This window comes from Acipenser ruthenus, chromosome 10, assembly GCF_902713425.1.
Source record: "Acipenser ruthenus chromosome 10, fAciRut3.2 maternal haplotype, whole genome shotgun sequence".
NCBI lineage: Eukaryota > Metazoa > Chordata > Actinopteri > Acipenseriformes > Acipenseridae > Acipenser > Acipenser ruthenus.
This window is the reverse complement of record NC_081198.1, coordinates 25996830-26523917: the sequence shown is the minus strand read 5'-3', so window position 1 is coordinate 26523917 and position 527088 is coordinate 25996830. Positions and strand designations below refer to the sequence as shown.

Below are 527088 nucleotides of genomic sequence, written 5' to 3'. Positions count from 1 at the left end.
GGTTGGGTGTTCGAGAGTGGAGAACGGGTGAGAGAGAAGTAGAACGTAAAAGTAGTAAAGTGAAATCTAGAAGTGTTTGTACTCACCGTGTTTGTTTGTCTCTCCGTGCACCGTTTGTTAAGTGTTAGTTCATTTTGTTTGTCTTTTTATTTTGGCGTGTAGTGCCGTGTCCCGTGTTTTTGTGTTTAAAACCTTTTATTTTCTGTGCTGTTCTGTTTAAATATTAAATGCCGAGCGCAATCACGCGCCCAGCTTATACCAAACCACATCTCTCTGTTTATTTATTTCCTGCATCTGGTCTGACGCCACCCACTCCGGCCGTCTTTGTGACAGTAGCTTATTGATCCCAGAATCTCATCAAGCAGCTTCTTGAAGGATCCCAGGGTGTCAGCTTCAACAACATTACTGGGGAGTTGGTTCCAGACCCTCACAATTCTCTGTGTAAAAAAGTACCTCCTATTTTCTGTTCCGGATGCCCCTTTATCTAATCTCCATTTGTGACCCCTGGTCCTTGTTTCTTTTTTCAGTTCGAAAATAATTACCCATACTCAACTAAAAAGTATTACCTGATTGTACCGGGAACACCTGGTTCAGCCTGTGGTCCTCATTCTTCAACACTAGAAACATTTAATAACAAGTTATGCTATAAGAAAATGACTGTAAAATCATTGTAATAAAATAATTCCATAAATCCTCCCAGTTGTGCACTTCCATTGGCTCCAGAGATCTCAATGTGTAGTTTTAAAAGAAACACGTCATATTTCAAAACATGCTATCTGGTATTACTTCAGGTTAAAGGAATCTCTCTCTGCCTCAGTCTTTGGCTAGCTATCTGTGTGCACTTGCATTTCCTGGGTCATTTCACCTCAGCAGTGTCCTCTGGGTTCAAGCATGTTACTGTCTGAAAGCAGGGTGGTCACAGCTGATTGACAGGAAAGAAGCCAGTGAAGGTCTTGTGAAGCGTCTCATCAGGGAGCAGTGCTTTCAGAAGAGGTATCATTAATAAGAGTTCACTCTGAGAGCAGGGCTCCAGCGCCCCTGTGAAGCGTCTCATCAGGGAGCAGTGCTTTCAGAAGGGGTATCATTAATAAGAGTTCACTCTGAGAGCAGGGCTCCAGTGCCCCTGTGAAGCGTCTCATCAGGACACAGTGCTTTCAGAAGAGGTATCATTAATAAGAGTTCACTCTGAGAGCAGGGCTCCAGCGCCCCTGTGAAGCGTCTCATCAGGACACAGTGCTTTCAGAAGAGGTATCATTAATAAGAGTTCACTCTGAGAGCAGGGCTCCAGCGCCCCTGTGAAGCGTCTCATCAGGACACAGTGCTTTCAGAAGAGGTATCATTAATAAGAGTTCACTCTGAGAGCAGGGCTCCAGCGCCCCTGTGAAGCGTCTCATCAGGATACAGTGCTTTCAGAAGAGGTATCATTAATAAGAGTTCACTCTGAGAGCAGGGCTCTAGCGCCCCTGTGAAGCGTCTCATCAGGACACAGTGCTTTCAGATCAGGTATCATTAATAAGAGTTCACTCTGAGAGCAGGGCTCCAGCGCCCCTGTGAAGCGTCTCATCAGGACACAGTGCTTTCAGAAGAGGTATCATTAATAAGAGTTCACTCTGAGAGCAGGGCTCCAGCGCCCCTGTGAAGCGTCTCATCAGGACACAGTGCTTTCAGATCAGGTATCAATAATAAGAGTTCACTCTGAGAGCAGGGCTCTAGCGCCACTGTGAAGCATCTCATCAGGACACAGTGCTTTCAGAAGGTATTGTTAATTAGGGAGTTTATTAAAAACTGGAATAAATGCTTTGAAAATATGGCTTGACATGTTCTTCTATTTTGTTAAGTGTAATGAGAACAAAACATAAAAAAAAATACTTGGGCAGCAAATTGTTACAAGGAAATCTATTGTATACTAAATATAAATTTTATTTGTTACACCAGTTCTGCTGGCCAATATATATGTATCATTTCCAATGAGGTCTCGTATTAAATACACAAAAGCAGTTAAATAAACATTTTTGAACAGTTAAGTGCCTGAAGCCCATGTGATCACAAAGAGTTCCATCAGTACAGGAACACCCATGTCTGTAAGAGACAGGCTTTTAACACTAAAACTTTCCTGACTTTTCCTAAATATTTGTACTAATTACCCTGATAAATAAAGAATCGCGTAGAGATTTAATCCTTTTAACCTGTCCTCACAGCTCATGTCATTAAGTCCTGAGATCAGCCTAGTTGCCCTTCTCTGAACTTTCTTGAGTGCAATAATGTATTTTTTGTAGTGAGGGATAGGGTTAGGGATAGGGTGAGGCGACCAAAACTGCACACAGAATTCTATGAAGGGTCTAACTAGAGCATTGTATATTCTAAGCACATCCTCCCTGGATGTATCTATGTGTGGAGTTCTCAGCTGAGCGTGTGTATTCTGAGCACATCCTCCCTGGATGTATCTATGTGTGGAGTTCTCAGCTGAGCGTGTGTATTCTGAGCACATCCTCCCTGGATGTATCTATGTGTGGAGTTCTCAGCTGAGCGTGTGTATTCTGAGCACACCCTCCCTGGATGTATCTATGTGTGGAGTTCTCAGCTGAGCGTGTGTATTCTGAGCACACCCTCCCTGGATGTATCTATGTGTGGAGTTCTCAGCTGAGCGTGTGTATTCTGAGCACACCCTCCCTGGATGTATCTATGTGTGGAGTTCTCAGCTGAGCGTGTGTATTCTGAGCACACCCTCCCTGGATGTATCTATGTGTGGAGTTCTCAGCTGAGCGTGTGTATTCTGAGCACACCCTCCCTGGATGTATCTATGTGTGGAGTTCTCAGCTGAGCGTGTGTATTCTGAGCACATCCTCCCTGGATGTATCTATGTGTGGAGTTCTCAGCTGAGCATTGTATTGCATTGTATAATGCATTGTATTGTCAGCACCGTCAGAATAATGCAGTGTATTGCACCTCAATATATTGCACTGAACTGTATTTGTACTGCATCAGCTATGCCCTCCTTGAAACACAACTTAAGACTGATAAAACTGATAGTCCATAGTAATCAGAAGGACCTAGTTAGCACAGCTTAACCCTGCAGTGCATCTTCCAAGATCAGTGAACCAAAACCTTTAAATAACACAGATGTTTTTAATTGGTTGTCCAACTAGTTTATTTCCTAAATACTGGAGTTACATTTTTTATGTTCTTCTGAGTTTTGTCTATCATTTGTGTGAGTCAAGAAAAAAAAAAAGATCAATTTGGCTCAACTGATACTTTTTTTTGTCCAAATGATACCATGTATAGGCAGCTTGCTAACCATGCTCTACGCATCTCTGCACTTAGTGACAGACCCTTCTCCAATTACTAAGCAGCTGCAATAAAACATTTATAACTCCAGTCAGCCAGCTGGTGCAATAATAAAGAAAACTGAAAGCATTAGGCTGATTAACAAGCCCCTTAGCTGAGGTGGGTGTGCAGCATTCAGCTAAAGCAATCCTGATTACATTCAAGGGGTAGGAAGGGAAGTGGGATCAATGACAGGTGGTTGCATCCATGTTATTTCTTTTCGTTTTGGAGTTTCCCCTCCATCTCGGTTTGGGTTTCTCTGTGTTAATAATGCAGGCCTGGTCTCGGCTTGTGGGGTCAACTTTCATCCTGGAGATGCCTCTGCTGAACCCAGGAACCCTGTGTGTGAATCGATGCCTCTGCTGAACCCAGGAACCCTGTGTGTGAATCGATGCCTCTGCTGAACCCAGGAACCCTGTGTGTGAATCGATGCCTCTGCTGAACCCAGGAACCCTGTGTGTGAATCGATGCCTCTGCTGAACCCAGCTACCCTGTGTGTGAATCGATGCCTCTGCTGAACCCAGGAACCCTGTGTGTGAATCGATTCCTCTGCTGAACCCAGGTACCCTGTGTGTGAATCGATGCCTCTGTTGAACCCAGGAACCCTCTGTGAATCAATGCCTCTGCTGAACCCAGGAACCCTGTGTGTGAATCGATGCCTCTGCTGAACCCAGGAACCCTGTGTGTGAATCGATGCCTCTGCTGAACCCAGGAACCCTGTGTGTGAATCGATGCCTCTGCTGAACCCAGGTACCCTGTGTGTGAATCGATGCCTCTGCTGAACCCAGGAACCCTGTGTGTGAATCGATGCCTCTGCTGAACCCAGGAACCCTGTGTGTGAATCGATGCCTCTGCTGAACCCAGGAACCCTGTGTGTGAATCGATGCCTCTGCTGAACCCAGGTACCCTGTGTGTGAATCGATGCCTCTGCTGAACCCAGGTACCCTGTGTGTGAATCGATGCCTCTGCTGAACCCAGGTACCCTGTGTGTGAATCGATGCCTCTGCTGAACCCAGGAACCCTGTGTGTGAATCAATGCCTCTGCTGAACCCAGGAACCCTGTGTGTGAATCGATGCCTCTGCTGAACCCAGGAACCCTGTGTGTGAATCGATGCCTCTGCTGAACCCAGGTACCCTGTGTGTGAATCGATGCCTCTGCTGAACCCAGGAACCCTGTATGTGAATCGATGCCTCTGCTGAACCCAGGAACCCTGTATGTGAATCGATGCCTCTGCTGAACCCAGGAACCCTGTGTGTGAATCGATGCCTCTGCTGAACCCAGGTACCCTGTGTGTGTGAATCGATGCCTCTGCTGAACCCAGGAACCCTGTGTGTGAATCAATGCCTCTGCTGAACCCAGGAACCCTGTGTGTGAATCGATGCCTCTGCTGAACCCAGGAACCCTGTGTGAATCAGTGGGTATGTTCACGCTGATAATTCTACGCAGATTCTGCGCAAAACCTATCCAACTTCGCCATCTGCATGAACTGACCCGGAAAAAACAATACCAGGTCACGCAGCAACGGGCTTCAGAAGCTGCACAGTCGTGCAGTTTTCTGAGGGGTACTACAGTGGAGCAGCCGCGGCTTCAAAACAACAGCTCACTGATGGCATCACAACCATCCATTTTCTTGAATCTTCTGAAGTGAAGGAAGGGATTCAATCTGGTAAATATTTTGAATATTTACCCAGTAGAATATACTTACTATTCAAGCATGTTTAAAAGGCAGCTGGTGTGCTTTTTATTTCAGCTTGTTATTTACTGAGGCACTCAAGGCCAATACCACAGTGCAAACAAAAGGTAAGCTTGCATTCACTTTGAATGCACCATTCTGTTTCAACGTAGTCCACACCATTATATATTAAACCCTAAATTATTACTTTTAAATCAATTTGTCAATTTGCTTTTGAGGCTTACTGTGATATTCTTTCATAGCCTGAATGTGAATGGGACAGGTCAAACAGTGCAGTGCTTCCTAATGTATGTTCAGAGCTTTTACTTTCCCACCATACTCCAGCAACTTAAACTTGTGAAGGTTGAGGAATTCTTGAATAGAAAAGGATATTCACCATGATGAAGATGGTCAGGTCAATGTACAGCATTGCATAAGCTTTTACCTTGTTTGTATTATAGAAAATTTGCCTGCACACACTTCACATCCTCCGAGCACTTCCCCAGTGTTTCAAGGTAATGTATGTGCAGTACATTTACTGTTGCATATATGGATAACTATATTTTACAGATGCATCATTTCTTTTTTTTTTGTACTTTAGCAAAGGATGATTCTGCATGCAGGTCCCACTATATTGCTCAAAATTATACATTTTCAAATCGTGTATTAAATTATATTCCAGCTCTCTAAAGTTACCCAAATATTCTTTGATATAGCAAAGTTTTGAATTGCTTTCTAAACTGAAGAAGGCTAGAAGAGGTTCTAATTTCCACTGGCAACAAATTCCATAGATAAGCTGCTCTGACCTGAAAGGTGCGGCCTCCCAAATTAACTCAAGAGAAAAAAGAAAGAGAAATATGGAGGGAACCATTCGAATATAAATTCCTGGTATTGATTCTAATAGGAGGATCAGCTTGAGATAGCCTGGTCCAACTCCATTTAATGCTTTATAAACAGTGCAAAGGATCTTGAAATCTATTCTCTCACGGATTGGGAGCCAGTGTAGCTCCCTCAGAACCGGAGTGATGTGGGGCGCAGCGGAGTCCCAGACACAAGGCGAGCTGCCATGTTTTGAATCCTCTAAAGTCTATTAAGCTGAACCACAGGGAGACCTGAATAAAGGGAGTTGCAGTAGTCTAGTTTAGGGATTAAAAGCGTTTGTACAAGTGTCTGAAAAAGGGAACCTGGCAAAAATGGTTTAATAACTTTTAAATTCTGCAAGAGAAAAGTAGATGAACTAACCACCTGGTTAATTTGAGGGATAAATGAAAAGTGGTTATCAATAATCACTCCTAAGTTCTTAGCTTTAGTAACTACAACAGGTGTGGATCCATTAATATTCGGAGGGATACAATTATTATCGAGCTTCTTGAGAGTCGCTGTCGATCCCAATAGTAAAACCTCTGTTTTTGAAGGGTTTAGTTTCAACCAATTTAAATTAAGCCAGGTATCCACCTTTGACAGGCAGCACTCCAGTCCAGCCCTCAACATTGCCAGAGACACGCACATACAGCTGTGTGTCATCAGCATACTGGTGGTACTGGAGTCCACATGCCTTCAAAGATCTTCAAAAGATCTTCAAAAGGTTGCTAACAACACACAGCAGAGCCGTCTCAGTACCATGGAATGGGCGAAAACCGAACTGAAAAGGACTTAGAAGGGCAGAAGAAGACAGATAGTCCTGAAGCTGGGACCCAATCACACGTTCAAGGACCATTGTCATAAAAGGTAAATGACAGATAAGACGAAGGTTGGACAATTCTAATTTGTTAAGGCCTGGCTTTTTTACAATAGGAGAAGTCAGCACATTTTTAAAAGAAGTTGGAAAAATTCCTTTAGTGATAGATTTATTTATTAAATCAGTAAGACAGAAAACAGATTTAGCACCTTTTATTAAAGTGGCAGGACAAGGATCAAGGTTACAACATGAAGGGTTAGTAGCAGCTAAAAAAGGTTGCAAGGTGGCGGCTGTCATCAATGACCAATTTGACAGGGCATCTTTAAATTTGGGTTTTTCTATTGGTAAAAAACAAGAAGTGTCAGCTAATATAGTGGCACAGCTCTTTATAACCTTCTCAATAAAGAAATCTTGTATAGATTCACATAAATCTGGGGAACCTTCAGGAATATAAAGATTGTTCTGTTTTGCTTAGTTTTGAGATAATCTGAAATAGGGCCTTGGGTTTATTTATAGCATTATTAATCTTCCCAGAAAAATGCTGGCATTTTACTCCTGCTATCGCTCTATTGTGAGCATTTTGCAATGATTTTAAAGCAGCCTTTAATTCCGAGTTCTTACTTCTTTGACACGTGCTTTCTATTTTTCTAAGTTCTCTCTTTTGCTGTACTAGTACTGGGGTGTACCAGAGTTGATTAGGGTGAGATTTAGACAAAACTCATCTCTTAGGGGCCATTTCATCAATTGTTACAGCTAGTACATTGTTTAGGGTTGTTGTCATTGATTCACAATTATCATCAACAAGCAACTGAATATTCTTAATTAAAATGTTATCAAAAAATAGTCTGGTCTAACAATCTTTTAGGTCTGCACAGTGTTTTCCTTGCTTTAGCTGTCTTAGACAATGCCATAGGAAAAATTAAAAAGAAGTTCACACAATAGTGATGAGTCCAGTGTAAAAGGATAATAGAGGACACCTTCACTGGGAAGCCTGTAGAAAACATTAAGTCCAAAGAGTGACCTTGTTTATGTGCTGAGCTTGCAACAGATTTGAGGTTAAGTTTTGGTCAATAACAACGTATTATACAGTTTGCACTCAAAAGCTCATATTGTGACCAAACAGAGTCATTTTAACAGTCTGTACAGGAGATAAACATTATGTACACTGTAATTCAAATTATTTTTATAATGATGCAGCGATTTTATAATGGCAGAATGATCATTTTGTGGAACATTAGGTTGATCATTGACACCCTCAGGTACATTGTCATCCACAGCCCCCTCAAACTCCAAGTCCTCTAATGTCTCCAAGCAGATATTGTGAAGGACACAACATGCTGTCACAGCTGTGCTCATGTTTTGGATGTCATGCATGTGTAATCCTTTCAATCTCCGGAGTCCAAAAGCTCTTTCAATCACCATCCTGGCCGATGATAGTTTCTTGTTAAATCTCTTTTGTTGTACAGTTAAATGTCCATTGTCACGGAATGGGGTCAACAGGTACTGTGACAGTGGATATGCAGCATCACCAATTGTAGTGGATTTATTCTCCTCTATCCAAAGAGACTCAGGATTCAGGTTTATTGTCAGCTCTAGATATTTTAATCAATGTATACAAGGGAAGAGTCTACAAGAGACTGTTAGCGCACACAAGGGTTACAGTAGATTTTATACAGTGTTTTACAGGGTAGGGTGTGTCTGGGTAGGATGTCACAGAAGTTTGTGATAAGGCCTTTTGTTCATTACATGTGGTTCCAGCTGTGCTGGAGCCTAATGGAACCAATTGTCCTTGGCAGTTCTTTCCTGGGGCCAGGGTGTAAATCCTTTGATCTGATGGGGTGTCGACTGTGGTGTAACTTCTCTCCTGTCTCAGGCAATCCTTTGTTATCACAGCACAAGATAGAATCAGAACAGAGAGTGTCTCAGAGTTATCAAAGTTGGTGTCCTGGGGATGGGGGAACACTGTTGTTCACAAGCCCGAAGGGCCAGCTGCAGCTGATGCAATCACTGCTTGCTACAGTCTCAAAGGCACCTCACATTCAATTATATATATATAGAAATACAAGATACACACATAACACATAAGATATAAAGTTCGTTAGAATTCAATAATTTTCCTCTTCACCAATGATGTGCCTACCATCAGGTAGAAGAGATTGTGGGTATTCCTGAAGACTCTTGTCACCTGTCATGCAAAAAACTCGAACATCATGCCAGCTTCCAGGATGCCCCACATTCACATGAACAAAACGTGCAGTATTGTCACAAAAAGCAGTGAGATTGACTGCTTTTTGTGTGCTTTCTGTTGAAATAGGAATCTGGGTTTTCAACATTCTGTGGCTTTGCAAAGGGTATGTGGCATCCATCCACTGCACAGTGTTTTAGGGAAACCAGCTGTCAGAAAACCCTGTTCAATTTCATCGACAGCATGGCCTGTGGGCCAGGAAATCTTGTATGCAAGGTGTTTAGATATGAGGGAACACACCTCATGAATATGTGTGCATATTAGAGATTTGCTGGTGTTAAACCTGTCTGCTACTCCTTTGTAGGACTGATATACTAATGTCCATTAAATTCTGAAATGGCCATTTTGTACCTTGAGGATTCATGTAGCTGGGATGTGATTTCTTATCAGGTCCTGTAATAAAACGAAACAATCTGAATATCAACAGGCTTGCTTGTTGCTATTGTGCTTATTCCATTCTGAAAGTTAGCAGCATATGAATTATGTATTTACTGTAAGTGTATTATATGTTCACAGTGATGTACTGCTAACTCAACTTGACCTGGAGTAAGTCGAAAGTGACATTGTATTGCAAACCTCAGACTGTAAAAAATTTAAATATCAGTGGCCAGTTACATTGACAAAATAGGATGTCAGACCATATGTGCTTTTAATGACATATCTAAAATAAACACTTCAATAAACACTTCAAAACAAGTCCCACACGTTACATTTTAAATAAAAGCGCAAATCCCAAATCCACAATAGCACTTGTCAGTGATATAATATATTCAGTGAGAGACCATACATATTTATAGATTACATATACTGTATTTACACAGCTGCTGTATACACCTACAATAATTGCAGCAATCAAGATCTTTTAAACTAGCGATTACACTACAGAATAACTTTATGAGTCTGTAGCAGGGCAGCAGGAGAAAGCCCTGCACTGTTTAAGAGGGCAAGGCAAAGCCCTGCTTATATGTATGTTTTGTATTATTATTAGTAGTAGGGTATTATTATTTATTATGTATAAATATGATGGTGTAGCCGTGTGTTTTGTTTTGAATGTATTTTGTTTTATATTTAAAAATACAATGTTTTGTTATTGTTTGGCAGCGTGGATGGGGAAGTCTCATCCATACAAAAAAAACCTAGTGCAGAAGGTGACCATCTCCTGAGTTAATTCATTAATTGTTGCTAATTGGGAGATGGTCACCTGTACAAAAGCCTGCAGTTTTCTGTGCTCTGGGTGGGTGTTCGGAGGAGTGAATGAGAGAGGGAGAGAGAGACAAAGGCAATAAGACTATAAGATCAGTGAAGGCGATTGCCCAGCCTGACCTGGGTTGTGTTGTATCAGTGTTTGTGATTTGTTTTTGTTTAAAACTTTGTTTTGCTCTGTGAGCAGTGTTTTTTTTGTTAAAATATTTTATTTATTTTTGTTCTTTAAAAATAAATGGCGCTGCTACGCCATTTTGCACCGCATTACCTGCTTCTGGCCTGACGTCACCACCTCAGCCATCCCTGTCAGTCATACATTGTAATCCCAGGTCTGCATATGTTAAAACACCAATAATTGCTTTGACATGAAACTTGTTCAAACTTACTTGGTAAAATATATAAATATGCAAGTGCAAAACATGTTACATAACACAAAATATAACGGGTTACACACGAAAAGACTATTTGGTCTCTCGATCATTTGGCTGAAAATAGTTTATTGATCCAGTGATATGGGGTTTGTTCCACACCCATACAACACTCTGTGCAGTAAATATTATTTCTGTATAGCAATTATTTTTTATATTGTACCGTTTCTGACGCTGCTCCAAGTGATGAAGCTCGTGTAGCAAGAGGGGGACTTCCATTGCATCAATTTCTTCAGCAATCAAAACCTCACACAAGATGAGCTCCATCTCTGTGCAGTCTGCTGTTCAGTTGCCGTTCCAAAGCTGTCCAAGCTCTGTCAGCGCAGACTGTGACGGCGAAAAAGTGCATTGAACGCACCCAATCTCTCTGTTGAACCCAGGAACCCTGTGTGAATCGATGCTTCTGCTGAACCCAGGAACCGTGTGTGTGAATCGATGCTGGAGGTACTTCACTACATTCAGCTGAAACATTCTGAGCACATGAAATGGGTTACCTAGTTGTTGACTGGATCCTTTACACCCCCAATTTGACAAAGTTGCACTGATGGTCGGAATGGCCTCTTTGTGTGTCAATTTTCTTTAGTTATTTTTTACCAGATTAACCAACTGAAAATCTCCCATTAAAATATGAACCCTCTTTTTGCATTCAGAATGCTTTCTTTTTGTAGTCTTTAGTTGGTTATTTGCCTCTAGATGCATACACTCTGTCTAGGACATCAGCTGGTGGAAAGGGTCCTAGATATACACCTCAGGGCTGCTACAAGACCATAGTATTCTGACCGTCTCTGCTACTCAGTGAGAACTGGAAAAGCTCAATTTCTCTGGTCACCGGGTGCTTTAACTGGGATTGGAGCCGTGGAATTGAAAGTCAGACGACCATGCGTATATCCGGGGTCGGGATTTGTTCTGTGAAAAGGAGGCCAAAGCCGGCAACGACGTGTGTAGAACCAGGGTTGGGGTTTGGTGGATAGGAACAGGGATGAAGTAAAGTGTATAAGCTGGATCTCCTGTATAGTGGAGTAGCACTTGCTTTATTGACAGCAACTTCTGGATCTAGTTTTGTGTTGGACAGCGTTTTATTTTAGCCTCCATGCGCTACTATTGCAGGAAGCGTCAAGTGATTGTCTGTGACATTTCAATAAAACCTGTGAGCCGGAGTGATGTGCAAACTACACCCTCCATCTCAATCTCCAGTTTCTCCTGTCTGTCAGCAAATACCCACACCCCCTTTCACCCGTCTACATTGCCCTGTGTACACACACTACATTTTTAGGGCAATAACCTCAGGGGAAAGGTCTGGCATTATACAGTTATGTAATGTATTTTCAATATTACAGATAGACTAATATTTAGTAGATGCAATTCTCAGCTTCTCATATGCATTTTAACTGAAAGGTGGTATCAGTGCCATAAAAAATGTTCTTTAAATGAGAACTCTGGGGCAACTCACATTGGCTAGAACACAATTGCCATGAGGTCCAGGGGAGTGTGGTTCTGACCACTTGGCAGAGTTAGAGATATAACAAGGTGCAAAATAACAAGTCAAATCAGAAGATAAAATTCATTTTGAAAGAAAAGCTACAAAGGGATATTGAATTAATACATATAGTATAGTATTGTAGAAGCCAAGGTTTTCATTTTTGGCCTCCGAGACATTTTTCTTGAAAATGTAGTAGACATGGCACTTACAATGGTTATTTTACGATTTCAGAACTCGGTTGTAAAAACAATACTTTATGTAACTACCATGACTATTAAAGGTGATCAAGGAATAAAAAGTCCGTCTCAATTTCTCTCAACAATATCACCCTTTTCATGAAGTCCTAAATGTCCCTGAGAAAAATCAAGTTTGGATGTTTGGCTTCAAATCCAGTTGGTCAAAGTGCCAACTTTGTCTGAGAGCCCAATACTTGGATAGAAATGGTAGCCCAAGTACCCACAGGGTTATGTGACCTTTCAGTTTGGTACACAGAAGTACCAGAATATTTACACAGCCCTAAAAATGTATAAATAGACATATTGACAATTTTACACCGAAAATGTATTCACGAAAAATGTTAAAACATAGAAGTATTGTATGATTGGTTTGTAAACAAAGAACATCTCATCATTTAAACAATTTTCAAACTAGTTGGCCTTAAATCCTAATCCAACCTTGTACGTTTTATTATACCACAAAAGAGGCTCTCGTGTAACCTTGGTGAACAAGAATCGGTGACAAATAAGCCACCACTAGTAAACCAACAGGTATAAAGCAACTGTGCAAGGGTTCATCAATCTAAAAACATGTGTGTTCCACATTGTATATTATGCAATGTAAACAGACTGAGAGACACACCAGAAACAGTACCGTAAAATATAAAACATGCAAAGATCTCAATCAGTGCCATAGCTGTGTTGTAAATAGTTTAGTTCCTACAGAAAAGACTTTGGAATACGTTTTAAGAAATCCCTTTTAACTTATTTATTTTGAATACAGAAATATTTATTTTCCACATTCACGGCTACAGCAACATATGACCCTCCTCCCAATTCTATATTACAAATATGAGCAAAGAAATAGCAAAGATGCTGTTGCTTACTTGCAGACAAGAGGGAAAGCATGTGAATTCAAAAGAAAGGTTCTCCTTACAATTCTGTTCTAATGAATTGACAGACCAGATAGGACAAAACAACCATTCTTTGACGCAACACCAACATGAACAAAGACGGAATACAATCAGTGATCCTTCCTTCTCAACAGGTGCTGTTGAAGCACAATGTACATGTATTGGTGCTTGAGAAAGTGGAGAATCAGTTACTAGATATGCCTGTCTCACAGAAAGGGGGGTAGTTAAATGTTTTACTGAATTCAGCCAAGCTTGGATTAAGTTCTATATGGGATATACATGTTTTTGTTCCCTCCACCCCCAGATTGCGTAAACAGTTCCCTCAACAGCCTTTTTTCCATTAGGGAAAGTTTTACACTGAAAAAGCAAACAAACTATTTTTCAAAAACTAAAACTGCAGTTTTCAGCAGCACATTCTTAATATTCCCATATTTTTCTTTATACACACACACACACACACACAGAATACAGAGGTCATGCCATGTCCTTCTCTCAAGACAGTAAAATGCATGCCAAGCTGTGCAGAAGTGCAATATTGTAACCACTGTAATAAGAAGGCAGATGTTGCCAACAGCATCTAAGTACATGCCATCCAAAACATGAGAATCAGGCACAATGAAGAGCTACCACTTGTAAACAGTTTTAATAGTTCAAGATATCATCCAAAAATGGAAAGGTGTGATCACAACAGATTTACAGTACAGGAAATGCTGCTCTTGGAATGCAAGAATACTACCAAGTATATCGTCTTTTTATTTTCAACACAACAGTCCTATGTTGTGTAAAAAAACACACACAAACTTGGTTTACTTGCTTTTTTTTGTGAAAATGGACGACAACCTTGCTGCAGGGTTAAAAATATCTGAAGAGCCGCTTCTTGTTTAGACATCCTGAACCAACACTGCAGACTAGAACACTGTTTAAACTCCACCCTGCAAGAGGGACAAGAACTCAATGATTGTGTGTGCAAAGAAAACCCCCCAAAAAACACATGCACACACACATTTTGACATCAGTCTACATCCAATTGTGCCTTTTTGTACCTACTACATCAAAAATAGGTTTCAAAGAATGCAGGTTTGACGTATTTCATTTAGAGCACATGGTTCTGTCTAGAACAGATGAATCTGGATGCTCTGGATAGTTCTGGTTTGGCCAAACTCAGCTCAGTTCAAAATTAACAGGAAAAAAATAAAATAAAATCAAGATTTCCGCACTTGTTGGAACAGAGTATGGATGTATTGGCAAAGTGGGGGTCTCATATGCATTTATTTTTACTGAAACAAATGATAAACTGCATAATCTAAATGGACACATAAATGTTGTGACCGAGTAGTAGTTGAATAGCCAAAACTTCTGGTAAATATACAAATGCTTGAACAGTTAAACAAATGGATTACATCTGTATTTAAGGCGATCACTGGTTGTTATTGAAATCCTGTGTTTAATGATCAACATTCCAAAAAACACATTTCAAAAACTGAGTTCCACTAGGATTACTGGATTATTGCATTTTCTAGGTGTATAGCACATAAAGTAGATTACAGTACAGTATCCATCTCCTTTACATTACATTGTGCAGGTATTCAGGTATTGATACACAAGTCAGCATAGCTACGGGAAGTAGCTCAGTATTTGGGACGCTGGCCTGGAGCACAGAGGGTTCACTGAAGATCAGTGGTAAGTTTGTTGGTCTGTGCCATCCACATCTTAGTAAAAAGCTGACCCAGCTATGAACACCTACTCGGTTATCTCCAAACCAAAGGTTCTAGAACGTTATAATGTAGTTGCCCTGCGAGTCCAGAAGTCTGTGAAACTGTTGAGACTTGTAAGCTGCAGAGCGCCCCTGCTGCGCATGTAACACGACCACTCACACAGGTCAACTAATCCCAAGGAACTGATTGGATCACCTTAAGCAAACTGGCTACTGTTGAGCTTCCTATGAGCAATGTATTGAACTCCGCCCCTCCCCACCCCCCACCCCCTGCCCCTCCCCTCTCCTCCAGCTGTCTGTCTGATCTGGGTTTACTGGGTAGGAAGAGGGATCCCCCGGGGGTCTGTCACCTGCCCCTCCTGCAGATTCTTCACCAGCTGAGCCAGCCAGCGCTTGGTGGTGGTGTCATCCTTCAGGACCTGAGCGAAGGTTGTGTCCTTGAGCTGGTCAGGCAGGCACTGCCTGAGGGCTTCACGTGCCCTACAAAGGGTACAAACAAACAAACTTACTGTCTCCCTTCAGGATGCATGCCACATACTACAAAAGACAAACCTATCATGTCTACTGGATATGTTGTCATTTGGTTACCAGAAAATTGTAGGAGTACAGATTATACAAATATGTCTGTTTGTCTTTGATCAACTTTGGTAAAACATTATTATTATTATTATTATTATTATTATTATTATTATTATTATTATTATTATTATTATTTATTTCTTAGCAGACGCCCTTATCCAGGGCGACTTACAATTGTTACAAGATATCACATTATACATTATTTTACATTATACAGATATCACATTATTTTACATACAATTACCCATGTTCAGCTAAATCTATTGGATGTATTTAGGCCCAGGTTTTACTTCTGAAAGAAAACTGGTCAACTACCATCCAGAGTGCAGTGTATTTTATTAAAAAAAAATAATAATAATAATAATTGAAATGGTAGCGAACAACTCTTCCTAGTGTGTATTCTGTGGAAGTACAAGCAACAACAGTCTCTGCCCCACAATAAAAAGGTTAATACCTAGGATTGTCAGAGAGGCGGAGATAACAGCGGACAACATGTTTCAGGAGGCGAGCAGAGGGTTCTTTTGATAGTTGCAGGACCATCTTCCCCTTGACAAAATCAGAAAAAACATGTTATTAAAAAAAAAAGAGGAGAGAGGCTTTAAAAGATTAATGGAAAGGATACTAAACTAGATGTGTGTTTGTGGACAAAAACAAGCTTCCCTGGGACAGGTTGTGATTGTCAGCATTCCCAGTAAAATGTGATGAGGATCACAAACAAACAGGGAACAAAGAGCAATTGTAGAAGGAGACTTGCTTTGTAAAGATGAATTGGATATGTGAAAAGGATCTTTATCATTGATATGTTAAAACAATGTGGCTGTGCAATGGTTCATTTCTATAGGAAACTTTGTTGTGAGAACCACAGACTATAGCAGTGTACCAAGATTGTTTGAAAGTAGTGTGCATCATTCTAAAATAAACTATGTTGTGTGGAAGGAAAAGGAACAATTAATTAAGTCTGACAACAATATATTGCAATGAAGAACATTCTTGACAGAGGCATGGTTTGAATCAATGCTACTTAATTATGTAAACTCTGCATCATTGCAAGGTGTTTAAAGGTTAGGCATGAATGTGTTCCCCTGTACATGTAGGCCTGCTGACTACTGAATCACTGCCTCATAACCGAAATATTGTAAGCAAATAGGAAGTGTCTGCATCACTGGTAGTGCATGGGGCACACTATTTACTTACCAGTATCATAGCAACATGGGAAAAGCGCTCATAGGTTTGACAGATATATGCCAGCCCTGTGTCATCCAAGAGAATTTTCTGAAGTATGAAAGTAGCAACCTGTAGCCAATTAAACAAAACATGTTTTTGTTAGTTAATATATTCCCCCAGTTTGAAAATTCAGCACAATTCATTCTAAGACATACAATAATATGTATAAAAACTGTCTACAAATAGCAGTGCGACTTCTTCAAAAAGTCAATGGAATTTCATACAAAAAAGCTTCTTTAAAACAAAAACGAACATTTCAGAATCCCGCCTGTCACACAATACAATACATATTTCTTGTAATATATTTGTAGTTGCTAAAATATAACTTCTTGAACTAACTAGGCCTAATCTTGTTTGACAAATATGTATTTAATATAAATAACACACACGTATGCCCCCCTAGAAGCCAAAAAAATAAAATGCACCTTAAAAAAGACCTATTTCTACCTATGTAACGAGTGGGACCTACTGTTTTGGAAAGCTCACTGCCGGACTCCATGATACGCAGGCAGAGGGGAATGATCTCTGTGGTTAGTAAAAAGTTTATCACTTCTTGCTCATCTGTCTTCACTAGAGCTCCTGGAGGAGAAGATACAAGTCAATGAGCAGATCAGCACATAGAAAGCACCACTATTTAAACTGCCTGCAAGTTTGTTTTTGCTTTCAGTTCAAGTTTCATCAAGATTGTATTTTTCCTGACATACTGCAATCCCACTGGTTCTGAAGATGCATCATGATAATTAATAATTCACAACCAATTCATTTGACATTTTCACTACGCCATCATTGAATGCATTTACATTTAGCATGGTGTAGCATCAATGGTCTAGAGCAGTTGTTTATCAATGTTAAAAATGTGTATACTGAATTAACATTAAAAAAAAAAAGTAACACCCCCGCCATGGCTGTAAATTTAAAAAATAGAGCCATTAGTATGACAAAAAGGTTAATGACCGTGACACAGCAGTTTACACAATAGCACAGAAGAAATGGCAATTAATAGTTTTAATGAAAATTGCATAAGTGGACCTTGAGATAAGCAAATCAGGGGTTAGCATAATGGGAAAGTACAGTGTGTCAAATAACTTCTTGTTCTGGGAAAATGCACCATGGAAAGTGATACAGAAAAATTTGGTTCCTGACCACACCCCTATTGAAATGAATGGTGTGACATCCTCTACAATCCAGATCCTATCCATTCTGGAATCCAGCAGGATTTTTAAGTCTCTTCTGTCTAAAATCTATGTAGATCTGTATGCAATCCGGCACTGGGTCATGTGATTTGTCTTTTCTGAGTCTAAAACTAGTATAAAAAATAAAAAAAGACAAAAGCAAGACATTGGGTATACAGGTGCTCTCCACTTAGAACAGACCCCAAGGGGCAGTGGAAATCAGTACTTTATAAACGAAGTACGTAGTAAACACAATTCGAAATGCTGTCTGTAACTGCGAACAGAAGTACCATAAATATAAACAATACAAGAAAGTTTAACTGACAAAGAACGGGAGTTTATTTATACAAAATACCCTGTGGGCCATACAATGTAATAAGTAGGGGTCTACCTAAATCGCGATTTCAAATTGGGGGGTCACCGCAAAATTCACCTTTTAGGGGCCAATGCATACAAACAAGTACGGAGAGGAAAAAAAAAAAAAAGAAACCTTGTTTAAATGAACTACTGCACAACCCAAACGACGCAAACTACGTATCTTCCCTTTTTGATTCCTTCGCCGTCCCATGTGCATTAAGCAAAAAACAAACAAAAAACGTCCACAAATAACATTACAAAAATTCTCCAAAGCAGTTAACGTTCTTGTTTACTGTTCAAATGTCTACTTGATGAACACATGCTGTTCTCCGAAGCGTGTGCTGTCAGCCGACCGCTTTTTTGCTGGTGCGCGGTGAGCAGAGGACACCCTGGCCGACCTAACCCTATCTCCCCCCGGGCGACGCTCGGCCAATTGTGCGCCGCCCCCTGGGAGCTCCCGTCCACGGTCGGCTGTGGAATAGCCTGGACTCGAACTCGCGACGTCCAGGCTATAGAGCGCATCCTGCACTCCACGCGGGGCACCTTTACCGGATGCGCCACTCGGGAGCCCCCCTTGCACACTGATAATTTAAAAAAGATATATCATATGGGATCATTTGTTAGACAACGAGAAGCACCCTGGTTGCAATCTAGTTTACACACGAGGCTTCTTAGTACATCTCGTATAAAAACAACCCCATACTGGTGATAAGTGCAACTTATATTCCCTTACCTATGACTCCAAGACTGGTGAGGCGCAGGTACTCGAAGGGGCGTGTTTTACTGACGGTGTGCAGAAAGGGGTAGAGAAAGAGTGGGATGTGAGCAGCGAGAAATGCAGACCTGAAAAACACAGAAATGACAAAGTAAGGGAGAGCAGTTTGAGGATCAAAGGATTGAAATCTTAAAACATGTGAATGGTTAAAAGAAGCTCTCTGGAGAACTAGCCATCGACCCTGCAGGGCATGTGGATCCTAATGGAAGTCACAGGAATCACAGTTTAGGCTACCTTGTTTAATAAACTGTGTTACCTGCAGCATGTAGCTCGCCAAATAAAAACACAGAACAGCTATGAAGTCAGCATGCAGATATACTTTCATCACAACTGGATTAGAAGTTCTTAATTAATAACATAGGTTCTGACCCCAACAGAGCATGTTATCATGGAGGAACAGGCCCAGAAATTATCTGCCTGGATTTGTGGGGCAACTGACCAATAGTGGTTTCTTAATCGCAATGTGGTGACAAAGCACAGGCAACCTACCTCCCCAACCCTGCAGTGCCATGGCCAATGCAGCACTCCCTGTGGGCCCCTAGTCAAGATCGGCAACTCAGCATGACCAAGATTCAAACCAGCAAGCTTCTGATGGTATGAATCACTCTGCACCCAGCACGCTATTGGAGTACATTTCAACTCCTTATAGGATATCAATGTTAACAGTTGAAATAGCAGAAGTTACCTTGTTTCTGGATGTGAAGCTACACACTGCAGAAGTGCCAGGGCATTGCACACTCTGTTAGACTGGTGTGCCGTTAACGTTGGTGGGTTTATGGAAGGATATATATTTACAATTTCCTGAAAAGAAAACGAAACAGAAACCATTACATATCTGATAGAAACTATTCAATCAATCTTTTTAGGGTAAATCTGTGGTAAAATGTACTTGCACCTTGTATTTTAAAAGCGAATCTGTATACAAGCGTGTCTTCCTGGGAACACTTGGGGTGAACTCAGCTGATGCACAAGAAAACTCTTCTACCCCAATACAATGAAATCAAAAACTATTAGGAGGTGCTGCTGCACATGGCAGGGTTAACTGTACCTATCAACTTATTAAAATCATCTTTAAAGAAAGGCAGGAAGTAGGCATTGTGTTAACTTACATTTTATACCACAAATGTCACTGTATTTGAAAAATGGTATTTGCCAGTTTGTTAGTCGATTCTCATCCATGTATAAGATAACACTTATGTCAACATAAGATGTAATGTCTCATTATAGTTTTGGGACTGTACCGGACATGGTATACATGTATGCAATAACGACACGCGTGCCTTCATATATTCCCCAATTCGGACACTGTTAATAGAAGTGTTTCGTAGATATATGTACACATTTAGTCTGACATACAAATAGAGATGCACTGCTATCTTTATTTTTGTAACCCCACAGTGTGCTTTTATTTCCTATCACATTTTTGTTTCATTAGCTTATTTTGTATCTCTTTATACCAAATATAGCATCCTCATTTGTGCTGTACTTGTATGACTGCTTCTGCTAAATAAAGTACTGGAATATTGAGTATTGTTGATTCCCAAGAATTAAGTCACGAAAATTCCATACCACATTTTATTTTGAGAGTTGATTAAACAATGTTTGTGTTGTGCATTGTATCAAGCTGCCTCATCATATTCTCTTCCCTTGCTATGGATATTAACACCTGAGCCTCTTCATCGCTCCAACGGACGTAAGTGGAGGGTGGACACGGGTTTTGCTCAGACATAACTGGGAGAAATTGCATTGGAGTATAGTTATACACATTTAGACAGTACTTAGTAGTACTTTACAATAAAGACGTTTTGACAGTTGTTTGGAAAGCTATTTGCACGTGTATTCTGAAGTACTGTACAGTAGCTGTAACCACCTGAATTCACAAGCCCACGATGCAGTTTATAAAGCATTTTTAAATAGTTTGTGAACGTGTAGCGCGCAGTTGCAGTGGTGATGCAGTGCTCTGGAAATGACAGACACAAGACAGTTCACAATTAAACAGCTCCTTATTTGGCTGGGTTGTGGGTCAACAACACTTCAATAATAAGCACGGGCTCTACACAGCAATGTGTATCGCTCCGTGCAAAACCAGGGTTTCAGTCCTGAAATAAGACACTACTACTACTACTACTACTACTACTACTACTACTACTACTACTACTACTAATAATAATAATAATACACAACACAGACACGGTCACTTCTCCAGACAGGAAGTGCTCTTTGTGCAGGTGTGGTGCAAGACAACGATCGTGAAACAGTGGTGCAGTGCAATCCGGGTTTGGTGCTGGCTTGTAGCGACAGCTCCCAGTTAGTGTTAGCCATCTAACAATGACAAATAACAACAGTTAGAACAACAAACAAACAAAACACGAAACACTCACGCTACATTTACACTTATTCTCCTTTACAGGTCCTTGCAGTAACCATAACAATGGAACAGATTGCTTTGTCACATCCCCTGAAGTACCCTTAGTCAAGCCCCCTTCGATAGCTAGTGCAATCATGTATCCTCCAATCCATGACTAACACATCGCTAACCGTATTAAGGCGATGACTTCTGGTATTGTGACTCTGCCCCCTTCCTGGATGGCTGGCTTCCAACTGACCCTGGAATGAACTGCCAAACCATCCAGTACGGGGCACACGGTTCCTTTTATACAGTGCCCTCACAGGTCGGGGTGGAGATTGTTGACTAGGATTCATTCACTCTCCGTCACAGTTTTAAACAGAAACTTGGTAAATACAATCTGTATGACACTTTACAAGCGCATATAGACCCATGCATGATTAGGGTTATGCAAAGTTTTAGTGAAGACGGAGAAAAAAAAATGGGGGTGTGGCGCAGTGTCCCGCCCCTTTGTTTATTATTTATTTATATTATGATTTATGTTTATATTACGGCGAAGCGCCGCTTATTTTGTTATTGTTTTTGCATTTTAAAAACCCCGTGAGGATGCGTGACTGATCAGCTACTGATTATTTAACTAGCTGATAGTCATGCATCCTTACTAAACATAGACTGTGGCCGAGGGGTAATAAGATAATTAACAGCTAGTTAACCCCTCGGCCAGAATATAAAAGCCTCGAGCTGTCTGCGCAAGGGGGAGAGTGTCAGAGGAGAGAAGGATTTTGAGAGAGAGAGGAGATTAAAATATAAACAACTGCTATTTATCGTGCTGGGTTAAACCAGCACGCTTATTTGTTTATTTCTATTTGTTTGGCCAACGTGCCCTTTTGTTTGTAGTGTTTTGTTTAAATCTTTTGTTTTGTTTTATTATTTAATAAAAGCACAGAGCGCCGTAGCGCTGCAGTTTCATCCGCCATTCATTGTTTGGTTTCTGTTACTTCCTGGTCCGTGAAGTCACCTCACACGCCACTCAACAGCACTCGGTCACAGGGGGTTATCTGCAAAATTGATCTGTTAAGGGAAATACTGCAAACAAAATATTAAAACTTCCCTGCTGCCATCTTTGGACCATGGTAACTTACGTATTGCCATGTGACTTACTGGCTTTAGGTAAAATGAGCTAATTAACATTTTCAAGAGAAACTCGTGTTTCCATGTGTAAGTGAGCGTTGATTTCACGAGAATTTCCTGGATTCTGACAGATAAATTAGACTTCCCATTAAAATACTACAGCCGTTTTTTGGGGCACTTTCCCACGTTTTCCTTCCCAACATGCACGCGCACTGCCACTTCACGTGAAAAAAAAACCACACATGTAAACGGGCCCATTGAATACAAGAGACAGCTTACAAGTACAACTAATGGAATTAAATGAAACCAATATAAGTCCAGCTGTGTCAAGTGAACAAATAAATAAATAAATAAATAAATTGGTAGGTAGGAATAAAAAAAATGAGAACCACATGAAAGGAAAAGGATCCCACTATGATGGGGACTGCAAGTCCAAGTATTGAGTGGGACTAACCCTGGTGTGTCAGAGCTGGTTTGTGAATGCCTCTACTAGAGAAAGAACTGGTCTTGAGTTAGTTTTCAGAAATAACCAAAGACAGGGTACAAAAAGTACGAACAGTGGAACCACTGGGAACACGTATAATAGGTCTATTGTAAAAGCAAAACAGCATCATCTAAAACTTTGGCACAGAACCTGCATAACAGACTGGGAAAAGTCACTGGAAGGTGAATCTGTACCGATATTTTTAGAAAGGCATAACCAGGAAAGACTCATCAGCCCTACCCTCATAGTATGTACACTAGATGATTATTAACCCCACAGGAGATGGAATGTCTGGGGATGGGGATGTAGTGGATCCGGTCAAACAGTGGCTTCCATGGAAAATGTTCCTGCTAAGCAGTAGCTGCAGTAGTTGCTGTGGACATTCTTTTTGTATTAAACATGCGTCAACATTTGTGAAAAATCCCAAGAAGAACCGCCATGTATGTACATTACATTGCTGCAATGCCCATCATGAGGTCAGTGTGCTATTGTAGCTTATAATCCAGGGCTGGCAATGGAACGTGAAACAAGCAATGTGATTGGTCAAGCAAGGTTCCAGCTGTCCGTATATTGGATGGATGATACAGACAGTTGTAGCCATATTTGAAATCTCTGCGCTGCCTCGCAGAATTTAAAGTACCGGTAGCCATCTGCTTTACAGTTACAGATGTACAGTAACTAAAACTGAGTGACCAATTACCAGCAAAAAAAATCCCAAAAGTAGCAAGTAAACATGCCAATTTGGATGAAAAACAATTCAATTAACTGGAAGACAGCAAAACAGAATAACAGCTGTCTTTATACTAACCCAGACTTTGTCACTTCAAATAATGTATTTTTAGAAGTTTGTAAATGTTACAGAAAAACACAGAGACACATACTTGAATTGATTTGATCTCAACTCTGCCTCCTGGTGTATCTTTTCAATGGCAATGTACAGTTCAACACAATATCAAAAATAAAGATGTACTTTCTTTTACATGTTTCAATTAAATTAATTTACTCAGTTTAACTTAGTGTGTAGTTCAAAGTTATAAATGGGACTACTTTATTGGCGCAAGATATTTAATAAAAAAAAATATATATATATAACTTTTTGCCCTAAAACATGATTTATGCATTTTAATATTTTATTTTTACTTTTATATTCAGTTGTATCTAAATATAGGTGTGTAATGTTACAAAATCGGACAATCAAGTCCTTTTGTTACTGGTTTTGTAAAGACAAACTTTTTTTTTTTCTTCAACATAATAGACGGTCAGGAATAAAAGTTGCCATATGGAGGAATGAAAGACGAGCTACTGTTCTCTGCATGTAGCAATACAGTGTCGTATCAGGCTAGAATGACGTTAGGAGTGGAATAGTGTTTCTACATAATGTTGCTCAAACTCCTTGATCGTATTACCTGCCCTATTCCACCGTCACCTACTTACCTGCCCTATAAATACAACAGGTGCACCACAGTGATTGAACTTTGAGAAACGTAGCTGATCTAATTCATGCTGTGTATTCAAGACATAGGCAGAGACAACTACAGCAGCAGAGGGCATCGTCTCATAGAAATATGAATAGAAGATGTACACGCAGCATCTTTGACAAGTATCCTGATCAAAAAATGACAGCAATGTACCACTTGAAGATGTAGGACGCAAGACGTTTCCACTACTTCAGTGACCCTCTCCTCTGATACGAGCGTGTACCAGGGTGGGGTTCCTCCACCTGTTTTGTCACACTCAAGTCTCCACTGCTGCTGTTTTGTCGGCTCAAGCATAAGATTCTTGGTATTTCTCCTCCTTGTAGATATAGTCGTGACAAATGGAACGGAAAAACATTGAGCTCTGTAGCAATACAATTTACTTTAATGTTTAAACTTTTTTTTTTTTATTAGCGTAGGGTGGGAACCTAGGAACCTGGGGAATGTACACAGCATGCCTAAAGCCAATGCAAGACTAGGCAGGGTGTTTAAACACTGCGGTTCATGGCATTTTAGGAAGAAGCAGGATTTGGAAGATGAGCGCTGCGTGGATTTTCATGGCGTTTTGAGAAGCAGGATTTGGAAGACGAGAAAAACATAGCATCACACGTCCCCGCATGTTGCTACAACTGTTTAAACAACGTACCTGTAATTTTAATTTTCATTGTTAACATCCTGACAACTTTTTACACTTATAATTTTAAAGTCTGTTTCAAAGCTCTTTTCAAAATGTCCGCTCTAGTACACTGATAGTGTAAGGATTATTGCCCACATTGTCAAATAAGTAACACAACAATACCGATCCATGATGTGGTACGGAACAGAAAAGCCTAAGCACTTGTGATTTATTTATATATATATTTTTTTGTTTTTAGAGCAGTGGTTTTCAACCTGTGGTACACACCAGTAGTTGTTCTTTATGACAATATGATTCCTCAACCACAATACACCCTCAAATCGCACCATTGTAATGTATCCATTGGTAATATTTGTACCACAGAGACATGAGGAATTATGATGCAGGGCTCCAGACTGTGACTAAAATGGCTGCAAATGCGACAACATTTTTTGAAAACTGTTTTTTCGGTGTTAGGCACCATCGGCACCAAGTGTAACACAAAAATGCTGACTCTCCCTTTAAAAGCACGTGTCAATGTTTCTGAATGCGACATGACGGCGGTCTGTATAAAAAAACACATATAATAAACTGAAGAGCGAGAAGGACGGTAACAACTTGATGGAATACAAATGCTTCTAAGTGTAGCGAGGTGCTGTATTAACACCAGCAGAATACGAGAACACCAGTTTCATGCAACAGTTGTGATGGTGACCAAACGTGTGTACTGATGTGTAAAAATGTTGCTAAAATGAACAGTTGAACAACAGCGAAAAACTAAAATACAAATGCACTTAAGGTTTGTGTGTTGCACACGTGCCATTAACAAAATGCACTGGAAACGTAAGATAAAGAAAATAATTTTAATGAAGGGCTGTAATGCAGCAAAAAGCTCAATAATTAAACATAAGACAGTGAAAAGGTTACCATACCAAGCTGAATGTTATTTGTGAACCAACGTTATCTTTCGCCAGTCAAATCATAGAGTGCCTAAATAAAGTTGTCACAGATTTTTTTCCCTTTCTTCTTTAGCAGCCGCAACTATCCCAGAGATAATTATTTGGTTACATTGTTTACTGTCAGGAGTTTAAGGATGATTTGCGCATCAGATTCCCCAGTTAGATGAGCTGATAATATCTCTTCAGCCAAAGAAGCAGGCATGGTAATTTAAAAGTACCGTTACCATAATGAAAAACAGTAATGTAACGTGAGTTTAGAACTAAAGCAGGGTCAGCTGTTGCATGGGAAACAAAGTGTATTTTTCAATCTGACCATTCTAAGAAAGATGAAACCAAAATGCACAAAAATACTTGGGACTGTAATTAGGAAGTGTACAACTGAGAAGAAAAAAAACATGTGTTTTATATTTTGTGTATGTATTGGTGCACAGAGTGTGGGTTATGTAGCACAGGTGATTCAAAATGTATATTTGTATTTAGGCACAGGGATTGCACTTCATGTGCAGATTAAAGTGGGTATTAAATGGTCAGACAGCCTAGCTATTAAATACACAATGCCTTTTTACTGTTATCCTTTATAAAAGCTTTTTTTTCAAGTCCATTTGTCCCCTCCTTTTTTCACTTGATCACTTAAGTCTATACAGCAAATTGGTCTGTCCACCAACCGTTCTGGTAACACATTCAAATTAACATTCTTTACTAAATTCAGGTTCTCAATTCCTATCTCCATTATTCATTTCTGCATCCAAAAACCCAACGTTCCCCCATTTGTCTTCAAAATCTCCTTTTTACAGTGATTTATCCATCTATCTTACATGTTTTTCCTAGGAGGAAACGCTACATGAAGAGGATTAACCTAATCCAATATTTAATGCTTAATGATTTCCTCCTTAATTCCAGTGCGAGCATTAATCGGAGCGGATTTCATCGCTCCTACACACACCCTTACTGCTTTAGCTTGAATATTATCCAATTTTTTCACCTTGCTTTTACATGTTCCCACTAGTATCTGACTTCCATAATCTACTACACTCCTTACTAATCCTATGTATATCATCATCATACTAGATGTATTCGCTCCCCAACTCATCCCTGAAATATTTCTTAGAATAGGGCAGCAGTGTGGAGTAGTGGTTAGGGCACTGGACTCTTGACCGGAGGGTTGTGGGTTCAATCCCCAGTGGGGGACACTGCTGTTGTACCCCTGAGCAAGGTACTTTACCTAGATTGCTCCAGTAAAAACCCAACTGTATAAATGGGCAATTGTATGTAAAAATAATGTGATAACTGTATAATGTGAAATAATGTATAATGTGATATCTTGTAACAATTGTAAGTCGCCCTGGATAAGGGCGTCTGCTAAGAAATGAATAATAATAATAATAATAATAATAATAATATTAAGCCTTCCTTTATATGTATCTATTATGGTACTTCTCTGTTTTTCCAACTCAACTTTTTATCAAACCCCTCTCCCAGGTTTCTGAATTCTTCCATCTTGGTATAATACACCTGAACTCCCCTGCTCTCTCCTCCTACGTGAGAGCAAGAGGACCCTGACTTTGTTATTGATATTTTAAAGCCCCACTGATTAGACCACTTTTCCAGGGTATTCATTGCCACTTTCAATTCTCTAACTATTTCAATGTTTGTCTTTTATAAATAACCCCATTGTCAGCAAACAAACCCATAGCCACATTAGATCCTACTAAATCATTAATGATATTAAATAGCAAAGGGCTGTTAATACTTCCTTGAGGAGTTCCATTTTGCATCTCAAACCTTTCAGATAATGTCCCCTTGATTTTCACTTTAAATTCTCTTTCCTTCAGAAAATCTCTGATTCAAACAGCCCTCTTCTTTATTCCCAATGTTGCTATTTTATATATTAAACCTTCTTTCCAAACCATATCATAAGCCTTCTCTATGTCAATGAATATTTACCCAACCACCTCATTCACATTCAATGTCTCATTGACTTATGTAGATAATTTTACCAATTGGTCTACTGTAGATCTGTATTGACGAAAACCACTCCAATATTCACTCAGTAACTTTTTAGTTTCCAAAAAAAAAAAAAAAAAAATACAACAATCTACCAAACACCATTCTTTCCTTAATTTTACAAACAGTAACCGTCAAAGCTATGGGTGGATAAGAGACTACTTCCCCCAGATCCTTTCCTGCCTTACTTACAGGAATGACGATGGCATTCTTCCATTCTTTAGGCAATAAACCCAACTCCCATACTTTATATAAAGCTTCAATAATATAGCTGAACTATCTGGCAACAATTTAAATTGTTTTAAATTTAAATTTATTTTAGTTTGAATATCTTCCAATATCAAAAGAATTATCAATATAAAATTAACCCCTCTTATCCTTAACATTAGTATCAGAACTTATTTTAGTGCAATAATCCTGCCAGTATTAATTTTTCTAAATAACCCTTTGAGCCATAGCTTTTCCTTTTTTGTATTTAATTTAATCACATGCTAATATAGTTTATTCTAACTCTTCTCAAACAAGCTTTCCTTTGTTTAATCAGTCTAGAACACTCCACCAAGGGACTGCAGGGTTAACACCTTTTCTATTTCTCCTCATTGGAATGGCATTATTGCTGCTGGAGAAATAGCCCTAATCATTCTTTCATTAAAAATATCCACCTTCTCATGTATTATATATTTTCATCAATGGTAATGTTACATAAATATTTACATTTTTCCCAATCTGCTTTTTTATAATCCCATCTCTCTTCTTGCCCCTGCTCTTCAATTTTAGGAAGTGATTAGGAAGTGATTATCGGAAAATTATCACTTCCTATTTCTTCAGATATTCCAATTCGGAAACAATAACTATTTCAGAAAAAATATTCTCCTTTATCCCAATGCAAACTCCTCCACCTCTACCTTCCTTTCTATCTTTCCTTATAAGTGTATACCCTGGTACTTTAAAGTTTTAGTACAGTGCCTTGCAAAAGTATTCAGACCCCTGACAAATTCTCTCATATTACTGAATTACAAATGGTAAATTGAAATTTCGTTCTGGTTGATATTTTATTTTAAAACACTGAAACTCAAAATCAATTATTGTAAGGTGACATTGGTTTTATGTTGGGAAATATTTTTCCATACTTTTGCCAGACTAGCGTACGAACCCTGTCCTTTAAATTCCATCCTATGCTCCCCTCTAGTTACACTTACTCTGACCTTTTACCTCACAATCCCTGAACTCATGATCACCACCACACCTAGCACATCTGCAGCATGCTATTTCCCTTGTTACAACTGTACACAATTAAAGGTGAGGTCACCAATTCCATACACAACAATTGCAAAATATTTAAAATAAACATGCCCAGAATTTAACTGCAGTCATCAGCTGCATAAATTAACCAAACAAGCAAGTACAGACAAACCTAGCTGTAATGGTCTTGGTTTTACAGGACACATCTGGGGATGTATAAGGCCGTCCTGTCAGGGGGGTGGGTTTCTTCTAGCATGGCTTATTTGTTTGATATCACATCTTTATATGGCTGGACCATTTTTCTAACTTTTGTACATGGTCAATGTTTTTGTTATAGATATTCAATTACCTGTGTCATGCAAGTGTTAACAGCTCTTAGGTTCTAGAGGTAGTTTTCAGGAAGCAGTGGCTGACAATCATGGTATAAGTAAGGCTACAGTTTCCAGATGCCTATTCAATGTTTCTAGTGCTTTACTCACATTAGTGACTACATATGCTTTCCCGAGCAACCTGACAGAAAAAGAATAATGACTGACTTCTACAGTGTATGCAGTCTGCCAAAAGTACTTGGAGCTGCACATGGATCTCAAATAGCAATGCTGTCCCCTGCTGAGAATGAGCAACTATACATATGCAGAAAAGGTTCTCATTCCAGTAATATTCAAGTCATCTCAGTTGCCAAAATGTCTGTGTTAGATACTGTCATTCAATACCCGGGAGTACGCACAACAGTTTCGCTTTGCCAGTGTAGATGGACGTCTTTTGGGAGATAGCGTGTAAGTTAATAATAGTAATAATAATAATAATAATAATAATGCATTTTATTAACAAGTTGTGTAACATAACTATTGATCTATTTTCATTATTGCTTACGTAGGTGGATAACAAAAGATGGGTTTCTTACTCCAAAGTTGGGTCAAAGGTAGCAGGAAGAGAGTAGCTGTCTGCTTTTCTATTTTGGCTTATATCCAGTGCCCTGTCAATACCAGCAACGGCTACTTCAAATATATTTAGGACCCTGTTTTCGTCAGTGATGTCTTTCTCAGTCGCCCTTCCTTTAATTTCATTCTGCTCATTAAAATCCATTTCTCTCTTATTTCAGCTGTACTGTTCTCTGCATCCGTGATCATCTGCCACGCTTTCGTGACTAAACTTGCTGACAACTTGCCGAATAGAACAGATTTGTGTTGACCAACCATTTCAGTAATTGGATCAATTTCTTCTTTTGAAAAATGGGCTTTCCTTGGCACACCTGTCATTGTATGCAATTAGAAAAATCAGTTAACGTGGATTACCGCAGTTACTGATTTTTCTCAATGTAAATCTCAAAAGAGTGACCGCACTTGTGTTTTTGAAGTCCTCGCAATGACAATCTCTGTGTCTTCACAAGCACATCGCAATAGCAGAACTGTTATGAAATGGCCCATGAGTCTGTGAGAGAGTGACAGCTAAAACAACAAACAAAGCCACTATCTTCAAAGCAAACATCCTATCAATCAAGCTGTGTAAGTAAACAGAGACCAGTCTGGCAGTTCGCAAAGGGCTTGACTGTCTCTATACAAAGTCTGGTGTAGTTTAGTGACGGAAAGCCATAACACAGCCAAATATTAGCTGCACATATAAAATCTCTAAAAACCACACAATGGTCTCTGGCCACCTTTTGTAACACCTTTGGAATGAGGGGGGAAAGGTGGGAAAGCATAAATAAGACCCACCCCCCAGGGAATGGAAAATGCGTCTGATGCTAGGGCACCCTGATGAGGGAAGCGTCTGCAGAATAGCGGAAGGTGGGTATTTTCGGGGGACACGAATAGATCCACTTGAGGGCGATCCCATTTCTGAAAGAGCTGCTGAGCCACCTCCTCGCAGAGACGGTGCGTAGTTTGATGCCTTCATTGCTGTACCACTTCCCAAGCTTCAGTGCCAGATAGCATAGGGGCCAGGGTTTTGTACCCCACTGTGGCAAAGGGGTTTGCAGTGCTCAGGTGTACAAGTGATTCAGGTGCTCCAGACAAAGGACAAACACAAAGTTCACAGGTCAGGTTCTTTAATATCCTTGAAAAGGTTTTAAATAATAAAGCTGGCTCTACCCAGCAATGGGTATTGCCAGCAAAACTGGACTCAAATAATAAAGCTGGCTCTACCCACCAATGGGTCTTGCCAGCGCCAAAACAAGGGGTTGCAGTGCCAAAATAATAATTCAAACACAAAACACGTAACACAGTCACAAACAACATGTCTCCAGACTGTGTGTTCTGGTGCAGATGCGGTGCTCCGAGTGGTGGAGCTTTTGAGCGTTCAGGTCCGGGCTGGCTTCTGGCTGCAGCTCCCGGCTTCGTATCAGCCGTCTGGCAAAGACAAACACAGGTGTTTTATCAATGGGACAACACTTCATTCAAGGTTCCCGTCCTTGTTTTCTCCCATTAACCACAACAAAGGAACAGATTACGGCGTCACGTCCCCCTAAAGTACCCTAAGCCCCGCCCCCTCCGATAGCTAGTTCAATCACGTCTCCTCCAATTCATGACTGAAACTTCGCTCACCATACTAGGGCGATGGCTCCAGGTACCGTAACGCCGCCCTCTTCCTGAATGGCCGGCTTCCAACTGCCCCCGGAATGAACTGCCCAATCATTCAGTACGAAGCCCGCAGTTTCTGTTGTACAGTGCCCTCACCGGTCAAGAGGGAGATTGTTGTTTCGGATTCATTCGCTCTTCGTCACACCCCCCTGGTGGTTTATGTAGTGTACTGCTACAGTGTTGTCTAGATATACCTGTACAGACCTGCCCGAGTGTGTGACGGAAATGTTGAAGTGCCAGAAATACAGCTAAGTACTCCAGGAAGTTTATGTGTTGTGAGCATTGGTAGAGATCCAAGACCCTAGCGTCCTGACTCCCCTCATGTCAGCGCCCCACCCCGTCAGGGAGGCATCTGAGAACAGAATATCCTCTGGTTGCTGGCTCCTGAAAGGACGGCTGAGATCTACTGTGTCGGTGGAAACACACAAGTTTGCATCTTGCTTTGCTCTGGTGGATATTTTCATCTGGTGCGAGGGTGACTGTAGAGGAGACCACTGACAAAGACAGTGCTGGAGGCCCCTCATGTGCAGGCGTTCTGTACCAAGAGAATGGCTGACGCAATGTGACCAAGCAGCTGCTGGAATGCACTCACCGGAGCAGAGCTGAGCTTTAAAATCTCACTGCGATGCTCCTTATCGCAGCCCTCCTGTCGGGAGGCAGTAGTTGAAGGAGTATCTAGTCGCCCCCAGAAAGGAGATCCTGTGTGGGAACCAGTATGGATTTTTCTTCATTCGCCATCAGACCTAGCTGTTGGAAACGATCCAGCATTGTAGCAAGATCCCGGATAGCTCGCTGTTGTGACCGAGCTGCTAGAAACCAGTCGTCTATATAGGGGTACACATGGATCCCCTGACCCCTCAGAGAAGCAGCAGCTACTGACATCAGCTTTGTGAAGACCATAGGAGCTGTTCAAAATTCCAAATGGGAGCACACTGAATTGCAAATATTGCCCTCTTATGGAAGTTCTCAGTGCTTGCTGAGAATGAAGATCCCCTGGCGTACCTGAATCCAGACCTGCGGCTGGGCTTGGCGCTGGGAATGGAAGTTCTCAGTGCTTGCCTTGCTTCATGCGTGGTCTTGCAGACCTTCTTCATGTCTGCTCCAAACAGCAGATGCCCTTTAAATGGGAGTTCTACTCGCTGTCCCTGTATCTCAGCAGGCAGAGAAGCAGACTGTAGAGCAGTGGTACTCAATTACATTCTCTGGTGGGCCAGATACGGCACTGTCCAAACCTTGGGGGGCCAGAGGCAGCTCAAGATGTGCGTAGTGGTGGGGGGTTGTTTAAATGGTCATGAAAATCTGACTATCCAATCACACTTTACATACAGTAACAAAACGTTGCAACACTGCACTTGCACCAATCAACTAATACATCTCAGAAATAACTATTTAACATGATACATGATACATGATACTGACCAGTATTCAAACGACATCTTGCAAACAAATAATTATACAAATCTCACTGTACTGCTATTAAAACAGCATGTTATTAATTAATTTGATTAAATCTAGAAAATGTTCTGACAATTACTGCGCAGCAAGCATTCAAGTTAACTAACGAAAGCACTTATGTTGTATAAGCATCTTATTAAGCGCCTGATTAAAAGTGTAGCACAGTGTTTAAATATGCATGTTCTAGCTCCAATGTGTTTAAATGTAAATGAAAAGTTTCTAAATTATATACATGGCATGACAGTAAACTGAGGGGAAAATAAACTTAAGTGCACATCTACCGTGCCATCTTTGAGAGGCGTGCTGCAGGTGCATTTCCTACTGTTGCCAAACAGGTTTTTTTAGCCCAAATAAGATATTTGACAGGCACGGTTTCTTCAGCCAATTTCCTGTGACTGAACACATACTGGTGGCCGCATTGCTAATTTTATTAACGATACTTAGTTAATGATATGAAAAATAAAGGAAATAGACATATGCACTTAAGTTTTTTCATGTATTTCTATAATAATGCCAAACTGTTTAATTTTGTTTCTCAAAAAAAAAAAAAAAAGCTGTGCATGCAAGTGAAAACTGTCAAAGTTTAGCTACCTCCAAATTTGCAGGCATGGGGTCAGACAATAATTTGGACATGTCCATCCACAGGCCATGTTAGTAACTTGCCATATGAGCCTGGTAGTTTGCAATACACATGCCCACAGAGACTGCAGAAAATGTCTTAATGGAAGCCCTGTCTGAATGCTTGTTTTTCAGGGTGGCAAACATAAAAAGCACTGAAACTGTAGGATTTTTAGAAATGTCGTCTTTATGAACTGCGGGTACTTTACAGAGCCTACGAGCCCTTTGTACAGTAGGCGGTATCCCTGAAGGGGCTTACCAAACTGACTCCACAGATTGCCACATGTCAGGGTTAAAAGGAAGCAGGTGTCTAGAATACTCCAGTAGACGTTCCTGCCACCTGCTGGACATTCAGAGCCACTTTAGCCCTCAGAATCTTTGTAATTTAAAGAGGCTTTAGAGACATCATCTTCATCAGAAGGAAGGTCTACCTCAAATTCATCCTCCTGGTCGGGGATTAGGCATGTCAATGCTTCTGCCGTATTGAAGCCAGGCTGCAAGGACGTCACTTGAGGAGGGGGAGGGGGTGGAGACGGTGTTGGGTCACTCTTTGCCTTACGTTTCCCTGATTGGCCAGAATGTCTCGTAGGGGAGCGTTTCACCCGACTTCAATCTTACAGAAGTTGTCGGGGGAGATGTCAACACACATTTTACGCATTTAGTGGAGGCTCCAGACGGAGATATAGGAGCTCCACATTTCCTACAAACCATTGTAGCACAGCCGCTACCACAGTAATTAATAATAAACTCCTTCCAAAGAAGGTTACTGTTTGTCCAGCGCTGTCTGTCCATATCACACAGCCAGTTTCCACACCCGTCTCCGGTGGCCCAGACCTCCCTGGGTAAATAATGCGCCGTGCACAGCAGAAAGCCGCTGGCAAAAAATTATCTTCCAGACATGAGAAGAGGGCGGTTGGTCCATGTTTTTGCTAGCCTGACAGCGGAAAGGTTCCAATGTTGTGTGGAGTCCACGAAGAACTGGTAATTTTTTTTATATATTATATATATATACATATATACACATATATACACACACACACAAAGAAGGTTCAACTATAGTGTACAAAAATTGAAGGTTGATCAGAAGAAATAAAAAAATAGATGTACACAGAGTTTAAATGATTAAAAAACAATTTTTCAACATGTTTCAGGCAAAAGCCCTTCTTCAGCTGTACATTATGCTGATGGAGAATAAGCCATGTGTGGTCAAAAGGAAAATTTTGGTCGCTAAATGGCTTAACCGTCCAGACATAGTTAGAACTGGGAGAAAAGTTTAAGTTGGTGCTCCATTTAGGAGTTGGGCTTTTGTTTAGTAATTAATGAAAGTGCAAGGAAGTGCTTATAAAGTACCGTTCTGTGTCTGGGTCTGTGCTGTAAGGGTGAAAAGTGAGCCTCAGCCGCTAGGCTACGGTGTGTGTGTGTGTGTGTCTGTGTAATAACATGATATATATATATATATAATATTCAGTGCCTTGCAAAAGTATTCAGGCCCCTGACCAATTCTCTCATATTACTGAATTACAAATGGTACATTGAAATTTCATTCTGTTTGATATTTTATTTTAAAACACTGAAACTCAAAATCAATTATTGTAAGGTGACATTGGTTTTATGTTGGGAAATATTTTTAAGAAAAATAAAAAACTGAAAAATCTTGCTTGCATAAGTATTCAACCCCCACACATTGATATTTGGTAGAGCCACCTTTCGCTGCAATAACAGCTTTAAGTCTTTTGGGGTAAGTATGTACCAGCTTTGCACACAGTGTCGGAGTGATTTTGGCCCATTCTTCTTGGCAGATTTGCTCCACGTTGTTCAGGTTGGTTGGACGACGCTTGTGGACCGCAATTTTCAAATAGTGCCACAGATTCTCATTGGGATTGAGATCAGGACTTTGACTGGGCCACTGTAGGACATTCACTTTTTTGTTCTTGAGCCACTCCAATGTTGCTTTGGCCTTGTACTTGGGATCATTGTCCTGCTGAAAGGTGAATTTCCTCCCAAGCTTCAGTTTTTTTGCGGACTGAAGCAGGTTCTCTTGCAGTATTTCACTGTATTTTGCTCCATCCATTCTTCCTTCAATTTTAACAAGATGCCCAGTCCCTGCTGATGAGAAGCATCCCCACAGCATGATGCTGCCACCATCATACTTCACTGTAGGGATGGAGTGTCTTGAGGCATGGGCAGTGTTAGGTTTGTGCCACACATAGCGCTTTGAGTTTTGGCCAAAAAGCTCTATCTTGGTCTCATCTGACCACAAAACCTTTTCCCACATCGCAGCTGGGTCACTCATGCTTTCTGGCAAACTCCAGACGTGCTTTCAGATGGTACTTTTTGAGTAACGGCTTCTTTCTTGCCACCCTCCCATACAGGCCAGTGTTATGCAGAGCTCTTGATATGGTTGACTGGTGCACCATTACTCCACTCCCAGCCACTGAACTCTGTAGCTCCTTCAAATTGATTGTTGGCCTCTCTGTGGTTTCTCTCACAAGTCTCCTTCTTGTTTGAGCGCTGAGTTTTGAGGGACGGCCTTTTCTTGGCAGTGCCTGGGTGGTGTGATGCAGCTTCCACTTCCTGTATTGATCCAACTGTGCTCACTGGGATATCCAAACACTTGGATATTATTTTGTACCCTTTCCCTAATCTATGCATTTGTATTACTTTATCTCTAACTTCTGTAGAACGCTCTTTGGTCTTCATTTTCCTTCAGATTCACAGCCTGACCAATGATCCTTCAACAGTTGGGTTTTTATCCAGAAAATGTGACAGCAACTTTAATGGTTCACAGGTGGAGGCCAATGGTAAGGTAATTGTGTCCTCGTTAGGGCAATTTCTTTCATCGGTGTAAATTGGGAGCTTCCACAGCACAGGGGTTGAATACTTATGCAAGCAAGATATTTCAGTTTTTTATTTTTCTTAAATATTTCCCAACATAAAACCAATGTCACCTCACAATAATTAATTTTGAGTTTCAGTATTTTAAAATAAAATATCAAACAGAACGAAATTTCAATGTACCATTTGTAATTCAGTAATATGAGAGAATTGGTCAGGGGTCTGAATACTTTTGCAAGGCACTGTGTGTGTATATATAGATAGATAGATAGATAGATAGATAGATAGATAGATAGATAGATAGATAGATAGGAGTGAGTACTATTGCTTGTACTATTATTGCATTATTATGAATTTATTTATTGAGACTGCACTTACCTGATGACATGTCCTAGGAATCAATTTTTACATATTCCAATACTGTGCATAAAATAAAAACTTGTTGATCCCAACTGAATATGGGATGAGAAACTAAAGAGAAACCGCTACATTTTTACTTTGTTTTACATAATATTTTTTGGTTCTTAATACCCTTATAACTGTCTTGCAAAACATATGTTGTTGCAGGAACTTACTGGTAAAAGCAGTGGTGTATGGGATTTGTAATTTTTAGAGCCTTTCTAGCAATAGAAATAATGACACAATGAACTCCGATACACACAGTGATAAAGCACTCATGTGTTTTGTTTTCCTAATGAGTTTGTATTTGCAGCCAACTATTTTAATTTCTGATCAGTTTCAGGTCATTAAAGCATCGTTCACACGTGTGCCTAAAAATAAAATTGATGGTCCTACCAACAACTTTTTTGATCACAAGTGCACCGTAGAGCCCTGTCAAGCTAAAATGTGAAGCGAATATGGCCTTTACGCATTTGCTCCAACCACAATATGACACTGCAAAAAGGGGACCTAACTGAGTTTCTTATGATGTTGTTGCTACCTGTAGAAGAGCAGCAATGGTGCCACAGGAATGCCAGAGCATGGGTGCCAGGTCCGGAACAGATTCCCGCTTCTTGCTGAGCTCCAGAAGAGCATTCTCACGGGTCTCTGGGCTTGACAATTCGTTTATCCACTGGTATATCTTCTCCCGGTCCACCTGCGCCAGTGCTGTGGTTACAGCCTGTAAAAACATAAGGAGGATAGCATGAGGATTAAGCTAATAAAAAAAAGAAAAAAGATTAATTTGGTTCAGCTTGCTATAAGAACTTTATTCTGACTACAAAAGCTTTCTTAGAAATTTCAGTTTGAAAGGGGGTTAAACTCCAAGAATATCACAGTCAAAGTAATAGAGTGGATTAAGGGACAGTGTCAGAACAAAATACATACAAATGCACACAACTTAAAATGGGCATTTAAAGACATTTCCCATTGCAATTTAAATTGTTTCCAGATGCCTGCCATTTGGTTCCAAATAAACCAGATTGCATAAGTTATCTGGAATTATAACAAGCAGGTTCCTAATGCAATGTAGTATATTTTACATAAAGAAATAAATGCTCTTATTGTATTACTTGTATTGTAACACTTGAAATGTATTTGCTTACGACTTTGCCCTGGATAAGGGCGTCTGCTAAGAAATAAATAATAATAATAATAATAATAAAATGACAACGCATGAGTCAGGCACAGTGTGATTACTACGAAACTATACACAACAGGACAATTTACTATGGAACTACACTATGCACAACAGGTCAAATTCATGATACAGCATCCCACAATGATGTTCAATTTTAGACTAGCATCTTAGGTGCAAGTTGACTCACTACCTTCTTCCACAGGTTAGTCCCCTGGGCACTTCATCATAAATCATTATTCATGACATTATTGGTTTTGCTAACATTATTTAAGAATGATTAAAAGAAACATTAAGGAATTTGAGCGGATATGGCAAATCTACGGATACCTTTGTTTTATTTTAGATAACATTTTTGTCCATAATGTAAAACAAAAACAATGATAAATAAACGTACACTGACAAAGGCACTACTAACCAACATATGTGTCTACTTTGCTTAAGGAACGATCTGATCAAACTATAAGCGACAGCTGGATTATTACGATTATTTTTTTGAGCATTTTTTTTACTGCATCGGGGAATCAACCTGGATTGCATACACTACTTATTGTGGTTGAAACTATCCAGGGACATTCCCCAGGGCTGTGAAATGCAAACCAACCGCTTAGTCTTTAATGTTGCCGTTTGCACATGTGTTCTAGTTATGAAGCAGTCGACAATTAAGGGTCTTAATACCACTGTTATTATTAAATCGATTTGTCCGTATTATTTGTATTATTAAAGACCATATCTGGACCACGTTTCTAACAAGTTCAAACTTTTAGCAGCTGAAAAGAAATAGAGGTCCTTTGGAAAACGTTTCTTTGCTTAATTTTGGAAAACTGACATATTTTCCCTACAATGAGACTGTGGGTTGTTTGTTACTCCCAAACAGAAGCTATGGTGAGATACGTGTATGGTACACTTTTTTAACCTGAAGACATTGGTAAGATTTTCTTTATGGCTGTAGTAATTGTACTTTTTTTTAATTACTTTAATCCCTGGCTAGTTGTACAACTAAATGTCAAAACTGCCTGCGTAAGATTCAGAATTTCGCTAAAATTAGAAAGGGTGGTTCTGTAGAACACAATGAAAACACAAATCGCAGTTGAATAATAACAGAAGTTTGACACAGCTGTGGTGAAACAACGTTACAAATGAATATAAACCACAGACTCACCGCCCCTGTAGCCAGCATTCTCTGTAGCGCTTGGATGTGGTCTCCGGAGGCTGTTAGGTCCCTGTTTTAACTCGGTTTAATTTAATTGTATATTAGTGACAGAGGCTCTGTTTTCTAAACAGAAGGGATAAGCGTCGAGACGAGCGCCGGAAGGGTAACCTCTGAACTTTCACCCGATGCTTACGCGCGCGGAGATAAAAACAAAAAAAATAACCTATTAAAACCAGATCTTAAAACAGTCGTAAGTGGCAAACATAAAATACTACAATAATAAGTACACCAATATTAGTAATTTAAAAATAAAATAACAAAGAGGATGTTTTTACACTTTATTTCAAATGTGACCTCTCAACATTACAGGTTTCCTTTTTGAAGGATGACAGCGTTATTTCCTATGGGGTTTTTTTTAATGCACAGTTGGATAGGGCGTATGGCATAATGTTTACTCAACGTTACGTTTGCGTTTTTATTGCCATTTAATCGTATTTTTGTTATATTTGTTTATTTTATATTTTATCAATGTTTTTTTTTTCATAAATGTTTTTTTAGTTGATTGATCTTCGTGTGATTACATAGAACCTTTGCAGTAAATATAAAATTCATTAAATATTGTTTAATTACGGTACAAGTAAACATTGTACATAGAAAAAACGTATTTACCACAAGTTGTAGTATATATATATATATATATATATATATATATATATATATATATATATATATATATAATTATTTTAAAATTATTTTAAAAGGATTAAAGAGATCTAACAGTGGCAGTGTATTTCATATTATGTGGCTGGTTTAAGCTTTGTCATAAATACCTTTCTTTTGAAAAGTAAGAAAAAGTACAGCTTAAGTTATCACAGTTGTAACTCAAATGTTATATTAAAATAGTAATTTTTCAAATAAAAAATTGCTTATAACAATAAGTGAGAAGCGTAGTCTGATAATCATTTCTACAAATATGTGTGGGTAGTCATGGTGATGTTTCTAATCTTGCTGTGCTTATGTATGGATCCTAATCAGGGAGTTGCCATGTTACACATACAGTTGCAGACAATAGCATTGACACCCTTAACTAAGTAGATCATTCAAGACGTTTCTTTTATTGAATTGTTGTTAAATTTTGTTAACATTAAGGTCTATGTGCGTACAAGTCTTTTGTGTTTAGATGATTTTGTAGTTATTTCAAGCACTGCTATACCAGATGTTTCTTTAAACCCTTGGCTCTTAATGGTGGATTTTTTGCAAGCTGCTCGAACAATTCTCCTATATGCTACAGTCGTAATGTTCCTGGCACGTCCACTTCTTTCCATCGTTTCAGTTGAATTAGTCTTCAAATACTTGTTGATTATTGTGGATTTTCGCATTACAATTTTTTTTTTCTAAAACGCTCTTTATCGATTTCCCTGCTGTAGTAGTTACTGTAACAAGTGTTTTTCTTACATCCAGATCCAACTCCTTTGTTTTGACCATGCTGTGCACAAACTACTTTGCTTCAGTTGGTGTGTGTGTTTTACAGCTAATGGTTTTATAATATTGCTAAATTGATAAATAGTGGTTTCTAACTGGTGAAATGTTTTAACCAGCTCAATTAAGACTAACCTTAACTTACACAGACTTTAATTGAAAAGGTGCCAATAAGTTTGTGATCCACAAATATTGTTATTTACTCCAATAGGGCAGTATGATTAAGATGACATATGTAGGTACTGATGCATATCAGTAGGTTTAGAGTATAGATCTGTTTTAATAGATCCTTGATCAAGTTTAACCAAGGTGTCTAAGAATTCAATTTCAGATTGTGTCCACCTTAAATCCACCAAAATGTTAGGGTGGATATCATTTGCTAATTTATGAAACTGTACAAGAGATTCTTCTCTGTGTGTCCATATTCCAAATTTGTCATCCACATGTCTTATGTATTCTAAAGGTTTCTTGTCTAGTTTACTCAATATCATTTCCTCCCATTTGCCCATATATACGTGTTTGCAAAATGCATACCTAATTTTAAGCCTATGGCTGTGCCATCATTCTGTTTGTAATGACGCAATCATTACTACCACCCCAGAGCCTCTATCTGCTGCTCTTATAATGACGCTATCATTACTACCACCCCAGAGCCTCTATCTGCTGCTTTTATAATGACGCTATCATTACTACCACCCCAGAGCCTCTATCTGCTGCTCTTATAATGACGCTATCATTACTACCACCCCAGAGCCTCTATCTGCTGCTCTTATAATGACGCTATCATTACTACCACCCCAGAGCCTCTATCTGCTGCTCTTATAATGACGCTATCATTACTACCACCCCAGAGCCTCTATCTGCTGCTCTTATAATGACGCTATCATTACTACCACCCCAGAGCCTCTATCTGCTGCTCTTATAATGACGCTATCATTACTACCACCCCAGAGCCTCTATCTGCTGCTCTTATAATGACGCTATCATTACTACCACCCCAGAGCCTCTATCTGCTGCTCTTATAATGACGCTATCATTACTACCACCCCAGAGCCTCTATCTGCTGCTCTTATAATGACGCTATCATTACTACCACCCCAGAGCCTCTATCTGCTGCTTTTATAATGACGCTATCATTACTACCACCCCAGAGCCTCTATCTGCTGCTTTTATAATGACGCTATCATCCTTTAGTAATTCCTTTAGCATTTCTTCTTCATTCATAGTTACATTTAATTTACTTGTACTAAGGCCTGTTACTATTTCATTTCTAACTACTTCAGTATACATGTCGAATGATTTGTTCCTTCCCTCTGGAGTCCAATGGTGCTTCTATTAATTCCATGTTCACACACATATTCTGATTCTGTGTGTGTTTCATCATAAAAGTATTCTGCTAGCCTTGTTCGTCTTTCCCACTCTTTTAATTCTGTTAACTGATCTTTATTTATGTATCTTTTTGTCGGAACAAACTTGAGCCCCTTGCATAGTAATGCTTTCTGTGAGGTTGTTAATGTTTTATCAGATAAATTAAATACTGTGTCCACTTCATGACCCTTAGTGATCTTCTCTTTGTTAAGAACATAAGAAGAAAGTTTACAAACGAGAGGAGGCCATTCAGCCCATCTTGCTTGTTTTGGTTTTTAGTAGCTTATTGATCCCAGAATCTCATCAAGCAGCTTCTTGAAGGATCCCAGGGTGTCAGCTTCAACAACATTACTGGGGAGTTGGTTCCAGACCCTCACAATTCTCTGTTTAAAAAAGTGCCTCCTATTTTCTGTTGTGAATGCCCCTTTATCTAATCTCCATTTGTGACCCCTGGTCCTTGTTTCTTTTTTCAGGTCAAAAAAGTCCACTGGGTCGACATTGTCCATACCTTTTAGGATTTTGAATGTTTGAATCAGATCGCCGCGTAGTCTTCTTTGTTCAAGACTGAATAGATTCAATTCTTTTAGCCTGTCTGCATACGACATGCCTTTTAAACCCGGGATAATTCTGGTTGCTCTTCTTTGCACTCTTTCAGCAATATCCTTTTTGTGACGAGGTGACCAGAACTGAACACAATATTCTAGGTGAGGTCTTACTAATGCATTGAAGAGTTTTAACATTACTTCCCTTGATTTAAATTCAACACTTCTCACAATATATCCGAGCATCTTGTTAGCCTTTTTGATAGCTTCCCCACATTGTCTAGATGAAGACATTTCTGAGTCAACATAAACTCCTAGGTCTTTTTCATAGTTCCCTTCTTCAATTTCACTATCTCCCATATGATATTTATAATGCACATTTTTATTGTCCGCATGCAATACTTTACACTTTTCTCTATTAAATGTCATTTGCCATGTGTCTGCCCAGTTCTGAATGCTGTCTAGATCATTTTGAATGACCTTTGCTGCTTCAACAGTGTTTGCCACTCCTACTATTTTTGTGTCGTCTGCAAATTTAACAAGTTTGCTTACTATACCAGAATCTAAATCATTAATGTAGATTAGGAATAGCAGAGGACCTAATACTGATCCCTGTGGTACACTACTGGTTACCTAGCTCCATTTTGAGGTTTCTCCTCTAATCAGTACTTTCTGTTTTCTACATGTTAACCACTCCCTAATCCATGTGCATGCATTTCCTTGAATCCCTACTGCGTTCAGTTTGAGAATTAATCTTTTATGCGGGACTTTGTCAAAAGCTTTCTGGAAATCTAAATAAACCATGTCATATGCTTTGCAATTATCCATTGTCAATGTTGCATCCTCAAAAAAGTCAAGCAGGTTAGTTAGACATGATCTCCCTTTCCTAAAACCATGCTGACTGTCTCCCAGGATATTGTTACCATATAGGTAATTTTCCATTTTAGATCTTATAGTTTCCATAAGTTTACATATAATAGAAGTCAGGCTTATTGGTCTGTAGTTACTTGGTTTGGTTTTGTCTCCCTTTTTGTGGATCGGTATTACGTTTGCAATAGTCTGTCGATAAAACCCCTGTGTCAAGACACTGTTGCATGATCTTGGTTAGCGGTTTGTAAATAACTTCTTTCATTTCTTTGAGTACTATTGGGAGGATCTCATCCAACCCAAGGGATTTGTTTATTTTAAGAGCTCCTAGTCCCTTTAACACTTCTGCCTCTGTTATGCTAAAGTTATTTAAAACTGGATAGGAACAGGTTGACATGTGGGGCATGTTGTCCGTGTCCTCTTCTAGTGGATTGTGCAGCTACCCTACCAGGTGGGGGTAAGCCAGCACCATTATATGCACCATTACAGACGCTGCTTAGAGAGGGGCTGTCCTACAGTCCGTGTTCCGTAACAAACAAAAAGCTGGTCCAATTTATACAAAGCTTTTGTCTTAAGTACGTAATATCTCAATGCCCGCACTGGGCAGAGGAAGTTTAATCTCTCATCCTCCGATGAAGCAAATGGAAGCGGATGAAAAGACTCCAGTTCCACAGATTGGTTAACGTGAAAAGCTGTAATCACCTTGGGGAGGAAAACGGGGTTGGTGCACAGCGACACTCTGCTTCCATCCTCCCACACGCGCATGCAGGAGCTGTGCACAGACAGCGCCTGCACAGCTCACTGATCCGTTTAGCGGAGGTGATAGCTAAAAGGAAGGCTGTCTTCATAGACAGGTACTTCAGCTCTATGGAGTTTAAGGGCTCAAACGGAGCCTTTGTAAGAGCCTCCAGTACAATGTTAAGGCTCCACTCGGGCAGAACAGTCCTCCTAGGAGGACGTAATCGCCGTGGAAATGGGTAGCCAAAAAATGCGCAACCGGAGACATAGAATCTACGGGGGCATGGCAAGCAGATATAGCAGCAGCTAAATACACCTTCAAGGTGGCAGGGGACCTTCCAGCGTCAAGCAGTTACTGCAGGAACTACAATATAACTGGCATAGGGCAAGTACTGGGGTCATGGCGCCTAGCCAAAAGCGGGTAGAATCTCACTTAAGCAACACAAACCTTAAACATATTACATGTAGGTTTAGAGTTAGACTAATACATAAAATGTAACTTAATAGTAGATGTCCACCTTTAAGATTCAGGTAATGCAGAAGTGCAGTCCGGGGCAACAGATGGTGATCAGTGTTGAAGCAGGATGTGAGAAAGCTGGCTGCCCTTCACCTCACCCCAACATCAGTGATGTGGATTTATTTCATTTGTAGTATTTTATTATGTTTAGAAAGTTAGTGGATATTGTAATGAGTGCTGCTTTTTTTTATTTATTTTTATTTTTTTAACCTTTGTACACGTTTTGCTCATTTACGTTTGAATCCAGATGTATTTAAAATGAATGGTTAAAACTCGATTTTTTTAAAAACGTCGGCTGGGGTTATATCAGTTAAAACCAAACGAGTTTACATGACATTCTGTTAGTATTCAAATATTTCCAATCTTCCTGCTCCGATCCTCTTTAAATATTTGAATCATTTTTATTTTGTGTTAATATTTTGTTATTAGAATACCGAAGAAGATTTTGTAAAGCCCGGGACAGACGGGCGATATATTTTCTAACACTTTAGTAGTAGGCTACTTGCTGTCAGCAATGTATTGTATGTTTCTTGCTAAGCTCAGATCGCTCATTTCATACACCTGCATAAAGAGGACCGAAAAACAACTTTGAACATCTAACATGAAATACTGTACTACTATTTGAGATACCATTTTGTAGTTTTTCAGATTGCATGATGTTAAATAAAATATCTAAATTATGCATGGCCTACGGTGTGGTACTGACAACTACTGTACAGTGTATGCACACCACTCCTGTGTGTCCGGGTGCAGACTATCGGTACCACACCGTGAAAATACCCAGCTGTGCCGCACCGCGCCTGTCTGCCCTCGCCATCTGCACCTAGGCGTGGGCTCCAATAATGGCGCCCGTAGTGATTACACGCATTGAATCATGGGATTGATTGTCATATTTACTATCCGAAGCCTTCTTCCTGTAATTCTTGCAGTCCTACGGGTGCCGCCGCCCTGGCTCACACCGTGGTCTCGCGATATCCGGCGCGTGGTCTCTGGCCGGGGTTCCGGTGTTTTCATGTTCCCGCCATCATCCCGTGCAGCTTGGACCTTTTTTCCCACCCGTATTAATAGTAACAGGATACAGCTACTGTTCGGTTTCGACCTGAGGAGAAGAAATATTAATTAATTTGTTGAAATATATATATGGGCTTCTAAGTTGGGAGTTGTTGCGAGAGTATACTTTAGATAATTCAGGTAAGGAATAGTTCTGTGTTTTTGGGTGAACGTGGACCCTTTTGCAGATGACAGGGAGGTTGTTAGAAAACCGGCCCTGGATTGATTGTTTTGTATTGTGTTTATATTTAAATGTATTATTACAACAATCTTAATAGAAACTCATCATCTAGGAATAATGTCTATTTAAAAAAAAACAAAAAAAACAAACAAACATTACAAGCGTTGTAAACTTCTAATACAACCTGCAGCCCATAATATCTATCTATCTATCTATCTATCTATCTATCTATCATGGTAATTTTACTCGGTAACAGTAAGGTTTCGAATGATATTAATTGTGTATTTACAGTGTATTATAATTGTTATTCTACTTACTCCGCTTATACCATACTGTACCTCCTCGTACATTTTGCTTTACAATGCTTTCGCATATTACACTATGCTATGTTTATATATATATATATATATATATATATATATATATATATATATATATATATATATATATATATATATATATATAATTAAACTAGAACTTTTATTTTGTATCCTTGTGTTTCTCATGGTAGAATGAGGGGAGTTTATTCTGAAGAATATGAATGTTTCAACTTTGTACCTATAATACAGTTAAGTTATACAAACCACGCTGAGGCTCAAGCTACAGTATTCACAACGGTGAATTTTCAGTACATTGTATCTTTGATTTCTTGGTGTATTTTATTCTCCATTTCCTATGCAAATGATGCATATTATGCTGCAATTTACCCCTAATGTTTACTTTAATTGTGTGTATTATGTAAGAATCTGTCCATGGGTATAGAAATGCAATGTGATCTACATGCTGACCAAATCTAAATTTTACATTGTTTAGTATAAAACTACAGCTATACAACTGCCCAGATAATCTTGGGGACAGTCTTCACTGCTATTGAAGCTGTATCCTCCTGGATTCTTTCTCTGAGTGAATTTGAAGTTTTATTATTCTTTGTGTCATTGTGAAAATTGTAATAAATACAGCAATGGACAGGAATGTAGTGATAAAGTTCTGTGTTTTCTGAAATTATGAACAAGGAGCATACACATTTTTCTGAGACAGCCCTGGAATTTATAAATTTGAGATTTTAGTCACCACTGACTCCCATTCTCTGTATTTTCTAAATTAATATTAGGTCCTCTTTTGGGGTTAATCATTGTGTCTAACAAGCTATACAGGTGATAAAAATGGGTGAATGGGAGTTTTGCTTGAATTGCAGTTGCCTGAACGTAATCTGTCCTCTTTCTTTGTGATTTCAAGGTTTGATGATGAAGTTGTTAACTGTCTAAAACCTCCTTGGCTTTCAGAGACCGGAGTCTGCAGCTGAAGATCGAGTTGCCTGTGGCAGCCATGGCAGCAGCAGCGCTGAAACTATCGGGCAGCGTGAGGATCAATAGCCTGCAGCTGGGCACTACGAAGTGGAAACAGGGAAGCTTTGAGATTATTGAGAAGGACACCAAAGTGAATATGTTAGTACGGTTCAGCAGTACTGGGATACCCAAGACATATCGGGTAAAGCTTGGATAACACCTAGGAGGGAGGAGGGCTTCAAACCTTTTTGTTAATGTTTTTGTCAAAGTTATCTAAGTTAATCAGTGTTTCTGCTTTTCCATGCCAGCTGAACCAGAACGTAAAAAATGTGATTTTGGTGCCTAAACAGCACCTGTGCCGGCTTCAGGTGATCTTGAAGGAATCAAGCATTCTCGTCATCGATAAGGTACCTCTTGTCATGGCCCAGAAATTTAAGGAGTGCCTGGATAAATTGAAGCAGGGGAAACATACAGGTAGGTTTGGCTTCCAATGCTAGTTTAATTAAAAACTAAAGAGGTCTAGGAATAATATTGCAGAGTTCAGAGTTGCTATATAATTTGAGCTCCATATAATGTCAATAATAATGTGTGACTGATACATTTGAAATTGCAATATCCACAAAGATATTTTCTCCCATGTAAGTGTTCATAATATTTATTTTACCTGCTTGTTACCCCATATTGTGTTTGGCATCATTCTCCTACTGCAGTACATTGTTAAGTATTAAGACTTCTCTTTTTTTCTAACTCCAGGCCTACAGTAGTGCCCAGCAATGAATAAAAAGTATTTATTTTACCAGTGTGGAAGGAATCAGCTGTTAAGGGTTATGTGCTGGGAAGGCAAAGCCTAAAAAGACTAACCTAAAGGTGTAGAATCCTGGACAAAATGGGGCTTAAATGATTCTGTATGCCATCAAACCAAATAACTCCCTGACATATTTTATGCCAGCAGTTTGAACAGTAACCACTCATTTGTATTATTATATTGCTGTATATACAGTACATTATGTACAGTGCCTTGCAAAAGTATTCAGACCCCTGACCAATTCTCTCATATTACTGAATTACAAATGGTACATTGAAGTTTCGTTCTGTTTGATATTTTATTTTAAAACACTGAAACTCAAAATCAATTATTGTAAGGTGACATTGGTTTTATGTTGGGAAATATTTTTAAGAAAAATAAAAAACTGAAATATCTTGCTTGCATAAGTATTCAACCCCCACACATTAATATTTGGTAGAGCCACCTTTCGCTGCAATTACAGCTTTAAGTCTTTTAGGGTAAATATGTACCAGCTTTGCACACAGTGTTGGAGTGATTTTGGCCCATTCTTCTTGGCAGATTTGCTCCAGGTTGTTCAGGTTGGCTGGGCGACGCTTGTGGACCGCAATTTTCAAATAGTGCCACAGGTTCTCAATGGGATTGAGATCAGGACTTTGACTGGGCGACTGTAGGACATTCACCTTTTTGTTCTTGAGCCACTCCAATGTTGCTTTGGCCTTGTGCTTGGGATCATTGTCCTGCTGAAAGGTGAATTTCCTCCCAAGCTTCAGTTTTTTAGCAGACTGAAGCAGGTTCTCTTGCAGTATTTCCCTGTATTTTGCTCCATCCATTCTTCCTTCAATTTTAACAAGATGCCCAGTCCCTGCTGATGAGAAGCATCCCCACAGCATGATGCTGCCACCACCATACTTCACTGTAGGGATGGTGTTTCTTGAGGCATGGGTAGTGTTAGGTTTGCGCCACACAGCGCTTTGAGTTTTGGCCAAAAAGCTCTGTCTTGGTCTCATCTGACCACAAAACCTTTTCCCACATCGCAGCTGGGTCACTCTCATGCTTTCTGGTAAACTCCAGACGTGCTTTCTGATGGTACTTTTTGAGTAACGGCTTCTTTCTTGCCGCCCTCCCATACAGGCCAGTGTTATGCAGAGCTCTTGATATGGTTGACTGGTGCACCATTACTCCACTCTCAGCCACTGAACTCTGTAGCTCCTTCAAAGTGATTGTTGGCCTCTCTGTGACTTCTCTCACAAGTCTCCTCCTTGTTTGAGCGCGGAGTTTTGAGGGAAGGCCTTTTCTTGGCAGTGCCTGGGTGGTGTGATGCAGCTTCCACTTCCTGATTATTGATCCAACTGTGCTCACTGGGATATTCAAACACTTGGATATTATTTTGTACCCTTTCCCTAATCTATGCATTTGTAATACTTTATCTCTAACTTCTGTAGAATGCTCTTTGGTCTTCATTTTCCTTCAGATTCACAGCCTGACCAATGATCCTTCAACAGTGGGGTTTTTATCCAGAAAATGTGAAAGCAACTTTAATGGTTCACAGCTGGAGGCCAATGGTAAGGTAATTGTGTCCTCGTTAGGGCAATTTCTTTCATCGGTGTAAACTGGGAGCTTCCACAGCACAGGGGTTAAATACTTATGCAAGCAAGAACAAAAAGGTGAATGTCCTACAGTGGCCCAGTCAAAGTCCTGATCTCAATCCCATTGAGAATCTGTGGCACTATTTGAAAATTGCGGTCCACAAGCGTCGCCCAGCCAACTTGAACAACCTGGAGCAAATCTGCCAAGAAGAATGGGCCAAAATCACTCCGACACTGTGTGCAAAGCTGGTACATACTTACTCCAAAAGACTTAAAGCTGTTATTGCAGCGAAAGGTGGCTCTACCAAATATTAATGTGTGGGGGTTGAATACTTATGCAAGCAATATATTTTAGTTTTTTATTTTTCTTAAAAATATTTCCCAACATAAAACCAATGTCAAATACAATAATTGATTTTAAGTTTCAGTGTTTTAACCCTTTGCAGTCCATTTATTAAGTGGTCCAATTTATTTTCACACGCGCAGTTAATTTTAGACGCGCTCTTTAAAAGTATTTTTTTCCACAGTCAAACGGGTTTAAAAGGCCCTGCATATCAACAAAGCACTCACTAGGCATCTCCAGCCCCGCCCCACCCTTTTGTTCGCTATTGCTTTCACATACAGTACTGTGCAAAAGTTTTAGGCAGGTGTGAAAAAATGCTCTAAAGTAAGAATGCTTTCAAAAATATTAATATATTTATCAATTAACAAAATGCAAAGTGAGTGAACAGAAGAAAAATCTACAACAAATCAATATTTGGTGTGACCACCCTTTGCCTTCAAAACAGCATCAATTCTTCTAGGTACACTTGCACACAGTTTTTGAAGGAACTTGGCAGGTAGGTTGGCCCAAACATCTTGGAGAACTAACCACAATTCTGTGGATTTAGGCAGCCTCAGTTGCTTCTCTCTCTTCATGTAATCCCAGACAGACTCGATGATGTTGAGATCAGGGCTCTGTGGGGGCCATACCATCACTTCCAGGACTCCTTGTTCCTCTTTACACTGAAGATAGTTCTTAATGACTTTCGCTGTATGTTTGGGGTCGTTGTCATGCTGCAGAATAAATTTGGGGCCAATCAGATGCCTCCCTGATGGTATTGCATGATGGATAAGTATCTGCCTGTACTTCTCAGCATTGAGGAGACCATTAATTCTGACCAAATCCCCAACTCCATTTGCAGAAATGCCGCCCCAAACTTGCAAGGAACCTCCACCATGCTTCACTGTTGCCTGCAGACACTCATTCGTGTACCGCTCTCCAGCCCTTCGGCGAACAAACTGCCTTCTGCTACAGCCAAATATTTCAAATTTTGACTCATCAGTCCAGAGCACCTGCTGCCATTTTTTCTGCACCCCAGTTCCTGTGTTATCGTGCATAGTTGAGTCGCTTGGCCTTGTTCCACGTCGGAGGTATGGCTTTTTGGCCGCAAGTCTTCCATGAAGGCCACTTCTGACCAGACTTCTCCGGACAGTAGATGGGTGTACCAGGGTCCCACTGTTTTCTGCCAATTCTGAGCTGATGGCACTGCTGGACATCTTCCGATTGCGAAGGGAAGTAAGCATGATGTGTCTTTCATCTGCTGCAGTAAGTTTCCTTGGCTGACCACTGCGTCTATGGTCCTCAATATATATATTTTTTTGATGATTTCGGACAGGATCCGACATACGACCGCAAAGGGTTAAAATAAAATATCAAACGGAACAAAATTTCAGTGTACCGTTTGTAATTCAGTAATATGAGAGAATTGGTCAGGGGTCTGAATACTTTTGCAAGGCACTGTATGTGCGTATGTGTATTCACATGAAATGTTAAGCTACATACAGTAACTTGCCTCTTAGTCAACCTAAGTGAAGTATTACGTTGTGATCAGTTATATAAAGTTTGGGATTCATTTAAGTGTGTATTTTGTTCCATACTAGCTGATGCCTAGTTCATTACAGGACTAAGGACTACATTCTTAAGTAATTGACACTGAACTTTTATGTTTGATTGTCTCTAGCTTTGAAGCCATCCCAGGGATCTGTCAGTTTTGGAGGTGTGCTTGGGAACAAATCCATACACAAGGAGTCTAGCCAGCAGTTGCCTCCTATAGAGAGACTGGTATGGACTGAATGCTCCTTTTTAGAGGAATGTGGGAGAGGAGCAGCGGTGGCAGTGGTTACACTATGTAACACAATTTTGTTTCCTGGGTAGTAAGTGTTATTTCCTAATTGCTTATGCCTCAAAAGTATAGAAAATGGCTATTATTCCCCACAAACTTTCCTTTTGTGACCAGGACAGTGATATTTTGAAATTGACCTATTTCCAATGAGAAAACGGGCGAATTTGTGTCTTTTCGTTCACATAGTCAGAAAAAAACAACATATGAATCCAAATTAACATGTATTTATACTAAAGTAATACAAAAATGATTACAAAAAATTTAGAAGGGGCAGCAGTGTGGAGTAGTCGTTAGGGCTCTGGACTCTTGACCGGAGGGTTGTGGGTTCAATCCCCAGTGGAGGACACTGCTGTTGTACCCTTGAGCAAGGTACTTTACCTAGATTGCTCCAGTAAAAACCCAACTGTATAAATGGGTAATTGTATGTAAAAATAATGTGATATCTGTATAATGTGAAATAATGTATAATGTGATATCTTGTAACAATTGTAAGTCGCCCTGTAGTTTTTCGAGATTTACGATTATACTGTAAATCACTTTCATGAATCAGCCCCCAAATGTAGTCTCCCATCATGTTCTCGTTATACTGTCCTTGGTAGCGGCGTTCAAAGTCCAGTATATCCTGGTGGAAGCGCTCGCCTTTCTCCTCCGAGTACGCTCCCATGTTCTCCTTGAATTTATCAAGATGAGCATTAAGGATATGGACTTTGAGGGACATCCTACAACCCACTGTGCCGTAGTTCTTCACCAGAGTCTCAACCAGCTCCACATAGTTTTCGGCCTTGTGATTGCCCAGGAAGCCCCGAACCACTGCGACAAAGCTGTTCCAAGGTAAAACCGCCTTGGAGACCCATCAGGAATGCCACCATTTTGAAGTCTCCTATGACCTCCCAGCCGTACTCATCATACTTCAAGGCGTCCAGCAAGGTCTTGATGCTGTTGTAATCCTCTTTTGAGGTGCACCGAGTGAGCCAGGGGAAGAGATGGGTACTTGTTACCATTATGGAGCAGCACGGCTTTGAGGCTCCTGGATGAGCTGTCAATGAAGAGGCGCCACTCATTCTGGTTACAGGCGATTCCGATTGCCTCGAACAGACTGGTCGCATTGTGGCAGAAGCAGAGCCCATCTTGACGGGTGAAGAAGCTGGAAAAAGGTTGGTGACGCTTCCTCTGATCTGCGACTTGCACACTTTCATCCAACAAGTTCCACTGCTTGAGCCTAGACGTCAAAAGCTCGGCATTGGACTTGGTGAGACCAAGATCTCTAATCAAGTCGTTGAGGTCTTTTTGGTTGGGGTAGTATGGGTTTCTCTCCTCAGCTCAACCTCTGAAATTGTCATCTGGATCTACAACGTCTTCCTCGCTCTCTGACTTGCTGCTCTGTTCTAAAGACGGCTGCTCTCTCTCCGGAGGAGTGGGTACGGGGAGCTCATGGCAGTGTGGCACCGGGGCGATGGATGAAGGAAGGTCCGGATATGTGATAGCAGGTGCATTCTTGCCAGTCCGACGTTTGGAAGGGTCCACCATGCAGAAGTAGCAGTTGCTTGAGTGGTCAGTGGGTTCCCGCCAAATTCTTGGGATAGCGAACTTCATGGCTCTCTTTTCCCCTCTGTACCATCCTACAAAAATACATTTATTTCACCCATGACTAATGTGTAAGAGATTCTCGCAATATTTTTTCAATAACATTGAAAATTGTATAAAATTTTAAAATTAAAAACTTTTACAATTTTAAAAATTAACAAATTTTAATAAAACATAAAATTCCGAGCAACAATTGTCCATCTTACCTTCCAGAGTTTTTTTGCAGTACTTGCAGGTGAAATGACGTGCCCAGGGTTTGTCTTGATCCCCGACAGGCATGCCGAAATATGCCTTGTAGGCCTCACACATCTTAGCAGATGCTTCCACGGAGTACTTTTTCGCTCTTGTCTTGATAAATTGGCCGCAGACATAGCAAAATGCGTCTCCCGGATGCTTGCAGCCTCTTGATGCCATCTCAGAAAAATGCAGATATGTATCCACTTAGGCAGCTGGAACTAAACTGAACTGGTGGGCTTAAGGCCCCTGTATTTATACTACTATTTATATTACTGGAAAGTTCTAGAAAGTTCCAGAAGTTACTCCAAGTTTACTCGGCACTGAATCTATCTGGAATGTTCTGGAAAATAGGTAAATTTCAAAATATCACTGTCCTGGTCACAAAAGCAAAGTTTGTGGGGAATAATAGCCATTTTCTATACTATTGAGGCATAAGCAATTAGGAAATAACACTTACTACCCAGGAACAAAAAAAAAAAAAAAAAAAAAATTGTTACATGGTGTTATCATACAGTTGATTTCATCCTTTACTGTAAAAGAACAGATAAGAAATAAGTCCTCTGTTGGATACAAATCAATAAAGGCAGACAATGTCACAGCTGACAGGCGGATTGTAAACATGGAACACATATTTAAAAAAGTGAAAAAATGTGGATTTTAGTTTTTTGTTTGTATTATAAAACCAGAATCCATCATAGTATGGTTGAAGTCTGTTGGCCACTTTTCAGTATATGGAACTCTGTGTGATGAGTTATTCTGTTCCTTAGACTCCCCCAAGAAAAGTTAGTTTGGACAGCAGGGAAGAGGTTTCAGCAAGGAAGCTTCTGGGCAGCCCAAGTCGAAGGTTCTCTACGCCTGTCCGCACTAGGATCTCAGAGAACAGGTACAGCAAACTTTTTTGTGAAAAATATAGTTGACAAAGTTTAAATAATAATAATAATAATAATAAATAATAATTCTTCAAGTCTTTAGGGCTTTGTGGTGCAGTTGAAAGCTTGGTTATGTAGTTACAAGTGTAGAGTGCACATCAGGGGAGGTTATGATGGGTTTGATGATGAGACTGCACATAGAATATTGTGTTTAGTTGTGGTCCTCACAATACAAAATAACTTTGCAGCCTTGGAGAGAGTCTAGCAAACCACAACCAGACTAATCTGTTCTGTGGAATAATGTTGGAGTTGTATATACAGAAAAGTCAAAAGCACCTGAAAAAAAAGATCGTCAAACCCCTCCCCCCCCCCCCCCCCCCCCGATTAAAAAAAAAAAAAAAGCAATTGAATTTATGTATTCATTTATTGAGTTACCCCTTCACCCAGTCAACACAAGGAACGGTGGTTGAGGTGAAACCTTACTTTAGTTTTATAACTAAGGTTAACTTAACTTATTTTAAATTTTATCATTAATAATACTTCGTACTCAGAGTGATGTTTAGTTTTTTTACTTGTGTTGCTATAACATGGCGCTCTCAAAATTGTAGATTCAACAATGAGTGGACCAATTAATACGTATTTATTTTACCGACTGTACCAAACAAAGCCAATGTGTTTATTGTACAATGAATGTGTCCGTAGTTAAGGAATACAATATGAAAAGGCATTTTGAAACCAAACAAGGAGCTTTTGGAAATACGTATCTAGAGGGCACAGTAGTTAGAAGTTCAAAAGTAGAAGCGCTGATCACTTCTTAACAGTAAATACTATTTATATGTCACATACATTTTAAAATGTTGGTAATGATACTGCGTTAAATGTTCACACTGTTCTGTTATTAAAGTACTATTCATATGGTAAAATGTGTAAGTCGTGTTCAGTATATGAACATTGTTATATAATATTTATTATATTGCTTAAAAATGTGCAGAGTAAAATACTGTGGCCCGCCTACTCCAGTAATGTTGTTGAAGCTGACACCCTGGGATCCTTCAAGAAGCTGCTTGATGAGATTCTGGGATCAATAAGCTACTAACAACCAAACGAGCAAGATGGGCTGAATGGCCTCCTCTCATTTGTAAACTTTCTTATGTTCTTATCTTTTAAATTAAAAAAAAAACTAGTTAAAGAGCCCTGCTCTAATTAAGGCAACTCTGTCCAGGGTATACGAGAAACACATGCAAGCAGTTTTACAGCAAGTACAGCATAAACCAGTCTGAGTTGTTGTAGATGAAACTACAGATGGGAGAGAAGAGTCCAGAACATTGTATTTAATTTGTAATTTTATGAAAATTGTATATTTTTGTAATAAAGCCCCTCGTTTTCGACTTCTGTATATTGTAATGCCAGCAATAAGCTGTTTTTTCAAAACGCCTTTATTTGTTGACTGACCTACAGTGCATTGTTACAAATGGACTGCTTTAAGAACGATTTTACAGAAAACTACAGTATCTGAGGGACTTGTATATTTGGAAAAACAGAAAAAAATGGAATTGATCATTTTGTAAAACGGAATTTGCCATTCCCAGAATGGAAAATCGGGAGCCATATATAAGGAAAGCTTGATTTGATGTTTTTAAAACCTTGAAAGGGTTAACCCTATGCAATATTTAAACACTGCCCAGAGACCAAGACCAGGTGACAGAGTTGGGACAGAGGGTAGGATCAAGTTTATGCAAGCTACCAACTAGACAAAGTTTAGCTACTAGAAACCTGGCAAGTATTGATGGGCCAAATGACCTCCCCTCGTTCTTTTGTTCTTAAACATGTCCGACTTTGTATAGAAGTATACTTCTGCACGGCACTCGTTATTTAAGTGCGTGTTCATGTTCAGATCACACATGAAACACTGCTCATGTTAACTGATGGCAGATTGTGCCAGCCTCCATGCTGATGGTCGATCAGTTTGTCCTGCAGGATTGAGAAGAGGAAGAGGTTGCTGACCCCTGGCAATGAAGTGAATGAGGACTACCCTAAAGAGAACGACTCTTACAGGTCTGGCTGGCTTTGCCTCTTGCTTTTGTAGCCTTTATTGCCCTGTTCATGTAACTGCAGCAGTTGTTTGGGATGTCAGCTCATAGGTAGTCATTATAGGTATTTTGTACAAGTATCTCTACATTTGAGAACAAATTTCATATTGCCATTGTTATATCAATTCTTTAACAGCACACTTACTGTAAACGATATTGGATTCTATTCAATTGATCTACACAGAGGAGAACAGTACATTTGATTGTGTTTATTTGCATTCCTTTCTTATTTTTGCAGTTGTAATTTGTGGCAGAAAATGTGCCTTTGGTTGCTTCGTACTTTAACCCTTTGTGGACGCCCCATTATAATTCTGATTGAATTAGAGTGACGTAATTCCATGCAACAGTGTTATTTTTTTTCAAATTACCATGTCTTCGTCAGACTTCAGACAATCAACCAAAACGTAGTTAGTCGGGTCGATAAACCAGGAGCGATATTTTTAAATAGTTTAATAGATAATTTTAGCATTTTTTTTTCTGCCAGGAAATTTGGCGATCAAAAGTTCAAAGCTTTTCTGAAATCATACTAAATCACCCAAAATGTTCATAAACCCCAAAAGAAATGAAGAAAATATGTACTGTAGTGAAATATCCAAAGGACAAAGTTCAGTAAAGATAAAGCCAATAGATACTTTTTTTTTCTTCTTTGCAGTGTAGCTATTTTAATAGATAAGGTTTGGATTACTGTAAACCATTGCTTCAAAGTGCACACATTACCGGAGAGCATACTAAATCTCTCTACACGACCAAGAATGCTACCAACCTGAAAGAAAAACTATTTTTACAGAAGATGTTGATGGGATGACAAAAGGAGAAAATCATCTCTCGGTTGACGAACATCTAGTAAAGAATCAGAAGTATACGAGCCTGCACACCCGTCAAACAATTTTGTGTAAAATCAAAACCGTGCATGGTATTTATGAAATTGTTCTGATCCTCGTTCCTGAGGGTTGTTTTAAGGAGGAGGTCTCACAAAATTGCACTTATTAGGACATTTCTAATTAACTCTGTGAACTTTAAAACTTTCATTTTACATTCAGACTAGGTAATTATAGAGTATACATCATAGTGAAAACCATTATTTTCTTAATCTTCAGACCTTTGGTGTTTTTATAAGGTATAATACTGTACCAGGGGTGTGCAATTTTTGTCCAAGGGACAAAATGCTAGAAAAATCTACTTGTCCTTGCCCCCTCACCGTCCCACAAAACACAAACAAATAGAATATAACCTTTAGATTTTGCTTGTATTAAGCAAATAAAAATAATAATTAAACTAAAGATTCAAACCAACTATGACTTCACGCACCAGGCAAATAGCAATACCTTTATTATAAGGTGCAGTATTTCAGTATCTTAGGTTTTGGTTTCGATTACTGTGTATACCATGATTTTAAAGCGCAGCATTTTTTCATTTTTTTATTTTAATTTATTTGTATGGGTGAGACTTATGCAGTTTAGAGTTTTCAGGACCTTGCGTGACTCCCTAGAAATCTACTGGAGTTTTTCTAGCAACAGAACATTGTGACAACAGAAGAAAAAAAGTACTTGTCCAACGGGCAAAGTATCCTGGTAAAACTTGTTGTCCCTCACACAAATCTTGTTGTCCCAGGCGTCTGGCGATATGAATTGCACACCCCTGCTGTATACTTTTAGATGAGTATTTGCACTGAAACAAATCATGTCAGGCAGATCTGAAAAGGATAGAATTTTCACATTTTGGGTGTGGCATCAATAGTGTTTCCCAAGTGTAAATAATCCCTTTTATTAACCACTTCAACTCGAGATGCAAAAATGAAACCCCTTCCCAGGTACCAGATTTTGAAAATAATAATGTTTTCAAACCTGCTATAAAATGTTAACATATGATGAATAAAACACAAATAAATGACCTAAACTGTGTTTTTTCATTAACCCGTTATGCTCCTGTGTACTACATACCCATGTTCAATATAGATTTTTTTTTTTTTTTTGAACAATGAAAACAAAAACGCTCAGTAATAATCAGTAAACAGTAATTATCAAATAAAAATCAAGCAACATCAAAACATGTGCCATTATCGACGTGCTCTGTGCCATTTATTGAAATGTTCAATACAACAGAACCCGGGGTTGCCTTCGCAACCACTGCACATTTTTCTTGTGTCCTTTTTTTTGTTTTCATTTTTGTAGCAGACCCTGCACCTTTTTTGCGGTCTCTGCTTCCCATGGAGGGGTAGTCACAAATGCGTGTACACAGCTACTTTGCGCAGGCATTGTGATGGATCTGGCTGCCGCAGACACCTGCTTTATTGCCTTGTACCCAGAGCTGTGCTCCACATCCTCTTCATCATCATCGCTGAGTGATAAGTCAGCATCGCTGTCGCTGGTATCGAAATCCTCCGAACCAACTTCACTCCCGTTTGTCGCTCTCCACGCACATTGCAATGTTTAGCTTTTGCTAAAAAACTATATAAACTACAACTAAACAAGTAAAACTAATAATAAAACAAAAAATAATAATGTAAAACGCTATATATATATATATATATATATAATATATATATAATTGTAAAAGTTGAATGGCTTCCCGCAGTATATCTGTCTTCTAAACGCCCACAGGTAGATTGGAATCACTACATGACCCGCAATTGGATACAAATGTCACCTGACCCTCCCCCGACTTTCATTGCACATTCCACAGTACTAGCACTGCCTTAGAGAATGAAACCTGAAATGCTAGACTGAGAAACCGATCATAGAATAGAATGGGAAACTTGACGTATGCATGTATGGCATGGTACTGTAAGTGGGTTTTCATTTGACGTACCTGCATACGTCATGGTGTTGAAGTGGTTAATCACAAATAAACTACCCTAGAATACTACTTACTTGTTATTACTTTTTTTTTTGTAGTAATAATAAAGCCACCACAGACCAGGCTCGCAGCAGGTTTCTGACGAACTTCAAGGACAAACAGCTCAGCCTAAAACAGGGAGAGGAGAACAGGAGCCCAGGTTTGCATTCATTCTTGTTTTCAGTCTCACACTGAAAGGATGAAAATATAGTGCAGCACACCAATCAAATAATTTAATTTAAATGAGCATCAGCATTTATTTATTCCAGTTATCTGAATGTGTGTAAGACTTTGATAGCATCCACTTGAATGGTAACACAAGCCCTCTAGCCTAGAGCATGTTGCCTTATACCTGGTTGTTTATGTGGAGTTTGTTTTATACTTTGAAGGGGCTATGCCGCTGCAGCCTTCAGCATTCTACAGTAGCAGACCTGCTTCTAAGGACTACTCGCAGGGGAATTTTGTTTCTGACAGGTAATTGTAACATGAAATATTAATGTAAGAAACTAACTAATTCCTGTCTTTGCCATAGAGTTGATTCATCCAACACATGTCTGCACTATTTTAGTTGTAACAGTGAATTATCAGACAATATGGTTAATTCATTTTCAAGGTCATAAAACTAAATACTTATTTATTGATGATTTTGTTATTCCAAAACAAATGATTAATATATGTTGTCTGTTTATGTAGGCTCACTGGTGTTAGCCAGCCTCCCCCCTCTAAGAGGAGTCTGGTGAGTCCAAGTCAGTCCACTCCTTTTAAAAAGGTCAGACCCAGCCATGACTATACAGGCTGGAACAAACCAAGGCTGCCCTCCCTCACCCAGCCCCAGCCACTGCTCCAAGGGTAGGAAACAACTTTCTTTGCAAATGAGCTGCTTCTTATTGCAGGCATTACCCCCATAGATACTAGTTAACATGCCCTTCAAAAGTGTTCACAATTACTCATTATAATCAGAAATTTAAGCTTGCACTACAAAATTTGATTTGTACTTTAATCCCTGGCCCTGTGGACTTTCAACCAAACACTGCAAGTTTCGATTAATTGTATTTGCATAAAAAACAATTCACTTTGATTCAGGTCAATTAATAAATGTTGTATTCCAGTTTCCAGCATGAATATTTGAAATGAAGCTTTAGTCACAATGGGTACTCCCCTTGTTAAATAAATATTTAGGAGTGGAGATGCAGTTACCATGCTGTATGTAGCACTGATCTCTATTTGGGGTGACTTTCTTGTTGCAGCTTCTCCAACTTAGGAAACACCTGTTACATGAATGCAATTTTGCAGTCCCTCTTCTGTCTGCAGTCCTTCTCTAATGACCTGCTGAAGCAAGGGATCCCCTGGAAGCGGGTTCCCCAGAATGCATTGCTCAGGTACAAATGCTGAATAAATTACCCTTTAGAAATTACGCTGTCAGATCAAGTGCCCTTGTATACCTTTTGAAATGTATTAATCTAAAGTGGGTGGATCACCTGTGTTTGTAGTTTTATGCATTTGTATTGGATGTAATAAGCTGTAAGTTGGTTTCAAATTATTAAAGTAACCACCCGTGTATACAGTGTCTCCAGCATGGATATAAATAAACACAGAGACTAGCAGGATGTAGCCAGCATGAGCCAGTACCAGAAGGAGAGAGGAATCTTAATATGCAAGTCAGAAATAACTTCTAGGGAATCCGTTACACCCAATGAATCCGAGACCATTTATTACGAAGCTTTATTAATACATAAAATATATTTTGGTAACAACTGCTGTATATATAACGTTTATGCATAGATATTCTATGTTAGGTGGTGCAGTTAGAGATCCCTCATCCGAGCAAAATGGTAAAACAATCTACGCAACTACAGCTGTTTTATTATTTTGTTCCTGACAGGCGCTTTGCCCACCTCTTGGCCAAAAAGGATTTGCATAGCCCTGAGGATAAAAAGGATCTGCTAAAGAAAGTGAAAAGTGCCATCTCCACTACTGCGGAGAGGTTCTCTGGATACATGCAGAATGTGAGATGTTTCATATGTGTTCATGTTTGTCCATTTAGCCGCCTTGTATTTAGCCTAATACAGGTAATTCAGTAAGTAAATCGGACACCAGGATTGTGGTTTGTATAAGTGTTATCCTGAGCAGTCTGGTTATCTAGGCACACCTGGACAGTTGGTATGAGTGACACTTTTTTCATCCTGCATTTCTACATTCAATATAAAACATGATAGGATGTCTGGTTAGGCTTATAGTAGAAACTAAAATGTGGTTGCAATATATATCGCTGATATGGAAGCTGTCATATTGGTCTAACCTTTTTATCATGAACCAATGAACCCACACTGAGAGAATGGTCTTCACCATGCAGGATGCCCATGAGTTCCTGAGCCAGTGCCTGGACCAGCTGAAGGAGGATGTTGAAAAGGTTAATAAATCTTGGAAAAACGAAATGCAGCCCAGGGAAGACATACAGGTGGGATGGCCAAGTGAAGATATTCCGACTTCCCGAATTTACACCTGTCCTGTAGTGGCCAACATGGAGTTTGAAGTGCAGCACAACATAGTATGCAAAGCGTAAGTGCTGCCCTCACCTGGGCCTCTTCTCTTCATCCTTTTAGTCTTCTGTGTGTTAGGCATTGAAACAAGATATAGTGCACAAAATGCATAGTTTTGTCATTTAAAGTACCTTTATATGTATTGTGGTAAAGGGGAGCTTGTAAGAAAAGACTCTCAAACAGTAAATGCGGTTTAAACAGGGTGGTACCTGTATTTTTTATTCCTTCACAGAAACACAAACAAAACCTCCTCTTAGGAGCACTAACTAAAATTTGGATTTAGTCTTCTCTATTAATCGGATGGCTAAGCTGTTTACCGATTGAACCCACGATGTAATTTACAACACAAACTACCTGTAATGATCCTCACTCGCATGAGTGGTCTCCTGGTCTACGTTCAGGACCCAGACCTACATAATTTGTACTACATACATTCATATATTTTACCTGCTTGCAGTGAGGGTTTCCATAAATCTCAGTGCTTTGAGCATGTAGCCAACTTGATAGTGGTGGGATTTTGGTGTAAAAATTAATTAAATTTCATGGGCTGTTCACATGTATGTTTCTAGTGTATTATCAATTATTCTTGTGAGGGGACCTTGAATGCTTTTGTAAATGTTTTTATTTAAATTTGTAGGTGCGGAGAAACTGTTACAAAGCGAGAGCAGTTTAATGATCTGTCTATTGATCTACCACGAAGAAAACAAAATCTTCCTCTGCGGTCCATACAAGACTCCCTGGATCTCTTCTTCAGGGTCTGTATCTACACATTGGCATTGGGATTACATTACTGCAGTTGGTAATGTGGACTTGTTTACCTTTTACAGGTGTAGCAAACTAAAGATGTTTTACTTGGACACAGACATAGTTGTACTTGTGAAATGTTTAGCTCAACATGACTTCCTGCACAATAGTCACTCTCTTAAGTTTGTTTGCGCCACTTGTATTTGAAATGTGTCCAAAAACAAGACTACATTTATTCTAGTCTATTCTTTACATTTTCTTTTGTCTAGTTGGAGGAGATAGAATATTCCTGTGAAAAATGCAATGGAAAATCTGCAACTGTCAATCATAAATTCAGCAAACTTCCCAGGTGGGTTTTATGTGCTGCACATATTAGAGATTACAAATGATTGCTTGCTTGTGGAGTTTACCCCAAGCTTTATCACAGAAACCATTATATTTGTTTTACACTTCAATGAAGATTTAGGCTGCTGCAGTGTGTGTGTGTCTTTCAAGCCTGTAATGGGACATGGCATAGTATCGTCTTCCCTTGTGGTTAATCTATAGTTGGTGATTTGAAGCTGTTTACAAAGCAGATGTTTTAATCTTCCCTTTCTCCCTTCCTCCCTCCCTTCCTCCTTCTCAGGGTACTGATCCTTCACCTAAAGCGGTACAGTTTCAATGCCCAACTGTCACTCAACAGCAAGCTGGGCCAGCAAGTATTGATCCCCAAGTACATTTCTCTGTTCTCACACTGCACAGAATCAACCCGGCCCCCTCTTGGTCTTGGCTGGAATGCTCAAACAGCAATGTAAGTTCTCCAAACTAAATAAATTAATAAATAATTCATTCATTTGCTGCTATTACAGGATCTGTTCATTTCATAACTTTGGTTTGTTCACCCGTTCAGACCATGTTCTCTGACCTGATCTGTATTTCATCTTGGTTGCAGACAGTGAAAACAGACCAAGTCATTTACTTGCTAATTGTATTACCCCCTATTCACACTGGGTACACTTGTAAGTGTACCGAGTACAGTACACTTACCAAGTGCAGGGTTCTCCCCAGGAATTCTGTACAGCCGGGCGGCATTACCTTAAATATATAATACGACAAAGAATTTAAATAATGTGTTGTCTTTCGTTGACTTTTCACTTACTTTTTAGCTTAATTATTGATCTTATTGGTTCATTTAAATTGTTTTCTTTAAGTTTTCAGGGCATTTTGTTAATGCATGTCTATTTTAGTTTTTCGCTATTCTACATTTTTTTTAATGTAACCTGTTCATTTTAACCATTTTTTTTAACACAACAGTACTCACACACGTTTGGTCATCATCATAACTGTTGCATGAAACTGCAGTGTAATAATCCAGCACCTCTGCACTTTAGCATTTGTATGTCAGCTGATAGCAGCTGATATCCCATCACGCCTTTCTTCTTAAAGGCGTACAGCCTGTATAAATGAACCCCCAATATCTTCCACAAACCTGGGTACATATTGTTACGATAGCACAACAAAAGAAATACGTTTGTTTTTGTTTTTTTTGGTGCATATGTACAGCTATTATGTACTATATATCACCTTACAGTACAATAATACGACAAAAAATGGACTGAATGATAGTACCCAAAAATAAACTTAACCCTTAGCAATCCATTTATTCAGCGCGTCTCAGGTGCGTCGGGTCCAATTTATTTTCACACGCACTGTTTATTTTAGACGCGCTGTTTTAAAAGTACTTTTTTCACAGTAAAACAGGTTTAAAAGGCACTGCATAACAACAGGACAGTCAGTACTGCATCTCCAGCCCCGCCTCTCCCCTTGTTCGCTGTATTTTTCACATACCTCTTCATAGTCGTGCACACTGATAGATCACCTCCTGATCACTCGTTTTATCACCAAACTCCTCAGTAATGCGATCCAAGTCATTATTTTATTACTGTAACATCTCAAAGATCTGCAAATATCTGTGATATTCTTTGAGCGCTGGATGCGGAAGCAGCTATCTTGTTTGTTCATGGCCGTATTATCTCTGTGGTGCCGGGGCTGTGTGTATTGCTCAGATCCACCCCCCCAGCTTCTCTCGGCTCCGAAATAGGACTGCAAAGGGTTAATTTTTTTTTAATAAAGTAGCTGGCGCAAATAATGTTATTAGGCGGTTGATTTTGCCGATCACCCACCTATTTTGACCCCCTGCATTCGTTTTGCTTTGAAAATAATGGGTTATTTTTTAGCAGTCATTTGTAACGTTTTAGCCTCTCGAAGTGATTAACACAGAAAACCCATCCCTTCATCTCTGATTTGGTTAAATGTTGAGGGGCCCCTAGTGGCGCATCCAGTAAAGGTGCTCCGCGTGGAGTGCAGGATGCGCCCTATAGTCTTGATGTCGCCGGTTCGAGTCCAGGCTATTCCTTTGCCGACCAGGGGGTGGTGCTCGGCCAATTGAGGGAGGGCTAGGTCGGCCGGAGTGTCCTCGGCTCACTTGCGCACCAGTGACCCCTTTGGTCTGGTCGGGATCGCCTGCGGGCTTGCCTGTAAGCTGCCCAGGGCTGCGTTGTCCTCCGACGCTGTAGCTCTCGGTGGCTGGAGGTGAGTCTGCAGTGTGTAAAGAAGTGGGCGGCTGACGGCACACGCTTTGGAGGACAGAGTGTGTTCGTCTTTGCCCCTCCCGAATCAGTGCAGGGGTGGTAGCGGTAGGTCTAGCCTAAAAATAATTGGACATTTACTAAATAGGGGAGAAAACAATAAAAATAATTGGCGACCACTAAATTTATTAAAAAAAAAAAAAAAAAAAAAAATATGTTTTCAAGATGTAACACAGCTATCATGTGGTTCCAAGATTTTTTTTTTCACCCAGCAACACGCAACTGATTTAGTCTGCTAGAAGCACAATCAATCCTTATTGTTAAAGGCACAGTAGCATCTGCAAGACGGGCGGATAGGGTTTTCTCAGCCGGGAGGTGACAGCCACTTTGCCGGGCAGCCCGTCCGGCTGAAAAGGCTTGGGGAGAACCCTGAAGTGTACTTGGTGCTTTTCAGGGGAAACGTCCTCAGATCATTTCTCTTTCACACTGGGGGTGTGCCGAGTACACTTGGAATGTACTGAGTACACTTCCATCTTTTCAAGTGTACCGAGAACACTTCCCTTTCACATTACACATCTGCAATAGTACTGAGAACAGAAGAAAATCACATGATCTCCTTGAAGTGAATGCTGGGAAGTTCTACAGCCATGGAGAAAATTATGGAGAAAGTCCTGATTTTGTGTGCTGCACTTCTGTGGTGTTTTGTAATAATATCAAGTTGGTCATAATAAGGACATTTTGATTTAATTTCTGGTGACTCCCCACGCCTTCTCAATATGTCCCTGGTTTTAATGTAGGAACAGCGTAGTTTTAAAAATTTTGCTCTACATTAAGCAGTGCGGTTAAAGCCCCGTTTGTCGACTGGAAAACTCTTTGAACACTTTGGTGTTTTTATGGGTCTTGTCAAGCAGCATTTGTATATAGGTATCTGCCCAAATTTCAAGAAGAGCTTCGATCTCTTCGGAACTCGACAACATCCCCCTGTAGAGTCCTGCGCGGGTCCGATTTTTACGACCCACTTTCTACCCGCACCTGCTACTACAGGACCTGAACCCGCAACCCGCTGCAGCACCGTCTTCTTACCCGTGACCCGACCCAACCCGCTTTAATAAGATCTACAACCTGACCCGAACCTGCTAGTTTTTGTCCTTACCTATTGCCTGCATCAACTGACTCTCTCACGCTCTCCACAGATTGAGTTTATACAATAGGCTCTACAGCCTGGTAGCTTTCTCTAGTGGTCTGCATATATTTTACTCTACTTATTTTACTATAAAATACCTGTCTATTCCTTTCGTGTCACCAGTCGAAATGGACCTGTGCTTTCGCAGAAATGTACCAGCTTTTCAAAAACATGACACGCTTTACAAGCAACGAATCCAGTCACGTTCATTATTTTAATTCCACACTTCTTATTTACCTCTTGAATTATTATCCACTACATGATATAAACCCTACGCTGTCTTTTGTTTCACCTCATTCACAAACATTTTTAATATCTCCAAGCAGACGTGATAAAATGATCTTGCCACGTATCAAACAAGCGAGAACCCTGCTAGTCAGCTGACTCCTCCCCAATTGCCTCCTGCTTTAGACAGTGCAGGAAATACCGGTAAATTTACTTTCTAATACGTTATTTGGGAAAGGTTGCAGACGAGGACAGAAAATATTTTTGGCGATTGCCACGGTTGGGAAACTTTTATTGATTAGGGAGCTGGATTTTTGGTATCCATGTTTTAAATGTGTTTCATGCTTTCCCAGGTCTCGCACTCTGAAGACTTCCCAGTCACTGAACTCCTGCACGATCAGCTCTTCCACTCCAGTAAGGTACGTTTATCTTTGACACGCCAAGTTAACGGCAAAGTGCGAGGACTGCCAGACTCTATACAGCAAGGATAGTTTTATGTGTTTTCAGGGTATTGGCACAGCAAAAGAAAATCAGCCAAAAGCACCTTTGCACTTTTTAATTTGTAGTTCAACACTCTTAGGTGAAATGTAAAAAAAAAAAAAAAAAAACCCCAAAAAACCTGTCATACAGTAAGAAATAAGTCTCCAAAGTAAGGTAAAAATATTCTTCTTCTCCCAATGTATTTGTATTGTATGTTTTGTCACCATGGAAATGTACTAGGGAATGCACTTATTGTGACATCCTCATTTATATTAAATGATTTATTTTTGTTTTAAAATGGAACATTTGCTTGCAAAAAATATATTTTTATTTAAATATATAAAAAAGATCTGGCATGCGTGGGATTTGAAACTATAACCTTCAGTTTGCAAGCGTGTTGTGTTACCTTCAGTGCTACATGATTAGCTGAGACAAGCAGTATTTTATATTTCGGAGATTTTTCGAGTCACCTTCATCATCATCATTCTGATCATGGTCTCTGAAAAAATTGTTTCCTGTCAGTGTAACGCTCATTGTGGTCCCTATTGGCGCAAGGAAGTACGGTTCCTCTCGATACTGGTTGATGAGAGTAATGCTATTTGTGGTCCCCACTGGACAAAAAGGAACGTTAATTTTTCTGAGAATTAACTATGCTGAAGGATATAGCCTATATATTTGGTAGAAGTAAAACATAAATAAATACATTAATTCATAAATATTATTTATAAATATTATATGAAACGAAAATAAATATTCAACAGTTCTTGTTGAATTGTATATTAGTGAAGATTTTTGTACATGAAGGTCATCATTATTATTATTATTATTATTATTATTATTTATTTCTTAGCAGACGCTCTTATCCAGGGCGACTTACAATCGTAAGCAAATACATTTCAAGTGTTACAATACAAGTAATACAATAAGAGCAAGAAATACAATAACCTTTGTTCAAGCAAAGTATAAGTGTGACAACCACAATTCAATAATACAGCAGATAATAGTGATAGTTACTTCAGGGTATGATTAAATAGTGATAGTTACATCAGGATATGATTAAATACAAAGTACTACAGGTTAAGCACTTGGCAGATTACAGTATTCTAAAGTACAGGATTAAATGCAGTAAAATAGGGGCAGATAAGAGCAAAATAAAGCACATTTACATGAAGGGTGATAGTGTCCCAGGATACAAACAGAGGAGTTCTACAGGTGCTCTTTGAAGAGGTGAGTCTTAAGGAGGCGCCGGAATGTGGTCAGGGACTGGGCAGTCCTGACATCTGTAGGAAGGTCATTACACCACTGCGGAGCAAGGGTGGAGAAGGAGCGGGCTCTGGAGGCAGGGGAGCGTAGCGGAGGTAGAGCTAGTAGAGCTAGTCTTCTAGTGCAGGTGGAGCGGAGAGGTCGAGTGGGGGTGTAGGGAGAGATGCTTTCATATATTTACTTTGAAATTAAATATGTTGCAACCACCCGGACAATTGCTTTGTTGCAGGACTTGTATGTTCAGTTTGTCTCGTGTCTTATGTTACATGTATTGTAAGGGGAATGGGTCATGCCGTTACTTAGCATGGGAAGGGGGAGTGAGTGAGTGAGTGAGTGGGGAGAATGTGTGTTGCTGTTTTCGGGGGTTGCAGAGCATGGATGTGATTGGTTGATGAGCCGGCGGGAAACGACGGGAGGTTATGTAATAACGAGGTGCATGAGCCTGGGGACTGGAGACAGTCCAGCGTTCATTAATGGTTTGTATTAATGAGCGTTCAGATGTTTACAAAAACAACAATACAGATATTGTACTCTAAAGGTTTCTTTAAAAATGAGTATTTTTCTGATAGCCCCAAACCTGAGTTTTACACTGTATATAACGTCACTCTGCAAAGCACATGTGACAGCGGTATTGAAGCGTATCACGTCTTTCTTAACAGCTTGTCTAACTAGGGTTCCACCTGTAACTGCATTTCTTATCAATAAATTCACATTTACTATTTTAACTGTCTTATCTCTTCAAACAACCTAAAACGTTTTTACTGAATTAAAAAAACAAAAAACAAAACTGGTATTGTTAACAATTGAAGATTATATAACATGGCTAGGCAAAGATCTGCATGCAACTCCCAACAATTACTAGGCACGAAATCCCAGACCCGGCACAAGCTGATAACTTGAATTTGAAGCATATGTGGAAGCGATAAAAGGATAGAAACAAAAATCATATCCCTCTTACCACAGTATATAATGAGTAAAAGTTAAATAAATTAATATTTTATGTCTTTTCACATTTGCTTTGGTAATTTCTAAATATATTGTGTATAGAAATCAGTGGTCACGAACCCAAAATAAATGTTACTTTTCTTAACTTTAATTATATATTATAAGACTAGTGTTTCAAACATATATTAACCACTTCAACACCATGATGTACTCACGTACGTCACATGAAAACCCACTTACAGTACCGTGCCGGACGTGTGCACGTCAAGTTTCCCATTCTATTCTATGATCGGTTTCTCAGTCTAATGTTTCAGGTTTCATTCTCTAAAGCAGTGCTAGTACTGTAGAATGTGCAATGAAAGTTGGGAGGGTCAGGTGACATTTTTATCCAATTGCCTGGCATGTAGCTATTCCAGTCTAGCTGTGGGCATTTAGAAGGCTGAGATATATTGCAGGAAGCCATTCAGCTTTTACAAGTGTATATATATATATATATATAGTTTTTTAAATTAGTATTTTTGATTTATTATTAGTTTTACTTGTTTAGTTATAGTTTATAGTTTTTAGCGAAAGCTAAACATGGCAACCTACGTGGACTTTCTATAATGAGCAACGGGAGTGAAGTTGGTTCGGAGGATTTTGATATCAGCGACAGTGGTATCAAAATCAGCGATTATGATGAAGAGGATGTGGAGCCAAGAACAGTACAAACTGTACAAACAGAAGAGCATGCAGCTACTTTACAGGTAAGCCAGCTGCAAACGGGAAGCTGTTTGGTTTGAAATGGCAGTACTGTGACGAAATACTATCAAAACACAGCACTGGGTACAGGCAATGTGGCAGCCAGATCCATCACAATGCTTGTGCAAAGTAGCTGTGTACACGCATTTGTGACTATCCCTCAAACACAAGCGAAGCAGACACCGTAAAAAAGGTACAGGGTCTGCTATGAAAATGAAAACAAAAGAAAAGACACAAGAAAAATGTGCAGTGGTTGCGAAGGCAACCCTGGGTTCTGTTGTATTGAACATTTCAATAAATAGCACAGAGCAAGTCAATACTGGCACACGTTTTGATATTGTTTGATTTTTATTTGATAATTACTGTTTACCGATTATTATTGTTATTACCGTTATTAGCAGCGTTTTTGTTTTCATTGTCAAAAAAAAAAAAGTTTTTATCGCTATATTGAATATGGGTATGTTACACAGCAGCATAAAGGGTTAATGAAAAACACAGTTTAAGTCATTTATTTGTGTTTTATTCATCATATGTTAACATTTTATAGCAATTACAGGTTTGAAAACATTATTTTCAAAATCTGGTACCTGGGAAGGGGTTTCATTTTTACATCTGGAGTTGAAGTGGTTAACTATGAATTTATATAACAAACATGCACATACCATACAGTGCTAAAGTGTACATACTGTAACAGTTACACCCCTGCTGTTTTTATGTATTTATTGCTAATAAATACAGTATTGTACACTTGTGGAAATATGGAAATTGACTTGCATGTCACAGTTGTTTTTAGGCTTCTTGTTAACGACAGAAAAGTAGGACAGTATCCCATTACACTTTTCATCAGGCATTATTATCAGTGGTGTAGTGGTAAATGAAAGTTTGGTGGAGTTTAACAGATAAATTGAACAAATAAACATGAACAGATTGTTATTGCCCACCCACCGTTATTGACCACCCACCGTCTTTTCCAATGAGCACGCAGAGAGGCTGACGTGAGTCCGTGACCACACTCGGAGAGCATGAGTTTGCTGTCTCAACATCCAGAACAAGGCTACCGCGATATTCTTTGATACATTTGTTGTGTGTGTGGTCAAATTCAAACATAGGTTGCTGGAAAAGATTTCTATTTATTTTTAGTTTTCCGGTGGATAGCCAATAAACACCGGAAAAACTGTGGAAATGGTTATTCAATTCACGTTGACTTTACTGTATTCCCATTAAAAAATAAAACCTACTACAAAAATAATAATAAATTTCCCAGTGCTGCAGGGCAATGTCCTGCCTTCCTGACTTGCATCTATCAGAGATTCGTTCTCAATACTTTAAACCTGCCCCAACTACTGAATGACAGCACATTCCTATATTTCTATTGGAGACTCCACTTGTGAGATTTAAAACGAGATTACAATCAGGATTTCAAGCTGTATTACAGTTAAGATACGGAGGATTTAAAACAGAATTGTGGCGGGCTCCCGAGTGGCGTATCCAGTAAAAGCACTCTCTAGAGTGCAGGATGCGCTCTATAGCCTGGACGTCGCCGGTTCGAGTCCAGGCTATTCCACAGCTGACCGTGGACGGGAGCTCCCAGGGGGCGGCGTTCAATTGGCCGAGCGTCGTCCGGGGGGAGGGAGGGTTAGGTCGGCCAGGGTGTCCTCGGCTCACCGCACACTAGCGACCCCTGTAGTCTGGCCGGGCGCCTGCGGGCTTACCTGTAAATTGCCCAGAGCTGCGTTGTCCTCAGACGCTGTAGTTCTGAGGCGGCTGCACGGTGAGTCTGCAGAGTGTAAAGAAGCGGGCGGCTGACGGCACACGCTTCGGAGTCAGCGCAGGGGTGGTAGCGGTGAGCTGAGCCTAAAAATAATTGGGCATTTCAAATTGGGGAGAAAATAATAAAAACTAATTGGCAACGACTAAATTTAAAAAAAAAACAAACAAAAAAAAAAAAACAGAATTGTGGCAATGTACAAAAATGCCTACACACAAAAGACCATAAGGATTTCGTTGTGGAAGACAGCAATGGAAAGAAGGTACAACTTAAGTGTGCAAGTACTGTCAAGTTACTACTATACATATTTTGACAAAAAAAAAAAACGCTCAAGCATTTTGGAAAGTAACTGAAAACACTAATTACATACAGTATCAAAAACGAAAGCCCCGAAAAAAAACGATTTACATAACTCAAATAGCTAAAAATAAGCACCAAAAAATACAATTAATAAAACCCGGAAAGCAGAAACCCTAAATATACTAAATGAACAGATCAAGCTTATTATGATAATTTGCAAAATCAGATGTAAGCTTTCAGTACAATGGAAGTAATGTTAAAACTTTACAATGCATTAGTAAGACCTCACCTAGTATATTGTGTTTAGTTCTGGTCACCTTGTTACAAAAAGCATATCGCTGCTCTAGAAAGAGTGCAAAGAAGAGCAACCAGAACTAGATGGTAACTTTACAAGTAAAGTTGTGGGGCTTGCTTTATTGGGAAAGTGGCCAAAGTAGCTGATTTGTGTCACATTCAGTGCGTTTACATGAGCATAAGAATTCTGATATTTTTCGGAAAAGTTTTCCGAAAACTAATTCCGATATCAAAAGTCACAGTTTTCGGAAAATGTATCGGAATATTCCTTAGGTCAGTTTTCGGAAAACAGCACCTAGAAATTTCCTATTCAATTCCGAAAACGAACCAAATGTATATCATGTAAACGCACTTTTCGGAAAACTTATTCTGATAGCGTACTGCACATGTGCAAACTTTGACCTTTCCTGCACGTGGTTTTCGAAAACAGAGACAATAATAATAATATGTAGTCAGTCTGCACGGATCCATTTGCTCAGTTATTGAATCGTATTTTGTCATATACTTGTACTTGCTAGAACCGAAGTCATTGTATTGCTCTTAATTGTATTATTACTTGCACTGTGATTCTTGAAATGTATTTTTGTTTACGACTGTAAGTCGCCCTGGATAAGGGTGTCTGCTAAGAAATAAATAATAATAATAAGTTAGGGATCAAGTAATATTTGTCCATATATTTTTTTTAATAGCCCATACTGAAGCAGCACATGTTTTCCAGCTTTAAAATGACGTGATAATTTAAAATAATTTCTGCAATAGAAACTGGTAACATAGAACAGGAGGAGCTGTTTGAAAGACTGACTGCACATTGTGGGGAATCTGAAAATAGGTAGTAATCTTTGAATTTAAGGCTTGACCCTTCGATAAAGCACTTGTTATTGGATTGGTCTCTGTTCTATCGCAGAAAAAATGTCCGGTCTGTTCAAATCGTAGGGTACAGTACTTTGCATGCGAAAATATCCTGCGTTTTCTGAAAACTTCAATCCATGTATACAGTTGAATTCTAATTTAGACTTTCTATCGTTAATCATGTAAACACAGAAAAGTGACGTTTTAAGAAAATCAGTTTTCTGATTCAGTTTTCTGAAAACATTAGTTTTCGGAAAACGCTTTGTCATGTAAATGTACTGATCGTTTACTAATTGTCTCATGCTTAGAATGTGCTAGAATTTGAAATTTCTCAAAGTTCTATGACAGTTAATTCAACAGTGGGAAGTAGCCTACTGAAAGAAGTTGATGCGGTTACTAAAACAGCTGTACCTCTTACTAAAACAGCTGTACCTCTTGATTGGTAGACGCCATTCCTGTTTTGATTTCATATGTGAATAGCTGAGAAGTAGAGGAAGATTTCATTTGCTCTAAGTATTTGTCTAACTTGTTGGGAAAGTGGTCAAAACTGCAGTTATTTCTAAAAGTTCACAGAAAACGTAGTTGGTGCGGTTACTAAAACAGGTGTACCTCTTGATTGGTAAAAGTTATTTCTGTTTTGATTTCAGATTTGAATAGCAGAGAAGTAGGGGAAGATTCCATATGCTTTAACGGTTTGTCTTACATGTTGGGAAAGTGGTCAAAGTAACTGATTTGTGTCAAAAGTTACATCGTTTACAGTAAATAGAATGTTGGAAGTCTGGGAGTTTTTAAACAATGGGCAGCTTTAGAATGTTGAAATAAGTCCCATTAAAGTGAATGATGGACAAAAAAGGACAAAAAGCTTAATAGTTTAAAAAGTATACAATATATCAAAAAGTTGTATACAAGCACAATATTCCAGACCGGTCTACACGTTTTAAAGTTTGAACGGCGTTTTTAGCTTAAACGGTGTAAGAGGAGTAGCATGCCAAATAATAATAATAGAAGTAGTAGTAGTATGTCGAAGATTTAAAGTGGGGACTCTTGCTTCACAAGCCCCACAAATTATCCCAGGTTTAAAAGGCATGTCTTATGGAGACAGGCTAAAAGAATTGAATCTATTCAGTCTTGAACAAAGAACACTACGCGGTGATCTGATCCAAGCATTCAAAATTCTAAAAGGTATAGACAATGTCGACCCAGAGGACTTTTTTGACCTGAAAAAAGAAACAAGGACCAGGGGTCACAAACGGAGATTAGATAAAGGGGCATTCAGAACAGAAAATAGGAGGCACTTTTTTACACAGAGAATTGTGAGGGTCTGGAACCAACTCCCCAGTAATGTTGTTGAAGCTGACACCCTGGGATCCTTCAAGAAGCTGCTTCATAAGATTCTGGGATCAATAAGCTACTAACCAAACAACTAACTTTACTGCTATACTACTTGCAAATGTTGTAAAATGGAAGGACAAACTTTGTGGTGTGAAAGTTAGGGCGTCTGCATTGCAAGCTGCATTGGAAGCATGTCTTGGGTTCGATTCCCAAACAGGGTTTATATTGCAAACTTAAAAAAATAAAAAAAATAATGTATTTTATTTGTGTAACACATTTTTAATGTGAAAAAAATTTAGTTGATATGAACGACACTTGCATCAAACATACGTAGTTTTGCACACATAACTTTAACGTGTGTATATGTGTATATATATATATATATATATATATATATATATATATATATATATATATATATATATATATATATATATATATATATATATATATATATATATACAGACATGCTCAAATTTGTTGGTACCCTTACAGCTCATTGAAATAAGCCAGACTGGAATTTGCTAAAATGCATATTGACAAGCCACAATCCTTCTGGGAGAATGTCCTTTGGACAGATGAGTCAAAACTGGAGCTTTTTGGCAAGTCACATCAGCTCTATGTTCACAGACGAAAAAATGAAGCTTTCAAAGAAAAGAACACCATACCTACAGTGAAACATGGAGGAGGCTCGGTTATGTTTTGGGGCTGCTTTGCTGCGCCTGGCACAGGGTACCTTGATTCTGTGCAGTGCACAATGAAATCTCAAGACTATCAAGGCATTCTGGAGCGAAACGTACTGCCCAGTGTCAGAAAGCTCTGTCTCAGTCGCAGGTCATGGGTCCTCCAACAGGATAATGACCCAAAACACACAGCTAAAAGCACCCAAGAATGGATAAGAACAAAACATTGGACTATTCTGAAGTGGCCTTCTATGAGTCCTGATGTGAATCCTATCGAACATCTATGGAAAGAGCTGAAACTTGCAGTCTGGAGAAAGCACCCATCAAACCTGAGACAGCTGGAGCAGTTTGCTCAGGAAGAGTGGGCCAAACTACCTGTTAACAGGTGCAGAAGTCTCATTGAGAGCTACAGAAAACGTTTGATTGCAGTGATTGCCTCTAAAGGTTGTGCAACAAAATATTAGGTTAGCGGTCCCATCATTTTTGTCCATGCCATTTTCATTTGTTTTCTTATTTACAATATTATGTTGAATAAAAAATCAAAAGCAAAGTCTGATTTCTATTAAATATGCAATAAACAATGGTGGATGCTAATTACTTTTGTCAGTTTCAAGTTATTTCAGAGAAAATTGTGCATTCTTCGTTTTTTGTGGAGCGGTACCAACAAATTTGAGTACGTGTGTGTGTGTGTGTGTGTGTATGTGTGTGTATATATATATATATATATATATATATATATATATATATATATATATATATATATATATATATATATATATATATAAATAAATAAATTAGGGCTGCTCCGATTAACAGATTAATCAGACCGATTAATCAACTAATGAATTGATCCGAGATTAATTTTTTCACAATTTAATTGAGCAGAATTTTTTTTTTCAGATTTATAAAATGTCACACATCAGCACTGACTGCTTACCCGCCCTGATCAAAGTATCATCAACGTCAGTCATGTAGACAGCGCCAATGCAAAAGGCTACGGCAAGTGTTTTTACAATTTTTTTTAAAAAAGAGAGATGTCTCTTTTCACTGCTGGAAAGGGCGTTTAATAGGAATAAAATAGAACACTATTTCAAAATTGGTAAAAGTGCTGCTGTGACAGATATAAAAAAGTCTGCATAGAGATAAAAAAAAAGCTTGCATCGGACGGGTGACAACATTCTTTGGAACTAAACAATGAAACGCTCCAACACATTATGGAAGTACTAGTACAGTTGTGTGCAGTTTAACTTCTGTGTTCTACTTTTCAGTTTTAGTCTTCATTTATTTGAGCAAATGAAAACAACGTATATTTTTTTGTTAGTTTTATTGTAAACCCGCAATCACTTGTAAATTACCCGACAATAATACTGTAGTGAATTAGGTATACAATTTATTTAAATATAAATTAGTCTCTAGGTGCCCTGTTTAAGAACATCCAAATGTTAATAACTGAGACATACCATAATAGTTCGGAGGGATCATGTAGAACTCGGATTACCTAAGACAATAACCGACATTCACAAAGCGTGTCAGAAATATAAAACAATAGTTTATTTAAGATAAAAAGCGGTGCATGACTAATCTAATATTACAGAAAGGAAAGGCTATTGGTTAGAGATATGCATGAATAGCATACAGTTCATTGATCTCATAGCCAAACGATTACAACCACCATAACATTAGCATACATGGTTAATATACTAATATTAAATATGGCTTACCACAAAAGTGTTTACTTTGCATTAGTTTTTTCTCGTGGTAATCGATCATGTCAATATGCACGAGAATTAATTCAACTTCCCATTCAGAACGGAATCCAACATTCCAGTACCTAATTTAGCAACTTAGTTTTACCGTGTTAATTTAGTTTAGATGTGATGTACCAAACTTATAATATGTTATCAACCTCAATTGATTATATATTCAAATTAACTAGAAATGGGGCAATGATCAAATTCTCTGCATTTATGAGGCAACTCCTTTGAGTTGCACATTTCAACAAACATTTCTTACACACTCTAAAACAGGACGTTATATTCTATTCCTAGAACAGTTTATCCACTTAACTTGATAGCATTTGCTTCAGTTACTTTCTCGAGTCATAAAGTATTTAATATTAGATATGTTGAATACTTATCGATTTCCATATAAAGAAGTCAATCTGTGTTGATGAACACTGCAGCTCTTTTGGATCTGAAGTCCCAATGAAAGAAGATGGTACTTTGCTTGAAGCACGCATTGTTGCTTCAGCTCACAATAAACAAATAGTTATTTTCAAATGGAGGTCAGCTTGTTGATCTCCAAGTCTTGCAGTATTATCGTTGTTGGCAGTTTTCCAACTGGAAATAGTTCCGTTGATCAGACGTAACTCAGTTCAGATAATACGTTGCAATTGGAAAGTTATATAGTTCGTCGAAGTGTTCTCGTTGCAATTCTTCTGTACGACTAGTAGTACATGACCTTAGGTCCAGCTGCTGGCTATGCTTCCGTTTACTGTATCAGTCTCTTGTAGGGCAAAGAGCTATGGCTCTCTTCAAAGCTGATTTTAGCCACTCTTCAGAACATTGTTTCTTCCTTGCCTTCCGTGAATTCGAGCACTTATGCTCCCATGATTCAGAAACTTTCTTCAGAGCAGTTTAGCTTCCATTTCGTTCCTCTGAACTCCAAGCCACTTCTAGCGGGTGGAGCTCACTGCTTTCTCTTGCCTGGAGCGCTGTTCCTTTTGGGGGGCACACTTCTAGTGTTGGGAGCTCATGGGAAGTTCTGTCATGGGGCAAACTCCAGCGTTTCTGAAAGTCGCTCGGCTGGTTTTGTTGTCCTGACTTTCACCCTGTGATTGGTTAGTTTGGTTATTTTGGGCTATGCCCAAGTCCATGTGGGGTGTTTCTCATTGGTTGTTCTCATTCAGAAACAGCCCATTGTTCTCAATTGGTACGTGGCTTCGCCCCCTGTCGGCTGGAGTTATGAGATGGTTCCTGTCTTAGGTGTCAAAGCGCCAGAACTGTCTGGCTTACGGCGCCGAAATTGTCATTTAGCGATCGTGAAGATAAGCCATTTGTTGAGCAGTTTGTTTATGACTCTCTTTAAAAGCATTTTTTTGTCATTGGGGGGTGTTTGTGACCAGAAACCAAGAAGCTGCAGAATGGTGTAAGATTCCCCTCTGTATATTTCAATTCTGTTTCTTTTATACACAGAATGATATTATGACCTCCTCTGACGCTACAATGCAAATCTGTAGTGCAATAATAAGCCTACTGAGTATCTTTCTAAACAGTGGGTTTATATTTAAACAGAGATCTTTTCAATGCTGAAACGGGAGTTACTAGGAATAAAATAGCACAAGGTTTCGGAATTGCAATGCGCCGCTGTGACAGATTAAAAAAAAAAGTCTGCATCACAGATAGTATACAGTGAGTAACGTACGGTATACATTTATGTACTGTACTCCCAACGCATTAATGTAAGTGCACAATGTAACGTCTGTTCTACTTATATTCTATTAATGTCTAGTATTGTTTTGAGTGCCGTTAAGTACGAGAAACTGGATTATTTTCTTAGGGATTTAAATACTTTGAGTTGTTCATACCACTTTCTTCCTGATATTTGATATTTTGATGACGTGATTCAATTCATTGTTAATTTAGTAATTGGATTTGGTTTTCGTTCCTTTGTTACTCTTAGTTCAAATGTTTGTCTCTTGTATTGGGGGAATGTTGCAAGTTTCTCACAGTTTGAAATCCATCATACACAGACAAAAGTGTCTAAGTGAAGCTAGTAGCGAGGACTGTGTTTTAGATGTAGAACATGAAAGTGGCATGAGAAATGCAAAAAACAAAGGATAGTAAAGTTATTGATCGTTTTGCCAAAGCTAAAACACACAAAGATCTAAATATCTACTCAGGCAATGTGTAGGTGAGCTGGAACTAAGCTTGTTTGAACAATGGTTAAAAAGAAGCAGCTCTGCCTGGGTGTTATTAGCTACTTGTTGAATTCAGATAAAACAGAGGTTATGCTAGTGGGCTCACAGAACCAACTAAAAGGAAATGTGGGATTACATGAGCTTTAACCCTTGTAGTCTCTCATCAAAACTTAAACTAGGAATTAAGAGTTTGGGAGTCATCTTTGATTGTGATCTCTCATTTGAGAATCATATTAGGGAAGTTACTAAAGTATCTTTTTACCATTTGAGAAATATAGCCAAACTTAGACCAATTATTTCTGTATCTGATGCCGAGAGACTAATACATGCCTTTGTTTCATCTAGAATTGATTATTGTAATGCACTTCTTTCTAGTGTCCCAAAACGTGTGGTATCCTGCTTGCAGCTTGTTCAGAATACCGCCGCTAGAATTCTGAGTTTTGGCCTCTTTACTGGCTCCCTGTGCAGTATAGAATTAATTTTAAGATTTTGCTGTTACAAGGCCCTGAATGGATTAGGCCCTGAACTGTTGCTTGATTTAAAATAAATACAAATAACAATAAATAATATATTGGCATTTACTTGAACAACATAGCTTGAAAGTAAAAGGAAAAGAGTAGCCTAATGTTGAAACGGAAAATCACTTTGGTTTAAAAATTACACACACAAATGGTTTTGGATATTAATTTTATTAATGCAGATTTAGCACAAACTGACACCACTTCTTTAGGAGAATTAGCACGAGCTACTATATGAAATCTGAAGCAGTTTACCTTTTTGGCTGGTGCTTGCTTTAAATTAAAGTACGACTACTTACTGTAGAAATCACATTAATGTTTATGTAGCACCCTGGACAAGAGTGAAAATTAACGTAGATTGTATACACTATTTAAGACTTTGTGTAATACTGTTGTAGCTCAATTTTGCATGTCGCCACTCCTATCGATGAGCAACTATACATCTGGTGAGTGCGCAGGAGTAAAAAGTTTCACAGTGAAAGCAAACACAGAGTTAACCCATTCATTAATGCCTACATTTTTATACTGTGTATCTATGTTTGCACCATGCCTTAGCACCCTAAAGGCCTGGACACACCAGCGCTATGCTGAGCTTCGAAGAAAATATGTCAAAAGCAATAGTCTTTGTTATTGGTTTTAGTGTACTATTTAAAAGCTCTTGTGTGTGTTGATGTAGCTAAATGTACATTATTTGGTGGCCTTTCCGTGAATTATTGTTTGAATTATTTTTTTTCCCCCCCACAATTCACCCGTGAAATGTACTAAAAATCATTGTGCCAAAATCGTTTCCTTAGTTATGTATTAGGAAAAAGTGTTTTAAAAAAAAAACAAAAAAACATTGCAGTTAAATGAGAAAGTGGTTGCTAATAATAAAATATTAAGATTACATTTGTTTGTCCTACTTGAAAATGAAAACAACTTAGTCATGCATGCAGTCACCAATTTTGCAGTCTTTCTTTGCTTGTCTGTATCAGAAAGTACAAACCTCAGAGCCCCAGTGTGACCATACTAGACTCGGACAGTGATGAGGAGTTGACCAGGAAAGCTGTCAGTCACAGCCGTCGACTCAGCGAAGACGACAGGACCGAGAAGGTAAGGCAGGAAATAGTCAACAGTGCTGAAAGATGGCAATAGTTTTTATTTGTATTACTTTTGTGGTGTTTTTTCTGTTTTAGAATGTGTTGTAACTGATCTTCAGAAAGCTGAGGAAAAAATGCTTCCGCCAATAATTGTATTTGTGATGTGTGAGTTCAACTGCCAGGCTTGAGCATGTCAGATCAGTCTTTGCTATGAATATGTACAGTTGCTATCTACCATTGTTAAGGACTTCACCATGTGGTGTTTTAATAGATTCATGAGTCAGATTATCACACCTGTGGGCTTTGATTTGATTTAAAAAATATATATATATATATTAGTGTTGTAAATCGAACCCTGATGTTGACATCGATTATCGTGCAAATTCTAACGACGATTATCGATCATTATCATGTTAAAATGCTTTAAAAAAAAAAAAAAAAAAAAAAATTTAAATTATAAATTAAATTCCCACACAAAGTAGAAAAAAACAAGGTTTGAAAACTACATTAACATTATGGCCTATTCCACGGCTGCAGAGATGTATTTTGCGTATCCGCTGCACATTTTGAGTTAGTAATACGCGGGTATGCTTTTTAGCAGAGATGATACGCAATAATACGTAATCCATATTTCGCTTATTGTCTATGATGTTGCCTGTAGTTAGAGAAAGTTTTGCATCTAACATCAGGGCAGGCCTTAGGGCAAGGCAAGCAAGATAGATTAACCAATCAGGTTTTGAGTTTAGTTACGTGATAGAATAACCAATCAGCTTTTGAGTTTAGTTGACTATCCAACTGGGTTGACTGACAAATTCCTACCACCCAGTTTCTTTGTATAATCACTGACATTCTACTGTAGCCTATCAGGCTTTGTTGAGCTGACTCGCTTGTGTTCCAACTGCCAGTTTTGGACACACTGGAGGGAGTGTGAAGTACTGGGACTTGTGAGAATTATTTCAAACTGGCTACGGTACCTTTTGTTTTTTAATTATTGCATTAGGTATGCATTCATTTTTGTCTGGGGGGAAAAAACCCACTTGAGTTTAAAAAAAATAATAATAATGTGCTCGGTTTAGATAACTGCATCGCATGAAAAGAAAATACAGCTGAATGAGGATTTTACGAGAATGGCGAGGGAGTAAGTACACACATTTATTATAATAATATCAAGGAGGCTGTGTGGTCCAGTGGTTAAAGAAAACGGCTTGTAACCAGAAGGTCCCCGGTTCAAATCCCGGCTCAGCCACTGACTCATTGTGTGACCCTGAGCAAGTCACTTAACCTCCTTGTGCTCCGTCTTTCGGGTGAGACGTAATTGTAAGTGACTCTGCAGCTGATGCATAGTTCACACACCCGAGTCTCTGTAAGTCGCCTTGGATAAAGGCGTCTGCTAAATAAACAAATAATAATAATAATATAGTACAATATTTAAGTTTAATATTCTGTTTTTGGCTCGTTGTCCCGCTTTTCACAAACACCTGTTACCATACAGGGATGTCAGTAAAATTCGATTTTATAAAAATGAGCACAGCATTAACATTGTTAATGTGGTTAAGGTACGTAAGGCTTCTGTTTACTTTGCAAGTAGTGTACAATTACATTGTAGATAAATGCCATTTCATTGTGCTTTAAACAAGTCATAAATGGCTGGTTTGTGATTTTATATTGAAGTTCAGTAAGATCATTAATGTAGCATTATGGATTTTGTTAACGGTAAAATATTTTTTTTATGCAAGGACTGGGAATCACCGACCCACATAAGTGTAATCCATTTTACCCTCCTGTCTGGATCAGCAGGAATCCTGTAGAAGGAAACTTTATATTTCTGTCCAGAACAAAAGAATCGGGCATTACTGCAATGTTACTGCGCTAGGCGTTTTGGTCATCTTCTACAGTAATGCTGACTGTGAAAGAGTGTTCAGCTTGGTGACCAAAAACAAAACCCAACACAGAGCCAGCCTGAGCACAGACATGCTAAGTTCACTGGTAACGCACAAAGTCATGATGTCAGCGAAGCAGCAAGTGTGTCACACACAAACCTTTAGTGACACCTTGCTCAGGAAAGCCAAGTCAGCCACCTATGAAGCTAAACATTCAAGATCTGAAAGTGCAGTTTGACCTGTTGGATTCCTTTCTTTTCCAAATAACTCACTTTGTGGATAGCTATTACATTTGGTGCTGACTCAGTGACTATTTACAAGTTATTTTCTTCCTTTTTTGAAAGTGCTTTGTTTCTCCGTTTTAGAAGCTTATACATTTCAATTTGTTTTGACAGTAAAGAAAATACAAACATATTACAAAAATGGCTATCTTCTGTACTTGGTATGAATTAAAAAGGTTTCATCTATACTAAGGTAAACAAAATTAAATTTAAACTGAAACAATCATAGCTAATCTCATTATTTTTTTTACTGAAAAATTCATACTCAAAACTCACCAGAGTGTAGCATTTAACTGTTTTATACCCTAAAACAATTCTGGAGGGGAAGCCCCTTGGACTCTTTCTGCATGAAAGAGTGCTACTCCAAAAAAAATGTCAAGGTTGGCAGGTCTGCTTTCCTGCAACGGAAACGATCTAATTTGAGTACTTTCACCCTGCACTGAAATCCAATTAAGTTATGCGTATCACATCAGGTTCCTGGTGTGATTTATACACTTGTTTCAATTTCAAAAAGAAAACTGGACAGGATTTATTGATTGACACTTAACAGCAGCCAATAACCACTCTGGGCTCTCCTCACTGATTTGGTAGATCTGGGCATCTGGGGCGGGTTTAGTATCCTAGGATACTGATATTGTTAAGCAAGTGAACGTTTTGTGAGTGTCCAAAATGAATTAAAAAAAACTACAATAATTACTGCAGTGGATCGTGTACAGTAATTTTGCATTCTACTGGTGGCAAATTATTTTGTACAACCTGCCATGTTTCATTGGATCACATACGTTGAGCTACGATCCAGCGGCATTTAGACTCGGACAGCAATCAAAAACGAAAAACGTTGCAGATAACAAAGCCGGTTACTCTTGATCTCTGCATCATTGATGTAACTTAAAAAAGGATGGTGAGTAAGTAGATTCAAGAAACTGCACAGAGTCCTTTTCTTCAGTCAGTTGTTAGGTTTATTGAAATATGCAGGGAGCCTGGTCCCAGGTACAGGACACAGAATACTCGTTCTTACAATTGTTGCATGACATTAAATACCCTTCTGCATAGGTGTCTCTCTCCTCCTCTTTCTCTGACACTTAACCAATAGAAAAGGTACAACTCATTATCATTATGTGTGTGTGTGTGTGTGTGTGTGTGTGTGTGTGTGTGTGTGTGAAGATCTCTGAACTCAGTGCAGTCTTCAGACCCTAGTGCCCCAAAGGTCCATACATCTGTTTTTTGTCATCTTCCTTGTTCCTATCTCTTAGACACTTTGATCTCAGTGGCACTATCTCTTTGGATCTCTCTGAAGTCTTAGAGCCTGGTTCTTTGGTCCCCTTGAAAATTAGCTTTATGACCCCGTCATAAACCAGCTGTATTTTCTAAGCAAAAACCTGTTAACTAGTTTTATAGCCCAGTGGACTCCCGAAGAGCAAACTTCTTTCATGTCAGGGCTGGAGATCAAAGGACTTGTTTATACAGCCGTGTGCTGCTGGCCAGCCATTTGCTTTGACACAAATGAATCTTAACTTCTCTACCATATTGCAGCCTTCATCTATCACAGCAGTGCTTGCATTTTTGGAACTAACAGCTTTTTCTATCCAATGTTAAATCACTTTTCAGAAAAATAACATGAATACAGCCGTCATTCCTCATGCGTAGCAAACTGCTATTCAATACTTGTTCCATGTTTTCCAACAATCATCATCCTGTATTTGCTCACAGATGAATATTCTCAGTAACGTTTTAAGCAACAACACAGATTACGTTCTTGACAGTAAATTAATATATACAAGACACGTGTTTTAATTTCATGGAATATTTGATTTCATTAAAATATCGATTTATCGGGTACCAATCGATAAATCGATTTATTTATCATTGCAATCCTTATATATAAATATAATTAGGGCTGTCAATCGATTACATTTTTGATCTGTTAATTTATGGGCATTAGTTGATCATCGGTAGATTAATCCACGCACATTTTTAATAAAGGTAATGATATCATAGAGGAGTGCTGCCCAAACACGGTGCTGGAGAGCCCCTATCCAGTAAGATTTGTAGGTCACCCTAAATCGCTAATATCTAAAGACTGGGAACACATGGAAGTTATTGATCAATTAAACAAATAACTTGTTCATTTAAGGGAACTCTGGTCATTGGGCCAGTTTACATGCTGGGCAAATGTCATGACTTGTTTACTGTAATGACTTATTTAAGGTGGTAGGGTCTGGATTACAATTTGTTAGTTTTGGTTTATGTTTAGTTTATGTTTGAATACAAATGTAATACATTATACAACAATCAAATACAACATGAAGTTTCAAAACAGGAATTGTTAAATTAAACAAACCAAGACTATCTAAAATTATAATTCAGCCGTACCACCTTAAATAAGTCATGACATTTTCCCAGCATGTAATGCAGGCCATTGAGGGCTGAAAAGGGTAGTTCATTTTTTGTACCAAATGATCTCTAAATGACTTCATTTAATAAATCACCTGCTTAACTGATCACAATGAAATTGTTCCAGGTGTTAAGAAATTGATGAAAGGTTACCTATAAAACCTGCTGGATTGGGGGTCTCCAGGACGTTTGGGCAGCACTGTCATAGAGGCTGTCCTGCATAGTAATATTTAAAAATAAATAGAATTAAAAAAAAAAAAATGCTTTTAGAAGCACGTTTTCACAGAACATCGGTTGTTTACGCAGCTACATACTTGGCTTCTTTCTTGTACTTCTGCATCTAGCAGAACCTGAGGCACTGAAGAGATTAAGCCATTTGGAATCTTGTTACAGGTACCCGAGAATACGGTGGCTATTGACAAGTGATTGCTTAACATGCTGTCAGTCAGAAATCAGAGAAAGTAATTCCACAGATTTACCTCTGTTTGAAGAATTGGTGCCTTCATAAGTTCAGGTACATCTGGTGTATACCTCCATTTTTTCTGAGAAAATTCTTGAAAATTGATTTGTAACCAAATTGAATACAATGTCTCCATTGTCATGACATTTTGTTTAATTTGTAAAAAGCAATTAGAAATATTACTTTGAAGTTCTCCATATAATTCTGAATAACTGTCTCTATAATAAGCAAAATTCAGCGTGTTGCGTATTGTAATGCAGTGTTTCTCAACCTTTTTTGTAATAACGCCCCTTAAGGATCAGCTGAGCTTAGTCATCACTCCCTTGCCACAGAAAAAAAATATATATATATTAACAATGCCATTTAATTAACATCAGTTATTAGTTACATTTAATTCCACAATTTCCAAGAATTACAGAGAAATAATTAATAAAACAAAAATCATAAAACCCCAGTCACTGGTATAATCAACATGTAGATACATATATAAAATGTTTACTATTATGGAATATTGCCGACATATCTTTGCTTGCGCCATGGTGTGGATAACAGTAAGAGATGTGTGAACCGGTTCCTTTGAAATCAGGTACCCGGTTCCTGCTTTGGAATCGACGAACCGGATACAAATATCAGGCATCCGGTTCCAGTGAGTACTAGTATGTTTTTAGTAAAACTGATTATTAAAACATGAATTTCTGTCAAATACATTTGATAAATGTAATTGACACGTTTACACTGGGGGGGGGGGGGGACGACGACAATAAATAATTTAAAATTAATTTTGTAAGTATAATTTATATCAATTAGTAGATCTGATTTATTCGGCAGTATGCTGTTAGATAAGATGATGTGACTATCGCTTTAGAGCCGATATATTAGCCACAAAATATAAGCCTAACAAAAATGCATAATTTAAAATGACTTTTGTACGTATAATTTACATTAACATGTAGATCAGATATATTTGACAGTATTATGCTATTTAAGGGAATGTGAATATCGCTGTAATATATATTAGCAGCAAATAAATAATTTAAAATGAATTGTATGATTGTACATTTCTGATTGTGTATTTCTGTTTGTGTAACAAACGTTAACTAGCAAAATGTGTTACGTATTAACATTATTCTGCATTTCTGGAGGTGTTTTTGTTTTGGGAAGCACTACAGTATGGACAGCAGGTATGCAAGCGATTGTCCAAAAGTTAAAGCATGAGTTTCAAACATGGAAAAAATTAAGCTCCATGCTGCGATTACTAACTAGGCCACGCTGCACATCAATCACACGATGTAAAAACGTTGCTTATACAGTATTATTATTTTATATTTGTTCTTTCATTTATTTTTACATACACTGCTTTGTATATTAAATAAATTAAAAATGAATAGATCGGATATATTCGACAGTGTGACGCTACATAAGGGAATGTGAATATCGCTGTAATATACTGTATATTGGCAACAAATTATACTTGCCAACATTTGGAAACTGTTCAGCGGGACACTCATCTCCGGGGGGGGGCGGGGCATACGCATCATATACATGGGAGGAGTCATACGTAAAAAATACTCATTATCATATAATAGACGTATCCCCCCCCCCCCCCCCAACTCAACACGACACGACTATCATGACAGTAAAAATAGACATAATGAATAATAAAGCGTTCTTAGCTTTTATATAAGTTAGTGATCAGTAATGGGACTTTCTTCCTATGCATCGGGACGCATTTGCTAGGAAATCGGGACTGTCCTGACCATATAGGGACTGTTGGCATGTATGACAAATACGTAATTTAAAAGTGTTACATATTTAACATTATTTTGCATTTCTGGAGGTGTTCTTGTTTTGGGAAGCACTAATGTATGGACAGGTATACGAGCGATTTTCCAAATGTTAAAGCATGAGTTTCAGTCATGGAAAAAATTGAGCTCCCTACTGCGATGGTGCACATCAATCACATGATGTACTTGAAAATTGTTGCTTATACAGTATTATAGGAGGCTGTGTGGTCCAGTGGTTAAAGAAAAGGGCTTGTAACCAATAGTTATTATTTAGTATTATGTGCTTTGTTTCATTTATTTTTACATACAGTACTTTGTATAATTAGGACAGAAAACGAACAGAAGACTGGTTATCTTCATGCATGTATTTCAATTACAAGTTTGGGAAGAAACAGTACATTAATTAGTTAAACTAAGGAGTTAACGTCTTTGCTAAACCGTGGTAAATACGTGTAGTTCAATACCAACCAATATAGCTATTGTAAGAAAGAGAGATCATACAGTATATGTAGGCTACTGTAGATCAGCATGATTTTAAAAATGGTAAATTCCTGTAATGCAACAACCATTGTAAGACATAATGAGCAATCATGTCTACCATGGCATACGTTTTTCATTTCTGTATTTGTCCTATCAAAAGGATTTGACAGGTTCCTTTTTTTTAACATAGTACAAATCTTATCCCTTAGTAATACTATATATTACTGCAAGGAATACAATTGTCACGTTTACGAAGAATATGGCATTTATGTTAATGCATTGTGTGCAAACAACATGAGAGATTTTTTTTAGTTCCCAACCTGAGTACACGACACAATTCCTTACTTAAAAAAAAAAACTTTTGTCTGGCTATTTGTGGTTAATTTTCTTCACCCTATCCCAATTTAAAAACCACAACCCTAAACCTAGAACCTTTTTTAAATAAAAATAATTGTATGTGTAACAATAAATGTTAATGCTTAAGACATGCAGACAAATCAAGGTACTGTATATACTATTCATTTTTTTTTTTAACTTTCAGTGTAGGCCTACGTTTTGCCACGTCTAAACTGTAGTAAAGTTACAGTAATATTAAAATGTAAAAATACGACCTTGTCATACTAATATGATGGATGCAGCATGTCATCAGATTATATTACTGAAACATTTTAATTGATTAAAAATGGACAAAATGGACGTGTAAAATCGTTTAATATATAAATAAATCTCCGCGATCACACAAAAACTACATCAGATTGACACTGATGTTATAGAAACATAAAAAGACAGAGGTTTAAAACAGTTTACCATAGAAACAGTCGTCGATCACGCATTTTAAAGTTAATACGAAAAGACAGTGGCACGAACACGCACCAACATACACAGTCTAGTAAATAAAACGGCCAGATAAAAATAAAAAGGCATGCAGTGAACCTCCCCTTTAATCAAACTGTAGCCCGCCTTACTTTTGTCTACTTTTGCCTTACTGCGCTTGCGCGATCAACATATTTCCCGGTCAACGTATTTCCTTCGACACCGGAATCGAAATACCCAGTTCGGAACCGATTCCAAAAATCTCCTCAAATGCACATCACAAGGTAGCAATAAGAATAAACTATGAAATTCAGACGTGTACCATAACATGACAACAGGCATAAATTGAACGTCTGCTTCATTCTGATTGGACCATATTAAATTTGTACGACAAATCTGATAGCACAAATAGCAGTGACGTTGCTGCGTAGCAACACACATTTCTGACTTGATGTTTACACGATCTTGTAGTGCAAGTCTGCGAGTACATCACTGGCACATTGTGTGTAAGTAGTTAATCAACATTTTGAAATAAGTTTCCTTAAAAATGTAAATAAGGAAACACAATGCCCCCTCCCCCCCCCCCCCCCCCCCCTTTTTGTTTTTTTTTTGCTTTTTTTTTTTAAAAAAAACCGCCCTCTTGGATGTAAACGCCCCCCCTTTGGCTTCAGAACGCCCGCTGGGGGGTGGTATTGCTCCCGTTGAGAAACAACATTGTAATGTCTTGCTGTAAATTAAAGGCGCACATACAGGGGCCACGACCACACCCCCTGCCCCTGCTGCTATGCTGTCTCTGCCTGCGTTCAGAGCAATATAATGTATTTTATTATTTTTTGAAAAAGCTTGTAAACCAGCAGGGATTGCTTCTCCACATCATGCAACAGCAAACCCTACTGGCCAGACACCAAGCACATTCATAGTGGATAAAAAGCAGGGCTGGTCTTTGTTCTCCAGGATCGGTAGCCCGCCCACTTCTCCTCAGGATTGCTCGGCGTAAAAGCGATTCTGGCTTTAGGCTTGTGAGATCGGAGGACGCTCATACACCCTAGAACATCTGTGCTGTGTGGAGAGAAAAAAAAAACATAATTGGACATTCCAAATGGGGGGTGGGGGGGTATAAATACAAATAATAATTGGTCACTGTGGAATGGTAGTGGGCAATTCACTGACACAGAGCACTTTATTTATAACACTGCTCAGGCACACTGATTTTTATTTTTGCCACAAGGTGGCACTGTGGTACTGCTCCAGAGCACAACCTAATACCAGCAATGGTAAAAAGGTTGGCAGGTCGTAGTGCACACGCAGGTGCTCAAAATAATAATGAAAACAAAAGGCGAAAGAAACAAGGGAAAATAAAACACAGTAATAAAACTACAGCAAGAAGGAGACTGATCAGAAAGGCTATCAAGAGGCCAATGGCAATTTTGCAAGAGCTACAGGCTTTTATGGCCAAGACTGGTCAAAGTGTGCATGTGACAACAACATCCCAAGCACAAATCTGGCTTGTATGGTAGGGTGGCAAGAAGGAAGCCATTACTCAAGAAAGCCCACCTTGAATCCCGTTTGAAGTATGCAAAAAAACTCAGGAGATTCTGTAGCTATGTGGCAAAAAGTTTTGTGGGCCGACAAAACTAAAATAGAACTTTTTGGCCTAAATGCAAAGCACTTTGTTTGGCACAAACCCAACACAGCGCATCACCCAAAGAACACCATCCCTACTGTGAAGCATGGTGGTGGCAGCATCATATTATGGGGATGTTTCTCATCGGCAGGGACTGGGGCACTTGACAGGATAGAAGTGAAAATGAATGGAACAAAGTACAGAGAAGTCCATGAGGAAAACCTGCTGCTCTCTGCAATAAAGCTGAAACTGGGACGGATGTTCACCTTTCAGCATGACAACGACCCAAATCACACAGCCAAAGCTACACTGGATTGGCTAAGGAACAAAAAGGTAAATGTCCTTGAGTGGCCCAGCCAGAGCCCCGACCTAAATCCAATCGAAAATTTTGTGGCATGACTTGAAGATTGCTGTCCATCAACGCTCCCCAAGGAACTTGACAGAGCTTGAACAGTTTTGTAAAGAAGAGTGGTCAAATCTTGCCAAATCTAGGTGTGCAAAGTTGGTAGAGACCTATCCCAACAGACTCACAGCTGTAATTGCTGCCAAATGTACCTCAGGGGGGTGGAGACTTATCCAATTATGATCTTTCAGTTTTGTATTTTTAAAATAATTTTTTTTCTCAATAAAAACTTTTTTCCCTTTTAACTGTGGAGTATGGTGTGTAGATAAGTGGGGAAAAAAATCCTCATTTAAATGCATGAAACTGAGACACTGACACAACAAAATGTGAAAAAAGTTAAAGGGGGTGTGGACTTTCTATAGGCACTGTATATAAAGGATAGAAATGACAAATCTTGGTGTTATAATACATTTACACACTACTGTGTATATAATCCATGTTGCCATGGAAACAGAACGCTATATTGAAAAAATGTCGTTGTCCTTTTAATGTACATATACATGTGTGTGCAAAAAATATATATTACAGGATGCTGAGTGATCGATCGTGGTATGAGTGTTTTATTCGCTGCAGTGGTTCCTCCCAAGGTGAATAAAAAGTACCATGAATGATCATTCAGTATTTTGTTGAGACCACATGTATATTTTTTAAATAAATAGCAATAAAATGTGTACATTTTTTATATTAAATAAATTCAGGGATTATTTTACCTGGTGGATCTTTACTTTCATTGTCAACAGACGTTTATGGCCTCTTCAAAACAGTCTTTTTAGACAGAATCTTGAGCTGTCTGTCAATTTGCAGCCTCTCTGTTTCCTATCGTTAACGGTGTTAATGAAGGGCTACAGGCTGTTCGGGTAAGTCAGACGCAGGCAGATCAGTAACTGGCATTTCTTGACAAAACTCGTTCTCGGGGTCCAAATCAAAACAACTAATTATTTCAGATATTTTAAAGTTATTGTAAAATATATTGGTGGCGGTCTTGTTGAACTACCGAAGCACAGCTCTGCACTGAATTTCGGCATCACACCACTGGATTGGAATGGAAGAAAAAAATAATTTGAAACTTAAGTGGAATAACAAAAATATATCCCACGCTAGATATACCCACACTTATGGTATACATTTCTATAATATACAGTTTCTATGTCATGACACTCTCTGGTCGGCAGCTTAAAAAAAAACAATGGCAGCGTTAAACAAATTGCTACCATTATATATAGGGCTGTGTTCGAAGGTTTGTTCGCTAGCCAGGGATTCGAAGATTATTTTAAACCTCTGAAGGTTCGCCAGGCAGGTTCACGCACTGTATTTTTTTCCTGTTAACAGAAACTGTTTGACAATGATTGAATACTATAAATCACACAGTAAATGTCACTCACATGCAAAATCCAATCTTTTGATTTGTATAATGCATATTAAGTAAACAAAAGTTATTAAAATCCGCTACCAAATTGTATACGTAGCAACTCTACATGGCGCCGCTGCCGTGTATGGAGCAGGGAATAGTATTCAAAGCAGTGGGCTCGTACCTCTAGTGACTGTTTTGCTTCAGTAGAATATGTACAGAATACCAGGTGTACAAGATAGTGTAAGAGAAGTGCTATGGTAGAATATGTTTGAAACATACAAAATATACGTTAACACTAATTTTAATTTCGAAAACTGAGCACCATCCACCCCTCCCCGCTGCAGCTTGTGTTATCCAGAGGCAAACCTTTAATTTCTTCATTCTCCATCTCGACAGCAAAGCGTTTTATAGCATAAGGCATAACCAATCTATCTCTAGGGTCACTTGACAAGCGTAAGTTCATATTATTATTATTAGTATTAATATTTTTAGTAGTAGTAAAATGTAACTGATAACCTGCGTGGAACGGTGACTGTTAAATAAAGCTTTGTCTGCAGCAGTTGGTGCTGGTGCAATGCAAGTTTACTGTATATATCGCAAGCAGGCTCAATTCCGTGTAAATAAACAACATGTATTTATGTTTTTATTTAAATTATAAAAACATGATTTACTATTTTATAAAAGTATTTTTAAACTACATATGAATGTTGTATTCCAGTTACATGGATTACCTGTAAAATAATAGGATTTTCTATCAAATATAAACAAGAAGCTATGGTGACGTCACCAATAAACTATGCAAATGAGTACCATCGAAGGTTCGAACCTTCCTTCGGTAATGTGTTCCGAACCTTCGAAGGTTAAAATGTACCCTTCGTTGCAGCCCTAATTATATATCTTGTTACAACAAGCACAGTACAACAGAGAAGACATAATATGTTCATAATAAAGGCATGGACATTCAACCAAACTATGACAAAGAAGAATTTAAGGAGAATTTAATGAAAATGCTGTTACATAAGTAAAGAAAGGCAGTAGCAGAAATAGATGCTAAAATTCTCAAATTAGTTAACCACTTCAACTCCAGATGTAAAAATGAAACCCCTTCCCAGGTACCAGATTTTGAAAATAATAATAATGTTTTCAAACCTGTAATTGCTATTCAATTTTAACAATAAACCACAAATAAATGACCTAAACTGTGTTTCATTAACCCTTTATGCTGCTGTGTACTACATACCCATTCAATATAGAGAGAGAAACAGTTTTTTTTTTTTTTTAAAACAAAAACGCTGGTAATAATAATAATCAGTAAACGGTAATTTATCAAATAAAAATCAAACATCAAAACGTGTGCCATTATCGACTTGCTCTGTGCCATTTATTGAAATGTTCAATACAACAGAACCCGGGGTTGCCTTCGCAACTACTGCACATTTTTCTTATGTCTTTTCTTTAGTGTTCATTTTCGTAGCAGACCCTGCACCTTTTGTTGCAGTCTCTGCTTCCCTTGTGTTGGAGGGATAGTCACAAATGTGGGTACACAGCTACTTTGCGCAGGCATTGTGATGGATCTGGCTGCTGCATTGCCTGTACCCAGTGCTGTGTTTTGATAGTATTTCGTCACAGCACTGCCATTTCAAACCAAACAGCTTCCTGTTTGCAGCTGGCTTAACTGTAAAGTAGCTGCATGCTATTTTCTTTGTACAGTTTGTACTGTTCTTGGCTCCACATCCTCTTCATCTTCATTGCTGAGTAATAAAAAGTCAGCATCACTGTCGCTGGTATCGAAATCCTCCCTTTGCTCATTATAGAAAGTCCACGTACGTTGCCATGTTTAGCTTTCACTAAAAACTATATAAACTACAACTAAACAAGTAAAACTAATAATAAAACAAAAAATAATAATTTTAAACACTATATATATACTTGTAAAAGTTGAATGGCTTCCAGCAATATATCTGTCTTCTAAACGCCCACAGGTAGATTGGAATCGCTACATGACATGCAATTTGATAAGTGTCACCTGACCATGCCCTGACTTTGATTGCACATTCCACAGTACTTGCACTGCCTTAGAGAATGAAACCTGAAATGCTAGACTGAGAAACCGATCATAGAAGAGAATGGGAAACTTGACGTACACAGGTACATGCAAGTGGGTTTTCATTTAACGTATGTGCGTACGTCATGGTGTTGAAGTGGTTAATAGTTTCTAAGTCAGTCTGATTTCTTCCTTGGAGCTCCCACACAGTATCCAGATGGAGGTGTCTGGCTTCGAGGGTATGAACGATGAAGATGTGTTGGCAGCGGTGTTGGAGATGAGCCGACAAGAAAGCGCCCTGGCAGGATACCCTGCACCCTCTGAGGACGAGCCCACCAGCAGCCCTGACACAGGATTTGGGGAGGACCCCTTTGACACCGAGAGACCTCCACAAGCTGGTACTATAGGCCCTTTTAAGTGATTTAAATATACAATTATTTTTATAAAAATAAAAACAAGTGATCCGTACAATCCAGTTAAGTTCTCTCTTTTTTTTTTTTTTTTTATAAATAAGTTTATTACTGTAATAGAACAAGTGTCCCTTTTGGTAATAATTCATAAGGGGTATAATATGGATTATCTACTTCGCATTGTAAATTGCTCATTGTAAAAAGTGATTTATCAAATAGGTTTCCCCAGTGATCAGACTCCCAGTATTTATTTATTTATTTATTTATTTGTTAAATTGAGAAGGGGAAAAATTACGTTCAGCATTGTCTGCAACCTACAGCTTTGTATTGAAGACATTGTTGCAGCCCTATCCTGTTTGCCAAACTCAATAAATCCATGTTTTGTGCACAATTGTGTAATTTAGTGGCCCTGGCGCCGGACCTGGATGAGAACAAAGAGAATCAGACCCCAGAGGAGGTCCAGGGGGAGTTGAACTGGGTGCAACAGAATAGCCTGGAACATGAAAGGGAGGACCAGGAGCTGCAGCAAGCACTTGCTCAGAGCTTGCAGGAGCATGTAAGGGAACCTGTTCATTTAATAACCTGTTTCAATAGTCAGGCATCCTTGTCGGTGGAGCTAGATGGTTTTGTTAAGCCCCTGCCGTATCCTTTTCAACTCTTAATATCTCAAATCTAAGATACAGATTGCATGTTTTCAATGTTATAATAACTTGTTGGATATGATGTAATGGTACACTTCACCTCTCGCCTCACGTGGCTGCCATCTTGTGGTCATGTGACTGGTTTCATACTTGATAGACACTTGTATTTTATAAAGCTCTAGGTCAAGTTTAGTGATGCTTTTGTTTTTTTGGTAGGCAGAGTATATCAATCATAACGGTATAAACTTTTTTGTGATTCAGATTAAAAAAAGCCTACTCTTTCTTTGCCATACAATTTGTTTCTTGTAGGAAGCTAGAGAAATGAAAGAGGATGATGACTTAAAACGAGCTACTGAGCTAAGTCTGCAAGGTATGGTCATGTTGTTTAGAATACGGATGTTCATTAGTGTTTTTATTTTTAAAAGACAGGTTTTGTGCGAAGTTCCTTTTAATAAATACACTTTTTTAATCTTTCTTTTGTTTCTCTGGCTTGTGTCAGAGTTTAATACCTCCCTAACTGAATGCCCGTTCTCAGATGAGGACTCAGGGAATGAGGATGTCTTGGATGTGGAGTACAGTGAGGCAGAGGCTGATTTGAAAAAAAATTTAGAGGTGAGGGTTCCTGGTCTTTCATTGGTTGCCACATATTTTTGTTAGCACAAGTTCTCAAACTTTGAGATCTTTTACCTTTTCTACTTGAGTGTTTTAGTTAGCAAAATTGCACAAGTGGGCCAACCATAAAATTCTTTCTACATGGGGAAAATAAGAATGTGGCAATGGACGAGTTCATTTATGCAAATATACTCTGATAGTTCCATTAAACGTTAAACAACTATAGTAAATATTTCATTTTTGTCTGTCACAATTCCCATTTTATAGACCCTTGTCCATATGCTTCAGTAAGCCCCCCCCCCCCCCCCCCCCCATGCTTAATGTAAACCAAATACATATAAAATAATGGGAAGTCTCTAATTGCTGCTGTGTATTTCTCCCACAGAGTGGGGAGCTCTGCAATTCCTATCGTATTGTCAGTGTGGTCAGTCACATCGGAAGTAGCTCCTCATCTGGTAAGGGCTAATTGAACCACAATTCATTTTCTTTCCTCATCTTGAAAAGGGGTGATTATCTTCTCTGGGAAACCAAGATATTTGGTGAATAAGGATTTTGATTGGACAACAGACTCAATGCAGCCATTTTTTATATATCAGGAACCACTTATCTATTTCTCATGAACATTTTAAGGAGAAGTGGGTGAGATTATTGGAATCTGGAATGTTTTATTGAATTCCCTGTATGTATGTCACATTTACATTGAGAGGGTGACCTTTATACCAATACCTCAGATCATTTTTACAGCATGTATTGAGGACTCTGATATCAATGGTTTTAGGAATTGTTGAGTGCTTATTATTCAGTATTTCAAACTATTCTGCCAGCATAACGTTGTTGTGGATTTGTTTTCTCCCATAGGTCACTACATAAGTGATGTATATGATATGAAGAAGCAGTCTTGGCTTACCTACAATGACCTGGATGTGTCAACGACCCAAGAGTCTTCAGTGCAGAGGGACCGAGACAGGAGTGGCTACATCTTCTTTTACATGCACAAGTAAGAGGGCAGTTAGAGAAGAACTCTCCAAGCAACCATCACTTTTTTTTAAACCTTTGCACTGTGGATGCAAGCCACTTAGATCGTTTAGGTTTTTTTTTTATCAACTATTTCAGCGATAAAACCTAAATGAAAGTTTAAAACCGACAAACCAAACTGTGGTGTTGTTTTTTTTTTCTATTTTTTTTTTTTTTTTTGGTGTCTGCACCACTCATATCGCTGTATTATACAATTAGATACAATGTAGAAATAATAAAATAATGTATTTAGACTGTTGGCTTCAAAGGGACTGAGGTGTTTCGCAGCATTTGAAAATTGTCTCTGATGAGGAAACACTTAAAATATAAAATGTTACCGAGATTTATGTCAGCAAAAAACTAAAGATAGAACTCAGCCCACCACCAGCCCCCCAAAAAGCATCTGCAGAGTTCCTGTGTAGTGTGCTGGGTTAATTACAGCCTGGTTCATGTGTAGTGTGCTGGGTTAATTACAGCCTGGTTCACTGTGTAGTGTGCTGGGTTATTACAGCCTGGTTCATGTGTAGTGTGCTGGGTTATTATAGCCTGGTTCATGTGTAGTGTGCTGGGTTATTACAGCCTGGTTCACTGTGTAGTGTGCTGGGTTAATTACAGCCTGGTTCATGTGTAGTGTGCTGGGTTAATTACAGCCTGGTTCACTGTGTAGTGTGCTGGGTTATTATAGCCTGGTTCATGTGTAGTGTGCTGGGTTATTACAGCCTGGTTCATGTGTAGTGTGCTGGGTTATTATAGCCTGGTTCATGTGTAGTGTGCTGGGTTATTACAGCCTGGTTCACTGTGTAGTGTGCTGGGTTATTACAGCCTGGTTCACGCTATTCATAAGGCACTTGCACTTGAATTCAGTCTCTATACTGATAGAATGCAGCAATAATGTAATCAGACAAACAAAACTTAATTTCAATACATGCACAGTAAATACTTAATAAATTAACTGCCCTGCTCATAGAAGCATCTCATTGAAAGCAGCTTCCAGATATTTGTTGGCAGCTTCTCCCAGTTTACTGCTTATCCAGTTCTTACACCCAGACTAAGTATTATGCAGCGGTTATCCCTATGAGGGCAGTCAGAATCAATCATGTAAGTCTTGCCATAGCTTTTGACTGTTACAATATAAACATTATTAAGGGATATTAATATGAACTGTCAACATGCAGCAAAGTGTCTGATATATGCTTCTGGCGTGGTGCTTCATTGTGCAAATGTTTGATTTCTTTGGTTCAGTTTTAACTTTTGTCAATATCATTGAGTTTGGAATTTGATGCAAGTTTTGGTTTGGCAAAATCATAACCTTTGCATCTCTACGTTGCACATATGAATCGTACAGATCTTTTTCAGATGTCTATTTATGTAATGTTTTACATACCATTCTCTCATATGACATTCCATTTATATTATGCCCCTGGGGTGCAGGTGTTCTATTTTTGTACAAAAACAAATCCCCATTTCTAGTTAAGTATTCCTGACCTACTTGTTTCAATTGCAGGGATGTGTTTGAGGAGCTGTTGGAGTCTGAGAAGATTGTGCAGGCTTGTGGTGGGAAGGTCTGTGCTGCAGCTTCTCTAACGTACACAGAGAGACAGAATGAACACTTGTGGAATGGAGTTCTTTCATGAGTGAAGAAACAAAAATGGATCTCCCATACTACTGACTACCTTCACCCAGACATTTGTTTTAATGAAATAGTCATTTAACTTGTGCAAATTGGCTTTGGGCACTGTGACTAAATCAGTTATGAGTAATTTGTCTGTGGCCCAGTGAATGTACAGAAAAATGAAACCTCACACACTTGTATTTTTCAGTTGTTTCTATGTTGAGTTATCCTGGATTAAATTATCCAGGGACTTTACAGGCACCGACAGAATGTGGGGTTGGCTTATTTATTTATTGATTTATATTTGTCTTAGTCTTAAACATGTCCTGTTGTACTGTCCAGTAAGGTAACTCTATAATGCACAAGGTTTAAGTTGTACCAGCTGTAACTTTTGAAAATGCTACAATTTGTTAGTTACAACTGGCCTGTAAGGAAAACTTGTAGTTTTATGCACCTGAATATGACACAATACTACACAAGACACAAATCAGTTCAATCAATTTAATATCCAATTTCCAACTGTCACCAATCAATTAGCTTAGTCAGACAATCACAATAGAGGAGCTACACTATGATGTAACCTGTACAGTATTTTGGCTTACTTTTGGGTAACCTTTTACAAATCTTTTCCTGTTTGTCACATTGTCCCCTCCTTTTTTTTTTTTTAAAGACTATTTTCAATGCTATTAAACCAATTTAATTACTGTCCCAAATGAAACTTTTTTTTGAAGCAAACATTTTATTGTTCTAATAATGCTTTGAAATTCAAATACAACACAATAAATGTTATCAGTTGACTTGTGCATTAAGTGACTGGTCAGGAATAACACTGTACAAAGCATGAGCATCTGAAGATACAGACCATGGCAGAGTTAATAATTAATTACCAGGACCTTCCCAAAAGAAATACTGTATTTTACAACCTTTCTTCATAACTGACAACTTTGTGCACGCAAAGTGGTTGCAGTAGTCTTTCATGCAGAAAATCAGTTCACCAGACTGGCCATAGAGTCTGGGTATTTGAAATTGTACTGTATGCATTTAGCAATTCTCTCAATTGCTATACTATACTTTTATTACAAACCTTCATATATACAATTTGCCAGTTAAAACACTGGCAGACAGACGTGTAGCACACAATACCTGGTTCATTTATTGAGGCGGTTTCGTAGATTGCACAAAATAAAAGCTGCAACATTCCTTACGCTGATGTTTAACATTGCACATTTCTTAAATGTGACTTCAAAGACAGCCTGATGAAATGTGCAGTAAAAGCCACATTGTTATTATAGCCATGACATTTGACAGATTGTACAAAAAAAAACCTCAAAAGAATGGTAGTTGTTTTCAGATATACACAGCACATGTCTGTAGGGACAAGCATTACAAATGAAACTGCAGCAGCATCGGTCTCCATTTAACCTGTACTGTTCTGCAGTCCAGTCTGTGATGTGAACATTCCAATGCTCATTAGCGACTTGGGATCTTCAAGAGTAGTTTACTCTCCTAAAATGCATTTTTTGTAAGAGGCTGAAGCTGGTGGCCAGTGCGCCTGTTAAACTCTTCGAGAACCTGACTCTCTTTTTGAAACATCTGTTTAGGAAAGAAAAAATAATAATCAGATTAAAAAACAAATTACACAATCAGCAGTCAAGTTTAAAAAAAAAAAAAAAATTGCTTGATTAAGGCTTTGGTAGCATTGCAAATGTAGTCCCAAATGGTTTGTTAAAGTTGTTTTTAATATGAACACTGCTATAGCTGGGGCAGGGTTTTCCAGAAGTAGAAGCAGATCAATTAAGCATTTGAAAAGTTTTGAAATAAAATACAGAATTTCAGTTGCATGAAAACAAATACCAGCCAAACATTATCTGTTCTATTTTACAGTACAACTTTACACAACATTTGCATTATTTTTAGCATCTGAAGTACTGCTCGGTTACCTGTAACATGTTACATGGAGGCCCTAACCAATGTTTAGCAACAATCATCTGTCTCTAATCTAATATCTGACCTGTTTCTTTTATTCTGGATTACAATCATAAGAATACACTAATAGAAACTTTTGAATTAAAGTGGTTCCATTTCACTGGGACAGGTACATCCATCAGTAATCATTTTAGACCATGTTGGCGCTACAGTACCTGTTTCCATTCCATTTCTGTTCCGTGTCTATACCCCAGTAGATGGCAAAGACCATGAGCAGTAACTACCTGTATAAGCAAGAACAAATAATCAGGTAGAATACTTGAGCTTGACCTGCAACACCACATCGTTTTACTGCATAAAGATACTGTATAAATCTATATACAGGGACATACCTATGATAGAATTAATGCCACTGTTTTGAAGAAAAGTGTATTTATCCTCGTATTCTGGAGAAACTTCTGACCTGAATAAATCCCATGTAGAGAGAATTGAATTTGTATCAATCACGATCCCTTTGAAACAATATTCTCTACAGCAAAACCCATTTTATTTCTCATCTGAATCAATTTAACATGCAAATGTATGGCACAGAACACTAGCTCCCTGCTTGACATGATCTCCCTATAAAATAAGATGCTGCTTTTTTATCAGAATGTATCATTCTAAATTCCCTGTTTTTCAGAAGATAATTCAATTAAAATCTGGGCAGATGGATGGATTCTATTATGGTAGCATCCTCTCACTGCACTGTTTTTTCCTGATGTGTATAAATAAATATGTATGTGCTCTCATGAAATGTTTTTCTTTACAATGGGTAAGACCCACAATGTCCTGTTTGTGCAGTTGATACACATTTTATGGTGGCTCATTAAAGACCTGTTATGTCAATTTAAATTATTTCAGGATCTCAGCATAAAAATGTGAAGTGTCAAGATCTTGATATAATTGGTCTTATAATCTCTGCATAAACCCCACCCATTTCCTAAATGAGCCATCATACATTTTACTGTGTATTCAGATTCAATCTCTGGTTAACTGGTCTGAGATGTATTCTAGTTGTTGTCTGAACATAGCTTTAAATGCTCAAATTGATTACCACACAATACTAGCAGCTAGTCTTAATCAAAACAGACACAGCTTTGTGGTTGTTATTAATTCCCTTGCCGGACGAGGTTATGTTTTTAATCATTTAATCGAATGTTTTTGTCTGTAAGAATGACTTACAGCAAGTATGCTGTGGAAGTCGTCTACTTCCTGCTCCTCACAGTGCCTGTGGATGTACTCCACCCCCAGGAAAATGTCACCCAGGTTACAATCGTCTTGATGAAGGGGGCTGGGGAGGACGCCGGCTTTCAGATCCTTCAACATAATGAAATAAATACAGCAAGTAGTACTATGCTATCATGATCGCCACAATTTCACTGGTTTGCCCTACCCTCTGCCCAGCTACATTAACAAAATATTCAATACTACAGTGGGACCATTATATACCTGACCCCAGTCATTCTGTATTCCTGGAATATATATATATATATATATATATATATATATATATATATATATATATATATATATATATATATATATACACACACACACACACAATTTTGTGAATACAACTTTACTTGAAACAGTTTGCTTTTAGGCTTTTTAAATATATTTTGAAGTCTCATTTTGACTACCTCATAAAAGGGGAATGAAAGAACATCAGTTGGCGAATCATTTTGCCTGTATGTTTTATTGATATACTGAATCCTCCGATTATCAACACAAATCAGCCCCAGGTCAAATCTGTCAATTCCTAAAATGTGCCGCAGGGTCTCCACATCCTTTCGGAGCCTGGCCCTCCTCAACGGTACCGCCCGCTGGAGATTGCGTAGAACCACACTCATGACGTGCCAAATCTCACTGGGCTACTGAGGCGTTGTTTGAAGAGTTTTTAAAATGTAGCGTCCTGGTTGAGAAACAAAACAGTCAAACAGACTAATTCTAATCCTGAGGTATACTAGTGGTCTAGGAAAGACAACTCATAGCATTTGTATTACTTCTTCAGTATGGATACTGAAATTATTCCACAGCACAACACAGAATGAGTTTAACCAATTGTTCCGATTGGTTAAACCAATTACAGTTTAGTGTTAGAAAGTGGTATGCTATCAGATTTTGGTACATGTGCAATCAATTGTGATCTGATGGGTGTTTTCCTATTGTCAAACAGAGGTACATTTACCATTAATTATACATTGTTTTTTGCAAACATACTGGAAACAGACAATCAATTTTTCTAAAAAGAAAAACAATTCATGACAAGACAAAATGAGAAGTCGCAAAGTTGCACAACTAAAAAAATGTCCAAGACCCAATGTATTGCATATGATAAATATGTGCATAATATTTTCTTAATGGTGGAAAAATATGATAAATTACATTGACAACAATGTAAAAGATTGGAAAAGCACGTACCAGATTTGCATGGGCACTTCCCTGCTTTCTTAGCAGTTGTTTATGCATGCGCAGTGCGCTAGGAAAATAACACCAAATAACACTAAACCGGTATCATCTGTTTGGTACGGTGCCATCAGGATTAAATTAATACATATATGCAGGTTTTTCTAGTCCGTATTTTAGGCCCTGTCCACACTATGCCTTTAAACCGTATTAGTTGCATTTAAGCCGGCTTAAAAGTGCTAAATACGGTTTGCGTCCACCTACGCAGCATTTAATACCGTACTCGAGACCACCTCAGGAGGAAGTCTCGAGTCCGGTTCTAATTAGATCGCATCAGGTAGTGCGGTTTATCAGAAGTGTGGACGCTGTAATACCAAACTACATTTTTTTGTTTATCCTCCAATATCCCAAAAAGCTTTGTGGTATGTTTGGCGAAATACTCAGAACAGGCGCCTGAAGGACTTGCTATCAGTGTACACTCCGCACTAGGTATTCATTTTTATGCTTCAAAAAATCTGTCAGGACATCTCTGTTAATTAAACTAGTGGGGAAAATAACAAAAACACAACGTTAAATTAGGCGACTGCAAAAATGAAATGCGAGTTAAAAGTAGGATCGGGGATGAACAAATTACGTAATTTGTCAGCTCTGTTTGCAATAAAATTAAGAGGACCAGAATTAGGCTCAGGCAAGATATGAAGGTAAAAACAAAGATTGTTTTGTAATTAACAGCTTTTTCTGAGTTTAATTATAAAACAGAATCAGCTCAATTTGTTTAAAGGGACTTCACCTGATTAAAAATAAACCCTGAAAACTTCAAACCCTACTTGTGTGTGTGTGTGTGTTCGGATTTACTTTTTCCATAATACTTGTTATATTTATTGTTATTATTATTATTATCATTTATTTCTTAGCAGACATACAGTCGTAAACAAAAATACATTTCCAGAATCACAGTACAAGTAATAGTTTGTCTTTCATTTTAATATTGATGATGTTTAAAATATACCGTGATAATGACTGCCGTCGGCGATTGTAGGTATGAGTATGTATGTAACCGCGGCGATTCTAGTGTAGTCCATAAATGCACATTGTGTGTGTGTCTGCAATATGGATTTTAGCAATATCGATCTTTGTTAATATGGGGCATAACACATTATTTTAAAATACAATACAGTGCATGGTGGGATACTATCGTATTAATTTCCACAGTTCGTTGCGCTGCTGGGAATTGTAACTGAACTATTGTAATGGTGTGTGGACGCATTAAGCCTGACTAAACATGAAACGGTACTTCAGTGTGGACGCTTTGAGCTGGATTAATTAAAACGGTTTCCAGTACGGTGCTCGAGATCGGTTATGTAGTGTGGACAGGGCCTTAGTTCACCTGAAGTGGACTAAATAAATCACTGGTACGCTGCAATTGACTCACTATGTCCAGGTTTATATTAAAATTGTATTCTGAACCTGTTCACTTTTACAGCAAATTATAATGCGTGTCTTTTTTATATTCGTCTATTGTGAATACCTGGCTGTATTTTGTCTTGATCCGAAAAGCATGTCCTTACTACACCCCTTCTTCCAGTAGATGAAGGTTATGAAGCACATTTTAAATATTATTTTATATGCTTACAACATTTTACACAAAACACACACTATACTTTTATAATTTACCCTCTTGGCACGTTGGATGAAAAACAACGTTGAAGCAGTATTCACATTTAACAAATGGGTCTCCCTTTTTTCTCAGTTATATCTTTTCGTTATTGTTTTTCAATTTTGTATATATATGTGTGTGTTTTAACTGCTATTATGCAGAATATAACCTTGTAGTAGTGTTTTTTTGTAAAATCTTTTTTATCAATATTAAAAAGGAAACGGTTAGTGAAGTACATTCAATGTATGGTCTACATTTGAATACTAAGGAGAAAGCCATGTATCGCATGCTGCAATTAATCTTTTTAAATTTCGAAAAAGTTGCCCTTACCTCATAATCCAAAAAGTGAACGGCGTTGAAGCGGACCATTATATCACAAAGGACGAGGAGCAGGCCGGAACAAAATTTTAAAACAGGAAGTAGTTGCGTCGTGTATATCCTGCGTTTCAGGCAGCGGGAGGAAATACAGGATACATACGGTAGGTATTACTGTATTGTTATTATGGTTTTGTTTTTTTTCCAAAAGCAAAACAACAAAGCTTTGTATAATGTGTGTAAGAAATTTCACTTTGTTAAAGTGTGTATATTAGGCAGTCAGATAGTAAAGGCGCTAGGAAATTGATCGACGTTTACGTCAGTTTTAAAATAAAAACAGATGCAAAGTGGTGATCTTGTGCTCTCAGATGTATGTTTTATGTGTCAAGAAACATAACAGATTGTGTGTATTGTATTCGTTTCTTGTTATATAATATCTGTTTTTGACTGTAGCGACCAAGAACTCAAAAGATCATAAACAGGAAGTTAGTCTTTAGTATATTTACAATATTGTCAGTATTTGTTGTTCAGTAATGTGTGTATTTTATGTGTTTTACAAAATGGCTTTAATTCTAATATTTCTTTTGAAATTATTAAACTATTTTTTTTTTAATCTCTTGCTAACCCTACCCTAAGCCACGAGCCCTGGCTATACAACAACAGATTAGTATATTTTTCACTGTAAAACAATTTTTTTTTCGTCAAGAACTTTTTTTTTTTCTTGCCGAAAAATTAGTAATTGTTATTTTTACCAGCATACGTTTACTTCTCTTTTTAAGATATGCTGGCAAGAAATCATTTTTTAGAAGCCAGTCTGCTAACTATCTTTTCTGTAATTTTAAAATTTTAAATTCACGTTATTAAATATGAATGTTGCTTTGTTACAGGAATCTGATGCATACAAATAAGAGGAGAAATCGCTTCTGAGATTCTGTCAACCAAGATTGCCCACTTGATTTGAGTCAAGTTCAAGGAAAAGCAAGCAGATTGATTGCAGTGTGTTTTTTGTATATTAACTCATACAGAGGAACACGTGCCAGCTGTTCTAGGAAAGCTGCCCATTTGCAACATGAATAATATGTTTGGGAGTCAGCAACCCGGCCAATTCCAGCCCCCAGCCAGCAGTGTCAGTGGGGTGTTTCAGCCTCTCCAGCCCACAGTCAGCGGGGTGTTTCAGCCTCTCCAGCCCCCAGCCAGCAGTGTCAGCGGGGTGTTTCAGCCTCTCCAGCCCTCAGCCAGCAGTGTCAGCGGGGTGTTTCAGCCTCTCCAGCCCCCAGCCAGCAGTGTCAGCGGGGTGTTTCAGCCTCTCCAGCCCCAAGCTAGCAGTGTCAGCGGGGTGTTTCAGCCTCTCCAGCCCCTAGCCAGCAGCGTCAGCAGTATGTTTCAGTCTCAGACTGGGGAGAATCCTAGTTTTGGGCAAACATCTGGATTTGGGCAGCAAACAGCATTCAGCCAGCCTGGAGGATTTGGGCAGCAGATGGGATTTGGGCAGTCATCCGGGTTTGGTCAAACACCTGCCTTTGGACAGTCCTCTGGATTGGGGCAGAACCCAGTGTTTGGCCAGTCAACTGGATTGGGGCAAAGCAGGGGGATGACACTTGCAGCTGGACAAGGACAGGGACAGCCACCCTCGTACACACAGTCAACCAGGCTGAGAGAGACCGTGGCATTTGGGACACCATCAAGACTGGGACAGAGTACTGCAGGGTTTGCGCCACCACCATCATACACACAGTCAACTGGTTTGGGGCAGAGCACAGTGTTTGGACAGTCACCTGGATTTGGACAGAACCAAGGAAAGCAATCCGCACTGGGGCAATCCCCTGGATTTACACAGCCATTTGCCGAATCAACTGGATTTCCCCAGAGCTCTGGGTTTGGACAGTCTTCTAGCTTCCCACAGGTTTCCTCAGTACCTGTCCCCTGCGCTGAGTCAGGGCAGGCCATGAGGTTTAGCCAGCCAGTGGTGTCTAGTTTCCGGCAGCCTCCAGCATTCGGGCTGACCAGCAGCACTTCCTCCAATGCAGTGTCAACTCTGGGCAGCCAGAGTGTCACTTTCACACTCCCCTCCTCCTCCACCACAGGGATCTTCTCTAAACCCTCTTCTTCCATCGGAAAAACAAAGGAGGCTCCCTGCAGCTTTGGTAACTTTAAATTCAAGCCCTCAGACACAGCTGTCTTCAAACCCATCTTCAGCGTTAGCCCAGAGCCAGCTAATCCACAGCCTGCTGCCAGTGTGGTGAGCAGCAGTTCAGGTTTCTCCCTTCTGAGTGGGAGCACAGATGCAGTCCCGGGGTTCACCTTTTCAAAACCTTCAGCACCCCCATCTAACAACAGTGTCGGTGCCAATGTCTCCCAGGACAGCAGCCTTGAATTCAATTTCTTACTGCCGACAGCCCATGCTACTAGCCAAACATTTGTCAGCACCACCAGTGCATCAACCTTCAGCTTCTCCGAAAAGGTTGTTGATGTCCCACCAGCAACCCGACCCCCCTTTGGTAGCACTGGTAGTGGGTTTGAGCAGCCAAGCAACACCTCTGCGTTTGGCAAGCTGGGCAAATCAGAGGCAGCTGCAGGAGGAGAAGAGGAAGTTGGCAGTGAGGGCCAAGGGGAGGTGGCCTTTGGAGGCCTGGGGAAGGGAACGAAAAGAAAAGAGGAGTCAGTAGAGCGACCACCACCCCAGGAAGAGAGCTCTAAAGGCAGTCGTGATGAACCCCGCTGCCCTCCCAAGCGGCCATTGTTAAAGTCCCGCGGTCCTGCGCGGGGGCTATTCCACTCTGCCCTCAGCCATGTTCTGAAAGAGTCGGGCCATTCTGTGAACAGGGAGTCCAAGAGACAGCAGCAGTGGGAGGAGATGAACACCCATTTAGAAGCTCCAGCACCTCACCCTGCCCCACAGCCTTCCACAACGCCTCCCAGAGCACGGGTCTCCAGCAGAGAGGAAAGAGCAATGGAGGAGCCAGAAGAAGGTGTTTTATTGGGCACTGTCTGCTCAAACAATGCTTGCTCTATAGAATGTGTTTAGCGACGTAATCTGTTACTATTAAATGGTTAATTTAGAAAAACTAAAACAATTCAATTAACTGATAAACGGCACTGAAAATGACATCCCAATGTTTATTGCATTTTAGTACAGTAAAGTTGAGCTACATTGGCTTTGTTGCAAAACTAGCTTTTTTGACTAAACAGATGACATTGCCCTAAAGAAACAAGCTCAAAAATGTGATATTTAAATTGTTTATATTTTTTTTGAAAAAGTAGTCGACATATTATTCCTTACAGGTATCCATGTATTGGCCTTGTTAGTTTGTAAGCTATATTTCCTTGTTTTGTATGTAGACACTCGGAGCCCCTCTCGCAGATCCCGACGCACTGAGAGTACTGACAGCCTTGGGGGTGCCTTGCCGAACGACCTCACAGCCATCCAGTGCAAGAACGTCCCACCTCATCTGAATAAAAAGGAGATCATGGAGAAGCATTTCAGCCGCTTTGGCAAAGTACAGAGGGTGTACTGTAGACTTAACAGAAACCTGGCTATTGTGCACTTCCATGACCATGTAAGGGAACATAGCATTCATAGCAGCCAATCTTTCTAATTGTAACATACAGCATGTTATAGAGCTTATTTGAAAACATATTTGCTTTTAGGCACAGGTTAATTTCATATCAGATCACAGGATATCATAATATAGCCCAGCATGTTTGTTTCCATGTGGGACAATACCACTTTACTTCTCTTTACCCTTTTATGTTTACCAAACTGCATGTAAATCCTGTGCTATAATGTATACAATTGCTACCATGTGATATTGTAAGTGAGTGTGTCTCCTGCTAGGCTTCAGCATACAGAGCAAAGAAGAAGGGAAAGTCTTTGCACAGAGAAGAAATTGCAATATTTTGGCAAAAAAAGAAATCAAGTAAGTAAATCTGTGCACGGCAGTATTGTTTTGACCTCCTTGCCCATGATATATTAATGAGTACAAGTGTGGGATTCCATTTGAATAACAAACGGTGTGCTACTTATCACAGGTATAAAGTCCTGTATAGTGTTAAACAATGATAATGGGCAAACACTATTTGCATTCACACCAATGTTTTAATCTCAATGTAGAAAGCTAGTCTTTTCTTGATCTGTGTGTGCCATATAAACTCCTGTCATGGATTAAGATATTATTTGCTCCTGCATTTAAATAAGAGCATATCACGATTTAAAATATGATTATTTAGAACAAATACTTTTTAATCTTACTTTCAATGACCATTAACAGATCACTGGATCATGCTTAAAAATGTGTATACAAAAATGTGCCATTAAAACCACAAATCTTGTTAATCCCACCCCAGGTCCTGGAGACAAGGCAGAAAGTTCCTTGAAGAATGAAGAGGAGGCGGAGACTAAGGACAAACAAGGCAGCTTTCAGCCCTCAGACACCCGCAAGGCTGTTTGCAGGTCCTCTGTGGCCGGCAATAGCTCCCTCAGCAAAGGGTAAGCATCCCGCTGTCAATAAAGGAGCAAGCTTTGCCTTATTTTTGACATGCCATGTTTTTCTTTTAAACAGAAGGATATCCCTTGATTGACGAGGGATGTTTGATTCTGTTTAATTTTTTAAACGTTTAAACTTTTGGATTAAACATTTTAAAACTTTGTTAACTAATCAAGAACCATCATGAGAATTACTCCATTAATTCCGGTATTTTGAGATATAGTACAACATTGTGGATGAGGCTAATGTATACTTGGAAAAGACTTGAGTGTTGAATACATTCCCTTTCACTGTAAATACTACAGCTCACCTCTAGGGTTCCAAAATACAAACAGACTTTTAGATTTGTGCTCTAATGTGAAAAAACATTTCAGAATTTGTGTGGGATAAATGTGAAACAAATCTTGTTGCCTCGTATATTCATACGTATCAATATGAGGAAATGTTCGGTTTATTAGGTACTTCTATCTAGAATTAAATAAATAATTACAGTAAAGTCACTTAGGCGAAATACAGTCCTTTTAAAAGTAACATGCTTTAGATCTGCATAGTGCTTGTTTAATTATATGCATCACAGCACTAACAATTGTACAATTTGAAAAGTAAAATTTGTGTAAGTCTAATCAATCTAAATATATAGGCTTTATTTTTCAAAATATATAATCATATGCCATGATGTGAATAGGGTTACCAGGCATCCTGGGAAAACTTGGATTGTCCTGTTTTTCAGTCTTTATTTTTTGTCGCAGTGTAGAATCGAATTCTGATCCCCAAAGAATTCCGTGCCCCCTGCTCATTGTGCGCATGTGCAAATTCCAACTTCTTCTAAAGTTATTTGATGACTGAACAAGACAGTGAACAATCAATCAAGTAATAGTATATCCAAACATGTTAATCAATTGACTAACATGATCAATCAATTTGATTAATAACTCGATTAAGTTAATATTGAAACATATTAATAGCTTCAAATTAGTCACAAAAACATATTAATCATAGGCATCAATTGGATTTCTAAATGAATGTTATCAAGTACAAACGTGTGTGCGTGCGTGTGTGTGTGAGCCGCTGTTGGGTGTGAACCATGTCATCCAGTGGTTCTCAACGACCGGTCCATGGCAGCCTCCTTGTCGGTCCGTGTAACATTTTATTTACATTTTGTGATTGTCAATTCTTGCATCTTTGCTGGTATGTGTGAAGAAATGGGGGCTGACCACCATCACTTACTTTTACGTGCTGAAGTGCGGTGGTTGTCCCGTGGTAAAGTATTAAACAGAGTGTACGAACTGTGTTGTGAACTTGAAGCCTTTCTGTCTCAAAAGAAGTCCCCTTTGGCAGAATACTTTAAGAATTTACAATGGCTGGCCAAGCTTGCATATAGGCAGATATATTTGATCACTTCAATCAGTTGAATCTTTCTATGCAGGGAAATGTATCCAGTGTGTTTGAAATGGCTGACAAGATCACAGCTTTTAAAAAGAAGCTCAAAGTCTGGAAAGAAAGAGTTGAGCGCGATTGTTTTGACATGTTCCCTTCTTTTGCATTTATGGCTAGTGATGACAGTAAAGATGTTCTCACTTGCCTGCGTGAAATTATTTCATCCCATCTAAAATTAACTCTCCAAGGAAAGGAAAGCAATGGGTTTGTGACCCATTTTCATCTCTAGACAGAGACCTCCTTGTTGTCATCATTGGAGGACAAGTTGCTGGAATTGTCACGTAATGAGGGTCTGAAGTTACAATTTCAAAAATTTACGCTACCTGTTTTCTGGATCAAAGTCAATACAGAATACCCACAACTCGGTGAACTGGCAGTCAAAACCATACTTTCATTCCACTTCCCTGTGCGAAAGTGGATTTTCAGCAAAGACTGCAACTAAAACTAAACACCGAAACAGACTGAGCATTGGAAAGACGCTCCGAGTGTCCTTGTCTGAAATTCATCCCCGGATTGAAAAACTTCTGTCTACAAGGCAGGCACAGAAATCTCATTAAGAGTCTGGTGAGTGAATCCATCTAATTCTTCTTTTTTTTTTTTTTTTAAACCAAAATATTTCTAATGTGCAAATTCTGATTATTACTGTGTATAAAAAATGACCATGCTCACTGTTAAATTTACATGTAACCCTTATAATTAAATTAAAAATCTAAACAGAAAAAACAGGCTAAAATGGCCTGGTCCTTAAAGCGGTAATTTAGGAAGACAGCTTGCCGTTCCCTGGCATCAAAAAGGTTGCGAAACACTGACCTAGATGACCTTGCTCCCCACCCCATGAGACTAGTGGTTTGCTCTATTCTCTGTGTGTGAGGGAACTGATAGAGCCAGAGCCTGTTTGTGTGGAATAGAGCGAGCGAGAAAGTGAGCGAGTTTGAAGGAATAGAGACAGGAGGAAGGATTTATTGTTTTTGTGGTGTGGTCCTGACCCAAACACAGACCCTGTTTAATTTAATAAAGTAGTTTTGTTAGCACCTGAATCCCATCTCCGTCTCCTGCTTTGAGCCTCAAGACCAGGGGTCGTTACAATATTTTATTCACGTATACCATCTTAACACTGGCCACGGAAGTCATTTTGACGGGTTGATATTTTCAAATTTAAATTTCTCTGGTGTCTGAATGCACAATGGGAAAATATCAGTAGGAGAGATTTCACTTTTGTTTTTACAGTTTTGTATGTACCTGTTTACACACTTTTTTTTTTTTTTTAAATTTAGTCGTTGCCAATTAGTTTTTTTTTTATTATTTTCTCCCCAGTTTGAAATGCCCAATTATTTTATTATGCTCAGCTCACCGCTACCACCCCTGCGCTGACTCGGGAGGGGCGAAGATGAACACACGCTGTCCTCCGAAGCGTGTGCCGTCAGCCGCCCGCTTCTTTACACACTGCGAACTCACCGTGCAGCCGCCTCAGAGCTACAGCGTCGGAGGACAACGCAGCTCTGGGCAGCTTACAGGCTAGCCCGCAGGCGCCCAGCCAGACTACAGGGGTCGCTGGTGTGCGGTGGGCCGAGGACACCCTGGCCGACCCAACCCTCCCTCCCCCCGGGCAACGCTCGGCCAATTGAGCGCCGCCCCCTGGGAGCTCCCGTCCACGGTCGGCAGTGGAATAGCCTGGACTCGAACTCGCGACGTCCAGGCTATAGAGCGCATCCTGCACTCTAGCGAGTGCTTTTACTGGATGCGCCACTCGGGAGCCCCACACTAGTTTCTTTTAAAATGTTTATTATATATTTATTTTTCATTTTTTGAAGTACTTTATATGTGGTAAGTTTGACAATAAACCGTTTTATGTTTAATTGTTCATTTAAATACGGTGTTTCGGCGGTGTAGATATTTGATATGATGTGCTTGAATAAAACTTTTGAGTTGTATGAGCCGTTGACGATCACTGTAGGACTTGTAGAACCAGAGAAATCATGTTTGAAGTTGTGAGTGTCAGTGAAACTATAGTGAACAGAGCCGAAATGGTGGCTTCTATGTCTGGGGCGACAAGTGTAAAAAAAAAAAAAAAAAAAATGCTTGTGTAAGGTGTGTTTTCCTGGATTTAATGCAAATCGTGTATTTTTTCTTAATTTAACCAAAAAGTCCAGATTTAGCTTAATGCATAAATATTAACACTAACACCGCCATAGCGGCTTTTTGAACGGCTTTTGTAATTCAAATTTCAATATCTCTGCATATGTGAATATCTTGTGCATGTCCGTTTTTAAGTGTTACTAAATATTTGAATTAAATACCCATATGGTGTTTCAGCTGCAGAATCGTGAAAATGAATAAGTTATAAGCACTTGCTTCTTCAACCGCCAGACCCGCAGTTTATGCAGCATATTGAAATCAATACAATGTATTATTATTTATTTCTTGGCAGACGCCCTTATCCAGGGCGACTTACAATTGTTACAAGATATCACATTATTTCACATTATACATTATACAGCTAGCGCATTATTTTTTTTTTTACATACAATTACCCATTTATACATCTGGGTTTTTACTGGAGCAATCTAGGTAAAGTACCTTGCTCAAGGCTACAGCAGCAATGTCCCCCACCTGGGATTGAACCCACAACCCTCCGGTCAAGAGTCCAGAGCCCTAACCACTACTCCACACTGCTGCTCCTATATAGCCGACAATTTAATCTAGGCTTTGTAATAAAATCAAAGTTATTGTGAAAGAACGTATTTTATACTCCTGTCTAGTGCTGAAACACTAACAAGTCATTCTACACATCATATTATTATTTATTAGTATTTGTTATTAGCAGCAGCAGCCAGAAAAAAAAATTGCTTTGGATTCGATTTGAGGGGACTAGTGGTATCGTCCAGTGGTGATCTGTCCAACACCATATGAAAGCAATGCCAGCGATACAGCGATGTAGGCTACGCTACTTTTTTCTAGTCTGCCTGTCCTCTGAATCAGCTTGTCAGCAGAATCAAGTTTGTAACTGTCCCCCTGCACTCCACTGCACTCCTCAGGCAGAACGACTGTGTCACCCTGAGTGTGTACAGGTGTAAAAAAATAAAATAAAATAAAAAAAGTACTTATTCTAAGCTCTGCACAAATCGGTGACCATCGGGACTGATGCTAAACGAAAGCCAGAGACTGTTGCATTTTATAGCGCAACGAAGTACGGTGTGGATATATTGGATCAAATGGCACGGCTGTATTCTGTCAAAGGTGGTACTCGCAGGTGGCCTGTGACTGTTTTTTATAATGTTTTGGACCTGGCAGCCATCAACGCTTTGGTTTGTACAAGGGGTTCACCGGCAACACAATCACTCGGAGGGACATCATTTTGCAGCTAGCCCTGGAGCTACGGCAGAAACATTTTGATAAGAGACACGAAAGCCAGCTGGCAAATGCCTCTCAACCTTCAGCCAGCGCTGCGCCCGCTGGCACATGGATTAAAGACAATGCCAGGCTGCTAAATGCAATAAAAACAGATTTTTTGATGTCTGCGCCTGTTGTGAAAAGGCAGTGTGTGGCAAATGCACTGGTACAGTTGGAAAGCGTGTTTTCTGTGTAGATTGTACTAGGAAAGCTGTAATAGAACTCTGAACAGACAGACAGCCTTTGAACTCTGTTTCACTCAAAGTGCTTTCACGTTGCATAAGTTGTTATATTTTTGTTTTATGCTATTTTTAGAACTAGTTATTTATGTTTTGTTATTTTATATGTGCATACAGGTCTCTACAACTGTTTACACAGAAGTTTATTGCTTAAAGTTTATTTTATTACAGTTTGTAATGTTTATGTATGTGCTCTTTGAAAAAAATAAGAAGTTTAATTTTCAATGTAAATACAGTGTTTCTACTGTGAAAATGTTATGTGTGATGTTCATAAATAAAAATATTAAGTTGTATCCGATTGTTTGTTTTTCATGTTCATATCGAAGCCGTTTTAAAATGGAGCCGCGGTTGTATGCAGCCCGAAATCTCTGCGGTTGTGTGTTAACAAACACATTCTTAAAAGTTGGAGTGTAAAGCCTGGGACAGACAGGCACAGCGCGGCATTGCTTTCATATGGTGTTGGACAGATCAGCGCTGGACAATACCACTAGTCCCCTCAAATTGAACCCAGCGCAATTTTTTTCTGGCTGCCACGTGGCACCGTTGGTGGATTAACCAATCACAGCCAAGTGCTGACAACACGTGCTTGCCAGGAAAAACCATAAATGAAACTGTTGTCTGTGGAGGTGTCCAAGCACCCTGAAGTGTTTGATCCCTCCCATATTTTATACTAGGACAGGGAAGTCAGTATTTTATACATCGCCCCTGATAAGCGTCCTTCCTGCCTTTTTTTTTTTTTTTTTACTATTTCTGTAGTTCACTACTATTTTTACTAAATGACTGGCTGTAAAAGAACATATTTTCTAACACTTTAGTAGTAGGCTACTTGCTGTCAGCAATGTATTCTATGCTTCACTCTGCAGCCCGCCATGCAGCTACCGCAGAGCTAGAGCGTCGGAGGACCATGCAGCTCTGGGCCGCTTGCAGGCAGGCCTGCAGGCGCCCGGCCAGTCTACAGTGGTCGCTGGTGTGCGGTGAGCCAAGGTTTAAAAAAGTCCCAGTTTTAGTATATGGTAAATAAACTTGAGTTCTAGGGGGAGAACGTACACAATTGAAAGTCTCAGATGTTTCTTTTTAGCTATTAAACTAATGAGTTTCACTTTTGTTGAATAGCAAAAATAAGTATTTTTCATGAGTAAGAAAATAAACAGGAGTTATTGTTTACATTTAGATGTAATAGTTGTCAGACTGATGTGTAAATGTAGCTTGTACAATAACACCTGCTTCTTGAAATGTCCAATGTGCACGTTTTCGATGCTTCGCTCCAGTTTCTGATGGTATGAAATTTTAGGCTGCATTCACACTGGGTCAGTTTCAAACGTACTCAGTCTGGTTCCTTTTGTTTGAAACAATGTATCGGTGTGCTTGCTGTTCACACTTACCTGCGAGTTCGTTTGGATGTGAACTAAAGCTCTTTTTTTTTTTTTTTTTTTTGGTCCCTTTCCATTTTTTTCCAGGACCGAGTTTGTTTGTGTTCACAATGCAGTTTGAAAGTGCACTCGACTCGTTCATATGATGTGTGAACCGCATGTTTCTAGTATCTTGCAAGGCATATTGAATGATGGCAGCTATTGATGTATTACTCCAGTTTTTATAGCATGTTTTAGATTCGTACATATTGATGTGGTGAAAAAAGCACTGGGGAAGCACTTCGCTAATTTAATGAATACATTTCTTGAATGCCTACAGTAGGAGAATGCAGTTTACGCAATTCTGCACGGTTCTCTTAATGTCGACATTAAACAAAGTAATTTGAATGATTTGTGTTTTTTATTTAAAATCAATATGCAACACATATGATAAAGAGTCATTCGACATTCTCTTTTTCTGCTGTTTCCACCGGGTCCTCTGAAAACCTTAATGAATCTTAAGAACATAAGAAAGTTTACAAACGAGAGGAGGCCATTCAGCCCATCTTGCTCGTTTGGTTGTTAGTAGCTTATTGATCCCAGACTCTCATCAAGCAGCTTCTTGAAGTAACCCAGGGTGTCAGCTTCAACAACATTACTGGGGAGTTGGTTCCAGACCCTCACAATTCTCTGTGTTAAAAAAAAAAAGATGATCTTGGTGATCTTTCACCTTGTTCATCCTGCCTGAAAGTTTTGCTAGTAGGTTTGCTAGTAGTTTTTCTAACCCCCCCCCCCCCCCCCCCTCTCTTAAACAGATCTCCCATTAAGAAATCTTCCAGCACCAAGTGTCTGCAGTTTGAGGCGGAGTCCCAGCATGACTCGGGCTCTGAGGGTCAGAGTTCAGAGCCCCTGATTGGAGCACTGCCCTCCTCCCTGAACCTCCTGATTGGCAGAGTGGCAGAGACGTCAGAAGAAAAATACCGGCTTCTGGAGCAGAAAGACAAGATTATGCGGCAAGGTAGCACACTTACTGACCTAGCCAGACTAATAAGCTGCTTCATACCGATCTATCTCAACTACAGAATAACAAAAATGTTTGTTCATTTTATTTACACATCAGTGTGACTTGGTGATCAAGCAAAAGGGCGGGAAACACTAACAGCAGAGATGTAGTTTAAATGCAAATCCACGTTTAAAATACAACCATTTTTATTAAAAGATCTGTAAAGGAAAGGAAAATGTAGAGAAGTCTGTGTGAATAATCAATTCTTAAGTATTGTTGACTTTCCCATTTCGAAGTCGTAAAAACTTCACTTCGCTAATATTTAGCATTGATTAAAGACTAGTCTACAAGACAAGCAATTGATTCATCAGCAGTATTAGGAGTTGCTTTGTGTATAGCTAGCTACAGTAAAGGCTTTCTCAATTTATATATGTAGTTGGGACCTTAAACAAGGATTATGCTGAAGGTTGTGTCTGTCGTGTCATTTTTACAGGCAGGGCAAAGAGGACTGAGTTGGACTTGTCCAAGGTCTTTGTGGGCACGTGTCCAGACATGTGTCCAGAGAAAGAGCGCTTCATGAGGGAGACCAGAAACCAACTCAGCATCTTCGAGGTCATCCCCGGCACAGATAGGGTAAATATTCACAAAAATGTACTGTACCGCTCCCTGTCATGTCTGTGCAGTGTTGTACTGTACCGCTCCCTGTCATGTCTGTGTTCATTGAAAGTTATTTGAGGGTTAAGGATTGTGAGTGAATTTGCCAGCTGTTTGTCATGACAAAGCGGATTGGAGCTTGTTTTGATGAGAGCATTTTTTTTAAAAATAGTTTTTCAGTTTGATTGGTTTGGCTTGAAAGTGTGGAAGCAGGTTTTAAAGAGTGAGTTGCGGGGTTCTGAAATATAGTGTTATACATGTCCCTGCATGTTGCTATAACTGTTTAAATAACGTACCTGTCATTTGTTCTTTTCGTTAACACATAACTTTAGGAGCAGAAAAGCCAGAGCACTTGTGGGTGTGAATTTTTTTTTTTTTTTTTGGGGGGGGGGGTTTAATTGCTCTTCCTGCACTGATTTAGAGGGCAGATCTCAAACCCCAGTGCTCTAGAGTGGACATTTTGAAAAGAGCTTTGAAACAGACTTAGAAGTTATAAGTGTAAAAAATTAGCCCTATATTTTTCAGAACCCCACTACTTACTTGACTTTTCTGATCCAGTTAATAGAGATCAGCCTATTGTATTGTGTTGTGTTGTGTACTTACTCACTGTGTTTTTGTCCACTCACTCTGTTTAGGTGGACCATACATCTGCTATAAAAGAGTACAGCAGGTCTTCTGCTGACCAGGAGGAACCTTTGCCCCATGAGCTGCGACCCTCATCTGTGCTCAACATGACCATGGACTATCTGGTGACCCAGATCATGGACAAAGGAGAGGGGAACTACCGTGATTGGTATGACTTTGTCTGGAACAGGACACGAGGCATTCGAAAGGTAAAATTGACATTGATTGGTTTTCATTTAGTATTTCTATGTGCATGTTTGTAGATCCTACCCTTTATATCATTTTTATATCGCCTCCCCCACAAATGGTCAAGAAGATATAGCTTTGTAGATAAAAATACATTTGTTAGAGAGCCTGCTCAAACCTACCAAGAGGGTTTGTGGGGTGGGAGATGTAACGAAAAAGGTACAATTTGACAGTAACACCTTTAATTGTAAAACGGTTGGTTTTTTGCACATACCTAGTCTCCAGTCAACCAAAAAGGAGTTAGAAGCCTAATTGGAAAAACGGCTAAAAAGAAAAGTGAATCCAGCCTGTGTTGTTCCTGTAGGACATCACCCAGCAGCACCTGTGCGACCCTCTCACAGCTTCCCTAATTGAGAAGTGCACCCGCTTCCACATCCACTGTGCTCACCACCTGTGTGAGGAGCCCATGATGGCCTTCGACGCAAAGATCAACAATGAGAACATGACCAAGTGTCTGCAGAGTCTCAAGGAGATGTACCAGGACATGGCCACCAAGAAGATGTCCTGTCCCGGGGAGGAGGAGTTCCGCCAGTACAGCGTGCTGCTCAAGCTCAATGATGGAGACATCCTCAGGTCCGCTGGGTGTTTTGGTTACGTGTTTGTATTGAAGATTGAGTTAAAAATACATCACTGTTCATGTTGGATAAACTAAACTGGTTTTAGCTAAGAATAAAATATATGTGCTTTTACCCACGGTAAGAATTAAGGTGAGCCTTAACCCTTTGCGGTCCATTTATTCAGCACCTGTCAGGCTCGTCGGGTCCAATTTATTTACACACGCGCTGTTTAAAAGTAATTTTATTCATAGTAAAAAGGGTTTAAACTCCTTGTTTGCTGTATTTTTCACATATCTCTTCATAGTAGTGCATACCGATCACAAAACTCCTCAATAATGCAGTCATTATTTTATTACTATAACATCTCAAAAAGCTCTGCAAATGTCTGTGATATAATTTGGGTGCTGGATGCGGAAGCAGCTATCTTGTTTGTTTACGTCCACGTTACGTCAGTGGTGCAGAGACTGTGTATTGCTCAGATCTGCCCACATATTTTTTTTTTCGGCTTCTACTGGTCTCACTTGGCCATTGAAAAGTTTTCTCGGCTAGAGACCTGTGCTTGACGTCTTTTTGATGATGTTGGACATAGGACGGCAAAGGGTTAAGACACTTTCCCCCACCCCGCACACAAAGCATTTCCTGACTATGTAAATGTGTTTCTTTATATGGCTCCGTGATTTGACTTAACCCTTTGCAGTCAATTTATTAATTGCGCGTCAGGTCCAATTTATTTTCACACGCGCAGTTAATTTTAGACGCGCTGTTTAAAAGTATTTTTTTCCACAGTCAAACGGGTTTAAAAGGCCCTGCATATCAACAAAGCACTCACTACGAATCTCCAGCCCCGCCCCACCCTTTCGTTCGCTATTGCTTTCACATATGCTAATAAATAAATAATAATAATAATAGTCGTACATACCAATCAATCATTTCCTGATCACTCGTTTTATCACCAAACTCCTCAATAATGTGATCCAAGTCATTATTTTATTACTATAACATCTCAAAAAAGCTCTGCAAATGTCCATGTTATTCTCTGTGTGCTGATTCAGTACCAGCTAGCTTGTTTCCTTATGACCGCCCCTATCTGATGCCAGGGGCAAGTATGACTAATCATGAGATACGCCCCATTTTTTTTTTTTTCCTTGTCCCGGCTCTTGTCGCTCCCACTCGGTCATTGAATGGTTTTCTCGGCTTTTTCCGGAGAAAAAACGACTAAAAACCAGTTTTTTGCGTCTTTTTGATGATGTCAGACAGGGTCCGACAATGGACCTGATAGGAATAATTGCAATGTCGGACCAGGTCCGACATAGGACCGCAAAGGGTTAAAGATTATGAAGGTCTTTGAAATATTACATAATTGCGCTCTACAAAATAAAATGCTGAGAAACTGAAATGTAAAATATGTAGTATATAAAGTTCCACTCTATACACAAGAATCTGCTCTCTCTGGCATCTCTGTTTCTTAAAATCTTTCTGTTTATATAGGGAGGTGCAGCAGTTTCGCCCAGAAATCCGGAACTCTCCAGAAGTGAAGTTTGCAGTGCAGGCTTTCGCCGCACTGAACAGCAACAACTTTGTGAGGTTCTTTAAGCTGGTTAGAGGGGCCTCCTACCTTAGTAGCTGCATCTTGCATCGATATTTCAACCAGGTGAGAAATGTGGATTAACCATCTCACAAATGGGTTGACATGCGTGTCACCAACTAGCCATGTAATTCTTTGTTTGTTAGGAAGCTATAAAAAATTCCTTTGTAGAAGGGATGGGCATTTCAGTATATTTTAATAATCGTATACAGGTAATTTACTAAACGTTTACACTATTATACTTTACATCAGTGTGCCACTGGCTAAAAATAATGATGCATAATACCAAAATTAAAGTCATATATAAAAAAAATAACAATCGCGGTACTAGTTGCCAATGCTTCAATAAGTAGCTCTTTTTATTAACATGATGTTTTATTAACATGTTTTATTAACAATGTGCATTAAACCCAAATTATGCATAATTTCCAAACCACAATTAAAGACAACATAACATGCAGATTATAATGAATCAATAAATTGTCTTCATTGGACAACTATAAAATATAAATACATGTTTACATGAAGTAACACATCGTATTAAATATAGTCAGGACCGTCGACAGCAATTCCGGGCCCCAGGGCAGAACAGTCAGTGGCCCCTTTGAAAGGGACTGCTGAGTGTTTTGCCACTTTTCTATGCCACTTTTCATCCTGTTACTAAAACATTAGAACCACTAACCACATGTCTTTGCTTGGTCTCATTAGCATAAAAACATGTTGACCGTTACAGTACTAATATTATTTTGAATTGTATATTTATTATATAAATACATTATGGAATAAAATGAATTAATGTATAAAACGTTTAAAAAAAGCACAAAGTAAGAAATCGCCTGAAACTAACATCAAGCAGTTAAACACAAAATCGAGACTGAGTAAAAACCAAACGAAAAAACTAACAAAAAAAATATACAAAGTGTAACTGAATATGACCAACAAAGTTAAAATATACAATAATTAAACAGGTATTTAAAAAGGTTAAAATACTCTGTTCTGAATTTTTTTTGCACTAAAATCATCGATGGTGTCTTGCTCAAGAGCGAGACCATTAAGTCTTTCTTGTCTGATTGTTAATCTTTTGTATGCTTCTGATTCGTGTTCTGGTCACTGTTACAATGGGGCATAGCGCTGTGTACAGGGAAGCAGCAGCAGCATGAAAACCTGCAATTATTTTTGTGCAAATCTTTTATTTTAAATAAAAAAAATTAAAAAAATACTCATCCTCCCGTGCCCCTTTAAATCGCTGGGCCCTGTGGGTGGTTTAACACTGTCCCTGTGCTGTCACTGTGCTGTTCATGTGCAGGTGGTTTAACACTGTCCCTGTGCTGTTCCTGTGCTGTTCATGTGCAGGTGGTTTAACACTGTCCCTGTGCTGTTTCTGTGCTGTTCTTGTGCAGGTGCTTTAACACTGTCCCTGTGCTGTCCCTATGCTGTTCATGTGCAGGTGGTTTAACACTGTCCCTGTGCTGTTCATGTGCAGGTGGTTTAACACTGTTTCTGTGCTGTCCCTGTGCTGTTCATGTGCAGGTGGTTTAACACTGTCCCTGTGCTGTTTCAGTGCTGTCCATGTGCAGGTGGTTTATCACTGTCCATGTGCTGTTCCTGTGCAGGTGGTTTAACACTGTCCCTGTGCTGTTTCAGTGCTGTCCCTGTGCAGGTGGTTTATCACTGTCCCTGTGCTGTTCCTGTGCTGTCCCTGTGCAGGTTCTTTAACACTGTCCCTGTGCTGTTCATGTGCAGGTGGTTTAACACTGTCCCTGTGCTGTTTCAGTGCTGTCCCTGTGCAGGTGGTTTATCACTGTCCCTGTGCTGTTCCTGTGCTGTCCCTGTGCAGGTGCTTTAACACTGTCCCTGTGCTGTTCATGTGCAGGTGGTTTAACACTGTCCCTGTGCTGTTTCAGTGCTGTCCCTGTGCAGGTGGTTTATCACTGTCCCTGTGCTGTTCCTGTGCTGTCCCTGTGCAGGTGCTTTAACACTGTCCCTGTGCTGTTCATGTGCAGGTGGTTTAACACTGTCCCTGTGCTGTTCCTGTGCAGGTGGTTTAACGCTGTCCCTGTGCTGTTCCTGTGCAGGTGGTTTAACGCTGTTCATGTGCAGGTGCTTTAACACTGTCCCTGTGCTGTTCCTGTGCAGGTGGTTTAACACTGTCCCTGTGCTTTCCCTCTGCTGTTCCTGTGCAGGTGGTTTAACACTGTCCCTGTGCTGTTCCTGTGCAGGTGGTTTAACGCTGTTCCTGTGCAGGTGGTTTAACGCTGTTCCTGTGCTGTTCATGTGCAGGTGGTTTAACACTGTCCCTGTGCTGTCCCTGTGTAGGTGGTTTTAACGCTGTCCCTGTGCTGTTCCTGTGCTGTTCATGTGCAGGTGGTTTAACGCTGTCCCTGTGCTGTTCCTGTGCAGGTGGTTTAACACTGTTTCTGTGCTGTTCTTTTGCAGGTGCTTTAACACTGTCCCTGTGCTGTTCATGTGCAGGTGCTTTAACACTGTCTCTGTGCTGTCCCTGTGCTGTTCATGTGCAGGTGGTTTAACACTGTCCCTGTGCTGTTCCTGTGCTGTTCATGTGCAGGTGGTTTAACACTGTCCCTGTGCTGATCCTGTGCTGTCCCTGTGCAGGTGGTTTTAACACTGTCCCTGTGCTGTTCCTGTGCTGTTCATGTGCAGGTGGTTTAACGCTGTCCCTGTGCTGTTTCAGTGCTGTCCCTGTGCAGGTGGTTTATCACTGTCCCTGTACTGTCCCTGTGCTGTCCCTGTGCAGGTGCTTTAACACTGTCCCTGTGCTGTTCATGTGCAGGTGGTTTAACACTGTCCCTGTGCTGTTTCAGTGCTGTCCCTGTGCAGGTGGTTTATCACTGTCCCTGTGCTGTTCCTGTGCTGTCCCTGTGCAGGTGCTTTAACACTGTCCCTGTGCTGTTCATGTGCAGGTGGTTTAACACTGTCCCTGTGCTGTTCCTGTGCAGGTGGTTTAACGCTGTCCCTGTGCTGTTCCTGTGCAGGTGGTTTAACGCTGTTCATGTGCAGGTGCTTTAACACTGTCCCTGTGCTGTTCCTGTGCAGGTGGTTTAACACTGTCCCTGTGCTTTCCCTCTGCTGTTCCTGTGCAGGTGGTTTAACACTGTCCCTGTGCTGTTCCTGTGCAGGTGGTTTAACGCTGTTCCTGTGCTGTTCATGTGCAGGTGGTTTAACACTGTCCCTGTGCTGTTCCTGTGCAGGTGGTTTTAACGCTGTCCCTGTGCTGTTCCTGTGCTGTTCATGTGCAGGTGGTTTAACGCTGTCCCTGTGCTGTTCCTGTGCAGGTGGTTTAACACTGTTCCTGTGCTGTCCCTGTGTAGGTGGTTTAACACTGTCCCTGTGCTGATCCTGTGCTGTCCCTGTGCAGGTGGTTTAACACTGTCCCTGTGCTGTCCCTGTGTAGGTGGTTTAACACTGTCCCTGTGCTGATCCTGTGCTGTCCCTGTGCAGGTGGTTTAACGCTGTTCCTGTGCTGTTCATGTGCAGGTGGTTTAACACTGTCCCTGTGCTGTTCCTGTGCAGGTGGTTTTAACGCTGTCCCTGTGCTGTTCCTGTGCTGTTCATGTGCAGGTGGTTTAACGCTGTCCCTGTGCTGTTCCTGTGCAGGTGGTTTAACACTGTCCCTGTCCTGTTCCTGTGCTGTCCCTGTGTAGGTGGTTTAACACTGTCCCTGTCCTGTTCCTGTGCTGTCCCTGTGTAGGTGGTTTAACACTGTCCCTGTGCTGTTCCTGTGCTGTCCCTGTGCAGGTGCTTTAACACTGTCCCTGTGCTGTTCCTGTGCAGGTGGTTTAACACTGTTTCTGTGCTGTTCTTTTGCAGGTGCTTTAACACTGTCCCTGTGCTGTTCCTGTGCAGGTGGTTTAACACTGTCCCTGTGCTTTCCCTCTGCTGTTCCTGTGCAGGTGGTTTAACACTGTCCCTGTGCTGTTCCTGTGCAGGTGGTTTAACGCTGTTCCTGTGCAGGTGGTTTAACGCTGTTCCTGTGCTGTTCATGTGCTGTTCATGTGCAGGTGGTTTAACACTGTCCCTGTGCTGTTCCTGTGCAGGTGGTTTTAACGCTGTCCCTGTGCTGTTCCTGTGCTGTTCATGTGCAGGTGGTTTAACGCTGTCCCTGTGCTGTTCCTGTGCAGGTGGTTTAACACTGTCCCTGTCCTGTTCCTGTGCTGTCCCTGTGTAGGTGGTTTAACACTGTCCCTGTGCTGATCCTGTGCTGTCCCTGTGCAGGTGGTTTAACACTGTCCCTGTGCTGTTCCTGTGCAGGTGGTTTAACACTGTTTCTGTGCTGTTCTTTTGCAGGTGCTTTAACACTGTCCCTGTGCTGTTCATGTGCAGGTGCTTTAACACTGTCTCTGTGCTGTCCCTGTGCTGTTCATGTGCAGGTGGTTTAACACTGTCCCTGTGCTGTTCCTGTGCAGGTGGTTTTAACACTGTCCCTGTGCTGTTCCTGTGCTGTTCATGTGCAGGTGGTTTAACGCTGTCCCTGTGCTGTTCATGTGCAAGTGGTTTAACACTGTCCCTGTGCTGTCCCTGTGCTGTTCATGTGCAGGTGGTTTAACACTGTCCCTGTGCTGTTTCAGTGCTGTCCCTGTGCAGGTGGTTTATCACTGTCCCTGTGCTGTTCCTGTGCTGTCCCTGTGCAGGTGCTTTAACACTGTCCCTGTGCTGTTCATGTGCAGGTGGTTTAACACTGTCCCTGTGCTGTTTCAGTGCTGTCCCTGTGCAGGTGGTTTATCACTGTCCCTGTGCTGTTCCTGTGCTGTCCCTGTGCAGGTGCTTTAACACTGTCCCTGTGCTGTTCATGTGCAGGTGGTTTAACACTGTCCCTGTGCTGTTCCTGTGCAGGTGGTTTAACGCTGTCCCTGTGCTGTTCCTGTGCAGGTGGTTTAACGCTGTTCATGTGCAGGTGCTTTAACACTGTCCCTGTGCTGTTCCTGTGCAGGTGGTTTAACACTGTCCCTGTGCTTTCCCTCTGCTGTTCCTGTGCAGGTGGTTTAACACTGTCCCTGTGCTGTTCCTGTGCAGGTGGTTTAACGCTGTTCCTGTGCAGGTGGTTTAACGCTGTTCCTGTGCTGTTCATGTGCAGGTGGTTTAACACTGTCCCTGTGCTGTTCCTGTGCAGGTGGTTTTAACGCTGTCCCTGTGCTGTTCCTGTGCTGTTCATGTGCAGGTGGTTTAACGCTGTCCCTGTGCTGTTCCTGTGCAGGTGGTTTAACACTGTTCCTGTGCTGTCCCTGTGTAGGTGGTTTAACACTGTCCCTGTGCTGATCCTGTGCTGTCCCTGTGCAGGTGGTTTAACACTGTCCCTGTGCTGTCCCTGTGTAGGTGGTTTAACACTGTCCCTGTGCTGATCCTGTGCTGTCCCTGTGCAGGTGGTTTAACGCTGTTCCTGTGCTGTTCATGTGCAGGTGGTTTAACACTGTCCCTGTGCTGTTCCTGTGCAGGTGGTTTTAACGCTGTCCCTGTGCTGTTCCTGTGCTGTTCATGTGCAGGTGGTTTAACGCTGTCCCTGTGCTGTTCCTGTGCAGGTGGTTTAACACTGTCCCTGTCCTGTTCCTGTGCTGTCCCTGTGTAGGTGGTTTAACACTGTCCCTGTCCTGTTCCTGTGCTGTCCCTGTGTAGGTGGTTTAACACTGTCCCTGTGCTGTTCCTGTGCTGTCCCTGTGCAGGTGCTTTAACACTGTCCCTGTGCTGTTCCTGTGCAGGTGGTTTAACACTGTTTCTGTGCTGTTCTTTTGCAGGTGCTTTAACACTGTCCCTGTGCTGTTCATGTGCAGGTGCTTTAACACTGTCTCTGTGCTGTCCCTGTGCTGTTCATGTGCAGGTGGTTTAACACTGTCCCTGTGCTGTTCCTGTGCTGTTCATGTGCAGGTGGTTTAACACTGTCCCTGTGCTGATCCTGTGCTGTCCCTGTGCAGGTGGTTTAACACTGTCCCTGTGCTGTTCCTGTGCTGTTCCTGTGCAGGTGGTTTAACACTGTCCCTGTCCTGTTCCTGTGCTGTCCCTGTGTAGGTGGTTTAACACTGTCCCTGTGCTGATCCTGTGCTGTCCCTGTGCAGGTGGTTTAACGCTGTCCCTGTGCTGTTCCTGTGCAGGTGGTTTAACACTGTCCCTGTCCTGTTCCTGTGCTGTCCCTGTGTAGGTGGTTTAACACTGTCCCTGTGCTGATCCTGTGCTGTCCCTGTGCAGGTGGTTTAACACTGTCCCTGTGCTGTTCCTGTGCAGGTGGTTTAACACTGTTTCTGTGCTGTTCTTTTGCAGGTGCTTTAACACTGTCCCTGTGCTGTTCATGTGCAGGTGCTTTAACACTGTCTCTGTGCTGTCCATGTGCTGTTCATGTGCAGGTGGTTTAACACTGTCCCTGTGCTGTTCCTGTGCTGTTCATGTGCAGGTGGTTTAACACTGTCCCTGTGCTGTCCATGTGCAGGTGGTTTAACACTGTCCCTGTGCTGTCCCTGTGCTGTTCATGTGCAGGTGGTTTAACACTGTTTCTGTCCTGTTCTTGTGCAGGTGCTTTAACGCTGTTCATGTGCAGGTGGTTTAACACTGTTTCTGTGCTGTTCATGTGCAGGTGGTTTAACACTGTCCCTGTGCTGTCCCTGTGCTGTTCCTGTGCAGGTGGTTTAACACTGTCCCTGTGCTGATCCTGTGCTGTCCCTGTGCAGGTGGTTTAACACTGTTTCTGTCCTGTTCTTGTGCAGGTGCTTTAACGCTGTTCATGTGCAGGTGGTTTAACACTGTTTCTGTGCTGTTCATGTGCAGGTGGTTTAACACTGTCCCTGTGCTTTCCCTGTGCTGTCCATGTGCAGGTGGTTTAACACTGTCCCTGTGCTGTCCCTGTGCTGTTCATGTGCAGGTGGTTTAACACTGTTTCTGTCCTGTTCTTGTGCAGGTGCTTTAACGCTGTTCATGTGCAGGTGGTTTAACACTGTTTCTGTGCTGTTCATGTGCAGGTGGTTTAACACTGTCCCTGTGCTTTCCCTGTGCTGTTCCTGTGCAGGTGGTTTAACGCTGTTCCTGTGCTGTTCATGTGCAGGTGGTTTAACACTGTCCCTGTGCTGTTCCTGTGCAGGTGGTTTTAACACTGTCCCTGTGCTGTTCCTGTGCTGTTCATGTGCAGGTGGTTTAACGCTGTCCCTGTGCTGTTCATGTGCAAGTGGTTTAACACTGTCCCTGTGCTGTCCCTGTGCTGTCCCTGTGCTGTTCATGTGCAGGTGGTTTAACACTGTCCCTGTGCTGTTCCTGTGCTGTTCATGTGCAGGTGGTTTAACACTGTCCCTATGCTGTTCATGTGCAGGTGGTTTAACACTGTTTCTGTGCTGTTCATGTGCAGGTGGTTTAACACTGTCCCTGTGCTGTTCATGTGCAGGTGGTTTAACACTGTCCCTGTGCTGTCCTTGTGCAGGTGGTTTAACACTGTCCCTGTCTTTTATTACTATATTAGTGTCTGCTTTTAAAATGTCACCAAACAAAACTTATTTTTTCAAATCTGATCTTTTTTTTTGTTTATTGGCTGTAATCTTGTTTGTTCCATTTGGTATTGCTTATTAATATTAACCACAGCATTATGTATATATAATTATACAATGACCACCGACAATACTGCATTGTATAATATCTCCCTGGTATCACCCTGCAATGTTAAGAACGTCTGTCAGGAGCTTGAGTAATTTAGAGTTGGGCTGCAGCGGCACATTTGGCGTGATTAATGGGTCTGTTAAGATAATGCAAGATCGACTGCAATGTAGTAATTTTCTAAAAGATTAACAATTTACTAATGGTTTACTTGAATAAATGTTTACAGGTGCCCATCCCTACTAAGTCATTAGACCTCACGTTTTATTATGCAGATTGTTAAAGCTTGAGAAGTCTCCCTGCATGCTGGGCAGGTTTAAACAAACACTATGTACTCCTAGGTCTTGCACAATGATAGTTATAAACATTTCAGTGTTGTAAGTACATGTCTATCTACTCTACTCCTCCTAGGTCTTGCACAATGGTAGTTGGTAATTTTTGAAAAACATTTCAATGTTGTAAGTAGACTTTCCAAGAATAATAAAGCCAATCCCATTTGTTAGGTGCGACGTAATGCTCTGAAAGCACTGAACATTGCGTACACAGTTGGCTCCCAGAGATCGACCACCTTCCCCATTGACGGTCTGGCGAGAATGCTGATGTTCCAAGATGATGACGAGGCTGCTGACTATGCCATGCAGTATGGACTGATTGTTAATGACGGGTGAGTGTGTGCAGTGTGGACTGATTGTTAATGAGGGCTGGGTGAGTGTGGACTGATTGTTAATGAGGACTGGGTGAGTTTGTGCAGTATGGACTGATTGTTAATGAGGGCTGGGTGAGTGTGTGCAGTGTGGACTGATTGTTAATGAGGGCTGGGTGAGTGTGTGCAGTATGGACTGATTGTTAATGAGGGCTGGGTGAGTGTGTGCAGTATGGACTGATTGTTAATGAGGGCTGGGTGAGTGTGTGCAGTATGGACTGATTGTTAATGAGGGCTGGGTGAGTGTGTGCAGTGTGGACTGATTGTTAATGAGGGCTGGGTGAGTGTGTGCGTTGTGGACTGTGTTAATGAGGGGTAAGTGTGTGCAGTATGGGCTGATTGTTAATGAGGGCTGGGTGAGGGTGGATTGATTGTTAATGAGGGCTGGGTGAGTGTGTGCAGTATGGACTGATTGTTAATGAGGGCTGGGTGAGTGTGCAGTGTGGACTGATTGTTAATGAGGGCTGGGTGAGTGTGGACTGATTGTTAATGAGGGCTGGGTGAGTGTGCAGTGTGGACTGATTGTTAATGAGGGCTGGGTGAGTGTGTGCGTTGTGGACTGTGTTAATGAGGGGTGAGTGTGTGCAGTATGGGCTGATTGTTAATGAGGGCTGGGTGAGGGTGGATTGATTGTTAATGAGGGCTGGGTGAGTGTGTGCAGTATGGACTGATTGTTAATGAGGGCTGGGTGAGTGTGCAGTGTGGACTGATTGTTAATGAGGGCTGGGTGAGTGTGTGCAGTATGGACTAATTGTTAATGAGGGCTGGGTGAGTGTGTGCAGTATGGACTAATTGTTAATGAGGGCTGGGTGAGTGTGTGCAGTATGGACTAATTGTTAATGAGGGCTGGGTGAGTGTGCAGTGTGGACTGATTGTTAATGAGGGGTGAGTGCTGAATATGAACAAGCCTCTGTCTAGTCATATATATATATATATATATATATATATATATATATATATATATATATATATATATATATATATATATATATATATATATATATATATATTGCACACACACTGAGCACAAAAATAAACTTAACACTTATATTTATTTGAGCATCAAAAGAAACTTATCACTTATATTTGGATAAAATTCAGTAGATGTGATCGAAAAATGGTGCAGTAACTTTTTATTGTGCGGATTAACAAATGACATCACGAAAATGCTGCAAAATGATCTGTCGATCTTGGACAGGTGTTGTGACTGGTCTCCCAGTTCGTGGCCTGTCATTTGACAGAGTGTGTCTGGTTATATCGTCTCGCCAGGTTTGAAATGGCTGGCTGTGTTATAGTGATAAGTTTCTTTTGATTCTCTCTCTCTCTCTCTCTCATTATTTTAAAGCACTGGGGGATCACCCTGGCTACAATATGTGAGGCTGTTCTGATATTACCCCTATAGATAAGTAGTTTGTGCAATCCAGGTGGAGTCCCTAAAATCGGGGGCAGAAACCCCTTGCCAGCTTGGTGGCTAAGTGGCCACCACCAGCTTTAATCTGGTCGGCAATTACATTTTTTTTGGTGACCAAAAAATATATAATGCGGCAAATACTTATAAATGGAAGAGCAAGACGTTACCATAAACGATTTTTTTATTTGACTTTTTTATTATTATTATTATTATTATTATTATTATTATTATTATTATTAATGCTACCTGCAAACCATGATACCCATGAGAATCGCATATATATATATATATTTTTTTTAATTCACGCTAGTACGTCGGCTGTATGTTCACCATTCAGGCCTTGCAAAACAAATACAATGTGTAACCCATACTGATCTTGGGCATCAGTCAACTCGTCAGTGACCACTAACAAGTAACCAGACTATCTTACCAATTCCATAATCTCCTGCTTGTGATACTCTGCAACTTTAGGTAAGTATTCATGCCTCAGCTGGGCTGATGAAGGAATCACTCCACCATTTGCTACACTCGGTTTGAAGAATTTACTTTTGGTTGTCCATTTTTTCAAGAGGGATATTTGCGCAAACAAACGCCACCGTCAGGCCAAAATGTAATGTGTTTTGTGCTTCACGGTTTTCAGTGGACTTTTGAAACATGGAAGTGACTGTTTTGTTTCTTTACAAGTACAGCAGTCGCAGTACTGCTCAGGATTTCCATCTTTCTCTTTCAGTGAATAAATAAATGCCTCTCAACACCACAGACGATTTTTGATAGTGATCTACAGTAACAAAGAGCTTACCTCCATTGCTTTGTAAAACTCCTGCTGGATACTGCTTTACACAATCTGCTGCAGACACATTTTTAGCCTTTTTAGAGACATTCATTTTCTTGTTACAGCGTGTAGTATTTTAATTTCCCGTCTAGATTGCATATAGTCACATGACAATCACTGCACAGCACTCTGTGCATGGCGAATAGTACATGCAGGCACACAGTAGAGCTGTACAGTTTTGTTAATGTGTTTTATTTTTTTTGGTATGAAATACAAATAATTATGACATTTATTTTTATTTCTTAAGAATATTGTAAAAATCGCGGTATTGGGCTAATTTCACGATTTCCGCGCAGTCCGTGAAATAGCAATTTACACAGGGCCTTACTTATAAAGGAAAGATTTTTGATCAGCAACAGGTTTATGGTGACCAGATTTCTGCCACGCTGCCTAAAATCCTTTAATCAATCCACCTGTGTCATCCCGGAAAGGTATAGGCTGATCAGATCAACTCCTCAGTAGCCTTTCCACTCCTGGTCTTTGTTCCAACCCAGTTCTAAATTGTTTAATTGGACCACTTAAACCTCCATTCAGACCCTAAAGTAGTTCATTATCTCATTGTACCTGTTAAACCTGGAGTGGAATGGCCCTCCAGGACTGGGAGTGGACACCCCTGAGTTACTGTAAATCCATGTCGTTGTTGCTATAGCATGGTGGAGCTGAGTCGCTCTGGCTACCAGGAGCCTGAGGTCCCGATCCCTCCCAGGAAGTCGGTGGATATCGCCCGCAAGAGGGCAGTGCTGATCGGAGAGGTTGTGAATGGGGGACCCTTGCACAGCCCACCCCAGCACAACCCCGTCAACAGCTTTGACTCAAAGAACAGATACAGAGGGGAGGGCCTCATGGCAGAGCAAGCAAGCACCGGCCAGAGGGGGCCTCAGGGATCAGCAGGTGGGTACTAGCTACAGTATTCCAGCAGTTGTGACAAATCCATAGACTGTGAGGCAAAAGTCAGATTTTAATTTTTTCCTTGGTGGGGGAAAAAACAAAGCACAAAAAAACAAGAAAAAAACAATAGTTTAACTATTCCTTTTTTTAAACTGTTCATTGCTAATTTATACTTTTGTCATACGTGAAAACAAGTCCTTTCATTTTCATCCATTGGTGGCTATCATTTTATCCAGGTACTATGAAACAAAACAATCAAAAATGTGGGCCACTGTGGCAAAGTGGTGAGTGAATACACGTGTGTGCAGTGCAGAGTGCATACAAAACAGACAGACAGACAGACAATGATTTCCAGGTGCAAGGGTGTTTATTGATTTATTGAACAATGTCCAGAGCCTTATGGCAAACACCTGTAAATAATAATGTTGGAGTGATACAGCGCCGTGTATCACTCGGTATTTGTAAATCCCCGGGTTTGACCCGCAACCAAAAGTCCAGTTTTGCACACCAACACTAAACACAAAACACAAACACAGTTCTTTAGTGATGGTGAATAAGTGCAAGTGGTGTATTACAGTTCTTGTGAAATGCAGGGGTGAAAGTGATGTCTGGGCTTATGCTGGCTTTCGCTACAGCTCCGGATCGTGCTACTGGTAGTCTGTTGAAAAACAGACAATAGTTAACAAACACTAACAAACACAAGACAAAACTCACGTTTCACGATACTGCAACACAGACTCCTTGTAGGTTTGAAACACTAACCATTTACCAAGGAACAGATCACTTGCACTACGACCCCTATTTATACCCTCACTCATGACCCCTAGGTTAAGGAGCGCATCCGCTCCTCCAGTCCTCGGATGCCAAGCCGTTTCCCATCCGAGTCATTGAGTTTGGGTACCGTAGCTCCGCCCCCTTTCTAAATGACCAACTTCCACCTACCCTAAGGAATAAATTGTCATGCCATTTAGTTAAGGGTACTCTGTTCCTTTTATACAGTGCCCTCACAGGTCGGGAGGGAGATCTAACACCAAGAATCATTTGATCTCTGTCACAGCCACCTTTATCTAGGTCACCATTTTTTGTGAAAGGAAACTGTTAATCTTAGGCGGTAGATACATGAGCAATTTTTATTGTCAATTTAGACGACAAATTGACAACTGAATTGCTGTTGCTAAATGTGTCACACGCAAACTGGAAAATAAGCAAGAAAATGAGCTGGAGCGGACGGATAGCAGAGGCAAGGAGGCCGGTCAGGAGGGAGTTGCAGTAATCAAGGTGGGACAGTACCAGGGCCTGAAGTAGGAGCTGTGTGGAGTAGTCTGTGAGGATGGAGCCAATTCTGTGTGTTGCTGAGGAAGAAGCAACAGGAGCGTGCCAGAGTCGAGATGTGCTGAGAGTAGAAGAGAGAGGGGTCAAGGGTGACACTGAGGGTCTTGGTGGATGAGGGAGAGAGGGTGGTGAAGAGGGGGAAGAAAAGGAGGTCTGATTTTGGAGAAGTTGTTTGAGATTATGCAAGTGCATCCAGGAGGAGATGGCCGAGAGACAGGTAGAGATACGGGAGGAAATGTCGGAGTTAGAGAGGGGGAAGGAGAGGAAGATCTGGGCATCATCAGCATAGAAATGATACCAGACTTTCTAGATTGCCAAACGTAGATTTGTTGACTGAGGTGTCAGTTAGTGACAGGTGGTCAATTTGTATTGTGAATTTGAGTTGCCAAGAAAAAAATGAGATGCATCTCCATGGGTCCATGGCAACTACTCTGTGTGTGTTCAGCCAATGAGATTGCATCTTCTAATCGCCTCATTTCCCTCAGTCTTGCTAAATAAGAAGTGTGTCTGCAGACAAGTGCATGAGGAAACTTTGCAATTGATCAATTTTTTTCATGCTAGAAAATGTTTATGGGATGTTAGAAGTGCGGAATATAAAGACTTATAAGACAGACAAGACTAATATAAGGAATTAGCAAAACCTTTTGGGAAATTACCAGCGGAGGTAAAAGACAGACTTGCCAAACAATGTTGAGTTATTGCCGGGCACTCAGCAGCAGAAATCAACTCCCTCATATTTGTATTTTGTCTTACAATGTCAACAATTCTTCAAATGTTGACAGGGACTTGTGTAAACAATGTGTGAATCATGCAGGATCCTCCAAACACAGCTCCTGCATCCCAGCATGATGTGCTCCATGTCTGTTTCTGTGCACAGTCACTCTCTGGGACACACATGTTTTTCTACATTGAAGTCTTTTAAACCTTATTCCAGTTACTGTAGAGCTGCTGAAACGCGTTTTACTGCACACAGGCGCCATCTTAAAATTGTTAATGTTGGCGAGTTTTCCAGTGTGCTTGTGGATCTCTCGCCTTAGGCTGACTATACACCTTATTCACGCCAGACTCAAAACGAGGCTTCGAGTGCAGCTGCTAGCTTCCGGTTGCTGATGTCTCCAACTGCAGTGGAGAGAAGTTATGGCGTTTCACTGTTGTGTTCCGTTTTGTGGTTCTGATTTAAGAAATAACCCAGTGCACATTGCCCCTTTTAGATGTTAAAACTCCAAATTCTGTACCTGTATTATTTAATTATTTATTTATTTATTTTTTCTGAAGAGAAATCTCAACTTTCATTTCTGTGTGAATGTGTACATATTCTTCATTATAGTCACAAATTTGATTACATTTCAGTTATACTCAGTTATTTAACATTGAATATGCTAATGGAGCAGTGGATTAGTATACAACTGAACAGAATCTTAATAATAGGATTAATAACTGAATAGAACTAAGCTTGGAGAAACAAACCAAGCCTAGGTTTTCGGCTATGGTGTTACCTGAACCCTGTAGGTGACTCATTCTTTTTCATTGACCGGAACGCCTTAGCCCTAACGCTACATCCATTCTCATGCCTCTTAACTGTATTTAGAAAACAATTAACACATGCTTATACCAAACCAATAAATAAATAATAGAGAGGCTTAATATCAACATCAATATTAATTAAGGTAAACGCTCTCTAACTAAAACTGCGAGATCTAAACATATTTTACGAATCTAGTATAGGCTAGAAGCTTATTCACTTTCCGATCACAAATACGCTTGCTAATTTACCTTCTACTTCATGAATATAACCCTCGATCCAATTGCTGTACCCTTTCTGCTGTATGTTTTTTGGAATCCTCGCATTACTATCTGCCCAATTATCAATTTCTTCAACTTTTATTTGAGGAACACATATTAAAGATTTCGTCCACAACTCCACATAGTGATATTATCAGTAGCTGCGGCGACCATGACAGTTGCTCGCACACCAAGCCTCGTTTTCAACCAAACATGGCCGCTGCGTGAATAAGGCGTATTGAGTTGCTTGAAACTACATTTGTAGCAAACAGTTTTATTTTTCTTACAAATGGTGTGCAAATGGTAATTTCAAGAAAATAAATGTATGAACCTGCCCCTCTGTGTTGAATATTATACTTGAAATGTAGCAGATACTGTAAACAAATCAGTTTGCTGCTACTGATTCATTTTGTATTTATTCCTGTTTCTTTTTTTGACAGATTTTTATTTTAGATTAAAACGCCCTATTTGAAAATAATGTACAATAGTGTTATTTGTATACGCAGCATGGGTATATTTCATGAGTAAGGAAATCACACATTCTCCCTCCAGCACCAGTTGTGATAGTCAAACAGGAACTGAAGCCCTTGATGCAAGACATGCCAACAGTGCCAGTGGAACTTCAGATTCAGCCACTACTGCCCCCTGCTGCCCAGCCTGAGCCTCAGCCTCCATTACCTCCTCCCAAACCACAGCCGGTCTACACTGACCAGGTGGGGCTCCGCTTTCTGGCTTTCCCTTTGTGCAACTTGTTTCCAAGCTGCTAGGATCAGTGAAGCTCAAACAAGTACATAAGTAGTCTTCAAGATGGTCGGTTTACTCGTAATGAATAGAAGTTAGTGGATTTTTAATTCATACATGTATTCTTTTTACAAATCCTAATGTGTAATGTGTAATTTGACCTTATTTTTATTCCCCTGCTCTTTGTTTTGAATATATTGTTAGCACAATCTTGGATGCCAAAAGCGCTCCTTTAGGGATTCTGAGATAAATACATGTTGGGGGCAAGACTGCATATGAACTGCAGAAATAAACCATCAGAGAACTGGCAAACAATATACACTTCAATAATCGGAGAACTCTCACAAACAAAATACACTTCAATAAAGTCAGAGATAATGCTCTCAAACAAAATACACTTCAATAAAGTCAGAGATAATGCTCTCAAACAAAATACACTTCAATAAAGTCAGAGATAATGCTCTCAAACAAAATACACTTCAATAGAGAACTCACAAACAAAATACACTTCAATAAAGTCAGAGAGAACTCTCACAAACAAAATACACTTCAATAAAGTCAGACTGAACTCTCACAAAATACACTTCAATAGTCAGAGAACTCTCACAAACAATATACACTTAGTCAGAGAGAAATCTCACAAACAAAATACACTTCAACAAAGTCAGATAACTCTCACAAACAAAATACACTTCAATAAATCAGACAGCTGTGTGTTGCCCAAGGGTCATGTTTTTTAGACTATACCTTTGGTAAATAGCTAGATGTGTTATATATGTGAATGTCTACTCTATATTTTGCCTTTTATTTTCCCTAGGATATATGTGAAGTGATACAGGCTGTACTTGAGGATGTTTTGAAAGTAGAGTGCACTGAAGTGGCCAGAGCTGGAGCTGACTACACATCTACAGCACTGTGGTAAGAATCATTTATAGCAGCTTAATCCAGAGCTGGAGCTGACTACACATCTACAGCACTGTGGTAAGAATCATTTATAGCAGCTTAATCCAGATCTGGAGCTGACTACACATCTACAGCACTGTGGTAAGAATCAGAGCTGTTTTGTTACCATTCCCAACGCTTGGCTCAATGTGAATTCACTTGCTTGTGACACAAACAGTGTTTTTTTGTATTTTTTAATGTATGTTTCTCCATGTTTTCAGATCCGTGACACTGGGATGGCTACCTCACACCACTATTCTTTACACATATTAGAACCAAGCTATTGTGTAACCTGAAAACAGGAATTCTGCAGTGGCTTGTATACATTGCTGTCTCCTGTTTTGTCTTTGCAGCGTCTCAGAAACTGAAGTGGAAGTGTTGGTGGACGAGGTAGTGGAGCAGCTGCTTAAACAGACATCCATCACAGAAATCAGTGCAGAGAAGCAGAAAGTAGATGAAGAAAAACGCAGCATCCAAGAAGCAAGGTCTGAAGTGTCTCCAAGTCGTAATATTCTTCATAGAGCATTCTATCTTCTTTGTATATGATAATTCAGTAATAAAAAGCTACTCTTGAGAGTACTAGTAATTGAATGGTCTCCTTATACCAAAACCAATTTGGGGTGAGGGGCATCTGTTCCCTTAACAGTGCAGAACAAGTGGGTTGTTTCATTTGTTCGTCATTTCAAAGGTGGTCTCAATACTGGTATAGTGCAGGGTGATAAAAGTATTGATAATGTCTTGATATTGAATGATGTGATTTATAATATATGTATGTGTATAGATAGAGAGTATATTTCTATTAATCAATGATACATTGTAAAAACCGAATAGAATGGATAAGATTGAAAAAATGTGAAAGTATTAAGTCACTCTCTCTTGCTAGTCAGAATTCAGACATTAACCTTTCCAAAGCTTGCTGACGGATAAACCCAGACCAGCAAACACTGTAACTTGTTGTAACCTCAGTTAGGTCTTTGATTTAAACCTGTAATGTCACCATGTTGTGGGTGTGTGCATACTTCCACACTTGCATTACAGTCCACCAGTCTACTCCCAGCCCTGTGTTTCTTCCAGTTTACCCATTTCTTGTGTCTTGTCACACACAGGCTGAAGCAGGAGCGAGAGCTGTTCATTGCCCGTTTCAGCTCTTCACTCTGCTCCGAGCTTACAGAGGAGGTGCTGGGAGACTTCATTAACTGCACTGCTGCTTCGGAGATACAGTAAGTCTGTTTGGTGTGTTTTACCCCTTAGCGGTCCATTTATTCAGCACCTCTCAGGCGCATTAGGTCCAATTTATTTTCACATGCGCGGTTTATTTTAGACGCGCTGTTTAAAAGTAGTTTTTTCACAGTAAAACAGGTTTAAAAGGCACTGCATATCAACAGGACACTCAGTACTGTATCTCCAGCCCCGCCCCACCCCTTGTTCACTGTATTTTTCACATACCTCTTCATAGTCGTGCATACTGATAAATCATCTCCTGATCACTCGTTTTATCACCAAACTCCTCAATAATGCGATCCAAGTCATTATTTTATTACTATAAAATCTCAAAAAGCTCCGCAAATGTCTGTGATATTCTTTGAGCACTGGATGCGGAAGCAGCTATCTTGTCTGTTTATGTCCATGTTATCTCTGTGGTGCAGGGGCTACGTGTATTCAGATTGAAAGATTTTCTCTGCTTTTTCCGGAGAAAATACGACTAGAGACTTGTGCTTGACGTGTCTTTTTTGATGATGTCGGACCCCGACCGGAAAGGGAGAATTGTAATGTCGGACCTGGTCCGACATAGGACCGCAAAGGGTTAATGCTGTATTGTTGAACTCTTGATGGTCACCTCCTCTGCACCCTTTCCTGCAGGCATGCTTTGCAGGAGAAGGCTGCTTGTATCGCTCATTGCACAGAGGAAGTGTGCTGTTACTTGATGGAGCAAACCTTAGACACTGACATTTACCAGCTTGCCAAGGACACCCTGCAGGTGGAGGTGCAGCGCATCCACAAATACCTCAAAAGGTGAAGAGAGACTCTGCTCTAGGGTGGAATCATTGTTTTATATGCAATTTAAATGAAATACTCTTAAATTGTGTTTTAAAATCCTCAAATAAGTGGTGTATTTGGGTATTTTGTGACTGGGAGTAGTGTGTTGTTTATGTGAATAGTCTCCTTACAGACTAAGTAGTTTTTAATTAGCACACCATAATATTGTGTTCAATTTGTTGTTTGTTTCTAAGGTGGAGGGATGTGGTTGCAGTACGGAGGCAACTCAAGCGGCAGATGAGGGGGTTCCCCGCAGCGCCATGCTGTGTGGACCCCAAATTCAAGCTAAAGGCATTGGCACCAAGTGCTTTGTCCCCTCCAGCTCTGGATTTCCTTGCTAAAGGACTGGTCAACATGGGGAATGCAGGGAACATTGCTGTGTCCTGTACAAGGTGATGGCACTTTTAAATCCACTGCCTCCTTAGTGGTACAGAACACCCTGCAGTATTTACAAGAAACGCATCACTTAACTGTGCTTTGTCCTGTGCTGTCCATATCACAGCGACCCTTTACAATTTGTAATCAGACATTCAACTAGGGAAAACATTTCTCAACATTTACTCAGGAGAATTTGCCAAGAGAAAAATAAGTTCTCTTCTGGCATCATAGGGTATTCAGATCATGCATCCTTCTGCAGCAGTGCTTGCTGTTTTTAGTAAGTTATCATCTAGCATCATAGGGTATTCAGATCATGCATCCTTCTGCAGCAGTGCTTGCTGTTTTTAATAAGTTGTCTTCTAGCATCATAGGTTAATTCAGTCAGAGTACCAGCTTTGCTGTAGGAGGGAGAATCATCTGGATACACTCCTGGTCAACGTTCCCAAGTAAAATTTGAAAAAAAGTAATTGCTTGGTTGATTTTACCTGTGATGTGTGAATAGAAAATATCAAAGCAATCAGGATTGTTCTTGTAAACACTGCAGAGGTTTCTGTAACGTTTTAAATGAACATTGTTTTTATTACAACCAGATTAAAGGTTGGGTTGGATTCAGGAATGATGATTCTGATAGCAGCCTATGTTTTTAAAAGATGTATACATTTGTGATGGGTGAAAAACATATTTAAAATGTTGATTTCATCTATAGGATAAGGCCCATTCAGTATCATGTGTGGTGTATCCTCAGCCAGAATATTATTTATTAAAATGCAATGGCTTCACAGGGTGGTAGTGGATGTTCTTTTAATATAAGGGGATGCTTCATTATTATTAGTTACTGTGTGATAATGAACTGTCTTCCTGATTCCAGGGTAATGCAGATGAGAGATGAGGCAATCCATCGCATGAAAGTGCAATATTATCAGCAGCTGCTGCTGAGGTATGAACTGTTGTTCATGTCCATCTGTTTAACTGTATGTGAACCACAGGGAGTTTCAGTTCAGGAAGTATGTATGTTATACTGTAGTTAACAGGTTTATGTGAATTTCTACCAGCAATTGGCTAATTTTGTGAATAACACTAAATAGCATTTACTTCAGTTTGTATTTTGCAGTGTTTTTGAAACCGTGAATCTGTAATATGAGATTAAGTTGATAATGAGTTGCACTATAAGTTTATAGACTTGTCTGGAACCCTTAGCCCAGTATGGATTGTGTTTCTCAAACATATCGACCTGGCTTTCCAACACTTAACCAGAAATGTGTCTCCTTTCTTCTGCTTGTAGAACAATAGTTTTAACAATGAAAATAAGCGAATGATCGAATCATTTACAGCCGTTTGTTTCCGTCCTTCTTTCACATTCCCATTTTGCTTCATACTTCTAGGTTCAGGACATGTACTACAGTTTTAGTGTAATTGAAAACAGTGTTGAGAAGAATTCCCAAAGTGGTGAATGGCAATAGGCTTATTGCTCTAACTAAAACCATATGCTATTAAGACAATAGTGGTTTGATTACAAATACAATGAGGTTTAATTTAAAATGGAATGCCATTTAATAGCACATCCTCAGGTAAATTGCCACATATGTCCACAAGAGTTAGTGAGACCATTTATATTCTTCTACTTTAGGAAGCTGCTTACAAATAAACTGTAAAATAGATTTAGGACAGGGTGTAGGAGAGGGTATGGAGGGGTTATCTAGTCATGATGCTGAAGTGTAGGAGAGGGTATGGAGGGGTTATCTAGTCATGATGCTGAAGTGTAGGAGAGGGTATGGAGGGGTTATCTAGTCATGATGCTGAAGTGTAGGAGGGTATGGAGGGGTTATCTAGTCATGATGCTGAAGTGTAGGAGAGGGTATGGAGGGGTTATCTAGTCATGATGCTGAAGTGTAGGAGAGGGTATGGAGGGGTTATCTAGTCATGATGCTGAAGTGTAGGAGAGGGTATGGAGGGGTTATCTAGTCATGTTGATGCTGAAGTGTAGGAGAGGGTATGGAGGGGTTATCTAGTCATGTTGATGCTGAAGTGTAGGAGGGGGTATGGAGGGGTTATCTAGTCATGTTGATGCTGAAGTGTAGGAGAGGGTATGGAGGGGTTATCTAGTCATGATGCTGAAGTGTAGGAGAGGGTATGGAGGGGTTATCTAGTCATGATGCTGAAGTGTAGGAGGGTATGGAGGGGTTATCTTGTCATGTTGATGCTGAAGTGTAGGAGAGGGTATGGAGGGGTTATCTAGTCATGATGCTGAAGTGTAGGAGAGGGTATGGAGGGGTTATCTAGTCATGTTGATGCTGAAGTGTAGGAGGGTATGGAGGGGTTATCTAGTCATGATGCTGAAGTGTAGGAGAGGGTATGGAGGGGTTATCTAGTCATGATGCTGAAGTGTAGGAGAGGGTATGGAGGGGTTATCTAGTCATGATGCTGAAGTGTCGGAGGGTATGGAGGGGTTATCTAGTCATGATGCTGAAGTGTAGGAGGGTATGGAGGGGTTATCTAGTCATGATGCTGAAGTGTAGGAGAGGGTATGGAGGGGTTATCTAGTCATGATGCTGAAGTGTAGGAGGGTATGGAGGGGTTATCTAGTCATGATGCTGAAGTGTAGGAGGGTATGGAGGGGTTATCTTGTCATGTTGATGCTGAAGTGTAGGAGAGGGTATGGAGGGGTTATCTAGTCATGTTGATGCTGAAGTGTAGGAGGGTATGGAGGGGTTATCTAGTCATGATGCTGAAGTGTAGGAGAGGGTATGGAGGGGTTATCTAGTCATGATGCTGAAGTGTAGGAGAGGGTATGGAGGGGTTATCTAGTCATGATGCTGAAGTGTAGGAGAGGGTATGGAGGGGTTATCTAGTCATGATGCTGAAGTGTCGGAGGGTATGGAGGGGTTATCTAGTCATGATGCTGAAGTGTAGGAGGGTATGGAGGGGTTATCTAGTCATGATGCTGAAGTGTAGGAGAGGGTATGGAGGGGTTATCTAGTCATGATGCTGAAGTGTAGGAGGGTATGGAGGGGTTATCTAGTCATGATGCTGAAGTGTAGGAGAGGGTATGGAGGGGTTATCTAGTCATGATGCTGAAGTGTAGGAGAGGGTATGGAGGGGTTATCTAGTCATGATGCTGAAGTGTAGGAGAGGGTATGGAGGGGTTATCTAGTCATGATGCTGAAGTGTAGGAGAGGGTATGGAGGGGTTATCTAGTCATGATGCTGAAGTGTAGGAGAGGGTATGGAGGGGTTATCTAGTCATGATGCTGAAGTGTAGGAGAGGGTATGGAGGGGTTATCTAGTCATGATGCTGAAGTGTAGGAGAGGGTATGGAGGGGTTATCTAGTCATGATGCTGAAGTGTCGGAGGGTATGGAGGGGTTATCTAGTCATGATGCTGAAGTGTAGGAGGGTATGGAGGGGTTATCTAGTCATGATGCTGAAGTGTAGGAGAGGGTATGGAGGGGTTATCTAGTCATGATGCTGAAGTGTAGGAGGGTATGGAGGGGTTATCTAGTCATGATGCTGAAGTGTAGGAGAGGGTATGGAGGGGTTATCTAGTCATGTTGATGCTGAAGTGTAGGAGGGTATGGAGGGGTTATCTAGTCATGATGCTGAAGTGTAGGAGAGGGTATGGAGGGGTTATCTAGTCATGATGCTGAAGTATAGGAAAGGGTATGGAGGGGTTATCTAGTCATGTTGATGCTAAATCACTTATGTTCCTGAAGTAACCTCTTCTAGCATTTTATAAAGCACACTAAAATAGATTCAGTTACGTTTCAGTGATGTCATGATTATGGTATTGCAGTGAACTGAAGATCTCCTTATCGTTCGGGTCAATTTGTTTTCCCTTCAGTAACAAGATTCACATTAAAATGTTCAGCCAAGAAGTGCCCTGATGAAGAAGAGTGGTTTTCATGTTGATTGCATGTGTTTTTACAGCCAGGCTGTGTGGACACCACTAGCCCTGCCAGAGCTGATCTCTGAAAGTGTCTCAAGCGCCAGAGAGACAATCTTCTGGAAAGCTGTCCTCCTTCTGCCCAGCGAAGAGGAATGTGAAGCGAGCCTCACAAATAGGTGAGTAGGGATACTTCCGTATGGTCAAATAGAGAAATCCTTCAAAGTAGAAAACATACATGTCACTTGAAATTGATTTTTTTTTTGGTTTGTTTTTACAGGATTTTGTCTGATTGGTTGAAAGCAAAGTTTGGTGGAGGTGAACAGTCAGAAGATATGGTCCAGCATCCAGGCAACAAAATCCAGACTCTTACAATATGTAATAGTTTTAGAAACCGTAGAGAAAGCTATGCTGCTGTTCATGTCTGTATTAAGGTATGTTGATGGGGCAGTCAGTAAACTGTGCTTCAGGTCTACCCACAGTGTTGACAGGACCATGTTGTGCATGTTGCACCGTTCACTTTATAAACATTAATCTCACACCACGGGGCAAGAATCAACTGGGGAATACATTTCTCAATTCTTAATTGGGAGCGTTTGCCAGGAGAAAAACACTATGTAACACAATTTTTGTTCCTGGATAGTAAGTGTTATTTCCTAATTGCTTATGCCTCAAAAGTATAGAAAATGGCTATTATTCCCCACAAACTTTGCTTTTGTGACCAGGACAGTGATATTTTGAAATTTACCTATTTCCAATGAGAAAACGGGCGAATTTGTGTCTTTTCGTTCACATAAAGTCAGAAAAAAACAACATATGAATCCAAATTAACATGTATTTATACTAAAGTAATACAAAAATGACTACAAAAGATTTAGAAGTGAGTAGTTTTTCGAGATTTACGATTATACTGTAAATCACGAATCAGCCCCCAAATGTAGTCTCCCATCATGTTCTCGTTATACTGTCCTTGGTAGCGGCGTTCAAATCCAGTATATCCTGGTGGAAGCGCTCGCCTTGCTCCTCTGAGTACGCTCCCATGTTCTCCTTGAATTCGTCAAGATGAGTATCAAGGATATGGACTTTGAGGGACATCCTACAGCCCATTGTGCCGTAGTTCTTCACCAGAGTCTCAACCAGCTCCACATAGTTTTCGGGCTTGTGATTGCCCCGGAAGCCCCGAACCACTGCGACAAAGCTGTTCCAAGCCGCTTTCTCCTTACTAGTGAGTTTCTTGGGGAATTCATTGCACTCCAGGATCTTCTTTATCTGTTGTCCGACGAAGACACCGGCTTTGACCTTTGCCTCAGACAGCTTAGGAAAGAAGTCTTGAAGGTACTTGAAGGCTGCCGACTCCTTATCTAGAGCTCCTACAAATTGTTTCATAAGGCCCAATTTGATGTGCAGTGGTGGCATCAGCACCTTCCGGGGGTCCACCAGTGGCTCCCACTTCCGTTGTTCCTCCCCACAGAGAACTCGGTCCGCTTGGAAGGGTCCACCATGCAGAAGTAGCATGAGTGGTCAGTGGGTTCCCGCCAAATTCTTGGGATAGCGAACTTCATGGCTCTCTCTTCCCCTCTGTACCATCCTACAAAAATACATTTATTTCACCCATGACTAATGTGTAAGAGATTCTCGCAACATTTTTCATATATGATATATTTTTTCAATAACATTGAAAATTGTAAAACATTTTAAAATTAAAAACTTTTACAATTTTAAAAATTTTAACAAATTTTATAACATAAAATTCAGAGCAACAATTGTCCATCTTACCTTCCAGAGTTTTTTTTTGCAGTGCTCGCAGGTGAAATGAGATGCCCAGGGTTTGTCTTGATCCCCGACAGGCATGCCGAAATATGCCTTGTAGGCCTCACACATCTTAGCAGATGCTTCCACTGAGTACTTTTTCGCTCTTGTCTTGATAAATTGGCCGCAGACATAGCAAAATGTGTCTGCCGGATGCTTGCAGCCTCTTGATGCCATCTCAGAAAAATGCAGATATGTATTCACTTAGGCAGCTGGAACTAAACTGAACTGGTGGGCTTAAGGCCCCTGTATTTATATTACTGGAAAGTTCTAGAAGTTACTCCAAGTTTACTCAGCACTGAATCTATCTGGAATGTTCTGAAAAATAGGTAAATTTCAAAATATCACTGTCCTGGTCACAAAAGCAAAGTTTGTGGGGAATAATAGCCATTTTCTATACTTTTGAGGCATAAGCAATTAGGAAATAACACTTACTACCCAGGAACCAAAAAAAAAAAAAAAAATTGTTACACGGTGAAATCATTTCTCTTCTAAATGTTGCAGTATATCCAGTATGCTGGTTTTCTGTTCCCACAATATGCCACTCATTGCAATCCGAGCACCAGCATTGTTGCAGAGAGTGCATGAACTGGATCCACTGCAATGGATAGAAGGAAAAAATAAGAGTATCCCAACGAGTAAATGGAAAAAATGTTTAAAAACAAAACAAACACAATAAACCTAGCTCTCATTCAGAGCACTAACTAAACAATAATTCATGTGATCCCTCTCTAATGTCAAGACAGATAGGCTGTTTACCCAACTAAACAAGATTACATCAAACAGTTCATAGCATTCTCCAGAAACTATATTTCTGCTGTGCCTTTTACTTATTTACACAGGTTCGTATTACTACAACCAACTCGTTCTTCCTTTCTTTCTTCTTCATTCAGCTTCCATGATGCACGCACACTTCAATTCCGTTTTCCGGCTAATCTCTTTCTAAAGAGGTGTCAATAACTTTAACAATCATTTAACCAATTGATCATTAACCTTAATTTAAGGAAACCAGCATTATGAAAATTCCCAGATATGTGCATACCTGCGGGAGCACATATTGATTCTTTACCACCTCACCACTAATATATATATATATATATATATATATATATATATATATATATATATATATATATATATATTACACACACACACTGAGCACGAAAATAAACTTCTCAATTCAGTAGATGTGATCGAAAAATGGTGCAGATTAACAACTGATACCACAAAGATGCTACAAAATGATCTTGGGCAGGTGTTGTGACTGGTCATTTGACAGTGTGTCTGGTTATACCGTCTCGCCAGGTTTGAAACTGCTGGCTGTGTTATAGTGATAAGTTTCTTTTGATGTGCTCTCTCTCTCGCTCTCTCACTCTCTCTCTCTCTCATATATATATTTATATATATATATATATATATGAGAGAGAATAAAATATGGATCAGAATATATTACCACACAATGTCTCCAGTTGGTTTTAAGCCGTAAAACGAGACACAGAGTGTTGTGTGGTAATCTATTCTGACCCATATTATATATTATATGTTTCTTACCTGCTTTCTTAAGCTGTTTTTGTTTGGCTGAGAGTTGCATTTTGTTTATGTAAACTGCAATGCGCTGCTGTAGAAAATGCTGCATTCATAGTTATTTAGCCCTCTGCGGTCCATTTATTCAGCGCGTCTCAGGCACGTCGGGTCCTATTTATTTTCACATGCGCAGTTTATTTTACACACACTGTTTAAAAGTATTTTTTTTCACAGTAAACAGGTTTAAAAAGCACTGCATATTAACAGGTCACTCAGTACTGCATCTCCAGCCCTGCCCCACCCCTTGTTCGCTGTATTTTTCACATACCTCTTCATAGTCATGCATACTGATAAATCATCTCCTGATCACTTGTTTTATCACCAAACTCCTCAATAATGCGATCCAAGTCATTATTTTATTACTATAACATCTCAAAAAGCTCTGCAAATGTCTGTGATGGTCTTTGAGCGCTGGATGCAGAAGCAGCTATCTTGTTTGTTTATGGCCGTGTTATCTCTGTGGTGCAGGGGCTATGTGTATTGCTCAGATCCGCCCCTTTTTTCTTTTTTTTTTTTTCCGGCTCCTATCAGTCTCACTCGGCCATTGAATGGTTTTCTCGGCTTTTTCCCCGACAAAAAACAACTAGAGACCTGTCCGACATCGGACTGGAAAGGGAAAATTGTAATGTCAGACCTGGTCCAACATAGGATCGCAAAGGGTTAAAACAGAATTGGAAATTTTGGTGAAGTTTAAAAAAATGCCTAGGCACACAGAAACCCCAGATGAATGTGCCCATGACTAGAAGGGTTTCGTTGTGGAAGGCAGCAAAGGAAGAAGGTGCTAGTGTGCAAGTACTGTCGAGTTACTATACATGTTGTGCCAAGACAAAAACACCCAAGAATGTTGGGAAGTAACCGAAAACCAATAATCTCATGCCGTATATAAAAAACGAAAGCCCCCCTCCCCCTCCCCCTCCAAAAGCTATATACAGTGGCTCTCAAAAGTATTCACCCCCCTTGGACTTTTCCACATTTTATTGTGTTAAAACATGGAATCAAAATGGATTTAATTAGGAGTTTTTGCCACTGATCAACACAAAAAAAGTCCATAATGTCAAAGTGAAAAATAAAATCTACAAACCGTTGTAAATTAATTACAAATACAAAACAGAAAATAATTGATTGCATAAGTATTCACCCCCTTGAGTCAATATTTGGCAGAGGCACCTTTGGCAGCAATTACAGCCATGAGTCTATTTGGATAAGTTTCTACCAGCTTTGCACATCTGGACACTGCAATTTTTGCCCATTCTTGTTTGCAAAATTGCTCAAGCTCCGTCAAGTTGGATGGGGACCTTTGGTGAACAGCAATTTTCAACTCTTTCCACATATTCTCATTTGGATTGAGGTCCAGGCTTTGACTGTGCCACTCCAGGACATTGACCTTTTTGTTTTTAAGCCACTCCAGTGTGGCGTTGGCTGTATGTTTGGGGTCATTGTCCTGCTGGAAGATGAATCTTCTCCCAAGTCTCAGGTCTCTTGCAGACTTCAGCAGGTTCTCCTCCAGGATTTCTCTGTACTTTGCTGCATCCATTTTGCCCTCTATCTTCACAAGCTTTCCAGGCCCTGACGCAGAGAAGAATCCCCATAGCATGATGCTGCCACCATCATGCTTCACGGTAGGGATGGTGTTCTCAGGATGATGTGCGGTGTTAGGCTTGCGCCAAACATAGCGCTTATTGTTGAGGCCAAAAAGCTCTATTTTGGTCTCATCAGACCATAGAATCTTCATCCACTTGGTCTCAGAGTCTCCCACATGCCTTCTGGCAAACTCTAGCCGAGATTTGATGCAAGTTTTTTTCAACAATGGCTTTCTTTTTGCCACTCTCCCATAAAGGCCAGTTTTGTGAAGCACCCGAGCTATTGTTGCCGTATGCACAGTGTCTCCCAGCTCAGCCGTGGAAGACTGTAACTCCTTTAGAGTTGCCATAGGCCTCTTGGTGGCCTCCCTGACTAGTGCCCTTCTCGCCCGGATACTCAGTTTTTGAGGACGGCCTGTTCTAGACAGATTCACAGTTGTGCCATATTCTCTCCATTTCTTAATAATGGACTTTACTGTGCTCTGGGGGATATTCAATGCCTTGGAAATGTTCTTATACCCTACCCCTGATTGGTGCTTTTGAAGAACCTTATTCCGGATTTACTTTGAATGTTCCTTCGTCTGCATGATGTAGTTTTTGTTAGGAAATGTACTAACCAACTGTGGGACCTCCCAGAGACAGGTGTATTTAACCTGAAATCATGTGAAACACCTTAATTGCACACAGGTGGACTCCATTCAACTAATTATGTGACTTCTAAAGACAATTGGTTGCACCAGAGCTTATTTAGGTGTGTCATAGCAAAGGGGGTGAATACTTATGCAATCAATTATTTTCTGTTTTATATTTGTAATTAATTTAGAACAATTTGTAGATTTTTATTGTTCACTTTGACATTATGGACTTTTTTGTGTTGATCAGTGGCAAAAACTCCTATTTAAATCCATTCTGATTCCATGTTGTAACACAATAAAATGTGGAAAAAGTCCAAGTGGGTGAATACTTTTGAGAGCCACTGTGCGCATATATACAGTGCCTTGCGAAAGTATTCGGCCCCCTTGAACTTTGCGACCTTTTGCCACATTTCAGGCTTCAAACATAAAGATATGAAACTGTAATTTTTTGTGAAGAATCAGCAACAAGTGGGACACAATCATGAAGTGGAACGAAATTTATTGGATATTTCAAACTTTTTTAACAAATAAAAAACTGAAAAATTGGGCGTGCAAAATTATTCAGCCCCCTTAAGTTAATACTTTGTAGCGCCACCTTTTGCTGCGATTACAGGTGTAAGTCGCTTGGGGTATGTCTCTATCAGTTTTGCACATCGAGAGACTGAAATTTTTGCCCATTCCTCCTTGCAAAACAGCTCGAGCTCAGTGAGGCTGGATGGAGAGCATTTGTGAACAGCAGTTTTCAGTTCTTTCCACAGATTCTCGATTGGATTCAGGTCTGGACTTTGACTTGGCCATTCTAACACCTGGCTATGTTTATTTGTGAACCATTCCATTGTAGATTTTGCTTTATGTTTTGGATCATTGTCTTGTTGGAAGACAAATCTCCGTCCCAGTCTCGGGTCTTTTGCAGACTCCATCAGGTTTTCTTCCAGAATGGTCCTGTATTTGGCTCCATCCATCTTCCCATCAATTTTAACCATCTTCCCTGTCCCTGCTGAAGAAAAGCAGGCCCAAACCATGATGCTGCCACCACCATGTTTGACAGTGGGGATGGTGTGTTCAGGGTGATGAGCTGTTTTGCTTTTACGCCAAACGTAACGTTTTGCATTGTTGCCAAAAAGTTCGATTTTGGTTTCATCTGACCAGAGCACCTTCTTCCACATGTTTGGTGTGTCTCCCAGGTGGCTTGTGGCAAACTGTAAACAACACTTTTTATGGATATCTTTAAGAAATGGCTTTCTTCTTGCCACTCTTCCATAAAGGCCAGATTTGTGCAGTATACGACTGATTGTTGTCCTATGGACAGAGTCTCCCACCTCAGCTGTAGATCTCTGCAGTTCATCCAGAGTGATCATGGGCCTCTTGGCTGCATCTCTGATCAGTCTTCTCCTTGTATGAGCTGAAAGTTTAGAGGGACGGCCAGGTCTTGGTAGATTTGCAGTGGTCTGATACTCCTTCCATTTCAATATTATCGCTTGCACAGTGCTCCTTGGGATGTTTAAAGCTTGGGAAATCTTTTTGTATCCAAATCCGGCTTTAAAATTCTCCTCAACAGTATCTCGGACCTGCCTGGTGTGTTCCTTGTTCTTCATTATGCTCTCTGCGCTTTAAACGGACCTCTGAGACTATCACAGTGCAGGTGCATTTATACGGAGACTTGATTACACACAGGTGGATTCTATTTATCATCATTATTCATTTAGGTCAACATTGGATCATTCAGAGATCCTCACTGAACTTCTGGAGAGAGTTTGCTGCACTGAAAGTAAAGGGGCTGAATAATTTTGCACGCCCAATTTTTCAGTTTTTTATTTGTTAAAAAAGTTTGAAATATCCAATAAATTTCGTTCCACTTCATGATTGTGTCCCACTTGTTGTTGATTCTTCACAAAAAATTACAGTTTCATATCTTTATGTTTGAAGCCTGAAATGTGGCAAAAGGTCGCAAAGTTCAAGGGGGCCGAATACTTTCGCAAGGCACTGTGTATATATATATATATATATATATATATATATATATATATATATATATATATATATATATATATATATATATATATATATATATATATATATACAGTGCCTTGCAAAGGTATTCAGACCCCTGACCAATTCTCTCATATTACTGAATTACAAATGGTACATTGAAATTTCGTTCCGTTTGATATTTTATTTTAAAACACTGAAACTCAAAATCAATTATTGTAAGGTGACATTGGTTTTATGTTGGGAAATATTTTTAACAAAAATAAAAAACTGAAATACCTTGCTTGCATAAGTATTCAATCCCCACACATTAATATTTGGTAGAGCCACCTTTCGCTGCAATAACAGCTTTAAGTCTTTTGGGGTAAGTATGTACCAGCTTTGCACACAGTGTCGGAGTGATTTTGGCCCATTCTTCTTGGCAGATTTGCTACAGGTTGTTCAGGTTGGTTGGACGTCGCTTGTGGACTGCAATTTTCAAATAGTGCGACAGATTCTCAATGGGATTGAGATCAGGACTTTGACTGGGCCACTGTAGGACATTCACCTTTTTGTTCTTGAGCCACTCCAATGTTGCTTTGGCCTTGTGCTTGGGATCATTGTCCTGCTGAAAGGTGAATTTCCTCGCGAGCTTCAGTTTTTTAGCAGACTGAAGCAGGTTCTCTTGCAGCATTTCCCTGTATTTTGCTCCATCCATTCTTCCTTCAATTTTAACAAGATGCCCAGTCCCTGCTGATGAGAAGCATCCCCACAGCATGATGCTGCCGCCACCATACTTCACTGTAGGGATGGAGTGTCTTGAGGCATGGGCAGTGTTAGGTTTGCGCCACACATAGCGCTTTGAGTTTTGGCCAAAAAGCTCTGTCTTGGTCTCATCTGACCACAAAACCTTTTCCCACATCGCAGCTAGGTCACTCATGCTTTCTGGCAAACTCCAGACGTGCTTTCAGATGGTACTTTTTGAGTAACGGCTTCTTTCTTGCCACCCTCCCATACAGGCCAGTGTTATGCAGAGCTCTTGATATGGTTGACTGGTGCACCATTACTCCACTCCCAGCCACTGAACTCTGTAGCTCCTTCAAAGTGATTGTTGGCCTCTCTGTGGCTTCTCTCACAAGTCTCCTTCTTGTTTGAGCGCTGAGTTCTGAGGGACGGCCTTTTCTTGGCAGTGCCTGGGTGGTGTGATGCAGCTTCCATTTCCTGATTATTGATCCAACTGTGCTCACTGGGATATCCAAACACTTGGATATTATTTTGTACCCTTTCCCTAATCTATGCCTTTGTATTACTTTATCTCTAACTTCTGTAGAATGCTCTTTGGTCTTCATTTTTCTTCAGATTCACAGCCTGACCAGTGATCCTTCAACAGTGGGGTTTTTATCCAGAAAATGTGACAGCAACTTTAATGGGTCATAGGTGGAGGCCAATGGTAAGGTAATTGTGTCCTCGTTAGGGCAATTTCTTTCATCGGTGTAAACTGGGAGCTTCCACAGCACAGGGATTAAATACTTATGCAAGCAAGATATTTCAGTTTTTTATTTTTCTTAAATATTTCCCAACATAAAACCAATGTCACCTTACAATAATTGATTTTGATTTTCAGTGTTTTAAAATAAAATATCAAACAGAACAAAATTTCAGTGTACCATTTGTAATTCAGTAACATGAGAGAATTGGTCAGGGGTCTGAATACTTTTGCAAGGCACTGTATATATATCGTGTATCAGAATTGTATTTACCGTTCATTGCCTAGGCTCACTTTTAATTACACAAAACAAACAAAACACAGGAACAAAATAATAGTTTGAACAGAACACTGCCCATAGAACACCTCAAACTAATCAAAACAAAACCTCACCAAGCACAGCTGTCATGGTACCTTTCTTACACTTGTCTGTTTCTCTCTCCTCTGCTCCACACTCTCCTACACCACCCACACCAAACATTCATTCCTTTGTCCTTTTATAGGGTGTGACCAGGGGGAATTAGCAGCCAATCCTTCCATTATCTCCTGGCCACATTCCACACTTTTCCAGTCATACCTCAGTCACTCAATTTCCATCACCACATATGCTCCCCTTAATCTTTCACTAATATATATATATATATATATATATATATATATATATATATATATATATATATATATATATATATATATATATATATATATATATATATATATCCCTAGTTGATTTACAAATTAACAAATATATTGCTGTGGTAGGGACAACACGAGATACTGCACAGGTAAAGTAATGTGCAGGGGGTTCTGTAGTACTTTAACTCTGTTATATGGGTTTTGGAAATATGGAGATTTTGTATTTTTCTAAGCCCTGTGAGGTGACTACACAGTTGGTACTCAGCTGTATTCTATGATTCTCTCTACTGGCCAATAGTTCATACCACAATTTGTAACCCACCTGTAACAGTTCTCTGCAGGGGCCCTAAACACTAAATATTTTATAAATACGACTCCAGTAGAGGCACGTCCTTGGATGGAATCATGCTTTGAGTAAAAAGCAGTTTGTCTTTCAGTGTCTTCACATGGTTCATAGTGATGGGTGTCTGGTGTGTTGCAGATGTCCCAAGGCTCTCTCGGTGACTGTGAGCTGAGCGAGGTGGAGGCTCAGAAGGAGCTGCTGGGGACCAGTGCTCTGGTCATGTTGCTGCCATCTCTGCGGGGGGCTGGGGGGCAGGAGGAGGAGGAAGAGGAGGTTGAGGAAGAGGAGGAGGTGTACTGGCTCTCTGCTCTGCTGCAGCTCAAACAGATCCTGCAGGCCAAGCCCTTGCAGCCTGCACTGCCTCTAGTAGTGCTGGTGCCCAGGCAGGGGGAGCAAGCTGTCCGCGAGGAGCTGCTGGTACAAGGTGCAGGATTATTATAGTTCACTCATTCCCAGGCAGGGGGAGCAAGCTGTCCGCAAGGAGCTGCTGGTACAAGGTGCAGGATTATTATAGTTCACTCATTCCCAGACAGGAGAAGCTGGTACAAGGTGCAGGATTATTTTAGTTCACTCATTCCCAGACAGGAGAAGCTGGTACAAGGTGCAGGATTATTTTAGTTCACTCATTCCCAGGCAGGGGGAGCAAGCTGTCCGCAAGGAGCTGCTGGTACAAGGTGTAGGATTATTATAGTTCACTCATTCCCAGGCAGGAGGAGCTGATACAGGGTGCTGGATTATTTTAATTCACTCATTTTGGAAGCTGGATATAGTCTATGTATCCTTGCCAAAGACGGGTCAGTCGACTTTTAGTAGCCATATTTAGGTGTGGTTTTAAGTACATTTTATTACTCCAGCAGTGTGGAGTAATGGTTAGGGCTCTGGACTCTTGACCGGAGGGTTGTGGGTTCAATCCCCGGTGGGGACACTGCTGCTGTACCTTTGAGCAAGGTACTTTACCTAGATTGCTCCAGTAAAAACCCAACTGTATAAATGGGTAATTGTATGTAAAAATAATGTGATATCTTGTAACAATTGTAAGTCGCCCTGGATAAGGGCGTAAGCTAAGAAATTAATAATAATAATAATAATAATATATATATATATATATATATATATATATATATATATATATATATATATATATAATTACATATTGTTTTTCTATATTTTGTTTTCTTTTTTGCTAGGTTTAATGCTCCAGAGTTTGGTTGCAGCACATTTGATTTCAGAATACATCTTTATTCACATCCCAGAGTTCACCAATGATTTGCAGGGATCCAAACAGGTAATGCATTCTTATTTCTTGTTTTCTCTGTAGAAAAGTATCCAGCCAGGAAAGCAAGTGCACTGCATGGTTCATCCACTGATATCTACCCAGGAAACAGAAACATGATTTGCACTGTTTTTGTTTCTTTACCTAGTTTAAGAATAACGTTGAATTAATTTCAAAATTTAATTGTAGATTAAAAATAAAAAACAAAGAGCCTTGTATGATATATTGCTGTGCCAGGATTAAGCCATCTCTATTTACGTGGTCAGGAAATGTTCTACAGTAGTCTTCATTGGGACTTGGCATGCTTTCAGAATTCCTGCTATGTGTAATGTGTCCTTTTTCTTGTATTTGAAATGAATAAATAGATCTGCCAGGCAGTGCAATGGCTGGCCTCCCGCTGCCCCCCTCCTCCAGATCTGTGCGCTCAAACCCTGGTGCAGTTTGTTGAAGATGGCCTGTGCAGGGAGTTCAGTGAGAGATTTTACCACCACAAGAAGGCTCGGCAGGTACTGGGGATGCCCTGCCAGGACCCTGCCCCAGTGATCCAGCTCTACAACAGTGTGCTGGATTTCCTTGCAGAGCTGGTCTCCTCCGAGCAGCTCTCCCAGCTGTCCTGGCCTGTGTGTGAGTTCAGAACGCTCCTTCCACACCTGGACTGGAACTCAGCGGAGCACCTTGCCTGGCTGTGGAGAGCCATTCTCAGCCTCCACATTCCACAGCTTGAACTCCCTCCTGCACAAGGTAAAAACGCCACGATGTCTTTTGCTGAGGGATCTGTCAATATTTAAGAAAAAAAAACGACCAATGCAAGGGAGTCAATAGTAGTTTTGGAGTTGTGGTGTTTTTATGCGTACAGTTTATTTTAGATGCGCTGTTTAAAAGTATTTTTTTCCCCACAGTAAAACAAGTTTAAAAGGCTCTGCATATCAACAGGACACTCAGTACTGCACTGCAAATCTATTGCAGACCTGCTAACCTCTACGTATTTTGCGTATCCGCTACGCATTTTGAGTTGGTAATATGCGGGTACGCTTTTATCAGAGATGATCCGCAATAATACATAATCCATATTTCGCTCATCGTCTATGATGTTGCCTGTAGTTAGAGAAAGTGTTGCATCTAACGTCAGGGCCGGCCTTAGGGCAAGGCAAGCAAGATAGATTAACCAATCAGGTTTTGAGTTTAGTTACGTGATAGAATAACCAATCAGCTTTTGAGTTTAGTTGACGATCCAACCTCCGTTTTAAAAAAAAAAAAAAAAAAAGTTATTGTGGGTTGACAAAGAAATTCCTACCACCCAGTTTCTTTGTATAATTACTGACATTCTACTGTAGCCTATTAGGCTTTGTTGAGCTGACTCGCTTGTGTTTCAACTGCCAGTTTCGGACACACTGGAGGGAGTGTGAAGTACTGGGACTTGTGAGGAAATTATTTATTTCAAACTGGTTACAGTACCTTTTGTTTTTTAATTAATACAATAGTTATGCATGCATTTTTGTCTGGGGAAAAAACCCACTTGCGTTTAAAAAAAAAAAAAAAAAAAAAAAAAAAGTGCTTGGTTTAGATAACTGCATCGCATGAAATGAAAATACAGCTGAGTGAGGATTTTACGAGAATGGCGAGGGAGTAAGTACAAACATTTATTATAATAATATAGTACAATATTTAAGTTTAATATTCTGTTTTTTGGCTCGTTGTCCCGTTTTTCACAAACGCCTGTTACCATACAGGGATGTCAGTAAAATTCGATTTTGCAAGTAGTGTACAATTACATTGTAGATAAATGCCATTTCATTGTGCTTTAAACAAGTCATAAACGGCTGGTTTGTGATTTTATATTGAGGTTCAGTAAGATCATTAATGTAGCATTCTGGATTTTGTTAATGGTAAAATATTGTTTTAAGGACTGTGAACTGACCCGCATAAGTGTAATCCTGTTTAACTGTATAGCTTAAACGGCCATACAAGTAAGCGTGTTAAAGTGGGACTTAACCCTTTGCGGTCCATTGTCGGACCTGGTCCGACATTGCAGTTATTCCTATCCGGTCCATTGTCGGACCCTGTCTGACATCATCAAAAAAACGCAAAAAACGGGTTTATAGTTTTTTCTCCGGAAAAAGCCGAGAAAGCCATTCAATGGCCGAGTGGGAGCGACAGGAGCCGAGACAAGCTGATAAAAAAAAAAAAAAAAAAAAAGGCGTATCTCATGAATAGTCATACATGCCCCTGGCATTACATAGGGGCGGTCATAAGGAAACAAGCTAAATGGTACTGTATCTGCGCACAGAGACTATCACGGACATTTGCGTAGCTTTTTTGAGATGTTATAGTAATAAAATAATGACTTGGATTGCATTATTGAGGAGTTTGGTGATAAAACGAGCGATCAGGAGATGATCGATCGGTATGTACGACTATTATTATTATTATTATTATTATTATTATTATTATTATTATTATTTATTTATTAGCATATGTGAAAGCGATAGCGAACGAAAGGGTGGGGCGGGGCTGGAGATGCCTAGTGAGTGCTTTGTTGATATGTAGGGCCTTTTAAACCCGTTTGACTGTGAAAAAAAAATGCGTCTAAAATTAACTGCGCGTGTGAAAATAAATTGGACCTGACGCTCCTGACGCACACTTAATAAATGGACTGCAAATTAATACTACTACTACTAATAAATAATAACGTAATATCAGAACTACCAATATATGCTTACTGATTTTAACTTTTTATGAAGCGCTCCCTACAAATGAATGGGTCCAGTCTTTTTTTTTTTTTTATTCTCTTTTAAGCGCTGAAATCCATTTTACCCTCCTGTCTGGATCAGCAGGAATCCTGTAGAAGGAATCTTTATATTTCTGTCCAGAACAAAAGAATCGGGCATCACTCTAATGGTACCGCGCTAGGCATTTTGGTCATCTTCCACAGTAATGCTGACTGTGAAAGAGTGTTCAGCTTGGTGACCAAAAACAAAACCCATCACAGAGCCAGTCTGAGCACAGGCATGCTAAGTTCCCTGGTAACACACAAAGTCATGATGTCAGCGAAGCAGCAAGTGTGTCACACACAAACCTTTAGTGACACCTTGCTCAGGAAAGCCAAGTCAGCCACCTATGAAGCTAAACATTCAAGATCTGAAAGTGCAGTTTGACCTATTGGATTCCTTTCTTTTCCAAACAACTCACTTTGTGGATAGCTATTACATTTGGTGCTGAGTAGGTGACTATTTACAAGTTATTTTCTTCCTTTTTTGAAAGTGCTTTGTTTCTCTGTTTTAGAAGCTTATACATTTCAATTTATGTTTTGACAGTAAATAAAATACAAACATGCTACAAAAAATGGCTATTTTCTGTACTTGAAATAAGTTGGTATAAATTAAAAAGGTTTCATCTATACTAAGGTAAACAAAATTAAATTTAAAACCGAAACAATCATAGCTAATCTCATTATTTTGCTTACTGAAAAATTCATACTCAAAACTCACCAGAGTGTAGCATTTAGCTGTTTTATACCCTAAAACAATTCTGGGGGGAAGCCCCCCGGACCCCCCCGAGATGTCTGCGTGAAAGAGTGCTACTCAAAAAAAAATGTCAAGGTTAGCAGGTCTGCTATTGATTTATTTATTAGTATCGCCTCCAGAAATGCTTTGTTATTCATTAAGTAGAATGCATTTTCTCAAACCCTATTTAAGAGGACTCATTTCTGACCTGACTGTAGCCAATTGAATTCTTTATTTGGAGCCATGGAAGAAATCTGGTTTCTTTATTTGTGTTCTTCACTTAAGAACATTTTACATCAAGAAGAAAAGCACTTTCGACCATGATCTTTACCGTGAAAAATGCATATATTGTATTTGATTGCATTTTCTTGTTAAAGTACATGTACATGCATTGATTTTATCTTCTGTAATTCTGACAGCTCCCTGGCCCGCTGTGTGTGCAGTGATTTTCCAGTATGCATCTCAGATCCCTTCATCTAAGCAGACCCAGCCAATCCTGATATCCAAGGTGGAGCACCTCCTGAATAGAGTATACACTGAGTGGAGCGAGAGCAGCTCCACAGGGTCCCCTGTGAACCAGGCTGAGTGGAGTGAGAGCTGCTCCACAGGGCCCCCTATGAACCAGGTCCCCTGGGATGACATTGTGGCTCTTTGCATAGACCATCGCTTGAGAGACTGGAAACCCCCAGCATCAGCTGTTGCAGAAGGTATTCATATCTCTTCATTGCTAAATTCTAAGTACTTCAGATCTAGCTGTCCTCATTTTAAAGCAGTACTTTATACCTTATCAGTTGTTTGGGCACATTGCTGCGGCAGTGCAGTGTTGTAACTTGAGCTGACAAGAATGGAACTGTCAGGGATACTGAGCAAACCAAGTTACAGGCTAGGCTTAATATTTCTATCTCACTTCAAATTTGGGAAGAGAATCGATTGCATGTGCAAAAAATAACTGAAAAACGTATAGATTTGAAACTTATTATGATCGTACAACAAACATAACTATTTTACAACATCATTCCTTTAGGGCTAATTGTACTATTACTATGGGATGTTTTGTTTTAATATTTACACATTACTGTGGATGCTAACAACCTTTATCTGTTGAATAGAAAATCAACATGGAGGAAATCTAAATAAGATATCAAACAACATGGAGGAAATCTAAATAAGATATCAAACAACATGGGGAAATCTAAATAAGATATCAAACAACATGGGGGAAATCTAAATACGATGTCAAACAACATGGGGAAATCTAAATACGATATCAAACAACATGGGGGAAATCTAAATACGATGTCAAACAAAATGGGGAAATCTAAATACGATGTCAAACAGAATGCTCATAACTATTCGGAAGTTTGAAATGGAGGGGAGGGTTCAAATGGGAGTTTAAATATTAATTGTAATTATCCAGCAACTAAATACATTACCATGGGGAATTATATATATATTTAAAATACTGTATTTATCATTGAGCACTGAAATGTTATTGGTGGAATGACTTTATAGAATAAAGTATGTTACGCATTTAAATAATGATAATAGTTTTATGAATCTGGCCCAAAGTCCCTTAATGTTCAAAACAAATGTGTTTCGTAAACAGAACAGTTTGGGGCTCACCTTCATGCTTAACCTTTGCATGATTGGCAAGCCCATCCCATCTCATTTATTTTTTGCAGTAATCACACTTCACTCACTGACTTGGAAGTGTTTTTTATATTATAAAAATGAAATTTAACAAAATTCACACCAAATCTAATTTTGAATGATCTCCTGCGACCGTCTTGCATCTCCATGGCACAACGGAGCAGGTAAAGCCAAGGAAACTGTTTCTTAATGCTGACGGGATGTTCCTATCAGCTCCAAAAACATTCTAGCTAGAAGAAAATGTTGGGGTCCTGAGGAAATCGTTTGGTGCACATTGTAAAGTATGCTGGTGTTGTTATTAAACATTCCTGAGGAAATCGTTTGGTGCACATTGTAAAGTATGCTGGTGTTGTTATTAAACATGCCTGAGGAAATCGTTTGGTGCACATTGTAAAGTATGCTGGTGTTGTTATTAAACATGCCTGAGGAAATCGTTTGGTGCACATTGTAAAGTATGCTGGTGATGTAATTAAACATTCCTGAGGAAATCGTTTTTATTATTATTATTTATTTCTTAGCAGACGCCCTTATCCAGGGCGACTTACAATTGTTACAAGATATCACATTATTTTTACATACAATTACATTATTTTTCACACATTATTTTTACATACAATTACCCATTTATACAGTTGGGTTTTTACTGGAGCAATCTAGGTAAAGTACCTTGCTCAAGGGTACAGCAGCAGTGTCTCCCACCTGGGATTGAACCCGTGACCCTCTGGTCAAGAGTCCAGAGCCCTAACCACTACTCCGCACTGCTGCCCCATTTGGTGCACATTGTAAAGTATGCTGGTGTTGTTATTAAACATTCCTGAGGAAATCGTTTGGTGCACATTGTAAAGTATCCTGGTGATGTTATTAAACATGCCTGAGATCCTCGAGTGCAGAGACAGTAATACATAGAAGCAAATGGGGGGATATTCTCCTTTGCACTGCAAATCTGCACTTACAAATGAGCAGATTGTTAAAGGAGCACTAGCCTCAGGTTCAGTTCTGGTCACCTCGTTACAAAAAGGATATTGCTGCTCTAGAAAGAGTGCAAAGTAAAGCGACCAGAATTATCCCGGGTTTAACCCTTTGCGGTCCATTTATTAATCACGCGTCAGGCACGTCAGGTCTAATTAATTTTCACACGCGCAGTTAATTTTAGACGTGCTGTTTAAAAGTTTTTTTTCCCACAGTCAAACAGGTTTAAATGGCCCTGCATATCAACAAAGCACTCACTAGGCATCTCCAGCCCCGCCCCACCCTTTCGTTTGCTATAGCGTTGTAACAGGGCGAGCAGCCCTGTACATTGTTTATTTATTTTTAGATCGTGGTCTCCCCCTCCGCCCCTGTGCAGTGTATTTATTTTGTATTATTTTTATTGTATTATATTTATGACGGCGTAGCGCCGTGTTATTGTTTTGTTTATTTTTAAAACGTGTCCTGGCGGAGGCGAGATCGGTGCTCGTCCTCTGCCAGGATTAATAATTAAAACTCGTGCAGAAGGTGGCCATCTCCTGAATTAATTAGGTGATTTAATTTGTTGCTAATCGGGAGATGGTCACCTGTTATAAAAAGCCTGCAGATCTCCAACTCGGGGTGGGTGTTTGGAACGAGAGGAGAGAACGGGAGGAGAGAAACAAAACGAAAGTAAAAGGATCAGTGACAGCTAGTTGCCCAGCCTGACCTTTGTTTATATATTTTAGGTTCGTGATTTGTGTTTGTTTACCATTTTATTTTGCTCGGTGAGCAGTGTTTTTTTGTTTAAATATTTATTTTTTGTTTGCTTTAAATAAAACGGCGCCCGCACCACTGCACCATACCTTTTTGTTTTGTTGTGCCTTCTTCTGCCGTGACGTCAGACCAATCGTCCATCCCTGTCACACGTGGTGTCCTGCGTGGGATTGCAGCGCCTCCAGGACGCAGGCAGAAGAGGGTACTGCATCTTTTTCATTTTTTTTCGTTTTTTGAGTGTGTGAAGAGGGGGAAAAGGGGAGTGAAGAGGAGAAAGGAAGATGGGAGGAAGAAGGAGGATGAGGAGACAGCAGCCGCTGCAGCAACAGCCGCAGCAAGTCTGCCTTACCTGCCTGTTGGGGGAGGAGTGGTGCTTCAACTGTGGGGAGCCATGGCACATTTCCCCTGGCACCTTCCCCATATGGCAGGAGGAGGGGACACAGACAGAGGTGAGGAGGAGGAAGAGAGGAAAAGTGGAACGAGGGGAAGAGGAGTGGTGCACCAACTGCATGAGGTACGGGCATGAGGAGCACCACTGCCTGGAGGTCTTCCAAGACACGGACCTGGAGTGGGAGGAGCCTGAATGTCCTGCGCCTAAAAGGGAGGAGCCCGAACATCCTGCGCCTAAAAGGGAGGAGCCCGAACGTCCTGCACCTAAAAGGGAGGAGCCCGAACGTCCTGCACCCAAGAGGGGGGAGCCCGAACGTCCTGCGCCCAAGAGGGGGGAGTCGGTGCGTCCACGGCCCAAGAGGGGGAAGGCCGAAGGTCCACAGCCCAGGTACCTGCCAGCAGAGGGAGCATTCCTGCTGGTTCCACCTCCACCGCCCTGGGAGGACTGTGAGTCGCTCCCACCTCCGCCAGCAGAGGGAGCATACCTGCTGGTTCCACCTCCACTGCCGTGGGAGGACGACGTGTCGCTCCCACCACCACCAGCCGAGGGAGAATACCTGCTGGTGGCGCCTCCACCGCCGTGGGAGGACGACGTGTCGCTCCCACCACCACCAGCAGAGGGAGAATACCTGCTGGTGCCACCTCCGTCTCCATGGGAGGACTGTGTGTTGCTCCCACCACCACCAGCAGAGGGAGCATGCCTGCTGGTTCCGCTTCCACCACCGCCAGCAGAGGGAACATGCCTGCTGGTTTCCCTGTTGCAGCCAGAAGGGGAGGAAGCCCTGCCGCCTTCGCGGCCTGAAGGGGAGGAAGCCCTGCCGCCTTCGCGGCCTGAAGGGGAGGAAGCCCTGCCGCCTTCGCGGCCTGAAGGGGAGGAAGCCCTGCCGCCTTCGCGGCCTGAAGGGGAGGAAGCCCTGCCGCCTTCGCGGCCTGAAGGGGAGGAAGCCCTGCCGCCTTCGCGGCCTGAAGGGGAGGAAGCCCTGCCGCCTTCGCGGCCTGAAGGGGAGGAAGCCCTGCCGCCTTCGCGGCCTGAAGGGGAGGAAGCCCTGCCGCCTTCGCGGCCTGAAGGGGAGGAAGCCCTGCCGCCTTCGCGGCCTGAAGGGGAGGAAGCCCTGCCGCCTTCGCGGCCTGAAGGGGAGGAAGCCCTGCCGCCTTCGCGGCCTGAAGGGGAGGAAGCCCTGCCGCCTTCGCGGCCTGAAGGGGAGGAAGCCCTGCCGCCTTCGCGGCCTGAAGGGGAGGAAGCCCTGCCGCCTTGGCCACCTGAAGGGGAGGAGCCCCTACTGCCTCGGCCAGAAGGGGAGAAGCCCCTGCCGCCTTGGCCGCCAGAAGAGGAGGAGCCCCTGCTGCCTTGGCCGCCAGAAGAGGAGGAGCCCCTGCCGCCTTTACTGTCAAGAGGAGAGGAGCAGGAGCTACCTCAACCTCCACCACCACCACCATTGGGGGAAGTGGAGCTCCTGCTGCCGCCTTCATGGCCAGTGGCTCCCCTCCCGCCGTCGGCATCGCCTGGGGTTGCCTGTGTCTCCCTTGCATCTCCTAGGGTTGCTGCCGGTCCTGTGTCGCCTCCCGAGGGTCCGCTGCCGTCGCCTCCCGAGGGTCCGCTGCCGTCGCCTCCCGAGGGTCCGCTGCCGTCGCCTCCCGAGGGTCCGCTGCCGTCGCCTCCCGAGGGTCCGCTGCCGCTGCCGTCGCCTGGGGTTGCCAGGGATCCTGCTTCACCTGGGGTCACTACACTGTGGTCGGAGCCCCACGGAGGGGAGCTGCCGGCCATCAAGAAAGGGGGGGAGGTCAGGAGACCAGCTCCCCCAGCCGCACTTTCGCGGCCGGAGGTCATGTGGTCGGAGCCCCACGGAGGGGAGCTGCCGGCCATCAAGAAAGGGGGGGAGGTCAGGAGACCAGCTCCCCCAGCCGCACTTTCGCGGCAGGAGTTTGGGTGGTCAGAGCCCCACGGAGGGGAACTGCTGGCCATGAAGAGGAGGGGGAAGGTCAGGAGACCAGCTCCCCCAGCCGCACTTTCGCGGCAGGAGTTTGGGTGGTCAGAGCCCCACGGAGGGGAACTGCTGGCCATGAAGAGGAGGGGGAAGGTCAGGAGACCAGCCGCACTTTCGCGGCAGGAGAGAGTGTGGAGGGAGCTGCCGGCCACGAAGAATTGGGGGGTGCCGGAGATTCCACCATGGCCACCCCCCAGGAAACAACTTGCTTCCCCCTCTTCCGGGACATTGAGACTGAGGGGGGAGGTGGCCGTTGGGGCCATGTGTGCGTTGCACAAGGGGGGGGGATATGTAACAGGGCGAGCAGCCCTGTACATTGTTTATTTATTTTTAGATCGTGTTCTCCCCCTCCGCCCCTGTGCAGTGTATTTATTTTGTATTATTTTTATTGTATTATATTTATGACGGCGTAGCGCCGTGTTATTGTTTTGTTTATTTTTAAAACGTGTCCTGGCAGAGGCGAGATCGGTGCTCGTCCTCTGCCAGGATTAATAATTAAAACTTGTGCAGAAGGTGGCCATCTCCTGAATTAATTAGGTGATTTAATTTGTTGCTAATCGGGAGATGGTCACCTGTTATAAAAAGCCTGCAGATCTCCAACTCGGGGTGGGTGTTTGGAGCGAGAGGAGAGAACGGGAGGAGAGAAACAAAACGAAAGTAAAAGTAAAAGGATCAGTGACAGGTAGTTGCCCAGCCTGACCTTTGTTTATAGATTTTGGGTTCGTGATTTGTGTTTGTTTACCATTTTATTTTGCTCGGTGAGCAGTGTTTTTTTGTTTAAATATTTATTTTTTGTTTGCTTTAAATAAAACGGCGCCCGCGCCACTGCACCATACCTTTTTGTTTTGTTGTGCCTCCTTCTGCCGTGACGTCAGACCAATCGTCCATCCCTGTCACAAGCGTTCACCTATGTAAGAAATAAATAATAATAATAATAATAATAATAGTCCGGAAAGGGTTAAAAGGCATGTCGTATGCAGACAGGCTCAAAGAATTGAATCTATTCAGTCTTGAACAAAGAAGACTACGCGGTGATCTGATTCAAGCATTCAAAATTCTAAAAGGTATTGACAGTGTTGACCCAGGAGACTTTTTTGACCTGAAAAAAGAAACAAGGACCAGGGGTCACAAATGGAGATTAGATAAAGGGGCATTCAGAATAGAAAATAGGAGGCACTTTTTTACACACAGAATTGTGAGGGTCTGGAACCAACTCCCCAGTAATGTTGTTGAAGCTGACACCCTGGAATCCTTCAAGAAGTTGCTTGATGAGATTCTGGGATCAATAAGCTACTAACAACCAAACGAGCAAGATGGGCCGAATGGTCTCCTCTCGTTTGTAAACTTTCTTATGTTCTTAAGTTCTTGTGCCAAGACTGCACTAACACAACTTATGGGTTTGACATTCCAGAAGCCATAACAGAAGATGGTCATATTGTGGTTTATTTTGTTAAAGAAGATGTAAAGAAGTACAAACCCCCACCCAGCTGGGAACAGGCACTGAGGCAAACCCAGGAGGAGCTGCAGCAGGATCCAGTCGGGTAAGCCAGGTTTCTGTCAGCAGTGTCTCTCTGGACTCCGAGTGGGACAGCTACCCTATAGAAGACTTTTGTTTTTCTTGTAGGTTAAGCCCCCTCTCCACAAAGCCCGGTCTGAACTCAAGACAGAGAGTTTTGAGGAGCATCTCTGAAGAGCATGTGGAGAGCAGAAGGACCAGTGTGCTCGATATCACCCACATTGCCTCTGCAGAGGAGCTGCTGCCAGACCGCCTACTTTCTAGTATAGAGGCAGAGAAAGCAGCCAGTAACATGTAAGTTAATACACTTCAAAGCCAGACTGTATACCAGTGCTGCAGCCATTTCCCCTATGCCATAAATGTTAAAAAAACTGCCTCCTTTCTATTGAAACATACAAACTGATCTTTCCACTGGTCTTTTGCAGAGCTGTACCAGGCCCATTCGCACTCATTTTGGACAATCTAATATTGCCTTAGATAAAGTAGTCCAAGATTCACGTCAACCAGGGTCTGTGAAAGAAGCTGATAGTGCTCTTTGTTCAGTATTTACTTCCAATCTGAAGTGGTGGATGTGAAAAGGGCTGATTTGCTGTTTTTAAATCCTACATAGGCTATTCCTCTAAAAGCATCCCTGTAGTGTATGTGTGTTCTCAGTGTCAGGGCTCTGCCTGTGCCTTCCTGGCAGTGCCCTACTGGAAAGCCAGCCAGGCTTCTTCGGGTGCGAGAGCAGACCGAACGGCCCCCTGCGCACAAACAAGTAGAAAAGCTTCTTTGTGACAAATGGGTGGAAAATATAATTGTGCTATTTAACTAACATGTAAAATTCCTGTGAAGGTTTGAAAAGCAGTTGCAGCAGTGGCTGGAACTGGACCCACTGGATTCCTTTTCTATGCCTCTCTATATCCCGCAAGCCCTGGTTTCTGCCCCTGAGACCATGCTTCCCACCACTCCATCTGCTGCAGCAGTAACACAGGTACAATTTTTATGTTCATATGTATGTGTGCATTTTTACATATATCGTGGTTAGCGTCATTTCTATACTCAATGGATTTGCATTCAGCCAAGACACCTGGGTTAAATGTCCTGCCACATCATCTCTCCAAGTACGCCTCTGTGAAGTCTGCTTTAATTAAGCAATAAGGCACGAGAGGGCATGGGTTGTGCTGGATATTGTCACTTCTTGGTGCGTTGTTAGGCACGAGTAAGTGCCTTACTGCTTTTATTAAACAGATTTATAAACATGTTATAAAAATTAAAGGAGAAATCTATATAGTTTCTAAAGATTTATTAACATTTTGTATAACCTTCCACAACAGAAAATAGTCCCTATGAAAAAAATTTTTTGTTTTGTTTCAGTAAATGCAATTTTTTTTTTTTTTTAAATAAAGACTTTAAATAACTATAAAAACCTTGCTTAGATGTGTTTCAGTTCATTTTTCTGACTTTAAATAACTCAAAAATACCTTGCTTAGTTGTGTATCTGTGTCTTTCTGCATATTCTAGGTAACATTGTTGCTGGGTATCCACTTGTTGGGATGAAGATTATTCATTATTAGTAATTAATTTAAAGTCAAATTGTATTTTTTTTTTTTTTTTTTTTTTTTTTTTTTTTTCCAAGGAAGCCAGTTATATAAGTGTTGACAGTCCCATTTTTTTTTGTGGTATTTCATTTCTCGTTTTTTTTTTCTAGCACGTCAATGTTACATTTTTGTACCTGTAAAGAGAGTGAGTGTGCAGTACAGTAAAGCAGGAGAGACAGTGAAGAAAGGTGAGAGTCGGGTGGTTAAGACATTGCATGTAGTAATGTAAATACTGTTGAAAAATATAAAAATATCCACAGTTAAAAATGAAGTCAGTTTCACAAAACGACAGCTGATGACAACTAAAATGAGGAAAATAAAGCTGAATATCTGACATATGGATCTGACCGAAGTTACAGGAAATGACTGGTATGTACTACAAATAAAATAACAAAACAGCATCTTAAAATAGCAAACTGGTTTGTAGTGCAAATTAATATAAACTGGAAGCTATGACAAGATACCTTGATGTCTTCAGTATCTTCCATGACAGCAGGTATTTTGACAGGTGTTTTCTTTGATTTTGGCGCAGTGATACGTGGTTAGCACAGATGCAGTGATTTGCCTTTGTTCCCAAGTAGTTCCTAATCATGACATTGTGCTGGATATTGTAACGTCTTGGAACACTGATGGACCAATCAGCATGCAGCATGTTGCGCTATGAACCAGTTTGCTGTTTTAAACAAGACGCTGTCTTATTTGTAGTTCATACCAGTCATTTCCTGTAACTTCGGTCGGATCCAGTTGTCAGATATTCTGTTTTATTTTTCTCCTGTAGTTGATATCAGCCATCGTTTTGTGAAACTGACTCTTCGTTAATTTATAATTGTAGATATTTGAATATTTTGACAGTATTTACATTACTACACGCAATGTCTTAATCTCGTCTTTCTTCACTGTCTCTCTCCTCTACTGCCGCACACTCACAATACCACACAAAATGAAATTAATACCACACAAACTGAGCTGTTAAATGCTAAAATGACTAGCTTTCTAAAAATAAAATACAATTTGACTTTAAATTAATTACATAATAATTAATAATCTTCATCCCAACAAAGCATCTCAAACTCTTGCGCTGTTTGGTATACGCTAGAGCCAATGGGAGGAGATTACCTAGCAACAATGTTACCTAGAATGTGCAAGAAGGCAGACACTTCACAGATACACAGCAAGGTTTTTTTTTTATAGTTTAGTCAGAAAAATAATAATAATAATAAAACGTTTATAAATCAGTTTTACAAAAGCAGTAAGGCACTTGAGGGCATGGGTTGTGCTGGATATTGTCACTTTTTGGTTGGTTGCAGGGACTCGACTGCGTCTCGTGCCTAACAACGCACCAAGAAGTGACAATATCCAGCACAACCCATGCCCTCTCGTGCCTTATTGCTTAAATACACCCCTCTTTTTGATTCGCATTTGCTTGGTTATCTTTTTAGGGTATGGCGGATTGTGACTCTTTGAGTTCAGCTCCTGTCTCCCTGGGAGAGCGTCTGAAAGAGCTGGACAGACTGATTGGAGCCAACAAGGAAGAGGAGCTGGCCTGTGAGCTCCAGCTCAGCACTCTCCTTCACATGGTGGACAACTGAGTGAGACGTGGTCCTAGTGGACATCCCAGTGAGCAAAATTAAGCATTGCTGTAAAATCCTTAAATAATATCCTTCAAATATTAAAAATGAACATATTGACTGCATTTCTATTTTTTGAAAACTTGTATCCACCAGTTGGCACTGGTCCAGGACTAGAGAGACAGAATTACTGAAAATCCTGCAAGGACAAAACATTTTTAAGTACTTGTGTTGCCACTAATGTTGCCACTAATGTTGCCCTTAGAACTTCTAGCTTAAGCTGTGTTCTTCCAAATCTACAGAGCCACTTAGAGGCAGACTGTTGCTGTTTTATCAGCATGGATATCACAGAACTGTTAAGAGATTAAAATAAACAAGCTATGAATACACCTAAAATCATGATTTCTGTTCACAGCTCTAAATGACTTGGTCCAGAGAAGTAGCGTGTCTTTCAAAATGCAAGACTTACTGTCATAGACACAGGCTGTAGGCTCAGCAATGCTTTATTTATACAGTCTTAAGTCGTTAGATAAATGACCTAATATGTACACAATTTCCCTGCTAACCTATACTATATTCACTGATAATTGGTACATATGTATATATAGATCAACCCATGTTGTATCCAGACTTTAACATGTTTCCCAGTGGGGTTTTTTGTTTATTTTGTTCATTCATATATGTTTCTGTAATTCAAAGTACAGTACATACTGAGTGAATTAATTTCTTCTTTTCTGATTTTAGATGTGTATGTGATGTGGGACTTTGCCTTAAAGTTGATTTGATGTAGAAAATAAAGTTTTGAATCACTTGATACTGTTTTTAATTGTATGTATTGGCACTACCAGAGTCCTCATGATTGAGTTAAATCAGGTTTCCCAACCCTGGTCCTGGGGACCCCCTGTGTCTGCTGGTTTTCATTCCAACTGAGCTCTCAATTACTTAACTAGAACCTTAATTGAACTGCATTTGCTAAATTATACCTTGTTTAATTGTTTTCAGCTCTTAAACAGTTGCATAGTTCAAGTTACTTATCAAATGGTATAGCTAACCTGAAATATGCAACTGTTTAAGAGCTGAAAACAATTAAAAGGGTCTAATTAAGCAAATTATCAGTTCAATTAGTTTAATTAAGTAATTGAGAACTTGGTTGGAATGAAAACCAGCAGACACAGGGACCCCTGAGTTAAAGTACAGTTTGAGCTATAAAAGGGCTGCTTGGTTCATTTCTAAGGTTGCCAGAATAATGTGAACACCCCAGACAAGACTATACATGGCTTGTAAGTTGACAAGCACATTTATCAAAATACTAAATGGTGAATTTGCATGAAACTCCTCAGAATTTGTTCTGCTGAATATGTCCGGGCCACATCAAGTGAAGTTATATATTAATTTAGCAGCCTTTTGTATTGAAACCAAAATGTATTTCTATCCACAGTATCCACAGTTGTGTAAAATTCAGTTAGGTTCAATCCTGTTAAATAAGCAGATTTGATGTGTGGAGCCACTTTGCAAATGGGTGACCTCAGAGATTCCTCACAAAGAATTCTTAGGGTTTTTTGTTTATTTAAGCATGAGTATTATAATTCTTGAGTATTATAATTCTTGAGTATTATTCTTGATTTTTGAGTATTATAATTCTTTGTCATTGATTCAGGACGTGCCATGGGCTCCAAAGGTTTTGTTACTTTAACTTGTTGTTGACAGGTTGCAAAAAATGAAAGAAGTGACACTTCAAACTTGAATTCTTCTAAAACACAATTAACAAGAATCACATTTTATCATTTCAACTTTACACACTAAACTGACAATGTAATGATAATATGTGTAACATCAGTGACACATCTTAACAGGAGGCCCATGGGAATCACAATGCCTATTGGCTTGGGCTCCCTTGGGCAAGTCATTCTCCGGGTGAACAAGTCAATCATTAGTGGACATGAAATACTGATTTATTGGTGAACAAAAACCAGGTGCCCAATGACGGAGCTGCCAGTCCTGGTGATCAAGGCATGTGCAAAATGCCCATCAACAGCCGTCACAATGTATTGATCAAAGTGTTAATTTTTAATAACATTTCATTATAAACGTGGTTACAGACTCTCAGGTTCCTTTGTCAATACAGGACAGAACTGAGAGATCACGTTGCACATGACAGACTGAAGGTAGACATGATGTTTGCAGATACTTTCTGCATTTCACACAGGTCACGTTTGTTTTATTGTCATTGCTTGAAGAGGAACAGTTTTTTTGCAAGTGCCAGTTGCTGCAGGCAGAGATGCACCGGCCTGTCGACTGCGGCTCTGAAACCAAGCTGAGGAAAAGACCACTGCATACACTCCTAAAACAACTAAACCAGCAACAGACGCCATCTTGCTTCTTATGTCCTTTGTTCCAAGTATCAAACAAAAATAATATTTTCCTCGTCTGAATCCTGTCTATTCCAAACCTGTTTCAGCCTGTTCCTAAAATATAAGGATTGGTAACTACCAGGCCTGAGACAAATATATTTATATTTGAGATAATATTTATAAATATTTCAATAATCTGTCTGCAATCAGTGTATTTCAAAATGTATTTGAAAATATTAATATATACAGTGCCTTGCAAAAGTATTCAGACCCCTGACCAATTCTCTCATATTACTGGATTACAAATGGTGCATTGAAATTTTGTTCTGTTTGATATTTTATTTTAAAACACTGAAAATCAAAATCAATTATTGTAAGGTGTCACTGGTTTTATGTTGGGAAATATTTTTAAGAAAAATAAAAAACGGAAATATCTTGCTTGCATAAGTATTCAACCCCTGTGCTGTGGAAGCTCCCAGTTTACACCGATGAAGAAATTGCCCTAACGACACAATTACCTTACCATTGGCCTCCACCTGTGAACCATTAAAGTTGCTATCACATTTTCTGGATAAAAACCCCACTGTTGAAGGATCACTGGTCAGGCTGTGGATCTGAAGTAAAATGAAGACCAAAGAGCATTCTACAGAAGTTAGAGATAAAGTAATACAAATGCATAGATTAGGGAAAGGGTACAAAATAATAGTCAAGTGTTTGGATATCCCAGTGAGCACAGTTGGATCAATAATCAGGAAGTGGAAGCTGCATCACACCACCCAAGCACTGCCAAGAAAAGGCCGTCCCTCAAAACTCAGCGCTCAAACAAGAAGGAGACTTGTGAGAGAAGCCACAGAGAGGTCAACAATCACTTTGAAGGAGCTACAGAGTTCAGTGGCTGGGAGTGGAGTAATGGTGCACCAGTCAACCATATCAAGAGCTCTGCATAACACTGGCCTGTATGGGAGGGTGGCAAGAAAGAAGCCGTTATTCAAAAAGTACCATCTGAAAGCACGTCTGGAGTTTGCCAGAAAGCATGAGAGTGACCCAGCTGCGATGTGGGAAAAGGTTTTGTGGTCAGATGAGACCAAGACAGAGCTTTTTGGCCAAAACTCAAAGCTCTATGTGTGGCGCAAACCTAACACTGCCCATGCCTCAGGACACACTATCCCTACAGTGAAGTATGGTGGCGGCAGCATCATGCTGTGGGGATGCTTCTCATCAGCAGGGACTGGGCATCTTGTTAAAATTGAAGGAAGAATGGATGGAGCAAAATACAGGGAAATACTGCAAGAGAACCTGCTTCAGTCCGCTAAAAAACTGAAGCTTGGGAGGAAATTCACCTTTCAGCAGGACAATGATCCCAAGCACAAGGCCAAAGCAACATTTGGAGTGGCTCAAGAACAAAAAGGTGAATGTCCTACAGTCGCCCAGTCAAAGTCCTGATCTCAATCCCAATGAGAATCTGTGGCACTATTTGAAAATTGCGGTCCACAAGTGTCGTCCAACCAACCTGAACAACGTGGAGCAAATCTGCCAAGAAGAATATGCCAGAATCACTCCGACACTGTGCAAAGCTGGTACATACTTACCCCAAAAGACTTAAAGCTGTTATTGCAGCGAAAGGTGGCTCTACCAAATATTAATGTGTGGGGGTTGAATACTTATGCAAGCAAGATATTTCAGTTTTTTATTTTTCTTAAAAATATTTCCCAACATAAAACCAGTGTCACCTTACAGTAATTGATTTTGAGTTTGTGTTTTAAAATAAAATATCAAACAGAACGAAATTTCAATGTACCATTTGTAATTCAGTAATATGAGAGAATTGGTCAGGGGTCTGAATACTTTTGCAAGGCACTGTATGTGTAATATATATATATATATATATATATATATATATATATATTATATATACACTACTGGTCACACCTCCATTTTTCCAGTTTTTATTGAAATTTACGCAGTTTAATGTCTCAATGTACTCTGAAATTAAAGCATAGAACAAATAAACAATTGGAGATAAAAAAGAAATCATGGAATCGTTTTGTTTAACAAAATTTAATCTAAATTTTTGACTCATCAAAGTAGACACCTTTTGCAGATATAACAGCCGAACACACTCGTGGCATTCTTTCTACAATGGAAATCAAATATTGTTCGGAAAGTTCTTCCCAACACTGTTGCAGAAGTTCCCACAAATGTGTTGCACTTGTAGGTTGCTTTGCTTTCACCCTTCTGTCCAGTTCATCCCAAACCAGCTCGATGGGGTTTAAGTCTGGAGACTGTGCTGGCCATGCCATGATTTGAAGCCTACCGTCTTGTTCTTTTCTTCTAAGGTAGTTCTGACATAGCCTGGAGGTATGTTTTGGGTCATTATCTTGCTGTAGGATGAACCCCTGACCAACTAGGCAACCAGAGGGTATTGCATGGCGCTGCAAAATGCTGTGGTAGCAGTTTTGGTTCAGGGTGCCACTCACTCTGTGCAAGTTGCTGACTCTGGATCCAGCAAAAGAGCCCCAGACCATCACGCTTCCTCCTCCATGTTTGACAGCTGGTGTCACACACCGAGGAACCATCCTTTCGCCTACTCAACGGCGTACAAAAACCCTGCGTGATGAACCGAAGATTTCAAATTTTGATTAATCGGTCCATAAGACCTTCTTCCAGTCTTCAGTAGTCCACTGGCGGTGCTTCATGGCCCAGGCAAGCCACTTTTTCTTATTTTGCCATCTTAGCAATGGCTTTCTTACTGCCACTCGACCTGTCAAACCTGCAGCTCAAAGTCTTCTCTTCACAGTTGAAACTGAGACTTAATTACTTCGACAAGTGTTAAGCTGTGCTTGAAGCTGTTGTCCTGTGAGCCGCCCATCACGCAAGCTGTTGACTCTCAGAAACTTGTCTTCTGATTCTGTTGTGGCTTTGGGTCTGCCAGACCTCTTCCTGTCAGAGTTTCCTCCAGTTTCCAAGTGCCTTTTGATGGTGTAGGAAACTGTACTCACTGACACCTTGGCTTTCTTTGCAATTTCTCTAAAGGAAAGACCTACACTTATAAGGGTTATAATGGTCGGTCTGTCTTCCTTTGTTAATTGCCTTTTTCTCACCATTATGAGAGCAATATACTACTTCCTGCAGTACAATACTGTCCAAATAATGCTTAAGAGGGTGTAGTAACACAGTCTGTTCCAACACTGCTTTTATACAGACAGAGGGTTTGTAAGTAATCAACAAAAGTTGGGACACCTGTAGGAATTGTTAGCATCAACTTTGAAGGCTTAATTTACTTCCATTGCTGCAGAACAGCTGTAAGTTGTTAACCCATTACTTGTTCCCTGAAAAAGGCCTTTTTGTATAACTCTGAAATGTACATTATTTTTCAGTTTTTGGTAACCTAAACCTTTTTTTTTTAACCTCTGGCAGTTTACCGCTTACTTTGGTCCATTTCAGGTTATTCACTGGACTTGTTTAGATTAAATTTCAATAAAAACTGGAAAAATGGGGGTGTTCTAAAACTTTTGACCGGTAGTGTATATATAATTTGGTCTCCAAACAAATAATCTTTGTGAAGTGAATCTCCTTGGAACCCTAATCAAACAAGTAATGTATCTTTGATCAATAACCTAGTTTAACAGAGTCATGGTTTCACTATAAAGCTCTTGTCTCTTCGCCTGGGTAACTGGTTTACTTTGAAGTTGTGTAAATGAATACTCTCCTCAAACCATCTCAAACACCTCAATTACGAACCAGTCAAGGGGATTGGTAGATATAAGCTGCCTTTCTTCAGTTCAAGTTCAGGTCACTCACATAGTACTTGCTTATCAACATGTTATTTCCTAGATCTAAGGCTGTTTTGTAATGCCTCGGATAAATTCGAAGCCACTTGTAAGTACTGTAAACAACAAGTTGGCACCACAGTGAACTCTACCTTGTGCATCTCAGGGTAAGTGATTGTTACGCAATTACATAAACATTCTTCAATCAATCAATCAATCTTTATTTAATATAGTGTCTTTCTCAATGAATTGCTGCAAAGCGCTTTACATGTACAAAGCAGTATATAAACAGCTATAAAAGGAGTAACAGTAAGCAAGAAAAAGCAGAGAATACAATAAAACAGTCAAAACACAAGACAAAAAGAAACAAAAATGAGAGAAAGAAAAACAATCATTTAGGATAAAATAGATTATAAAAAGGTGTCTTAATCTGGTTAAAAGCTGCAACATTTGGTGCATCCCTTCCAGAACTAGGCAGATCATTTCATAGTTTAGGGTCCTATAGCTGAAGGCTCTGCATCTGTATTCTTTTACAATGTTAGGAATAGTAAGCAGCCCAGCATCCTGGGATCGGAGAGGCCGTCTAGGAACATGTGGGATCAAAAAATCATTTAAATCTCCCGCCTAGACTACTGCAACTCCCTCTTTGCTGGTCTCCCTGCGTCCGCCACCCGTCCACTCCAGCTCATCCAGAACTCCGCTGCTTATCTGGTGTTCTCTCTGCCCCGCTTCTCCCACGCTACTCCACTGCTCCGCTCACTCCACTGGCTCCCGATCACCACTCACATCCTGTTCAAGACTCTTGTACCTGCCTACCAAACTGCAACCAGCTACTTCCAGACCCTCATCTCTCCCTACATCCCCACCCGACCTCTCCACTGCACCTGCACTAGAAGACTGGCTGTACCTCCTCTACGCTGCCCTGCCTCCAGAGCCCGCTCCTTCTCCACCCTCACCCCGCAGTGGTGGAACGATCTTCCGACCGATGTCAGGACTGCCCAGTCCCTGACCACCTTCCAGCGCCTCCTCAAGACACACCTCTTCAGACAACACCTGTAAAACTCAACTCTCCCCTTCTGGACAATATAGCACTCTGCCTTTGATGCACTTTAACTTGCACTTATCTGCTCCCTATTTTACTGTATTTAATCCTGCTCTTAACCCAATCTAGTATCTTGTATTTCACCTGCACCCTGATGTAACTATACCAAGCATCAAAAGAAACTTCTCACTATTATAACACATTTATTTTCGAAAATAAGTTATAGAAATGATGGACATTGAAGAAATGTTTTTGGTTTCTTTTTAATCACTTGATCATTTATCCTTGACCATGATACACTTGAGTGACTATGACTGAAGCATATGCACTTAATCACCTAATTAGTGAGACAGTTGATTGGACACTGGATATGGAGTGATTTCAGCTGTTGAATTGCAAGCTTGAATAAAAGCATTAAAGAAAATCACAGAAAAAAAAAATATGCCATGTCTGTCAAGAGAGCAGCGCCTTCGGGCAATCGGCGTGTTGGAGGCTGGGCTAGGGCAGCGTACTGTGGCTCGCCGTCTTGGGTGCTCACAGCCAGTGATTTCAAACCTGGCAAGATGGTATAACCAGACACACTCTGTCAATGACAGGTCACAAACTGGGAGACCAAGAGTCACAACACCTGCCCAAGATCGACAGATCATTTTGCAGCATTTTCGTGATGTCATTTGTTAATCAGCACAATAAAAAGTCACTGCACCTGCTCTAAAACAGAGTTTGTCATTTTTCAATAACATCTGTGAATTTTATCCAAATATAAGTGATATGTTTCTTTTGATGCTCAGTATATCAACACTCTTATCTACTCTTGAATATCAAATCGTACTGTTTTGTATTTGAACTTATTAGGTCTGAAGTCGTTGTATTTTGTCTCTTGCTCTTAATTCTACTGTAATTCTTGATACATATTTTTTGTATACAACTGTAAGTCGCCCTGGGTAAGGGCGTCTGCTAAGAAATAAATAATAATAATAATGATAATAATAATAATAGCAATGGTTTTCTTGTTAAAGTGATTCATAAAATCCTCACTGCTTCCTGGTACTAAGGTATACAAGGAGGGCTGCTTCTGCTTGCTTGTTAGTTTAGCTATTGTTTCAAAAAGAAATCAAGGATTATCTGTATTTGTTTCTATAAGGGCGGAGTGGTAGGCTGATCTAGCTGAGGAAAGTGCAACCTGATAATTCAACAGACAAATTTTCTAGGCCTGGAGTTTGGTGTTTGTCCATCTAGTGCAGCTGTTCATCTTGCTAAAAGTAAAGATACACATAGTACAACACAAAATGAATGTTTGGCAAATCTACTGGAAAAAAGAATCTGACTTACACGGATGCCTTCACCCGCAAAAGATTTGCAGTTATCAACCAAAATATATACAATTAAAACTTCCCCTCTTACAATAAATTAAGCTCATGATTTATTACAACATCATCTGCAGAGAGTCACAACTCTGTCTGCTGTCCATCCAAAGCACGGATATATGTTTGCTTCTCGTACCACGGTGATGAGACGAAACTGGAAGTAGGCATGCAGATCAGATCATGTGGACAAATAATGGTACACATCACCTTCCCAGATTGAGTCTAAAAATTATGAAAATGATGGCTATGAGTTCTGGTCAAATTATTATTATTATTATTTATTATTATTTATTTCTTAGCAGACGCCCTTATCCAGGGCGACTTACAATCGTAAGCAAATACATTTCAAGTGTTACAATACAAGTAATACAATGAGAGCAAGAAATACAATAACTTTTGTTCAAGTGTGACAAACCACAATTCAATAATACAGCAGATAATAGTGATAGTTACATCAGGATATGATTAAATAGTGATAGTTACATCAGGATGTGATTAAATACAAAGTACTACAGGTTAAACACTTGGCAGATTACAGTATTCTGAATTACAGGATTAAATGCAGTAAAATAGGGGGCAGATAAGAGCAAAATAAAGCACATTTACATGAAGGGTGATAGTGTCCCAGGATACAAACAGAGGAGTTCTACAGGTGCTGTTTGAAGAGGTGAGTCTTAAGGAGGCGCCGGAATGTGGTCAGGGACTGGGCAGTCCTGACATCTGTAGGAAGGTCATTCCACCACTGCGGAGCAAGGGTGGAGAAGGAGCAGGCTCTGGAGGCAGGGGAGCGTAGCGGAGGTAGAGCCAGTCTTCTAGTGCAGGCAGAGCGGAGAGGTCGAGTGGGGGTGTAGGGAGAGATGAGGGTCTGGAGGTAGCTGGGTGCAGTCTGGTCAAGGCATCTGTAGGCTAGTACAAGAGTCTTGAACTGGATGCGAGCGGTGATCGGGAGCCAGTGTAGCGAGCGGAGTAGTGGAGTAGCGTGGGTGAAGCGAGGCAGAGAGAACACCAGGCGGGCAGCAGAGTTCTGGATGAGCTGGAGCGGACGGGTGGCGGACGCAGGGAGGCCAGCCAGGAGGGAGTTGCAGTAGTCTAGGCGGGAGAGTACCAGGGCCTGGACCAGGAGCTGGGTAGCATAGTTGGTGAGGAAGGGTCGGATTCTTCGGATGTTGCTCAGGAAGAATCGGCAAGTGCGTGCCAGAGTGGAGATGTGCTGGGAATAAGAGAGGCAGGGGTCCAGGGTGACTCCAAGGTTCTTAGCGGAGGAAGAGGGAGAGAGTGTGGTAGATTCCAGAGGAACAGAGATAGAGAGATCAGAGGAGGGGGAGGAGGAGGGAAAGAAAAGGAGGTCAGATTTAGAGGGGTTGAGTTTGAGGTGATGAGAGTGCATCCAGGAGGAAATAGCAGACAGACAGGTAGAGATACGGGAGGAGATGGTGGAGTCAGAGGTGGGGAAGGAGAGGAAAATCTGAGCATCATTAAAATAGGATCCATCCATCGCTATGCTACAGAATGTACCACACTTAAAACAGGATCCATCCATCGCTATGCTACAGAATGTACCACACTTAAAACAGGATCCATCCATCGCTATGCTACAGAATATACCACACTTAAAACAGGATCCATCCATTGCTATGCTACAGAATGTACCACACTTAAAACAGGATCCATCCATCGCTATGCTACAGAATATACTGATGCTGGGACGAACACAGGATTATCATGTTCAGATATTTGCTCATAATTTAAATATTCGTTGAGATATGTGTTCGTTTTTCAAAAAGTAATAAAAGCCATTATAGCTCTGAACGCAGGCAGAGACCGCATAGCTGTGGGGGGCGTGGCCATGGCCTCTGTGTGTGCTCCTTTATTTTACAGCAAGACCTTACAATATCTAACACGTTAAAATAGAAAAATATCCCAGGAGTAAAAAATAAGATGTGTAGGACTAAATTTACTCCAGTGAATTCACTACAAAACAAAGGATGCCAAATAGCAGTTCAAGTTAAACGTTGTTTTGTTTATTCCCGAAATAAATAATACATAAAAAGAGGACAACGCATTTTTTTATTTTCATTTTTTTCATTCCTTGACATTGCCGTTTCTTCACAGTAAACAGCGGCAACAGACACGTTTTCATAAAGTAATAACATGAGTTTTTCTTGTGCCTTATTGTAGCTGTACAAGCAAACGAAAACTGAAATGTAACTTTAAACACTTCAAATAAAAAAACGTGGAAATGTGTTGTAAATGAAGGGGAAAACACTCACTGTTTTGGTTCTCGTTTATTACATTCCACATAACCGAAAGTCGCAACAATATATATATATATATATATATATATATATATATATATATATATATATATATATATATAATATATATACAATCTATATAAAAATCACTACACAGCAGTTCCAACAAGTTGGGCACTGTTCAAGAGGCGTTTCAGAATGACATACTTGTCTTTTTTCTGTCCCATGAGATTCTGGCTCGCTCTAAAGCAGCACAGCACGTTTTTGTCCCAGATGACTTTCCATAGAGATCACTAGGGGTGTGTGCACATAATCTGGTTTGTTTACTTTTTGCTTACTAAAACTTTTAAATAGAGGCCCAAGAGCTGCTGTGTTGATCTTGTGTGTTTTTTAAAAAAAATATATATTAATCTCACATGTCACACGGAGCTCTTTCATTTGCAATTTTTTGAAACTGTCATTTGTAGTGAATACAAACATCTGATTTTTGTATCCAAATACATGTCAAAAAATATTCATTTGAATATTTGGATATTTGTCCCTCTGAATCACGTTTGCTGTGGTAATACTCTGAATCAGGTTTGCTGTGGTAATGCATTACAGAATGTACATTACTTATGAAATGAATCGAATACATCCCAAGGGCACAATGGAATCCAAAACATCCCCCAGAAAGAGAATGTGTCCATACATACCCATCAGTCCTGAAAGAGAATGTGTCCATACATACCCATCAGTCCTGAAAGAGAATGTGTCCATACATACCCATCAGTCCTGAAAGAGAATGTGTCCATACATACCCATCAGTACTGAAAGAGAACGTGTCCATACATACCCATCAGTCCTGAAAGAGAATGTGTCCATACATACCCATCAGTCCTGAAAAAGAATGTGTCCATACATACCCATCAGTCCTGAAAGAGAATGTGTCCATACATACCCATCAGTCCTGAAAGAAAATGTGTCCATACATACCCATCAGTCCTGAAAAAGAATGTGTCCATACATACCCATCAGTCCTGAAAGAGAACGTGTCCATACATACCCATCAGTCCTGAAAGAGATTTCTCACAATTACAGTATTCTTTCGAATTTAAGATGCCCTCAAATTTAAGACGTAGTCCAAATTTACCACCCTCAATTTGAGGAAAAAATAAAACATCAAATAAATATGCATTTACAAAGCTACAACCTCAATTACGCTGTTGTATCGTACAAAACTGACACGAAACAGTGTTGTTGTAGATTAAGCACAGATCTTGTTTATTGTGCTGTGCACTGTGTAATACTTAAGACGGCGTCTCTGTCGTACACACACCACTCACTTACAGCATCACACATCCTGGCAACAGCAAGCACGACAGAACACTCCAAGGCATCAGGCAACATGTGACCCAGCAACTACAACAGCATTGAACAGTGCTTGGTATGTCGGAAAATACGGGGTCTGATTAGCATTTCCAGTCTGCCCAGCTGGTACTATTTGTTAGAAATGCTGAAACGTTTCTCTTGGAATTCCTCAGGTAGCTTGGTTTGTTTTTTCCCAGCAGTGTCACGTTTGTGCTGCTTGTGATTTCGGGCAGAAGCCTTTGTTTTTTTTTTCCGGCAGCCAGCCATGTTGCTGTTTGTGTACTGGGGTAGTCACATCTTTTGTTACCGACTTTAATACACGCATCATTATACTATACTCGAATTTAAGACGCAGGCTATTTTTCAGAAGCAAAAAATGTTTTTTAAAAAGTGCGCCTTGAATTCGAAGGAATACGGTAGTCCAGCCCGTGCACACATATGAGGTACTGAGTGGTGCTCACGTGACAACTGCGTTGAACATCATCTTATCGTGTGTAACCTTAACCAAACAAAATACTTCGTCTTATCCCCGCCCCTCTGCTCATGTCTAGAGATCTCGAATTGAACCAATGGAATATCTTTACTATGTCTTCCCATGGCGTTCAATGCTCGAAAGGCATTGCTGTGCATTGTGGGAGTTGAAGTGTTGTATGTGTTGTAGATGATCTATCATCAATGCACATAGAATAAAGGTGACTACGTATCCCAGAATAGTCTGGGCTAAGGGCGGTACCTCGTACAAAAAAGATGCATTTAAAGGGACGGACTACGCTTTGAAGAAAACTCCACTTGAATGAAACTGTAATTCTGAATTTGGAAAACATACTGCAGATCTCTTACAGGTGTCACTGCGTAATACCGGCAGTCCAACATGACGGAAGGAACGTGAGTATTCATTTATATTCTGTGTATACATTGTGCTTTTAATAATAATAGTCAAGAAACTGGTATCAGACAGTGTGTATCGGCTACTGGACTCCGAATCGGTGCTGTGCTCTGTTTAGTTAACAGAAAGACAGATAGAAATAGCAAACTAGTCGTTTATTGTTTTCTTTGAATCGCTGTATACAGTGTAGGTTTGTGGTATATTTGTATACACACATTGCGCTAACGACAGAGTATGAACTGTGAAAGGCTGCTCTTTCACACGTGTTGCTATAGCTTCTGCACAGCGCTCTGGTTTATCCCATCACCTGTTCTCATCCAACAACAAACACGTTAGCAGTAGATACATTCTGTTACTGTACATAGGATGCTTAAGGCATTAAATACGAGCTGGACATTACGCAACTGTGCCTCGAAGTTGTTCTACAGTCGTGTGTCAGGTCCTGCTTCACTGCCAACGTCATTGTGCCATACCTGTCTGTTAAGGCATGTATTGTTTTTATATTGTATCATAATGTGCAGTGGTTGTCATATTTGTAAACTGGAGACATATGAATAATGGATGAATGTCACATCTGGATTTTCCCTTTGAAATAGTAATGTTTAAAATGATTACATGAAGAGAAGTTTGAGGCACCAGGCTGGCCCCCAAAAGTCTTTCCCAACTGAACCATACCAACATCCGATCTCATGCCGAAACGACTGCATTACCATGCTGTAAAGTGTTTCAGCCAATCCGAGTGCTGCATGAATAAACACAGCGCGCTGCCATCGAGACAGAACAGCAACTACAGTGACAGCCAAATAGTCCACAACAACAATACAAGCTACAAATAAACCCATTTGAAATGCAGACTTAAACCAGGGGAAAACCTAGGCCTAGCTACAAATCTTGTGTGCTGGTTCCATTTCTAATCATTTTACTCTGACAATCGCAACTAATCATTACTCATGCCATAAGCATGGTTTATAAACATACACTTTTGTTTTGTTACACGTGACAAAACAAAGTTCAAAACATAAAACATCACCAATAATAATAATATAAGAAATAAACTCTCATAAGAAATAGTCTTCAAGCCCAGGTGTTAAATCAGGACAAAGAAAACAATGCAGAATCAATATGGGTCAGAATAATGGACACAAATTCAAAGGGCATAATAATAGGAGCATGCTGTAGACCGCCAAATTCAGACGCTGAGCAAAATAATCTGTTGTACAATGACATTCGAAATGCGTGTAGAAAAGGAGAAGCCATACTAATGGGGGATTTCAACTTCCCCCGTATAAAATGGGAAAACCAGATGGGGGGCACGATGGATGAAATTGAAATGGTGGAAATGACAAATGACTGCTTCCTAACGCAATTTGTCAAGGCACCGACTAGAGGGGAGGCATGCCTTGATTTAGTCTTTTCAAATAATGAAGACAGAATAACTAAAATAGAGGTCAGTGAGCCATTGGCAAACTCAGACCACAACATGGTCTTATTTGAAATATTTCTTAAAACCCCAAAAGTAATGACTAAAGCTAAGGTTTACAATTTTAGAAAAGCAAACTATGAAGGTATGAAACGGAGACTAACAGAAGTAGATTGGAGTAAAATAGAGAAAACATCCACAGAAAAAGGATGGCTGCTTTTTAAAAATGTAGTACTAGAGGCACAAAACAATTACATCCCAAAAGTATACAAATCTAAATCTAAAACAAAATGGCCAAAATGGTTTAATAGATCAATTAAAAAAAATATTCAGCGAAAAAAGGCACTTTACAGATCGTTTAAAAGGGACCAAAAACAAAGTACACAGAAAGAGTACTTGGAACTGCAAACACAAGTCAAAAAGGAAGTTAGAAAGGCCAAGAGAGAGATATAAATCAATATTGCTAAGGGGGCTAAAACCAATTCCAAAATATTTTTCCAATATTATAACAGCAAGAGAACATTCAAAGAGGAGGTAAAATGTCTAAGAGACACAAAATAGCAAATATATTAAATGATTACTTTTCACAGGTTTTTACAAAGGAGGACACGGACAACATGCCCCACATGTCGACCTGTTCCTATCCAATTTTAAATAACTTTAGCATAACAGAGGCAGAAGTGTTAAAGGGAATAGGAGCTCTTAAAATAAACAAATCCCCTGGGCCGGATGAGATCCTCCCAATAGTTATCAAAGAAATGAAAGAAGTTATTTACAAACCGCTAACCAAGATCATGCAACAGTCTCTTGACACAGAGGTTGTACCGACAGACTGGAAAACTGCAAATGTAATACCGATCCACAAAAAAGGAGACAAAACCGAACCAGGAAACTACAAACCAATAAGCCTGACTTATATTATATGTAAACTTATGGAAACTATAATAAGATCCAAAATGGAAAATTACCTATATGGTAACAATATCCTGGGAGACAGTCAGCATGGTTTTAGGACTTTTGTGAGGATGCAACATTGAAAATGGATAATTGCAAAGCATACAACATGGTTTATTTAGATTTCCAGAAAGCTTTTGACAAAGTCCCGCATATAAGATTAATTCTACTGCGGTCAGTTTGAGGGATTCAAGGAAATGCAAGCACATGGATTAGGGAGTGGTTAACATGTAGAAAACAGAAAGTACTGATTAGAGGATAAACCTCAAAATGGAGCGAGGTAACCAGTGGTGTACCACAGGGATCAGTATTAGGTCCTCTGCTATTCCTAATCTACATTAATGATTTAGATTCTGGTATAGTAAGCAAACTCGTTAAATTTGCAGACGACACAAAAATAGGAGGAGTGGCAAACACTGTTGCAGCAGCAACGGTCATTCAAAATTATCTAGACAGCATTCAGAATTGGGCAGACACATGGCAAATGAAATTTAATAGAGAAAAGGGGAATTTTCAAATAAATAAATACTTGGACTGATAAAAAGTTGATATAAAATCATTGCTGTTATGTGTTTTTTTAAACCTAAATTATTTAAATTTCTACCTCATAACCGACACTCTATTAAATAACATTTTCATAAAAGTTTTTTTCCTGAAGAAAAAAATAAATCCTAAGCAAACAGTACTTAGACAGATGTGGAGTGCTTTGCAAATAGAAAACAAGTATAGCATTTGTTTTTTAAACTTATATTTCATATTTGTTTAAATTCTAATTTTAATTACAATGTTGGTTATGAGTGTGGGGTGTCGGTTATGAAAGCTCTGTGTTGGTTATGAGTTTCTTTCTCAGCACTTCATCTTATAGCTAAATCCAGAGCCATATTGTCCAAATGGAGAAAGTTTGGGACAGTAGTGAATCTTCCCAGGAGTGGCCGTCCTGCCAAAATCTCTCCAAGAGCAAGGCATAAAATCGTCCAGGAAGTCACAAAGAACCCTAGAACAACATCCAGGGATCTGCAGGCCTCTCTCGCCTCGGCTAAGGTCATTGTTCATGACTCCACCATCAGAAAGACACTGGGCAAAAATGGGATTAATGGCAGAGTAGCGCGGTGGAAACCATTGCTCATTAAGAAGAACATGAATGCTCGTCTCAAGTTTGCCAAAAAGCACCTGGATGATCCTCAAGAGTTCTGAAACAATATTCTATGGACAGATGAGTCAAAAGTGGAACTTTTTGGCCGACATGGGCCCCGTTATGTCTGACGAAAACCAAACACTGCATTCCACAGTAAGAACCTCATACGGTCAAGCATGGTGGTGGTAGTGTCATGGTTTGGCGATGCTTTGCTGCATCAGGACCTGGACGCCTTGCCATTATTGAAGGAACCATGAATTCTGCTCTGTATCAGAGAATTCTACAGGAGAATGTCAGGCCATCCGTCCGTGAGCTGAAGCTGAAACGCAGCTGGGTCATGCAGCAAGAAAATGATCCGAAACAAAAAGTGTAAGGTACTGCACACAGGCAATAAAAATGTCCTTTTATAAATACCCCGCCCCTGTGTGTATTTTATGTACATGTTGCGTGTGTCTATGTATTGGTGCACGGGATATAATGTGGGGTTATGTAGCATGAGTGTTATAAAATGTATATTTGTATTTATTATTTATTTATTTTATTTTTAATTTAGTTGTTGCCAATTATTTTTATTATTTTCTCCCAATTTGAAATGGCCAATTTTAGGCTCATCTCACCGCTACCACCCCTGCGCTGACTCGGGAGAACGAAGACGAACACACGCTGTCCTCCGAAGCGTGTGCCATCAGCCGACCGCTCTTTTTCACTCTGCGGACTCGCCATGCAGCCACCCAAGAGCTACAGTGTCGGAGAATAACGCAGCTCTCGGGCAGCTTAGAGAGCAAGCCCGCAGGCGCCCGGCCAGACTACAGGGGTCGCTGGTGCGCGGTGAGCCGAGGACACCCTGGCCGACCTAAAACCCCCCAGGGCGACGCTCGGCCAATTGTGCGCCGCCCCCTGGGAGCTCTTGTCCACGATCGGGTGTAAAATAGCCTGGACTCAAACCGGCGACGTCCAGGCTATAGAGCACATCCTGCACTCCACGCGGAGAGCCTTTACCGGATGCGCCACTCGGGAGCCCCCGTATATTTGTATTTAGACACGAGGATGGCAACAATCACCTCACAGTAAAAGGGTGCAGCGATCTGATTCAAGCATTCAAAATTCTAAAAGGTATTGACAATGTCGACCCAGGGGACTTTTTCAACCTGAAAAAAGAAACAAGGACCAGGGGTCACAAATGGAGATTTGATAAAAGGGCATTCAGAACAGAAAATAGGAGGCACTTCTTTACACAGAGAATTGTGAAGGTCTCCCAAGTAATGTTGTTGAAGCTGACACCCTGGGATCCTTCAAGAAGCTGCTTGATGAGATTCCGGGATCAATAAGCTACTAACAACCAAACGAGCAAGATGGGCTGAATGGCCTCCTCTCGTTTGTAAACTTTCTTATGTTCTTATAACCTAAAATATATATATAATTGATGTAAAGTAATAAAATACTGGTTACTAAAATCAGAATTCAATAAAGTGAACAGTTCAAAGGTTCCCAGATATGTAGGGACTATTTCAACAACTTTTTGAATAAAGTAGCAACAGCACTGGATCACTGTTTCTGTGAAACATTCATGATTGACAATGGCAACTTCACTGTATTTTATTGTCTTCTGCTTTTTTTGTTTAACCTGCCTTTTTTAATACATTTTTTTTTATCAATGTATTTTACTGTATTGACGTTTTGCCTTTATGAAGCCTGTGGCACGGTAGCGTCCCAGCACAGATTGTAATGTTAGGGAGAAAGACACAGAAACCCACAAGTTAAATTAAGCTAATGTGCTTTTTTAATGCAAATAAACAAAAAGAACACAGACAAAACACTTGCAAACACACCTGACAAAACAAAAGGCACAAGGGCCAAAACAAAAGGTTTTACACAAACTCACGAACATAAACAAACAGACAGCACAGCACGTGCAACACAACCGCCCCCTCGATTACCTATATTAATTCCACTAACTCCCGTGAAGCCTAATTTAATAATTTATTCAATTGTCGGCTCCAGCCACATTCCCACGTGTTTTGACAGGGACAAATTTAACCCCCTCCCTGACAGCCCCATATTCCCCCCACACACACACTCGTGCATCAGCAGGGCTTTCACCCTGCCACACTGCCACAAAGTTCTTGAGAGATTTCATTACGTGAAGGGCACTGTACAAGTCTAAGTTGCATTTTATAAATTGTATTTGTGAACATCTTTTGTAAATGTTTGGGTTCATATTGGCTGATTTGATTTGAATGTAGGAAGGTGCTGAGTGGACATTTCTAAATACATGCCTGATCCACAGATGTTTAAGGAGAAGAGGTGGCCCCTATAAAAGTGACCCAGCCACTGACCTGACGCACTGGAGGATTGCTAATGTGGGGGGGAGACAGACCTGGCACTATGTGGAAGACGGAGAAACTGCAGAAAGAGCACAGAGCATGCTGGAGGCACACTCCCTGGGACTTGATACGGTGAGGCTCTTAAAGAAGCAGTGACATTTAAAAAAAAAAAAGAAAAAAAAAGTGGTCCATTTTACAGTATTCAGCCCCCAATTTGCCATTCATTTAGAAAAGTGCTTTAAAAACAGACTTCAAAATTATAAGTGTAAAAAGTTGTCCAGCTGTTGTTAATGATGAGAATTACAGGTATGTTATTTAAACAGTTGTAGCAACACGTGGGGACGCAGAACGCTATATTTTACTCTTTAAATCCCATTAGAAACAAATTTAAACAATGTACACTATAAAGGGGATTCACTCAAAGTAAATGCCTTTTCAAAATAATTATAGCAAAACTTAATGCATCGTAAACGTGTTGCATTTCCATTAGTTAGATAGCTTTAAAATGAGCACACATGTATTTTCATTTTGAAAAATGATGTCTGGTACTACTTCAGTGTATTTATTTATTGCATTTTATATAGAGCTTTCTATACAAAAGTATCACAAAGCACTGTACAGTACATAGCAGAAAAAAGAACAAACCACAATACATTTGTATAGCATGTTACACATACAACTGCCACAATCAGACCATTTAAATCAGTATACACAATACAAAAGCAGCAATTTTAAAGTTACATTAAAACCCACTAAAATAACCAAGTCATTTTATAAAAGTGTATTTTTAGCCTTGACTTGAAAACTGTAACGGTCCCAGCTTCCCTGACAAACGAAGGCAGAGCATTCCATAATTTAGGAGCTTTACAAGAAAAAGCCCTACCTCCCGTGTTGATCTCAGAGTGCGGTTTGGAAGATATGGGGTCAGTAACTCCTGCAAATAACTAGGTGCTAATCCATTCAGGGCCTTGTAAGTTAACAGCAAAGTCTTAATCAATTCTATACTGCACAGGGAGCCAGTAAACAGGCCAAAACAGATAATATGTTCACTTCTAGTTTTAGTCAGATTTCTAGCGGTGGTATTCTGAACAAGCTGCAAGCGGGATACCACACATTTTGGGACTCCAGAAAAAAGTGCATTACAATAATCAATTCTAGATAAAACAAAGGCATGCATTAGTCTCTCGGCCCCAGATACCAAAATAATTGGTCTAAGTTTGGCTATATTTCTCAAAATGGTAAAAAGATACTTTAGTAACTTCCCTAATATGAGTCTCAAATGAGAGATCAGGATCAAAGATGACCCCCAAACTCTTAATTTCTAGTTTAAGTTTGATGAGAGACTGCAAGGGTTGAGCTCATGTAATCCCACATTTCCTTTTAGTTGGGTCTGTGAGCCCACTAGCATAACCTTGGAACATTCTGTGACGTCCAATGCTTGATGTCTGTAAGGCAAGTAGCTAATCACACCCAGACAGAAGAAATTCCTGGATTTAGGGACAAATATAGCTGGGTATCATCAGCATAGCAATGAAAGTTCACTCCCTGTTTGCGGGTAATGTCACCTAACAGTAGCATATATAATGAAAACAGCAAGGGACCTAGAATGGAGCCCTGTGGAATACCACAGACAACTTCCGATAATGACGATTTTACCTCCCCAATAGAGATTAACTGAAACCTATCAAACCTATCAGAAAGATGAGATTTGAACCAGGATAGGACAAGGCCAGACAGTCCTACTGTGCTTTCAAGATGATTCAGTAGGATGGAATGGTCTACAGTATCAAAGGCAGCACTTAGATCAAGAAGAATTAAAACTGATGGAAAGCCCGAGTCAAAGCTTATCAGCAGATCATTCACAACTCTGACAAGGGCTGTCTCGGTGCTATGTGCAGCACGAAAACCAGACTGAAACTTCTTGAATATACCATTAAGAGTTAGAAATGTTTGTAAGTGAATTGCAACAGCTCTATCTGGAACCTGATCTAAGAATGGTAGGTTGGAGATTGGCCTGTAGTTATTGAGGACTTTAGTGTCCAAATTGTGTTTATTAAGCATAGGCTTTACCACAGCTACCTTAAGTGCTGAGGGAACTATACCGGAGGAAAGTGAACCATTTATAATTTTTAAAATGTGGGTATTAATAACACCAAGAATATCTTATAATAGTTTTGTAGGAATCGGATCAAGAGAGCATGTAGTAGCTCTCGTTGTTGAACTAGCTCTGTCAGTTCATATTAGGTAAATCCTTAATAGGTGTAGTTGGTAAAATTGTGCCGGAGTCCTCCTTAAAAGAAGGTGTCTGTGGAATCTCATCTCTGATGTCTAGTATTTTATTTTTAAATAAATGTAAGAAGTCATATCAGCTGCGAGAGGAGCCAATGTCAAGGGTAGGTTCATTAGGGGAAGGATTAATTAATGTATCTAAGGTAGCAAAAAGAAATCAAGGATTATTTTTATTTGTTTCAATTAAATTAGAATAATATGATAATCTGGCCAGCTCCAGTGCCTTCCTATATTTAACCAGGTCCATTCTAGTTTACGACCCTCATATTTCAAGTTGCGAGTTGTATCATTGAACCACGTTGAGCTTTTTTTAAGACACTCTTCGAGTTTTGATTGGCACTAGTTAAGATACCAGTCAAGGTGGTGTTGTAGGTTGTAGAGAGTGGTAATGAGCGCAAGACATCAGAAAGCTTAACAGCAGTGGAGTAATTAATTACCTGCGATTTAAATGTACGGTCCACAGTCTTTGTAGATACTGGCAGATTCACCTCAAAAAGAATGGCAAGATGATCAGAAATAGTAAGATCTAGGGTTATGACATTTCTTAACAGCTAAACCACGAGAAATGACCAGATCTAAAGTATGGCCATGATGATGCGTAGGACCTTTGACATCCAGGATATTATCTAAGGAATCCAGTAGCTTCAAAAATTCCAAGGAGTTAGAATCAGAATAAATGTCAACATGAAGGTTAAAATCACCCAATAAAAGAATCCTATCATATTTGACTGTCAATATAGATAGCAGATCCCCAAATTCAGTCAAATAGCGGGTTTGACTTAGGCGGTCAATAAATAATTACAATATGAACAGGTAATGGACTGTTTAATGTCAAGATTAAAACTTCAAAAGATGAATAACCTTTAACAATTTCCTGTTTGATTCTAAGTTTTAAAAGACACACTATGCCTTATTCTCAGGTTATCTATTTGCACTGCACTTCCTGGGTAATTTCACCTCCGCATGTTACTGGCTGAAAGCATGTCAGTCAATCAGGGAAGCAGCTGGTTGGTTAATATAGGAAAGAAGCTGTTGAGCATGTGGGGACAATACACCCTGCAGGTGCACTAACTGAAAGCATGGCCTGCAAACAGGGATTCTTTTAACCTAAAGTAGTACCAGCTAGCATGGTTTAACATTACAAGTGTACTGTAAGATGTGTATTTGAGACTCCTGTGTGGAATGGAAGAACACAGCCTCTAGAGAGATGGAATTATCTCATCAGCTACGGTCTCTTGAAGGCACACCTCTAATAATCTACAGTCTGTACAATGTTGGCCTTTTAGGAGTGTTCATCAATTTGATGATATTTGCCTTTCAATAACATATTTCTGAACATGCTGAACCACAGTGTTTTCTGTTGTCTATTTTCAGAGCAAGTTCATTAACAGTTTGCCTAAAGCCACCACTGCCCAAGAAGCCGCTCTAAATGGAATGCAGTTTTACAGCCTCCTGCAGGCTGAGGATGGGCACTGGGCAGGAGACTATGGAGGACCCCTCTTCTTGCTGCCAGGTCAAGAGAATGCAATCGCTTTTTCCTGGGCTTCATCCTTTGCTATGTGTTTTGGTAGGGGGGTGCTTCACTTTCAACATCAAATGTATCCATTGCATCATGGGTTAACTTTGTTTACCTGAAAGTTCTTATGAAATCTGTCGCACAGTGACCGACAACGGCATCACACCAGTCTCCGCCCCTCCTGAGAGAAACTAGGCTCTGTGATGGCTGAACAGCGCCATTTTCTTTTCAGCCTGATTTTGAGCAAGCTGCAGAGATTCATTGAAAGCAATTTTTTTTTAATTTATATAATTTGATTGGTATGTTATGTAAGTTAATCGCTGAGAGTTTGTCTCTGTGTTCATGCCGCAGCAGTGGGCAGCGTTTAGCACCACGTTCTGAAGGCTTTTTAGCGTGGGATATCAAGCGGGCACACACAGTCTCTTTTGCGGTACTCATTGTTGCCACCAGTGGTGTGTGTGGTTGCTTTTAGCCCCGATTGTTACCACTGCGGTTGCCAGCCTGAGTGCTGCTCTGCCCCCGGCTTGTACCGCACCGGCCTGTGCACAGCACTGAGCCGCGGCCGCACCAGCACCGTCCGATACCACACCCTGTTGGTCTGCCTGTCATTGCAGCTGTACCATCAGCCTGCACTGATAGCTGTAGGTAACCCTAACCCAAACCTTACTAAAAAAAAAAAAAGTAACCAAGGTTAAACAGTACCATCCCTAGTCCAGTACCAGTGGACCCGCTATTTTTAGAAGTACTTTTGCCTGTAACATACTGTACAGCGCGTTGCTGCTTGTATTGTTGAAACAACTGAGTTTTTGTTAAGTACTGTATACTGCACCAGCCCTGTTCCAGTAAGTACTGGTATATAGGAGTTGCAGCTCCCGCCCTGTTACACAGCGGCATTGCTGCTTGAGCAGACGCGTCCAGCCTCGGCTGGGGCGTAGGGGAGGTGTAACCCCCATTGTGCACTAATGTACCTACAATGCCGCAGGCACCGAACCAGTACCAACAGCTTTGCTTTCTTACTGTACACTGCTTGCTATTTGCATAATGCCTGGGGTCATCTCTAACATATGCAAGGTCAGTAGGCCTGTCTGGTACCAAGCAGACCTTGTTGACAGCCCAGTTGCTGTCTTTATCAAACTGTTTTCTGCAAGGTTTTGGGCGCATTCTTCCAAGGCGCTCTTTGTCTCTAGGAGCTGGTGTTCCCACATGAGGCTGTGGAGTCGGATGTCGCATCCCCTGTGGTTGAATTTCTCCTGCAGCTCTACAGAGCGCGCTGTGTCCCTCACCTGTACAGTGCTCTTCCCCGTCACCCTCTCTACACTATGGCTCTGTGCCAAGGGAGAGCCACGCACCAGGGAATAGAGAAGCTTTGGGCAGCAGTTTCTCCACAGACACGCTTGCCTGATGGGGACAAAGTTTTGCACTTTTACGTCTGGTTCCGGCCTGTTACTGACTGGTGTTTACATCCCAGTCTGGTACCAAGCCTTGTTGACAGTCCTGTCAATGTCTTTAGCAGCTGAGGCAGCAACTGTACATTCTTACGGTACATTGCTTGCTATTGCATAAGGCCTGGGTTTTTATCCCTGTGCCGGCAGCCTCAGGGACCAGCACAGCCAGCTTCGCCTGCAGCCTGCCCATCTGTGCCTTGGCATTGTGTTGGGCAGTGTCCCCAAAAGGGAGGATCCACATAATGATTTGGAACTGCAGGCAGTTTAACTAGCCTTTTTTTTTTTTTTTACAGGAGGTTCAAGGGAGACACGTGCTTGTCCGGACAGACAACACTACCATTGGCATTGTCCCCACTAATTCTCCATAACAGGAGCCGGGGATCCACTGGCGATTGGCTGTCTTGACACACCAGTGGCCAAGGCAGCTGTTGTATGCCTTCCCACCGCTCGCCATGCTCCTGCTGTGTCTGGAGAAAAGGACTGGGCCGGGGTGCTATTTGTAGCTCCTTACTGGCCCAGGAGACTTGCCGGCCTTCCCCTCTGCCAAGCATGTGAGCGAAGAGCAAGCCTTTTCTGTGGCGAAAACTTGTCTGTTTTTCGCGGAGTCTAGGACCATGGTCACGGTCCACACAGACCTGGTTTACTTGCCCAAATGTATTTCTACCTTTCCACGTCAACCAACCAAACTGGAAGCTTTCCATCCCCCTCCCTTCCAGTCGGATAGGGAGCGGAAGCTCCAGGCACTTTGCCCTGTTCGGACATTAGCATATTATACTGACAGAACAAAAAGTTGGAGGCAATCTGAACAGCTGTTCATCTGCTAAGGAGGGAAGGCCCACGGTAAAGCCCTGTCTAAGCAGAGGCTGTCTGGTTGGATTGCAGAGACGGTCAAGATTGCTTCTTAACAAGCCAATTTGCCCCTCCTGTGAAGGTCACTGGTCACTCCACAGAAGGTATGTCTACCTCTTGGGCATTGTTCCAGGGTGCATCTGTCACGCCCCATACTTCACAAGGTGTTACAGACTGAATGTGCTGGGTCCTCAAAACCCTGGCTTTGGGACCAGAGTGCTAACGTCGTCTTCTATGTTGAGACGGGAAGCACCTGCAGAGAATTGATTTGTGATATGTACTAAAAATAATAAATAAATAATCTGTATTGTGGCAGCCTTAACGTCTGACCTCAGATTTAAGTCGTTCTGCAAGTAATGCACTTTGCGATGGCTTGGGTATAATTACCCCTTATGTATTGGATACATTTCATATTTGAAAGGGAATGTTAGGTTATTATCATAACCCTGGTTCCCTGAAATAGAAATGTATCCATTACAATCTTCTGTCGCTGCGTACGTTACACACAGCAGGCTGAAGAAGAAAAAAATGGACAGAGCCTACTCTCTCTCAAGAGGGGCGGAGACTGGTGTGATGACGTTGCCTGTCAAAGTTAACCCATTATGTAATGGATACATTTCTATTTCAGAGAACTAGGGTTATGGTAATAACCTAATGTTTTTTTTATGTGTGTGTATATATATATAACATTAGATATCCATTATCACTTGTTATTGAGAGTATGATAAAGTGGGTATGCAAGGAGAGGCCTGTCCTGATTATTATTATTTTATTTCTTAGCAGACACCCTTATCCAGGGCGACTTACAATTGTTACAAGATATCGCATTATTTTTACATACAATTACATTATTTTTTACACATTATTTTTACATACAATTACCCATTTATACAGTTGGGGTTTTACTGGAGCAATCTAGGTAAAGTACCTTGCTCAAGGGTACAGCAGCAGTGTCCCCCACCGGGGATTGAACCCACAACCCTCTGGTCAAGATTCCAGGGCCTTAACCACTACTCCATACTGCTGCCCATGCCTTCCAGCACAAAAAGATGTGTCAGATTCATGAATACTGTTTATTTTTTTAAGACAAGCTTTTTTACTGCAGGTGGTAAATTGTTTTGAATTACATACACATGTCCCAAGACATGCATCATAGGATGCATGACTGAAGGACAAGGATAAGGGTTGTTATGGATGACCTCTGACCTCACTATTCCCCCGTTTCCACTGCCTGTCACTCCCGGCTATGGCTGCCCATGGCAACAAAACAATGTTTCCCCGGCTCGCCCAGGAGGCTGAACGGCTATCGTGGCAGGTTTTGTATATCATGCGTGATGGCGCCAATCTGTTTACAAAGTAAGTGCATCATAGTATAGCCAGAAAGTGTGTACAGAGTAGAAACTGGCAGGGAAATTGCTCCCATTGTGGATAATTCTTTCCTGTAGGTGAAGCATGCATAGGACGTGTTCTTTTATTGCATTCACTGAAAGCAGAGACATGTTAAATTGAACACCCTGCTTCGGCACACAACACTAGTCTGAAGTCACATTGTTGGGTTTTTTTTTTTTTTTTTAATTAATTTTTTTTTTATTAATTGATAAACACAATGACAAACCTGGCTGTTTGTTTGCTGTGCTCTCCTTAACCAGATTCCTTTTTATTTGCAATGAGCCGTCGGTTCAATGTATTTGTTACCACCGGTTTCTTTAAAACAAAAAGCAATACGATCCCACAATCTTTGATGCAGGACAAGCATTTCCAAGGTTGGCCAGGTTTGTTAAAAAGCACTGAGCTTTCTTTTGGTTTGGGCGGCAAGCGATGGCCAGCCGAAGCCTGTAGTGCCAGGCATTGGAAATGAGGCACGTGTAGGAATACATACTTGCTAAATGTTTTCCATGTTATTGCACAGGTCTCCTGATTACCTGCCACATTGCTAAGATCCCTTTCCCAGAAGCATGGCAGAAAGAGATGGTGCGATATTTGCGTTCCGTGCAGCTTCCAGACGGGGGCTGGGGTCTGTAAGTATCTCATAAGAACATTTATCAACGAAAGGAGGCGATTCTGCTCAACTGCTAGGCTAGTGTAGCTGATTGATCTCAAAACTTCATCACGTCTGGTCTTAAAGAATCAAAGTGCTTCAGCATCAACAACATGGCTAGGTAACCCATTCCATCCCCTCCCTGCTCTCTGTGTGAAGATGTGTCGTCTACCCTCTGTCGTAAGTCTCTGGTCCTGGACTCTCATGGAATATGCACAGCAGTAGATAGGGTGAGTGCTGCTGGGCTGGAAGTGGATGACATTATCAGCACATATCTTTCCACTTCAGACACGCCACTTTGTTAAGTATTCATACTGAGATCTTATGTGTTAATGTAATGAAGTTTGAGAGAACCCCTGCGTGATTCTTTATTGTGAAAGTACTTCACAAACTAGTTAATATTTTTTGCAACAATTAACCACTGACAATAGGGAAGGTTTCATATACATGTACAATATGATCTCTATGTTATCTAAATGAAACCCCCAAAATAACAAAGAACATTGTTTTATTCTTAACCTATACAACATATTGCATTGTGTTAATTTGCATAACAGTAGAGTCTAGAAGGACCTCCATGCCCCCTGTCCACCCAGACTTTCTGCATGAGGTCCAATCAACTTGGGGACACTGTTGTATTGGGTCCACGACATGGAGGAGTTGGATCTTGGCCACTTTCCTCCTGTCACAGCATCCATTGCCTCCCTTGTACAAGGCCCACATCTGGCGGTCCTTTCCAAGGATGTCATGCCCTAACAAACAGTGCAAGGTCACGGAGGCATTAAAGGCCTATGCGGCAGAAGCTCTAGCTACCCGGCTGGGTTAACTACACGAGCATCCTGGTGACTTACCAGTCAATGCTCGTACAGAGCTTGTCAGTGAATCACAGGCCCCCCAGCAAACGCTAGATAAGCTGAACCTGGTCATTGACCACCTGCTGCAGCTGTCCAAATACAATGGACAGTCTCTTGGCCGAGGCCTCGCATCACTGATAGCTGCTCGATGGCAGCTTTGGCTCTCCCAAGCACAAGTGCATGATGGGGACAAGGCCTCCCTTTTGGACCCGCCGTGACCTTGGGCCCTCATGGATGCTGGACGCTCTGGCTCCTCCCTTTTTCCCGCTGGAGCTGGCACCTGCTGCTTCCCCTTATGGGAACCGCCACTCCTCCCCTTCTTTTTCTTCCGGGCCTGCAGTTGTTCCCCTTCCTCCTGAACAGGGACCTCCTCCAACAGCTCATACAGCCATTGGCTAGCAATTATTTTTCTTTTTAGTTTCTATGTACTCACATTCCGCCTCTGAACACCCAACCCTGCTCAGCCACAGCTGCGGGTTTTTTATACTTGTGGCCGTCTCCAAATTAGCAGTAAGTTAATTAATCTGGAGACAGTCACATACTACATGAGTTGAGCATGGATGGGGAATTTTAACCCCATCCATGCTGCAAAATAGCAATAACAAAACATTTTTACAAACCTAATCAATACAGTAAAACTTTTAGCAATCTGCCATGCTCTGAAAACAGTTTTAAAACACCGAGATATTTCAATCGCTAGAGAGGGAATAAAGTTTTGTAGAATTTGTTCCTTTTATTCATAATATCTGAACTAGTACAAGACACAGGGCATCACAATCCAGACAACCTACAGATGTGCTACAGGGGGTATTTACAAGAGTAGAATTATTTTGCACAGCAGAACACCAGCTGCCACTTTAATTGCTCCAGTTTTCGGCGGAGAGCAGCCATGTCACACACGGCCAGTCAATTTCTTGTCTACTGGACTTGTAGGTATGCTCACCCCTGACAATAAGTCAACAGTATCAGATAGGAAATTGAGATGAAACCAGTTTCGTTCCTGGCTCCTCGCTGGCCCGAGAGGTTCTTGATCTTCGAGATCCTGGAAATAGCGGAAGCAGTGCCCTGCACCCACAGTGGAGCAGCGATCTGCGGTCCAGAACAGGAAGAGGTTTTCCACAGTCCTCTGCTATATTTAGCTGCCTGAAGATTGAAGGGCAATTACTGAGGAACTAAGGGTTATCTGAACAAGTACAAACCCTACTTGCTCAAAAAAAAAAAATTTCATTTTTTTCAGGTCCATACAGGCAAATGGAAAGAATTTGTGCTGGTGCAATCCAAAATCTCTACGCAACTTGGACTCTCTCTCTATCTACATTTATCATACCACTTGTGTCCATTAGACACCTGTTTCTGCTGCTTCTGATTTAATGATTGCTACGGATTTGTCTTCCCTGCCGGTGTAGCGGCAGCGTGTGCGGCAATCTGGTAACGACATCGGGAAAGGACACTAGCTGTTTGGGGCGTTTCTGTGTTGTTGTTGTGTTATTTTATTAGTTGTGTATTTTAAATGTTGTAATTCTTCATTTGCTTTTATGTGTCTGCTATATCTTTTCATCTGCCATTTCTCTTCGTATCCTTATTTTTCTTTATTTTATTTTTCCTTCTAAGAAACCTTTTTTTATTTTTATATTTAATTTCTGTAAGTCGCTTTGGATAAAAGCATCTGTTAAATAATTAAATAACCTCAGCCACCTGTTTCACAGGGGTACTCCCTCCCCTTGATCAGTGTTCACATCGATGTAGTCTCCAACATGCCGCCTTCATCGTGTTCACATCGATGCAATCTCCAACATGCCACCTCCATCGTGTTCACATCAATGCAATCTCCAACATGCTGCCTGGCTGGGAATGTCACTTGATAGGTTCCCACCCTAGGGTGTCTAGGGTGTTGTTTGGTGGGGTTACCACCTAAAACCCCTCCAAGGAAATGCATTGTCCCTCAGGCGAGCCTTAGCCTGTATTCAAAACAGGTTTACAGGTAAGAACTTGGAAAAGTGCATTTCTATGACCGTGAGCTCACAAAACCAAACAGACGCGTTCAGTTTGAATCTCATCCTGCATCAAGTTCTGTTGCAGCCTTGGAAGAAAACCATCTTCAGGATCTATCAAAACCCACAGGGTAAGGTATGGTTATTAAAAGGGCAAAACTGAAGTCTGCTCAATACAGGACATCTGCCTCGCTGCTAAGAGATCGGTTTGTTCTCCTGACATAAGCAACATGGAGACCGGTAATATTTGTCTTCTGGCTTTTCTCTGTGTGTCAGCAACAGTCAGTTCTGTTCATTTTATAGCCCCTTTCCCAGGCAATAAAACATTATTTCCTTGATGGCAGCAGACACTGCCCACATAGCAGCAGCATAGCTGCATCTGTGATAATTTTGTACTCCTAATCTTTACTCTTTCCTTACAGGATCATGGCTGAGTTGGCAGTTGGAAATAATATTACTACTGAACCAAACATATAGTGGTAGCAGAAATATTTTGTTGTAAAATTACAACCAAATGCAAATGAAGTAAAAGACTGTGTTCTTTGTATGCATCCTCCTTTAGTGATGGTGCTTGGGATAGCAACACTATCAGTGTTTTTAGCAAATGTAGACATAGAGTAAAATAGTAGTAAGAGTGTTTGTTGAATCTCCAGGCATATTGAAGATAAGTCCACAGTGTTCGGAACAGCCTTGAGCTATACCACCATGAGGATCCTGGGAGTCGGGCCTGATGATCCTGACCTGCTGCGAGCCAGAAACAACCTTCACAGCAAAGGTCAGAGGTCTGCCAGAACAATGGCTACATTTACAACCACTTTTGGCAGCCAGAATGGAACGTGATTTTTCTAGATTCGTGATGTCCTCGTACCGACTCTAGTTCTGTAGAATTTTAGAAATGCACATTCCAAGCGTGGAACGGCTGGAGGAGCCATTTTGATTAAGATCGTTCCATGGGTCAAAATGCATCAAATTCAAGAGGCAAATTGAAGAAGTGTCATCCTACTGAGTCAGATATACACTTCTTTATCTCCTGTAATCTTGTTGCAAATCTCATGTTAGAAAAGCTTATCGCACAACAACAGAACAAATAACAAGAGGGGCAATGAAGCTCGGTTTAAAAAAAAAATGAGGTAAAGGACACCCACTAGTTCTGGGCTGTTGCAGGTCAGTCTCCTCCCACTAGTTCTGGGCTGTTGCAGGTCAGTCTCCTCCCACTAGTTCTGGGCTGTTGCAGGTCAGTCTCCTCCCACTAGTTCTGGGCTGTTGCAGGTCAGTCTCCTCCCACTAGTTCTGGGCTGTTGCAGGTCAGTCTCCTCCCACTAGTTCTGGGCTGTTGCAGTTTTTATAGTCTCTTGCTCTCCCTTTCCAACTTGACACGCACCCTAAAAACTGAAAATTCCAAAAATATATAAATAAACTAATGCAAATAAAAAACATAGGAGGCTGTGTGGTCTGGTGGTTAAAGAAAAGGGCTTGTAACCAAGAGGTCCCTGGTTCAAATCCCGACTTACTCACTGTGACCTTGAGCAAGTCACTTAACCTCCTTGTGCTCCGTCTTTCGGGTGAGACGTTGCAAGTGACTCTGCAGCTGATACATCATTCACACACCCTAGTCTCTCTAAGTCGCCTCGGATAAAGGTGCTAAATAAACTAATAATAATAAACAATAATAGTGTATTCCTTATTGATCGCCTTGCTATAGCAATATAAAGCATCCCGATTCTCCAGACATTATATAAACTTGCATGCCAACATTCCAAAAATTTATTTTATTTATTTATTGCATTTATATAGTGCTTTTTTTATTTATTTATTTTTTATTTTTTATTTAGTCGTTGCCAATTATTTTTTATTTTCTCCCAATTTGGAATCGCCAATTATTTTTAGGCTCAGCTCACCGCTACCACACCTGCGCTGACTTGGGAGGGCGAAGACGAACACGTGCTGTCCTCCGAAGCGTGTGCCATCAGCCGACCGCTTTTTGTCACAGTGCGGACTCACCATGCAGCCACCCAAGAGCTACAGCGTCGGAGGACAACGCAGCTCTCGGGCACCTTACAGGCAAGCCCGCAGGCGCCCGGCCAGACTACAGGGGTTGCTGGTGCGTGGTGAGCCGCGGACACCCTGGCCGACCTAACGCTCCCTCCCCCTAGGCGGCGCTCTGCCAATTGAGCGCCGCCCCCTAGAAGCTCCCGTCCTCGGTCGGCAAAGGAGTAGCCTGGACTCGAACTCGCGACGTCCAGACTACAGGGCACATCCTGCACTCCACACGGAGCGCTTTTACTGGATGCGCCACTCGGGAGCCCCCTATATAGTGCTTTTTATACAAAAGTATGACAGCACTGTACAGTACATAGCAGAAGAAAAGAACAAACCACAATACTTGTGTATAGCATTTCAGACATACAACTGCCACACTCCGAGCATTTAAATAACATTATGAACAAAAGCAGCAAATTTAAAGCTACATTAAAACCCACGAAGATAAGAAAGCCATTTTCTAAAAGTTTTTAGTCTTGACTAAATGGTCCCAGCTTCCCTGACAAACGAAGGCAGAGCATTCCATAATTTTAGGAGCTCTACAAGAAAAAGCCCTACCTCCCGTGTTGCTTTTGTTGACCTTAGGAATAACCAGCAGCCCTGCATCCTGTGATCTCAGAGTGTGGTTTGGAAGATACGGGGTCAGTAACTCCTGCAAATAACTAGGTGCTAATCCATTCAGGGCATTACAATAATCAATTCTAGATGAAACAAAGGCATGCATTAGTCTCTCGGCATAAGATACAGAAATAATTGGTCTAAGTTTGGCTATATTTCTCAAATGGTAAAAAGATACTTCAGTAACTTCCCTAATATGAGTCTCAAATGAGAGATCAGGATCAAAGATGACCCCCAAACTCTTAATTCCTAGTTTAAGTTTTGATGAGAGACTGCAAGGGTCAAGCTCATGTAATCCCACATTTCCTTTTAGTTGTTTCTGTGAGCCCACTAGCATAACCTCTGCTTTATCTGAATTCAACATTAGAAAATTATATAGCTGGCTGTCATCAGCATAGCAATGGAAGTTCCCTTTGTGTCTGTGGATAATGTCACCTATAATTGGAAGGTATCTGTAATATTCTAAAATCTTACAAAGCTGTTGGAAACACCCTGTTTTAGTGCAATGCACATTTTAATCAAAGTCTAAAAATTGCAGAGTACACCATGTAATAATTTTTTTTTTTTTTTTTTTGTTCCTGGGTAGCAAGTGTTATTTCCTAATTGCTTATGCCTCAAAAGTATAGAAAATGGCTATTATTCCCCACAAACTTTGCTTTTGTGACCAGGACAGTGATATTTTGAAATGTACCTATTTTCCAGAACATTCCAGATAGATTTAGTGCTGAGTAAACTTGGAGTAACTTCTAGAACTTTCTAAGTATCTTTCTAAGTCTCATATGTTAAATAGAGCAATTGAGTAGCCTGTACATTTTCGACAAATATGCACACACTAATTCCCTATTCACACTGTGTATTTTGTGCTATCATAAACCATGATTCATGATCATGTTGACATCATGCAGCTCTGGTTTTAAACTGGGCTAAAATAACCAATAAGCGAGTGAATTTAAACCATTTATTTGGAATTTGGAGGGTGGTTTCATTTAGACCGCATGTCTAATTGGGGTTGAACCAAACCTCAATTGAAAAACAGAGTAATGCTTGAAATACAGCATGTGGCTTATCTGATCTTTTTCAGGGGGAGCTGTTGGAATTCCTTCTTGGGGAAAATTTTGGTTGGCCATCCTGAATGTGTACAGCTGGGAAGGGATGAATACGCTTCTCCCAGAAATGTGGTATGTTTAAATGAGATGACCTTTATTTGCCAAAATGTATTCCACTTATACTTGATCAAAGTAGTATACTGTAAGCATACAAACAATGTGCTAGTAGTTCAGATTTTACAGAGTTGCTCATGTTTTAGCATCCTAATCTGTTACCTGACGTAGGTATAATATTAGATTTTTTTTTTAAATGAATTTTATTCCAGAGTGTTTCATATAAAGCTTCAATGTACTCATAAAAAGTCATTTTGTAATCCTGTAACTTACAAAATGTACTGAGGTAGCTAGGTAAGAAGTAAGAATGGGTGCTGATCCTAGTATGTGTTAGAACAAAGGTATGAACAAGGGGGGTGCCATTCAGCCCATCTAGTTCAGGGGTGCACAACCTTATTTTTGTGAGGGCCAGATCACGAAAAAGACAACTGGCCAAGGGCCAAAATGCAATGCGTATATATATAAATATATAATATAATTATTTAACACCAGTTAAGCTATGGTCATTTTTCACAATTAACTTTTTTTAGTACTTACATTCACTCTGGGGTGCAGTCCAATTAATCAGTGCGAGATGTTGTTCTTCTCAGTCACCAGCTGAGGGATATTGGGCTCCAGTGAAGTGGTGGCTCCTCTTAGCACTGCATGCAGCTTATCTGTCAGCCTTGTTCTGAGGTGTGATGACTTGTTTAGCTTCATAAGATAGAAGTGTTTCCAAACAAAGACAGCAATTTCAAAGCTTCTCTGCTAAGATTAGGAAACTGATTGTGGTCCAGTGATGGGTAGAATTCTTGTAGAGGCGGGTCCCTGTGTTTGCTTTTCAGCGCAGTGGAACACTGCAGTTCAATAACTTCAAGCTGGAGATCGTCAGGTACACTTTCTGCATCAACAGAGAAGGGATCCGCGAAGAGTTTAAAAGAGACTCGCTCGCTCTTGAATTGCTCAAATCTGCTGGCAAACACCCCATGTAGTTCTTTCAGGACACTTGCATGGCGTTTCCAGTTGTATGTCTCTTCACGTGGAAAGGCTTGTTGACACGTTTCAAAGTGTGTCAGCTGCCCTTTCTCGAGCTGGTTTGTGAACAACTTTAATTTCATTTCAAACACACACACTACCTCAAACAAATCACAAATGAGATGCTGACTTCCTTGTAACTTTAGGTTTAAATCCATTTAAATGTCCTGTGATATCAGTCAAAAAAGCTAGATCAGCAATCTAGTCGCTTTCTTCCATGACAGATGTGTCTCTTCCCTTCTCTTGCAGAAAATGTATTATTTCTTTTCGCAGTGAACAGAACTTCTTTAGGACGTTGCCCCGGCTAAGCCATCTCACTTCAGTGAGATAAATTAGGTCACCGTAAGTGGCACGGATATTCTCCAAAAAAGACTGAAATTCACAGTGATTCAGAGATCGCGAATGAATAAAGTTAACGTTGGATACAACAAAGCCCATAATTTCTTTAAACTTCCAGTATTTTGCACACAAGACCTCCTGGTGTATTATACAGTGATACTGCTTCAGCAGCGTAGCTTAATCCCCCATGTGCTTTTTTTAAATGCCCTATAAAACCGTTAGTCTTGCCAACCATAGCCGGAGCACCGTCGGTTGTCACCCCCACCAATTTATCCCACTGCAAATTTAAATCTTCAACAGCTTTCTTAAAAGCATTAAAGATGTCAGATCCAGTGGTTCTGCCATGCAGAGAAACTAGAGATGCCAGCTCCTGGTGTACTTCAAATGTTTCTGTCACTCCACGAACGAAAATTAAAAGTTGGGCTGTACCAGTGGCATCGTTGCTTTCATCCAGAGCAGCAGAGAAATACACAAATATTTTTGCATTTGCTTTTTAGCTGATTATAGCTATTTGCAGACATGTCTGCTATGCGTCTCTGCATAGTCGTTCTGGAAAGACAAATGTTTTTAAAGGAATCTTTATTTTCTTTGCAAACAGCATCACATACAGACGTGCTCAAATTTGTTGGTACCCCTCCACAAAAAACAAAGAATGCACAATTTTCTCTGAAATAACTTGAAACTGACAAAAGTAATTGGCATCCACCATTGTTTATTCCATATTTAATAGAAATCAGACTTTGCTTTTGATTTTTTATTCAACATAATATTGTAAATAAGAAAACAAATGAAAATGGCATGGACAAAAATGATGGGACCGCTAACCTAATATTTTGTTGCACAACCTTTAGAGGCAATCACTGCAATCAAACGTTTTCTGTAGCTCTCAATGCGACTTCTGCACCTGTTAACAGGTAGTTTGGCCCACCCTTCCTGAGCAAACTGCTCCAGCTGTCTCAGGTTTGATGGGTGCCTTCTCCAGGCTGCAAGTTTCAGCTCTTTCCATAGATGTTCGATAGGATTCAGATCAGGACTCATAGAAGGCCACTTCAGAATAGTCCAATGTTTTGTTCTTATCCATTCTTGGGTGCTTTTAGCTGTGTGTTTTGGGTCATTATCCTGTTGGAGGACCCATGACCTGTGACTGAGACAGAGCTTTCTGACACTGGGCAGTACGTTTCGCTCCAGAATGCCTTGATAGTCTTGAGATTTCATTGTGCCCTGCACAGATTCAAGGCACCCTGTGCCAGGCGCAGCAAAGCAGCCCCAAAACATAACCAAGCCTCCTCCATGTTTCACTGCAGGTATGGTGTTCTTTTCTTTGAAAGCTTCATTTTTTCGTCTGTGAACATAGAGCTGATGTGACTTGCCAAAAAGCTCCAGTTTTGACTCATCTGTCCAAAGGACATTCTCCCAGAAGGATTGTGGCTTGTCAATATGCATTTTAGCAAATTCCAGTCTGGCTTTTTTATGTTTTTCTTTCAAAAGTGGAGTCCTCCTGGGTCTTCTTCCATGGAGCCCACTTTCACTCAAAAAGCGATGGATGGTGTGATCAGAAACTGACGTACCTTCACCTTGGAGTTCAGCTTGTATCTCTTTGGCAGTTATCCTTGGTTCTTTTTCTACCATTCGCACTATCCTTCTCTTCAATCTGGGGTCGATTTTCCTCTTGCGGCCGCGCCCAGGGAGGTTGGCTACAGTTCCATGGACCTTAAACTTCTTAATATTTGCAACTGTTGACACAGGAACATCAAGCTGCTTGGAGATGGTCTTGCAGCCTTTACCTTTACCATGCTTGTCTATTATTTTCTTTCTGATCTCCTCAGACAACTCTCTCCTTTGCTTTCTCTGGTCCATGTTAAGTGTGGTGCACACAATGATACCAAACAGCACAGTGACTACTTTTCTCCATTTAAATAGGCTGAATGACTGATTACAAGATTGGAGACATGTGTGATACTAATTAAAGAAACTAATTAGTTTGAAATATCACTATAATCCAATTATTTATTATCTTTTCTAAGGGGTACCAACAAATGTGTCCAGGCCATTTTAGAATATCTTTGTAGAATAAGCAATAATTCATCTCTTTTCACAGCTTCTTTGCTTTATTCTATGACATACCAAAGGCATGCAAGTATACATTTGACAGACATGTTTTCAGATGCCACGGAGGCAGCCTACCGTAATTTTGTGAAAGTATAAAAATTTTACCTCAAATAATCGCAAAGGAACAACCATAAACGTTTAGCATCTAGCTGACGCCTGTTTCCGAACCTTACGTCATGCTTTCCAAGGTCTACTGTACTGTATTACTATTGGCTAACATGACAGAATCCCACCCAAATGGGCTGAGCTTGTGTATATTCCAAGCACTTCTAAACTTTAATCACCTCTGTCTGTCAAGTTATACTGTAATTATGTTGGCTATCATGATACAAGGCATTGTGAGGTGTCTACCACTCACACTCACTGTTAGTAGACTGGGTGTGAGTCACGTGTGGGTTCACTCTTTCGAACGTTACTTGTTTCCAGTGAGCGGTGGCTGACGTAGAACTTCAGATTATTTTATTTATTTATTTATTTTTGACAGTGTGTATTTTCTTAAAGGCGCGGGCAGTTTTTCATTTATCATATAAAAGTCCTTACGGGCCGTATTAAAGCAGTTACCGGGCCGTGTCTGGCCCGCAGGCCGTATGTTGTGCACCCCTGATCTAGTTCCTAGTAGATTACTGATCCCAAAACTAATTCACTCTTAAATGATTCCAAAGATTCCTCTGCAGCATGGCTTGGTTCTGTCCTGTCTCCACTCACAGTGATTCCTCTGCAGCATGGCTTGGTTCTGTCCTCTGTGCTCACAGTGATTCCTCTGCAGCATGGCTTGGTTCTGTCCTGTCTCCACTCACAGTGATTCCTCTGCAGCATGGCTTGGTTCTGTCCTCTGTGCTCACAGTGATTCCTCTGCAGCATGGCTTGGTTCTGTCCTCTGTGCTCACAGTGATTCCTCTGCAGCATGGCTTGGTTCCTTCCTGTCTCACTCACAGTGATTCCTCTGCAGCATGGCATGGCTTGGTTCTGTCCTGTCTCACTCACAGATTCCTCTGCAGCATGGTTTTGAAAGCAGAATCCTGTGCATCAGGGCAGGGCAGTGTACAGCATCCTCACCCCAATCCTGTGCATCAGGGCAGGGCAGTGTACAGCCTCCTCACCCCAATCCTGTGCATCAGGGCAGGGCAGTGTACAGCCTCCTCACTCCCTCCTTGTTTTCAGGCTTTTCCCTTCCTGGATGCCAGCACACCCCTCCACTCTGTGGTGTCACTGCCGCCAGGTCTACCTCCCGATGAGTTACTGCTACGCTGTGCGCCTGACTGCAGACGAAGACGAGCTGATCCGAAGCCTCAGACAGGTACAGCCCTGCAGACTTGCCTGGGGACCTACCCGATTTACCACATTGAAACTAGGGTCATTTAGAGTAGTATTCTACTCGCTAGAACACCTTCTCCCCAAATCTTGCTTCTAGCTTCCATGTGGTTTTATATACCTAATACCAGTAAGTCTAGTAATTAAGTGCAGAGAGAGCACTTTGGTTCTCATTCAGTAAGTATTACAGCATGCTGTATATGGGTCGACCAGGCTTTATTGATATATCTCTTTTGGTTGTAATTATGCACAGCCTAGGGTAAACAGTCTATCAGTTTTCACCAATACTGTTTTATTGTTGTATGAGTAATAAATAATCCAATGCAAGCTTTCCAATTTCAGTGCGAATTTTATAGAATTAGAATTTGAAATATCTAACATTACCAAACCCATAAATCATATAATGTACCAGCTGAAGTTAATTTTTGTCTGTCTGCCACCTCAATTACCTAAAGATGTTTTCTCAATATTTCTTGTGATAAATATTTTTGTGTGGTTTGTAACCCAGTGTACTTGTGTTGTGGTTTGTAGCCCCAGTGTACTTGTGGTGTGGTTTGTAAACCCAGTGTACTTTTCTTTTTCTTAAGGAGCTGTATGTTCAGGATTATTCCACCATTGACTGGCCAGCTCAAAGGAACAATGTGGCTGCATGTGACATTTATACCCCTCATAGCAAATTACTCACAACAGCGTACGGTAGGCATTTTTTATATCAGTGATGTCGTCTCTTAATTGCTGCTTCGCAGTAGAAGGACGTTTTTAGAATGAGTTTAAAGTGGCCAGCAAGATGTTTAGGAAAACATTCCTGTCCTATTTCAGAACATGACCTCAGGATCTAATGTCCTGTTCTCAAAGCAATATACACCTAACCATTTTACAAAACTAGAACCAAATAACTCTGGAGTTTCATTTAACATCTACACTCGCAAATTGCTTTTCTCATTTTGTAATATTAACTTGACTTTTCTACTAAAACACGGACTATGTTGAATGTAGACAGGATCCTGAAGAGACTGTACAGCTGTAGGTTCTCACCTTGCACATCAAGAACAGACTAATTAAGCCTAGCTAAACAGCAGCTTACACAGAGGGATTTACCCCTATAACATGAGTGTGTGTGTGTTTTGTGAGTAGTATTCTTTAATCTTATTATTCTTAAATGGATGATGTGATATTTCAGGGTTCCAATTATTATTGGAATAATAATTGCATTTATTATAATATACAAACCTTTTCTCGTATCACACTCTAAAAATGACACCAGATTTACATGTTATTATAATAAACTCAAAGTTCATAACTCCTATTTGTTGTAGTTGCATGAGTGAAGATTTACTAGGAATTTATTCAAAACAATGTAATTTTAAACATGCAATCACACAATACGTTCAGGAAATCAAATAAAACAATACAGAGTCAATATACACTCAAACAACATTACAATAAAACCAAGGCATTTAGGCAACAATTTATCAGTGAAATGTTAGTTAATTCAGCCTTATATATACTGACGATTAACAAAGCATGCACTAATCTGTTCTGTTCCCCTGAATAAATGCCATTTATTTATTTATTTATTTATTTATTTATTTATTTATTTATTAAACGTAAGAACATAAAGTTTACAAACGAGAGGAGGCCATTCAGCCCATCCTGCTTGTTTTGGTTTTTAGTAGCTTATTGATCCCAGAATCGCATCAAGCAGCTTCTTGAAGGATCCCAGGGTGTCAGCTTCAACAACATTACTGGGGAGTTGGTTCCAGACCCTCACAATTCTCTGTGTAAAAAAGTGCCTCCTATTTTCTGTTCTGAATGCCCCTTTATCTAATCTCCATTTGTGACCCCTGGTCATTGTTTCTTTTTTCAGGTTGAAAAAGTCCCCTGGGTCGACATTGTCAATACCTTTTAGAATTTTGAATGCTTGAATCAGATCACCGCGTAGTCTTCTTTGTTCAAGACTGAATAGATTCATTTCTTTTAGCCTGTCTGCATACGACATGCCTTTTAAACCCGGTTAAACATGCCGGTGTGTTCCTGTTTTAAGGTTTTAGTTTGTCTAGGGGATTTGGAGACGGTAATAATCCATGTTTGTCAGGGATAGGGTGGTGAAATTCTCATATTTATATCGAGATGGTTCTCTTAATTCATCGTTTTTATGAGGATTCATTGGAACGTTCTCATTGATGCTAATCCGTGGTGTAGTGGTAAATAAAAGGTGGGTAAATGCCCCTGTTTGGAGTTGAACAGATGCATTGTTATTGTCCCTCTGCTGACCAGAGCCCCCCATACGTTTATTTCCCTTCACGTGTGAACAGTCTCAGAGCCGACGGTGCGCTTCACTGAACAGTACTGTGAGTGTGCTTTCACAGGCTAGGATGAAGGGTACTAGTACCGCCCTGCAGGACCAGTGTGCCTAACAACAGAACATTAACAGAACATAAACAACCAATCACACACACACAAACAGAACACGCAGTCCAGTGGTCACGCACCCCCTGCGCCACAGTTCTGACTGGGAGCTCTCAGCTGTCAGTCTCACGCACACCAACACAACACAGACGCTCACCATTAATTGTCTTAACCTAGAATTTGCATATCACAGGAAAGTAGAAGTGAGTAAACTCTGTATCCCTTATGTGAGTAGTGGGTAAACGCTATATTGCCCAAATTATAAGTGGGTAAATGGTGTTTACTTGCGTATACCCTCGACTACACCACTGATGCTAATGCGAGGGGTTCCCGTGCCTGCTTTGTTTGGTTAACATTCCCCTGCCTGCAATCCCTGTGCTTTGATGTCGATCTGGCTTTGTTCAGTGCATGTCTGTTTCAGTGGAGGTGTTACTGTGAGAAGAATCGCCAGACTAAGCATCTCTCTGTCTTTATAAATTGCCAGTAGAGTTTGCAAAATATGCTATGATCTACAACGCGCTCCTTTCTGAAGGAGAATCATAAAAACAGCTGTTTTGTATTCCTGTTTTCAGTCATTCTCAATTTGTACGAGTCGTACCACAGCAGCGCTCTGAGGAAGTGGGCCATTGAGGAGCTGTATGATCACATCAAGGCCGATGACAGATTCACCAATTGCATCAGCATTGGACCGGTAAGACACCTACAGTATGTAATAATACATTTATAAGTACAAAAGCTGCCCAGTGAACATACAAGTGGCATCCTTTTTATTAACTTGAAGCATTGTCGTCTTCTTATTTTGTACAAAGTTGTATTTTATGATTCTCATTAGGGTATGTTCCTGGTGTTGACCAGTAAAGATCAACCACACCATTTTTGAAATCTCTTACCATAAAATTACATTTTCACAAACAATGCAATCACAAGTGCTATAATGCTATGGAAGTTTTGTTTTTGTTCACATTTTCGAGTCTACATATTGAGTAATGTTACAAAGACGATCACGTGAGTCACCTGCAGCTGTAAATAAAACAGTCGATCAGTGTAATGAAAGTCATGTAAAGTACAGACATTACCTCCCAGCCACAGATTTGGATACTCCCTGATAATGACAGTAACCTCTGTCATGTGAGAGTTGTGGCAGTTTTATAAACCAATGTACTTTGTAATCTTACATTTATCACATTTTTATGTTTTCGTTGCGTTTAGTATTTCAACTGAGAGGCTAGATTCTGTACTAATGGAAAGTGACTGGAATTAGAACTTCCATCTGATTTCTTCAGATCTCCAAAACCATCAACATGTTGGTGCGCTGGTATGCAGATGGACCCACTTCCTCTGTTTTTAAGGAGCATGTGTCCAGAATCCCTGACTATCTCTGGTAAGTATTTTACTAAAAGTGTAAACGGGTACAGGGACTGTAAGTATTCAACTAACCCTGTCTTTGGGGTGGAACATGTTTTGCCCATTATCCTACCAGTGATGGCAAGGCAGAGTTTTTCATTTGAAATATGTGTTGAACAGAAGTAAGTCACAAGGGATGTTTTAAGAGTGAACATAACATTTGAAAATGATGATAAACAAATAAGTTATGTTTTTTTCTGATGGTGATTTATTTTAAAGTTTTAAAGCCTTGCTCATCTGTAAACTCTGCCAGGCTGATAGCCATTCACTGTGCTGTGGTTGCTAGACAATCATATCATGTACTGTATACTGTAACACGAATCGCACCACACAAGGTTCTTGCCCCTTTAAAAATTGACCCAGACACAGAAATTGGAGGTTCAGCGCTTACGCGCACTTTTAATGATACAAAAATAAATTAAACAAAAGCAACACCTAGCTCTTCCCGAGCACTAACTAAAACAAAAACAGGAACTCTAAACTAGCACCGGACAGCTAGGCTGTTTACCGGCTGAAAGCAAACACAGTTTCGCAAAGGTTTCACACACTAACTTTGAGGACTTACAACACACTGTACTTGACTGCTTCAGGAGCAGGGCACACACCTTCCTGCTTCCTTCTTCCTAGCAGCCCCGAAAAAAACTGACTGCTCCCCTTTTATACCCTGCACCTGGTTCTAATTTAATAATGATCGCCAGGTGCAGGGAATATTTAAGCAATAAAACAATTAATGGAACTGATTAACAATAAAGCAACACAATCAAATAATAAAGCCCAATACAATTAAACAAATGTGTATTCTGCACATGTTTTTTCTTCAGGGGGGCTTTAACCCCCTCCCTGTTGTCTTACAATACATGTACCATGGTTGTGTCTCGGGTTGTTATGGGATGTCCCTTTCAAAAATATAGTTGTTTCTTTTCAACAGTTCAAGGTTTGCATTTCTGCTCACAAGCCTGTGCCCTGTGCTGTGGAGCACTTCTCTCAGCCCCTGTTAATGATGCAGAACTTTTGGCCATAGCTGTAGACTTGCTAGCAAATTGACACTGTGCAATTGATTAAGAATACCTAGATGGGCTCAAATGTGCTCATAAGAGATGATTTAGGTTTCATTTAAGGGATGTTTTTTTTAAGATACCATAGTGGTATTTCCAAGTGAAGAATCTGAAGCTTGTATTAACATCTCTACTCATCTACTGTAGTTCACATAGCAACTAATCTAATTCAAGGGCTACAGTAAAAGTTATGAAGATGCTTTAGGTTGAGGGAACTTTATGGACTGAGACCTTGTGTTCCTAACTTTTTTTTCTTTCTTTTATTCTTCGTCTATTGTGTAGAATTGTGTATTCTTACTGCACAGTTTTGCGTGCAAGACCATCATTACATGTCCTACCTGCAGGAAAAACGGACTGCCTAGACAGGTACCCCAGCAATCGGGTTTAAACTGACTGCCTAGACGGGTACCCCAGCAATCGGGTTTAAACTGACTGCCTAGACAGGTACCCCAGCAATCGGGTTTAAACTGACTGCCTGGACGGGTACCCCAGCAATCGGGTTTAAACTGACTGCCTAGACGGGTACACCAGCAATCGGGTTTAAACTGACTGCCTAGACGGGTACCCCAGCAATCGGGTTAAAATGTGTTTTTGTAAATATGACTGCATAGATGGGCAAACCTCTTTCATTGTATTTTCTACAGGCTCGGCCTTGATGGAATGAAGATGCAGGTAAGAACTCTGATCCCTTTTTAGCTGCTGGAATGTGCTTATACTTTTAATAATTACAGGATGTCCACTGTCGGCATCATTTCACTCACTGGCACTGTCGGCATCATTTCACTCACTGGCACTGTCGGCATCATTACACTCACTGTCACTGTCGGCATCATTACACTCACTGTCACTGTCGGCATCATTACACACACTGTCGCTGTCTGCATCATTACACACACTGTCGCTGTCTGCATCATTACACACACTGTCAACATCATTACACACACTGTCACTGTCGGCATCATTACACATGCTGTCACTGTCGGCATCATTACACACACTGTCAACATCATTACACACACTGTCACTGTCGACATCATTACACACACTGTCAACATCATTACACACACTGTCACTGTCGGCATCATTACACATGCTGTCACTGTCGGCATCATTACACACACTGTCAACATCATTACACACACTGTCACTGTCGACATCATTACACACACTGTCAACATCATTACACACACTGTCAACATTACACTCACTGTCACTGTCGACATCATTACACACACTGTCAACATCATTACACACACTGTCAACATTACACTCACTGTCGCTGTCGGCATCATTACACACACTGTTGACATCATTACACACACTGTCGCTGTCGGCATCATTACACACACTGTCGACATCATTACACACACTGTCAACATTACACACACTGTCGCTGTCGGCATCATCACACACACTGTCGACATCATTACACACACTGTCAACATTACACACACTGTCACTGTCGACTTCATTACACACACTGTCAACATCATTACACACACTGTCGCTGTCGGCATCATTACACACACTGTCAACATCATTACACACTGTCGCTGTCGGCATCATTACACACACTGTCAACATCATTACACACACTGTCGCTGTCGGCATCATTACACACACTGTCGACATCATTACACACACTGTCAACATCATTACACACACTGTCAACATCATTACACACACTGTCGACATCATTACACACACTGTCAACATCATTACACACACTGTCGCTGTCGGCATCATTACACACACTGTCGACTTCATTACACACACTGTCACTGTCGACTTCATTACACACACTGTCGACATCATTACACACACTGTCGACATCATTACACACACTGTCAACATTACACACACTGTCGCTGTCGGCATCATTACACACACTGTCAACATCATTACACACACTGTCGACATCATTACACACACTGTCGCTGTCGGCATCATTACACACACTGTCGACATCATTACACACACTGTCAACATTACACACACTGTCGCTGTCGGCATCATCACACACACTGTCGACATCATTACACACACTGTCAACATTACACACACTGTCACTGTCGACTTCATTACACACACTGTCAACATCATTACACACACTGTCGCTGTCGGCATCATTACACACACTGTCAACATCATTACACACACTGTCGCTGTCGGCATCATTACACACACTGTCAACATCATTACACACACTGTCAACATTACACACTGTCGCTGTCGGCATCATTACACACACTGTCGACATCATTACACACACTGTCACTGTCGACTTCATTACACACACTGTCGACATCATTACACACACTGTCGACATCATTACACACACTGTCAACATTACACACACTGTCGCTGTCGGCATCATTACACACACTGTCAACATCATTACACACACTGTCGACATCATTACACACACTGTCAACATTACACACACTGTCGCTGTCGGCATCATTACACACACTGTCAACATCATTACACACACTGTCGACATCATTACACACACTGTCAACATCATTACACACACTGTCGCTGTCGGCATCATTACACACACTGTCGACATCATTACACACACTGTCAACATTACACACACTGTCAACATCATTACACACACTGTCGCTGTCAGCATCATTACACACACTGTCGACATCATTACACACACTCAACATTACACACACTGTCACTGTCGACATCATTACGCACACTGTCAACATCATTACACACACTGTCAACATTACACACACTGTCAACATCATTACACACACTGTCACTGTCGGCATCATTACACACACTGTCAACATCATTACACACACTGTCACTGTCGACTTCATTACACACACTGTCGACATCATTACACACACTGTCGACATCATTACACACACTGTCAACATTACACACACTGTCGCTGTCGGCATCATTACACACACTGTCAACATCATTACACACACTGTCAACATCATTACACACACTGTCACTGTCGACATCATTACACACACTGTCAACATCATTACACACACTGTCGCTGTCGGCATCATTACACACACTGTCACTGTCGACATCATTACACACACTGTCAACATCATTACACACACTGTCGCTGTCGGCATCATTACACACACTGTCGACATCATTACACACACTGTCAACATTACACTCACTGTCACTGTCGACATCATTACACACACTGTCAACATCATTACACACACTGTCACTGTCGGCATCATTACACACACTGTCAACATCATTACACACACTGTCAACATCATTACACACACTGTCGCTGTCAGCATCATTACACACACTGTCGACATCATTACACACACTGTCACTGTCGACATCATTACACACACTGTCGCTGTCAGGAATCATTACACACACTGTCGACATCATTACACACACTGTCAACATTACACACACTGTCAACATTACACATGCTGTCACTGTCGGCATCATTACACACGCTGTCGGCATCATTACACACACTGTCAACATTACACACACTGTCACTGTCGACATCATTACACACACTGTCGCTGTCGGCATCATTACACACACTGTCAACATTACACACACTGTCACTGTCGACATCATTACACACACTGTCGCTGTCGGCATCATTACACACACTGTCAACATTACACACACTGTCACTGTCGACATCATTACACACTGTCGGCATCATTACACATGCTGTCGACATCATTACACACGCTGTCGCTGTCGGCATCATTACACACACTGTCGCTGTTGGCATCATTACACACACTGTCAACATTACACACACTGTCAACATCATTACACACACTGTCACTGTCAACATCATTACACACACTGTCGCTGTCGGCATCATTACACACACTGTCGACATCATTACACCCGCTGTCACTGTCGACATCATTACACCCGCTGTCACTGTCGACATCATTACACACACTGTCACTGTCCTCTCGCGGTTTATGATGTCACATAACCCATTGATTAAATATTTTCTCGTAATGCACTGCAGCCCATGTTATTATTTTATTTATATATATATATATATATATATATATATATATATATATATATATATATAAATACAGTGCCTTGCGAAAGTATTCGGCCCCCTTGAACTTTGCGACCTTTTGCCACATTTCAGGCTTCAAACATAAAGATATGAAACTGTAATTTTTTGTGAAGAATCAACAAGTGGGGCACAATCATGAAGTGGAACGAAATTTATTGGATATTTCAAACTTTTTTAACAAATAAAAAACTGAAAAATTGGGCGTGCAAAATTATTCAGCCCCCTTAAGTTAATACTTTGTAGCGCCACCTTTTGCTGCGATTACAGCTGTAAGTCGCTTGGGGTATGTCTCTATCAGTTTTGCACATCGAGAGACTGAAATTTTTGCCCATTCCTCCTTGCAAAACAGCTCGAGCTCAGTGAGGTTGGATGGAGAGCATTTGTGAACAGCAGTTTTCAGTTCTTTCCACAGATTCTCGATTGGATTCAGGTCTGGACTTTGACTTGGCCATTCTAACACCTGGATATGTTTATTTGTGAACCATTCCATTGTAGATTTTGCTTTATGTTTTGGATCATTGTCTTGTTGGAAGACAAATCTCTGTCCCAGTCTCAGGTCTTTTGCAGACTCCATCAGGTTTTCTTCCAGAATGGTCCTGTATTTGGCTCCATCCATCTTCCCATCAATTTTAACCATCTTCCCTGTCCCTGCTGAAGAAAAGCAGGCCCAAACCATGATGCTGCCACCACCATGTTTGACAGTGGGGATGGTGTGTTCAGGGTGATGAGCTGTGTTGCTTTTACGCCAAACATAACGTTTTGCATTGTTGCTAAAAAGTTCAATTTTGGTTTCATCTGACCAGAGCACCTTCTTCCACATGTTTGGTGTGTCTCCCAGGTGGCTTGTGGCAAACTGTAAACGACACTTTTTATGGATATCTTTAAGAAATGGCTTTCTTCTTGCCACTCTTCCATAAAGGCCGGATTTGTGCAGTATACGACTGATTGTTGTCCTATGGACAGAGTCTCCCACCTCAGCTGTAGATCTCTGCAGTTCATCCAGAGTGATCATGGGCCTCTTGGCTGCATCTCTGATCAGTCTTCTCCTTGTATGAGCTGAAAGTTTAGAGGGACGGCCAGGTCTTGGTAGATTTGCAGTGGTCTGATACTCCTTCCATTTCAATATTATCGCTTGCACAGTGCTCCTTGGGATGTTTAAAGCTTGGGAAATCTTTTTGTATCCAAATCCGGCTTTAAACTTCTCCACAACAGTATCTCGGACCTGCCTGGTGTGTTCCTTGTTCTTCATGATGCTCTCTGCGCTTTAAACGGACCTCTGAGACTATCACAGTGCAGGTGCATTTATACGGAGACTTGATTACACACAGGTGGATTCTATTTATCATCATTAGTCATTTAGGTCAACATTGGATCATTCAGAGATCCTCACTGAACTTCTGGAGAGAGTTTGCTGCACTGAAAGTAAAGGGGCTGAATAATTTTGCACGCCCAATTTTTCAGTTTTTTATTTGTTAAAAAAGTTTGAAATATCCAATAAATTTCGTTCCACTTCATGATTGTGTCCCACTTGTTGTTGATTCTTCACAAAAAATCACAGTTTCATATCTTTATGTTTGAAGCCTGAAATGTGGCAAAAGGTCGCAAAGTTCAAGGGGGCCCGAATACTTTCGCAAGACACTGTATATAATCCAGGTCTGGCAATGGAACGTGAAACAAGCAATCGAGCAAGGTTCCAGTTGTCCGTATATAGGAAGGATACGGACAGTTGGAGCCTCATCGCATTATTAGAAATCACTGCGCTGCCTCACAGAATTTACAGTACCGGTCCATCTTTTTTTTATAGTTACAGTAAGTAACTATAAAAATGAGTGACCAACTACCTGAAGATATGAATGTCTCTAAAGAAACTGAACCACCAAAGAAAATCCCCGTAGTAAGCAGACATGCCGATTTTGGATGAAGAATAATTCAATGAATTGGAAGATAGGAAACAGAAAAAATACTACAAAAAATTACAAAGTGGGCAATTGTCGTCTTTTCAGAACTGATTTAATTAAATCCAAAGCTCTGTCAACCGAAACGGCTGTTGGTGAGGTAGACGTACAGTATTATCTAGAGCGTCATGATGGAACACCGCCTCCTGTTGGATCTTTTCAGCATGTTTTTAAACAATGTACATTCATAGCAATGTACAATTCAACACATATTAAAAATAAATAGTCATGTTTTCAATTAAATTAATTTATTCAGCTTTACTTAGTGTGTAGTTCAAACTTATGTATGTATGTATGTATGTATGTATGTATGTATGTGTTGAGTGAAAAAACATTTAAATTTAGATTCTTTGAACCCCAGGAGGTAAACCAAGACAACGTCACACAAAGGATACAGTCAAAACACACACTTTTATTAAAGTGTTAAACAATCTTACAAAGCAATCGGGAGAGGCCCTCAGATTCAGCACGTACAGCTCTTTGGAGAAAGATGTCTCAAACAAAGACTGTGAAACCCCCAAATGCTCTCACACAAGAAAGCATACACACCCAACTGCTCAGTCACAGAAGAAAACGTACTCACACCCAACTGCTCTCGCACACAAGAAAACGTACACACCCAACTGCTCTCGCACACAAGAAAACGTACACACCCAACTGCTCTCGCACACAAGAAAACGTACACACCCAACTGCTCTCGCACACAAGAAAACGTACACACCCAACTGCTCTCGCACAAGAAAACGTACACACTTAACTGCTCTGTCACACAAGAAAACATACACACCCAACTGCTCAGTCACAGAAGAAAACGTACACACCCAACTGCTCAATCACAGAAGAAAACGTGCACACCCAACTGCTCTGTCACACAAGAAAACGTGCACACCCAACTGCTCTGTCACACAAGAAAACGTACACACCCAACTGCTCAATCACAGAAGAAAACGTGCACACCCAACTGCTCAATCACAGAAGAAAACGTACACACCCAACTGCTCAGTCACAGAAGAAAACGTGCACACCCAACTGCTCAATCACAGAAGAAAACGTGCACACCCAACTGCTCAATCACAGAAGAAAACGTACACACCCAACTGCTCTGTCACACAAGAAAACGTGCACACCCAACTGCTCTGTCACACAAGAAAACGTGCACACCCAACTGCTCAGTCACAGAAGAAAACGTACACACCCAACTGCTCAATCACAGAAGAAAACGTGCACACCCAACTGCTCAATCACAGAAGAAAACGTACACACCCAACTGCTCAGTCACAGAAGAAAACGTGCACACCCAACTGCTCAATCACAGAAGAAAACGTGCACACCCAACTGCTCAATCACAGAAGAAAACGTACACACCCAACTGCTCTGTCACACAAGAAAACGTACACACCCAACTGCTCTGTCACACAAGAAAACGTACACACCCAACTGCTCTCGCACAAGAAAACGTACACACCCAACTGCTCTCGCACAAGAAAACGTACACACCCAACTGCTCAGTCACAGAAGAAAACGTACACACCCAACTGCTCTGTCACACAAGAAAACGTACACACCCAACTGCTCTGTCACACAAGAAAACGTACACACCCAACTGCTCTGTCACACAAGAAAACGTACACACCCAACTGCTCTCGCACACAAGAAAATGTACACACCCAACTGCTCTCGCACAAGAAAACGTACACACCTAACTGCTCAGTCACAGAAGAAAACGTACACACCCAACTGCTCAGTCACAGAAGAAAACGTACACACCTAACTGCTCTGTCACATAAGAAAACGTACACACCCAACTGCTCTCGCACACAAGAAAACGTACACACCCAACTGCTCTCGCACAAGAAAACGTACACACTTAACTGCTCTGTCACACAAGAAAACGTACACACCCAACTGCTCAGTCACAGAAGAAAACGTACACACCCAACTGCTCAATCACAGAAGAAAACGTACACACCCAACTGCTCAATCACAGAAGAAAACGTACACACCCAACTGCTCAGTCACAGAAGAAAACGTGCACACCCAACTGCTCTGTCACACAAGAAAACGTACACACCCAACTGCTCTGTCACACAAGAAAACGTACACACCCAACTGCTCAGTCACAGAAGAAAACGTACACACCCAACTGCTCAATCACAGAAGAAAACGTACACACCCAACTGCTCAATCACAGAAGAAAACGTACACACCCAACTGCTCAATCACAGAAGAAAACGTACACACCCAACTGCTCAATCACAGAAGAAAACGTGCACACCCAACTGCTCTGTCACACAAGAAAACGTACACACCTAACTGCTCTGTCACATAAGAAAGCGTACACACCTAACTGCTTTATCACAGAAGAGTGCCCCTGGCCTCTCCCGGACAGTATACTTTCAATACCCTATAACAGTCTTCTCTTGACCCTTCATTATGTCAGTACCAGGTTCCAGATCACTCTGTGCTCATTTGGCCCAATGGCCAGTTTCTTATCTTAACATGCTGCCCCCCTGAGAGGCATGTTATAGGGTACACTTGTCCCTTTTTCTACAGATATTAATTCCTTTAAATGCATAAAATGTGTCAGTCCCTTTAGCTATAGAAATTAATCCCTTTAAATGCATAGATCAACCCCAATATATATCTCTATCTCTATCGATTGATCAGTTTATCTCATTAACACATATGAAATACTTATCAGTAATTCGTATTATCAGGAATCTAAAGCCACATTGTTATTTAAGAATAATAAAAAGTATTATACATTTAAAAGTACTGCGTGTTGTGTGTGGGTTTTTTTTTTTTTTTTAAATACAGCTGTAAGTGAACTTTTAAAGTATACATTGCAAATGAACTGCACTTGAAACCTGCATGGCCCATTCTGATCACAGGCATTTTTAAAGGCATCCTCAACATCACGGTATTGAGCAAATCAGAAACATTGACTTGCATCCACAGATTGCCTGGCTGAGAGAGATGTTTTTTATGTATTACAGGGCACTAATGGATCTCAGCTGTGGGATACTGCATTTGCTGTCCAAGCATTTCTTGAGGTAAAATTGTAAATGTTTTTTAATTAATGAAGCATTCTTACAAATAATTGAAACATATTTAATTAGTCGCCACCACTTAGAACGGGTGCATTTTGTGTTATGTGATTCACCCGCAGTAAGTGATGGACGGTATAAACTCCCACACAATAACCTGACATTCAAAATGCCCCCCAATCGCCAGTACAGTAATCAAAGCAAACACGCGTGTATGCGGTTAAAAATCTTTATTAAGACACTCATTACACTAATAAAAAAGATGTATTAAAACCTATGAATGTAATAAAGTACAGTAATCCGTCTCGTATCTGACTGTAATGGGACCAGAGTAAAAAGGTGGATAAATTAATCCTGTTTTAAATACCATTATACACAGCTGTAACAATTACTGTACTATATTATTGTTCTGAGATTCATCTTTTATTAGCGAGCTCCCCTAAATCCCTTGTTTAGAAAGATATCGGGTATTAATGTAAGGTTGCCACCTTTTCCACAGACCAAACCCAGACATATTTCTCAGTCAGCCTAGGTCTATCCAAACTGCAGTATACTGTAATAGTGTCACACAATACCGCTGTGGTACAAATCAATAATCATGCAGTATACACAGTATTGTGCTCTTGATATTTCTAGCAATCGAACTTGCAAGCCAGAAAAATAGTAGCTATATCATGGTAGGTTAGAGGTGAATCTTACATGAGACAAGTAGCTGTGGTGATGAGGAACGCTGTGGTAAATCAATGCAATCTCTGAAGCGACGATCCTGTCTACCTGCATGGAGTGTGGTGTTGTTTTTTTTTATTTTTACAATTAATTTCTGATCCTGAAAAGCCTGTTGTGATGGTTAGAATTATTTTACAGTCGTTGTGTCATGGCAAATTCCCCACCCTCCATAATAAATATTAACACACGTTATTAACAGACGTTAAAAACTACGGCACTATCGGTTGTGTTTTGGTAAAAAGAGACAAAATGAGTCACAATGTACTCTGATTTGGTTCGGGTTTTTCAATGTTACTAATGGCTATTGCTAAATATGCAATGTTTATACATACATACACGCATATATGTCGTTTAATTGCCATTATATATCGGAAGTAACCCATATTTTACTGTAAAGGTTATGTATCACACGCAGATCAATGTAATGTAAAGCATTATTCAAATGCTTCTTTAACCTGTGCTGCATACCACCAGTCTGTCAGAGGGCGGGATCGCTCACTGTATGCCACAATCTGATTGGTGGAAGTATTATTCAAATTATCCTTCAAGAAGCTGCTTGATGAGATTCTGGGATCAATAAGCTACTAACAACCAAACGAGCAAGATGGGCCGAATGGCCTCCTCTCGTTTGTAAACTTTCTTATGTTCTATTAAAGCCAAAATAAATTCCACTCCAAAATGTCCCGTTATACATAAGAACATAAGAACATAAGAAAGTTTATAAACGAGAGGAGGCCATTCAGCCCATCTTCCTCGTTTGGTTGTTAGTAGTTTATTGATCCCAGCATCTCATCAAGCAGCTTCTTGAAGGATCCCAGGGTGTCAGCTTCAACAACATTACTGGGGAGTTGGTTCCAGACCCTCACAATTCTCTGTGTAAAAAAGTGCCTCCTATTTTCTGTTCTGAATGCCCCTTTATCTAATCTCCATTTGTGACCCCTGGTCCTTGTTTAATTTTTCAGGTCAAAGAAGTCCCCTGGGTCGACATTGTCTATACCTTTTAGGATTTTGAATGCTTGAATCAGATCGCCGCGTAGTCTTCTTTGTTCAAGACTGAATAGATTCAGTTCTTTTAGCCTGTCTGCATACGACATGCCTTTTAAACCCGGGATAATTCTGGTTGCTCTTCTTTGCACTCTTTCTAGAGCAGCAATATCCTTTTTGTAACAAGGTGACCAAAACTGAACACAATATTCTAGGTGAGGTCTTACTAATGCATTGTAAAGTTTTAACATTACTTCCCTTGATTTAAATTCAACACTTCTCACAATATATCCGAGCATCTTGTTGGCCTTTTTTATAGCTTCCCCATATTGTCTAGATGAAGACATTTCTGAGTCAACATAAACTCCTAGGTCTTTTTCATAGTTCCCTTCTTCAATTTCAGTATCTCCCATATGATATTTATAATGCACATTTTTATTGCCTGCATGCAATACTTTACACTTTTCTCTATTAAATGTCATTTGCCATGTGTCTGCCCTGTTCTGAATGCTGTCTAGATCATTTTGAATGACCTTTGCTGCTTCAACAGTGTTTGCCACTCCTCCTATTTTTGTGTCGTCTGCAAATTTAACAAGTTTGCTTACTATACCAGAATCTAAATCATTAATGTAGATTAGAATAGCAGAGGACCTAATACTGATCCCTGTGGTACACCACTGGTTACCATGCTCCATTTTGAGGTTTCTCCTCCAATCAGTACTTTCTGTTTTCTACATGTTAACCACTCCCTAATCCGTGTGCATGCATTTCCTTGAATCCCTACTGCTTTCAGTTTGAGAATTAATCATTTTTGCGGGACTTTGTCGAAAGCTTTCTGGAAATCTAAATAAACCATGTTGTATGCTTTGCAATTATCCATTTTCAATGTTGCATCCTTACAAAAGTCAAGCAGGTTAGTTAGACACGATCTCCCTTTCCTAAAACCGTGCTGACTGTCTCCCAGGATATTGTTACCATATAGGTAATTTTCCATTTTGGATCTTATTATAGTTTCCATAAGTTTACTTATAATATAAGTCAGGCTTATTGGTCTGTAGTTACCTGGTTCGGTTTTGTCTCCCTTTTTGTGGATCGGTATTACGTTTGCTATTTTCCAGTCTGTCGGTACAACCCCTGTGTCAAGAGACTGTTGCATGATCTTGGTTAGCGGTTTGTAAATAACTTATTTCATTTCTTTGAGTACTATTAGGAGGATCTCATCCGGCCCAGGGGATTTGTTTATTTTAAGAGGTCCTATTCCCTTTAACACTACTGCCTCTTATGCTAAAGTTATTTAAAATTGGACAGGAACAGGTCGACATGTGGGGCATGTTGTCCATGTCCTCCTTTGTAAAAACCTGTGAAAAGTAATCATTTAATATATTTAATATACCATTTGTGTCTCTTAGACATTTAACCTCCTCTTTGAATGTTCTCTTGCTGTTATAATATTGAAAAAACATTTTGGAATTGGTTTTAGCCCCCTTAACAATATTGATTTCTATCTCTCTCTTGGCTTTTCTACTTTGTTTTTGGTCCCTTTTAAACGCTCTGTAAAGTGCCTTTTTTCGCTGAATATTTTTTTAATTGATCTATTAAACCATTTTGGCCATTTTGTTTTAGATTTAGATTTGTCTACTTTTGGGATGTAATTGTTTTGCGCATCTAGTACTACATTTTTAAAAAACAGCCATCCTTTTTCTGTGGATGTTTTCTCTATTTTACTCCAATCTACTTCTGTTAGTCTCTGTTTCATACCTTCATAGTTTTCTTTTCTAAAATTGTAAACCTTAGCTTTAGTCATTACTTTTGGGGTTTTAAAAAATACTTCAAATGAGACCATGTTGTGGTCTGAGTTTGCCAATGGCTCTCTGACCTCTGTTTTAGTTATTCTGTCTTCGTTATTTGAAAAGACTAAATCAAGGCACGCCTCCCCTCTAGTTGCGTTAGGAAGCAGTCATTTGTCATTTCCACCATTTCAATTTCATCCGTCGTACTCCCCATCGGGTTTTCCCATTTTATACAGGGGAAGTTGAAGTCCCCCATTAGTATGGCTTCTCCTTTTCTACATGCATTTCGAATGTCATTGTATAACAGATTATTTTGCTCAGCGTCTGAATTTGGCGGTCTGTAGCATGCTCCTATTATTATGCCCTTTGAATTGTTGTCCATTATTCTGACCCATATTGATTCTGCATTGTTTTCTTTGTCCTGATTTAACACCTGGGCTTCAAGACTCTCTATTATGTATAGCGCTACCCCTCCACCTCTTCTGTCCTGCCGGTCTTTCCTATACAGTGTCTGTCTTTCCTATACAGTGTGTACCCACTAATATTATATTCGTCTCCATCACTGTCAGACTACCAAGTTTCTATCACATCTAACACCTATCACATCGTAGTTACTTGTTAGTGCAGTAGCTTCAAGTTCTAACATTTTGTTTCTGAGACTTCTAGCATTAAGAAATAAATTTAATAGTTGTCTTACCTGTCAATACAATATGTTAAAGAAAATATTAAAGGAAGTTTGGTGTTTCTTATGCGTTTCACTTAAAACCGGACACTAGGGAGTACGGGTTTGTTAATTCCTGCCACCCGGACACAGATGCCAATTCTATATTAATGCTTGTGAGAGAGTAGCCGTCTGCCGTGTGGGTGCATTCATTCGCTGCTGAGTGACAGGCAGGAGATTGAGATGAAGGTTGAAGTTGATACGCCCTGCAGGCATATTGTAGCGTTGAGCTGCGGGGTTTCCAGGATATAATGAGATGGACAACATGCGGTTCAAAGCAGTAGGAAACCGCTGTGTGTGTGGTGTGTTTTTCTTTTTTTTTTCCAAATTTTAGTGCACAATGGCGCTCATTCCTCTCCTCTCACTTGCAAACTCAACCTGTCTTAATTCTCTCTCTCTCTCTCTCAATTCACCCTCCGCCAGATCCTGCTTCCTTCTTTCAAATTGTCAATGGGAATGGCAAACGCTATTTGTCAGATAAACAGCTGCCCAAAATAACCCTGTACGGTGTAAGTGGTGGCGACTGTATTATAAAATATAGCATGCATACTGTATTTTAACAAGGAAAGTTTGACCTCTCCAGTAACCACAAGCTTTATATTTCCAGGCAGGGGCGCAGGACCGATGCACATTTACACAATGCCTTAAACAGGCCCACGAATTCTTGAGAATCACACAGGTAACAATACAAAAGTACATAATCTGCATGCTTCTAAGCCATCAGTACATAATTATGAGGTACAGTAGCCCCTCACATGTATAGAAGCATGTTTCTATTGGATGCTTGACTGCGTTGCCACACTGCTTGGGTCGCCTCCACAGAGTCCACAAGACTAGTTAGTCATGTTCTACCCTTATGAAAGTTGATCAGAATACAAGCAAAGTGTAATAGAGCACAGTGAAAACATGGTAAAGTATGGGTATGCATTATAAACCCAGAGGTATCATATTATAAGAAAACATGATTAATTAGCATAAATGACCATTGGAAAAACAAGGGAAACTGCAGAATTATAAGGACAGTCCAAGGCCTGGTTTGATCTATTACTTCGTTGTGTCGAAGAATTTTGGTGGTTTTTCAAGAGCATAGCATTTATTTGTATTTTTGATCTATTGGATCTGGAATATCGTATGTAGGATAAAAAATGCAGAATTAGGGCTCCCAAGTGGCGCATCCAGTAAAAGCAATCGCGCAGAGTGCAGGATGCACCCTATAGTCTGGACGTCGTCGGTTGGAGTCCAGGCTATTCCTTTGCCGACCGAGGGGAGAGGGAGGGTTAGGTTGGCCAGGGTGTCCTCGGCTCACCGCGCACCAGCGACCCCTGTAGTCTGGCCGGGCACCTGCGGGCTTGCCTGTAAGCTGCCCAGAGCTGCGTTGTTCTCCGACGCTGTAGGTCTGGGTGGCTGCATGGTGAGTCTGCATTGTGAAAAAAAGCGGTCAGCTGACAGCACACGCTTCGGAGGACAGTGTGTGCTCGTCTTCGCCGCTCCCGAGTCAGCGCGGGGGTGGTAAAGGTGAGCTGAGCTAAACAAAAATAATTGGACACTATTAAATTGGGGAGAAAACAACAAAAAACTAATTGGCAACTACTAAATGTCTGATGCATTAATTTTGTTTTAATCTTATAAGGTAAAACCCTTTTTTTTTTTTTTAAAACTAGATACCAGAAAACCCACCAAACTTTGAAAAGTACTACCGCCAAATGAACAAGGTAAGTGAAGGCATCCGACATGTTGGTTGGAATGCTTACATTACATTATTTAAATGAAACACTGTATCAGTGAGGATCTTTATCAGAGGTGCAGAATACTGTAATCTTTGAGGCACAATCACCCAACTGCAGATGATGTGTGCATTAGCTTATGGACTTGCATTACTGTGGTCTGGTACTGTTTCACTGCCAATGTCAGCAGTGTCTTCAGGGTTAAAGCGTGTCACACACTGCACAGTTTGTCAGTCATCGGTCACAGTAGAAATGTACAGTAGTTTGTTTAGAAAGCGGGCCGCCTTTCATAGTGGAGCACCATCACAAAGCGCTTTGTATATAAAAGCAGTGTTTTTCTGGTGCTTTCCTATGACAGAACAAATGAGTGTTTCACAAGGAACAGGTTCAGAATTGAGTGTTGAAATGATAGTGTATCAGAAGACCTTGTTGACTTTGGGCAGTTGTCTGAGTGATACCTGAGCTGCCTGTGTGTGCTCCTGTCCAGGGAGGGTTTCCCTTCAGCACTCTCCACTGTGGTTGGATTGTTGCTGACTGTACAGCTGAAGGCTTGAAGACAGTGATGCTGCTTCAGGAGAAGTGCACCTTTATCAAGGACCGCATTCCCAAGCAGTGCCTCTTCGATGCGGTCAATGTGGTAAGTGTGTCATAAGCACTAGCCATTGGCTGCCCTGCTGATGGTTATTTAACCTTTAAGTGTCTGCATGTTTAGTGTTAATCTGTGGGTCCTGGACATGTTCTCTATAAATGTGCAATGTGCATCCATCTCAATGTGCATGTGGCTATTTATAAATTGAAACTAAACCACGGGGTGAAAAACATACTGTACAGTTCAACTGCAATGATCCGAGTTCAGAAAGAAACAGGATAAGCAAGACCAGTGTAACAGTTTGTTTATGGATGTCGTTCAAGAATTTACAATCTCAGCCAGATTCATTCAAATTCACTTTTCAGGGGTTTACAAACCTGGATATCATGTAAATGGCTTTCATAAAAAAATAAAGTGCGCTTTTTTAATAATGATTATAGAGTGGGATTCATTTGTTTGTCAAGCGTTGCATTATTCGACAAATAGCAAGTACAGTAGACAGCTATTGTGCTGATTTCACACTTCCATATCCAAATTCTGTTTGCAAATGTCTCTGTAGTTACTGATTCTTGAAGTAGTTTCAAAAACATAATTCAGAGACTAGACATGATGGTACAGATCACAATGAGCGCTCCGAACAGGTGAGGCGAGTCCCAGTGCGAGCGGCTGTGAATTACAAAGAGCCTGCTGTGCAAAACACCAGGAAGAGGCCTGTTTCAATCATTTAAAGAGCGTATCTTCCACCGTTAATCAACTGAACTGTATTCTAAGATTCTCTGTCAAGTTCCTTTTACAGGCTTTGTTTAATAAAAATGTACAGGCATATTATTCTAATAAATGGTATTTTCACATATCCATTTGCTGCATGTTTACCATTGGATTAGAGATGTACCCAAAGACAATCCAGTTGATAGTTAAATGTTCACTAGAGTGCATGATGACATGGTTGCTTTATTTTAGCAGTTGGAAGGGAGTTGGACAGTACATGAATATCCCATTTTAATGTTTTCTCAGTTATATGGTCACTGTAACTTTAATTTCTGTTGCCTTCCACCTGGTAGCTGCTCAGCATGCGGAATCCTGATGGTGGATTTGCCACCTATGAGACAAAGCGTGGAGGCAGACTGCTGGAGCTCCTCAATCCCTCTGAAGTGTTTGGTGAGAAGCACATTTACTTGTATTGATTAACTGGGTTTCTCGCATACATTTTGGCTGTACTTTGCCATTATTGCATAAGGATTCTAAACCACACTATAGAATGTAGCTTTCTTAAAAGACTATACAATATTATTTCAACAGTTTGTAGTTTTGAAAATTCATACAGAGGCTTCTTGGTATTAGAGGTACGTCCAGGTACAACACTAACTGTTAGAGACAGAGAGCTGATCTGCCCAGGTACAACAGTAACCATCCTTGCTGTACTATCTGATTTACAGTAAAGAACCCTCCATTGTTTTTGTTTTTGTTTTTTGTTTTTTTAATTTGAATCTGATTTTTCTCCCAATTTGGAATGCCCAATTATTCAACCGGGCCCCCCCCCCCCCACTGCAACCCCCACACTAACTCGGGAGAGAAGAGGATGAGCACTCGCGTCCTTCGAAATGTGTGCTGTCAGCCATCCACTTTTTTTCACTCTGCAAGCCCACCGTGCAGCCATTACATCACTTACAGCGTCGGAGGACCATGCAGTTCTGATTCGCGTACAGGCAGGCCTGCAGACGCCTGGCCAGCCACAGGGGTCACTGGTGCGCTGTGAGCCAAGGACTCCCCAGCCGACCTAACCCCTCCCACCCGGGCAGTGCTTGGCCAATTGTGCGCTGCTCCCTGGGAAGCCACTGTCGGCAGTGGCATAGTCTGGATTCCAACAGGCGATCTCCAAGCTATAGGGCGCATCCTGCACTCCGGGAGGAGTGCCTTTACTGGATGCGCCATTCGGGAGCCCCAGAACCCTCCTTTCTTACCTCGTATGATGACCTCCACACACAGAATGAACTCCCAGTCTCCATGCTGCTTGGGTCAGGAGAAAAAACCAAACGATCTCTTTCCCAGAGATCCTTGATATAATCTTTTTTTTGGTGCCAAAGTAGTATCCCTCGTCTATATAACCTCCCACATCCTTTAGTATTGTTGTCCAGATTTCTCCTGCGTATGCTTCCGAATGTAGTTATAATTGCGATTCGTTTGGTTATATAGTACTTTAAAAAAAAAAAAAGTATTTATTTATTCTATTTTATTTATTTATTTATTTATTTATTTTATTGCATTTTATATAGCACTTTTTATACAAAAGTATCGCAAAGCATTGTACAGTATATAGCAGAAAAAAAGAACAAACCACAATACAGTATACAGTTTGTATAGTATGTCACACATACAACTGCCATAATCAGACCATTTAAATAACATATATTTAAATAACAGATACACATAATATAAAAGCAGCAATTTTAAAGTTACATTAAAACCCACTAAGATAAGAAAGCCATTTTATAAAAGTGCGTTTTTAGTCTTGACTTGAAAACTGTAACGGTCCCAGCTTCACCTTCTTGTGTTAGAAATGTCTGTGTGTTGTCGGACACACCAACACAAAAGGGAGGGGTTCTTTCACCCCCACTTTTGCATTCTGAAAGAACCCGCTCTTCATCCTCAACAACAACAAAAAAGACCAAGCAGTTGCAGAGAAACGGAGCATGTCCCCCGAAAAAGAGAACTGCAAAACCCAAACAAGCCCAGGACAGCAGGGAGAAAGACGTGCATCCGAAAACAGCCGTGGCCATTACTGAAATTCCTACAGTGTTTGCTCAACCAGCTCCTGCACAGGTAACAATGCCAACAGTAACCAAAGATCTTTTTTTCCAGTGGCTGCAGGAGCTTGAGGGCTCAATGCAGGCTCTGCCTCCCCAGTATGTAGACCGGGCAGCGGTTTCTGATACCGCAACAGCATGGAATGCACGGGAGCTGGATTACTCTGCAGACGCACACAGCCTGGGAGATGATGATGTCATGGAGTGCACAGGAGCAGGATTACTCTGCAGACGCACACAGCCTGGGAGATGATGATGTCATGGAGTGCACAGGAGCAGGATTACTCTGCAGACGCACACAGCCTGGGAGATGATGATGTCATGGAGTGCACGGGAGCTGGATTACTCTGCAGACGCACACAGCCTGGGAGACGATGATGTCATGGAGTGCACGGGAGCAGGATTACTCTGCAGACGCACACAGCCTGGGAGATGATGATGTCATGGAGTGCACAGGAGCAGGATTATTCTGCAGATGCACACAGCCTGGGAGACGATGATGTCATGGAGTGCACAGGAGCAGGATTATTCTGCAGACGCACACAGCCTGGGAGATGATGATGTCATGGAGTGCATGGGAGCAGGATTACTCTGCAGACGCACACAGCCTGGGAGATGATGATGTCATGGAGTGCACGGGAGCAGGATTATTCTGCAGACGCACACAGCCTGGGAGACGATGATGTCATGGAGTGCACGGGAGCAGGATTATTCTGCAGACGCACACAGCCTGGGAGACGATGATGTCATGGAGTGCACAGGAGCAGGATTATTCTGCAGACGCACACAGCCTGGGAGATGATGATGTCATGGAGTGCATGGGAGCAGGATTACTCTGCAGACGCACACAGCCTGGGAGACGATGATGTCATGGACTCCGGCCCGGATGAAGATGCTTCAGTGGCTGGAGACGGTGCTGCAACTGTGTATATAAATACTGATGCTGTTTTAAAAAGAATGTCATCATCCTTCAACATTAATACCCAGACAGGTACTGAAGAGGACGATTTCCTAATAATCATTGATGCAAAGGATAGGAAAGCCTTTGAAGGATTCCCCTTCCATGAGGCAGTTTGGAGGCCTGTTGAGGCTCTATGGGGTAAGCCAGCTTTTGCTGCACCACATCTTCCCAGAGTGGACAAATTCTAAAGGATACCGGAAAGTCATAAAAAAAAGTAGACATCATCATGACAATACCTGCCACAGGTGCATCATACAAATCTGTTCTAGATCAGGGAGGCAGAAAGTTTGATACATTCTTGAAGAGAGGCTGTTCTGCCTCCACTTGCAGTATGCGCATCAACAATTACCAAATACATGCTGCCAAATACCAACACAAGATGTGGAGCCAGTTGTCTGCTTCTTTACAGACTCCTACCCTGGAGAACATAGAACTGCCACAATCAGACCACTTAAATAACAAATTTAAAATAACAGTATACACATAATACAAAAGCAGCAATTTTAAAGTTAAAATAAAACCCACTAAGATAAGAGCCATTTTATATAAGTGCGTTTTTAGTCTTGACTTGAAGAGGGTAGGCCATCTACGTCTTCCTGACAATAGCATTGACACCAATGCTAGGGCTGTGGCGAATGCTGTACCTGCAATACATTGTCTGCATATGAAAACAGCAGCCTTAACCCCTGACATGCAGATAAAAGTAGTGTAGCTACCTTTTCAAGGGGACCTGTTTTTCGGCACTGACCTCACGGACTCCCTGGCACAGATGAAGGAGGCAAGACAGGCCATCAGATCCTGCTCAACAGCCAGGAGAGGTGCACCTTTCAATAAGGCTTATTTCAACAGGCAAAGGTTTAGACAGCAGCCAAACCAATCATCCTTTGGGGGACAAAAACGGTTTCAAGTCAAAACAAGTCAATTCAGCATAGCAGCCAAGCCAACAGAAAGGGGATTTCAGCAATTTTTATCATCAGTTTTTCCGCATCTGTTTATCTGGTAAGAGACACAAGGCTACACATGACACACACAGAGATGTCTTCTTTAGTCATGGAACCCGACCGTTCCAGATTCCCACCTCATCAAGGTTTCACCGGGAGCTGCAACAAAGGCAAGAGACTCTCACCTTGGGTAAAGATGGGACTATAGCTGTCCCAACTACCTCTGTTTCCAGGAAACAGCAGCCATGGCAACAGATGGGCTGTCCAGTTCATGGTCAAACAGCTTAATGTATGCATACCCTCCCATGGCACTAATCCCAGCTGTGCTCGGGAAGATAAAGCGAGACAAAGCCACTCTCATTCTAGTATTCTTACTGCACCAAGAAGTCTGGTTCATGGAGATCCTGAAAATAGCAGAACAGGGACCTTTGCACTTACCGGTGAGCCACGATTTGCTGTCTCAGAACAAGGGGAAGATGCTGCACAACAATCCTTCATGGTTGAACGGCAAAAGCTAACAAGTCAAAGGCTATCTGAACAAGTAGTCAATATCTTACTTGCGTCGAAGAAAACCTCCACTTTTCAAGCCTATACAGGAAAATGGAGAGTTTGCTGTCTGATGCAACTCAAAATGTCTGCACCATACAGACATATCTTTTTATTAACATTTTTGTCTTCCCTTTAGCCACCTCTTCCACACGGGTCTCTCAATATCCTCCATCAAGGTGTATGTTGCAGCAATCTCCATTATCTTACCTGGAGGATCCCTTCCTGCGGTATCCAGATTTTTTAAAGATCCTCTGTCTGGTACTGAATAGATTCATGAGACCACTGTTTGAGCCCGTGGTGACATGCAATGAGAAATTCCTGACCTGGAAAACAGCGTTCCTAGTGGCAGTGACATCAGCAAGGAGGGTAAGCGAGCTCCAAGCACTAGTGATTGATGCACCCTACCTCCAGTCATTCAGGGACAGGATTGTCTGGAGACCAAATCCCCAATTCCTACCTAAGGTGGTAACAAGTTTTCATATCAACCAGACTACAACTTTTCATGATTTTTTTTTTTTTACCCAAAACCCCATAAATCAGAGGAGAAGGCTAGATACCACCTAATTGATGTAAGGAGGGCAGCAGTGTGGAGTAGTGGTTAGGGCTCTGGACTCTTGACCAGAGGGTCGTGGGTTCAATCCCCAGTGGGGACACTGCTGCTGTACCCTTGAGCAAGGTACTTTACCTAGATTGCTCCAGTAAAAACCCAATTGTAAAAATGGGTAATTGTATGTAAAAATAATGTGATATCTTGTAACAATTGTAAGTCGCCCTGGATAAGGGCATCAGCTAAGAAATAAATAATAATAATAATAATAATAATAATAATAATAATAATAATAATAATAATAATAAGGAGAGCACTGAATTTCTACATTCACAGAACTATCAATAAAATGGCATCAGGACAGCTTTTTGTGTCTTAACTCACTAAGGCAAGTCTGTGTCAAAACAGACCATTTCGTGGTGGATTACATCTTGTATCAAGTTAGAGGAGTGGCTACTTCTTGGGCAAAATTTTAAATCCGTCCCAATCCAGGATGTCTGCAATGCTGCTACCTGGGCCTCTTTCGAGACCTTTATAAAACCGTTACAATTCAAATGCGTCTTGCTTTTACACCTTTTACTCCCTCTGTGTTGTCTGGCTTCTTCCACTAATATCTGACATGCCACCCTTTATCTGTTTCCTTTGGTAGGGTTCACTCTGTGTGTGGAGTTCATCATACGAGGTAAGAAGACCAAGATTACCTGTAATATGGTTTCTTCATAGAATGATGAACTCCACACACCTGTATCCCACCCTCCTTCACCATTTTTTTGGTCTTTACTGAATTATTTTTTTTGGAAATTTGGACAACAATACTAAAGGATGTGGAAGGTTATATAGAGTAGGGATACTACTTTGCCACCAAAAAAGATTATATCAAGGATCTCTGGGAAAGAGTGTTTGTTTTTTGGGTTTTTTTTTTTTCTCCTGACCCGAGCAACATGGAGACTGGCAGTTCACTCGTGTGTGGAGTTCATCATTCTACGAAGAAACCATATTACAGGTAATCTTTGTCTTCTGTCCTATGTCATTACACTAAAGAACCCTCTTTTCTGGCAGGTGATATCATGATTGATTACACGTATGTTGAATGCACCTCTGCAGTGATGCAGGCGCTGAAGCACTTTCATGAGGAATTTCCTGACCACAGGACTGAGGAAGTCAGGTAAGCTTGTTTGAGATTATCTTTGTTGCTTTTGTACTAAGATTAAAATGGAAGCAATAATAAATGAACGACATAAACTAACAATTATTTCCTCAAGCCTAATGTATGTTTGAGATGGTATATTTGAGATGGTATGTTTGTTTCTATATAAACTGTATTTTAAAGCCATGTGCTCCATATTGCCGGTGTCTCTAGTTTGTTTTGCCCATCCCCTAAATCAGTGGTTTTCAAACTGGGGTAAGCAAGCTTTCGTCAGGGGGTATGCGAGAAAAATCCTGTAATGGCGGACAACAGATACCACGTTGTAGTACTTTTACGACTTAACAATCAAATCAACAATGTTGACTCTCCTTTCAAATGAAACCACAGCCGTACTGCTGTACGTTTCCTTTCTGTTGGGCGAGGGTAACTCTATGAATACAGCTGGCTGCTGACAGTGAGTGAGCGTTGAGCACACATATGGCTAATTTTACATATTTAATAGCAGGGCAGAGGTTACTGCAGTCTGTCGGCAAAAAACAAAACAAAAAAAAACTCATTGTCATTTGTATGATCTTGCTTCTTTTAAAAATGTGTAGTATTTACTAGGTAAGTTTACTTTCTGGAGTTTAAATGTTCAGTGTTAGTAGTTTAATCAATTCAGTGTTTTATCTACCTTTACATTTTTAAATAACAGTATTATTGAGTTGAGCAGGCAGCTGTGTTTTACGAGACTCGTGTTGCTGCATTTCCAGGAGGTGTTTTTCTGTTCTGTTGTGAAAAGTTGACTGGATGTTTTCTTTTCTGTCCTAGTCTCTAATTACTGTAAATAATGTATATTGCCATTATAGAGTGTGTCATTTTAAAACCAACAGTCTTTATAAAATACTAATAATCACAAAATACTTTAAGATGGAAGTAAACTTTGATATGAATTTTACTCCGATAAGTATAGTATATTTGAATAGAGGAGTTTCAATGTGACTTTACAAAACACCAGGTCTGAAGAATGCACTTGTCTCCTCCCAACCCACCTGTTGGATGAGCTCCTTGCTACCGGCTCACCCGAGGTTTTGATTATTATTGCCAGGCAGGTTCATCCTGACACAAATCCTGTATATCCTGGGATTTCATGACATATGTTCTTTACACGTGTGTGCTATAGTCTCATGATTCCCATGTAACATGTGTCTGTATGGCTGACCTATATTTACTTACAAATGAATGTCTGAAGCTTTCCATCCCCTCCTCTGACAGGAGTACATTGCAGAAGGGTTTGGATTACTGCAGGAAGGTGCAGAGGACTGACGGATCATGGGAAGGGTATGTTATCTCACACACAACTCCAGTTGCAGTTGTCTAACAATCTGTTTTATAACTTATGATTCACGCGTATGTATGTCTGTGTGTGTGTGACTCTGTCTGTCTGTCTGTCTGTCTGTCTGTCTGTCTGTCTGTCTAGTCTGTCACACTTTAAAGTGTCTCAGTTATCTAGAGCAGGGGCTACGCAGGACGGCTGGTTGAATTGTTTTCTGTGTTCAGTAGAGTACATACAGATTATCCAGTGCAACCGAGTCAGAGTCCCTTTGGATTCCTTTGGATCCTATTTATGTTGGCTTGATTATATTGCTTATTATAGTTTTATCTTGAGATTTAATGTTTTTGATACTGTTGGGATGGGAAGTTAATGGTAACATGATGCACGTTTATAAAAACTTTGCCGAATAGAAAACGAATACCTGTGTTTCCGAAGATATTCCCACTGTTTGGTGTTTTGTCAGTCCCAAACTGTTGTGACATAAATTATATATTAAGTAAATAGAAAAATGTGCAACTGTGGTACCATTCAGTAGAGCGTACATTATCAAGAGGTTCTTGAGCTGAAACCTGCAGACAGAAGGGGTACAGTTTTTAAAATGGTTGAAACCCACTGATCTAGAGAATTACTTGTCCCGTTCCAAAACTTGCAAAGGAAATTGTTGAGTGCATCGCCTGTGTCACAATTACAGTTTTTATATATACAAAACCTCTTATCCAGTTGTAATGAAACTTGATGAGGACATTCTAGTTCAAGTTATTGGGTGCATCAGAATGTGTGGGAATGTCACACTAGAGAACTGCTTATGTAATTGTGATTAATTATTGCAAAGGTCTTTTCATTGGGACTAGCCACAACATTATTTCTCGCCTCCAACTTGTACAAAATGCTGCTGCTAGAATTTTAACTTGGGTCAAGAGGCAAGAGCATATCACCCCTGTGCTGGCATCCTTTCATTGGCTCCCTGTTAGGTTTAGAATAGATTAAGGTGTTGCTGTTAATTTATAAGGCTTTAAATGGTCTAGCTCCTCCAAACCTTAAAGATTTTTTTGAACCCTATGTCCCTAACCGTCTGCTCCGATCACTGGGTGCTGGGGTACTGTCTGTACCTGTTATTCAGAAGAAATTACAATTAGAGAAGCCCCTTCAGCCAATCCCTTCAAACCTAGAGTAAAACCCCATTTTATAGCCTGGCATTCTCATCTAGATGAGCCGATATTCTCCTACATCCATATTGTTCCCACAGGTGCTCTTTAAAACTAGATTAACATTTTTTAAATATATATATTTTTTTACATATTTTACTGCTTTTGTTTTTTATTGTTCTTTTTTACTGTTTTTCTTGTTTTTGTAATATGTATTACACATGTTTTTATCCTTGTAAAGCGCTTTGTGGTAACCTGTTGTGAAAGGCGCTATATAAAAATGATTGATTTGATTAAAAACCATTCTTGAAAAATAAGCTCCTTTTGGTTTTTAAGAATATCATAGGTGGTATATGGAGGCACCCTGTTTGTCTGTCTGTATGCCAAACCTGCATTGTAACATATATGTGCTGTGGGGATTTCTTGGTCATAGAATGCAGTGACTATTCAAACACACATCTTGTCAAATTGTAAATCTTTAGGTAACTTTCTGAGCTTTGAACTGTGGTATGTAGAGCTAGAAGTCTGAAGTTCTGAAGACTCACATTTCATGTTTACTTCCTGTGTTTAACTTCTGTTTGAATTGTGCATTTAATGTATAAGAAGTTCACACACAGGATAGAGTTCAGCACTCTAGAACTTGAACTCCTGCAGTATAAGGCTGCATTTGAAAGTCGTTTCTCAGCGCAGACCTGCTGCGTTACATTGAAATAATACATGGGTTACACTGTAGTTCCCATCCAGTATGGAAAAAATCAGATTGACACGGAATGAAAAGCCATGCTGGTCTGTTTCAAGTCTAAAGGATGCTGCATATTCAGCGGATTCCTTGCATGATACCTCAGCCACGGTGAAGGAGGACACAGACAGCCACTGTGATGTGATCACACTCTGCCAAACCTGCATCTGAGTGGCAACATCGGCCTCTTTCTGTCCGCAAAGCAACAACTGTTTATATTGGGCCTTATTAAACCTGTTTATTTTCTGATTTCTTTTTGTGTTTAAAATGATATTGTGGGGGTACTGTCTCCGAATTGTTGTGCTGAGATGTGAGCTGCTTATTCAGAGTCTCAAGGGACTAATGAAGATGTTTTTATTCTCTCTGTCTCTTATAGGAGCTGGGGAGTGTGCTTTACATACGGAGCCTGGTTTGGGTTGGAAGCCTTTGCCTGCATGGGCCACATCTATCAGAATGGGCAAGTTACTGTTCAGTGAAACTTGGGCCCTATTCACAAAGCTTTAACTAAGTCTGTATTTATGAATGGAACAAAATGTGATACCAAAGAAAAAACAGTGGGTGGGAGATTTTGAGGCCAAAATCATTACTTAGAACTAAGCTCTGTTCTGAATGCCTCGCTTGAAACAGTGTTGGAGTCCGTTCTGAGGTACAGTTGTGTAATACTGGAATTGTAAAAATAGCTGGAAATTAAAAATGGCCACCATTAAGCCAGCGGTCTCTCATGTGCAAATTACTACACGAGAATATCTTGTATGAGTAAGCTGTGTGTGAAAGAGCTGTCCAAAGCTATTAGACCACATGGTTCAAATAAACGATGTACAGAGGAGAGACTTGTGCATGCTGATTCATTTAAGAAATCCCATTGTAAACAATAGGAATTAGATACAGTCGCCACCACTTAGAACGGGCGTGTCTGTGTTAACATGATTCACCTGATGCATGGTATAAACACCCACACAATAACCGGATGTTCAGAATGTCCCCCAATCACCAGTACAGTAATCAAAACAAACAAGCGCGTATGCGGTTAAGAATCTTTATTAAGACACTCATTACACTAATAAAAAAGTTGTATTAAAACCTATGAATTAGGACTGTCAAGCGATTTAAAAAATAAATAAATAAATAAATAAATCTTAATAATCTCGGTTTTAATCGCGTATTAAATTGATTGTTACTACATCCATATTTTTTTTATTTTTTTATTACTGATGCTATTACTATTTATTATTATTATTATTATTATTATTATTATTATTATTATTATTATTATTATCCTTAACTGTAAATAAAATCGTTTAAAAATTATTTATTTAACCAGGAAATGTACCCAATGGCAACGGCAAACGCTATTTGTCCGATATAAATGGCTGCCTGCAATAACCCTGGACGTTGTAAGTGGTGAATACTGTGGTGGGGATGTAGCATTGGTTAACAGTGTGCTGTTCAGAAGCCGACGTGAACCTTTGCAATGTGTTCTTGTCCTTTCAGCTCTGCATGCTGGGAGGTGCAGCAGGCGTGCCAGTTCCTGCTGTCTCGACAGATGCAGGACGGAGGCTGGGGGGAAGACTTTGAATCCTGCGAGCAGCGCAGATATGTCCAGAGTGAGAAGTCGCAGATACACAACACCTGCTGGGCTCTGCTGGGGCTCATGGCTGTCAGGTACAAACAACTCACAATCATTAGCTCCTGTACGTGTGGATTAATGCACAGCCTTTCAAGCCAGTGTTTCAATCTGTCTGTATGTTACAAGTGAAATGCAGATTATTCTCAAATTATTCCTCACAAAACCACTACCTAATTACCAATAATGTCTAGGAAACAGCCCAGACATCCATAATAAAGCCATGTATTTTAATATATGACTATATAGAGACAATTTATTGGCAAGGGAAACATACCTGTTAAGGTAATGGCGAGAGAGGAGTGAGGCAGGAGGGTTATTAAAGGGCCGGCAGCTCGCTGGCGCTACAGCAGGGTCTGTGGGGGAGATTCTGTAAGAAGTCCAGCACTAGACTTGCACGGCACCAGCACCCTTCAGCAGTAGGAGGGGCTGATGGGTTAACGCCATGTAGGGTATTGTACTAGAGAGTGACACGGGAAGGAAACTTCAGTCCTGTCGTGTCAAAATGTTCCTGTCCCATCCCATCCCATCCCATCCCATGAAAGAGTAATCATTTCCAATACTGTCCTGTCAAAATTTTTCCTGTCCCCTCCCGTAAATTCTTTTTTTTTTTTTTTTTTTTTTAATTCCCATCCCGTCCTGTCCTGTCAAAAAAAATCCCGTCCCATCCCATCCCGTGATAAACAGAGATCAACTATTATTTGGAGGTACAGATATTTTTGTATTCATGTATAAAATTAGGGTTTATAGGGTTTTGCAATAAACACTACCGGTATACTACTAGTAATTTGTTTTTAGTTTTTGTTTTTTCAGAAAAAATACAGTGCAAGCACAGGGTCTTTTATAAGCATAATGTGCAATATAATGATGTAATATATAAATTCGGTAATATAAAAACAAATGTTTAGAGTTTTGTGCGGCAGTTTCAGTTTCTAAATCGGTTACTAAGCAACCCGGCTCAGAGATTTTAGTATGTCAATGTCACAATAAACTGTCAGTGAAATACAGTATTACAAACCATTAATTCATTAAAAAAATAAACAACAAAAACATGGTATTAAAATAATATTTCATAAACGTTCAGGGAGTATCCATCATGTATGTATGTATGTATTTATTTATTTATTTATTTATTTATTACAAATCGTAGTATTATACATACCCCTTCAACGTAGCGCCGAAGCAGTATCTCCAAAAAATAGTAGCTGCTACGGCCAAATCACAGCCTTTGACATCTCTGCATTATGATTTGCACATCCTTAATATACTGTACATATGTATATAGAGAGAGATGTGTTAAATATTTGCCAGTAGCAATCCACAGCGTTATTCTGCTAGTATCAATAATATCAATATTGTTAACTAAAGGACTGACATAACTATACAATTATGGGTAATATGAAATATTTGAAGTATCAATCTATGTTAAACGTCAGGGTTTTTATTAACCATTCTGTGTTGCCAAGACGCTGATTCTCTGCGGACATCTGCGGTCCGTCCGCGTTGGTGTTGTCGGAGTCTCTCTCTGTGAACCTTCTGATTCGGAGGCATATGGCTGAAATTGATACGGGAGACAATCCCTGTTTTCTCGCTCTCCGTCAGATCCATCACTACATAATTCACATGCATAAGAGGTGTCTGAAACTGATACAATGAGGCTACTCTCACTTTCACTGTCGCTGTCATCCACACTGGCAGATGCAAGGAGCCTGAGGTCACAGTCTCCTGGCCCCACACCAGGAAATGGAAATCGCCCTCTGTGTATTTCTGGGTATTATTTGATTCATTGTAGCATGATTAAACATAATTTGGTAAAATGAATGTAATTACAGTGCCTTGCAAAAGTATTCAGACCCCTGACCAATTCTCTCATAGTACTGAATTATAAATGGTACATTGAAATTTCGTTCTGTTTGATATTTTATTTTAAAACACTGAAACTCAAAATCAATTATTGTAAGGTGACATTGGTTTTATGTTGGGAAATATTTTTAAGAAAAATAAAAAACTGAAATATCTTGCTTGCATAAGTATTCAACCCCTGTGCTGTGGAAGCTCCCAGTTTACACCGATGAAAGAAATTGCCCTAACGAGGACACAATTACCTTACCATTGGCCTCCACCTGTGAACCATTAAAGTTACTGTCACATTTTCTGGATAAAAACCCAACTGTTGAAGGATCATTGGTCAGGCTGTGAATCTGAAGGAAAATGAAGACCAAAGAGCATTCTACAGAAGTTAGAGATAAAGTAATACAAATGCGTAGATTAGGGAAAGGGTACAAAATAATATCCAAGTGTTTGGATATCCCAGTGAGCACAGTTGGATCAATAATCAGGAAGTGGAAGCTGCATCACACCACCCAGGCACTGCCAAGAAAAGGCTGTCCCTCAAAACTCAGCGCTCAAACAAGGAGGAGACTTGTGAGAGAAGTCACAGAGAGGCCAACAATCACTTTGAAGGAGCTACAGAGTTCAGTGGCTGGGAGTGGAGTAATGGTGCACCAGTCAACCATATCAAGAGCTCTGCATAACACTGGCCTGTATGGGAGGGTGGCAAGAAAGAAGCCGTTACTCAAAAAGTACCATCTGAAAGCATGTCTGGAGTTTGCCAGAAAGCATGAGAGTGACCCAGCTGCGATGTGGGAAAAGGTTTTGTGGTCAGATGAGACCAAGATAGAGCTTTTTGGCCGAAACTCAAAGCGCTATGTGTGGCGCAAACCTAACACTGCTCATGCCTCAAGACACACCATCCCTACAGTGAAGTATGGTGGTGGCAGTATCATGCTGTGAGGATGCTTCTCATCAGCAGGGACTGGGCATCTTGTTAAAATTGAAGGAAGAATGGATGGAGCAAAATACAGGGAAATAGTGCAAGAGAACCTGCTTCAGTCTGCTAAAAAACTGAAGCTTGGGAGGAAATTCACCTTTCAGCAGGACAATGATCCCAAGCACAAGGCCAATGCAACATTGGAGTGGCTCAAGAACAAAAAGGTGAATGTCCTACAGTGGCCCAGTCAAAGTCCTGATCTCAATCCCATTGAGAATCTGTGGCACTATTTGAAAATTGCGGTCCACAAGCGTCGTCCAGCCAACCTGAACAACCTGGAGCAAATCTGCCAAGAAGAATGGGCCAAAATCACTCCGACACTGTGTGCAAAGCTGGTACATACTTACCCCAAAAGACTTAAAGCTGTAATTGCAGCGAAAGGTGGCTCTACCAAATATTAATGTGTGTGGGTTGAATACTTATGCAAGCAAGATATTTCAGTTTTTTATTTTTCTTAAAAATATTTCCCAACATATTCACCTTACAATAATTGATTTTGAGTTTGTGTTTTAAAATAAAATATCAAACAGAACGAAATTTCAATGTACCATTTGTAATTCAGTATTATGAGAGAATTGGTCAGGGGTCTGAATACTTTTGCAAGGTGCTGTATATGTTCAAGTGAGACCTGTTAATATTATTTTGTATGTTTATGGTAACAGTCAAGTTCCATGTCATAGACTCTCTTACGACTTTAAACAGCAAAAAAACACTCTTCCTGTCTGCTGTTGGCAGTGTAGTCCCGTTCCTTCCCATTCCCAGAAGCTTAAATCCTATTCCTGCCCGTCCTGAGAGCTTTATTTTTTTTTATTTCCCGGTCCTGCCCGTTTCCGTGAGCTTCACTCCTGTACCATCCCATCCTGCAAAATTTAACACAATTTTTTTTCCTGTACCGCGGGAATCCCGTCTTCATGTCACTCTCTATTTTGTACTTCATTGTTTCAACATTCTTTGCTATGGATATTTTCCTATCACAAAATTTTAAATATTTTGGCATATTTCTTTTAGAATCATAATTTTAGAATGTGCTTTCAGCATGTGTTGGAAATTGTTTTCTGAATCTTAGTAGGTCTTCTAAGTAAATCTGACTTGAACACATTAAGAATGCAAGTTAAATTAAATTGAAGCAACTAAAAAATAGTTCTATTCAAAACATGTCATTGAACTATTATTAAACATAAACAACCTCCTTCATTTGTGTTAACATGAAATATACATCTTATGTAAAATTCAATAAACAAAAGCAACGCCCTTGCTAATCGCACATATAATTTGTGATCTGTCACTCTGATTGCTCACCCTATTGTTTTGCAGGTACCCTGACGTTGGTGTGATCGAGCGAGGGATACAGGTGCTTGTTAACAGACAGCAGTCTAATGGAGACTGGCCACAGGTAATCAAAACACAACTTTGTTGTTTCACAGTTTTCACATTTTTCACAGATTGCATAGATGGATCAAATTTAAAAATGAATAAATACAATTTTATTTTTAACATCCGTTTTCAACCTAATGAATGTGGAGCCGATGTGAATGCCATGCCAATCCTGATTTAAAGTGGAATTGTAAAACATAATCCCTCTAACAGTTAAGACTGGGTCAGAACCCAAACGTCTTATAGCTGTGGGTTTACTGTAACTTTCTTCTCTGCCCACTCCAGCATTAAACAGTAAATGACCTGTTTCTGTCATTAAAGAGTTCTGACACATTCTCTCTCTTCTCCCTCCTGTAGGAAAACATTGCTGGTGTTTTTAACAAAAGTTGTGCTATCAGCTACACTTCGTACCGCAATGTGTTTCCAATATGGACGCTAGGACGGTTTGGACGCTGGTACCCCACTAGCCCATTGGCAGGAAAACTGAAAATGTGAACAAATGGACTCTTCGTGAAAGACTGACAGTGCTTGACTATATTGTTCTTCTGAAAATACAATATCTTCCAAGCTCCTTACAAAATCTTTCTTTGGTTTTTTTTTTTTTTTTTTTTTTTTTAATTTAGTCGTCGCCAATTATTTTTACCCCGGTTTTCACCCCAATTTAGCATGCCCAATTATTATCTGTATCCCCGGCTCACCGCTCGCAACCCCCCCCGCCGACTTCGGGAAACGGAGGCTGGAATACGCGTCCTCCGAAACGTGCTCCTTCCAAGCCGTCATTTTTCGCACTGCAGATCCACAGCAACGCCACCAGACCTATAGTGCCGGAGGACAACACAGATCTGGCGGCTCCGCTGCAGAGCCACAGGTGCCCTATCGGCCACAGGGGTCGCTGATGATTCCCCTGCCGACCTAAGCCCTCCCTACCCGGGCAGCGCTCAGCCAATTGTGCGCCGCCCCCTAGGAACTCTCGGTCACGGTCAGCTGTGACATAGCCTGGATTCGAACCTGCGATCTCCAGGCTATAGGGCACATCCTGCGAGGAGCGCCTTTACTGGATGCGCCACTCGGGAACCCCTTTCTTTGGTTAAATTAATTTGAATAACAAGTAATAAATATTTACAAAATATAGTGAATTGTATTTTTGTGATCATTGTTTGCAATGCTTTGTAAAATAAGGGACTGTGTAAAGGAAAGACACGCTTTGTATGATATTATAATAATTTAATAAACTGACTGGCACCGCACTGATTGATAAGAAAGCAGAGTATTGTCACTTCATTTGACTGACTTCATCAGTCCAGGATATTTTGTGTGCTAATGTCTGTGATTTATTTAAGAAGCATATTGCAGGAGCAGTGCTCTTGTAGTTGCGTTTTTATAATTTCTGGATACCGCTGTTCACAATATGCTTTGTGTGTGCTACCCTGTGTGAGCTACCCTGTGTGAGCTACCCTGTGTGAGCTACCCTGTGTGAGCTACGCTGTGTGAGCTCCCTGTGTGAACTACCCTGTGTGAGCTCCCCTGTGTGAGCTATGCTGTGAGAGCTCCCTGTGTGAGCTACCCTGTGGGAGCCTTCGTTCTGCAGCGATATAACCTGCTTGACTTTTTTGAGGATGCAATATTGACAATGGATAATTGCAAAGCATACGACATGGTTTATTTAGATTTCCAGAAAGCTTTTGACAAAGTCCCGCATAAAAGATTAATTCTCAAACTGAACGCAGTAGGGATTCAAGGAAATGCATGCGCATGGATTAGGGAATGGTTAACATGTAGAAAACAGAAAGTACTGATTAGAGGAGAAACCTCAAAATGGAGCGAGGTAACCAGTGGTGTACCACAGGGATCAGTATTAGGTCCTCTGCTATTCTAATCTACATTAATGATTTAGATTCTGGTATAGTAAGCAAACTTGTTAAATTTGCAGACGACACAAAAATAGGAGGAGTGGCAAACACTGTTGCAGCAGCAAAGGTCATTCACAATGATCTAGACAGCATTCAGAACTGGGCAGACACATGGCAAATGACATTTAATAGAGAAAAGTATAAAGTATTGCATGCAGGCAATAAAAATGTGCATTATAAATATCATATGGGAGATAGTGAAATTGAAGAAGGGAACTATGAAAAAGAACTAGGAGTTTATGTTGACTCAGAAATGTCTTCATCTAGACAATGTGGGGAAGCTATAAAAAAAAAAGGCCAACAAGATGCTTGGATATATTGTGAGAAGGGAAGTAATGTTAAAACTTTACAATGCATTAGTAAGACCTCACCTAGAATATTGTGTTCAGTTCTGGTCTTTATGACCATGTAGTGTGTGAGAAATACACTCTCAACTTGATTAGACAAAAGTGGCAGTACATATAACCTCACATTAAGTGTCCTCTATTGATGACATCAGCTGAAATGTATGTCTCCATTATGACATCACAATAAACATGTTAGTAAACTGAGAGATCCAGTAATGAAACAATAACTAATACAATGGCTTATGTTATGATTGGGGTAGTTCTAAACTGATATAATGATGGCTGAGCACACAGCCAGGCTGGAAAGGGATAAAGTGAGGTTACTGGCTGAAAATGAACAGTTAAAAAGGCAGATTAAACTGATGAAAGAAAACCAGGAATTAAGAAAACTGCTCTCGCACAGTTACAGCGAAATACAGAAAACTGAAGATAAATACAGTAAGGCGACAAACCAGACTGCCTTTAACAACTTCCAAGCAGCTCCATTGGGAGGACATGGTAAGATAAGAAGAAGCACCATTCTGTATGTGCACAGTGTAGCGCGCACGGGGGTAGGGGTCAGGGCTGGTAGGTGACGCAATCAAAACATGAAGACATAAGCCCGATATCTGCTCCTGCAAGAGAGCCCAGCTCTTTTGTACAGTGATATCGGCGCTATGCTTCAGAGTGGGAGGTCCCGGGTGCAGCCTCTACCTGTGAGAAACACCTGCCTGCGGGAACCGCGGATCGCCACAATGTTAGCAGAAACGCAGACATCCAGAGTAATGACTAATACACGTACTGGTGATATGTTAAGGACTCATTATACCAAGTTGTCATGTTTTAATAGTTTGTATTTGTTGTTGGTTATTTAACTAAAATGTGTTCTTCTTTTGCTATGGCTGCTGTTTTTGTCTTACCGGGAACACCTAGTAAATTAGATCTTTGTCTCGATGGCCACAAATTAACTAAATTAAACTGAAATGCAAAACATTTTTGAACTATCAACAATGTGCTCTTCTCCCCATTTTTTTTAGAAGCTCCACTTCCAGGGGATTCATTGGGAGATTATTCCTTCATTTTGTTGTTTCATTGTCATTTGTACTTCACACTGTCCAGTAGTTCATACCAGCTCAAAATACACTACATTGTATGAAAAAAAGTTTAAGAGATAAAATGTAAGTATTAATTAATATTTTTTGAAGATGCAAGCCCACTTTTTTTGTTTTAAAAAATTAATGAACAAGCGCTGTATGTATGTGAAGGTCACAACCGAGTTTACAGTAACATACGATCTGTGTTCATTTATATGCTCGCTCAGCTGCAAAATACAAATCTCATCCGCAAACCTACATATACGTCAATGCTGCGTGCATACACAACCAAACAATTTAGACTCGCAGGTTTGTATTTCCACTGCATGACATACTGCATTTTTAAAGGCAATAAAGGAAGTGCCTAACCAAATGTGTTTTTACATTAATGTTCAAGATTTCACTGACTTTTGTTCAAATTCATGATTTTCACGATTTCTGACAAAATCGTATCCTTAATCCTCATGAGGTATGTTCACTTTCAACTCGGTGAACGTCAAATGTAGTAGTCATTAGAGGCCGCTAGAGGGTGCAAAACAAACAGTGTTGAAAACCCGTAATAGTCACAGTTTAATAGAGACAGAGTTAGGGTTAAGGGGTGGGTCCTATTAGATTTAGGAATAAGTTGCATATGACGTGGCGCGGACTGAAGTTGCGCGTGGACAAATAAATGGTGGTGTTAGTAATTGTAAATGAGGTAAGCTGAATCAGGTGGAGTTGACGTTTAGCTCAATTAGGCTAGTTCCGTTGAAGAGGAAAATAGAAACGTTTAAAAATATTTGCCAAAGATATTCCGTTTAAGGATAGTTTTTTTTTTTTTTCTAGAGTTGGTTATTTTTTTATTGTTTGTTTGTTTGTTTTAGGTGCTTAAAAAAAAAAGCTGGGCGAGCGCAAAGAGAGCCGTAGTTGTATGTATCATATGGCAGGCCCGGCGTTATGGGCGGGCCTTAGGGTGCCTGGCCTCCCCAGTTTCAGATTCTAAATATAACAAATCTATGAGAAATCATTAAGCAAATCAAATTAAACTAAAGCACAATAATAATAATAATAATTTAAAAATGGCTAGTTGCTTCTGGTGTTTGGAAACCCCTTCGTAGGGCTGCCTTGTCGGATTGTTTACACGAGCGTCTGCTTTTTATATTCAGTATTGAATAGTCAGTTGAAAGTAAGCATTATATGTACACTCGTTACTTTACAGTAATTTGGCGTGTGTGGGAATCTGTGTTTATTGCAATCTCTGTAGAGGGCCTGCTCACTGTATGATTGTATTCGTTTTAATACTGTTGCTCAGACATCACGTCGTTGCTAATGCGGGAATAATAATAATTAAAAAACAAACAAACAAAAAAAACTTTTACGGATAGAGCTGTGGTAATTCGTGCTGTGTGGATAGTTCATAGTGTTGCGCTGTCATGTGATTTATTTATTTATGTGTTTATTGTCATCACAGTGAAGTAAAATAGTAGAGAATAGCTAATTGATTTGTCTTTTCCAAAATGAGCCCGCCCTAAATAAGTGGATCACATCGGTGTTTTCATCTACTAACAGACAAAGGATTCTGGCCGATATCTTTCAGGAGTTTTAAAAAAAAAAAACATCTTTAATCAGATCTGTGCATTTTGTACACCCCATTCTCATCTGTAACGCTATTTCTGAATCTGAAAAGCAGCAGGTGGTCAATGAGTGACATCGGTAAGTGGACAGCAATGTAAATTGCACGTCTCAGTTGTTCTTTCACACTGTTTTTCGGAACGTCACTGAAATGCCCTCTGGTTTCTATATATCTGTCCAAAGTTGACATGTTCAGAATCGAAGCATGTGCCCGTTTATGCTATCAGTTTCCGTGTGAGATACTAAATCACTGTAGTGAGCTTGCATGGTTTGTTTGTAGTAATGGCAATAAGCTCTTGTATCGTTGCCAAGTACTTTTGCTGACCAGTCTTTAAACTGCACATCCTTTTCCCCATTCAGGTCTGTATTTTTCTGCATATTTAGACCACTAACCCATTTTGAATAATATTTAACACTAACGTTTAAAACAAAAAAGTATTTTTACAGTTTTACATGACTTTGTAAACGTCGTCGGAAATCTTGCTCCTCCACCCTGATTAAAGCTTCCATCACTAAATGGCTGACGAGCGATGACTGCGCCTGCGCCCACTTTCTCTATTGATTCCGCGCCATAACAGAGAAATAAACATTTACAATAACATTTTCAGAGATTCTAATTTAAAATTAATAAAACAACAACTCATTTAAATTCCTTTTAAACTTGTGACAAATAAAAATAACGTATTTAGTTTTATTTAATAATAAACAAGATCCCCGCTCAAATTCATGTGGTGTCAGTCATGTGTAAGAATATCCATATTCACGATTTGCACCTGATGTCACAAGTCACGTGCCTGCAGCTTGTCGGCCATTTTGGACGTCAAAAACCTTCAGACGGCATATTGACAGCCTGTTTACCAGTGTTTAAAAAAACAGAAATAGAATAAATACGTTGTAGTATGGGCTCTCCTCTGTACCACAAACAAGTTTTATAAATGTAAAATATGCGTTACACAGATAAATTAATTAAATAGTTTAAGAATTTCCTCGTTGATGTGTAAAATAACCTTGTTAAAACGTGATCTGGATGCCGTTGCGTTGTGCAGCCACATCAATAACAAAAAGGTTAATTCAAGGTAAGGAGCAAATAAATAAATACATAAATAAATAATGAATTGCCCGAGCTAAATTACACTTATTAGCTTTCACTTGAGTCTGGTGGCCCTGAATCTTTTAGCACTTTAATGCAAGGGAAATAGGCAGACTTGCTATCAGTATGGTTGTCACCTGGCCCCACAATCCCGGGACACTTTGAGACAGAACGGGATTTTAAACTTGCTGCTAAATTGAAATAAATGAACGTGTTAATTAGCCCGACACCTCTGCTAAAATGAATCCTATTACTGAATTACTGTGCACAGCAAACAAGTCATTTTAATCAGTTCAACATACTGCCTCCGAACAGCTGAGCAATGTTACTGATTGAGAGAGTAATTGTACGTTTTAGCGATTTATTATTAACAAACAGAAAGTACGTGACTTTTACGTATTAGTGTCTGCAAATAAATAAATTAAATATTATTATAATTAATAATAATGAAATACATGAACAGTAATATATTGTATTCATTATTATTATAATTATACCATTGTTTGCCGTGCATGGTAATTAAGCACCATCATTAATTTGATCGAAGGTATCGGAGCTAATTAACACGTTCTTTTCTCTCAGTTAAGTAGTCTTTTTAAAATCCTGTTCTGTCTCTGTGTCCCGGGATTGTGGGGCCAGGTGGCAACCCTATCAGTAAGCAATATTATTTTCATTTGTATTTTAAATAAAGCGCACACCCTCAGAAAGGCAGGATTCTTACACAACAATGTCACCCTATAATTCGTATAACTTAAAAACATAACAAAACTACAACAAAAACCTCCAAATTCTTCTTTGTAATTCTGGTCTTTTATTTCCTTTGGCTATATTAGTGCTGTCACTGTCATTGCTAGTTTATCAAGTGAAATTGAGACGTGATTACCTTAGCCATGATAAGATGATGGATGCGTCCCCCTGGTATTAGCCACTGATGCAAACATGTCCATCCATCCTGATACGAAATACAGGTATGCATCAAGGCTTGGAAAAACTGTGGAAATGGTTAATCAATTCACGTTGACTTTACCCTTTTCCCATTAAAAAATAAAACATACTCCAAAAATACTAATAAATACATTTCCCAGTGCTGCTGGGCAATGTCCCGCCTTCTTGACTTGTATCTATCATTGATTCGTTCTGAATACTTTAAATCTGCCCCAACTACTGAGTGACAGGACATTCCTACATGTCTATTGTAGACTCCGCTTGCGAGATGTAAAACGAGAGTACAATCAGGATGGAAGCTTGTTAGCGGGATTTAAAGCTGTATTACAGTTAAGATACGGAGGATTTAAAACAGAGTTGTGGTGAAATGTACAAAAATGCCTCCACACAAAAACCCCAGAAGAATGTGCCTGTGACGACCATAGGGATTTCGTTGTGGAAGACATCAATGGAAAGAAGGTACAACTTAAGTGTGCAAGTACTGTCGAGTTACTACTATACATATTTTGACCGAAAAAAAAACGCATTTTGGAAAGTAACCAAAAACACAAATTTCATACAGTATATAAAAAACGAAAGCCCCGAAAAAAACAATTTACAGAAAACTCGAAAATAGCTAAAAATAAGCACCAAAAAATACAATTAATAAAATCCGAAAAACAGAAGCCCTATATATAATCTAATCCTCTGATACGGGAATATATTTTTTAATCTTTTAAAAAAAAAAAAAAGTTTAATTTAATCTTTAATTAATTTATTTTACTGGAATGCTACTTTCAATAAACAAAATCATGTTCCAATTCCTGGGCTGCAGGCACATCATCTGGGAGCTGGGAGGTAGACAGGGATGTCCTGGGCTGCAGGACATCATCTGGGAGCTGGGAGGTAGACAGGGATGTCCTGGGCTGCAGGACATCATCTGGGAGCTGGGAGGTAGACAGGGATGTCCTGGGCTGCAGGCACATCATCTGGGAGCTGGGAGGTAGACAGGGATGTCCTGGGCTGCAGGCACGTCATCTGGGAGCTGGGAGGTAGACAGGGATGTCCTGGGCTGCAGGCACATCATCTGGAAGCTGGGAGGTAGACTGGTGTCCTTGGCTGCAGGCCGATCATGATCCACCGACACATCATCCAGGTGCTTGGAGATAGAAGGGTGACGCTAAGACTTATTATGGTGTAAGATGATTATAATGAACAACCTTTAGCTTGGCAGTTGGGTTGGTCATGTTGATGACTTTGCAAATACAGTTTATTGTGAAAAAGTGCAGTGTTGTCCAGGTTAGTGCTGGCCTTTGGTGACAGCTCCAGATCATTTTTGATCAGTATTGCTTAGACACGACAAAAACAAAACACACACTCACGATTAAAGTACACGTTCTCCTTCTGGTTCGGCTTTAAACATACAAAAGAAAAGAGAACAAAATATGTCAGAGTACATAAGCAAAGTCTCAATATTTAACTTTTATATTAAAAAATAGAACGCTTTTAACACCAGTGAAAAAAAGATACTGGCTAGCTGTGAAAATACGATTAAGTAAATAGTGCCACTAGGAAATGTACCTTTTGTCTTTTGTCTGGACACTTGGCACTTCTTTTCTCGCACCAGTGTCTTTATATCTGGCTGTATATCCTTAACTGTGACCACTTGCAACACAGCAGCCAAGTGTTCATCCATAAGCCTTGATCTGTGCTTTGGTTTGTTAAGGTTCATTGTTGAGAAGAACTGCTTGCAAATGTAAGTGCTTCCAAATAAACTCAGGGTTTTGCAAAAAAAATCTGCCAATTTGGGGAACTTGTTGACTGGAACATACTGGTAGAAATCTTGCTGTGGCACGTTGTTGAATTTATCCTTGAAAATTGATCAGCTCCATTTGAAGATCTGGTGGGGCTGTTGTCACACATTACAGGGAAATGGGTTTGCAAATAATTGACAGATGTTTCGATGAGACTGGAAGTCTTGAAATCGACAGTCAAATTATTTTATCAGGTTTGCTAGTTTTTCACAGCAGCGCTTGTAGTCTTCATCATCAAATTAATCTCTGTGCAACTCTTGAATCTCTCGGCATGCAGTGAAGTGAACAAAATTTCTGTTTGAGGTCTTACTAATGCATTGTAAAGTTTTAACATTACTTCCCTTGATTTAAATTCAACACTTCTCAAAATATATCCAAGCATCTTGTTGGCCTTTTTTATAGCTTCCCCACATTGTCTAGATGAAGACATTTCTGAGTCACACAAGTGAAAGAACACTGCACGGGCTGTTGTGGTACCGGACGGTGCTGGTGCGGCTGCGGCTCGGTGTGGTACCGAGGCTACCACAACCCAGTACTGTGCGTGGACGGTACCAGTGAACAAAGCATGGGCCGATGCGGCTTGGTATGGTGCACGGGCAACCGCAGTGGTATCAGACGGGGCTGGAAGCAATCGCACAGACCACTGGCAACAACAGCGGGTACCGCAGCAGAGCCTGTATGTACCCGCTTGATAGCCTGAGCTAAACAGCCAGCGTGGTGCTAAACAAACGCTGTGGCATGAACACAGAGACAAGCTCCAGGTCGTGACAATCTCAGTAGCGCACTACTGCATTACCATGGAGCCAGTTTTCTGATAATCATGCCTGGGTTCCACCAGTGCACGCAGTGCAATACAAACATCCCGCCAGAGGACCGGCATACACTTTTGTTTGTCCTGCCTGGGGATTGAGCATGTGTCTTAAGCCGTGAAGGATCACTCTTTTTATGAGTTCTAAGACGGCGTGAAGGATCGCTCTTTTTATGAGTTCTGAGACGGCGTGAAGGATCGCTCTTTTTATGAGTTCTGAGACGGCGTGAAGGATCGGTCTTTTTATGAGTTCTGAGACTACGTGAAGGATCGCTCTTTTTACAAGTTCTGCTCTGCCCTCACAAGACGTTCGGTTGAGAGGTGGCAGGTGTGCCTGATAAAGGAGCCCTCAGATTCTCTCACCCTGGCTCAAAGGTCACTCTCTCCCTCTGTGGAGCAAAGAGGCTAGAAGCTCCTCTTCATCTTCATCCTCGTCCTCTTCCTCTCCACCCCCGCTCAAGAGAAAGAGGAGCAGAGGGACAGGGTGGCAGGCGAGCTCTGCGCAGCAGTCTTTGTTGACTAGCCTGTTGGATACGCACACTGCTCCATCTGCCCCCCTTGCTCCGGTTCCACTGATGGAACAGCAGGTTGAGGACGTAACTGTCTGACAGCAGGACGACTCTGTGTCTCTTGCATCCTCAAAGGAGCCTAATGAGGATGGAGCAGGAACTGGAACTCGGAAACTTTCTCAGTTCCCGTTCGCTTTTCGGTGGAGCTCACAACCCTGTTAAAGCGTGCCACAGCAGCGCTACACGTGCCCTGGCCTGAGCAGAGCGAGTCCAGCCGGTCGATATTGGATGGACCCTCGGCTCCAGCTATGCAGACCTCCGGTCCACCCGGACTTTCTGCATGAGGTCCTGTGGGCTTCCCTCCTTGATGCTCCTGTCACTCCAGGCCATACTTTTGTCCCGGCAGTGGACGAGCTCTTGAAGAGGTCGCAGTAGGTCAGAGTCCACCAAGGAGCTGGCTTGCCTGCTGCCAAAGAAAGCGCCACAAGTCAGCAGACCTGCGTCTCAATGGCAACCCGTGCCGCAGTGGCGCCCCAGACCCCAACAGCCCCCTATGGGGCAGCCGGCTGTCCCTCGCGTCAGAGGCGCCCCGTCCAACAGGGGACATCCAGTGCTTGAAATGGGGCGGTACTCACTGGTATGGAGTACCGCCACTTCTCAATTTCAAATATTTGAGTCCCGCCACTTCTGAATTTAAAACATTTGAGTCGCACTGTGGCGCTTATCACTGACTATCTGCCTGTTTTCTTTTCCAAACTGTCAGCTGCATTTATGTGACTTTCTAGTTACTTTGTTTTCCCAGCAGCAGCTGCATTACAAAACAACTGCAACTCCCAGAGTGTATTGCAAAACAGAGCAGGGGAATTTATTTTGAATGGTCCAGGTCAAGTCACGATTAGACGCAGTACTGATTAGATGAGATGAGCTGGACAGGGAGAGAGGGAAAGAGAGACAGCTGGACAGGGAGACACATAGAAATGGAAACAGAGAGAGAGAGAGAGTTGTGCAGGGAGACAGAGATAGAGGTGGAAAGGGAGCCTGAGAGTACTGTGAGTACCGCCATATTTTTTTTTTCCATTTCAAGCACCGAAAATGCTACCGATGTGCCTGGAGAAGATCAGGCGAGACCGGGCCAGGGTGCTCTTAGTAATAGAAATAGAAATGTATCCATTACAATCTTCAGTCGCTGTGTACATTACACGCAGCAGGCTGAAGAAGAAAAAAATTGACTGCCGCTGTTCAACCATCATCACAGAGCCTAGTCTCTCTCAGGAGGGGCAGAGACTGTTGTGATGACGTTGCCAGTCACTTTGTTACAGCTTTGGTAAGTGTCAGGATTTTCAGGTAAACAAAGTTAACCCACTATGTAATGGATACATTTCTTTTTCAGGGAACCAGGGTTATGATAATAACCTAACGTTCTGTCAATTTTCTTTCTATGATTTCAAGGCGAATAAACCTGGCTTGTTTTGTGCTGATGTCATATTCATACCTTCTGTAGATACTATTTCCATCAGCACAGCGATTGCCCAAATGTTCGCAAAGTACCAGCTAACATGGGAATATGTGGCTTCAACTCGTACAGATTCTGCTTCATCATACATGCCAGGGACATTAAACTTAATCAGGAACCAGAACTGCTATGCATCCTATTCCACATGTAAAGTGTGTATACTGATTTGTAAAATACAATTTGACAGTTCTAGAAAGTTAGAGATGTGGGCTTGTGGCAATGTGCCCCGCCCCTGTGTGCATTTGTTGTACGTTGCGTGTGGTGTGTTAATGTCGGAGTATAGATATGGCTGCACAGGATATAAATGGGTGTGTGCAGCACGAGTTATTTAAAATGTATAATTGTATTTAGGCACGGAATTGCACTTCACTTCACGTGCATTTAAAGTATTTAATATGTGAGCATGAGGTTGCACATAATTAATTCAAGTGAATAATTAATTAGGAATTGAATCCCGGCACAACAGTATATATAGATGCACGTTTCACTCACTCGAGGTTGTGTGTTCGGTGAGTGGAGAACGGGTGTGGAGAGGATGTAAAATAAACGGTAATAAAAAGAATAATAATAATAATAATAATAATAATAATAATAATAATAACTGTTTAGACTCACCGTGTTTGTTTGTCTGTCTGTCCACTGTTTGTTTAGTGTTAATCTGTTTTGTTTGTCTATTTATTTTGGCCTCCAGTGCCGTGTCCTGTTTTCTGTTTAAAACCTTTTGTTTGTTTATTAAACGCACTGAGCGCAGCCATTGTGTCTCAGCTTCAAGCCCAGTACCGTCTGTCTGTGTGTTTCTTTCTGGCCTGAAGTCCTCCCTGCAGCTAGCCTGTCACACGTGGTTGTCGGAAGCGGGATAACAACGCCCCCCAGACTCAGGCCGGAAAGAGTAATGCAGAGGGAAAAAAAATACAAAAATGGAAAGCTGGAGAGACGGCTGCAGTGAGCTGGAGTACCAAGGCTGGTGCCTTGCTTGCGGGGTATACGGGCACACAGTGGTTGTCTGCCCTTTCCGGGACGAGGAGGAGGAACCGGCCCAGGAGAGGAAGGTAGGGAGAAGGACCAGGAACAGAATGGGGAAAAGAAAGCTGCAGCAACAGCAGGAGGAGGTCGGGAGTGATGGCTGGGAGGTTTTTTTTAAAGAACCTCGCAGCGGAGTTGTGCCCTGGCTGTGGGGCTTATGGGCACACTAGCCATATGCCCCACGCAGTATGAAGAGGAGGAACTAGCATCCAGACGGGAGGACCGTGAGCGTCCAGCGCCCAGACGGGGACCGCGAGTGTCCAGCGCCCAGACGGGGACCGCGAGCGTCCAGCGCCCAGACGGGGGGACCGCGGGAATCCAAAGCCAGAGAGGCAGCTGTTCCCATCTCCACCAGCAGAGCAAGAATGCCTGCTGTCTCCATCTCCAGCAGCAGAGAAAAAATGCCTGCTGTCCCCATCTCCACCAGCAGAGGGAAAATGCCTGCTGTCTCCATCTCCACCAGCAGAGGGAAAATGCCTGCTGTCCCCATCTCCACCAGCAGAGGGAGAATGCCTGCTGGGTCCACTTCTACCAGCAGAGGGTGAATGCCTGCTGGGTCCACTTCCACCAGCAGAGGGTGAATGCCTGCTGGTATCACTTCCCCCACCGTCGCCATCACGAGGAGAGGAGCCTGCTGTCCTCATCACAACCAGCAGAGGAAGAATGCCTGCTGGTTTCCCCATCACAACCAGCAGAGGAAGAATGCCTGCTGTCCCCATCACAACCAGCAGAGGAAGAATGCCTGCTGGTGTCCCCATCACAACCACCAGAGGAAGAATGCCTGCTGGTTTCCCCATCACAACCAGCAGAGGAAGAATGCCTGCTGGTTTCCCCTTCTGAGAGGGAGAGCCGCACCAGTCCCCTGCAAGTGAGGTAGAGCCGCACCAGTCCCCTGCAAGTGAGGTAGAGCCGCACCAGTCCTCTGCAAGAGAGGGAGAGTCGCACCAGTACCCTGCAAGAGCAGGAGACTACACGCTGCTCCTGCCTCCGTCGCCAGGAGACTACACGCTGCTCCCACCTCCGTCGCCAGGAGACTACACGCTGCTCCCGCCTCCGTCGCCAGGAGACTACACGCTGCTCCCGCCTCCGTCGCCAGGAGACTACACGCTGCTCCCGCCTCCGTCGCCAGGAGACTACACGCTGCTCCCGCCTCCGTCGCCAGGAGACTACACGCTGCTCCCGCCTCCGTCGCCAGGAGACTACACGCTGCTTCTGCCTCCGTCGCTAGGAGACTACACGCTGCTTCTGCCTCCACCGGCGGGAGCAGAGCAGCAGGAGCTGCCTCTGCCTCCACCACCTCAACTGCTTCCACCTGGAGCAGAGCAGCAGCAGCTGCCTCTGCCTCCACCACCTCAACTGCTTCCACCAGGAGGAGAGCAGCAGGAGCTGCCTCTGCCTCTGCCACCTCCAGGAGCAGAGCTGCCTCTGCCTCCACCTCCTTCACCACCTGGAGCAGAGCAGCAGAAGCTGCCTCTGCCTCCACCACCTCAACCGCTTCCACCAGGAGGAGAGCAGCAGGAGCTGCCTCTGCCTCCACCACTTCCAGGAGCAGAGCAGCAGGAGCTGCCTCTGCTCCACCACCTCCAACAGCAGAGGGTAAATACCTGCTGGTTCCGCCTTCACCGCTGTGGGAAGATTGCTTGCCGCTCACACCAGAGGAGCTGCAGCTGAGTTTTGCACCGCCCAAGGATGCCTGCCTCGCACCGCCCAAGGATGCCTGCCTCGCACCGCCCAAGGATGCCTGCCTCGCACCGCCCAAGGATGCCAGCCTCACTTCGCCCGGGGCTGCCTGTTGCTCCGCATCGCCTGGGGCTGCCTGTTGCTCTGCATTGCCTGGGGCTGCCTGTTGCTCCGCATCGCCTGGGGCTGCCTGTTGCTCCGCTTTGCCTGGGGCTGCCTGTGGCTCCGCATCGCCTGGGGCTGCCTGTTGCTCCGCATCGCAGCAGGAAGTACTGTGGCTGGAACCCCACCAAGGGGAGCTGCCGGACACAAAGAAGGGGGAGGAGGTCAGGAGACCACCCCCCAAGCAGCCTTTCCTCTGCCAGGACTGCCCCGGCTGAAGGAGTCAGCCTGGGTGCTGTCAGCACGTCTGCTGACAGCATGGCCAGTAGCAGCCTGGCTACTGGCAACATTGCCACCCATGAACCCCTTGAAGTCCCTGTTCTTGGCTCGGAACTTTAAGCGAGACTTTTGGTATTTTAAGGGGGCAAGTGGTCGTTGAGGCCATGTGTGCTGCGCAGTGTGCCCCGCCCCTGTGTGCATTTCTGTGTTGTATGTTGCGTGTGGTGTGTTAATGTCGGTGTATAGATATGACTGCACGGGATATAAATGGGTGTGTGCAGCACGAGTTATTTAAAATGTATTTAAGTGCATGGGATTGCACTTCACGTGCATTTAAAGTATTTAACATGTGAGCACGAGGTTGCACATAATTAATTCACGTGCTGGGATTCAAGTGAATTAATTAGTAATTGAATCCTGGCACAACAGTATATATAGATGCACGTTTCACTAACTCGGGGTTGTATGTTCGGTGAGTGGAGAACGGGTGTGGAGAGGAGGTAAAATAAACGATAATAAAAAGAATAATAATAATAACTGTTTAGACTCACCGTGTTTGTTTGTCTGTCCGTCCACTGTTTGTTTAGTGTTAATCCGTTTTGTTTGTCTAGCCAGAACTTTTTTTTTAAATGTAAAACTACAGTACAGGCTATGCAAAACTATAGCAAGCTGCTTAGTATTATTGTATCTGGAAACAGTGACATGCAGAATACATGTTAGTGACTTTATCTGAGTTCAAACGTGGCACTAATACATGTTGTACATTTAAAAACGTGTGCACATATTTTAAACATACTAAAAAATGCCAGATGAACATGTGCTTTCTAGTAATGACAGAGTCAGAAATACAGAATGTATTAATTGTGAAAATGAACAATACTCAATGTAGCCTTAAACTACCAGTAAAGAAGATGCCAACAGCAATTTCTGGAATGAAAATGGTCTGATCCAAATTAGCACATATTTAAGGACTTGTGGTAATGTGCTTATCTGTCTTCATTAACAACTCCTTCTTGTCAGTCCAATAGTAAATTTGACATTTTATACTGCTTAACAATGCATCATCTTAACAAATTATGATGTAATCATGCTTAGAACATAAGAAGAAGAACATAAGAAAGTTTATAAACGAGAGGAGGCCATTCAGCCCATTTTGCTTGTTTGGTTGTTAGTAGCTTATTGATCCCAGAATCTCATCAAGCAGCTTCTTGAAGGATCCCAGGGTGTCACTTCAACAACATTACTGGGGAGTTGGTTCCAGACCCTCACAATTCTCTGTGTAAAAAAGTGCCTCCTATTTTCTGTTCTGAATGCCCCTTTATCTAATCTCCATTTTATGACCCCTGGTCCTTTTTTCTTTTTTCAAGTCAAAGAAGTCCCCCGGGTTGACATTGTCTATACCTTTTAGGATTTTGAATGTTTGAATCAGATCGCCGCGTAGTCTTCTTTGTTCAAGACTGAATAGATTCAATTCTTCTGCATACGACATGCCTTTTAAACCTGGGATAATTCTGGTTGCTCTTCTTTGCATTCTTTCTAGAGCAGCAATATCCTTTTTGTAACGAGGTGACCAGAACTGAACACAATGTTCTAGGTGAGGTCTTACTAATGCATTGAAGGTGAGGTCTTACTAATGTAGTCATATTTTTGTGAGCTATAGCATTAAACATCACCATTTTACTGTAGTTAAGTCATTGTGAAAACACAGTAAACAAATCGGTCAACTCGAATGGCAAGTGTCCGAAAGTCAGTCCCGCCAAAGCTGTAATCTGTTTTTGTATTATCACGATGAAGGTGAACCACAGACCCTCCCAGCGCACGCTGGAGGAGCTGCGCTTTGTGACAGATCACCTGCAGCTGTCCAAATTTAATGAACAGGTCTTTGACTACCCCAGGAGGTGGATTAGCTAGTACAGTATTAGCTAATCAGTCGCACTCGGAGACTCGGTCAGGTCAGTGTGAACCAAACAGGTTGTGAGTCCTACTTCAGTGCACACTCAACACCGCTCTGAAGTGCCAGTGTGAAAACAGTACTGGATATCATGGTTTGCTTCCAAACTAAAGGCTGTTCAACAATACTACCCTTTCCTTCTTCAAGAATTGTAGGCTACTGTACATTCTAAATGTAATTCCCATGTCTATACAGCAACAGTAAGAGCAATACAACATGTTTCTTTCACTTTCCAAACACAAGTATCCCTGCTAAGTACTTTATCATTATTTGTCACATGATTTCTGTTGCATTATAATAATCTGTAAAGGCTGTAAATATGTGTCCCTGTTTCTCTAGCAGATTTTGCAAACAACAAGCAATCAGGATTGCGTAACATAGGACAAGTTCAAAGCTGTTCCTCTTCTGAAGATTTTAAAGTATCAGATTTTTCTGTCTAGATCTAGTTATTATTCATGTCTACAATTACGTCTGCAGGTGTTTTAAAAACACTTGCGACCAGTGCAGTTATGTGAAAGGTATTTTTGAAACACTTTTGAGACAGTGCAGTTATGTGAAAGGTATTTTAAAGCCTATGCATTTAGTGGCTGATACATAATGTTCTTTTACAAACACAGCTCCAAAACCTTCCATGGGGTCCTTGAAAATGAGTGGGATATGCAAGATACAGCAGACTCAAGACCATCTCCACAGCCCAACATTCAAAGACTTCCTCTCCACATCGCTGACAATGGGAACGCATGACCAAGCCAAGGACCCCTCCCAGTACAGCACTGTGGAAACACACCCTGCTTTAAAGAATCAAGTCCAGAAACAATGCAGCCTGCACAGCCCAGTCTCAGATAAGGACATGACCACCAAACAGGCTGTCAATGGGAAAAAGCGCTCAAAAAACAAGGTCTCATTTTTAGATGGTAATAAAGGGAAAGGTGATGGTGCTGCTGAGGACAGAAAGATGCAGTGCTTCTACAATCATGGTAAGATTCACTTTGTAGCATATCTACTTGACTTCACTTTATGTACAATTCTCATTGAGCATTGTGAAGTACTGGATGATGGTTTACAGTCCCAAACACAAAAGGTACAATACAATTTGTAATCCTGGTGCACAAAATTGTGCTCTCCAGTGAGGGTTGTGCTGGCTCCGTGGCAAAAAACAAACACGTTATCCCAAAAAACAAACTCCGGCCGTAGATTAATTTTCAGCGCAAGGCTTGGTACTGACGTAGCTGCTTCCCCTTTGTACCACAGAACTCCTCCCTGCAATCAACCCGTCGCCATGGTTTCTCCAATCCTTGTCTGCCCCATAGCTGATTGCAATAGAGTCCTTCCGGGTACGTGCAGCTACGCACTCCCCTAATATGGTCACCTTCCAGTTTCCACCTACCTTCGAGGCTGCCCATCTAGGAGGAAGCATACCACCAGCCTTATACAGCGCCCCTTCTGGTCGGGAGGGAGATTTACAGCTCGAATTCCTTCGCTCTCTGTCACACGGGTTGGAAGCAATACATTAGAGAAGCAAGTATAATAGATTCTAAGGCGACAAGCAGCTTTTGTAAAAACGTGTAGAGATGGCTCTTTATAACTTAACTGAAGTAATTCCCTTCTGATAAGTTAGTCTAGCCTGTGGTTAGAAAAATAACGTGAATGAGGAAATTGAATGACCCTGTGGTAGGGTGTCCCACCCCTGTGTGTATGCATGCACATGGATTAGGGAGTGGTTAACATGTAGAAAACAGAAAGTACTGATTACAGGAGAAGCCTCAAAATGTAATGAGGTAACCAGTGGAGTACCACAGGGATCAGTACTAGGTCCTCTGCTCTTCCTAATCTACATTAATGACTTAGATTCTGGTATAGTAATCAAACTTGTTAAATTTGCAGACGACACAGAAATAGGAGGAGTGGCAAACACTTGCAGCAGCAAAGATCATTCAAAATGATCTAGACAGCATTCAGAACTGGGCAGACACATGGCAAATGACATTTAATAGAGAAAAGTGTAAGGTACTGCACGCAGGTAATACAAATGTGCACTATAAGTATCATATGGGAGTGTGACGGGGAGCCCCGCCCCTATATATATTGTGCGCTATTTTTGTAGTTTATTTGTATTGTTATTATTATTATTAGTAGTAGTAGTAGTAGTGTTTTGTGCGGAAACGCCGGTCTCAAAGTGTAGCTGGTGTGGATGTGGTTGAATCCCCATCCCTGCAAAGCTTGTGGGAATGTGGCTGGAGCCTTAAGAAGGTATTGTTTAATAGGTAATTAAGGCTACAGCCACAGGCATAAAAGACCCACTCCAAGCTCATTATAAGAAGGGTGTTCGAGAGTGGAGAACGAGTGAGGAGTTAGGAGGTAAAATTATTAAAATAGCCATTGCGCCAATGCCCCGCTGAAATAGAAAATGTCCCGCTGAATTTCTCTTAATGCGCCCATGTGTCCCCCTTCCCAGAACACACGCAATACCAATAGGCAGTAAATTAATGCATTTTATATTAACATGACATGTCTGATGACAGGCTGATCTTTTTTTACTTGTTTGTTTACACTTGCGTTTTCATAATTAAACTCCCGTGCCATTAATTCTCCAGTCCAGTAGAATGCGCTCGCACCCTCCCTGGTTACAGTCAGTTTCACAGTAAAGCCTGGACTACATCATGGCTTGTACATGGCCCGGCGCAAATATAACCTTGCATCCCTGTTACACCCGACCATTACTTCTGGAAGAATAAGTAATCAGCTTCGGCAGTGACTTTTGAAATGTATGCTATTATATTTGTGCTATGAATTTCATCCGCTTTAAACTTATCTACTTGCTAGACAAAATATCGGTCTGATGTTTGGAGATATGGAGCGACTTAGCAAGTGAATGGGAGAAATGTGTACTTCTGCGTACTGCAGTACAGTTTATAGACAAAGTGCAGTAGATTTGTGAAACGAAAACCGCGTCGTTGATTTAAAAAAAAAAGGGGGGGGTGCAAAATAACTCAGTATGTTAAGCACCAACTGTCTCTTGGCCATTTCGCCAGCCTATAACTGCATGATAAATTATATATATATATACACACAGTGTATGTGATTTTATACAGCACTGTATATATGCCTACAATACATCTTGCATTGAGAAAACACCACCGGAATCAGAATAAAGGAAGTTATTATGTAACACAGTTCACGTGCAGTCACGGTTTTGGTAAGTAGCATTTTCTAAACCATATAATTATGTGGAGTATTAAAATATGTTAAAATATAGCAAATCCACAAAACCAACGAAATACATTTTATTTTTAGTGTTCTGTGTTACACGGGCCATCGTTTAACCGTGAAAAAAATGTAATACAGTACCTGAAGCAGATATACGCGTTTATCATATCAACATCAAAATGCGTTGTAAAAATAAAACAAAAATTGTTTTGAAAACTGTCCAAAATATTTACTTGGGGGCTAAGAATGAAAAATGTCAAAGAACAAAAAATGCCATTTTTGATATGGAAATGGTCAAAATAAAGGGGCAGCTGGACGGTAAGAATTTACCAGTCAGGACAATGGCATTTAAATACGATTATGAAACTGTATCTGTTGGTAATGTGATTTCTTCTAATGCAGCGGTTTTCAAACTGGGAAAAATTCAGAAATGGCGGACAACGCATTTTATTTAGTACCACTTGCCAACTTTTGTCTTGTAATCAGCGTTTAATCGCTAACACCAGACTGATGTGCTGTGACAGAGCATTCAGTGCACACATGGCTAATTTACATATGGTTACTGCAGTCTTTCTTTGGGATAAAAAAAATACATATTTTAAAAAACTAAAAGCGTAGTCTTTAACTTTAATTTTATTTCCTGTGTGCGTTCGTGCCTGCAAATCGATATTTATTTTTTTCAATGACCCGATTAAAGTTTATTGTAATTTAAGTACTATTGGTTCATTTCAAAATACAGAATGTATGGCCAATCCGAAACCGAAGTATTGCCATGTGGTCTAATTTTACAAGTGGGTACGTCTGGTGTGAGAGTTTTTAGCTTTCAATCCAGTGAAAAAATATGGATTGTTGGCTCAATACTAGAACATAACTAGTGTAGCATGGTCTTTGGAATAATTATCAGGCGCAATATATATATACAGTCAAATCTCAGAGAGGCAGGTTTATTTATTTTTCTTCTTCATACAGCAGTTGTATAGATTTAGCAGGGCAGACTTGAAACCGAGAACATGGCCGCTTGTTTATCTCTTGTTTGCAAATTTATTTAGTAAACAAACTACACTCACAAACTCCTGATGTAGACAGGCTTCGGTAAGGAAGATGAGGGTTTCTTGTTGTTTACTGTTTCTGCCTAACCCGTGGCTATTTATTTCAAACTCACATTATTACGAGAGTGAATGAGCTTCTCGTTAACTAGTGTCTGTCGTCACCGTCTTCTTCCTCACTAACTTCCCGTCTACCCCCGAAATCTACAGTGTCTCTAAACAGCCAAAATACTACATATATAATTAAACACAAATGAACTGAAATATACTGCTTACATTTTTCCAGTTATAGTAATAATAAGTCCTGTCTTAAACTAAAGTTTATTATATTGTTAATTCCCAACTTATATAAAATAATAATTCTGCTGTTTTTAATTCTACATCTCTTTCCCTCCCTGTAGAAGAAACGTCCTCGTTTCAACAAAATATACATAACAATTTATCTAACAAGTAACAAGTTTTTGTTTTTTTTTCCTCTACTTCTTGAACAGTTTAAATTATTTTAAGTACTCTGGTGGTTTAACAGTCCTGCCAGTCTTTGTGGTATAAGCAGGTGTGACGCTCCTGGACCCTGCAGAAATACCATCTTCAGGTTGGCCAACTGGTGGTTCACTGTTGTCTCCTGTTGGAACTGGAATAGCTGGTTCTGGGACAGCGGTATTATTGAACTCATCAGAAGGCTCTGTTGAGACTGGGTCAGCTGTCATCAGGGATTGAGGCACAAGTGATCTGAAGTCAGGTATGAGAACAGCTGGAGGTTTGTCTGGAACTGTATTTTCAGTCCCCTGTGTTGAAGGCACAGGGGACCTCTTTCAAGCTGCTGCTCCTGCTCTACTCCCCTTCATCTCCTCCCTCCTCAACACCTCTCTACTTTCTGGCATCTTCCCCTCTGCCTTCAAAAAAGCCTCGATCACTCCCCTCCTCAAAAAACCTACCCTCGACCCCACCTCCCTCCAGAGCTACCGTCCTGTCTCCCTCCTACCCTTCCTCTCCAAAACCCTCGAGCGGACTGTACACCGCCAGCTCTCTGCTTTCCTGTCCAACCACTCTCTGCTTGACCCTCTCCAATCTGGCTTCCGCTCTGCTCACTCCACTGAAACCGCCCTTCTGTCTGTCACCAACTCACTTAAGTGTGCCCGAGCTGCCTCTCTCTCCTCTGTCCTAATTCTCCTCGACCTCTCTGCTGCCTTTGACACTGTTGATCACTCTATTCTACTATCATCTCTTGCTGACCTGGGGATCTCTGGCACTGCTCTGGCCTGGTTCTCCTCCTACCTCTCCAACCGCACTTACCAGGTAACCTGGCGTGGAGCAACCTCCACACCTCACCCTCTCTTAACTGGAGTCCCCCAAGGGTCAGTCTTGGGTCCTCTCCTGTTCTCTCTCTACACCCGCTCCCTGGGCCCCCTCATCGCATCCTATGGTTTCTCATACCATTTCTATGCTGATGATGCTCAGATTTTCCTCTCCTTCCCCACCTCTGACTCCACCATCTCTTCCCCTATCTCTACCTGTCTGTCTGCTATTTCCTCCTGGATGCACTCGCATCACCTCAAACTCAACCTCTCTAAATCTGACCTCCTTTTCTTTCCCTCGTCCTCCCCCTCCTCTGATCTCTCTATCTCTGTTCCTCTGGAATCTACCACACTCTCTCCCTCTTCCTCAGCTAAGAACCTTGGAGTCACCCTGGACCCCTGCCTCTCTTATTCCCAGCACATCTCCACTCTGGCACGCACTTGCAGATTCTTCCTGAGCAACATCCGAAGAATCCGACCCTTCCTCACCAACTATGCTACCCAGCTCCTGGTCCAGGCCCTGGTACTCTCCCGCCTAGACTACTGCAACTCCCTCCTGGCTGGCCTCCCTGCGTCCGCCACCCGTCCGCTCCAGCTCATCCAGAACTCTGCTGCTCGCCTGGTGTTCTCTCTACCTCGCTTCGCCCACGCTACTCCACTACTCCGCTCGCTCCACTGGCTCCCGATCACCGCTCGCATCCAGTTCAAGACTCTTGTACTAGCCTACAGATGCCTTGATCAGACTGCACCCAGCTACCTCCAGACCCTCATCTCTCCCTACACCCCCACTCGACCTCTCCGCTCCGCCTGCACTAGAAGACTGGCTCCACCTCCGCTACGCTCCCCTGCCTCCCGAGCCCGCTCCTTCTCCACCCTTGCTCCGCAGTGGTGGAACGACCTTCCTACAGATGTCAGGACTGCCCAGTCCCTGACCACATTCCGGCGCCTCCTTAAGACTCACCTCTTCAAACAGCACCTGTAGAACTCCTCTGTTGTATCCTGGGACACTATCACCCTTCATTTAAATATGCTTTATTTTGCTCTTATCTGCCCCCTATTTTACTGCATTTAATCCTGTACCTCAGAATATTGTAATCTGCCAAGTGTTTAATCTGTACTATTTTGTACTTAATCATATCCTGATGTAACTATCACTATTTAATCATATCCTGATGTAACTTTCACTATTATCTGCTGTATTATTGAATTGTGGTTTGTCACACTTGAGAATTATTGTATTTCTTGTTCTTATTGTATGACTTATATTGTAACACTTGAATGTATTTGTATTTGCTTGCGATTGTAAGTCGCCCTGGATAAGGGCGTCTGCTAAGAAATAAATAATAATAATAATATGTGGAGCTGGTGCTACAGGAACTTCAGCTCTCTTGGATAAAGCGTGCAAAGGATTGAAAACAGGATGGTGGTCCAAAGGTGGAGGAATAAACAGCTGCACTGGTCCTGAGTTTTGGGGAGACATGTCCGGTGATCTGGGACCTGGAGTCACAGAGCTATTGGGTTTGGTGATATATGGTTTGAGCCGATTGTAGTGTACAACCGTACTGAGTTTTTGTGGGTCATGTGGGTCAGTCACTTCATAGGTGACTCCATGGTGATGATCTTGGCTAGGAATGCAACGGACAACTCTGAATGGTCCTTTCCATCTTGCAGCCAGTTTGTGTCGTTGGTGAACTGGATCATTCATCCAAACCAGGTCGTTGGGCTGGTAAGGAACATGTCGTACCTTCTGGTCATAGTACTGTTTTTGACGAGCCTTTTGATATTCAGCTTCTTGTTGAGTGGAGCGAAAAGCTTCAGAGTTTGTGTTGGAGACTTGTGATGTATGCTGCTGGTGTGCCAGGAGTAGTAACTGATGGCAATTTCGGGGCAGCCAAAAAGTTCACAGGTAATTTAGCTTCTCTTCCATGAACAAGGAAGAATGGGGTGTAACCTGTGCAGCTGTGTACACTGGTGTTATAAGCTAATTGAACCTGTCCTAGATGTTCATCCCATTCATTTCCTTTCTGGTATAAAATTTTCGCCAACTGATCTTTTAGTGTATGATTAAATCGTTCCACTAATCCATCTCCATGGGGGTGGTATGCTGTGGTTCAAGTTTTGTTTATGCCAAAAAGAGTACAGAGTTGCTGAATGAGGTCTGCTTCAAATTGACGACCCTGATCTGTATGGATCATTTCTGGCAGTCCATGTTCCTGTACATACCACTCAAAGAGACATAAAGCAATTGTAGAAGCTTGTTGATCTTGCAGTGGATATAGATTAACATATTTTGAGAAGTAGTCTTGCACAACAAGAACATAGCAGTAACCTCTAGCAGTGAGTGGTAGTTTGGTTATATCTGCCACTATTTTCTCAAAAGGATGCTTAGCTGTTATAGTCTGCAAGGGCGCTTGCATTAGAGGGTTGGGCTTAGCTCTAGCTTGGCATGGCAGACACATGGTGCAGTGAGTTGTGAGGTCTTTGGCCATGGTGGGCTAATAGCACACATCCCAAGCTCTCTTCAGAGTTCTCTGAATACCAAGATGTCCTGTCGTGGTGTGACCATGCAGTTGAGTCATAGCTTCTTCTTTCAAAGATTCCGGCACAACTACTAGTAGTGCACTTCCTTTTCCAGGTTGTCTCTTTGCTTTCTTGTAAAGAATGTTGCATGAGATTACTAATTGCGGATAGACACATGTGGCAATGTGCCCCGCCCCTGTGGGCATTTGTGTGTTATGTGTTGTATGGTGCGTGTGTTAATGTTGGTGTATAGTCATTGGTACACAGGATATAAACGGGTCTGTGTTTCACGTGTATTTAAAAATGTATAATTGTATTTAGGCACGGGATTGCACATCACTACACATGCATTTAAAGTAAGTAATATGCGCGCACAAGGTTGCACATAATTAATTCACGTGCTGGGATTCAAGTGAATAATTAATTAGTAATTGAATCCCAGCACAACAGTATAAATAGATGCACGTTTCATTCACTCAGGGTTGGGTGTTCGTGAGTGGAGAACGGGATAGGAGACGGAGGTAATACTTGTAAAAATAATAAAAACGTAAATATAAGTGTTCTCACTCACCGTGTTTGTCTGCTCGTTTGTCTGTTTACTGTTTAGTCCGTTTTGTTTGTCTCTTTATTTTGGCGTGAAGTGCCGTGTCCTGTTTTGTGTTACAACCTTTTTTATTTTGCTGTTCTGTTTATGTATTAAATGCTGAGCGAGACCATTCGCTCAGCTCCACCAAACTCCACCTCTCGTTGTTTTATTTCCTGGCTCTGGTCTGACGCCACCCACTCCGGCCGTCTTTGTGACACCTGGTGTCAGAAGTGGGGTAACGGCGCCTCCAAGCGTCAGACCAGGAGAGGTGTTTGTGTGTGGGGGAAAAAAAAAAAAGTGTGTTGGATTACAAAAAAAAATAAATAAATAAAAAAACGAAAAGTAAAGCGAGGATGGGGAGAAAGAGCTGCAGGAAGCAGCGGAAGCAGCTGTCACCCCAAGCATCAGTAGCCACCCCTCTACCCCCACTGCCACCAGGTTCCCCACCATCCCGGGTAATATGGGACTGGTTGGTGCACCCCGAGGGGAACTTCACTAGTGACCTCCCCTGGGTTATTAACACGCTGCGGATGCGAGATGGGGAACAATGGGAGGACTGGGAGCAACAGCACAACCCGGCATCAGTTCGTGACATTACCATGGTGGTGCTGGGGTACCTAGCTGCAGACATGGGAGGGATGCCTTCCAGTGAGCAAGAGGGAGAGGAGCAGTCGCTGCCCTCTCCAGTACCTGAGTGGGAGGAGCCTGAGTGTCCACAGCCCAAGCGGGAGGAGCCTGAGTGTCCACAGCCCAAGCGGGAGGAGCCTGAGCGTCCACAGCCCAAGCGGGAGGAGCCCGAACGTCCTACGCCTGAGTGGGAGGAGCCCGAACGTCCTACGCCTGAGTGGGGGGAGCCCGAACGTCCACAGCCCAAGAGGGGGGAGTCGGTGCATCCACAGCCCAAAAGGGAGGAGTCGGTGCGTCCACAGCCCAAAAGGGAGGAGTCGGTGCGTCCACAGCCCAAAGAGAGGGAAGTCGGGGCTTCCACAGCCCTAGGACCCAAGCTGCCAGCAGAGGGAGAATGCCTGCTGGTTCCACCTCCACCAGCAGAAGAAGAATGCCTGCTGTCCCCATGTCCAACAGCAGAGGGAGAATGCCTGCTGGTTTCCCCTTCAGAGGCAGAGCCGCACCAGTCTCCTGCAAGAGAGGCAGAGCCGCACCAGTCCCCTGCAAGAGAGGCAGAGCAGCACTAGTCCCCTGCAAAAGGGGAGACTACACGCTGCTCCCACCTCCGTCGCCAGGAGACTACACGCTGCTCCCACCTTCACCGGCAGGAACAGAGCAGCCGGAGCTGCCTCTGCCTCCGCCACCTTCACTGGCAGGAGCAGAGCAGCAGGAGCTGCCTCTACCTCCGCCACTTTCACCGGCAGGAGCAGAGCAGCAGGAGCTGCCTCTGCCTCCGCCATGTCCACCAGCAGAGGGTGAATGCCTGCTGGGTCCCTGTCCACCAGCAGAGGGTGAATGCCTGCTGGGTCCCTGTCCACCAGCAGAGGGTGAATGCCTGCTGGGTCCCTGTCCACCAGCAGAGGATGAATACCTGCTGGTATCACTTCCCCCACCAGCAGAGGATGAATGCCTGCTGGTATCACTTTCCCCACCATCACGAGGAGAGGAGCGGGAGCTGCCTCTGCATCCATCACCATCAGGGGGAGAGGAGCAGGAGCTGCCTCTCCCTTCACCAGAAGGACCAGGACTAGATGCTGGCGGTCCTCAGCAGCCCGTGCATAGGCTGCTGAGGGAAGCACGGGGATGAACCGCCCGGCCGCAGAGGTCGAGAAGAGGGCCAACACCCGCACCCCAGCTTGTCCTGACTCCCTGCCTCGCTTCGCCCAAGGATGCCTGCCTCGCTTCGCCCAAGGATGCCTGCCACGCTTCGCCCAAGGATGCCTGTCTGGTATCGCCTGGGGCTGCCTGTCGCGCCGCATCGCCTGGGGCTGCCTGTTGCTCCGCATCGCCTGGGGTTGCCAGCCGCTCCGCATCGCCTGGGGTTGCCAGCCGCTCCGCATCGCCTGGGGCTGCCTGTTGCTCCGCATCGCAGCAGGAAGTACTGTGGCCGGAACCCCACCAAGGGGAGCTGCCGGCCACGAAGAAGGTGGGGGAGGTCAGGAGACTTGCTCCCACTGCAGCAGTTTTGCTGCCGGAGATCGTGGGGGAGGTCAGGAGACCTGCTCCCACTGCAGCAGTTTCGCTGCCGGAGATCGTGGGGGAGGTCCGGAGACCTGCTCCCACTGCAGCAGTTTCGCTGCCAGAGATCGTGGGGGAGGTCAGGAGACCTGCTCCCACTGCAGCAGTTTCGCTGCCGGAGATCGTGGGGGAGGTCCGGAGACCTGCTCCCACTGCAGCAGTTTCGCTGCCAGAGATCGTGGGGGAGGTCCGGAGACCTGCTTCCACTGCAGCTTCTTCGCTGCCGGAAGTACTGTGGTCGGAGCCCCACCAAGGGGAGCTACCGGCTACGAAAAAAGGGGGAGAGGTCAGGAGACCAGCATCCCCCGCAGCAATTTCGCTGCAGGAGTGGACCAGCATGCTGTCAGCCGTGCCACTACCGGCAGGGGTGCTGACAGCATTGCCAGCCATGGGCCCACTGAAGCCTCCCTTCCCAGCCCGAGACTTTGTCCTGGACTGCTGGGTTTTTAAGGGGGGAGGTGGCCGTTGAGGCCATGTGTGCTGCGCACAACGGGGGGTATATGTGGCAATGTGCCCCGCCCCTGTGGGCATTTGTGTGTTATGTGTTGTGTGGTGCGTGTGTTAATGTTGGTGTATAGTCATTGGTACACAGGATATAAACAGGTCTGTGTTTCACGTGTATTTAAAAATGTATAATTGTATTTAGGCACGGGATTGCACATCACTGCACGTGCATTTAAAGTAAGTAATATGCGCGCACAAGGTTGCACATAATTAATTCACGTGCTGGGATTCAAGTGAATAATTAATTAGTAATTGAATTCCAGCACAACAGTATAAATAGATGCACGTTTCATTCACTCGGGGTTGGGTGTTCGTGAGTGGAGAACGGGATAGGAGACGGAGGTAATACTTGTAAAAATAATAAAAACGTAAATATAAGTGTTCTCACTCACCGTGTTTGTCTGCTCGTTTGTCTGTTTACTGTTTAGTCCGTTTTGTTTGTCTCTATTTTGGCGTGAAGTGCCGTGTCCTGTTTTGTGTTACAACCTTTTTTATTTTGCTGTTCTGTTTATGTATTAAATGCTGAGCGAGACCATTCGCTCAGCTCCACCAAACTCCACCTCTCTCTTGTTGTTTTATTTCCTGGCTCTGGTCTGACGCCACCCACTCCAGCCGTCTTTGTGACACACGCCATAGCTTTTTGAGCGCTGGTGACTCATGCTTTATTTCCCTGTATGCAGGACGTTGTCTTTGGCGTTTCCCCTGGAACACGTAGCAAAGAAGTGGATCGTGCTGCTGCTTGTGAGCGATATCCATCTGTGCGTTTCCAAATAGTTCCACAAGTAAAACATAAAAACTAACCGTATTGATATCACTGGTTGATGTTGATGTCTCCCGGGTGTCTACTGGGACTGAATGCATTATTGGGTCAGATGTAAGTGTTTCTGGTTTTGAGGGTCGACGAGACATTGAATCAGAATTATTGTGGTCCCTGCCTCGTCGGTACTGAATTTCCCACTGGAACAAGTTCAATAGCCCATCTCGCACGTCGACCTGTAGGATCACCCTCTACAGGTAGTTTCTTGAGACCCATAAGAGGTTTGTGATTGGTGATAATTACAAACATGTTCCCTCGCAGATAATGCCGAAAGTGGCGAACTGACCGGACAATAGCCCACAGCTCTCTGTCATAGGTCAACCAGTTGCATTCCGCCTGGGTCAGGACGTGGCTGGCATAGGCAATTACTTGCTCTTTACCCTTCTGCTTCTGGGTAAGCACAGAGCCAATGGCTTGAAGAGATGCATCTGTATAAAGGGTAAACTGCTGTTGAAAGTCTGGAAAAGCCATAATAGAGGGACTGGTCAAAGCCTTTTTAAAGTACTGGAAGGCTTCTTCACATTCAGAAGACCACTTAAATGGAACATTCTTCTGAGTGAGCTGGTGAAGTGGGGCAGCATGATATGCAAAGCGAAGCACAAACCGTCTGTAATATGAGCAAAGGCCTAGGAAGGCACGAACTTCCGTCACTGATTTAGGCGTAGGCCAATTTTTAACACGTGCTGTTGATTTGGGATCTGGCTGGATGCCTTCAGCTGATACCTGATGACCTAAAAACACAACAGAGCCACGGAAGAACTGGTACTTCTCTGATTTTAACTTTAATCCCGCCTTTCGGAAGTGATTGAAGAGCTCCCTAAGGTTGGAGATGTGCTCAGTGAAGTTACGTCCAAAAACAATAACATCATCTAAATACACAACACATTTTTGCCAGTGCATACCTCTCAAGACGAGCTCCATGAGCCTCTGAAACGTAGGTGATGTATTACAGAGTCCCATAGGCATCACTTTGAAGTGGTAGAGGCCATCTCCAGTGATGAAGGCTGTCTTTTCTTGATCTTCTTCGGACACCTGAACTTGCCAATATCCACTACAAAGGTCTATGGTGCTGAAAAGTGTGGCTCCTGCAAACGCATCCAAGGTGTCATCCACCCGGGGTAATGGATGAGAATCTCTGATGGTAACTGTGTTGAATTTGCGGTAATCAACGCAAAATCTATAACTCCCATCCTTTTTGCGAACAAGAACAATTGGAGAAGACCAAGGACTGCAACTGGGCTCGATGACATCTTGGGCTATAAGCTGCTCAACTTGCTGCTGGATCTCTTTTCGCAGGACTGGTGGTGTTCTGTAGGCTCTTTGTCGAATGGGAGGCACATCATGCGTTTGTATAGAATGTTTTACTAGGTTGGTTCTTCCTAAGTCACCAGAATGTTTACTGAAGAGATCCTGATATTGCAAAAGTAGCTGTTTAGCTAACTGCTGCTGTTCCACAGTAAGGGGGGGTCTGGCTCAGGTCAACTGGAACATCTAATGTGGCTGATCCATCTGTGTGAATATGATTGACAGGTGCCTCAACAATCTCATATTCACCTTCTCCTACAGGAAAGAACTGTCCCAGTGAATGAGTGGGTTGGAGCTCCAAATCAGCTCTTGTGGAATTAAGGATTCTGATCACGGTTAGTCCATTGTCTACAGCAGATGCAGTTCTGGCTACCATCAATCCATCTGGAAGTGAAGTTGAGGGTTCTAATATCCCAAAGTAACCATGTGGAGGGACAGCATACTGGTCATAGTTCTCAATCTTGGCAGTGCTGACAACTTCATTTAAGGCAGGCATTATTACAGGTGAGTAAACAGAAAGGTTACAGCAAGCTGACGGGATCGCTGCAATGGTATGGCTTGGTCTCCCAGTCGAATTTGACCCTTATGGGCATCAATTGTGAGTCCATGATTCTCAATAAAGTCCCATCCAAGCAGTACAGGTTTGTTGACATTGCGAACAAACCAGGAAGTATGATGTGTAGTAGCATTCCCAAGTCTAAGCTGCAACTGGACAGAACCTAGCGTGTCAACTGGATCTCCCATTACAGCTCGAACAACAATGTAATCTTTAAACAGAGGTCTCTGTCTCAGTGCTGGTACTTCTTTCCGAAAGGTTTCACTAATCAATGAAATGCTAGCGCCTGTATCAATCATTGCACGCACTTCTCTGCCTTCAATGATCAGCTGCACAAAAGTAGTGGGTGGATCTTCAGCTAAGTCACACATGTCCTCCACTTGTCCACCTCTCTTTGGGGCCAATGTTGTAAGGGTAGGAGCTAAGGAGTGACCCTCCTTCTCAGCTCCTAATAGTTTCCCTGATGCTCTGGACTGGCAAAGCGAACTTGGATTTGATGTTCTCTGGATCCTGGAGAAGAATTGCGGTTTTCTGCATACTTGCGATCATCTGGTGGGGCAGGAGAATGATCTCTCCTATGATGACAACAGCAGGGGCTGGGACTGCGCTGTTGCTCATAAGACCTTGATGCATATGGGGGCCTTTCCCTATAGGTGGAGTAACGAGAAGGTCTGCATTCCCTGTAGGTCTTGTAAGCACGCTCCTCTGATCTCCCTCTCTAATCAGTTCGGTATGTTGGTTGATAGTAATGACGTGATCTGTAGGAGTCTTGCTCATAGCGGTGTGCTCTCTCATCACGAGCTGGTGAATGTGGTCTGGCACCCCTTGTGTAGTCATGAGTGTGAGGAGAACTTGATGAGTATGAAGGAGTTGGATATCTGTGGTATGGCGTTTCAGAGCCTCTTGGATCTCTGTTATCATAATGGCTCCTCTGGTGTCGGGTAGTTTCCACATTCATCCTTAGCATTGCTACTTCATTTGTTAGACTTCTGCATTAAGTCACGATATTCAGCTCCTCTCTCTATGCCCTGGACACTGAGAGCAACTGGGGTCACTGAGGCTGGAGTTTGACTGGCCATTGGTGTCACAGCTGGTATTGCAGGATTGGTAAATAAAGGTTTAATGATGTTCAGTGCCCGCTGTGCCCTTTCACACTGGTTGGCAACACGAATTGCATCTTCAATTGTATCAGCTCCAAAATCTTGTACTTTCATCTGAAGTGTTGGCTCAAGTCCAGCAAGGAATCTACGAAATACTTCTCCATTTATAGCTTCCCTGCCATATCCTGGGAAGGCATGCAGTACAACTATGAGGAGCTCTGCTGCATAAACTTCAAGTTGTTCACCTGCTTTGCATGGTCTTGCATTGAGAAATGTTTTAAAAGTCTGCAGATATTGATCTTGTGTGAATACATTTTGCAGGTGGCGTTTAGCAGCTTCATAATCTAATTTAACCTGGTCTGAAAGACTATCCCAATATCCAAAAGCTGGGCCTGCAAGTCTGAATGGTAATATTTTAACTAGGAGTTCAGGTCTCATATTAGTCTCAGTCTCTGCTTCAGACTGAAGCTTTCATTGTTTTCTCCTGTAAAGCATGGAGGCAGTTCTGTTTTAAATGTTAATGGTGAGATCTTTTTTTTTTTTTATTCAAAGCGCACGGGCGGCAATGTTAAACGCTTCAGAGTTTTTTTTTTTTTTTTTTTTAAAGCGCACGGGCGGCAATGTTAAACGCGGCAGGGTTTTTTTTTTTTTTACTGCTCGGCAGGGCAGACTTGAAACCGAGAACATGGCCGCTTGTTTATCTCTTGTTCGCTTACAGCGTATGTAAATATATATATATATTTTTTTTTTTAAATTTATTTAGTAAACAAACTACACTCACAAACTCCTGATGTAGACAGGCTTCGGTAAGGAAGATGAGGGTTTCTTGTTGTTTACTGTTTCTGCCTAACCCGTGGCTATTTATTTCAAACTCACAGAGAGTGAATGAGCTTCTCGTTAACTAGTGTCTGTCGTCACCGTCTTCTTCCTCACTAACTTCCCGTCTATCCCCGAAATCTACAGTGTCTCTAAACAGCCAAAATACTACATATATAATTAAACACAAATGAACTGAAATAATGCTTACATTTTTCCAGTTATAGTAATGTCCTGTCTTAAACTAAAGTTTATTATATTGTTAATTCCCAATTTATATATATACATGTTTTCGTAATGAGGTCAGCTGTAGAGATGCGTGGATAGTGAATTTTTCTTTGCCTTATTTTCTGTAATTTTATTATCAATAAAAATACACGATTGCCATTTTATCACAGAATAGTTCTATGTCATTTCTGAGTGATGGAGGCTAGCACGGAGGCTTCGTTGATTTTAATTAATTAGTAATTACAATAACATGATGTTGATGTTTCCAACAACTAGAAACCTGTTTGAGGGACTATTTTTATCCAAATGTAAATAATATATATTTTTCTGTTATAATACTGTAACTTTTATAATTGTATCCATCACACACTCCAAGGCTTGTACGTTTTGTTGTATCGTGATGTTATTGTAGACCTTTTTTTCTGTTTTCATTTTATTATGACTATCTCAGATGGGGATACGCAGTCAACTACATATTTTGGAAAGGGGTATGCAGCTTAAAAAGATTGAAAACCCCTGTTCTAATGTAATTTGGTACACTGAATATCCTCTACTCAGTGATACACCAGCATCACTGTGACACATTTACCAATATTTTCCCCAAAAGTGACAGTGTGTATTGTTGAGAAACCTTGGTTGTATCTACAACTTTACAGTTATTTTTTGTTCTTCAGAAACAAAAGGTCAGTCAACTCTGTTGGCATATTTAAAACAAACAAAAATAAGATATGGTAGTTGGTTCTGAACCAAACATATTGACCCCCTCAAATTTTGAGAGGGGGCCACATTGACCCTCAGTCTGTAAGTCCTGGAGCAAACACTGGTTTATGATTTAATAAAATAACTGAACGCTGTAGCGTTTCAGTTTTGCCCTGCCATTCATTGTTTTGGTTTTGTGTTCCTGGTCTGTGACGTCACCGCAGCTACGCACTGCAGCCATCATGTTAACAGGGAGATAGTGATATTGAAGAAGGAATCTATGAAAAAGACCTAGGCGTTTATGTTGACTCAGAAATGTTTTCAATGTTTAAAAAAGGCCAACAAGATGCTCGGATATATTGTGAAAAGTGTTGAATTTAAATTAAGGGAAGTAATTTTAAAACTTTACAATGCATTAGTAAGACCTCATCTAGAATATTGTGTTCAGTTCTGGACACCTCGTTACAAAAAGGATATTGCTGGTCTAGAAAGAGTGCAAAGAAGAGCGACCAGAATTATCCCGGGCTTAAAAACGCATGTTGTATGCAGACAGGCTCAAAGAATTGAATCTATTCAGTCTCGAACAAAGAAGACTATGCGGTGATCTGATTCAAGCATTCAAAATTCTAAAAGGTATTGACAATGTCGACCCAGGGGACTTTTTTGACCTGAAAAAAGAAACAAGGACCAGGGGTCACAAATGGAGATTAGATAAAGGGGCATTCAGAACAGAAAATAGGAGGCACTTTTTTACACAGAGAATTGTGAGGGTCTGGAACCAACTCCCCAGTAATGTTGTTGAAGCTGAAACCCTGGGATCCTTCAAGAAGCTGCTTGATGAGATTCTGGGATCAATAAGCTACAAAAAACCAAACGAGCAAGATGGGGCGAATGGCCTCCTCTTTCTTATGTTCTTATTTGACGTATAATTATATTAGGACATTTATTGTCTCATGTGTTTTAATATATATATTTTATAACATTTATAAATATCAAGAAACGAGTGGATATAAGCATATACTATTTCATGAACTAAATGTATCAGGTACGTTTTTTTTCCTTATTACTGATAATAATGGAATGAATAACTATTATTTTATTTATAAATATTTATTTTGAAAAAATAAATCAAGAGTAGTGTCCATTACTGCTTATAAAGACCCTGACAATAAACGTGTATTATGTCATTGCAATCACTCAGGTGAAACACTGTCTTGTAATTTGCCCAAACATCAATAGTTTTCAACAAAACTTTCAGGAAGTATTGTAAGGTCCCTCGGGTTATAGTACAAAACGTTTTTATACATGTATCTCTAAACAGAATACATAATAAAAATACTTAATTAAAAAAAAAAACAATAAAAGTTTGCATGGTTTCTGAAGTAATAAAGTTCCCCAGTGTTCTAAAAAAATGACACCATTTCCAAGATGCTACTGTAAAAAATATATTTTTTAGTGAATTTTTATAGGAAGAGAGGTCCTGCGGGAGCATCCCACTGAAAAACGCCTGGTCCTGAAAACATGAACTAACCTCTTTTTGCCTCACTCACTATAATATACAGATTTGTATGAAACAGAAGATACTTACACTTTATATCTGCATATGACTAAAGCCAGTATAACAATCAGACAACTTTCAAACAACTGTTTCTGGGAACGTATTTGTGCAGGAGGTATCTTAAGCAATTTCAGTAACTATATCAAATCAAAGTTGTTTTGTTGTTACTTGAACTACAGTATTAACTTAGTCAAAATTGCTTTACAATGTCACCTACAAACACTACCATACCTTCACACACTTTACATGGGGATGCACTAGGTTTTAAAACATTCAGCACTGGAACTAAACCCAGTTGTACTGAGAGCCTCTGGTGCCACTAATGCTGCACATTTCGACATTACCCTGGAGGTCCTTCCACTGTAGGGGCAAATCAAATTGTGACCATGCAGGGGTTTCTACAGTGCAATGTACAACTACAGTGTGCAAACTGTGACCATGCAGGGGTTTCTACAGTGCAATGTACAACTACAGTGTGCAAAGTGTTGCTTCCTAAGTTATCAGAAAAAAAGTTAGTTGGTGTTTCATGGACTTAAAAGGTTTAGCCATGAACTTCAATCTGTTACATTTTAACAATATAAAATAGAAAGAGGACGCCATCTTTTTCAAATATATAGCTTTCAAAATCAGTTCATAGCAGCTAAAATTCTGTGTAACTTTTGATGTTTGATGTTGTCAAATAAAAACAGCTTTGTGATCATTTGTTTTAACATCAGATTTCAGGAACATTAACAATGCAGGTGTCATTCTGCTTACACGACACCCCTGCGGTGCTTGTGCAGAGATTATAAACTGTTCTGTTGTTGCCTCAGGTATGAAAATGTTTCCAAACGAGGAGAAGGACGGCCGAGTGGTGGGAGAGATTGCTTTCCAGCTGGACAGGAGGATCTTAGCTCTGGTGTTTCCGGGGACAACACGGCTGTATGGATACACCGTTTCAAACATTCCTGAGAAGATACAACAGGTAAGGAGATCTTATCAAAGAACAAGTACAGATCAGCACAGCCGCTCCTGTACAGAGATACTATCACAGAACAAGTACAGAGATGCTATCACAGAACAAGTACAGGATCAGCACAGCCGCTCCTGTACAGAGATACTATCACAGAACAAGTACAGAGATACTATCACAGAACAAGTACAGAGATACTATCACAGAACAAGTACAGAGATGCTATCACAGAACAAGTACAGGATCAGCACAGCCGCAACTGTACAGAGATACTATCACAGAACAAGTACAGAGATGTCCCGCCCCTATATATATATATTTGGGCAGTGTTTTATTATTTGTATTATTGTTTGCGGCGCAGATAAAAGCGCCGCTGTGGCAGAGCAGGGCTCTGCCCTTGTAAATATTGGCAGGGATGGGGTTAAATTCTCCTCCCTGCCCAGGTTTATTGCATCAGGTGGGAGCAATTATCAATCAATTAACACCCAGCCACCTGACATAAAAGGAGGCCTCAGCCCCTCAGTAGAGAGGTAGCTGAGGAAGCAAGGGTGTTTTTCTTTGTGTGCTGTTTTTTGTTCATTTTGCAATCCAGTGAAGGCAAAGCTCAGCCTGGAAGCCTTATTTTTTTGTAAGTTTTACTTTGTGTTTATTGTCTTTGTGTTTAAGAACCTTTTTGTTTGGCCCTCGTGCCTGTTTATTTTGTGTTTTTTTATTTAATAAAAGTATTTTGTTTGAACTGCAGTCTGTATCTGGGCCTCATCCTTTGCGCCATCCTGTCACATCTGGTGTCAGAAGTGGGATATAGCGCCGCCAGGAGGTTCAGAGCATTACTGCAGGATTCCTTTTTTTTTTTTTGTGACTAGCAAATTTTTTTTCTGAGCGTTTTTTTTGAAAAAAATAAATAAAAAATTAGCAGAAGAAGCAGGCAGCGGCAGCAGCAACAAAAGCTGCTGCCACCCCAGCTGGAGGACCCAGCCAGCCTTTTCCCCTGGTGTTCCTGGTGTGGGAAGGAGGACCACCGCTGGAGATCCTGCCCAGAGGTGCCACCAGTGGACTGGTGTGGGCGCTGCGAGGAATACGACCACAACTGGGTAGGATGTTTCTACTCCCAGGACCAGGAAATGGAGCAACTGCCACCCCAGGTACCAGTGTCCACCCCTCTACCTCCACTGCCACTGTGTTCACCCCCATCCTGGGAGATTTGGGACTGGTTGATACACCCAGAGGGGGACCTCTTCAATGACCTCCCCCTAGCCATCAACGCCCTGTGGTGCCGAGAGGGAGGTGGGATGAATGGGAAAGGCAACACCACCCGGCGTCCATCCAAGAAATCGCCCTGATGGTTTTAGGGTATCTGGCCGAAGACATGGGAGAGGCCCCAGTCGTTCGAGAGCCAGAGGGGGTGGAGCTGCCGTCCCGAGAGCCAGAGGGGGTGGAGCTGCCGTCCCGAGAGCCAGAGGGAGTGGAGCTGCCGTCCCGAGAGCCAGAGGGGGTGGAGCTGCCGTCCCGAGAGCCAGAGGGGGTGGAGCTGCCGTCCCGAGAGCCAGAAGGGGAGGAGCCACGGACCCGAGAGCCAGAAGGGGAGGAGCCACAGACCCGAGAGCCAGAAGGGGAGGAGCCACGGACCGGAGAACCGGAAGTGGAGGAGCCACGGACCGGAGAACCGGAAGTGGAGGAACCACGGACCAGAGAACTGGAAAGGGAGAAGGCTGACACCCCTCAGAAGCCCTTGCACATGCTACTGAGAGGAGCTCAGTGGAGGCGCACCCGGCTGTGAACGGTAGTTCCTCATACAAGTTAGAAAAACTTGTTTGAAACTACCGAGTCTCTATAAGCTCAAAGAGTTTAGCTGTTTTTACCATGTTGCAGCGGCAAAACTAAATCACTTAGAATTACCATATGTACCAGTATCAAACTTTCTTACCTCAAATGTGAAAAAAAAGTACATACCTCTTATACACAATGAGATATAAGTTGTAAAATTAAGGTCAAATTGTTATTCTCCTTCTTCTTCTTCCTCTTCCGTCTACTTTTTAAGGGTGTGTAGTGACTATTCAAACAGAAAAGCTAAATAACTGGACATCTACCAATCGTGTGATTCCACATGTTGGTCAACGTCAAAACATACCAGGGTGTGCAAGCAGTTTGATATCCACACCATTTATATTTAAAAAATTGTTTATGTTTTAAAACAGCACATATCGCAGGAAAAAAAAAAAAATACTGTGGTTTGAATATGACGCAATATGACGTTTTTGAAGAGGACACGACCTCAGCCCGCTGCGCCACTGCGCAGTTGTTGAAATGCATTCATTTTTTAAGCTTACATCCAAGCCTGACCAGCTTTCGCTGAAAACCTGAAGGTGCTGCTTGAGTCTAGAAATTTTCGATTTCCTGTTTGAAAATTTCTAGTTTCCTGTTTGTTTGGTAGATACCATAGAATGGAATTGCACACAAGAGTGGCATGTAGCTTCCTTGTCTAAATCCACAGCAATTGACATTTATATACCTATATAAAAAGTACAAGAGCGAATAAGAAGCTGAGCAATTGGCATATGTAGCATGTTTGCCCGCTGTTCTGCCCCAGTAAACCACATTGGGCCAGGCTAAATACAGGTGTAGTTTGCAGTGGGGGTGACCCTCGCCAGGTATCTGCAGAGAAATCAGCGGCCCGACGTGATTTAACCTGTTAAATGCAAGGCTACTTATTCAACGTAGATACATAAAGAGCAAATAAGAAGCTGAGCGACTGGCATATGTGGCATATTTACCCGCTGTTCTTCCCCAGTAAACCACGTTGGGCCGGGATAAATACAGGTGTAGCTTGCAGAGGGGTTGCCCCTTGTCAGGTACCGGCAGAGAAATCGGTGGCCCAGAGTGATTTAACCAGTTAAATTCAAAGCTACTTCTTCAACGTAGACAAATACATTTATGCACTAAAAGCCAGCGAATAAGAAGCTAAGTGAATGAGAAGCTGGCGAATAAGAAGACAACTTCAGCCTCGTCTGTAAAACCACAGACGTGTGAAACGTTTGTATGTAAATGGAATGTGTGTACAGTAAAAAAAAAGTGCTCTATTCCTAAACAGCAGTGTTTATACCTCATTATACCTGGACTCTTGACCGGAGGGTTGTGGGTTCAATCCTGGATGAGGGACACTGCTGTTAGAACATAAGAACATAAGAAAGTTTACAAACGAGAGGAGGCCATTCAGCCCATCTTGCTCGTTTGGTTGTTAGTAGCTTATTGATCCCAGAATCTCATCAAGCAGCTTCTTGAAGGATCCCAGGGTGTCAGCTTCAACAACATTACTGGGGAGTTGGTTCCAGACCCTCACAATTCTCTGTGTAAAAAAGTGCCTCCTATTTTCTGTTCTGAATGCCCCTTTATCTAATCTCCATTTGTGACCCCTGGTCCTTGTTGCTTTTTTTCAGGTCAAAAAAGTCCCCTGGGTCGACACTGTCTATACCTTTTAGGATTTTGAATGTTTGAATCAGATCGCCGCGTAGTCTTTTTTGTTCAAGACTGAATAGATTCAATTCTTTTAGCCTGTCTGCATACAACATGCCTTTTAAACCCGGGATAATTCTGGTTGCTCTTCTTTGCACTCTTTCTAGAGCAGCAATATCCTTTTTGTAAAGAGGTGACCAGAACTGAACACAATATTCTAGGTGAGGTCTTACTAATGCATTGTAAAGTTTTAACATCACTTCCCTTGATTTAATATATCCGAGCCTTTTTTATAGCTTCCCCACATTGTCTAGATAAAGACATTTCTGAGTCAACATAAACTCCTAGGTCTTTTTCATAGTTCCCTTCTTCAATTTTAGTATCCCCCTTATGATATTTATAATGCACATTTTTATTGCCTGCATGCAATACTTTACACTTTTCTCTATTAAATGTCATTTGCCATGTGTCTGCCCAGTTCTGAATGCTGTCTAGATCATTTTGAATGACCTTTGCTGCTGCAATAGTGTTTGCATCTAGGTATTTTACCTAGATTCAGTATAAACAACTGGATAAATTGGTAATTGTATGTAAACATAATGTAATATAATTGTGACAATTGTAAGTTGCCCTGGATAAGGGTGTTTACTAAAAAATAAATAATAATAATTTAAATACAATCTGCTGAACTATTTGCATTTGATTTGGTATTTGTATATTCTGAAATATAAGAATTTGCATTTGAATTTCAAATCATGGGAAAGCTTCAAAAATATTTAAATTTTAAACACTTTTCAATAACAATGCTCATAATAAAGTAAAGAGACTTTTCAGTATTGCTGGTAAAATTGATTAACCTGAAAGATGCAAACTAAAGGACACTTTTGAGAACTTCATGTTTATTAAACATAACAAACAAGTAAAAATAATAATTGTGCAATCCACACATATATAAATATATACATATATCTCATCATTGATGTCAGGTTTTCACAAACCTGGTCCTGCGGGCCCAACTGTGTCTGCTGTTTGTGTTGCAACTGAGTTCTCAATTATTAAATTGATCCCCCAATTGAACTAACAATTAGTGACTTAATGCAATGTTAGAAATAACTTGAAATATCCAACTCTTTTGGCTGCTTTCACAAACCCTGATCAGCACTAATCTTGGTCTACCTTGCCTGAGTTAACATTAGGTAGTCCTATATTAGTGTTAATTGAGGTCTGTGCAGCCAGCCATTTTTACAAATAATTCAAATGATCTGATTAGACATTTTATTCATCCAATTGAAGGTTCAATTCATAATTTAAAGCTCAGTTGGAACACAAATCAGCAAACACTGGGTCCTCAGGACCAAGACTGGGAAACACTGTTTTATGTAACTTGCTTCCTATATTGGTACATACCTGTTAATTATTATGAACTACGTGATTACTGTGTTTATGTTGTTATTATATAAACTGCTTTCCTTGTATGTCACCTTGGATAAAGGCCTCTGCCAAATACATGTTAATAAATTAACATTTGTTGTATGGGAAAGTATTTGAAGTCCATTTAGCATTTGTCACATATTTGCATTTGTATTTAGTTTGATAGTAAATGTATCACATTTGCATTTGTATTAAGCAAATTCGCAAGAACATTGACATTGCCACTGGTCTCATCAATTTCCTACTATCTGGAAAACACAAGTATGCTCAAAACCGTAACCATCAAATTTAACAATGGAGTCACCCATACCTTTCAACATTCATAATCAAAGTTTGAAATCATGGATAGAGTCTACATTGTTCGAGAGCAGTTCCCAGTCATTGGTGCTCATGCAATCACCATTCACAAATGTCAGAGGATGACTCTAAAAACAGTTATGATGGATCGTGGTAACTCCATTTTCTCCTATGGACAAAGTTTCATTGCACTTTCCACAGTTACTTCCTTAAGCGGTATCCACCTTATCAACTTTGACCCAACCTGCATCTACGCATGTCAAACTGCAGTTGAAGACTACCATCGGCTCAGAGGGCTTTATTGTCCGAAGTTGAAAAGCTTGAAGGAGACTAACACGCACAAGGGACACAAGGTAGAAGATCATGCGCATTTCATTCACCGAGCCATCATTAATGTTCAGGAACAGCAAAAGCCTCAATCTTCTAAGAGAACATTGCACTTACAAATCTATTCAGAGGCTTGAGCAACCCGAATTTCACCTTCATGCTATGCAAATGCAACATTGCAGTGCCTTCTCCACTTGCAACCTCTGAAGGATTCATTAAAACACAGTCAACAAGAGGCTATCAGGAGCTTTGTTCACAAATAGGATCATTTGCCATCCACTGTGTCTCTAACTACTGTGGACATTTGTCACTTCTTAGGAGAACCTTTCAATAGAGGTGAGAAGCAACATGTTGCAGAGTTTCTCACCAAATTGTCTGAAATTTGTCCTGAAGTATCTTGCATGGTTTCAGTCACAATAAGTCATGACATTCTATGTACTACATGTAACTACTGCTCATCAAACCGAGAGGTGTTGCATATTTATCCTCTACATGTACCTGCTGGTACAGATTCCATGTGTTTGGAAGAACTCATTTATAGAAATGACAAATGGGCAATGATTCCTGGTAGCAAATGTAGGCAATGCAAAACTTCTCCAATCATGAAACATGAACTTATTCAATCAGCAGGGAGACTGATTGCAGTCCAACTTATGCTTTGGACTTACGACTTAGGAACGGAAACGGATATGAGTATGGAGAGTACTTCACAAAAGACTAGTTCAAGATCTGCAGTTAACAAAGACATGGAACTCCAGGTTTGTGTCTGCGGCTGGAGCAAGGCGACAACGGTCAGGGGTTTGAAGATTCATCAAGGGAGAATGAAATGCTTGAGGGAGAAGGGACAAGGGCCTCGCATTGATCAGTACTTCTTACGAAGTCAGTCAAGTCAGTCGAATGAAATCCAGCGACAGGAAGCAAACCACAGTTCGCAGGATATCAGCACCCCTGTCATAGATGTGAGGAGGACTTGCATGGACACAGTTAGTGATGAACCTAATGATCCTTGTGAACCCGGTCAGACAAACCAGCATAAAAGAGAAAAGAACCTCAAAGGGCACAAGCCTGGAGTTAAATGGCCAAGAGCTTGTGAGAAAACTGCATGGGACACAGTAAACACAGATCTCTGCGTTGCATTGGAAAGATTAAGTGGAACAGTTGAAAAGAAGCTGGATAAATTTGGGGACATCATCTACGCATATGGAAGTGAGAGGTTTGGAGTTGAAAAAAGGAAGGAAAAAGTACAAACTATTCCTGGAAAGTCTAGACGGCAGCAGGAGATTGAACGCTTAGTTAGAGAAAGGAGACAGCTGAGGAACCAATGGAGAAGAGCAGAACAAAGTCAGAAGGAGGGACTCAATCTCTTACAAAAGGTCATAAAAGATATTGAGCTGAGCGCCTACGGAAACGCTACAAAAAGAAGGAGCGTGCGAGAGCTAACTTTTATAAAGACCCATTCAAATTTGTAAAGAAGTTATTCACCAGTGAGAAGAATGGCACACTAAAAGCATCTAAGGTTGAGCTGGAGAGATATTTGGAGGAAACACATACAGATTCAAAAAGGCAGGAGCCTATGTCAATTCCGTCAGACATCCCACCTATCAATCCACCAGAATACCAAGGACTGTGCACCTAAGTGGAAAGAAATAGAGCAAGCTGTGAAAAAAGCAAGGGCTTCATCATCTCCAGGGCCTAATGGAGTTCCGTACAGAGTGTACAAGAGTGCTTCAGGAGTTCTACGAATTCTGTGGAAATTGATGAAAGTGGCATGGGAAAAACAGGTTGTACCAAGAGCATGGCGCCGAGCAGGTGGAGTCTTTATACCTAAAGAAAAAGATTCTACAAGCACCAGTCAGTTTCATCCCATTTCCCTATTAAACGTAGAAGGCAAGATTTTCTTCAGCATTATTGCTCAGAGATTGTCAGCTTACCTATTAAAGAACTGCTTCATTGACACTTCAATACAAAAAGCGGGCATTCCAGGTTTCCCAGGTTGCTTAGAACACATCAATGTGATCTGGCAACAAATTCAATCAGCTAAAAAGGAGAGGAAGGAGCTCCATGTCACATTCCTGGATTTGGCTAATGCATATGGTTCAGTGCCACATGAACTACTTTGGGCAGCATTTGATTTTTTCAGTGTACCGATGACAATAACAAATTTAGTGAAAGCCTATTTTGGAGATTTGCAATTCAGTTTTTCAACTTCAGAATTCAGCACTACATGGCAATGCCTAGAGGTTGGAATAATGGCAGGATGCACCATTTCTCCACTGGCTTTTACCATGGCAATGGAAGTAATCATTAGGGCATCAAAATGGGTAGTAGGAGGAGAGCGCTTGGCTTCTGGAATGCGACTACCACCAATTCGAGCATACATGGATGACATGACAACCATGACTACAACAGTAGCCTGCACTAATCGATTATTGGGCAAATTAACCAATAACATTGAATGGGCACGAATGCAGTTCAAGCCCACTAAATCAAGGAGCATCTCTATAATTAAAGGCAAAGTAGTAGATAAAACATTCTTCATTAATGGTGAGGCAATACCAACAGTGTCTGAGAAGCCAGTGAAGAGTCTTGGGAGATGGTACGACGGGGATCTAAAGGACACAGTTCGTGTGGGAGAAGTTAGACAACAAGCAGTGGAAGGGTTGAAGAGCATAGACAGCTGCGCTCTACCAGGTAAACTAAAACTCTGGTGCTTTCAGTTTGGTCTACTGCCGAGGTTGCTGTGGCCACTGACTGTGTACGAGGTTTCTTTGACAACAGTAGAGAAGCTGGAAGCTTTAATCAGTTCATACATCAGGAAATGGTTGGGAGTTCCACGCTGCCTCAGCAGAGTGGGACTTTATGGTAAAGGAATACTGCAGCTACCAGTCTCTGCTCTAACCGAGGAGTTTAAGTGCACCAAGGTCAGACTGGAAATGACATTAGTAGAGTCACACGATAAATGCGTAAGGGAGGCAGCACCTGTGTTGAAAACTGGAAGAAAGTGGGCGGCAAAGAAAGCTGTGGAAGATGCAAAGGCTGCCCTTCGAATTGGTGATATCATGGGGCAAGTTCAGCATGGAAGAGGGGGTCTTGGTTTCAGTTCAGCTCCTCCTACATGGCACAAAGCAGCCCCAGCTCAACGGAGGAAGCTGGTAGTCAACTAGGTGCAAAAGCAGGAGGAGAGGATGAGGTGCGTAAAGACCGTTTCCCAGGCCAAGCAGGGAGAATGGATGAGATGGGAGAGTGTGGAACAGCGCAAGATTGGCTGGCAAGTCATATGGTAAATGGAACAGAGCAGGATCAGTTTCCTCATCAGGTCAACATATGATGTTCTCCCATCACCACAGAACCTAAACCTCTGGGTAGGAGAGAATCCCTCATGTCCTTTGTGTTCATCACCTGCAACATTAAGGCACATTTTGACAGGATGTAAGGTGGCTCTTAGCCAAGGACGGTTTACTTGATGCCACGACCAGGTGCTGCGATGTTTGGCCTTAGCATTGGAAGACAAGCGTAACATGACCAATAAGTTGCCACCAGGTCCATCAAAACATTACACACAAAAGACAACATTCCTCCGCCCAGGAGAGCAACCACCAAGAAAAGGTGTTAAAACCAGTCCTCGCCCAGGACAACTGGAAGCTGCTAGAGACTGGAAAATGCTGGCAGATGTTGGTCAACGGCTTATTTTTCCACCTGAGATTGTCACCACTGACCTTCGACCAGATATTGTCTTGTGGTCTGGATCAGCACGTCCACCTGGTAGAGTTAACAGTGCCATGGGAGGATGCTGTAGATGAGGCGTATGAGAGGAAGAAACTGCGGTATGCTCAACTAGCCACTGAAGCGGAACAGCGAGGATGGAGAGTTCGGGTTTACCCAGTGGAAGTGGGTTGTCGAGGATTTGTGGCACACTCTACAACCCGGTTTCTCAGAGACGTCGGATTCAGTGGCCAAGAGTTGCGTCGCACAGTGAAGAACTTATCTGAAGCAGCAGAGAGGAGTAGCAACTGGCTGTGGTTGAGACGGAAAGATTCTGGCTGGGGACAGGTAAGTAAGCTGGGCTGAGTTGAGTGGGGGACGGAGGGGGGTGATGCTGGGACGCCAGAATCACCGTCGAGCCCTCTTGAGGTGTCGTGGGCTAGTCGACGAAACACTGAGGATGGAAGGTGCACACTTGAAAACCCCAGAGATGTACCCTACTTAGCTCAATCCAGACGGTTATCATGCTGATGCGCTGGGGAGGCCGCACTTTGGTTGATCCCCGGAGCCAGCATCGCAGCCGTTGTGTGTGCTGATGCGCCAGGGAGGCAAAATAAGCTGATCCCTGGAGCCAGCATTACACTTCAGCCATTAACACCAGACAGAAGGATATCTACATCATCATATGGAAGGAAACGTAAATGGATGGAGACACATATGGATCACATTAGTTTACTGTAAAGCTACGTCTTAGTTGGTGCTTATCTTGGCGATAGCCGAGTTCAAATCAGCATGAAGTTTTAACATCTACTCTCGTGTAATGGAAATCATGGGAAACCAAACCAGACGGGACCGTTACAAAGTGACACAATGCTTACTGCTGTGCAGAAGAGCACAATTACTGTGGACAACAGGAATTACCAATTAGATTCCATTATCATACACCAAGGACAGGATGTTACTTCAGGACACTATGTGTCTGTTCTTGATGTGGGTGCTACTGGAAAATGAGTGCATGCAAATGATGCACTTATTGAAGTCAAACCATGGTCAAGAAATGCAAATGAAATGTATATGTCCTTTTATGAAGAGATCAAATGCCTTAGCCTAAGTTCATAACACCACTATATCAAGGAGAATAATGTTTTTTTTCAGCATTAAAATGTGTTAGTATACTACCCTTTAGCACGGACATGTATATGTACCTTTTGAACCATTTATAACATTGAAGTTTTGTACCTACTGTGAGACAGCAGGGAGGGGGTTAAAGCCTCCCTAAGGAAAACATGTGCGTAGGCACGTTTTGTTTAATTGTTTAATTTAATTTAATTGTTTCATTGTTTTAACTGTTTTATTGTTTAATTATCCCCTGCACCTGGGCGGTAATTGGGAATTGGGACCAGGTGCAGGGTATAAAGGACAGGCAGTTAGATTATTGGAGGCTGCTAAGGAGAAGGAGGCAGGAGAGGTGTTCTGCTTCCTAGCAGTCGTGAGGAAGACATAAAAAGTGAGTCGTAAGAAAAGTGTGTTTTGTGTTCAGCAGGTAAACGGCTTAGCCGTCCTGCGAGTTAGTCGGAATAACCTGTTTAGTCAGCGCTCCTAACGGAGCTAGGTGTTTATTTTGTGTTTATTAAAATATAGCGCGTCAAGCACAAGAAAATCAATTCCTGTGTGTTGGGTCGTATTTTTAAAGGGGCATGAACCCGTGAGTGGTGCGAGTCTTCCACACTACGTAAATATCAATATATCAATACCTACCAAAATAGACATGTTGTTTTCACCACTCATGCAACTATAAGAATACAATGTTTACACATTCAATACTGTCCAAAAGTCCCTTCTACCATTATTTTACTTTCAAATCTTTTCTCATTTCTCTTATATTACTCTACTTATTACTCTCTTGTAATGTCTGTCTGTCTATGTACCATATACATTCTCAAATATGTTTCCCTCGCTTTATTCATTATTTGATGAAGTAAAAAAAGAAGTGATATCTATAACAAAAACATTGTCAATGTAAAAAAACAAGTTAGAAAAACAGCCGTTTAAAGGGGTGATATCAAACACAAAAGTCCAAGTTAGGAGAAGCAATTAGGCCAATCTTGTCAAGCATCAAGCAAATAGGCACAATTGGAAAGGTGCTGGGGCCCAAGATTCACACAATTCTTGCTTCTAACTTGGCGCCTTTTTTTGATCGCTTCGCTCCACTTGAAATGCGCAGTGGCGCAGCAGGCTAAGGTCATGTGCTCTTCAAGAACGTCATGTTGCAAGTTCAAACCACTTGAAATGCTCTTTGTATGACTTGAAGTGACTGAGACACACACTCACACACACAGACACACTCACACACACTGAGACTGTGTGTTGTAGTGTGTGTTTCTCAGTGTATGTGTGTCTCGGTGTGTGTGTGTCAGTGTGTGTGTTTCAGTGTGTCTGTGTCTCAGAGTGTGTGTTTCAGTATGTGTGTGTGTCTCAGTGTGTGTATGTGCCACTGTGTGTGTGTCTCAGTGTATGTGTGTCAGTGTGTGAGTGTGTCTCAGTGTGTGTGTGTGCGCCTCAGTGTGTGTGTGTCTCAGTGTGGGAGTGTGTGTCTCAGTCACTTCAAGTCATACAAAGAGCATTTGAAGTGGAGCGATAAACTGGAGCGAAGCGATCAAAAAAAGGCGCCAAGTTAGAAGCAAGAATTGTGTGAATCTTGGGCCCCAGCACCTTTCCATTTGTATCTATTTGCTTGATGCTTGACAAGATTGGCCCAAATGCTTCTCCTAACTTGGACTTTTGTGTTTGAAATCACCCCTTTAAACGGCTGTTGCATTTTTCTAATTTGTTTTTTTACATTGTTTTTGTTATAGATTAAATATACAGGATCAGTGACAGCATTTGCCCAGCCTGACCTGTATTGGCTGTTTGTGTTTGTTTTGGTTATTTTTTTTATTTTGCTCTGTGAGCAAGTGTTTTTGTTCAAAAACCAATCTTGGGTATTTAAATAAACGGCGCATTATTATTATTTATTTATTAGCTGACGCCCTTATCCAGGGCGACTTACAATTGTTACAAGATATCACATTATTTTTTACATACAATTACCCATTTATACAGTTGAGTTTTTACTGGAGCAATCTAGGTAAAGTGCCTTGCTCAAGGGTACAGCAGCAGTGTCCCCACCGGGGATTGAACCCATAACCCTCCGGTCAAGAGGCCAGAGCCCTAACCACTACTCCACATCCTGTTGTCACTACTTGACCATCCTGTCACAGTCTTGCATCAGTTTTTTTCCATGAAGCATTGGAAGGTTTCCTAGTACATTTGTTAATTCAAAGGTGATGTGCATCCACCAATACAGCCCTTTTGATGTCACCAGCGCTGTGTTTTTGGGATGCTATACTCGAAAGCCTGATCATAGGCCAAGGACCAGTACAGCGCACGAGTCTTTTCTTTTAAAGGCTGTGACCCACTGGGTAAATGTTTCTTCTGTATGGGTCATTTCATGTCAACTCAACCAAAATCCAGGAGATTCCCACCTCAAGATTTAGAGTTTGCTTATATTATGTGTAGTGGAAGATACAGATCAGGTATGAAACCAGGCCAAATATTTAAGATCAATATTTACTGAGATGCACCCCCATTAGTGGTGGGGGGGTGAGAGCGGGCTAAACTTGAAATGAGTCTCGTTTTGGATTAATTTTGAGGCCCTCAAAGTGGCATTTAAAATGTCAGTAAATCTTCATCATTGAGCTTAAATATTTGGCCTGGTTTCATACCTGACCTGTATCTTTCACTAGACATAACATAAGCAAACTCTAAATCTTGAGGTGGGAATTTCTGGATGACTTGACATGGAATGACCCAATACAGTTAATACGGATTAAAAGGGTCCAGCAGTTTTCTTTTTATTATTGGTAATTCCTATTATGAGGAGTCTAAGCCAGATGCATCTTGTCATGTTTTTATTGAAGTTACAGTAACACTGAAATCAAATTTCAATTACAGAACAATGAAAAGAATTATACATTTACAGTGGCTCTCAAAAGTATTCACCCCCCTTGGACTTTTCCACATTTTATTGTGTTACAACATGGAATCAAAATGGATTTAATTAGGAGTTTTTGCCCCTGATCAACACAAAAAAAGTTCATAATGTCAAAGTGAAAAATAAAATCTACAAATTAATTACACATATAAAACAGAAAATAATTTTATTGAAAATACAGTTGTAAGTGAATTTGCATTGCAAAAGTATACATTGCAAATGAACAGCCCTTGAAACCTGCATGTCCCATTCTGATCACAGGCATTTTGAAACCATAAAAGCAAGGCGTCCTCACCATCAGGTATTGAACCAATCTGAAAAAAAAACGCTGCCAACATGCATCCACAGTTTGCTGTTCTGTGGTATTATTGTGTCCAGATTTTTCAGATTGGTTGACAAAGTGTTTGCAGGCATGTTATAATCTGTAGCAACATCTTTCTTTTTCTTGTATGGTGGAGCATTATCCACTGCTTTCAACACCTCCACTTTTGTCTGCTAGGATAGTGCACATTTTTGCACTAGTTCATGGAAACGGCATTGATGCATGAGTCTATGACAAACTGAAATGCATCATAAGATTAATTATTATGTCAGCACTAAAATACAGTACAGAGGCGCTAATCTGGATTAGGAGTCCCTGAACATGCTCTCTTGATCCTATTCCTACAAAACTATTATAAGATGTTCTTGGTGTTATTAATACCCACATTTTAAAAATTAGAAATGGTTCACTTTCCTCCAGTATAGTTCCCTCAGCACTTAAGGTAGCTGTGGTAAAGCCTATGCTCAAGAAACACAATTTGGACCCTAAAGTCCTCTCCAACCTACCATTCTTATACATTTAAATGTACTGTGAGACAGTTGTTGCAATTCAATTACAAAAAGTTTTAACTCTCAATGGTATATTGGAGAAGTTTCAGTCTGGTTTTCGTGCTGCACATAGCACCGAGACAGCCCTTGTCAGAGTTGTGAACGATCTGCTGATAAGCTGTGACTCGGGCTTTCCATCAGTTTTAATTCTTCTTGATCTAAGTGCTGCCTTTGATACTGTAGACCATTCCATCCTACTGAATCATCTTGAAAGCACAGTAGCACTGTCTGGCCTTGTCCTATCCTGGTTCAAATCTTATCTTTCTGATAGGTTTCAGTTCATCTCTATTGGGGAGGTAAAATCGGCATTATCGGAAGTTGTCTGTGATGTTCCACAGGGCTCCATTCCAGGTCCCTTGCTGTTTTCATTATTATTATTATTATTATTATTATTATTTATTTCTTAGCAGACGCCCTTATCCAGGGCGACTTACAATTGTTACAAGATATCACATTATACAGTGCCTTGCGAAAGTATTCAGCCCCCTTGAACTTTGCGACCTTTTGCCACATTTCAGGCTTCAAACATAAAGATATGAAACTGTAATTTTTTGTGAAGAATCAACAACAAGTGGGACACAGTCATGAAGTGGAACGAAATTTATTGGATATTTCAAACTTTTTTAACAAATAAAAAACTGAAAAATTGGGCGTGCAAAATTATTCAGCCCCCTTAAGTTAATACTTTGTAGCGCCACCTTTTGCTGCGATTACAGCTGTAAGTCGCTTGGGGTATGTCTCTATCAGTTTTGCACATCGAGAGACTGAAATTTTTGCCCATTCCTCCTTGCAAAACAGCTCGAGCTCAGTGAGGTTGGATGGAGAGCATTTGTGAACAGCAGTTTTCAGTTCTTTCCACAGATTCTCGATTGGATTCAGGTCTGGACTTTGACTTGGCCATTCTAACACCTGGATATGTTTATTTGTGAACCATTCCATTGTAGATTTTGCTTTATGTTTTGGATCATTGTCTTGTTGGAAGACAAATCTCCGTCCCAGTCTCAGGTCTTTTGCAGACTCCATCAGGTTTTCTTCCAGAATGGTCCTGTATTTGGCTCCATCCATCTTCCCATCAATTTTAACCATGTTCCCTGTCCCTGCTGAAGAAAAGCAGGCCCAAACCATGATGCTGCCACCACCATGTTTGACAGTGGGGATGGTGTGTTCAGGGTGATGAGCTGTGTTGCTTTTACGCGAAACATAACGTTTTGCATTGTTGCCAAAAAGTTCGATTTTGGTTTCATCTGACCAGAGCACCTTCTTCCACATGTTTGGTGTGTCTCCCAGGTGGCTTGTGGCAAACTGTAAACGACACTTTTTATGGATATCTTTAAGAAATGGCTTTCTTCTTGCCACTCTTCCATAAAGGCCAGATTTGTGCAGTATACGACTGATTGTTGTCCTATGGACAGAGTCTCCCACCTCAGCTGTAGATCTCTGCAGTTCATCCAGAGTGATCATGGGCCTCTTGGCTGCATCTCTGATCAGTCTTCTCCTTGTATGAGCTGAAAGTTTAGAGGGACGGCCAGGTCTTGGTAGATTTGCAGTGGTCTGTCTGATACTCCTTCCATTTCAATATTATCGCTTGCACAGTGCTCCTTGGGATGTTTAAAGCTTGGGAAATCTTTTTGTATCCAAATCCGGCTTTAAACTTCTCCACAACAGTATCTCGGACCTGCCTGGTGTGTTCCTTGTTCTTCATGATGCTCTCTGCGCTTTAAACTGACCTCTGAGACTATCACAGTGCAGGTGCATTTATACGGAGACTTGATTACACACAGGTGGATTCTATTTATCATCATTAGTCATTTAGGTCAACATTGGATCATTCAGAGATCCTCACTGAACTTCTGGAGAGAGTTTGCTGCACTGAAAGTAAAGGGGCTGAATAATTTTGCACGCCCAATTTTTCAGTTTTTTATTTGTTAAAAAAGTTTGAAATATCCAATAAATTTCGTTCCACTTCATGACTGTGTCCCACTTGTTGTTGATTCTTCACAAAAAATTACAGTTTCATATCTTTATGTTTGAAGCCTGAAATGTGGCAAAAGGTCGCAAAGTTCAAGGGGGCTGAATACTTTCGCAAGGCACTGTATATGCTACTGTTAGATGACATTATCCACAGACAAGGAGTGAACTTTCATTGCTATGCTGATGATACCCAGCTATATTTGTCCCTAAATCCAGGAATTTCTTCTGCCTGGGTGTTATTAGCTACTTGCCTGTGGCAGGCTGGCTCGCAGTGGTGAGGTGTGGTGACGTCATGGACCAGGAAGTAACTGAATCACAACAATGGATGGGCGGTTGAAGCTGAATGCTATGGCACTCAGCTGGATTTATTTACAAACAAAACAAAATGAAAGATTTAAACAAACAACAAAACAGAAAACAAAAAGGCACAAGGGCCACACATGGCCTTTTCGGCCACCTCCCCCCCTTATTCCCTAAAGTCCCGGCTAGCAGTCCCGGCCCAGGAACAGGGGAAGCAAGTTGTCTCCGGGGGCGGCCATGGCGGGATGTCCTCCTCCCACCCCAACAACTGTAGCGTCCCAGTGGACCACGCACAGGCCGGCTCCTCTGGCCAGAAAAATTTTGGGGGTAGTCTCCAGACCTGCCCCCCCTTCTTCATGGCCGGCAGCTCCCCTTCGTGGGGCTCCGGCCACCCTTTCTCCTGCAGCGAAATTGCTGCGGGGGAGCTGGTCTCCTGACCACCCCCCCCCTTCTTCATGGCTGGCAGCTGCCCTTCATGGGGCTCCAGCCACAGTATTTCCTGCCGCATGGCAGGACTGGTAGCGACCCCAGGCAAAACAGGACCCTCGGGAGGCGACGGCAGAAGCTGCAGACCTTCGGCAGCAGGAGCGGACCCTCGGGAGGCGACGGCAGCAGCAGCGGACCCTCGGGAGGCGACGGTGGCAGCAGCAGCGGACCCTCGGGAGGCGACGGCGGCAGCAGCAGCGGACCCTCGGGAGGCGACGGCAGCAGCAGCAGCGGACCCTCGGGAGGCGACGGCAGCAGCAGCAGCAGCGGACCCTCGGGAGGCAAACTCGGGAGGGGAGCCCCTGGCCATGGAGGCGGCAGCGGGAGCTCCACTTCTCCCTCGTACCCTGTAACTGGTGGCTCTCCAGGCAATGCGGAGCAACAGGCAGTCCCAGGCGATGCGGAGCAACAGGCAGCCCCAGGCGATGCGGAGCAACAGGCAGCCCCAGGCGATGCGGAGCAACAGGCAGCCCCGGGCGATGCGGCGCAACAGGCATCCTTGGCCGGTGCAAAGCAGGCATCCTTGGGCGGTGCGAGGCAGGGCAGGAGCAGTCCTTCCCATGACGGTGGATGTGGAACCAGCAGGTATTCACTCTCTGCTGGTGGAGGTGGAGATGGAACCAGCAGGTATTCACCCTCTGCTGGTGGAGCTGGGAGGGGCAAGCAGTCCTCCCACGGCGGCTGAGGCGGAACCAGCAGGCATTCACCCTCTGCTGGTGGAGCTGGGAGCGGTAAACAGTCCTCCCACAGCGCTTGAGACGGAACCAGCAGGCATTCACCCTCTGCTGGTGGAGGTGGGAGGGGCAAGCAGTCCTCCCACGGCGATTGAGGCAGAACCAGCAGGCATTCACGCTCTGCTGGTGGAGGTGGGAGGGGCAAGCAGTCCTCCCACGGCGGTTGAGGCAGAACCAGCAGGCATTCACCCTCTGCTGGTGGAGGAGGCAGAGGCAGCTCCTGCTGCTCTGCTCCTGGCGGTGGAGGTGGCGGAGGCAGAGGCAGCTCCTGCTGCTCTGCCCCTAGTGGTGGTGGAGATAGAGGCAGCTCCTGCTGCTCTGCTCCTGGTGGTGGAGGTGGCGGAAGCAGAGGCAGCTCCCACTGCTCTGCTCCTGGTGGTGGAAGCGGTGGAGGTGGCGGAGAGAGGCAGCTCCCGCTGCTCTGCTCCTGGAGGCCTAGGTTCTGGACCTATGGGCTCCCCCCTTCTGGGTGCTGGATGCACAGGCTCCCCCCCTCTGGGCGCTGGATGCACGGGCTCCCCCCTTCTGGGCGCTGGATGCACGGGCTCCCGCCTTCTGGGCGCTGGATGCATGGGCTCCCCCCTTCTGGGCGCTGGATGCACGGGCTCCCCCCTTCTGGGCGCTGGATGCACAGGCTCCCCCCTTCTGGGCGCTGGATCCACGCGCTCCCCCCTTCTGGGCGCTGGATGCATGCGCTCCCCCCTTCTGGGCGCTGGATGCTCGCGCTCCCCCCTTCTGGGCGCTGGACACAACAGGACTTCGGGCTCATCCCTTTCCTCATCTGTGTCCCGGTCGACCTCTGGGCAGCTTTCCTCCTCATGCCCAAATCGATGGCAGTACGTACACCACTCCTCCATGGAGTCCTCCCTTTGTACCCACCATGCGAGATCCCATGGTCGGAGCTCAGGATCCATCCTCTGGCTTCCACTGTCGCTCTGTTGTGGGGGCTGGCCATTCCTCTCTCCTCCCCTTTTTCTTCCCATTTTTTTTTTTTCCAAACAAACACAAAAAAAAAACACTTTTTGAAAAAAACAAAAAAACGTCTTTTCCTGGTCCGGCTCCTGGAGGCGTTGTTTGTCCCACGCAGGACACCATATGTGGCAGGCTGGCTCGCAGTGGTGAGGTGTGGTGACGTCACGGATCAGGAAGTAACTGAATCACAACAATGGATGGGCGGGTGAAGCTGAATGCTATGGCACTCAGCTGGATTTATTAACAAACAAAACAAAATGAAAGATTTAAACAAACAACAAAACAGAAAACAAAAAGGCACAAGGGCCAAACGAATAAACAAATACTGTTTAGCAGTCGTTTTTAAACGTCGTTATTTCTCCTCGCTCTCTCTCTCTCCGCTCCCCGTACTCTCCTCTGTACACTCCACCCTGCAGCACGGACAGCTGCAGGTTCTTATACTCTGGCGCGGCGCTTTTCTCCGCGCCGCAAACAAAAATACAAATAATAATACATAGGGGCGGGACACTCCGCCACTTTTCCTTACAGACATCAAGCATTAGATGTCACAGAATTTTCTTATGTTGAATTCAGATAAAACAGAGGTTATGCTAGTGGGCTCACAGAACCAACTAAAAGGAAATGTGGGATTTGGGGGTCATCTTTGATCCTGATGTATCATTTGAGACACATATTAGGGAAGTTACTGAAGTATCTTTTTACCATTTGAGAAATATAGCCAATTATTTCAGTATCTGATGCCGAGAGACTAATGCATGCTTTTGTTTCATCTAGAATTGATTATTGTAATGCACTTTTTTTCGGTATCCCAAATTGTGTGGTATCCCGCTTGCAGCTTGTTCAGAATACCGCCACTAGAATTCTGACTAAAACCAGGAAAAGTGAACATATTACCCCTGTTTTGGCCACTTTACACTGGCCCCCTGTGCAGTATAGAATTGATTTTAAGATTTTGCTGTTAACTTACAAGGCCCTGAATGGATTAGCACCTAGTTATTTGCAGGAGTTACTGACTGTATCTCCCAAACCGCACTCTGAGATCACAGGATGCGGGGCTGCTGGTTATTCGTAGGGTCAACAAAAGGAACACGGGAGGTATTTGTGACATGCTATACAAAAGCATTGCCGTTTGCTCTTTTTTCTGCTATGTACTGTACAGTGCTTTGCGATACTTTTGTACAAAAAGCGCTATATAAATGCAATAAATAAATATATAAAATACAGTACAGAGGCGCTAATCTGGATGCAAGTTAATACATTTCCCAATATCCTTTGCACTCAGCTGTTCGATCTTGGGTGATTTTGCTTGTAACAGGGTGAAGTGTTACATGTGTGGGTAGTCACTGGAAAATACTGACAGACACAGAGCATTGGTGTTGATACGCCGCTCAGGTGCGCAGATTTAATTTAACACTGGACTGGCACTAGGGTACCAGCAATGGTAGACCTAGTGTCACATTTAATAAAGAAATAAAAACAAAAACAAAGCTAAAAATAAAAGTTTGCCACACAAAATGATGAGCGCTAGTCCCACTAAAAGGAACGTCCCGCTCCAGGAACCTACGGTAACCCTCTCTATACTGTTTTGGGATCCACATCCCCATAGCTGACCTACTTCTGTTCTGTTGCTTCCGAAGTCCTGGCCTCCCAGTGACTCTGGGCCATTCCGGCAGTCCTGGCTGGGCAGTCGTCTTCACAGGCCCTGTGTTGCAGTTAAAGGGTTCCGTGGTAGTAGTTCCTGCAGAGCGGACACTTCCCTCCTGGATGTAAACAAACATGCTCTCACTCAGCGCCTGTCTGTATAGCAATGGCCTTGCAGCAGCCCCGAGCCTTAGAACAGCCACTTTTTGAGTTTTGAGTTTTTTTCTGCACAGCATCCCCCCAGCCAATCCGGACCTCCCGATCAGCTCAGCTCAGGGCGAGCCTCCTGCGGCTCTTCGCAGCTGATTACTCCAAATCACACACACACATACACAGGAACCAGCGACCCAGCTCCCTGTCACATTGCTTTATTCACATATTTCTTCCCCGGGGTGGGGGGTTCCATAATAATTTGCACTAACAGGAAATCCATGTAAAGTGAATTCATATTATAAGAAGTCAATTACAATAAGCGAGTGCTAAATTTGTCTAATTCAAGTTCATTTTGACTTTTTTTTCAAAATTAATTACAAGAAGCATAAAAGTACTTAAGAGATTTCTCTGTTCCAATATGCAATAACAAGCATTATTAGTGCAGGTGTTTGTTGAAATGACTGGGTTTCTTCTCATACTAATAAATACTGTCAATAAAGTGATGTTATTCCTTTTCAGAGATCCCGAAACCCGGTCCCTGGATCAGTGGCTCAGCAGACCAGCAGAGACATGACGCAGCGCTACTGTGCACTGATGTCCCAGCTGGAGAGGTTTGGGTACAACTGGGAGATTCATCCTGCATTTTGTGAATTTATCATCAACACGTATGGCATTCTGAAACAGAGGCCACAGGAGCAGCCCCAAGTGGCTTACAATGATCCTGTTGCCCTGAGGAAAGTCGCTATAGATACGGTCCCTGCTAAATTCCTGCGGGACTCCATGCTGATTCTGAACTGCCTCTGTGAGCTCTCTAGGAGGGATGGCAAGCCGCTGTTTACCTGGTGAACATCTAAAACACTGTTTCACATACTTCTTGAAATGATGCTCTTCAATGAATGTCAAGATTTTTATACAAGAACTAAACAAATATGAATAAAATAATAAAGTATGAACCTAACTGTTTCTTCAGTTATTATTTTGGGGCACAGGGGCATAGGACATAGACCTGTGTCTCCTATCCAAGTCCTGACTGTGCTACCTCCTAGGAACACAATCTGCACGGCAGTGTAGGAACCAGGTGGTTCCACCACAGAAGAGCTAGGGAAGAGAAGGAGCGGCACAGGAGGGTGGAGAGTGGAGGGAAGGTGTGGCATGGCAAAAGCCCTGCTTGTGTAAATAGTGTGTATGGGAATGTAAGGTTGGCAAGGATGGGGTTAATTCTGTCTCTGCCAACAACCACAAGTGTGGCCATTCCCCAATTAGGTAATTGAGTGGTAATTGAGGAATGGCCACCTGTATAAAGGGGAGTAGAAATATTTTGAGAAGATTTGCCGCACACAGTCTGACTCAAGCCGTCCCGACTCATCTCATTTCAACTGGCCGTACAGAGTTTGGATGAATCGTATCAGTGTGCGTGCCCTTAAAACCAAGATTATGCAGATTCCAGTTGGGATGTCTTCAGATTTGAAGATTGAACATGTTGAATCTTTTTCAGACGCAGTTTCGTTCAGATGAGATCAGTCTGTCTGTGTGCGGCGGTTGCCGACCAAGACTGACTGAGACTGATTAGTCATGAGGGTGTCAACCAGTGGTGAAGCAGGTTTAAGTGACGTACTACGTAGCATGTCATGTAACTTGTAACAAGATGGCGGAATATTGACAACTTTAGTTCCACAGGTAAAAATACATTAGTCTTGAATTGCTCAGAGTGTCCCGAATTAAAAAAAAAAAAAACAGATATGTATTTTTGTTTACTAATCAAAGGTAAATTATCAATTTACCTTTTTATTATCAATCTACTGGCAGCGTATATTTTCTTACTGCGCAAAACAGAAGTAACCGGTGCGTCGATTTCCAATAGGTCACAAATCACAAGTCCCTAGATCCACACGCTGAGAAAAAAACGCCAAAGTCAAATAAAAAAATCAACAGTTTGGATTTTATTTACCACAGGCTAAAGTGTAGTAGACAAACTATACAAAAAGTCGAACACTGCCTGAAACGTTTGCACGGTGTAAATGGTCAATAGCTAAATTAATAGGCTAAGCGCTTCTTTTGGTTGCCTCGCGGCGCTGTCTCCACCGTCTAATCAGCATACGATGCCATGCATAATATGAGGGTCGCTATGTTGGGCTAAGTTAATACAAAAATGTGTACAGGGCAGTATTAATTAAATTTGCATACATAGAAATCACCAGGATCTAGTTGTGGTCAGTAATTCAGTCTTAGAAGTGTGCGACACCCAGTCGTAAAAAACTAAACTGTAACGTCAAACCAAAACTGAGCAAAACTGATCGCAAAATCTGTGCATACTCAGATGAGATGAGTCGGGACGGCTTGAGTCGGGCTGTGTGCAGCGGGCTTTAGGTGACTGTGACTGAGACTGGGACTGTGACTGAGACTGACTGACTGAGACTGAGACTGTGACTGTGACTGTGACTGACTGACAGACTGACTGTGACTGTGACTGTGACTGAGACTGAGACTTTGACTGTGACTGACTGTCTGACTGAGACTGTGACTGACTGACTGTGACTGAGACTGAGACTGACTATGACTGACTGACTGAGACTGTGACGGAGACTGAGACAGACTCTGACTGCGACTGACTGTGACAGACTGTGACTGAGACTGGCAGGCAAGAACAAGGTCTTGAATTGAATGCGAGCAGAGACAGGTAGCCAGTGGAGAGTGTGAAGCAGAGGGGTAGCGTGAGAGTAGGGGGGTTGGGAGAATACAAGGGAAGCAGCAGAAGGTTGAATGAGCTGAAGAGGGTGAATAGCCAAAGCAGGGAGACCAGCAAGGAGAAAGTTACAGGAGTCCAGTTTGGAGAGTACCAGAAGAAGGAAATTAGAGGAGGCCAGATTTAGAGAGGCTGAGTCTGAGGTGGTGAGAATGTATCCAATTTGAGATAGCTAAGAGGCATTCTGAGATGTGGGAGTCAAAGAAGAGGAAGATCTGGGCATCATCCGCATAAAGGTGGTAGGAGAAATGGAAAGGAGATGAGAGTGCCTAGTGAGCGGGTGTAAAGGGAGAATATTGACTGAAATTGATTTCTGGAGGAAAATGTAATACAAGAGTTGAAAAGAGACACACAGAGGGTTAAGCAACATTTGTTCTATTATAATATATAAAAAAAAAACAGCTACGGTTCTGTAGGAAAACTTGTATGTATTATTGTCACACGGCTGGCTGAGTGGTGACGTCAGAACCAGAAGATAAATAACACAGACAGGACAGGTGAGATGAAATGATGAAGGCACTTGCTTGCGCCGGTTTATTGTAAAATAAAAGGTTTGAACAAAACAAAACACAGGACACGGCACTTACGCCAAAATAAATAGACAAACAAAACAAATAGACACTGACACACAGGGACGAACACTAAACAAACACGTACCACGTAGCAATTGCTTACTATTAATTTATCTCCTCACTCTCTCCCGTTCCTTTGCCCTGAACACACAACCCCGAGTGAGTGAAACGTGCACCTATATATACTGTTGTGCCGGGATTCAATTACTAATTAATTATTCACTTGAATTCCAGCACGTGAATTAATTATGTGCAACCTCGTGCTCACATATTAAATACTTTAAATGCACGTGAAGTGAAGTGCAATCCCGTGCCTAAATACAATACATTTTAAATAACTCGTGCTGCACACACCCATTTATATCCCGTGCAGCCATCTCTATACACCAACATTAACACACCACACGCAACATACAACACAGAAATGCACACAGTGGCGGGGCACATTGCCACAATTATATATGTACGTGTCTAATAGGTTTATAATAAATATATATGCAGTCAACAAATGTTTAGCAAATAATACATGGATAGTACACAGCGGTTTCTTATGGAATGTTGGTATTTTTAAAAAGACAATGTTGGTGTCTGGGTTTTTATTTTATTTCCGTCACTTTTATTAGATTTTTTTGGTGGCCAAAAAGAGCAGGCTGCACTTGCAGTTCCAACACAACATAAAAACTTCTTGTAAACCTGGTTTAAGAAGACTGTGATATCAGTAGATGCGCAAGGCCAAATCGGAACTCAGACACAAACATTCAAATATACCCTCCCATATTTTAATATTAATTAGGTTATCTGCATTTGGAAGGATCATTTCTCTCCCTAAAAGAAAACTAAATTACCCAAAAGGTACGACCAAAGTAGCGTGAGAAAAAACGAGACTTGTTTTTATTTTCCATGGAAACCACACCATAGTCAATATAAACATTTCAACAAACTTTATTTGCAAACAAAATTCCAAACCCACACTTTCCATGTGCAGGGCCTCAGCGCTACCACACCTTGTCATTGCTATTGTTATATTGCTGTCATGTTATATTATATTTTTTGCACCTGAAAAATCCAGGATACTACAGTAATTCACAAATGATTAATGAATGCTTTTTAAGTTTCTTTTGATATTTATGAAACTGACTCTTGTTGCTTTTTAACACAAATCTAGAAAAAGCTAATTCACCCAAATCTGTATAAATCCTTAAAACATACTTTAAAAATAGTATTCTTTAAATAACTCAATGATTTCAAGTTTTCTGAGTAGATGATATTCGTATGTTAACATAACAATTTATACGAAGTGTCTTTAAACATTTACTGGCAGGTTGGATTTCCTTTGTGGGATTGATGCAGGTTACTAATTTACCACCATTGATTAATTTGTATTTGTTTTAGGGAACGTTATGCAACTCAGTTTCATTTAACAAGTCAACCATTAAAAAGGCTACAGTGAACATTCCAAGCAGACCAGTTCTCTTGGTGGAGATCATTTTGTTGGCTTCATGAGGTCACAGGTCTTGTGCAAGCATTGGCTGTTTAGGGGGATGGAGCACAGCTCTTGTTTTTTTTAACTGTTCAAAGTACAATGCATAGCATCTTCATTTATTTCCAAACCCAAAAGTGTCTTATTAATGTTTAACTGAAACCTCTCTGTAGATGTAACCACTTCATCAGAAACAGAAATGTCCTTGTTGATTAACCTACAAATCATAAATAATAATAATAGTAATAATAATAAACACACACAAGTGTTCTGTACATTGATTCCCAGCTTTCACAAGACTTCTTTCCAGATCATGCTGCTGGGATTGCTGTGAGAATCAACAAAATGAAGTTCTGGTATCAGCAATACTGGAATGTTCTGATTATTTTTCAATATATTGGCAGATAATTTCCATTTATTTTCATGCCAGTACAAAAAAAAATAACTGTGTTAATGAATGGGATCACTTTTGGTGGATAATCAATGCATTAAAACATGTTTTAACATATCTGTTCAATGCATTTCTGATACAGACTAACACAAATCAAAAGGAACAGTAAAAAGGCAAATACAAGGGCTCCCGAGTGGCACATCCAGTAAAGGCACTCTGCGTGGAGTGCAGGATGCGCCCTATAGCCTGGAGGTTGCCAGTTCGGGTCCAGGCTATTCCACTGCTGGCCGTGGACGGGCGTTCCCAGGGGGCGGTGCACAATTGGTTGAGCACCGCCCGGGGTGGGGAGGGAAAACTTTGCTAAAAAAAACAAACGTCTGAAATCCCTGAACGTGCCTCATTTCTAGGAAGCAATATCCACATGAGATTATTTACCACTGCCTAGGTCATAAAAAAAAATTAAATACTTTTGCCTATTGTTTATCAAACATATATAAATGCTGTTCAGAAACAAAATAGCATTCCAACAATTGGAATAGTTGTTGCAGTGCTCAAAGTAGTGTCTGCTCTGGGCTCCCAAGCGGCGCATCCGGTAAAGGCACTCCGCGTGGCCTGAACGTGCGCCCTATAGCCTGAACGTCGCCAGTTCGAGTCCAGGCTATTCCATTGCCGACCGTGGATGGGAGCTCCCAGGGGGCGGCGCACAATTGGCCAAGCGCCGCCCGGGGTGGGGAGCGCTTAGGTCGGCCAGGGTGTCCTCGGCTCACCGTGCACCAGTGACCCCTGTAGTCTGGCCGGGCCCCTGCGGGCTTGCCTGTAAGCTACCCAGAGCTGCGTTGTCCTCCGATGCTGTAGCTCTTGGGTGGCTGCATGGTGAGTCTACAGTGTGAAAAGAAGCGGTCGGCTGATGGCACACGCTTCGGAGGACAGCAGGTGTTCGTCTTCGCCGCTCCCAAGTCAGCGTAGGGGTGGTAGTGGTGAGCTGAGCCTAAATAATAATTGGAAATTCTAAACTGGGAGAAAATAATAAAAAAATAATTGGTGACTACTAAATTTATAAAAAAAAAGTGTCTGCTCTGTATAGTCATAGTAGTGTTTCTTCTATTCAGCATACACGTGTACATTTCCAATCCACACTGAGCTCAAGTTAATAATCTAGGTAGAGGACAATTCAACAAGTAATTGATTTACAGAACTGCTGCACTGAAGTTAGCCCTCAAAGGGACTAGAAAAGAAGACATAACCTGCCTATCTGCTCTGAAGAGTAGAGCTGTTTTAAAGCTTGGGTCTTTTATTGATCAGGAGTTGCTTGCATTGTTTTTTATCCAAACCATGTCCAAACTGGTGGAGTGTGTCCCAAATTTCTCTGAAGGGAGAAACAAAGAGGTAGGAATCTGTACATTTCTTGAATGTTTATATCTTGTTGAATGGAGTTTGGAGAATCAGAGAGCCACTGAATTACCAAGTGGAGAATTAGGGAAACAGACATTGAAGACGGCAGCTGGATGGGTCTATTCTCTATTACTAGTTTAACCTGTCTGCTCAAAATGTCTTTCATTACTCTTCTAGTACTTCTTACAAACAAGGAGAAATACATTGTTTGTTTTATTTATTTTAAAAAACATGACATTCCTTTATGAAGATGAAGTGTGCAAAAGTATACGCTTACAGACAGTACCCTTAATCATTATAACCTTATATTTGAGGCAGAGTTACATGCTTTTGCACGGAAGGCTCGGAAATATTTATCACTATTACCAAAACATTAAGTTCAGCATTTTGATGGCTTTAATATAGTTTGACATTCAAGAATCTGTCTGGACTGTTTAAACAGTTTAATAACAAACGTTATTTAATCCATCAAAGCACTCTGATTTATCTCCTAGCTTCTGAAACTGCATCAGTAAATCAACATGTACCATTGCAGGGCTTTATCTGCCAGTACTGCAAACAAAAAAAAATACCAGAAAAGCAGCAAATGTTAGTTTTACAGTACTTTATAGTCATGAAGTTATTCTTACTGCCTTAAAAAAGGGTTTACGATTTCCCTTTACTATCACTAACCTGCAGAAAATAATTATACATAAAAACACCGATTTGATAAATCAGTTTAACTTATTTTGTATTTACCCTTTTTCATGGGTGCAAGAAATAATGAAACTTAAATTCTTTGCATTTTATCTGAAAACACAAACATATTGATTGGAACACACTGAATACATGAAATCTTCAGCTATCTGTGTCTACTAATACTGGCCTTGTGCGTGACCAGGCGCTGCTACTAGGTTAATCAATGCATCATGGTAAAGGCCACTGTGGTAGAGTGGCCAGGTGTCTATGGTGGTCAGGAGGCAGAAAGGAAACAGAAACACAGCTCACCGAGCCAAAATAAAATGGTTAAACAAAACAAGTCGCGAACACAAAATGATACAGAAAACACCTCACCCAAGTCTCGCACTATCACGATGAGTTCCTAAATAAAAATAATCATTCTCCCACTGCAAACCTCTCTGTTCTGCTCCCTGCTATTCTCTCTCTAACAGACCTTTGGACTCTCTTTTTATAGGATGTGGCTGTTCCTAATTATTCCATTAGGAACAGCCACATTATCACATGTTTTTGGCAGGGACAGGAATTAACCCCATCCCTGCCAACCACCACCAAAACACACACAAACACCCACACTATTTATATAGCCACTTAAGCCAGGGTTGCTGCGGAGCTGGCTGTTTTGCACGTGTTCAACTCCCTTACAAGAATGGCTGGTGTAGCAGGTCTGAGGGATTACACAAACTCATTATTGCTGGTGTTTATATGGAAACACGGTGCTTTTGCTTGTTGCTGTTTCAGTAAAGCATCAATACCTACCCATTCTGTTATCCACAAAAGACATCACCTTGATGAAGTAAACATTTCTCTCTGCAGGTCATCGATGCCATTGCGACTGCTATCTCCAGCACAGAGGGCTGTCTCCTTTTGGATGTGGACCCGGGCCCCTCCACTAATCGCACTGTCTACACATTTGTAGGCTCTCCTGAAGCGGTGCTAGAGGGAGCACTCAGTGCTGCCAGAGTTGCCTTTCAGCTCATTGACATGACGAGACACACAGGTAAGAGACACGTCACTGACAGTTGTCCCGGGCGCGGGCCTGCGCTTTATTTATTGTTTTAATTGTATTGCCAAAAGACATTTCCTTATAAGTCCTAGAAATATTTGCTTACTCTACACCAATATATTTTGCATTCAAATCATACCATAAGCGTTAAATTATTATTATTATTATTATTATTATTATTATTAATATTATTATTATTATTTATTTCTTGGCAGACGCCCTTATCCAGGGCGACTTACAATTGTTACAACATATCACATTATTTTTTACATACAATTACCCATTTATACAGTTGGGTTTTTACTGGAGCAATCTAGGTAAAGTACCTTGCTCAAGGGTACAGCAGCAGCGTCCCCTACCAGGGATTGAACCCACGACCCTCTGGTCAAGAGTCCAGAGCCCTAACCACTACTCCACACTGCTGCCCTAAATTATTTTTCCACCCATTCCTTGGCTGAGCAATTGGTTGCTCGAAACGGTTTACGAGTGACAGACCTCACACGTCATACCATCATCACCAGGGAAACTAATTTTCCGCAATAAAAAAAAAAATCTCAGATAACAAAACTGTAAAAATGTGTTACTCCGTGTGACAGGCTTGGCTGGGCGGTGACGTCAGACATAAGCAGGAAGGTAAACACACGCCAAGTACTACAGTTAAAGCCGGCGTTTGCCGTTTATTTAAATAATACAAAAATAAAATAAATATTTAAATAAAAACACTTGCTCACAGAGCGAAATAAAAAGGTTAAACAGAACAAATCTCGAACACAAACTAAATATAAAACAACACAGGTCAGGCTGGGCAGATTGCCTTCACTGTTCCTATGTCTTTTAATTTTCGTTTCGTTTTGTTTCTCTCCACTCTCTACGCTCCTCTCGTACACCCACCCACGAGCTTTTCCTAATTATTCCTGGCAGAGGACGAGTACCCACTCTCGCCTCCGCCAGAAAACATTTAAATAAAACAATAACAAAACCTGCGGCGCCTCGCCGTCATAGAAATAAATACATAAATAATAACAAAACATACGGCGCTTCGCCGTCATATAAATACATAAATAAAATCAAACAAAACAAATACAAAATACACTGCACAGGGGCGGAGGGGGAGACCCCGATCTATAAATAAATAAATAAATACGTACAGGGCTCTCTACCGCCCTGCTACACTCCACAATTAAAATAAAAGGCTAAATGAGCCCCCACCGTCATATTATGAGATAAACAAACAATACTATTGAATAAGGATGAACACAAGAAGCATTTATTGGTACTCTTAAAATCTAAGGAAGCTACACGCTTACCAGTGCCATCAACCACCAAAATAAACAAATGTGCCATTTTACTTTAAACATTACAAATATGTACTGTATGTGTTGTAATAAAAACAAAAACTATAAATAGTATTCATACCAGTTTATCTCCGAGTTGGTCTTTGTTATAAGAACATAAGAAGAACATAAGAAAGTTTACAAACGAGAGGACGCCATTCAGCCCATCTTGCTTGTTTGGTTGTTTGTAGCTTATTGATCCCAGAATCTCATCAAGCAGCTTCTTGAAGGATCCCAGGGTGTCAGCTTCAACAACATTACTGGGGAGTTGGTTCCAGACCCTCACAATTCTCTGTATAAAAAAGTGCCTCCTATCTTCTGTTCTGAATGCCCCTTTATCTAATCTCCATTTGTGACTCCTCGTCCTTGTTTCTTTTTTCAGGTCAAAAAAGTCCCCTGGCGTAGTCTTCTTTATTCAAGACTGAATAGATTCAATTCTTTTAGCCTGTCTACATACAACATGCCTTTTAAACCCGGGATAATTCTGGTTGCTCTTCTTTGCACTCTTTCTAGAGCAGCAATATCCTTTTGTAATGAGGTGACCAGAACTGAACACAATATTCTAGGCGAGGTCTTACTAATGCATTGTAAAGTTTTAACATTACTTCCCTTGATTTAAATTCAACACAATATATCCGAGCATCTTGTTGGTCTTTTTTTATAGCTTCACCACATTGTCTAGATGAAGACATTTCTGAGTCAACATAAACTCCTAGGTCTTTTTCATAGTTCCCTTCTTCAATTTCAGTATCTCCCATATGATATTTATAATGCACATTTTTTTTGCCTGCATGCAATACTTTACACTTTTCTCTATTAAATGTTATTTGCCATGTGTCTGCCCAGTTCTGAATGCTGTCTAGATCATTTTGAATGACCTTTGCTGCTGCAACTGAATTATCCCCGGTTTAAAAGGCATGTCGTATGCAGACAGGCTAAAAGAATTGAATCTATTCAGTCTTGAACAAAGAAGACTACGCGGCGATCTGATTCAAACATTCAAAATCCTAAAAGGTATAGACAATGTTGACCCAGGGGACTTCTTTGACCTGAAAAAAGAAACAAGGACCAGGGGTCACAAATGGAGATTAGATAAAGGGGCATTCAGAACAGAAAATAGGAGGCACTTTTTTACACAGAGAATTGTGAGGGTCTGGAACCAACTCCCCAGTAATGTTGTTGAAGCTGACACCCTGGGATCCTTCAAGAAGCTGCTTGATGAGATTCTGGGATCAATAAACTACTAACAACCAAACGAGCAAGATGGGCTGAATGGCCTCCTCTCGTTTGTAAACTTTCTTATGTTCTTATTTTGAATGACCTTTGCTGCTGCAACAGTGTTTGCCACTCCTCCTATTTTTGTGTTGTCTGCAAATTTAACAAGTTTGCTTACTATACCAGAATCTAAATCATTAATGTAGTTTAGGAATAGCAGATGACCTAATACTGATCCCTGTGGTATTCCACTGGTTACCTCGCTCCATTTTGAGGTTTCTCCTCTAATCAGTACTTATCTGGATGGCTATTGCCAAACTCCTTGAACCGATCGTAGGGGTGATTTGTATAATTTTCTGCATGTTTAAGCAGCTCCTTCAGTTGTAACAATGCACTGGATACTGAAGTAAACTGCAGCTACGATTCAGCATGAATGTGACACTGACAGTGCGCCTCGTTCATCCTTACACCAGAAGCAGTTCCCTTTCAATTCAAAGACGGCCACCAATGACATTACGTATGGGATATGCCTGCCCATTGGTAAGTATCGCTGAGGTCTCTATACCAGAGCTGCCGATAGGCCCCTTCCTGGGATGACATACTCGGTCCTGCCCACCGAGGGATTAAAACCGTCATCCTGAGGAAGCCATTTCTCTTTTTCCTTCCCAAGTCAGTACGGTAAGACCTCTGTGTTGAGCTGAGCGTGTTGATAGAAAAGAGCTCCTCGAGTCAAATCGAGTCGATTGTATTTCCCTTGCATTCGTGCTGAAAGCTGGCTCGCCGCTTTCCTGGAATCAACGACTTTGAAAAGACAGAGCCTTTTGCCTTTCTATCTTTCAGAGGCCTCCCCACTTGCGTGGTAGGCCACTCTTTGTTATCTGTCTGTCGTGTGTGTGCAGCTGCCTGTGCAGTCACCTGCGAGTGGTTGTCTATTTCTTTCTGAGAGAACACAGTTTCTCCATGGGGCTAGGCCTTGCCGCATCCCCGCTGTCGAGTATACCTCGCCGGCTGCATAGGCCCGTCCACCTTGGTGAGTCAGACCTTGTAAACAAACAGTGTGCTCTCCCCTATACTATCTTTCTACCGTGGTTTTTCTGTCTGCTTCAACTCCCCCACCGCGGCTTCGGCCCTTGTGTCCACCTGGTGCATGGTACGCACTGACCAGGTGTGACTGCGCGGTTGGTGTAGACACAATTGCGCAGCAGCCCCCCCCCCAGTGCTTCAGTACCACGGCGCACGCATAGCCCTTGATACTTAGGTATCTGGGTGCACAAGTGCTCAGTGCATACAGCACACAGTGCCCAGCACTACACCGTCAGTGCACAGTCACAGCGCTGCACGGTACACAGTGCACATAGTGCTCTCGGTACTCTGTGCACGTGGCGCTTGGTACGCACGGTGCTTGGTACGCACGGTGCTTGGTACCCACTGCTACAGCGCTAGTGCATGAATGCACGGTGCTGCACTGTGCTGCACGGTACAAGGTGCACACAGTACACGGTACTCGGTGCGCATGGCGCTTGGTACGCACAGTGCACGCAGTGCACGCAGTGCACACGGTGCCTGGCCACTGCCACAGAACTAGCGCAAGAGCGCACAGTGCTGCACGGTACTCAGTGTATGTAGTGCCACGGTACTCAGTGTGCACAGAGCTCAGTACGCACGGTACGCTTGGTGCCACTGCTACACTAGTGCATGGGCATTCGCTTGCACCTCAGACTCCTGGGTGCTCGCCACCGTGCAAAATGGTTACACACTTCAGTTCCGCTTGGGACCTCCTCCCTTTCGAGGTATCACGAATACTTTCCTGACAGACCCTCTCCAGGCCTCGGTACTTCAGAAGGATGTGGCCGCCTTGCTGTGCAAGCGAGCCATTCGTCTCGTAGACCCCACCTCCCACAGAAAGGGGTACTACTCGAGGTATTTTCTGGTACCCAAAAAAGATGGCGGCTTTCGCCCCATGCTAGACCTGAGGCTCCTCAACGGGTTCTTAAAAGAAAGGAGTTTCCACATTCACATTATCCAGTCAGTCCAGCCAGGTGACTGGTTCACCACCGTGTACTTACGGGACGTGTGCTTTCATGTTCCCATTCGTCCAGAGCTCAGGAAGTATCTCTGCTTCTCTTTTCAAGGAAGCGTTTACAAGTTTGCTGTGCTGCCAGTCGGCCTCTCCCTAGCTCCTCCTAGATTTTCAAAGTGCGTGGACACTATCCTGGCCCCCCTGTGGCTGCAGGGGATCAGGGTAATAAATTATCTTGACGACTGGTTGATCTGTTCCCAGTCGCGAGAGGGAGCACTGGCCCACACGGCGGTCGTGACAGAGAATCTGGCAAGGCTGGGCCTCACCATCAACGATGCAAAGAGTCAGCTTACACCAGTGCAGTGCACGACGTACTTGGGGATCCGGCTGGGCTCCATTACGATGCGCGCGTACCTGTCAGACGACAGAGTTGCAGCTATCCAGGGTTGCCTCTCCCTGTTTCAACAGGGATCGCAGGTCACCCTCCTGTTGTGCAAGAAACTATTGGGTCTGATGGCCACAACCATATCGGCTATTCAGCTGGGTCTGCTTCGCATGTGCCCGCTACAAGCATGACTGACTGTGTCTCATGCATGCTTGGCAGCCCTACGCTGGTGGAGGACGACCTCTCACCTGCGCAAAGGTGTGTAAATGGGAGTAGTGTTGAACCGCCAAGTGGTGATGACAGACGCCTCTAACTTGGGTTGGGGGGCGGTCTGGGAAGGCAGAGGAGTACACAGATCCTGGCTGGACCACTGAACATCCCTGCACATAAACATGCTGGAGTTGCAAGCTGTCTCCCTTGCTCTCCACCACTTCCTCCCGGTGCTGAGCGGTACACGTGTGTTGATCCGGATGGCGTATGTCAACCACCAGGGTGGCCTACGGTCCCTGGCAGAGACGACGCATTGCCCCCTGTGGTACTCCCTCCACCGCTTAGGCGGTCCACTCGGCGTAGACGCCCTAGCGCATGAATGGCCCAAAGTGTTTTTGTACACTTTCCTGCCTATACCACTGCTCCCGGCCTTTCTCGAAAAAGGTCTGGTTAGAGGAAACATAATTTCTCCTAGTGGCCCCCAAGTGGTCCAGGAGAATCTGGTTTTCGACCTTGTGCCAGCTGTTGCACAGCCAGCCCTGGGAGATTCCACTGCGCTTTAGATCTCCTCAGTCAGGCGAGAGGCACTCTTTGGCACCCGGAACCAGGCAGGTTCCATCTATGGGTCTGGCCTGAAAGGGACAGCTGATTAGCCCTAGGGCTATCAGATTTGGTTGTGGGTACGTTGCAGAGCGCTAGGGCAGACTCCACTAGGTCCTTGTACACCTATAAGTGGAGGTATTTCCAGGCTTGGTGTCTGACTAGAAGCCATGACCTCATATCTTGCCCTATGCCAGTCATCTTACAGTTTCTGCAAGAACTGCTTGATACTGGTAGGTCACCTTCTACATTGAAGGTGTATTTAGCAGCTATCTCTGCTTGCCATGCCCCTGTAGACTCGTGGCTCTGGGTGCGCATTTCTTGGCTACCCGATTTCTTAAAGGCGCTCGGCGGTTACGCCCTCCCAGGAGGACTGTTCTCCCTGAAAGGAGCCTTAATATTGTACTGGAGGCTCTCACGAAGGCCCCGTTTGATCCCATACACTCCATAGAGTTGAAGTACCTGTCTATGAAGACAGCCTTCCTCATGTCTATCACCTCCGCTAACCGCAAAATCAAACTATAACAACTAATACAATAAAGCCAACATGAAAATGATCCAGAGGGACTCGGTATAACTTTGTTGCTTTGCACTTTCTGTAGACTCTTTGCAACTAAAGTGTTGCAACTGTCGCAATAGTAGCAAACCAGTTGCAAACGAGTCGGAAGTCTAGAGTAAAATGTACTAAACAAGCACAATGCTGTTAGTGACTTTTTAGGGAATGCTTGTAGCAGAATTTTTTTTTTTTTGCGGTTCAACCTTAGATGAATATGTAATTATGGGCGTTCCTGCATAAATTTGCAAAACTGGGGTCGAGCAAATTAGGGTTCTCAAATATTATAATGAGATGTACTAAAGCTGCCGGAAATTGTGACACGTACAATTGCATCAATTCACATTAGGACGATTATTTAATAATGAATAGGCACAACGACCGCTTGAAAATGCCAAAATCAATGCTACACGCCGATGTCTTGATTAACACTGGAGTTATCATTTACAAACTTTTGAAAATCCTGCCCCACGAGTTCGATACATTAACTGGTTTTTGCAAATCTTGCCCATTGAACACTATAAGTGTATCTGTGCGATTTTATTGCATTTTTTAAAACCCAAGGGGCTACTGTGCGATTATGAAAAGCTTTTTGATAGAAACACATGTAATGAACCCTCTCTGGTTCACTATTAATTATACCTGGAGCGGTTCTGCTGCCACCACCTTTTTTATACCGGAAGGTCTGGTTGGAGAATGTGAACAAACTTGACTAGGCAACCCTGTATCACAAAAGAGTCATTATTTTATTTTAAAACATTATCTAAAACCATCCAATAAGCTATTCTAATAGTTCATCTTACAGGGCAGGAATCTGAGGATACATCTCAGTGGTCACATGCACCCCACCCCCCAAGCGCCACGAAAGTTATTTGAAGGGGGAAAAAGTAAAAAATAGTCCAAGACTCCACTTAACTTATATGAAGGCTGCAGTCCTGTAATAAAGTTTATATGGTTTCTTTCTTCCCCTACGTTGTCTCGTATTTTCCAGTCAACACCAGCCACCAGCAAACTTCCTATCCCGAACTCTTTCTCTGCATATCTCTCCCCTTACGATCAGTTAGTCTCTCTCCCTTTTATCGGTATCTCATTAACTAATGTCCCGCACCTGAGGGTATTCACCCTCTGTCCAATGGAGGGGGACACGCCCACGCCCCCCCCCCCCCCTTTCCACAATCACTACACACATTTTTTATTTGGGGTGAAGGTGAGACCCCACTATAGAATCTGATGGGATTAAACTGCCTTTCAATATTTATTTGAAAACATTTCCCACGACTCTCGCAATGCTAGAGATCTCTCTAAAATGACGGAAAATTTGTATATTGCGGCTCTCTTTATTAATATATTTTCTCTTAGTACATACGACAAAACTTTGCAAATTGTTGCAACTAAAATGCAAACTACTGTATGTTTGCGCTGCGACTGGGCCCATCTTACTAGTACATCTACCCCATAATTTTTCTTTTGCAAGTAAGAAATATATCAATTGCTGTTACTAAAATGCAGCCGCACCTAATAAATAAAATAAAAACCGTCAAAGTATTGTGATTATTAAACTATTCGAAAAAAATATCAATGACTGTACCGCCCACAGAAATGTTTGCCCCCCCCTGACGTGATTATTTTAACATCATTGCTGTTCAATGAAAGCTGGTGCACAACAATGGAGTGCGAGGGGTAATATAGCTTTGCACATGGTACTGTAGGAAATATCCCGCATCCCGTCGAATCCTTGCCAACAACATCTAAATAAATTGTGCACATTGAAGAAAGCTGACTGTATATAGTTTGGGAATTTCAAAATGAACTGTTAAACCTGGGAATAACACTGTTTTTTTTATGTTTTTTGAGATTTTTTTCAACCTGCTCTGGATCCAAGGAGGCGCACTTTTTGTTTACATCGAATACACTTACAAAGCATTCTCAAAACTGATTCGCTGGTAGTCAGGATGGGCCCAGCAAATCAAATGCTAGCTAACACTCGCAGGAAAAGAAGAACACGCCCACTGTTTGTCTTTGGCAGACATACTGTAAATAGCATTGGTGCATTTTCCTTGATGAACTTAAATAATGTTATTGACTATGTAGTGAGTACTTGAGTGTAATTTGTTAAACGGTGTGTTTTGTTTTTGTGTTGGGAAACAGCTTAGCCATTCCACTTTATAGTCAGGGTTGTTTCTGGAAGTTTAGTTAGCGCTCCGAAGGAGTTAGGCGTTTATTTTGTTTTTGTTTCGTTTGTATTATTCAAAGTGCGCGTCAGCTCTTAAATCTCTGTTTCTGTGTGCTGGGTCTCATTTTTAAAGGACAAACGAACGGTAGTGAGAGCAGCTTTCTTACAGCGCTTTACAAAAATGTAATGATTTAATCTATTATACTGTATTTATCTCGATGTATATAACGAGGAATAGAATCGATTGAAAAAATCGATTTTTGATTTATCGTAGGAGTCCTACTGATAATTACTGTGGAATCAAAGTGAACAGAGCCTGACCATTCCTGTGGAATCAGTGATTATAGCCTGACCATTCCTGTGGAATCAAAGTGATTAGAACCTGACCATTCCTGTGGATTTTAATGATCAGTTAGCTACTGAGCCCTAGTTGCTTATTAGTTGTGTAGATGTATATCTGAAGCAGTTAGATCACTAATGTGGATGAAACCCATGTTGTAAGGTTTGAATAAAGCAAACTAATCATATGTGTGTTCTTTATCTTAAACTGTTTTTTCTATTAAAATAAAATTAGTCATCTCTCAGCAAATATGAACTAGGCAACTTGTCACTGGAAATACATTTGTAGGAGCACTCCAGTATCCTTGCAGATGAGTTTCAGACTCATCCTTCCTGTGAAGAGGCTCCTGGGAATTGTAGTTAACTGGCCCATTTTAGGAGGAGGGTATGAGTGAAAATCAGATTGCTTTTACAAAAGATAAAAATGGTCTTATGTTAAACTACTGAATATTGACATGAGATAACTTTGTGGACTCTTTCAGTCTGGTTGCTCTAGTCAGGCTTCTCCATTGTGGCAGGTTCTTGTACTTTTTGTGTGGGACTAAAATTGAACACAGTATTGCTGTACCACTAATGCATTACTGACGATATGATTTCTAAAATGCATGTAATATATTTATATTTATAAAGGTTATACTTTATTAATGACATGAGTGGAAACTGTGTGAATATGGTCCTGTTTCTTTTTTTATGGATGAAGGTGGTAACAGGACCAGTCGTAATGTGTCTTGTCCGGTCCGTGCTCTGAAAATGAACGTCTGTTTGCAGGGGAGCACCCCCGGATGGGCGCTATGGATGTGTGTCCTTTCATTCCCGTGCAGAATGTTTCCATGGAGGAGTGTGTTTGCTGTGGGAATCGCTTTGCACAGCGACTGGCTGAGGAACTGGGAGTCCCTGGTGAGTGCTGGGTCCTAACACGCCCATAAAAGAGAATATTCTGAAATTCGTCACTTCAAGTCAGGGCTAACAATCTCTCTCTCAGCTATACAAGAACACCAGCAGTCATTAACCTACAGGATTTGTCACACTCAAAGATGAAGTGCTGTATTTTTCACGGATGTCATATGTGTTCCCCGTGAATTGCTATTTCTGAAAGAATAGTGTAAATATACAGATTTTTTGTATCACTTAAAAAATACAGCAAATGTTTGCCTTATTGACACGCTACCAGTTACACTGCATTAGGAACCTGGCAGCTGGTTTAGTTTGCTTCTGGTAAATGATTGAACACACACTGCATAGAGCTGCACGATTTCTTTAAAATGTCTTCAACGAAAAAGACACCAGCTGCATCAAAGATGGGAAATATTTCTGCTAAAGATCGCTCTATCCAGTGCAAGAAGGAGACATTTCATGTGTCTGTAAAGTGCATCTTGTTGATAATTCACCGATGGTGAAAATAGGTCTTTAAAAGGTGGGAAAATAAATTATTCTACTATTTTTAGCATTTACTGTTTTTCAGGTAAGTGATGAAATATTTAGGAACAATTATTGCATAAAAACTCGATTAGTTTTGAATGTGACAAATAAATATTGAGATTAATGGTGAAATACATTGAACTACCTCTTTTTGGATGGTGCTGACACTGTGAGTTTGTGTCTCCTCAGTGTATTTGTATGGGGAGGCAGCTCGTAAGGAGAACAGAAGATCATTGCCATCAATCCGTGCTGGAGAGTACGAGGCTCTTCCAGAAAAGGTAAGCTCTGTGAACAAATATATCAGCAAACAAGGACTGGACGTGAGAACACAGTACTTACACTACATCCTGGGTAATCAATACCTTTACTTGTTATATCTACCAATACCTACAATTAAGTCAAACTATACTATAAAACAGAAAATGCTGTCAAGACTAAATAATGTTTGCTTGTGATAAAATGAAACAGAAAACAGCGTTTATGATCATGGCCAGAAATCAAGTTCAGTCACTTATTTACTTAGACGCCTACACCCTTTCTCAATGTGAGGTTTCATTGCTCTATCCAGAGCCTTACAGGGTCAGGCTCTGTGAAAATATGGGTGTTATGTCTCAAATATAGGGTGGAAGTGTTCATTTGTGAAATTATGGAAATACAAAATGCATGATGTACCAAATTGTGAACTCTTTTCTCATTCAATGAGGGGTGTTTTAATGTGTTGCTTCAGCTTCCATATAATACAATGTGTATTGTGTATCTCAAGTACATAATATATCTTGAACATTCATGTACCTAACTATGTCTTTTAAAATGGTCTGTCATATAAAATAGATTCTTATTCAGATTTGTATTTAATATTTTGTGATAAATTCCCACAGTAAAGCATTGCAAAGTTTAATAAAGCGTAGCAAAAGCACTGCAAATAATATGTAAGCATTGTAAAAGAGAGGTGTGCTAAAGCATATTAGTACACAAGCAAACCATGGTAAACTAAACCACTAAGCAGCGTCTTCTGGGTAAAAGCACGTGATTGTCTGACGTCATGTCAGTCAACAGGGGAAGCAGCTGATTGGCTATTGACAGGAAAGTAGTCAGCGAAGGGGTGGGGACAATTTCACTCTCCAGGTGAAATAACTTAGGAAGTGCAAGACAGTCTAAAAGCATGATTTGCAAACAGGGATTCTATAGCAAAGTATCAGATATAATGTTTTAAACAGGGATTTCTGTAGCACAGTACCAGATATCATGTTTTAAACAGGGGTTTCTATAGCACAGTATCAGGTATCATGTTTTAAACAGGGGTTTCTATAGCACAGTATCAGGTATCATGTTTTAAACAGGGGTTTCTATAGCACAGTATCAGGTATCATGTTTTAAACAAATGCATGTTAAACATGTGTTTGTTTCAAAACTGCACATTTGAGCCTGTATAATGAATGGATGTGCACGATGGAGAACAATGATTTAAATATAGTGTTAACTACATGACTGACTGGGGATTGGGAGTGGCTAGCGGGTTCTTTTAGAGAGGGGCTACCTTGTATAATATATGTATTTTCCTTTTAGCTAAAAAAGCCAGAATGGGCCCCAGATTTCGGACCATCTCGTTTCGTCCCTACATGGGGAGCGACAGTGACAGGCGCCCGCAAGTTCCTTATCGCTTACAACGTGAACCTCCTGAGCACCAAGGAACAGGCCCACCGCATTGCTCTGGACATCAGGGAGCAGGGTCGGGGGAAAGAACAGGTAGCACGATGTGGAGCTCATTGTAACCCTGGAACAATAGCCTGGTAAAGTGAAAGGAAAGAGAGACACTCAGCCTTATGGAAATACCTTTCCTTTCACATTATTGCTGTTTTCAGCATTTTGTTATATTTTTCATTTAACTCTTCATTTTATCTTTGGCATTTCTGAAAAAGTAGATTCATTTTTGCTTTTTCAGAAGAAAGTCAGATTGATTAGTCTATGCCTGATTTTACCTACATTTAAGCAGGTAAATACCATGTCAAACTATTGGCAGTACGGCAGTTTCCAGCCACACAGTGTTATGGGACGATTTACAGAAGTAGAAGGAGGAGGTCTCTAGTCCTGGTCTCAGTGCGGTGCTTCAAATACTGACAAGGGTTAACTTTGTCGACTCTTTCAGGTTTGATCAAGATCCTCAAAACTCTTCTTTATTCTAGGCTAAATAGATTCATTTATCTCAAACTATCTTCATAACTAATACCTTTTAACCCTGAGGTGAATCTAGTTTCTCTTTGCTGGACCAAAGCCACAACGTCCTTTTTGTAGTGTGGGGACCAGAAGTGAAAGCTATTCTCTATGCTATCTAAACCAGGGATTGTACAACCTCACCATAACCTCCCTTCATTTAAACTCTGTATTCCCGACTTTATAGACAAGCATTCGGTTTACCTCTTTAATTGCCTGCCCACACTGTATTGTTGCTTACAATGCTAAGGCTTTTTCTTGTACTAGTCTTGTTCTAGTTTGTAATTAATAGAGGTGAATGTAGGCTGTAAATATCTTCAGAGTAAGAAGGGAAATATCGCAGACACATATGAATTATCCCACTGTAGGTTATGTAGGGGTCCCTGAGACACTACACATGGCCACAATTATAAGCTACTCTTACAAATACCGTATTACTTCGAATTAACACTGCCCTCGAATTAACGCCTCACTCAGATATCAGCTTTTTAATAGACGCCCCCTCGAATAAACGCTGCTCTCAATAAAGAAACGTAAAAGTATTTTTTTCTACCCCTGTTCAAAAAATAAAGAAACGTGCAACTCTGCCTATGTACATGACGCCCCCGAAGAGACTGCAACCTCAATCCAGCTTGTAATACAAACTAATGTACGCCCACCTTAGTAAGCAAATGTTATTTTATAGTACAGTCCTGACAGACAACCCGAGATGAACTACTTACAGCACAGCAGTCCTTCACGTCCCTTTTTTCCAGCAGAGTTCAGTGCCAACACAGCAGGGGATAAAACAAGGGCTGTCTGTTTACCTCGTCGTCAGCTTGGACGGTGAAAACTTAAACTCAGAGGAACTTAGAGCTTTGCCGGTCACTCTAAGCGCTATCCGAAAGCTGGCTGAAGATATCTTCTTGTAGAGGGGTTAGTTGTTTTGTTTTTTATTCAATTGGAATTTTACTCAAGCCTGTACAATTATATATATAAAAAAACTTTGTTTACTATCTATGAGATTTAGTTTCGGTTTCCCTTTACAGTGAGAAAAAAATAAAATAACCGAGTAGGATATATTTCAGTTTTAACAGAAATCAAACCGATATTCAGAGGTAATATTTTTCGTTAAGAAAAACAACTGCATCACACTCAACTACCGTTCTCAATCCTCTTCTTGTCCCGCCTCATAGCAACCAATACACACTCCTGATTCGCTGGTACAGTACTCCCCTGACCTCCCAACTAATAGGCTCTCGTTAACTGCAAGTAAATGTACTGTATTCAAGCCCCAGAAACACACAAGAGTACAGTGCTGCAGATCAGAGCCTCTCATGGCGCCATTTCTAAAATGCCTTAAATCATTTAATAAAATATTGCAGCATTTGTAAAGCATAGTATTATTAATAAAGGCCGCCCTTGTATAATTGCCATCCTCGTTTAAGGGCCGCAGTCATTTTGATCAATTTAAAATAAACGCTGCGGCGCCAAATTGAAGTAATCCAGTATTTTCTGCTTCCTGTGTTTTAACCAGTTATGAATCCATGTGCATGCAGTACCTAGGATTTCCACTGATTGCAGCGCTTTGTCAAAGGCCCTTTGAACATCCAGATCTATTATCTTTAAAGACAATAATTAAGAAGCATTGCCAATATGCAAATTGCCACTAAATAGCCTACTATAAAATACAGAGGGTCTGACTTTTGAACTCAGATGTCATTTTTTTATCATCTCTGATAGACTTTTTAAGGTTAATATCTGTCTTTAGCATTTAAAAAAAATCAAGAAGAATATCTTCTAATCTATAATCTTGTCCCATTTAACAAACTTGCTTTGATGTGCAAAAATGTGTGCTACCATTGGCTGAAAACTGACCATTCAAGACAATTTGCTGCTACTACTAATAGTTATATAAATAATATATAAAATAACGTTCTGTTTTTGTGGTTATAGCTCAAAGTTTTTAATTGAGTCCCGCATAATTAATTGCAAAGATGCCCTTTACTTTGTTGAATATATGAACTGTTGTTTGACCCCAGCCTGGCAGCTTGAAGAGGGTTCAGGGGATGGGCTGGTTCCTAGAAGAAGCCAACCTTGCCCAGGTCTCCATCAACCTTCTTGACTTTGAGGTCACTGCCCTGCACATGGTCTATGAAGAGGTCTGCAAAGTTGCAGAAGTAAGTGTTGTATAATTTTTTTGAGGTGACTGTCCTGCACATGGTCTATGAAGAGATCTGCACGACCCATAACCCTTTGAAGATTGCGGGATATCCTTACATGTGATTGAACTTTAATCGCTTTCCTTTTTTGATACCTAGCATGTCCTTGACCAACAGGAGAAATCCTTCTTCAAAGTGTCACTTCATCATTTTTTGGGGTGTATTTCCACCTTTTTCCGTCTTCCAAGGGTGGTGTAAATGATACGTCTTGTATATCCGCATTAATACAGTACCAACACAGGCTTGTGCTGGCAGATAAAACCAATATTGCAGAGAAGCAAGGGGAGAAGGAGACTATGGGCAGGGGAGGGACCTGAAACTAAGGGCAGGGGAGGGACCTGGTAAGATAGGAGACCGAGACTAAGGGTAGCGGAGGGACCTTGTATGATAGGAGGGCTCTCTTTGTTTTATTTTTTTTGCCTGTACAAAGTACTGGGATAGTGATTGTGGGAGGGTGTGGGAATTCACTGGACACAAGACAGAAGGTGTAGTTGAAAATACCCTGCAGGGGTGCACTTTATTATTTTCACCACAAGATGGCATTGTGCTGCTAGTTTCCTCCAATACCATCAATGGCAAAGGAGGAGCAGTATACTTCTTGCACACACAGGTGCGTCATAAAAAGTGCTGCTCTTGCAGCGTTCCTCCACCATCGCTACCCGCACGACTCGGGTCTTCAGCCTGGGCTTTGCTATTCCCCTACTTTACTCTATGGGGTTGCCTATGGGGTTGCCCTGGGTTTCCCTGCTAAATACACACGTCCCGATTCGGGTACGTAATTACAGTTTTTCTTTTCTCCGTTTCGGCTGTCTTCCTCAGCCTCCCGACCACTCGGAGAGAGAAAGAGAACACACCTTCACCTAACCTATCTGTGTCAACACCATGATCAACAGTCGGATCTTATAGGGCTCCCAACCCGGCCCCTACAGGATCTTGCATGTTAGATAGCCAGCACAGATCTTGCCCTTCTAAGCCTAGAACACACACAAGCGGCACGGCACCGGTAGCGGGGACCGGCAAAATGCTGCACATATCACTCACCTTTTATTTCAATTAGAGTTAACACACATTGACGAAAAAATGACGTTGCGTAAAAATGTCGCAGCGGCAGAATTTTAGAATGGCAAAATATCACTCGTCGAGCAATATTTTGCTGCTCAAACATTTTCCTGCAGCGGCAAATCTGGGTCTACCCGATCAGGTCCATGGTGTGGGATACGTTATGTCTTGATGAACTCGAATATCCATCAACATGGAGGAGCTACTGATAGCTGAAGTTTCTCAGCATCCCGAGCTATCTGATTATAAAAATAAGAATTTCAAGGACATTGGTTATTGGTCTATTGAATGATCCAAAACAAATACTAACCGCTTACACACCGCATTAATCCAGTTACTTGACATCCTGTATCACTTGTCAGACATACATGTCAAGTAATTAACCAGTTGCCAGCCAACTGATTATTGTGTATACAATTGTGAAGAATGTGATCCCTTTTTTCCTTAATAATAGCAGCTCCTATACATGCATAACTATAGATACAGTACCACAGTCCAGTCTTGTTAAGTGCGGTGCTGAATATATAATAGCTATTTCTTTGTAGAAAAAGGCTTTCACATTGTATCCCAAAATAAATATCATATTTATATACATATCCTTAGGTAAATAAAAGGCAAATATTTCTGAGTGGTGTTCTGATGTGGGAACTTATAATGTTAGGTCCTGATAAAAAAAAAAAAAAAAGTCTGGAGATGGACATGGTCGCTCACTCTGGGTTCAAGCAGTAAAAGTTCAAGAAGGATATACATTATTGGGTTGTTGTACAGTGCTGGGAGGTGGTGGGTGGTCTTTCTTTCTTTTTTTATCGCTGATTCAAAACGTTGATTTGTGTTCACCAAGCAAAGTGGTATTGCCACGCGCCACCCTGCTTCGCTCCCTGCAAGCCATGCCGTGCCGCTCGTGTGTGTCCTCGGCTTTACAGTGATGAACTGATTTTTTTCTATTTCAAAGGATAAGATGGGGGGGTGAGTGGCGGCCGTTAGTCTGCTGGGGACCAGGTAAGAGGGGAGGGTCTGCACATAGACATGCTGTTTTTACATGTTGTTGTTTTTTTGTCTGCTGCAAACTGACTTTTATGAAAGACAGTGTCTGTGTTTGAATGAGCCTGGGTAATGCATCTTCATACTGAGGCACGCAGCACTGACAATTCTGCATTGTTGACAAGCTCTTTGTTTCGTTATTTATATTTATTTATTGTTTATTTATTTTTTTAAGTTATAGGAAATGTTTTTATCGTTTTGTAGGGTTTTTTTTTTGCATACAATAGCGAGCGAGTGGCTCTTACTGCAAAAAATGTGGGGAGAATGTGTTCATTAGAAAGTGTGAATTTAAAATTCAAAGTTCAAAACTGTGTTTGGTCTATAAGAAACTGCTGAAGTATTTATAAACTGTGTTTGGTCTATAAGAATCTTTTCGAGTATTTATAAACTGTGTTTTGTGTCCATTTGTTCTTTCATTAATGACGTGTGTGTGTGTGGGGGGGGGGGGGGTGCATCCCCGCATCCCCGCATCCCCATTCCACCTAGCGCGTGAGCTCTATATTTGCCGCTGATGAGGGGTTAATAAATCGAACTTCTTATGGATTAAGGTGTAAACTTTCATCGTACATGTGATACCCATCTTGGCACACCATTGTAGAAACACATATTTGCTGAGAAATAAAAGGAGGAATATCCCATGCAGTCCTTCTGAAATGATTGTAAATTGATAGGATTTGCACTTGTGGAATATCTTGCTTATTAAAACATTTTGCTTAGTAAAGAGGGGATGATTAAAGATCAAGGATCCCAAGATTATCTGTCAGTTTAATGGGTTACATTTTGGATTTCAACTGCACTTGGTATAAATTAAATTTATTTTATCAAGAATACCAATATATTTAGAGGAACCCAGTCTGATGGTGTCTGAATTACCACAAACATATCCCCAGCACAACAAACCCACATACAGTGTATTTATAGTTGCAGGGTGTCAAAGTGAAGGTATGTAGAGGTTATAAACCAGTTGCAATCTGATTACTCCCATAGGAGCTGAACCTGCCAGTCGTGGGCTCTCAGCTTGTTGGGCTGATCCCCCTGAAAGCTGTGCTGGACTCTGCAGAGTTTTACATCCAAAAAGAAAAGCTCTTTATTTTGGAGGAAGAACACAAAGTGCGACTGGTAAGCAGACTCACATTATCTATCTACTCATGCATACTGTATATCACTGGCCTAGGGCTATTTTAATATGACTATAATAATTACTGTTGAACTTTTGTGGCAATGTCATTTTTTAGGTTATCAACCGACTGGGTCTAGATTCTCTTGCACCTTTTGTTCCAAAGGAAAGAATCATAGAGTAAGTATTCAATTCTACTACAAACTCCCTCGGCCTGTGCACCCTAAACCTTCACGAAAGAAATGAAAAGATGAAGCTAGTTAATGTGTATGAATGTGAACTGTTTTTATACAGATCTAAATTAACTAAATTCCAAATGGTGTAAAACAGCTGAATGCAAAAGTATTGCACGAAAATAAAACATTAACTGAGGTCTTGATTAAGAATGAACCTGGAATAAGCAATGAACCCGGCGAAGGGCAAAATAACACCTGAATAAAAGGGATGCAACAGACACTGGCACTACTGAACCACTTCAACCACTTCATCAGACACTGGCACTACTGAACCACTTCATCAGACACTGGCACTACTGAACCACTTCAACCACTTCATCAGACACTGGCACTACTGAACCACTTCATCAGACACTGGCACTACTGAACCACTTCATCAGACACTGGCAGTACTGAACCACTTCATCAGACACTGGCAGTACTGAAACACTTCAACCACTTCATCAGACACTGGCAGTACTGAAACACTTCAACCACTTCATCAGACACTGGCACTACTGAACCACTTCAACCACTTCATCAGACACTGGCACTACTAAACCACTTCATCAGACACTGGCACTACTAAACCACTTCATCAGACACTGGCACTACTAAACCACTTCATCAGACACTGGCACTACTAAACCACTTCATCAGACACTGGCACTACTAAACCACTTCATCAGACACTGGCACTACTGAACCACTTCATCAGACACTGGCACAACTGAACCACTTCATCAGACACTGGCACTACTAAACCACTTCATCAGACACTGGCACAACTGAACCACTTCAACCACTTCATCAGACACTGGCACTACTAAACCACTTCATCAGACACTGGCACTACTAAACCACTTCATCAGACACTGGCACTACTGAACCACTTCATCAGACACTGGCACAACTGAACCACTTCATCAGACACTGGCACTACTAAACCACTTCATCAGACACTGGCACAACTGAACCACTTCAAGCACTTCATCAGACACTGGCACTACTAAACCACTTCATCAGACACTGGCACTACTAAACCACTTCATCAGACACTGGCACTACTAAACCACTTCATCAGACACTGGCACTACTGAACCACTTCATCAGACACTGGCACTACTTAAAGGGTACATCAGCACTACTTGAAAAATAAAACATAAATATCCCATCTTGCTGTTCCTGTGGAAAATCTGAGTTTAAACTGTCAATGACACAACTTCGATATGGCTGTGGAACGGTATGTTTTTCTTATCGTTTGTAGATTTTTGCTTGCCATTGTAACTGTCTGTTTGGGTGTTTTTTGTTATCAGACACCTTGGGTTATACAGGAATAACAAAAACACCCAAACAGACAGTTACAATGGTAAGCAAAAATTTACAAACAGAAAGCAAGACATACCATTCCACTGCCATATCGAAGTTGTGTCATATAGTTTGGAGAATTCCAGGCTGAATTGGAACCACGAACGTTATTATAATGGAACCTTACGGCGTATAGTAAATTATGCATCGTGCGCTTTCGTTGTTAACTATCGAAGTTGTGGCATTAACAGTTAAATTCTAATTTTCCTCAGCAACACAGTGTGACTGTACACAGGGAATGTCCGAAATAATGCCAGACAACATTTCAACATCAGATTGTTCAGAAACTGATAGGGAGATGGAATTTATTTCCAAATTCGATTTTCCCACTCAACAGTGTGTAGATGATTGTGCATGTGTTGTGTCAGGAAATGCCAATAAAAACCAAATACGAAGGATGGAAAATGCAATATTTATTTTTTCAGGTCGGATCATCTTCAAAGACCTCATTCCGAAAGGAAATACATAGTTTCCGAATCTCATTTGCTAGTTTATGTGATACGTGTCCATTCTGCAAACATTCTGAATCAGCTGGAGCTGTATCTCAGACTTTAGGGATGTATATTGAAATAACACAGAGCTGCTATAACTGTGGGTAGGTCCCTTCATTAGTTGGAAATGAGAACAACTCCATCTTGGTTTTCTTTTCCCCACAACCACTTACACAGCACAGACTTTTTTTTTTTATGCAACATTAATCATAATAATACATCAAAATACAACATGTGAAGGAAACATGTACAGTGTGAAAGATGTCGACTACACAAAACAAAAGCAGGTACAAGTTCATTCCTTATGGAAAATTAGACGGACCTTGTTTGTCACACAGACTAGTGTGCTTCCACACTATTTGATCTGAATCATTCCCTTGATAGCTTTCATTTCTTCATTTTGATTTGAGATGGTGACCATCAGGTAGCCTCACCGGCATGTTTTTCAACTGGCGTGATAATAAAGATATGCTCCAGGACTGTTTACTTTCCAACCAAAACAAAACCGACTGATTTTAAGCTTTCCCTGTCTGTGATGTAAGTATCCATCATCCCTAAGTAACACTGGAATGAACGAACACTGGACTGAATGAAGGAAACCAGGTGTTTTACTTACCTGTGGTTGGGAATCCGGGAGAGGAAGGGGGTTTAGATGTAAAAGACGAAGAATCAAGGGTTATGATTTAACTGTACGTTACCTTTACCAAAGCATGTTTCCACATGCAGAGTGTGCACTTTTTAGGAAGACTGTAGCATATTTGACTGCTGTTTTTTTTTTTTTTTAAACATGGTTTGTAGTTTTCTAGAAGTACATTATCTATCTTTGCATGAAGTTTGTAGAATTTGGCAGTCGTTGTTAAACTCACTGATGGGCTGCAAAAATAATTCTCAACTGCAATAAAAACAAATCCATGCATCAGAGTAAGATGGGACCTAGCACCAAACATAATCAGTTTGTTTAAATCCTTAAATGACATGCAATCTGTATCTTTTCATTAAATATGATCTAAAAATAAAAATGTACAGTAATATGCCACTTCCTGTAATACGCACTACTCCTGCAGGTACATGGTTGAGAGTGAGGACGAGAGCCTGGTATCTATGCCACTTCGGAGCTTCATTCGGAGTGTTGGAGCAAGATCTGCTGCACCAGGGGGAGGCTCTGTATCGGCTGCAATTGCTGCAATGGTATGTATGAGCAAGAGGAAGCAGATCAATGCTAATAGCACATACAGCACCCCCAGCAAGACTTGAGGGTCCCCGAGTGGCTCACCTGGTAGAAGCGCAGCCGCATGGTGCGCAGGGTGAGCCGTACAGCCGCGTGGTGCGCAGGGTGAGCCGTACAGCCGCGTGGTGCGCAGGGTGAGCCGTACAGCCGCGTGGTGCGCAGGGTGAGCCGTACAGCCGCGTGGTGCGCAAGGTGAGCCGTACAGTCGCGTGGTGCGCAGGGTGAGCCGTACAGCCGCGTGGTGCGCAGGGTGAGCCGTACAGCCGCGTGGTGCGCAGGGTGAGCCGTACAGCCGCGTGGTGCGCAGGGTAAGCCGTACAGCCGCGTGGTGCGCAGGGTGAGCCGTACAGCCGCGTGGTGCGCAAGGTGAGCCGTACAGTCGCGTGGTGCGCAGGGTGAGCTGTACAGCCGCGTGGTGCGCAGGGTGAGCCGTACAGCCGCGTGGTGCGCAGGGTGAGCCGTACAGCCGCGTGGTGCGCAGGGTAAGCCGTACAGCCGCGTGGTGCGCAGGGTGAGCCGTACAGCCGCATGGTGCGCAGGGTGAGCCGTACAGCCGCGTGGTGCGCAGGGTGAGCCGTACAGCCGCGTGGTGCGCAGGGTGAGCCGTACAGCCGCGTGGTGCGCAGGGTGAGCCATACAGGTCTTTGCTGGGGATTCCGAAGAGGGAGGGGAGAGCTCCAGCAAGCCATTCTTCACACTACGCATTGCTCCTGTCCCATCAATATGCTCATGTTTGAATAGATCTTAGTTAATAAAGAGACGCAACCCGGACTACGTCATGTTATCTTTAAGTAAAGACATGCACAATGCTAATCGGTTCAGAATGCATTCGTTGAAATGCAGCTCACAGTACAGTATATAAAACAATGCAACAGTGGCTGTTCCCTACCTGTTCACAGCAACTTTGTCATTTTTAAAACTGAATTATATTAATTGCTTTTGTGTGTCTTGTAAAAATTCAAGTAGAATAAATAAAGATAAAAGATGCAGCATTTCCCAAATAACACATTTACTGGGAGAAATGTACAAAGTATTGTTTAATTTCATTGTTTTATTTGTACAACCAAATATTACCGAATAGTCCACCCTGTGTCCAGTTGATAGAATAATACATGTATGTAATCTTTCTATGCAGCCAAAGAAAGAAGAAAGAGATATAGTCCTCATTTGTGCTCAGTAGTTTATAGTATTTGCAAAATGTAGTTAGTACTGTACGCTATAAATATTATAAAATGGCTTGGAAATGTCCTGAATTCTGATTGGCTGCTTACATTCCAAAGCCATACAGTTAAAATACAACCAATGGTTCATACAGTGCATCAAGATCAATGCGTCTGGGTCAACAGGTTTTTAAAGTGACAAATTGCTGTTATTACAGCTCAGGGTTAAGAGTTACAGGCCACTTTAGATATTTAGCTTTTTTTCATAAGTATTCCGTAATCTAACATTGTCAAAGTATACAGAATAATAGACATTGAAAATCAATATCCTTGGATGTCTTTTCTTTAAATTCACCAAGTTTTGATCTGGTCGGAAAAAGTGAGAACGTCTTTGAAACGCTGGGCTTTAGTATTATTCGTAACATATTTTATGTCTAATTCATAAAGCCTATAAAGAAGGCTGCAGTGCTGCTCAGTGGTGAGATTCCTGATGTGCAGCGAAGCGGACAGAGCAGTGGTCTCTGACGATGTGGAGACAAATGACTAAAAACAATTAAACTGGTGTCTTCTCCATTTCTTGCTTCCGAAACACTACAGTATGTTAAACTATAAGAATAAAGTAACAGACAAACTAATGTTAATAAACTAAATTAACACAGCACCCTTACACGTAAAACTACAGCAGATTAATAACACCGTGTAACAATTTTTTTTTTTTTTGGTTCCTGGGTAGTAAGTGTTATTTCCTAATTGCTTGTGCCTCAAAAGTATAGAAAATGGCTATTATTCCCCACAAACTTTGCTTTTGTGACCAGGACAGTGATATTTTGAAATTTACCTATTTTCCAGAACATTCCAGATAGATTCAGTGCTGAGTAAACTTGGAGTAACTTCTAGAACTTTCCAGTAATATAAATACAGGGGCCTTAAGCCCACCAGTTCAGTTTAGTTCCAGCTGCCTAAGTGGATACATATCTGCATTTTTCTGAGATGGCATCAAGGTCATAGTAGACTTCAAAATGGTGGCATTCCTGATGGGTCTCCAAGGCGGTTTTACCAAGTTTCCCTGCTATCTTTGCCTTTGGGACAGCAGGGACACCAAGGCGCACTACCACAGGCGGGACTGGCCACAGCGGACCGAGTTCTCTGTGGGGAGGAACAACGTCAAGTGGGAGCCACTGGTGGACCCCCGGAAGGTGCTGATGCCACCACTGCACATCAAATTGGGCCTTATGAAACAATTTGTCAGAGCTCTAGATAAGGAGTCGGCAGCCTTCAAGTACCTTCAAGACTTTTTCCCTAAGCTGTCTGAGGCAAAGGTCAAAGCCGGTGTCTTCGTTGGACCACAGATAAAGAAGATCCTGGAGTGCAATGAATTCCCCAAGAAGTTCACTAGTAAGGAGAAAGCGGCTTGGAACAGCTTTGTCGCAGTGGTTCGGGGCTTCCTGGGCAATCACAAGGCTGAAAACTATGTGGAGCTGGTTGAGACTCTGGTGAAGAACTACGGCACAATGGGCTGTAGGATGTCCCTCAAAGTCCATATCCTTGATGCTCATCTTGATAAATTCAAGGAGAACATGGGAGCGTACTCGGAGGAGCAAGGCGAGCACTTCCACCAGGATATACTGTACTTTGAACGCCGCTACCAAGGACAGTATAACGAGAACATGATGGGAGACTACATTTGGGAGCTGATTCGTGAAAGTGATTTACAGTATAATCGTAAATCTCGAAAAACTACTCACTTCTAAATCTTTTGTAGTCATTTTTGTATTACTTTAGTATAAATACATGTTAATTTGGATTCATATGTTGTTTTTTTCTGACTTTATGTGAACGAAAAGACACAAATTCGCCCGTTTTCTCATTGGAAATAGGTACATTTCAAAATATCACTGTCCTGGTCACAAAAGCAAAGTTTGTGGGGAATAATAGCCATTTTCTATACTTTTGAGGCATAAGCAATTAGGAAATAACACTTACTACCCAGGAACAAAAATTGTGTTACATAGTGTTATGAATATTCAAGACATGCACACAATTATTTAACAAAATGGTGAAGCAACTCACTAGAACAGGAAACACCAAATTGCTCTGTGACTTGTGTCTGATTCAGGTATTTTGCAGGAGCTCAAACAATTTACAACTTTTTGTAGCAAGAGAAACAGCAGCGGATTTTGCTGTTTGTTTACATGCCATTTTGTAGCGATGAGGTGGAAATCGGAATACAAAATGAGCCAATGATATGACGGCGGTTCTGGAAAGATTTAATTAACCAATCAGTGTGCCTCAAGACACTCTCGACACTCCTGTATCAGTTGTGAATGAATCTCTATCGGTTCCTATAGAAGGTGTTCTCTTAGCCAAAGTGTTCTCTTAGGAGGTGTTCCTAGACGCTGAGACTAGTTTACTTAGCTTTACATATTTTTTATAGCATTGCATCTGCCGATAGCGGCAGCTCAAGTCATTTTAAAGTAAATTAGATTTTATTCGTCCCCCTACACGTACAGGTGTTCACTATTGATATTGAAAATGACACATTCCTGCCAAACAGGATTGTGTTCTTTTAGCTCTAGTTCGTTTTCTGATCTGATTTCACTTTGAAACCGAGTAGTCTGGCGCGACAGGAAGGACTTTCAATCTAGCTGTATTTATATGTTTAGTAGAGGCTTTTTGTATGGTAAGGTGTGCTGTATGAGAAACAGGCTTTAGATATATTATTGTATTTGAATGAATTGTGCAGGTATTTGCCAACTGAGGGAATACAGTAACATACTTTTTTGCCATTTAACAATTCATTTTATTTTAATGTAATTGTGTGGTGCTGTCTTTCTGTTCTGTTTGTTATTCAAACGGAAGTTTTAAACATATGAGAGAAATAACTGGAGCTTGCTGATGCTTCATTGCCTTCTATTCTTTTTTGTGCGCTGCAAAGGAAACGTGTGCTAACATTAGAGAATCCTTTTTTTTTCTTTTTTTCAACGATAAGGAAAATATCATGAACTATGATCAAAATTGTATTTCTGGTGGTTATAGTTCTTTTTCAGAAAAGCATGTGCATATAAGCTATATCAAAATGTCATTTACAAAAAAATCAAAAAGCGTATACTGCCCTAACCTCTCACTCGCATCCAGCACCTGTGTGTAATTTATATATATATATATATATATATATATATATATATATATATATATAGACGTGCTCAAATTTGTTGGTACCCCTCCACAAAAAACAAAGAATGCACAATTTTCTCTGAAATAACTTGAAACTGACAAAAGTAATTGGCATCCACCATTGTTTATTCCATATTTAATAGAAATCAGACTTTGCTTTTGATTTTTTATTCAACATGATATTGTAAATAAGAAAACAAATGAAAATGGCATGGACAAAAATGATGGGACCGCTAACCTAATATTTTGTTGCACAACCTTTAGAGGCAATCACTGCAATCAAACGTTTTCTGTAGCTCTCAATGAGACTTCTGCACCTGTTAACAGGTAGTTTGGCCCACTCTTCCTGAGCAAACTGCTCCAGCTGTCTCAGGTTTGATGGGTGCCTTCTCCAGACTGCAAGTTTCAGCTCTTTCCATAGATGTTCGATAGGATTCAGATCAGGACTCATAGAAGACCACTTCAGAATAGTCCAATGTTTTGTTCTTATCCATTCTTGGGTGCTTTTAGCTGTGTGTTTTGGGTCATTATCCTGTTGGAGGACCCATGACCTGCGACCGAGACAGAGCTTTATGACACTGGGCAGTACGTTTCGCTCCAGAATGCCTTGATAGTCTTGAGATTTCATTGTGCCCTGCACAGATTCAAGGCACCCTGTGCCAGGCGCAGCAAAGCAGCCCCAAAACATAACCAAGCCTCCTCCATGTTTCACTGCAGGTATGGTGTTCTTTTCTTTGAAAGCTTCATTTTTTCGTCTGTGAACATAGAGCTGATGTGACTTGCCAAAAAGCTCCAGTTTTGACTCATCTGTCCAAAGGACATTCTCCCAGAAGGATTGTGGCTTGTCAATATGCATTTTAGCAAATTCCAGTCTGGCTTTTTTATGTTTTTCTTTCAAAAGTGGAGTCCTCCTGGGTCTTCTTCCATGGAGCCCACTTTCGCTCAAAAAGCAACGGATGGTGCGATCAGAAACTGACGTACCTTCACCTTGGAGTTCAACTTGTATTTCTTTGGCAGTTATCCTTGGTTCTTTTTCTACCATTCGCACTATCCTTCTGTTCACTCTGGGGTCGATTTTCCTCTTGCGGCCGCGCCCAGGGAGGTTGGCTACAGTTCCATGGACCTTAAACGTCTTAATAATATTTGCAACTGTTGTCACAGGAACATCAAGCTGCTTGGAGATGGTCTTGTAGCCTTTACCATGCTTGTCTATTATTTTCTTTCTGATCTCCTCAGACAACTCTTTCCTTTGCTTTCTCTGGTCCATGTTCAGTGTGGTGCACACAATGATACCAAACAGCACAGTGACTACTTTTCTCCATTTAAATAGGCTGAATGACTGATTACAAAATTGGAGACATGTGTGATACTAATTAAAGAAACTAATTAGTTTGAAATATCACTATAATCCAATTATTTATTATCTTTTGTAAGGGGTACCAACAAATGTGTCCAGGCCATTTTAGAATATCTTTGTAGAATAAGCAATAATTCATCTCTTTTCACAGCTTCTTTGCTTTATCCTTTGACATACCAAAGGCATGCAAGTATACATGATAAAATAGCTTTTAATTTCATCACTTTTCAGGAGGAATGAAGCATTATTTCAATGAACTGTAAGAGTACCAACAAATTTGAGCACGTCTGTGTGTGTGTGTGTATATGTATGTATGTATGTGTGTATATATATATATATATATATATATATATATATATATATATATATATATATTAATATTATATTAAACCTGACATCTCAATATTCCGGACAACCTGCCTGTCTCCAGATATGTCCTGTAGCCATAACGTGAATGTGTAAACAGACGGTGTATGCCAATGACGTCTTAAGTAGGGGACACACCTGTGACAGTTGTATTAGATAAAATACCTTGGTAACAATCCATGACAGTAAATCATATCTAAACCCATTGCTGGCCAGTACAATATCCAGGCAGTAGTTGTATAAGTTGCGTGTTAAATACTACCCGGTAATTTTTTTAATGACTGGAAATTACCAACATCTTTTATGCATATGGGCCTCTATGTTTACGAAGCCATACAAAAGTGAATAACATTGAAAAATAAACTGTCGCCATTATCGCTCTCGCTTCATCAAGCCCAGTACAATGGAGAAGAAATGATACATCTAAATAAAGACATTGTTCAAAGTCTTCTCCATATTTCTTTTTTTACTGATGATGAATATTGAAGGGTGTTTGTCTTTTTCAGGTATAATCTGGTGAAGTTTCTCCCACTGAACGCAAATATGATTTTGTGAGGATTATATTTGTGTTTTTTTCCTTGTCTTATAAAAACGTATCTTTAAATTCTTGTTATTGGTCTGAACCTCATTGTTCTGAGTTCTTGTCATGGTTTGGTTGAATGTCCATGCCTGTATTTTGAATGTATTGTAGCGTTCAGCCTTAAGTGGGTTCGTAGCGGGACGAAATGAAACACCGCAGAGCCGTGCAGTCAAAAGCAGTTACTGCTGCTGTTTTGATAAGTGCTTTCAAATACTCTTTCGGGAATCTCCCATTTTTATAACCATACCTCCATCCATGTCTCACTCCATTGGTCCATTCAAAACACAGTATGCCATTGGCTTCGGTGGTCGGTTCCTCCTTCCCATTTCTCTCTCTCACACACACACACACACACACTCACACACACACTCACACACACACACACACACACACAGACACACACACACACACACACACACACGCACGCACGCACACACAGACACACACACACACAGGCACACACACACACATATATACACACACACACACACACACACACACACACACACACGCGCACACACACGCACACATACACACACACACACACACACGAGAGAGAGTGTGAAATGGGAATGAAACTTCAGTCCTGTCTCATCCTGTCCTGTCAAAAATGTTCCTGTTCCATCCCATCCCATGAAAGAGTCATCATTTCCAATCCTGTCCTCTCCAAATTTTTCCCGTCCTGTAACTTTTTTAAAAAAAAGTCCCATCCCATCCCGTGATAAACAGAGATCAACTATTATTTGGAGGTACAGATATTTTCGTATTCATGTATAAAATTAGGGTTTATAGGGTTTTGCATTAAACACTACCGGTATACTACTAGTTATTTGTTTTTAGTTTTTGTTTTTTTTAAGAAAAATACAGTGCAAGCACAGGGTCTTTATAAGCACAATGTGCAATATAATGATGTAATATATAAATTCGGTAATATAAAAACAAATGTTTAGAGTTTTGTGCGGCAGTTTCAGTTTCTAAATCGGTTACTAAGCAACCTGGCTCAGAGATTTTAGTATGTCAATGTCACAGTAAACTGTCGGTGAGGACAGCAGTGTGGAGTAGTGGTTAGGGCTCTGGATTCTTGACCGGAGGTTCGTGGGTTCAATCCCAGGTGGGGGACACTGCTGCTGTACCCTTGAGCTTTACCTAGATTGCTCCAGTAAAAAAACAACTGTATAAATGGGTGTGTGTGTGTGTGTGTGTGTATAATATATATATATATATATATATATATATATATATATATATATATATATATATATATATAAATTGTATGTAAAAATAATGTGGTATCTTGTAACAATTGTAAGTCTGTTAAGAAATAAATAATAATACCAACCATTAATTCATAAAAAAAAAAATGGTATTGAAATAATATTTCATAAACGTTCAGGGAGTATCCATCATGTATTTATTTATTAAAAATCGTAGTATTATACATACCCCTTCAACTTAGCGCCAAAGCAGTATCTCCAAAAAACAGGAGCTGCTACGGCCAAATCGTAGCCTTTGACATCTCTGCATTATGATTTGCACATCCTTAATGGTCCGTGTACATTCCGGCCAATCGTTTTTGCATTCTAAATCGGAAATCGGAAAGAATGGGAAAACAAGCCTGAATCAGTTTTTGTATTTTAAACTCAGAAATTGGAAAATGAAAAACGGGTCGATTTGTGTTTATTAAAAACCGAAATAGAAAAACGAGTCGTTTTCTGGTTTTCTGATTTCCGATTTAGACTGCAAAAACGATTGGCCAGAATGTACACGGACCCGTGAACCTTCTGATTCGGAGGTATACGGCTCAAATTGATACGGGAGACAATCCCTGTTTTCTCTCTCTACATCAGATCCATCACTACATAATTCACATGCATAAGAGGTGTCTGAAACGGATACAATGAGGCTACTCTCACTTTCACTGTTGCTGTCGTCCATACTGGCAGATGCAAGGAGCCTGAGGTCACAGTCTTCTGGACTCCACACCAGGAAATGGAGATCGCTGTCTGTGTATTTACGGGTATTATTTAATTTATTGTAGCGCGATTAAAATTAATTTGATATATGTTCAAGTGAGACATGTTAATATGTATGTTTATGGTAACAGTCAAGTTCCATGGCATAGGCTCTTGTACGACTTTAAAGAGCAAAAAAACACTCTTCCTGTCTGCTGGTGACAGAGTAGTCCCGTTTCTTCCCATTCCTGCCCGTCCTGAGAGGTTTATTTTTTTTTATTTCCCGGTCCTGCCCTTTCCCGTGAGCTTCACTCCTGTACCATCCCATCCCGCAAAACTTAACACCATGTTACTTACCGCGGGAATCCCGTCTTCATGTCACTCTCTAACACACACAAGTAAACGGCAGCGAGCGGGCTAATCAAGACGGCACCCAAGTAAAAGAGAGAGAGAGTAGCACGCACTCGCCACACATTCTAACACAGACCCGCGCTTAATATTTAGGCAGGGCATTTCACTGCACAATCCCATCCCTCCCCCAGTCTCTGATATAGTCCATGTTGTCTGCTGTCTGGCGGTGCTGCCCTGCGCTACACTATTTCTCCTCGGTTGTCTGTGCTGCTTGTAGCGAGAGGTTTGTTTTTAAGCTACAGACCAGGGAGCATCATGACGTAGGAATAAATAATATTATAGGAATATATTTTCTGCACGTACCTACATACCGGTATGTACCTGAAGATTTCAAGGATTCAATTTTTTTTCAATATAGCATTCTGTTTCCATGGCAACATAGAACATATTCAAATATTAACCAACTTCAAGATGGAGGTTGGTATATCTATATAGTGTGAAATAACTAACCAATAAAACAAACACAGCACTCTGTTTAGCCAGCAACTTATTTATTAGACAGACACCTTCTAAAGTAATTTAAAAAGGGTTACTTCTTCTCAATCTGTACATTAAGGAGTCTGGTTCATAGTTGTAAAAAATGTCACTCAGTTATCGTAGGATATATCAGTTCAATTGTCCTTCCTAGGTACATTCCAAACTATATAGTGCTGAATGGTGCAATTAATAACCCATCCTGCTGCTTTAACTCCGAATCGTTGTCTTTAGTTTATAGTGTAGTCATCAATGTGTCTGGCTTGGAAAGGAAAGATGTATCCTATAAAAAACAACAAGGTCTTTTGTATAAATATTAATAAATTGGGCAACGTTTTATCAGCATTTCTTCTATACTATAGCCAACTGAAAAGTTTTAGAAGGCTGGATTCATTTTCTTAATGATCCTGCTCTCTCAAACAATTGGCATTTTTCTGGAACTTTCCAGCAATCCCACATTCCACCTTGTGGAAAAATGCGATAACTGCAGTTTACTTGGAATTGAACCCCCTGCAGTGTTTCCTGGTTGTTCTGATGTTTATTCAGACATCACACGTACATCAGCTAGGGAATTACTGTTTTCATCTTTTACTCGGGAACGTTTGCCAGGAGAAAATGTGTCTCTAAACATTGCATGAGTGAAAGCATGCTCTCCCTGCAACATTGCCGGGGCGCTATGATTTGAAATGAGCTGTGTAAAGTGTAAATCAGTTCTGTTTCTCCAGGGCGCAGCATTGGGAGCGATGGTGGGACAGATGACTTATGGAAAGCGACAGTATGAAGATCTAGACGGCATCATGAGAAGACTAATCCTTCCCTTTCATCAGTCCATGAATGAGCTGATCTCATTGGTTGATGCAGATTCAAACGCCTTCAACAGCTACATGGTAACCTGTGAGAATGAATACTGGGCAAAAGCCTGTTTACAAAACTGTCACCTATGAATTATTTATCAATTGAGGGCTTATGTGTATTGTGTGAAGAAAGTTGTGGGCCCCCATCGTTACCCTGGGTATTATATATCATTATTACTGGGTAATATTGCTACCTGTTAATAATTCTACTTTATTATATATTGTTATTACTGGGTAATATTGCTACCTGTTAATAATTCTACTTTATTATATATTGTTATTACTGGGTAATATTGCTACCTGTTAATAATTCTACTTTATTATATATTGTTATTACTGGGTAATATTGCTACATGTTAATAATTCTACTTTATTATGCCTGATTCAGGTTACCATTTTCTCTTTTGAAACTGGGTCTTACCACAAATAAACTAAAGTTAATTTATATAGCATTATTTTGCAGACCAGTATAGCTTACTTACAGCAACATTTTGTAAAATTAAATAAAAATATAAAGAAAATATTTTGATTTAAATTAATTATTTATTATTAATAATGCATTAGTATTTTAAAATACAATCAAGAAAGAAATGACCAATTTTTAAATAATAAAGCATACAGGATTGCTTAATTAATCGCTTCTTTTTTAGGCTGCCCTTAAACTGCCTAAAACCACAGCTGAACAGAAGGAAAGGTAAGTGGATGGGTGTGGATGTGAACACATTGCAGGGTTTTTTGGTTTTTTTGTATGCTCTCCTAATGAACATAAGGGTCTATATTTTCCGCTATGGGTAAGTCCCAGACAAATTGACTCCACCATAGTTGATCTATTACATGGGATATTTGCCCACAGTGGAAAAATCAGGCCCAATATATGTAAATTATTGTATTTTCATGTATATAATGACATTTTGGTCAGACCTGATCTATCGTGTGACATACTTGATTCAATCCTATTATTTTTCGCATTGTTTACTTTTACTCCCTGCTCTACATTGTTTTACCTTCTATTATGGTCTTCTGCCTGATGTGAAGGCTCCTGAACCTTTCTAACAGCCTTTTTTCGAATTTCATTATTTCAAACTTTCCTTGTGTCACCTCACCACTTCAGAACCAATATGCAACAGCCCACTTTCCGTCTAGGACGCTCCCGTCACCCCACTGGAACTAAGCAACTCAACAAAACAATCTCAAAAAATGACATGTGAAAACAGATGCTGCCAGTATTTGAGTGCCATTTTTGTGCTTGTTTTGTTTTCAAGGCGTGAAGCTATGATGCAGGAAGGCTTGAAGAAAGCCGTTGCAGTGCCCTTATTTTTGGCAGAGAAAGTGAACAGCCTGTGGCCAACTCTAAAGGAGCTGGTCCTCTATGGAAACATAGCCTGCAAATCAGATATTCAGGTGAGGCATGGGGAATTAGGGGCCTTTCACACCTAGTTCGTTTGGAGAGAATAATTCGCACTAGAGTTCAGTTAACACCTAAGTTCGGTTCATTGTGCAGGTGTGAAACGTCAAAAATATTAGGTTCGCATTAGAGTGCACACCAAAGAAGAGGACTAGGATTCACCTGAAAGGGTGGTCTCGGCTCGATTGAGGGGGAACTGTACTGCGTTTCTCCCTCAGTCGGCCAGTGTGAAAGCAATCACATTATAATTCACAATGCAACAGAAACCAAACCGACTGGTGGTGATGTAATGCATTATTATCTGTCCCGATTATATTATATGTAATGCCATTCATTATCTGTCCAGTTCTCATCTATGTGCTGCCACCACAGATGACCGGTGCTGAACCCAGATACTCCTGGCAAAAAAAAAAAAAGCGTAGACATAAGAGGCTGTGTGGTCCAGTGGTTAAAGAAAAGGGCTTGTAACCAGGAGGTCCCCGGTTCAAATCCCACCTCAGCCACTGACTCATTGTGTGACTCTGAGCAAGTCACTTAACCTCCTTGTGCTCTGTCTTTCGGGTGAGACGTAGTTGTAAGTGACTCTGCAGCTGATGCATAGTTCACACACCCTAGTCTCTGTAAGTCGCCTTGGATAAAGGCATCTGCTAAATAAACAAATAATAATAATAAAGCACTATTACTGGTTCTATTGTTTTTGGTTTTCTTGTGTTTTCTTTTTTTCTGTAAATCCAAAACTCAGTGGTTTTTAATCTGTTGTATTACATTTAAGCTACTAAATGATTAAAAAAAAGTAGGCATAATGTATATATGTGTACAGTCTTTATATATAGTCACAGAAGAAAGTGTTGGAACCCTTCATTTGAAACAATGTTCACTAATTTCTTATTTATTTAGTTTAAAAAATACATACTGTTTATTATCAATATTTATTATCTGGCTTTCATGCTGACATTCTACCAGCAGATGTTGAATAAACATAGTGTACGTACATAGCACTAATATCGCAAGCCGTGCACGCGTGCAACCCTGCATGTTAGTAATGAACATCCATCTGGGCATTAACAGGAAGATAGCATTTTGGTCACGTGCACAAATCCAGACAATCAGATTCATTTAAATTGCAGTGTGAAAACAAACACATTTTGGTGTGATTTACAATCGAGAAGGCAAACTTGAACTCGCTTGGAGGGAAAATGCAGTTTGTTTGAGATCTTCTGATGTGAAACCAATCGAAGCAAAATTGCAACATTTTAGTTCGTTTGCAAGTTAATTCTAAATCGGATCTTCATAAATGAACTAGGTATGAAAGGGGCCTTACATTAACGCTAACAAATACAAAGTGTCATAAAAATATAGGAAACAAATACCAACTTCATGTACGCGGTGTCAGATGGGTTTAGTAGTTTAGTGTTGGCTTTCAGAAGGATGGGAGATAATGAAGTAACTGTGAAGTGTGGGCTTTCAGAAGGATGGGAGATAATGAAGTAACTGTGAAGTGTTGGCTTTCAGAAGGATGGGAGATAACGAAGTAACTGTGAAGTGTGGGCTTTCAGAAGGACAGAAGTGCGTTTGAGTTGCAATCCATTAACATATACACAACATTTTCGAACATTAATACATTGTTTTAAAAAAAAACAAAAAAAAACACCAGGCACTTTTAAAACAATGCAGTGTTACGAAACAATCCCAAACAGAGCAGCGCACATAAGAAGACGGTATAACATTACAAGTGAGGTTTGCAAAACAAATGTTGGGTGAGCAGTTTACCTGGTGTGTTGTGGAATGTTTTTGAGCCTGAGGAAATGTATTATTTTCTCAATGTTGTAGGTGGCAGCTAAAGCCCTAGAGACTGCAGTGTTTGGAGCCTACTGCAATGTGGTGATAAATCTGAAGGACATCAAAGACGAAGCCTTCAAGACGGCAGTAAGTAGTCTGAACCACTGAAGGCTGTGTCTTGGGAAGCACCTATTCTGTTTTGAATGCAGTACCAGGAGTGTTTTTGAAGGTGTTTGGGGTTGTGGCAGGGCGAAGAGCCCTGCACATGAAAAGGGGGCGGGGCAAAGCCCTGCCATAAATGTATTGTATATTTTTAGAACACGGTACCTCTCCGCTATTATTTTGTATTTGTTTTGTTGTTGTGTTGTTGTTGTTGTTATTATTATTGGTTGGTATTGTTATGATTTATTTATTTATAAATATGACGACGTAACCGTGTTTTGTTAAATGTGACGACGAAGCCGTGTATTTTGTATTGTTTTATAACGTGGAGGAGAAAGACATGAAACACAAACAAAAAAATAATCTAGGAACAGTGAAGGCGATTTGCCCAGCCTGACCTGGATCATTTGTTTGGTGTTCGTGATTTTTGTTTTTGTTAAAACCTTTATTTTGCTCTGTGAGCAGTGTTTTTGTTTAAGTATTTATTTTATTTTAGTTATTTAAATAAACAGCGCACACCGTGTCTTTTGCCCTACAGTACTGCCTGTGTTTTCTTCCCGCATCTGGCCTGACGTCACCACTTAGCCATCCTGTCACATGTGGTGTCCAGTGTGGGATCACCAGCGCCCCCCTGACGTAAGGCCAGATGTGGGAAGAAAACACACAGGCAGTACTGCAGGGCAAAGACGCGCCATGCGCCGTTTATTTAAGTAACAAAAATAAAATAAATATTTAAACAAAAACACTGCTCACAGAGCAAAATAAAGGTTTTAACAAAAATCACGAACACCAAACAAATGATCCAGGTCAGGCTGGGCAAATCGCCTTCACTGTTCCTAGATTTATTTTTTACTTTACTTTGTTTTGTTTCATTTCTTTCTCCTCTCTTTCTTTCTCTCCCTCTGTTCTCTCCTCTGAACAACCCACCCAGAGCAGGGGGAACTGCAGGCTTATATGCGGGAGCTTAGACTCGGGAGATGGTCACCTTCTGCACAAGGTTTTCTAAATGCGGATGGGGCTTCCCATCGACGTTATAAAACAATACAAAATACACGGCTTCGTCGTCACATTCATAAAACAACAACAAAACAACACGGCTACGCCGTAATATTTATAAAAATAAAAAAAAATCGTAACAATACCAATAAATAATAATAATAATAATAATAATACAAAACAAATACAAAATAATAATAGGGGCAGAGAGGTACCGTGTTCTAAAAATAAACAATACATTTATGGCAGGGCTTTCACAGGGGTGCTAAGTATTTTGTTCTTTATGAATAGAAAATCTTCATCATTTGGGTCTAAACTATGTCACTATATTAAGTTAATAATTACCTACTATTCTCAAATAAGACAGGGTACACAGATATACATAGTGGAACTATTGGAAATAAGTGATTGGAAGAGATCAAATTCAAAGCTTATTGGAAATCTAATTTAGCAGATCATTCTTCTTTTGTTCCACACACACAGGATGTATTCATCCTTTCAAAATCATTGTTGTTTAAATCCGAAGGTTTCAGTGAAGTGACAGCAGCATATTGCTACGGTAATATTCAGTGAAGTGACTGTAGTGTATAGCTACGGTAATAAATAAACAATACAGATCTAACCTTAGTAAAGCATGAAACACTATAATCTCATTTAATTTGATTAAATCTGACAGAGCTCTCAATACCCTCTGTAGCACAGGAATAGAGATTAAACCTGAAAGCGCTCTCAATACCCTTTGCAGCATAGTGAAACTAATTAGAAATAGTGAGTAATACATACATAAATAAATTAGAAACAACCACCAAGGACCAGACACTTCTGCGATTTTTATAAATGTCTAATTACCAAGGCCTAGGAATACACTTTTGTCTAACAGTTGTTCAAGAATCAATTGAATACTTCCCCCCTTTAAATAGGCAGCACTTAAAACATAATAACACAGAGTTTAAAACACATTAATGCCCCATGCAGCCAGTGTACCCCGGGTTAAGTGCTTGAGTGAAAGAGAGGGAGAGAGGTAGAAGGGAAAGGGTATATATCTCCCTGCTCCTGAGCACACTGCTGCCAGGTAGGGATTCCACTGGTCCTGAACTACGGCTCAGTCATCTCACACAGCTGCAATCCTCCAAGTCCACTGCTTTATTTGCAATCTGGTTTCTCAGCTTCTCACCCCAGAACAGCTCACCGCTCACAAGTTACAAGTTACAGCTCCCAGTTCCCAGCTCAACCCTCAGACCTCCTTAACACTCCCCAAACTCCACCTGTATAATCAGTCAATCAGCACTAATTGGGTAGACCAGCTGCACAGCCCTTGTAGACTCTGTTTTGAGCACTGTTGAAGGGGAGAGCTAACATTAAAAATAAGTCCATCACAACTGCAAGTGAACAGGTTTCTTATTGTTGTTATTATTATTTATTTCTTAGCAGACACCCTTATCCAGGGCGACTTACAATTGTTACAAGATATCACATTATTTTTTACATACAATTATCCATTTATACAGTTGGGTTTTTACTGGAGCAATTTTAGGTAAAGTACCTTACTCAAGGGTACAGCAGCAGTGTCCCCCACCTGGGATTGAACCCACAACCCTCCGGGTCAAGAATCCAGAGCCCTAACCACTACTCCACACTGCTGCCCTGATTGGAGGTTCTTATTGAAGGTTCCCCTTTATACGCTAAACAATTATTCAACTGTCTGTCGAGTTGCAGCCACAAATGTAAACGTAAATGTAATCTCTTTCTGCGATTGGTAGTGATTGACCCAAAGGATTCAATTTTAATTATAGCTGTGCTATCCTCATAGCTTCTTTTGAAAAGTAAAATAGCAATGCAAACAAAAACTGTGATAAGTAAGTACCTGTAAAGCAGCATTCTTCAATCAACTGCAGTGCTGCCAACTGGGCAAGATTTGGCTGTTTTTAAGGACGTTTTCCGGGAGAAAATGATCCTAAGCATGTTGTCTATTTATGGGCGGTTTTAGCAAAAAGCTGTGGGTAACACACACACGCTACTACCTTAATACTGTACTAACACATGCCAGTTGCATCCCGGCTTTAATGTATCTCATCATTACAATACAAAAAAAAAAAACGACATTTCAAAAGAGATTTGTTTAAACCTTATTTAAACTGTTAGTATCAGAAGATACCGCCAGTTGATCATTTTGGCACTTTTGACGACACTGTCTGTAATATTTGAGTCTTGAAGTGTGCACTATATATATATGTGAGACTGCAGTGTGAATTTGTCTGTCCAGTTTACCTACATTTTGTACAGGCAAACCTCACTAGCAATATGTTATAACGTAAAAGTGCCTTTAAACAAATTAAACTTCATTTCAGTACCTGTAAGCAGATATATTATGATTGCAGATTAAAAGCACTGCTATAATCTGTTATAAGTCGTTAGTGAGACCAGACCGTCATATAAAATGTATATTTGAAATGACAATAGTAAAATCACTTTAATTTATGGGGTTTTAATGTGAAACAACCAAATGTGCTTTTAAATCATCCAAATCTTTACTTTCTCATTAAATGCAGAATGAAGAACGCTAAAACGAGAGCGCATCATTTTAATAAGTGACTAGTCTTTATTACTGTTAATACAATTACGAACAGTGATTGTAATAAAGTGTGTCCTGGATTTATTAGTACAGATTAAATGGCTTATTAAAATGTTGCACCCTCAGTTGCATGCAGTTTCTTTGTTCTGCACCCACCAAAACACTTAACCCAATTTTACTATAGTACTAAATTATGGAGCGCCATTTGTGCCAAAACTATCCAGCCGTTAGTTTGTCAATTTGTTTGTCAATTTGTTTGACAATTCGTGAATTGGTAAATTTGTCCAGCAATTCGTCCATAAATGTGTCAATTCATACAGTAATTCATACATGTATTTGTTAATTCATCTAATAATTAATTAATTTGTCCATTCATTAATACGAAAGGCTGTACGGGCCTGCAAATTTCCAATCAACCAGACAAACTTCCCAACAAACAGACAACCTTCCAACTGTCAATCTCGCACTGTGACGAAAACACTGCAACCTTTCTAGACCATGGGAGCACACACTAATATTTTAATCAATGAAAATCCAGCCTCACTCAAAACTGCTTCAGCCAATAATATTTAGAGTGGTGTTTCAAAAGATATTCTGTTGCTGGTTTTCGCCATATTAAAAAAATGCGTAAAACTTTTGAAGTAGATTTCACATTTGCCCAAGGCCTTTTAAAGAAACGGCAACATTAGCAAATTATGACAATACGTAGTTATTATGAAAAATGCTATTTTCTGGTCACTGTCCCGTTCGTTGGCGCATGCACAGAAACATAGCTCTAAAGAAGCGTATTGATTAAATCATTTAACAGTCCGGTAACACCGGTTACTTTAGAAATACATAACATAAAATATTATCAAGACACAGCAATATAGTACAGTAAACAAGCTACCGGCATTTTTTTTAACATGGCGAAAACCAGCAACATTTCTTACGCCTGCATTAGCTCTCCATATAATTTTTTTCCTAACTCTCTGAAGCGGAGTCGAGTATCTTGTTAAATAGAATATCTTTTGAAACACCCCTCTAAATATTATTGGCTGAAGCAGTTTTGAGTGAAGCTGGATTTTCATTGATTAAATATTAGTGTGTGCTCCCATTGGCTAGAAAGGTTGCAGTGTTTTCGTCACAGTGCGAGATTGACAGTTGGAAGTTTGTCTGCTTGTTGGGAAGTTTGTCTGGTTGATTGGAAATTTGCACGTCCTTACAGCCTTTTGTATTAATTAATTGACAAATTAATTAATGTCTTATTAGATGAATTAACAAATACGTTTATGAATCGCTGTATGAATTGACAAATTTATGGACGAATTGCTGGACAAATTGACAAACAGATTGACAAATTCACGAATTGACAAACAAATTGACAAACAAATTGACAAACTAACAGCTGGATAGTTTTGGTGCAAATGGCGCTCCATAAACAACGAAACATATTAACAATCAGTGACGGCTCCTTGGGGTAGGCAAGGAAGGCACTGCCGCCTCAAATTTAAGCGAAAAATAAATTTTAAAAATCACACACTGAGTGACCACATACATTTACTTTTATTTGCATAAATATTATTTATTTTGCACGCAAGATGCTCCACGCGGTTGAGAGCAATATCAGTTGATGAAAAGTCTTGCTTCTCTGTGCTGTACTGCTTCCCATACAGTCGCCGGAGGAGCGGAGGACAAGGGAGATTCTGCCTACTCCTGCAGTGTGATTAGCCAATCATATTCCTCCTACTTTCATCTCGCAACGTCACACATGTTGTTCTCACTCTGCCTGAACCCCAGCGTGCGTTGATTTGTGTGTAAGGCGGCAGCAGAGAGAACGAGAATTGAACGACGATACCGGTAACTCTAATTTTCATTTTTTTGTAATAAGGTAAAAAAAATAAATACGCATCATACACATGGGAGGAGTCGTACGCAAAAAATACTCATCATATTATAGACGTATCCCCCCCAACTCAACACGACACGACCATCATGACAGTAAAAATAGACACAATGAAGCGTTTTACCTTTGTATAAGTTAGTGATCAGCAGGTGTGTCAGCCGCACGAAGAGCACAGCGTGTGGTTTTCACTAACTCTACTGTGCAGAATAAATGCATTTTTTTCTACGTGTAAATATCGGGACGCGGGACATTTGCTAGGAAATCGGGACTGTCCCAACCATATAGGGACTGCTGGTATGTATGAAACTGCTTCCAAGTAGCACCCGTGCTGGAGGTTAACAACAAAACGAGAAGGGCAGAATTGAAACGAGCGTTTCTAGTGGCAAATCCCACCACCATTTCCACTGTGGATTGCTGGTCTATGATAGTTAAAGACATTGTAAATGACACAGACTGCACTGATCTCAAAGACATCCAGCTGCACAGAACTTAGTGCACAGCAGTGATACATTCAGTCCAGGGGCCATGTTTTATTATTTGGTGTTTTAAGGTTTTTTCAGGAAGAAGTAGTTGGGTTTTTGTAAAAGTAGTTGGGAGCCCTGGTCAGCTGTCCTTCATTACAAATGCTAGTTGAAAGGTAACCGCTATCTACAGGGCATTTGCGTCCCCTAACAAGCGATATTTATTGGCAACACGCCATAATACAGGAACAAATAATCACTGCACTTTATCTGGTAATAACCCTTCTCCTTCCTTGTTTACAACTCGCTCTGTGTGTAAGCTACCCTCAATCAGTAAACTTTAGTCGCACACTCTGCATGCACATTCATTGCCATTCACGTCAGTACACTCCATACCTAAGTGATTTTTTTTTTTTTTTTTTTTTTTTTTTTACAGTTTACTATTTAACGTCTTCAGATAATTACTCCTCTCCTGTAACTTTTATCTTTCCTTAAGGTTTGTTTAATGCTTGCTGTTCATTCTGGTCCACTTCTGATTGCTGCGCAGTAATTTTTAGAAAACAAAGATGGTGCGAACGGGTGTCAATTTTAGACAAAAAGAAAGATTAGATGCCCATTTTAATTTAATAGTTTTAATAAAATTAATTTTATAAATATATTTGCTTTGTATTAGTATTATTAAATGGCAATCAGAAATTGTATCATTGTTAATGGTTACCCTCACCCCACCCCACAAAATACGCACATCATGAGCACCCTGTGGCCCGCCAGTGAATGTAATGGAATACCCCTACTGTAAGCAAATGAAATGTATTTATTGGAGGGGCTCGCCAAGTAGGGATTGGAGGACGGCCCCTGAATCTTCGGTTCTCCAGAGCTGTGTAGGGAATTGCTGCGGTGAGGGTACATACTTGGATATTCTATTCTATTATTCCAAAGTAATTGGGCCAAAATTTTAAAAAAAAAACAACAAAAAAAGTGTCTTATTTGTAGTTAAATTCAAGATCCAAGGGGCTCCCGAGTGGCGGATCCGGTAAAGGCGCTCTGCGTGGAGTGCAGGATGCGCCCTATAGCCTGGACGTCGCTTGTTTGAGTCCAGGCTATTCCACTGCCGACCATGGACGGGAGCTCCCAGGGGGTGGCGCACAATTGGCCAAGCCCCGCCCGGGGGAGGGCTTATGTTGGCCAGGGTGCCCTTGGCGCACCAGCAACCCCTGCAGTTTGGCCGGGCGCCTGCGGGCTTGCCTGTAAGCTGGCCAGAGCTGCACTGTCCTCTGATGCTGTAGCTCTGAGGTGGCTGCATGGTGGGTCTGCAGTGTGAAAAGAAGCGGTCGGCTGACGACACACGCTTCGGAGGACAGTGTGTGCTCGTCTTCGCCTTCCCGAGTCAGCGCAGGGGTGGTAGCAGTGAGCTGAGCCTAAAAATAATTGGCTATTCTAAATTGGGAGAAAATGATAAAAAAAAAACAAAAAAAACAATTGGCGACTATTAAATAAAAAGAAAAAAGATTCAAGATCAAAATTTGAAGTCTCCCTTTTCCCAACCCTACGAATAGGAAAATAACATCCTAGAAAATGTGTTAAGTTCTGGACACAGTGACAGTTTAATCTAAAATAGTGTTCATACAGTACAGTGTAGAATGTTAATGCTTTACAACTGCAGTAGATTCTGTTTCTGCTCACCAACAGGTGAAAGACCAGTAAGCAGGAACAAGTTGCTGTACCCAATCATCCTTCTTTTTTGGTTCAGCTGTTGGTGCAACCTCTTATGTTACTTTCCAGTAGAAATGCAATGTTTTTCATAATAATCTTTCTGTCAGACGCAGCAAGAAGCTTCCGGTATGCTGGAAGAGGCCAGAGCAAGTGTGAATACTGTGCTGGAGGCAGCAGACGAAAGAAAGAAATAAACAAGAGCCACGTGGAATTGCCTGTGGAAGCAGAGATCTGTATCCATGGAAACTGCAAACAATAAACATTTAGCGTGAAAGTCATTTATTGTTTGCTTATTTTCTTTTTAAGTTATAGGCAGAAATTCCATTGTAACCATGAGCAATGAAACAAGCTGTACCAAATCACAGAACTGGTAAACCATTTCTTCAAAGAGCTGGCATTAGGTTAGAGTGCAATGGAAGCCAACACTCACCCCTTTATTAATGGTCCTTCATCCAAATGAATGAGATTGGAAAAATTTGAAGTGAGATTTGGGAATAAAAATGCATGGTCGGTTCCAGAAATGAGTGTGACTCACTCCGATGCTGAGACCCGATATGTCTCCATGTGCTGAATGCATCTTATATAGTATAAGCACTTCAAATGTGATTCTTTTGTGACTGTTTGTTTTTAATAAGGGAGTTCTTTATCTTGATACTTGGCATTGTATGTGTATGTCAGAGTTAGAAACTAAAATAATTGATTTATCATTAATTGGTTTACATGATGGTTGAAAGTCTAAATTCTCTCTCCGTTGTCATGACAACATGACCTAAAATGCACATTGCTGGTGGGTGGCATAGGAAATGCATAACCAAATATGGTACGGATAAAAAGGGGAGTGAACCCCTTCATGCACAAAAAATCAGAGCAAGTCCCTGAGCTGGCTCCTTCAGCACAATCCCCAGTTGTCCTTTACCAACCCCGGTCACATGCTGGATTACCAGTCTTGGTCACAGGAAAAATGGCAAGTGTCTATTTATTCCAACAGGCTTGGCTCTCCCCATCACACTCTCACTTCCCTAAGGGACTAACCTCCTAGTTAACACAGTTCCCTATATGCTCCAGGCTCCGCCCCACCAATCTATCCCTATTAAATCTGTAGCAAGTTGATCAATTGCTTAACCATGGTGTTGATGGCGTGGAACCAGGTGTACCTGTGTAGCTGCCCTCATCAAGATGGTCACCACAACCCAACTCAGACCTAATGTCAAGGCCATCTTAATGAGGGCCAGGAGGTCTCACTACTAATAACAAGTCTTTTCAGAACAGAGCATATTACCTAAAAACAAGTCTTTTCAGTACAGAGTATATTACCTAAAAACAAGACTTTTCAGGACACAGCATGGTTGAGTCCACGAGATTTTATAAAGTTCATTGTGGAGACTACAAAATGCATCACGTGCTCAAAGCCAAGGATCTTTTCCGCACAGATTTTGCTGGTGATTACTGCAGTGATACTGGAGGCTATGTTCCTCCCTATCGCCCAGATATTGCTTGAGATGTGTGATCATTCCATTACTCTCGCAGATCATTGAAGGTGCATCATCTGTTGCAATGCCTGCCAGTTTTGCCCATTCAAAACCCAAACTCTCAACCTTATCTTGGAGCCTGTTGAACAGATCAATACCCGTGGTTTGCCCACAAAGTGATGCCAATCCTAAAAATTCTTCATAAAACTCAAACTCATTCGTCAGTCGTCTTGTCCACTGCCAGGGAAAAGTATATTATGAATACAGTACTCAGAACAGGCGCCGGAAGGAGCTGAAAACGACTATCAGTACTGCTGTACCGTCTACAATTTCTGAGGCTTGTTGTAAAATGGTGGATCATGGAGCAACGTGATCAGATGCCGAAATCAAGGCACATTGATATCTGGAGCAAAGAAATCTGTGAAGGAGAACTTCAGAGTAAAAAATGAAACGCACACATTATGGTAAAATGTACCTTGTGCTTTTAAGAAACAAAGCCAGAACGTTCATGCTAAGAAGTGCTATGTCTTCCATGGGCACGGCCTCCACATTTGTAAGGTTGTATAAACAGACAGTGCATGGTGAGTGTCACAAAGACGGCTGCAGTGGGTGCCACACAGAGACTTGGGGTTTTGATGAAGCTGAGCGCGTGATCGCGCTCAGCATTTAATAATTAAACAGAACAGAAAATAAAAAGGTTGTAAGACAAAAACACACAGGACACGGCACTCGTTGCCAAAACAAAAAGACAAACAAAACGAACTATACAGACAAAACACGGTGAGCAGATTTAACTACTTATTACTTTTATAATTATTACCTCCGTCTCCTATCCCGTTTTCCACTCACCGAACACACAACCCGTAACATAAACTACGCACAAGGGCGTGGCCACATTGCCACAGTGAGATACTATCGTATTAAGCCCCACAGTGCATTGCGCTGCTAGAAACAGTAACCAAACTATTTTAATAGTGTGTGTACGCATTACGCCCGACTAAACATGAAACGGTACTTCAGTGTGGACGCTTTGAGCTAGGTTAATTAAAACGTTTTTGAGTACGGTTCTCGAGATTGGTTATGTAGTGTGGACAGGGCCTTAGATTCTTTCTGCACCTTTCAAAAGACATCTTGCTGCACAGATAGCTGTCATCTAAGATCTGCAATTTTTTGATTTCGCAGTTCTTCTCTGTACTCAATAAAATTTGAATGCTTTGTGTCGTAATGCCTCTAAGTTAAATTCCTTTGGCACTGCAACAGTTCCTTACAAATTAAACAGATATTTAATCCTCTGTCTTCCACAAAGCAATATTTTTCAGTCCAAGTTTAGTTGAATGTTCATTATCAATTTTTCGCTTTTTTATTTCACCCATAACTCATATAAATGAAATATGCAACAATATTTTAATGAAACAAACTAACAGTCAACTTCAGCACTAAATCAGTATACCGCCAGCACCAATCTAGCATAGCAAATTCCCTGCCTTGATTGGTTTACCAGATTGGTTTGCAAAGATGTACACCCTGAAGAACCAATGCACGCACTATGAATGTAAAAATCAAACTTCAGGCATCAACCAATCCAATGGGGAGTTCTCCGTTTAGCCCCTGCCTCTGTTGCTAAGGAAGTGCCAGGTGTGTATATTTGAACACAAAAAGAAAGTAACCCTATTTATCAGTGTTATTATATGAATGAGCTGTTCTGTAAAATTGGTAAATATAATTATTTTGTAGAAAATTGCATTTAAGAAAAGATTGTATTGGGGCCACAGAATGCCTCTCTGCAGGCTGTATGTTGTGCATCACTGGTACAGACCATATTACCTGAAAACAAGTATTTTCAGTACAGAGCTCGTTTGTGACATTATCTAAACTTTCTCGTAAGAAACAGGCTGCACCACGTGTGACAGGGATAGCCGAAGTGGTGACGTGAGGCCAGAATGCAGGAACAAAAACAAAGCAGCAAATACGGCAGAGCAACACAAAACGCACTGCTCACAGAGCAAAACAAAGTTTTAAACAAAAATAAATCACAAATACTAATACAACAAAACCCAGGTCAGACTGGGCAATCGCCTTCACTGATCCTATGGTGTTATTTACTTTCAGTTTCGTTTCTCTCTCTCTTGTTCACTTCTGCAGGTGACCATGGTGACCCTCCTACACAAGGTTTTTATTATTATTATTATTATTTATTATTATTTATTTCTTAGCAGACGCCCTTATCCAGGGCGACTTACAAGTGTTTCAAAATATCACATTATTTTTTACATACAATTACCCATTTATACAGTTGGGTTTTTATTGGAGCAATCTAGGTAAAGTACCTTGCTCAAAGGTACAGCAGCAGTGTCCCCCACCTGGGATTGAACCCACGACCCTCTGGTCAAGAGTCCAGAGCCCTAACCGCTACTCCACACTGCTGCCTAATGGCAGAGGACGAGCTGCCGACCTCGCCTCTGCCAGAACACATTTAAAATAAAAACAAAACAAATGCACGGCTATGCCGTCATTTAAATCATAACAATAATAATAATAATAATACTACTACTAATAATAATAATAATAATAATAATACAAAACATATACAAAATAATAAATTGCCCAGGGGCAGAGGGGTACCCTGCTCTAAAAATAAACAAATACATGTGCAGCTCCCAAATCTGTCTGCCAACAGAAATAACAACAACAAACACACACAGCGCTCAGCGGTAACACTGAAATCAAATTTCAATTACAGAACAATTAAACGTATTATACATTTTAAAGCATTGTGCATTTTATTGAAAATATAGTTGGCTGTGAACTGTTAAAAAGTATACTTTGCAAATGAACTGCACTTACAATCTGCATGTCCCATTCTGATCACTGGCCTTTTTTAAACAACTAAAGCAAGGCATTTAGCAAATCAGAAACTCTGACGACTTGCATCCACAGTTTGCAGTTCAGTGGCTTGTATTATTGTGCCCCGTTTTTTCAGGATGGTTGAGAAAGTGTTTGCAGGAATGTTGAAATCTGCAGCAACATCTTTCTTTTTCTGTATGGTTGTGCATTATCCTCCACTTTCAACGCTTCCACTTGTCTGCAAGGATATGATGCATGAGCATTATGGCAACTCAAAGTGCATCATTGAATCTGTAGTCCCAAAACAGCACTAATCTGGATGCAAGTGAATACATTTCCCAATATCCTTTACACTCAGCTGTTCGAAAGGGTGATTCGTTTTTTTATTCACGCTGTGACAGGATGGATGTAGTGGTGACATCAGGCCAGAAGCAGGAAGGAAAACAAAGGCAAGTACTGGAGGGTAAAAGGTGCGGCGTGCGTCGTTTATTTAAATAACAACAACAAATAAAATGTTTTAACAAAACAAACACTGCTCACAGAGCGAAAATAAAAGTTTAAACAAAATAATCACAAACACAGTAAGAAAATAAATATTCCAGGACAGGCTGGGCAAATCGCCTTCACTGTTCCTAGATTTAATTGATTTTAGTTTTGTTTCTGTCGTCTCCTCCGCTCTCGTTCCTCCTCTCGAACACCCACCCTGAGTGCAGAGATCTGCAGGCTTATATGCAGGTGACCATCTCCCGATTAGCAACAATTAAACAACGAATTAACTCGGGAGATGGTCACCGTCTGCACGAGGTTTTTAATGTGGATGGGGCCTTCCCATAAACGCTGCTAAACAATTCAAAACACACAGCTTCACCGTCATATAAACAAATCATAACACTAAAAAAAAAATAATAATAATAATAAAAAAAAATAATAATAATAATAATAATAATAATAATAATAATAATAATAAAACAAAACAAATACAAAATAATAAATTGCACAGGGGCGGAGGGGTACTCTGTTCTAAAAATAAATTATATATTTAATGGCAGGGATTTTTCATGTGCAGGGCTCCTCGTCCTGCCACACATGCACTAAAAGTATATATTTATATTTAAATGGAAATATTCCCTGCACTCTGATTGGCTGAGCTAGAGAGCTATAATCCCAAGTATATGTCTGTAGCAGGATAGCGTCACGGCCCAGGAAGTAGACACAGAGGCTGGAAAGCTGCAGTTAAAGCAATATTGCGTACGTAAATAAACAAGGCACAGGGACCGAAATTATAAGGTTTAACCTCATTATCTTCAGGCTGGGCATTTGCCTACATTGAAGGTTCTCTCCTTAAAACTCACCCAGAAACAAGGGATCTGGCTCCCCTTATATACCATGTGGCTGGGGCTTAATTTAATGTCAATTAGCCATAAAATTAGGAGGCTTGATGGTCCAGTGGTTAAAGAAAGGGGGTACCGGAGGTTCCTGGTTCAAATCCCAGCTCAGCCACTTAAGAACATAAGAAGGTTTACAAACGAGAGGAGCCATTTGGCCCATCTTCCTCGTTTGGTTGTTAGTAGCTCATTGATCCCAGAATCTCATCAAGCAGCTTCTTGAAGGATTCCAGGGTGTCAGCTTCAACAACATTACTGGGGAGTTGGTTCCAGACCCTCACAATTCTGTGTAAAAAAGTGCCTCCTATTTTCTGTTCTGAATGCCCCCTTATCTAATCCATTTGTGACCGTCCTTGTTTCTTTTTTTTTCAGGTCAAAAAAGTCCCCTGGTTCTGGGGGGGGGGGGGGGGCTGTTATATTTTCTCTATTGTTGTTGTTGGTTGTTTTTTTTCTCTCTTTCACTTTCCTTCTCTCTTCTGCCATGTTTTTTTATATTGGTCATCCTACATTTTTTTCTTTACATCCCTAAATCTTGATGGTTGCTGTGGCTGGCACTAACTCTAGTGATATTGGGTGCCAGGTTAATTTTATAAGCTGGAATGTCAAGGGGCTTAATCACCCAGTGAAACACAATCGAGTGTTATCTCACCTTCAACAACTGAAAGTGGAAATTGCTTTTCTGCAAGAAACACATCTTCGAAATTCGGACCACTCCCGTATGCGCCGGAGTTGGATGGGGCAGATATTTCATTCCAAATTTCATGGCAAGGCTCGGGGAGCAGCAAGGTGATTGCGGACCCAAATGGTCGTTATGTTGTTGTCACAGGTACTCTTTATAACACCCCTTTAATTTTAGCTAATGTCTATGCTCCTAATTGGGATGACAGTCAGTTTTTCTCTAACTTTCTTTCAATCAGGTCTGCCTACAACTGACCAGCAGGAGATTAATGAGCAATTTAAAACATTTTATTTTTCTCTTTACAAATCAGAATCACCTGCCGATCCCGCATTAACCAATTCTTTTTTTTGAGAGCCTTCCTGTTCCAGTTTTGGATCCTGACTCAAAAGCCCACCTGGAGGAGCCCTTTGGCTCAGATGAAATAACTCAAGCTATTAGGTCAATGCAGAGTGGTAAATCTCCTGGCCCAGATGGGTTTCCCATAGAATTTTATAAGAAATTTAGCTGTAGTTTGTCTCCCCTACTGAGCACCATGCTTGCTGAATCCTTTACATCTATGTCCCTACCGCCTACGCTGTGCCAAGCCTCTATCTCTGTACTGCTTAAACAGAATAAGAACCCTCTTGATTGTGGATCCTACCACCCCATTTCGCTGCTTAATGCAGACTTTAAAATTCTTGCTAAGACCCTGGCACACCGTCTTGAGTCGGTTCTCCCCTCTATAGTCTCCTCTGACCAGACAGGATTTGTGCAGGGCAGACACTCTTATTTTAACCTTCGCCGCCTGTTCAATATTATATATACTCCCTCTTCTCCCCTGCCTGAGGTTATTCTTTTGCTAGATGCAGAGAAAGCTTTTGATCATGTTGAGTGGGACTGCTTGTTTGCTGCTCTACATAGGTTTGGCTTTGGTCACAATTTTATTTCATGGATCAAGCTGTTATATTCCTCCCCTACAGCTTCTGTTCGCACAAATGATGTGCAATCCAAATACTTCCCTCTCCACCGAGGTACAAGACAAGGTTGCCCTCTCTCTTCCCTTCTTTTTGCAATTGCCATTGAACCTCTTGCAATATCCCTGTGTGTAAATCAGGATGTAAAAGGAGTAATTCGGGGGGGGGGGGGGGGGGGGCACGAGCAGAAGGTGTCACTTTATGCTGAACCCTTCTTTTATATATTTCTGATCCTATCTCTTCCCTCCCCATGCCTTACTCATACTGGAGCAGTTTAGCAGGTTCTCTGGATATAAACTAACCTACACAAGAGTGAATTGTTCCCTATCAACTTGGCGGCTCGTCGCTGTCCCCTTGAGAATCTCCCTTTCAAAATTACATCCGAAAGCTTTACTTACTTGGGGGTCACAGTCACACGCTTGTACAACAAACTCTTTAAATTTAACTTTACTCCCCTACTACAGCATATTAAACAAGACTTTCTTCGTTGGTCCACTCCACTTTCTCTGGCAGGTCGCATCAACTCGGTCAAGATGAACAGACTCCCTAAGTTACTCTACCTGTTTCAATGTATCCCTGTTTTTATTACTAAAAGTCTTTTCAATACACTTGATTGGATGGTTTCTTTGTTTATCTGGAATAAGAAGCCTCCCAGAATTTGGAATGATTTCCTACAAAGAATGAAACCAAGGGGGGGTATGGCTCTGCCTAACTTTCAATTTTATTATTGGTCGGCTAATATCCAAAATCTATTACATTGGTCACATTTTGACCCCCGGCTGGAATGCCCTGAGTGGATGGTCATGGAGTCAGCTTACTGTCGCTTTACCTCCCTGCCTGCCCTATTGTGCTCTTCTCTTCCCCTCTCGACTTCTCAGTTCAGTGTTAACTCATTGGTGTGTCACTCCCTCCGGATCTGGTCCCAGTTTAGGAGGCGGTTTGGCCTACAGTCCATGTCCATATCTGCCCCTGTTGATGTAAACCATCTATTCTCACCCTCAATGAAAGACTCTGCTTTTATTCTATGGTATAGAAGTGGTATTAAGTCTCTTAAAGATTTATACATTGATAATTTTGCATCGTTTGGCCATCTTGCCCAAAAATGTAACCTACCTCAAACACACTTTTTTCGCTACTTGCAAATTCAAAACTTTGTTCATAAGAGAGGTTCAATTTCCTCTATTGCCTCCCAAATCAACCACTGATTCGATTCTAGAATTCTGCTCGCTAGACGCCTGTGGCAGAATGAGGTTACTGGCCTGTGTATATGTGTGTTTTGCAGTGGTGGTGGGTAATTAAAGGGTTAATTCACCAGCACTTTAAAAACATGTGAGAATGTGGTGGAGGGTTTAATTGATTAAGTGGGTGTAAATTGCTGCACAGGTGTGTATATATAAGGGAGCACTGAGAGCACAGGTTTAGTTGGTGTTAGGATTCTGGAGAGGGTAGGTCTCTGATCCTGTGTGTGCGAGATCTGTTTTTGTTTAAACTGTTTATTTTGTTTGTTTTACTTAATAAATACGTGCCGTAGCGCTTTTCCCTGCACATCCTGACTCTGAGTCTCCTTACCCCGGTCAGCCTGTCACAACGCCTCATTTTGTTTGGTTGGAAACAGGCTGCCCCACCCTCACATGTTCACTGGATTAGGGATCTCATGTACTGTTCGAGACTGAATAGATTAAATTCTTTTAGCCTGTCTGCATACGACATGCCTTTTAAACCCGGGATAATTCTGGTTGCTCTTCTTTGCACTCTTTCTAGAGCAGCAATATCCTTTTTGTAACGAGGTGACCAGAACTGAACACAATATTCTAGGTGAGGTCTTACTAATGCATTGTAAAGTTTTAACATTACTTCCCTTGATTTAAATTCAACACTTTTCTCAATATATCCGAGCATCTTGTTGGCCTTTTTTATAGCTTCCCCACATTGTCTAGATGAAGACATTTCTGAGTCAACATAAACTCCTAGGTCTTTTTCATAGATTCCTTCTTCGATTTCAATATCTCCCATATGATATTTATAATGCACATTTTTATTGCCTGCGTGCAGTACCTTACACTTTTCTCTATTAAACGTCATTTGCCATGTGTCTGCCCAGTTCTGAATGCTGTCTAGATCATTTTGAATGATGTTTGCCACTCCTCCTATTATTGTGTTGTCTGCAAATTTAACAAGTTTGCTTACTATACCAGAATCTAAATCATTAATGTAGAATAAGAATAGCAGAGAACCTAATACTAATCCCTGTGGCACACCACTGGTTACCTCGCTCCATGCTGAGGTTTCTCCTACAATCAGTACTTTCTGTTTTCTACCTGTTAACCACTCCCTAATCCATGTGCATGCATTTCCTTGAATGCCTACTGCGTTCAGTTTGAGAATTAATCTTTTATGCGGGACTTTGTCAAAAGCTTTCTGGAAATCTAAATAAACCATGTCATATGCTTTGCAATTATCCAATGTCAATGTTGCATCCTGAAAAAAAATCAAGCAGGTTAGTTAGACACAATCTCCCTTTCCTAAAACCATGCTGACTGTCTCCGAGGATACTGTTCCCATATAGGTCATTTTCCATTTTGGATCTTATTATAGTTTAATAAGTTTACGTATAATAGAAGTCAGGCTTATTGGTCTGTAGTTACCTGGTTCGGTTTTGTCTCCCTTTTTTGTGGATCGGTAATACGTTTGCAATTTTCCAGTCTGTCGGTACAACCCGTGTCAAGAGACTGTTGCATGATCTTGGTTAGTGGTTTGTAAAGAACTTCTTTCATTTCTATGAGTACTATTGGGAGGATCTCATCCGGCCCAGGGGATTTGTTTATTTTAAGAGCTCCTAGTCCCTTTAACACTTCTGCCTCTGTTATGCCAAAGTTATTTAAAACTGGATAGGAACAGGTCGACATGTGGGCATGTTGTCCGTATCCTTCTTTGTAAAAAGTAAAAATTTAATATATTTGCTATTTTTTTTTTCTTCCGCTATGATTTTGCCATTTGTATCTCTTAGACATTTAACCTCCTCTTTGAATGTTCTGTTGCTGTTATAATATTGGAAAAAACATTTTGGAATTGGTTTTAACCCCCTTAGCAATGTTCATTTCTATCTCACTCTTGGCCTTTCTGACTTCCTTTTTGACTTGTGTTTGCAGTTCCGAGTACTCTTTCTGTGTACTTTGTTTTTGGTCCTTTTTAAACGCTCTGTAAAGTGCCTTTTTTCGCTGAATTTTTTTTTTTAATTGATCTGTTAAACCATTTTGGTTATTTTGTTTTAGATTTAGATTTGTCTACTTTTGGGATGTAATTGTTTTGCGCCTCTAGTACTACATTTTTAAAAAACAGCCACCCTTTTTCTGTGGATATTTTCTCTATTTTACTCCAATCTACTTCTGTTAGTCTCTGTTTCATACCTTTATAGTTTGCTTTTCTAAAATTGTAAACCTTAGCTTTAGTCATTACTTTTTGGGTTTTAAAAATCACTTCAAATGAGACCATGTTGTGGTCTGAGTTTGCCAATGGTTCTCTGGCCTGGCTGTTTTAGTTATTCTGTCTTTGTTATTTGAAAAGACTAAATCAAGGCATGCCTCAAGTAGATTGGTCCCCTTTTTGCTTAAGTGCAGTCCATCCCGCCTATATAGATAGTCCTTGTTGTAGAATGTGCTCCAATGTTCAAGAAAGATGAAGCATTCCTGTGTGCACCACGATTTCAGCCATTATGTATTTCCAGCTGTCCATATTGTCCTTTGCAGTATCCCAGAAAATACCACAGTTTTGGTCTTGTCTTTTAATTTCCTTTCTAGCTCTCTGAATTTGTTTTGCAGGGATCTTGGCCTATCTCTTCCAATGTTGTTTGTACCGATGTGGACAACTACTACTGGGTCGTCTCCTGTTCATTCTGGGAGCCTGTCCACGTTCTCAGTGATGCGCGTGACAGAGGCTCCTGGAAGGCAGCACACTGTTGTAGTGAGAGGGTCCAAACTGCGAACTGAACTTGCTGTGTTTCTCAATGTGTTTTCTTCAACCTTTTTAATAACACGCTAATTGAAGAATGGGTAAGTCAAAACTTCCCGGAAAATAATATGAGCCCCTCTGACATATCTAGTGCCGCTGTAAATGTAGTACAGAGAGAAACGCTGTCGGACACACTGAAAAACCTACTACTACTAGGAGGGTGGTCAAATGTATTTTTTTAATTTAAATAGAAAAAAAATCTAAATGGATTTTATTAATCAGTTTTCACCTAAATTAAAGATCCGAAACAAAAACTTAAAAAAAGGCTTTTAATGCACAACGAAAGTCCACCTTGGTTTACTGTGCATGCTAAACTAGAGTTTCAATAGTTTAAAATGTTTGAACTGTGCTGGACTGCATTGCCTTGCAGAACTGTGCCTGAACTGTGCTGGACTGCATTGCTTTGCAGAACTGTGTGCAGGACCGAGTTGCCTTGCAGAACTGTGCCTGAACTGTGCTGGACTGCATTGCCTTGCAGAACTGTGCCTGAACTGTGCTGGACTGCATTGCCTTGCAGAACTGTGTTGCACAACCTGCACCTGTGCTTTCCCATGTGCTAATAATGCTCCCTTGGTTGCAGCCCCACTCCTTCTGGACTATTGATGCAAACTGGCATCAGCGCAGACTCCTACCATGTGCGGAAAAAGACACCCCGGGAATCATTGTATGCACCTGGCAAGAGCTAGGGAATAGGGATGGATAACAGCCTACTGATTGGCCAGGGTCTGACTGCATTGTTGCAGTTAGGGGTCGCGGCCACTGATTGGCCAGGGTTCAACCACAATGTTGCAATGCTGATTGGGTTGTGGGCTATAAAAGAGGCAGCCCGCAAGCTAGCTGTGTTTGGGCGATTCAAGTGAGTAGAGAATTGAGCTGATGTCTGCTTGCCTGCTGCTGAATAAACAAGCTGCTGTTTTGAGAATCCCTGCTTCACTGAAGGACTAAATAAACCTCAGAACAACCACGACACATGCTGTACCAGTACCTGAGGTAACCAACGTAGTAAAAAATCACTTGTATTTATGTCATGTGACAACATTACCTCAGGCTCCAGAAGGATTAAGGGTAACAAACCATTGAAAAGGTATACTTATGCCAGGATATCTCATTCTTGGTGGTGTACTGGGCACGTGAAATTGGGGTGAGTGCTATTAATCTTGGGCTGTATAATTCGAAGTAGATAAGTGCCCTGGTGTAAGGTTAGGGCAAAAAAAACCCAAAAAACAATTAAAAAGATGTCACGGGTGGGGTGACCAGGGGTAACCGTAGTAAACCTGCTTGTACCTTGGGTTTGGCAAGAACAAGGACCTAGATGACTGAGTAGACAGTAATTTCCCCTATGCAGGTTCTTTCGATCCCTGAGTTCCAATATACACACACCAGTGGCGGCTGGTGAGGTCTGTGGCAGGGGAGGCGGGAGCGGCGAGTGGAGAATTAGTGAGTTTGAGTTGTGGCTGAACCCAGCTGTACAGCACTCTTATGTGTGTTGGTGTGTGTCAGATGAGCCTACCTGTGTATATAAGGGTATCACAGAGCAGCTCACAGGTTGATGGTGTTAGTGTGGAAAAGGCTCCCTAGGTGGGTGGTTAGCTGAAGACGTATTATTCTCCCTCCCTTTCTCTGATCACAGGGCGTCACACAGCAGGGCAGACTGGGTGGATGGCTGTTTGAGGTCTTTTTCAATCTCTCTCTCTCTCTCGCTCTCCTGTTTCACTGCTGGTAATTTACTGTAATAAACAAAATAATAATGTAATATAATCTACTTTATTAATAAAAAAAATGATATATATATATATTCATAAACGACTGCATACAACACTACAGGTAGCATGTTTGCTTGTTTGTTTTAGATAGTTTTTTTTTGAGAATTATAGTTAATTAAATATAATTAAATGATATATTAATATTACATGAGCTACACCATAGCTAGTGCTTCCTTGTTCTGCATTTAACCACCAATGTATTTACCAGAAAAAAGAGAATGTATTTTAACTATAATGTAGATCACATACAAATGTCCAGAAATAAGCATACAACTGTATAATTTATCATCTCAGTAGAATTGGAATAATTTCATAATGAATAATAACAATAATAAACATAACAATTAAGCACAAATGTTATGGCAACATTGAAAACTAACTGACTCATACAAACAAAAGTTGGCTTTATTAAGTATTTAATAGTAAAAATGACAATTTTAAAATTTAGAATAGTTAAGTTGTTGATTACCTTGAAGTCTCCCCTCCTCTCTTTCTGCATTGAAAAATGGTCAGTGATCCGATCGTACCAACAAGGGTTCTTTTCCAGGGTTTTCACAAATCCCTTTTCAATTGACAGAACTGCCAGGTTTTTGAGGCGTTCTTGGCCCATTGTGTTCCTTGTGTAGCTCTTCAGGAGAAACTTCTTTCCGCACCCGCTGAGGTTTCTCCGATGGTTGCTATTAAGCACATCAGCTTGTACAGTTGGTGCATAGCTTTGTCTAGGCCATTGCCTTTGAAGTAACGCAGTAAATCAGATGAGAATCCCCCGAGTGTTGGCTTAATACAAGATTGAGACGATGAGCATAGCAATGTACAAAGACAGCGCTGGGAGCCACTTCCCTTACTTTAGCTTGAAGCCTGTTTAATTGAGATGCCATCACAGCAGCACCATCATACGTCTGTGCAACAAGTTTCTCCCCATAATCAAACTCTGCCATTGTTGAATTGACAAGATTGAAAACTGACTGCGCATCTCGTCCACTAGTTACGTCAAAAAAACAGAGGAAACGCTCTTGAATACTTCCTGCTTCATCCACGCGTCGCACAATGACAGAGAGCTGAGAGGAAACGCTCTTGAATACTTCCAGCTTCATCCACGCATCGCACAATGACAGAGAGCTGAGAGGAAACACTCTTGAATACTTCCAGCTTCATCCACGCATCGCACAATGACAGAGAGCTGAGAGGAAACGCTCTTGAATACTTCCAGCTTCATCCATGTGTTGCACAATGACAGAGAGCTAAGAGGAAACGCTCTTGAATACTTCCTGCTTCATCCACGCGTCGCACAATGACAGAGAGCTGAGAGGAAACGCTCTTGAATACTTCCTGCTTCATCCACGCGTCGCACAATGACAGAGAGCTGAGAGGAAACGCTCTTGAATACTTCCTGCTTCATCCACGCGTCGCACAATGACAGAGAGCTGAGAGGAAACGCTCTTGAATACTTCCAGCTTCATCCACGCATCGCACAATGACAGAGAGCTAAGAGGAAATGCTCTTGAATACTTCCAGCTTCATCCATGTGTTGCACAATGACAGAGAGCTAAGAGGAAACGCTCTTGAATACTTCCTGCTTCATCCACGCGTCGCACAATGACAGAGAGCTGAGAGGAAACGCTCTTGAATACTTCCAGCTTCATCCACGCATCGCACAATGACAGAGAGCTAAGAGGAAACGCTCTTGAATACTTCCTGCTTCATCCACGCGTCGCACAATGACAGAGAGCTGAGAGGAAACGCTCTTGAATACTTCCGGCTTCATCCACGCGTCGCACAATGACAGAGAGCTGAGAGGAAACGCTCTTGAATACTTCCAGCTTCATCCACGCATCGCACAATGACAGAGAGCTAAGAGGAAACGCTCTTGAATACTTCCAGCTTCATCCATGTGTTGCACAATGACAGAGAGCTGAGAGGAAACGCTCTTGAATACTTCCGGCTTCATCCACGCATCGCACAATGACAGAGAGCTGAGAGGAAACGCTCTTGAATACTTCCGGCTTCATCCACATATCGCACAATGATAGAAAGCTGAGAATGACAGCTAATATCAGTAGTTTCATCAATGTGCCATGCAAAAAAAGAGATATTTTTTACTTCATTTTTTTATCTCCCCCAGCACGGAGTACGAGATGGAAGAAATCAAATCATTCTGAATTGTCTTCGACGCTCCAGTAAAAACAGTAGACTGCTCTAAATGAGTTGCAAGTAATTCTTCATAGCGAGCGATTACCTCTGTGAGCTCCCAGTAGTTTCCCTTGTTGGCCAACACTTCACTCTCGTTGTGCCCTCTGCAAGCTAATTCCTGTCGGCCCAAGAAAGTGGTTGCATCGATAAGGTGTTTAAGAATAGCCCTGTTCCTCCTCACGTTTTCATTGTGTTTTGCAACTTGCATCCGTGCCCCTTCATCTATTACGTGTTCGATGCGAGTTTGTCCCAGCAGTTTCAATCTCACCTCAGCACTGACATGCTCCTTTGATTTAGAGTGTCGTTTCACAGACCGATCTAAGTTCTTGAATGTTCACAGTAGCTGTATCTTGCCCATGTTGGGGAATAATTTTCAGAACAGAACAGTAAACTCCCTGTCAGCCACTTGACTCTCTTATACCAGGTACAATTAAACACTCTGCTGTTCCCAGTACCCATTTGTTGGATGCGAGTTACTTCAGGCTTAGGCCTACCTTCAGATTTTATACGAACCTTCTCAGTGAATTTGAGGGTTCTAAAGGGAACCTTTAACAGCCAATCAACAACGTTGTCATCTGCCATTTTACAATAACTGTTAATGTCCTGTATTTGCAAAAAGTAACCTAAAATCAGCACTCTAACTCAAAGTTAAAAAAGCAGACAATTTGAATAATAATAATAAAAAGGAGCTCCTCTCCTACCTCCCTAATTACTAAGGCTTCCCCCAAATATATTAATATTTCCTAATTGGTGTAACTGCGATAATTAAAATTGTCAATTGAATGTAGCTCACTCTGTGTATACGCTCTCTCTCACTGTTCCGCACTCTCTTTCATGCGCTCTCACTGTTCCGCGCTCTCTCACTGTTCTCAATCCTCGCTATCTCGCACATGTGCAATACAGGGTCGGTGGCGATCTCTCCCGTTACTAAAAAAATTACTAAGAGAATGCTTTCAAGCACCACTTGTCTTATGCAATTTCAATGGGAAGAAACCGGGATGGGCAAAGCCCATGGAGGAAGCGCCACCATTAGAATTGCACCTGCAGAGGGCGATATATTGCTTGCAACCTCTATTTTTGTACTGTTAACACACGCACACACATACACAGAGACTTATACTTGTGTTATTAATTGTACTATACGTTTTGTGGTCACTTTATATATATATATATATATATATATAATATTTAAAAATGGGGAGGCGCTGCCTCCCTACCCTCCCCTGATACACACTGGAGCTGGGAAAGGTAAAACATAATTTTTATTGTTTCTCAACGGGGTTAAAATAGAATACTAAAAACCACACAGCAACAAAAGACAGGGAAAGCCACAAAAAATAAAAACCACACCAGGCAGTCCCCTCCTGTTGGTAGCTCTCAAAAAAAAAGGAAAGGTTACTGTCCAAAATGACAGATAAGCCAAAAATAAGCAATCAGTCTTAACTTAAAAAGTTAGAGCAGTTCTGGAAATTATTAAAGTGCAAATAAAATAATGTTATCTCTTCTCTCCCTCAGACCCTTGGCCGTCTCCCGGGACCACGACCTTGACTCTACTGGGGAATGGATTGTCCAAGGAGTGCCAACCAGACACAGCAAGGCAGTTACACAAAATAAAAAAAATCTATTTGTTTGTAAACCAAAAAAATTTCTTCAGTGTCATAATTCTCTACACCATCCCGTTACCACAAAAAAGGGTAGCTCGAACACAATCCAACAGTGGCAGGTGATATTAAAACAAAATTCCCCAAAAAACACAAAATCCAAAAGAAACAAACATCCATACATAAATCCTAACCAAGTCCTGTTGCAACAAAGTCCCAAATAGAAAGAAAACAAAAAAATTCCAAACCTGTTACTTTGTTCCTGCAGTCAACCTTAGACTGCTCCCAAAAGTGTTCTCCGTGCTGCTGTTCCTTTCCAATTCTGCTGTCTCCTTGCTATTCTTCCAGACGCATTGTGTGCTTCTTCCCAAAACACTTCTCTCCCTGTGGGCCCTGTTCCTCCCTTTTTATAGTCAGCCCATGACTCATTTGCTGGACTGGCAGGTAAGGCGGGACTTCCTATTAACTGTGGGGAAAGTGCTTAACCCAAATGTCAGGTCACAGTGCACAGGAGAATTAACAGCAGTTTAAAAACAACAGATTCAGTAATAAAAACACACAACAAAAATATAGACATTAAAAACCGTCACTTGTGACACTGACATGGGCAAATCAAGCAGCTTAAAAGTTTCTAAAACCTTACATCAAACATTAGAATTTTAGGGACTAATGTGATGTAGGAAAAATGCACTTTATGAAAAAGTAGTATTTTGTTTACAATAATAGCTGTATTTCGGGGTCACATGACCAAAAATCAACATATACTTGTGTGACAGGAATGGCTGAGGGTCTGACGTCACGGCAGAGGAAGGGACCACAACAACAAAAAGGTATTGTGCAGTGGCGCGGGCGCCGTTTTATTCAAAGAATCCAAAAATAAAATAAATATTTAAACAAAAATAAACACTTGCTCGCAGAGCAAAATAAATAGTTAAACAAAACAAAATCACGAACACAAAAATAATAAACAAAACCCAGGTCAGGCTGAGCATTTGCCTTCACTGTTCCTGGAGTTTACTTTTAGTCTTGTTTTAATCCTCTCGCTCACTCTCCTTCCAACACCCACCCAGAGTGCCGAGAGCTGCAAGCTTTTATTAACAGGTGACCATCTCCCGATTAGCAACAAATTAAACCACTTAATTCATTCGGGAGATGGCCACCTTCTGCACAAGTTTTAATTGATTACTCCTGGCAGAGGACGAGCACCGATCTCGCCTCTGCCAGGACACGTTTTAAAAAATAAACAAAACAATAACACGGCGCTACGCCGTCATTTAATCAAAACAATAAAACATACGGCGCTCGCCGACATAAATACAATACACTAAAAATAAATAAACAATACAAAACAATCTGCACAGGGGCGGAGGGGGAGACCCCGATCTAAAAATAAATAAACAATGTACAGGGCTGCTCGCCCTGTTACAACTTGTCATTGGAGTGTGACAAAAAAAACAAAAAAAAAACAATATATAGTTTGCCTGGGGGATCGGAAAGGGAACACATTGTAATGATGCCAGCGCTTCTATGACACAAATCTCTTTTAAGGCTGTTTATTACTCAACCAACAAGCAGTGAAAACCAGAAAACCAGTCTCACTCACACATACATGCTGACAAACCACAACCCCACATGCAGACACTCTCACAAGACAAGATAATACAGCAATAATAACAATTACGCAAAACAACCTTCTCAAACAGTAATGGAACGTAACAACATTTCAAAAATGGAGTATTAACTACAGGTAAGTGTGTGCTATAAGCCTGTTAAGGGCTTGGAAGGGGTTATGGGACATTATGAAAATGAAATATATTTTATAATAACTGCAGTATTCTAATGTTTATGTGATTAGTTACAGATAGAGCAGACGTGCATGTGTTCATTCAGCCATCTTTTTTATTTCTCCCCCAACCCTGAGCATAACAACATAAAAAAAATAATACTGTTACAACACAAGGTAAGGGAAGGTCTGACTAACAGAAAACAAGATGTTTTAACAACCACTTTCAACAAAGTATTGAAGAACAGTTTTGGATGTAATTACCATATTACAAGACCATTTAAAGTCTCTCTGACATGACATGACTTTGTTTTTTTGTTTGTTTGTTTTTTTCCAATCCTCATATCTGGCCGGTCGCCTGACCACCCGTCCACTCCGGCACTATGGGTATTGTCTCATTGCTTGGGCCTCCATCAGTAAGGAGGGATGTGTGAGCCTGCACAGGCTCACCTGTCTCCTGCTGTTCCGTCTCTTTGTGGTCTTCCACATGAGTTTGCTTGGGCACACTTTCCTCTGTTTTCATCAGATGTCGTCGGTTGCGCCTTAGTTGGCCTTCTCCTGCTGTCTCGATGATGTAAGATCGTGGTGTGTCCCCTATGTTGGTGACAACTGCAGGCTTCCATTTCCCACTAATATGGTCCTGAACAGGTACAGAGTCACCTTTCCTCAGTGGTGGTAGGTCCTTTGCACCTCGGTCGAAGAAGGCTTTTTGTTGTCGTTTCTGTACTTTGAGTGCACTTCGAATCTCCTGTGGTGTTTTGTGAATTTTAGGCATGAGGAGCTTCTCAGTGCATGGTAGCAGAGACTTTAGCCGTCTGTTCATCAGCATTTGTGCTGGTGAGCCACATTCTCCAATGGGTGTGTGTGACAGTCTGGCTCGCAGTGGTGACGTCACGGACCAGGAAGTAGAAACCAAAACAATGGATGGGCGGTTAAAGCTGAGTGCAACGGCACTCAGCGTATTTATTAATAAACAAAATATTTAAACAAACCAACAAAACACAAAACAAAAGGGCACGAGGGCCAAACAAATAAACAAACAAACAAGTAAGTTTCGTGCTGGACAATCCAGCACGTTTTAGCAATTGTTTTTCGAATGTTGCTCGCTCTCTCCGCTCCCCGTACTCTCCTCTGTACACCCAACAACCTCGAGTGCAGAGAGCTGCAGGTTTATATACTCTGGTCGAGGGATTAACTAGTTGGTAATTATCTTATTATCCCTCGGCCAGAGTCTGCACGTGTTTGGTAAGGATGCATGACTGTCAGCTAGTTAAATAATCAGCAGCTGATCAGCCATGCATCCTCACAGGGTTTTTAAATATAATAATAAAAGACGCAGCGCTTTTACCCGCGCCGCAAACAAAAATAAAAATAATAATAAATAGGGGCGGGACACTCCGCCACAGTGTGTTACGGTACTCCAGGAACCCAATGTAGGGTTCTGACCCTTCCATGTCAGCTTTGTCCAGTATTCGTTTGAATGTGGTGGAGACAGTGGCGAGGGCTCCCCACCCCCTAACGCTGGAGACGGCAGCCATGGCTCCTCTCCCTCTGGCGTTGGAGACGGCAGTGATGGCTCCTCTCCCTCTGGCGCTAGAGAAGGCAGCGATGACTCTTCTCCCTCTGGTGCTGGAGAAGGCAGCGATGACTCTTCTCCCTCTGGCGCTGGAGACGGCAGCGATGGCTCCTCTCCCTTTGGCGCTGGAGACGGCAGCGATGGCTCCTCTCCCTCTGGCGCTGGAGACGGCAGCGATGGCTCCTCTCCCTCTGGCGCTGGAGATGGCAGCGATGACCCCTCTCCCTCTGGCGCGGGAAACAGCAGCGGTGCCCCTCCCATATCTGCAGCCAGGTAGTTGAGCACCATGGCTGCGATGTCTGGGAGGGATGCTGGGTGGTGTTTCTGTTCCCAGGCCTCCCATCGCTCCCTATCTCTTGCCCACAGGAGGTTGATCACAGCAGGGAGGGCGTCCACGATATCCCTCTCAGGCTCCGCCAGCCAGTCCCAGATCCCCTCTGAGGAGAGTGGACCAGTCCGCCTCAGAGGATGCAGAGGCAGCTCCTGCTCCTTTCCCTCGGACGGTGGTGGTGGAGGTGAAACCAGCAGGTATTCTTCCCCTGCTAGTGGAGCCATTGGCTGTGGACACTCAGCCTCCCCCCTCTTGGGGCTGTGGACGGACCGACCCCTCATCCTCCTCCCACATGGGCGCAGGATGTTCAGGCTCCTCCCTCACCTGCCATGGAGGGGGTTGGTCGGGTGCTACATGCCCAACCTCACCAACGGCGAAGCACCATTCCTCACCCCTCAGAAGGTGAGGCAGACGTCCAGCACAGCAGAGACCCGGCGGGACTTGCGACCAGCCCCGCGCTGTTGCACCTGCTGCTGCTGTTTCCTCCTTCTTCCCATTATTTAATTTGAAAAAAAAAACGAACAAACAAAAAAAACGCACTTTTCTGTCCTGGTCCGGCTCTTGGAGGCATTGTTTATCCCTCTTCTGACACCATATGTGACAGTCTGGCTCGCAGTGGTGACGTCACGGACCAGGAAGTAGAAACCAAAACAATGGATGGGCGGTTAAAGCTGAGTGCAACGGCACTCAGTGTATTTATTAATAAACAAAATATTTAAACAAACCAACAAAACACAAAACAAAAGGGCACGAGGGCCAAACAAATAAACAAACAAACAAGTAAGTGTCGTGCTGGACAATCCAGCACGTTTTAGCAATTGTTTTTCGAATGTTGCTCGCTCTCTCCGCTCCCCGTACTCTCCTCTGTACACCCAACAACCTCGAGTGCAGAGAGCTGCAGGTTTATATACTCTGGCCGAGGGATTAACTAGTTGGTAATTATCTTATTATCCCTCGGCCAGAGTCTGCACGCGTTTGGTAAGGATGCATGACTGTCAGCTAGTTAAATAATCAGCAGCTGATCAGCCATGCATCCTCACGGGGTTTTTAAATATAATAATAAAAGACGCAGCGCTTTTACCCGCGCCGCAAACAAAAATAAAAATAATAATAAATAGGGGCGGGACACTCCGCCACAGTGTGTTACGGTACTCCAGGAACCCAATGTAGGGTTTGTCCAGTATTCGTTTGACGATTTGTATACTTTTCTCTACTAACCCATTTCCCTGTGGATGTCGCAGTGACACTGTTGTATGTTTAAAGTTCCATTCTTTGCTGAATGTTTTGTACTCAGCACTGGTATATTGAGGACCGTTGTCAGACTTTATTTCATCTGGAGTTCCGTGTCTGGCTAACATGGACTTTGTGAACCTAATGACTGTTGTTGCGGCCTTAGTATTAGGCAGCCGTGCTATCTCCCAGAACCGGAAGGAGTAGTCTACACTGATTATAAAGTCATTTCCATGCCAGGAAAACAGGTCAGTTCCTAGAATTTGCCACGGCCACTGTGGTGTTTCGTGAGGCAGTAGAGTTTCCTTTTGTTGTGTGTTTCTGTGTGTAAGGCAAACGCTACAATTTGAAACAAGTCCTTCAATGTCCTTTGACATCCCTGGCCAGAATAAAAGCTCTCTGGCTCTGAGCTTGCATTTTACAATTTTACAAGCTTTCAGCATTTCCGTTTGTAGTGTTCTTGGTATTATAATCTTGTCATTTTTCATTATCAGTCCATCCACTTCACATATTTCCTCTCTATAATTCCAAAAGTTCTTGATTTTCCCAGGAACCACTTTCCTGTCCTCAGGCCACCCATGTCTCACCGTCATCCTCAGCATTATCAGGGTGTCATCCTTCTGTGTTTCCCTCTTTATCACCTCCAACTTGTTTTCACTTACAGGCAGGTGGTGGACGACCAGGTGCACCTGCGCGTTCACATCATCCTCCAGTCTGTCATCTGGGTCTAAGTCTGTGTCAGAGACTTTGAGGAAAGCTCTGGAGAGCGTCCCAGCTACATACATTTCTTTTCCAGGCTTGTGGACCACATTCAGCTGGTAGGGTTGTAGCTTCAAAAGAAGTCTCTGTATTCTTGGTGACGTGCTGCTGAGTGGTTTTTTGAATATTGAAACCAGTGGTTTGTGGTCTTTTTTCCATATATGAACTGGTGGAATTTCTGACATCCAAACACTATGGCAAGTGTTTCCTTTTCTATCTGGGCATAGTTAATTTGAGGTCAGAGCTTTCGATGCATATGCCACTGCTGCTCCGTTTTGAAGTAGAACGGCTCCGAGACCCGCTTTGGAGGCATCCACTGACAGCTTCACTGGTTGGTTGACATCATAGTATCTGAGTGACATTTGTGCTCTGCTCACTAGTGTCTTCTTGATGTTGGTCACTGCTATTGCAATGTTGCATCCTCAAAAAAATCAAGCAGGTTAGTTAGATATGATCTCCCTATCCTAAAACCATGCTGACTGTCTCCCAGGATATTGTTCTGATATAGATAATTTTCCATTTTAGATCTTATTATAGTTTCCATAAGTTTACATATAACAGAAGTCAGGCTTATTGGTCTGTAGTTACCTGGTTCGGTTTTGTCTCCCTTTTTGTGGATCGGTATTACGATTGCAATTTTCCAGTCTGTCGGTACAACCCCTGTGTTTGTAAATAACTTCTTTCATTTCTTTGAGTACTATTGGGAGGATATCATCCAGCCCAGGGGATTTGTTTATTTTAAGAGCTTCTAGTCCCTTTAACACTTCTGCCTCTGTTATGCTAAAGTTATTTAAAATTGGATAGGAACAGGTCGACATGTGGGGCATGTTGTCCGTGTCCTCCTTTGTAAAAACCTGTGAAAAGTAATCATTTAATATATTTGCTATTTTTTTTCTTCATCTATGATTTTGCCATTTGTGTCTCTTAGACATTTAACCTCCTCTTTGAATGTTCTCTTGCTGTTATAAAAATATTTTGGAATTGGTTTTAGCCCCTGTGACAGGGTGACTGAGTGGTCTGACATCACGGCAGAAGCAGGAAGGTAAAATAAACTGACACTAGATTCTTTCTTTTACTGCAGGTAAAAGAAAGATTCGGCTGGCTGCCATTTTTATTTGCAAAACAAAAATAAATAAAATATTTTAACAAAACAAATCCCGAACACAAAATATAAATAAAACACAGGTCAGGCTGGGCAGATTGCCTTCACTGTTCCTATGTCTATTATTAATTTTCGTTTTATTTCGTTTTCTCTCCGCTCTCGTTCCTCCTCTGAACTCCCACCTCGAGCTGGAGAGTTGCAGGCTTTTTATATTCAGGTGAGCATCTCCCGATTAGCAACAAAATTAATTACTTAATTAATTCGGGAGATGGCCCACCTTCTGCACGAGTTTAATTATTCCTGGCAGAGGACGAGCACCAATCTCGCCTCTGCCAGAACACGTTTTAAAAATAAACAAACACTCGGCTAAGCCGTCCTAAATACATAAATAATAAATCCTGCGGCGCTCGCCGTCATATAAAATACAATACAACATTATAATAAACAAATACAAAATAACACAGGGGCGGAGGGGTACCCCGTTCTAAAAATAAATAAACAAAACAATGTACAGGGCACCTTAGCAATATTGATTTCTATCTCTCTCTTGGCCTTTCTAACTTCCTTTTTGACTTGTGTTTGCAGTTCCAAGTACTCTTTCTGTGTACTTTGTTTTTAGTCCCTTTTAAACGCTCTGTAAAGTGCCTTTTTTCGCTGAATATTTTTATATTCAGCGAAAAAGTAATTAGTAATTAGGGAGGTAGTAGAGGAGCTCCTTATCTTTTGTTTTAATCCACTATTATAAATTTAAAATGGTAGTTTTTACTATTAAATTCTTAATAAAGCCAACTTTTGTTTGTATATGTCAGTTAGTTTTCAGTGTTGTCATAACATTTGTGCTTAATTGTTATGTTTATTATTGTTATTATTTATTATGAAATTATTACAATTCTACTGATATGATAAATTATACAGTTGTATGCTTCTGGACATTTGTATGTGATCTACATTATAGTTAAAATACATTTATAGCTGGGGGGATTCTCTTTTTTTCTAATTACATTGGTGCTGGTACATTGTGTGACGTCCTGTGAGAGAAAGGGAGGGAGGTCTTCAGCTAACCACCCACCTAGGGAGCCTTTTCCACACTAACACCATCAGCCTGTGAGCTGCTCTGTGACACCCTTATATACACAGGTAGGCTCCTCTGACACACACCAACACACATAAGAGTGCTGTACAGCTGGGTTCAGCCACAACTCAAACTCACTAATTCTCCACTCGCCGCTCCGCCTCCCCTGCCACAGACCTCACCAGCCTCCACTGACCTCAATATATTATAAAATATATTTCATTTTTATAATTTTATAATGTATGTGTTCTAATATATTTAATATATTTCACCATATACAAATTATTGCCATTTTCATATATTTTAGTTTGGAAAGATATTGTATGGATCTCGCTTAACGCAGGCAGGCGCAGAGACGGAGAGCGGGCGCGAACCCGGGACTTCTCGCACTAAAGCACAGCGCCAATACTGCTGTACAAAAGAGGCAAGGAGAGTAAAGTGGGCCCACGTATTTGTGTGTGATTACGTCACCTACCAGCCCTGCTGCTGATTTCCCCGTGCACACTACAATATATTGTGAAAATAATAATAATAATAATAATAATAATAATAATAATAATAATAATAATAATAATAATAATAATAATAAAAAATAAATAAATAATATACAGTACTGTGCAAAAGTTTTAGGCAGGTGTGAAAAAATGCTGTAAAGTAAGAATGCTTTCAAAAATAGACATGTTAATAGTTTATATTTATCAATTAACAAAATGCAAAGTGAGTGAACAGAAGAAAAATGTACATCAAATCAATAAATTTGGTGTGACCACCCTTTGCCTTCAAAACAGCATCAATTCTTCTAGGTACACTTTCACACAGTTTTTGAAGGAACTCGGCAGGTAGGTTGGCCCAAACATCTTGGAGAACTAACCACAGTTCTTCTGTGGATTTAGGCAGCCTCAGTTGCTTCTCTTTCTTCATGTAATCCCAGACAGACTCGATGATGTTGAGATCAGGGCTCTGTGGGGGCCATACCATTACTTCCAGGACTCCTTGTTCTTCTTTACGCTGAAAATAGTTCTTAATGACTTTCGCTGTATGTTTGGGGTCGTTGTCATGCTGCAGAATAAATTTGGGGCCAATCAGATGCCTCCCTGATGGTATTGCATGATGGATAAGTATCTGCCTGTACTTCTCAGCATTGAGGAGACCATTAATTCTGACCAAATCCCCAACTCCATTTGCAGAAATGCAGCCCCAAACTTGCAAGGAACCTCCACCATGCTTCACTGTTGCCTGCAGACACTCATTCGTGTACCGCTCTCCAGCCCTTCAGTGAACAAACTGCCTTCTGCTACAGCCAAATATTTCAAATTTTGACTCATCAGTCCAGAGCACCTGCTGCCATTTTTCTGCACCCCAGTTCCTGTGTTTTCGTGCATAGTTGAGTCGCTTGGCCTTGTTTCCACGTCGGAGGTATGGCTTTTTGGCCGCAAGTCTTCCATGAAGGCCACTTCTGACCAGACTTCTCCGGACAGTAGATGGGTGTACCAGGGTCCCACTGTTTTCTGCCAATTCTGAGCTGATGGCACTGCTGGACATCTTCCGATTGCGAAGGGAAGTAAGCATGATGTGTCTTTCATCTGCTGCAGTATGTTTCCTTGGCCGACCACTGCATCTACGGTCCTCAACGTTGCCCGTTTCTTTGTGCTTCTTCAAAAGAGCTTGGACAGCACATCTGGAAACCCCTGTCTGCCTTGAAATTTCTGCCTGGGAGAGACCTTGCTGATGCAGTATAAATACCTTGTGTCTTGTTGCTGTGCGCAGTCTTGCCATGGTGTATATCTTCAGCAACCTCACCTTGTCAGCTGAGTTGGCTGTTCCTCACCCAGTTTTATTCCTCCTACACAGCTGTTTCTGTTTCAGTTAATGATTGTGTTTCAACCTACATATTGAATTGATGATCATTAGCACCTATTTGGTATAATTGTTTAATCATACACCTGACTATATGCCTACAGAATCCCTGACTTTGTGCAAGTGTACCTAGAAGAATTGATGCTGTTTTGAAGGCAAAGGGTGGTCACACCAAATATGGATTTGATTTAGATTTTTCTTCTGTTCACTCACTTTGCATTTAGTTAATTGATAAATATAATCTATTAACATGTCTATTTTTGAAAGCATTCTTACTTTACAGCATTTTTTCACACCTGCCTAAAACATTTGCACAGTACTGTATATATAGAGAGAGAGAGAGAGAGAGAGAGAGAGAGAGAGAGAGAGAGAGAGAGAGAGAGAGAGAGAGAGAGAGAGAGAGAGAGAGAGAGAGAGAGAGAGAGAGAGAGAGATTACCGTCCTTGTATTATGAATAAAATAAATAACTTACCCGTCACACGCGATTCCCGGCGTCACCAGTTTTCTGCTACAAAGCCCATCTTCAATGCTAAAATCCATTTGATTATCCGTCACAGCCTATGTTTTTTTTTTTTTTTTTTTCTCACAAGCGCAAATCCATCATGCACATGGCTGTGTGTCCTGTCAGGACAGTGTGTCAGTCACAGCCATGCTGCAGGGCTGCAGCAACAAATAATCAAACGAGAAGAGTGATTCCAGCTACAGGAATGTGAAACAGTTCATCATTCAACACCTTTACATGCTCTGTGATGTATCTGTGATCTTACTTTTGTGCATTTTCATTTGAAATGATATATCCTTATTGAGCAGCACATGCAATTTTAATACTGTTTCAATTCTGGATAAAAGTTTTTTTTTTCTTTATGAATCTTTTGATAAACTGCATTGGCGTTTACGTTTTACGCCATTCTGTACATGGGTAACATTTTGATATAATTTTGCGATTGGGTTGTAATGTGTAATTTTACACACTGCTACAAATTAAGACGTGTCTACAGTCTTCTCACAGCTGTACATAAGCCTGTAAACTCTGCGACCTAGGGGAAATAGTAATAACCATTGTGAAATATAATAATAAAAAATACATTTAAACTCCCACCAGTAGGTGGCACAAAAAAGTTTTATACTGACTTGAAGCGCCATACAAAGAAGTGATCGGAGTGATCTGACGTCACAAACCAAAACAACAACATTTTGCTTGAAAATGACAAGCGGGTGGGAGGCTGGTGCTGCTGCGGAAGTTGTGAACCCTTCGATGTCGAACTCATCAGCCGTGATGGAGGACCTGTTCGCCCGCGGAGAAGACGAACAGCCAGGCGGGGAGGGAAGCCCAGAGCAGCAGCGACTGTCTGAGCGGCTGCAGGGGCTTGTTTTGCGGTATGAACCCGCTGTGCTGTGGGCGCAGAGGCTATTGGTGTGGGAGAGGCCCCTGCACAGCATCCTTACAGCCTGTGCTCTCAACGGCGTGTTCGGGTAAATACCATTATATATTAGTGATTAAAACCATCAGGGATAGATGCACGGGGACTGGTGTGTAAATACAGAGTATTAGTCATGGTTAACAATCTTCGTGATAAGTGGCACACATCCAGCACGCTCTGCAACATAACATAACGCGAGCGAATGGAATTCCCGACGGGTAAATGTAATTCCTGAAAAGGGAGTATTTACACCGGAGCTGTCCAGCCTGTCACGTGGATTCATAGAGCCACAACGCCACACGTACAAGTGGAATGGAATGTAAAAACCTTAGACTGATGGATAGATTCTGTTTACCGAAACTAAAAAGCTAACTAAATAGTAGCAAATAAATGAAAATGGCTGAGTCATGATTTCCCAGTGGCGAGGTTAACACAATGGTGGGAAAAAAAAAAAATACATTTTAAAACGCAGTGTGTAAAAGGGTGCAGTTTAACAGATTATTTTGCTGGAATTGGGAGTTTTGTAAACCTAATCGTCTTCTCTCTCCTACAGAAGAAATCCCACCTGTCTGGATATTTCTTTACCCTCTCTTCCTTGTATTAGGCTTTTAAACTGCACCATCCAAACACTATGTCTGTGATTCTTGCCTTTGAGTTTTCTTTCATTAAGATTGTAAAGCCTTTATTTCTTCTTTTTTTTTTTTTTAATATTAAAGCTGGTATAATCATTGGCACATTGCTGGTCATTCACTGCAGTTAAATCTGAAACAAAATAGTGCTTGTTGGTCAGGATCAAAGTGTTCATTTTGTATTTAACCCCACCCCGCTTGTCAATGAGTTAACTTTTTATTTCATTTTAAATTCTCAGGCTTTTGTCTTCCACATCCCTCCGTCCGCTGTTCCTGATGAGCGTGACTCTCCTGGGAATGGTGCTGCTGGACAAGTGGAAGCTGCTGCCTGACGCAGGTAAATACATACTGACAGATTGCTGTCTGACACAGGTAAATACAAACTGATAGATTGGTGTCTGACACAGGTAAATACATAGGAGGCTGTGCGGTCCAGTGGTTAAAGAAAGGGGCTTGTAACCAGGAGGTCCCCGGTTCAAATCCCACCTCAGCCACTGACTCATTGTGTGACCCTGAGCAAGTCACTTAACCTCCTTGTGCTCCGTCTTTCAGGTGAGACATAATTGTAAGTGACTCTGCAGCTGATGCATAGTTCATACACCCTAGACTCTGTAAGTCACCTTGGATAAAGGCGTCTGCTAAATAAACAAATAATAATAATAATACCGACAGATTGCTGTCTGACACAGGTAAGTACATACCGACAGATTGCTGTCTGACACAGGTAAGTACATACCGACAGATTGCTGCCTGACACAGGTAAGTACATACCGACAGATTGCTGCCTGACACAGGTAAGTACATACCGACAGATTGCTGCCTGACACAGGTAAGTACATACCGACAGATTGCTGTCTGACACAGGTAAGTACATACCGACAGATTGCTGCCTGACACAGGTAAGTACATACCGACAGATTGCTGCCTGACACAGGTAAGTACATACCGACAGATTGGCGTTAGGTTGATATGGTAAGCCCAGTGTAATCGGTATTAAATAGTCACTAGTAAAGTACACTTATTTGACAATAAAGTTAGCTTTTTTGTTGAATTACTTATGATGCAGGGAGAGGATCGGTAGGTCTTTATTTCAAGCTGTCTGTCATGAAACCTACAATAAGAAATACAGGATTAGTTCAAAACCTTATTATCAGTGCTTTATGCTTTGAAAATAACCCCACTGTTTCAAGTGAGTACTCACAGAACCAAAACTGAATCTATCTTCAGACAATTTCCATGTGTCATTTTCTTCTCTCTGTTTCACTCCTCCTTTCTTGCTGCTTGACTGTCACCTGTAGTCCAGCGTGCGGAAGACTCTGGAAGTTCCAGGTACGTGGCCATGAATCAAGTTCAAACAGGCTTACAGGCAGTGTGGACAGGGCTGGAGCCAGTGTTACAAGGGCAGTGTGGACAGGGCCGGAGCCAGTGTTACAGGCAGTGTGGACAGGGCTGGAGCCAGTGTTACAGGCAGTGTGGACAGGGCTGGAGCCAGTGTTACAGGCAATGTGGACAGGGCTGAAGCCAGTGTTACAAGGGCGGTGTGGACAGGGCTGGAGCCAATGTTACAGGCAGTGTGGACAGGGCTGGAGCCAGTGTTACAGGCAGTGTGGACAGGGCTGGAGCCAGTGTTACAGGGGCAGTGTGGACAGGGCTGGAGCCAGTGTTACAAGGGCGGTGTGGACAGGACTGGAGCCAGTGTTACAAGGGCAGTGTGGACAGGGCTGAAGCCAGTGTTATAAGGGCAATTCCACATGAAATAGAGGTGAAACGTTTAGATGAAAGGGAATATTTCTAGGTGCACAAGTTGAACAAAACAGAGCTTACCATCATTTTGTTAAGCTGTCCATCACTTTGATTAATTTCTTTAGGCTCATATATGCAGTTTTTCCATGAATTATTTTAAGCAGCTTAACTGGCACTTCAGAAATTGTAAACAAAATATCCCCAATCAAGAATGGCTGTGAAATGTTATCACAATCAAAAGATGAAAAAGTTGCATACTTCATGGAAACTGATACACTCACATGGTTTGTGACCTCAAGAACGAAGTCTATATGATACATGAAGATAATATAATGGAAAGAAAGTGACCTACAACAGGCTGTATTTAGCAGAATGTTCTGTGAATGCTGATGAGATCACTGCTGTTGTTGTGTTTGTGCAGCGAGAGTGCGGCTGTACACCCCCGTCTTCTCAGCATCCCAGAACTGTGCCATCACCTGGCTGAGAGCTATTTCACCTGGACTCTCTATCTGCAAGAGATGCTTCAGTACAAAAGGCAGAGCCCTGGAAAGGTAAAGCAATGCTCTTGTGAAAATGAGCATTCACTTGTATACGGTGCATTGTGTCCTATGAGATGAAGGGTGGGCATATCGAGCCGTAGCAATCACACTTGTAAGAATCTTGGAAAACTGGTGGTAGTTCTAGAATACTGTTCTGCTCAGTGGGTGCTAACAATGACATTGGCTTTGACCAAATAAGGAGCTATTCACTGCCGCATTGTTTTTAACCTCTGGACATATCAGTGATGCAGAATTTGTTTCTCATATCTGTTTTACTTCATGTTTGCAACCTATGCAATCTGATTGGACATTCACCCTGATTCTGCCCCATGGATGCTTTGTTTTTGTTCTGACTAATGTTTTGTTTTTAGTTTTTCATTGTCTGGAGTAGATGTGGTGTTACTATAACTGTCAAATGTGTGATGTATTCCTTTGCAGTTCTGTGCAGTAGTGTGTGCAGGATGCTCGGTTTTGGCTGTAATTGGACACTACATACCAGGAATCATGATTTCTTATATTATTTGTGAGTATGTTTTTTTTGTTATTAGCACCTGTCCCCCTAAATGTTTATGTTTATTTCCAAAAAACTTTTAGAAAACTCCTAAATGAGCACTATAGAAAATCACGTGAATATTAGGTTATACCCGAGTGCTGTCTGAAAGGTCTAAGCCATGCTGACAGAAGGACTTCATCAGTGCATACGGTGTGACTGACTCATAGATGGACGCGGTCTGTGCATAACGGTGTGGATTTTGATCGAGGAGCCTAAAATAAACATGACCCTGTAGTACAACGTGTTAAAATAATGCAATACATACAAACAAGCACTAGGTCTATGTCGGCATAAAAACATTAGAAAGACCACAACAGTCACAGAGCAAAGAATAAGTGAAACTAAACTCATCACAGCCACAATCAGTATACAAGACAGTATTCCAAAACAAAACTGTCCGTGATATTTGTGGCCGGTTCCAAAGCAGACACTGGGTACCTGGTTTCAAAGGAACCAGTTCACGCATCTCTAAATAAAACATTTTTATGCCGGTACTCCAACAGTACCATGCGGAAAGCTATATTACAGTTATTTGTTGTGCACAAGCTTTTACTTAACCACTTCAACTTCAGATGTAAAAATGAAACCCCTTCCCAGGTACCAGATTTTGAAAATAATAATAATAATAATAATAATAATAATAATAATAATAATGTTTTCAAACCTGTAATTGCTATAAAATATTAACATATGATGAATAAAACACAAATACATGACCTAAACTGTGTTTTCCATTAACCCTTTATGCTCCTGTGTACTACATACCCATGTTCAATATTGAGATGAAAACAAAAACGCTGCTAATAACAATAATAATAAAAAGTAAAAAGTAATTATCAAATAAAAATCAAACAACATCAAAACGTGTGCCATTATCGACTTGCTCTGTGCTATTTATTGAAATGTTCAATACAACAGAACCCAGGGTTGCCTTCGCAACCACTGCACATTTTTCTTGTGTCTTTTCTTCTGTTTTCATTTTCGTAGCAGACCCTGCACCTTTTTTACTGTGTCTGCTTCCCTTGTGTTGGAGGGATAGTCACAAATGCGTGTACACAGCTACTTTGCGCAGGCATTGTGATGGATCTGGCTGCCGCATTGCCTGTACCCAGTGCTGTGTTTTGATAGTATTTCGTCACAGTACTGCCATTTCAAACCAAACAGCTTCCTGTTTGCATCTGGCTTACCTGTAAAGTAGCTGCATGCTCTTTTGTTTGTACTGTTTGTACTGTTCTTGGCTCCACATCCTCATCATCATCATCATCGCTGAGTGATAAGTCAGCATCACTGACGCTGGTATCGAAATCCTCTGAACCAACTTCGCTCCCGTTGCTCATTATAGAAAGACTACGTACGTTGCCATGTTTAACTTTTGATAAAAACTATATAAACTACAACTAAACAAGTAGTAATAATAATAATAATAATAAAACAAAAAATAATAATTTAAAACACTATATATATACTTGTAAAAGTTGAATGGCTTCCCGCAGTATATCTCAGTCTTCTAAACGCCCACAGGTAGATTGGAATCACTACATGACCCGCAATTGGATACAAATGTCACCTGACCCTCCGTCGACTTTCATTGCACATTCCACAGTACTAGCACTGCCTTAGAGAATGAAACCTGAAACATTAGACTGAGAAACCGATCGTAGAATAGAATGGGAAACTTGACGTACGCATGTACGGCATGGTACTGTAAGTGGGTTTTCATTTAACGTATGTTCGTATGTCATGGTGTTGAAGTGGTTAACAGCAATGATATTAAAATAATCACGTCTCGGTGGGAGGGTGGGGCGGGGGGAGGCAGGATAATTATGATAACAAAGTCTTTGCTGCTAAAAGTTTATGCAGTATAGTGTTTATTCAAATTTAAGTTGCCCATGAATTCAAGTTCAAATTTGAAGACCAAAAATACTAAAACAAAAAAAGAAGCTATGCAAGTCATATGAACTCTTCATGAAACAAACATGAGGGCTCCCAAGTGGCGCATCCAGTAAAGGCACTCCGCCCGGAGTGCAGGATGCGCCCTATAGCTTGGAGATCGCCGGTTCGAATCCAAGCTATGCCGTGAACATGAGTTCTCGGGGTGGCGCACAACTGGCCAAGCGCTGCCCAGGTGGGGAAGGGGTTAGGTTGGCTGGGGAGTCCTTGGCTCACAGCACACCAGCGACCCCTGTGGCTGGCCAGGCGTCTGCAGGCCTGCCTGTGCGCGAATCAGAACTGCATGGTCCTCCGACGCTGTAAGTGCTGTAATGGCTGCATGGCGGGCTTGCATGGCGGATAGCTGACGGCACTCGTTTCGGAGGACGCGTGTGCTTGTCTTCGTCTCTCCCAAGTTAGTGCGGGGGTTGCAGCGGGAGCCAAGTTGAATAATAATTGGACATTCCAAAAATTGGGAGAAAATCAGGAAAGTTAATAAAAGTAATTGTTAAAAAATAAATAAAATTAAATTAAACAAACACAATAATTAGCAGTTAAATTTAATTTCTAAGTGCCAGCATGGAGCACTGTATTACTGTACACCAAAGCATTAGAGTAAGTCACCTCCTATATTACACATGGGAAAAGAAAGTATGTTCACTACGGTACTTGCAGTATTGCATGGCAGTGCTTTCAGTTTCCGGTCACTGGAAAAGGCAAATGACCTCTAACAGTTTTAACAGTTTTACCGTGCTCCTTTCTTTAATTGGGCCAGCGTAGTTTTCTTTTCACTTTAATTGCTGTAGAGGCCTATTCAAATTGAAACACTAGCGGTCGTTAAAAGGTTAGCTGAAAAATGGTAAATTTACAGTTTGGCTTGAGAAGGGACCTGGGTGACGTACCGAGACGAGGTCAGCCTTTATTTACTGCATTGAATGTTCTTTGGTATTGTCTTTCTTTTTAAAATCACATATGGAGGAAGCACAACATGACAGTCATGCGCTTCTTATCTACACTGCAAGTTTTGATTCAAGTGTGTTTTGCTCCAACTCCATCAACTGTGCAGTTGCTGGGCAAAACACTGGTGTGGTGGGTATTCCCAGTCTGATTGAGGATACTTGTTCTTTTTGCAAAGTACAATGACATGAGTTTGGAAGTTTGTCAGTCCCATGGCATTTTCTACACTGATGTGCTGCAAGGGTGGGACACTATGATGCCTCATAAATCTCTGAATCCACCCACGTCTGCCTTTAAATCGCTGTTTGTATGTTGTGTCTCTAATCTCTTTTCATTTAACCTGTATTAACTCACGTTACTGGGTAACCATTCGTATGCTGATCACTCACAAATGTAGCCAATTCATCCTCAAATTCAGGAATGTTACTTTTTTAAGCCCAGAAAGTGACTTTCTGTCAACATCGTAAGCAAAAATAGCCTTTCGATTGCGTCTCCATCTTCTGACACACATCTCAGATGCCATATTCACTTTCTGCTGCAAGGTATCCCTTTTTTCAGCTAACAAGATTACTTTTTTCTTTTAAAAACTGCATCATAAAATGTGAGTGAAGTTCGCTGCGTAGACATTTTAATATACGAGTACTCTATCAAGAGTAATCACTGTGTGCAGCAGCTCTTGTTCAAGTGCGTCAGAATAATTGACATGCGCACGTGTAAATTGGTCCCCTAACTCAAAAACCAAGTACCTGCCACCAAATTTGAAATGTTATTTCGGTCAAAAAAGATTTGAAAAAAATGTGTACTTTTTATTTCAGTGCAACTCGAGTAAACATTACTTTATTTACTGCATTGAATGAAATGAACTGAAATGTGATTATCAATAGTAGATATATTCACTCAAATTCTTTTGGACATTTATGTTATTTCAACTGAACAATTAGTTTAACTTGAATGTGATATTTTATTTAATCCTGCAGTAACCCAATGTGATTCTCTGTCAACATGCAATAGAAAATCATCAGCATTTGAAAGATACATACTGATCTAAATATATCACTCCTAGCCTACCATAGACATTTAATATAAATACAATATTAAATTACACAAATGTTCATGCTGTCCTAGGTTAATATTCTTGTGTATGAATATGAATGTACAAATTAGTACTGGGACGAACACAGGATTTTCATGTTCGGATATTCGCTCATAATTTAAATATCTGTTTGGATATTCGTTCGTCTTCAAAAAGTAATAAAAGCCAGTATATTGCTCTGAATGCAGGCAGAGACAGCACAGCAGCAGGACAACGCATTTTCTTTTCTTTTTTCTTTTTTTTCAGTCCTTGCCATTGTAGTTTCTTCACAGTAAACAGCGGCCATAGACACGTTTTCATAAAGTAATAACATGAGGTTCACTTGTGCCTTTTTGTAGCTGAACAAGCAAACGAAAACTGAAATTTAACTTAACACTTCAAATAAAACAAACGTGGAAATGGCGTTGTAAAGTGAAGGGGGAAAAAACTCACTGTTTTGGTTCTCATTTATTACATTCCACATAAGAAAGTCGCAACAAAAAATATACAATATAATTAGTCCCCATGGAACTCCGTGGTAAAATTTCCTAAAATCAGCAACGAGAAAAGTGTTTTCTGCAAAATTCTGCGGCAATGACTTTTGAATTAAAAACAGTGTTGAGTATAAATAAGAAAAAGTCACAGTTAGTTAAATTCTTTTTTTTTTTTTTTATTAAATTGCATTACTAAAATCTGAAAACAAAACCAGAACAAACATGTTTGCCATATTTTATGGAAATCAAAGAAGAAAAAAAAAAACACATACAATAAAGCAAAGAGAGTTCACTTTTTTAAAACTCTTGACTATTGGATGCTGTTTTTTTAAAATAAACATAAAACATAACAGTTCTTAAAAAATAAATGAAATAGGCCAAAACATATGACTATATTTAATCATATTAGTAATAATAACATTTGCCTAGAGGAATAAGATTATAGCGGTGCACTTTTTGCAATTTTGTAATTTTAAAAAGTATCCACATCAAGACAGCACATAGAAAAAGTTTGGAAGCTGTGACAAGCGCTTGGAAACAGTGACAGGTGACACTGATTGGTTGATAAACTAGCTTTTTTGTTTCTTTGACCAAGGCCACAATGTGAAAGTGCTGCCATCACATACCACAAAACAAACGGGAAAGTAACTAGTTAAAAAAAAAGAGGATTTTCACAACAATGTTAAGTCATCCCAAGTAATCAGATAATATCTAATATAGTTCACCGACCCCTTCCTTTTTGAGCATTCATGTTACTACAACATGTGCAATGTCTCACTATACAAACCTCCTCACTATACAAACCCCTCCACACTCCTCACTATACAAACCCCTCCACACTCCTCACTATACAAACCCTTCTCACTGTACAAACCCTCCTCACTATACAAACCCCTCCACACTCCTCACTATACAAACCCTCCTCACTATACAAACCCCTCCATACTCCTCACTATACAAACCCCTCCACGCTCCTCACTATACAAACCCTCCTCACTATACAAACCCCTCCATACTCCTCACTATACAAACCCCTCCACGCTCCTCACTATACAAACCCTCCTCACTATACAAACCCTCCTCACTATACAAACCCTCCTCACTATACAAACCCCTCCATACTCCTCACTATACAAACCCCTCCACACTCCTCACTATACAAACCCTTCCTCACTATACAAACCCTCCTCACTATACAAACCCTCCTCACTATACAAACATTTCCAGCAAGTTGGGCACTGTTTAAGCGAGGCGTTTCGGAATGACTTGCTTGCCTTTTTTCTGTCCCATGAGATTCTGACTCGCTCTAAAGTAGAACGCTTTTTTGACCCAGGTGGCCTTCCATAGAGATCACTAGGGGTGCGTGCGCATAATCTGTTTTTTTTTTCCTTTTTTCTGTCCTAAAACTTTTAGGTAGAGGCTCAGAGCTGCTGTGTTGATCCTGTGTTTTTTTTGTTTTGTTTTATGTATTTATCTCGCGTATCACACAGAGCTTTTTTTCATTTGCCATTCTTGAAACTGTCGCACAAATTCTGGTGAGGCTGTAAATAAGTGCAAGGTATTTTTGTCATTTTTGTATCCGAATACATGTCAAAATTTTTTGTTTGAATATTCGGATATTTGTGCCAGCACTAGTACAAATTGAAATAAATGTAAAAGTGAAATTGAAGGTTTTCTGGAGTTGCTGTCCGTCAGTGTGTCTTCTCTCCACAGTACTGAGTGTCCTGCTGTGGCCCCTGGTAGTGTACCATGAACTGATCCAGAAGATGTACACAGGACTGGAACCCATCCTGATGAAACTGGACTATAGCATGAAGGGAGGAACACATCATCGCAAACACCAGAAGAAAAGTAAGCAGGCTTCATGCTCCAGTAAAATATCCTGTTCTGCAATGCCCAGCTGTCTAACTAGCTAACACTGAATTCACACTAATGCCCCAGCTGTCTCTGCAGAGCGGGGAGCTAACATTGAATTTCACATTCTGAACGTTTAGGGACTTTCACACCAAATTCACTTCTACAATTTTTAAACAGTGGATGTTTTTTACGTTCTTCAATTTAGGAAAACCTAGCACTTTCGGCAGTGTGTTTTTCATTGGTTTGTCTTCGTACATTATTCTGAAATATACATAATGGTGTTCTGCGAGTCCTCATCATTGGAGACAGAGGATGGGATTCCTGTTTGCTTTCTGTTCGCTACACCATCTCCTGTTTGCTGGACAGGATGTAAATTCAGCTTTTCTATGCAGTCGATGCATTGCTTTGAGTTTGTTTGAATGTCCCTTTCCACAAGCACAGTGATACTACAGTACTTTCCATTTTTGTTATGGGGTTACGGTTTCCTTCATGAATACTGGTCAGTTTTTCTAGTAGCTCCATTATTTTGTAAATGGCAGTATTTTCATATTGAATGTGAAAATCAGCAGAATATTTAAAATACATACAAAATAGTGATATAAATGATTATAAAAACTAAATCAACTCTTTAAATTAAAAATGTATGATAATTTAAATGGTTAGCAACACAGGTTTAAACATTTAATCCATTGAGCAGATTAATTGCAGCTGACAAATGAGCTACGTCGAAACACATGGTAAAGAAAACATACTGTTTCAGAATAAAACAGACTTGTGGTACCACACAGAGGGCCCGAATTCTGATAAAAACCAGTAAAAAGCAAACGTGAAGGGAAAGTGCTTTATGTTGGCGCTGGATTGCGCCGTCCTCTTCACGTTGTGATTTTGAAAGGAGTTTGAATTCCGTTTGCGTCATCATCGTGCAACTGGCAAAAAATAATGCTTACATAATACCAAAAATAATAGTCGCAGTAGCACCCACTTTCTGAGAACAAAAGCTGACTCGATCTTCAATGTGTCGCTCCCAATAATAACTTTCAAATCCCTGAGACACACATGACTCCATTTACTCCTTATCATGAAGACTTTCATGGGGTAAAATAGCGTTAAGCCCGCCGCACACAGCCTGACTCAAGCCGTCTCAACTCATCTCATCTCAACTGCCCGTACAGAGTCTGGATGAATCGTATCAGTGTGCGTGCTCTTAAAACCAAGATTATGCAGATTTCAGTTGGGATGTCTTCAGATTTGAAGATTGAACGTGTTGAATCTTTTTCAGACGCAGTTTCGTTCAGATGTGATCAGTCTGTCTGTGTGCGGCGGTTGCCAACAAAGACTGACTGAGACCGATTAGTCATAAGGGTGTCAACCAATGGTAAAGCAGGTTTAAGTGACGTAGCTTGTCATACAAGATGGCGGAATATTGACATCTTTAGTTCCACAGGTAAAAATACATTAGTCTTGAATTGCTGAGTGTCCCGAATTCTACTCTATAATGTAAAAAGGATATACAGGTATGTGCAGATTATCTCGATTTTTCAATAAATTGCAAATCCTGAAACATGACTCAAATTACTCCTTTCACATTTGCTTTAGTAACCAGGTGAAATGTTCCTGACAGAAAAAGAATACAAATGGATGCAGTAAATAAATAATGTATTTACGTTAAAATAGCAGGAGTCTAAAAGCACACCAGCTTTGCATAATTGTGTGCACCAGACACTAACCTTCTTTTTTCATTCACACCGTGTCCCCTTAGGGTTTCTGCAGTTTACTACTTTGGTCAAATGTTCCCAAACAAAACTTTTATTTTATTTTAATTCATTATTTAAATCAGTCTGGAATATTTGAAAAGAGTAGTATTTGCTTGCTTATTAGTATTAACCACAGCGGATTCAGTATAAATAATTATACCATGACCGTCGACTGTACCGCATTGTATGATATCAATAATTATGCCATGACCGTCAACAGTACCCAGGGGACTTTTTTGACCTGAAAAAAGAAACAAGGACCAGGGGTCACAAATGGAGATTAGATAAAGGGGCATTCAGAACAGAAAGTACGAGGCACTTTTTTTACACAGAGAATTGTGAGGGTCTGGAACCAACTCCCCAGTAATGTTGTTGAAGCTGACACCCTGGGATCCTTCAAGAAGCTGCTTGATGAGATTCTGGGATCAATAAGCTACTAACAACCAAACGAGCAAGATGGGCTGAATGGCCTCCTCTCATTTGTAAACTTTCTTATGTTCTTATGTTCTTTTCTTTTTTTGTAAAATGTCCCTGTTTTGTAGCCTATTGTATTAATTAAATATAGTTTTAATCCGTGCAATGGTGAATCCCAACCACCTCTGTTACCCATAGCTACACTATTGATATGACCCTGTACATTTAAGAACGTATGGTTTTGTATCTGTCAGGAGCATGAGTAACCATCGAAAGAAATAATGATTTATTTAATAGGTATTTATTTATAGTAACACGTTGGGTTGCAGCGGCAGTCTTGGCGTGATTAATGGGTCTGTTGAGACAGTTTATATTGTTGCAATACAAGATCGCTTATACAATTTAGTCATGTTCTAATGAATTACTCGTTATACGTGCCCCTAGTGTTAATCCAATACATTATTCGAAAGGCTAATGTCTTTAGATTTCCACTATGTGAATGTTTGTTGTATATGACCACTTTTACATAAGGTCATGATATCTAACGGAGAGTAACCCGTAGTTTGACAAATTTGCTGACAGGGCTTCATCAGAAAAAGCCCATTGTAGGTACAGTAAACATGTTCTGTTTTGTTTGTATTTTTGTATCTATTTTGTGACCAAGGTTTGTTCATTTCAAAGATTGTCTTGTTTTAGCTGGTTGGCTATTACTAACACTGTGACTAAAGCGCCATACAGTTCGCAACTTTGCATAGCTACATTATTTATCGTTTATTGTAATTAAAAAAAGAAATAGTCAATTCTCGTTAATACAAATTTTAAGGGACTAGCAAAAAAAAACTCGGTAATTCATATTATCAGGAATCTAAAGCCAAATGCATCCTGTCAGTTTTTATGAAGTTACAATAACACTGAAATCACATTTCAATTACAGAACAGTTCAAAGTATTGTACATTTGAAAGTACTATTTTTTAGTATTATTATTATTATTATTTTTAACTTTGCAAATAAACTGCACTTGAAACCTGCTTGTCCCATTCTGATCAAGGGCATTTTTAAAGGCATAAAGGGTATTGACGACTTGCATCCACAGTTTGCAGTTCAGTGGCTTGTATTATTGTGCCCCGTTTTTTCAGAATGCTTGAGAAAGTATTTGCAGGAATGCTGAAATCTTTTTCTTGTATGATTGTGCATTATCCACCACTTCCACTTTTGTGTGGAAGGATAGTGCACAAACAGCACTAAAATACTGTACAGAGGCACTAATATGGATGCAAGTTAATACATTTCCCAATATCCTTTACACTCAGCTGTTCGAACTAAGGCGGTTTGTTTTATTCACATCTTTCTTCCCTGGGAGGGCTCCACAATAATTCTCACTAACAGGAAATTTGTGTTAAGTGAATTCGTATTATAAGTAATTTACAATAAGCAACTGCTAAATTTTGCCGGGACCTTGTAGAAAATTCATACTATCAGGAAATGTTTACTAAATTAATGAGAATTGACTGTATATTATAAATTGTGTTCTCTCTCTCTCATATGCTTATGTTCCCTTTTCGTAATGGGATCGTCGGGGCCTGTGTTTCAAATAACCTTCCCCGTGCCTGGTCAGTTTGAGAAGCAGTCGCCCCCCCTGCACCGTCATTGAAAATCGCATTACAGGGAACCGCCAGTTTTACCAGGGTTTTACCAGGGCCCTAAGTTTGCTTGCCTTGCCTTCCAGGAAGGCTGTTACTGTCTCACCTCCTGGGTGAAAGCACGTTACTGTCTTACCTCCTGGGTGAAAGCACGTTACTGTCTCACCTCCTGGGTGAAAGCACGTTACTGTCTCATCTCCTGGGTGAAAGCACGTTACTGTCTCACCTCCTGGGTGAAAGCACGTTACTGTCTCACCTCCTGGGTGAAAGCACGTTACTGTCTCACCTCCTGGGTGAAAGCACGTTACTGTCTCACCTCCTGGGTGAAAGCATGTTACTGTCTCACCTGGGTGAAAGCACGTTACTGTCTCACCTCCTGGGTGAAAGCACGTTACTGTCTCACCTCCTGGGTGAAAGCACGTTACTGTCTCACCTCCTGGGTGAAAGCACGTTACTGTCTCACCTCCTGGGTGAAAGCACGTTACTGTCTCACCTCCTGGGTGAAAGCACGTTACTGTCTCACCTCCTGGGTGAAAGCAGGTTACTGATTTGCTTTTATATAAATAGTTTATTTCCAGATGATTACACCACACACTTCAAAATAGTGCTTTAAAATTCAGTTAATACCTGTGTTCTATGATCCCTCAGTCAAGTTTGATTTTAAGGGAATCATTCAGTAAAAAAGGATCTAGTTGCAGGAACATTGATTGTAATCTCTGGGCATAGTGATGAAAGACACTATTCACTGTGAGATAGTGGTGCCCAAGTCACAAGATACTAAGTGGTGTTGCATGCATTAACATCTTTTAGCATCTAAACTGTTACATAACATAATATTGTATTGAAGACTTACTTGAGCTAGGGTCTTCTGAGGCCACACAATTATTGAAAGAACACAAACAATGCATGTTTGCTAACTATAGCTGCATTTGTATGTGTTCCATAGAAGTGAAGAGCGAGCCAGGAGGAGATGACGCGGTGGCTGAAACAGACAGTGAAAGTGAGGAGGAGCTCTCCTGCTTCTCCCCAATGGTATTTCTGGGAACTATGTTTACTGTAACTGGAATTCAATTGGTATGAATTCATTTTGTTTTCTCTGAAATCAGCTCTGGTGGTCCTTAGCCAAGTATGAAGATGTCTGCATTGCAGATGGCACTAATGGGTTTCTCAGAGAAGCCAAGGATAGAATGGACATGGTGATTACCGTCTCTCTCCCACTATAAAGAAAGAAAAGGAGCCTATGATCTCCCATTGAATAAAATGATTTGCTGAAAAATGCAAAAATGGTTTTAGTGAAAATGAGTTCTGTCAGAGGTGTAATTGCTAGTCTAGACATACGTAACAGTAGATGACTAGGTAAAATGACTTAAGTGACAGGGCCTTCTGGTTAGCACTTTGCTGTCTATCAGGTTTTTGGTAGGTGTTCACTAGATACTTTGGCTGATGTAGCCTGTTATATACAGTATGTCTGGGGCACATCTGATGCAGCTGAAAACAAGTATTATATAAATGTGGGAAAATGTAGAGTGTCATCCAAAAGCGTTTTGTAATACACAATGCAAGTTGTCTGGCTCAATAGCATACTTCAATACGTTTGAATTGACCATTCACAAATAACTATAAAATAAGCCTTGTGAGAGAAACTATTTATATTGTATTTGGAGTTGAAAATTATAAAAAAATAAATTAAAAAAACAAGGCTATAAACAAAAAATCCTTGGCTGTCTTTTTGAAGACAAAGAGCATATGACGCTTAGTCTCCACTCCAAAGCTCTCACAAGAGCACCACAGAACACTGTCTGGTAAAAGAGAGGTGATACAGATTCTTATCATAGCAGATGTTGGGTTAAGAGGTTAAGATCCATCCAGTAAACAGTAAAGGTCTCAACTGCCGACAGTGTAATCACTGCTGCGCATTAGAGGACAGCATCCTTCCCCTGGTCTGGTGATAGCTATTCAGGACAGTGTAATCACTGCTGCACATCAGAGGAACAGCATCCTTCCCCTGGTCTGGTGATAGCTATTCAGGACAGTGTAATCACTGCTGCACATCAGAGGAACAGCATCCTTCCCCTGGTCTGGTGATAGCTATTCGGACAATACAGGCCGACAGCGACACCTCGAGGAGTTAGAACAACTGACATCAACAGCCAGTGAATGAGTCATTCCAAGTACCAGCAATGGCACTTGCAAAAAATCCAAGGAAACGCAGGAGCCGGCAGCCAGGTAATCCAGCCACATGTTCTCTCAGGTAGTTCTGTGTATCAAGTGCGAAGCAGGATCGATGTCCTTAGCTATCCTACAAATACTGTTCACAGCACAAAGTCAGGAAGCAAGCAATTTGTAGATCGCGCTATGTAGAGTGTGGCTCCTCTCCTCTCCTCTCCTCTCTCTTGGCATCCCCTAGCACGACTCACTCCCTAACACGCACGCCTCCCCTATATACTCCAGACTCCACCCCTTGAATCAGTCCTGCACCTATCCCTAAGGAACAGGTGGAGCTAACCCAACAGTGACTCAAGGAAATGGTGTCTGCAGCACATGTGCTGTTTTCCTCTACAAGATGGCCGCCGCAACCGGACACCAGACTTAAGGTCCACGCCATCTTGGTAAGGAACAAGAACACAGCATCACCACCTGTCAGTCGAACTCCACCAATAAACGAGGGAGAATACTTTACCCTGCCACAGACCGTAACAGAAATTCAAAATAGACTACAAAATACCAAAATGTTAACTGTTAAACTTAATTTCAAATGGACCTATCATTGTGGCATGTAAAAAAGACTGCTGGGCTGGGTTGCCATAAGTTAACATGTAAAGCCTTCACTAAGTGGTTAGTAGTTACTAGTTAGTTGATAACTAAGTGCTGTCCTATTTTCGGTTGCACCACACATACTTAAGGCAGAACTTAACTAGTTTGTTACTAAGAGTGGAGACTCCCAAGTCGATCACTTTCGTGAAAGTGTTCCCTTTATAGTAACCAATCAGCACTGAGGATGTTGGAGCGCGGATGCTGCTGCTCAAAACAACTCCAACGTAATAAACTTGAACATACAACCAACTAGTCATAGTGCCTGACTTTAAACTGTTATTATTAGTAATATAGGCGACCAATTACAGGTACCGATAATACACATATCATTTAGTTGTTTTATATTAAAGATTAATTTATTCAAATTAAATCGGTGCATTTTGAGTCGGGATACCGGCACTACAGACTTTTCCTGTTCACACAGATGACACTGTAATGAAGAGCTTACCTCTCCACTCAGTGTTTTTTTATTATTATTATTATTATTATTATTATTATTATTATTATTATTATTATTATTATTATTATTATTAATGTTGAATAAAATATTTACATATATTGTATTTATTTACCAAATGTATTCAGTGTTCAATGGAAACTGTTTAAAATACTGCCTAATCTAAGGCTAATGAATATACCGGTACCTACATTACAATATATAGAAGTGTTTATTATAACGAGTTTTACATTTCAGTAAATGAAATTCCATCCGCATTACACCTGTTATACGAAGCTTATAGTAACACCGGTCTGTCTGTGTTGTGACTTGCAGAAATTATTTATTGAGAAAAGGGACCATTAACCACTTTCTTAATGGGATAACCTGAATCTACGAGTAATTAAATCGACATACTTCAGATTCATCCCACAGATTTGAATGCTTCAGAATAAAGCTGTCATGTTTGGATTCAGGCCACTTTATATCACAATCTGTGATTAACAAATCTGCATTGCAAACAATTTGTGTGTTCAAAGAGTGGAAACTCTTTCTATTTATGTATTCTGCTTCATGCTTGGAAGGTGTTTTTATTTTTACATGCGTCCCATCTATGCAGCCAACAACATCAGGAAAACCAGCGATCTGAAAAAACTTCTGACGAGTTTCGTCCAATCTTTTGGTATCAGTGGGGGAAGTATACATACTTCTGCAACAGTTTACACAGAGACAGTGCAACGAAACGGAAGTTCTGCAGACTGTTGATTTATGCACCTGTATCGCCTACCAGGTTTTGAAAAGATCCGGTAGCGAAATACCTTAAAGTGAGGCAGACCTGGAGAGATGGAGGAAGTGCTCCATTTCTGGAAGATTAATGTTTTATGTTACTTTTGAGTTCATCAGTGATCTTCAAAATATGCTCACGTCTAAATCTAAAATGGGCATAAAGGTCAATATCTTCGTAATTGTCAAGGATGTATGTGGTCTCGCAAAACACGCTGACGCCGAAACCTTCAAACACAGTCATCTTCAAACAGAAGTTCACGTAGTAACAGTTACCGTGCCATCTTGGAATGTGATTCTAGAACAGCTGACACCTACCCGAAGGTATGCGTAACATTTAAGTAACAACTAAGCCTTACGGTATAACTATCTTACCTGGTGCAACCTGTGTAAATTTAGTAATGTGTAAAACCTAAGTTAGTAAAGACTTACGCTGTAACTAAGCTAAGTAAGAACTTACGCATATCTGGTGCAACCCAGCCCTGTTATTCATTGGAAGTTACGTTTTACTTGTATGATATAGTCCAGTTGCACCCTATTTTTGGTTGGTAATCAATACAAATGCTCTCAAAAAGACTTTGTACAGACTTTCTAAAAGCTCTACATGCTTAGAAGACTACATGCTTGAATCTACACTCCTACGTGAGGAGAATCATTACTGTGTCCTGTTGCGATCACCGAAGCTTACTAAAGACGCTATCCTAAAAGCTCTGAACCACTCATTTTATGCTAATTAAATTTTAACATTCAAGGAAAAAAAGGCATTTCTACAAACAAACATGGCTTTCTGAAACATGTTGCTAACATCTACTGTGTTTTAATAGCAGGTCTGGATAAAAGGGTTAGTATTTGTTAGAACTTGTTATAAATATTAGTAAAAACCGCCACGTTTATGAAAATGTAATTTTTTGCAAATGTTAATGAACACTGGAACGGCATTGTACTCTACTAAAAAAGCAGTTTTTGTGATCACCTTAAAGTCAACGACGGAACTATGGAATCGTTGTCAAAGGACTTGAAACTTCCTGTAGTGCACTTACTGCGGCAATGGGAAGAAGTTGGAGTGAAGGCATCTCTTGATCTGGTGTCAGGGAGGCCTGCTAAGAAGCCCCTTTGAGCAAGAAAAACATCAAAGGCACAGGATCCCTACACATTTTACCCAAGGGAACAGCTAAGAACAAGAACTGGTACCTGAAAACACTCCAAGAGCACCTCCTCCCTACGGCTCAGAACCATTTTACCAACGGTGAGTTCTACTCCAAGATGATGGAGCCCCTTGCCATCGACCCAAACGAGTGAAGAAATGGGTAGAAGACAACAGTATCGCACCACTGCAATACTGGCCTGGAAATTCACCGGATCTCAATCCTATTGAGAATGTTTGGAGTCTGTTAGGACAGGAAATCAAGAAAAGTTAACCATGCAACCAAAACGAACTGCAATCAAGTGTAAGTGCTGCATGGAGGAATCTAACGTATAACAGGACCCTTCAGTGCCTCATTGAGTCCATGCCTGAGAGGATGAAGTTTAAGGACCAAGCATTTTTTGGTGGGATGCTCCCCCAGAACCAGGTGTTTTTTGGCTGTATTTGACTCTATTCATTTTTACTATAGGGTTAATTATTTATCATCTCATATTTGTCAATTGTTGTACTTCCAGTAAAGGCCCAAACGAAGAAAACATACAGTGCCTTGCAAAAGTATTCAGACCCCTGACCAATTCTCTCATATTACTGGATTACAAATGGTACATTGAAATTTCGTTCTGTTTGATATTTTATTTTAAAACACTGAAACGCAAAATCAATTATTGTAAGGTGACATTGGTTTTATGTTGGGAAATATTTTTAAGAAAAATAAAAAACTGAAATATCTTGCTTGCATAAGTATTCAACCCCCACACCCCCCCCCCCCCCCAATTAATATTTGGTAGAGCCACCTTTCGCTGCAATAACAGCTTTAAGTCTTTTGGGGTAAGTATGTACCAGCTTTGCACACAGTGTCGGAGTGATTTTGGCCCATTCTTGTTGGTAGATTTGCTCCAGGTTGTTCAGGTTGGTTGGACGACGCTTTTGGACCGCAATTTTCAAATAGTGCCACAGATTCTCAATGGGATTGAGATCAGGACTTTGACTGGGCCACTGTAGGACATTCACTTTTTTGTTCTTGAGCCACTCCAATGTTGCTTTGGCCTTGTGCTTGGGATCATTGTCCTGCTGAAAGGTGAATTTCCTCCCAAGCTTCAGTTTTTTTGCGGACTGAAGCAGGTTCTCTTGCAGTATTTCCCTGTATTTTGCTCCATCCATTCTTCCTTCAGTTTTAACAAGATGCCCAGTCCCTGCTGATGAGAAGCATCCCCACAGCATGATGCTGCCACCACCATACTTCACTGTAGGGATGGTGTGTCTTGAGGCATGGGCAGTGTTAGGTTTGCGCCACACATAACGCTTTGAGTTTTGGCCAAAAAGCTCTATCTTGGTCTCATCTGACCACAAAACCTTTTCCCACATCGCAGCTGGGTCACTCTCATGCTTTCTGGCAAACTCCAGACGTGCTTTCAGATGGTACTTTTTGAGTAACGGCTTCTTTCTTGACACCCTCCCATACAGGCCAGTGTTATGCAGAGCTCTTGATATGGTTGACTGGTGCACCATTACTCCACTCCCAGCCACTGAACTCTGTAGCTCCTTCAAAGTGATTGTTGGCCTCTCTGTGGCTTCTCTCACAAGTCTCGGAGTTTTTGAGCGCTGAGTTTTGAGGGACGGCCTTTTCTTGGCAGTGCCTGGGTGGTGTGATGCAGCTTCCACTTCCTGATTATTGATCCAACTGTGCTCACTGGGGTATCCAAACACTTGGATATTATTTTGTACCCTTTCCCTAATCTATGCATTTGTATTACTTTATCTCTAACTTCTGTAGAATGCTCTTTTGGTCTTCATTTTCCTTCAGATTCACAGCCTGACCAGTGATCCTTCAACAGTGGGGTTTTTAGCCAGAAAATGTGACAGCAACTTTAATGGTTCACAGGTGGAGGCCAATGGTAAGTTAATTGTGTCCTCATTAGGGCAATTTCTTTCATCGGTGTAAACTGGGAGCTTCCACAGCACAGGGGTTGAATACTTATGCAAGCAAGTTCAGTTTTCTATTTTTCTTAAAAATATTTCCCAACATAAAACCAATGTCACCTTACAATAATTGATTTTCGAATATTTGATTGTAAAATTAGAAAAGAAAAATGGTAGGACTTGATGCCAGACTGCACAGACAGGGTTGCATTGGTTTGATGCCAGACTGCACAGACAGGGTTGCATTGGTTTGATGCCAGACTGCACAGACAGGGTTGCATTGGTTTGATGCCAGACTGCACAGACAGGGTTGCATTGGTTTGATGCCAGACTGCACAGACAGGGTTGCATTGGTTTGATGCCAGACTGCACAGACAGGGTTGCATTGGTTTTAGATCATGCCGGATTCCAGAATCGACACGCTCAGATTGTAGAGGGGATCACACCATTATTTTCTGGTGTGAAATTGTATTAATTTAGATCTTATATTTACAATCATGTAATCAAAGAAACTCCAAAATGATATTGCAAAGGTCTAGGAAGCCAGAATAGTAGTAGAGTATTTCATGTACAAAGCGGTGTGTAATTCAATATGTTAACGTAACATTCAGCGGGTTTCATTCGACTTTATGAAGGAAAATGTGTTCATTCTAAAGGGTAATGCTAAACTTTTATAGTCTATGTTTGTGTATGGTGTACCTTGGTATGATATAATGTACATTTTATATTTCATTGATATGTGATGTTATTGTTCACCTGGAGGGAGAGAATCACTTTCCTGAGGAGCAAAGTGCAAAGTGCTTGCCTCGCAGTCTACTGTAATGTAAGCATGTTTTCGTGCCGGTGGTTGTTTAATTGAGGCTCTCTTTCCTCGTCAGGTGGATGTGAAAACCACAGCTTTAGCTCTAGCCATCACTGACTCTGAGCTCTCAGATGAGGAGGCCTCGTTTCTGGAAAGCGGAGGATTCTCAGTGTCCAGGGCAACAACACCTCAACTAACCGACGTCTCAGAAGGTAGTCAGTAAACTGCATCATAATGCATGTTGTTTGTGCTTCTGTTGAGCGTGGGGACTGGTCAATTCAGTGGTTAAATTACTCAATGTTATGGTTTTAGAATTAAATAGTTTAAAATAAAAGTTTAAAAGGGGGACATAGATTTCAGCTGAACACAGGTTTCAAACGACCTCACATAAAAAACGTAAATGTTTTTGGTGATCTTCATCCCTGGGTACAGTAGAGTGTAACAATGAACCTATCCCCCTCAATCCCCTGCCCCTAGTGGATGTAATAAACCTAGCAATAAGAATTACCACATAGGTCAAATGCTGCATCCACTAGGGCAGATTGTGTCAGGGGACGTGTTAAAGATTGCACTCTGGTTGGACATGATACTAAGAACTATATTGAACCACTGAGTTGCTTGAAACTTCTGAGTTTGAAATGGTCACCATGATGTGATAATTAAAAGAGAAAAAGATACAAAGCGAATCTTGACCACAGGAATAACATTTTAATTATTAATGTGCTCACTGTGGTATGTCATGTGAATCTAGACCACAAGAATAACCTTTCGTTGTTAATGTGCTCACTGTGATATTTCATGCCCATACCAAGTTGCTGTAAGTAACCCAAAGAAGCACCTCACTTAATTTCGCCACGAGCGTTCCTTTATGAATGCAGCCTCTGTAACATGAAATCTAAAAAACTAAATTATTATAATGCAAATACAAAAAAAAAATCTGGTTTACTTATTGATTTAAATAAAATTCAGCCTTTCCTCTGCCTGCTCCTAGATCAGCAGAGTGTAACCAGTGAACCTGAGGAGACCTTTTCCACAGAGCTGCCAGAGTTCCCCTCTGTAGAGGAGTTCACATGGAGTGAGCAGGGCCCCGAGGGGGGCTTGGAAGAGATGGACACCGAGCAAACCTCTGCCAGCTTCCTCATTCAGAGACTGGCGTCCCCTTTGCACTTTGTCAACACGCACTTCAACGGACATGGACAGCCCACAGGGGGCGCCAGCAAGCAAGAAGGGCCTGAAGGACTGAGCCTTACTCTAGAGGGTCTGAGTGAGGAGATTGTCTCCACTGCCATCGCCACTGTGGTCCATAACACACTCTCTGCCCTGCTGCGTTCCAACGAGGCCAGCGAAGCCCCTTCCATCACCGAGCTGCTGCCGCGAGAGCCTCAGGAATGTGTGGAGGGGCGCCTGGCTGAGACTGAACTGAAAGAGCAGCCTGAAGTAGGCCTGGAGGATGAGGACTTCGAGCTGCTGGATCAGAAGGAGCTGGAGCAAGCAGACGCAGCACTGGGTTTAAGCACGCAACACAGGCCAGGCGAGCAGGGACCTCCCACTGCACAGGCTTCACATACAGCCTCCCCCAAGCCAAGCCCTAAGCACAGTCAGTCCTAGCTTTAAAAAAAAAAAAAAAAAAAGTAACACACTTTTCTGTAAACGGACATTCATTTGTTATGTAACTGGCATCCATGTATTTGTAAGCACATAAAAGCTGTATCCCCTACTGCAAGACAGCTTCACTTGTGATCGTCAAGATAGTAAAACTGACAGGCAGACTGCACAGAAGGAACAGTGGCGGATCGAAACACTATTGTGTGTTTAGTGGTTATGGAGGAATAGACTAGAACAATTTGAATACCTTGCAAAAGTGTCACAAAGAATCAGGGCCACTGCTAGGGATAGAAATACAAAGACTTCATTTGGACTTTTTTGTCCACCTCGAGTGACAAGATGTCTTAAAAATGTTCCTCCATTAATATTAAATAGCCCAGTTTATAGGAAAGGCAATATGGGGGGGAAAAAAAGATATATATATAATTATAGGTGAACTCCACTTATAACAGACTCCAAGGGGCAATGGAAATCAGTACTTTATAAACGAAGTACATAGTAAACACAATTCGAAATGCTGTCTGTAACTGCGAACAGAAGTACCATAAATATAAACAATACAAGAAAGTTTAACTGACAAAGAACAGGAGTTTATTTATACAAAATACCCTGTGGGCCGTACAATGTAATAAGTACAGTAATACCATTTTACAAATTTATATTTTCGCTAAATGTAATTACAATTGTATACGTTCTACATTTAAACTGTACAACAGCTGTACCAACAAAAACATAGAAACACAGAAAAAGAAAAGTAAACAGCAACTGTCTTTCCTGCCTGACGTCACAAACGCCGCCTGTCATTTACTGTCCTGGAAGTACCTTATTTGCGCAAAATATCTGCCTGTGGAACAGGAAAACTGTATGTATTAAGTATATTCATTATAAACGAGTCTGTTTTAATCAGAGTAATTGCCCATTAAAGCACGTGTTGGGGGGGCACAGGCCTCCTCAACACGTTGTAAATGGAACTCCGTTCTAACAGGATCTGTTATAAGCGGAGTGCACCTGTACATCTTTTGTATTTCTTATAACTGAAATGTTTAACTGGCTGCATCCCTAGTCCATGGCTGTCCATTTTGCTCCAGTTCATTGCAATGTAAAGTCCCTTCAATATTAACAGCATCATGCTATTACACTTTGCAGTCCCATGAAGTGGGATGTTAAACTGCACTTAACATATGTTTGTAAAATGTACATTTCCTAAATGTTCCATTATTTGTGGAAGCAAATCTAATTCTGTCTTGTACAAACTGACCTTGCGCTGTTGCTGTGCCTAGTAATCATTCTGCTGTTGCTCAATCTGCATTATTATTTTCCAAAGAAAATAGAAAGCAAAAAAATGAAACACAAAATAAATGAAAATGTGACTGGTTAAGAGTGAAAGGTAGCACACTATGGTAAGCAGTTGCCCTTTAGAACTCCTGTCTTTAAAGAGGCGCATTGTAACTTGTCATCACAAGGAAGGACATCCAAATGTTCTTACTTTTCACAAATAGACGTAATAAAAGAGAAATGCCTTAACTGTTCCTCAAAAGCATGTTTTGTAGTGTTTATAACAACAAAAAAGATTGAAATACTTTTGTAGTCATTTTGACTAAACTATACACTTAAAATATTTCAAGTAATCAGTTACTAGTTCTCTGTTTGCTTGCATCGCTTTACAGGAAGTCTGTTAGTTCTTTACTTCCTTGGTCATTTCACCTCCGCAGTGTCTTCTGAGTCGAAGCATGTTACTGGCTGAAAGCATGTCGGTGAATAGGAGAAGCAGCTGTTTGCTGACTGGAATGACTAACAATGACTGGATGTGCACAGGAATGACTATACATTGTATTATTTATTGCATTTATATAGCGCTTTTTATACAAAAGTATCGCAAAGCACTGTACAGTACATAGCAGAAAAGAAAGAACAAACCACAATACATTTGTATAGCATGTCACACATACAACTACCACAATCAGACCATTTAAATAACAGATTTAAATAACGGTATACACATAATAATACAAAAGCAGCAATTTTAAAGTTACATTAAAACCCACTAAGATAAGAAAGCCATTTTATAAAAGTGTTTTAAAACTTTAACAGTCCCAGCTTCCCTGACAAACGAAGGCAGAGCATTCCGTAATTTAGGAGCTGTACAAGAAAAAGCCCTACCTCCTGTGTTGCTTTTGTTGACCCTAGGAATAACCAGCAGCGTTATGAGTGTGGTTTAGAAGATACGGGGTCAGTAACTCCTGCAAATAACTAAGTGCTAATCTATTCAGGGCCTTGTAATTAACAAACAGCAAAATCTAAAAATCTATACCTCACAGGGAGGCCAAAACGGGTAATATGTTCACTTTTCCTGGTTTTAGTCAGAATTCTAGCGGCGGTATTCTGAACAAGTTGCAAGTGGGATACCCCACGTTTTGGGACACCAGAAAAGGGGAATTACAATTCTAGATGAAACATAGGCATCTACATAATGAATGGATGTGCACAGGAATGACTACATAATGAATGGGTGTGCACAGGAATGCCTATACATAATGAATGGATGTGCACAGGAATGACTACATAATGAATGGGTGTGCACAGGAATGACTACATAATGAATGGGTGTGCACAGGAATGACTACATAATGAATGGGTGTGCACAGGAATGACTATACATAATGAATGGGTGTGCACAGGAATGACTACATAATGAATGGGTGTGCACAGGAATGCCTATACATAATGAATGGATGTGCACAGGAATGACTACATAATGAATGGGTGTGCACAGGAATGACTATACATAATGAATGGATGTGCACAGGAATGACATACATAATAAATGGGTGTGCACAGGAATGACTACATAATGAATGGGTGTGCACAGGAATGACTACATAATGAATGGGTGTGCACAGGAATGACTATACATAATGAATGGATGTGCACAGGAGTGACATACATAATGAATGGGTGTGCACAGGAATGACTACATAATTAATGGATGTGCACAGGAATGACTATACATCTTCATACTTATGAAAGTATTTTGTTACCTACAATTTTTTAAAGAAAAGTAAGCTTACTTAAATATTTTTATGGCCATACCACACGTTTATATATCCAGAAATAAATTAGAAAAGCTTAGTAATGTGCCTAAAGTATAACGATGACAAGCATCACATAGACCACAAGTGGCAGACACTTAAGTAATCATGGGCAATTTAATTAAGACTGGCTCCATCAAAGTAAAAAACAAAAACAAAAAACAAAAAATGGCCTTTTTCCCCCAAAATCCTCTTGAAGTGTCCAGTACAAAAAGAAGAGAAATGCATGACCCTGCCCATTTCCATTTACTGGACTTTGTTCTGTCTCCTCCCTTACAATGCTGAGGCCTTGTTAAATAGAGCTCCACCTTCTGAGATTGATCAAAGATATGAACCTGCCTACAGAGAGTACATTCAGACGGCCTGATTGGTTCTTCCAGAATTAACCAGGACACTGATGTGATTTGCCATGCTGCAGCATTCCTAGGAACAGGAAACAAGAAAGGACTTTATGGATCTGTTCTTATAAATGTAAATCCTGGCTGCGTTGTTTCTGTGTAGGACTTGAAGTTGCTCCAGATGTATTCTGCTGTCCAAAATGTGGTCCATAATGTTTTCATATTATTACATATACAGTAAAACACACATGAGTCGTAATGGTAATTTTAGATTGAAAAAAAAATCATCTAAATGATTTATTTAAAAAAAAAAACAAACAAAAAAAACACTATTTCCCTGAAAGAATGATTACAGTATACTGTTCATAACACAAGTTAATTGGCAATCTATTAAGTTTTAAATAGCCATGGCCATGCCAGAGTTTAAAAGTAAAAGTTAAGATTGCTAGTTGAACCTTTCATGTTTTCAGACTTTTTTCTACACTATAAAAACACTGGTGTTGCAATAAATTCTGTGTTCTGGTAATACTAACAATTTAGAGCTTCGATCTAACTGCCATGTTTGAGATGTAAGTGGTGAAGTCCAAACATAATTCAGTAGATGTTAAAAGCTGGCCTGAACAAACTATGTTCAATCGATATAAGGACGAGAGGAAATGCAGACTGCAGGACACTCATGTCCTCATTTGAGGACTTTGCATTTATACTTAGGAAAGGATTTTTATTTTATTTTAAACATCAGATACCCAAGGGTCTGCGCACAGCACGACTTGTTGCCAGGGCATTTTGTTTATGTTGTGTTGTCTGTTGGTTCTAGAGTTTCCCATGGCTCAGAGCCAAATTGTTAGCAGGGATGCAGTGACGTGTGACCCGGTTGAACCCAACCTCCATGACCGTGGGGGATGGAGGCAGTGCAGTGTGCATGCTCGGGATTGGTGGGCGACGACCAGGGAGGAGTAGATACCAGAGGGCATAAAAAGGGAGTGCCCACATTGGCGCAGGTAGAACACAGAGAAACGAGTATGGTGTGTGATCCAGTGTGCTATTAGTTTAATTTGGAGAACCACGGCCCAGTGTGTTTATTTTATTTTCTGTGTTACTCGGATGTTGTTGTACTACTCGCTATAAAGCAGCATGCTTTATTTGCTGCATATAGAATTCCTGCCTGCAATAAACCACTGCAGGCTGTGTGGTCCAGTGGTTAAAGAAAGGGGCTTGTAACCAGGAGATCCCCGGTTCAAATCCCACCTCAGCCACTGACTCATTGTGTGACCCTGAGCAAGTCACTTAACCCCCTTGTGCTCCGTCTTTTGGGTGAGACGTAGTTGTAAGTGACTCTGCAGCTGATGCATAATAGTCTCTGTAAGTCGCCTTGGATAAAGGCGTCTGCTAAATAAATAAATAACAATAACATTCGTGAACCTGCATCTTCTGTTGTGAGTCTGCCTTCATTTCCACGCAACGCTACAGTATTTTGTTGTATTATGTAATACAGTACTTTAACACTTAGCGGAGAAGCGTAATAATTGGGCACTGTGATAGAGTCCTGGTATACTTGCCTCAGGTGGCCGAGGAGAACACAATAGAGACTGAGATAGAGATTGACGTTGATACGCCGACACAGGCGCACGGGATTTAATCAATAAACATAAACAAAAAGTAAACAATAATGTCATGTGACGCTACCAGCGATGGTAGCGCACAGAGGATGATACATGACTGTACAAACACTCAAAATAAAACACAATACAACAAACTCTAAATCAAAAGTGCAGTGAAAACGGCAGGCCTTGCAGCAGCCCCGATCACAGTGATCTCTATGTTTTTATACTAACGCTCTGCCGAGACACGCCCACCTGCCTGCTGGAACAGCTCATTGCTTTCAGCTGCTGCTCCACACAGACAGGTAGTCGTCCACGGCGGAGCGCAACATCAATTAAACAGTTAATTAAATCAATTTACAACAAATAATGCAAAAATATACAATAAAACTACATATTTACCATGTGTAGGGCTTCCGCCCTGATATGTCAGTTGTTTATTGATGTAATTGGTTACAATTTAAAAGGTCTGGGTTTGTGAGTGTTTGACAGGGAACGTAAGGAGTTTGGTTGGCGAATTGGGGGAGAAAAATATTTGTTATTGATTTACTGGTAAACGAACACATTGAAACAGGTATTTGGATTGTGATTTGGTTTTGATGACGAGGGAACAGGTTTAGCCTACCTCGTATTCAGATAGTATCAACACCTGTTTAGGTAGGGCCGAGAACGGGTTAGGCTTTTGTTTTGTTTCTTTTTCTTTTTATTATAAATATTAAACATACGCTACGTCGTTTTTCTGGCATCCTGTTTCAATTGCTTTATTTTGAAAGGGAAAACCTTGTGACACAGATATAATCCATCACAATATATAAATCCACATGGAGGATGGCATGCATTTGATGGTGGTACAAGTGTAATATGTAGCTTATTGGGTGCCAAGTATAAAAATAAACGTTAACATACGTTTTTTTCAAATGTAAACAAAAAATTCAGATTTATTATAAAAATAATTTATTATTTTTTTATTTTTTTAAACAAGCTCTTTTTTTCTCGGATTTCACATCCTGGATTTAATTGTTGAAAGTTTGCTAAATATTTTCAGATTTATAAAATGTTTTTCATTATTTATTTATTTCTTAGCAGAAATCTGAATTTTTTGTTTACATTTGAAATATATATATATATATATATATATATATATATATATATATATATATATATATACACACACATACAGTACTGTGCAAAAGTTTTAGGCAGGTGTGAAAAAATGCTGTAAAGTAAGAATGCTTTCAAAAATAGACATGTTAATAGATTATATTTATCAATTAATTAAATGCAAAGTGAGTGAACAGAAGAAAAATCTAAATCAAATCCATATTTGGTGTGACCACCCTTTGCCTTCAAAACAGCATCAATTCTTCTAGGTACACTTGCACAAAGTCAGGGATTTTGTAGGCATATAGTCAGGTGTATGATTAAACAATTATACCAAACAGGTGCTAATGATCATCAATTCAATATGTAGGTTGAAACACAATCATTAACTGAAACAGAAACAGCTGTGTAGGAGGAATAAAACTGGGTGAGGAACAGCCAAACTCAGCTGACAAGGTGAGGTTGCTGAAGACAGTTTACTGTCAAAAGTCATACACCATGGCAAGACTGAGCACAGCAACAAGACACAAGGTAGTTATACTGCATCAGCAAGGTCTCTCCCAAGCAGAAATTTCAAGGCAGACAGGGGTTTCCAGATGTGCTGTCCAAGCTCTTTTGAAGAAGCACAAAGCAACATTGAGGACCGTAGACGCAGTGGTCGGCCAAGGAAACTTACTGCAGCAGATGAAAGACACATCATGCTTACTTCCCTTCGCAATCGGAAGATGTCCAGCAGTGCCATCAGCTCAGAATTGGCAGAAAACAGTGGGACCCTGGTACACCCATCTACTGTCCGGAGAAGTCTGGTCAGAAGTGGCCTTCATGGAAGACTTGCGGCCAAAAAGCCATACCTCCGATGTGGAAACAAGGCCAAGCGACTCAACTATGCACGAAAACACAGGAACTGGGGTGCAGAAAAATGGCAGCAGGTGCTCTGGACTGATGAGTCAAAATTTGAAATATTTGGCTGCAGGCAACAGTGAAGCATGGTGGAGGTTCCTTGCAAGTTTGGGGCTGCATTTCTGCAAATGGAGTTGGGGATTTGGTCAGAATTAATGGGCTCCTCAATGCTGAGAAGTACAGGCAGATACTTATCCATCATGCAATACCATCAGGGAGGCATCTGATTGGCCCCAAATTTATTCTGCAGCATGACAACGACCCCAAACATACAGCGAAAGTCATTAAGAATTATCTTCAGCGTAAAGAAGAACAAGGAGTCCTGGAAGTCATAGTATGGCCCCCACAGAGCCCTGATCTCAATATCATCGAGTCTGTCTGGGATTACATGAAGAGAGAAAAGCAACTAAGGCTGCCTAAATCCACAGAAGAACTGTGGTTAGTTCTCCAAGATGTTTGGGCCAACCTACCTGCCGAGTTCCTTCAAAAACTGTGTGCAAGTGTACCTAGAAGAATTAATGCTGTTTTGAAGGCAAAGGGTGGTCACACCAAATATGGATTTGATTTAGATTTTTCTTCTGTTCACTCACTTTGCATTTAGTTAATTGATAAATATAAAATATTAACGTCTATTTTTGAAAGCATTCTTACTTTACAGCATTTTTTCACACCTGCCTAAAACTTTTGCACAGTACTGTATGTGTGTGTAATATATATATATATATATATATATATATATATATATATATATATATATGTATGTGATCCAATTAAATTGGCCAGTATATCCTTGGTTTACCGCACACCAGCAACCCCTATAGTCTGGCCGGGCGCCTGCGGGCTTGCCTGTAATATATACAGTGCCTTGCGAAAGTATTCGGCCCCCTTGAACTTTGCGACCTTTTGCCACATTTCAGGCTTCAAACATAAAGATATGAAACTGTAATTTTTTGTGAAGAATCAACAACAAGTGGGACACAATCATGAAGTGGAACGAAATTTATTGGATATTTCAAACTTTAACAAATAAAAAACTGAAAAATTGGGCGTGCAAAATTATTCAGCCCCTTTACTTTCAGTGCAGCAAACTCTCTCCAGAAGTTCAGTGAGGATCTCTGAATGATCCAATGTTGACCTAAATGACTAATGATGATAAATAGAATCCACCTGTGTGTAATCAAGTCTCCGTATAAATGCACCTGCACTGTGATAGTCTCAGAGGTCCGTTTAAAGCGCAGAGAGCATCATGAAGAACAAGGAACACACCAGGCAGGTCCGAGATACTGTTGTGGAGAAGTTTAAAGCCGGATTTGGATACAAAAAGATTTCCCAAGCTTTAAACATCCCAAGGAGCACTGTGCAAGCGATAATATTGAAATGGAAGGAGTATCAGACCACTGCAAATCTACCAAGACCTGGCCGTCCCTCTAAACTTTCAGCTCATACAAGGAGAAGACTGCTCAGAGATGCAGCCAAGAGGCCCATGATCACTCTGGATGAACTGCAGAGATCTACAGCTGAGGTGGGAGACTCTGTCCATAGGACAACAATCAGTCGTATACTGCACAAATCTGGCCTTTATGGAAGAGTGGCAAGAAGAAAGCCATTTCTTAAAGATATCCATAAAAAGTGTCGTTTACAGTTTGCCACAAGCCACCTGGGAGACACACCAAACATGTGGAAGAAGGTGCTCTGGTCAGATGAAACCAAAATCGAACTTTTTGGCAACAATGCAAAACGTTATGTTTGGCGTAAAAGCAACACAGCTCATCACCCACTGTCAAACATGGTGGTGGCAGCATCATGGTTTGGGCCTGCTTTTCTTCAGCAGGGACAGGGAAGATGGTTAAAATTGATGGGAAGATGGATGGAGCCAAATACAGGACCATTCTGGAAGAAAACCTGATGGAGTCTGCAAAAGACCTGAGACTGGGACGGAGATTTGTCTTCCAACAAGACAATGATCCAAAACATAAAGCAAAATCTACAATGGAATGGTTCACAAATAAACATATCCAGGTGTTAGAATGGCCAAGTCAAAGTCCAGACCTGAATCCAATCGAGAATCTGTGGAAAGAACTGAAAACTGCTGTTCACAAATGCTCTCCATCCAACCTCACTGAGCTCGAGCTGTTTTGCAAGGAGGAATGGGCAAAAATGTCAGTCTCTCGATGTGCAAAACTGATAGAGACATACCCCAAGCGACTTACAGCTGTAATCGCAGCAAAAGGTGGCGCTACAAAGTATTAACTTAAGGGGGCTGAATAATTTTGCACGCCCAATTTTTCAGTTTTTTATTTGTTAAAAAAGTTTGAAATATCCAATAAATTTTGTTCCACTTCATGATTGTGTCCCACTTGTTGTTGATTCTTCACAAAAAATTACAGTTTCATATCTTTATGTTTGAAGCCTGAAATGTGGCAAAAGGTCGCAAAGTTCAAGGGGGCCGAATACTTTCGCAAGGCACTGTATATCTATATATATATATATATATATATATATATATATATATATATAAATAATTGACTGCTAAATCCATGCAATTTTTCAGATTTATAAATCTAATGAAAAACATTTAAATGTTTAGTTTCAAAATATATGTTGACAGTTCGAGTCCAGGCTATTCCACTGATTTAAAAACCTACATTTAGCTAAATGTGCTCGCCGAGTGTAAAACAGATTTAAAAACTGGAGCTCTTTTTCTCTGATTTATTTCACATGCTGGATTTACATGTTGAAACTTTGCTAAATATTTTAAGCTTTATAAATTATGTCTGGAAGTAAACATTTAATAATTTATAAATCTGAAAACCTGTATGTCCGGATTTAGCAGTCAACATATATATTTATTTTGAAAATAAATATTTATTTGCAAGCAGCAAGGATTAGGTAAATCTCGACTCGCCAAGTGTAGAAAAAAAAAAGAAAAAAAAAAGATTTAAAAACTGGTGCTCTTTTTCTCAGATTTATTTTACATCCTGGATTTTAATTTATTTATTTAAATGTTTTTCACAAGATTTATAAATCTAAAAAAAGATAAGCATTTTTTGTGAAACAATACAAGTTTTAGGCTGGGAAAAAGACGTGTTAAAATGTAATGCTTTTTTCTTTTTTTACACCTGGTGCCCCCTAAATAACCAAAACAAAAAAAATTAGGTTTGTAAATTGCAAAATAAATAAATATCCAACGTCAAAACATAAAGCATTGTATTGGTGTAATGCAGAAGACTTTTGACATTGTGCCACTGCTTGATGTATTTATTTATTTTCAAAAGGTTTTCTTTAGAGTAAGTGCTCCGTGTTTTGTTTTTGTTTGTTTTTTTGGAGGGAGGGAGGGGGGGGGGGGTGGTCTTTACAGTGTTGCACCATGGCCCAGTAAATACTACATAAGAACATAAGAAAGTTTACAAACAAGAGGAGGCCATTCAGCCCATCTTGGTTGTTACTAGCTTATTGATCCCAGAATCTCATCAAGCAGCTTCTTAAGGATCCCAGGGTGTCAGCTTCAACAACATTACAGGGGAGTTGGTTCCAGACCCTCACAATTCTCTGTGTAAAAAAGTGCCTCCTACTTTCTGTTCTGAATCCCCCTTTATTTAATCTCCATTAGTGATCCCTGGTCCTTGTTTCTTTTTTCAGGTCAAAAAAGTCTCCTGGGTCGACATATATATATACTAATAAACCCATGTTACTCCGGATTATCCCCAAAACACGTCTCCGTTCTCCCGTCCATTTACTCGCTCAATGAGAGTGACGTCACCACGCAGTATCAGGACTAGTGACGCAAGGTAACGTCAATATTAATGTAATCTATTTAAACAAAACTTTTTTACGCCAGTAGTACCCGAAACAAAAACAACAAAAATCACAACTGTGTCTGCCTATTATGTCACTGTAACAATAGTAATTAAAACATTCTGGCCAACATATTCTCCGAGCAGAATTACAGTAACAAAAAAGTAATGCTCAATGAAAACAACTCGACATCGGAACTTGTTTATATAAATAGATACAATTTGCAGCAGGTACAAAAAGCAAGCGTGTCTATAGCAGAAATGAAACATGAATTAATTAATAAACACTTCATCGACGGACATCAGTTTACTCACTGCACAAGCTAATCGAAGTTTATAGTCAAGGAGCACTAGGACCGGGCGGGTTCCGTTTGGTTGTGTAAGTGTGTTGGTGTCGACTGCCGAGTCATAGATGTGCGTTCACGTTTTAACAAAGACGCAGCTGCAGGACTGGAGTAAATGTAATTCTGTCAAACACACGGTATCATACCTAGACATAATCTACATTTAGTAGAACTCCTTCAGAAATTCTGTCATTATTTCTGAAAATAACACAACTTTACAAGTTTTCTTCCGGGTAAGTGTGAACTGCAGCCTAGAGCTGCACTATACTATAGATACGTCAAAACAATGTGTGGGAAATGTACAGTACAGCCAGCATGTAGTAAATGAATCAATATGCATATAGTAATCAATATTGTTAATAAATGTGTATATTGTAATCAATATTAAGCATGTTGTTTCTCCACACAAAGTGACAATGTCATTGCTCTAGAGTCGAGTTGCACGTTGAGCGTTCTGCGTACGCTATGGTTACTACATTCAAACCGTCAGGTATTAACGCTTTGCACCTTATTTGAAGTTGACATTAAAGTTTTGTTAAAAATAATAATAATTATTATTATTATTATTATTATTATTATTATTATTATTATTATTATTATTATTATTATGTATATATAAACATTTACCTACCGATTCCAGGCCAATTTTGTTGCATGCTTGTTAAGTTCAGCTTTTAATGAGGTGTTCTTAAGTTCAGGTAAACTTCTCAGCTATATCTGTATTTGTCCGTGAAGGGGCTATGCACTATGGTACTCATGGAAGTACGCATATACTCAACCTTCGTATCATGTATGTGGAGAAGCTCTTATCGAGTTGGCATGAAACTTTATATTGGCACCTGTTTAGTTCTTAATCATATCAAATTCTGGGGTGTCTGTGTCACACTTGTGCATTCAGTAACAGTATTGGCACCCTCTGCATATTATACCATAATTCAAGGTATCAGAGGACAAGCATTTAGTGAACATTAGCCACCAATTCATATGACTGAGACCACAATGCAACATTTCTGGCAGTTTAGCAAACAATGTTTATAAAAAAATCAAAAGCACTTAAACATCCCATTGAACATCCCATTGAACATCGCATTCAACATCCCACTGGACATCCCACTGGACATCCCACTGGACATCCCATTGAACATCGCATTGAAAATCCCGTTGAACATCCCATTGGCATTTCTTCTTGTATACTGTTTTGTTGATGTACAGTACTTCATGGCCATCAACTAGTTCATCATGCTGATGGGTGGGGATGGTTGGTACTGACATGCTTGCTTAGTTATCTGTTGGACATGGTTTAGAGTAGTCATTTTCATACCAATACTATTCCTGCTGTGTGGAACCCATCTATTGCTGTTTATGGGAGAAGATGAATGTTACCTTATTTTTTTTGCATCTCTGAAAACGGCTTATCAATTTGTGATGAAACGTTATTTAGGTCAGTATCAGATTGTGGGTATCTGGAGAACAGAGGTTATTCTACATAATGTACTGTAAGTCAGTCATTGTAATATACCATGACTTCTTCCTCTATACTGTTCTGTAAGTCAGTCATTGTAATGCAGTGCTCCCTCGCTATAACACAGGTCTCGGTGGACACACAATATGAGCGTTATAACCAAAGAGCTTTATAAAGGGGGGAGGGGGTGGGGGGCGCTGCGGGACACATAACAACACACATCTGACTAAAATACAAAATAACTCCCTCTCTATAATGCAGATATAGTGAAGCAAAAATGTAACTTCCTGTGAATTAACCATGCATAAAGCACCATGTAATCAACACTGTATGTTTTACAAAAAAAGAAAGAAAAGGGGTAACAGTCCCACTTGTGGATCATTTTAATTACAAGTTTTTAAACTATAAATTGCCTGGCTAAACGGCGGTCGGGAGTTCAGTTCAAAGTGACAGACAAGCAAACCAAGGAGAGCGGGTTGGGAGAGGGGAAGAGAGAATGGGCTCACCCCAGGTTCGGCTGCTGGAGCGGGGCTGAAGCGAAGGTGAAGCGTCTCGTCTCCCAGGGAAAAGTAAATACATTAAGAAAGATAACTACGTAATAGGCCTAATATTTATTGAGTTATAAAACGAATGCTGAATAAGATGTCTGTGTTATAAAGTGCCAGCACAGCTTTTCTTCAGTTCAGATACTGTATCAAAAGCGAGACAGAAACGGAAGTTAGACTGAGAAGTTGTTTACAGTTTGAACATCACGGTACTGTATTAACTGTAGAAATATTGCATGAATCACTAGTATAGGGAATTGGGGGACCTGCTGTAGGAGCGTTATAACCGAGAACCTTACAGCGAGGGAGCACTGTATACCATGACTTCTTCTATACTCATCTGTACTTTGATATACAGCACATCATGGTCGTCAACGTTTTCACTCTATTGATAGCTCAGATTGTGAATTTTCCAGCTGTGTTTTTTTTCTACTCAGGCCACACTTTCCACCGGATGGCAGTGCTTGGGAGCTACTGTGAAGCCAATGGCTCCATAGCAGAGGTGTGGATTGAGCAGGGCCTATCTCCCTGCTTCTATTTCACCCTGGTCCCGACACTGATGTTGACCATTTCCTTCCTTTTCGGCACTTTCCACTGCGTTTGTTACGGCAAGTATGGCACGGCAATGGAGCCCAAATACATCCCTCGTTCGAAGCTGTACACCCTGCAGTGCTGCCTGTCCGCCATGCTCTTGTTGCAGTTCTTCGGGGGGATGTTGTTGCAGGCTGTGGGCCGCAGTGTGGTGCCTGGCTACACCATCTTGTATGGGTGTCTGTCAGTGCTGGGTTGGGCCTGTTCTCTGGTCCTGCTGAGGCAGGAGAGGACCCGGGTGCTGGTTCGGGATCGAACCCGGGGCCACAGCACAGTGCTGCTGCTCTTCTGGGCTTTGGCCTTTGCTGCAGAGAACCTGAGCTTCATGTCATGGATGAGCCCCCTCTGGTGGTGGTCCCTAGAAACTACACAGCAAAAGGTATGTCTTGTATTTATTTGTGTAACAAAAGTCATGGACATCATAGTCTTGAGCTGGAATTAGCCATGTGCCAGGCCACAGACAGGGCTCAATTCCAAAATGTTCTGTAATATATATTAATTTATTAAACCTCGCTTTTAAAATATGTCTTGTGATTCGGTAAAACACCATCATGTGACATATTTTAGTTTGCACAAAGCACATAACAATGATACCTAGCAACACTATAGCAATGGTATAGATACACAGCTATCATTCATAACAACAGAAAATATATTCATACAATATTGCATGGGTGGCCAAACTTCCTGACCCTATGAGCCGCATACCAAAATTTCCATATGGTCGAGAGCTGCAAGACACGTACTGTGAACATGAGATGTTTGAGAGCAAGACATTTTAAATACTAGCACTGTTGTGCAGTACTGGAGTTAGGCTGTCTCTTGATGGCAGCAAACTACACAAAAACAAGGGATAGAACATTGCAGAGCCTGCACAGGTTCTGTGTAATTTGTATTGTACTGTAGATCTAAAGCATATTAAACTTTATATGTGACATACTGGTGTTTTTCCATTATTTCAGTTTATACTGTATGTATTACACACTTTAAATAAAATATATTCAGTTATTATGAAGCAAAATACAGTAAATGCCCTGATTTCACCAAAAGCACCACATAAAATGACACATTTTTGTAAGGATTCTTTTTGACAAGCTCTTCCCTTGACAATCCAAAAGCTGGGTTTAAAAAAAAAGATGCATTTTTTTTTTTTGTATGACTGCTGCATGTATTAGGTACTGTTGAGCTTTGTGGATGACAAATTCACATTTATTTTGAAAGGGATTACAGTACCTGCTCATGACGAGACATAAGATATGTAAATATAATATTAATTTTAGACTTTCAATATAACATGTAAACATGCATTATCTAGTCTAGTGCCAACACTCCAATTTTATAAAAAGATTCATTCATTGTTTGCCACGAACGATATTCCATGCTTGCTTGCTTGAGTCGTTAAATCAGCTTCTTTAAGTCTGATCCAGGAGGATATTCATCTGAAAACGTGTTGTGATTTGTGTTTCGTAATGACGTTTGACGTTGCTCGCCTTGTACAGGCTACAAGTGTGTAAGTGATTTGTTGCAGATGAGACACAGGTTTACTACTGTTTTCAGTGAAAGTAAACTCTTCCTCCCAGTCTGGTTTAAAGCCTCATACTTTTGTTTTTTTCTTGTGGAGGGTTTGCTCAATGCCATTGTCTCCACGAAACGAACGAGCACTTAATTCAAAATTATGAAATTTTCTTTCAACTGCACATCCGACTTCGAAAAACACATGCGCTAGCGAGCGGTGTCGAAAGTCAACAAGTGACGAATCCTTGCAGTGAACATGCAGGCTCAAAGAAACAGGAGAGAGAGAATGAGAGAGAAGAATAATTAACACAAATGAATACAGAGAACACAAATAATAAACTTTTTGTGTTTTTACTTTCTCTTTTCGTTTTTGTTTATTATTCTTTTGTCAGTTCATTCGAGCCACAAAGTGTGCGTCACCCAGCATTTCACCAGGAGTCGCAGTTATATAATATCGCAACGGTATAGAGACACAGCAATCATTCATAACAACAGTACATATTCATAGCAATGGCTCTCTAAGGGCTCATGCCACGCCACTGAAAGAAACACAAATGTCAGAAGCTCTTTTTCTGTTTTTTTTGAGAAGACATTAAAAACAAAGTTTGAATGAAAACATCTTCCCCAGCTTTCGGCAATCCCTCCATCCCAGACACATAGACCTGAGCTGCAGAGCGTTCTTTGTTGCCATCTGGAAACGGAAAGCAGATGAAGCTGCCTTTCAAGGTTGATAAAACAGATATGGGGTCGCTGGATATTTTGGATTTAGTGGAACCCTAGGGACCCTCTGGGACAATATAATCCCCTGTCAGACATTATATCCCCACTCAGGGACAATTTTTTTTCACTATACGCCTCGGCTTCAGTCCACATTTGTATTATACATAATGTCATTGGACATGTTTTTTTTTCCAGTGACTTCTAACCTACCCTGCGCTGTCAGTGGAGCAGCTTCTTAAGTTTCTGGAAGCGATACACAGTTTATTAGAAACCAGGGAGACGAATGCAGTACAGGAGAGCTCCAGTTAGACACACCACAGAGACAGTAATAGTTCATCTCAATCTGGAATGTATGCATTCATACCCCCAATCTACATTAACAGATAGCATTCCTACGTGTTCCGAGTTGGTACAGCACAGCACTGCAATCACTGATCAGTACAAGCTCAGCATGACTTGCACAAACAGTTCAGTTCAAGTACAGTCTAGTTTTGCTGAGTCAGTGTTGACTGACTAACACACTCCTAGAAAATTGCAGAGTCATGGAAACTCTGCTTCACTGGTGGTTTGGAGAAGCCAGTTGTAGGAACAATTCAATAATTGATAATTTAATGTTTATCTGGGTTGATTAGTTCTCTTATTAATAATATTTAATTGATGTTTTACCAAGATCGAGGATTTACTATGAACACACATTCATGCGCAGACACAAGGAATGGTTAATCAATAGTAGTATTTTATTAAGCACACAACTAATAAACAGAAATCAGAAAAGTCAGAAAGTAAATGTCTTAGTCTCTAAGCACAAAACACAATTCAAAAACTCACTGCCCTAATTTGACTAGCAGGCAATTGAAATATGACACCGTCTGTCTCCTCACACACCAGCAGCACTAGAGCAAGCAAGCAGGCTGTGATGTAGCTTGCTTGCTCACACACACACACGCCCACATCCAAGCACACAGCCTCAACTGAGATGATGCAGACAATCTTAGAATATATCACATAAAGCTTATTACTGGTATTTAGATGAAGCATATGGCAAGTTTACATTTAAAGAAATTATTCTTACAAAAATATGAGGTAGAGTACTTATGGTTACTTCATCAAGTTTCACTAAAAGTTATTTCACACACAAAGTGTGCAAACTAAACAATAAACAGTACAATTCTGTATGAATGTGTTACAATTAATTAATTTAGTTCCATGAAAGGAAAATGCAACTGGAATTATACTCACCAGTTCCTTGAAGCTTAGACTTTTGGTTTGCTGGCTTGGAGACTCAATCTGTTGAAGTGTCCAGTACAATAACTCTCCTCTCCGCAACAAAGTCTTCAAACCTACATTGGATCAAACTCAGCAACAAAGCTTTCAATTCTCAATAGAATAAAAAAACAGCTGCAACAATGTCTTCAGTCCTCTCTATAGGATCCACAACAATGCCCGTCCGCTCTGTCCTCTTCGCTGAATGTTTTAGCCACGCAGGTAGCAGGGCACAGTTTCTTTTGGATACTGTGGTTTTAGGTGTACAGCAGACCCAGACTGGTTTGTCTGTGTAAGTTTTACGGCAGTCCTTTAGCCAGGCCTCAGTCTCGTTGCTTGTGGTTTTTGACTCGCTTGCAGCTTGCTTCCTCTTCTTGGGTCCGTTTTCAGGCAGAGTCCCGTCTTGATTCCGTTTTCAGGCAGAGTCCCGGAGTTGCAGCTTTGCTTAGTAGAGTGACAGCACCTTGTTTAGCATTCGATGTGGAGCGCAAAATGTTCAATTTTGCTTAGATATTTATAGTCTTTCTCACTCTGCTAACTAGCCAGTTTCATGAGATCATTTGTGTATCTTGCCTTTTTTTAAACTCACAGTCCTTTGATGTTTTAATGTCCTTTTCCACTGGAACATCGCTAGTCTTCCTTGCGTCAAAACGATTGCTGTTGCACGTGTGAATTATCTGTACATAATTCAACTGTGCTCAGCTGACGTGCTGCTACAACTGAGCGATACACATCCCTACGTGCTGCTTCAACAGTTTCAATAACATACCTTTATTTTTTCTTTTTCATCGTTAACATCCTGACAACTTTTTACACATAACTTTAAAGTCTGTTTCAAAGCTCTTTTCAAAATGTCTGCTCTAGTGCACTGATAGTATAAAGATTATTGCCCACATTGTCAAACAGGTGAGACAGCAATAACGATCCATGATGTGGTATGGAACAGAAAAGCCAGAGCACTTTTTTTTTTTTTTTTTTTTTTTTTTTATTCTTCCTGCAGTGATTTAGAGGACAGATCTCAAACCCCAGTGCACTAGAGCGGACATTTTCAAAAGAGCTTTGAAACAGACTTTAAAGTTATACATGTAAAAAAGTTGTCAGGATGTTAACAATGAAAAGAACAATGTTCAAAACGTTTAAACTCTTGAGTCTACACTAACATCCCTACTCCGATTGCAGAAAATAGTTTTTGATGTTATCCCACGTTACCCTGTGTTTGAATGTTGATGCTGTAACTTTGCCACTCTTCTCCAGGGTCACCCTGTGTTTGAATGTGGATGCTGTAACTTTGCCACTCTTCTCCAGGGTCACCCTGTGTTTGAATGTGGATGCTGTAACTTTGCCACTCTTCTCCAGGGTCACCCTGTGTTTGAATGTGGATGCTGTAACTTTGCCACTCTTCTCCAGGGTCACCCTGTGTTTGAATGTGGATGCTGTAACTTTGCCACTCTTCTCCAGGGTCACCCTGTGTTTGAATGTGGATGCTGTAACTTTGCCACTCTTCTCCAGGGTCACCCTGTGTTTGAATGTTGATGCTGTAACTTTGCCACTCTTCTCCAGGGTCACCCTGTGTTTGAATGTTGATGCTGTAACTTTGCCACTCTTCTCCAGGGTCACCCTGTGTTTGAATGTTGATGCTGTAACTTTGCCACTCTTCTCCAGGGTCACCCTGTGTTTGAATGTGGATGCTGTAACTTTGCCACTCTTCTCCAGGGTCACCCTGTGTTTGAATGTGGATGCTGTAACTTTGCCACTCTTCTCCAGGGTCACCCTGTGTTTGAATGTGGATGCTGTAACTTTGCCACTCTTCTCCAGGGTCACCCTGTGTTTGAATGTGGATGCTGTAACTTTGCCACTCTTCTCCAGGGTCACCCTGTGTTTGAATGTTGATGCTGTAACTTTACCACTCTTGTCCAGGTGCAGTTTGGGCTGTGGCTGCTGCGCTATGTCTGCACAGCACTGCTGTTCAGTCTGGGACTCCGGGCTCCAGGGCTGCCTAAGAGACCCTACATGCTGCTGATCAATGAAGACGAACGCGACCTGGAGCACGGGCAGGTAATCTGGGAGGCCTGCGGAGAGAGATGCTCATTTGGTATCATGTTTATCCTTTAATGATAAAATCAGATGATTTAAGGAGATGTCTGTTGGTACGTACGTTTGCACGTATACCATACATTTGCACGTGTATCTAAAGAAATCCTTGTCCAGTTCCCTTGATACTTGATAAAGACATTTCTGGTAGCTCTAAATGAAAATACATTATAGCTATGAAGGGTTATGTATGTGACTAACATACAGTATTTGTTGTAATGGATTTACAAGAATCATAACAGACGGATCAGAATGTATTCCACAAAGCAGCTAGCGGATGATAGTGTCGCTGACCGTCCTTCTTTACCTTCAGCCCCTGTTGGGTGACGGCAGCAGGAGCCAGTCAACGTGGCAGAATTTTGGAAAGAAGGTGAAGCTGCTGGTTCCCTATATGTGGCCGAAGGGGAGCGTGCTGCTGCAGGGGCTGGTGGTCCTGTGTGTTGGGCTGCTTGGGGTAGAGCGGGCTGTCAACGTCTTTGTTCCCATTTACTACAAAAACATAGGTAAGTGCCGCAATATTATCAGTCTACTGTTTGAAAGTAGGTTAGCAGCCTGTCTCTCAACTGATTTGTGTGTCATGGTTACAAACTCACCTGGCCTCACAGTAATTGTAGTTAACACAATAATTCTATAAATATGCTGTTCTGTTCTGTTACTTTCATAAGATACTTACGTCTTGAATGTGCAGCTTTTAAATAAACACATCTTATAACAAATGTGGATTTTCATTTTAAAACATGATATCCTGGTACTACATAGAGTGAAGAAGTTCTCTGTTTCCATGCCATGTTCTCAGGGTGCACATCCTGGGTCATTCTTTGTCTTTTGTGTATGTTTTCTTTACCAAGGAAGCAATATATATAACTGTGCTGAAAACAACTCTCTTGGGAGCTGGGTCAGCGTCGGGGGGGTGTCAGCCCTCCTTCCACATCAGTGATTCACTGCTTCCCAGATGGGGGAGAGTAGATAAGGCCTGTTCCTGGTCTGGCTCTGGAGGAGTAAGCCCTGGTTTTTCGAATGCTGAAACAGCAGGCTTGTGCAGGGTTTAGACCAACGACAAAACTTTCTGAAACAGGGATCTGGCAAGATATAGCTTCTTTGGTGGAGCCTAGGTTTGGTTTGATTTTTCTGGAAAGCCTGACATCAGACTGTTACAAACTTCACTTTAAAACTAGAATGATATGAAGAGTGTTTGTTATTGCAATATTCAGACTGTAAAAGGCTCTGAAAATGTATGTTTAATCAATAGCTTTTGCTTAGTTTGTCCCTTTTGCAAGCCAGCAGATGGCAACAGAGTAAAGCTGGCTGAGCTGCTGTCCAGCAGTGAGCATGGGCAGCTGGTCACTGCAGTGCATGGGAGGGGACACTGACACTCTGAAGCACTTCTCAAAGCTGTGTTATTTAGGGTCTTTAAGTAGATTCTAGATGTTTAAATATGGAAACTTATCATAAATAATAGTCACAGTTTTTTTAACAAACATGCACACATAAAAATACCCAAAAATCAGAAAAGTATATCCTTGACTTTAATTTGTTTCTTGATGATTAGGGAAGAGCACAAACAGAAAGTAGTTAAATATTCGTTTTTAATAAATAATAGATATACTTAGCAAAAGGCCTGCATGCACATATTATATATTTCTAATATTTAAAAAAAATCTGTTCTGATACTGCACTAATGCAGGAGGGTGCCAGGCCATGTAATGCTTACATTTAAAACATTACATGGTCTGACACCCTCCTATCTTTCTGATCTCATTCTCCATTATGTTCCTAGTCAGATCCTGCAGTCTGCGGAGGCTGACCTACTTAGTGTCCCGTCTGTTTGAACTGCCACGTATGGATCGCATTCTTTTAGACATCTAGCACCCACACTGGAACTCCCTACCTAGGGACATTAGAAGCATCCACTCTCTTCCCCTTTTTAAAACACATATAAAAACATTTTTGTTTGATCAGGTGTTTAGTTAAAATTCTTATTGTAGTATATTGTTTTTTTCTGTTTTTGTAATTTTTTTTTTGCAGATTTTATAGTGTTTGTTTTTTGCTTCTTCCTTTGCTGACTATGTAAAGCGCCCTGAGACTCTCTCCGTGTATATGGGGTGCTATATTCAATATAAATTTGATTGATTGATTGATTGATTGAATGCAAATAAACAAACAAGAATAGTGTATTCCTTACTGATCGCTTTGCTGTAGCAATATAAAGCATCCCGGCTCTCCAAACACAGAAGATTGTATTTATTATATTGATTTACATTCAGTTGACAACCCGGACCTCTTGGTCACGTTGTTCTGGCAATTCCCAGGCTGGCTACAATTATTTGTCCCAGTATTTGTATGATCCATTCTCTAGGTACTGCTTGCAGTATATTCACAATTGACCACTGAGATGCCAGGAACCACCGAAGTACAGAAAGCATATGCTTAGCATGCTCTTTACGCATTAAGTTTAAATATCATGCGTAATTCATATTTTTCTATTGTGTAAAATACCCAGTACACTGCTGTTCTGAAGTACTAGGTAGAATGTTAATATTGCTGTACTATAAAAACCTGGGAACTCCCGTCCACGGTCGGCAGTGCAATAGCCTGGACTCAAACCGGTAACCTCCAGGCTATAGGGCGCATCCTGCACTCCTTTACCGGATGCGCCACTCAGGAGCCCACCTGATTTTGCTTTGTGTTTGAACTGCACTGCCTGATTAGCACACATTATTCATGATCGTTACTGATGACATAGAGGTGTCTGTCCGCCTGTCTTTACGTGCGTATGTATGTAACACTTAGTTTACCTCTATATCGGGATGAAGTCAAGTCTGATCATTATTATTAGTATTACATCGGAACCTTTATTTCTTTGTAGCCTGTATGGTCTGGAGTCGCTGTTTCTGGTAGTACTATGCGTTGTCGGCTTAAGGTGTCCCTGTTCTTTAACCCGACCCAGAGACTTCGTAGAAGTAATGAAGGTTCAAAGGCATCAAAAGGAAATTCACGACTCTCTCGGTTTATTGGCACAGTCACAGCTGCATACAAGTTTTCAACTAAATAAAGACTCATTTTACACAACATAAACTCACTCGATGTCCATATATTCCCAAACCTGAATAATACAATGAATCAAAGCAAAGTATAATGCCTCAGACGGCTCACTTAACTGCTATACACGGAGACTCTAGTTTTTTTGCAGACGATCGCGAACAAAACCCATGTCCCTTCCACCACAGGATCTTTTTTTGCTTGTCCCTAAAGGTCCCCCCCTGCAACACTAACAACTGTGCTTTAAGGTTCCCCCTCCCCCATTTTATTTTATTACAGCTGGCTTATTTATTTATTAACTAGATGGGGCTCAAGCCAAGAGCTGAATGAAGCACAATTAATATTATTTATAATGGGGTTTAAATCAACATGCTACATCTTCTTATTCTGCAAGTACAGTTGTGTCGACGATAAAAAAACATAGTGTAACATGTGCATAACATGATGATAGTGCAACATGTGCATGACGTGATGAGAGTACAACATGCGCATGACATGATAAGAGTGCAACATGCGCATAACGTGATGAGAGTGCAACATGCGCATGACGTGATGAGTGCAACATGCGCAAGACGTGATGTGAGTGCAACATGCGCAAGACGTGATGAGTGCAACATGCGCATGACGTGATGTGAGTGCAACATGCGCTTGACGTGATGTGAGTGCAACATGCGCAAGACGTGATGAGTGCAACATGCGCAAGACGTGATGAGAGTGCAACATGCGCATGACGTGATGAGAGTGCAACATGCGCATGACGTGATGAGAGTGCAACATGCGCAAGACGTGATGAGAGTGCAACATGCGCAAGACGTGATGAGAGTGCAACATGCGCAAGACGTGATGAGTGCAACATGCGCATGACGTGATGTGAGTGCAACATGCGCATGACGTGATGTGAGTGCAACATGCGCAAGACGTGATGAGTGCAACATGCGCAAGAAGTAATGAGAGTGCAACATGCGCATGACGTGATGAGAGTGCAACATGCGCATGACGTGATGAGAGTGCAACATGCGCATGACGTGATGAGAGTGCAACATGCGCAAGACGTGATGAGAGTGCAACATGCGCAAGACGTGATGAGAGTGCAGCATGTGCAAGACGTGATGATAGTGCAAGATGTGCATGACATGATGTTAGTGCTGGTAGTTTCATTGTAATTCATGTTTATTGGTGTACACCTGAAGAGTGAGATATTAAATAATAAACACAGCACACAAGGCTCAGGCAGCAGTTTACTAGTTTAGTTCTGATTAAAAGCTTGCAAATAGATCCTCAAAATACAACAACAACAACGTACATAGCATAATACAATAACAACAACGTACATAGCATATACTTTCCCATGTCCAGAGTTTGTATTCAGACTACCTTGGTTGCATAGATTAAGAACTCTTAAACTGTTCTAATATTGAAGTCACATTTATTATGTTTCTGTACAATGCATATTATCAGAATAAACATGAATTAGAAGCATTTTGAAGCTTACTCATGCTCAATGGAGAGGGGACGCTGTTTCATAACTGAGCACATGAAATACAGCTTGTAGTGAAATAGCACATGAATCTGTATTCAATGCAATGCAGATTGTTTTATACATTCTGACAAAGCTCACAGTGTTATCATCTATTTCATTTAGTTCTGAGACTGATAACTGACAGGGATGGTTGTGTTTTGGAATTTTAAAATACAGTTGAATAAACTGTGCATGCCCAGATTACATTTTTAAAACCTTAATATCACTTTTAATTTAACATTGTTTTCACTTCGGATTGCCAAAAGGTTTGCATTTTGTTAGAGGACTGTTTCTGTGTTGAACGGCATGTTTAGACACCTCACAGTTTTTGAGTTGTGGGTGGCTGAAACATGTTTTGAAACAGGATTTTAACTAATTTTAAGGCATCCCTTTAACTAAAAGTAAACAATGGAGAGTTCAGTCCTTTTCCAGTTTCAGAGACAATCTGAATGACTCCGCTTTTACCGAATTTCATACTTCTAATTGATTTTTAACCAAGCATTGCAGAAAAAGCAGTGAAGCACTGGCTAGGAGAAGCTGCTCTTCCCTGACAGTGAGGATTAAGAACAAACGCTCACTCCGTTTACAGGCAGGCACAACAGCATTTTTGTGTTCTGGCTTATACCCGTGCCAGGATGACTTTGCTGTCACTAGGGGTCTCTGAAAAAAAAGTGTCGTCTTGTATTTTTTTTGAGATTTTATATTTTGTTCTGAACAGGCAGAAGGAACTTCAGTGAATATGAATGAACCTGTTGGTGGTCCAATGTAGAGTTTGCCTTTGGAAAGCAGCATTGAAATGTGTTTCCTCATAGATCCCAGTGTTATTGTATCAAGCTCGTGGTATAGTAACGAGAGCTTTAGTAGCAAGTGATTTTCAAACAAAATGTGTTAAGTCAATTCGTTAATGCTTTGAAATTGAGTCGATGAGGTTGTTAATGAAAGCATTTATCGTTAAAAAAATTAATTGTCGCAGGTCATATCGGATTTCCCACATCATGCAGGTAATCTGTGACAACTGCATGATGTGGGAAATCCGAGAAAACCCAACAGAGGTCAACCAAGTTTGTGTAAAGTGCCGCACGATCCAGGACTTGATTCAGCGATTAAGCCTGCTAGAAAAGGAGCTGGAGGAAATGAGACAGCAACAGGAACTTGAGGAGCTGACACACCCACAATACATGGAAGTCTGCACCCCTAGCAGACTGAAAGCCACCAGGGAGACGGAAGAGAGTCGAAACAGCTGGGTTCAGATAGGCAGAAGCATGGAAAAAAAGAAACTTCGTCAAACACAACCACCAGAAATCCAGACATCCAACAAATTTGAGCCACTTCAACATTTAGATGAACAAAACAAACACCAAGTGAATGAAAAGAAACAACATCCAGGACCCTATAAACAGTGCTGGCCAGGCAGCAAAAAGAAGGGAGGTCATGATTGTTGGGGACTCCATATTGAAAAACACAGCAAGTTCATTTCGCAGTTTAGACCCCCTTACTACAACAGTGTGCTGCCTTCCAGGAGCCTCTGTCAAGCACATCACTGAGAATGTGGACAGGCTCCTAGAACGAACAGGAGACGACCTGGTAGTAGTCGTCCACATCGGTACAAACAACATTGGAAGAGACAGGCCAAGATCCCTGCAAAACAAATTCAGAGAGCTAGGAAGGAAATTAAAAGACTAGACCAAAACTGTGGTATTTTCTGGGATACTGCCGGCACCTTGCAAAGGACCATATGGACAGCTGGAAATACAAAATCAAAATGCATGGCTGAAATCGTGGTGCACACAGGAAGGCTTCAGCTTTCTTGAACATTGGAGCACATTCTACAACAAGGACTATCTATATAGGTGGGACGGACTGCACTTAAACAGAAAGGGAACCAATCTACTCGGAGAAAGGATCCTTGAGGAGGTCCAGAAGCATTTAAACTAGAAAGGAAGGGGGGAGAAAACAAAAAAAACAGAAGGGAGACCACATCAAAACAAGGGCAACAACTCAGGTAAGACAACTATTAACCCTTTGCGGTCCACTGTCGGACTGGGTCCGACATTGCAATTATTCCTCACAGGTCCTTTGTCGGACTGGGTCCGACATCATTATAGCAACGCAATAAACGGGTGTTTAGTCGTTTTTTCTCCGGAAAAAGCCGAGAAAACCATTCAATTGCCGAGTGGGAGCGACAGGAGCCGAGACAAGTCGAAAAAAAAAAAAAAAAAAAAAAAAAAAGGCGTATTTCATGAATAGTCATACATGGTATCAGGTATCAGATAATGGGCGTCCATAGTAAACAAGCTGGCTAAGTGCGTCAGCGCACTGAGACTATCATGGACATTTGCAGAGCTTTTTTCAGATGTTATAGTAATAAAATAATGACTTGGATTGCATTATTGAGGAGTTTGGTGATAAAACGAGTGATCTGGAGATGATCGATCGGTATGTACGACTATTATTATTATTATTATTTATTTCTTACATAGCTGAACGCTATAGCAAACAAAAGGGTGGGGCAGGGCTGGAGATGCCTAGTGTGTGCTTTGTTGATATGCAGGGCCATTTAAACCCGTTTGACTGTGAAAAAAAATACTTTTAAACAGCGCGTATAAAATTAACTGCGCGTGTGAAAATTAATTAGACCTGGCGTGCCTGACACGCGATTAATAAATGGACCGCAAAGGGTTAAATGTATTTATCTTAATGCTAGAAGTCTCAGAAACAAAATGTTAGAACTTGAAGCTACTGCACTAACAAGTAACTACGATGTGATAGGTGTTACAGAAACTTGGTTGTCTGAGTTTGATGGAGACGAATATAATATTAGTGGGTACACACTATATAGGAAAGACAGGCAGGACAGAAGAGGCGGAGGGGTAGCGCTATACATAAGAAATAATCTTGAAGCCCAGGTGTTAAATCAGGACAAAGAAAACAATGCAGAATCAATATGGGTCAGAATAATGGACACAAATTCAAAGGGCATAATAATAGGAGCATGCTATAGACCGCCAAATTCAGATGCTGAGCAAAATAATCTGTTATACAATGACATTCGAAATGCATGTAGAAAAGGAGAAGCCATACTAATGGGGGATTTCAAAACCTGATGGGGGGCACGACGGACGAAATTGAAATGGTGGAAATGACAAATGACTGCTTCCTAACGCAATTTGTCCAGTCACCGACTAGAGGGGAGGCATGCCTTGATTTAGTCTTTTCAAATAATGAAGACAGAATAACTAAAATAGAGGTCAGAGAGCCATTGGCAAACTCAGACCACAACATGGTCTCATTTGAAATATTTTTTAAAACCCCAAAAGTAATGACTAAAGCTAAGGTTTACAATTTTAGAAAAGCAAACTATGAAGGTATGAAATAGAGACTAACAGAAGTAGATTGGAGTAAAATAGAGAAAACATCCACAGAAAAAGGATGGCTGTTTTATAAAAATGTAGTACTAGAGGCTCAAAACAATTACATCCCAAAAGTAGACAAATCTAAATCTAAAACAAAATGGCCAAAATGGTTTAATAGATCAATTAAAAAAAATATTCAACGAAAAAAGGCACTTTACAGAGCGTTTAAAAAGGACCAAAAACAAAGCACACAGAAAGAGTACTTGGAACTGCAAACACAAGTCAAAAAGGAAGTTAGAAAGGCCAAGAGAGAGATAGAAATCAATATTGCTAAGGGGGCTGTGGCAATGCGCCCCGCCCCTGTGTGTATTTGTGTGTGTTGTGTTGTATGTTGCGTGTGTAAATGTTGGTGTATAGTCATTGGTACACGGGATATAAACGGGTCTGTGTTTCACGTGTATTTAAAAAGTGTAGATTTGTATTTAGGCACGAGGAGAGCACAAATCACTTCACGTGCTGGTTAAATGTAATATGTGAGCACGGGGTTGCACAGAATTAATTCACGTGCTGGGATTCAAGTGAATAATTAATTAGTAATTGAATCCCAGCACAATAGTATATATAGACGCACATTTCTTGCACTCAGGGTTGGGTGTTCGAGAGTGGAGAACGGGTGAGAGAGAAGGAGAACGTAAAGATAGTAAATATAATAGTTGTTTGTACTCACCGTGTTTGTTTGTCTCCGTGCACCGTTTGTCTGTTTAGTCCGTTTTGTTTATATGTTTCTTTTGGCTACCAGTGCCGTGTCCTGTTTTGTTTTGTGTTAAAACCTTTTATTTGTTAATAAACGCTGAGTGCAGCCATTGCACTCAGCTCATCACCGTCTGTCTGTGTTTGAATTCCTTCCTGCTTCCGGTCTGACGCCACCCACTCTGGCCGTCTTTGTGACACGTGGTGTCATCGTGGGATAATAGCGCCTCCAAGCGTCAGACCAGGAGAGGGGGTTTTGTGAAAAAAAAAAAAAAAAAAAAAAAATAGTAAAGCGAGGATGGGAAGAAAGAGCTGCAGGAAGCAGCAGAAGCAGCAGCAGCAACAACAACAGCTGCAGCCCTCATCCTGCATGCCGGGCTGGGAGGAGGACAGCCACAACGGGGCAGTAGCCACCCCTCTACCCCCACTGCCACCGGGTTCCCCACCGTCCCGGGAAATATGGGACTGGCTGGTGCACCCCGAGGGGAACTTCGCCAGTGACCTCCCCATGGTTATTCACGCACTGCAGATGCGAGATGGGAAACGATGGGAGGACTGGGAGCAACAGCACAACCCGGCATCCGTTCGTGACCTCACCATTGTGGTGCTGGGTTACCTAGCTGCAGACATGGGAGGGATGCCTTCCAGTGAGCAAGAGGGAGAGGAGCAGTCGCTGCCCTCTCCAGTACCTGAGCGGGAGGAGCCTGAGCGTCCACAGCCCGAGTGGGAGGAGCCTGAGCGTCCACAGCCCGAGTGGGAGGAGCCTGAGCGTCCACAGCCCGAGTGGGAGGAGCCTGAGCGTCCACAGCCCGAGTGGGAGGAACCCGAACGTCCTACGCCTGAGTGGGAGGAACCCGAGTGTCCACAGCCCAAAAGGGAGGAGTCGGGGCGTCCACAGCCCAAAAGGGAGGAGGTCGAGGATGATGGCTGGGAGGTTTTTTTAAAGAACCTCGCAGCAGAGTTATGCCCTGGCTGTGGGGCTTATGGGCACACGTTAGCCATATGCCCCACCCAGTATGAAGAGGAGGAACCAGCGCCCAGACGGGGGGACCGCAAGCGTCCAGCGCCCAGACGGGGGGACCGCGAGCGTCCAGCGCCCAGACGGGGGGACCGCGGGAATCCGAAGCCTGAGAGGCAGCTGTTCCCACCTTCACCAGCAGAGCAAGAATGCCTGCTGGTTTCCCCATCACAACCAGCAGAGGTAGAATGCCTGCTGGTTTCCCCAGCACAACCAGCAGAGGAAGAATGCCTGCTGGTTTCCCCAGCCCAACCAGCAGAGGAAGAATGCCTGCTGGTTTCCCCAGCACAACCAGCAGAGGAAGAATGCCTGCTGGTTTCCCCAGCACAACCAGCAGAGGAAGAATGCCTGCTGGTTTCCCCAGCACAACCAGCAGAGGAAGAATGCCTGCTGGTTTCCCCTTCAGAAGCAGAGCCGCACCAGTCCGCTGCAAGAGAGGCAGAGCAGCACCAGTCCCCTGAAAAAGGGGGAGACTACACGCTGCTCCCACCTCCATCGGCAGGAGACTACACGCTGCTCCCACCTTCACCGGCAGGAGCAGAGCAGCCGGAGCTGCCTCTGCCTCCGCCACCTCCACCGGAAGGAGCAGAGCAGCAGGAGCTGCCTCTGCCACTTCCAGGAGCAGAGGAGCAGGAGCTGCCTCTGCCTCCGCCACCTACATCGGCAGGAGCAGAGCAGCCGGAGCTGCCTCTGCCACTTCCAGGAGCAGAGGAGCAGGAGCTGCCTCTGCCACTTCCAGGAGCAGAGGAGCAGGAGCTGCCTCTGCCACTTCCAGGAGCAGAGGAGCTGCCTCTGCCTCTGCCACTGCCAGAAGCAGAACAGCAGGAGCTGTCTCTGCTTCCCATACCTCCACCACGGGGAGTACGGTGGCCGGAGCCCCAGAAAGGGGAGCTGTCGGCCACGAAGAAGGGGGAGGAGGTCTGGAGACCACCAACCCCAGCAGCAGTTTCGCTGCCGGAGATCGTGGGGGAGGTCAGGAGACCTGCTCCCACTGCAGCAGTTTCGCTGCCGGAGAACGTGGGGGAGGTCTGGAGACCTGCTCCCACTGCAGCAGTTTCGCTGCCGGAGATCGTGGGGGAGGTCCGGAGACCTGCTCCCACTGCAGCAGTTTCGCTGCCGGAGATCGTGGGGGAGGTCCGGAGACCTGCTCCCACTGCAGCTTCTTCGCTGCCGGCAGTACTGTGGTCGGAGCCCCACCAAAGGGAGCTACCGGCTACAAAGACAGGGGGAGAGGTCAGGAGACCACTTTCCCCAGCAGCAGTTTCGCTGCAGGAGGTCTTGTGGCCGGAGCCCCACAGGAGGGAGCTGCCGGCTACGAAGAAGGGGGAGGTCGGGGGACCACCTGCCCCTGCAGCTTTTTCGCTGCAGGACGGGACCAACAGGCTGTCAGCCGTGCCACTACCGGCAGGGGTGCTGACAGCATGGCCAGCCATGGGCCCACTGAAGCCTCCCTTCCCAGCCCGAGACTTTGTCCTGGACTGCTGGGTTTTTAAGGGGGGAGGTGGCCGTTGAGGCCATGTGTGCTGCGCACAAGGGGGGGTATATGTGGCAATGCGCCCCGCCCCTGTGTGTATTTGTGTGTGTTGTGTTGTATGTTGCGTGTGTAAATGTTGGTGTATAGTCATTGGTACACGGGATATAAACGGGTCTGTGTTTCACGTGTATTTAAAAAGTGTAGATTTGTATTTAGGCACGAGGAGAGCACAAATCACTTCACGTGCTGGTTAAATGTAATATGTGAGCACGGGGTTGCACAGAATTAATTCACGTGCTGGGATTCAAGTGAATAATTAATTAGTAATTGAATCCCAGCACAATAGTATATATAGACGCACATTTCTTGCACTCAGGGTTGGGTGTTCGAGAGTGGAGAACGGGTGAGAGAGAAGGAGAACGTAAAGATAGTAAATATAATAGTTGTTTGTACTCACCGTGTTTGTTTGTCTCCGTGCACCGTTTGTCTGTTTAGTCCGTTTTGTTTATATGTTTCTTTTGGCTACCAGTGCCGTGTCCTGTTTTGTTTTGTGTTAAAACCTTTTATTTGTTAATAAACGCTGAGTGCAGCCATTGCACTCAGCTCATCACCGTCTGTCTGTGTTTGAATTCCTTCCTGCTTCCGGTCTGACGCCACCCACTCTGGCCGTCTTTGTGACGGGCTAACACCAATTCCAAAATATTTCTCCAATATTATAACAGCAAGAGAACATTCAAAGAGGAGGTTAAATGTCTAAGAGACACAAATGGCAAAATCATAGATGAAGAAAAAAAAATAGCAAATATATTAAATGATTACTTTTCACAGGTTTTTACAAAGGAGGACACGGACAACATGCCCGACATGTCGACCTGTTCCTATCCAATTTTGAATAACTTTAGCATAACAGAGGCAGTAGTGTTAAAGGGACGAGGAGCTCTTAAAATAAACAAATCCCCTGGGCCAGATGAGATCCTCCCAATAGTACTCAAAGAAATGAAAGAAGTTATTTACAAACCGCTAACCAAGATCATGCAACAGTCTCTTGACACAGGGGTTGTACCGACAGACTGGAAAATAGCAAACGTAATACCGATCCACAAAAAGGGAGACAAAACCGAACCAGGTAACTACAGACCAATAAGCCTGACTTCTATTATATGTAAACTTATGGAAACTATAATAAGATCCAAAATGGAAAATTACCTATATGGTAACAATATCCTGGGAGACCGTCAGCATGGTTTTAGGAAAGGGAGATCATATCTAACTAACCTACTTGACTTTTTTGAGGATGCAACATTGAAAATGGATAACTACAAAGCATACGACATGGTTTATTTAGATTTCCAGAAAGCTTTTGACAAAGTCCCGCATAAAAGATTAATTCTCAAACTGAACGCAGTTGGGGTTCAAGGAAATGCATGCACATGGATTAGTGTGGCAAAGTGCCCCCCTGTGTATGTTATATGTTACGTGTTGTGTGTAAATGTTGGTGTATAAGCATTGGTACACGGGATATAAGCGGGTCTGTGTTTCACGTGTGTGTAAATTGTGTATTTGTATTTAGGCACGGGGATGGCACATCACGTCACGTGCAAGTAAAAAGTAATAATATGTGAGTACGGGGAATTGCACTTTAATTAATTCACGTGCAGTTGTACCGAGATTCCAATTGAATGATTGACTAGCAATCGAGTCTTGGTACAACTGCATAAAAGCTGCATGTTTTCACTCACTGGTGGTTGGGTGTTCGGTGAGTGGAGAATGGGAGAGAGAGGAGAAAAGAAAGTAAAGTAATTAGTGTTTTCACTCACCGTGTTTGTCCGTTTGTCTGTTCACTGTTTAGTCTGTTTTGTTTGTCTCTTTATTTTGGCGTATAGTGCCGTGTCCAGTGTTTTTGTCTGTTGAAACCTTTTATTTTCTGTTCTGTTATTAAATGCTGAGCGTAAGCATTCGCTCAGCTTCACCAAACCCCAAATCTCTGTCTGTTTATTTCCTGCTTCTGGTCTGACGCCACCCACTCCGGCCGTCTTTGTGACAATTACGGAGTGGTTAACATGTAGAAAACAGAAAGTACTGATTAGAGGAGAAATCTCAGAATGGAGCGAGGTAACCAGTAGTGTACCACAGGGATCAGTATTAGGTCCTCTGCTATTCCTAATCTACATTAATGATTTAGATTCTGGTATAGTAAGCAAACTCGTTAAATTTGCAGACGACACAAAAATAGGAGGAGTGGCAAACACTTGCAGCAGCAAAGGTCATTCAAAATGATCTAGACAGCATTCAGAATTGGGCAGACACATGGCAAATGAAATTTAATAGAGAAAAGTGTAAAGTATTGCATGCAGGCAATAAAAATGTGCATTATAAATATCAGATATCACTGAGATACTGAAATTGAAGAAGGAATGTATAAAAAAGACCTAGGAGTTTATGTTGACTCAGAAATGTCTTCATCTAGACAATGTGGGGAAGCTATAAAAAAGGCCAACAAGATGCTTGGATATATTGTGAGAAGTGTTGAATTTAAATCAAGGGAAGTAATGTTAAAACTTCACAATGCATTAGTAAGACCTCACCTAGAATATTGTGTTCAGTTCTGGTCGCCTCATTACAAAAAGCATATTGTTGCTCTAGAAAGAGTGCAAAGAAGAGCAACCAGAATTATCCCGGGTTTAAAAGGCATGTTGTATGCAGACAGACTCAAAGAATTGAATCTATTCAGTCTTGAACAAAGAAGACTATGCGGCGATCTGATTCAAACGTTCAAAATCTTAAAAGTTATAGACAGTGTCGACCCAGGGGACTTCTTTGACCTGAAAAAAGAAACAAGGACTTGGGGTCACAAATGGAGATTAGATAAGGGGGCATTCAGAACAGAAAATAGGAGGCACTTTTTTACACAGAGAATTGTGAGGGTCTGGAACCAACTCCCCAGTAATGTTGTTGAAGCTGACACCCTGGGATCCTTCAAGAAGCTGCTTGATGAGAGTCTGGGATCAATAAGCTACTAACAACCAAACGAGCAAGATGGGCTGAATGGCCTCCTCTCGTTTGTAAACTTTCTTATGTTCTTATGTTCTTAATTGTGAGGGTCTGGAACCAACTCCCGACTCAACGACTAGATAAGGGGAACATTCCATAAGGTTACAAGCGATAAAATAAGTCAATACATCTCATTCGTAACAACAAGTATAGCAAAGGCAAAAATATTTTCATAATTACAAATATTGAATTATTGAGGTAGTCTGTAAGAAATTAACCCTGGTCCTGTACACACTGTCTCTGTGTCGGCTCGTTAAGATATTTACATTATTTCGCAAATTAACATAATTTTGGAAATCGCATTAGGACGATTATTTAATAACGAAATAGGCACAACGACCACTTGAAAATGCCAAAATCAATGCTACATACCGATTTCTTGATTAATACTGGAGTTATCATTTACAAACTTTTGAAAATCCTGCCCTATATTTCTACCTTAACTGAACGAGAGCCTGAAAAGTTACATAATAGCAGTAGGAGTGACTGACGCTGTCCTCCGAAGAGTGTGCCGTCAGCCGACCTCTTTTTTTCACACTGCGAACTCACCATGCAGCCATCGAAGAGCTACAGCGTCGGAGGACAACGCAGCCCTGGGCAGCTTACAGGCAAGCCTGCAGGCACCCGGCCAGACTACATGGGTCGCTGGTGCGCGTTGAGCCGAGGACACCCTGGCCGACCTAACCCTCCCTCCTCCTGGGCGACGCTCGGCCAATTGTGCACCGCCCCCTGGGAGCTCCCGTCCACGGTCGGCTGTGGAATAGCCTGGACTCGAACCAGCGACGTCCAGGCTATAGCGCGCATCCTGCACTCCACGCAGAGCGCCTTTACCGGAGCTCCCCTAAATCCTAAATCCCTTGTTTAGAAAGATATAGGGTATTAATGCTTGTGCCATGTGCGTGCGTGCATTCGGTGCTGAGTGACAGACAGGAGATTGAGACGGAGGTTGAAGTTGATACGCCCCCCAGGCAACAGGATTTATTTACATATCAAGTCAACACACTGAACAGCTCACGTGACACTACCAGCAATGGCAGCGCATGGAGCACATACAACACAGTGTACGAAAACTTTGGTAGTCTCTTGTGGCAAAGTGGTTTGCAGTGCGCAGGTGTAGTGGTGATGTGATTGTGAAACAGAAGAAAGACAACAAAGTTCACGATCCAAACAGGTTTTATTTTATAATCCCGGTCTGGCAACCACAAAGAATAATCCCAGGCATACACAGCAATGTATATTGCACTGTTCCAAAAACAACGGGTTGCAGTCCCAAAATAATAAGACACAGTTCGTAATTAATGAAACACACAAAAACACATGTTCACAAGTCCAGAGTGATTGTTATTGTGCTTGTGATGAAAATACAATGTATTTGTGCACAATGGTGCAGTGTTGTCTGGGTTCAGTGCTGGCCTGTAGCGACAGTTCCGGATAGTGTAGCCGTCTAATACATAATAAACAGTACAATTAGAACCGACAAAACAAACAAACACTAGAGACTCACGGTAATATTTCGCTCGTCCTTTAGTGTCCTCTTAACCATAAACAAAAGAACAGATCATCTAGCCACGTCTCCGTTTGTACCTTCAGTCACGCCCCCTTGGTTGCGAGTGCAGCCGTTTCTCCTCCAATCCGCGGTTGCCACATCGCTTTCCCTCTGGAGCGATGACTTACTATACCACAGCTGTGCCCCCTTTCTAGAAGGCCAACTTCCACCTAACCCTGGGAATAAATTGAAAGAGATTTTTGAGATGTAGTGAAAAAAGGACAACAAAACAAGCATGCAATCAAAAGCAGGAATGCATCCAAAAGCAGGCATGCATCCAAAAACAGGCATGTTTATTTAAGCTCTTAATAGTAAACATCCAAACACATTTCGATAGTTTTGCATAAAGTTGTTTAATTTTAAAAAAATGCCATGAAGCTTTTCCTGTAGGTTTTCACTGTTTTGCTTTTCTTTTGAAATTGTACACTACATGTTTTTTCTGATTTGGCTCCAGTCTAAAAGGCACTAAGTTGATGGGTGGTAAAAGGTCGAAAGGCAATCTCTCAGATGTTTCCCACTCCAGCTTGTCCAGTACAATACCCATTGTTTCTCCGAAGGAAAGAGCCCATGTTTACTTAATGTGAAGAAGTAGTTGTAATATAGCATGGGTGGCCACACATCCTGACCCTACGAGCCGTATACCAAAATTTCCATATGGTCGAGAGCTGCAAGACACATACTGTGAACATGAGATGTTTGCGAGCAAGACATTTTAAATACTAGCACTGTTGTGTAGTACAGGAGTTAGGCTGTCTCTTGATTATTATTATTATTATTATTATTATTATTATTATTATTATTATTTATTTCTTAGCAGACGCCCTTATCCAGGGCGATTTACAATCGTAAGCAAATACATTTCAAGTGTTACAGTACAAGTAATACAATAAGGGCAAGATAAATACAATGACTTTGGTTCAAGCAAGTACAAGTGTGACAAAATACAATTCAATACTACAGAAGATAACAGTGACACTGATAGTTACATCAAGATATGATTAACTACAAAATACTACAGATTAAACACTTGGCAGATTACAGTACTCTGAAGTACAGGATTAAATGCAGTAAAATAGGGGGCAGATAAGAGCAAATAAAGCACAATTAAGGAAGGGTGATAGTGTCCCAGGGGAAAAACAGAGGAGTTCTACAGGTGCTGTCTGAAGAGGTGAGTCTTAAGGAGGCGCCGGAATGTGGTCAGGGACTAGGCGGTCTTGACATCTGTAGGCAGGTCATTCCACCACTGCGGAGCGAGGGTGGAGAAGGAGCGGGCTCTGGAGGCAGGGGAGCGTAGAGGAGGTAGAGCCAGTCTTCTAGTGCAGGCGGAGCGGAGAGGTCGAGTGGGGGTGTAGGGAGAGATGAGGGTCTGGAGGTAACTGGGTGCAGTCTGGTCAAGGCATCTGTAGGCTAGTACAAGAGTCTTGAACTGGATGCGAGCGGTGATCGGTAGCCAGTGGAGTGAGCGGAGTAGTGGAGTTGCGTGGGAGAAGCGAGGCAGAGAGAACACCAGGCGGGCAGCGGAGTTCTGGATGAGGTGGAGCGGACGGGTGGCGGACGTAGGGAGGCCGGCCAGGAGGGAGTTGCAGTAGAAGGGAGAGTACCAGGGCCTGGACGAGGAAAAGTTGTCAGAGGAGATAGAGGAGGATGGAGGAGGAGGGGGGGGGGGGGAATTGAGGAGGGAGGAGAACGTAGAGAATAGTTTCCGGGGGTTGTTAGTGGTGGATTGGGTAATAGATTGGAAATAGGAGCGTTTAGCAGAGGAGAGAGTTTTTAAAGGGATTACAGTACCTGCTCGTGACGAGACTTAAGATATGTAAATCTAATGTTTTTTTTATTTTTTTTATTTTTTATTTATTTATTTTTTTTTTAATAAATTTAGTTGTCGCCAATTATTTTTACCCCGGTTTTCACCCCAATTTAGCATGCCCAATTATTATCTGTATCCCCGGCTCACCGCTCGCAACCCCCCCGCCGACTCAGGAAACGGAGGCTGGAACACGCGTCCTCCGAAACGTGCTCCTTCCAAGCCGTCATTTTTCGCACTGCAGATCCACAGCAATGCTACCAGACCTATAGTGCCGGAGGACAACACAGATCTGGCGGCTCCGCTGCAGAGCCACAGGCGCCCTATCGGCCACAGGGGTCGCTGATGCGCGGTGAGCCGTGGATTCCCCTGCCGACCTAAGCCCTCCCTACCCGGGCAGCGCTCAGCCAATTGTGCGCCGCCCCCTAGGAACTCTCGGTCACGGTCAGCTGTGACATAGCCTGGATTCGAACCAGCGATCTCCAGGCTATAGAGCACATCCTGCGAGGAGCTCCTTTACTGGATGCGCCACTCGGGAGCCCCCCTGTAAATCTAATGTTAATTTTAGACCTGCAAACATGTAAACATGCATTCTCTAAGCTACCACCAACTCTCCAAAGAGTCATTTATCTGAATAAGGACGTTTGCCACAAGCGATATATTCCATGCTTGCCATACAAAACTCGCTTGAGTCATTAAATCAGCTTCTTTACTGAACGCCGAATGCAGCATGTGCCTTAAGTCTGATCTAGGAGGATATTCATCTGAAAACGTGTTATGATTTGTGTTTCGTAATGATGTTTGAGGTTGCTCGCCTTGTACAGGCTACAGTGTGTAAGTGATTTGTTGCAGATGAGACACAGGTTTACTACTGTTTTCAGTGAAAGCAAACTCTTCCTCCCAGTCTGGTTTAAAGCCGCATACTTTCACTTATTACTCGTGGAGGGTTTGCTCAATGCCATTGTCTCCACGAAACGAAGGAGCACTTAATTCAAAATTATGAAATTTACTTTCAACTGCACATCCAGCTTCAAAATACGCATGTGCCAGCGAGCGGAACGTCAACAAGTGACTCTCATTATATTTCACTTTGAGCCATTCGAGGTACTTCTGTAAGTTGCCTGTACAAAAACATGGTGTTTCTAATAAGTCTCATAAAAAGGGTAAAAGCTGCTGTGTAATAGTAGTCTTAAATTATACCGTGGCTTGAATGTGGGAGTTGTTATTTATATTTTGTTCAATGGAGTATCGGTCTAGAGGACCAGTACACAGGGACAAGAGCCCTGCAAGGATGAGAAACCTTTGTCTAGTGCAGGCTGTCCAGTAAGAGAAGTTTTCAGCGTTCTTTGGCCAGGTTCCTGTATTAGACCTATGTGATGCATGTTTAAGGTGTGGTGCAGCATTCCCCGAATGTACCCGTCTTGTTCATTGCTTCTTTCAATTGACAGCATGGTCATTTTACTCTTAAAAGTTAAGTGTCTGGGGAGGATTCAAATATAATGCATTATTACAGAATGTAAGTGATTTATTTTTAGCTGACTGCAGTTATTCATTGAAACTTTATTAAAACCTGATTATTGTGGAAGTCGTTGACAGGCTGTGTTACTTTGCAATGTATTCTAATACTGAAGTTGGAAAAAAAAACATTTTTACAATTATTTTTATTCATTTTCCAATTTTGGAATACCCAATTATTATTCAACCTGGCTCACTGCTGCAACCCCCGAACTAACTTGGGAGAGACGAAGACAAGCACAAGCGTCCCCCGAAACGAGTGCCATCAGCCGTCCGATTTTTTTCACTCTGCAAGCCCGGCGTACAGCCATCTCAGAACTTATAGCATCGGAGGACCACGCTGTTCTGAATTGCATACAGGCCGGCCTGCAGGCGCCTGGCCAGCCACAGGGGTCACTGGTGTGCGGTGAGTCAAGGACTCCCTAGCCGACCTAACCCCTACCCCACCCGGGCAGCGCTTGGCCCCTGAGATCTCCTGTCCACAGTCGGCAGTGGCATAGCTTGGATTCGAACCGGCAATCTCCAAGCTATAGGGCGCATCCTACACTCCGGGCGGAGTGCCTTTACCAGATGTGCCACTCGTGAGTCCAGGTTAGGAACATTTCGGAAACATTATTCCAAAGAAAGAATACGCAAGGGTTACACTTGAAATTTAGATGCTTCTCAACTCGTACCCATTATCACTTTAGTGGTAAATCATGTTGATTACCAGGCTTCATGATGATTATCAGGCTTCATGATGAAAACCAGTCTTCATGATGATTACCAGGCTTCATGATGATTACCAGGCTTCATGATGAAAACCAGGCTTCATGATGATTACCAGGCTTCATGATGATTACCAGGCTTTATGATGATGATTACCAGGCTTCATGATGATTACCAGGCTTCATGATGATGATTACCAGGCTTCATGGTGATTACCAGGCTTCATGGTGATTACCAGGCTTCATGATGAAAATCAGGCTTCATGATGATTACCAGGCTTCATGATGATTACCAGGCTTTATGATGATGATTACCAGGCTTCATGGTGATTACCAGGCTTCATGGTGATTACCAGGCTTCATGATGATTACCAGGCTTCATGATGGTGATTACCAGGCTTCATGATGATGATTACCAGGCTTCATGGTGATTACCAGGCTTCATGGTGATTACCAGGCTTCATGATGATTACCAGGCTTCATGATGGTCATTACCAGGCTTCATGATGATGATTACCAGGCTTCATGATGATTACCAGGCTTCATGATGATTACCAGGCTTCATGATGATGATTACCAGGCTTCATGGTGATTACCAGGCTTCATGGTGATTACCAGGCTTCATGATGATGATTACCAGGCTTCATGATGATTACCAGGCTTCATGATGATGATTACCAGGCTTCATGATGATTACCAGGCTTCATGATGATGATTACCAGGCTTCATGGTGATTACCAGGCTTCATGATGGTGATTACCAGGCTTCATGATGATGATTACCAGGCTTCATGATGGTGATTACCAGGCTTCATGATGATGATTACCAGGCTTCATGATGATGATTACCAGGCTTCATGATGATGATTACCAGGCTTCATGGTGATTACCAGGCTTCATGATGATTACCAGGCTTCATGATGATGATTACCAGGCTTCATGGTGATTACCAGGCTTCATGATGATGATTACCAGGCTTCATGATGGTGATTACCAGGCTTCATGATGGTGATTACCAGGCTTCATGATGGTGATTACCAGGCTTCATGATGGTGATTACCAGGCTTCATGATGATGATTACCAGGCTTCATGATGATTACCAGGCTTCATGATGATTACCAGGTTTCATGATGTTTCAATGAACATTTATCTTCATGTTGCATCTCCCTTAAATTTGAATAGTTCACCTAAATGAAGAACCCTATATAGGGTTTATTAGTGTGTTTGTTCCACCATTGATACCGTGTATGTTGGTCTCTTTGCCTTCAGTGAACGATCTGACTGAAGGAGCCAGCTGGAAGGCCGTTTCTGTCACAGTCTGCATGTATGTGTTCCTCAAGTTCCTGCAAGGAGGGGGAGCAGGTAAGGCTGTGTGCTTTTCTTTCATTTTCTTTCATGTGTTTGTGTTCAGTGAAGAAATGGTGGTGAATTTCACAATAAAAAAAAACCTCCCCATGTGGGTTGAAATTCCTGATGCAAAGGTCTTTGTTACTTTTTTTTTTAGTATCATTTTTTTCTCAATGGCTCTCATCTTTCCTGTGGGCGTGTCTTTGGTTCCTGTTTTTTGTGGGATATTGTGACCTTTCAGCTCTGCTTTGTGTGTAGTATAGAAGCTGGTCTGAATGTAACATGTTTTTATGAAGCAGAACAACATGCAAACAAGCTAGATGACAGCCCGGTAGACTGAGCCAGAACATGTGAACATGAAATAATCCTGATCTACCAATCAGACGGCTAAGCTGTTTACTGATTTTACAAAACAATGTACACAGGTCTCCACCGTCACACAGACAACCCCTCCATCGTAATAATCATTGGGTCTACACACAGTCCTCCACCTTCACACAGACAACCCCTCCATCATAATAGCAGTCTTTATATATCTGCCTGCTTAATTACAGACAGTTGTATCTCATTTGGGAACTCTCACATTACAGAGGCACTCTGGGAAATGTAGTCTTGATCTCCCTATTCAAACGACCAAGACTACATTTTAACTTTTTCTCAGTTCTGGGTCTCTGCCCTGTCACACATCCACTTTAAAGGGTATAAATGACTCAGTATTCTGGGTCTTATATACCCTACCCTTTAACTTTTCACCATACTCTATCACAATCTAGTAATGTATAAATAAAAAAGAAAAAGTTCCATGACAAAGGTTTAAATATGACAAACACTTCTAGTTGAAATATTTGTCATTACACATATACAGTTTATTTTAGTATTTCTAAACTATTATTGAGTGTTTTAATAGTTACAAGTGATCCAGCTATTTAAGCTACGGTTTTACAAAATGTTTTAATTAAAAAATACATAATACAAATGAATGAATATATGTGGTTTTGCAACAAAACTAATATAAATCTTCAGTTTAGTTTTTATTGAATTCTATGATCTAGTATATTATTACACTCAAAAGGGTTGTTGGTTGGTTGTTGGTATTGGGAACAGATTCATGTAGAATACAAATCTACAGCAAGCGGTACTTATTTCGCAATCCAGTACAATTGGAATGTATGCTGATGTTGTTTCTCCCTGTGCAGGGGCCTCTGGCTTTGTGAATAACCTGCGCTCGTTCCTGTGGATCCGGGTACAGCAGTACACTAACCAGACAGTGCAGATCCGCCTGTTTGCTCACCTTCACTCGCTGTCCCTGCGCTGGCACTTGGGCCGTCGCACTGGGGAGGTGCTGCGCAGTATAGACAGGGGAACCTCCAGCATCAACTCCCTGCTGAGGTACCGCCTCCTTCAACATAATCGCCATTGTTTTCATATTTTTATTCACAAAACAATGGTCACAAATCAGAGTGGATGTATGACCCTGTCAGTCTGGATGTCACTGAATCTGATGGGTCTTTCAAACTTTCATCAGAATTCTCTGTAGTAGCAAGCAAGGTCCATGCTGAGACACTGCCTTATCAGACTCATCAGGTACCTTGGAGGGAGCTCATGTCTGATGTCTTTGTTTTTCTTCCATGTGGGTGTAGTTCACATCACAGTAAAACATGTGTCAGAATTTGTCTAGTATTCCATTTGACAGCACTGTTTACAAAACTGAGGGAAGTATAGTAATGCCATGTTTGAGCTGCCATATGTAACATGTGGCTCTCTAGCTAGACATTATACCAGCCCCCACATCTCAGCCACAGTGTGAGTGAGCTTACCTCTACAGTTTGTGGAAAAGACCAAAAGTAATCATTTTGGTGCTTTTCTGAAATTTGAAGTGAGGATTTTTAACAATCTGTTATGCGTAACATACTGAAGGATTACTAGCCTTCAGTCCTCCGTTTCTCTGTACTGGATGAAAACCAATGTATTCGTCCACAAATATAGAACAGCTGAACACTGCTCTCCCATTGTTTTCTATGGAGGTCAGAGGTGCTGTTATTACTCAGTAATGGAACTGCAAATATTCTTAGAAGAAGCTGACCACAATAATCTATGTGCAACAGAAAACAAATACAAACATTTTCAGTTTTATTATAATTGGTTATTCGTGTGTAATTTTTTTCTCTTGTTTTTTTTTTTTTAGCTACATTGTGTTCAGTATCTTTCCCACTATAGTTGACATTGTGATTGCAATCGTCTACTTCAGCTCCCTGTTTAGTGCCTGGTTGGGACTAATCGTCTTCATCTGTATGGCCCTTTACCTGAGTGAGTAACGCCTGCCCTTGAGCACCAGCTCCTTCATCGTGATTAAGGGATGCTGACATTAGTTGTGCTTTAATGGTTTGTGTGTGTTTGTAAAGATGTATGAAATTGGAACCTTGATACAAAAACACAATAACTTACTACTCAGATCTCAGATGTAGTCCTGTGAAGCCACTTGCTTATTCATATCCAGATCACACTCCGTCCTGCAGCAATGCTGGCTTTCTGTTCCCACAGTATTTCCATCAGCGCACCAGCACTGTTGCAGGAGGGAGCAGGAATTGCATGCACTGCAACTAAGAAAAAAGTAATTCCCTAGTTGATTTACCTATCATGTGTGATTAAAAAACATATAAACATGTTTTAGGAATTAGTTGAAAAAAAAACACTGGTGCAATATGGACAACACAGGATACAGCAGAGATCTGCAGAGACGTTCTGCCAGTACCATGTTCTGCAGCTGGATGAGGAGAAGTTGATTTTGAGTCCACCTCACACACATTCTCTCCTTAAAGTGTTAAGTCCTGAAAGCATGTTTAGTTGAAAATCTGTGGTAGGGCATATGAGCAACTGAAACATGTTTATTTTGCATTGAGCACTGAGGCAATGAATCCTGAACATCGTCGATCTGTTAATTAAAGTACACATTTCAGAAAAATGAGTGCGTTTTTTACATGACTCTCCAGTTATTAGAGTGGTGTTTACAGTATTTTGTGAGACTCTTGCACCTATTTGACCCAGATTTAAGAGTCACAGTGATTTTGTGACATTTTTACAGTACAGTATTCTGTCACATATCTGCCATGATCAACCTCTTCAGCAACGTTAGTTTATTATTGACTCTGGTCCCACTGCAGTCGGACATGCGATGGATTACTGTATACCCATTTTGTCTAAGGTGGCTTGTCTCTCAGTTTGATTATTGTAACAGAATGGCTTGGTGTGCCTTCAAGGAGCTGACAGGACTGCGCTCATTGTGATTCAGAACTCGCAAGGGCCCAGTGGCAGGCATGTTAGTAATTTGCTGACAGAAAGAAAACTAGACCCTAGATCACTGTATCACAATTTTATCTACATGCCACATTGGTACAGAAATGACAGGGTTATTACTTTGAGGTACAAGAATCGCAGAATCTACTGTAAACAGTTGAGATGAACTAGTTTTAACCACCAACTCCAGATGTAAAAATGAAACCCCTTCCCAGGTACCAGATTTTGAAAATAATAATAATAATAATGATTTCAAACCTGTAATTGCTATAAAATGTTAACATATTATAAATAAAACACAAATAAATGACTTGAACTGTGTTTTTCATTAACCCTTTATGCTGCTGTGTACTACATACCCATATTCAGTATAGAGATAAAAACGTTTTTTTTTATTTATTTTTTTTATTCAATATAGAGAGAAAAACGTTTTTTTTTTTTTTTTTTGGTTTTTTTAACAATGAAAAAAAAACGCTGCTAATAACGACAATAACAATAATAATCAGTAAACAGTAATTATCAAATAAAAATCAAACACCATCAGAACGTGTGCCAGTATCGACTTGCTCTGTGCCATTTATTGAAATGTTCAATAAAACAGAACCCAGGGTTGCCTTCGCAACCACTGCACATTTTTCTTGTGTCCTTTCTTTTGTTTTCATTTTTGTAGCAGACCCTGCACCTTTTTTACGGTCTCTGCTTCGCTTGTGTTGGAGGGATAGTCACAAATGCGTGTACACAGCTACTTTGCGCAGGCATTGTGATGGATCTGGCTGCCACATTGCCTGTACCCAGTGCTGTGTTTTGATAGTATTTCGTCACAGTACTGCCATTTCAAACCAAACAGCTTCCCGTTTGCAGCTGGCTTACCTGTAAAGTAGCTGCATGCTTTTCTGTTTGTACAGTTTGTACTGTTCTTGGCTCCACATCCTCTTCATCATAATCGCTGAGTGATAAGTCAGCATCACTGTCGCTGGTATCGAAATCCTCCGAACCAACTTCACTCCCGTTGCTCATTATAGAAAGACCGCGTACGTTGCCATGTTTAGCTTTCACTAAAAACTATATAAATTATAACTAAACAAGTAAAACTAATAAGAAATAAGAAAAAATAATTTAAAACACTATATATATACTTGTAAAAGCTGAATGGCTTCCTGCAATATATCTCAGCCTTCTAAACGTCCACAGCTAGACTGGAATAGCTACATGACACGCAATTGGATAAAAATGTCACCTGCCCCTGCCCCAACTTTCATTGCACATTCCACAGCACTAGCACTGCTTTAGAGAATTAAACCTGAAACGCTAGACTGAGAAACCGATCATAGAACAGAATGGGAAACGTGACGTACGCACGTACAGCATGGTACTGTAAGTGGGTTTTTAATTGACGTACGTGCGTACGTCATGGAGTTGAAGTGGTTAATAATAGATTTTTTGACCATGTGTATTGTAATTATCAAAATAATTAAAGGGGATAAAAACAAAAAAGTGTTAAGCCCCTTTCACACTGGCACTCTGGCTACCCAGGTCACAATCCTGCGTCGTGTGAAACCACGTACCTGGGTCATACCCGGCTTGAGCTAGACAAAATGCATGATGTCTGTTCATAAGCCGACAAAATAACAAACAGCCACGCCTGCATGAAGGTTTCACTTCCGCAAGGAACATTTCAGTTTTTTCTGTTTAGCCATATTTTGTTAGATTGTGGGATCCGTTATCTATTCTCCATTCTGTTGTTTGTCCTTTTTAAGAAGTCTCATCCCTACACTGAGGGAACACAAAGAAACCTGTTCTTTCAAGTTTTCTTGGTCAGGCAGTAGAAGAGAGAGAATATACAGAAGGCAGAGCGGCACAGAGCCTCCAGAGGCATGTCTGCTTATTGACACCGATCGTTTCCTGAGACTTTCTCCCCTCGCCAAACATACTGGACCAGGGAAAAACATTGGTCTTTGTAATACTTATGTTTGAAAACAATTATGATGAAAAGACTTGAGAGCTGAGAATGTAGGGTGCCAATTGAGACACTTTTGCACATAGCTGTAAAAATTGTGTAACTTGATTGTTTTTTTAGTCAAATCTAATTATCCTGCTCCTAGTAATCAGTGTATAAAACACTTTGCATTCCATAGATTCTTATTTTATGAAGTGCAGTGAGATGGTAGAGCTGTAGAATTGTGTCTAATAATATGGTACCGTTGCTTCCCACAGCTCTGACCATCGTCATAACGGAGTGGAGGACCAAATATAGACGAGATATGAACACGCAGGACAACGATGCCAAATCCAAGGCTGTCGACTCCCTGCTGAACTTTGAAACGGTACTGCCTTCCTCACTAACCCTTTGAAACGATACTGCCTTCCTCACTGAGCATCCCTTTGAAACGGTACTGCCTTCCTCACTGAGCATCCCTTTGAAACGGTACTGCCTTCCTCACTGAGCATCCCTTTGAAATGATACTGCCTTCCTCACTAACCCTTTGACACGATACTGCCTTCCTCACTGAGCATCCCTTTGAAACGATACTGCCTTCCTCACTGAGCATCCCTTTGAAACGATACTGCCTTCCTCACTGAGCATCCCTTTGAAATGATACTGCCTTCCTCACTGAGCATCCCTTTGACACGGTACTGCCTTCCTCACTAACCCTTTGAAACGATACTGCCTTCCTCACTGAGCATCCCTTTGAAATGATACTGCCTTCCTCACTGAGCATCCCTTTGAAATGATACTGCCTTCCTCACTGAGCATCCCTTTGAAACGATACTGCCTTCCTCACTGAGCATCCCTTTGAAACGGTACTGCCTTCCTCACTGAGCATTCCGCATTCCTTTGAAACAATACTGCCTTCCTTACTGAGCATCCCTTTGTGAAGTTGCTTCTGCCGCCACTTCTTGAACTGCTTTTACAAAATGTCATTGACACACTTGGTGTTATGATTAGTTATTAGCGGTCACATATCTTTCAGTCATTTGTTTTTAAAATTACCCATTTTCTAAGCGCATTAACACACTCCAGGGTGTGCAGTAGTGATGAAATTACTATACTTCCTGTGTGGTTGAAGGCATGTGTACATCTTGTTGTTGATTGCATATGTCATAAACCCTTTGAGATGCAGACTTCATATTTTCAGTGTCGTTGAAACTCCTCGGACCAAACTGTACAATGATCTAATGTCTGCCATGTTATGGTCCTGCGATTATGGTTTCTGGATGATAAAGATTGTATTCGGTACACAAACATATTTTGTGATTATTTAGATCATGGGTATCGCAGAAAAAAAAATAACCCTTTTTTCTCAGAGACCTGACTTCATACACTATTTGTAGTTATATTAGCACTCCTGTTGCGGACCTTAACGTTGAGTGAATATGGCTGCCATATTAAGGTAATGGGACTTGCACGATGGAGCCAGCACTCAGAGGTGTTGCTGTAGTTTTGCTGTCCTACAGCTGTAGTCTAGGCATTGTCAGTATTCAGAGGGTATGCAGAGACAATTGAAGGAGTAATTTTGGTAGTAACCTGTCTTTTGTTTGGTTTTGTAGGTGAAGTATTACAACGCTGAGAGCTATGAAGTGGACCGCTTTAACGACGCCATCCTCAAATATCAGGTACACTACACTACACTACAAACTACAGAGAGCTATCAGATACACATGAAACTACAGAGAGCAATCAGATACACATGAAACTACAGAGAGCTATCATACACATGAAACTACAGAGAGCAATCAGATACACATGAAACTACAGAGAGCTATCATACACATGAAACTACAGAGAGCAATCATATACACATGAAACTACAGAGAGCAATCAGATACACATGAAACTACAGAGAGCAATCAGATACACATAAAACTACAGAGAGCAATCAGATACACATGAAACTACAGAGAGCAATCAGATACACATGAAACTACAGAGAGCAATCAGATACACATGAAACTACAGAGAGCAATCAGATACACATGAAACTACAGAGAGCAATCAGATACACATGAAACTACAGAGAGCAATCATACACATGAAACTACAGAGAGCTATCAGATACACATGAAACTACAGAGAGCAACCAGATACACATGAAACTACAGAGAGCAATCAGATACACATGAAACTACAGAGAGCTATCAGATACACATGAAACTACAGAGAGCAATCATACACATGAAACTACAGAGAGCAATCAGATACACATGAAACTACAGAGAGCAATCAGATACACATGAAACTACAGAGAGCAATCAGATACACATAAAACTACAGAGAGCAATCAGATACACATGAAACTACAGAGAGCAATCAGATACACATGAAACTACAGAGAGCAATCAGATACACATGAAACTACAGAGAGCAATCAGATACACATGAAACTACAGAGAGCAATCAGATACACATGAAACTACAGAGAGCAATCATACACATGAAACTACAGAGAGCTATCAGATACACATGAAACTACAGAGAGCAATCAGATACACATGAAACTACAGAGAGCAATCAGATACACATGAAACTACAGAGAGCAATCATACACATGAAACTACAGAGAGCAATCAGATACACATGAAACTACAGAGAGCAATCAGATACACATGAAACTACAGAGAGCAATCAGATACACATAAAACTACAGAGAGCAATCAGATACACATGAAACTACAGAGAGCAATCAGATAAACATGAAACTACAGAGAGCAATCAGATACACATGAAACTACAGAGAGCAATCAGATACACATGAAACTACAGAGAGCAATCATACACATGAAACTACAGAGAGCAATCAGATACACATGAAACTACAGAGAGCTATCATACACATGAAACTACAGAGAGCAATCAGATAAACATGAAACTACAGAGAGCAATCAGATACACATGAAACTACAGAGAGCAATCAGATACACATGAAACTACAGAGAGCAATCATACACATGAAACTACAGAGAGCAATCATACACATGAAACTACAGAGAGCAATCAGATACACATGAAACTACAGAGAGCAATCAGATACACATGAAACTACAGAGAGCAATCAGATACACATGAAACTACAGAGAGCAATCATACACATGAAACTACAGAGAGCAATCAGATACACATGAAACTACAGAGAGCTATCAGATACACATGAAACTACAGAGAGCAATCAGATACACATGAAACTACAGAGAGCAATCAGATAAACATGAAACTACAGAGAGCAATCAGATACACATGAAACTACAGAGAGCAATCAGATACACATGAAACTACAGAGAGCAATCAGATACACATGAAACTACAGAGAGCAATCATACACATGAAACTACAGAGAGCAATCATACACATAAAACTACAGAGAGCAATCAGATACACATGAAACTACAGAGCTATCAGATAAACATGGAACTACAGAGAGCTATCAGATACACATGAAACTACAGAGCTATCAGATAAACATGGAACTACAGAGAGCTATCAGATACACATGAAACTACAGAGAGCAAACCTACACATGAAACTACAGAGAGCAATCAGATACACATGAAACTACAGAGAGCTATCAGATACACATGAAACTACAGAGAGCAATCAGATACACATGAAACTACAGAGAGCAATCATACACATGAAACTACAGAGAGCAATCAGATACACATGAAACTACAGAGAGCAATCAGATACACATGAAACTACAGAGAGCTATCAGATACACATGAAACTACAGAGAGCAATCAGATACACATGAAACTACAGAGAGCAATCAGATACACATGAAACTACAGAGAGCTATCAGATAAACATGGAACTACAGAGAGCTATCAGATACACATGGAACTACAGAGAGCAATCAGATACACATGAAACTACAGAGAGCTATCAGATACACATGAAACTACAGAGAGCAATCATACACATGAAACTACAGAGAGCAATCAGATACACATGAAACTACAGAGAGCAATCATACACATGAAACTACAGAGAGCAATCAGATACACATGAAACTACAGAGAGCAATCAGATACACATGAAACTACAGAGAGCAATCAGATACACATGAAACTACAGAGAGCAATCAGATACACATGAAACTACAGAGAGCAATCAGATACACATGAAACTACAGAGAGCAATCAGATACACATGAAACTACAGAGAGCTATCATACACATGAAACTACAGAGAGCAATCAGATACACATGAAACTACAGAGAGCAATCAGATACACATGAAACTACAGAGAGCAATCAGATACACATGAAACTACAGAGAGCAATCAGATACACATGAAACTACAGAGAGCAATCAGATACACATGAAACTACAGAGAGCAATCAGATACACATGAAACTACAGAGAGCAATCAGATACACATGAAACTACAGAGAGCAATCAGATACACATGAAACTACAGAGAGCAATCAGATACACATGAAACTACAGAGAGCAATCAGATACACATGAAACTACAGAGAGCTATCAGATACACATGAAACTACAGAGAGCAATCATACACATGAAACTACAGAGAGCAATCAGATACACATGAAACTACAGAGAGCAATCAGATACACATGAAACTACAGAGAGCAATCATACACATAAAACTACAGAGAGCAATCAGATACACATGAAACTACAGAGAGCAATCATACACATGAAACTACAGAGAGCTATCAGATACACATGAAACTACAGAGAGCAATCAGATACACATGAAACTACAGAGAGCAATCAGATACACATGAAACTACAGAGAGCAATCAGATACACATGAAACTACAGAGAGCAATCAGATACACATGAAACTACAGAGAGCAATCAGATACACATGAAACTACAGAGAGCAATCAGATACACATGAAACTACAGAGAGCAATCAGATACACATGAAACTACAGAGAGCAATCAGATACACATGAAACTACAGAGAGCAATCAGATACACATGAAACTACAGAGAGCAATCAGATACACATGAAACTACAGAGAGCAATCATACACATGAAACTACAGAGAGCAATCAGATACACATGAAACTACAGAGAGCAATCAGATACACATGAAACTACAGAGAGCAATCAGATACACATGAAACTACAGAGAGCTATCAGATACACATGAAACTACAGAGAGCAATCAGATACACATGAAACTACAGAGAGCAATCAGATACACATGAAACTACAGAGAGCTATCAGATACACATGAAACTACAGAGAGCAATCATACACATGAAACTACAGAGAGCAATCAGATACACATGAAACTACAGAGAGCTGTCAGATAAACATGGAACTACAGAGAGCAATCATACACATGAAACTACAGAGAGCAATCATACACATGAAACTACAGAGAGCAATCAGATACACATGAAACTACAGAGAGCTATCAGATAAACATGGAACTACAGAGAGCTATCAGATAAACATGGAACTACAGAGAGCTATCAGATACACATGAAACTACAGAGAGCAATCATACACATGAAACTACAGAGAGCAATCAGATACACATGAAACTACAGAGAGCAATCAGATACACATGAAACTACAGAGAGCTATCAGATAAACCTGGAACTACAGAGAGCAATCAGATACACATGAAACTACAGAGAGCTATCAGATACACATGAAACTACAGAGAGCAATCAGATACACATGAAACTACAGAGAGCAATCAGATACACATGAAACTACAGAGAGCTATCAGATACACATGAAACTACAGAGAGCAATCAGATACACATGAAACTACAGAGAGCAATCATACACATGAAACTACAGAGAGCAATCAGATACACATGTAACTACAGAGAGCAATCAGATACACATAAAACTACAGAGAGCAATCAGATACACATGAAACTACAGAGAGCAATCATACACATGAAACTACAGAGAGCAGTCAGATACACATGAAACTACAGAGAGCAATCAGATACACATGAAACTACAGAGAGCAATCATACGCATGAAACTACAGAGAGCAGTCATACACATAAAACTACAGAGAGCAATCAGATACACATGAAACTACAGAGCTATCAGATAAACATGGAACTACAGAGAGCTATCAGATACACATGAAACGACAGAGAGCAATCATACACATGAAACTACAGAGAGCAATCATACACATAAAACTACAGAGAGCAATCAGATACACATGAAACTACAGAGCTATCAGATAAACATGGAACTACAGAGAACAATCAGATACACATGAAACTACAGAGAGCAATCATACACATGAAACTACAGAGAGCAATCAGATACACATGAAACTACAGAGAGCAATCAGATACACATGAAACTACAGAGAGCAATCAGATACACAAAAAAACTACAGAGAGCAATCAGATAAACATGGAACTACAGAGAGCTATCAGATAAACATGAAACTACAAAGAGCTATCAGATAAACATGAAACTACAGAGAGCAATCAGATACACATGAAACTACAGAGAGCAATCATACACATGAAACTACAGAGAGCAATCATACACATGAAACTACAGAGAGCAATCAGATAAACATGGAACTACAGAGAGCAATCAGATACACATGAAACTACAGAGAGCAATGGAATTGACATTTGAAATGTTAGGGTATTCCACAATAAGTTTCTTTGCTGTGCTCTTGTGTTCTTGTATTTTATAGAACCTTACTATAAAATATCAGTCGTGTCTGTGCGCAATGTGTTTCTGTAAGTGTGGCACTGCAAATGCATATCCTTATCAAGTGATGCTGCTGGCTTTTATGAATAAATAAATCTAAATAAATCTGACAGAGCCAGAAACTGCCCAGCAGAAGCTGCAATGGTTTCTTTGAGGAGGTTTGTTATCATATGATCTTCTGTTGCTGTTTGTCCCCCAGGCTTCTGAATGGAAAGTGAATGCCTCTCTGGCCTTGCTCAATCAGACTCAGAACCTCGTTATTGGCGGCGGGTTACTGGCCGGCTCCCTGCTCTGTGCCTACTTTGTCACTGAGAACAAGCTCAAGGTAAAGCATGGAAGTGAATCCAGAAGACATCTCTGACTTTAGAGGTTTCACTTGCAGTGTTTTTTTCTGTTCATAATTTGTGATATGTATGTAGGTTGTGGTGAAGACAGACACACAGATTTCTAGTTTGACAAAACTGATCACATTTTTTCACATTACTAACATACCTTAAAATATGTCCTCATTCCAGGTTGGTGATTATGTTTTTTTCGGAACCTACATTATTCAGCTCTACACCCCTCTCAACTGGTTTGGTACCTACTACAGGTAAGGCACTTTTTAGCAAAGCGATGAACAAAATATTCAGCACCCAGGGCTGTTTAACTTGAAAAGGTAAAAGAAAACCTGAAACAGTTATTCCAATACTGCAACAATACAAGAGAAGTAAAGGGAGAAGTCATAAGCCTAAGGGACAATGGGGAAACCTTAGTAGTGAAAGCAAACACAAATGTATTGAATGACTACTTTAAACAGATTTTTGGTCTAAATCAAACAGAAGTACTAAGAGGAGTCTCTCAAGACAAACCGATTCCCTGGAGTGCTTAATGTACAAGGGAGGTTATATCCATGAGCCTGACAAATTGATAAAGATGGCTTGCAAATGTTCTAAAAATATTTAAGAAGGGAGATAAGGCGGAACCGGGAAATTACAGACCCATTAGCCTGATCTCCATGTCATCAAGGAATCAATCAAACTAGAGGATTATTTATATCATAACTTAGAATACTGTGTTCAATTTGTATTGCTGCAATGCAAATACGTGATTGCTGCTTTGGAGAGTCCAATGAAGAGACTCAAGACTCATCCAAGGGCTAGAAGAGATGGCTTCTGATTATAGGTTGAGGGAATCCAATCTACTTAGCTTAAAACAAATAAGGGCAAGGGGAGACTTGATTGAGGTTTTTTAAATCCCAAAAGGAGATAACAAAATGAACCCTTTTGAGAAATGAAACAGGCAAACACCGTCTTTATGAGCTGAGTTTGAAAATGAAAATACATGTTTACTATAACTTGTGTTTATTTCAAAACTAGTAAATGAAAATGTAATATAGATTTATGGAATTACTTAGTTACAAGTTAAAACAACCTAAAGAGACAACAACATGATATTCTGAATTCAATCGGCCTCTATGCAAGCCGGGTGGAATGGCCTCTCTCTCTCTCTCTCTCTCTGTATTGATGGGTGAATGGCCTCCTCTCTGTCTGAAATGTTCACATGGTTATTCATAGAATTAAACTAAACTTCTTAAAGTGTCTATTTAATATATCCCATCTGTAACCCCGTCCTGTTGTCTTGTTGAGTTTGAAGGAGAGATTTGAGTTAAAATGATCAGTCGGTGTAACCTGTGCTGGTAGCTCTGACTCTAACCCTTGGGTGCAGAACTGTGTCTTTAAAACAAGAGAGTCTTTGATCAATACTTACACTTTTGTGGCAATTTTACAATATGCAGCAAAGCAGTGTGTGGAAAATGTCAACAATCAATCAATCAATCAATCAATCAATCAATCAATCTTTATTTCATATAACAATATGCCCTTGCACAATAAATTGTCGCAAGGCGCTTCACAGGTACAACATAAATTATTGATACTGTACAAGCAATAGTAAACATTCCATAATTCAGGGGCCCTAAAGCTAAATGCTCTAACACACCTGTGTTCATTTTTGATACCTTAGGGACAGTAAGCAATCCTACGTCCTGGGATCGCAGTGGTCATCTAGGTATACATGGGATTAAAATATCATTTAAATATGAAACTGTTTAATGTTTGTAAGTAATAAGCATGTCCTTAAAATCAACCCTAAACCTCACAGGAAGCCAGTGTAGGGCTGTCAATATCGACGTCATGGAATCATGTCTTTTACTTGTTCAAACCCTGGCAGCGGTGTTTTGCACAAGCTGCAGTCGATGTAACACATCTGGGAATACCAGAAAACAGAGCATTGCAATAATCCAGTCAGGATGTATTCCGCAGATCTCATTTTACATGATATAGAATATGCCATTCCTCACTTTACATGCAACTTTGGGAGTGTGCTGAACACTCGGCTCTGGTAATTAGCATGCATGGGCGGAAATCCCATGGAAATGAATGAAGTTCAACACTTATGTCTGTCGCCTATCTTTTGGGAGAATTCAAGCAGTATGCTACATACTGCAAAAGGGACTTGTAGTATTCCACGTACTACTGGCATATACCACCAAGCAAATATGACATAGTCGTACGTGGAATAGGGCAGATCATATGCACAATATTCAGTTTATATGGATTGTGTCTTCTAAATTTACATAAGTGTTCTGCATACTCAAGCCCTAACTGTGTCTTAGTAATTTGTGATTTACTGATTTGTGTTTTGTGTGATGTAATGCTGAATGTGTTCTTGCTGTCCCTTGGGATCCTGCATCTCATCAAGCTATCTTGTTATTTGAAATAATAAATATATTAAACAGCAGACACCTTAACTAAGGATGTAGGGAACAGAAATAAAGTGAATGATTTTGTTTGTCAACAGGATGATCCAGAGTTCATTCATAGACATGGAGAACATGTTTGAGCTTTTTACTGAAGAGCAGGAGGTGAGCTTTTATTTGTTTGTATTTAATTGCAAATCAGTGGTGGGGAATGTATTTCTTTAGTGCAGAACATTGGAGAGATGAGAATAGAGTGAGCTGGCCTTATAATAGACTCACCTCTGTCAGCAACCAGACAGCAATTAAAAAGGCAAACATAATGCTTGGTTATCTAGTCAAGTGTTTCCTAGGGTGATGCTGAATCATTTGGATCCTCTAAGACCTAACTCGACAAAGTTTTGAGATCAACCAACTACACCCACCCCTCATTACATCGCCCCTCGCTATTCTGTGGATTCAGATATATCGTGGTCCTGGAGTTGGCTCCCCATTTTTACTGTCTAACTGCACATGCCTTAGCTGTAATATACATAGACACTTATAATTACTGTTAGTTTTATTTTGTACTGCACATCACAAACAACAGTATACATAACAATTAAGAAACAAAGCATTAATATCGTACTGTTATCATATACACACGTCTTGCACAATAACACAAAGCAAATTAAATATCTACTTGCTGAGGCGGTTTTTATTTTAGCCAACGAGGTGTTCACGTGTGGCAGCAAATCACTAGCAAAAGCCACAGGGCAGTGACGTCAGCTCCCTAGCAACAAGCTAGGAATGTTGGGAATGGATTCTTTTAATGTAGCGGGTTTGTGCATTTGAGAATGAGGAAGACTCATGAAATTAATTGGAGACTGAAGTTGATGAGAAGCAATTACCCTCCACTGTACGAATTAAAACGGTGTGCTGCTTTTTATACAAAAAATGAGAAAAAACGGAACCCTGACGCCCCTGATAAAACGAGGGAGTGGTTGTACAGTATTTGTTAGCCTATTTGTTTTTCTATGGATCTCTCGCTATATCATGGCCCTCGATATAGAGCGGATTTGTATTGGACCCCGACACCCACGATATATCGAGTGGGTGCTGTACTAGAAAACTATTGAAATCATCTGTAATGCCATAGTAAGGCAGTTCATAAATAAAAAAACACGGGTTTAGCTAAAATAAATGGACAATTCACATATGAGGACCATCATAAATGTTTGGGTCTGCATTGATATCAATATAATAATAATGATAAAGAATCACTACTAAACTATTAAACAGTACAAGTCTAGTTAACATTGCTGTTCATAGTGAGCATATAATTGGAAATGACAAACAAATAACAGCAAGAAACTCTTTTTCCGATAGTAATTTCATTGAAAGTTGCAAACTGTGCTCTGTCTTGCACAACTTGTAAAATCTTTCTTCATCGTCCCGCACGTGCTGTGGCAGCGCAGATCACAGAGTAGTAGTCGCAAGGATTGAGGTGTCCGGTCTGTTTTGGGATACAGCTGTAGTCAAAAGTTTACATTCCCAATGGAAATGTATAATTTCTAGAAGTTTCTCAAAAACAAATAATTATAGGAAAAATCTTTTGTAGCAAAAGAGGAAAAGAACGTTACAAAAAATAGATGTCTACAATTATTTATTTCAGCAATTTTTTTTGCAAAACTCCAAAAATGCTAATTCAAAAGTATTCGTACCCAGACAAGGACAATGACATGAATAGCTAGTTGAGGCACCTTTAGCAATAATAACCTCTTTTAAACGATTCAAATTCCGAGGACTTCTCTTGTGCAGAGCCTTCTTCCATTGACTAGGCCATTCCAGAACCTTGATTTTATTCTTCTTTAACCATTCTGAAGTAGGTTTGATGTGTGCTTTGGATCGTTGTCGTGTTGGAACGTCCAGTTGTGCTTTATATCAAGTTTTGTAGTGTTTCAGGTAATTGGCTAATATCTTTTGGTATGCTATGGAGTCCATTTTACCATGTATTTGAACTAAATGTCAATTTCCTGTGCCATTAGAGGAGAAACAGCCCCATAGAAGGATATTACCACCTCCATGCTTGGCATTAGGTATGGTGTTCTTTTCTTTGTACGCCGCACCAGACTTTCTCCAAATGTAATGACTATCAGCGTGACCAAATAGGTCACAAAACCTTTGACCAGGACTTATATCCATCATTCAAATACCGTTTTGCAAACTTTAAGCGATTGTCCTTGTGACGTTTTCCTAAAAGTGGCTTTTTCCTATCATTTCCTATCAATCTTGTAACAATTGTAAGTCACCCTGGATAAGGGCGTCTGCTAAGAAATAAATAATAATAATAATAATAATAATAATAATAATAATCATGGCATCGAAAGTGTATTAATGCATTTGAATTAGAATATTTGAGATTTCTTGTAATTTTTTTTCTTCATCCACAAAAGCAAAACTTTTGCTACCAAAGATTTTTCCTAAAATTCATTGTTTTCAAGACATTTCTAGAAATTATAGATTTCCATTGGAGTATGTAAAATTTTGACCTCAACTGTATATTTATGTATTTATTGCATTTATGTAGCGCTTTTTATACAAAAGTATCACAAAGCACTGTACAGTACATAGCAAACCACAATACATTTGTATAGCACGTCACACATACAACTGCCACAGTCAGACCATTTAAATAACAGTATACACATTATAATACAAAAGCAGCAATTTTAAAGTTACATTAAAACCCACTAAGATAAGAAAGCCATTTTATAAAATTGCGTTTTTAGTCTTGACTTGAAAACTGTAACGATCTTAAAATCAATTCTATACTACACAGGGAGCCAGTGGTAATATGTTAACTTTTCCTGGTTTTAGTCAGATTTCTAGCGGCGGTATTCTGAACAAGCTGCAAGCGGGATACCACACGTTTTGAGACACCAGAAAAAAGTGCATTACAATAATCAATTCTAGATTAAACAAAGGCATGCATTAGTCTCTCGGCATCAGATATGGAAATAATTGGTCTAAGTTATAATTGAATTGACAAATATATAATTGAATTGACAAATGTTATTAAGTGTGTATTTTTAGGTGGTGGTCCTCATGCGGACCTGTGGACCACTGGGGATGAAAGCCCCTGTGAGGGGATGCAGTGGTGGTGGCCCTATCTGTATGTCACATTTCACAGATTTTTACATATATCTGGAAAACAGCTTATCCCCTTGGCATGAATCTTGGTAGCAACATTATTTAGCATAAATTATTGGGAATATTAGATAAGGGATATAGGAGGTACTTCTTTACACAGAGGATTGTGAGGGTCTGGAACCAACTCCCCAGAAGCTGACACCCTGGGATCCTACAAGAAGCTGATTGATGAGATTCTGGGATCAATAAGCCACTAACAACCAAACCCGTAAAATGGGCCGAATGGCCTCCTCTCGTTTGTAAATGTTCTTGTGTTCTTATGATATATGGGGGTGTCTGTCTGTCGATACATCCATTGATCTGTAGATACACTTGTTGCAAATATCTGGATAATCTTTAACCCAATTATCACGAGCCTCGCTAATTCCTATTCTATACTGTTCTGTACATACTGTTGATATGTCATGGTCATTCACTTTATTATCATACGGATTGCTCTGATTTTGAATTAATAGCCATGGCAGATGATGTATACCAATAACATGCTTGTTTGAATCCCTGGAAATATGTATAGTTTAAACAGTAAAATGGATGCGACTAGTTTTACCCTTGGATTTGGATTGTATTTGATGTGGTGTTCTGGATCTTCTCAGCCAAACATGTTCCAGTTACTGTAATACAAGAGAAGAATGTAACATTACTAAGAACACAAGTCTTCATTTCAGCGCCGGCCTATGATCTGAGTTACAAACACAAGATGAAAAGGTTGGGCTTTGAAGAAGGGTTTTGAATGTCACACCTAATCCTGAATTTCCACTCCGTGCAGATCAAACAGAGACTAATCCCCTGCTGAAACTCCAGGCTAGCAGAATCTCCCCGCTCCCCACTTTAACTTGTGTCTCCCTGGGTTACCACGGCCTCTCCCTTACCTCCCTGGAGCACTACAATAACAAACATAGGGTAAACATGAGCACTAAAGCACAGCCCAAGTGCTGGCTTTGACACTTGTGACACTTTTCATGTCCTTGTCCACAGTAGGACACCCTTTTTGACTTTCACAACTCAATCAGGGTAATAATGTTACCATTATTGTTAAACTTAATACATTTCTGAACATTTTAACCAACAGAAGGAGCATGCTTCTGAAACTTGCTTCTGAAAATTTTAGACTGATTACAGGGCTCCAGACTGCAACTAAAATGGTGCAAATGCAACATTTTTGGAACTGTATTTTCAGGGTTTTCGCCATTCTCGCCTGTAACACAGAAATGCTGCCTCACCCTTTAAAAGCATTTGTCCATGTTTATGAATACGCTATGACATCAGTCTGTATATATATAAAATAAAACTCATATCATGTTTAAATGAACTGAAGTGCAAGAAGGACGGTAACAATTTGATCGAATACATACGCTTGTAAGTGCAGAGAGGTGCTGTATTAACACCAGACTCCAGAGCAAGAGCAGTAACCTTTTAGGTGGATTGCTCATGTAAAAGGCCTTAATACAGAAGCACATTCATCGCTAATAGAGCTCATCTGGCACAACTTAAGGGAACCAAACAAGCCCTAACGCTTTTACACCCGGTGCTCCGACCCAAACAAGCCTTAAGAGCCTTTACACCCCGCGCTCCGACCAAAACAAGCCCTAAGAGCCTTTACACCCCGCGCTCCGACCAAAACAAGCCCTAAGAGCCTTTACACCCTGCGCTCCGACCCAAACAAGCCCTAAGAGCCTTTACACCCTGCGCTCCGACCCAAACAAGCCCTAAGAGCCTTTACACCCCGCGCTCCGACCAAAACAAGCCCTAAGAGCCTTTACACCAGGTGCTCCGACCCAAACAAGCCCTAAAAGCCTTTACACCCCGCGCTCCGACCAAAACAAGCCCTAAGAGCCTTTACACCCTGCGCTCCGACCAAAACAAGCCCTAAGAGCCTTTACACCCCGCGCTCCGACCAAAACAAGCCCTAAGAGCCTTTACACCCCGCGCTCCGACCAAAACAAGCCCTAAGAGCCTTTACACCCCGCGCTCCGACCAAAACAAGCCCTAAGAGCCTTTACACCCCGCGCTCCGACCAAAACAAGCCCTAAGAGCCTTTACACCCCGCGCTCCGACCCAAACAAGCCCTAAGAGCCTTTACACCCCGCGCTCCGACCCAAACAAGCCCTAAGAGCCTTTACACCCCGCGCTCCGACCCAAACAATCCCTAAGAGCCTATACACCCGGGGGCAGGGTATCTCACATTTTCAGTCACTGGAGGGAAATAACAACAGACACATGTGGCTTGGATGTAATACAACACAGTTATCGAATATCATTTCCATCACAACCTTCAAACACAGAGCTAATACACGCCCACATGGACTGGTCCTCCAGTGGACTTGCCACAGAAATACCAGAACAGTCTTCAAGGTGGGGCCATTACTCAAGATACATTGAAGGATGCCAACTTCCACCTAGCAATACGGCTCCATCAAAGAAAAGACCTGCTTCTTTGTGCAAAGGTGTGTGTCACCTTCAACACAAGGTTTAACAGTCAGATTAACTTCAGAGTGAATCCCAGCTCCACACTCCTCCCTGACCAGCCACTTCAGCAAGGGATACTAAGGCAGCCACACAGAGAACTATACGACAAGTGCCTGACAACGCCCTCTGTAAAGTTCACTCCTCTGCCCCATCCAGCCTGGATGAGAGGGCCACCCTGCGGGAGCACAGTCCATTGTAACAACATTTCTTAAAGGCCTCCTGCCCCTAAGCACCCTGTAGGTCAGCGGTCCCCCAGTGGAGCCCCTAGTTTTAAGGAGGCTAACAAAAGCACCCTTCGAACTGCTAAGCTCTTGCTCCCTAAAACATCTGTCCCTCAAAACAGCATCTCTAGTGGGCATAGTTTCGATACACTCAGATCTTCAAAGACAAGGTTATTTGCAGGCTAAATCCCTGCAAATAACCTTGTCTTTGAACTCCCTGATGAAATCCACCTGCTCCCCATTTTTCACCTTCAGAAAACTGATAAGCTATAGGGTATAAGGGTTCAAGTGTGGACTTCATCAGAAGTGGTAAGAATGCTGTAATTACCTGTAACTGGCCCCCCCCCCCTCCCTGTATACATATAACAAAATGGACAAGTATGAAATATTAACCATCACTAATGGGTTATTCCCCTTTAAGAACCCAAGAACTGAAAAGCATTATGCCAACAAACTCTCGCGAGAGTGCATGATGCAATGTGAGTTGCCCCGACAAAAGCACATTGCAGCCATTTGCAAATTCTCTTTTTCCTTTTTCACTAAGAGTGAAAGCATCTGAGCTAAGTATTACTTAGTAGTATTGCCTTGTTTAACCTGTTTTTGCAGTTTTTCTGTCTCTGAGAGTGTTTTACTCACGGTCATTCCTGTTGTTTAAAATAATTATTATTATTGTCGAGTTTTTAATCTAGTCAGCCTGAACTGGCAGTGAGCCAGTGGGAGCCTGCGACTTGCGTTCGCTCTCCCCCGGGTCTAGTTCACTATTACGGCAGATAACTCTCCTCTGGACAGGACTCTATTCCAGTAAAAAAAAAAAAAAAAAAAAAGTTCTATTTCGGTTGAGATAGTTTTGTTGTTGTATATTATTTTTTGTGTATTCAGTGTTTTTTTACATTACTGTATACCCTTTCCCTTGTTTTTCTTTATCTTACAGAAAACGGGATCGAGTTCTGTGGGCTCACACGACACTGTATTACGGCTGTAGTACAGAGGTTATCTTCAGGCTTGAAGATAACCTGTAACTGTGGATCTACTGAGTGTAGTACTCGTGCTGCTCATTCCACAGTTACACAGTCTTCTTGACTGTACAGTTAGCTAGCGTGCATCTCTTCGTGAGATCCCCTGCTTTTTTGTGGGATTGCTGGCTGCTGTTGTTCATTAGCCCAAGATTAGCGTTTTTTTCTCCTTGTACCTTGGTACCAGAGCTGACGCAGTCTTTGAAAGTGTAGTACTGTAACACAATCTTATTCACTGTACAGTTAGCTGGCGTGCATCTCTTCGTGAGATCTCCTGCTTTTTGTGAGATTGCTGGCTGCTGCTGCTGTTGTGCATTAGCGCAAGGTTTGTGTTTTTTCTTCTTTGTACCTTGGTACCGGAGTTGACGCAGCCTTTGAGTTATTAATCTATATTGAGACAGTACCGTGTCTCAGTACCGCGTTTTCATACGCTCGGTACTGACGCTACCGCGTTTGCATACGCTTTGGTAATAACGTTACCACGTTTGCATATGCTCGGTCCTGGCGCTACTGCATTTGCATATGCTTCGGTACTGACGCTACCGCGTTTTTCGCTACAATTCAGTACCAACGGTAGGTATTTGTATTTGGTACCCAGACTGGTTCATACCAGGTCTGTTGATACCAACGGTACCCAGAACTGACGTTCGGTACCAGGTTTGGTACCAGGCTAACTGGTCAGACTTCATTCCAATAATATTTTATTGGTACCCAGACTAGTTATACTGAGTCTGTCGGTACCAACTCCTTCAGTACCTAGAACGCTCAGTACCAGGTTCAGTACCAAGCTAACTGTAGGTAATACTTTACATTGGGTACCCAAACTAGTTTTTACTAAGTCTGTTGATACCAACGTCTCGGTACCTACACTAATATGTTTCACGGTTGCATTGACTGTGGCGCTAAGCTGCCAGCAGCTGATGGCCACAAAAGATGTGTGCGCTGCTTAGGTCAGGAACACGCAGAGCGAGCTCTGGCGGACCCTGCCTTTTGTGCACAGTGCGCTGTTTTCAGCAAGCGATCACTACGTTCCAGGCTTATGCGCCAGTCGAGTGATAGCTCCATTACCCCGGCGCAGTTACCTCCTATGGAGGCAGCTGGTAGCAGTAGGGGGCGCTCTAGGGAACGCAGTTCTGGAGAGCTCTGCTCCAGGGAACACCATTCCAGTCATTCCAGTCATTCCAGGGAGCTTAGCCAGAGACCTTGCTCAGCTGAGCGCGGTGCCAGGGCACGTGGCTCCAAAGAGTCCGCCTCCAGGAAGCACAGGAGGAGGAGTCCTTCTTCTTCCTCCTCATCCTCTTCCTCTCCTGCTTCTTCTCTTTCCCCGAGGAGTAAGAAGAGAAGGCACAGGTCCCGATCATCGGACCGCTGGCGGTATATGTATGAGATGTTCCAGCAACAGCAGTCAACTTTGACCCAGTTGTTGCAGGAGCGGTCTCTGCCAGTGCAGGCACCTGTTGTGATGCGAGCACCTGTTGCTCCACCTTCACAAGTGGTTTCTCTCTCCCCCCCTCCGCTGCCAGAACTGGCAGAGGTTGAGTTGAGGGGGGGGGAATGGAGGACGCTCTCTCTGTCCTCGCTTCAGAAGGAGCTGAGGAGTGCGAGGAGTTTTTCTCAGAGGATCCAGCATTGGACTCGCTGCCTCTGATTCCCTTGCCTAGGGAGCTCATACCCCTGATGCGCCGAGCCAATGACGCACTTAGGGTGCCATGACCGAGCGCAACAGTTGAGAGGTGCTATGTTTATGACGCGTGTAAGGAGATACCTTCTGAGGCCCTGCCCATCGACCTGGATTTTTGGCAGGAACTGACCGCATCGTGGCAACACTCGGCCACAGCCCCTGCAGTCCCTCGGTCGGGTACGACCTATGGGATTCATGAGGGGGATAAAATAGGTTTGGTCCAGTTTCCCTCTGTCGGTCAACTATTCCAGCCTTGGCACAGCCAGCGAACCTTGCGCTGCTGTCCAAAGATGCAGCTTGTCCAAACAAGCAATGTCGGGTTACGGAGGTCCTTCTGAAGAAGGCTTACTCCGCTGATGCCTTCGTTGCCCGGCTGGACAACTACAATTCATGTTTGGTGGCTTACCAGAGCCACATTTGGAGCTCCGCTGCTGAGGGGGTCTTACCCTCGTTCAGACAGAGGAGCTGCGGCTGATCTCCCGAATGTTGCTACGGCTAGCTAAGCTTCTGAGCCAAGCAACAGGGCGGAGTATGGCAGCATTGGTGGCTGCGCGCCGTCAGCTGTGGCTTTCTCCAAAGCGGCAAGGGAAGCAAAAAAGGCGTTCAATGACCTTGCCCCTAAGACGGCACCACCGCCTAAGAAGCAGTGGTATCAGAGATCACCGCCTCTGCCACAATGGCATCCTCAGGGCGGTCCACGGGACTCTCCAGCGGCCGCTGGTAGGTCGGGTCGAGGGCGCGGTAAGCAAAGGCGGTTCCAGCGCAATGCGCCTGATAAGAAACCGCAGCAACAACCCTAGGAATTTGCTGCCACAGGCCCAGGGCCCCTTCTCCAAAGCCCATCTAGAGTACTGGGGCCAGTGCACCCGCAATTCGTGGGTGCTCACCACTATACGTTGGGAGTACTCCTTACAATTCAGCCATGGACCACCCCCCTTTCGGGGGGTGGTCCATTTGCTGGTCAAGGACCCCAAAGCCAACGACTCACTGGCTCAGGAGCTAAAAACCCTCCTGCAGAAGCAGGCTATTCGCATCTTGCCACCCTCCGACATGGTCGGGGGGATCTACTCCAAATACTTTCTGGTGCCCAAACGGGACGGCGGCCTCAGACCGATCCTCGATCTCAGACAGGTCAACCTGTATGTGAGCCGCAGGTGGTTCAAGATGTTGACCTTGCAACAGCTGTCGCAGTTCATCAGGCCGGGCAACTGGTTCACGACAGTGGACTTGCAGGACGCCTACTTCCACATTCCCATAAAACAAGGGCACCAGAAGTATCTTCGGTTCGCCTTTCAAGGGAAGGGCTATGAGTTCCGTGTACTGCCGTTTGGCCTATCCCTAGCGCCACGCGTTTTCACGAAATGCATGGACGCTATCCTGGCCACTCTGAGACTGAAGTGTATCAGAGTTCTAAACTACCTGGACGACTGGCTCATTTGTGCGGAGTCGCCAGGTCAGGCGCAGCAACACACGGAACTTGTCACCGATCAACTATCCAGACTAGGTCTGAAGGTGAATCATGCGAAAAGTCAACTGACGCCAGCTCAAGTAGAGCTCTACTTGGGTCTGAGTCTGGACTCCCAGTCCATGACAGCAGCAGCTATTCCAGTTTGGCAGAGCTTTACCAGTGGTGACTTCCAGAAGCTTCTGAGCCTGATGGCAGCAGCCTCTCAATCCCTTCCCCTGGGCCTCCTGCATATGCAGCCCCTCCAGGCCTGGTTCAACAGGATGGTCCCTCACCCAATGCTGAACCGCAACCATTTGGTGACAGTGTCCAGATATTGTCTCCGGACTCTCTCTTGGTGGAAACAACCGACCCACCTATGCCTAGGCTTCAGGCTGGGAGCGGTCACGAGAAGAGAAGTCGTTATCACCGACGCCTCCAACCACAGTTGAGTGTGGAACGGTCGGGGCGCACAAGGGGTGTGGCGGCCTCCGTGGCGAGGCCAAAACATAAAGCTTCTAGAATTGCAAGCAGTGTTTCTCACCTTTCAGTTCTTTCTAGAGGATATCAGGCAGAGACACGTGCTTGTCCGGACATACAACACGACAGTGGTGGCTTACATCAACCACCAGGGTGGTACAAGATCACCCAGTCTCAACAGGGTGGTCACCAGACTTCTGGTCTGGGCTCACACCCACTTCCTCTCACTCCGAGCGATAGACCTACCCGGAGTGGTGAACATTGCCGCAGACCTCCTCTCGAGGCAGGATCCAGACGGCTCAGATTGGAGACTCCATCTCGAGGTTGTGAGCCTAATATGGGAACAGTTTGGGAGAGCAGAGATCGACCTCTTTGCCTCCCGGGAGTCGGCACATTGCACCCTGTGGTTCTCCATAAGAAGAGACGAAGGGTGTCTAGGGGTCGACGCATTGGCTCACCAGTGGCCAGCGCATCCACTATATGCGTTGGAGCAGTGTGGAGTAGTGGTTAGGGCTCTGAACTCCTGACTGGAAGGTTATGGGTTCAATCCCTGGTAGGGGACACTGCTGCTTTACCCTTGAGCAAGGTACTTTACCTAGATTGCTCCAGTAAAAACCCAACTGTATAAATGGGTAATTGTATGTAAAAATAATGTGATATCTTGTAACAATTGTAAGTCGCCCTGGATAAGGGTGTCTGCTAAGAAATAAATATTACTGGTACTGGCCATACTCATTATGCGTTTCCACTGATAGTCTGGAGAAGATCAGACAGGACAGGGCCACAGTCCTACTAGTAGCACCTCACTGGCCCAAGAGAGTCTGGTTTGCCTCACTGATACATCTCCTGTGGGGACAGCCTTGGCAGTTGCCCAGTTGCCGCGACCTGCTCAGCCAGGCGCAGGGCGGTCTGTGGCATCACGACCCATCGAGCCTACAGCTCTGGGTTTGGCCACTGAGCGGCTCCATTTGAGCAGTCTGGGTTTGTCTAATAGGGTGATTGACACCTTACAGAACGCTGTCTCCACTCGTTCCCAGTATGGCTACTGGGGCGTTTTTCAGACATGGTGTCTGTCGAAGGGAGAGGATCCCACGACATGCCCGATGGTAGTGATCTTACAGTTTTTGCAAGACCTGCTGGATGATGGGAAGAGCCCTTCTACTCTGAAAGTCTACCTGGCAGCTATTTCAGCTTGCCATGTGAAGATAAATTTAGTCTCCCCAGGAGCACATTTCCTGGCGGGACAGTTTTTGAAGGGAGCTAAGAGACTCCGTCCTCCAAGGAAGGACGTTGTTCCTCACTGGCGGTTGAATGTCATGCTGAATGCACTGACGAAACCACCTTTTGAGCCCATGCATTCCTCAGAGCTAAAGCTTTTGTCTTTTAAGACAGCTTTTTTGGTGGCAGTCACTTCTGCTAAGCGAGTAAGTGAGCTGCAGGCACTATCTGACGCCATAGCCTGTTTATATTTTGGGAAGGGGCGGTCACGAGTGACACTCCGGACCAACCCTGCGTTTTTGCCGAAAAATATTTCGGCTTTCCATATCCCTCCTCCTTTCCAGTCCGACAAAGACAGAATGCTCCACACGCTATGCCCTGTCAGAGCAACTCTTTGTTTGCTATGGTTCTCAGTTCCAAGGCCAGGCTCTGTCTAAACAGCACCTGTCTAGGTGGCTAACGGAGACCGTGAAGATGGCGTATCAACTTGCGAAGTTGCCCCCGCCGGAGAAGGTCACTGGCCATTCCACTAGAGGGCAGGCCACTTCTTGGGCGATGTTCCAGGGTGCATCTGTCATGGCGACCCCCCACACGTTCATGAGGTTCTACAGGATGAACATCGTGGATCCGCTGTGTCCTGGGTTTGGATCAAGGGTGTTGAGGGCTGCCTCAGAGGCCGTCCCCTCAACTAAGGATTGATCGGTAAGTGACTTGTCACCTTGTAGGACTGCTAGCGCGGTTAGCTCATAAGAGTCTTGCGCCTGTCCTGACAAGAGATTGGGTATACTTACCCATTAGTGATGGTTAATATTTCGTACTTGAAAGAGAACGTTAGGTTATTATCATAACCCTGGTTCTCTGAAATAGAAATATTAACCATCAGTCTTCGCGGTCGCTGTGGAGCCACGAGACTCAAAAGTAAAAAGAGAATTTGCGAATGGCTGCAGTGTGCTTTTGTCGGGGCAACTCACATTGCGTCATGCACTCTCACGAGAGTTTGTTGGCATAATGATTTTCAGTTCTTGGGTTCTTAAAGGGGAATAACCCATTAGTGATGGTTAATATTTCTATTTCAGAGAACCAGGGTTATGATAATAACCTAATGACTTCTGTCACCTGTATTACCTGGAAGGGGACAGGACGGAGAAGGATGCAATACTGCTCAGCCTTCCACTTCGAGAAGCGCAGATTCTTTCTCCTGGGCTAGCAGTGAGAACGGGGGTTCATGTGTGAGCAGATCTCGAGTATGTCTTGCACACCATGCTGGTGGTTTTAACTTTAACTGTTGATTGCATTACCAACAATATATTGCAGGCTACAGTCTGGTTGAATACTTTTTAGGGTCACTATAGGTCAGGTGAAGTACCTGACTTCTGTATCTGGCTTCTTTTCCTGGGATGCAGTGTCTGCCTCTGCAGTGTAAAGGTTGGGAGCTCAGCTTGTTTCCTTTTTTCGATTGCCAGGTGACGGATGATGTTAATGCTGGGCCTCTTCTTTTTAAACTGGGAAAGGTGGAGTTTGAAAACGTTCACTTCAACTATGTGAATGGGTAAGCACACTTTCAGTCACCAAGGTTAGCCCTTTGGTTTTTGGCAGGTTTCAGATTTTTTGCACTCTGGTTTCAAAGTCAGCATAAGCAGTCCAAAGTAATAAATACATTGTTTTGTGGTTTCAGTTATCTTACTGCAGGTATTTACCACCTTGTTGACACCAACTTAGCATTGTTTGTTTGGTCTGTTTTTTAAGCAGATAAACTGATGACATGCTTTTTTTGTGGTGATGGTGCATCTTTCAATAATTTTCATTGATTATCAAAACATTTTTAAGGAATTGCCTATTAAAAGTTTATGAGAAAAGCAAGGCAGATTGGAAATTTGAAATAAGGGCTCGACAAATCTGCGACTGAACCTTATCCTTCCTAACTGAGAGAAGTGCATTGGACACATTTTATTTTAACCAGAAGAAAAATCTATTTTTTAGTTATAAAAAGATTTAGGAAAAGTCCCAATGTTAATCCTTTCTTAAAATCTGGCCGATTGTACGCAGTCCACCATGCTCCCTTGCTAATGTAAAGGGGCACATCTTGAGAACGGGTCTAGCAATGAATGGGAAACGGGGGTTATGATGCAAATCCCATTCAACCAACTTTTTCTTTCTTTTTATAGTAAAGAGATTCTGAAGGACGTGTCCTTTACAGTCATGCCTGGTCAAACAGTAGCTCTGGTATGTGAAGCTTGTTTATTATATTTTAACGTTTGTTGTTTGTACAATTTCCTTACAAAACCACAGAGCATGTGTTTAGTCTTTATTTCCTAGACTGGTACTGCAAGTGCTTGTAAGAACATGGTAGCGAATTGTAATTGTTTTTTCTAATACAATGCTTGTAAACAAGCCTTGAGCAATCAATAATATATATGTGATGCACATAGGGCTGTGTTCAAACATTAATTCTCTAGCCAGGAGTTTCAACCAGTTGAGGAAACAAATCCTGCCAGATGAAACAGTTCTGAACATGAGAATGAGCAACAGCAGGCTTTACTTTGTTGTTATAGAAAGACTTCAAATTGAACCCATTTATTTGTATTTTCATGTCAAGCTTTAATACATATTGACTGCCTTAGTTTTCATGTCTTTAAAGGTGTTATGAAATGGGAACCTGGAACAGATTTTTCAATAAAATGAGCCAACCTAAGTAGAATGTGATATTCAGGGCAGTTGCCTCTTTTTACCAATAATAATGAATACATCATTACATTTGTATCACTTAACCTGTAAAATAGGAATTTAACACACAAAAATGCTAAAAAGAACACTAGTAAACTATACAAAGTACTAATAAAGAGATTCCAACCTTGCCATGGTCATTTCTAAGAATGTCCTGAATTGTTGTGATAGTGCCATTGTAAACCTGTGCTGTCCACAGGTGGGGCCTTCTGGATCAGGAAAGAGCACCATCATCCGTCTCCTCTTCCGCTTCTACGATGTGCGGGGGGGGTGTATCCGGATTGACGGGCAAGACATCTCCAAGGTAGGGATCCCGTGGGGGTGGCGGGCGGTGTCGGTGGCAGGTTTTTGGTTTTCTCCTGAGTGCTGAGCTGGGCAGCTCATATTAGTTTTGTATTTTGGCTTTTTTCTGTAAAGCCCATGTGAGATAACTTGATTGATTTTCTTGGAAATAAAACTGTTTTATTCGCTCCATCGAAAACGTGCATATAGTATCGGTAACGTCTATTTGTAGACTCCTCTGATTTGTAAATAAAGTCTGCTTCTTTCACTTCTTTAAGTTCCACTTTCAAAGTCTTTTCTTCAGGGATATGTAGACATTTAAGAAAAATGTGTTCCTGTCTGAAAAATTTGTGTCTCATCTTTCGCAGCCAACAGGCAGCTCTGGGAGCTGGAAATACAGTACTTGCAAACAAACAGAGTTCACCAATGATTGTAGCAATAATCATAACATTGTCCAAGGTTTGTGGCAAATTGAGAAACCGTGTGAAACACAAAAAAATGGAACATTTAAAAAAGTTATTTTGACCGGCGCTAGCACTTTATACACAACTATATACACAAACAAACAAAAATCTGGATGCTTAGTAAACACGGCAGGAGGCCTGGCTTCATATTACATCCTTACTGTTAAGGATCATGTGCATGCACTGTAATGTAATGCTAAGGATCTTCAGTAGGACTTCTGTTTTATTTATATTTTTCGAGTTTTTCGAGTTTTGTGTAAATGTTTTTTTTTTTGAGGTTTTTGCTTTGTATATACTGTATAAAATTATTGTTTTCCATGTCCAGTGTTTGCATTTTTGCATCAGTTGTTTTATCTGTTAAAATCAGAAGCCCTAATCTTAAGGTTATGTCAGTATTTTTTGTGCTCATGCAAACCCCCTACAATAGCCTTGCAACCCCCTTTTGGACTGGGACCCCCAGTTTGAGAAACGCTGATCTAGCCTATGCCAGAGCCTTCCTGTATTTTCCATGATGGCTTTTCCACGCAAAGTACTGAACATGCAGTTTGGAGTCCTTCCATTGTTCCAATATACGACCCTCACATTTCAGGTTACAAGTCATATCATTAAACCATGGCAATCTTCTTTTAAAAGACACACGCCAAGTTTCAACTGCCGCTCCTTTTTTCAAACTGTTCCATCAGGTCAACCAAAAGACAACATGGAAATATATTCTTAAAGTTCAATTTAACTGAGGCGTGTCACATCACATTTACAATGTGATGAAAACAGTACTGTTCACTCTTGACCAAATATAGCTGCCATGTTGTGTTCACGTGACTCTTTGGCTTCCTGATTCAGTCACAGTTCAGTCACATGATTCTGCAGCCTGTCTGACACACTGAGCTTTACACTGTCACAGAGGAGTCACATGATTTTATACTGCAGCAGACAGTCTGGGGGTGAAAGTATTATTGAAAAACAAAAACTTAAAAGGAGCAAAAGTCCTGAATTGACCCACAACTACCATGTTGCTGCTTGAAACTAGATTGGGGTATTGGCTGCCCTTGCCATCTGTTTATCAGCCTCTTGAAAGGGCTAAGATCTCAGAATTGGTGAAGTCTTTTTGATCTCTGGTGTTTAATTCCCAGATGCTCAATCTGTCTTTTTTACTGAATGTGCTGGCTCTCAGATCCACAGTACTAGGTTATTTGAACTGGCTCTTTGATATCTATTACTACTGCACTGAAATTGCTGGCTCTCAGGACTGCATTAAACATAACGTCCTAAACTCCTTCTGTGTTACTGTATTCAGTATTGCATTTGTTGGCTGTCATCCCCAGGATATTATTATGTATTCCAGTTAAATATATGGAACATTATTATGGCGGGTGGTTTTTTTTACATCCAGGTCTCTGGTATTTGAACTCACTTTGCCACCTGAGGCTGTGTTGTAACCCTGCTGCCTGCTTAGCGATTAGAGCTAACAAACCAATCATTCATAAATCCCACCTGTTGGGCACTGCCGTTTGGTGAATAGGGCTCAGATGTGCATGTTCTGAAAGAAGCACATGTTCTAGCAAACATATATCTTAATTTTAAAACACTGTGTTGCCTTGCCTTACAGGAAGTCTGTTAAGCCAGGCTTACACTGCACGATATTTGCAAGCGGGAGACGCAGCGCCACTCACACGTACCGATTGAGCTATGATTTCTCACTGTTTGTTTATTTATTTATTTAGCAGATGCCTTTATCCAAGGCGACTTACAGAGACTAGGGTGTGTGAACTATGCATCAACTGCAGAGTCACTTACAATTACATCTCACCCGAAAGACGGAGCACAAGGAGGTTAAGTGACTTACTCGGGGTCACACAATGAGTCAGTGGCTGAGGTGGGATTTGAACCGGGGACCTTCTGGTTACAAGCCCCTTTCTTTAACCACTGGACCACACAGCCTCCTAACCATCCCCACTGTAGATAGGGGATTGCAAGCTACACAGACTACACAAGATATCTTGTCGCGGACTGCGTCTATTTTCATTGCAGAATCGTAGACATCATTCAGGAGAATCATGGACTCAAGCGAGGAGGCGATCGCTGTTGTCTGTGCATTGTTTTGCACAGAATAAAAGAAGAAAACGCAGAGAAGATCCATTTGGACGCACAATTGGCTTATGTAGATTTTGCTATTAATATTTTTCTCTGATATGAAAAACATTAAATACTAGAAAATATTCAAATAAAATAATTATTTTCTTACTTCCAAACTGGTTTCACTATGACGGTGCACAAGAAATGGCTTTAAGAATTCAAAATTCTTTAAAATCCATTTCTGCCTGGAAGTGAGGTCTTTTGTGCCACTGGGACAAGGTTTCAGCAGCTTTCCGTATTGTGTCCGCAGAGAGGATGCTTTTGTTTGGACTTCTATCACTGACCTAAAATAAATATAAATACACATTACAGTATAATGCTCCATATCTATATAATTGAAAGCATACAGTCATGCATTTTGAATATGTGTATAATAAGTACTATGTGTGTATAATAGGACCGTGGATATTGCTAATTTCATACTCTGCAAATTCCAGCATGAGAACTTATACTTCAGGGCCATAGACTGCACGAATGTTCAATATTGCGATAAAAAAAATGTTTATAACATTTACAACATTATAGCAATGTCAATATTTATTTCCTTGACGTCTGTGCTCTGAACCAACTCAAGTCGAGGTGCATCCAAAATAATAAAATCTAATCTGTTCAAAAAGCGCAACACTCGCTCGTAGTACAAAATATTTATTATATTAAAAAATTGGCATGAGAGATTGTCCGTCAAGCGATCTTCATCAGAATACCAAATTCTGATGAATAATTTGAAGACTTTTAAACTAATAAATATTTTGTACTACGAGCGAGTGTTGCGCTTTTTGAACAGATTAGATTTTGAACAGACTAGAATACAACTTTAATAGTGGCTACTACTAGTTTGTCATAGGTTTAAATATGCAACAACGTAATCTACATTCTCTGTGTTTCTCACACACACACAGATGCGCACCCCTCCTCCTCGTATTTTGATTAAATTAGCAATACAAGCATACAGTAGGGGTTTGAAAGGGATATCGAATATGAGTGACTGTAGAAATTGATTGCCATGAGAACACACAACCACACACAGTATCTGCTTCGGCGTTTACAAGTTATAGCAATTATTTACTTACCAGATACCTGAAGTTCCAAAGCAATTTCCCTCCATCTTTGTTCCTTCAATGAGCGATCATGATAGGAAATGTCACTTATGTCAAAGAGACACAGGTGTTCCTGCCACATCTCCACCATCCTTTCCTCAATTTCGAGGCTCCACACCTTGCGGGGCACAACCTTTCTCTTCGTCGCCATTGTTGCTAGCTTGTCCTATTGGCTACTGGCAGCATTCATCAAGAAATCGGCCCGTAGCCCCTCACACATTTCACAAATTGCTTTGTAGAGGACTAAAGTTTTCTGACGTGTTAGAAATTTGCCGGGATGTCGTAAGAGCGTCGGGAGATCGCAGAAGCCATTAACGGGGCATTGTAGACCCTCTCACACTTATCGACCATTTTGTCCCCGACAACCTCATTTTGTCCCAGATTTTAAGAAATTAGTCGCCGACTCCTCAGCTCGTCGACAATCAGCAAAAATCGTGCAGTGGAAACCTGACATTACTGCTTTATCCCAGCAGTGTTATGTGGTTCAAAGCATCTTACTGGCTGCAAAACATGCCTGTCAGTAGGGGAGGCAGCTGGTTTATTACTGACAATAAACAAGGCAATGAAGGGGTGGAGAGAATTTGACTCTCCCAAGTGCAAGACAAACAGCGTTCTGTAACCTAGTGTACTTCAGACAGCATGTTTTTAAAATACAAAAACATGTACTTCTTTTAAGACTGCTCATTCGAACCCTATATTGTGCACGGTGGTGAAAAGTTACAGAATAATTTAGCTACAATCAGGGTCGGGTCAATTCCTTTTTTTTCAATTCCAATTCCTTTTTTAAATCAATTCCAATTCCAATTCCCATTCCCTTTTAACCAATTCCAATTGCAAGTCATTCAAACCTTTGAAGGACTTGCAATGGGAAATGGAATTGGAATTGAAAAAAAGGAATAGACCCAACCCTGGCATAAATGACTTGAAGTGAAAGTCCTAACCCTGGAAAGCAATCCATTCTGCTGGCACTGTCATTAAGAAGTCCCGTTCCCTCCCGCAGGTAAAGCAGACATCCCTGCGCTCCCACATTGGAGTGGTGCCCCAGGACACTGTGCTCTTCAACAACAGCATCCGAGACAACATCCGCTATGGGCGCATCTCAGCCTCCGATCAAGAGGTGGAGGAGGCAGCGCAGGCCGCAGAGATCCACGAGAACATCAGCGCCTTCCCAGATGGTAACTGTGGCAGCAGGCCAGTCTCACACTGCATGCAAGCATGGCAGGTCCTCCGACATGCCTTGTGCGCACATTTTATAAAAGTGTTTTATTTCAGGACCTCAAGTCACCTCAGTTGGGTCTCTTTTTTTTGTTGCATTGTTGCTGTAATTTACATTCACACACATGGTGCATGTTGAACCCTGGAGTAAAAAGCTAAACAAAAGATAAAGGGCCCGATTGGATTATAGCGCTTTATTGCCAGTTATAATACTGACATAAAACATTATTGTACACTGACTGGTCAAAAAAAATTGAAAAGGGAGGATACATTTGAAAGTCTCCTAGATTGCAAAGTATTGTATGCCAAGGATAGATGGTCAAAATTCAAACCCATTAAAAATTACTTTCTTGTCCGTATAGTGTAATGTATAATTTGTATCAAAGCTGCTTACTGAGACATTATCACACTGTATACAGTGCACAGTTCGATATTCAAAGCTATCTTATTTTTAGTGCACTTTGACCTCGTCACTTCCATGCCTCAACTCTAACGGCATGTGCTAAGCAATCTAGTATGTTTTTGAACAACATCACGTTAAAACCAGTGTGTTTGAAATGTTACCATTGCTTGTAGGCACATTCTCCATCTAATCATTCCTAATGTTTCATGTGGACCTCATTGACCTCAGAAGGCGTAGAGTCCTTCAACACTGGATGAGACCCTCCTGTTTCCACTCACAGCAACCCGGGAGCGACGCACTGCGGTCTTCAGTAGCAGGGCACTCGCCAGTCAGTGTATAATATTCCACACAGATTTGAGCACTTATGTAGTATGAATCTCACTGCAATTAAAATCTTAAAAGGAGTTCATGTTGTTAACCCTAACTAATACTTTAAGTATAGCACAGAAACCAGGACCAGAGGACACATTTGGAAATGAAATGGAGATAGACTTAGAACAGAGGGAAGGAGACACTTCTTCACACAGAGAATAATGAGGGGATGGAATGGGTTACCGAGCCATGTTGTTGATGCTGAATCAGATGGCTTTTTAAAGTTTTGAGATCAGTCAGCTAGGAAATGGACGAGCATAGTAGGCTGAAGGGCCGAACGACCACGTCTTTTTCATAAATGCTCTTATGCTCTTATGCTCTTCTGGCTGATGAGTGAATAAAGCCTTTCTGATGACTGAATAAAGCCTTACTGATGAATGAATCAAGCCTTACTGATGAATGAATCAAGCCTTACTGATGAATGAATCAAGCCTTTCTGATGAATGAATAAAGCCTTTCTGACATGCTGGTCATGCCCAGTTGATCTTGGCTGGGACCCTGTAGAGAGCCCTCCAGGATTCAGCAGCTTGGAAATGTAGGTTTGGCAAGAGATAAAAGGCCACAGTGGTGATGGCAGGAACGGGCGGTTGATTGGCTGCATTCCTGGTTTATAGGTGGGTTGCAGTGCCAAGGTCAAATTCAAACTCTGCATTTCAAAGTGAGTACAAATAAAATGTTAAAATATAGCATATAGTAAATTTAGACGTAATTCACCTTGAAGCTAATATTCAATATAATACTTACTGTTCAGGATTCTAAAGCATAGGAGGGATTTGGTGGCTGGCATTTCACTGAAGCCTGATGCTTGCTATCCTACAAAAAAGTCAAAATGATTGTGTTTAAAAAATGCTATGGGCCTTATTTGCTGCTGTAACATAGCTGCTGTTTGTAATGGAGCAGACAGTAACAGTGCTGCTGTTTGTAATGGAGCAGACAGTAACAGAGCTTCTGTATGTAATGGAGCAGACAGAACAGAGCTGCTGTTTGTAATGGAGCAGACAGTAACAGAGCTGCTGTTTGTAATGAAGCAGACAGTAACAGAGCTGCTGTATGTAATGGAGCAGACAGTAACAGAGCTGCTGTTTGTAATGGAGCAGACAGTAATAGTGCTGCTGTTTGTAATGGAGCAGACAGTAACAGTGCTGCTGTTTGTAATGGAGCAGACAGTAACAGAGCTGCTGTTTGTAATGGAGCAGACAGTAACAGTGCTGCTGTTTGTAATGGAGCAGACAGTAACAGAGCTGCTGTATGTAATGGAGCAGACAGTAACAGAGCTGCTGTTTGTAATGGAGCAGACAGTAATAGTGCTGCTGTTTGTAATGGAGCAGACAGTAACAGAGCTGCTGTTTGTAATGGAGCAGACAGTAACAGAGCTGCTGTTTGTAATGGAGCAGACAGTAACAGTGCTGCTGTTTGTAATGGAGCAGACAGTAACAGTGCTGCTGTTTGTAATGGAGCAGACAGTAACAGTGCTGCTGTTTGTAATGGAGCAGACAGTAACAGTGCTGCTGTTTGTAATGGAGCAGACAGTCTTTGCAATACAAACTGGCTGTGTGTCACTCATTGACTTGATTTTCAGAAATTCAGTTGACCATTGTTCTGCATGCCTGTGTGTGTTCAGCCAATGAGATTGCATCTTCTAAACACCTAATTTCCCTCAGTTTTGCTAAATAGGAAGTGTGGCTGCAGACAAGTGCATGAGGAAACTTTGCAATTGATCCATTTTTTTATGGTAGAACATTTTTATGGGATGTCAGATGTGCAGAATATAAAGACTGCAATAAAAAAAAGAAGATGAATAGAAGGAATTAGCAAATATTTTCAGGAAATCACCAGGTAAAGAGTTTGCCAGGAGAAGGAAACATCTGAAAAGAAATCCCAAAAAATCTAAAACATAGGGAATGCCGCAGAACCCTTCCTGCACCGCTCGTAAAATGTTCTGCAAATTACACTCGGATCTCTTGGGCTTTGCTTACGGTTTTTTTTCCCAGTGTGTGTGTATATATATATAATTTTTTTTTTTTAAAGTAACAAAGGTGCTTAAATGAGTAACGGACAGAGTTTAAAATACAAAAAAAGCCAATCACTTATCTTTTCTATGTAATGTGTATGCTATGTATAAAAGGAAGATCAAAAATGTGTATTTGCTTACTACATTGCTTTTTCCTGGGTTGCACGCTGTCTTTGAGGAAGTCCAGTCCTTCAGAATACTTCCACTGTGCTTTTGGAAAATCATCTGTGGCACTCCCTGATTTCTTTTCAGATATTTTCCTTCTCCCGGCAAAATACTCCACACTCAAGTTTTTCTACATCAACGTCTTTTCAGAATTATTCCAATTACTCCAATTACTAAAGGAGCTTCTGAAACATACTGCACCATCTTAAAATTGCTTAAAATAATTGTCAGGTTTCCAGTGCACGTGTAGCACATTTAGCAACAGGAATTCAGTTGTCAATTAGATTAGTTTGTTGTCTTCACCTTCCTTACACGATCTGTGTGTCCCCTGTAGGTTATGACAGCAGACCTGTGTATCCCCTGTACTGTAGGTTATGACAGCAGACCTGTGTATCCCCTGTACTGTAGGTTATGACAGCAGACCTGTGTATCCCCTGTACTGTAGGTTATGACAGCAGACCTGTGTATCCCCTGTACTGTAGGTTATGACAGCAGACCTGTGTATCCCCTGTACTGTAGGTTATGACAGCAGACCTGTGTATCCCCTGTACTGTAGGTTATGACAGCAGACCTGTGTATCCCCTGTACTGTAGGTTATGACAGCAGACCTGTGTATCCCCTGTACTGTAGGTTATGACAGCAGACCTGTGTATCCCCTGTACTGTAGGTTTTGACAGCTGACCTATGTATCCCCTGTACTGTAGGTTATGATACTGCGGTGGGGGAGAGGGGGCTGAAACTCAGCGGGGGTGAGAAGCAGAGGGTTGCCATTGCCAGAACCATCCTGAAGGCACCCCAGATCATTCTCCTGGATGAGGTGAGTGTTTACACTAACTTCACTCCAAATTTTCAACGGGTGTGCTTGAGGGCTGTATCTAATCAGTATCTAAATTCTACTGATTTTAGTACCTTCAATAATGGATTGAAGTGCAGGACTTCCTTTTTTATACCAGTTTATTAAACCAGTTATGGCAAACAGTATAATTGCAAGTAATATTTTTTTACATACATACTTTTAAGTAGATATTAATGTGATTGGCTTTTGCCCAATAGTAACAAACTTCAAAAGCAAGCTAACAGTAGTGTATGCTCATTATATACTCATCAGTGCAGATTGTTGCTCTTGGAACTTGTAATTAAGTGGTACAGCAATACCTATTCATACATGTAAATACACACCGCGTGTTCTTCTTAATCTGTTCTAGGTAATAGCTTTTGCAAAAATACCTACAAGCAAAAACTGAAAAGCGTGACAACAGATCTCTCGCGCTTTTTTGGTCATGACAGTTCTGCTTCCACGTTTACATGAGAGTTTATTTTACAGAGAGAATTTAGTCGTCCAAATGCAAACAACCTCATTAATAATAAAATAATGGGAGGGTTTATTTAAATATCACCAAATGCGCTGAAAAGAGATGCTGCGTGATAAAGGATATCATTCAAATAATGCACAGGGGTTTACATGAGGCTTTACGCGCTAGGCAGAGATGAAGAGAAGGTTACCCTCCATCTGTCTAGAATGCAAAAGGCTTGCAGTTAAAACGGTTCATGCTGCCAAGAACAACAACATAATAATAGTTATTACTATTATTGTTTAGAATTAGTTGTTCTAGAAATGGTGTACAAAAACCGGCAGGCTGTCGTGTATCGGCAGGAAAGACGAATGCGGGCGCATCATCGTCCCTCTGTTTGGTGGGAGGAGGTTGTGCTTCACGAGTCTTTCTCTGATGAACAATGGATTGAAATATTTCGGGTCTTCCGAGCTACGTTTGACCAACGGGTGGACATGGAGCCGTCACCAATACATGTCCGTACACCTGTGTGCTGCAGAAGCGAATGGGTATTGCTCTGTACAAACTTCTCGGACCGCTGACTCGGCAGGACTGCGCACAGCAGAACGGGTGCCCACCTCAGCGGGAGCTGGGGTAGGCACCTGCAGTCCTCTTGTTATTGTGCACAGAAATTCGGCATGTAATGCAACCACCTCTTGGTGCTGTTGATCAGCATGGCCCAGCCTTTCCAAGAGTTGGCTGTATTGCCGATCCTGCCTGGCAGTGGTGCATGCAATCAGACGGTACATCCTTCTGTACTCCAGGCGCATCAGACGATGCTCCTGGATCAGCAGCTACAGCATTCAAACCAACTTTAATTTAAAGAAGAACAGTTGTGAATTGCTTCACAGCTTTTGATTTACATGTGAATCCTAAGAATAATATGTGAAAAACAAAACATATCGCATATGCGCACACACTTAGCCTGACATGCGTAAAATGGCTTGATATCCCCAACCATTTGTTTTTTCACAAATTATTATTAGGATTCACATGTAAAACAGAAGCTGTGAAACAATTCACAACTGGTATTCTTTAAATTAAAGTTGTTTTGAAAACGCTAGCTGCTGTGGTTGGGGATATCAAGCACTTTTAATTGACGCTGCGGTGGTGTGTATATGCGTTATGTTATTGTATTTCACAAATTATTCTTAGGCTTCACAGGTAAAACAAAGGCTGTGAAACAACTCACATTTGGCCTCCTTTAAATTAAAATTGGTTTGAGCGCGGTAGCTGCTGTGGTTGAGGAGATAAAGCCATTTTACAAGTGTCAGGTAGGTTGTGTGCGTATATGCGGTATGTTATTGTTTTTCACAATTTATTTTTTTGATTCACATGTAAAGGAGAGCTTGTCAAACAATTCACAATTAGTCTTCTTCACATTAAAGTTGGTTTGAACGCTGTAGCTGCTGTGGTTAGGGAGATAAAGCCCTTTTTATGCGTGGCTGAGGCTAAGTGTGCGTATATGCGGTATGTTATTATTTTCCAGAAATTATTCTTAGGATTCACATGTAAAACAGAGACTGTGAAACAATTCACAATTGGTCTCCTTTAAATTAAAGTTGGAGCACTCTAGCTTCTGTGGTTGGCAAGATACAGCCATTTTCATTCATGCCGGGTTAGCTTGAGTCGAATATCAAACGAATATCAAACGTCAAGCTAACTTTACCGCGGTAGCATATTTTAGTTTTGAAAAGTAAATGATGGCTGGCGCAATTACCATATTGTATTGATGGGGCTGGTATTTCACAGGACGTCTGCCAGGATGAGGATTCCAGCAAATGGTCTGATGCCACTGCCACTGGCCGGTCACCCATTAACCAGTGCATTTCCTCCCAGAACCGAAATTGGGACCTCTAGCTTTGACCGCAGGACTGCAGGCGTTTTCTCTCCTGCAGGTACGCTGATATTTCAGTTTCTTGAATTTATCTCGTACCTGCTGGAGTGTTCTATTTATACCAAGTTCAGCCAGCGCACCGGTAATACTGGTGAAAATGGTGGCATTTCTTTGGCCAGGTCAATCCAGTTCATCCATAACCCCCAGGTCCGCAGTAATTTGGAGGAGGAACGAGTTTCCTCATCCGTCCAGCGGCCCTGGTGTTTCGTGCTGTCAGAAGGGGTGGAAGCTTGAAACATCCTGCGGGAAAAAAAGCTACATTATTCGTAGTATATGATAATAATGCTGGTAATAATGATCTACTAGTTCTCATGCGTTCATAATACACTGAAATGAATAAATAATGTTATAAACTGCTGACATCATTGAATTGGTATAAATCAACATCTCTATATACAATTTATATATAATTTAGCCGCGACCCTCACCAAGAGAAGCGGATTGATAATAATGGATGGATGGATATTTAACTGATTTGTAGTAGTAAGACTGGGATAAGGACAATCTTACTTACGCTACAGAGGAGGACAACAGGGTGGAAAGACCGTTCCCAGAGAAGAGCGGATTTTTATATAGGGGAAGTGGAGGAGGTATTGTGTTATTTCATGAAAGTCTATCGTTAAATATTTTGCATGACTATGGAGTTTGTTGCTATGGGACTAATTAGGCCAATTAGCGCGCACTTTACTGTGCTTTACCAAAATGTAATGACACTTAAGTCACACACTTTTTTTGCTGTGCACTTTTGGAACGAGCACAATCATGCGTCATTTGCGCGTAACACGTCATGAATACACTATAGTAGCGCGATTAAAACTTGCATGTAAACACCGCCAATGTCAAGTCATTAAATCATTACACATTTAAAATCAAACGTAGAACCACCAAGAGAACAAAAAGCAGCATGTTATGTTTATAAAAGATCAGATATTTTTTACGTTTGTTTGTTTTTGCTCAACTACAAACTAAAACTAAAAAGTTTCACAAACGTATATAAACAAACACACAATCTTTCCTGTGCGACACCCACGATTGAGCTTGGGGAAAATGGAATAAAGATATGTACTGAATATGTTTGGTCTTTATTATCTGGAAACAAAAAAGTCACATGACTAGGGCTGCTCACCTGACCCCATAGTCTGGGACACTGTGACAGTCAGGGTTTTCAAGGCTCCTCTCTAACCCACAGATCAATTCATTTATTCAACATGTGAAGTAAGTGTGAACCGGGTGAACTGTCACTAAATTAATTGAATTGTTTTACTTACTAGTTACCAAAAGCACACACCTGCCCGGGGGCAGGAATGACTTCCTGTGAGGATAGTTTCCATCAATCAGACCGATGCAGTTTTTTATCTGATTAGGGCGGGACTGTGTGAAGCAGGAAGAAATATGAAATAAATAGAAACTAAACGAGAGTGCGGATGAGTGCCAAGTTCTCTATAATGACGGAATTGCAGTAGTTTGATAGCTACTGTTTACCATATAACATTTCAATCCATATGATTTGAATCCATGTTGTTACGGTGCTCTCCAGTTAGAATCGCCACTGCAATTAAACAATTAAATGCATTTATTGAAGCCGCACACGCAATTCACTCACTTTACTTGTTGATTAAAATAGGTTAATTTGTGCTGTAGAGGTGAGTTAAAAAACCTGACCTGCCCGAGACAGACAGACAGGCGTGGCGCGGCGCAGCACTGCTGGGCATTTTCACGGTGCGGCACCGCTAGTCTGCACCCGGACACGCAGGAGTGGTATGCACTACGTGGTACAGTAGTTGTCAGTACCACACCGTAGGCTATGTACTTGAATGTAATTTACATATATGGCCATCACCTAGTAGAATATTAGGATGCAGACATAATTAAAAAAAAAATATATATATATTTGAACATAATTTCAATATTTTATTTAACATCATGCAATCTAAGAAACTACAAAATGGTATCGCAAAAGTCTACTGGAGGGGCTCCCGAGTGGCGCATCTGGTAAAAGTGCTCCGCGTGGAGCACAGGATGCGCCCGATAGCCTGGAGGGCGCAGATTCGAGTCCAGCCTATTCCACAGCCGACCGTAGACGAAAGCTCCCAAGGGGAATAATAGATTGGCTATTTCAAATTGGGAGAAAAAAGGGGTAAAAAAAATTACTAAATTTATAAAAAATTACTAAATTTATAAAAAATTACTAAATTTATAAAAAAAAATACATATATATCTATCGGAAACTACAATAGTAGTAAAGTATTTCATGTTAGATTTCGAAATGTCACATTTTTCAATTTTTGGAAAATTTCATTATGTCAACGTAACATTTTTAATTCTATAGGGCATGATGCAAAACGTTTGGCCATAGCTGTAATGTCCCCCATATAATCTTCTAAATAAAAACACTGGTTTGTTTTTCGGTCCTCTTTATGCAGGTGTATGAAATGAGCTATCTGAGCTTAGCAAGAAACATACAATACATTGCTGACAGCAAGTAGCCTACTACTAAAGCGTTAGAAAATATGTTCTTTTACAGTCAGTTATTTAGTAAAACTAGTAGTGAACTACAGAAATAGTAAAAAAAAAAAAAAAAAAAAGGCAGGAAGGATGCTTATCAGGGGTGATGTATAAAATACTGACTTGCCTGTCCTTGTATGAAATATGGAAGGGATCAAACACTTCAGGGTGCTTGACACCTCTGTAGACAACAGTTTCATTCATGATTTTTCCTGGCAAGCACATGTTGGTTAATCCACCGATGGTACCGTGCGGCAGCCAGAAAAAAAATTGCTCTGGATTCAATTTGAGCGGCACCGCTCAGCATCACCGCGGGAGTAGCGGTACCTTCCCGCGCTGATCTGTCCAACACCATATGAAAGCAATGGCAGCAGTACAGGAGGCAAATGCCTCGCGTGCTGCGCCGTGCCACGCCTGTCTGTCCCAGGCTTAATCTCCTGACAACCTTACACATGATCGCAATACGGAAGCCATGTTAGGTTACAGGTCAAATGAAAGGTACTGTCAGATTTTCTAAGAGGATTATCATAAACTGTAAAAATCTCAAATTCGTTGTTTTATGAGCTGTTGAAGAAGCGTTGCAAGTAGCTGATCTACAGCAATATACACATTCCCTTGCTGAAAAATAACATCACGCGATTGAATAGAGAGCGACACACAAGCAAAAAATGATCGTCACCCATCATAGTTTCAGATACATGACAAACCTTTTCTGTAACTGTGCAACTAACTTGAAAACTAAGGCTCCTTTGAAAATGGCTCCTAGAATGAATCGCTGAACGCAGACAGAAAGAAATCTCTCTGCAAGCTGATTTTGGGCAGTATTTGTCATTTCAACGTTTCATTCAACCACTTGGCACTGCGAGAGCAGCAATGAGTAAAGAGCGCTTTTGCTCATGCAGTAAAGCCGAATAAGTGTTTTTGATAAGGGGATGTTTTTAAAAGTAATTCGACTTGAAGCAAAGGTATTGCATCAATTTAGTGATCTCTTGACTTGCTCACCGATTTGATAATTAGGAAAGTGCCATCCAGTCCGGTTGTAACAATGAGAGATTCAGCTGGTGATTTTGGGGAGGCTCGTAACTGTACTGTGTTTGAACAGGCCACGTCAGCGCTGGACACACACACAGAAAGGAACATCCAAGCCTCTCTCTCCAAAGTCTGTGCCAACAGGACCACTATCGTCGTGGCTCACAGGTATGGGAAATGTATTATTGTATATTTTTAAAAATATTGAAATGCATATAGTCTCTTCAGTGTGTGTATCGGCTGCCCTGCATTATTAAAACACTTTGTGCTGCTAGTCAGTGAGAAACAAAACCCAGAACTGCAACTGTGATCAGTTGACTGCAGAGATTTCTGTATTTTAGAAATGCTTGAAATCAAATGAATAAAAGAACATGCTGGTGAATCAGTAATTCCAGTCTGAGACTGAGAAGCGCTGCAGATCTGTGGGGCACGGGTCGGCGGCACAACTCTTCTGCTTTTATTGCGTTTTTCATTTTCATGCAAACTCAAAGCATCGGAATAATTAGATCTTTCTGTTAGTCATATCCATGATATTCCCTAATTCACTTTAGATCTTTTAATTATGTATTTAGTATAGAAAGGCCATTTTGAGATACTTACTTAAAATTGGCAGGATTGCATGAGCACTGCATGATACATGTGTTGACAACCTAGTTTGTAAACTAGGCAAAACCATGGCTATTTTACAAATGATGCTAAATTTTGCAAGGCATTGATGGAATAACTTGAGTACATTTTCACTAAGCAACCTGAAGCTAGGTCACAAGTGCTTTTCTTCATTTCTCACAGTTTGAGATGGTGTTTAACCAGAAACAGCAAACCTCAGCGTACCTGTTGCAGTTTTTATTTTGTTTGGGGGGTTGCCATTAACCCACCCAATTATAAAACATCCTGATCTCTGAGCAGGAGCTTTGATCCCTGACGGCGCTGGGCACAGCACTTTGATCTGCGAGTTACGATCAATAAAGTGGCACTGCTTGTTTGAAGATGAATTCAGGGTTATTAATTGGAGCCATGTGAGCTGTGGCCGGGGATAACGAGAGGCTCTGACCAGGATCCTTTGGAGCACAGCTGGGCTGGTCAGTTGAGGGGTTGCATTCAGTTCTAATCCCTGCATTACACAGAAGACTGCAGCCTAGAATCCAAATACCAAATGGTTAGTGCAGAGCATGACTTGGCCTGCCATAAGAAAGACCCATTACACAACAGCTATTACAGAAATAGGTGTTGTGAATGTTTATAGTAATACCCAGTACACAAGCAACAAACCAGGCAGTATTTAATCATTTCCTGCCCACAAACACAGTTTTGTTTTGAAAGCTATACCGTCAAGAGGAATTAAACACATTATTTAGCATAGTCAAAATTGCACAAATATATAACTATAGAAAGCAGACAGTGTGGAGATACAATTGAAAAGACTGCTAGGTTATCTTGTAAGAGCAAAATGACAGTGGCAGATCTCAGAATGTGGAAACTGTCAAATCAGGCTGTGTTAAACAAACAAAAGTTGGCCAGTGTACCTAAGCCATTCAGCCCACCAGTGCTCGTCCAGTCCCTAATAGCTGATAAAGCCCAGCACTGTCTTATTAGATCTTATACCTGATTTGGTAGTTTAATCCTTTAATACCGTCTATATACCTGACTAGATATGTCAAAGCTGCACGTAGTGCTTGTGACGTAGTCGTGCCCACCGTTGAATGAAAAAAAGAAACCATTCCAAAAATCGTAACAAAGAATACAAATTATCAAAAGAAAAAAGAACAAACTGATCCAGAACTGATAAAGAAAGTAACAAAATAAACGGTAAACTTATTAACCAAAAACAAAGCTTAAGTTAGTGCAAGCTGCGTTGGTGTCTGAAGTCAAACCAAACTGAATTAAAGAAAAGGAAATGCGTTTGACTACTAAATTAGACCTGACAACTAACCACAGACTAACGAAAATTAAGCAGTATAAAATAAATGGGTAAACTAAACCGTAGTTCTAAAAGATAGAACGCAAAGCCCCCATTATCACATGAGTACAAAAGAAAGTCGGAACTCCTTAGCGAATCTTCTCTGTCCTTTTAAACTACCCGGCACTTCTATAGGGCATATCACTACAAACTAAGGAAAGCCGGGAAGGACCTGCGCAAAACGCGTTTGAAAAAGGATAGAGAAACAGCACTGAAATTCAGCAAGGCAAAAAACACAGAACGAAGCCAAATGGATTTATTTTATCTATACATATATGTATATATATACACAACGTTAATACACCAACGAAGGCATTATTTTCACAGAGAGTTTTATTTATTTTTTTATTATTAGAACAGGATCGAATATATTAAGAACATACGAATATAGCTTGGCCAGGCATACTACCACTCAATTAAGAGTAGTAGACAGCAAACTTATTATGCTGCATGCTACAAACTGATTTACGTTTTCTCCTCATTCCTCATCCACTACAAATATGATATTTTTCCTGTAAGTATTTCAGTTTAGTTTTTGATCAAGCTAGTAGTTACCACGCCCAGCAATTGCCATAATAATCAGACTTTGATTGGCCGACATAATCAGGTGATAATGTGTTTGTGAAGTGACAAAGAACCACGTTTGAACATTATTTGATCCTCTGACATCTAAACATATAAAATATTGAATAATAGACAAAAATTGGATATAAATCAGTAAAAACCGAGGTCCTGTTAAAAAAAAATAAAAAAATCCTGGAATTTTTCAGTAAAATTCGGAATAAACCGGAAGCGCAGAACACTAGCTTTACTGTTATAGCAATTACAGCTGAGTGGTTGTTTGAATTGCACAGTACTGCGGTTGAATTATGCTGGGGTTTCACTCTTGCGATGTATGCAAAATGGGTCTCCCCATGAAGGACAGGCACGGCAGATGCGCTGCCTGTCTGGGTCTGGAGCATGCTAAAGAGGCACTCGCCAACTGTAACGCCTGTGAGTTTTGTGCATCTTTCTTTAAGTGTACACTGGAGAAGCGCGTGTCACGCAGCTCTGTAGAGTGCTCTTCGTCCATTCCACCTGGACAAGGCTCCCCTCCACCCTCGGCTCAAAAAGAGAGGGTCGTATCTTCCCCTGAGGGCTCTGTGCCTAGGGAGAGTAGGGGATCCTCACATAGGAGACCGTCTTCATGGTCTTCCTCATTCTCTTCTCCTTCCCCCTCCCCTTCTCCAGTTTCCCATCCTAAGAAGAGGGGGAGAAAGAGCCACCGGTCTCATAGCTGGACAGCTCTGAGCAGCTGGATAAGCTCTGGGAGGCAGGGAGGCTGTCTCCCAGCAGGACAACATGTTAGCAGAGCTACTGCGCGAGCGCACTGCTCCACAGAGGAGCACCCTCTGTGCCTTCAGAGCAACAGAGAGTAGTACAGGCAGAATGGCAGCAAGAGGATCTGCTGTCTATCGCTGCCTCTGAGGAGGTGGTCGATCAAGAGTTCCCCTGTGAAGAGGGAGACTCAGCGCAACCCCAGCAAGCGCAGATGTCATTGTCAGCAGAGCTTTTGCCGCTGATTAAGAGGGCCACCAACGACTTGCAGGTTCCATGGCCTGTAAATGACAAGCAGAAACTCTATTTTTGAGGATGATCCCGCTCCTTCTCAGGTGTCTCCTCCAGTACACCCAGATTTTCTTTTTGAGGTGCATTCATCCTGGGGTCACCCGGCTGCAGCACCCTCTGCTTCACGTTCCTTGGGGACGCTGTACAGCATACATGAGGCAGAAAAGCTTGGCTTGGCTGATTTTCCTCCAGTAGATGCCGCTATTGCACCACTATGAAGGACATTGTTCCTCACTGGAGGCTTAATTTTTGCAGAGACCAGGGCGAAAGTTACTCTTTGCACCAATCCTGCTTTTTTGCAGAAAGTCATCTTAACATTCCACATTAACCAGACGGTGGAGCTTGAGGCTTTTCATCCGCCTCCTTTCCAGTCGGACAAGGAGCGACAGTTCCATACGCTTTGTCCGGTGCGGGCTTTAGCGTATTATGTGGACAGAACAGTTGGAGGCAGTCTGAGCAGTTTTTTGTCTGTTATAGGGCTGTCCCATGGGAAAGCTCTGTCTAAACAGCTGTCAAAATGTATTACAGACACAGTCAGGACTGCCTATGAGCAAGCCAACTTGCCCCCTCCAGAAAAGCTCACTGCCCATTCTACCAGGGACATGGCAACTTCGGGGGCTTTGTTCCAGGGTGCATCTCTCAAAGACATTTGCAGTGCAGCAGTGTGGGCCACTCCCCATACCTTTACGCGGTTCTATTGGCTGAATGTCATCGATCTACAAAAACCCTGGTTTTAGAACAAGTGTTGAGGACAGTCTCATCTATCCACAAAAACCTGGTTTTAGAACGAGTGTTGAGGACAGTCTCATCTATCCACAAAAGCCTGGTTTTAGAACGAGTGTTGAGGGCAGTCTCATCGATCCACAGAACCCTGGTTTTAGAACGAGTGTTGAGGGCAGTCTCATCTATCCACAAAAGCCTGGTTTTAGAACGAGTGTTGAGGGCAGTCTCATCGATCCACAGAACCCTGGTTTTAGAACGAGTGTTGAGGGCAGTCTCATCGATCCACAAAACCCTGGTTTTAGAGTGTTGAAGGCAGCCTTGAGCTTAACCCTTAAGCTGAGGGACACGAATCCACTTTGTGGCTTGGAACTTGGTTACAGGAGACGAGGTTTCAGGCCACTACATGGCACACCTTGGGGTTTGATACAGCACAGTTGCCTAGAACTAGGTCTCCTGGAACCAGGTTTGAAGCCACTGTTCCTGAAAAAGTGGCTTTGCGTTCCCTCAGCTTTACAGCATAAACATAGAGGTGAGTTTTCCCTTGATTTATTTGCCTTTTCAATTTGTATTGGGGTTCCTCGTGGTAATGCGCAAGGTGGCCTTGGCCGAGCCTTGTAGCTTTCCAGTTGGTCTGCAGTATTGCCTTACGACAGCTTTGGTATTTCTACCCATGAGGTAATGGTTACATTTCATACTTGATCATAACCCTGTTTCCCTGAAATATGAATGTAACCATTAGCATTCAAGGTCGCTGTATCCATGATTGCAGCAGTCTTGAAGAAAAAATGATGATGATACTTGTGTCGGGTCGTTTATGGCCTTGAGGGCGGGCTCGACTACGTCACAAGCACTGCGTGCAGCTTTGTTATATCTATTCAGATTAGACAGCATTAAAGGATAAATACCCATGAGGTAATGGTTGCATTTCTATATCAGGGAACCAGGGTTATGATAATAACCTAATGTTTCTACCTCAGTGACAGGCTGACATGAGTATAGTGCATTTTCATAATGGAAAAGCAAGAACTGTTTTAAATCCTCAACCTAGGAATTCATTTTGAAGGGCATAACTTGCAAATTAAACTTTTTGTATTTTTTGTATTTTTTTTTTTTTTTGCCTATACAGTTTATTTTTTCTTATGTATTACCGGTACAAACAACAATAAACGTTTGTTTCATGCGGGTATTGATTTCTTACTGTTTATCATGTTCATGGTTTACTTAACGGTTTAAGTAAATGAAGGTGAGTCAGAATGTAATGAGCCAGTTGTAATCATCATTGTTTTCTGCTGAAGCGAGATCAGTGTTGTTGCACTGCATCACTTTGAAGGGCGATCATGTGCAGAGCTGGGCTAGGGGGCATGCAGTTCACCAAGTCTTCCATGTCTTTTTTTTTTGTACAGCAGTTTGTTTGGTCCTGTTTTGTAAAGTTAACAGGTGATCTTTTTCCCTTCAGAAATTGTTAATTTATAGAGTGGAGTTTAGCAAAGCTTTGTAATTGTGTCCCTGTAGGTATTTATTTAACAGATGTGGACTTCTTACTATTTTTTATGAACAGTAAATTCTGGAACAGAGCTGCACTGCGCTAGCCTACAAAACAGGAATAGCATTGTACAGATGAGAGTGATATTGCATTGTAATTACTAATGAATAGCATTGTGCAGATAAGAGTGATATTGCATTGTAATTACTAATGAATAGCATTGTGCAGATGAGTGACATTGCATTGCAATTACTAATGAATAGTATCGTGCAGATGAGTGATATTGCATTGCAATTACTAATGAATAGCATCGTGCAGATGAGAGTGATATTGCATTGTAATTACTAATGAATAGCATTGTGCAGATGCGTGAGAGTGATGGAGACTATGTTGTAGGGCTGCTAACCAGGACAGCACTGACTCAGATAAATGAGTTTGCAGGTATATACATTATTCTGGAGGGATACGTGATCATTTTTCCTCGCATTCCTTCCTTCATATTCCTTGTGTCCTGTATGCATGTGTACTTGCAGCCAGTAAACAGGCCTCATATTCTCCTATTACATGTACATGTATATTACAAGGGGAGAATGGAGCCTGAAATTCTTCCAGCATGTGGTGACTAATGAAGGCAGGGGGTTGGGCTGGGCTGCTTTAGAGGACACCTCTGTAATCAACACCCGTTGACCGTACAGTATAGCATGTAAAAGATCATCAGGTGGGTTACATCTAATGGATGGATGGATGAACATCAAATATACAGCGTGGGAGAAGTACAGCGTGGGAGAAGTACGAGTGGAGAAGTACATCACAGTTAGAAGCAGTTTGAAAGCAGGTTGACAGCTGCAGAAGCTAAACTGAACTTCCAAAAAAAAAAAAACCATGGTCTTCAAGCCAGTAATCTGTGACAACTGCATGATGTGGGAAATCCGAGAAAACCCAGCAGAGCTCAACCAAGTGTGTGTAAAGTGCAGCACGATCCAGGACTTGCTTCAATGAGTAAGTCTGTTAGAAATGGAGATGGAGGAAATGAGACAGCAACAGGAGCTTGAGGAGCTGACACACCCACAATTCATGGAAGTCTGCACCCCTAGCAGACTGAAAGCCACCAGGGAGATGGAAGAGAGTCGAAACAGCTGGATTCAGATAGGCAGAAGCAGGGGAAAAAAGAAACTTCATCAAACACAACTACCAGAAATCCAAACATCCAACAAATTTGAGCCACTTCAAAATTTAGATGACCAAAACCAACATCAAGAGAATGAAAGGAACAACATCTAGGACCCTATAAACAGTGTCGGCCAGGCAGCAAAAAAAAGGGAGGTCATGATTGTTGGGGACTCCATATTGAGAAACACAGCAACTTCAGTTCGCAGTTTGGACCCCCTTACTACAACAGTGTGCTGCCTTCCAGGAGCCTCTGTCAAGCACATCACTGAGAATGTGGACAGGCTCCTAGAACGAACAGGAGACGACCTGGTAGTCGTCGTCCACATCGGTACAAACAACATTGGAAGAGACAGACCAAGATCCCTGCAAAACAAATTCAGAGAGCTAGGAAGGAAATTAAAAGACAAGACCAAAACTGTGGTATTTTCTGGGATACTGGCAGCACCTTGCAAAGGACCATATGGACAGCTGGAAATACAAAATCAAAATGCATGGCTGAAATTGTGGTGCACACAGGAAGGCTTCATCTTTCTTGAACACTGGAGCACATTCTACAACAAGGACTATCTATTCAATGACAATCTACTCGGACAAAGGATCCTTGAGGAGGTCCAGAAGCATTTAAACTAGAAAGGAAGGGGGGAGAAAACAAAAAAACAGAAGGGAGACCACATCAAAACAAGGGCAACAACTCAGGTAAGACCGCCATTAAATGTCTTAATGCTAGAAGTCTCAGAAACAAAATGTTAGAACTTGAAGCTACTGCACTAACAAGTAACTATGATGTGATAGGTGTTACAGAAACTTGGTTGTCTGAGAGTGATGGAGACGAATATAATGCCCAGTCCCTGACCACCTTCCGGCGCCTCCTCAAGACTCACCTCTTCAGACAGCACCTGTAGAACTCCTCTTTTTTTCCCTATGGACACTCTTCCTTAGATGCGCTTTACTTGCTCTTATCTGCCCCCTATTTTATTTAATCCTGTACTTTAGAGTACTGTAATCTGACAAGTGTTATTTAATCTGTAGTATTTTGTATTTAATTATATCCTGATGTAACTATCACTGACACTGTTATCTGCTCCTTTACTGAATCGTATTTTGTCATACTTGTACTTGCTAGAACTAAAGTCATTGTATTTATCTTGCTCTTAATTGTATTATTACTTGTACTGTGATTCTTGAAATGTATTTTTGTTTACGACTTTAAGTCGCCCTGGACAAGGGCGTCTGCTAAGAAATAAATAATAATAATAATATTAGTGGGTACACACTGTATAGGAAAAACAAGCAGGACACAAGAGGCGAAGGGGTAGCGCTATACATAAGAAATAGTCTTGAAGCCCAGGTGTTAAATCTGGACAAAGAAAACAACACCGAATCAATATGGGTCAGAATAATGGACAAAAATTGAAAGGGCATAATAATAGGAGCATGCTATAGACCGCCAGATTCAGACGCCGAGCAAAATAATCTGTTATACAATGACATTAGAAATGCCTGTAGTAAAGGAGAAGCCATACTAATGGGGGATTTCAACTTCCCCCATATAAAATGGGAAAACCCGGTGGGGAGCACGACAGACGAAATTGAAATGGTGGAAATGACAAATGACTGCTTCCTAACGCAATTTGTCAAGGCACCGACTAGAGAGGAGGCATGCCTTGATTTAGTCTTTTCAAATAACAAAGACAGAATAACTAAAACAGAGGTCAGAGAGCAATTGGCAAACTCAGACCACAACATGGTCTCATTCGAAGTGATTTTTAAAACCCCAAAAGTAATGACTAAAGTTAAGGTTTAAAATTTTAGAAAAGCAAACTATGAAGGTATGAAACAGAGACTAACAGAAGTATATTGGAGTAAAATAGAGAAAACATTTTAAAAATGTAGTACTAGAGGCGCAAAACAATTACATCCTGAAAGTAGACAAATCTAAATCTAAAACAAAATGGCCAAAATGGTTTAATAGATCAATTAAAAAAAATATTCAGCGAAAAAAGGCACTTTATAAAGCGTTTAAAAAGGACCAAAAACAAAGTACACAGAAAGAGTACTTGGAACTGCAAACACAAGTCAAAAAGGAAGTTAGAAAAGCCAAGAGAGAGATAGAAATCAATATTGCTAAGGGGGCTAAAACCAATTCCAAAATGTTTTTCCAATATTATAACAGCAAGAGTATATTCAAAGAGGAGGTTAAATGTCTAAGAGACACAAATGGCAAAATCATAGACGAAATTAAAAATAGCAAATATATTAAATGATTACTTTTGACTGTTTTTTACAAGGAGGACACGGACAACATGCCCCACATGTCGACCTGTTTCAATCCAGTTTTAAATAAGTTTAGCATAATAGCAGAAGTGTTAAAGGGACTAGGAGCTCTTAAAATAAACAAATCCCCTGGGCCGGATGATATCCTCCCAATAGTACTCAAAGAAATGAGAGAAGTTATTTACAAACCGCTAACCAAGATCATGCAACAGTCTCTTGACACAGGGGTTGTACCGACAGACTGGAAAATGGCAAACGTAACACCGATCCACAAAAAGGGAGACAAAACCGAACCAGGTAACTACAGACCAACAAGCCTGACTTCTATTATATGGAAACTTATGGAAACTATAATAAGATCCAAAATGGAAAATTACCTATATCAGAACAATATCCTGGGAGACAGTCAGCATGGTTTTAGGAAAGGGAGATCATATCTAACTAACCTGCTTGATTTTTTTGAGGATGCAACATCGACAATGGATAATTGCAAAGCATACGACATGGTTTATTTTGATTTCCAGAAAGCTTTTGACAAAGTCCTGCATAAAAGTAGAAAACAAAAAGTACTGATTAGAGGAGAAACTTCAAAATGGAACGAGGTAACCAGTGGTGTACCACAGGGATCAGTATTAGGTCCTCTGCTATTCCTAATCTACATTAATGATTTAGATTCTGGTATAGTAAGCAAACTTGTTAAATTTGCAGATGACACAAAAATAGGAGGAGTGGCAAACACTTTTGCAGCAGCAAAGGTCATTCAAAATGATCTAGACAGCATTCAGAACTGGGCAGACACATGGCAAATGACATTTAATAGAGAAAAGAGTAAAGTATTGCATGCAGGCAATAAAAATGTGCATTATAAATATCAGATATCACTGAGATACTGAAATTGAAGAAGGAATCTATGAAAAAGACCTAGGAGTTTATGTTGACTCAGAAATGTCTTCATCTAGACAATGTGGGGAAGCTATAAAAAAGGCCAACAAGATGCTTGGATATATTGTGAGAAGTGTTGAATTTAAATCAAGGGAAGTAATGTTAAAACTTTACAATGCATTAGTAAGACCTCACCTAGAATATTGTGTTCAGTTCTGGTCACCTCATTACAAAAAGCATATTGCTGCTCTAGAAAGAGTGCAAAGAAGAGCAACCAGAATTATCCCGGGTTTAAAAGGCATGTTGTATGCAGACAGGCTAAAAGAATTGAATCTATTCAGTCTTGAACAAAGAAGACTACGCGGCGATCTGATTCAAAAATTCAAATTCCTAAAAGGTATAGACAATGTCGACCCAGGGGATTTTTTTGACCTGAAAAAAGAAACAAGGACCAGGTGTCACAAATGGAGATTAGATAAGGGGGCATTCAGAACAGAAAATAGGAGGCACTTTTTTACACAGAGAATTGTGAGGGTCTGGAACCAACTCCCCAGTAATGTTGTTGAAGCTGACACCCTGGGATCCTTCAAGAAGCTGCTTGATGAGATTCTGGGATCAATAAGCTACTAACAACCAAACGAGCAAGATGGGCTGAATGGCCTCCTCTCGTTTGTAAACTTTCTTATGTTCTTAATTGTGAGGGTCTGGAACCAACTCCCCAGTAATGTTGTTGAAGCTGACACCCTGGGATCATTCAAGAAGCTGCTTGATGAGATTCTGGGATCAATAAGCTACTAACGACCAAACGAGCAAGATGGGCTGAATGGCCTCCTTTCGTTTGTAAACTTTCTTATGTTCTTATTTTCTTATAAGGCAGTAGCACACTCAGGGGGGTTGGGGTGACATCATAATGGATGTTTTCCCATCACAGTACCATTCCACAGTTCAGCAGTGTTAGCAGCCTCTGGGGCTTTCCATCAGTATTGGTTTGTGTAGGTGGAGCCTTGTGAGAAAGCACATTGTGCTGTGCCACGCTGTACGTGGTCTGTGAGAAAGCTCACATTGTGCTGTGCCACACTGTACCTGGTCTGTGAGAAAGCTCACATTGTGCTGTGCCACACTGTACGTGGTCTGTGATATGAATAGCACAGAGTTGCATTCTCAGTAATCTGAAAGCAGGACTGGTGACCAAGCGCAGTCACCCAACCGGTGCAGAGTGTAGCTTACAGCGGAGGGGAGCACCGTCTACAGGCAGGGTGGCCAAGAGTGCTTTGGTCATCGCATGACCGGGCAGAGTGTCGCTTACACGGTGTGGAGCACCGTCTACAGTACTTTGGAAAACTGAACTTTTTTTTCAGTTTCAGCAGTAATAAGAAACACACAGGTACACACAGAGTAGTACAATTAAAGAGAAAAAGTCACCACGCCAGGCGGCTGAACTGTAAAACTGAACTGAGAAGGCAGTACAAGAAAAAATACACACACACACACACACACAACAAGGAGCCGTGGGGGTAGAAAAGTCACTGCGCTAAGTAGTGGGGAAATCAGATTTGTTAGCCGACACACCGGGAAAAACATAAAACAGCAAGCAGAGAAAAAAACACAAAACAGCAAGTGCTGTAAGGTTAGAAAAGCAGACTACAATCGCAAGCGATGTAGGCTGTTGAAGAATGAAATAAGAAATGAAATGTGGTGCGTTTACTCCGTCTTCAGAAGTTTCTAATTCCGAGGAAGTGGAAAGCCGACTTCCAGCAATAATTGCAGGCAATAAAACTGCAGGGGAACTCTAGAAACTAAAGTGAGAGCTCTTTTAACAGACTCAATCACATCAACTGGACAGGTTAGTTATACCTACCTTCACTTACCTGATGTGAGAAGCAAAAGATGAAGTGAGTTCAGCTCTGACATAAAATGCTCAGTAAATACCTGACCTGTGGCAGGCATATCCCAAAAGTATTGGTTGGTGGTTGTCTTCTCTTTCAGGGAACTAGGGTTACACACATGACCTAACGTTTCGTTTCCTTGTAAGATGTTCATGACCGCTCCCTGTGCTTCCACCTCATCACCCATTCCTTCCTGGTGCAACGACCCCTTTCAACACGACAAGCGGCTCACGCAGCAACAACATTTAGATTGATAATCTCTTTCTACAGTTATATCAACGTTAACCAATTTGAAATACCCAGTGTCTGTTCACTGCTGCACCCCAGTTACCTGCCTCCCATTTGCACCAAGTGACTGAATCCTGGAGGCAATGGCTTGGCTAGTCATGCAATGACACAAACTGTCTAATTCTCTTTTGAGGATTTACCGATTTGGAATCATGATGCTTAATTGTAACCATATATACGTACCTTTTTTCCTTGTATCAGTAACATTGATTAGCTATGCTCCAATCTATTTTGTCTCCAGGAAGCCACAGTGATGTGTTCTGTGATACAATATAATAAAGCATCACAGTAATGGATACATTCCTTTTCTTTCAGATTGTCGACCATCATTAATGCTGACCAGATCCTAGTCCTTCAAGATGGACAGATCGCAGAGCGTGGAAGGTAAGACTGTTGTCTTTATGTCTCAAACATGCGGCTAATTCAAGCTGTGAAAAGGAGCCATCGCCACTGCTGAATGACTTCACTTTGATTTGAATTCACTCTTGGATCCCACTGGGACCCAGAGAGCAGTGCTTTCAACTTCACATCTCTTCTAAACTGCATTACTGCAGCTACCCAATTCAAGATCCAAGGTGGTGTGTGAAACTCAAACAGGGCAGCTTTGTATCTGTGAGTTCCCTGTACAGTATGTGCCATCTGTAGGCTGTGTTTAAACCAAAGTGGTGTAGCTTGAGTTGAACCACGCAGGAGTATGGGCAGGCTGGAATCTCAGGGATTTAATTGATTACATGAAATGCCTGAAAGCTCAGTGAGTGGGCATGCCACATCAAGAAAATATATCAAAACTGCAACCACTTCAGAGATATTTCATTAAATGTGATCAAAGAAAATAACACATCATTTGTACTTTTCTTACATGTATTCTATGCAGCAAGAGCTAGAATGCTGATCTTTATGTAGTGAAAAAATCACATTTCACAATAGGATCACTATGGTAACGGGTTATGTACAGTAAGACCACTGACAAGTTAATACTATTTTTGAACCTGCCTTTTTCAGTTTCTGTGCTGTGGCATGGGATCAACAAGAACTCCATATACCTGTGCATTGTGCTGAACGAATTGACAACCCTTAATGATTGTGACCCTGTGGCAGAGCAGTGCTCTGCCCTTAGAAATACTGGCAGGGAAGGAGTTAAATTCTCCTCCCTGCCCAGATTGATTGCTTCAGGTGGGAGCAATAAGTCAATTAATTATTCAATTATGGACTTAGCCACCTGGCATAAAAGGAGGCCTCAGCTGCCCAGTTAGGGGAGAGAGTTCTAGAAAGAGGAAGCAAGTGGTTTTTCTGTGTGTGCTGTGTTTTCTGTTTTTGAATCCAGTGAAGGCAACGCCCAGCCTGGAAACCTTATTTTGTAAGTTTCGTTTTGTGTTTATTTTGTGCCTTAAAAACCTTTTTGTTTGGCCCTCGTGCCGATTTATTTTTAATTTTTGTATATTAAAAACTTTATTTTTGAACTTTAAAACTGTCTCTGAGTCTCAAATCTCGGTCATCCTTGTCACATTTGGTGCTCAGAAGTGGGACAACGCTACCTGGAGGCTCAGGGCAGTATTTTTTTTTGTTTGTTTTTTGAATTTTGAGGAGTTTTGTTTTTTTTTTTTGGAAAAAAAAAAAAGAAATGGGGAAGAAGAGCAGACAGCGGCAAAGGCAGGAGATGCAGCAGCCGAAGAAATGTAAGCTGCTGCAACAACAGCCACCACTGGAGGACCCGGCCAGCCTCTTCCCCTGGTGTTCCTGGTGCGGGAAGGTGGACCACCGCTGGAGGTCCTGCCCAGGAGTGCCACCGACAGACTGGTGTGGCCGTTGTGAGGAGGACGGCCACAACTGGGCAGGATGCCCCTACAATAAGGCCCAGGAAGAGGTGCAGTTTTTACCCCGGGCATCAGGGGCCACCCCACTACCTCCAGTGCCACCACCTTCTCCACCATCCCAGGAAATATGGGACTGGTTGATGCACCCTGAGGCGGACCTCTCCCACGACCTCCCCATAGTTATCAACACGCTGTGGCGTCGAGATGGGGGGAGGTGGGAAAAGTGGGAGGAACAGCATCACCTGGCGTCCTTCGCAGAGTTTGCCCTCATGGTCGTTAACTACCTGGCGGTAGATATGGGAGAGGCCCCAGTCATACAAACAAAGAAGGTGGAGCTGTCTTCCCGAGAGCCAGAGAGGGATGAGCTGTCGTCTCGAGAGCCAGAGAGGGGTGAGCTGTCGTCCCGAGAGCCAGAGAGGGGTGAGCTGTCGTCCCGAGAGCCAGAGAGGGGTGAGCTGTCGTCCCGAGAGCCAGAGAGGGAGGAGCCATCGTCCCGAGAGCCAGAAGGGGAGGAGCCGCCGTCCCGAGAGCCAGAAGGGGAGGAGCCGCCGTCCCGAGAGCCAGAATGGGGGCCGCTGCCGTCACCCAGAGAGGGGGAGCCGCTGCCGTCGCCCAGAGAGGGGGAGCCGCTGCCGTCGCCCAGAGAGGGGGAGCCGCTGCCGTCGCCCAGAGAGGGGGAGCCGCTGCCGTCGCCCAGAGAGGGGGAGCCGCTGCCGTCGCCCAGAGGGGGAGCCCGAACGTCCACAGCCCGAGAGGGAGGAGCCCGAACGTCCACAGCCTGAGAGGGAGGAGCCCGAACGTCCACAGCCCGAGGGGGAGAAGCCCGAGCGGGAGGAGTCGGTGCGTCCACGGCCCGAGCGGGAGGAGTCGGTGCGTCCACGGCCCGAGCGGGAGGAGTCGGTGCGTCCACGGCCCGAGAAGGGGAAGCGCACAGGCCCAGGGCTGAAGGGACCCGCAGGGGAAGAATACAGGCTGTTCCCACCTCCACCGCCAGCAGAGGGGGAACAGCCGGAGTTGTCTCTCCACCGCCAGCAGAGGGGGAACAGTCGGAGCTGTCTCTCCCTCCACCGCCAGCAGATGGGGAACAGCCGGAGCTGTCTCTCCCTCCATCGCCTGGGGTTGCCTGCCTGTCCGCATGGCCTGGGGTTGCCTGCCTGTCCGCATGGCCTGGGGTTGCCTGCCTGTCCGCATGGCCTGGGGTTGCCTGCCTGTCCGCATCGCCTGGGGTTGCCTGCCTGTCCACATCGCCTGGGGTTGCCTGCCTGTCTGCGCCGCCAGGGGGTCCAGAGGGTCCAACTTCGCCAGAGGGGCCAGGGGGTCCCGCATCACCAGGGGGTCCAGAGGGTCCAGCGCCACCGGAAGGACCAGCGTCGCTGTTCCTGCCTCCGCCACCAGAGGGAGACGAGTTGCTGTTCCCGCCTCCGCCAGCAGAGGGAGACGAGTTGCTGTTCCCGCCTCCGCCAGCAGAGGGAGACAAGCTGTTGTTCCCGCCTCCGCCAGCAGAGGGAGACGAGCCGCCGTTCCCGCCTCCGCCAGCAGAGGGAGACGAGCCGCCGTTCCCGCCTCCGCCAGCAGAGGGAGACGAGCTGTTGTTTCCGCCTCCACCAGCAGAGGGAGAAGAGCTGTTGTTCCCGCCTCCGCCACCAGAGGGAGTCGGGCCACCATTCCCACCTCCGCCACCAGAAGGAGTCGGGCCGCCGTTCCTGCCTCCGCCACCAGAGGGAGACGGGACGCTGTTCCTGCCTCCGCCACCAGAGGGAGACGTTCCAGGTTCCCTACCAGCGTTCATGGGCTTTGAAGGTCCGGGGCCCCCACTATTGAAGGAAGCTTGGGGGATCCGGCATCAACCCCGCCCACCACCGCCCGTTGAAATAGCCCACCCAAGGGACATAAGGGGACTCTTGGGGGGAGGGCTTGGGTTCAAAGGGGGGAGGGGGAGTTTGGCCGATTGCGGCCTCCGTACTTTGTACGTGGAGGGAGGTGTGTGGCAGAGCAGGGCTCTGCCCTTAGAAATACTGGCAGGGAAGGAGTTAAATTCTCCTCCCTGCCCAGATTGATTGCTTCAGGTGGGAGCAATCATTCAATTAATTATTCAATTATGAACTTAGCCACCTGGCATAAAAGTAGGCCTCAGCCGCCCAGTTAGGGGAGAGAGTTCTAGAAAGAGGAAGCAAGTGGTTTTTCTGTGTGTGCTGTGTTTTCTATTTTTGAATCCAGTGAAGGCAACGCCCAGCCTGGAAACCTTATTTTGTAAGTTTCATTTTGTGTTTATTTTGTGCCTTAAAAACCTTTTTGTTTGGCCCTCGTGCCGATTTATTTTGAATTTTTGTATATTAAAAACTTTATTTTTGAACTTTAAAACTGTCTCTGAGTCTCAAATCTCGGTCATCCTTGTCACAGACCCATTCCGAGATAGTGTACAGCACTCAGAGCCATCTGCTGATTGTTGGAGTGGAATCACACTTAATATGACCGATTATAAAATCACAAAGTTCTTCGTGACCAAACAACCCTGTGGAGACTCCTCAGGCAGCACACACTGAATATGTCCTACATGCAACGTACATGCATGATCCTTGTATATGATTCAATGTTTATTGATTACCTTTATTGTGATATCTAGCATGTCCTTGTCTGCCTTCCTGAGGGCTGCAAAATATACATGCTTCACACATTCCAGTCACACAGCTCTGGCTTACTGGCAGGACAGAGAGGGTGCTGAGAGGTGGGGGGAGCTGGGAGAGCCCACGTAATCAATTTCCAATTTTAGAATGATGTAAACATGACATTTTGCATTTATGTGTGTGTGTGTAATTATGCATTTGTTTTCTGCACTGTATTTGATACATACAGTGTCCTTCTGAATACATGGTACAGTAGTGAAAACATATGCTTTTACTATTTTTTTACTGGGAGTTGCACAGTATTTGATATGCTGTAGGCTACCACTGTTGCACAGCCCCTGTTGATTTGCAGAATCTGTCTCAGAGATGACAGGCAGTTTGGAGTAAGTGTTCCCCCATCTACATGAATCTTTGAGAGCGGTGCCACTTGGATTGCCATTCTGTTTTTATGTTTTCAGGGGTATACCCTTTCTATCGTTTCTTTTTCTGTTATGTATGCAAGTTCTCTCTGTTTTTCTGTTATGTATGCAAGTTCTCTCTGTTTTTCTACAGAAAGACTGAAGCTGCTTTTTATATGTATAATGCAACTTGATATTGAAGCATATATATATATAATGGCAAAAACTTTGTTAAAGTAACGTTAATGTTTGTTTGCAAATGTCCAAAAGGTTAGGAAATTGCAAGTTAAGGTAGCCACGCAACCTTAACTCTGCACCCTTATGTGTATGTTTCCCATCACATATGACATCATCAATGACATGGGCAATGACATCACTAAGCACATGACAAATTCTCCCCGAAGACTGGCCATACGGAAGTCATTGTGATTGGTAACATGTTCAGTAACTGCATTATCTTTCCTGTCGAAATGTGCTTTAACCAAGAACAGATTTCCATGTACTCAGAAATGTGTAATTCATGTTGAGGTATGTAGTGATGAGTATTTGATGTTTGGAAAGGAGTACCTGAAAATGGATGGGACATGCAATATGTGAAACCCTACATGTAAGATAACACTCTCCATTAAATTTCACTCAGAAGACGCCAGTGAAATAGAAAAGGAATCTTCTGTAGTACTGTATGTTATACTGCTGCTCCATGTATACTGAGGTACACAAAGCAGTGTTTTATGTTTCTTGGAAGCATAAAATCCACACATTACAATCCACTTCTGCTTTATGTACTTCATTGAACTGCAGAAATCTGCAATTGTACCTAAACATTTCAATGTCATAATTGGCTTCCAGCCATAAGATTATGTTAGCAAGAATTCTTACTGAACTGTAAAGTTTGAAAGAAGAATGGGTAACAGTGCAAAAATAAAATGAATAATAATACTGTAGAAAATGCAGTGACTCCTTTTACCATGTGAAACAGTGTAGTTCATACAAGAAAGCCAATGTTGTGGATTCCAGTGTTAGAGTTTGGAGGAATATGGCTTGTGGAAGGTCGAAACTAATTAATGAGCTCTACTGTATTCTGAGTTAATTGGTTTTATTTAGAACACTGGTGATTGTGGGAATGCAGTTACTGAACATGTTACCAATCACAATGACTTCTGTATGGCCAGTCTTCGGGGAGAATTTGTCATGTGCTTAGTGATGTCATTGCCCATGTTATTGATGATGTCATATGTGATGTCAAGTGTGACAGGAAACATACACATAAGGGCACAGAGTTAAGGTTGCGTGGCAACCTTTTGGACATTTGCAAACAAACCTTAACGTTACTTTAACAAAGTTTTTGCCATTGAATTTCCAGTTTTGCAGAAGGTATCTTGGAAAATCAAACAACCAACAAGAAGTATGTAAAGATTTTTTTAAAAGCCAGGTTTATTGAGGCAAAATCAAATGTTGTTAATCCCTGCCCCTGAGGCTAGAGGAGGGAGGAAAGCAAAGACTGTCCCTGGAGTCCCCAGCAATGGCTGTCCTGATGGCTGGAGAGGTGGGGACAGCAAGGACTGTACCTGGATGGAGAGGTGGGGATAGCAAGGACTGTAACTGAGGCTGGAGAGGTGGGGACAGCAATGGCTGCCTTGGAGGCTGAAGAGGTGGGGACAGCAACAGCTGCCCTGGAGGCTACAGAGGTGGGGACAGCAAGGACTGTACCTGAGGCTGAGGACGTTGAAGAAGCAATGGCTGTACCGAGGCTGGAGAGGTGGGGAAAGCAATGGCTGTACCTGAGGCTGGAGAGGTGGGGAAAGCAACGGCTCTGTACCTGAGGCTGGAGAGGTGGGGACAGCAATGGCTGCCTTGGAGGCTGGAGAGGTGGGGACAGTAACATCTGTACCTGAGGCTGCACATGTGGCAACAGCAACGGCTGTACCTGAGGCTGGAGATGTGGCGACAGCAACGACTGTCTTGGAGGCTGGAGAGGTGAGGACAGTAACATCTGTACCTGAGGCTGCAGATGTGGCAACAGCAACGGCTGTACCTGAGGCTGGAGAGGTGGGGACAGCAATGGCTGCCTTGGAGGCTGAAGAGGTGGAAGCAGCAATGGCTGTACGTGAGGCTGGAGAGGTGGGGACAGCAACGGCTCTATCTGAGGCTGGAAAGGTGGGCAAAGCAAGGGCTGTACCTGAGGCTGAAGAGCTGGTGACATTATTTGAACAATACTGCCGGGGAGCAGTTATTCTTCATGTTGTGTGGCTCTGTCCACTCTCTCTAGAAAGATCATGTAAGAATCCTGCAGGTTTTTAGGCAGAAGGATGCGTTGTGCGCAATTTAAGGTCTTATTAAAAATGAAACAATAACAATAACAGGTTACATGCATTTCTAAATTGAATTGCCCAAAAGTTTACTCGAAATGTATTAAATAGAATTTTGTATAGTTGTACTTTACTGTACTGTCTTGACGAGTTTTACACATAAACAATTGCAATACGAATATTACTACAGTTGTATTGTCACTATTAATAATATACTGTATTGTAATGTTTTGGGTTTTTATTTTAGTTTTTTTTTTTTTTTTTTACCGGCTTTAGACTACTCGCTGCGAGTAGTATTAATTTATTTATGTTCTCAATTCATGCTGATTGATTATCATCATCAGCCATGTCTTATACTTTCTAAAAAATATATTGTTATTGACCCATTTCCTTAACAAAAGTTCAATAACTTTTTATTTTACTCGTGGATGTTCTTCTGCTGTCTGATACATCCTTATTTCAGGGGTTTCTTAAATCAACACAAATGATTAATAATAGCTTTTACCCACTTGTCAGTAAATTACTTCGCGTTGTGAAGAAGGTATCAAACATTCTGTAGCAGTTGAAGAACAACTCCGTGGACCAGCGCGCGCTGTTAATTTAAAAAATCTCAAACGTCCTTTGGCAGCGATATACAGTAAACAAATAGCAGAAAGTGTTAAATGTATGTGCTTAAATATGGAATATATAACACGCATACATATAATAGTATGCATTTGTATTTTATTCTATTTGGCAAAACATTATCTTCTCACTTTTTTTTTTAGAACCTACGCTATACAAGATCATAACCATTTACAGTATTGCGTTTACAAGTATTGACAGACTTCTTTCTTTTTTCGTATCCAGCAGGCAGTATGTATTTATTTTATGTGAATCAATGTGTTCCTCGATGAACAAGAGTTTTGTTCAAGCTGGGCCATGTAAAGCTGTCAGTCAGATCATTAGTTTAACAAAGCAAATTACAACTTTGATAGAAACAAATAATCACAAACCCAATAACAACGATCTTCAATAAACAAAAAAGCATTGGAGTTTAAAATAGGAGGTGTCATAACAAATACATTGTAGTCTTTATTATTTTGTAGACGCCTTTATCGGAGGCTTACATTTTATTATTTAACTAGTGCTTAATTTGTGCCAGGGCTCTCCAGGGCTGAGCCACGGCACCTCTTTCCCCCTTTAGTTATGAATGTTTTTTGTTTTTTTTCGCTGGTGAGCAACAATACAACCCGTAATACTGTAAAGTGCCACTGCATTCTCTGTTTCACTTGTTCGTTTCTCTGACCGCTGACGCTGTGTGTGTGTGTGTGTGGAATGGAACACGGACAGTTTCGATGAACTCCCGACTGTATCATAAAGTGAGTGGGGAGGAGAAAAACGTATTTCCTAAATGAACAAATTATTATTAGTTTCCCCAGTACTGAAGGCACAAACACTAATTATTATCACTGATTACCAGTTTTATCCAGACAGAAACACAGATCTGACCCGTGTGTGCTGAACTATAGGCTATTCAATGTCTCCCTATTCAGTGAAATGGAACGGTTGAAAGCAACGCTGCCAAGCACTGACGTCAGACAGAAGTGACGTCAGACCGTTATCTTTTTTGGTTCAATTTTGGTAAAACCGGGACCCCCCCAAAAATATAAATACCCCCGTTGCACATCTACACTCCCGGGACTATGCCTATGCCAAGTGTGGTTCCTTAATTAGCAGTACTGTTTGAGATACAGGTGTATATAAAAGCGTCTTAATTTTTCTTTTTTTTTTTTTTTTTTTTTAAACAGCTGTTTTTATCGCCACGCTGTATCTCAAAAAGTATTTCACCAAATGCTACCCCGTTAAAAGGGTTTGTTGAGCCTGTCAATCCGACCACACACACCAATTTTCATGCATATCGATGAGGATTTACCCCCCTTTTGAGCTGGTTGTAAAATCGACTTTAAACAGAACCTTTGTTCAAACCGCACAGACATAATATATATATATATATATATATATATATATATATATATATATATATATATATATATATATATAATATATATATATATATATATATATATATATTAAATTTAGTAGACGACAATTTCTTTTTTTTTATTGTTTTCTCCTCAATTTAATAATGTCCCATTATTTTTGTTTAGCTCAGCTCACCGCTACCACCCCTGCGCTGACTCGGGAGAGGCAAAGACGAGCAAACGCTGTCCTCCGAAGCATGTGCCGTCAGCCGACCGCTTTTTTTCACACTGCAGATTCACCATGCAGCCACCCAAGAGGTACAGCGTCGGAGGACAATGCAGCTCTCGGGAAGCTTACAGGCAAGCCAGCAGGCGCCCGGCCAGACTACAGGGGTCGCTGGTGTGCGGTGAGCCGAGAACACCCTGGCCGACCTAGCCCTCCCTCCCCCGGGTGGCGCTCGGCCAATTGTGCGCCGCCCCCTGGGAGCTCGCGTCCTCGGTCGGCAAAGGAATAGCCTGGACTTGAACCGACGATGTCCAGACTATAGGGCGCATCCTGCACTCTACGCGAGTGCTTTTACTGGATGCATCACTTGGGAGCCCCCATATTGAAGCATATTAATTAGTTATTGAATAAGGGTGAAACGTAAGAGGATATTGTGTCAAATTGTGAAAATACATACATTAATAAATACATCTAGGGGCTCCCGAGTGGCGCATCCAGTAAAGGCGCTCCACGTGGAGTGCAGGATTCGCTCTATAGTCTGGACGTCACGAGTTAGAGTCCAGGCTATTCCTTTGCCGACCAAGGACGGGAGCTCCCTGGGCCGAGCGATGCCCGGGGGGAGGGAGGGCTAGGTTGGCCAGGGTGTCCTCGGCTAACCGCGCACCAGCGACCCCTGTAGTCTGGCCGGGCGCCTGCGGGATTGCCTGTAAGCTGCCTGAGAGCTGCGTTGTCCTCCGACGCTGTAGCTCTTGGGTGGCTGCATGGTGAATCTGCAGTGTGAAAAAAAGCGGTCGGCTGACGGCACGCGCTTCGGAGGACAGTGTGTGTTCGTCTTCGCCCTCCCGAGTCAGCGCAGGGTTTGGTAACGGTGAGCTGAGCCTAAAAATAATTGGCCATTTCCAAATTGGGGAGAAAATAATAAAAAAAATAATAATTGGCAACGACTAAATTTATAAATAAATAAATAAATAAATAAATAAATAAATAAATAAATCTAAATTAATAAATATATAAAAGCAGAAATAAACAAATACATGCAGACATAAAACTAGAATGGAAGTTTCTGGAGAAACTTCGTCTGCGTTGTAAAACGCGACAGGTCAAAAGTCAAGATCAAGGTCATTTTTGGATATGGCATACTTGGTTTTCTATACAGTTTCTATAGTAAACATGACTATCTGCAGTGTTTAAGGAGCAATTTACTGTCTTATCTGCAGTTATAAGATTTGGCCACCAGAGGGCAGACAGAGAAAGTTGGAATGTGGCATTTTTCTGGGCACTGCGCCCACATTTCAAATCCGATCACTACAAAATGTAATAGAAACTAAAATCAAACATATTGGAAGAGCTGAGCGAAAACATCGAGTTGATTGGTTGAAAACTGTAGGAGGAGAAGCTGTCCACTATTTAGCGGTCATTTCTGAAATAGCAAAATGTCCATATCTGGCTCTGGGAAGGTCATAGGGCAACGGAATCCGCGTTGACTTTTAGGAAACCAATGGGTTTCTATACATGATCAATAGTAACTATGACCCTATCTTGCCCCTATAAGGAGTTATAAGCTGTTTAATATTTGGGGGGCCTGTTACCCCCAAATCCACCACTCCGATCGCCACCAAAAGTAATAGCAACTCAAATGAGATAGAGTGCAATACTTGTGCAAAGTTTTGAGTTGATCACTTCAAAGCTCTAGGAGGAGATGCGTGCGGAAGTTTTGTCAGAAACATGGAATAATAATAACTAGAATGGAAATTTCTGGAGAAACATCGTCTGCTGTTACAAGATTTGGCCACCAGAGGGCAGACAGAGAAAGTTGGAATGTGGCATTTTTGTGGGCACTGCGCCCACATTTCAAATCCGATCACCACAAAAATTAATAGCAACTAAACTCAAACATATTGGAAGAGCTGAGCGAAGAAATCGAGTTGATTGGATGAAAACTGTAGGAGTAGGAGCTGTCCAGTTTTTCGCTGTCATTCTTCAAACAGATAAATGTCCATATCTAGCTCTGGGAAGGTCAAAGGTCAACGAATCCCGTGTTGATTTTTAGGGAACCAATGGGTTTCTATACATGTTCAATTGTAACTATGACCCTTTCTTTCTCCTAAAAGGAGTTATAAGCCATTTAATTTTGGGGGGTCATGACCTGTTACCCCCAAATCCACCAGTCTGATCGCCACCAAAAGCAATAGCAACTCAAGTGAGATAGAGTGCAGTAGTTGTGCAAAGTTTTGAGTTGATCAGTTCAAAGCTCTAGGAGGAGATGTGTGCGGAATTTTGTTGGAAACTGGAATAATAATAATAATAATAAAGAAACCGAGAGAAAACAAGGTCTGCGTTTTACAACGCAGACAATAAAGAAACCGAGAGAAAACAAGGTCTACGTTTTACAACGCAGACAATAAAGAAACCGAGAGAAAACAAGGTCTGCGTTTTACAACTCAGACAATAAAGAAACCGAGAGAAAACAAGGTCTGCGTTTTACAATATGTTTATTTATTTATTCATGTATTTACTTTTAATTGTGTCACAAAATATCCTCCATAGCCTTTTACATTTTCACATTCCTTTTTACATTTCAGCAGTGTCAAGTCAGATTGCACTTGATTACACTGGGCTGCAAGCATAGCTTACTTGTATCAGCATTAACACAGCAAGACTGTGTCAAGCTCACATTCAGACACGCTCAGCGAAAGTCGCTTGATGAATACTGGGGGAAGTTTTGTTGAAAGCCCTTTTAGCCAGTTTTAATTGATGTTAATAGTTAGACTCTTTCTGGACATTTTGACAACATTCCTCATTTACTGGCAGAAATCAAAGCAGTCTTCAAAAAAATGAAAAGTAATGTTTCCCTGGAAGGAGTCGGAGGAGTCTGTGTGAAATGGTTAACTGACAGAAGGGAGAGTACAAGTGACTGTAGAGCAGACTAAAAAAAACCTGATCGTGTTTCAGCAGTATGAGTGCAAAGCATTATCTGCAATGGTGCAGGACGAATGTGTTGTCTAAGTAATGAACAATGTTTCCTGGATAAAAGCTGCCTCTCCCCCATTTCATTAACTACCAGATCAAGGTCCCACTCAGCACCGCTCACGTTTTTTCAAAAGGACGCCCTTCTGTTCGTAATGGCTTTTCTGTTTACCTTGGCTGACAGAGCTAGAGTAAACATTTTGCTTGAGCTGTCTGCAGTGACAAAGGCCCTGGACTGAATCCTTTGATGTACGAGGCGCCCGTGAGCCATCCCCTTCTTCACCTCTCAATGCCGAATCTCAGAAGAGCTTCACAATGAACAGATCTCATAGAAACGCCCAGGATGTGGAACTGACACATCCCAGTTACTGTGAAGGGAGAACTGGGGTGTCATTGCAACAAAGTACTTTACAAATATTTGTTTTATTTAAAAGTAAAGCTAAGTTAAACAAATAAGTCTTAAGACAATATTTATCACAGTCTAGTAATCCCTAATAAACTACAGGAGAAATTTCTAGAAGCAAATCACCTTGCATACGCGCCCTTGCCTTCGTCTCACACAGCAGTTTCAAGGACTGAAATACGCCTCCTTGCCTTCGTCTCACACAGCAGTTTTAAGGACTAAAATACGCCTCCTTGCCTTCGTCTCACACAGCAGTTTCAAGGACTGAAATACGCCTCCTTGCCTTCGTCTCACACAGCAGGACTGAAATACACCTCCTTGCCTTCGTCTCACACAGCAGTTTCAGGGACTGAAGAGTTTGGGGAGACTGTTAGGGTGACTGCTAACACAATCTCTGCTGCTTTCTTTCTAACTGAGTTCTCCACCTTGTCCCTCTGTTTCAGACACGATGGACTCCTGGCGAAGGGAGGGCTGTACTCCAACATGTGGATGAAACAGCAGCAGGGTCAGGACTCGGACTCTGCCTCTGACACAGAGACCAAGGACAGGAGCACAGAGAAGCTGCAGCCCTCCAGCTCTGTTGCACGCAGGAGCCAGTGAGAACAGGGGAGTCCCAGTCAAATACACTGTTTTGTACAAGCACAGTGAAATCAGCATTTTAGCATCGTCACTGGTCCCCTTTCACCTGTGTATTTTCTGGTTCTTTGAATGTATTTCAAATAGAACTCTTTAAAATGGTATGTGTCTTTCTGGTACCTACTCACTTCCTGCACTATCCGTCTATCCAGTGTTGTAGTTCCAATCAGAGCAGGTTCACGATGGAAAGTGTTCAGCTACCAGGAATAGTGAAGCAAATTTAAGAAATTCCAATCACAAGAGGAAGGAAATCAGTGTTGTTTTTGCTGGTGCAATCAACTTTAAACTGACAGCTTGCTGTATAGCCATGGTTACATTCTGACTGACTCACTGATACTTCTGGGGGGCCATAAACTGTACAGCTGGGACAAAATGAAGGGATGCTTATTGTTGAATAGAGAACATATGATGTGAGTGTGTCTGTACCTGACTGTCTGTGTGAGTGTTTCCGTGTCTGTACCTGACTGTCTGTGTGAGTGTTTCCATGTCTGTACCTGACTGTCTGTGTGAGTGTTTCCATGTCTGTACCTGACTGTCTGTGTTTCCATGTCTGTACCTTACTGTCTGTGTGAGTGTTCCCTCCGTCTCCATGTCTGTACCTGACTGTCTATGTGAGTGTTCCCTCCGTCTCCATGTCTGTACCTGACTGTCTATGTGAGTGTTCCCTCCGTCTCCATGTCTGTACCTGACTGTCTATGTGAGTGTTCCCTCCGTCTCCATGTCTGTACCTGACTGTCTATGTGGGGAAGGCAAACTTGTGGCCAAAACAAGCAGAATCAAAACTCCAGCACTGATGTTTGTTTTGTAACCTTTTTGTGGCACTACCAGTTCCAGTCGCACATTTCTGTAATATATTCTCTATACTATCCCAAGTGTGTCATTTCCAAGCAGGGGTTAATATTAGCTGTGGACTTTAACAGTGTGGGTGTGTTGGATTTATTATGTTTCAATATGACATCAAGTGGTAATAACAGGACATCATGGGAAGCAGTCTTTGTGGAAGAAAGCTGTATCAGTAATGCACTTGAATTGCAGGTGGTGGTAAATGTTATTTTTTATGATTGTGTTTTTTCAAATCAACACAGGAAAGTAATACATGTTTTTCTTTACTTCCAGTCTTGGGACACTGGAAATGCTGGCTGTATTTTGGGTGCATTGTTTGTGTGTAACAGCAAGGGGTCCTGTTAGGTATTCTGAACCCTTGAGTCAGAACCTGTTACCATTCCTCTTTGCTGAAGTTTCTTAGGGGGCTGTTCATAGATGCATTTTCAGGGGATGGGCAAAAAAGTAGAAAAGCTGCTGACAGGGTCCAGGCAGCCTGGGGCAGCACTGAGAAGAGCCTGCAGGGCGTTTCCATTGCTCTGGAGGGTTGCATGATCTTTCCTCAATGAGTATTGCTTTCATTCCCATTGAGAATGGAAATCTGCCGCAAAGTCTGTTCTCCAGGATGGTCTGCCTAGCAATCAAACTATGATACTGTTCTTGCTGAACATTAATAATTAGGGCTGTCATGTTTAACACTATCAGACATCGTGCCCATGTAGATGCAGCTTTTCCTTAAAGATAATAGATAGTAGACCTTGATATAGATACAGCCATCTGACATTTGGTGAAGATAGTTTGCAGCAGATGGGAATGATGTCACATTAAATTTAGCTACACTGTTTCATTATTCTTATTTAACTATATATATATATTATTAAAGTAAGTACAGGGTGCTGTGTAAGATGCAAGTTGATTTTCACCTGCTCAAGGTCAGAGCGGCCAATATTTTCATATATATGTACATATACATGGATGAAGGTTATATTTGCATCCTGAGCCATTCGGAAAAAAAAGTGATAATACCACAGTAGTGACGTCAAAAAGTGATAATTCCTCTAGAGGAAAATATACTTGAACTTTGACCCATTCGACTCCTCGAGACCATCACTTTCAATTCAAACACAAAATATCTCGTTTTCAATCACTCGACAACATCCACAGTACATAAATGTTCATTAATTATCAACAAAATGAGCTGGTACATTCGTATCTCAGAGAAACTAAACGAATGACAACATAGAACGTCTCTACGAACTGAAAAAACTCTTTATTAAAAAAAAAAAAAAACAGCAGTGTGCTGCTGAACCTCGTCTTCTTTAATATTAGCATCACATCCATGTATTATAAAAAATAATAGATGGGCCTCTTCAGTGAGTTACAGGAAAACAATTCCATCTCAGGTTTCTGTGACAGTTTATAAACTCGACTTTCAGTCTTGTAATTTATGACGTCACAGAAACCCAAGATGAAATTATTTTCCTGTAACTCACTGAAGCCCCTCTATTATTATATATATATATATATATATATATATATATATATATATATATATATATATATATATATATATATATATATATATACAGTACTGTGCAAAAGTTTTAGGCAGGTGTGAAATAATGCTCTAAAGTAAGAATGCTTTCAAAAATAGACATGTTAATAGTTTATATTTATCAATTAACAAAATGCAAAGTGAGTGAACAGAAGAAAAATCTAAATCAAATCCATATTTGGTGTGACCACCCTTTGCCTTCAAAACAGCATCAATTCTTCTAGGTACACTTGCACACAGTTTTTGAAGGAACTCGGCAGGTAGGTTGGCCCAAACATCTTGGAGAACTAACCACAGTTCTTCTGTGGATTTAGGCAGCCTTAGTTGCTTTTCTCTCTTCATGTAATCCCAGACAGACTCGATGATGTTGAGATCAGGGCTCTGTGGGGGCCATACTATCACTTCCAGGACTCCTTGTTCTTCTTTACGCTGAAGATAGTTCTTAATGACTTTCGCTGTATGTTTGGGGTCGTTGTCATGCTGCAGAATAAATTTGGGGCCAATCAGATGCCTCCCTGATGGTATTGCATGATGGATAAGTATCTGCCTGTACTTCTCAGCATTGAGGAGACCATTAATTCTGACCAAATCCCCAACTCCATTTGCAGAAATGCAGCCCCAAACTTGCTTCACTGTTGCCTGCAGACACTCATTCGTGTACCGCTCTCCAGCCCTTCGGCAAACAAACTGCCTTCTGCTACAGCCAAATATTTCAAATTTTGAATCTTCAGTCCAGAGCACCTGCTGCCATTTTTCTGCTCCCCAGTTCCTGTGTTTTCGTGCATAGTTGAGTCGCTTGGCCTTGTTTCCACGTTGGAGGTATGGCTTTTTGGCCGCAAGTCTTCCATGAAGGTCACTTCTGACCAGACTTCTCCGGACAGTAGATGGGTGTACCAGGGTCCCACTGTTTTCTGCCAATTCTGAGCTGATGGCACTGCTGGACATCTTCCGATTGCGAAGGGAAGTAAGCATGACGTGTCTTTCATCTGCTGCAGTAAGTTTCATCTGCTGCAGTAAGTCTTCAGCAACCTCACCTTGTCAGCTGAGTTTGGCTGTTCCTCACCCAGTTTTATTCCTCCTACACAGCTGTTTCTGTTTCAGTTAATGATTGTGTTTCAACCTACATATTGAATTGATGATCATTAGCACCTGTTTGGTATAATTGTTTAATCATACACCTGACTATATGCCTACAAAATCCCTGACTTTGTGCAAGTGTACCTAGAAGAATTGATGCTGTTTTGAAGGCAAAGGGTGGTCATACCAAATATGGATTTGATTTAGATTTTTCTTCTGTTCACTCACTTTGCATTTATATATATATATATTCAAAGTAATCTGATGTGAGATTGTAAACCAACAGTAACTATATATATATATATATAATCTCTATTTGCATTGAAAATTAATGTCATTTTAGATTTTCCCTATAGATTGTGTGTGTGTGTGTGTGTGTGTGTGTGTGTGTGTGTGTGTGTACGGCCTTCACAATGAACAAGAATATGATGTCTTGAGGGACCTGCCTTGTCTGAGGAGGTGCTCACATTCTTTGCTTGTCCTGATCTCCACTGCCTCACCTGCGCACAGGAGCAGCCTGTCTTGCCTGCTCTAACAGACTGTACTGTGCTTTTCAATGAGCTGCTTTCTTCCCCATTTCAATCAAACATACTGTACTGTAATAATCTAAGCGGGCTCCTCCAGCCTGAAACAACCACCCCCAAAGAGACTAAGAATTCAATTCATTTCTCAAGGGGCTTTCCTGCTCAGTGTTTCATGTCAGTAATACGGACACACTGAAGCCTAAATGGACTGTTCCATAACCCCTTAGCCTCCCCCGTCAACACATCTCTGCTAGAGCAGCTCCCCGACATTGTCCAGGTAAGTCAGTCAGTACCTTCTGAACAGGTCTGAGTCCAGGATGTTTTTAGAATTAGCAGTGCCCCTTACACCCTGTTGCCTATATTGGAACGTTATTGGCTAGTTTCACAGACCCCAATTAGAAGTAATCATGGACTGCTCAGTGTTAATTTAGGTATATGGGGGTAATCCAAGATTAGAGCTAATCAGGGTGTGTGAAACTAGCCATAAATCTTTTTTGTTGTTTTTTGTTTTTATCAAAAGGTTGTATTGAAAAAGTGGAATAGTACTACTTTATTGTAATCTTTTTTGCATGTATAAATGGGTGGATGTCCCTAATCTTTATATTTCATTATTAATAAATGATGGTTGTTGGAACATAAGTCTTTATGCAATTCTTAATTGATTTAACCTTTAAATTCTGAAAAATTATTTGTAACTTTTTAAAAGCATGAGTTTGCGTGATACCTAGAGTAGCCTAGGTCCTGATGAAGGGGTAACTGGGAAACCTGACCTGTAATATAAAATCTGATGTGAGAAATGTGGGTGTTATATTTGATTGTGATTTGAGTTGTGAGTCTGATATTCAAAACACTTCAAAAGTGTCTTTTTATTTATTGATTGCGTTTGTATAGCGCTTTTTATACAAAAGTATTGCAAAGCACTGTACAGTACATAGCAGAAAAAAAGAACAAACCACAGTACATTTGTATAGCGTGTCAAACAACTGCCATAATCTGGCCATTTAAATAACAGTATACACATAATAATACAAAAGCAGCAATTTTAAAGTTACATTAAAACCCACTAAGACAAGAAAGCCATTTTATAAAAATGTGTTTTTTTAGTCTTGACTTGAAAACTAACGGTCCCATCTTCCCTGACAAACGCAGGCAGAGCATTCCATTATTTAGGAGCTCTACAAGAAAAAGCCCTGCCTCCCGTGTTGCTTTTGTTGACCCTAGGAATAACCAGCAGCCCCGCATCCTGTGATCTCAGGGTGTGGTTTGGAAGATATGGGGTCAGTAACTCCTGCAAATAACTAGGTGCTAATCCATTCAGGGCTTTGTAAGATAACAGCAAAATCTTAAAATCAATTCTATACTGCACAGGGAGCCAGTGTAAAGAGGCCAAAACAGGGGTAATATGATCACTTTTCCTGGTTTTAGTCAGAATTCTAGCGGCGGTATTCTGAACAAGCTGCAAGCGGGATACCACACGTTTTGGGACACCAGAAAAAAGTGCATTACAATAATCAATTCTAGATGAAACAAAGGCATGCATTAGTCTCTCAGCATCAGATACAGAAATAACACTGTGTAACACTTTTTTTTTTTTTGGTTCCTGGGTAGTAAGTGTTATTTCCTAATTGCTTATGCCTCAAAAGTATAGAAAATGGCTATTATTCCCCACAAACTTTGCTTTTGTGACCAGGACAGTGATATTTTGAAATTTACCTATTTTCCAGAACATTCCAGATAGATTCAGTGCTGAGTAAACTTGGAGTAACTTTTAGAACGTTCTAGAACTTTCCAGTAATATAAATAGTAGTATAAATACAGGGGCCTTAAGCCCACCAGTTCAGTTTAGTTCCAGCTGCCTAAGTGGATACATATCTGCATTTTTCTGAGATGGCATCAAGAGGCTGCAAGCATCCGGCAGACACATTTTGCTATGTCTGCGGCCAATTTATCAAGACGAGCGAAAAAGTACTCCGTGGAAGCATCTGCTAAGATGTGTGAGGCCTACAAGGCATATTTCGGCATGCCTGTCGGGGATCAAGACAAACCCTGGGCACCTCATTTCACCTGCGAGCACTGCAAAAAAAACTCTGGAAGGTAAGATGGACAATTGTTGCTCGGAATTTTATGTTCTAAAATTTGTTAACATTTTTAAAATTGTAAAAGTTTTTAATTTTAAAATGTTTTACAATTTTCAATGTTATTGAAAAAATATATCATATATGAAAAATGTTGCGAGAATCTCTTACACATTAGTCATGGGTGAAATAAATGTATTTTTGTAGGATGGTACAGAGGGGAAAAGAGAGCCATGAAGTTCGCTATCCCAAGAATTTGGCGGGAACCCACTGACCACTCAAGCAACTGCTACTTCTGCATGGTGGACCCTTCCAAGACCGAGTTCTCTGGGGAGGAACAACGTCAAGTGGGAGCCACTGGTGGACCCCCGGAAGGTGCTGATGCCACCACTGCACATCAAATTGGGCCTTATGAAACAATTTGTCAGAGCTCTAGATAAGGAGTTGGCAGCCTTCAAGTACCTTCAAGAATTCTTCCTAAGCTGTCTGAGGCAAAGGTCAAAGCCGGTGTCTTCGTCGGACCACAGATAAAGAAGATCCTGGTGTGCAATGAATTCCCCAAGAAGCTCACTAGTAAGGAGAAAGCGGCTTGGAACAGCTTTGTCGCAGTGGTTCGGGGCTTCCTGGGCAATCACAAGGCCGAAAACTATGTGGAGCTGGTTGAGACTCTGGTGAAGAACTACGGCACAATGGGCTGTAGGATGTCCCTCAAAGTCCATATCCTTGATGCTCATCTTGATAAATTCAAGGAGAACATGGGAGTGTACTCGGAGGAGCAAGACGAGCGCTTTCACCAGGATATACTGGACTTTGAACGCTGCTACCAAGGACAGTATAACGAGAACATGATGGGAGACTACATTTGGGGGCTGATTCGTGAAAGTGATTTACAGTATAATCGTAAATCTCGAAAAACTACTCACTTCTAAATCTTCTGTAGTCATTTTTGTATTACTTTAGTATAAATACATGTTAATTTGGATTCATATGTTGTTTTTTTCTGACTTTATGTGAACGAAAAGACACAAATTCGCCCGTTTTCTTATTGGAAATAGGTAAATTTCAAAATATCACTGTCCTGGTCACAAAAGCAAAGTTTGTGGGGAATAATAGCCATTTTCTATACTTTTGAGGCATAAGCAATTAGGAAATAACACTTACTACCCAGGAACAAAAATTGTGTTACATAGTGTAATAGGTCTAAGTTTGGCTATATTTCTCAAATGGTAAAAAGAGTCTCAAATGAGAGATCAGGATCAAAGATGACCTCCAAACTCTTAATTTCTAGTTTAAGTTTAATGAGAGACTGCAAGGGTCGAGCTCATGTAATCCCACATTTCCTTTTAGTTGGTTCTGTGAGCCCACTAGCATAACCTCTGTTTTATCTGAATTCAACATTAGAAAATTCTGTGACATCCAATGCTTGATGTCTGTGAGGCAAGTAGCTAATACCACCAAGGCAGAAGAAATTCCTGGCTTTAGGGACAAATATAGCTGGGTATCATCAGCATAGCAGTGGAAGTTTACTCCGTGTCTGCGGATAATATCACCTAACGGTAGCATATGTAACGAAAACAACAAGGGACCTAGAATGGAGCCCTGTGGAACACCACAGACAACTTCCGATAATGCTGATGTTACCTCCCTGTGACAGGCTAGCTGCAGGGGTTACGTCAGGCCAGAAAGAAACACACAGACAGACAGTACTCGGGTTGAAAACTGAGTCGCTGCGGCGCTCAGTATGTTTATTGAACAAAATAAAAGGTTTAAACAGAAAACAGGACACAGCACTTGAGGCCAAAATAAATAGACAAAACGGATTAACACTGAGTGAAACGTGCATCTGTATATACAATTGTGCTGGGATTCAATTACCAATTAATTATTCACTTGAATCCCAGCACGTGAACTAAATCTGTGCAACCCCATGCTCAGGTATTATTAACTACTTTAAATGCACGTGAAGTGAAGTGCAATCCCCGTGCCTAAATACAATTATACAATTTAAATACTTGTGCTCATTACCCACATTATATCCCGTGTACCAACTACAATACACCAACATTAACACACGCAACATACAACATAAAACACAAAAATACACACAGGGGCGGGGCACATTGCCACATATACCCCCCCTTGTGCACAGCACACATGGCCTCAACGGCCACCCCCCCCCCTTTAAAATCCCCAAAGTCTCGCTCAAAGTCCTGGGCCAAGAACAGGGACTTCAAGGGGTTCACGGGCGGCAATGTTGCCAGTAGCCAGGCTGCTACTGGCAATGCTGTCAGCGTAACTGCTGACAGCTCCCAGGCTGACTCCTTCAGCTGGGGCAGTCCTGGCAGCGGAAAGGCTGCTTGGGGGGTGGTCTCCTGACCTCCCCCCTTCTTCGTAGCCGGCAGCTCCCTTTTGTGGGGCTGCGGCCACAGTACTTCCGGCAGCGAAACTGCTGCTGGGGTTGGTGGTCTCTAGACCTGCCCCACCTTCTTCAAAGCCGGCAGCTCCCTTTTGTGGGGCTCCAGCCACAGTACTTCCGGCAGCGAAAGTGCGGCAGTGGGAGCAGGTCTCCTGACCTCCCCCACGATCTCCGGCAGCGAAACTGCTGCTGGTGTTGGTGGTCTCCGGACCTCCTCCCCCTTCTTCGTGGCCGACAGCTCCCCTTGGTGGGGTTCCAGCCACAGTACTTCCTGCTGTGATGTGAAGCAACAGGCAACCCCAGGCGATGTGGAGCAACAGGCAACCCCGGGCGATGCAAGGCAGGCATCCTTGGGCGAAGCGAGGCAGGCATCCTTGGGCGGTGCGAGGCAGGCATTCTTGGGTGGTGCGAGGCAGGCATCCTTGGGTGGTGCCAAACTCCTCTGGTGGTGGAAGTGGGAGCGGCAAGCAATCTTCCCACAGCGGTGAAGGCGGAACCATCAGGTATTCATCCTCTGCTGGTGGAGGTGAGAGGGGCAAGCAGTCCTCCCACGACGGTGAAGGCAGAACCAGCAGGTATTCACCCTCTGCTGGTGGAGGTGGGAGGGACAAGCAGTCTTTCCACGGCGGTGGAGGCGGAACCAGCAGGTATTCACCCTCTGCTGGTTGAGGAGGCCGAGGCAGCTCCTGCTGCTCTGTTCCTGCCGGTGGAGGTGATGGAAACAGGCAGCTCCTGCTGCTCTGTTCCTGGTGGAGGTGGTGGACGCAGAGGCAGCTCCTGCTCCTCTCCTCCTGGTGGCGATGGTGGTGGAGTCAGAGGCAGCTCCTCTTTCTCTGCTGGTGGACATGGGGACAGCAGGCATTTTTCCTCTGCTGGAGACCCTGCTACCTGGGCTGTTGTTCTGTTTATAGCTGCCTCCAGGTAGCTGAGGACTAACTCCACACCTTCCTCCAAGGTGTTTGGGGAGTGTTCCCTCTCATATGCCTCCCATCGCTCCCTGCCCATCAACCACACTACCCGGATGGCTATGGGCATAGACTGGGCCTCCAGCCCAGCATTGTCCAGGATCCAGTCCCGCAGCCTGATGGCGTCTTCTGCCATTGCCCCTTTTTTTTTTTTATTTAAATTTTTTCCCGCAGTACTCTCTCTAGCCTGAGTCCTGGAGGCGCTGTCGTCCCGTTTCTTACACCATGTGTGACAGGCTAGCTGCAGGGGTTACGTCAGGCCAGAAAGAAACACACACAGACAGACAGACTCAGGTTGAAAACTGAGTCGCTGCGGCGCTCAGTATGTTTATTGTACAAAATGAAAGGTTTAAACAGAAAACAGGACACGGCACTTCAGGCCAAAATTAATAGACAAACAAAATGGTTTAACACTAAACAAACTGAACGACCAGACAAACAAACACGATGAGTCTAAACACTTATTTACTTTACGTTTTATTTTCTCCTCTCCACACCTGTTCTCCACTCACCGAACACACAACCCCAAGTGAGTGAAACATTACCCACATTATATCCCGTGTACCAACTACAATACACCAACATTAAAACACGCAACATACAACATAAAAAACAAAAATACACACAGGGGCAGGGCACATTGCCACGCAGCCCCAATAGAGACGAACTGAAACCTATCATAAAGATAAGATTTGAACCAGGATAGGACAAGGCCAGACAGTCCTACTGTGCTTTCAGGATGATTCAGTAGGATGGAATGGTCTACAGTATCAAAGGCAGCATTTAGATCAAGAAGAATTAAAACTGATGGAAAGCCCAAGTCATAGCTTATCAGTAGATCATTCACAACTCTGACAAGGGTCGTCTTGGTGCTATGTGCAGCACGAAAACCAGACTGAAACTTCTTGAATATACCATTAAGAGTTAGAAATGTTTGTAATTGAATTGCAACAACTCTCTCTAGAACCTTATCTAAGAATGGTAGGTTGGAGATTGGCCTATAGTTATTGAGGACTTTAGGGTCCAAATTGTGTTTCCTAAGCATAGGCTTTACCACACCTTAAGTGTTGAGGGAACTATACCGGAGGAAAGTGAACCATTTCTAATTTATAAAAGGTGGATAGTAATAGCACCAAGAACATCTTTGAATAGTTTTTAGGAATAGGTTCAAGAGAGCATGTAGCAGCTCTCATTGTCGAACTAGCTCTGTCAGTTCCTGTAAGGTAATCAAAGAAAAAGCCCCCATAGTAGCCTTAATAGGTGTAGTTGGTAAAATTGAGCTGGAGTCCTCCTTAATAGAAGGTGTCTGTGGAATCTCATTTCTGATGTCTTGTTGTCACAAAGACGGCTGCAGTGGGTGACGTCAGACCAGAAACAGGAAGTAACACAGACAGACAGTAGTGGTGAGTGAAACTGAGACGCAGTGGTAGCGTTCAGAAGGTTTATTGCAAAATAAAAAGGTTTTAAACACAAAACAGGACACGGCACTTGAGCCAAAATAAACAGACAAACAAAACGTACTGACACACAAAACAAGCTCCTGCTCTTCTGCTCCTAGTGGCGGAAGCGGTGGGGGTGGGAGCACCGTGTAGTCTCCTGGCGATGGAGGTGCAAGCAGCGTGTAGTCTCCTACTGTTTCAGGGGACTGGTGCGGCTCTGCCTCTCTTGCAGGGGACTGGTGCGGCTCTCCCGCTCTTGCAGGGGACTGTGGTGGAGGCAGAGGCAGCTCCTGCTCCTCTCCTCCGGGTGGTGACGGTGGGGGAAGTGATACCAGCAGACGTTCACACTCTGCTGGTGGATGGGAACCCAGCAGGCATTCACCCTCTGCTGGTTGACACGGGGACAGCAGGCATTCTTCCTCTGCTGGTGGACACGGGGACAGCAGGCATTCTTCCTCTGCTGGTGGACACAGGGACAGCAGGCATTCTTCCTCTGCTGGTGGACACAGGGACAGCAGGCATTCTTCCTCTGCTGGTGGACGCGGGGACAGCAGGCATTCTTCCTCTGCTGGTGGACATGGGGACAGCAGGCATTCTTCCTCTGCTGGTGGACACGGGGACAGCAGGCATTCTTCCTCTGCTGGTGGACACGGGGACAGCAGGCATTCTTCCTCTGCTGGTGGAGGTGGAACCAGCAGGCATTCTCCCTCTGCTGGCAGCTTGGGTCCTAGGGCTGTGGAAGCACCGACTTTCCCCTCTTGGGCTATGGAAGCACCGACTCCCCCCTCTTTGGGCTGTGGACGCACCGACTCCCCCCTCTTGGGCTGTGGACGTTCGGGCTCCCCCCACTCAGGCGTAGGACGTTCGGGCTCCTCCCATTCAGGCGTAGGACGTTCGGGCTCCTCCCACTCAGGCGTAGGACGTTCTGGCTCCTCCCACTCAGGTGTAGGACGTTTGGGCTCCTCCCCTTTAGGCGCTAGAGAGGACAACAGCCTTGCTAGTAGCGGTGCGGGGCACCTTTTTAACACCGCCTGCATCTGCTGTGCTGATGTTACTCTGGGGCCCCCTTGCTTCTCCCGATCCAGCAGCCAGTCGATCACCTCCTCTGTCACTGGCCTGCAGGATGGGTGCTGCTGTTGCTTCCTCTCTAGGCTCTTTCCTCCCTCCATTTCTTCAAAAAAAAAATCCATTTATTTTTTATTTTTTCCTCTTTCCAAAAAAAACACACTGTACTCCTTCTCTGGTCTGCGTCTAGGAGGCGCTGTTAATCCCACGATGACACCACGTGTGACAAAGACGGCTGCAGTGGGTGACGTCAGATCAGAAACTGGAAGTAACACAGACAGACAGTAGTGGTGAGTGAAACTGAGACGCAATGGTAGCGTTCAGAAGGTTTATTGCAAAATAAAAAGGTTTTAAACACAAAACAGGACACGGCACTTGAGCCAAAATAAACAGACAAACAAAACATACTAACACACAAAACAAACGGACGAACGTTAAACAAGTACCGTGATGCCACTTCCAGCACGCTGTAGCAATTGTTATTTCTAACCTCTTATCTCCTCTCTCTCTCTCTCTCTCTCTCTCTCCCGTTCTCCACTCACGAACACCCAACCCCGAGTGAGTGAAACGTGCACCTATATATACTGTTGTGCTGGGATTCAATTACTAATTAATTATTCACTTGAATCCCAGCACGTGAATTAATTATGTGCAACCTCGTGCTCACATATTATATACTTTAAATGCATGTGAAGTGATGTGCAATCCCGTGCCTAAATACAATTATACATTTTAAATAACTCGTGCTGCACACACCCATTTATATCCCGTGCAGCCATCTCTATACACCAACATTAACACAGCACACGTAACATACAACACAGAAACGCACACAGGGGCGGAGCACATTGCCACACTTATATTTTATTTTTAAAGAAATTTAAGAAGTCATTGCAGCTGTGAGAGGAGCCAATGTCAAGGGCAGGGCTATTAGGGGAAGGATTCATTAATTTATCTAGGGTAAAAAGAAATCTAGGATTATTTTTATTTGTTTCAATTAAATTAGAATAATATGATGATCTTACTAACGCCAGAGCCTTCCTATATTTAACCAGGGATCCCTTCCATGCGATGTAATGAACATGCAGTTTAGATTCCCGCCCTCTCCATTCTATTTTACGACCCTCATATTTCATCTTAAGAGTTGTATCATTGAACCACAGTGAGCTTTTTTCAAGACACTCTCCGAGTTTTGATTGGTGCTACAGTATCTAAGATACCAGTCAAGGTGGTGTTGTAGGTATTAACCACCTCATCTACTGATAGTGGAGTGATAATGAGCTCAATACATCAGAAAGCTTAACAGCAGTAGAGTAATTAATTAGCTGGGATTTAAATGTACGGTCCACAGCCTTTGTAGATACTGGCAGATTCACCTCAAAAAGTTTGACAAGATGATCAGAAATAGTAATATCTAGGGTTATGGCGTTCTTAACAGATAAACCATGAGAAGTTACCAGCCTTAATTAATCATTTAAGCATTTATTCAATTACTGACTCCAGCCACATTCCCATGTGTTTTTGCAGGAAGGATTTAACTCCTTCCCTGCCACCCAATATTCCCCTCACACACCCATACCTGTGCCTTTCACCCTCCCACACTGCCACATGACCTAATCTAACATTTTCTTTTGAGCTGTACTGCCTGTTTGCATTTCCTTCAGCCAGATACCAGAAAAATAATAAAAATATACCAAGAGTATTACTGTAAATTACCTGTTGCACCACAACCTGGAATACTGTATTTAACAGATCAATTTTTTGTTACTGTAAGTTTTCAAGTTTTAGACTAACAAAGGTAACTTACTGAGTGCTATTTTATTTAGCTTAGCTGAAGAGAGATGTAATGCTATTTGAAGCCAACAGGTGTGATTTAAAACCCCTAGTTTACACTATGCCATGCATTGAGTCTGGGAGTGAAGAAGAACATTCTGGTTCTTAGTATGCTAGCAGGGAGCAAGGTGAGAGAATGGGACATTAGTGTCAATATCAATGAAGCATTACTGTAAGAAATAACTAAGCGTAATGCTATAATGCGTTTGTTGTCTTTCACACACCCAGAGGAGCTGGGCTTCAGAAGCCTTTCTCCTGTCCCTGCTTAGATGCTACTGAAGGACAGCAGTGACTGAAAGTCATTACAACAAGCCATGATCCGGAGTGATCCTGACATTACAACAAGCCATCATCCAGAGTGACCCTCACATTACAACAAGCCATGATCCAGAGTGACCCTCACATTACAACAAGCCATGATCCAGAGTGATCCTGACATTACAACAAGCCATGATCCAGAGTGATCCTGACATTACAACAGCCATGATCCGGAGTGATCCTGACATTACAACAAGCCATGATCCAGAGTGACCCTGACATTACAACAAGCCATGATCCGGAGTGATCCTGACATTACAACAAGCCATCATCCAGAGTGATCCTGACATTACAACAAGCCATGATCCGGAGTGATCCTGACATTACAACAGCCATGATCCGGAGTGATCCTGACATTACAACAAGCCATGATCCAGAGTGACCCTCACATTACAACAAGCCATGATCCAGAGTGACCCTCACATTACAACAAGCCATGATCCAGAGTGATCCTGACATTACAACAGCCATGATACGGAGTGATCCTCACATTACAACAAGCCATGATCCAGAGTGACCCTCACATTACAACAAGCCATGATCCAGAGTGACCCTGACATTACAACAAGCCATGATCCGGAGTGATCCTACCACAAGTTTAGTGGTAAATAGAACGGTAGTTCCTCACGCCAAGTTATCAGCGAAGCGCGAAACTCTATACAGCAAGGATAGTTTACGTGTTTTCAGGGTATTGGTGCAGCAAAAGTAAATCAGCCAAAAGCACCATTTCACTTTTAATTTGTAGTTCCCAACACTCTTAGGTGAAATGTAGAAAAAAAAGTCAATACCTGTGTAACAGGGCGAGCAGCCCTGTACATTGTTTATTTATTTTTAGATCGGGGTCTCCCCCTCCGCCCCTGTGCAGAGTATTGTTTTTGTTTATTATGATTTATTGTATTGTATTTATGTCGGCGAGTGCCGTATGTTTTATTGTATTGTATTTATGACGGCGTAGCGCCGTGTTATTGTTTTGTTTATTTTTAAAACGTGTCCTGGCAGAGGCGAGATCGGTGCTCGTCCTCTGCCAGGAGTAATAATTAAAACTCGTGCAGAAGGTGGCCATCTCCCGAATTAATTAGGTGATTTAATTTGTTGCTAATCGGGAGATGGTCACCTGTTATAAAAAGCCTGCAGATCTCCAACTCAGGGTGGGTGTCAGAAGGAGAGAGTGTGTGAGAGGAGACGGAGTT

The 527088-nt window shown here is 41.4% G+C and overlaps 9 protein-coding genes across 27 annotated transcripts; 7 read left to right on the top strand and 2 right to left on the bottom strand.

Moving 5' to 3' along the window:
• Positions 1-12990: 12990 nt before the first annotated feature.
• cnot9 (CCR4-NOT transcription complex subunit 9) lies at positions 12991-39650 on the bottom strand. Of its 2 annotated transcripts, XM_059031984.1 has the most exons (9): positions 39465-39650; positions 37667-37846; positions 19667-19782; positions 18940-19049; positions 17147-17256; positions 16648-16746; positions 15908-15999; positions 15225-15354; positions 12991-14092 (listed from the first exon to the last, which is right to left on the bottom strand). In XM_059031984.1, exons 1-9 carry the CDS (start codon positions 39480-39482, stop codon positions 14081-14083), a joined length of 867 nt encoding a protein of 288 aa, XP_058887967.1. In that variant the 5' UTR covers positions 39483-39650; the 3' UTR covers positions 12991-14080. The 2 variants fall into 2 exon arrangements, with proteins under 2 accessions (XP_058887967.1, XP_033857567.1); XM_034001676.3 differs by having other exon boundaries at positions 13788-15354.
• Positions 39651-45878: 6228 nt separating this feature from the next.
• On the top strand, positions 45879-100131 carry usp37 (ubiquitin specific peptidase 37). 4 transcript variants are annotated; one of them, XM_034021441.3, is made up of 24 exons: positions 45879-46157; positions 47481-47685; positions 47792-47957; positions 51860-51960; positions 54610-54725; positions 56677-56766; positions 59696-59796; positions 60026-60110; positions 60330-60485; positions 60884-61015; positions 61519-61642; positions 61990-62195; positions 62814-62931; positions 63190-63269; positions 63546-63710; positions 67249-67314; positions 80962-81079; positions 94780-94978; positions 95395-95546; positions 95941-96001; positions 96167-96243; positions 96629-96698; positions 97102-97240; positions 98762-100131. In XM_034021441.3, exons 2-24 carry the CDS (start codon positions 47524-47526, stop codon positions 98889-98891), a joined length of 2814 nt encoding a protein of 937 aa, XP_033877332.3. In that variant the 5' UTR covers positions 45879-46157; positions 47481-47523; the 3' UTR covers positions 98892-100131. The 4 variants fall into 4 exon arrangements, with proteins under 4 accessions (XP_033877332.3, XP_033877340.3, XP_033877323.3 ...); XM_034021432.3 differs by having other exon boundaries at positions 45880-46157; positions 56689-56766; positions 96131-96243; XM_034021425.3 differs by having other exon boundaries at positions 45880-46157; positions 96131-96243.
• Positions 100132-100270: 139 nt separating this feature from the next.
• On the bottom strand, positions 100271-105323 carry LOC117412859 (endoribonuclease YbeY-like). Of its 5 annotated transcripts, XR_009329689.1 has the most exons (6): positions 105231-105323; positions 102478-102749; positions 102020-102154; positions 101188-101258; positions 101011-101079; positions 100395-100462 (listed from the first exon to the last, which is right to left on the bottom strand). XR_009329689.1 is itself a non-coding variant. In XM_059031980.1 (5 exons), the coding sequence occupies exons 2-5, from the start codon at positions 102685-102687 to the stop codon at positions 100376-100378; spliced, it is 501 nt and encodes a 166-aa protein (XP_058887963.1). In that variant the 5' UTR covers positions 102688-102749; positions 105231-105323; the 3' UTR covers positions 100271-100375. The 5 variants fall into 5 exon arrangements, 4 of the variants coding, with proteins under 4 accessions (XP_058887963.1, XP_058887965.1, XP_058887966.1 ...); XM_059031980.1 differs by lacking the exon at positions 101188-101258 and having other exon boundaries at positions 100271-100462; XM_059031982.1 differs by lacking the exons at positions 101188-101258; positions 105231-105323 and adding an exon at positions 103259-103533 and having other exon boundaries at positions 100271-100462.
• On the top strand, positions 105244-169330 carry mcm3ap (minichromosome maintenance complex component 3 associated protein). Of its 2 annotated transcripts, XM_059031979.1 has the most exons (30): positions 105244-105379; positions 106103-108184; positions 108555-108772; positions 109051-109132; positions 109560-109701; positions 115629-115739; positions 116930-117132; positions 117611-117750; positions 118407-118604; positions 118946-119214; positions 120687-120849; positions 128868-129028; positions 131960-132201; positions 135865-136025; positions 136871-136971; positions 137349-137480; positions 138102-138215; positions 138856-139008; positions 139227-139424; positions 140279-140347; positions 143333-143467; positions 143569-143722; positions 153468-153753; positions 154517-154614; positions 154968-155343; positions 158525-158812; positions 165264-165393; positions 165477-165662; positions 166203-166341; positions 168388-169330. In XM_059031979.1, exons 2-30 carry the CDS (start codon positions 106285-106287, stop codon positions 168535-168537), a joined length of 6699 nt encoding a protein of 2232 aa, XP_058887962.1. In that variant the 5' UTR covers positions 105244-105379; positions 106103-106284; the 3' UTR covers positions 168538-169330. The 2 variants fall into 2 exon arrangements, with proteins under 2 accessions (XP_058887962.1, XP_033877305.3); XM_034021414.3 differs by lacking the exon at positions 115629-115739.
• An 11333-nt stretch (positions 169331-180663) lies between these two features.
• On the top strand, positions 180664-244654 carry lss (lanosterol synthase (2,3-oxidosqualene-lanosterol cyclase)). 3 transcript variants are annotated; one of them, XM_034000142.2, is made up of 22 exons: positions 180664-180727; positions 187334-187502; positions 191034-191172; positions 195379-195487; positions 199006-199127; positions 202092-202188; positions 206794-206929; positions 207531-207639; positions 209925-210043; positions 210636-210733; positions 212456-212483; positions 220838-220894; positions 225717-225788; positions 226771-226821; positions 227321-227470; positions 228484-228580; positions 234284-234389; positions 235626-235691; positions 237947-238027; positions 239062-239232; positions 243339-243417; positions 243756-244654. In XM_034000142.2, exons 2-22 carry the CDS (start codon positions 187470-187472, stop codon positions 243891-243893), a joined length of 2058 nt encoding a protein of 685 aa, XP_033856033.1. In that variant the 5' UTR covers positions 180664-180727; positions 187334-187469; the 3' UTR covers positions 243894-244654. The 3 variants fall into 3 exon arrangements, with proteins under 3 accessions (XP_033856033.1, XP_033856023.1, XP_058887961.1); XM_034000132.3 differs by lacking the exon at positions 180664-180727 and adding an exon at positions 180797-181536; XM_059031978.1 differs by lacking the exons at positions 180664-180727; positions 187334-187502; positions 191034-191172 and adding an exon at positions 191209-194825.
• A 2654-nt stretch (positions 244655-247308) lies between these two features.
• Positions 247309-300713, top strand: LOC117414065 (speriolin-like protein). Of its 4 annotated transcripts, none has more exons than XM_034023729.3 (4): positions 247309-247425; positions 260650-261009; positions 279266-279417; positions 300292-300713. In XM_034023729.3, the coding sequence occupies exons 2-4, from the start codon at positions 260664-260666 to the stop codon at positions 300616-300618; spliced, it is 825 nt and encodes a 274-aa protein (XP_033879620.2). In that variant the 5' UTR covers positions 247309-247425; positions 260650-260663; the 3' UTR covers positions 300619-300713. The 4 variants fall into 4 exon arrangements, with proteins under 4 accessions (XP_033879620.2, XP_058887959.1, XP_058887958.1 ...); XM_059031976.1 differs by lacking the exon at positions 247309-247425 and adding an exon at positions 247502-247893; XM_059031975.1 differs by lacking the exon at positions 247309-247425 and adding an exon at positions 247902-248420.
• A 5479-nt stretch (positions 300714-306192) lies between these two features.
• On the top strand, positions 306193-350831 carry ftcd (formimidoyltransferase cyclodeaminase). 3 transcript variants are annotated; one of them, XM_034020585.3, is made up of 14 exons: positions 306193-306344; positions 307884-308067; positions 317671-317799; positions 318511-318599; positions 319888-320067; positions 322554-322691; positions 325821-325952; positions 326069-326130; positions 329089-329212; positions 339452-339613; positions 340231-340274; positions 340843-340981; positions 342816-342911; positions 350661-350831. In XM_034020585.3, exons 1-14 carry the CDS (start codon positions 306291-306293, stop codon positions 350745-350747), a joined length of 1620 nt encoding a protein of 539 aa, XP_033876476.3. In that variant the 5' UTR covers positions 306193-306290; the 3' UTR covers positions 350748-350831. The 3 variants fall into 3 exon arrangements, with proteins under 3 accessions (XP_033876476.3, XP_033876483.3, XP_058887957.1); XM_034020592.3 differs by lacking the exon at positions 322554-322691; XM_059031974.1 differs by lacking the exons at positions 306193-306344; positions 307884-308067 and adding an exon at positions 316461-316480.
• Positions 350832-368256: 17425 nt separating this feature from the next.
• Positions 368257-403191, top strand: retreg2 (reticulophagy regulator family member 2). 2 transcript variants are annotated; one of them, XM_059031973.1, is made up of 9 exons: positions 368257-368275; positions 379445-379542; positions 380504-380534; positions 381370-381499; positions 381926-382010; positions 388206-388343; positions 393105-393190; positions 400134-400269; positions 401049-403191. In XM_059031973.1, exons 2-9 carry the CDS (start codon positions 379482-379484, stop codon positions 401663-401665), a joined length of 1284 nt encoding a protein of 427 aa, XP_058887956.1. In that variant the 5' UTR covers positions 368257-368275; positions 379445-379481; the 3' UTR covers positions 401666-403191. The 2 variants fall into 2 exon arrangements, with proteins under 2 accessions (XP_058887956.1, XP_033863616.1); XM_034007725.2 differs by lacking the exon at positions 368257-368275 and adding an exon at positions 378318-378628.
• Positions 403192-412848: 9657 nt separating this feature from the next.
• On the top strand, positions 412849-514118 carry LOC117412335 (ATP-binding cassette sub-family B member 6). Of its 2 annotated transcripts, XM_034020630.3 has the most exons (20): positions 412849-413062; positions 415274-415806; positions 420843-420980; positions 421330-421519; positions 442062-442154; positions 443336-443528; positions 444325-444446; positions 447648-447757; positions 448983-449048; positions 454317-454442; positions 454633-454709; positions 456959-457022; positions 470033-470118; positions 470735-470792; positions 471493-471597; positions 476270-476444; positions 480140-480252; positions 486271-486365; positions 498784-498852; positions 511617-514118. In XM_034020630.3, the coding sequence occupies exons 2-20, from the start codon at positions 415291-415293 to the stop codon at positions 511771-511773; spliced, it is 2553 nt and encodes an 850-aa protein (XP_033876521.2). In that variant the 5' UTR covers positions 412849-413062; positions 415274-415290; the 3' UTR covers positions 511774-514118. The 2 variants fall into 2 exon arrangements, 1 of the variants encoding a protein (XP_033876521.2); XR_009329688.1 differs by lacking the exon at positions 486271-486365 and having other exon boundaries at positions 511617-511753.
• The last annotated feature ends 12970 nt before the right edge of the window (positions 514119-527088 follow it).

Coding starts and splice junctions, on each gene's coding strand:
- cnot9 (XM_034001676.3), bottom strand. Junction 17,257..18,939: donor CACCAGTCTTGGAGTCATAG/GTAAGGGAATAT, acceptor CTTCTCCTCCAG/GAGCTCTAGTGAAGACAGAT. Junction 15,355..15,907: donor CGCCTCTCTGACAATCCTAG/GTATTAACCTTT, acceptor TACCCTTTGTAG/GGCACGTGAAGCCCTCAGGC.
- usp37 (XM_034021425.3), top strand. CDS start 47,524: ATGGCAGCAGCAGCGCTGAAACTATCGGGCAGCGTGAGGATCAATAGC. Junction 61,016..61,518: donor CCCCAGAATGCATTGCTCAG/GTACAAATGCTG, acceptor TGTTCCTGACAG/GCGCTTTGCCCACCTCTTGG. Junction 96,244..96,628: donor ATTTGAAAAAAAATTTAGAG/GTGAGGGTTCCT, acceptor TTTCTCCCACAG/AGTGGGGAGCTCTGCAATTC.
- LOC117412859 (XM_059031980.1), bottom strand. CDS start 102,687: ATGAGTGTGGTTCTACGCAATCTCCAGCGGGCGGTACCGTTGAGGAGG. Junction 101,080..102,019: donor ACTTCCACAGCATACTTGCT/GTAAGTCATTCT, acceptor TTGCTTATACAG/GTAGTTACTGCTCATGGTCT. Junction 100,463..101,010: donor CAGAAATGGAATGGAAACAG/GTACTGTAGCGC, acceptor TTTCCTAAACAG/ATGTTTCAAAAAGAGAGTCA.
- mcm3ap (XM_059031979.1), top strand. CDS start 106,285: ATGAATAATATGTTTGGGAGTCAGCAACCCGGCCAATTCCAGCCCCCA. Junction 137,481..138,101: donor CGCAGCATCCAAGAAGCAAG/GTCTGAAGTGTC, acceptor TGTCACACACAG/GCTGAAGCAGGAGCGAGAGC. Junction 165,394..165,476: donor CTGCAGCAGGATCCAGTCGG/GTAAGCCAGGTT, acceptor TTTTTCTTGTAG/GTTAAGCCCCCTCTCCACAA.
- lss (XM_034000132.3), top strand. Junction 199,128..202,091: donor AAACAACCTTCACAGCAAAG/GTCAGAGGTCTG, acceptor GATCTTTTTCAG/GGGGAGCTGTTGGAATTCCT. Junction 226,822..227,320: donor ACTACCGCCAAATGAACAAG/GTAAGTGAAGGC, acceptor GCTCCTGTCCAG/GGAGGGTTTCCCTTCAGCAC.
- LOC117414065 (XM_059031975.1), top strand. Junction 261,010..279,265: donor GCAGTGCTTCTACAATCATG/GTAAGATTCACT, acceptor TTGTTGCCTCAG/GTATGAAAATGTTTCCAAAC. Junction 279,418..300,291: donor TTCCTGAGAAGATACAACAG/GTAAGGAGATCT, acceptor ATTCCTTTTCAG/AGATCCCGAAACCCGGTCCC.
- ftcd (XM_034020585.3), top strand. CDS start 306,291: ATGTCCAAACTGGTGGAGTGTGTCCCAAATTTCTCTGAAGGGAGAAAC. Junction 325,953..326,068: donor AAGAACACAAAGTGCGACTG/GTAAGCAGACTC, acceptor GTCATTTTTTAG/GTTATCAACCGACTGGGTCT. Junction 340,275..340,842: donor ACAGCTGAACAGAAGGAAAG/GTAAGTGGATGG, acceptor TTTGTTTTCAAG/GCGTGAAGCTATGATGCAGG.
- retreg2 (XM_034007725.2), top strand. CDS start 378,360: ATGACAAGCGGGTGGGAGGCTGGTGCTGCTGCGGAAGTTGTGAACCCT. Junction 378,629..379,444: donor GCTCTCAACGGCGTGTTCGG/GTAAATACCATT, acceptor TTAAATTCTCAG/GCTTTTGTCTTCCACATCCC. Junction 388,344..393,104: donor TCGCAAACACCAGAAGAAAA/GTAAGCAGGCTT, acceptor TGTGTTCCATAG/AAGTGAAGAGCGAGCCAGGA.
- LOC117412335 (XM_034020630.3), top strand. CDS start 415,291: ATGGCAGTGCTTGGGAGCTACTGTGAAGCCAATGGCTCCATAGCAGAG. Junction 470,119..470,734: donor CACTTCAACTATGTGAATGG/GTAAGCACACTT, acceptor TTCTTTTTATAG/TAAAGAGATTCTGAAGGACG. Junction 471,598..476,269: donor ACGGGCAAGACATCTCCAAG/GTAGGGATCCCG, acceptor TCCCTCCCGCAG/GTAAAGCAGACATCCCTGCG.